Source organism: Pelophylax lessonae (assembly GCF_965119305.1).
Source record: "Pelophylax lessonae genome assembly, chromosome: 4".
NCBI lineage: Eukaryota > Metazoa > Chordata > Amphibia > Anura > Ranidae > Pelophylax > Pelophylax lessonae.
The window spans coordinates 355,613,579-356,190,294 of record NC_138771.1 but is presented as its reverse complement, the minus strand read 5'-3'; the positions used below and the strand labels follow the sequence as shown (position 1 = coordinate 356,190,294).

The 576,716-nt window shown below is 45.0% G+C and overlaps 3 protein-coding genes and 1 pseudogene across 7 annotated transcripts in view; 2 read left to right on the top strand and 2 right to left on the bottom strand.

Moving 5' to 3' along the window:
- KIF3A (kinesin family member 3A) overlaps window positions 1-232,610 on the bottom strand; it is a 237,622-nt gene extending 5,012 nt beyond the window's left edge. The window contains exons 1-17 of one of the 2 annotated variants that reach the window (XM_082254247.1): window positions 232,463-232,610; window positions 216,370-216,643; window positions 192,915-193,059; window positions 192,582-192,666; window positions 172,446-172,551; window positions 164,142-164,281; window positions 153,570-153,767; window positions 145,985-146,159; window positions 141,548-141,646; window positions 92,726-92,791; window positions 73,347-73,503; window positions 65,885-66,065; window positions 65,183-65,293; window positions 30,832-30,957; window positions 23,424-23,477; window positions 23,188-23,256; window positions 8,942-9,066 (exon numbers count right to left, since the gene is read on the bottom strand). In XM_082254247.1, the coding sequence (XP_082110373.1) occupies window positions 8,942-9,066; window positions 23,188-23,256; window positions 23,424-23,477; window positions 30,832-30,957; window positions 65,183-65,293; window positions 65,885-66,065; window positions 73,347-73,503; window positions 92,726-92,791; window positions 141,548-141,646; window positions 145,985-146,159; window positions 153,570-153,767; window positions 164,142-164,281; window positions 172,446-172,551; window positions 192,582-192,666; window positions 192,915-193,059; window positions 216,370-216,643; window positions 232,463-232,468 (2,117 nt within the window). In that variant the 5' untranslated portion in view covers window positions 232,469-232,610. The remainder of the gene's footprint in view (window positions 1-8,941; window positions 9,067-23,187; window positions 23,257-23,423; window positions 23,478-30,831; window positions 30,958-65,182; window positions 65,294-65,884; window positions 66,066-73,346; window positions 73,504-92,725; window positions 92,792-141,547; window positions 141,647-145,984; window positions 146,160-153,569; window positions 153,768-164,141; window positions 164,282-172,445; window positions 172,552-192,581; window positions 192,667-192,914; window positions 193,060-216,369; window positions 216,644-232,462) is intronic. The other variant, XM_082254248.1, reaches the window with a different exon arrangement.
- Window positions 184,706-191,774, top strand: LOC309554596 (annotated as a pseudogene). Its single transcript has 5 exons — window positions 184,706-184,719; window positions 188,302-189,061; window positions 191,081-191,313; window positions 191,417-191,497; window positions 191,628-191,774. The product of its transcript is annotated as an uncharacterized misc_RNA (transcript).
- Window positions 232,611-268,003: 35,393 nt separating the features above from the next.
- Window positions 268,004-333,590, top strand: CCNI2 (cyclin I family member 2). Its single transcript, XM_082254252.1, has 5 exons — window positions 268,004-268,329; window positions 288,393-288,555; window positions 289,371-289,505; window positions 299,366-299,440; window positions 332,974-333,590. The coding sequence occupies exons 2-5, from the start codon at window positions 288,442-288,444 to the stop codon at window positions 333,130-333,132; spliced, it is 483 nt and encodes a 160-aa protein (XP_082110378.1). The 5' UTR covers window positions 268,004-268,329; window positions 288,393-288,441; the 3' UTR covers window positions 333,133-333,590.
- A 1,128-nt stretch (window positions 333,591-334,718) lies between these two features.
- On the bottom strand, window positions 334,719-526,915 carry SEPTIN8 (septin 8). Of its 3 annotated transcripts, none has more exons than XM_082254249.1 (10): window positions 526,690-526,915; window positions 465,457-465,571; window positions 430,255-430,450; window positions 415,428-415,614; window positions 393,777-393,938; window positions 391,563-391,659; window positions 390,463-390,631; window positions 388,886-389,018; window positions 388,390-388,580; window positions 334,719-335,232 (listed from the first exon to the last, which is right to left on the bottom strand). In XM_082254249.1, exons 1-10 carry the CDS (start codon window positions 526,717-526,719, stop codon window positions 335,070-335,072), a joined length of 1,443 nt encoding a protein of 480 aa, XP_082110375.1. In that variant the 5' UTR covers window positions 526,720-526,915; the 3' UTR covers window positions 334,719-335,069. The 3 variants fall into 3 exon arrangements, with proteins under 3 accessions (XP_082110375.1, XP_082110376.1, XP_082110377.1); XM_082254250.1 differs by having other exon boundaries at window positions 415,428-415,608; XM_082254251.1 differs by lacking the exon at window positions 334,719-335,232 and adding an exon at window positions 372,736-373,261.
- Window positions 526,916-576,716: the final 49,801 nt, after the last annotated feature.

Sequence of the window (576,716 nt, the reverse complement as noted above, 5' to 3'; positions counted from 1 at the left end):
CTGAATAATTTGGTCCACCATCTCCAGAGTAGCAGGAGGGGTGGAATCAGCCACAAGGGTGCATCTCAGCACCTTAGTCCACTCCACCACAGCCTGAGAGACCATGACTGAGGCGAATACGGGTTTCATCAAGGAACCTGCCACCATATAGGAGTGGTGGGTAAGAGATTCAACCCGCCTATCCGCCGGATCCCTGAACACCGGAGAATCCTCCGCAGGCATCAGAGTGGCTTTGTTTAACCTGGATACCGTGTGGTCCACCTTAGGGGCCACAGTCCAAGGCGAATCCGTCGGAGACGCAAAGGGATAACCGTACTGAAACCGCTTAGGCACCACAAAATTGCGCTTTAAATTGCGCCATTGTTCGTTCACTGTTTTGTGAAACTCAGCGGGACAGGGGAACACCTAAACCGACTTCTGGGTTCTGCGGGTCCCAAAGGAAGACCGCTTACCCGGCAGGTGGGGCTCATCTTCTAAATGTAGCGTGTCTTGAACAGAGCTAATGAGCGCAGACATTGCCGCGCGTTCTCTGGCCGACCCGGAGGGGGAATCCTCCCCATCCGACTGAAACCCCTCAGGGGGTACACTGTCCGTGGCAACCATATCAAGCTCCAAATCAGAAGAGTGAGAAAGCCTGGGCCTTTTCTTAGAAGCCCGCTGAGACATCAACAGATCCACTTTAGATGCTAAAGTCGCAGGTGCAGCAGTAAGCGAGACTATTGCAGAGGATTCAGGAGTACCTGAACCCTCCACCAGAGCTGGGGGGAATTTGCTATCCTGGGACTCCAAAAAAACACACAAAAATGTTATGGCACTGGCCCTTTAAAACGGCGATATCGGCGGTTCCCACCGCAATGAGTGACTAGCCTGTGCTACTAAACACTGAAGGATATATTGCCAGCAGAGATATAAACCTGCAAAAATAGCAGAGAAAGCCCCCAAGAAATGTATCTATACAATACCACGCTCCAGCTCGATCTGAGTGCCTGAAGAAAGGAAGTGATGTCCGCCACTAGAGGCCGAACATAGGTCGGAGCCACAAGAAAATGGTTGCCAATGTAAGTCTATGAGGGAGGCTCCGAGAAAATGGCCGCCGAGCACATGAGAAAAACACATTGCCACACTAAAGATGGTGCCCGAAGGGGCGCCAATGCAATACAGAGAAAATGGCTGCTGCCCTTACATGAGGCCGAACAACCTGCCCACACCCGAAATGGCGGCCCCTGCGATTTTACACCGCTGCGGCCCCCACAAACATGTCTGAACCCCCAAACGTTGCATAAGCAGACACAAGGGACACAGGGACCCCCGCAAACCCCCCACACCGCGGCAGGACCACTATAGCGCCCCCGCAGGGACCCTGAGGGACACACGGGAACCATACAGACAGACATGAGGGGGATATCACAGACTCCAAAATAGACTGCCATCCCCATAACAGAGGCCCCAAATACACCTCCGACAGAAAATGCCATAGACAGAGGGGTAGCATGGTACTCACCGATCCAGCGAAAATGTGGGTGCCACTCTGTGACGAAAAGCCTCCCACTCAGGGTGGGGGTGTCGTCAGCCAAACAGGACGCTAGCAACACGCGGCGTACCGCAGTTGAGACATCCTAGCGAAGTAGCCACTCCGCAGGCTTTGTCCCTGAGGATAGGGACAGGTCGTTTGCGAGGCCTGGGCGCACACATAGCCTGCTTACGCTCGATGGCAGGCTGGGATTCCGTAAGGCTCTAGTACAACCAGTGCGATTCCCAGCTCCGCAAACACTGTAGTCTTCCAAAGTCTGACTAACTAAGTGCAGGAACAAATAAACTATCAGTGTAAAGAAAAATCACTTAGCAGAAAAAAAAATTAAGAAACAGAAGAAAAGGCTAAGACTGCAGCCCCAGCCAAGGGAAGCCTGCCTACTCCTAACTAGGCAAAAGACAAACTGAATTGAAAATGCTGCAAGCAGGGGGGTATTGGACCAGAGGGACAGCCCCCTATAGGTGTGTCTATGCAAAGTTTTTGTGAATGTTTCTAACAAAATCTTCTGCCTAGCTTACTCCTGTGGATAAGACCAATACCCAGTAAAGACTGTATGAGTGGGCAGCGACTGTCAGAGGATATAAGAGAAAGGTAATTTTGACCACGTGAATGCGACCCCACCAAGAAATCCTTGATTTATCCCACATTTCCAACAAGTGAGTGAGTGATCTAATGAGAGCAGGATAGTTTGCCATATACAATGCTTGATAGGTTGAAGTCAACTTAATTCCTAGGTAAAGAAGCATGGACGTCCACTGAAACGAGAAATTTGAAGCTAGGGAGCGTTGGACCAACCCCGGTAGGGAGATGTTTAATTACATAGTTAGGTTGAAAAAAGGCACAAGTCCATCCGGTTCAACCAAAAAAAAACAAAAAACAGTATTGAAAACCAAACCATACAATCCCATATACACAATCCTATACCCGTGTTGTTGATCCAGAGGAAAGCGAAAATAAACCTCAGCAAAGCATGATCCAATTTGCTACAGCAGGGGAAAAGAATTCCTTCTTGATCCCCCGAGAGGCAATCGGATATTCCCTGGATCAACTTTACCTAAAAAAATGTTTAATACCCATTTATATTATGTACACCTAGGAAAGAATCCAGACCTTTTTTAAAGCAACCTAGTGAGCTAGCCAGAACCACCTCTGGAGGGAGTCTATTCCACATTTTCACAGCTCTTACGGTGAAGAAACCTTTCCGTATTTGGAGACTAAATCTGTTTTCCTCTAGACGTAAAGAGTGCCGCCTTGTCCTCTGTGTTGACCTTAAAGTGAACAACTCAACACCAAGTTCACTATATGGACCCCTTATGTATTTATACAAGTTGATCATATCCCCCCTTAATCTCCTCTTCTCAAGAGAGAATAAATTCAGTTCCTCTAATCTTTTCTCATAGCTGAGGTCCTCCATGCCTCTTATCAGTTTGGTTGCCCTTCTCTGCACTTTATCCAGTTCCCGGATATCCTTTTTAAGAACTGGTGCCCAAAACTGAACTGCATATTCCAGATGAGGTCTTACTAACGATTTGTACAGGGGCAAAATTATATCTCTCTCTCTGGAGTCCATGCCTCTGTTAATACAAGAAAGGACTTTGCTTGCTTTGGAAAAAGCAGCTTGGCATTGCATGCTATTATTAAGCTTATGATCTACCAGAACACCCAGATCCTTCTCCGCTATGGATTCCCCCAGTTCTACTCCACCTAGTATGTATGATGCAAGCATATTCTTAGCTAGTTTAATGCTCAGGATTTAGCATGATTGACCTGAAGTCCCGATAAGGAAGCAAAACCATGTAGTTGTGAGAGTAAGTTTGGGAGACGTAATATATAGTAGGAAAACAACGCCCAGTTTATGTTCAACTCCTGCCAGTTCCAATCCCAGAACATCAGGATTCAGGCGAATTTGCTCCGCAAGAGGTTCTAGGTATATTTTAGAGAGGAGCGGGGACAGTGGGAAGCCTTGGCGCGTCCCCCGGTTGATAAGGATTCGTATCCCATATATTTGACAGAGATCCAACCTAAAAAGGAATCACCCAAGCCCCTGTAGCGGAGAGTTTCTTTCAAAAAGTCCCATGACAAGGTATCGAACGCTTTCCTAATGTCTTAAGACAGAAGCTTTAGAGGTATAGATCGGCTATGAGCTAAGTGAGTTAATTGTAGCCTCCGACGTATTGTCAGTGACCTGTCTAAAGGGGACAAAACCAGTTTGGTCTCTAGAAACTAAGAGGTGTAAGACCTTATTTAGATGACTAGCGAGTACTTTAGTGAGAAGTTTGATATCGACATTAATAAGGGAAATCAGACAGAAATTTGCCTATGATTGCGTGTCTTTCTCTGGTTTGGGGAGCATCACAATTGAGGCTCGTAACATATCTGCAGGAAGATGAGCATCATTCTTCAGACTGTCGAACATAACGGTGAGATGGGGGACAACTACAACCAGCAGTTTATAAAATAAGGCTGTGAAGCTGTCGGGACCGGGACATTTATGAATTTTAAGTGTTTTAAGACGGAACTCATCTTCTGTGATGTCAGCTCCCACCACATTACCATGGGACTGAGTCAATGGTGTTAATGGTGTGGATCAGATCAGTTCCAGCTGCTGAGTTTAAAGTTTTTATAGATTGATTCTAGTGCGGTGGTATCGGAGTACAAATACTTTGGTATTGTAAACAGGTTTATATAAAATCTTTTGTACCCATTTTGTGGCTGTTCTGGAACAAGTACTGCCTGGGACAAGAGATGGTTCAGGGAATTCTGCAAAATGGACTGTCCTTAGGTAGCTTTTAGTTGATTTGACAGAAGAAAGAGGTGAGAGGATAGAGTTTAGAACTCTATTTTGTACCCCTTTGAAACCACAGATTGAACCCACAGGTATGGGAGATCTGTGACTCAGAGAGATGCAAAGTGTAACAAATGCCTTTCCCACTCTTAGGAATGATGGTGTCCCTTTATTGGGAAGAGGGTTTTGGGGGAGACTTGCTGGGGTTTGTAACCTTAGTAATGAGCCAAAAGGAAGGGCTGAACTTGCAGTATGTTTTGAATTTGAAGCCTGGATAGAGTGGTAAGGTGCTCTGCGTTTTGGCGAGGTAGAGACTTCTGAGCGGGGCTTTGGATCTTCCTCTGTGGCAGTAATACCTTCCCTCCTGGGACATCTTTGAGGAACTGGTTAAGTAAAGCCCCGTACACACGTACCGATGGTCGGCTTACAAATGTTCCTCTTTTCTCCCCGGGATGTCGGTGTCTGCTGAAAAGTGCAAAGACAGCACAAGGACAGCACAAGAATTTTGTCCGCCGACTGCAGAAGTGATGTCATGTAATGGTTAACTTTCCCTGTGTTTTCTATTTTCTGAGCATGCCCAGTCTTGCAAATCTGCGGTCTGTCGGCCGAATTGTGTACTGACAGGCGAACAATCGTCCGTTCTGGTGTCGGCATACAAATATTTTCATGTTTGCACGAAAGACTTTTGTCCGCGGATTGTGCGCAGACATCTGTCGGAGGCACCATACTAACACGCGTACAATCGGCAGATCCTTCGTCCACCGACGTTTGTATGCCGACGATCGGTACGTGTGTACGGGCCTTGACTCTCCAAATAGACCTCTTCCTTGAAAAGGCATACATGTGACAAGCATTTAACAGGCTTCTTCAGCTGTCCAAGCTTTTAGCCACAGGATTCTGCAAATGTGAATGGAAAATAGAGTCATTTTGAAACTTTATCTCATGAAATTAATTATTGGGCACCCACACAAAAAAAAGAGTGGAAGGCAGTTATTTTAATTGCTCTTTTAAGGCAAGACCCTGGAAAACAGGATCATGTTGTATTCATTGCCCTTGTCCAGTTAGCTGCAGTATGAAAAACTTAAACTGCAGTGATAGCTGGTTGCAGGGCTGGACCCACCAAAGTTAGGAAAGTTGGAAACTTTCAGTCTTCAGAATCTTTGAAGGAAGGAACATCTTCAATAGGTAAAGTGAGATGCAGGTCTCTGTGTACCCAAAGGCCTATGGGTAAGAAGGAGAGGGACCAAGCTGCACAATGCCATGGCTTTTACAGATGGCAACAATGAGCGATTCCACATTAGAAGCAATGTTGCAGGAAGTCCCCTCTTCAATATAGCTGCATTTAGCTAAAAAAAAATATTTTACTGCTCCCTCCAATACTGCCTCAATGTCCTCATCGATTCCCTCTGTGTCTGCCTTATCTAGGGCAGGTATATTGGGATCCGACTCAGATAGAGAAATTGGAGTAGGAGAAGAGAAATGGCATGTTTGAGCCCCGGGAAAAGATGACTGTAATTAAGCTGTTATTTGTCCAAGGAATTTCAAAACAGTTGCAGAAACTTCTGCTTTGGTCAAGTAGGTCATTTGTTGCATGCCTAAAACAGAGCTAGATGTAGATGCAGAGATCGGTGTTAAAACTGGCTCCAGCTACACTGCAAGATTGAATATTGTGTGGGCCTTCGGCAGAGGAAATGTTTGTCTGCAGTATTGCAATGGTGCCGTTTTGCCTACCATAGCTGTGGGGTACTAGTAGGCTGTAGAATATAGTAAAAGAGTGTCCAGAAGTAGAAAGCAGCAACGCGGCTGTTCACCATTTTCTAGAAAATCCTCGAGGTGAAAAGGGCAGGGGGAAGCGCCTAAGTACCACCATATAAAGGCTTTAGGCAGAAGTGTCAGTAATACAGTTTTGATTAACATACAATGCTTCTAAATGTTTAACCCTTTGTTAGGACAGGTAGAGTTCAAATCTAGTTTACCACTGATGAAATTAAATCTGCAGCACAGTACAGACGGTGTTAATTGTGGCAAACACAGTTCCCCAGCACCCTAATAACTAATAGGATTTTAAAGTGATAGAATCTGCAGAAAAGAGCATTTAAAAAAGTGAACTGCAGCTTTTAATTTTTTTTTAAGTTGTTATAAAAAAGGTTACATTCAACAAATATAATATAGGTGTTATCCCAATTTGGCTGCAAAAGTGGAAATACATTTAAGTCAAAGGATCATCATGACAGCCAGCTAGCATTTTTAACCAGAGGCCAGCCTAGGAAACCATACATACATATGTATATCCATACTTAAAGTTTATGTCAACTCTATGAGTGGATCTGGATTACTGCCAGGTGACATAAAAAAAAAATATTAAAAAGGGAACAAGAAGCACTCAGCAAATCATAATTAAGTAAAAAAAATCTATTTTGGTAGATTTTTATAAGTTAAACAAACAGGGCGGACTAGAATGTCAAAAATGCTTACTTTTTTGATCTGAAATACTGCAGTCATTAATAAGAGCATTTGGCTGTTAACTAGCTAGTCTGTCCCATGCTACCCTAAAAAAAAAAAAAAAAAAAAAAAAAATACAGGAGCTTTATATGACCCTAGGGTCCTCCCAAATCATATCCCTAACCATATTCTGCATACAGAACAGAGGAAAAATGTTGAGATTTAATTTGGTTCCAGCACCACCCATGCTTATTAGCATCGACACTTTATCGCCAAAGGCTGACTAGAGGTCTAGCGGTCCCAAATCTCAAAAAATATTACACGACAGACTAAATTGTCCCACTAGCATGACAACATGCATCTCAGGAACTTCCCTTTAGGTAATACTTTACTGTAGGGGAGTGCGCAATGATCCCAATCTATAAATTATTATGGGTGCAGACCCAAAATAACAGACCCCACCATATTACAAACCCTAAGACAGTAAGATCCTTGTAAAATTCTGTAGTAGTTGAATCACCCCACATCTCCCCTTTTTAGGAACCCTCCACGACCCCCCCATGTCTTCCCACATATGAAAATCCATGTCTTCGGTTGGTGGCAGGTAAAAGGTAAACATTTATACAATCTTTAAGCAATTGATGGTATATAATCCCTTCCATACTTAAGAAAACATTAGAATTAATTTCAACATAACCATTGTGTTACATGAAAATACAACATTTTGTTAATAGTCTCCTCACACCAAGTAATGGTTACCAAATACCCACAGCTTTTGACATTTTTTTTTTTAAACCATTGTCTAATAGACCCCTATTCCACAGGCCTTGTTTGTGCTCTCTATGTGGCTCCCCAGGCATTCTGTAACCCCAATATATTAAAAGGTTGGAAAGAGACTTGGGAGAAATGCTGGATCAGGTGGCCAGGAACATAATTTGGGAAACTCCTATAAAACCTTCAACCAATATACTGGCGGAAGAAAAATCCAATAAAGTATTATCTCGCTGGTATAGGACACCAAAACAAGTTTGCCCCAGGCACTTCTACTTGTTTTTCGGGCTTTAGAGAAAATTATACTCTCTTTCATATTTGTTGGCATTGCCTCAAAGTCAAACGCTTCTGGATTTGAGTATATAACATGGTGTAGACTGTCTTACAATAAAAAAAAAAAAGACACAAGTCCATCCAGTTCAACCTACAGAGAAGGAAAAAAAAAAAACACACACACACGCACACAGACAAATAATAAACCTCCATATTCACAATCCTCTACCCACAGTTGATCCAGAGGAAGGCAAAAAATAACCAATAAAGAGTAATCCCACTTTCTCCAGCTGGGAGAAATAATTCCTTCCTGTTCCCCCAAAAGCAAATCGGATATTCCATTGTTCAACTTTACAAATAAATATTAAAATCCAGTTATACTTTGTGTATCTAAGAAACAAATCTACTGAGCTGGTCAAATCCTGCTCTTGAGGGAGACTACTCCACATTTTCACAGCTCTTACTGTGTGTGAAGAAGCCTTTCTATATTTTGATAGTAAATCTCTATTCTTCCAGAGATAAAAAGAGTGCCCCTTGTCCTGTGTTATGACTAATTCAGTTCAGCTAAACTTTTCTCATAGCGGAGCTCCTTCATGCCTCTTATCAGTCTGGTTGCCCTTCTTATGCACTCTCTCCAGTTCTCGAATATTCTTTTTTGTGAATTGGTGCCAAAAACTAAAGTGCATATTCTAGATAATGTCTTACTAAGGATTTGTACAGGGGCACAATTACAGTAGCTTATTATTGTTCTATAATCTAGTGCACCCTTATATAAACCTGGTGTTTGCTGAAACTCCAATCAACTTTACTTTAATTATTGGTAATTATTCAATTATAGTTGAATTATTAATTATTGTATGACTTTATAGCAATGAAACTCTGAATAGTTTATTACTTCTAGAAAAGAGGTGGGATTAAATAAATGTGTACTTCTTCCCACTCCAACTAAATTATTTTTTATAGTTTCTTTTTTTTGGTCCTCTCTAGCTAGTTGTTTTGTGATCATCTACAACTTAAGAGTATTTCTTTTATTATTTATGTTTTTTTACTGTTTGAAATAAACTAAAACTAACTTTTGTGAAAGAAAAAAAAAATACAGGAGCAGTAGGTTAAACAAAAAAGAAAACTCTGATACACACCTACGACCTGTTTTGGGTCTTGATTTTCCTTTTGATGTTCTAGGTCTTTCTAGCTTCATCAGGGACTGCCGCAGACTCTCCTCAGTGTAAGCCAAATATACATGAGACAGGTCAACTTCAAAAGGCTGCAGTTGAAAACAAAAAAGAGAGATGTCGTATTTCAGAAAGCTAACTAATCTTTTTGTGCTGTGAGCCAATGTATAAACCAGGTTCCCTTAACCTTATTTAGATGTTTACATCCTGCACATCAAACCATTGTTTTGGCACACAAGGATAATGCATGTTGCTCTTATACTACATTATTGGCTCTAGTATGCCCAGCTCCTGACACATAAAAACTATATCTGTTAATTAAAGCTGTGCGTTTGCCATAAACATCTGCATTGCTTGAATGGAACATTGTGGCTTAAAATAAAAACAACATAAGAGAATGCACAATCCGGTTCCTGATCAGATATGAAGAAATGTCAACATGACAAAAGGTGAACAGTGCAGTGTTAAGTTTTGGTAAACCCTTATCGCATCAGTTTTATCTGACCAAAGCTACAGTAATTCTTGGCATGAGTGTCATTCCGATACTGTTGTGGTCTCTCCACACATGTACACAGTTTTGTCATTAAAAGGTCTCAAATTATTAATATAGATGGAAGCTAAACACTTTATAGTGCATTTATTTCAAATGTATTATTTATGGAACAAAAAGTTACTGCTTCACTGATGGTTTCCCTTACTTAATGTAGGCGGCTGGACTCGAAGCCGATTAAAGATCTGCACGGGTGAGAACAGCGCTGGATCCCTTGGACAGGTAAAAGTGTGCTTATATTAAAAGTCAGTTAAATTTGTTTTTCTCAGGGGAGACAGGAGCTCCTCTTTATTGTGGTTCTAAAGGCTCAAGGTTTTTTACCTTCATGCATTCTATGCTTAGCGGAGCTTGACCTTCCTTCAGCGCTGTGCACGAGAGCCTTGGATTTTAAGGGACTCTCCCTCCTTAACCACTTGCCGACTGCCTAACGCCGATCTACGTCGGCAGTCAGCCCCTCACAGGCAAAGCGACGTAGGTCTACGTCGCTAGCCTGTGAGGGTCTAGGGAGCAAACGCGCGCCGCCGGAGGCGCGCTCCCACTCGGTCACACACCCCCCCCACGCGTGTGACCGGCGGACCCGATGTCCGCCGGTCACTCTGCGATCGTCGGGGGAGAGGGAGAAAGTCAGGCGGCTTGTGTAAACAAGCTCCCTTTCATTCTCCCCGGTGTATGAAGGATGATCATACGGTGTAGAACCGTTGATCACTGTACATACATTTGAAGCCACAGCCAATCACAGTAGAAAGCACGCCCCTAGAGACACACATAGCCCCTCCCTTTCAAAAAAAGTTAACCCCTTCACTGTCAGTGTATTTTTACAGTAACAGTGCATATGTATAGCACTGATTACTGTAGAAATGTCACTGGTAACTCCAAAAGTGTCAAAAATGTCAGTCAAGGGTCCGATCTGTCCGCCGCAATGTCGCAGTACCGCAAAAAAAAAAAAAAAAAATCGCAGATCGCCGCCATTACGCGTTAAAAAAAAAACAACAAAAATGACAAAAATCTTTCCCTTTGTTAGTAAACGCGATAACTTTTGCGCAAACCAATCAAAATACGCTTTTGCAATTTTTTTTACCAAACATAGGTAGCATAAAACAAATTGGCCGAAAATGTTAAAAAAACTGAATTTTTGTCAAATCTAACCTGTAAAATTCCTTTCTCTGAGTCCTCTGACAGTCGCCGCCATCTTCATATTCGTCACAATGGGGTATTAGACTTTTCTCCGAAGGAGTAGCTAGGCAACAGAATATGTTAATATAAAAGCTTTTAACACATCCCACCCCCAGGGGGTGGTCCCCTCAGTCAATACCCTCCTACTTCCTGTATCCATACTTCAGTTTCAGTGGAATAGCAGTACAGTATACAACCAACCCCAAAAGAGGGGCGGGGGCGGCGACTGTCGGAGGACTCAGAGAAAGGAATTTTACAGGTAAGATTTTACAAAAATTCAGTTTTCTCTTACGTCCTCCAACAGTCGCCGCCATCTTCATATTCGTCACAATGGGGACGTCCCAAAGCAGTGCAAACATGAGGGGTGGGAAACGTAGCCGCGCCTAAGGCAACGCAGTCTCCACATCAAAGAAAGGAACCTTACCAAAGGAAGGAAACCAGCTGGGCAACATGAGAAAAAACTTGCTCAACAGAAGCAATAACCCAGGAAAACAAATAACCTAGGGATAAAAAACATATATCCCAAACAGCCAAGGAGCCCAATACAAGAGGCTCTAAGGAACCGCCGCACTAAGAACCTTGCGGCCAAAGGAAGCATCTGCCGATGCCTGAACATCCACTCTGTAGAATTTTGTGAAGGTGTGCACAGTCGACCAAGTCGCCGCCTTACACACCTGGGCCACAGAAGCCCCATGACGACAGGCCCAAGACATACTCAGAGATCTGGTAAAGTGCGCCTTCACAGGCACAGGGGGAACTTTTCCCTTTAAAGCATAGGCCTGTTCAACAGTCTGTCTGATCCATTTGGCGATGGTAGAAGCCGACGCCGCCATGCCCTTCCGAGGTCCCTCAGGAAGGACAAACAAGGAATCCGACTTGCGGAAAGATTCAGTCGATTTCAGGTAAACCCTAATCGCCCGAACAACATCCAAGGAATGCAGCTCCACCTCCTTCGGATGTTTGGGCTTCGCGCAGAGCGAAGGCAGGACAATATCCTCATTGAGGTGAAAATCCGAAACTCTTTTCGGAAGAAAAGAAGGGTTAGGTCTCAAGACCACCTTATCTAGATGGATGACCAGATACGGAGACTTGCAGGACAAAGCTGCCAGCTCCGAAACCCTGCGAGCCGAAGTGATCGCCACCAAAAAGGCGACTTTTTTGGACAACATGGACAACGAGATCTTCCTGATCTGTTCAAAGGGAGCATGTTGTAGCACGGACAGAACAAGATTCAAGTCCCAAGGAGGCAGAGGTTCCCTCCTAGGAGGGACCAGATGTCGCACCCCTTGAATAAAAGTACTAACCAAGGAGTTAGACGCCACAGGACGTTGAAAAAGAACGGCCAGCGCAGACACCTGACCCTTGACTGTAGCCAGCGCCAAACGCTGGTCGACACCCGTTTGAAGGAAGGACAACACCCTAGACACCGAGTATGTGCGAGGTGAAAACCCCCTGGACTCACACCAGGCAAAATAGGCCTTCCAAGTACGGTAATAGACCTTCCCCGAGGAAGATTTCCTCGCGTTGATCAAAGTGTGAATGACCTCCGGGGAGAGAGCCCTATCCTTCAGGACCTCGGTCTCAACAGCCAGGCCGTCAAAGCCAGCGACTGTAAAGCAGGATGGAATATCGGCCCTTGAGACAGGAGATGGTCTCGAAGAGGCAGACCCCACGGGGCGTCGACCGCCAGATTCACGAGGTCTGCGTACCAGGACCGGCGAGGCCAGTCCAGCGCCACTAGAATCACCGTGCTGCGTTCCGAGTGCAACCTGCGAAGGAACCTGGACAGCAATTGAATCGGTGGAAACGCATACATCAGTCGGTACTGATGCCACGGAGCTACCAACGCGTCTGACGCGTCTGCCCGAGGATCGCGAGACCTTGCCACGAACCTTTTCACCTTGTTGTTCAGACGAGACACGAACAGGTCCACATCTGGAAGACCCCACTTCGCGCACAACTTCTGAAAGACATCCGGGTGGAGAGACCATTCCCCCTGGTCCAGGGTCTGGCGGCTCAGATAATCCGCCTGCCAGTTCTCCACCCCAGGAATGTGAACTGCCGATATCGCCGGGACGTGAGTCTCGGCCCAAGACAGAATGTCGGCTACTTCCCGAGCTGCACGGGCACTACTGGTGCCCCCTTGGTGGTTGATGTAAGCCACCGCCGTGGCATTGTCCGTCTGCACCCGAACCGGACAGCCCTGTAGCCTGTCCGTCCAACGTTGAAGGCAGAGATTTATCGCCCGCAATTCCAGAATGTTGATCGGAAGGGAGGATTCCTCCTCCGACCAAGTCCCCTGGGCGGACAGAACGCCCAGAACACCACCCCAGCCCGACAGGCTGGCATCCGTGGTGATCACCGTCCAAGAAAGAGGACGAAAAGACTTGCCCCCCGACACCGTCGGGGACTGGAGCCACCACAGAAGATCCCTTCTGGTGCAATGGCTCGATGAAATCTGAAGATCCAGAGATTGTGGTCGCCCGTCCCACCTGGACAGGATCTCCGCTTGGAGACCCCGCGTGTGAAACTGGGCGAATGGAATCGCCTCGAAAGCCGAGACCATCAACCCCAGACATCTCATGCACGTCCGGAGTGACGAGCACAGAACGTCCATGAGGGACCTGACTTCCTCCTGAAGAGTCCCGAGCTTGTCGTCCGGCAAGAAGACCTTCGCCTGGACTGAGTCCAGGATCATTCCCAGGTAGGGAAGTCGAACCGACGGACCCAGCGTCGACTTTGGAAAATTTATCGTCCAACCAAACTCCTGTAGAGTTTGCAACGTGACGGACAGGTCCTTCTCCAGACCCTGGCTGGTCGCGGACCGAACCAGAATATCGTCCAGATACCCCAGGACAGAGATGCCCTGGGCTCTCAATAAGGCCAGAACCGGTGCAAGCACCTTGGTAAACACCCGCGGAGCCGAAGCGAGACCAAAAGGTAACGCCACGAACTGGTAGTGATCCTCCGCAATGGCGAATCGAAGGTACCTCTGGTGACCCTCGAAAATGGGGATGTGAAGGTACGCATCCTTCAAATCGATGGAGGCCATGAATTCTCCCGGAACCAGGGCAGCCACCACCGACCGCAGGGATTCCATGCGGAACTTGCGAACCCGCACAAAGCGGTTCAGAGCCTTCAAGTCCAGAATCGGACGAACCTTGCCCTCCTTCCTGGGCACGGTGAACAGATTGGAATAGAACCCCCGAAATCTGTCCCGATGAGGAACCGGAACCACCACTCCCTGAGCCCTCAGGTCCCGCACCGCTAGGTGCAGATCCCGCAAACGCTCCGGAGACAGTTGAAGATTTGAGGGAAAGAATCTGCTCTCCGGCCGAGAGAGAAACTCGATCTTGTAGCCAGATCGAACGATTTCTTGAACCCACCTGCCCCGAACACGGGCCAGCCATGGAAGCGGAAAATCGAGCAAGCGTCCCCCCACCCCAGAACCGGGTGAGGGCGCCCCTTCAGGCTGCACTGTTGTGGGTAGTGGATCCGGACTGCCCGGATTTCTGCTTTCCCGTCCACGGCTTCTTTTGGGAGCCCTGACCTTTGAACGGCTTGCCCTTATAGTGCGACCGAAAGGCACGAAAGGACCCCTGAGAGGGTCGAAAGGAAGCATGCTTCTTACCAGGAGCCGCCTTAGCCTTGTGGGATTGGGGCAAGAGCGTGCTCTTACCCCCCGTGATCCCCTTTATCAGTGTATCCAAGGATTCGCCAAAAAGGCGGGAACCTTCATAGGGCAGATTGGCTAAGGTCTTGCGCGAAGATTGGTCCACCGACCAGCACTTCAACCAAACCAAGCGGCGAGACAACACCGCCACACCGTGTACACGTGCTGCCAACGGAACCATATCCAAATCCGCATCACACAAATACATGACACCCTGATGGATTTGATCCACCATATCCAATGTCGCCTGAGGGGCAGAATCAGCCACCAAAACGCATCTAAGCACCTGCGTCCAACTCGCGACAGCCTGGGCTGCCATAAGTGAAGCAAACAGAGCTTTCAGCATAGAACCCATAATAGAGTAGGTATGACGAGCAAGAGACTCCAGCCCCTTGTCCGTGGCATCCCGGAACACCGGGGTATCCTCAGCAGGAATCGCAGTGGCTTTATTCAAAACCGCTATCGCGTGATCCACTGGAGGCGGCACACACCAACGCTCGTCAGTAGCGGGCGTGAAAGGATAACGCAATTTGAACCTACTTGGTACAGCAAAAGGCTTGCGTATATTACTCCATTGTTCCTTAACAGCGCGCTGAAAATCATCAGTGCAGGGAAAAACCTGCGATGTTTTGCGTCTTCTCTTCGTCCCAAAAGCCGCCAAGGCAGCAGGGGGACATGGCTCATCCTGCAATCGCAGCGTTTGCTTGATAGAAGCAACCAATTCGTCCATGAGTGCAAGCTCTTCAGACGAGCCCGGGGAAGAATTATCAACCCCTTCAACCTCAGCCTCCACCTCGGACCCTACAAGATCCAGGGAGGAAGGGAACCCCGACAAGGAGACCCCCGCCACAGCAGCCCCATCACCATCACCCTCTGAATCAGAGGAAATTGAAACTCTGGGCCTTTTAGTGGATTGAGCAGCCACCAGCATTTGCACCTGAGCAGCAAGGTTAGCCACAACCGCAGCCAAATCCCCCCCTGGGGAGGAAACAGCAGTCCCCTGGCTTCCCACCAATGTGGCAGGGAATTTGCTTTCCTGAGAATCCATGCCCCAGAGTATGTGGAAAAATAAAGGGTTAACTGCCCCTTTAAAAAGCGCGGCGAGCGCAGCCCACCGCACACACACACACACACCACACAAGTCGACCCCCACAGGGAGAAAGTACAACTCAGGCAAGGACACAGGGATAGGGAGGTAAAAACCTGGAGAGACCGCTGCTGCTTCTGCCTCGATCGGTGCGCTCAGGAGAAAGGAAGTGCTGACATGCAGGGCGCTCTATGAAAGCCTATGGAAGGCTACAAGAAAATGGCCGCCTACAGCTTAACCATGCGGCCGGAGTGATCGCCGCCAAAATGGCGGCATTTGGCGCCGAAACACCGCTCCTCCATGCAGTAATGCAAGGCAATGTAAAATAATGGCGGACCGCCGCAGCGGACGCCGCAAAGTGCACAAACATGATACAATCATGTCCCTCCGCACCCAGTCTGGCACACAGTAAAATCACACAAAACTGACACATGACAGTGCAGCATAACCCCCCTCCTTTCAGCCCACAGAATGCAGCCAGCAGACAGGGAGACCAACAGTGTGACCAGAGGCAGGGTTACACAGTCCCAGACTGACACCCCCCACACAGATACACTTACCTCATAAATGGCGTGGGGAACCCGTACAGGCGACCAAGCCACTGCACACGTGACAGGGAGAGTCGCAGCCAGGACGCAGAAGAACTGGGGTTAAGAAACCGCACAGCGTCCAGTGAGGTAGCCACCTCACCATAGCATCCCTGCACCGAACAGGGATGGGTCGTTCAGAATGTCAGGAGCGGTACCTGACTGAACGCTCGAAGGCAGGCTGGGAAGCCACTGACTCACAACCTGCGACCAGGGGAATCAGCCCGAGACCCAGCCCGCACGAATCCTCTTCATCAGAAGAACTAACTAATGCAGACAAAAGTAACAGCTAAGTAAAGCAAGAGAAAAAGCTCAAAGAAAATCAAAAGAGAAAAGAAAGGCTGAGACAAAATGCCCCAGCACAGAGACATCCAGCTACTCCTGACAAGCTAGACATTGAAACTGAAGTATGGATACAGGAAGTAGGAGGGTATTGACTGAGGGAACCACCCCCTGGGGGTGGGATGTGTTAAAAGCTTTTAAATTAACATATTCTGTTGCCTAGCTACTCCTTCAGAGCAAAGTCTAATACCCCATTGTGACGAATATGAAGATGGCGGCGACTGTCGGAGGACGTAACAGAAATTTTGATTTTTACATTTTTTTGGGGGGGAATTTCATATAAAAAAATGTGAAAAATATTGCTATTTTTGCAAAATTTACGCTCTTTTTTTGTTTATAGCGCATGATCAAAAAATCGCACAGGTGATCAAATACCACCAAAAGAAAGCTCTGTTTGTGGGAAAAAAAGGACGCCAAATTCGTTTAGATACAGCGTCGCACGACCGCGCAATTGTCCGTTAAAGTCACACAGTGTCGAATCGCAAAATACCCCCTGGTCAGGAAGGGGGTAAAATCTTCCGGGGCTTAAGTGGTTAATGGCTGAGACAATGGCTCCCGCTGCCGTCAATGCCAGTGTGCCAATGAGGAGAGAGAGGGGTGGGACGGTGATAATGTCACGAGGTGTTGTCCCTTCTTACAGGAAACAACATAGAAATTATATAAATAAATATAATAATATATATATATATATATATATATATATATATATATATATATATATATATAGTTCTCTATCCAGGTACTCACCTTATGGTCCATACCTACCTTCCTTAGTTTGAACAGTAAGCATTTGTGGGGAACAGTGTCAAAGGCCTTTGCAAAGTCCAGGTACACCACATCCACAGGCTTACCTTTATCTAGGTGGCAGCTCACTTCATCATAGAAGGTTAATAGATTGGTTTGGCAAGAACGATTTTTCATGAATCCATGCTGATTACTACTAATAATATAATTTTCATTACTAAAGTCTTGTATGTGGTCCCTTAACTTCCCCTCCAAAATCTTGCAGACTACTGATGTTAGGCTGACCGGACTATAGTTACCCGGGATATATCTCGGCCCCTTTTTAAATATTGGTACCATGTTGGCTTTTTTCCAATCAGCTGGCAGCATACCCGTCTGTAAGCTATCCCCAATAGTTAAGTGTTCCCAAAAACACAGTGTTAGCAGGATCAGCCCTGACACCTGCCAGCACCTGCGTTTAGCCCCTTTGCCCAGACCACCCAAACAAGTGCAGTATCAATAGATCACTGTCACTTTCAATTCACAGCACACAAAACCGCAGCGTTAGCAGAGTCAGGCCTGATCTCTTCTAGCACTAGCAGTTATTTTTTTTGTAGCAGTTCAAACAGTCTTCGACAACCAGGTGCTATTTTTACCTGTGAGTCACACTAGGTACCTGTAAATTTATTGGCCAAAATGTCAAACGAATGGTACACTAGTGAAGAGGCCTACAGGATACTGAGCATGACAGATGAGAGAAATGGGGAGTCCTCACTGTCAGAAACAGGCTCAGTATTCAAACCTGTGGAGAGCAACGGCACCCTGACAGATAGCAGGGACCTCTACTCCATCGTCAGAGCTAAGGTCAGGCGTACCCGATCCTGTTCTTCATTTGCTGAGGTGCAACAACTGCATGATATTCGTATGCAGCAAAGTGTCGGTACTAGTGCCACTTAGCCTTCTGGTGAACTGGCAAGCACCAGTAGCCTAGTACATCCTGGTTGTAGACAAACCAGCACTGCAGTATCACTTGGTAACCTGGCGAGTCCCATAATTGCAGTTCAAGCTGGTGTGGTGGCTAGCACAAGTAGTGTCCCGCAGCCACCAAGAATTCAAAGACAGGCCCGTAGAGCCCATAGTGCCCTTCCTGACGCGCTTGCAAATCCTGATTGGCAGCCCACAGATTCTGCAGCGTCCCTACATCCCCCCCCCCCCCCATTCACTGGTCAGCCCGGAACTCAGGTGGAAACAGCCAATTTTACTCCCCTTGACTTTTTTGAGCTTTTATACGGAAGATCTGTACAGAGCTTTTGTGGACCAAAGCAGTTTGTATGCTAACCAATTTATCGCCGCAAATCCAAATTTGTCCCTTGCCAGACAATTCGGCTGGAAACCTATAACGATTTCCGAATTTAAAACCTTTCTGGGCCTATCCCTCAACACGGGCATTACTAAAACAAGTGAGTTGCGGTCATATTGGTTTTCATGCACTTCAGTGACAATGAACTCTGTCGTCCTCGAGGTGATCCTGCATATGACTGGCTCCACAAAATTCGGCGCCCCCTGAACCACTGCAATCACGATTTGCAGCCTTGTTTATCCCCCCAACAAGATGTCTGCGTTGAGTCCCTGATTAAGCTTTCTTTCAAACAGTTTTTCCCCAGCAAGCGTGCCAGATATGGGGTCAAGATGTATTAGCTCTGTGACAGGGCAACAGGCTATACATGTAGTTTTATGGTTTACGGGGGGAAAATATAGCAGTGTGGAGCCCCACAACTGCCCAGACTACATAGAGAGCAGCAACAAGATTGTTTGGTACTTGGTGTCACCATTATTCGGAAAGGGGTACCATTTATATGTAGAAAACTTCTATACAAGCGTGTCACTTATTAGAGACCTCTTTCAATTAGTAATTGGCGCATGTAGCACCGTGCGATCTAATCGCCGGGGCTTCCCTCAACAACTTGTAAATGGCACACTTAGTCAGGGGGAGAGAGCCTGCTTGAGGTGCAATGAATTGCTTGCAGTGAAGTGGAGGGACAAATGAAATGTTTTTGTTCGGTCTTCCATTCACGCAGACACGGCAGTCTAAATTACAATGGCCACTGGTGTTGTTCAGAAGCCCCTCTGTGTCCACGAATACAACCTTAATATGGCAGGGGTGGACTTCAACGACCAGATGATGGCGCCATACTTAATTGCCCGTAAGGCGAGCTGCTGGTACAATGAAAAAATGCCAGCACAGTTCAAGCCCCTGACCCCTTTTTGGAAAGTTTCGGAAACATGAAACTTTTTTTTTTAACACAAAGTTTTCACTAAATGACATATTGCTCACACATGCCAGATGATGGCGCCATACTTAATTGCCCGTAAGGCGAGCTGCTGGTATCAATTTGAATGGAGGAATCTTTTTTGCACAAAAAGAACAGTGTATGTATGCCCATCATTAGAAGTGGGTGGATGCAGGGTGGTATTCTAATGGTGGGCATACCACCAATCAATCGATTGATGTGAATGGAGGAATCTTAGGTTTTCTCTTTTCGTTCAGCCCACAGGCAGCATTAAAAAAAAGAACATTACAATATATGCCCAACAAGGACAACCAAAGTACGGGTATGTTGCTGGACTATGAGTGGTTATACCGGAATGATGCCTGCAGGATTGGACATCATCTTGGTATTGTTTTTTTCAGCCGATGGTCGGATTTCATGTAAAAGCAATCCTAGTGGCTGATTAGACACTAGACTGCCTTTACAAGCAGTGGGAGGGGATGTCCCCCCACCTTCCATGGTTTTCTTGGGCTCTCCTGTCCCACAGTTGGTGGTTTCACCAGCTGACCATAGAGCTGAGCAGAGACCAGAGCTCCAATCATCTGTATGGTCTATGAAACCGGAAGCTACAAGCATTTCATGACTTCCGTTTCCCTAGATATAAACAGCACCATTGGGAAATTGGGAAAGCATCTTATCACACCGTTCTTGATGTGGTCAGATTCTTTAAGGGCAGAGGAGAGATCTTTTTTTTTAAATATTTAGGAGTACCTGTCACTACTTGTTGCTATCATAGGGGATGTTTAAATTCCCTGTGATAACAATAAAAATAATTTAAAAAAAAGGAAAGTAGACAAATCCAAGCTATTTGCTGAGAGGTATGTTAACTACATTGAATATTTTGCCACAAGTTTCAGAAAAATGACAATTTTTTGTTTTTAACACAAAGTTGTCACTTAAATGCTATATTTGCTCACACATGCCATAGACATATGTGAAATTACACCGCAAAATACATTCTGCTGCTTCTCCTGAGTACAGGGATACCACATGCATGAGACTTTTTGGCAGTCTAGCCGCGTACAGGACCCCGAAAATCTATCACCGCCTTCAGGCTTTCTGAGGGCGTAAATTATTCATTTCACTCCACACTACCTATCACAGTTTTAGAGGCCATAAAATGCCAAGATAGCACAAAACCCCTTCAAATGACCCCTTTTCGGAAAGTAGACACCCCATGGTATTTACTAAGATGCATGGTGAGTATTTTGCAGCTCTAATTTATTTTGGAAAATTAAGAAAATTAAGGAAAATGCATTTTTTTTTTCAATTTTCAAAACTTTGTGACAAAAAGTGAGATCTGCAAAACGCTCAACATGCCTCTCAGAAAAGAGCTTAGGGTGTCCACTCTCCAAAAAGGGGTCATTGGGGGGAGTTGTGCTATCTTGGTCATGTCCTCCTAAACTGTGATAGATAGTGTGGAGTGAAATCAACAAATAATGCCCTTAGAAGGCCTGAAGGCGGTGATTGGTTTTCGGGGTCCTGTACACGGCTAGACTGCCAAAAAGTCTCACACCCATGTGGTATCCCCATACTCAGGAGAAGCAGCAGAATGTATTTTGGGGTGTAATTCCACATATATCCATAGCGGCGTGAGCAATATAGCATTTAAATGACAACTTTGTGTAAATGAAAAAAAAAAATGTATTTTCCGAAACTTGTGGCAAAGTATAAAATATTCCGTGGACTCAACATGCCTCTCAGCAAATAGCTTAGGGTGTCTACTTTCCGTAAAGGGGTCATTTGGGGGGGGGGGGGTGATATCTTCGCATTTTATGGCCTCCAAAACTGTGATGGGTAGTGAAGAGTGAAATCAACAATTTACGCCCTTAGAAAGCTTGAAGGCGCTGATTGGTTTTCGGGGTCCTGTACGCAGCTAGACTGCCAAAAAGTCTGAGGTATCCCCGTACTCAGGAGAAGCAGCAGAATGTATTTTGGGGTGTAATTCGACATATATCCATGGCATGTGTGAGAAACAAATCAAATCAGTGACAACAGTGTGTAAAATTATTTTATCTTTTTGTCATTTTTCAATCACTTGTGACAAAGCAAAAATGAAATATTCAATGGGCTCAGCATGCCTCTCAGCAAGTTCCTTAGGGTGTCTACTTTCCAAAAAGGGGTGATTTGGAGGGGGGGGGGGGGGGGGTTGTACTGCCCTGACATTTTAGCACCTCAAAAAATGAGATAGGCAGTCATAAACTAAAAGCTGCCTAAATTCAAGTAAATGTACCATAGTTTGTAGATGCTATAACTTTTGCGCAAGCCAATAAATATACGCTTTTTGAATTTATTTTTACCCAAGACAGGTGGCTGAATACATTTTGGCCTAAATGTATGACAAAAATTGAGTTTATTTTTTTTTCTTTTATAACAAAAAGTAGAAAATATTTTTTGAAAAAGATTTCGGTAATTTTTCGTTTTTATTGCAAAAAAAATAAAAAATCCCAGTGGTGATCAAATACCACCAAAAGAAAGCTCTATGTATGTGGAAAAAAGGACGCAAATTTTGTTTGGGTACAGCGTTGCATGACCACGTAATTACCAGTTAAAGAAGCACAGTGCCAAATTGCAAAAATTGCTCTGGTCAGGAAGGGGGTAAAACCTTCTGGAGCTGAAGTGGTTAAGGCAGAACCAAAAAGGAAAGTTTTACTTTTTCGCCTTAAATTTAGGTAATGACATCACATATGTTTTAAGTGAATATACACATATCTAAATCTGACAGCAACACTAGCAGAACTACATTGATCTGAAAGAATCTAGCCAGGAAGAAAGAACAGCTTCCCTCTCATTTTGTGATGAGGCAAATCTCATCAATGCTTTGATGCCGTTCAGTAGGCCATCTTCAAAATATATATTGCAGAGTACAGAACTACAGCGCTGAGCATTTTAAAGCCTCCTAATAAACTGTATTTAACAATTGTGGAAGCTGAATATAAAATACAATCATTCCTGGCAATTCTTTAAACATGTATAGGTGATAGTTACTATAATTAATCCACACCACCTACAGCAGCCTTAGGCCTCCTTCACTTGTTAAAGTGGTTGTAAACCCACTTTATAGTCTTTTATCGATAGGTAAGCCTATATTAAGGCTTACCTATAGGTGCTATAAATATCTCCTAAACATGCACCGTTTAGGGGATATTTACAGTACATGCAGCCGATGATGTCATTGGTGCATGCGCTCTGAAGGAACGGCCACGCGTGCCGTTCCTTCAGAGCCCTATGCTGTGAACGGTGGCTCCGCGCAAATGCACGGGAGTGATGTAATCGCGCCTCCGGCCAATCAGATGGCCCAGAGGACGCGAACAAGGAAGCAGGAGGGCCAATCATGTCGGCCGTCCGGGCGGCTCTGCGGGGCTTTGTTTTAAGGTATTTTATAATGAGCTAGTATGCGATGCATTTCTCTTTTACAAGTTTTTTTTTTTCTCATTTTTTTTTATGAGGGTTTACTTCCTCTTTAATAGTGGTGGCAAGTCTTCACCAAGTACATGAAAAATATCATTTTCTGCTACAGTTGGCATTTCATTTGGATGTTCTGGTCATAGCAGCATGTAACCTTATATGTTATGTAGGATCAGTATATCTTACTGAATTTCCGTTAACCACAACAATATTATAAGTGATTAGCTCTGCAACGTCTTGGTGGTTTCATAGCAAACACACTGTCTACTGCTACAATGCTGTAGCACAGAGAATACATATATAACATATAGATAGGTGTTGAAGATAAAAATCATCTTACGTCCTTCTCTTTCTTGTCTGGTATGGGGGTTTGCTTTCTCATATTGTTTCCAGTATATGCAACACATTTCTTAAAAGAGAAAGTGAAAAAAGAACAGGTTATTTAAAAAATTTTAGAATACATATACACACACACAATCACACAATAATATAGATAGATATAGTTTGTGTATGCGCCATATTTCAGAAGAAAGAAAAAAAGAATGCCAACAAATTATAATATAAAAAAACTCATACCAATTGCCATTCACCAATATCTTCATTCCAGTGTACATAATTTTCAATCATTTCCTAAAGAAGAAGCAAAAAATTTTAAAATTACCTTTGCTATGTTTAGTAAAAAAAAGGAAAACAATACCGTTAAATTATGTCTGATTCTTCTCATTTTTATGATGTTCTCCTTTCCTATTCTAGTTATAAAAAAAAAAAAAATGTGTTTTGCTTCTGATTCATATGCAAGGCCATGAAAAACAGTATTTCACAGGGAAAAAGCTGCAGGCTGCATTTTTACAGCAGCTCACAAAAAACATGGAAAATAAATGGATTTTTGTAAAATCTTACCGTAAAATCCTTTTCTCTTAGCTCATCGACAGACGTAGTCCTCGGTGATACACCACCTTCGGGTTATGTTACCTCCGCAGGAGCAGGACTAGACAGGAAATTAAAAAGCTCTGGCCACACCCTAGGGGCAGTCCCAGAGGGTATATCCTCTCTCTCTCTGCCTCAGCAAATCAGTTATGTGAAAAAGCAGTGCTTAGAGAATTTAACCCAACCCAACTCCAAAACAGAGGGGCGGGGACTACGTCTGTCGATGAGCTAAGAGAAAAGGATTTTACGGTAAGATTTTACAAAAATCCATTTTTCTCTAGCGCTCATCGACCGACGTAGTCCTCGGTGATACACCACCTTCGGGACGTCCCAGAGCAGTATCACAACTGAGGGGTGGGAAAATGGAAATCAAATCCCAATCTAGAAGGCCCAACCGGTGCCAACTAGAAGTTTACAATGCTCATCCTTAATGATGAGACTCAACCAAAAAAAGAGAAAACAATTTTTTTTTTTTTTTTCAAACAGAAAAAAACCCTCGAGGTAGACCACCGGTCTCCTCAAATTGCGGCCTGCAAAACCTTGCGGCCAAATGAGGCATCCGCCGATGCCGTCACATCAATTTTATAGAATTTTGTAAAGGTATGTACCGACGACCAGGTGGCCGCCTTACATACCTGGACCACTGACGCCTGATGGCGAAAGGCCCAGGAAGTACTGAGCGCTCGAGTGGAGTGCGCCCTAACAGGGAACGGAGGACTCTGACCCTTAATAGAATAAGCCTGTACCACCGTTTGTCTAATCCATTTGGCAATGGTCGCGGCAGATGCAGGCAAACCCTTTCTGGGGCCATCCGTGATCACAAAAAGTGAATCCGTCTTACGGAAAGATTCCGTAGCTTTCAGGTATACCCTGATTGCCCGAACCACATCTAAGGAATGCAACGCATGTTCCCGATGATGCTTGGGCTGAGGACACAAGGAAGGTAGTACAATATCTTCATTCAGATGAAAATCTGAAACCACCTTGGGAAGAAAAGATGGCTTAGGATGAAGTACTACCTTATCCCTATGAATCACTAGGTATGGTGACTGGCATGATAATGCAGCCAGTTCTGACACCCTGCGAGCAGAAGTAATAGCCACCAAGAAGGCCACCTTCTGGGATAGAGTAAGCAAGGGAATCTCCCTGATGTTTTCAAAGGGAGGTTTCTGTAAAACCAAATTAAGATCCCAGGGCGGTAAGGGCGCGCGGACTGGAGGAGCCAGGTGCCGCACCCCCTGGATGAAATTCCGCACCAAGGATTTGGTAGCTAAAGGCTTCTGAAAGAAGATTGCTAATGCTGAAACTTGACCCTTGATGGTGCTCAAGGCTAGCTTCTGCTTAACCCCTTGTTGCAAAAAGGCCAATATTCGAGTCACCGAATAGGTACGTGGAGGAAATCCTAAAGATTCGCACCACGCAATATAAGTCTTCCATGTGTGATAATAGACTTTGCTGGAAGTCGCTTTCCTTGCTTTAATAAGGGTAGGAATGACTGAAGTAGACAAACCTCTGTCCTTCAGTACTTGGGTCTCAATGGCCAGGCCATTAAAACCAGCGACTGTAAAGCACGAAGGTAAATTGGTCCTTGAGACCACAGACACTCCCTGAGACGAAGTTCCCACGGAACGTCTGCGACTAACATGTCCAAGTCGGCCAGGCCGGCTTGAGGAGGCCAGCCTAGAATTTCTAGGACCACTGGCGCTGATTGGATCTGAACCAGGCGTCCCTAGAGCTATCTGGCCCCGACCATCCGAGAAAGTCTGGTCGTTTTCTGTTCCCACACATTTATCAGATACCTGATAGTTATCAGGAAAGGTGATCTTTTCTGGTTGAACCTCAGGGACCGAAGTCACCCGACTAGAGGCTACTTGGCCTATCTGGTCAACCAGATCCGATTCCTGTGAGGTATCGGGACTAATCTTAAGAAAAGGTAAAGGAAAAGATCTTTTCAGGGAACGGTAACTACCGCTTCCTGTGGTACTTAAATGTTGGAAGGGAAGAATCGCACCGGTAGTAGTGGTTGATGCTCGATCTAATGTCCTGAATACCGGTGAAAACGTCCCCCCACCCTGAAACCGGGTGGGGGCGCACCTTCAGGCTGTGCTTTGCTTCGGGTTTGGCTGGGTTGGTCCCCTTCTTGAACCCTCCTGGAGGAGTCTTGCCTTTCCCGCTAGTACCAGCCGGGCGCCCTTTATGGGCGGTAAAGAAAGGTCCTCGCTTGTTGCGAGGTCCCTTAGCTTTTGCAGCCTGTGGCAAAAAAGTGCTCTTGCCCCCAGTGGCATCCTTAATGATTTCATCTAGGTTGGCTCCAAATAGACGATTCCCCTGAAAGGGGAGATTGGTCAAGGTCTTTTTGGAACCTAGGTCAGCTGACCAGCATTTTAACCACAGCACACGTCTGAGGATCACTGCTAACTTAGATGCATGCCCTAATAGGGGAGTAGTGTCCAAGGCTGCGTCACAGATAAACCGTAGCCCTTGTATGATCTGTTCCATCAAATCAGATGTCTCCTGGGGAATATCTTTTCCCCTAAGATCTTGGCGTACCATTTTCGCCCATTCCGTAAGTGTCTGGGAAACTAGACCAATAACGATTACTGGTCTAAATGCTGACCCTATCAGAGAAAAGATAGTGCGGGACTCTGCTTCTATCTTTCGATCCACCGGATCCTTAAAGGACGAAGTGTCCTCCACTGGAATAACCGTGGCTTTATTCAGCCTGGAAATAGGCGGATCCACGACTGGTGGTACCGTCCATTTCTTAATGATGGATTCCTCAAACGGATAGCGTCTAGCAATACGCTTGGAAATAGTAAAGGTACGTTTAGAATGCTCCCATTCTCCTTTAATCTGATTACCAAAACATTTAGGTACAGGAAAAGCCTTCGCCGTCTTGATGGGCTTATTAGTCCCAAAAGGCCTCTCTGTTTCAGTTGCCTCTGCCGGTAAAGCCTCAAGTTTTAAGGTTTCTTGCACTGCCACAACTAGTGCGTCCACCAATGCTTCTTCCTGAATTATAGCAAGAGAAGAAGCGTCCTCCTCACTGTCTGAGGGGCTTTACCTGGGATAACAGCCCTTGCAGAGGAACCTGCAACTGCCGTGACCATCTCTGAATCTGAGTCAGAGGTGTCAGATGGTATAGGGGTAGGCGGGGGTCGCTTCCTTGACCCCCGTCCCTGACAGGCCGCCTCCACCCGAGCCACCATAGACTCCAAAATTGCTGTAAATGACTCTATACTCTGTGCACCGGCGGGTCCCGAGGCCCCCTCGAGGGAAACAGGTGGGGGAATATGTGTGGCAGGGTCCATAATAACTCCAGTTACTTCCTGGATAATATAATTCAAAAGTAAAGAAAAAAACTTTTTTTTTTTTTTTTTTTCTGACCCCCAGCGCCACAAAAAAGCCCCTTAGTGTTACCTGCTTAGGGATCCCTATCGATCGAGAGAGAGAGAGATAGACCCCCAGGCTCACCACTTGATGCTCAGAGTTAAACTGCAACAGCTTACAGCGCTGTCTTGACAAACAGGAAGTCTTTTGGCTGGCTGCCCAGGAAGAAAGGAGGCGGCTCCGCCCCTCTGCACGCCTTCCGGCGCCTCCCCCAAGCTCCACGAGGTGTAGGATCACCTCAAACATGGCCGCCCCCATGCTGGAGACACGAGGCTACGCCAAAATGGCGGTTCGTGCGATCCAGCAAAAAAAATGGCGGCGGCCTAAACTGAATAGCGGTGTGCTGCAGGGCACACAACACTCTCTCTGCATGGGGATATGGCGTGGTTGGCGGTACCGGCCCTGGCGGACCGCGTGGCCGTTCGGGAGGCCTGCTAATAGCTGGAGATCTGATTTGGAAGGCAGTCTACATGTCCGTGGCTTCTGACTGGTAGGTAGCTTATACTTAACCCATAAGATTCCCAGAATGCCACAGATTACATCTTTAAAACATGTATACAATAGATTGTTAGCTCCCAAGCCAAGCCTCCTGGCTTTTGCACACATAAATCACACTCAAAGTAGGAGGATTTGTGACATGTTATAGGATAGAAAGGACTCTTTCTTACCATACAGAGAGGGGCCCGCGTTCACCACAAAACCCGTCAGGGAAAAAGGGGGAACATACTACTCACCATACCGGAACCAGGCGGGCACCAACTCCTGACAGTACCCCTCTCCACCGGGGCGGGAGGGCTGTCGACCGATACGGACGCCGTGACTCATGGTCTTTGGCGTTTCGGCGAGACGTTTAACTCGCGTGGACAGTCCTTTAATGGGACTTTGTCGCGGCCGACCCAGCGCGGAGCTATGGCCTGCACGCGCTCGTAGGCTGAACTGGGGTGACCACCGGATCTCAACATCCAGCCCGTCGCCCAGTTCAGCTTTCTTGCTTGAAGATCTCACAGGAACACTGGAGAAAAAAGCTGTCTAAAAAAATCCTTTAAGAAAAAATTCTTGCCAGGACCTAAGATCCCAGCAAGGTGTCTAGGTCCTTACTCCTAACTAGACAGAAAATAACTGATTTGCTGAGGCAGAGAGAGAGAGGATATACCCTCTGGGACTGCCCCTAGGGTGTGGCCAGAGCTTTTTAATTTCCTGACTAGTCCTGCTCCTGCGGAGGTAACATAACCCGAAGGTGGTGTATCACCGAGGACTACGTCTGTCGATGAGCGCTAGAGAAATTACATTTAATACAATATAAATGTTTCCACCGCATTTCTGTGTGACTTGTTTTTTTTTACAATATGTTGTGCAGTGAACCCTGTAAAGTTTCTACATTTTTTTAAATATTTTATCACATTTATATTTAAATTTCACAACAATTTTATTTCTAAATCTACACAGAATCTATGTGCACCCTTTTTTACTAATCATCTACATATATCACTGCCCATGGCGGCCGGTGCGTTGGGGGCGCAGGGGCGCCGCCCCCCCCCTATCCATGCGTCCGGCCCCCTAATCTGCATGCAGGGCGCCGGACGCATGGAGTTCAATGAGGATTTTTTTTTTTGCATCACCTGATTAGAGCCAGAGGCTCTAATAGGGTGATGCAAAGGGTGGTACCGGGGCGCAGAGCAGTGCGCCCCGACCCACCCATTGTGTGACAATAGCGAACGAAAATTCGCTATTGTCACACGGATCCTCATCCTGGCCAATCAGGGAGCGGGTCTAATACCTGATCCCTGATTGGCCGCAAGGCAAACCCCATGCCATTGGCCGAGGAGGAAGCGGGAGCGGGAGGACTCGAGGAGACGCGCCGGGGGACTGAGAGAAGCCGCCGCTGCTACATGCTGCCAATGAGAGGTGTGAAATTTAGTGTAGCTGATATCTATAATTACATTGTCATTTCTCTGTGACTTTTGCTGACAGCGCGTCCCTATATGTGTAAAAATTCTTACCGCTTCTCTATCCATCAATCGCCCTATTAGCATTCTGTCTGCGAGTAGCCATCTGCATTTGCATATGACTGAAAGTGAACTATACATTTTCATGATCTCACTTTGAAGTTGTCTGAGAGCGCAAAACAAGAAAAAGAAAACAAAAACAATTTGCGAAAAGGTTTTTTTGCTTCCCTGAGGCTTACTATTTAACCATTTAATGAGCACTGGTAATTTGTGTCTGCACAATCAGAGTTATAACATGCAAAAGGTTTTTTCTTGGATAGCTATAAAATGTGTAAGCACAGGGTAGCACGTATTTCTTTGCCTCCAAGTTGTTATGAGACAACACTGTTTTTTTTCTTATTGCCTTGGTCATTTCACAGTGATAACCAGCTGGAAATCTGTGCTGTATAACTCAGCTCCTGCAACTCAGCAAAGCTCTTGCTCGTTGCCGAGTAGTGGGCTCTGGCTCTAATTCACAGGGAGTGTGTTGGATTGCAGCACAGATGGTTGCTACTTATACATAGAGAACAGCGGTCTGGCTCTGCTACATGATGGCTCACTCTCACTGCTGTGTTAGCTGGAAGGGCATGCTCCTTTCCGAGTGGTGGGCTGCACTGAAAGGGGGCACGATGGCATCTCTGCATTGAAAGGGGGCACGCTGGCATCTCTGCATTGAAAGGGGGCATGCTGGCATCTCTGCATTGAAAAGGGGCACGCTGGCATCTCTGCATTGAAAGGGGGCACACTGGCATCTCTGCATTGAAAGGGGGCACACTGGCATCTCTGCATTGAAAGGGGGCACACTGGCATCTCTGCATTGAAAGGGGGCACGCTGGCATCTCTGCATTGAAAGGGGGCTCGCTGGCATCTCTGCATTGAAAGGGGGCTCGCTGGTCTCTCTGCATTGAAAGGGGGCACGCTGGTCTCTCTGCATTGAAAGGGGGCACGCTGGCATCTCTGCATTGAAAGGGGGCATGCTGGCATCTCTGCATTGAAAGGGGGCACACTGGCATCTCTGCATTGAAAGGGGGCACACTGGCATCTCTGCATTGAAAGGGGGCACACTGGCATCTCTGCATTGAAAGGGGGCACGCTGGTCTCTCTGCATTGAAAGGGGGCACGCTATACCTTAATTACTGAAGGCCCCTTTCACACTTTTGTGACCTCAAAGTCACGCAATTTTTTACAGCGTTTTTTGCCGCAAAGCAATGCCTATTACATTTTTCTGTTTGCGTCCCCCCAAAAATTTTGATCACCAGTCGCCACTGATCACTGCCCTAGGGACCATGTATAGATTTGACTACCTTGTATATTTGCAGTCCCAGGGTAAACCTTAAACCGAGAGGACCAGCCTACCCCTTTTTTGAGTAATCGTTGCAGTCCTTACCAACAGAAGTAGCCCTATTGATAGTTTATTAAATAAACTGCAGCGCTGCAATTTATTTACATACTTATCGGGATTGGCATAGATCAATTCCTTTACACGCTGCCTTACCTCTCCACTGAGCACAGATTTTTTTTTCTTGTTTTTTTAATGAATAGTTATACTACTGTTGATACAGCTCTCTGGATCATTTGAAGGCTCAAGCCCCATCATTACATCAAAGCATGGAAATCTTCCTTGCTAAAGCAAACCTATAACATCAGAACTGAAGAGATGATATATGGTAGGACTGTGTTACCTGATAGTCTTGGGGAATAAAATTATCAATAATGATCATCTGAAGGCGAAGCTCCCGACTTAGCTGCCTGATGTTCTCCAATAGCCCCTCTATTTCTCTTTGGTGCTCTTGCTGCAGATCGGCCATCTAACATTGTGGCAAACAATAAAGTAATTAATGTAACATAACACAATATACTTTAAGAACACAAGGGCATGACCTGAAACTAGCAGAAGCAAAAGGTTAAGGCTAACTTTAGGCCCTTTCATACTGGTCAGTTTTTCTTCTTTTCTTGCCTTACCAAAAGCAGAAGAAAAATGCATGACCATTAAATCCTAGAGCTTTTCACACCAGTCAGTTGCAGGTCAGTTCTGTTTTTAAAAGGCCTACATGCTGTATTTTTGGTACAATGAAAATCTTTTTTAAGCATCATTTAACTGTATAACTAGTGAATGTTTGAAAAAGACAGGGATGGGCTCGGGTGTGTTCGAGTCCCCATGTGTCCAGGAAGCCAACACTGCACTTCCCGATTCCATTTCTCCGATATTCATTGATGGACACAGATCCTGATCTTCATAACAATTGGGTTTTACTGCCCAATACAGGAGGAGGACCCGAGGGCAGAAAAATAATCTGCATATGCCTATGGGCAGTCCAAGGGGGTATATACTCCCTCTCTCTGCTATAGGTACTCCGTTTTGTTACAAGCAGTGTCAGAAGAGGGGTGGATGCTATGTCAGTCAATGAACATCAGAGAAATTGATTTTATGGTAAGTCAAAAATCCCATTTTCTCTTTCATTCATTGACAGACAGCTCCTGATCTTCAAAGCCATTAGGATGTCCCAAAGCAGTGTTAAACATGAGGGGTGGGAAGAGCAAAAAAATTCCCAAGGCCAAACAGTAGCCAACCAGGCAATGGGAGCTCAACCAAAACAACTGGAGACTACCTGATAAAAACAATACACCCTCAAAAGAGGATCAAGTCTGAAAAACCTTGCAGCCAAAAGCAGCATCTGCAGATGCAAACACATCCACTTTATAGAACTGTGTGAAAGTGTGCACTGACGACCAGGTGACCGCCTTGCAAACCTGCGTCACTGATGCCTGATGACAGAAGGCCCAGGAGTAGAGTGCACCTTGACAGGGAAAGGAGGAACCTGACCCCTGATGGAATAGGCCTGAATAACCATCTGATCCATCTGTAAATGGCTGCAGAGGAAGCGGACAACCCTTTCTGAGGCCCATCCATGAGCACAAATAGGAAGTCTGACTTCCTAAAAGACTCCGTAGCTGCCAGGTACACCCTAATTGCCCGGACCACATCCAAGGCATGCAGGCAATTTCCTTCAGGTGTTTCGGCCTGGGACACAGGGAAGGCAATACAATGTCTTCATTCAAATTAAAATCAGAGACAACCTTTGAGAGGAACGATTGGACAGGGGGCAAAGAACCACCTTATCTCTGTGAATCACCAAATAAGGTGGACAGGTAAACGCCGCCAGTTCCGACACCCTGCGCGCACCGGTGATAGCCAACAAAAAAGCCACCTTCTGAGGCAGCATAAGCAAGGGAATCTCCCAAATATTCTCAAAGGGAGGCTTCTGGAGGACCGAAAGCACCAAATTGAGGTCCCAAGGCAGCAATGGAGACCGCACTGGAGAAACAAATGTTGCACATCTTGAAGAATGGTACGCACCAGGGAGTGTGTGGCCAAGAGTCGTTGGAAGAAGACCGCCAAATCCGACACCTGGCCCTTGATGGTACTCAAGGCCAATTTCTGTTCAATCCCCCATTGACGGAAGGTCAAGAGCCGAGCCACCGAAAAAGAGTGAGGGTGAATCTCAAGACACTCACAACACGCAATGTACGTCTTCCACGTACGATGATAGATCTTCCTAGAAGTAAATTTCCTAGCTTTTAACAGCGTTGCAATCCCGGACTCAGAAAAACCTCTATACATCAGCTCCTGGCGTTCAACTGCCAAGCCGTCAAAGCCAGCGACTGTAAAGCAGGATGATAGATTGGTCCTTGGGACAGCAGATCCTCCCTGAGAGGAAGCTTCCAAGGAATGTCGGCGACCAGTCGCACCAGATTGGCGTACCAAGCCCGGCGAGTCTAGTCCGGAGCCACTAAGATGACCGAAAATCCATTCTGCCTCGATCCTGAGTAGAAGTCTTGGCAGAACCTTGAGAGGAGGGAAGGTTTAAATTAGACGATGCTGAACCCATGGGGCCACCAGTGCGACTGGGGCTTCCGCCAGAGGATCCCGTGACTGAGCCACAAACCTCTGCACCTTTCTGTTGAGCCGAGACGCCAACAGATCCACCTCGGGGATGCCCCACCGGAGACACAACCAATGAAACCCCTCTGGATGAAGGGACCACTCCCCTTGGTTCAACGCCTGCCGACTGAGGTAATCCGCCTGCCAGTTCTCCACCCCGGTAATGTGTATGGCGGAGAGGGCTGAAAATAACTGTTCTGTCCACCTTAGAATGCTGGCTACCTCCAGGGCAGCCAGGACACTTTTTGTGCCCCCTTGGTAATTGACATAAGCCACAGCCGTGGCATTGTCCGATTGAAGGCGCACTGGACATCCCTGATCGCTTGGAGTTCCAAGACATTGATCGGTAGTCTGGACTCTTCCAGTGTCCATATCCCCTGAACAAAGAGACTGCAGAGTCCTGTCCCATTTGGTCAGAATCTCTGTTTGCACGGACCTCGTATGAAACTGTGCAAACAGAACTGCCTCAAAAGGTAGACACCATCAGGCCCAGCACCCACATGCAAGTCCGGAGGGATGACCATCTGCTTGACAGAAGGGGACAAAAACAGCCTGCAATTTCTGGAATTTGTCCAGAGGAAGGAGAACTCTGGCTAACGCCGAGTCCAGAGTCAGACCCTGGTAGTCCAGTTTATTGGACAGAACCAGAGCAGACTTCTGAAAATTTAGAATGCAGCCAACTCTTCAGAGTTCGTATGGTGATTTCCAGGTTTTCCAACAGAGCAGTAGGGGACTTCAGTCGCAGAAGGAGGTCGTCCAAGTAGCCCAGTACCTCGATCCCCCATTGGCGTAACAATGCTAGAACCGGGGCGAAGACTTTTGTGAAGACCCGAGGAGCAGAGGCAAAACCAAAGGTTAAGGCCACAAACTGATAATGCTCCTCTCCCACGGCAAAGTGAAGAAAGCGCTGGTGACCGACACATTGGAATGTGAAGGTAAGCATCCTTGACGTCGATAGAGGCAAGAAAATCCCCCTAATGCAGGGATGTCACCACCATGCAAACAGACTCCATCCTGAACTTCTGCATCCACACAAAGCAGTTCAGCATTTTGAGGTTCAGGATTGGACGCACTTTGTCTTCCTTCCAGGGACCTGTAAACAGGTTTGAGTAAAAACCCAGAAAACTTTCTGAAGTCGGAACTGGGACAATCACCTCTTGAAGCAACAGGTATTGTACTGCCCCAAACAGATCCTGTAAATGGTCCAGGGACAGGCGCAAGGTTGAAGGAAAGAACCTTGCCAGGGGACAAGAGTGAAAATCGATCTTGTAGCCAGACAGAATAACTTTGTGGACCCACTTGTCTTATGCCAGGGAAGTACACGGGTCCGGACACCAACAAAGATGTCCCCCCACCCCCAATACGGATGAGGGCGCACCTTTATGCTGAAGGAGCCTTGTCTGCGGGTCTGGAGAGGCCCGCTCTCGGCTTGCCAGACCAGGTTCATTTGGATCCTCCAGAGGAGGCCCTGAAAAGCTTCGAGCCCTTGTCAGTCCACCCTGAGGGAAACCGGCAGTTAGACTTACCAGTAATGGTGTTTCTACGAACCTTCCAGGACGGTAAACAAATGAGAGACGATAGGCTCCTCCCTACAGGAAACCCAATCAGTTCACAGCTTGTTAAAGGGCCCCACCCTTCCCCTTGTCCCTCAGTTGTAAAAAAGTTCCACAACCAATTCACAAGGAATGTACAATCGCTTAGGTACTTACCACCTATATTATACATTCTTACCACACCCTTTTAACAGGGCGGGAAGTAGGCCTGCCGTCCTGGAAGGGTCATAGAAACACCGTTACCGGCAAGTATAACGGCCGGTTTTCTCTTCTCACTTCCAAGACGGCAAACATATGAGAGGATAAAAGAGTAACCATAGGCCTACCTTAGGGTGGGACCACTGCCTGTAGTACCTTTCGGCTAAAGGCTAGTCTTGCTGAGACAGCACCTCCACTCGGTAGTGCTTCAGAAACGTGTCATGGCTGGACCAGGTGGCGGCATTGCGGATCTGTTCCCAGGAAGCGCCAGCTTTTTCGGCCCAGGATGTTGCCAGGGCTCTTGTTGAGTGTGCTTTCAGCTTTGCTGGCGCAGGAACACCTGAAACCTCATAAGACATGGTAATGGCTTGTCTAATCCCCCTAGAGACTAAAGGATTTGAAGCCTGCAGTCCTTTTCTTGGTCCAGAGTAGAGGATCAGAAGAGGATTAGATCTCCTAAACTCCCTGGTCCTCTAGATGTGAGGAGGTGCCTCCTCACTTATTTACATCAGTTTCATTTCTTTGTCATTCTTCGGGTTACCACAAAAGGATTGTAAAATTATTTCCTGCTTCCTGTGAAAGGATGATGCTACCTTGGACAGCTATAAGGGATCTGGCCTGAGAATAATCCTATCTGCGAAGATCAACATAAATGGTTCTTTAATAGAAAGACCTTGTAAATCCCCTACTCTCCTGGCTGTAGCGACCGCTAACAGGAAGGCAAGTTTTAGGGACAAAAACTTAATGGGAACCTCTTCTATAGGTTCAAAAAGGGTTACCAGATAACACCTCTAGAACCCTAGTCAAGTCCCAAGGAGGGAACCTGTTTCGGATGACAGGGGTAGCTCTATCCCTGGCTAACAAAAATCTCTTAACTAAACGCTCTTTCGCAAGTCTTGCGTCTAAAAAAAATGGAGAGAGCTGCTATTTGTACCCGAAGGGTGTTAACGGCCACACCCTTTTCTACCCCATCTTGTAAAAATTCCAAGATTATGGGGACAGAGGCGGAGGAAGCTTGCTTCTGCCTACACCAAGTACAAAAAGTTTTTCCAAAATGTAAGGTATATTTTCTCATTACGGGCTTCCTGCTCAGTAAGGGTGCATCTATCACTCTGTCTGAACAGTCTTTAATTTAAGTATCTGGCGCTCACTAACCAGGCCGTCAGTTGGAGGAACTCCGGTTTCAGATGCCAAACTGGTCCCTGTGACAGTAGGTCTAGGAGGTTCGGAAGCTTCCAAGGAGGAGCTACCCCTAAATCTTTTAGTGTTGCAAACCAAGCCCTCCTTGGCCACCAAGGGGCAATGAGGAGGAGGTGGAGGCCCGGGGAACGACTGAGCTTCTGTAAAACTCGAGGAATCAGAGTTAGAGGGGGAAAGGCATACGCTAACTTGTACTGGCATGTTTGGGCCAGAGCATCTAAGCCCAACATCCCTTTTTCCTGTGCTAGGGAAAAGAACCTTTTTACCTCCCTGTTCTGTAGACTGGTGAATAGGTCTACTTCTGGGCAACCAAATTTTTTGGACTAGCGTCTGAAATACTTTGGAATTTAACTCCCATTCCCCTTGTCTTATGGGATGACGACTGAGAAAGTCTGCTTCCCCTTTGTTTGCCCCCTTTATATGGATGGCCATCAGGGAGATAACTCTCTCTTCGGCCGAGTCTATGATTTCCTGGGCTAGCACCAAGAGGGGTCTTGACCTGGTACCTCCTTGGTGGTTTAGGTAAGCTACTGTTGTAGCATTGTCTGAGAAAACCTGAATCTCCTTGCCCAGAACGGAACTTTTCGAAGGCTTTCAGGGCTTCGTCCACCTCTCTCATCTCTCTGAAGTTGGAGGAGGCCCGGGCTACTTCCTTATTCCAGATGCCCTGAGCTTGGGCTCCTTTTCTAGGTGAGCCCCCCACCCCCAAGTGCTTGCGTCCGTGGTAACCTTCAGAGGGTTCCACTGACCCCATGGTCTGCCTTTTTCCAGATTACTTGGATTTAACCACCACTCTAGGGACACTTTTACTTGAGGGGTGAGGACAACTATTTCGTCCAGGGACTCAACCTTCCTGTTCCAGGAGGAAAGGTGGAAGAATTGAAGGTCTCTTGAGTGAAACTGCGCCCAGACTACTGCTGGGATGCTGGCTGTTATGAGCCCCAAAACTCTCAGGATATCTCTCCTGGAGCACGAGGGGGCATTCTTTAAGACTCTCATCAAAGAGACTATCTTTTCCACCTTTTCCCCCGGGAGAAAAAGACTCTGTACACGTGACTCTATCCGGTACCCTAAGTAGGTCTGAACCTGGGCCGGCTCCAGGGAGGATTTTTCCATGTTGATTAATCAGCCTAGTTTCTGCAGGACTGTTAGCACCCTCTGGGTGTCTGAGTTCACTTGGTCCGCAGATGGACCAAAGATAAACAGATCATCCAGATAAGGAATTAAGGCTATTCCCTGGAGATGAAGATATGCCACTGCGTCTGCCAGGATTTTGGTAAAAATTCTCGGACTGGTTGCCAGAACAAAGGGGAGTGCCCTGAACTGCCAATGTGCTGTCCCTTCCTCTGTGACCACTGCAAATCTCAGAAAGGCCTGGTGTTCCGGATGAATTGGAACATGCAGGTAAGCATCTCTGAGATCCAGGGTTGTCATAAACACATTTTTCAGTAGGTTTTTAAGACCGTATAAATGGTTTCCATCAAAAACTTATTTTATTCAAGAAATCTGTTCAAGTTTTTTAGGTTTATGATGAGATGGTATTTTCCCGAGGGCTTGGGCCCCACGAACACGTGGGAGTAAAAGCCTTGGAAAAGCTGGTCCTTTGGCACAGGAACTATTACTAGTTGTTCTGCCAATTCCTGAATCCCTTGTAACAGGGCTCTCCTTTTTTGAAAATCCATAGGAGGATGAGTTAGGGTCTATTGATAGTGGGGGTATGGACGGAAATTGCAGGCAGTAGCCTTCCTGAATGAGGTAGTGAATGTATGGGCTGACTGAAATTTCCTCCCATTGGAAACTGCCCCCCCCCCCCTTTGATCCTGCCGTCACTTACTATCTCTGGCACCAGAGACTGAAGAGGGGAAGAGCAAATTTTTCTTTTGCCTACCTCTTCCGAAGCCCCATATCTTGTTGGGCTCTTTCCTGGCTTTCTACTGATCTTGCTTCGGGGGGCCACAAAAATGTTTCTAACCTTCTCCTTTTGGGCATAGTCGGGAATTTCTTGCCCTTCTCAGAGGACCTGGACAAAACTTCATCCAGGCCCGAGCCAAACAGCAAGGACCACTCGAAAGGAAGTCCACAGAGCTTAGCTTTTGACGTAACGTCGCCTTCCTACTCTTTAAGCCAGATGGCTCTCCTGGCTGAATTAATGAGAGCCTCAGCCTTGGCTGAGGCTATCACTGACTCCACTGCTGCATCAGCCAAATAGGCGACCGCTTTCCCTAAAGGGAGTCTTGCAGGTCCTGGTATTTAACCTGTGAAAGGTGTCTTGTAAGCCTTTCCATCTAAACATTTGCGTTCCTAGCGACGCAAGTTGCCGCTAGAGCTGGAGCCATAGTGGATGAGTTGGCATCCCAGGCTTTCCGCAAAGATTCTGCCTACGGTCCATAACCTTTCCATTTCTTCCTCTTTAAAGGGGAATCTCCGTTTCCATGACTTTGGTTTAGCTAGACTTCTTTCAGGCGACTGCCATTGTTGAAGGATTAAATCCTTCAAGGATTGGTGAACCGGTAAAACTCTAGACAGGTTTTTTCCTAACCCTTTGTACATTTTATCCTGTGCCGAAGTCTCTTTAGGGGGTTCTGGGATCTCCTCTGAAGCATAGACGGCTTGAAGGAGTCCCTGTAGGTATTCCAAACTGAATAAATTCCTATTCCGCTTGGCCTTTTCTACCTCACTATCTGGGTCCACCTCGCCCTCGTCCCCAGAGCTAGGCTGAGAATTTGCCTGACTTTCTGCATTTTCTAAACCTTCCTCTTCCCTTGCTTGAGCGGGGGGGCGAAGACACTGTGATGCCGGCAGAAAGGCAGATGGGCCTGCCTTGGAAATTATTCTCTCTTGAGAAGACAGGCCCTCCTTAGGAGCTAGCTCACCTGGTTCTATAACCTGGGGGGAAGCAACAGAGGAGCGAAAGGACTGTATTGTGGCTAACATTTCTTCTTGCATAGATTTAAGAAAATCTTCCATTAACCCTGAGGCCTCTTTACCAGCCAGTTTGTTAATACATTTGTAACAAAAAGGCTTAGTGTGAGAACTAGGTAGTTTATCACCGCAATTACCAATTTTATTTTTAGAGGAACTAGTGCCTGCAGGTAAAGGTGGTGCTATATTAGAGGCCTCCTGGGTTCTACTTGGGGACTCTGCAAAAGAAGAGGATATACAAAAAAAAAACCCCAAGGAAAGACTGGCTACAGGTCCTGCTGGGGGCATAGGAACTGCCAATGATTCTAACTAATACTGGTACTAGTTCCCATAAACAGTAAAACAGCACTTACCCGGTTCCAATCTGGGTTTGGCTGTAGTGACCTGGACCGGCCTTCCCTCCTCCTTTTCCACAAGGTGGGTTGCGGCAGGCTTCATTTCCTTTGCAGCTTTCCGGGCTCTTTGGGCCCGAGAGTCTGCTCTCCCACTTCCATGCAGGTCTGGCGTCTCCTCCGCATTTGCTTCCCTCTTCCGGGTCACGTTGCGAACGCGCCGCCTTCTGACGCGAACCGGAAATTCCGGTTTCCAAAGCGAGGCTTGGAGCACTCTTTCTGGTGGTCTTTTTTAATTTCCTCGGCGCTAAAAGACCCAGTGTAATGGCCGGAGAACCGGAGGAGACCCATGCTGGAAAGCAGGAAACAGGCCAAGAGGGACCACCCTAGTGACCGACGGCCTGTGCTTTGGGAGCGACCTGTGAGAAGCCTAAGAGGCGGCAGGTAGAGTGCGGCCACCACTGGCATTCCTGTATCACAGGGGGACCATCCAACTCCAAGTCTTCAGGTCAGAGATAAAAAAATAAATGTTTCGCTGTGGGAGAAACACAATCTAAACTGAGGTACAAGGGGAAGGGTGGGGCCTTTAAACAAGCTGTGAACTGATTGTGTTTCCTGTAGGGAGGAGCCTATCATCTCTCATATGTTTGCCATCCTGGAAGGTGAGAGGAGAAAACTTCTTTTGAGCCAAGAAGGAGGGCCCACGTCTACGACGAGGTTCCTCACCCTGAGTAGCCTGCAAAAAGTACTCTTTCCCCCTGTGAGTCCTTTAATGATGTCATCCATGGTAGCCCCAAACAGGCAATCCCCTTGAAAGGGGAGAACAGTCAAGGCCTTTCTAAAAGTCTGGTCTGTAGACCAGCATTTAAGCCAAAGGACACGCCGAAGGACCACCGCTGAAACAGAGAGCCGAGCCACTAGGGGAGCCGCAAATAGGCATCACAGATAAACTGCAGGCCCTGGATCAGCTGGTCTGCCAGCTCAGCAAAGACAGGGGGGAGCGGTTCTCCCTCCACCTCATGGCATAAAAGCTTAGCCCACTGGGTCACAGTTTTTCACACCAGGGCAATGGTGAATACCAGCCTCAGTGCCGAACCAGCCAGAGTGTACATATATTGCGGGCCAAAGCCTCCGCCTTACTGTCAGCTGGATCCTTAAAGGCTGGGGACTCTTCAACCAGAATCATGGTTGCATTGTTAAACCTGGAAACCGGAGGGTCCACCACTGTCGGAACAGTCCACTTCTTAATAAGGGACTCTTATTATTAAAGGACACCTATTAAATCGCTTAGGGACCCCAAAGGGACACTTTGGTCGTCCCCACTCTTTAGCGTCAATTCTGTCAAAATAGGCGGGAAAGGAAACATCTTTGCCACTCTGGATGGTTTGTGAGTGCCAAAGGGAACCTGCGCCTCCATCTTAAAGGTCTCATGCACAGATACAATCAGTGCTTCCACCAGCGTCTTTTCGTGCACGGTTGCAGATGTGGAGGAACAATCCTCACTATCTGAGGATTCTGGGCGCGTGGTCACACACCCAGCAGGGTGCCCCCCCCTCGCGGCAGCTGAATCAGATAAGGGATCTGATGAGACAGATGAGGCAGGGGGAGGCGGGAGGGGCGATTTTTGCTAGCCCTTCGCCGAAAGCCACCTCCACCCGGGACACAAAAGGACTCCAGGACCTCCGTCAGTAAATCAATGGTTGGGACCCGGAGGGCCCCACAGCCTCAGAGAGGCAGTCAGGTGGGGAGGTGTGCACCAAAGACTCCATGAGTCACCAAGGGGACCCAACAAAAAGCGTAAAACACTGCATAGGGACAACCCCCACTGTGCTGACAGAACCCCCCGGTCGCCAGGAACAAAGCACCAAGCGATCCTCAGCAGAGAGGGAGAGAACCCCACCAGACTCACCACCCAACAGAAACAGGCAACTGCAGCCACCAGGATAATCTGCACTCCACGATCAGAAAGTGAAAAGATCCAGGAGTCAGCACCAGGGGATGAGGAGGGGCTCCCACTGCTGAAATCGCCACCCACAGTGATCCACTGCCATGGCTGCCGCTATTTTCAATGGCAAACAACTGCAAGGCCGCCAGATATACAAACATGGCCACCGTGCATAGAAACACACAGGCTACAGCAAAATGGCAGCCCCGCCCATCACCAAGAGGCTCCCGAGGACCCAGGAGGGATACCTTGGCCTCAAGAAAACTCCCGGGCAGGAAGAGGGGCCCTGGCAGGAGTCCCCACCGCACAGTTGATCTCTGGTCGCTGGTGGCGCCCCCCTGGCCCCTAAAATCAGCATAGCGCCCTGCCCCCACCCCAGGAAGTGGACCGGATCACCCACACAGCCCCAGCATAAATGGAAGGGGAGGTAGGATGGGGGACATATGAAAGGGGGGTGCCTGTCGGAAAGGAGGGGAACCCTGGGTTCTGACCATCACAAGGAGGGGCCCACGTCCACCCCAAAACCCCCAAGGCGGAGAGGTGGGGACAGCTACTCACCATACCAGGAACCAGGCAGGCCCCGCTCCAGACAGAATGACTCGCCATCTAAATGAGGGCTGTTGCCGAGGAGGAACGCTGCAATTCGGGCCGAGAACCGGTCGTATGCGACCTCACGAGGCGTTTAACTCGCAGGCCAGCCCCATCCAGTAGGACTATGTCGCAGTCGACCTAGCGAGAGCAGGGGTCTGCGCGCGCGTGCTGGCCAGATTGGGGGGAACCACTGGATCTAGATTATCCAGCCCGCCACCCAGTCCAGGAGTTGATTGTAGATCTCACAGGAAAAACTATTTCTATCTAAAAGGAAAAATATTACCAGGACCAAAGATCCCAGCAAGGAACTAGGTCCTTACTCCTCACTAGGCAGAAAAAAACCTATAGCAGAGAATCCATGAACGAAAGAGAAATGTCTCACTGCCTGTGATTAGCAGAGTGCAGTGTTGGCTTCCTGATGCGATTGGGCACGTGGGGACTCAAACATGTTTGAACCCATCTCTAGGAATAGACTTCTAGGAGAAATAATGGTTGAAACAGTAAGTAACTATAAACATTGGTCTATATAAAGATTACTAGACAAATATTACTATAATGGAATTACAGAAGATAGTATTTAGGGAGAGAACAGGGAAGTGCCGCCTAAGCATAAAGGTTAAAGGGCACACAGGTTAAAATACACTTACAGGATGTAAGCATGAAACAGGCTCATCAAAGTGGGAAGAGGGGAGAAAGGCTAGGAATATTAAATGCCGGTTTACATTTATGCGATGCGGGAACGCTGCGAATATACAGCGTGTTCCCGCATCGCATCCGCACAACAGGCAGTTCACACTGCCATATGCGATACGCTGGGGGTGTCAATTCAAAGTTAACGACACCCCCAGATCAGATCGCATATATCGCAGTGCGATCCGAAAGTTCGCACAGAATTGGATCGCACTAGTGTGAACCACCATGCGATCCGATTCTGCTGTGGACCAAAAAAAGGTTCCTGTGCGTGCTGTAGTGCGATTGCGGTGCGAATTCAGCCATACAAACTGTGACAGACATCGCATGTCATTTTAGGAGCAGTGCGCTCTGAATTACATGCGATCTCTGTGATCACACAAATGTGAACTGGCACTAAAAGTAAGGTAGCACCTAACAAGAGAAAACCGATATCTACTAACCAACCCTTGACCCTGATACCCTTGATTGGTATGTGCAAATGCAACAAAACCTGTTGTGTCTGACATGCAAATTCGTAGAACATGGTAAAAAAACATGTTCCTACATAAATGGAAAACATACTAGATCAGGGAATTCTACAACTGCTCGACAGACAATGTGGTGTACTGCCTTTCTTGCCCATGTGGCCTACTTTATGACGGTAGAACCATTAGAACTCTCAGAAAACGGTTTGGGGAACACAGGCATTTCATTGAAAAAGGATGCGATGAGAATAGTGTTCCCCGCCATTTTCTTGAGCATCACAATACATTTTCCACTGGCCTTAAAGTTTGGGTCATTGAAGCCATTTCTCAATTGCTTCCTGCGGCCAAATGTTTTAAGCGCCAGCAGGAAACGTTTTGGATTCGTTCCTTGGGTACTCTCGTGCCAGTCGGTTTATATGAAGAAATTGAAACCCACACCCTACTGTAACTGTGATATTTGCACCCATCTCTTCAAATGCATTAAACACACGCTACAGGACAGATATCATTTGGTATAAACATCTACCTTGTGATGTGTTTTATCATAGTATATTAGTAATATCTATCAACACAGATCAGAATTCATCTGACTCTTTTCTCTGTGTATTTTCCTTCTAGCGGACCCTTATGGTCCAGACCAATCCTATTAAAAATACTTATTTTGGGGGGTCGTTTTTTTTGTCATCCATAGTAAGTATCCTCCTGAATCATAGCCTTCTGTATTTGAACATTGTTTTTAAAATGGTTTATGTGGAATAACATTTTCATAGACTAAGCTGTAGGCTGAGTTGTTCAAGGGATGCCTTCCTCGCAATCCAGCCTATATAATTTTTTTATTAATATTTTTTTATAATATATTTTTTTAACAACAACTACTATATGTGATCATATTTATGCTGTAAATAACACTTTTGTTCCTCATCATTCTAATACACAAGTTTCATCAGTTATTTTATATTTTATTATAGATTTCTTACTGTTATTTTTGGTATTATTTTTATTATTATGTGTTTTATGAGTGACATCCATTTTATACGGTCCACCCTTGGCTGTTGGTCATAAAGTTTTAATGTCACTGAATTTAGCTCCTAATGCCCAATTGTTTCATGTATCCCTCTGTTTTTATAAGAGCCATCATGTTCCTGCTGTGGCTGGCTATTATAGACCCATGGCAATACATCTAAATAGCCCCTTAGGAACAGTTTCCCTTTAGGCCTGTGGAAGGAGCCGTAGCTCTAAGTGCATATCCTGCCTGCCTCATCCATCTGGTAATGTCATTTCTGCCTGCTTTCTACACTGGTTTGTTTCCTGGTGGCACCAGGACGATCAGATGAGCTGCATCTGAACACCACAGCCCCATAGACGGCGTCATACTCCAGGGACGGATTGGAATGGCCTTCTCCCCTCTCTCCTTATTAATTAGCCTGTTTCATGCTTACATCTTGTAAGTGTATTTTAACCTGTGTGCAATAAATGCCTTTAGCCTCTACACTTAGGTGGTGCTTCCCTGTTCTCTCCCTTCTCATTTGTTACAGAGCAAGCTATACTCTGAGGATAGCTGCTGCCACTCATCTTGAACTACTTTTTCCATATATTGATGGACTAGCATATGGTCTTATACATGAACTATTGATCAGACTTATGGTTATGATTTTCATGCTGATCCTGCATTACCTTTGCGCCATAAACACTGGGTTTCAGAAGATTGTATTTAACTATATACAAAAATGTTTTCAATAACAATGAATTCTTTGATATCATTAGCTCAGTTATTTATGTGTTTCCATTTACTGGCTGTCTCTAAGAGGGGACCATCTGCTGGATGCCACTAAATCGTGATAGCACATCTGTGAATGTTATAATCATTCATGATGTGCAAGAGAACAAGACATTTTATTTAAAGTGGTGTAATGTTTTACATTTTGTGCAGTTGGTCATAATTCTGTTTGTGTTCTAAAATACTAAGTGCGTGTGATCACAGAAAATGCAGAAGCAACTGCAAATAAGTATGGAGTGGGCAGCAAGCATACACAAAGGAGGATAATAAAATGTCAAAGTGGGAGTGGGATTCACCAGTTGCATCATCACATGATTGCAGAGGCTGAAGCGTTGGCTCATTACGAGCTGTGTGGATATTTAATGAAGGAAATTCCATTTCCCATTACTGTGCAAACCTACTGACATTGTATAATATGAGGGAAAGAACATTCTAAATAGTCTAAACATTGTACAACATACAAAGCCAAGTCTAGGTCAACATGATGAGAAAGAATGTAATATAAATTGCTGTCCACCAAGGTCAGTCGAGTTTTTAAAATACTATCCAATAATTCTTATTTCATTGTCTAGAATGATTACGCTAATGTCCCAGAAAAAAACACCATCAAAAAAGGTTAAAGGATAAGATCACCTTTTGAAAAAACTGTATTTTTGACTTAAAAAATTATTTTCTCTAAAGTTCATTGACAGACGCAGCTTCATATATCTTCTTGACCATTGGGTTATGTTGCCCCCTACAGGAGAAGGACACTAAGCAGGAAAAAACTTTACCACGCCTATGTGGCAATCCCTGCATCCATAACCCCACACACTCTGCTTTAGCTCTGTTTTGTTGCAAGCAGTGTTTTAGAAGACCACAACCCCATTCCACTCAAATAGAGGGGTGGGTGCTGCGTCTGTCAATAAACTTCAGAGAAAAGGATTTTACGGTAAGTCAAAAATCCAGTTTTCTCTATCGTTCATTGACAGATGCAGCTTCATATCTTCTTGACCACTGGGACATCCCAAAGCAGTATTTGTATGAGGGGTGGGAAAAACAACGTAAAAAAGAACGTAATTTCCCAAGGCTAAACGTAGCCAACCAGGTAACATGAAGCTCAACCAGAAAAAACATAGACCCTCAAAGAGAAAAAAAATCTATCTTTTAGACAGCAGCCTGCAAAACCTTGCGGCCAAAACAGGCATCCGAAAATGCCAACACATCTACTTTGTAGAATTTTGTGAACGTGTGCACCGACGACCAAGTCGCCGCCTTGCAAACTTGCATCACTGACGCCTGATGGCGAAAAGCCCAGGAACCGCTCAGCGCCCTAGTAGAGTGCACCTTCACAGGGAAAGGAGGAACTCGACCCTTCAGTGAATAAGCATGAACTACCATCTGTCTGATCCATCTAGATATGGTCCCAGCAGACGCAGCCCATCCTTTACGAGATCCTTCAGTAAGAACAAATAGAGCATCTGATTTTCTGAACGACTCAGTAGCCGCCAGGTCTAATTGCTCGCACCACATCCAAAGAATGCAATGCAATTTCCTTGGAATGCTTGGTCTTAGGACAAAGTGAAGACATCACAAGGTCTTCATTCAAATGAAAATCAGAAACCACCTTAGGAAGAAAAGACTGATTAGGTCAAAGAAACACTTTATCTCTGTGGACCACCAGATAGGGTGAGCGGCAGGACAACGCCGCCAACTCAGATACTCTGCGGGCAGAAGTAATGGCCACCAAAAAGGCAACCTTCTGAGACAAGGTAAGCAGAGGAATCTCCCTAATGTTCTCAAACTGAGGTTTTTGAAGAACAGATGGTACCAAATTCAGATCCCACGGAGGTAGCAGGGATTGCCTCGGGGGAGCCATGTGGCGAACCCCCTGAATAAAAGTGTGAATCTGGGCACTTGGCCTTTGATAGTGCCCAAGGCCAATCGCTGTTTAACACCTTTTTGAAGAAAAGCCAAAACCCTAGCCACTGAGAACAAGCGAGGGTGTACCTTCAAAGATTCACACCATGAAATGTACGATTTTCACGTACGATGATAGATCTTCCTGGAAGTAGACTTCCAGGCCTTCAGAAGTAGGAATCACTGAATCAGAAAGACCTATATTCTTCAATACCTGGTTTTCAACAGCCATGCCGTTAAAGCCAGCGACTGTAAAGCAGGATGGAAGATCGGTCCTTGAGACAGCAGACCTTTCCTGAGAGGGAGTCTCCAGGGAGCATCAGCGACCAATCTTATTAGGTCTGCGTACCAAGACCAGTGAGGCCAGTCTGGGGCCACCAGAATCCCTTCCACTTCTATCCTGCAAAGAAGCCCCGGTAGAAGTTTGAGTGGAGGGAATGCATAAATCAGCCGATACTAACTCCAAGGAGCCACCAGCACGCCTGTGGCGTTGGCCAGAGGATATTGAGACCTGGCTACTAACCTCTGAACCTTCTTGTTGAGTCGAGAAGCAAACAGGTCGACGTCGGGTGTCCCCCACCAGACACACAAGAGATGAAACACCTCTGGGTGTAAGGACCACTCCCCTTGATCCAACACCTGACGACTCAGATAGTCCGCCTGAGAGTTCTCCACACCTGGGATGTGCATAGCAGAGAGGGCTGGAACAAACTTCTCTGCCCAATCAAGGATCTCGGCCACCTACCGGGCCGCCAAGACACTTTTTATGCCCCCTTGATGATTGATATAAGCCACGGCTGTGGCATTGTCCTATTGTACCTGGACTGGAAAATCTTGCAGACGAGTTGTCCAGTATCTCAGGCAAAGATTTATTGCCCTGAAATCCAAGATATATAATCGGAAGTTTTGACTCTTCCAGCGTCCAGGACCACTGGGAGCAAAGCTTCCCCAGAACTCCACCCCAGCCTAACAGGCTGGCGTCTGTGGTTACCACCGTCCAATACAACGGAAGGAAGGACTTGCCCTGGCGTAGGGCTAACGAGCAAAGCCACTATAGAAGAGCAGTCTTCGTTGTGTGACTCAACCAAATTAAAGTGTCCAAGGACTCTGGATCTTTGTTCCATTTGATGAGAATCTCCCTTTGTAAGAGTCTCCTGTGGAACTGAGCAAACGGAACCGCCTCAAAGGGTCTATGGAGGCCAAAAAGTCTCCCTTCTAGGGATGCCAGTACCGTTTGAATGGACTCCATTCGATACTTCTGTACCCGCACAAAGCGGTTCAGAGCCTTGAGGTCCAGAATTGGACATTCTTTGCCTTCTTTTCTGGGCACAGTAAACAGGTTTGAATAAAATCCCTGAAAGCGTTCCCGAGAGGGAAGCATCACAATCACCCCTTGTGACAGCAGGTCTTGTACCGTCTCTCGTAGGTCCCTTAACTGGTCTGGAGATAGGCGTAGATTGAGCAGGAAGAACCTGTCCAAAGGACGAGACTAGAATTCGATCTTGTAACCCGAACAGATCAGTTTGTGGACCCATTTGTCTTGAATCAAGGAAGTTCATGGTTCCGGAAAGAATGTAAGACATTCACCCCAGAAACGGGGGCGGGCGTCCCTTCATGCAGACGAGGATTTGTCCGCAGATCCAGACTGGCCAGATTTTGCTTACCCAACCATGTCTTCTTGGAACCCCCAGAAGACTGGAATGGCTTTGCTCCTTTCTCCTGCGACCCGGATGTGCGAAAGGGCCACCGTCTAGTACGTGGCGCCCTGCTCTTGGATGACTGTGGAAGAAGAGTACTCTTCCCACCCGTAAGGCCTTTTATCAGCTCATCCAAGGAGGATTCAAACAACCTGTCCCACAATAAAGGGGGACACCATGCGTCTAATAGAAATACCCACGGCAAACACTCTGGCCACCAGGGGAGCCGCATCCAGCGACACATCACAAATATACAGCAGGGCTTGACCCATCTGGTCCATTAGCTCAATCAGACCCGGAGAGAGCTGCTCCGTTTCCAAGTCACCTTTAAGTAACTTCACCCTTGACAATGTTGTCATAAAGTTCCAGACAAGGAAACACCTTGCCTGACGACTTTTGGGATTTGTGGGTGCCAAAAGACACTTGCGTCCCGGATGCTGTAGACTCATCTGCCATTTTTAATATTTCCCACACTGATACTATAAGTGCTTCCATGAGCGCGCTTTCAGGCGCGGCGGCAGACGAGGACATGTCCTCCTCGCCCTTCAGAATGCGATGACACAGATCCACCAAGGTGGGGTGCGTCCGCGGCGGCCATATCTGCCTCAGAATCTGAGGATACCACAGAGGGAGGTGAAGGCAAAGGACGCTTTCGGCTAGCAGCACTTATTAAAACTAAATCCACTTTTGACACCCAGCTTTCCAAAACTGCTTTAAAAGCAGACAGTAAGTGCGTCTGTAAGTGAATGTTTGTCCTGGGACTCCATTAGCATTGAAAATTTAAAAAAAAAAAATGCAGTGTCACTTTAAAAAAGTTTCAAAAACGCGATCCGCACCGATGCACCAGTGGTACTACAAGTCCCAGCCTAACACAGCCTGCAGCAGTGTGAGTGAGGAATACCTACAGGGACCCAAAAAACATTACCACCAAACCGGTCTGGAAGCTACAGGAACATTCCTTGCTGAAGATAGAAACGATCTGGCACAGGAAATGAAAAGCACCTGGGTCATGCCTAGAGCCTTTAGCATCTACCCTTGCTGTCCAGCAAGGAAAAAACAGGCGCCGCTGAGTGTAGCATAAAATTTATTGCCATGACATACATATAAAACTCACATGGGAATGCCTTAGTCCATGGTTCCTAGATCGCTTCCTGCGTCCTGTGTGTCTGCCTTCCAACAGGCCCACAGCCGTGTGATGACGATGACAGGAAAAGCCGTGAAGGAGCTGGATAAGGCGGGGGCAGCGGTGAACCGCAAGCCTTCCCGGATATGACGTAACGCGTTTTGGAGCATGCGCACAAAGCTCCTTCCTCAGACGAATAGAGACACTCTGCATCGTTGGACATAAAAAGACCAGCGCCGGAAATGGCTGCAGAGGATGTTGGGGGGCAGTACAAGCGGCATCAGGAAGTGATCGAATGCCATAAGAATTACAAACATACTATATAAAAGCATATGGATACATGTTAATGGCATATTTCATAAGGTAGCAGTAAAAAAACATGTAAATATAAAAATTCATACTAAATATGTATAAGAGGGACTGAAACTAAAAAAGCACACACACGTATATATATATATATATATATATATATATATACTGAGCGTGTGTGAGATGTCCCCTATATAAGATTGCACAATATAATATACAAGTTAATAGAAAAATGATAATAAATAAGAAAATAATAATATAATAAATAGAAAAAAGGGGGATAAAGTAAGAAAAATGAATAAATAAAAATAAATATAAAAATAAAATAGATGATAAATTACACACACACACACACATACATATATATATATATATATATATATATATATATATATATATATATATATATATATATATATATATATATATGTGTGTGTGTGTGTGTGTAATTTATCATCTATTTTATTTTTATATTTATTTTTATTTATTCATTTTTCTTACTTTATCTCCCTTTTTTCTATTTATTATATTATTATTTTCTTATTTATTATCATTTTTCTATTAACTTGTATATTATATTGTGCAATCTTATATAGGGGACATCTCACACACGCTCAGTATATATATATATATATATATATATATATATATATATATAAATAAAACAAGAAGTCTACATATATGTACACATACATATAGATGTAACTCGTATACACATATGTGTGAAAAAACTGAATTTTTGTAAAATCTTACCTGTAAAATTCCTTTCTCTGAGTCCTCCAACAGTCGCCGCCTCTTCATATTCGTCACAATGGGGTTATTGACCTTTGCTCCGTAGGAGTAGCTAGGCAACAGAATATGTTAATATCAAAGCTTTTAGCATACCCCACCCCTAGGGGGTGGTCCCCTCAGTCAATACCCTCCTGCTTCCTGCATTCCTACCTCAGTTTCAGTAGTATAGCAGTAGAGTACATAAACAAACCCCAAAAGAGGGGCGGGGGCGGCGACTGTCGTAGGACTCAGAGAAAGGAATTTTACAGGCAAGATTTTACAAAAATTCAGTTTTCTCTTACGTCCTCCGACAATCGCTGCCTCTTCATATTCGTCACAATGGGGACGTCCCAAAGCAGTGTAGACATGAGGGGTGGGAAACCAGCAGCCGCGCCTAAGGCAACGCAATACCCACATCAGAGAAAAGAACCTTACCAAAGGAAGGAAACCAACTGGGCAACATGAAAAAACTTGCTCAACAGGAGCAACAACCCAGGAAAACAAATAACCCAGGGATAAAAAAAAAAACATCCCAACAGCCAAGGGTCCAAGAAAAACAAGGAACCCTAAGGCACCGCCGCACAAAGAACCTTGCGGCCAAAGGAAGCATCCGCCGACGCCGCCATGCCTTTCCGAGGCCCCTCTGGAAGAACAAATAGAGAATCCGTCTTGCGAAAGGATTCAGTCGATGACAGGTAAACCCTGATCGCCCGAACAACATCCAAGGAATGCAAAGCCACCTTCTTTGGATGTTTAGGCTTTGCGCAAAGCGAAGGCAAGACAATGTCCTCATTGAGGTGAAATTCTGAAATTCTTTTTGGAAGGAAAGACGGGTTAGGTCGCAAGACCACCTTATCCAAGTGAACCACAAAATACGGAGATCTGCAGGACAAAGCAGCCAGCTCCGACACCCTACGAGCCGAGGTGATTGCCACCAAAAAGGCGACCTTCTTGGACAACATAGACAACGAGATCTCCCTGATTGTTTCAAAGGGAGCATGTTGCAACATGGACAGAACAAGATTCAAGTCCCATGGAGGTAAAGGCTCCCTCCTAGGAGGGACCAGATGCCGCACCCCTTGAACAAAGGTGCCAACCAAAGAATTAGACGCCACAGGGCGTTGAAAGAGAACGGCCAGAGCAAAAATCTGACCCTTAATCGTGGCCAACGCCAAACGCTGGTCCACGCCCGTTTGAAGAAAAGCCAACACCCTTGATACCGAGTATGAGCGAGGGGAATACCCCCTGGACTCACACCAAGCAAAATAGGCCTTCCAAGTACGGTAGTAAACCTTCCCCGAAGAGGACTTTCTAGCCTTGATCAAAGTGTGAATGACCTCAGGGGAGAGACCCCTATCCTTCAGGATCTGGGATTCAACAGCCAGGCCGTTAAAGCCAGCGACTGTAAAGCAGGATGGAATATCAGCCCTTGAGACAGGAGATCTTCTCGAATAGGCAGACGCCACGGAGCCTCGACCGCCAGATTCACAAGGTCTGCGTACCAAGACCGGCGAGGCCAGTCTGGTGCCACCAGAATCACCGTTTTCGGTTCCGAGGCCAACCTGCGAAGGAACCTAGACAGTAGCTGAATTGGTGGAAAGGCATACATCAGACGATACTGATGCCAGGGCGCCACTAACGCGTCTGAGGCGTCTGCCCGAGAATCGCGCGTCCTTGCCACGAACCTTCCCACCTTGTTGTTCAGACGAGATGCGAAAAAGTCCACATCTGGGGACCCCCACTTCTCGCACAACATTAGAAAGACATCCGGGTGAAGGGACCATTCCCCCTGGTCCAGGGTCTGGCGGCTCAGATAATCCGCCTGCCAGTTCCCAACCCTCGGAATGTGAACAGCAGAAATCGCCGGGACGTGCGTCTCGGCCCAAGATAGAATGTCGGCTACTTCCCGAGCCGCTCGGGCACTCCTGGTGCCCCCTTGGTGGTTGATGTAGGCCACCGCTGTGGCATTGTCCGTCTGCACCCGAACCGGACGGCCCTGCAGCCTGTCCGACCAACGCCGAAGGCAGAGATTTATCGCTCGCAATTCCAGAATGTTGATCGGAAGGGAAGACTCCTCCTCCGACCAAGTTCCTTGGGCAGACAGAACGCCCAGAACACCACCCCAGCCCGACAGGCTGGCATCCGTGGTGATCACTGTCCACGAGCAAGGGCGAAAGGACTTGCCCCCCGACACCGCCGGGGACTGGAGCCACCACAGAAGGTCCCTTCTGGCGCGATGACTCAATGAAATCTGGAGATCCAGAGATTGCGGTCGTCCGTCCCACCTGGCCAGAATCTCCCTTTGAAGACCCCGCGTGTGAAACTGGGCAAAGGGTATCGCCTCGAAAGCCGAGACCATCAGCCCCAGACACCTCATGCACGTCCGGAGGGACGAGTACTGAACGTCCCTGAGGGACCCGACTTCTTCCTGAAGCTTCCGGAGCTTATCTTCCGGCAGGAAGACCTTCGCCTGAACAGAGTCCAGGATCATTCCCAGGTAAGGAAGACGAACCGACGGACACAGCGTCGACTTTGGAAAATTTATCGTCCAACCGAACTCCTGCAGAGTCTGCATCGTGATGGACAGGTCGTTCACCAGGTCCTGACTGGTCGCAGACCGAACCAGAATATCGTCCAGATACCCCAGGACCGAGATGCCCTGGGCTCTCAACAAAGCCAGAACCGGCGCAAGCACCTTGGTGAAAACCCACGGAGCAGAAGCGAGACCAAAGGGTAACGCCACGAATTGGTAGTGATCCTCCGCAATGGCGAATCGAAGGTACTGCTGGTGACCCTCGAAAATGGGAATGTGAAGGTACGCATCCTTCAAGTTGATGGAGGCCATGAATTCACCCGGAACCAGGGCAGCCACCACTGATCGCAGGGATTCCATGCGGAACTTGCGAACCCGCACAAAGCGGTTCAGAGCTTTCAAGTCCAGAATCGGACGTACCTTGCCCTCCTTTCTGGGCACAGCGAACAGATTTGAATAGAACCCCCGAAATCTGTCCCGATGAGGCACCGGAATCACCACTCCCTGAGCCCGCAGGTCCCGCACCACCAGGTGCAGATCCCGCAATCGCTCCGGAGACAGCTGAAGATTTGAGGGAAAAAATCTGCCCGCCGGCCGATAGAGAAACTCGATCTTGTATCCAGATCGAACGATTTCCTGAACCCACCTGTCCCGAACGCGGGCCAGCCAGGGTTGAAGAAAACCGAGCAAACGTCCCCCCACCCCAGAACTGGGTGAGGGCGCTCCTTCAGGCCGTATTGTTATGGGCAGCGGACCCGGACTGGCCGGACTTCTGCTTACCTGTCCACGGCTTTTTCTGGGAGCCTTGTCCCTTGAAGGGCTTACCCTTATAGTGCGACAGAAAGGCACGAAAGGACCCCTGAGAGGGTCTAAACGAAGTATTCTTCTTACCGCGAACAAACTTAGACTTGTGAGTCTGGGGCAAAAGAGTACTCTTACCCCCAGAAATACCCTTTATCAGAGTATCCAAAGATTCGCCAAAAAGGCGAGATCCCGCGTAAGGCAAATTAGCCAAAGTCTTGCGAGAAGATTGGTCAACAGACCAACATTTCAGCCAGATCAGGCGACGGTTCAACACCGCCACACTCTGCAGACGCGCAGCCAAAGGGACCATATCTAGGTCCGCATCACACAAATACATGACACCCTGATGAATCTGATCCACCATAGCCAATGTTGACGGCGAGGCAGAGTCATTCACCAGTGTGCGCCTGAGCACCTGCGTCCAATCGGCAATAGCCTGGGCTGCCATAATGGAAGCAAAAATAGGCTTCAGCATAGAGCCCGCAACCGTATAAGAGTGACGGGCCAGAGACTCCAATCTCCTGTCCGTAGGGTCCCGGAACACCGGGGTATCCTCAGCAGGGATCGCAGTGGATTTATTCAAAATCGCCACCGCGTGATCCACCTGAGACGGCACACACCAACGCTCATCAGTAGCTGGTGTAAAAGGATAACGCAGCTTGAACCTACTTGGCACAGCAAAAGGCTTTTTTATGTTGCGCCATTGCTCCTCAACAGCGCGCTGAAATTCCGTAGAGCAAGGAAAAACCTGCGACATTGTGCGTTTCCTTTGCGTCCCGTACGAGGACATCAAAACAGGAGGACACGGTTCATCCTCCAAATGCAGCGTTTGCTTGATAGAAGCAACCAACTCATCCATGAGTGCAAGCTCTTCAGATGAGCCAGGGGGAGAATCATCAACCCCTTCCACCTCAGCCTCCCCTTCAGACCCCGCAAGGTCTAGAGATGAGCGAGACCCTGAGAAGGGCACTCCAGCCATAGCATCCCCATCGCCCTCTGAATCAGAGGAAATTGACACTCTGGGCCTTTTTGTGGATCGATCAGCCACCAGCATCTGCACCTGAGCAGCTAGGTTAGCCACAATAGTAGCCAGATCAGCCCCCTCGGGGGAAGCAGCAGCCCCTTGGCCCCCTACCAAGGAGGGAGGAAACTTGCTTTCCTGAGAATCCATGCCCCAGTAACTTAGGAAAAAAAGGAGTACTGCCCCTTTAAGGTCGCGGCGATCGTAGCCCACCGCACTCACAGAATACACTGACCCCCACAGAGATAGGAATACAAGGCAAGGAATACAGGAATATGGAAAGGTAAAACCTGGAGGGATCACACAGGCTGCTGCACCGATCGCTGTCCCAGAGGAAAAGGAAGTGATGCAAGACTGACCGCCCTTATGAAGCCTATGAAAAGGCTACACAAACATGGCCGCTGGCTGAGGCTCCATAGGCAGATACAGAAAAACAGTGCTGACATGAGGCCGGATCGATCGCCGCCAAAATGGCGGCGCTTGGCGCCAAAAACGCCGCTCTTTCCACACAGGACCGGACACCATAGCTGGCTGTAAAAAAATGGCGGACCGCAGCAGTGGTCGCCGCACAGTATGCTCCAAAAACTCTGCACAAGCATGTCACACATAGCATACAGCATGTCTCACAGAACTCTCAGCCTGTTACACAGAGCAGAGCAGGAGAGCCCCCCCCCCCTCTTCAGCCCACAGAAAGGCAGCTAGTACTGACAGGGAGCTCAAAGATTTTTCACAGACATGCAGGGTCCCACAGTCCCAGACTGACACCCAAAACAGACAGGTCCCCACACAGAATACACTTACCATCCGGATGGCGTGGGGAACCCGCACAAGCGATCAAACCGCTGCACTAGGGACAGGGAGAGTCGCAGCCAGGACGCAGTGGAACTGCGGTGCGAAACCGCAAATGGCGTCCGGTGAGGTAGCCACCCCACCGCAGCATCCCTGCAGCGAACAGGGATGGGTCGTTCACAAATGCCAGGGAAACCTGAGCTGAACGCTCGATGGCAGGCTGGGAAGCCACTGGCCCTGAACCTCGGGTACCCAGGGAGGCCAGCCCGAGACCCAGCTCCGCATGATCATCTTCATCCGAAGAACTAAACTAATGCTGAAAAATAACAGCTAAGCAAAGAAGAGAAAATACTTGAAATAAAATCAAAAAAAGAGAATAGAGGCTGAGACTGAAATCCCAGCACAGGGAAGCCTGCTAACTCCTGAGCTAGACAAATGAAACTGAGGTAGGAATGCAGGAAGCAGGAGGGTATTGACTGAGGGGACCACCCCCTAGGGGTGGGGTATGCTAAAAGCTTTGATATTAACATATTCTGTTGCCTAGCTACTCCTACGGAGCAAAGGTCAATAACCCCATTGTGACGAATATGAAGAGGCGGCGACTGTCGGAGGACGTAAGAGAAAATGCGTTCAACACTCATGTGACACACATGATTCTCAATAGTACACTATTAAATATTAGTAAATAAAAAATGGAGTTATATAAAGTTAATTTACAGAATGGTATTAGTAACTTACAGAATGGTATTTATATCTAATTCTTTGTTAAGTCCCCCGGGTGAGAGAACATTCAGGGCATATATCCAATATGTTTCCCTTTGACAGTCGTTTGAACCTCTCTGCCTCAGGGATACACTTTTGGATAGACTCAATCACCCATACGCGTAAGCCATTGGTGGACTTGGCATGATAGTGGAGAAAATGTCTCGGGACACTATGTATATCCTTACCCTCTTGTATATAGCGTCTGTGTTGCCCAAAACGTGCCCGCAATGCCCGTATGGTTCTGCCAACATATTGTAGACCACACGGGCACACCAGGCAGTACACTACAAAATCGGAGGAGCAGGTGTGGAACTCATTGATCCCATACCTGGTCCCCTTAACAATAAATTCTTTCTGGCCATGTGTCACAAATTGACACGTCAAACATAGCGGTTTTCGGCATTGGTACATGCCGGTCATTTTGAAGACGTTTTACCGCATTGTTTATTCAGATTTTTTGGAGATGTGACAGAATGCACAGAAAACCAACAAACATGGTCATAATTTGACCAGAGCTGAAAATATGGCACTGAAAAAACTTATGTCTAACCCCCATATTATTATAAAATCTGCGGATAAGGGTGGAAGCATCATAGTCCAGGATAAGGCTGATTACATCAGTGAGGCCAACAGGCTACTTTTGGTTAAAAAAACGTATGTCAAATTAAGGGAGGACCCACTATTGGAATACACTAGGGAAGCTAAAAGTATAACAAATATGGCCCACAAGAACAATATCATTTCCAAATCTGAAATGTCATTTATTATTAAAGAGTATTTCTATACACACTATTTCTACCATCTTCCAAAAGGTGCATAAATGCATTTCCAACCCTCCTGGTAGACCCATTGTGGCTGCCATGGATAGTGTGACTAGTGGCTTTTCACAATATGTAGATGTGTTCCTACAGCCCATAGTGCAAGACCTACCCTCTTATATTCAGGATGGTATCCACCTACTGGAGCTGCTCGCCCCATATTCCTGGGAGTCCACATACCTTTGGGTGTCTCTGGATGTGCAGTCGTTATACACATCCATACCACATCCTGTAGGTATGAGGGCACTGGAATTTTTTCTTAGTAAAGATTCCACTTTTAATCCCCGACAGGCAGAGTTTATTATGGAAGCTACATTGTTCTGCCTTACACACAATTATTTTATGTTCAATGAAGACTACTACCTACAAATCAATGGTACAGCTATTGGGACTAACTTTGCCCCATCTAATGCCAATCTTACGATGGGGCACTGGGAAACTCGTTACATTCCAAGCAATAACCCTTACACTTCACACATAGTTTTTTTTGGTCGTTACATTGACGACATTATTATTATTATTTGGGATGGAGAGGCCTCTGCAGTCGATGAGTTTGTTACTCATTGCAATAACAATGACATGGGCCTTAGCTTCACTTCTGTAGTGGATACAGACCATTTAGCCTTTCTGGACTTGGATCTGTACCATGAGAACCAGAAAGTGTTAGCAAAAAATTATACCAAGCCAACAGCCGGAAATTCCCTGTTACATTATCAAAGTTGCCACCATCCGCGCTGGCTTAACAAATAACAATATCCCTAAAAGTCAATTTTGCAGATTGAGACACAATTGTATAAAGACCACTGACTACGAGGAACAGGGAGAAGCCTTGAAGTTTTTAGAAAAAGGCTATCCCATGGACCTTATCGAACAAGCGTATTCTCACTACATTACACCACAAGCCACTAAAAGAAAAAAGTTAAGGGAAGATAATATACATATGAGGTTTACTACACAGTTTCATAATCATCATCGTCAGATGGAACAAGTAGTACGGAAACATTGGCCACTGTTACTTCAAGATCCTCATCTCAAATCACAGCTACCCAGCAAACCTAAGTTCTCATACAGGAAGGCTTCTAGTATCAAAACAAAAATTGCTCCTAGTAAGCTAAAATCAAAAAAGTATCAATCACCTTCCTCATCATTCTTCAAAATGACCGGCATGTACCAATGCCGAAAGCCGCTATGTTTGGCGTGTCAATTTGTGACACATGGCCAGAAAGAATTTATTGTTAAGGGGACCAGGTATGGGATCAATGAGTTCCACACCTGCTCCTCCGATTTTGTAGTGTACTGCCCTGGTGTGCCCGCGTGGTCTACATTATGTTGGCAGAACCATACGGGCATTGCGGGCACGTTTTGGCCAACACAGACGCTATATACAAGAGGGTAAGGATATAGATAGTGTCCCGAGACATTTTCTCCACCATCATGCCAAGTCCACCAATGGCTTACGCGTATGGGTGATTGAGTCTATCCAAAAGGGTATACCTGAGGCAGAGAGGTTCAAGCGACTCTGTCAAAGGGAAACATATTGGATATATGCCCTGAATGTTCTCCCACCCGGGGGACTAAACGAAGAATTAGATATTAATACCATTCTGTAAGTCACTAATACCATTCTGTAAATTAACTTTATATAACTCCATTCTTTATTTACTAATATTTAATAGTGTACTATTGAGAATCATGTGTGTCACATGAGTGTTGAACGCATTTTTTCACACATATGTGTATACGAGTTACATATGTATGTGTACATATATGTAGACTTCTTGTTATATATGTGTATATATATATATATATATATATATATATATATATATATATATATATGTGTGTGTGTGTGTGTGTGTGTGTGTGTGTGTGTGTGTAATTTATCATCTATTTTATTTTTATATTTATTTTTATTTATTAATTTAATTTTTCTTACTTTATCCCCCTTTTTACTATTTATTATATTATAATTTTTTCTTATTTATTATAATTTTTCCATTAACTTGTATATTATATTGTGCAATCTTATATAGGGGACATCTCACACACGCTCAGTGTGTGTGTGTGTGTGTGTGTGTGTGTGTGTGTGTGTGTGTGTGTGTGTATATATATATATATATATATGCTTTTTTAGTTTCAGTCCCTTTTATACATATTAGTATGAATTTTTAGATTTACATTTTTTTTTACTGCTACCTTATGAAATATGCCATTAATATGTATCCATATGCTTTTATATATCAGGTTTGTAATTCTTATGGCACTCGATCACTTCCTGATGCTGCTTGTACTGCCCCCCAACATCCTCTGCAGCCATTTCTGGTGCTGGTCTTTTTATGTCCAACGATGCAGAGTGTCTCTATTCGTCTGAGGAAGGAGCTTTGTGCGCATGCTCCAAAACGCGTTACGTCATATCCAGGAAGGCTTGCGGTTCACCGCTGCCCCCACCTGATCCAGCTCCTTCACGGCTTTTCCTGTCATCGTCATCACCCGGCTGCGGGCCAGTCGGAAGGCGGACACACAGGACGCAGGAAGTGATCTAGGAGCCATGGACTAAGGCATTCCCATGTGAGTTTTATATTCATGTCATGCCAATAAATTTTATGCTACACTCAGCGACGCCTGTTTTTCCTTGTGTTGTCAGCGGGATTCTCGCTTTTTGCCTGCCAGAGCTGCCCTGAGTTTACATCAGCAACATTGGAGCATATGCTTCAGAAGCCCCTGGTCATCCCTACTAACTGTTGTTTTGCTACATTGGGGTCCTTTTTCCTTGGCACAAGCGCCCAGCACCTCTCCTGCCTTGCTGTCCAGCGATCGTGGACTACAAGAAAATGGCCGGCCCATGCATTCCTATGGGAAACTATCAAAACATGGCCGTAAAGAGAAAACTTTTTACATTAAGGCAGAGCAGAAGTCAGCAAAATGGCGGCCCCCACAGTGCGCCATGCGGTCTCCAGGACCCCCATGGGGGTCATCCTACCAGAGGCATTGGAGGGTCCCCAGAAGAAGACTCCACCAGGACAGATGCCCCCCCCCCCCAGAACCGCTGCAGCGGCCACACTATAACCACCCCCCATGCGGTATGACCCTGCTATAGAAAAGGGGAAACAGCTAAGGGGGCCTGGTACGCCCGAAAGGCCAGGGGAACAGGAGGGATACCCAAGGGTCTGATTATTCATGCAGGGGGCCCATGTCCACCCCAAGACCGCCAGGGAATTGGGGTACACTTACTCACTATACCACGGTATCAGACGGGTGCCACTCTGAACAGACCACTTCCCACCCGGGGTGGGGGTGCTGACAGCCAGGGGGTACTCTGCGACTCAGGGCATCCCTGGTCGTCCGTGTCCCGGCAAACGGTCCACTTGCAGGCTCATCCCTGTCCATCGGTGCTCTGGCGTGGCGTTTTTTCCCAGATAAAGAAAAATGGATTTTTGTAAAATCTTACCGTAAAATCCTTTTCTCTTAGCTCATTGACAGACGTAGTCCTCGGTGATACACCACCTTCGGGTTATGTTGCCTCCACAGGAGCAGGACTAGACAGGAAATTAAAAAGCTCTGGCCACACCCCAGGGCAGTCCCAGAGGGTATATCCTCTCTCTCTCTGCCTCAGCAAATCAGTTATGTGAAAAAGCAGTCTTTAGAGATTTTAACCCAACTCAAAAAAACAGAGGGGCGGGGACTACGTCTGTCAATGAGCTAAGAGAAAAGGATTTTACGGTAAGATTTTACAAAAATCCATTTTTCTCTAGCGCTCATTGACAGACGTAGTCCTCGGTGAAACACCACCTTCGGGACGTCCCAGAGCAGTATCACAACTGAGGGGTGGGAAAATGGAAAATGGAAATCAAATCCCAATCTAGAAGGCCCAACCGGTGCCAACTAGAAGTTTACAATGCTCATCCTTAATGATGAGACTCAACAAAAAAAGAGAAAACAATTTTTTTTTTTTTTTCAAACAGAAAAAAACCCTCGAGGTAGACCACCGGTCTCCTCAAATTGCGGCCTGCAAAACCTTGCGGCCAAATGAGGCATCCGCCGATGCCGTCACATCAATTTTATAGAATTTTGTAAAGGTATGTACTGACGACCAGGTGGCCGCCTTACATACCTGGACCACTGACGCCTGATGGCGAAAGGCCCAGGAAGTACTGAGCGCTCGAGTGGAGTGCGCCCTAACAGGGAACGGAGGACTCTGACCCTTAATAGAATAAGCCTGTACCACCGTTTGTCTAATCCATTTAAGAAAAAATTCTTGCCAGGACCTAAGATCCCAGCAAGGTATCTAGGTCCTTACTCCTAACTAGACAGAAAATAACTGATTTGCTGAGGCAGAGAGAGAGAGGATATACCCTCTGGGACTGCCCCTGGGGTGTGGCCAGAGCTTTTTAATTTCCTGTCTAGTCCTGCTCCTGTGGAGGCAACATAACCCGAAGGTGGTGTATTACCGAGGACTACGTCTGTCAATGAGCGCTAGAGAAATGTACGTTTACTCTTTTTTTTTTCTTAGGAGCCTGTAAAGCATTGCACCAGCAATTAGCAGATCATGGGTGCAATGTCAGGGTCCTCCAGACTGTCAGTGTAGCGGTCTATCTGTAATTTAGATACGGGCAAGCAGCTACTTGTGACAGTAGGTGTGGCCCGCTGTCATCGGGGGGGGGGGGGGGTGAGGTGCAGGGGAGAGCTGCACTTTCAGGAACATGTAACGTGTAGGGGAAGGGGAACTTATCCTTTAATGCACAACACCTGTACATTTTTCCAAAACTGAAATTTTAATAAAGTGGGATTTTTGTTCATGGAGCCACATGTTGTACCCCCTGAATGAAGGTACGAACTAAAGAGTGTGTGGCTAGGGATCACTGAAATAAGATTGCCAAGGCAGACACCTGGCCCTTGATGGTACTCAAAGCCAACTTCTGATCAAAGCCCCATTGAAGAAAAGATTAAGATCTGAGCCAAAGAAAAGGATCGAGGAAGACCGCCAACCGACACACACCCAGAAATGTATGCTTTCAAAGTACGATAGTATATCTTGCTGGAAGATGACTTCCCCGGCTTCACCATAGTAGGGATCCAGACAAACCTCTATATCCCTTAGTACCTGGCTTTCAATGGCTAAGCCATTAAAACCAGCAACTGTAAAGCAGGATGGTAGATTAGTCCCTGGGACAACTGGTCTTCTCTGAGAGGAAGCCCCCAAGGGACATTTATGGCCACCAGGATGACTGGAAGATCCTCGCTCTTGATTTCTTGCAGGAACTGTAAAAGAAGCCTGAGCCGAGGATGATATCGGCCTTACTGTAGCCCTTGGACGCCAGCGGCGTCTGTCAGAGGACCCCATGACCTTGTCGCAAACTTCGGTATCCTCCTGTGGAGCTGAGCCTGCAAAAAGAGCTACATGTAGGACTGTGCAAACAGAACTGTCTTGAAGGTGGATACCACCAGACTCAGAACCTGTATGCAAAGCAGGAGAGAGAACTGTCTGTGTGACAGCAGCCGGTGAATCACAGCCTGTTGTTCCTGAAATTTGTCCAGAGGAAGAACCACCCTGGTCAGAATTAAAATCAGACCTAGGTAAATCAATTCCCTGGACAGAAACAGGGGGACCTTAGGTAGTTCAGACATCACCTGAACCTTTGCAGGAATTAAATCCGCACAAGGGGACTCAGGACCTGAAAAGAACAAACGTTGCCCCCCTTTCTGGGTAACCCCAAAAGAAAAAACATTTTGCGGATCTCCTTGACACTCACAAAAGAAGTCCATGGGCCCAGGAACCAGCAAAGATGTCCCCCCACCCCAGTAATGGATGAGGGCAGAGCTTCATGCTAAAGTGGGCTTGTCTGATGGTCCTGAGAAGCTAGCTCTAGGCGTACCAATTCAAGGTTGCTTGGAACCTCCCGGGGAAGATTTAAAAGATATATTTCCCAAAATATTTTTATGATATTTATAATTTTCTATGAGCTGCGAAGGAGGGTCCCCATCTGCGACGAGGCTCCTTCCCTTTCCTTGACTGTGGCAGGAAGGTACTCTCCCCCCCCCCGTGATACCCTTAATGATGTCATCCAGAGTAGCCCCAAACAGGCGATCACCTTGAAAGGGCAGATCAATGAGAGCTTTCTTAGAGGTTTGGTCTGCAGGTCAATTCTTAAGCCACAGCATGCGCCAAATCACCGCCAGTGAAGCAGAAAGTTTGGACAGCACAGGAGCTGTATCTAAAGCTGCATCACAAATAAACTGCAGCCCATGGACCAACTGGTCCGCTAAATCAACATAAGCAGCGGGGACCTGCTCACTCCCCACGCCCTGGTGCAAAAGCTTGGCCCATTCAGTTAGGGTCTGAGATACCAGGGCTGAGGCAAAGACTGGCTGCAATGCCGAACCAGGCATAGTAAACATGCTGCGTGCCAATGCCTCCACTTTCCTGTCAGCCGGGTCCTTAAAGGACCAGGGCTCCTCTACTGGGATCATGGTTGCTTTATTTAACATGAAAACAGGAGGGTCCACCACTGGTGAACTAGTCCACTTTTTTTAAAAGTGACTCCTGAAAAGGGTAACGTACAGCAAAACGTTTGGGGACTACAAAGGGTAATTTTGTTGTTCCCATTCCTTACAGGAAAATCTGTCAAAATAAGGCATATAAGGAAACAACTTTGGAGTACGAGGTGACCTATGCTTACCAAACCCCACAGCCACGCCCTTGGCTACATCAGCCACATCCTCCATATTTAAAGTCTCACGCACTGCAGTGATAAGTGCGTCAGTCAACGCACTGACGTAACGCGTCGGGACGTAAGGACCTGTGACAGCGCCAACCTACTTCCGGCTCCTGGTGACACGCTCATGGAACGCGGAAGGCATTAGTGAACCGGAGACCGTACGATATCATTATATGTCCTGCTTTTACCTACTAAATGTAAGTGCATCCATCTCTGAACCGGAGACCGTACGATATCATTATATGTCCTGCTTTTACCTACTAAATGTAAGTGCATCCATCTCTAAATAAAACTTTATTTTTTAAACGTACTTCACTATCGAGACCATTTTTCTTTTCCCTGGGTATGCTGTTTAAGAGCCCATTTCTCAGGTCATCTTAGTGGGATCATCTGTGAATACGTGGAGACAGTGCCTCTTTCTGATGCCTGGTGCCTGTGATTATATCCGCTTTTTTGACCCCCTGTAATAAGGGGTCTACAGCTTCTGGTAAGCACATATACACTCTGGGTGATCTGGTGGAGGTGTATATTGCTATCCAATCTATTTACCAAGTGTTCATCATTATTTAGATATCCGTTGTTTTACACTATGGACTATGTTATGGACACTTTGGAATGATATGTTTCACTTGATTTGTCGGCTCATTTGTTTTGCACCAATTGCATTGTATCACCTTATTTGTTTGCTTTTTGCACTATATTAATTACATTAGTGTTTTAGTTTAGCGCAATCTTATATTTAGTAATAAGTATTTCTTTGCCATAAACCTGTGATGGCCTAAAAAATGCCTAAAGTAACAAAAGGTAGACATTTCATAGTGCCTGCAAGCACCTGTGTTAATTTATAAATTGTTCAACTGTTGCTTTGATGCTTGGATCCTAGACCTAGACTACAGCTTGACCCCTGCCACAGAGAGATTGGTAAAAGCTAACTCAAATTTTGCTAGCATCACGAGATGGCTATAATCCATAACAGTTGCGGCCAACGCTTTTTTAGGTCAGGTGTGAAGTATGTTTTAGGAACTAATTAGCAGAATAGCAAACAATCTGTATTTAGTAAAAAAAATTGCTACAAAAAGATGGCATTATAATAATCAATGAAAGACGTGCGAGGACATGCGCTTGCACAATAAACAACAGTAAGAAAAAGATAAGCATAGCAGAACAAACCTCAGACTTGGCAGCCATTAGCATGGTCCACACTTTTTTCAGCTTTTTGGTTTTACCCTGCGCCTCCTCCTGTAAGCTTGTGTACTTTTCTTCAATATCTAACCGTTCTTGCTGCAGGACATAAAACAATCAGGATTAACAAGAAATAGCAAGCAGAGTATGGGCTTATAGCCTAGATATTTCTTTGCATATGTATTCACTTTGTCCAATAAGAAATGTGCACAATTTACTTGTAGCCCAGGGGCACTGTAGGCGTAGCTTAGCTGTCTGTTATCTACTAAATGTTCATCTAAAGGCAATAACCCTACATGAAAACGTAGTTGCATTTGTCCAAAATTAATTTTGGTAACACCCAAAATTAGTAAATTTTTGTACATTGACATATTTCCAGTTGAAGTATGTCTATTTAGTTGTTTAATTTGCTGTTCTCCAGATCAATATAAATTTCACCAAAAAAGACTCTAAAGACTAAATCTACCTAAAAGATATTTTTGCTGTTCAGGACCCCAAAATGGAGTTTTCCCCCCTTAGCATGGCAAGCATGCTAAAAGCTTTGCTCTTTTCTAGAGGACCAGTTATATTCTCTGGCAACCAAATATCTGTCTAAAGACATAAGGTGTGAAGCAAGGCAGGAGATCAGGTTCTTTTAGCCACACATGGGATTGGAGCCAGGATTGTTTATATTGAGTATAGACAACAAACCTCCTTCTCCTCTAGCTCCCTGCGAAGTTTCTCCGCTCTCCTTCTACGTTCTTCAAGTTCAGCATTTGACTCTTCTAAAAGCCGTTCTTGTTCCTCTGCTTTAGCCAGTAAATCCACCCCACCAACAATGACCTTCTTCTCCAAGGCAGAAAGTTTCTCTAGAAGGGACTGGTGTTCTTGTCTTAAAAGATAAAACAATATTTTATTTCTCTTTTTCAAATAAATTTCGCACAAACATTCTGCTCCTAAATTAGCCAAAGATATGAGCTGCTTGCAAATCCAACATGTTCAAATTATAAAATAGAAGTGATGGATTACTATCAGCTGTTACAGATTCCTTCAAACACATACCCCCAGGAAACCAAAGTCAAAGAAAATTTGGACTGCCTAATTTAAATATTACAAAAGTAATTCTCAGTGCAAAAATATACTGACATTTTCTATAATGCAATTTTGTATACAAATGGGAATGAGTACATAAAAATTTGTTTCCTAAGACAAAAAAGTTTTTCATCAGTTACATAATTTTTTAATAATGACAGCCTTCTTGTGCTCTTTTTGACACCATTAAAGAAAATCTGACAGAAAATGAATCGATAATCTCTTTCTGAAAAGCAAATTCCCTTACTTCTGTACACAAGAATGCTGGAAATTAAGTCAAATGAGGTCAGAAACACTTACATGCACATTTGTTAAGGGTCACTGACTCAAAATGTATCATAGCTTTTGGAATGATAGGCAACAACTATTCTTAGAAGGAGGTTGCCAATAGCAGCCTATAAGGCTTCTTCATTGCAGTATAACTTTCCTCAGAAGTAAATAAAGTGAATCAGTTAAGTTTTTTTTTTTTAATAACCTTTTCTCATATATTATATAAATGGTGATCCTGCCTGTCCATGGGCCTTCCTCCCCCAAGGTAACAATATTAAGTGGCTTGCTGCATACTTACTGCAGCACTGTCACCCTGAGTGGCCACTGCAGTAATTTGAACCACAGGGCTGCATCGTTATATATGCGGAGGTGAAGGCATATCAGCGTGGTTACTAATGAATCTTCTTTCCCACTGCCAATCAGCACAGGACATTTATTCAATGGGGAAATGTGCATCTGGAGGAAGAGGCACAGGGTGCCCTCTTGTACCCTTTCTCCCAGCTTTAACACAGTAAACAGTTCAGCAGCCCCTGTGATGTCATCACAGGGACAAAGAATGGGTTTTAGTAGGGAAAGGTAAGAAATAATACAGATTAAAACTAAAAAGTGAGTGACTGCCTATACAAAAGGAGGAAGGGAGAAATCCATAAAAATGTTGTAGTAGAGAAAGATTTTAATGCTACAGACATTTCCAATGCTTCATATTATATGAACTTTCAGGATATTATTTTTCACATGCAACTTTAAGCTCAAGTTTACTAATTAAACTAATTGGCCTGGACTTTCTCAAATTGTATTTTTAACATAATCTATACCATATTCTTGAGAACATTAAATTAAGATTTTGTCATTAATTATGTGTTTTAAATTATTCAGATCAAACTAATTTTTAATATTACACAAAGATAACCCGAGTAAATACAACATGCAGTTTTTAAATGAGGATTTCATTTATTAAGAGAAAAAAACCTGCCTGGCCCTACTTGAAAAAGTATTTGTCCCCTAAACCTAATAACTGGTTGTGCCACCCTTGGCGGCAACAAATGCAATCAAGCGTTTGCGATAACTGGCAATGAGTCTTTCCCATCGCTGTGGAGATATTTTGGCCCACTCTTCTGGGCAGAATTATTTTAATTCAGTCACATTGGAGGATTTTTGCATGAACAGCAAGCCTATTTAAGGTCACGCCAAAGCATCTCAATCACATTTAGGTCCAAACTTTGACTAGGTCACTCCAAAACCTTAATTTTTTTGTTTTTGGAGCCATTCAAAAGGTAGACTTGCTGGTGTGTTTTGGAACAGTGTCCTGCTGCATAACCCAAGTGCACTTCAGCTTGAGGTCAGGAAGGAACTGATGGCCGGACATTCTCATTCAGGATTTTCTGGTTGAGCGCAGATTTCATTGTTCCATCAATTATGGCAAATCATCCAGGTCCTGAAGCTGCAAAGCAGCCCCAGACCATCACACTACCGCCACCATGTTTGACTGTTGGTATAATGTTCTTTTTATGAAATGCGGTGTTAGTTTTAGTCTAGATGTAAGATGACGCACATCTTCCAAAATGTTCAACTTTTGTTTCATCAGTCCACAGAATATTTGCCCCAAAAGTCTTGGGGATAATCAAGATGTTTTTTTGGCAAAAGTGAGACGAGCTTTTGTCTTCTATTTGGTCAGCAGTAGCCTTCACCTTGGAACTCTCCCCCATGGATGCTATTTTTGCCCCATCTATTTCCTAATGTTAAATCATTAACACTGGCCCTAACTGAGGCCTGCAGTTCTTTAGATGGATGAGTCATCGTTGTGAAGTAATATTGGTAGGGGGGCCACTCCTAGGAAGGTTCACTACTTTTCCAAGTTTTCTTCATTTGTGGATAATGGCTCTCACCATGGTTCACGCGAGTCCCAAAGCCTTAGAAATGGCTTTGTAACCCTTTCCAGACTGATGCAGGTCAATTACTTTGTTTCTCATCTGTTCTTGAATTTCTTTAGATTGCATGTTGATGTGTTGTTTAACATCTTTTAGTGTGCTTCACTTTGCTTCAATTTCAGTGATTTCCTGATTCAAACAGGTCTGGCAGTAATCAGGCCTAGGTGTGGCTAATAAAATTTAATGCAATTTTAAAAAAATGTGGTTAATCACAGTTCATTTACGATTTAGCAAGGGAAAGGGGGCAATTACTTTTTCACATAGAGCCAGGCAGGTTTGGACAGCTTTTTTCCCCTTAACAAATTGAATCATTTAAAAACTGCATTTGCATTTGCTTGGGTTATCTGTTTAATACTAAAATTTGTTTGATGATCTGAATCATTTAAGTGTAACAAATATGCATAAATAAAATTATTAAATAAAAATCAGGAAGAGGGCAAATACAAAGCACTATATTATATACAGAATCTCACAAAAGTAAATACACCCCTCACATTTTTGTAAATATTTTATTATACCTTTTCACGTGACAACACTGAAGAAATTACACCTTTGCTACAATGTAAAGTAGAGAGTGCACAGCTTGCATAACAGTGCAAATTTGCTGTCCCCTCAAAATAACAACACACAACCATTAATGTCTAATCTGCTGGCAACAAAAGGGAGTAACACCCCCAAGTGACAATGTCCAAATAGGGTCCAAAATGTCAGTATTTTGTGTGGCCACCATTGTTTTCCAGCACTGTCTTAACATTCTTGGGCATGGAGTTCACCAGAGCTTTCACAGGTTGCCACTGGAGTCCTCTTCCACTCCTCCATGATGACATCACAGAGCTGGTGGATGTTAGAGACCTTGCACTCCTCCACCTTCCATTTGAGGATGCCCCACAGATGCTCAATAGGGTTTAGGTCTGGAGACATGCTTGGCCATTCCATCACCTTTACCCTCAGCTTCTTTAGCAAGGCAGCGGTCGTCATGGAGGTGTGTTTGGGGTTGTTATGTTGGAATACTGCCCTGCGGACCAGTCTCGGAAGGGAGGGGATCATATTTCTGCTTCAGTATGTCACAGTACATGTTGACCTTCATGGCCCCCTCAATGAACTGTAGCTCCTCAGTTCCGGCAGCACTCAAGAAGCCCCAGAGCATGAAATTCCCACCACCATACTTGACTGTAGGCAGGACACACTTGGTCTGAGCACTGACAGGCTGACCCCCCCCCCCCCCCCCCGCCCCTTCAACCTCTGCAATGCAGGCAGCACGCATACATTTATTTCCCAAAGACAACCTCTGGATATGATGCGGAGCACGTGCACTCAACTTCTTTGGTCGACCATGGCGAGGCCCGTTCTGAGTGGATCCTGTCCTATTAAACTGCTGTATGGTCTTGGCCACCGTGCTGCAGTTCAGTTTCAGGGTCTTGGCAATTTTCTTCTAGCCTAGGCCATCTTTATGTACAGCAACATCTCTTTTTTTTCAGATCCTCAGAGTTCTTTGCCATGAGGTGCCATGTTGAACTTCCAGTGACCAGTATGAGAGATTGAGAGTGATAACCCCAAATTTAACACACCTGCTCCCCATTCACACCTGAGACCTTGTAACACTAATGGGTCACATGACACCAGGGAAGGACAATGGCTAATTGGGCCCAATGTGAACTTTTATACTCAGGGGTGTACTCACTTTTGTTGCCAGTGGTTTAGACAATAATGGCTGTGCGTTAAGTTATTTTGAGGGGCAGCAAATTTACACTGTTATACAAGCAGTACACTCACTACTTTACATTGTAGCAAAGTGTCATTTCTTTAGTGTTTTCATATGAAAAGAGATGTTAAAATATTTCCAAAAATGTGAGGGGTGTACTTACTTTTGTGAGATACTGTATATACACACTATCTCACAAAAGTGAGTACACCCCTCACTTGTATGTAAATATTTTATGTCTTTTCATGTGACAACACTGAAGAAATTACACTTTGCTACAATGCAAAAGTAGTGAGTGTACAGCTTGTATGTGTAACAGTGTAAATTTGCTGTCCCCTCAAAATAACAACACACAGCCATTAATGTCTAAAGCGCTGGCAACAAAAGTGAGTACACCCCTAAGTACAAATGTCCAAATTAAGCCCAAAGTGTCAATATTTTGTGTGGCCACCATTTATTTTCCAGCACTGCCTTAACCCTCTTGGGCATGGGAGTTCACCAGAACGTCACAGGTTGCCACTGGAGTCCTCTTCCACTCCTCCATGACGATATCACGGAGCTGGTGGATGTTCGAGACCTTGTGCTCCTCCACCTTCCGTTTGAGGATGCCCCACAGATGCTCAATAGGGTTTAGGTCTGGAGACCTGCTTGGCCAGTCCATCACATTTACCCTCAGCTTCTTTAGCAAGGCAGTGGTCGCCTTGGAGGCGTGCATGGGGTCGTTTGGAATACTGCCCTGCGGCCCAGTCTCCGAAGGGAGGAGATCATGCTCTGCTTCAGTATATCCCAGTAAATGTTGGCATTCATGGTTCCCTCAATGAACTGTAGCTCCCTAGTGCCGGCCAGCACTCATGCAGTCCCAGACCATGACACTCTTTCCACCATGCTTGACTGTATGCAAAACACACTTGTCTTTGTACTTCTCACCTGGTTGCCGCAACACACGCTTGACACCATCTGAACCAAATAAGTTTATCTTTGTCTCATAAGACCACAGGACATGGTTCCCGTAATCCATGTCCTTAGTCTGCTTGTCTTCAGCAAACTATTAGCCGGCTTCTTTGTGCATCATCTTTAGAAGAGGGTCCTTCTGGGACGACAGCCATGCAGACCAAATTGATGCAGTGTGCGGCGTACGGTCAGAGCACTGAAAGGCTGATCCCCCCCCCCACCCCCTCAACAACAATGCAGGCAGCGCTCATACGTCATTTTCCCAAAGACAACCTCTGGATATGACGCTGAGCACGTGCACTCAACTGCTTTGGTCGCTCATGGCGAGGCCTGTTCTGAATGCAACCTGTCCTGTTAAACCGCTGTATAGTCTTGGCCACCATGCTGCAGCTCATTTTCAAGATCTTGGCAATCTTCTTATAGTCTAGGCCATCTTTATGTAGAGCAACAATTTTCTTTTTCAGATCCTCAGAGAGTTCTTCGCCATGAGGTGCCATGTTGAATGTCCAGTGACCAGTATGGGAGAATGAGAGCAATAACACCAAATTTAACACACTTGCTCCCCATTCACACATAAGACCTTGTAACACCAACGAGCCACATGACACCAGGGAGGGAAGACAGCTAATTGGGCCCAATTTGGACCTTTTCATTTAGGGGTGTACTCCCTTTTGTTGCCAGCGCTTTAGATATTAATGGCTGTGTTGAGTTATTTTGAGGGGACAGCAAATTTACACTGTTATACATACAAGCTGTACACTCACTACTTTACATCTTTACATTGTAGCAAAAAGTAATTTCTTCAGTGTTGTCACATGAAAAGATATAAAATATTTACAAAAATGTGAGGGGTGTACTCACTTTTGTGAGATACTGTATATATACACATACATACATACATACATACATACATACATACACACACACACACACACACACGGATCTTTGCTACAAACCAGATTTCTAGACATCAGACCGCTTCTTCTAAAGAAAAAAAAAACTTTATTGCGCTGCTCAGAAGCCCAAAAACCAGGCCACCCTCTGAAGAGGCCAGGTGCCAAAAGCCAGGTGCTCATTCTATAAACTACAAGCCAGCTAGGTCCGGAACAAAAAAAAAAAAAAAAAATCAGGCTGTACAACATTAAACCTTTAAATACAGACAACTGTATTGATCTGGACAAACGTACAAGGATTCCCAGTCTTGGACCTCCTACTGTAGTTGTCAGTGCTCAAATTTTTACTGCTTTTCTTTTTACTGAACTTGTTTAGCTTCTTCTGAATGCATGGATACAGAATAGGGAATATGACTTTTTTTCAGAGCCCTTTCACACAAGCGTTCAATCTAGAGCGGTCTGTCAATTTCTTTTTTTTTTCTGTACATACGTTAAGCCAAGTCTGTTTAGGTCTGTTGAAAAATTTAAAAAAGCAGCCAAATTTTCAATCAATGTATGGCCAGTCTAATGTGGAGCTTCAACGAAAAGGGGAAGTTCCACTTTAAGTCCTCCCCCCACCTTTTTTGGCATGTCATTTTTAAAGAGGGAGCGGGTACCTAGTTTTGAGATCCCTTAGGTGATCCGAGTGGAAGTTCTCTTCTCCCACTCCCGCCCTGCAATCTTCTGGAACATGTCACAGGTCGCAGAAGACTGCAGAGCCATTCACAAATCACAGCGCGGCTCGCACAAGAGCAGCTGGCTGTGAAGCCACACGCTGTCACAGCTGGCTGCCCACAATTAAGATGCTGGTGCCGGGAACCCGAAGGCTAGTGAAAACTAGCCCGGGTGAGGACAACACTAGATCCATGGACAGGTAAGTGTCCTATTAAAAGCCAGCAACTACTGGATTTGTAGCTGTTGACTTTTAATTTTTTTGTCGCACAGTGGAGAACCACTATAAAAGATACTTAAATGTTTTCACAAACAATGAGAGTTTTAAACATTCTAAAGCTAGCCATGCACTGGAATGATTGTTCACACCAAAAACTTTGGCAGAGGCTTCATGAACCTACAAATGTTCAAAAGTATTTTAAAATGTTGTTTTGATTTTTATATGAATGAAATTTCCTAAATGAAAACCACATACACTGTCAAGACAAACTTTTCATCCTGCTCCTTCTAACTTTCTAATCAGTGCAGTCTAAAATGAACATCGATTTAACCCCTCTCATCCCTCCAGGTTTTTTGGATGAGACCTACAACTGTGAATGAGGAAATACTTCACCAGTTTTACTTACTGTGCTTTTAGCAGGTCTTTCTCTCTCTTCTCAAGTTCTGCCCTCGCTTTATTCCTTTCTTCTTCCTCCATATCAAGTTTTGCTTCAAGAGCCTTCCTTTCTTCATCAATCCGTGCTTGCATCTCTGCCATTTTATCAGGGGATACCTTTTTCTTGCCTATAAATATATGGCCAATTAATATAAAAAATGCAGCAAAGCCTGCTGCTAAACCAACATCCAGAATTCCAAACACGTGAAAAACACAAAGCTTGTATTTGAATGGTTTCACATTCAATACAAAAGTTATACAACCCCTATACCAGTGTTGGCAAGCCTTGGCACCCAAGATGTTTTGGAACTACATTTCCCATGATGCTCATGCACTCTGCAGTGTAGTTGAGTATCATGGGAAATTTAGTTCCAAAACATCTGGTGTGGCAAGGTTCGCCATCACTGCCCTATACATACACAGATTAACAGCTATTATTGCATTTTATGTGAACAAATAAAAATACTAATCTGATTATCTTAGTCCTTTGTCGGAAGGCGGTGTACAATCCAATTCCAATACATGTTGTATGATATGTAAAGTGTAATAAAAAAATAATGTAAGTATGATAATGATTTGATGGAATTGGTCCGATTTGTAAAGTTAAAACAAAACTATGTTGCTGTACTAAGCAGAGATTCCAGCTGTATGTCAACACAAGTTAGCCTTTTGTTACCATGGGCAAGACAACCCCTTTGCTTCCAAAAAGCTTTATAAATCTGTACAAATATGACATGTACAGTACAAGGGGCAGAGTTAGCCACTTCTATAAGCATAATTTGTGATATGCAACTGCATTTACATTTGCTGCAAGCATTCAGGCAGGTTGATAAATAAGTTGACCATTTTTGACAACTTGACCCAAATTTGGTTGGTTGAAATTCAGTTACGTGTTAGCTTGCCTGCATACATTAATATATAGTACTGTTGGTAAGAAAACTAGGGATCCAAGTTTTATTATGCAGATAGTCACAGCAACCTCAAAACACACTTTGGAGAAGCACTTGCCTCAAAGACCTAAATCAATGTGAACTAGGCAGATAAGTGCCTGTAACAAACCACCATATCGCTTAGAAAGACTGAGCTCAAACCCATCACACCAACCTGCTGGTTCTTGCGTAATCAAGCAGTAGCAAGTAAATCACAGGTGAGCAGCAGTGAAGAGAGAAAAAAACATGGAAGTTATATTACTCTTACAAAAAGTTAAACCTGGTCACTGGCGGATTTTGATGAATCAGGCTGAGACTTTGGGACACTGAAGAAGCAAGGCAAAAATGTTAAATTTAAGGAGTGTATTTAATTAGAAAAAATTTTCCCTGTAATCGTGCACGCACATTTGTTTTGTGCATATGGGGAAAAAAAACATGTTATTAGGCTATTACCTGTGCTGGTTTAATGATTAGAGACTTACCGTATATGATTCTTAGTGCCAGCTAGTGGCCAAATGCAGTATTTTCTATTTTGGATAGAGATTTTTTGCCATCTGTGTCCCATTGCAGAGATTTCCCCTCACTTCCGGTTCCATAGCCAAACAGGATGAGAGAGGAAATCCCTGCAAATTAAGGGAATTGCTTAGGGACCACCAGGGTCACCAGAACTAATGTACCCATTGGATGATTTCCCTTCTCTATTACGTTTCTGGGGACAACCCAAAATTTGGGATTTTCTTTTCATTTCACTTTCAGTGATAATGGTAAGATAGGACAAATTGAGAGGGTAAATCTCAATAACTGGGGCACAGACAGTAATAAAAACTGACAGAGGTTCTAATCTGTCTCCCCTCTATCCAAAACTTAAAAAAAAAAAAACGTTTAACTTTAACATTAGTTTTTGCCCCTTTTGCACAGAACCATTGTAAATGCCTTTCTTTGGGCAAATTGCTATGCATTATTTTTTATTTTTTTATAAATACATCCCTTAATGTTTAAAATACCATTCATTTTGGGCATCAAGTAAATCACACATAAGCAACATGCAGCCTTAACAGGAACTGTACTAAAGAGGTGCTAATTCTTAAGTGCAATATCTCTGTGGTAATAACCAATTACGCTTAAACCTGTTGCAATCAGACTGGTACACATTGAGTTATAATTTGGTACAATAGGTTACTGAGATAAAGAACAAGAATCTTTTGTGGTGATAATACCAACTGGGCAAAAACTGAGTGAGTACACCTTTCCCCTTCCAACTTGTGTAAACCGTTTGCTAAGGCAGGCCATAGACGGTGCAAATTTCTTAAACGGCGGGTTGCAGGAAAGAAATTTGCACAATTCCCACATAAACACAGTCAGTGCTGACAGGGGAATCCCTCCTGCCAAGCCATTGTCTGCATGGTTTCAAAATCCACACAATGCCTAAAATCAGACAAGACCAAACTGAATTACTATTATTTATATATATTTGAATGTGGGAGAAAATATTCAACGGATCAAGATCACACATGACTGGGAAGACATATACAGAAAGCAGAATGGACATCTTGCACCTCCTGGGTGACTTTCCTATCTGAGGGATGTCAGGTTTAGTATCTCTGGAATGTAAATTGCATTAATTTGTCGGTTACCAGATCATGACATGGGGTAAAATCAAAATATTAATACATTTAAAAAAACTGTATCTAAGGGCATGACGGCAAAATGATCATAAAGGCTGTAACATCCCAGCGGCCACACCTCAGACCTTCTCGTTGTTCAGATTTTTTGTCAACACCCTCCTCAGAGACCAGAGAAGGAAGAATATTCAGTAGTCTGCAGCTCTCTTAGAGTCCATTCACACTGCCGCGACTTGTATGCCCTTAAGTCGCTTGACATAACAAAAGCAATGTTAATCAATGAGTGCCGTCTTAATTGGCACTACTGAAGTCGCTCTGACTTCAGAAAAGGGTCCTGTACTACTTTGAGGCGACTTGTATCCAACTTGGCCCATAGACTTCAATGGGAGTCGCCTTCTTATCTTATTTGAAGGGACTTGTGATCCGACTTTCCATTAAAATGGTCCTGAACCAGGAAAAAAGATAATTTTTCTTATCATTTTTAGTAGTGCAGGGATGGGGCTCTGTTTATCGGGCATTTTTTGGGCGTCTTTGGAGGAAGGCATGACTTTTTTTGGATTTAGTGTCTGGGGGGTCTAAAAAGTGTACCTGTGAAGTTTCAGCTCTGTAGCATGTCCAGAACCAGAAAAAAACAGATAATTTTTCTTAGAATTTTTAGTAGCACAGGGATAGGGCTCCACTCCACCTGGTCGTTTATCGGGCATTTTTTGGGCGTCTTTGGAGGCAGGCATGACTTTTTTTGGATTTAGTGTCTGGGGGGTCTAAAAAGTGTACCTGTGAAGTTTCAGCTCTGTAGCATGTCCAGAACCAGAAAAAAACAGATAATTTTTCTTAGAATTTTTAGTAGCACAGGGATGGGGCTCCGCTCCTTTCACACCTGGGCGTTTTTGTTGCAGGCATTTATTGGGCATCTTTGGAGGCGGGCATGACATCTGAACTTCTGTGTAGGGGTATATATATACACACACACATATATGTATATGTATATATATATATATATATATATATATATATATACACATACACACATATAGGTGTAATAGGAGCGGAGCCACATCCCTGCAAATAATTTCATTAGCGCATGGATGTGGCTTCACTCCTATTACACCTATATGTGTGTATGTGTATATATACATATATGTGTGTGTGTATATATATACCCCTACACAGAAGTTCAGATGTCATGCCTGCCTCCAAAGACGCCCAAAAAATGTCCGATAAACGCCTGCAACAAAAACGCCCAGGTGGAGCGGAGCCCCATCCCTGCGCTACTAAAAATTCTAAGAAAAATTATCTTTTTTTCTGGTTCAGGACTCCAGAACCAGAAAAAAACAGATCATTTTTCTTAGAATTTTTAGTAGCACAGGGATGGGGCTGCGCTCCTTTCATACCTGGGCGTTTTTGTTGCAGGCATTTATTGGGCGTCTTTGGAGGCAGGCATGACATCTGAACTTCTGTGTAGGGGTATATATACACACACATATATGTATATATACACATACACACATATAGGTGTAATAGGAGCGGAGCCACATCCATGCTCTAATGAAATTATTTGCAGGGATGTGGCTCCGCTCCTATTACACCTATATGTGTATATATACATATATATATGTGTGTGTGTGTGTGTGTGTGTGTGTGTGTATATATATATATATATATATACACCCCTACACAGAAGTTCAGATGTCATGCCTGCCTCCAAAGACGCCCAAAAAATGCCCAATAAATGCCTGCAAAAAAAACGCCCAGGTGTGAAAGGAGCGGAGCCCCATCCCTGTGCAACTAAAAATTCTAAGAAAAATTATCTTTTTTTTTCTGGTTCTGGACATGCTACAGAGCTGAAACTTCACAGGTACATTTTTTAGACCAAAAACAAAGAAATCTCTTTTTTTTTTCAATAATTTTTTCAATAATTGTCTCTCTATCAAAAACGACAATTTTTAAGAACTTTTTTTGTGTGATTAAGCATGACCCAGAACCATCATATTCTGATTGGCCAAATACAAAGTCGTACAAAGTCGTCTATCATACAAGTATGAAGTCGCGCTAACAAGTCGCCCCTTATGAGGTGACTTTCTGGTCACGGCAGTGTGAATGGGGGCTTAGGGTCCTTTCACATGGGCTTTCCACCCTGTAGACTCCATTTTTCTTAGTGGGGATCGATCCACCAATCCCCTCTGAGCAGGCGGATGACAGGTCTGTCTCCGCTTACATTGCAGATAGGGTTAATAGGGTTTCCATCTGTCTGGATTTCACAGACAGGATCGGATAGCAGCGGGTGCCAGCAGACAGGTCGCTGTTGACATCCGCTTCTCCATAGGGCTGCATGGAGCATCCGATCAGGTCCGCCTGAAAAACTGACAGGCGAACCTGATCGGAAAGCCCGCGTGAAAGGGGCTTTACCAATAAATAAGAAACATTAGCCAAGATCTATGAGAATCGCCGATCCATCTTGCTCATTGACTGGACTTAATATTTTTACTAGTAAAACAATTTTTTCTGTTGCAGTATTGTCTCTTTTCCCTTTGTAATACTCTATTTATGTAAATATTATATTTGCATTCTGTTTTCTTTCAACCACTTGCCGACCGCCGCACGACTATTTACTGCGGCGGTCAGCCCCTCACAGGCAAAGCGACGTAGGACTACGTCGCTAGCCTGTGAGGCTCTAGGGAGCGAGCGCGTGGCGCCGGAGGCGTGCTCCGGCTCGCTCCCGGAGCCCCCCCCGTGCGCGTGCCCGGCGGACCCGATGTTCGCCGGGCACTCGATTTTCCGTTACAGCGGGAGAAAGGCAGGCGGCTAATGTAAACAAAGCCGCCTGTCATTCTTCCCTGTGTATGAATGGAGATCATACGGTTCTGCTATGTAGGACTAGGCTTGTGACGGTATCAGATTTTCATGCTGCGATTAATTGATTAAGGTTTTGCCACGGTATACGGTATTATCACGGTATTCTATTATTAAATTTAAATTATTAAATTTCTACCTCACTTGAATTTCATTGCTGAATTTAGGGGCTTTGGTTCACTTATGCACATTATTATATAGTCAGTCAGTACAGACTCTGTGAACCAGGCCTAAAATAGGTCATCAAGCAGTGTCTGGCCTAACTGGTGATAACTGGTCCTGGCGCTCGGCTCCGATCCGATGGCCTGGTCATTAAGAGGGCAAATCCTTGTGGTCAATAAGTGGTTAAACCTGAAGGAGGTGTTGTTTATAAATTACTTTACTATTGCTTTAGGCCTGGTTCACATGTATGCGGGTTGGTGGTTCACATGTATGCGGGTTGGCGGTTCACATGTATGCGGGTTGGCGGTTCACATGTATGCGGGTTGGCGGCCCACGTTTGCACAGGCATAGCAGCCCATTGATTTGAACGGGCTGCTATGCCCTCATTTTCCGCAGAAAAAAGGTGCATGCAGCATTTTTTTTTTAATTCAGTGGCCTTGAAATCCATCCTGCTTTTGCACCATGCGACTAACCTGCAGTTCCTGCTCTGGCAAGCTTTCTGCATTTTTTGTATACGTGGGCACGGCATTTAAAAACAGTTTGCGTGTGCAGCAACGGCAGGTAAGTCGCATGGTGCAAAAGAAGGATGGATTTCATGGCCACTGCATTTTTTTAAATTCTGCATGCACCTTTTTTCAGCTGAAAACGCAGGCATAGCAGCTGAAGCCCATTCACATCAATGGGCTGCTATGCCTGTGCAAATGTGGGCCCCCAACCCGCATACATGTGAACCACCAACCCGCATACATGTGAACCAGGCCTAAAGCAATAGTAAAGTCATTAATAGATAAAAACACCGGTCATCCTGCAGGTTTAACCACTTCTGGATCGCAAGGATTTGCCCCTTTAAAGACCAGGCCATCGGATCAGAGCGCCAGGACCAGTCATCACCAGGTAGGCCAGACACTGCTTGATGGCTATATAATGATGTAATGTGGGCTGCTATGCGTGTGTGTATATATATATATATATAAAATATATATATATATTAGAGCTGCACGATTCTGGCCAAAATGAGAATCACGAATTTTTAGCTTGGAATAAAGATCACGATTCTCTGTGTAACAAAAAAAAAAAATTGGGATAACTTTACTGTTACGTTTTTTTTTTTTTTTATTCATTAAAGTCTATTAATTGCGTTTGAAAGACTGCTGCGCAAATACAGTGTGACATAAAATATTACAACAATCGCCATTTTTTTCTGTAGGGTCTCTGCTAAAAAAATATATAAAATGTTTGGGGGTTCTAAGTACTTTTCTAGCAAAAAAAAAATGATTTTAACTTGCAAGCAACAAGTGTCAGAAAAAGATCCAGTCTTTAAGAGGTCAAACTTCCTTTCTCCCTGGCAGAGGGAAGGAAAAGATACAAATGTAATCATTTTTGTTTATAGTTAGGAGACTTAATGCTGAAAGGCATTAGCTGTGTGAGTGAATGAGTCATCCAGCTCACTGAAATGTATCAATTCACAAGTCAGACCCAGGAGCAGATAAACTCGGTATTTTAAAAATGCCACAATAACAATACCGTGGCTATGCAATACCGCGATATATCGAATTACCGAAACCGGCATATGTCTATGTAGGACCGTTGATCTCGGTTCTTACACCTCAAGCCACATCCAATCACAGTTAGAAGCACGCCCCTAGGGACACACTTAACCCCTCCCTCTCCAATAAAGTTAACCACTTCCCTCCCAGTGTCATTTTTACAGTAACAGTGCATATGTATAGCACTGATTACTGTAGTAATGTCACTGGTAACCCCAAAAGTGTCAAAAATGTCAGTCAAGGGTCCAATCCGTCCGACGCAGTGTCGCAGTCCCGCAAAAAAAAAAGTTAGTTAGTAAACTCAATAACTTTTGCGCAAACCAATCAAAATACGCTTTTTGCAATTTTTTTTACCAAACATATGTAGCATAAAACAAATTGGCCTAAAATGTTAAAAATTTTTGATTTTTACATTTTTTTTGGGGGAATTTCATATAAAAAAATGTGAAAAATATTGTTATTTTTGCAAAATTGACGCTCTTTTTTGTTTATAGCGCATGATCAAAAAACGGAATTTTTGTAAAATCTTACCTGAAAAATTCCTTTCTCTGAGTCCTCCGACAGTCGCCGCCTCTTCATATTCGTCACAATGGGGTATTAGACTTTGCTCCGAAGGAGTAGCTAGGCAACAGAATATGTTAACATTAAAGCTTTTAACATATCCCACCCTCAAGGGGTGGTCCCCTCAGTCAATACCCTCCTACTTCCTGCAACCATATCTCAGTTTCAGTGGAATAGCAGTAGAGTATATAACCAAAACCCCAAAAGAGGGGCGGGGGCGGCGACTGTCGGAGGACTCAGAGAAAGGAATTTTACAGGTAAGATTTTACAAAAATTCAGTTTTCTCTTACGTCCTCCGACAGTCGCCGCCTCTTCATATTCGTCACAATGGGGACGTCCCAAAGCAGTGCAAACATGGGGGGTGGGAAACGCATCCGCACCGTAAGGCAACGCAGTCTCCGCATCAAAGAAAGGAACCTTACCAAAGGAAGGAAACCAGCTGGGCAATAGGAAAAAACTTGCTCAACAGGAGCAACAACCCAGGAAAAACAAATAACCAGGGGATAAAAGACATATCCCAACAGCCAGGGATCCCAACAGGTGATCCTAGGGAACAGCCGCACTAAGAACCTTGCGGCCAAAGGAAGCATCCGCCGATGCCTGAACATCTACCTTGTAGAATTTTGTGAAAGTGTGTACGATCGACCAGGTCGCCGCCTTACACACCTGGGCTACAGAAGCCCCATGACGACAGGCCCAAGACGTACTCAGAGATCTAGTAGAGTGCGCCTTCACAGGCACAGGGGGAACCTTCCCCTGCAAAGCATAGGCCTGTTCAATGGTCTGCCTGATCCATTTGGCGATGGTAGAGGCCGACGCCGCCATGCCCTTCCGAGGACCCTCTGGAAGAACAAACAAGGAATCCGTCTTTCGAAAAGACTCAGTCGATTTAAGGTAAACCCTTATCGCCCGAACAACATCCAAAGAATGTAGTCTCACCTCTGTCGGATGTGTAGGCTTCGCGCACAGCGAAGGCAAGACAATATCCTCATTGAGATGGAATTCCGAAACACGCTTCGGAAGAAAAGAAGGATTAGGTCGCAAGACCACCTTATCCAAGTGAATAACCAGATACGGAGACTTGCAGGACAAAGCCGCCAGCTCCGACACTCTGCGAGCCGAAGTGATCGCAACCAAAAAGGCGACCTTCTTGGACAACATAGACAACGAGATCTCCCTGATCTGTTCAAAAGGAGCACGTTGTAAACACAGATAGAACGAGATTCAAGTCCCAAGGGGGCAGAGGATCCCTCCTAGGAGGAACCAGATGCCGCACTCCCTGAACAAAAGTGCCAACCAAGGAGTTGGAAGCCACGGGACGTTGAAAAAGAACGGCCAGCGCAGACACCTGACCCTTTATCGTAGCCAGCGCCAAACGCTGATCGACACCTGTTTGAAGGAAGGACAACACTCGGGAAACCGAGTACGTGCGGGGTGAAAACCCCCTGGACTCACACCAGGCAAAATAGGCCTTCCAAGTACGGTAGTAAACCTTCCCCGAGGAAGACTTCCTCGCGTTGATCAAGGTATGAACGACCTCAGGGGAGAGACCCCTCTCCTTCAGGACCTCGGTCTCAAAAGCCAGGCCGTCAAAGCCAGCGACTGTAAAGCAGGATGGTATATCGGCCCTTGAGACAGGAGATCATCTCGAAGAGGCAGACGCCACGGGGCGTCGACCGCCAGATTCAAGAGGTCTGCGTACCAGGACCTGCGTGACCAATCCGGCGCCACAAGAATCACCATGCTGCGTTCCGAGTGTAACCTGCGAAGGAACCTGGACAGCAACTGAATCGGTGGAAACGCGTACATCAGCTGGTACTGATGCCACGGGGCCACTAACGCGTCCGACGCGTCTGCCCGAGGGTCGCGCGTCCTTGCCACGAACCTTCTCACCTTGTTGTTGAGACGAGACGCGAACAGGTCCACATCTGGAAGACCCCACTTCGCGCACAACATCTGGAAGACAGCCGGGTGGAGAGACCATTCCCCCTGATCCAGGGTCTGGCGACTCAGATAGTCCGCCTGCCAGTTCTCCACCCCCGGAATGTGAACCGCCGTTATCGCCGGGACATGAGTCTCGGCCCAGGACAGAATGTCGGCCACTTCTCGAGCCGCTCGGGCACTCCTGGTGCCCCCTTGGTGGTTGATGTAGGCCACCGCCGTGGCATTGTCCGTCTGCACCCGAACCGGGCAGCCCTGCAGCCGGTCCGTCCAACGGTGAAGACAAGAGATTTATCGCACGCAATTCCAGAATGTTGATCGGAAGGGAGGACTCCCCCTCCGACCAAGTTCCCTGGGCGGACAGAACACCCAGAACACTACCCCAGCCCGACAGGCTGGCATCCGTGGTGATCACCGTCCACGAGATAGGACGAAAAGACTTGCCCCCTGACACCATCGGGGACTGGAGCCACCACAGAAGGTCCCTTCTGGTGCGATGGCCCAACGAGATTTAAAGATCCAGAGATTGAGGTCGCCCGTCCCACCTGGACAGGATCTCCGCTTGGAGACCCCGGGTGTGAAACTGGGCGAAGGGAATCGCCTCGAAGGCCGAGACCATCAATCCCAGACATCTCATGCACGTCCGCAGAGACGAGTGCGGAAAGTCCCTGAGGGACCTGACTTCCTCCTGAAGAGTACCGAGTTTGTCTTCCGGCAGGAAGACCTTCACCTGAACCGAGTCCAGGATCATTCCCAGGTAGGGAAGACGAACCGACGGACTCAGTGTCGACTTTGGAAAATTTATCGTCCAACCAAACTCCTGCAGAGTTTGCATCGTGACAGTAGAGCTGCACGATTAATCGTATGAAAATCGCGATCTCGATTCACCCCTCCTGACGATCTAACCCTGAAATATGCTCGATTCTTTGCATAGCAGAGAGAACAGCTGTGGAAAAAAAAAAAAAAAAAGCCTCCCGGCAAACGGCTATCAGCAAAGTCTCCCAGTAACTATAAACAAAGTGATTACATTGTATCTTTTCCTTCCCTCTGCCAGGGAGAAAGGAAGTTTAACCTCTTAAAGACTGGATCTTTTTCTGACATTTGTTGCTTGCAAGTTAAAATCATTTTTTTTGCTAGAAAAGTACTTAGAACCCCCAAACATTTTATATATTTTTTTTAGCAGAGACCCTACAGAATAAAATGGCGATTGTTGTAATATTTTATGTCACACTGTATTTGCGCAGCAGTCTTTCAAACGCAATTAATAGACTTTAATGAATAAAAAAAAAAAAACGTAACAGTAAAGTTATCCCAATTTTTTTTTGTTACACAGAGAATCGTGATCTTTATTCCAAGCTAAAAAATCGTGATTCTCATTTTGGCCAGAATCGTGCAGCTCTACGTGACAGACAGGTCCTTCTCCAGACCCTGGCTGGTCGCAGACCAAACCAGAATGTCGTCCAGATACCCCAGGACAGAGATGCCCTGGGCTCTCAATAATGCCAGAACCGGTGCAAGCACCTTGGTGAAAACCCGCGGAGCCGAGGCGAGACCAAAAGGTAACGCCACGAACTGGTAGTGATCCTCCGCAATGGCAAATCGAAGGTACCTCTGGTGACCCTCGAAAATGGGGATGTGAAGATACGCATCCTTCAAATCGATGGAGGCCATGAATTCCCCTGGAACCAGGGCAGCCACCACCGACCGCAGGGATTCCATGCGGAACTTGCGAACCCGCACAGAGCGGTTTAGAGCCTTCAAGTCCAGAATCGGACGAACCTTGCCCTCCTTCCTGGGCACGGTGAACAGATTGGAATAAAACCCCCGAAATCTGTCCCAATGAGGCACCGGAACTACCACTCCCTGAGCCCTCAGGTCTCGCACCGCCAGGTGCAGGTCCCGTAAACGCTCTGGAGACAGTTGGAGATTTGAGGGAAAAAATCTGCTCTCCGGCCGAGAGAGAAACTCGATCTTGTAACCAGATCGAACGATCTCCTGAACCCACCTGTCCCGCACGCGGGCCAACCAGGGTTGAAGAAAACCGAGCAAGCGTCCCCCCACCCCAAAACTGGGTGAGGGCGCCCCTTCAGGCCGCACTGTTATGGGCAGCGGGTCCGGACTGACCGGACTTCTGTTTCCCAGACCAGGGCTTCTTTTGAGAGCCTTGTCCCTTGAACGGTTTGCCCTTGTAGTGCGACCGAAAGGCACGAAAGGACCCCTGAGGGGGCCGAAAATTAGCATGCTTCTTCCCAGAAGCCCCCTTAGCCTTGGGGAAATGGGGCAAGAGAGTGCTCTTACCTCCGGTGATCCCCTTAATCAACACATCCAAGGACTCCCCAAAAAGGCGAGACCCATCATAAGGCAGATTGGCTAAGGTCTTACGTGAAGATTGGTCCACCGACCAACACTTCAACCAAACCAGGCGGCGAGACAACACCGCCACGCTGTGTACACATGCAGCCAACGGGACTAAGTCCAAGTCCGCATCACACAGATACATGACACCCTGGTGGATTTGATCCACCATATCCAGGGTCGCCGGCGAGGCCGAATCGGCCACTAGGACGTGCCTAAGCATCTGCGTCCAACTTGCGACAGCCTGGGCCGCCATGAGAGAGGCAAACAGAGCTTTAAGCATAGAACCCGTAACAGAATAAGTATGACGGGCAAGAGACTCCATTCTTCTATCCGTGGCATCACGGAACACCGGGGAATCCTCTGCAGGAATCGCAGTGGATTTGTTCAAAACCGCAATTGCGTGATCCACCGGGGGTGGTACACACCACCGTTCATCAGTGGAAGGCGAAAAAGGATAAAACGCAGCTTGAACCTACTTGGCACAGCAAAAGGTTTGCGTAAATTGCGCCATTGTTCCTTAACAGTGCGCTGAAAATCATCATTGCAGGGAAAAACCTGCGGCGTCCTGCGTTTTCTCTGCGTCCCATAAGCCGCCAAGGCAGCGGGGGGGACACACTTCATCCCGCAAACGCAGCGTTTGTTTGATGGAAGCAATCAAGTCATCCATGATTGCAAGCTCTTCAGGCGAGCCAGGGGGAGAATTATCAACCCCCTCAACCTCAGCCTCCACCTCGGACCCCACTAGATCCAGGGAGGAGCGGGACCCCGATAAGGAGACCCCCGCCATAACAGCCCCATCACCTTCACCCTCAGAATCAGAGGAAATAGAAACTCTGGGTCTTTTAGTAGATTGAGCAGCCACCAGCATCTGCACCTGAGCAGTAAGGCCGGCCACAATAGTGGCCAAATCCCCCCCTGGGGGGGAAACAGCGGTCCCCTGGCTTTCCACCAAGGTGGCAGGAAATTTGCCCTCCTGAGAATCCATTGCCCCAATATGATATGCCGGAAAGGGTTAACTGCCCCTTTAACAAGCGCGGCGAGCGCAGCCCACCGCACCACACACAAGCACAATGAGACCCCCACAGGGACAATAAACTGACACAGGCAATGGATATAGCAAGAACAGAAGGATAAAACCTGAGGAGACCCTCGCCGCTGCTGCTGCCTCGATCAGTGTACCCAGGAGAAGAGGAAGTGATGAGACCAGGGCGCTCTATTAAAGCATATGGGAGGCTACAAGAAAATGGCCACCATGCATGTAGAACATGCGTCCGGAGCGAGTGCAGGCAAAATGGCGCCGTTTGGCGCCGAAACCGCCGCTCCTACAGTACAGTAATGCACATAACACCATCCATATAAAAAAACATGGCAGATCGCCGCAGCGATCGCTGTATTGTGCCCAAACATGCCACAAAACATGCCCCACAGCACACAGCTTCTCACACTGAACAAGGCTGAGACAGTGTCACACAGCTCCCCCCCCCCCCCCCTGCAGCCCGCAGCAGAGTGATAGGGAGACAAACAGTGTGAACAGAGGCAGGTTACACAGTCCCAGACTGACACCCCCCCAGACAGACAGGTCCCCACATAGATACACTTACCTCTCAATGGTGTGGGGGACCCGCACAGGCGAACAAGCCGCTGCACATGAGGCAGGGAGAGTCGCATACAAGACGCACAAAATGGGGGTTAAGAAACCGCACAGCGTCCAGTGAGGTAGCCACCTCACCAATCATCCCTGCACCGAACAGGGATGGGTCGTTCACTGTGCCAGGAGCGTTACCTGGCTGAACGCTCGATGGCAGGCTGGGAAGCCACTGACCCACGACCTGCGACCAGGGGGATCAGCCCGAGACCCAGCCCGCATGATCCTCTTCGTCAGAAGAACTAACTAATGCTGACAAAAAGAACAGCTAAGTAAAGAGAGAGAGAAAACTCAAACAAAAAATCAAAAAAGAAGAAAGAGGCTGGGGCACAAAGCCCCAGCACAGAGAGAACCAGCTACTCCTGACAAGCTAGACATTGAAACTGTGATATGGTTGCAGGAAGTAGGAGGGTATTGACTGAGGGGACCACCCCTTGAGGGTGGGATATGTTAAAAGCTTTAATGTTAACATATTCTGTTGCCTAGCTACTCCTTCGGAGCAAAGTCTAATGCCCCATTGTGACGAATATGAAGAGGCGGCGACTGTCGGAGGACGTAAGAGAAAATCGCACAGGTGATCAAATACCACAAAAAAAAAAAGCTCTGTTTGTGGGGAAAAAAAGGATGTCAAATTTGTTTAGGTACAGCGTCGCACAACTGCGCAATTGTCCGTTAAAGTCACACAGTGCCGAATCGCAAAATAGACCCTGGTCAGGAAGGGGGTAAAATCTTCCGGGGCTTAAGTGGTTAAACAATATGTTTTAAGGCGTTAATATTGTCTCTAATGCACTCATGCTCTAACACAAAATCCAAGAAGAGCGCTACTATATGATAAATCTCTGGAGTATCCTGTCTGTGGGGACAGTGGGTATTACAAACCTTTATTATAAAAGTCATAATTATTAGTGTGAACATTTGATATCTTACAATAAAGATATCTGGTGGCAGCAGTAACTTTGGGGTATAAAGGGAAGTTTTCTCAGTTAACCGAACGCAGCGATGATTCTTCTCATTCTGCTGGCACTTGACTGTGGTCCCACGAGCTGAAAAATCTTTGTACAGGGTGAGGTTGAGAGGGTCATGGTTGCGTACCAGTGACAGAGCAGTGTGAGTTTGACCAGTTATTTGTCACAAGCTGGTGAAGATGGCTGGGGACTGAAGCCATTTCTGTTATACCCTTTACTAAATAGAGGCAATTAACTATATAATTGTATTAAAAAGATATTTTGAGGTTACTGCCTGCATTCATGTTAATATTTACAAGTCTAATGTAAATAAAAAAAAATGTGTACTTGTATAAAAGATGCTATGGGGGGGGGGGGGGGGTTGTTCTGAAGTCCAGCAGAGTTACTTGCAACATTTTTAAAAGGTACTGTATAAAACATAGGGAAAAGTGAATGTACTGCACAGAGATTTACTAATAACTTTTATTTTATTCAGCCAGACACACAATTTAAAGCTGAACGCCAGACATATAACACTTATTACATTTGAGTAATCCTTACAATTTGCTTAACCTCTTTGCCTCCCACAAAACGCGTATGTGTTGTGACAAAGGGGGTGATCTTTAATACCCACACATGCATCTACGTAAATACCAGGTAGTTTGCACTGCAATTCTTTTATTAGAATTAGGGGCATAAATCTGATACATGCCCAAAGCAGCAATAAACGCAAGCAGAGATTTCCACATAAATCTAATTTTAAGTTTAAACAGTTTTTTAAATCCTTTACAAACACGTGAGCCAACATAAATAAATAGATATAAAAAACAGCACAAGCACCCATGTAAGCAAACCCTATAAATGCATGAGAATAATGGAAAGGTGAATTTTGCATTTGATTTATGCATTTATATTACTCCTGGATGAATCCCAATATCCTTTATGGATAGGGTGCTTTATATTCTATAATACACCAAAATTGACCTAGCCACATACAGTAACATTTCGTTTCAGGTTTAGTCTGCCAGGTCAACAAAATCTACAATATTTGTGGGGCAAGCTTTAGACACTACATCCACTCACACACTAATTCACAAAATACTATGCACTTTAACTGCTTGCCGACCGCCGCAAGTAGATTTACTGCGGCGGTCAGCCCCTGCCAGGCAGAGTGACGTTAATTAACGTCACTAGCCTGGGAGGGTCTGGGGAGCGAGTGCGCGCCCGCGGAGGCGCGCTCCCGCTCCCGCGCGGTCACGCACCCCCCCGCGCGTGTGACCAGCGGACCCGATGTCCGCCGGCCACTCGGCGATCGTCGGGGGAAGAGGGAGAATGTCAGGCAGCTTGTGTAAACAAGCTGCCTGTCATTCTCCTCGCTGTAAAGACACTGATTACACGGATCTAGTATGTAGATCCGTTGATCAGTGTCCTTACAGCTAGAGCCACAGCCAATCACAGTAAGAATCACGCCCCTAGGGACACACACAGCCCCTCCCTCCCAAATAAAGTTAACCCCTTCACTGCCAGTGTATTTTTACAGTAACAGTGCATATGTATAGCACTGATTACTGTAGTAATGTCACTGGTAACCCCAAAAGTGTCAAAAATGTCAGTCAAGGGTCCGATCTGTCCGCCGCAATGTCGCAGTACCGCAAAAAAAATCGCAGATCGCCGCCATTACGCGTTAAAAAAAAAAACAACAAAAATGACAAAAATCTTTCCCTTTGTTAGTAAACGCGATAACTTTTGCGCAAACCAATCAAAATATGCTTTTTGCGATTTTTTTTACCAAACATAGGTAGGATAAAACAAATTGGCCAAAAATGTTAAAAAATTTTGATTTTTACTTTTTTTTGGGGGGGAATTTCATATAAAAAAATGTGAAAAATATTGTTATTTTTGCAAAATTGTCGCTCTTTTTTTGTTTATAGCGCGTGATCAAAAAAATCGCACAGGTGATCAAATACCACCAAAAGAAAGCTCTGTTTGTGGGAAAAAAAGGACGTCAAATTCGTTTAGGTACAGCGTCGCACAACCGCGCAATTGTCCGTTAAAGTCACGCAGTGCCGAATCGCAAAATACCCCCTGGTCTTTTAGCAGGAAAATCCTCCGGGGCTTAAGTGGTTAAAAACTGTGTAACTGAGGCTCTTAGTCATTGTTGTGTCACATGAGTGTGTCAGTGTTCAGACTATATGTATGGTTAAAGCTGAACTCCAGCAATTATTTATATTGCACACCTATTTTGGTGCTCGACACAATGCAAGTATGCTTATATGGAATGGAAAACGCTGTAGAAGTTAGTGTTACTACAGTGGATAGCCACAATACCCCAGATCCTGCTCAGCTTCCCAACTAAATACTGACCACAGGAAATTGTTTGCTTGGTTGCACCATCATTCATTGAACACTTTGTATTTTTTTTAACTAAATACAGGGTGTTCTCTGATTGGACAAGGTGAAGTTTGTGACATTACCACCCCTCTTCTCCACCTTGCCCAATCAGCGAATGGTGACGGTGCCACATGAGTGAACCTCTGTGTTCAATGGGGCAGCCATTTTCACAGAACCCGAATAGGACCTTCTACTACAACAGTAATTTTCAGTTCCCCCAGCAATCCACCAAGTATGTGAAATGCATACTTACATTGTGTCAAGCTTTACCAACTTAAATATACAATGCAAATTACTCCTGGAGTTCAGCTTTAAGGTCTTCTGTTTAAAGTTATTTAAGAGGCATCGCTATTCTGCAACGGATAATGTGACCTCCTAAAAGATCATCTACAAAAGGACCTAAAGAGTATAAGCTAGTTTAAAATTTGGATTTTCATCCACTTCATGAACTGAGAAATATGGCAGTCCTTAAAGTTGGACTTTACATTTTCTAACATTGAATTTATTGCTGGACCAAACAAATACCATGTAGATTTCCAAATCTTTCAATTTATCCTCCAAAACTCACTACTCTGAAATCCATACCCCTAATACCACCTTCAAACTTACCCCATATCCCTCCTCTTCCTCCAAACTCCAGTTACTTTCTCATTGCCTTTTCCCAAACCTCTTTTTAGACCTCCTCCAAAACGTAGCCACTCTTCTATCATCCTATGTATGGCCTTCCCCAAACCCAAGTAATAGGTCAGTCAACATTCTCACTCCTTTAGGCTAGCAAAACCATTATACAATTTTCTTGCACAATTTTCCTTAAGATTTACCAAAACCGTATAATAGACCAGGTCAAACCTAAACACTTTAAATGTGTATGCAATCAGGCAGGCCTTGCATTACATAGTTGAAGGTAAATCTAAAAGGATATTGAAAAAGAAACGTTTAAAATGTATGGCCAGCTTTTAACAGGTCATAGAAGGTTTGAATCTCGGCTGGTTCAGCAGGAACTGGCCGGGAGTCAAACCTGGTTTGGGCAGGCTGAATGTACCCAAGTTGATCGATCAAAGCCGTCCCCGATGGGAGAACACAGTGATTATTGCTAGCTGGGTAGACACAATGGCTACACAGGAGGGATTCCCCTGTCAACACTGTCTGTGTTGATGGGGGAAATCAAGCAAATTCGGTCATTTATTAGTCAACCTCTATATTCTTTTCATCCAATCATTATGCCTTTCATAAGTTAAATTGCCGCCCGTTTGATAAACGACTGATAAAATAATGTCAGAATAATATGTTGATCTTACGTTAATGTAGGTTTCACTTGCATATAAGCTGAGGTGCAAGGAGGAAACGTGCAAATACCCATTTACCAAGGTTATGAAGAAGGAAAGAAAATATTAAGTAAGAAGGGCATTTGACTGTGTTCAGAGGAGGGATAACAGAGGTCTGGAAGAGAGGTGAGGCCATATTATAAGACAAGGGTTTAGAAGAGGAGTACACCTGATAACCAGAACATTTGGAAAAGGAATTCATTGGATTGATGGATAACGAGAGAGGTTTTAAAGAAGAATGACAAACGTTCTGAGAAACACAGTAGTATATACATTTATAGGAGATAATACCTAGATCAGCTTGTATGTAAGGTTAGTATGTTTTATCATGCTTCTACATAGTCAGCAAAATAAATCAATGTAGGTATATATTTGTTCAGCTGTATCCACCTATTCTATAGGCTGGTTCTCTGGGCATGTCTGATATACTTGAGGGCCTTTTCCATAGACGTTTCTTGGCAATCATTTTACGAGGTAATCATCAGGTTTTTTCTCAACCCCCACAAATTGTTTAAGGACCAACATGCAGAATATGATGACACGTGTGCATAACCAATTTGTACACACATGCTGGGGCCAATTTAGACAGGTGCCAATTACGTTGTACCTACCAGCATGTCTGGCGTGTAGGAGAAAACCAGAGTACCCAGAGGTAACCCAAACAAACACAAGAAGAACATGCAACCTCCAGGCAGACTGTGTCCTGGCTGAATTTCAAACCAAGGACCCCACTGATGGAAAGCATAAGTGTTAACCATTGAGCCACGGTGATGCAAACTAATACATTCTGTTTCACTGAATATTTTACAGTAAATATAGAGCAGCAAGATCACAAAGACACAAAAATGGTAAGTAAAAATTTGCTTCCTCAAAGAATAGCTATTTAGGGCAGGGCAAAATATTCCACAGCAGAGCATTTGCAAATTGCCGGAATGTGAAAGAATGAAATGCAGTAAAGATGAAAGCATGCGTTGGGGTTTCATCATCCATATTGCTTCAATAGCAGGTAGCAGTGCAGCAACTGAATGGGGAATACAGAGCATGTTCAAGCATTAGCTCAGGAGCTGCCACTCACTAGGTAACTTCTTATCCACTGGTCTCTCTATCACTGTGGAGTCTGAGTTGCTACTGCTGCTACTGCCTAGAAAGAAAAAAAGATGGCCCCAAAAGACATAATGGAACATAATTCATGGGAAAACAAATGTCAAACACAGAAAATATACACTGAAAACCTGAACATCTGTATGCATTTTACCAAATTGCACATACTGGAACTAAAACAAAGATTATCTTTACCTCTTTATTAATGCAAACCGTTATCCCAAAAAGAAAAAAAAAAAAAAAAAAAAAACTGATAACGTGTGAGTATGGCTTTTGCTAGTACATTTAACACTCCCCTTCCCCCAGACTGACAATGCTGCTGTTTGCTGTGTCCCCTGTGCTCGAGTGGGGACACTAACACAGGAAGCATGTCACTTGCCAGATCACCAGAAAACTGATGAGGCCACCACATCTAATGATTGGTAAGCTACAATGGAATACATTTTTGGTTTTAGGTTTAATACCGCTTTAACAATTTCCCCTATGTCACTTGCATCTTAAGAGCACCTCTAGTCAAATAAACAAAAACAATTTTACAAAAACCGTTAGGCTCCTTTCACACATGCGGACCGTCAATTTAATCAGTTCAGTCATGTTTTTTCAAAGAAAAACAGATGAAGTTTACAGTTTTTCATCAGCTGCTCATCCGTTTTGTTTTTACATCCACTACCAATGCAAAAACAGATGCAAAAACAGACCATAGAGATGCAGGTGTAAACTGATCTAAATCGATGATCATCTGTTTACATCTGTTTTTCCATATGAGATGTATTGATGTTCTTTTTTAATCCATCCACAGATGTCTGAAAAACTGGCAAATGATCTGCAAGTGTGAAAGGGGCCTAAGCTTCCCATAAATGGATTCAAATTCAGCTGATTCAGCAGGGACCGGACAAACTTCAACCCATCTTTGGCCGTTCCTGCACGACAGAAGTTTATCTAACAAAGGTTTCTTCAATCAGCTGCTTGCAACCCATTGGGTGCAGCTGCCGATCAGTGTATTCTGACTGCGGAGGAGTCCTCTTGCCAGAATACCATTGCACAGTTGGGAGGATTCCCCCTTCCACCTCACATGTGTAAATGGGGGAATCCATTCGTTTTCAGCCCGTAAACGAAAAGAAAAATAATAATTTCTATGGACAGTCTTAAGCCATATACACTATATTACCAAAAGTATTGAGACATCTGCCTTTACATGCACATGAACTTTAATAGCATCCCAGTCTTAGTCCGTAGAGTTCAATATTAAGTTGGCCCACCCTTTGCAGCTATAACAACTCTCTTCTGGGAAGGCTGTCCACAAGGTTTAGGAGCGTATCCATGGGAATGTTTGACCATTCTTCAAGAAGTGCAAATGGGAGGTCAGGCACTGATGTTCGACAAGAAGGCCTGGCTCGCAGTCTGTGCTCTAATTCATCCCAAAGGTGTTCTATCAGCTTGCGTTCAGGACTCCGGGCAGGCCAATCAAGTTCCTGCATCCCAAACTCGCTGATCCATGTCTTTATGCACCTTGCATTGTGCACTGGTGCATAGTCATGTTTTAACAGAAAGGGGCCATCCCCAAACTGTTCCCACAAAGTTGGGAGCATAAAATTGTCCAAAATGTCTTGATATGCTGACGCCTTAAGAGATCCCTTCACTGGAACTAAGGGGCCAAGCCCAACCCTTGAAAAACAACCCCACACCATAATCCCCCCTCCACCAAATGATTTGGATCAGTGCACAAAGCAAGGTGCATAAAGACATGGATGAGTAAGTTTGGGTGACTGGCCGCCACAGAGTCCTGACCTCAACCCAATAGAACACCTTTGGGATGAATTAGAGTGCAGACTGTGAGCAAGGTCTTTTCGTCCAACACCAGTGCCTGACCTCACAAATGCGCTACAGAAATGGTCAAACATTCCCATAGACACATACCTAAATCTTGTGGACAGCCTTCCCTGAAGAGTTGAAGCCGTTATTGCTGCAAAGGGTGGGCCAACTCAACATTGAACTCTACAGCCTAAGACTGAGAGGTCATTAAATTTCATATGCGTGTAAATACTTTTGGTAATATAGTGTATACGTATACACGGATCAAAATTCAGCTAGTTCAGTTGGAATCTGTTAAGTTTTTTGGTTCAATCCAGCTGTTAGGGAGAAAAAAAAAAAAAAAAAAAGTATAGTGTGCACCCAGCTTTAGACTGGGCTCATGCTGCAATTTTGTTTTACAGCTGCTTATTTTTACACATAAGCAACAATAGAATGCAACAAGTAGTAGTGATTATTCACTATTAGTGGCACAATGCTCTAATTGTGGCAACTGATCGCCTCTACATCCTGCAAATCTGTTTTGTCTGTGTAGCCATTAGTAGCTGGGTGATTCAAAAGTGATGATAGCTGTAGCCAAAAAAAAATAGGCCAAGCATGCCCGTATTAGATTCTCTCAGTGTCCTCTGAGCAATACAACCACTTTTTGTAATACCCCCACATTCTCCACTGGAACTGGTGCATGCGTGATGTCTGGATCTGCCTAAACACTTTTATCAATCACCTTTACCGTGTATAACATATATTGTCTCGCTTGCAAACAGGACTTCTAGCCCCTCCTGTATTAGTATCTAACTAAGCTTAAACTTACTCCCACCCCCAATCTAAGATTATTTTATCTATCCTGTAAAAGAAAAGATGTCTATTCCTACCTATTCTGAAGCAATTCCAGTCTAGTCACATGACGGGTTTCCAGTGCTGGTTTAGCACAGAGGAGGGACAGCCAACGACTGCCCGATAGTAAGCCTATGGGTGACGTCATCACCCAGGCTCTACAGCCGTTGTCGCGGTCTCTCCTCTGCAATGAAGCCAATGCATGTGACCGAACTGGAGTGGCTTCAGAATAGGTAAGTATGGACATCATTTATTTTTCAGTGTAGATAGAATAGGCTTAGAAAGAGGGTGGGAGTAGATTTAGGCTTAGTTGGATTTGACTGGAATTCCACTTAAAGCCCGTAAATACATTCTGATCAGCCTGTTGTGAGATTTCAGCTGGTGCATAAGGAATAGTGGCAAAAAATAATAATAAATTGAATGAGTATTCCATCGGTTCTTATTTAATCTAAATATTTTTTTTACAATACCATCTATAAATGTCAAAACAATCTAAAAAGTTATTTTACTTTTTTTAACTAATTATCATGTAACTTGGCCCCCCTCCAACACTTGACTTTTTTTAAAGGCTTGTTCACACTATAAAACATCAGTCACCTCAAGGGCACACAGAAATTAATTTTTTTTCTATCTGCCCAATTCACACCACAATGCTGGCGTGATGTGCGTAAAAATAGAATTTTTATAAGAACTTACCTTCCTCTGACAGTCGCCGCCCATCCATATTAGCCTTCACTAGTGGGTAATGGCGCCCTCTGCAGGAGAAAACTAGGCAGTTTAATAGGTTAATAAAAAACTTTTTATACCTAGACACACCTCTAGGGGGCCATCCCTCAGTCATTATCCTGAACCAGATATCACCGTTCGTCAGTTTGTAGCAAGCAGTACCAGAAGGCAATAACCCCAGGATTCAAAAACCAGAGGGGCGGGGGCGGCCACTGTCAGAGGACTCTTACAAAAATTCTATTTTCTCTTATGTCCTCTGACAGTCGCCTCCCATTCATATTAGCCTTCACTAGTGGGATATCCCAAAGCAGTGCAGGTGTGAGGGGTGGGAAGACACAACCAACCTAAAAGGTAACGAAAAAAAGCGGGCCGGAAAACAACCTGGGCCCACAGGGCAACAAGCCCAAAAAATGGGAGCAACCCCAAAACAACAAAAAACACCCCAAGGAAGAGACAGCAAAAATATGTCTCACTCTCTTCAGACAACCGCCGCACTCAAAACTTTGCGGCCAAAGGAAGCATCCGAGGATGCCAGTATATCAATTCTGTAGAATTTTGTGAAAGTGTGCACAGACAACCAGGTCGCCGCTTTGCACACCTGAGCCACAGAAGCCTGATGGTGAAAAACCCCAGAGGCACTGACGGCTCTAACACAGATTTTGGGGAAAAAACAAAGAAACCGAGACCCTAGGTCCCAGCAAGGAAAAGCTAGCCTACTCTCCTGACGCTAGGCAGCATAAAACTGAGGAACAGTGATATCTGGTTCAGGATAATGGCTGAGGGATGGCCCCTTAGAGGTGTGTCTAGGTATAAAAAGTTTTTTATTAACCTGTCAAACTGCCTAGCTTGCTCCTGCAGAGGGCGCCATTACCCACTAGTGAAGGCTAATATGGATGGGCGGCGATTGTCAGAGGACGTAAGAGAAATACAGGTGTGCTGCATTTTTCCCACAGTAGACTAAATGGCACTGCACGTCACTATGCTGCCGTGCAGAAACATTATTGAAGTGACCCTTTTTGCCCTTCAAATAAAAGGTAAAAAATGTAAAAAGTAATCTTTCTGGTACAGTTGAGTGTGTATAGTGTATACTTTCAGGCTGGCTTTAAATGCATGTTAATGTGCATTGATTTGTGTTTGTCTGAGTAAGGACTTCCCATCAAATGACTGATTGCAAACTGTAGGATAATCCACTCAAAATGTAGACTACATGACTTTTCACATTTTTTCCTAGAAGGACTCATTCATACCAGTAGATTGGGTTACACTGGTATATACGAGTTCTTCCTTGTAATTTGCCTCCATTTGTCCAAGTATATTGCCATATTTGAAAATGCATAATGCATCTTGTGAATTTTGGGTTTAGAATATCTCTGTACAGCTTATGTTCAAGCTCAGGGTTAAAATATCTCTGTACAGCTTATGTACATGCTCAGGGATATTACTAGCACTACTATCCTCCTGTTCAAGCTGGCAACATGGACAATAAGCAGCCACAAGCATGGGCATATTTTAAACATTCTCTGCAACTAAACTACAAAATCCCATCTGTTTATAAGGATTAGCATAATTCAGAATGCTTAACCCCTGGGAACATGCACAATGATTATGCATAGTAAAGAATTGTACACATTGATGACCTTAATTTAAAAAGGCATTCTTAAGTACTACATGAAATAAATAAAATGGGTATAACAGTTCATTAAAAATGCTAAAGGTAGACAATCAGAAACCTCCCAACCTCCCATGGCAAGGTGAGTACTGTACTTCAATTCTTGGCTCCTGGGTTTATTTCCCAGTATGAACACAATGTCCATGCATTTTCTAGGTTCTCCAGGTGCTCATAAACCAAAACTGTACTAACAAAAACTGAATTTTTGTAAAATCTTACCTGTAAGTCGCTGCCTCTTCATATTCGTCACTAATGGGGTTATTGACCTTTGCTCCGTAGGAGTAGCTAGGCAACAGAATATATTAATATCAAAGCTTTTAGCATATCCCACCCCCAGGGGGTGGTCCCCTCAGTCAATACCTCCCTGCTTCCTGCATTTCCAACTCAGTTTCAGTAGCATAGCAGTAGAGTACATAAACAAACCACAAAAGAGGGGCGGGGGCGGCGACTGTCAGAGGACTCGGAGAAAGGAATTTTACAGGTAAGATTTTACAAAAATTCCGTTTTCTCTTACGTCCTCCGACAGTCGCCGCCTCTTCATATTCGTCACTAATGGGGACGTCCCATAGCAGTGTAGACATGAGGGGTGGGAAAAAAATGGATTTTTGTAAGATCTTACCGTAAAATCCTTTTCTCTTAAGCTCATTGACAGACGTAGTCCTCGTTGATTCAACACACTCGGGTTATGCTGCCCTCTACAGGAGTAGGACTAGACAGGAAAGAAAACACTCTGGCCACACCTTAGGGGCAGTCACAGAGGGTATATCCTCTCTCTCTCTCTGCTACAGCAAATCAGTTATGTCACAAAGCAGTGTTTAGAGAATTTAACCCAACCCAACTCAAAATAGAGGGGCGGGTACTACGTCTGTCAATGAGCTTAAGAGAAAAGGATTTTACGGTAAGATCTTACAAAAATCCATTTTTCTCTGTCGCTCATTGACAGACGTAGTCCTCGTTGATTCAACACACTCGGGACGTCCCAAAGCAGTACCACAAATGAGGGGTGGGAAAATGGAAATTAATTCCAATCTAGAAGGCCCAACCAGTGCCAACTAGAAGTCTTCAATGCTCATCAATCAAAGATGAGACTCAACAGAAAATTCCAACAGAAAAAAACCCTTGAGGTAGACCACCGGTCTCCTCAAATTGCGGCCTGCAAAACCTTGCGGCCAAATAAGGCATCCGCCGATGCCATCACATCAATCTTATAAAATTTTGTAAAGGTATGTACCGACGACCAGGTGGCCGCCTTACATACCTGGACCACTGACGCCTGATGGCGGAAGGCCCAGGAGGTACTGAGTGCTCGAGTGGAGTGCGCCCTAAAAGGGAACGGAGGACTCCGACCCTTAATAGAATAAGCCTGTACCACCGTCTGTCTAATCCATTTGGAGATAGTCGCGGCAGATGCAGGCAACCCCTTTCTGGGGCCATCCGTGATCACAAAAAGTGAATCCGTCTTACGGAACGATTCCGTAGCTTTCAAATATACCCTGATTGCCCGAACCACATCCAAGGAATGCAACGCATGTTCCCGATGATGATTGGGCTGAGGACACAAGGAAGGTAGTACAATATCTTCATTCAGATGAAAGTCTGAAACCACCTTTGGAAGAAAGGATGGCTTAGGATGAAGGACTACCTTATCCCTATGAATCACTAAGTATGGGGACTGGCATGACAATGCAGCCAATTCTGACACCCTGCGTGCAGAAGTGATAGCCACTAAGAAGGCTACCTTCTGGGATAAAGTCAGCAAGGGAATCCCCCTGATGTTTTCAAAGGGAGGTTTCTGCAGAACCGACAAAACCAAATTAAGATCCCAAGGCGGTAAGGGCGCGCGGACTGGTGGAGCCAGGTGCCGCACCCCCTGGATGAAATTCCGCACCAAGGATTTTGTAGCCAAAGGCTTCTGAAAGAAGGTTGATAATGCTGAAACCTGACCCTTGATGGTGCTCAAGGCTAGTTTCTGCTCAACCCCCTTTTGCAGAAAGGCCAATATTCGGGTCACCGAATAGGTACGTGGAGGAATTCCTAACGATTCGCACCACGCGATATAAGTCTTCCATGTGCGATAATAGACCTTGCTGGAAGTCGCTTTCCTTGCCTTAATTAGAGTAGGAATAACTGAAGCTGACAAACCTCTGTCCTTCAGTACCTGGGTCTCAATGGCCAGGCCATTAAAACCAGCGACTGTAAAGCACGATGGAAGATCGGTCCTTGAGACCGCAGACACTCTCTGAGAAGAAGTTCCCAAGGAACGTCCGCGACTAGCATGTCCAAGTCGGCCAGACCGGCTTGAAGAGGCCATCCTAGAATTTTCAGGACAACTGGCGCTGACTGGATCCGAACCAGGCTGCCCTAGAGCTATCTGGTCCCGGCCATCCGACAAAGTCTGATCGTTCTCTGTTCCCACACATTTATCAGACACCTGATTCCTATCAGGAGTGGTGATTTCTCCTGGTTGAACCACAGGGACCGAAGTCACCCGGCTAGAGGCTCCTTGGTCTGTCTGTTCAACCGGATCCGATTCTTGTGGGGAACTGAGGCTAATCTTTGGAAAAGGTAAAGAAAATGATCTGTTAAGGGAACGGTAACTACCGCTCCCTGTAGTACTTAGATGTTGGAAGGGAAGAATTGCACCGGTAGCAGTGGTCGATGCTCGATCTAATGCCCTGAATACCGGTGAAGACGTCCCCCCACCCTCAAGCCGGGTGGGGGCGCACCTTCAGGCTGTGTAATCCTTTGCTTCAGGTTTGGCTGAGTCGGTCCTTTGTCTGTCCGACCAGCCCTTCTTGAACCCTCCTGGAGGAGTCTTGCCCTTCCCGCTTGCTCCAGATGAGCGAACGAACCCTTTATGGGCGGTAAAGAAAGGTCCCCGCTTGTTACGAGGTCCTTTAGCTTTAGCAGCCTGTGGCAAAAAAGTGCTTTTGCCCCCAGTGGCATCCTTAATGATCTCATCTAGGGTGGCCCCAAATAGGCGATTCCCCTGAAAGGGGAGATTTGTCAAGGCCTTTTTGGAACCTAGGTCCGCTGACCAGCATTTTAACCACAGCACACGTCTGAGGATTACCGCTGACATAGATGCATGCCCTAATAGGGGGGTAGCATCCAAGGCTGCGTCACAGAAAAACTGTAGTCCTTGTATAATCTGTTCCATCAAATCAGATGTTGCCTGGGGGATATCTTTCCCCTTCAGGTCCTGGCGCACCAATCTCGCCCATTCCGTTAATGTCTGAGACACTAAACCAATGACAATTATTGGTCTAAAGGCTGACCCTATCAGGGAAAAGATAGTGCGGGACTCCGCTTCTACTTTCCGATCCACCGGATCCTTAAAGGAAGAAGCGTCCTCCACCGGAATAACCGTGGCTTTATTCAGTCTGGAAATAGGTGGATCCACCACTGGTGGTACCGTGCATTTATTAATGAGGGATTCCTCAAACGGATAGCGTCTAGCAATGCGCTTGGAAATAGTAAAGGTACGCTTAGAATGCTCCCATTCTTCTTTAATTTTATTACCAAAACACTTGGGTACAGGAAAAACCTTCACCGTTTTGGTGGGTTTGTTAGTACCAAAGGGAATCTCTGTTTCAGTTGCCTCTGCCGGTAAAACCTCAAGTCTTAAGGTTTCCCGAACCGCCACAGCTAGTGCGTCCACCAATGCTTCTTCCTGAATTATGGCGGAAGCATGAACGTCCTCCTCACTGTCTAAGGGAACTTTACCTGAGACAGCAGCCCCTGCAGAGGGACCTGCAGCTGCAATGACCATCTCAGAATCTGAAGTATCAGATGATATAGGGGTAGACGGGGGTCACTTTCTTGACCCCCGTTCCTGACAGGCCGTCTCCACCCGAGCCACCAAAGACTCCAAAACTGCTGTAAATGCATCCATACTCTGTGCACCGGCGGGTCCCGCGGCCCCCTCGAGGGAAACAGGTGGGGGTACTTGTGTGGCAGGGTCCATGATAATTCCAGATGCTACCCGGAAAAAATCAATTTGCCAAAAAAAATAAAACCACTTTTTTTTTTTTTCAGACCCCCAGCGCCACAAAGCCCCTCAGTGTACCTGCTTAGGGACCCCTATAGAGCGAGAGAGAGAGAGATAGACCACAGGGTTCACCACTTGATGCTCAGAGTTTCAACTGCAACTTGTCTCAGCACTGTCTAGAACAGACAGGAAGTCTTTTGGCTGGCTTCCTGGGAAGAAAGGAGGCGGCTCCGCCCCTCTGCACGCCTTCCGGCGCCTCCCCTAGCTCCACGAGGTGTTTGAGTCACCTCAAACATGGCCGCCCCCATGCTGGAGACACGAGGCTACGCCAAAATGGCGGCCTCGTGCGATCTACCAGACAATGGCGGCGGCCTGCACAGAATAGCGGCATGTCTGCAGAAGGATCTCGGCCTCACAACCCTTCACCCTCATGGTGGTCAGCGTGGTCGGCGGTACTGGACCCTGGCGGGCCGTATGCGGTCCGTGGCCGTTGGGAGGCATCTGCTTAGCTAGAGGAATGATCTGGAATGCAGTATACATATATAGACATCGCCCTGTGGCTTCTGACAGGTAGGATACTTATACTATCACAGTAAAGTTCTAGTACTGCCACTGACTTCATCATTTTAACATCTTTGCAATTTAGATTGTCAGCTCCCAAACCAAGCCTCCTGGCTTTTTGTTCACAAAAATCACACTCAAACAGGGGGATCTGTGACACGTTATAGGATAGAGGGAAGACCCATACTTACCATTACAGCGAGGGGCCCGCGTTCACCACAAGACCCGTCAGGGGGAAAGGGGGAACATACTACTCACCATACCGGAACCAGGCGGGCGCCAACTCCTGACAGTACCCCTCTCCACCGAGGTGGGAGGGCTGTCGACCAGTACGGACGCCGTGACTCATGGTCTTAGGCGTTTCGGCGAGATGTTAACTCGCAGGGTCAGTCCCCGTCCAGTGGGACTATGTCGCGGCCGACCCAGCGCGGAGCTATGGCCTGCACGCGCTCGTAGGCTGAACTGGGGTGACCACTGGATCTCAACATCCAGCCCCATCGCCCAGTTCAGCTTTCTTGCTTGAAGATCTCACAGGAACACTGGAGAAAAAAAGCTGTCTAAAAAATCTTTTCTAAGAAAAAAATCCTGCCAGGACCGAAGATCCCAGCAAGGTATCTAGGTCCTTACTCCTAACTAGACAGAAAAAAAATGATTTGCTGTAGCAGAGAGAGAGAGGATATACCCTCTGGGACTGCCCCTAAGGTGTGGCCAGAGTGTTTTCTTTCCTGTCTAGTCCTACTCCTGTAGAGGGCAGCATAACCCGAGTGTGTTGAATCAACGAGGACTACGTCTGTCAATGAGCGACAGAGAAAAGCAGCCGCGCCTAAAGCAACGCAGTACCCACATCAGAGAAAGGAACCTTACCAAAGTAAGAGAACCAACCGGGCAACAGGAAAACGTGCTCAACAGGAGCAACAACCCAGGAAAAAAACAAGTAACCTAGGGGTAAAAAACACCCCAACAGCCAAGGGCCCAAACAAGGGACCCTAAGGCACCGCCGCACTAAGAACTTTTCGGCCAAAGGAAGCATCTGCCGATGCCTGAACATCCACTTTGTAAAATTTTGAGAAGGTGTGAACGGACGACCAAGTCGCCGCCTTACACACCTGGGCCACAGAAGCCTGATGACGATAGGCCCAAGACGTACTCAGAGACCTGGTAGAGTGCGCCTTCACAGGAAAAGGAGGAACCTTCCCCTTCAAAGCATAGGCTTGCACAATGGTCTGTCTGATCCATTTGGCGATGGTCGCAGCCGACGCCGCCATGCCCTTTGAGGTCCCTCATGAAGGACAAAGAGAGAATCCGACTTGCGAAAGGATTTAGTCGATGACAGGTAAACCCTGATTGCCCTAACAACATCCAAGGAATGCAAAGCCACCTCCTTCGGATGCTTAGGCTTCGCGCACAGCGAAGGCAAGACAATGTCCTCATTGAGGTGAAATTCCGAGATCCTCTTCGGAAGAAAAGACGGGTTAGGTCGCAAGACCACCTTATCCAAGTGAATCACCAAATACGGAGATTTGCAGGACAAGGCCGCCAGCTCCGACACCCTGCGAGCCGAAGTGATCGCCACCAAAAAGGCAACCTTCTTGGACAACAGAGACAACGAGATCTCCCTGATATTTTCAAAAGGAGCATGTTGCAACACGGACAGAACAAGGTTCAAGTCCCATGGAGGCAAAGGGTCCCTCCTAGGAGGGACCAAATGTCGCACCCCTTGAACAAAGGTGCTAACCAAAGAGTTAGACGCCACAGGGCGTTGAAAGAGAACGGCCAGAGCAGAAATCTGACCCTTAATCGTGGCCAACGCCAAACGCTGGTCCATGCCCGTTTGAAGGAAAGCCAACACACCGAGTACGAGCGAGGGGAATACCCCCCTGGACTCACACAAGGCAAAGTAAGACTTCCAAGTACGGTAGTAAATCTTCCCCGAAGAAGCCTTCCTAGCCTTAATCAAGGTGGGAATGACCTCAGGGGAAAGACCCCTATCCTTCAGGACCTGGCTTTCAACAGCCAGGCCGTTAAAGCCAGCGACTGTAAAGCAGGATGGAATATCGGTCCTTGAGACAGGAGATCTTCTCAAAGTGGCAGACGCCACGGAGCGTCGACCGCCAGATTCACGAGATCTGCGTACCAAGACCGGCCAGGCCAGCCCGGTGCCACCAGAATCACTGTGCGCGGTTCCGAGGCCAACCTGCGAAGGAGCCTGGACAGCAGCTGAATCGGTGGAAAGGCATACATCAGGCGATACTGATGCCAGGACGCCACTAACGTGTCTGAGGCGTCTGCCCGAGGATCGCGCGTCCTTGCCACGAACCTTTCCACCTTGTTGTTCAGACGAGAGACGCGAACAGGTCCACATCTGGGGACCCCCACTTCGCGCACAACATCTGGAAGACATCCGGGTGAAGGGACCATTCTCCCTGGTCCAGGGTCTGGCGGCTCAAATAATCCGCCTGCCAGTTCTCCACCCCCGGAATGTGAACTGCCGATATCGCCGGGACGTGAATGTCGGCTACTTCCCGAGCCGCCCGGGCACTCCTGGTGCCCCCTTGGTGGTTGATGTAGGCCACCGCTGTGGCATTGTCCGTCTGAACCCGAACTGGACGGCCCTGAAGCCTGTCCGTCCAACGCAGAAGACCGAGATTTATCGCTCGCAATTCCAGAATATTGATCGGAAGGGAGGATTCCTCCTTCGACCAAGTTCCCTGGGTGGACAGAACGCCCAGAACACCACCCCAGCCCGACAGGCTGGCATCCGTGGTGACCACCGTCCACGACAAAGGACGAAAGGACTTGCCCCCCGACACCGCCGGGGACTGGAGCCACCACAAAATACACCTTCGGGTGAGATTGCTCAACGACAGCCGCAGATCCAGAGATTGCGGACGCCCGCCAGGACCTCCGCCTGAAGCTCCCGTGTGTGAAACTGGGCGAAGGGAATCGCCTCGAAGGCCGAAACCATCAAACCCAGACACCTCATACACGTCCGGAGGGACGAGCACTGATTGACCCTGAGGGACCTGACTTCGCACTGAAGACCTTCGCTTGAACAGAGTCCAGAATCATCCCCAGGTAGGGAAGACGAACCAACGGACACAACGTTGACTTCGGAAAATTGATCGTCCAGCCGAATTCCTGCAGAGTCTGCATCGTGATGGACAGGTCGTTCACCAGGCCCTGACTGGTCGCGGACCGAATCAGGATATCGTCCAGATACCCCAGGACAGAAATGCCCTGGGCCCTCAATAAGGCCAGAACCGGCGCAAGCACCTTGGTGAAAACCAGCGGAGCCGAGGCGAGACCAAAGGGCAACGCCACAAATTGATAGTGATCCTCCGCAATGGCAAAACGAAGGTACCTCTGGTGACCCTCGAAAATGGGAATGTGAAGGTACACATCCTTCAAGTCGATGGAGGCCATGAATTCCCCCGGAACCAGGGCAGCCACCACTGATCGCAGGGATTCCATGTAGAACTTGCGAACCCGCACAAATCGGTTTAGAGCTTTCAAGTCCAGAATCGGACGTACCTTGCCCTCCTTTCTGGGCACAGTGAACAGATTGGAATAGAACCCCCGAAATCTGTCCCGATGAGGCACCGGAACCACCACTCCCTGGGCCCGCAGGTCCCGCACCGCCAGGTGCAGATCCCGCAAGCGCTCCGGAGTCAGCTGAAGATTTGAGGGGAAAAAATCTGCTCGCCGGCCGAGAGAGAAACTCGATCTTGTATCCAGATCGAACGATTTCCTGAACCCACCTGTCCCGAACGCGATCCAGCCAGGGTTGAAGAAAACCGAGCAAACGTCCCCCCACCCCAGAAACGGGTAAGGGCGCCCCTTCAGGCCGCATTGTTATGGGCAGCGGATCCGGACTGGCCGGACTTCTGCTTCCCGTCCATGGCTTCTTCTGGGAGCCTTGGCCTTTGAAGGGCTTGCCCTTATAGTGCGACCGAAAGGCACGAAAGGACCCCTGAGAGGGCCTAAATGAGGCATTCTTCTTACCACGAACAAACTTATTCTTGTGAGATTGGGGCAAGAGAGTGCTCTTACCCCCAGAAATAGCCTTTATCAGGGTACCCAAAGATTCGCCAAAAAGGCGAGATCCCGCGTAGGGTAAATTAGCCAAAGTCTTGCGGGAAGACTGGTCAACAGACCAACATTTCAGCCATATCAGGCGATGGTTCAAGACCGCCACACTAGAAAGACGCGCAGCCAAAGGGACTAAATCCAAGTCCGCATCACACAAATACATGACACCCTGATGAATCTGATCCACCATAGCCAAAGTTGTCGGCGGGGCAGAGTCAGCCACCAGAGTGGGCCGGAGCACCTGCGTCCAATCCGCAATAGCCTGGGCTGCCATAATGGAAGCAAAAATAGGCTTCAGCATAGAGCCAGCAACCGTATAAGCATGACGGGCCAGAGATTCCAACCTCCTGTCTGTCGGGTCCCGGAACACCGGGGTATCCTCAGCAGAGATCGCAGTTGATTTATTCAAAATCGCCACCGCATGATCCACCTGAGGTGGTACACACCAACGCTCATCAGTAGCTGGTGTAAAGGGATAACGCAGCTTGAACCTACTCGGCACAGCAAAAGGCTTCTTTAAATTGCGGCATTGCTCATCAACAGCGCGCTGAAATTCCGTAGAGCAAGGAAAAACCTGCGATGTTCTGCGTTTCCTTTGCGTCCCATAAGAGGACATCAAAACAGGAGGACATGGTTCATCCTGCAAATGCAGCGTTTCCTTAATAGAAGCAACCAACTCATCCATGAGTGCAAGCTCTTCAGACGAGCCAGGGGGAGAAGTATCAACCCCTTCCACCTCAGCCTCCCCGTCAGACCCCACAAGGTCTAGGGATGACTGAGACCCTGAGAAGGGCACTCCAGCCATAGCAGCCCCATCGCCCTCTGAATCAGAGGAAATAGACACCCTGGGCCGTTTTGTGGATCGATCAGCCACCAGCATCTGCACTTGAGCAGCTAAGTTTGCCACAATAGTGGCCAGATCAGCCCCCTCGGGGGAAGCAGAGGCCCCTTGGCCCCCCAAGGGAGGAAACTTGCAATCCTGAGAATCCATGCCCCAGCAAAATAAGTAATAAAGGGTACTGCCCCTTTAAGATCGCGGCGAGCGCAGCCCACCGCACCCACTGAATACAATGACCCCCACAGGGACAAGAAACCGGGCAAGGAATACAGGAAAAAAGGAAATATAAAACCTGGAGAAAGCACACAGGCTGCTGCACCGATCGCTGTCCCAGAGCAAAAGGAAGTGATGCAAGACTGACCGCCCCTATGAAGCTTTGCAAGGCTACACAAACATGGCCGCTCGGCTGAGGAATCCTTGGGCAAATAGAACATGGCGCCGACATGTGGCCTGATCGACCGCCGCACAAAATGGCGGCGTTTGGCGCCAAAAACGCCGTGCAGTACCTCACAGGACCTGCCACCATGATTTTGCCTCAAAAAATTGGCGGATCGCCGCACAGCATGCCCAAAATCTGACTGCTTCACTATGACACCCAGCAGAGCGGGAGAGCCCCCCCTTCACAGCCCACACAGGAACTGACAGGGAGCACAGCAGTCACACAGACATGCAGGGTCACACAGTCCCAGACTGACACCCAAATAGACAGGTCCCCACATAGAGTTACACTTACCAGTCCGGATGGCGTGGGGAGCCTGCTCCAGCGACCAAATCGCTGCACTGAGGACAGGGAGTGTCGCAAGCATGACGCAGCTGAACTGCGGTGCAAAACCGCAATGGCGTCCAGTGAGGTAGCCACCTCACCGATAGCATCCCTGCATCGAACAGGGATGGGTCGCTCAATGTGCCAGGGCAAAACCTAAGCTGAACGCTCGATGGCAGGCTGGGAAGCCCCTGGCCCTGAGCCCTGGGAACCAGGGTGGCCAGACTGAGACCCAGCTCCGCACGATCATCTTCATCAGAAGAAACTAACTAACGCTGAAAATAAACAGCTAAGTAAAAGAAAGAGAAAAAACTTCAAATAAAATCAAAAAGAGAAAAGAAGCTGAGACTAAGAGCCCCAGCACAGGAACAGCCCAACCTACTCCTGAGCTATTCATTAGAAACTGAGTTGGAAATGCAGGAAGCAGGGAGGTATTGACTGAGGGGACCACCCCCTGGGGGTGGGATATGCTAAAAGCTTTGATATTAATATATTCTGTTGCCTAGCTACTCCTACGGAGAAAAGGTCAATAACCCCATTAGTGACGAATATGAAGAGGCGGCGACTGTCGGAGGACGTAAGAGAAAAATGGTTTATGTTCATGATGGTGGAAGGCACATACGACCAAAATAAATAGTTGCTGCACTAATGTACAAAACTGCAACCTTCATAAAAACTATAAACAATTGATATGACAATAAATGTGATGAATATGAATTAGGGACAATATACAATAATTAATAGAAGTGAAAAGCAATAAAAAAAATATAAAAACTTTCTTCAGTGTTCATTTAATTAAACAGCCTTTCATAAATCCTGTGCTCCTAAAATAACGGAATTTTTGTAAAATCTTACCTGTAAAATTCCTTTCTCTGAGTCCTCCGACAGTCGCCGCCTCTTCATATTCGTCACATATGGGGTATTAGACTTTGCTCCGAAGGAGTAGCTAGGCAACAGAATATGTTAACAATAAAGCTTTAACATATCCCACCCTCAAGGGGTGGTCCCCTCAGTCAATACCCTCCTACTTCCTGCAACCATATCTCAGTTTTAGTGGAATAGCAGTAGAGTATACAGTCAAACCCCAAAAGAGGGGCGGGGGCGGCGACTGTCGGAGGACTCAGAGAAAGGAATTTTACAGGTAAGATTTTACAAAAATTCCGTTTTCTCTTACGTCCTCCGACAGTCGCCGCCTCTTCATATTCGTCACATATGGGGACGTCCCAAAGCAGTGCAAACATGAGGGGTGGGAAACGCATCCGCGCCGAAAGGCAACGCAGTCTCCACATCAAAGAAAGGAACCTTACCAAAGGAAGGAAACCAGCTGGGCAACAGCAAAAATAAGTGCTCAACAGGAGCAACAACCCAGGAAAAGACAAAAAACCAGGGGATACAAAACTTATCCCAACAGCCAGGAGTCCCCAACAAGGGACCCTAGGGAACAGCCGCACTAAGAACCTTGCGGCCAAAGGAAGCATCCGCCGATGCCTGAACATCTACTTTGTAGAATTTTGTGAAAGTGTGAACGGTCGACCAAGTCGCCGCCTTACACACCTGGGCTACAGAAGCCCCATGACGACAGGCCCAAGACGTACTCAGAGATCTAGTAGAGTGCGCCTTCACAGGCACAGGGGGAACCTTCCCCTGCAAGGCATAGGCCTGTTCAATGGTCTGCCTGATCCATTTGGCAATGGTAGAGGCGGAAGCCGCCATGCCCTTCCGAGGACCCTCTGGAAGAACAAACAAGGAGTCCGTCTTTCGAAAAGACTCAGTCGATTTAAGGTAAACCCTAATCGCCCGAACAACATCCAGAGAATGTAGTCTCACCTCCATTGGATGTTTAGGCTTCGTGCACAACGAAGGCAAAACAATATCCTCGTTAAGATGGAATTCCGAAACTCGTTTCGGCAGAAAAGAAGGATTAGGTCGCAAGACCACCTTATCCAAATGAACAACCAGGTACGGAGACTTGCAGGACAAAGCCGCCAGTTCCGACACTCTGCGAGCCGAAGTGATCGCCACCAAAAAGGCGACCTTTTTGGACAACATAGACAACGATATCTCCCTGATCTGTTCAAAAGGAGCACGTTGTAACACAGACAGGACTAGATTCAAGTCCCAAGGGGGCAAAGGATCCCTCCTAGGAGGAACCAGATGCCGCACACCCTGAATAAAAGTGCCAACCAAGGAGTTGGAAGCCACGGGACGTTGAAACAGAACGGCCAGCGCAGACACCTGACCCTTTATCGTAGCCAGCGCCAAACGCTGATCGACACCCGTCTGAAGGAAAGACAGCACACGGGAAACCGAGTACGTGCGGGGTGAAAACCCCCTGGACTCACACCAGGCAAAATAGGCCTTCCAAGTACGGTAATAAACCTTTCCCGAGGAAGACTTCCTCGCGTTGATCAAGGTATGAACAACCTCTGGAGAGAGACCCTTCTCCTTCAGGACCTCGGTCTCAACAGCCAGGCCGTCAAAGCCAGCGACTGTAAAGCAGGATGGTAAATCGGTCCTTGAGACAGTAGATCGTCCCGAAGAGGCAGACGCCAGGGGGCGTCGACCGCCAGATTCACGAGGTCTGCGTACCAGGACCGGCGAGGCCAGTCCGGTGCCACAAGAATCACCGTGCTGCGTTCCGAGTGTAACCTGCGAAGGAACCGGGACAGCAACTGAATCGGTGGAAACGCGTACATCAGCCTGTACTGATGCCACGGGGCCACTAACGCGTCCGACGCGTCTGCCCGAGGGTCGCGCGTCCTTGCCACGAACCTCTTCACCTTGTAGTTGAGGCGAGACGCGAACAGGTCCACATCTGGAAGACCCCACTTCGCGCACAACATCTGGAAGACAGCCGGGTGGAGAGACCATTCCCCCTGATCCAGGGTCTGGCGACTCAGAAAGTCCGCCTGCCAGTTCTCCACTCCCGGAATGTGAACCGCCGTTATCGCCGGGACATGAGTCTCGGCCCAAGACAGAATGTCGGCCACTTCTCGAGCCGCTCGGGCACTCCTGGTGCCCCCTTGGTGGTTGATGTAGGCCACCGCCGTGACATTGTCCGTCTGCACCCGAACCGGGCAGCCCTGCAGCCGGTCCGTCCAGCGATGAAGACAGAGCCTTATCGCACGCAATTCCAGAATGTTGATCGGGAGGGAAGACTCCCCCTCCGACCAGGTCCCCTGGGCGGACAGAACGCCCAGAACACCACCCCAGCCCGACAGGCTGGCATCCGTGGTGATTATCGTCCACGAGATCGGACGAAACGACTTGCCCCCGGACACCAACGGGGACTGGAGCCACCACAGAAGGTTTTCCCTGGTGCGATGACTCAACGAGATCTGAAGATCCAGAGATTGAGGTCGCCCGTCCCACTTGGACAAGATCTCCGCCTGGAGACCCCGCGTGTGAAACTGCGCGAAAGGAATCGCCTCGAAAGCCGAGACCATCAATCCCAGACATCTCATACACGTCCGCAGAGACGAGTTCGGAACGTCCCTGAGGAACCTGACTTCCTCCTGAAGAGTCCTGAGTTTGTCTTCCGGCAGGAAGACCTTCGCCAGCACCGAGTCCAGTATCATTCCCAGATAGGGAAGACGAACCGACGGACTCAGTGTCGACTTTGGAACATTTATCGTCCAACCGAACTCCTGCAGAGTTTGCATCGTGACAGACAGGTCCTTCTCCAGACCCTGACTGGTCGCAGACCGAATCAGAATGTCGTCCAGATACCCCAGGACAGAAATGCCCTGGGCTCTCAATAATGCCAGAACCGGTGCAAGCACTTTGGTGAAGACCCGCGGAGCCGAGGCGAGCCCAAAGGGCAACGCCACGAACTGGTAGTGATCCTCCGCAATGGCAAATCGAAGGTATCTCTGATGACCCTCGAATATGGGGATGTGAAGATACGCATCCTTCAAATCGATGGAGGCCATGAATTCCCCCGGAACCAGGGCAGCCACCACCGAGCGCAGGGATTCCATGCGGAACTTGCGAACCCGCACAGAGCGGTTCAGAGCTTTCAAGTCCAGAATTGGACGAACCTTGCCCTCCTTTCTGGGCACGGTGAACAGATTGGAATAAAACCCCCGAAATCTGTCCCGATGAGGCACCGGAACCACCACTCCCTGAGCCCTCAGGTCCCGCACCGCCAGGTGCAGATCCCGCAGGCGCTCAGGAGACAGTTGTAGATTTGAGGGAAAAAATCTGCTCTCTGGCCGAGAGAGAAACTCGATCTTGTAACCAGATCGAACGATTTCCAGAACCCATCTGTCCCGCACACGGGCCAACCAGGGCTGAAGAAAACCGAGCAAGCGTCCCCCCACCCCAAAACTGGATGAGGGCGCCCCTTCAGGCCGAACTGTTATGGGCCGCAGGTCCGGATTGGCCGGACTTCTGTTTCCCAGACCAGGGTTTCTTCTGAGAGCCCTGGCCCTTGAACGGTTTGCCCTTGTAGTGCGGCCGAAAGGCACGAAAGGACCCCTGAGGGGGCCGAAAATGAGCATGCTTCTTCCCAGAAGCCCCCTTAGCCTTGGGGAAATGGGGCAAGAGAGTGCTCTTACCCCCGGTAATCCCCTTAATCAACACATCCAGGGACTCCCCAAAAAAGGCGAGACCCATCATAAGGCAGATTGGCTAAGGTTTTACGTGAAGATTGGTCCACCGACCAACATTTCAACCAAACCAGGCGGCGAGACAACACCGCCACGCTGTGCACACGCGCGGCCAACGGAATCAGGTCCAGGTCCGCATCACACAGATACATGACACCCTGGTGGATCTGATCCACCATATCCAGGGTCGCCGCCGAGGCCGAATCGGCCACTAGGACGCGCCTAAGCATCTGCGTCCAACTTGCGATCGCCTGGGCCGCCATGAGAGAAGCAAACAGAGCCTTAAGCATAGAACCCGTAACAGAATAAGTATGACGGGCAAGAGACTCCAGTCTCCTATCCGTGGCATCACGGAAAACAGGGGATCCCTCTGCAGGGATCGCAGTGGCTTTGTTCAAAACCGCAATAGCATGATCCACTGGCGGAGGCACACACCACCGTTCATCAGTGGCAGGCGAGAAAGGATAACGCAGCTTAAATTTACTTGGTACCGCAAAAGGCTTGCGCAAATCGCGCCATTGGTCCTTAACAGCGCGCTGAAAATCAGCATTGCAGGGAAAAACCTGCGGCGTCCTGCGTTTTCTCTGCGTCCCATAAGCCGCCAAGGCAGCTGGGGGACACACCTCGTCCTGCAAACGTAGCGTCTGCTTAATGGAAGCAATCAACTCATCCATGATTGCAAGCTCTTCAGGCGAGCCAGGGGGAGAATTATCAACCCCCTCAACTTCAGCCTCTACCTCAGACCCCACTAGATCAAGAGAGGAGCGGGACCCCGATAGGGGGGTCCCCGCCAGAACAGCCCCATCACCTTCACCCTCAGAATCAGAGGACAGAGTAACTCTGGGCCGTTTAGTAGATTGAGCAGCCACCAGCATTTGCACCTGTGCAGCAAGGCCAGCCACAATAGTGGCCAAATCCCCCCCTGGGGGGGAAACAGCGGTCCCCTGGCTTTCCACCAATACTGTGGGAAACTTGCCCTCCTGAGAATCCATTGCCCCTGTATGCCAGACAACCAAGGGTTAACTGCCCCCTTACAGCAAGCGCGGCAAGCGCAGCCCACCGCACCACACTCAGGCACAATGAGACCCCCACAGGGAATATACAGACTGAATACAGGCAATGGAATACAGGAATAGAAGGATAAAACCTGAGGAGACTCCGCTGCTGCTGCTGCCTCGATCGGTGCTTCCAGGAGAGAGGAAGTGATGCTGCCAGGGCGCTCTATGTAAGCCTATGGAGGCTACAAGAAAATGGCCGCCGTGCATGTAAACCATGCGGCCGGAGCGGGCGCCGGTAAAATGGCGCCGTTTGGCGCCGAAATCGCCGCTCCACAGTGCATAAAATCACACACAATATTATCCCATACTATGGATACATGTTAGATCGCCGCAGCGATCGCTGTATATGCCCCAACATGCCATTAAAAACATGCCCCACAGCACACAGCTCCTCACACTGCCCAGCCTGACATACTCAGTGTCATACAGCTCCCCCCCCCCTTGCAGCCCACAGCATGCAGCCGAGATATAGGGAGACAAGCAGTGTGATTAAAGGCAGGTTACACAGTCCCAGACTGAGACCCCCCCAGACAGACAGGTCCCCACATAGATACACTTACCTCACATGGCGTGGGGAACCCGCACAGGCGAACAAGCCGCTGCACATGAGGCAGGGAGAGTCGCAATTCAAGACGCACACAATGGCGGTTCAGAAACCGCACAGCGTCCGGTGAGGTAGCCACCTCACCAATCATCCCTGCACCGAACAGGGATGGGTCGTTCACCGTGCCAGGAGCGTTACCTGGCTGAACGCTCGATGGCAGACTGGGAAGCCACTGACCCACGACCTGCGACCAGGGGGATCAGCCCGAGACCCAGTCCGCATGATCCTCTTCGTCCGAAGAACTAACTAATGCTGACAAAAATAACAGCTAAGTAAAGGTAGAGAGAAAACTCAAACAAAATATCAAAAAGAAGAAAGAGTCTGGGACAAAAAGTCCCAGCACAGAGAGAGCCAGCCACTCCTGACAAGCTAGACATTAAAACTGAGATATGGTTGCAGGAAGTAGGAGGGTATTGACTGAGGGGACCACCCCTTGAGGGTGGGATATGTTAAAGCTTTATTGTTAACATATTCTGTTGCCTAGCTACTCCTTCGGAGCAAAGTCTAATACCCCATATGTGACGAATATGAAGAGGCGGCGACTGTCGGAGGACGTAAGAGAAAGTGCTTTTCCATCCAAAAAAATGTGTACTGTGGAATGCAGAACACCTTTCTCCACAACGGCTCCCACCCAAAGTTCGCACTCACCATAAACTCTATGACTCCTTAATTTAATAAGCATTACAGAACAGCTTTGTACAATTCTATTTTTCCAGGTAACCCTTCAGGTTGGTTCTTCTCTGCACCCCAATTAGACTCCTGAAAAACCAGAAAACTGTGCAAAATTCTTTATTCAAAACAAATTAAAATCATAAATTTATTTTTTGCCAGCTTCAAATATGGGTCTCATACCAGCACAACTAAAGATGGCCGTGCATGCCCTGCTTCCTGTATTTGCGTGCGTTCCACGCGCCAACTCATTTCGTCTCACGCTAGACTGTCTTCAGGGATTCCTCTCTTTAGCGCAATCTTGTGGCTGTTTCCCATATGACACTCGCATTTACCTACTCCCTACCTAAATCAACTCCTACACCCCCTAATGTCAACTACTGTACCTTTATTGCACTAAATTACACTAAACTGTAAAAAAATGCATGGACATTTTAAACTCTGTGTTCACTTTTTTCTACACAATGCAAAGCACAAAAAAAAAAAAAAAGTTTGGCTGTATAATTAAAAAAAGGAAATATTTCAAATAGTTTTGATACCATAATTTTATATATATTAAAAAATAAAAATTATATTAATTGAGAACCTCTCTAAAACAAAATAATTAAAAATTTGCAATAAAACAATGTAAATCAATATGACTGTTAAAACCATCAGGCACCGAAGTATTAAGTTCATACATTATTCTCATAATATTTATAAGCAGATGTTCCAAACACACCCCCCCCCCCTCACCTTACATCAGATGTCAACAGCCCTCCCACCACCCAAAGTCAAGAGTTCCCCACATCATAGTGCACCCTCTTACCTTGTGCTGCTGCTGGGAAGAAGCTAGGGATGGAGCTTGGCTGCAGAAAGTGCAGGGTATGGAGGAGGACCAGAGGAAGGCTGGAGTCTGCTAAACTCTATAATGAGGGGAGGTGAAAACATGGGGGTGCTGCGGCTGCACAGGGAGGTGCAAGATCTGTAGGAGTAGTTCTGTTGTCCTCTCTGCTGCTGAGACAGGGACAGAGAAAAGCCTCTCTGCAGCTGCATGAAGAAGCACAGGATCTGGCAGATGAGTTCTGTCCTCTTCTCTGCTGCCAAATACTAAGACAAGGTGGGAGTGGAAATGAGAGGGGTGCTGCATCTGCAGTAGAGGTGCAAGGGCCACATGAAATAGCCTGGAGGGCCAGATTCATCCCGCTGGCCCTGCATTTGAGACATGTGCCAATCCCTTTGGGTCGCAATTGTGGGAATCATGAAAATATCTTGAGACATGGTGCCTGTTGATTCATTTTTTGATATTGTTAATATGCAATAAACAGAGTGTCTCAAGACTTTTTCTGTGATTTCTACAACTGCAACCAGAAGGGACTGATATTGACTTCTATGGGATAATTGGAGGGGGTGCAATCTGAAAAAAGCAAGATCACAAAATTAAACCTGGTAAATGTATGAACTTAATACTTTAGTGCCTGTTGTTTTGAACAAGGATGTTGATTTAAATTGTTTTATCACAAAATTTTAGTAATAATAATCATTTAGTTTTTAAGAGGTTCTCATTTATTATACAGTATGTAATTTTAAGTATGTAGTATATATTCCCTCCAGAACAGAGGAGTCACCTTGGGGGCCAAATTTGCCCCAAGTATGGCCAACCTGTTCATGGCAAAATGGGAGGAGGACATCATCTTTTCTGACAGGAGACCCAAATTGGTCTTCTGGGGCAAATCTATTGATGACACCCTCCTGCTATGGGATGGAAATATGCCCTCACTGGTTGAATTTTTCTATCATTTAAATAACAAAAGTCTCAGCATCGTGTTACAATATGAGGCCAGTGCATCAGGGGTACACTTCTTGGATCTAAATACTGAAGTGAGGGAAAATTCTTGGTGACATCCAAATATTTCAAGACTAGGGATCGCAACAGCTTTATTGGATATGGAAGTTGCCATCATCCGTCTTGGCTCCGGTCTGTACCGAAGAATCAATTTACTTGATTAAGATGTAATTGTATGTCTGAGGAAGTTTTCAGAATACAAGCTAAATTCTTGGAGAGGGATTATCACAACAATGACCTGGATAAGGCTATTGATGAGGTTTGCCGTAGGGAGGGAGCTGATGTTTTGAAAGGAACTACAGCCCCCAAGTCTGACAATAATAATTTAAATTTTGCATTTGTCACGAGCTTTTCCCATCAATACTAGGATATTAAAAAAATTATGGCCCGTCATTGGAAGGTGTTGCAGACCAATAAAGCTCTGGGGTCCGCCTTTCCAGATGTCCCACAGGTTTTTTTTTTTTTTTAGAGTGCTCCCCTCTGAAACTTAATGTAGCACCAAATGTATTTAGATGCTCCTAATGGGGTTTCCTTCTTCCAAAAACGTAAAGGGTTTTTTCCATGCTGCAAATGTGCTGTCTGCCATCTTAATAAGGTTCAAGAACGCAAAATTTAGCATTTTTAATCCTTTGCTAACTCGAAAGTTTTTGACATTCAAACTTTTATCACCTGTAATTCGCTCAATGTGGTGTATCTGCTTATCTGCCCTTGCGGTTTGCAATACGTAGGCCATACCACTAGAGCTTTTAATGTAAGAATTAAAGATCATGTCGCCAACATTAAGAAGGGCTTTCCCAAGCATAGTGTGTCCAGACACTATTTAGAATGCCACGACAAAAACCCTATTGGGACCACGTTTATTGCGATCGAAAGATTTACACCACATTGGCGAGGCAGTCATGTCAAAAGGGAAATTTCCAAGATGGAAACTCATTGGATTTTTGAGATGAAATGTTATACTCCCTTTGGGCTCAATGTGGATTGGGATTAGGGCTGCATGATATTGAAAAAAAAAAAATCACATTGCGATATTTTTTTCCCCACGATATATATTGCAATATTTTTTTGCGGCGGATCCTCTTCGTCTCGCATTTTTAGTAGTGATGAATGCTGTGAATGTTGGCTGTGACTGAGCGGTAAATGTCGTGAGCAGTGGCACAGCAAGCCAATGATGTGTGACTGTGCACTGTGCAGGCACGTGGAACGTGCAGCCTTCTGACCATACAGGGTTAAGGTAATGTAGGGCAGTACTGCAGCCTTCTGATTGTACCATACAGGGTTAATGTTACTGTAGGGAACTGGGCGGGAAGTATCACAGCAGGTTAGGAGGACCCCCCTCCCCACTAGCAGAAATACTCTCTCCTCCCATAGTACCTCCCAATACATATCCTCTTGCGCCCCCCCATCATGTGTGCTACTTGCCCTTCCCCGTTACTGTGCGCCCCCTCCACTGTATCTATAACACTACACAGACCTCAGATCATCAGCGTGGCTCTGGCAGTGAAATCTCCCTCCCTCCTCCCGGGTTCCTTCTCCTGTCTGTTTACATCCGAACATGTGCAGGGGGCGGGGGATGCTCAGTGAGATGTGCAGGCTGCCAGTAAGGAGAGAGGTGTCTGCTGTTACAGCAGGCTGATCGCTCCGAGTGGGACACTGGGCTGCAGATGTCCTGTGTGCCCCTCCCCCTTCCCGTAGGCAGTGCTGTGTGTGATAGTACACACTTCTCTGCCTTCTACACTATTGCATGTCCGGCGATGTGACTATCGGACAGGCTCACTGCACGATGTCGATGTGCACATCGAATATCATTCAGCCCTAATTGGGATGTCAATCGTTTCATCAATAATAGTGGACTGTCCCTTCTCCTTTTTTTTCCTTTCCCTCCTATGCTTATCTGGAGAATAACCACCAGGTTATATATTTTTATTGTATTGATCATGCGGGGGTATAATATTATTTGTTAGGATTGTACGCGCTATTGTTGATTTGGGGTACATATGTAATTCATTGTATTCATCCCTTCTCCCCTCTTATGTTTTTTTTTTTGAAAATTTGTTTTTATTGAAGTTTTGCACACATAAACAGACAATACACTGCCACGCAGGGCAACATGTACAACCAAAGACAACAGGTCAACCCCCCCATCCCACCCCCCCCTCCAGGCTCCACCCAGCGCGTCCAGCACAAAAAAAAAAGCTTCTAGCAGCAATAAAAATACCCCCCAAGTCCGCTCCATCTACCAAGGAGCAAGGTCATCAAACACAGACATTAGCACAGTACAGTACCCGCATTCAGTAACCCCATGCCGTATTCAAAAACCTGAGAGACCTCAACACATGCAGCTAGCACCCAGTGAGTTGGAGAGCATCATCAACTGGCACGACCACCCCCCCCCCTAGATAACCCCGAACAGGATCCCATAAAACCTCAAAGCTGAGCCACGGAGGTCGAGGCTGGGGAGTCTAGCCATATTTTCCACACTTTACCAAACTTGCGAGGACATCCCCTACTGAGATACGTAGCCTTGTAGAGCGGAGTCACTTTATTAACTAAGCCTTTCCAAAAGAGGATCGTGGGAGCCAAGGGACTTTTCCAGTGTAAGAGCAGAGCCTTGCGAGCATAGAAAAGAAGTAGACTGATCAGAGTACGAACTGCCCTCGCGGGGGCCACGCCATCCACCAACCCCAAAAGACAGACCTCCACGGAGCAGGGGACCGGAATCTTAACCACCTCCACGATGCAATCCAAGACGGCTGCCCAATAGTCCTTGACCACCGGGCACCCCCAGAAGATGTGGCTGAAGTCCGCCGGAGAATGCGAACAACGCCAGCACTCCGCCGAGGTCGTCGGATAAATACGTGCCAACCTCGCCGGCGTGTAATAGATCCGATGTAGAAATTTAAAGTGAATAAGGCGGTCCCTTGCAGAGACCAGGTAAGCAAAGGGCGAACTCCACATATCATCCCAGTCATCACCATCCAGGTCAGGCACCTCCCCCACCCAGCGTTCCCGACACCTACGCACCGCCGGCAGAGTGGTGGCGAACAATTCCCTGTACAACTCCGAGAGGGGCTTCCGCATATCCGTTGCCTGTAACGCCACTTCAAGAGCTGAAGTTTTAAGCACAACCCGGGGGGACCCAAACTGTGCCACAAATGCATGGCGGAGCTGAAGATAACGAAAAAAATATTTATTGGGTAGATCGTAACGCACCTTCAAGGCATCGAAGGTGCACAACTCCCCACCAGAGACAATGTCCCCCAACAACTTAACCCCCTTGACGGCCCAGATGGCGGGATCAGGGATCGAAGCAAAATGAGGAAACTTGGGGTTCCACCACAATGGGGAGGCCGGGGATACACTAGTAACCCCCGGCTCCACCAGCATCAGCATATGGTCCCAGGCCTTGATGGTAGAGCGCATAGTCCCTGTCAGCTGAAATTTAACCCTGGACCCCCGATGCAGCAGAAGCCGAAGACTCTCGTAGGAGCCCAAAACAGCCGCCTCCAGCACCGTGGCGGAATCCCCATCGTCCCCCATAAGCCAGCGCCGCGCCACCACTCCCTGCCCGGCCAGGAAATATTTATAAAGATCAGGCAAAGCCAATCCCCCCTGACCCCAGGGCTCCTGTAACACTTGCATGCCAATTCTAGGAGGGGAGTTACCCCAAATAAAGGAACCTATCAGGCCATGAACGCGACGGAAGAACGACCGTGGAACCCACACCGGCGAGTTCCTAAGGAAATACAGAAAGACAGGGAGGAGTTTCATCTTTACCAAATTAACGCGCCCCAGAACCGACAAAGGTAAGTCGCGCCACACCTCCGCCCTGCGTTTAAAGACCTCCAGCAATGGGAGAAGATTCAGACTGAGATAGTCAGCCACTCTCGCCGACACCCTGACTCCCAGGTATGTGAACTCAGTCACCCATTTCAAAGGCAACGCCCCATCCGCTGCAGCAATAGCACCAGGATCAATGGGGAGCATGGTGGATTTATCCCAATTAACCCGTAGGCCAGAAAACTTAGCAAAAGTGTCAAGGATATGGAAGACCGCCCGCAGGGAAACATTAGGATCTTTCAAAAACAAAAGCATATCATCCGCATAGAGCGCCAGGCACTCCTTAATGGAGCCCACTTCCAGCGCCCCCACCTCTGGAGATGCTCGCAACGCAATAGCCAGGGGTTCGATCATCAGGGAGAACAGAAAGGGCGAAAGAGGGCAGCCCTGTCTAGTCCCCCTACCCACCCCAAAAAAGGGAGATAGGGTGGAACCGATCTTCAACGCCATACGCGGGGAAGAATACAGGAGGGAAATCCACTTACAAAATTTAGGACCAAATCCCATACTCCGCAGCACCACCCCCATGTAGACCCAATCCACCGTGTCGAAGGCCTTGGCAATGTCCAGCGACACCACCACTCTAGTGCCAACAGAGGCATGCGACACCTGCAAATGTGTAAACAGGCGTCTAAGGTTGGTGTCCGTGGACTTGCCCGGCATGAATCCGGTCTGATCAATGTCCACCAGGGAGGGCAGGACCACAGCCAGCCTAGTAGCCAAGACCTTCGTGAGTATCTTGAGATCCACATTGAGCAGGGCAATGGGGCGATAGGAGGAACACAGGGTGTGGTCCTTACCCGGCTTGGGCAGAAGAACAACATATGCCTCGAGCATAGAGTCCGGCAGGGCCCCCTGATCGAAACACGCAGCATACAGAGCCTGGAGCCTGGGAGCCAAGGAGTCCGAATACTGCCGATACCACTCCGCCGGGAATCCATCAGGGCCCGGCGACTTATTGGGGGGGAAGGACGAGATGGCTTTTTCAATTTCCTTCAACGTTATGTCATTATCCAACCATGCACTGTCCTCGCCCTCCAAGACCGGAATCGGCAACCCAGATAAAAGGCGCTCCAACTCCCCCAGATCGTAGGCAGGCAGAGGCAAATAGGTGTCAGAGTAGTAATCCACAAAGACCCGGGAGATCTCCCCCGGGTCCCTAACCATTTCCCCCGAACCAGACCTGATACATGGAACACTTACCGAAGCTCTCTGGTCTGCCACCAAAAAGCCAACAGCTTACCATTTTTGTCCCCCTTCTCAAAAAGTGACTCCGCTCTATGTTTAAGATTGGCATGCGCAAAATCAGTATCCAATAAGGCCAAACGCCTTCTGGCCTCCTCCAGGGCCGCATAGGCCGCCGGTCCCGGAGAAGCCGAGTATTCCTCCTCCAACCTACGGACCTCCAGCAGAACAGCCTCTCTATCAGCATTAGCCTCCCTACGGGACGTCTTAATCGCAGAGATGTAATGACCCCGCATGACCGCCTTGAAAGCATCCCACAGGACCACCCCAGCCGTGGACGAGGCATGATCCTCCCAATATGCAGGCATTTGGGGCTCCACCTGCTGCATCACCTTTTCAGTCTGCAGCCACCCCGGCGATAGGCGCCAAGCACCCCTGGTCCCACCTGCCCCCACCCGCAGAGTCAGTAGCAGTGGGTTGTGATCTGAAAGACCCCCCGCCAAATAGGTGGCATCCTGGACCAAGGGAAGACAAGACCCATTAGCAAAAGCCAGATCTATTCCGGACGCCGTTCTGTGCACCCCAGACCAGCAGGAGTAGCCACGCACCCCAGGATTTTTCCAGCGCCACAGCTCCGTAAGCTGAGCCGCGGAAGACCATGACACAAGTTCAGGGGATGACAGTCTACCCGGGTTAGAGGAGTCCAGTCCACCGTCCAGAACAGCATTGAAATCCCCGGCCATGATAAGAGGAAGGTGCATATAAGGGGCCAGGGTCACCAGGAGATCCACCAGAACCTGGGAGTGGAACGGGGGAGGTAAGTACACACTCACCAGAACCACCTGCCGGTGAAATAACTCGAGGAGAACAATAACATATCGTCCGCCAGGATCCGTAATCACCTTTTGAATCGAGCAGGGTGCATTCCTACCAAGCAAAATGGATACCCCACGGGCATACGTGGAGTACGTGGCGTTGAAGATCCTCTGAATCCAAGGCCTCTTCAAGGCAAGCACCCTGCTGCCATCCAAATGTGTCTCCTGGAGGAGGATAACATGGGGTTGTACAATTTTAATATACCGAAATATAGCCGTGCGTTTCACCTTGTCATTGAGACCTCGCACATTCCAGGACATAATCTTAAGCAGCCCAGCCATAGAACAGCAGAGGGGCATATAGCAGGAGGAAGCCAGAGGACCAAGCACAGCCCGAGGACCAACCCGATCCTCCAGCTCCATCCAGACATGCAGCAATACATATACATAAGAAAAATAGACAATGACCACCGGATGGAGCCTGGAGCCTAAAACAACAACATCCCTGCTGTGATACCCAAACCTGAAACAAAAAAAAGTGCAACAGGGTATCCAGCCTATTCCCAAAACCCGGCAAAAAATTTAAAGGCATGGCTGCAACATAGAACCGCAGCCGGCGTTACTCGAGTCCGCCAGAGGTAGCCCCAAAAAAGGGGAGCTGGCAGATCGTCAGTCCCAAAAAAAGGAAAAGAAAAAAGCAAAAACAAAAATTGTAAAAAGCAAGAAAATAAGCTGAAAAAAGAAAAGTCAAGTTCAACGACGTGTAGTACACAGAGCTCCAATAAACTGTAGCCCACTCCACAACCCCAGGGACAGAAACAAGGATCCAGCCCAGGGCAATCCAGGAAGCTTCATGGCAGGAACATCAATGCAGGTACTGTAAATGCCCCCCCATTAGCCATGGAGGAGCCAGAGTGTGTGAAGACAGGATCCTCAAAAAAAGGGGGGGCACAGAGAAGCAGGGCCCCAAAAGTCTCATGCCATCCTGGAGAGCGGGTGCACAATAGGAGATTAAATAGATTCCAACCAGTCTGCAGCCTCCCCAGCCGAATTGAAGAACAGGACAGTTCCTTTGTAATCCACACGCAGGCGGCTCGGGTACATCATGCCATACTTCAGGCCCTTGTTCCTCAGGATTTTGCGCACTTCAGTAAACGATCTGCGCTTTTTCTGCGTTTCCACAGAGAAATCAGGAAATAGCATTATCTTACTGTTCTCAAACAGCAACTCCTCCTGTCTCCTGGCTTCAGAGAGAATGCGGTCCCTGTCACGGAAGTTCAAAAAACGGACCAAAAAGGGGCGCGGGGGGGCCCCGGGCGGCCTGGGCCCTGTGGGAACCCTATGGGCCCTTTCCACCACGTAGGTCGGGGGAGGGGGAGGCAACTTGAGTAAATCACAAAAGAATTTCTCAGCAAACAGTGTAGAATTAGACCCCTCAGCCTTCTCCGGCAAGCCAACCACCCTGATATTGTTGCGACGCTGCCGATTCTCAGCATCCTCCATTTTGTCTGCCATAGCATTCACCTGGGCCTGCAAAGCAATGAGTTGTGCCGAATGGGAAGCGGTGACATCCTCCACCTCAGATACACGGCCTTCAGCCTCTGTCAGGCGCCCCCTGAATTTATCCAAATCATGGCGGATCAGGGTGCATTCAGAGGCCAGGTGATCAATCCGGAGCATTAGGGCAGTTTTAGAAGCGTCTATAGCCGCCAGGATGGGAGCGGTGATATCCCCCCCTCCAGGTGACCCCCCAGCCTGTCCAGCGGTCCCCCGCGATGACCCCTCAGTACCTGCGTCCAGCGGATGTTCCAGAAGAGGGTGCCCAGCCCCCGCAGACATCGTCCCCGACTGTGAGGAGGCTCGGGTGCCTGTGGCTGCAGATGGAGAAGAAGAGGCCTGCACTTTCAAGATGGCGGCGGCCGCTTTCACGCCTCGCGGCGGTACCGATCGTTGAGGCCGCGGGGTCGGTGTAGAAACCCCGGATTTTCTCCCCGGCATTCGTGCCCCTCCTTTGCCCGATGTGGAGCAGGGCAAAACCGCCGCGATCCGAGGCACAGGGGCCGTGGATGGAGCCGGATAATGTCAGGATGGTGAGGAGCTCTGAGAAGACACGTCCGGCGCCGTCTACATCCCGGCCACGCCCCCCTCCCCTCTTATGTTTGTCTCGCTTTTAAAATAACGATGGCACAATTTTAGGAAGATAATGTATTTTCAATTTTTAACTGTATATTTATAGTTCTTAACCTTAAGTGACTATGGCTGGTTGGATCGCATTGTTTGTATTATTGTCCCATCCATGCTTCTCGTGAAGTGAAAAACCGGTGATTCGGCAATCCCTGCTTCTTGGAACGCATAGAATGACCTCTTGCGTTCCAGATGATCACTTCCGGCTGTCGTCACTTCCGGTTGGCAATTTCCGTTTTTTTGTCATTTCCGGTTTATTGTTCATTTAATGCGTACGAGCGTCCCTGTGTCCATGCCTCTGAAGAAATCCCATTGGATGAAGCATGTCAGGCTGGACGTTATGACGCTGGTACGCTTTGAGCCGCGGCCACTACTTTTAATTTATTTACTGTTTGATGTCTTATCACATTTGTAAGTAGAATTTTAATAAACCTTTGTATTACTACCAAAATGGGGCTTCACTATCTCTGCCTTGTCTTTCTGATGGTGGCTTTCCTCATTATGAGAGCTTAGGCAGCCCCATTATAAAATGTGTCCAGACACTCTGAGAAGAAGAGAAAATAGAAAAAATAGCACTTTCGGTGTTCGGCCGAATAAGTCAAAAGGCCGAATAATTTTGTGCCGAATAATAGGGCTGAACGATAGTCGATATGATATTGACTATCGTTCTGTGGCCGTAGGCGATATTCATATCGCCGAGGTCACGATATTTACAGGGGGAAGGGACTCGGAGGAGGACAGGAGGACTCACAGACTTCCGTGTTAGGCAGGGGAAGCCGGGACACTTCAGCGGTGAGCATACATACATTACTCACTCGTGCACTGCAGCCCGCCCCACACATTCAGTGAGTCTTACTCTCCTCCCTAGTTTTTTCAATGGCACATTCAGGAAGCCAATCACGCCGTGATTAGCTGCACAGCGAACCAATCACGCGTGCCTGCACACCTGATTGGTTCCGCTGTGCCGCTACTCACGGCGTGATTGGCTTCCTGAATGTGCCATTGAAAAAACTAGGGAGGAGAGTAAGACTCACTGAATGTGTGGGGCGGGCTGCAGTGCACGAGTGAGTAATGTATGTATGTGGCTGTGCTCCTTTCCAGGCTACTACTAGTCCACCTCCAGCCTCCTACTACCACCACTATGAGAGACTGTCTGTCACGGTATAATCTGATCGAGTCCACACTGACACTGACTGACTGTCACTGAGTAATTGATGTTACCACATTAACCCTGACCTGCCCAGTGCCCTGTATCTGCAATTAAAATTTACAAGGCTGCCTGCATGCTTCCTGATTTCCATTCCCAGCATCCTTCCCAATCCCTACAGTGTCACTAACATTAACCCTATGGTACAAGGCTGCAGTGTGCACTGAATCCCATTCCCTACAGTAACATTTAGGGAGAGAGAGAGAGAGGACAAGAGAGAGAGAGAGAGAGAGAGAGAGAGACATGAGAGGACGAGAGAGAGAGAGTGAGAGGACAAGAGAGAGAGAGAGAGAGAGACACGAGAGGACAAGAGAGAGGACAAAAAATTGGCAAAATAAATGGAAAAAATGCAAAACACCGCGTTCGGTATTCGGCCTTCGGCCAAACATTTTATTATTATTCGGCTTCGGCCAAGAATTTCATTTCGGTGCATCCCTAAAAATATTTATTATATTTAGTTTTATATAGTTGTAAATTATTTGAAATATCCCCTTTAAAATGTTTGCTTTTAAATTATACTGCCCATCTTATTTTTGTACTTTGCATTGTATAGAAACAATTGATCTTAGGCAAGGTCATTTTTTTTTTTTTTTTGGTAAGTGCGCATTTTTGAATGTTTTTAAGTTGTTTGAATTAAGAATATTGCACAAAGGTCTTCTATTGCTGCTCATTTTTGGCATGCCCAACATGGTTCTGGAGTAGGTGAATCAGTTTGCAGGAGCCTAATTGGGGCGGTGAGAAGGGCCAACCTGGAAGGTTACCTAAAAGAATTGTACAAATCTGCTTATCGCTTTTAGTTTTATACTAAAGCACAGATTGTTTTATATTGTCATTAAAGCATATTTATCACATTTATTGTCATGACCATTGTTTATAGTGCTTATGAGGGTTGCAATTTGGTATAATATTAGCGCAGCACCTATTTATTTTCATGTTCACAGTGTCCACTTTATAGTTAAAGAAGGGCAGTTTGGTGTGCAGCTTTTTAAATTGTTTTTAAATTTTCCCCTTGACAAGCACAGGATCCATACTATTGCTATACATTATACCTAAAGCTCATGTAAGAGCAGCAAATTATGAAAATTGTTAGATATTATTTAGATCACCAAACAAGTAAAATCATTTGTTAAGTCACATCAAATTTTCTCAGATCAATCGATTTACACTGAAAAAGAAAAGATTTTATCAGCAGACCAATATGGTTTCATTAAAACTGAAACTTCACTAAAAAATGAAGATGAGATAAAATAAGAAGACAAGTTATTGTGCAAAGAGTTTCAAACCTAGCGGTGAATTACTTTAGAACAATAAATGTAAAATAAGTTGTCTGCAAACAAAGAATACGATGATTCCTTTACATTTGGCATCTGTTATATAATTAAACATAGAAAAAAAGTGTTTGTAATATAATTTTGCTATAGGTAAGGTGGTCATACAACAGACCGTTCTGATACATTGGTGGTGGAAGAAGGGTGTAACATTGCAACATGATTCCCCAGTGAGTAACACAGAACTAATTAATCAGATTATCAGCAAAACCATAAAAAAGGGGCTTTCCACGGCTAAAATTAAAACAAAAAAAAAAGCATTACTGGTCATGTAAACAGTAATAAAAATATACTGCTATCTAGGAGGAGAGGATGTGGTATTTTTCCTCATTACAGAAAAAAACATTCTCAAAGGTTCCAAAAGGTTGGCAGCCAGCCTTCACAGTAACAGGTTGGCTGCTAGGAAATAGCTAAAAAGCATAAGTAGCAGAAGCCAAAAAATATCAGTGGCAATTAGGGGAAGTGTTAGTTATATTTAGACAGTTTTCAATTTTACTGGAATAGATACACCCTTCTTCTAACCCTATACCTGGCAACTTAAAAGTGTTTCTCAATATTAATTGTGGACTAAAATGCATGGTCTCATTCAGAGAGTGTACCCATCTCAAAAAAACAGTGGGAAAAAGTTTAGCAACATGCTTAAAGTGGAGCTCCACCCATAAGGGGAAGCTCTGCTTGTCTGCACTCTACCCCCCTCCACTGCCAAATGTAGCACTATTGGGGGGGGGGGGGGGGAACCTGGTTTTGACAGGTACCTGCTCCCATTTCCGGGTAAGATCGCCGATTTACAACATTTCTGACCCCCCCCTTGGCTGCCTTCTGGGAAACCCACAATGCCCCAGAAGACAGCAGAATCATTTAGAGAGCGCAACAAGACTTGCACATTATTTTTCTTACGAAGCCCGGAGCTCCCCTAAGTTATAAATAAAAGGTCCGTAGAATAGTGTCCATGTATTACTTCCACAAAACAATCTTAGTAAAAAAAAAAAAAAACACACAGTGCTGCATACAAAAAAGGTCATATTATGGTTAATTCAAGGTTTATATGTTCTCAGGTGGTTTGGTTCACAGTTTAAGATCTCTTCTCCGCAATATCCAATGCCAGCTCTCTCAGGAAACAATTATTATTAGACACCAAATAATATATTCATAGTGTAGTATTTTTTTTTACCATAGTATGCTTAAAGCGGAGTTCCACCCTATTTTTTCACTTTGCAGTTGAAAAAAATATCCTGAAAAAGAATTGGATAATTAAATTTTTTTTTTCACTTACCTTGTTTTTAATGAAAATATACTAACCTTCCTTCCTCTTCCTCCCTCTGCGCTGTCACTTCCTCCTTGCATTTATTCCTGGGAGAGGAGCGTCATCTATCCCAGGAGTTAATGCGCCTGCACCGGCCCTTCTCGTCACTCCCGGTTCAGGCGCGTCAATCCCTGCTGAACAGCCTCTGGGCATGCCCAGAAGCTGTGCATGGATGACGCACCTGCACCAGAAGTGACTAGCAGGGCCGGTGATGGGCATTCTGGGACTCCGACGACACCGAAGAGGACGCTCCGGCTTCAGCTGCCCACACCTGAGATGACAGTGCTGGACAAGACATTTTCAAGGAAAGTATTTCTTCTAAAAAGGTAAGTGAAACAGGGGACAGTTCAGAGGTTATCTTTGCTTAAATGCACTAAACCTGACTGGGTATTTTTAGGTAAAAAAAAAATGTTCAGGGTGGAACTCTGCTTTAATTTAAAATCACTATGATAAACTCACATTTTTTTGGTGCCCAATATCTCGGCACCAATATACACTGCTTAGTGCACTATTTTCCATCGTTCCGCTCGCTGGAACCAGCATGCGTTCCAAAAGGAAACTGGAAGTGATGTCACTATCTTACCAGAAGTAGCAGCCATGGTACCGCCTCAACATGTTTCGCTGTGTTTATGGGGGAATCAAGCTATTTTCTTTCCAAGTAAATTGCTCAGTTTATGGCCAGCCTTAGACTCTGTGTGCGAAATGCAGTGGCAACACTGGAAAGGGTACATATACAGTGGGGGAAAATGGGATTTTTGACTTGCCGTTAAATCCATTTCTCTATTGTTCATTGATGGACACAGCTCCTGAATTTTCTTAACCACTGGGACGTCCCAAAGCAGTGTTAAACAACTTTAGAAAAAAATTCCCAAGGCTAACCATAGCCAATCAGGTAACATAGAGCTCTACCATAAACAACTGGAGCTCACCTGAAAAATAATACACCTTCTAAACAGCAGCCTGCAAAACCTTGCGGCCAAAAGAAGCATCTACAGATGCCAACACATCCACTTTTACAAAGTTTTTATAAAGTGTGCACTGATGACCAGGTGGCCGCCTTGCAAACCTGGGTCACTGACACATGATGACGGAAAACCCAGGAGGCACTAGGCGCCCTAATAGAGTGCGCCTTCACAGGGAAAGTAGGAACCTGACCCTTGATGGAATAGGCTTGAACCACCATCTGTCTGATTCATCTGGAAATGGTTACAGAGGAAGCGGACAACCCTTTGTAAGGTCCATCCGTGAGCACAATAGAGAGTCTGATTTCCTAAAAGACTCCGTGGCTGCCAGGTACACCCTAATTTTCCAGACCACATCCAAGGCATGCAAGGCAATTTCCTTTGGATGGTTAGGCCTGGGACACAGGGAAGGCAACAAAAGTCTTCAGTCAAATGAAAGTCAGAGACCACCTTCGGAAGGAATGACGGACAAGGGCAAAGCACCACCTTATCCTTGTGAATCACCATAAGGTGAACAACAGGATAACGCTGCCAGTTCTGACACCCTGCACGCAGAGGTGAAAGCCACCCAAAAAAGGCCACCTTCTGGGACAGCGAAAGCAGGAAAAGCTCCCGAATAATTTCAATGGGAGGCTTCTGTAGCGCTGAAGGCACCAAATTAAGATCCCAAGGGCGACAACGGAGTCCGCACTGAAGGAAACAAATGTCAGACACCCTGAAGAAAGGTACGCACCAGGAAGTGTGTGGCCAAAGGTCGTTGGAAAAAACAGCCAAAGCCGATACCTGGCCCTTGATGGTACTCAAGGCCAATTGCTGTTCAACCCCCATTGACCCACACCACGCAATGTACGTCTTCCACGTACAACGGTAGATCTAGTAGTAGATTTCCTAGCTTTCAAACAGCGCAGTAATCACCAACTCAGACAAAACTCTATCCTTCAGCACCTGGCGTTCAACACTCAAGTCATCAAAGCCAGTGACTGTAAAGCAGGATGGAAGATTGGTCCTTGGAACAGCAGATCCTCCCCGAGAGGAAGTCCCCAAGGAGAATAAGTGACCAGCCGTACCAGATTGGCGTACTAAGGTCAGCGAGGCCAGTCTGAAACCACTAGAATGACCGGAATAATTTCTGCCTCGATCCTGCACAGGAGTCATGGCAGGAGTTCAAGAGGACTGGAACAAACTGGCAGCCCACTTTAGAATGCAAGCTACCTACCGAGCCACCAGGACACTTCTTGTGCCCCCTTGGTGATTGACATAGACCACGGCCTTGGCTAAATGAATTTGTATCGGACACCCCTGAAGATTAATTGTCCAATGAGCAAGACAAGTCTGATCGCTCAGAGTTCCAGTACATTAAATGGGCAGTCTGGACTCTGCCAGAGTCCAGACGCCCTGGACACATCTGTGCTGAGGACGCCTCCCCACCCGGACAGGCTGGCATCAGTGGCAACAACTGATCAGTACAGGGGGAGAAGGATTTTCCCTGTCAATGTGTTGGAGAACGAAGCCACCTCAAGAGACTGTGGATCCTTGTCCCATTTCACCAGAATCTCTTTTGTAGAGCTCTTGTGTGGAACTGTGCAAACAGACCACCTAGAAGGTGGACACTATCAGGCCCAGCACTCACATGCAAGCACGGAGAAATGACCGTCTGCTAAACAACAGAAGCTGAATTGTACCCTGCAATGTCTGGAGTTCTTCCAGAGGAAGAAACACTCTGGCTGTCCAGAGTCCAGAGTCAGACCCAGATAGTCCAGTTTTTGAGGACAGAACCAGGTTCAGAATCCAACCGAACAACCTCAGAGTTCACAGAGTAATCTCCAGATGTCCTTCAGTCGGAGACTCTGCTCGCAGAAGATCGTCCAGGTACCCCAGTACCATGATCCCCCGCTGACTCAAACAATGCTAGCACAGGGGCCAACCCTTTTGTGAAGACCCGAGGAGTGGAGGCAAGGCCAAAGGTCAACACCACAAACTGATACTGCTCCTCACCCATGGCAAAATTTAGGAAGCACTGGTGACGGGCACATATTAGGATGTACGTGTAGGCGGCCTTGATTTCGATAGAAGCGAGAAGAAAGCCCCCTGATGTAGGGACGCCACTACCGTGCAAATGGACCTTATGTGGAACTTCTGTACCCACACAAAGCAGTTTAGCGCTATGAGGTCCAGAATTGGATGTACCTTGCCTTCCTTCCTGTGAACTGTAAAGAGGTTTGAGTAAAAACCCCTGAAAAAGTTTTGAAGTCGGGACCGGAACAATCACCCCTTATAGTACCAAGTCTTGCACTGCCCCAAAGAGACCCTTTATGCTATCTGGGGACAAGTGCAGGTCGGAAGGTAAGAACGTTTTTGGAGGATAAGACCGAATTCAATCTTGTAGCCTGACAGAATAACTTTGTGGACCCACTCGTCCTGTATCAGGGAGGACCATGGTATCAGAAACCAGCAAGACGTCCCCCTACCCCAGATATGGGTGAGGGTGCCACCTCATGCAGAGGCAGCCTTGTCCGCAGGTCTGGAAGAGCCCGCTTGTGGCTTGCCAGACCAGATCCTCTCTGAACCTCCGGTGGAGGCCCTGACTTGATCCCTTGTATTGAGACCCTGAGGGACAAAAAACCTCTCATGAGCCGAGGAGAATGGCCCACGTCTACGACGGGGCTCCTTGCCCTTGGTAGCCGGCGGAAGAAGAGTACTCTTCCCCCGTGAGACCCTTAACAATGTAATCCAAGGAAGCTCCAAACAGGCAATCCCCTACAAGGTGAACATCAGAGAAGACCTACTTTAAGTCTAGTTCACAGACAACCATTTCAGCCAGATAATACGCCGAAGGACCACTGTTGATACAGACAACATAGAAATCAAAGGAGCCGCATCCAAAGAAGCATCACAGATAAACTGTAGCCCCTGGATCAACTGATCCGCCAGCTCCGCAAGACAGGGGGAAGCGGTTTACCCTCCAGGTCCAGGGGTAAAAGTTTAGCCCACTCGGTCAGAGTTTGCGACACCAGGGCAATAATAAATACCGGCCTAGATGCCGCACCAGCCACAGTGAACAAATGATGGGCCAGAGCCTCCGCCCCTCCTATCAGCTGGATCTGTAAAGGCCAGGGACTCCTCAACCGGAATGAAGGTAGCTTTATTCAACCTGGAAACCGACGAGTCCGCTTTGTGCCAAAGAACAGAAAAGATCAATATTAAAAACAGAGAATATTGTTCTTTTCTGATCTTTGGAACAATTGTGTATTATTAATCTACTTATATATAGTATCATGTATTGATTTATTAATCATTTTGATTTTTTAACATTATTTATTATTTTTGTACATATATTTCTTTCTCCTACAATAATAGTAATAAGTACTATCATTATTGGGTCACTGCCACTATTACTATTCACAGCTGTTTATGACCAGTACTCATGTGAAGTGACGAGCGCCATCTAATGCATGAACTTGCACACTGCGGCACACACACCCCAATTTGTTTACACTTATCCCTGACCTTTGCTCCTCTTGGGGAAGGGCGGTGTGGGCGGTGCATACTGGCTATACAACATCCTGGGAGTGTATGGTGGATCAGTGGCAATTTTGGCTCTGAGGAAGAGGGTTCTCTCTCGAAACACGTAAGCCAAACCAGGTCTTTGTGGATGCCATCACGCTATCCAGCAGTAGAGAAGTGTTCAGGAGGTGAGTGTTTCCAATTTCCTACATGCATGTACAAATCCAATGTTTGTGAGTATAATGTACGCTACCCATTTAGATTTTAATAAACCTTTTAGTGGTAATGCACATGGTCGGTGCGCCCTTTTCTTCTTGTCTTACAGTTTTTGGATACCCTTGATCTTGAGGGGGCAGCAAGACCACCTTATCTGTGCTAAAAAGACCATCCAGAACATTCACCTTCCCGCATACAACTTGAGCGCAAGGGAGATACTGTCCTTGATTGAATAGGTCTGCACCACCGTCTGTCTTATCCATCTGGAAATGGTCGCGTCAGACGCAGCCAACCCTTTCCGAGGTCCATCCGTAAGGGCAAATGGTAAGTCGGATTTCCTAAATGAAGTTGCCACTAGATACACCCTGTTTGCCCAAACCACATCCAGAGAATGCAAGGCAATCTCCTTAGGCCTAGAACACAGGGAAGGCAACACAATGACTTAATTCAGATGGAAACCAGAAACAACCTTAAGAAGTAACGACTGACAAGGGCAAAGCACCACTTTATCTCTGTGAACCACCAGGTAAGGTGAACAACAAGACAACGCCACTAGCTCTGACACCCAGCGTGCAGAAGTAATAGCCACCAAGAAGGCTACCTTCTGGCACAATGTAATCAGCGGAATCTCGCAAATATTTTCGAAAGGTGGTTTCTGGAGAACCCCCAGCACCCTGAATAAAGGTGTGAGCCAGAGAATGCGTAGCCAAAGGACGTTAAAAGAAAACTGCCAAGGCCAAAACCTGGCCCTTGATGGCTCCCAAGGCCAGGCACTGCTCTACACCTCATTGGATGAATGCCAAAATTCAAGCCACCGAAAAGGAACGGGGGTGAACCCCTATAGACTCACACCAAGCAATGCAAGTCTTCCAAACACGATGGTAAATCTTCCTAGGAGGTAGATTTTCTAGCTTTTAACAGTGTGGGAATCACCAATTCAGACAACCCCCTATCCTTCAGCACCTGGCTTTCCACAGCCAAGCCATTAAATCCAGCAACTGTAAAGCAGGATGGAAGATTGGCCCTTGAGCCAATAGATCTTCCCTGAGAGGAAGCCTCCAAGGGACATCGGCGACTAGCCGCACCAGATATGCGTACCAAGGCCGGCGAGGCCAAACTCAGGCCACTAGGATGACCAGAATCCCTTCTGCCTCGATCCTTCGCAGGAATCTCAGCAGAAGTTTTAGAGGGGGAAAGGCGTATATCAGACGATACTGGCCCCAAGGACCCACCAGTGCGTCTGAGGCGTCGGGAAGAGGATCCCAAGACCTTGCACAAATCTCTGTACCTTCCTGTTGAGACGAGAGGCCATCGGGCCCACCTCAGGAATTCCCCACCGGAGACAAAGCTGATGAAACCCCTCCGGGTGAAGTGACCATTCTCCCTGGTCCAACGCCTGTCGACTGAGGTAATCCGCCTGCCATCCGAGGTGAGCACCGTCCAGTACAGGGGAAGGAAGGATGTCCTGTCGAAGCGCCTGAGAGTGAAGCCACGAAATGAGGGACCCTCTTTTACCCTGGCTCAACAGAATCAGATTGTCTAGAGACTGTGGATTCTTGTCCCACTTGGCGAGAATCTCTCTCTGCAGAGGAACTGTGGAACTGTGCAAACCATAGAAACCATAAGGCCCAGCACCCGCATGCAAGTCCTTAGAGATGACCGACTGCTGAACAACAGGAGCCGGATCGCATCCTGCAGCTTTGAGTTTTTCCCCCTCAGGAGAAACACCCTGACTGAGGCGGAGTCTAGAGTTAGGCCCAAATAGTCCAACTTGTTGGACAGAACCAGGGCTGATTTTTGGAAATTAATTTTCCAACCAAACTCCTGCAAAGTCCGCACAGTAATATCCAGGTTGCCCTTTAGAGCAGTCAGAGAAGAAGTCAGAAGAAGATCGTCCATGTATCCCATTACCGCTGACCCCCGCTGTCGCAACAATGCTAACACCAGGGCCAACACCTTTGTGAATACCCAAGGAGCTGAGGCGAGACCAAAGGGTAATGCCACAAACTGATAATGCTCATCGCCCACGGCAAAGCGGAGGAAATGCTGATGACTATCATATATTGGGATATAAAGGTAAGCCTCCTTGATATCGATATAAGCCAGCAGATCCCCTTGATGAAGGGATGCCACTACCATATGAATGGAATCCATCCAAAACTTCTGTACCCGCACAAAGCCGTTCAGGGCCTTGAGGGTCCAGGATAGGACAAACTTTGCCTTCCCTCCTAGGAACTGTAAACAGGTATGAATAAAACCTTGAAAACGTTCCAATATTGGAACCGGTACAATCACCCCTTGTAGCCGCAAATTGTGCACCGCCCCAAAGAGACCTCGCAGGCAGTCTGGGAACAAATGCAGGTTGGAAGGAAAGAATTTCTCTGGAGGACAAGACCGAAATTCGATCTTGTAACCGGAACGAATCAGCTCGTGGACCCACCGTTCTTGAATCAGGGAGGTCCGCGGGTTCGGAAAGAAGCAAAGACATCCCCCCACCCCAGATACGGATGAGAGCGCCCTTTCAGGAAGACGAGGGCTTGTCTGCAAGTCGGGAAGGACCCGCTCTCGGCTTATAAGACCAGTGCCACTTGGAATCTCCGGAGGAGGTCCTAACGGATTTGGGTCTTTTGTCTTGAGAGCCTGAGGAATGAAAAGGCCGCTTATGAGATAAGAAAAAAAGGACCACGTCTGCGACGAGACTCCTTGCCCTTGGAAGCCTGTGGAAGAAAAGTACTCTTCCCTCCTGTAAGACCCTTAATGATTTCATCCAGGGAAGACGTGAACAAGCAAAGGGAAGATCCGATAAGGCCTTCCTGGAAGCCTGGTCTGCAGACCAGAATTTCAGCCATATCATGCGCCGAAGGACCACTTTTGTCACGGACAGCCTAGAAACCAGGGGAGCCACATCCAGAGAGGCATCACAGATAAATTGTAACCCCTGGACCATCTGGTCCACCAACTCCACAAAAGGTAGGGGGAAGTTGTTCCCCCTCCAGATCCTGGCACAAAATCTTTGCCCAATCCGTTAAGGTCTGGGACACCAAGGCTATGGTGAACACCAGCCTAAGGACTGAAACGGCCACGGTAAATGTGTCTGACCAAGGTCTCAGTTCTCCTGTCAAAAGGGTCTTTAAAAGCTGGAGACTACTCTATCGGAATTAGAGTGGATTTATTCAGCCTGGAGAACCTGAGAATCCACCACCGGTGGGGACCGTCCACTTCTTTAAGAGGGATTCTTCAAAAGGATACCTTCTAGGGAAACATTTAGGCACCGCCATATTGCATTTAGGGGAACCCCACTGACTTGCGACAATTTTGTCAAAATAGGCGGGAAAGGGGAAATTCTTTGCCGCTTTTGAGGATATGCGGGTACCGAAAGGAACTGGCGCCTCCGCCGCAGCCTCCATTTAAAAAAAGTTTCCCGCACTGATACAATCAGTACATCCACCAGTGCCTTATCATGCGTGCCTGTAGTAGAAGAGGAATCATCCAAACTATCAGGTTAGTGTCCGCAGAACCAGCAGGGCGACTCGCGTCTGCAGTGGCCAGATCAGACTCAGAATCTGAGGAGACAAAGGAGGAAGGTGAAGGCGGGGGATGCTTTTTGCTAGTCCATTTATGCAGGACCATATCAACCTTGGACTCAAAAGGACTCCAGGAGTGCCGCCATTGCAGACAGGGTGGACTGGGACCCAGAAGACCCACAGCCTCTGAGAGGGGATCAGGCGGTAAAATATGCTCCAGGGACTTCATGATTAACCAGGTGGGAAATCACACAAGCAAAAATGAGAAAACATTGCTAAGTGACCCCCCCGCCGTGCCGCCACAAGTCCCAGCACAACCAGTCGCTGCTATAGCAGAGAGAGGGAGAGCCGCAAGGCACCCACAGGGATTCCCCACCACCAGGCACAGAGAAGAACACCAGATGCTGCACACCATGCGATGATCCGAGAGAAAGTGGAAGACCAGGAGTCAGCACTAGAGGAGAAGGAGGAGCTCCAACTGCTGAATCACTGCCCATAAGGCTCCAAAAACATGGCCGCCGCTATTTGTCAATGGGAAACCACAAGAAAATGCCCACTGGACTACACAAACAAGGCCGCCGAAGACACAGCCAGCCATCCACAACAAAATGGTGGCTCCTGGGACCCACAGGGGACCCCAAGGGACATTCTAACAGCAAGGGGGGGCCTTGCAGAAGCCCCCCACCAGGACAACACCCCCTCAAAACCACGAGTTTGGCTAATAGCGGCATGAATCCCCCCGGCCCTCATCGCCCCCTCGACACCCCTAAATGTGGACCTGGAAAGGTATGGCCACCTCCTGAGGGGGGAGGGGAGAAAGAGGGGGGAGCTAGGTGTGGGCAGATGGGGAGTGGTCCACAGGGGATCCCGACATACGGGGGAGGTACGCTGTATGGAAAGGAAGGGAAGGGAATCTGGGGGTCTGACCATCCCAGGGAGGGGCCCACGTCCACACCAAAAGGCGGCCAGGAAAAAAGGGGGGGAAACTACTTACCATACCTAGGAACAAGATGGGCACCGATCCGGGCAGACCACCGCACCATCAGAATGGGGGTGCTGCGGGCCAAGAGACATGCTGCGACTCAGGCTGGGACCAGGTCGTATGCATCCTCACAAGGCATTTTACTTGCAGGGCCAGCCCCCGTCCAGTGGGGCTATGTAGCGGTCGAAGCTAGCACGGAGCTGAGGCCTGCACATGCTCGCTGGCCAGACTGGGGAGACTATGGATCTAGAATATCCAGTGCGTCGCCCAGGCAGTTGACTGTAGTTGTCACAGGAACAAAAAATAATAAGAGGAGAAAATTCCATGTAGAAAAAGGAAAAAATGCTAGAACCAGAGATCCCAGCAAGGAACTAGGTCCTTACTCCTGACTAGGCAGAAAAAAACTGAGTGCCTATAGCTCAGAGTGGGTGTATACCCCTGGGACTGCCCATAGGCGTAGTCAAGCTTTTCTGTCCTACTCCTGTAGGGGGCAGTATAACCCAATAGTTAAGAAGAATCAGGAGCTGTGTCAGTCAATGAAGGAAAGAGAAATAACGATTTGATCCCCTGAAATTTTGTAAGTTTGCCCACTAACAAAGAACAGAAGGGTCTATAATTTTTATCATAAGTATAATTTAAATGATAGACAGAATATCAACCAAAATTCCAGAAAAAAAAACACATAAAACAAATGCTATAAAATAAGTTGCAGTTCAGTAAAATAAGTAATTGATCCCCAGGTAAAACATGACAGTACTTGGTGGAGAAATCCTTGTTGGCAAGCACAGGGATGGTATTCTTAGGGTCAATTAGTCTTTTTCTTCCCCAAAACAAAGCGAGTCGAGTTAATGCCAAAGAGCTAAATATTGGTCTCATCTGACCAAAGCACTTTCTCCCAATCCTGCTCTAAATCATTTAGATGTTCATTGGCATGACTGTACATGTGCCTTATGAGGAAGGGACTCGTAGTATTTGAAGAAAAATGCTCACTATGCTCCTAAGAACCCCATCCCTACAGTCAAGCACGAAGGTGGAAACATTATGCGTTGGGGCTGTTTCTCTGCTAAAGCTACAGACCAACTTTGCCACATAGAGGGGCCAATGGATGGGGCCATGTATTGTAAATTCTTGGATGAGAACCTTCTTCCCTCAGCCAGAACACTGAAGATGGGTAATGGATGTGTCTTTCAGCATGACAAATGACCCAAAACATACCACCAAGGATACAAAGGAGTGGCTCATGAAGAAGCACATTAAGGTCATGGAGTGGACTTGCCATTTTCCAGACCTTAATCCTATAGAAATGTTATGGAGAGAGCTGAAACTTCGAGTTGGCAAGTGACAGCCAAGAAACCTTAAGGATTTAGAGAAGATCTGTAAAGAAGAATGGACCAAAATCCCTCCTGGGATGTGTGCAAACCTGGTCACTAACTACAAGAAATGTCTTACCTCGGTGCTTGCCAACAAGGATTTCTCCACTAAGTACTAAGCAATGTTTTGCTTGGGGATCAAATACTTAATTTTACTCACTGAACTGCAACTCAATTTAAAACATTTGTAACATGTGTTTTTTCTGGATTTTTGGTTGATATTCTGTCTCTATCATTTAAAATACATCTCTAATAAAAAATTTTAAACCCTTCATTTCATTGTAATTGGGCAAGCTTACAAAATCTGCAGGGGATCAAATAATTGTTTTGCCCACTGTACATTGGCGGCCATATCATTTCCACCACACAGAAGAAGAGAGGATCACTGGCAGAATCGACAATTTTCATTAAAAATCGAAGACTGAAAAGAAAACAAAAAAAGAGGCATGCACTTTTCGTGAAATGTAATGTGAAGGCTTTAATGTGATTTCTATTTTTGGGTTCACTCGCACTTTAAGTGATTACGATTTTGCCATGCTAGTGAAAAAAAAAAATTGCCATAACATATTTTTCATACAATTAGGGAAAAAAATCAAAGATGAAAAACACTAAGGTTAATGCAAACAGTAGACCAAATCTCACAGGGAAGACCCTGTAGACGATGAAAATGGGTATTTTAATGTGCCAAAAAACATTTGAATGGAAAACAAATTATAAAAAAATATATATAAATATTTATTAAAGACATGATAATAAAAACATCACATGAAGATACAATATCTAAAAGGTGCAATGCAGCACATCCTACAATGCGATGGATTGACGCGTTTCACCCATGATTTGGGCTTCCTCAGGATCCAGATGTATAGCAAGCTTTCGCAAAGAATATATATACACCCTAAATAAAAACACCAAGCTATAATTCATCAGCCAAGCCACAAAACGTGACTAATTTGTTTTTCATTCAATAGATTTTTTTTTTTGGCACATTATAATCCAAATTTACCTTGTCTACAGGGTCTTCCCTGTTAGACTTGGTGTATTGTTTGCATTCAATTTACAGGGGATTGTGTTGGTACTCTTTTTGAAAGATAATTACTCTGCACCCAATTTCCACTAAGAGGTCTATTTTACCTAAGATTCGTACAAATGGTGCAGATAATTAGGGTGTAAATAATTACTTTATTTTTCATTCCAGCAGACTCCCTCCAGTGCTGTGACTGCTCCCCCACAGGTACTCTGTAAGTTGCCACCAGCTTTAGTCGCACTTCAGCCTCCTAAGCGTACAATAAAGGTTTAATGTTCCTGTATTGTACGTGAGGACACTGAGGTTCCACCCGCACTTCTTTGATTTCCAAGACATAACGAGCAGCTACCCCTTGCAGTATAGGTGGTTCACTGCAAGAGTGGAATTTTTTAAATTCCTTAAATTGGACTTTAAAGAATACAATGTAAGTTTTTGCATTGCAGGAACATATTTTATACCTCAAAGCTCAGATCATGTGTTATTAATGGAAAAACACTGAAATACCCATGTTGTGGGACATACACACCTCTGTATTAATTTACTGTATAGCCTGCTATACAATGTACACAGATAAATGCAATGTCCCACTGTTGCCAAATGTATCTCATACTACACTGCCATAATTCTTCTGCATGACCATTTTTACAAACCAAAGGGAAATCTCCATTAGATAACCAATATGTGAAATGATTAGCAGATTAGTGTGACTGGGTAAATCTCACAACCCTGCCATGACGCCACACAAGTAGAATGAATTGGAAATAAATAAACATCTCTGAGAACAGATGATGTGATAAGCTTTGCTCTAGCAAGGCGTTCTATGATCTCAGTGGAACCACTTGTGGAATTTCTCAGCTGTGAGTAATGAGGACTCTAGTATTTGAGGTCACAAACAGGACAGTATACAAGTCTAAAATCAGATAATCTTTCCATTTACAATTTAAGTTATAATGTGTAATTTGCTTTTTATATAGTTTACTACTGTAATGTATTTAAACATTTTAGAAGTTGTTCAGTGTCAAATAAACAGTGGGTGTTTCACACATATTGAGAAATAATAATGGTTAAAAATTTGACAAAGTTCATGCTATCTCATTATGAAAGCTGAAAAAAAAAAAAAAAACATTATCCCATTAAGGTGAGGTTAAAAAACACAAATCTATGACTTCCTAAGGAACGAGTGCCTATAGCTCAGAGTGGGTGTATACCCCTGGGACTGCCAATAGGCATAGTGATGGGAACTAAAAAAAAAAAAAAGCTATGGTAAAACACTGCAGATAAATTTTAAGTGAGGAGAACTAACCTCTTCGTCTTTTTTTCTTTTCTCCATCCTCTCCAATTTCTCCATCTTCATCGTCATCCTCATCTGATCCACTATCTTCAGAACCAGAAATTTCCTCTCCTAACAAATTTAATGGATTTGATGAAACAGTGGGCCCAAACAAAAAAGCAGCTATAAAATACCTAAATACATTATATAAGTGCTTTACCATTCACTTGCTTTGTTTAGCACCATCTGAAGGACACTACTTGGGTCTATGTCCCCTTTGTCTTTGCAGGTTTGCTTACCTAAGATTTAGATTTACATTAATTTCATTTAGTTCTAGTTGCTATTTATCGGATTCAGAGTCTTAAGCTTAAAACAATTGTAAACCCGCACCTTGTAAAGCAACCATTTAAGTTTAAAATGGAAATGAAAGCCAAAACATTTGTGTATAGATATAAAAAAAAAAAAAAAAAAAAAACACATTATAGATACCCTTTTTCTTTTTTTTTATAAGTGATCACATTCCCTCAGTTCTCAGCTGCATAAGAGTTGGGTGAGGAGAAACAGAAAGGCTATGCGGGGGGGGGGGGGGTGTCAGGAAAAGTCTGATCATTGCAGTAGAGCAGGCGGAGTTCCCAGCGTAGCAAGAGTCAGTTTGGTGCAATGAACATCTGCTAAGATGAGGAGTGAGAACCTGGAGAAAAAGGAAAAGGCATAGATCATGTTTAACTCATCCCACTGAGTCATCAGAGTGTCCACTTCAAAGGAACAAGGGTCCCTGGGCCGGAGGACAAACCTGTCCAGCTTATTGAATCTAGATGCCAGAAGATACAGATCTGGCACCCCCGACTTGTGGGATGGAGAGCCAATTACCCTTGCTCCAAAACACTGACAGCTGAAAAAGTCCACCCGAACATTTGTCATACCTGGAATGTGAAGGACAGATAGGGCTGGAACATGCAGTTCTGCCCAAGACAGAATCAAATTCACTTTGCTTTGAGCAGTGCTACCTCTGTTGCTTCCTTGATAATTAATGTAGGCCAATGAGGCAGAAGGCTCAGGCCAGTGAAGGGTGAGACTGAAGTTAGTCCTGGGGACAAAGATGGACAGAACCTACTGTACATTCAAAATTCAGGCCCAGGCAGCTTAAATCAGTGAGTTGGTTCTTGTGATAATTTTCAAAAGTTGAGGAACCAAACTAATCTTCAGTGTCTGCACTGTCTGCTGAACATTGACTGACAAGGATATGGAGAACTGGTCCTTTAGCAAATCATCCAAGTTCCCACAGCATGAATACCTGGAGCAGAGCAATGACCAGGGAAAGCCCACAGCAAAATGTTGATAGTGCTGGGGAGGAAAAAGAGACCTAGCCTATGTTATGTGAATTTTTTGTACCCACAGATACAAGTCCAGTGAATTCTGAATCCATTTGCTTTGGAAACTGCGACCAGGTTAAAAAAAAAAAACCCTTAAGACATTGATCATTAGGGACTAAGGTAATGACCCCCTAATAAATTAACTAATGAATAGCAGCAAGAATATCTATCTGTCTTTGCAGGGGACGGAGGCAAATTTAAATGCATGAATCCTAAACTTCAGTTTGTAGCCCTTGAAAATGACACTTGGGACCCAAACATTTGAAATTTATTGGGACTAAAAAGGCTGAAAAGCCCAACAAGTTAGGGCAACCCTTCAATGGGAAAAGGGCTTGAGACTAGACTTGGCTGGCTTAGTAATCCACAAAAGTGAAAGGTTCTGAAACCCTTGGATTCAATATCTTCAAACTCCTGTATAGGGATTACTCTGGTGGTGGTCATGGGTGTGGACAGAGTGGCGATCTAGATTTCTTCCCTTTGCTTTCCTCTAGTTTTCTCTTTTTATTTATTTTCCTATTCTACTTTTATTTCTTCTTCATCCCCTCTCTTCTTCCCCTTTCTTTCAGTCTCTACCTGCCCTTTCCATCTATTCCTTGAGGATGGTTGGCCTTGGGGAGCCCCCTCTCCGTTTCTCTTTTCATGCAAAGTGCTTCTTAATTAATGTAGGATTGGGGGACCATGTTTTGTGTTTGTTGGTATTTGTTATTCTTTCACTGCCCCTACAGGCAGGGTGAGAGGAGGAGAAAATTTTACGTCTAACTCCTTCATTTTCCAATCAAAGAATGTTGGGAAGAATGGCTTCCACAGGGCTACCCACAGATGGAATATAAGCCAGTTCATTAGGAACTAGCCAAACTTTACCAAGTGTATGGATATTCTTAGATTTTCAGCAGTAGACCTAAGAGGAAGAAAATAACTTTTCCTAGTCTCAAGAGCAGAAGGTCTACCTATATGAACAGTAAGAGTCTTTAGACTGCCATGGAGGCAACTATGGGTTGCAAAGAAGGGCCTGCCAAAAAAAAAAAAAAACAGGAATCTAAAACACAGGATTATTACAACAGGGACCATTAGTGTCTTGTTAACACAAAAAATTTCTGGGACAGCCACAGGGATCACCCCACTTTTGTAGAAATCCCTCCTCAATAGGAAACTGACGAGCAAAATGCTGGGGAGTAGAAAAGAGCACTTCAGCAGATTCAAGCTGCTCACTTTTAATGAACAGAAACTAACCTGTCCCAGGATCCAGTGCTGTCCTCACCCAGCCGGTTTCTTCACCAGGCTTGGGTCCCCAGCTCCAGCTTACTAACTGTGGGCAACCCATTATGAAAGCTTGCGGCTCCACAGATGGCTGCTCACTGTGCATGCATGAGCCACAATGTGCTTTAGGAATGGTCCCACTGCTTTCTGGGACCTGTGATGTGTCCCAAAAGGCTACAGGGGAAGGAGGGGGGCAACTGGAAGTGGGAGCCGGTACCTGTCAAAATAGGTATCCACTTCCCCCCACATAAAAAAAAAGCCTCATCCTGATCCAATTTCTTCAGGCTAGAGGAGAGGTCATTCTAGTTTACCTCCACCCAAGGCAACGCATCAGCCACAAGAGCAAAGTCAGAGACTGACGCAGGAGTTGAAACCAAAGTCCCAACCATGAGCATGTGCCAAAAGAAGAAATATGGCACGTTCATGCACAGTGAAGTTATCAAAACCACATTCATGCAACAGAAGCTAAAACAATACTGTCTCCAAATTTAAAAGGTCAGTGCTTTAGCTTCATGGCTGCAACACATTTAAAGTCTTGCAGCTTCCAAAACAGCCATATGGTCCCTAAGTGGCAGCACCCTGGGTCAGAAATGGCCGCAAGCGCTGTAACGTAGTTGTCTTCTTCTAGGTCTGGGAAGGATATATAGGGACCAGCCCTATCCTGGTTTTGCGCTCCAAGATGGGCAAACCACCAAGGGGCCTTCAGGGACAGAGCTCCACCAGCAGCAGACCACGGCCCTGTACTTGTATACCAGTCTGAAACTATCTCAGAATAATACACCATGTGCCGAGGTGAGCACCCACATAAGTGCACAAAGCAATATCACAAGCCAGCTCTGCATCTTCTCCAAGCAGGGTCCATGTATGGTCCTTAAAGGCACAGCTGAGGGATAAACTGATTCGGCAGCTATAGAATCAGGTCACAGTGGCTAAAAAGCTTGAGCAAAGAATCAAAGGGATTGTAAAGCTTGATTTTTTTTTTCTTTTTTTTTTCAAATAAATGTTATACTTACCTGCTCTGTGCAATGGTTTTGCACAGAACAGCCCCAAACCTCCTCTTCTAGGGTCCCCTGCCAGCGCTTTAGGCTTCACCCCTCCACCGAGTGCCTCCATAGCAAGCTGCTTGCTATGGTGGCACCTGTGCATGCTCTCTTCCAAGCCCTGCTCTGTGTGTTCATAAGACACACAGAAAAGGGTTCAGCCCCTGCCCCCTGCTCCTTAATCCCTGGCTCTGAGTGACAGAAGTAGGAGCCAATGGCTCCTGTTGCTGTATCTGAGCCAATGAGGAGCGAGAGAGCCTCAGCTCTCTTGTACATCGCTGGATCAAAACCGTGTTGAGTATCAGGGGAGCTGCGGGGGAAATTGCATGCAGATGGTTTTTTACCTTACTGCATGGAATGCAGTAAGGTAAAAAAAAAACCTTCTGCCATTAAACCACTTTAAAGGAAACATTGACATTAAAGAGGAAAAGCTTCTCTCAGAAGAGAGAAGATGATGTCCATCACCTAATGAAACTAGCAAAAAAAAAAAAATGGAGGCTTGTTGAGAGTGCGAAGGGTTATAAAGAGGTTTTCCCTGCAGCTTTCCTTTTTGACAATAACCATTTACCTGAAGGTAGCTGCATAACACATATAACTCATAGTTATAATTAAGATTCTGTGTCCTGTACTGTACGTTTAAGAAATTCAGATCCCTAAATAATTCTAGTTGTGGCTGGTTTTCTTTAAAGTTTTTTAAAAAGGCACCATTTAGCACATACAAGTCTGAAAGCACATCATAGAAAGGGACATTTCTGAAAGCTGCCCAATCTCCTTGAACATTCATATCAGTCAAACATTACCTTCTTCAAGTTTCTTTTTAAGTTCTTCAATTTCTTTCTGAAACTGGCGCAAAAGTGCATCTTTAGGATCTTCATTGATTCTGGCCTTATTTTTGATATTTTTTGCTCGATTTGCATAGCGGAGGGTGCTGATTGTCTCATCGTAATTGTAATCTGCAGGACCGATGTTTGCGCACTGTAAAGTACATACATGGATTGAAAATCATCACTAAAAACATTTTCAGTCTTTTCTGACTGGCTTGCTTTTTTTAAAAATATCACAGTATTTTACAAATACTCCTCAGGTGCTGAAAATTTTTTTAAGTCCATAAAGAATATTGGTCAGAAATTTACACCGTGAAACAATATCACCTAAATATTAGGTACCGCACCGGTGATTTTTTTTTTTTTTTTTTACATTTTCCAATATATTATATCTTAGGTGTTCATGGCAACAATTTACCAATCACTGCAAACTTCAGAACAATTTGAAGTTGATTAGGGATCATTTACTCTTTAATGTGTATTGCCATTTATTGATCCTGTAGTCCTGTATGAGATACAGGGTCACAGGCAGCATCATTTGTTGGACACTTTCAATACTTAATGAACTCCTAAAAGAACCTAATGCACACTCAAGAATAAGGATCCTTTCATACGGCCTTTCCATTTGTTTCATTAGTTCAGTCACTTTTTTCAAAGAAAAAACATATTCAGTTTTTCATCAGCATTTCATCAGTTTTTACATCTACTAGCAATGGAAAAAGGGAATGTTTGCTCGTTTACATCTGTTTATCAGGTTTCTTTTTATTTATTTTTTTAAAACGTAATGAAAATAGGGCTTTGATCCGTTTCAAAAAATGGATGTTGAAGGACTTTTCCATAGAGTTGCATTGATATCCGTTATTCATCCGTCAACAGGATGGAATGCCCGTGTGAAAGGGGCCTAATTAATAAAGATATATAGTCACAAACCTTGGTTTTTCATAACTACATATACTGTAAGAGGAAACCTGTGCATAGAGATTTATCTGAGCTGCCTTCTCCTGGAAATTCTAGTTGTCTGGCAAATGAACTGCATTTAGCAATTTAAAGTCACAGAGAAAACAGGTTTGTTCAGGGTCCATCTTGCATCGGACTAACAGCCAAGTAGCTAACATTTTTAGCAAGAGTTCAGCTTGGCAGCCCTCATAAGTCTCAAAGTACACGTTCCCTAAATCAGCCTTTTTCAAACAGGGTGCCTTGAATTTTCTTCAGGGGTAGCTTGGCAAAATACCCAAAAATTGTATACAAGGCAGCAGATGGATGAAGCCTGCCTTTTAGTTACACAAAGTCACAGGTTTTCATTGTGCACCACTGTGACCTTCTAACTGCCAACCTCCTAACTACCAACTACTTCATTAGTTGATAAGGAGGAGGTCAGATGCCTGTATAGCAGCCTTGTTTTACCTTCCCTTGTCTCTCTCCATCAGCTTTTGGGACACCTTAGCTGAGTGATGGCAAAAAACTGAGGAAGAAGAGAAACATTGGTGTACTAGTCAGTAGCAACGTGCGCCTCAAATTTTGTGCCTCCTACGTGTGTGGTTGTTGCTGCATTATATAAAACGATTAGCATAGTTTTTACATTTTAGAATGAGGCTCCTCATGACTGTCTATAATTTTAAAGGGTGCCTCGAGATTTTCCATAATTTTAAAGGGCGCGTTTACTAAAAAAGGTTGAGAAACACTGCTTTAAATGGCTTGAAATCTGCTACCTTGGGAGTGCTTTATATTTAAGAGCAGTAGTCCCCAAACTGCGGGCTTGATACAGCCCTTTGCATGCATTTGCTATAGCGATTGGGGAAAGCTTTCTCCTAATAACATCATCATTGATGGGGTCCTATTCCTCCAAAGACAATAAGAATGGGGCACTATTCCTCCCACTGATACCATATTTGGGGCACTATTCTTTCTACGGACGATAACCATGGGGCAATATTCCTACCCCAACTGACCACAGACGCAAAGTAACTTTTTACTCTATTCCAAATGGTCATAGTTTGATCTCCTAAAGTCTTCATGATAGTGAACTGGCTCTTTGCTGAGAAAGTTTGAAGACCCCCTATTCAAGAGTATATGTTGGAACACAAAATAAATCTAGATGTCTGCAGCCTTCGTGAGACTATTCAAATGTATTGGCAGTAGTATGCTCATTTGTAGGATTTGAGGCATTAAGTGTTATTATGAAAAGGTCACCTTTCAGTAAAATGATTCACTATGATGTTATTAGAGAAACCTCAGCATGCCGGAAAAGAAAGCTTACAGGTGTTTTCCCAATGTCATTTTAAAAAAGTAAAAAATAAGCTTGAAGTACTGGTCAGTGAAGAGTGGGAAGCAGTCTTCAATTTAGAAGGTGTTCAGCTCTGCAGCTGGTTGGGAACATCTGAAGAGAAAATATTGGAAAATAATGGACTTGTCAGGATTATTGGGGAGATTAAATAAAAGAAAAAGGGTATATAAAAAGCTATGTATATTCAGTTCTATATAGAGATTCTGAACAGTACAGCAACCATCTTGTATGAGTTAATGGAAAGTACATGTTCTTTTGCAAAATGCCTTTACAGAGAGTCTTGAAATTTTCAACAGATATCTTTGTATTTCTTTAAAATCGTAAATAATGGGACTTTCTGACATTTCACCTGATAAAAGCCTAGCCAGGATGGCACCAGATGTTAAGGGGGGTGATGTCGTGATTGTCTGTATTTTACAATGAACAATAGTTCAGTGTATTCTATTAGGTTCATTTAAACTATATTTTAAAAAGATACCTTATATTGTGTGTAAGATGTATATTAACAAAATAAGTCTTATTCTATTATTGATATAATGGAATATATAATGTTAGATATATATATATATATATATAAGAATACTTTTTCTATTATGTGTAAGGACTTATGTGTCTTGAAGCCAAGTACTAATTCTACTTAAATTACCTCATTTTAGAAACGTTTGTATTTAAGTTATTATGACCGCCATGAATACTATATCCTAGACACAGAGTCTGACAGCAATCAAGTAATTAATGGATTTTCGCTCGCCATAGCTCAGGAAAGGTTATCAGTATAATGATAGTATTATTATTCTATATACTGAATTTAAAGAGTAATACAATACTGCCCTCTTTGGAGACTTCTACTAAATGCAGTCTCGGGATAAATCAGGTAATTTCCAATATATATATATATATATATATATATATATATATATATATATATATATTGTATTAATAATATATTCTTTATTAAATGGCGTTACCAGATCCAATCTCTGCCAAGATACAGGATGGAGATATTAGATGGACCTGTGTATTATGAGAGTATGGACAGGTTTTTATGTTGTTTTTATGATTATTCTTAAATATAAAGAAATTATCATTTAATTTTAATATCCAAAATACTGGGTGATTAGTAGAGAGGCGTTGCCAATGACCTCAACAGTTAATGGATAAAATATCCCAACCAATGGGGATAAAGTTCCTCCTTCTGGGTTGAGCTTATGGTAATTTTACTGGTCTTTTGTTCAAAACAAAATAAAAAGGGAACCCCAGATGTGAGAGACACACATTACGACAACATCAATTACACTTACAACACACGCGCTACTCACATCCATACATATACTCATCTATACATACTCCATCTTGCTCCATCATTTATCTGAAACTTTGAAGGACGCCAAACGAAACTCCTCCCTAACTGTCCACCATTTTGGGAAGGCAGCCATCTTAAGGACTCTGGTAATGACCATTTTAAGCTAGCAGCCATCTTAAGTGTGGTAAATATACCTTGCTGTTTATTTGATTTTATTTACAATTGTTTATTTCCTTCCTTATATGTTTTATATTTCATATTTAAGGGTAATGAGATTACAATCCCAGCCGTATGAACCATAGTAGATTTTTCTCTAAAAACTGATTTTTGTTTTTATACATTTTTATTAACCACTTAAGCCCCAGAAGATTTGGCTGCTAAAAGACCAGGGGGTATTTTGCGATTCGGCACTGCGTGACTTTAACAGACAATTGCGCAGTCAAGCGACGCTGTACCCAAACAAATTTGACGTCCTTTTTTTCCCACAAACAGAGCTTTCTTTTGGTGGTATTTGATCACCTGTGCGATTTTTTGATCATGCGCTATAAACAAAAAAAAGAGCGTCAATTTTGCAAAAATAACAATATTTTTCACATTTTTTTTATATGAAATTCCCCAAAAAAATTGTAAAAAATCAAAATTTTTTAACATTTTCGGCCAATTTGTTTTATGCTACATATGTTTGGTAAAAAAAAAAAATCACAAAAAGCGTATTTTGATTGGTTTGCGCAAAAGTTATCGCATTTACTAACAAAAGGGAAAGATTTATGTTATTTTTTTTTTTTTTTTTTAACGCGTAATGGCGGCTATCTGCGATTTTTTTTGCGGTACTGCGACATTGCGGCGGACAGATCGGACCCTTGACTGACATTTTTGACACTTTTGGGGTTACCAGTGACATTACTACAGTAATCAGTGCTATATATATGCACTGTTACTGTAAAATTACACTGGCAGTGAAGGGGTTAACTTTTTTGAGAGGGAGGGGCTGTGTGTGTCCCTAGGGGCGTGATTCTAACTGTGATTGGCTGTGGCTTCAGATGTATGAACAGTGATCAACGGTTCTACATAGTAGAACCGTATGATCACCATTCATACACCGGGGAGAATGACAGGCAGCTTGTTTAACCACTTTAATACAGGGCACTTCCCTCCCTTCCCGCCCAGGCCAATTTTCCCCTTTTAGCGCTGTTGCATTTTGAATGACAATTGAGCGGTCATGCAACACTGTACCTACACCAAATTTATGTCATTTTCCCCCCACAAATAGAGCTTTCTTTCGGTGGTATTTGATCATCTGTGCGATTTTTACTTTTTGCTAAACAAATAAAAAAAGACCGAAAAGTTTAAAAAAAAAAAAAAAAATTTTGTTTATGTTATACAATTTTGTAAATAAATAATTTTTTTCCTGCACTGATGAGCACTGATGAGACTGCACTGACAGGCACTGATGAGGAGGCACTGATGGGGTGGCACTGATGGGGTGGCACTGATAGGCGGCACTGATAGGCGGCACTGATAGGCGGCACTGATATGTGGCACTGATAGGTAGCACTGATATGCAGCATTGGTGGGCACTGATAGGCGGCACTGCTGGGCACTGATAGGCGGCATTGATGGGCACTGATAGGTGGCACTGATGGGCACTGATAGGTGGCACTGACGGGCACTAATGGGCACTGATAGGCGGCACTGATGGGCGGCACTGATCGGCACTGACGGGCGGCACTGATAGGCACTAATGGGCACTGATAGGCGGCACCGGTGGGCAATAATGGGCACTGGTGGGCGACACTTAAGGATGGCAATGATGGGCACTTGTGGGCAGCACTGATAGGGAGGGCACTGGTGGGCAGCACTGATGGGGTGGGCAATGGGGGGCTCCCTGAGCCCTGATTGCCATCCCTGGTGGCCATAGTGGGCATCCCTGGGGTCATAGTGGGCATCCCTGGGGTCATAGTGGGCATCCCTGGTGGATCTAGTGGCATCCCCCCCCGAGGGTCTGCACTGGTAATCAATGATCTGATTACCAGTGCCGACCCCCCCCCTGTCAGGGGAGCCGCCGATCGGCGCTCCTTTACTCGTGCCTGTCAGGCACGAACTAAGGAAAGCCGATCAACGGCTGTTCCTATTTACTATGTGACCAGCCGTGATTGGACACGGCTGATCACATGGTAAAGAGCCTCCGTCAGAGGCTCTTTACCGAGATCGGAGATGCAGGGTGTCAGACTGACACCTCGCATCACCGATCGCCGCTCTGCGCGCCCCCGGGGGGCGCCCAGAGCGGAGTTATCCTGCCGCCGTCATATGACGTCCGGTCAGGATAACTCAACCACATTCCCGCCGTCATTTGCCTATAGGGCGGGCGGGAAGTGGTTAAACTAGCCGCCTGACTTTCTCCCTCTCCCCCGACGATCGCCGAGTGACCGGCGGACATCGGGTCCGCTGGTCACACGCGCGGGGGGGGGTCCGTGACCACTCAGGGGCGCGCACTCGCTCCCTAGACCCTCACAGACTAGCGACGTAGACCTATGTCACTCTGCCTGTGAGGGGCTGACCGCCGCAGTAAATAGTCGTGCGGCGGTCGGCAAGTGGTTAATATCAGATTTAGCGCAATATTTGCGATCTAGTCTCCCGTTTTGCATAGCCTATTCTCACTTCATCCTCAGCGAAGTGACTGTTGGTTGCGCAATTCGCAGACAATTGTGGTCTGATTATATAGAACCTTACAGATCTTTGCTTATTTACATAAATATACACTATTCTATTCAGAGCAGTATAAATATTCTGACAGATTTTAACGGCATGTAATATAAAGATAAACAATTTATTGGTTTCCATTAAAAACATGTGTGGATAAATACACCCAAGATAACCAACCATATATCTAAAATCACATTGGACTACTAGTGGGTCCCCTGGAGGTTATGTTATCTATAATGCTCTTTCATACAGAATAACAATGCCTACGCATACAAAGATCCAACTCAACAGTGGCCGCTTCGGGGTGCCTGTATGGGATTGGGGTTCAGTGCTGCAGCTGTGGTGTTTGCTACCAATTGTGTGTCTGGTGTGGATGTAGTTAGGCATATTAATATTGTGTTGTATTGTTGTGCGTTTTTGTATAACATGTATGTATATAGATTTTCTGGTTAAATAAATGCTTACAAGCTCCCGAGGAGGCGATTTTGTAGTCGCAAAACATGTTGAGCAGAGCAAAACATATGGACAAGCGCTATCCCCCATTTAGAGGATCCTTGTATGCATAGGAATTGTTATTCTGTATGAAAGAGCATTATAGATAACATTATAACCAACTAGGGGACCCACTAGCAGTCCAATGTGATTTTAGATATTTGGTTTGCCATCTATGGTGTATTAATGGAAGGAATCACACACGATTTGAATGGAAACCAATAAATTGTTTATTTTTATATTATATGCCATTAAAGTCCATTATTTTCCAATATTTTCTCTTCCAATGTTCATAGAGGTGCCTTGTAGCCAACACAGGGCGCTATATCCATATGTATTTAATGGTTGGGAACATCTGATCACAGCCTTGCTTTTGTCATATGGAAATATATAAAAGGAGTACCACATGATTAGGTGTTCTCAATCAGCTGCAGAGCTTCTAACTGCTTTCTTGGCAAGTATCGGACTCTATTTGCAACCCACCATTTCTTGTTCTGCAGGACATTGTCCATCTACCACACGATTTTTCTTCTCTTTAGCTAAACACAGAATATGCTTTAAATAATACCTAATGTCAAAAGGTAGGCTAAGTATTGACATGCCTAGTACCATCAAACACTGCAGTTACAAAATACTACTGTTTAACCTCCTAGGCCAAACAAAACAGCATTAATAAAAATACATTACATGATGGTAACATGAACACTGGTGAATTATTTTATACAATTTTATTCCCACTGCAGTGTTGATAGGCCTGTAATATGTATAATGGCATTTACCATCATTGTCTTTGAATTCCCTCCCAGTGAATCCTGTAACAGCCGGGTAAGTTTGGAGTTCCTATATGGCACGTGAGTGCTCTTCCCATCAACCAGAGCAGAGATGACATTTCCCAGGGTGGAAAGTGACAAATTAATTTTTGTGGCTTCTTTCAGTCGTTGTCCGGTTGCTCCTGTCTTTGTTTGTCTTTCAGAACCCTAATGTGTTGAAGAAAACAGATATTATTGGAAGCAAGTAATGCACTTTCTCCAATTCAGTGATTTGCTTTTGTTAGCATATTGGAGTACAATAAACAGAACTATATATGCAGGCACATAATTATATACACGAATACAATTTTTTCTATTGTATTATTTCAACACCACTATGTTTGCTGGTATTGTTTGAATGAAGGCATCCTCAAATATGGGATGGTGGCAGAGAGTTCATTGATTTATTTCATGATACTCGTAATTATCTGTTTCAGGCTCGGAATTAAAGAGGAGTTCCACACTAAAAAAAAAAAACTTTTCACCGTCCGCTAGCTTACACAAACCTGAAAAAGAATTGGATAATTCAAAAATTTTTTTGTTTCACTTACTTTGTTTTTAATGAAAATTTACTTACCTTCCTTCCTCTTTCTCCCTCTGTGGCCCTCGCCGTTACTTCCTCCTTGCATTGACTCCTGCGAGATGAGCGTCATGGAACCCAGGAGTCAATGTGCCTGCACCGCCCCTGCTAGTCACTTGCGGTGCAGGCGCGTCATTCCCTGCTGAACAGCTTCTGGGCATGCCCAGAAGCTGTGCAGGGATGATGCGCCTGCACCGGAAGTGGCGAGCAGGGCATTCTGGGACTCCGACGTCACCGAAGAGGACGCTCCGGCTTCAGCTGTCCACACCTGAGATGGCAGCGCTGGACAAGATATTTTCAAGGTAAGTATTTCTTCTAAAAGGTAAATGAAACAGGGGACGCTTTAAATATCACACAAAGTGAGTAGATGTCGTTCCTAAAACACAAGTATTTCTGTTCATGGAGAAGCATTAATAAGGGATTTATATTAAAAATTGACTGACCGTAATCAAGTGCTACACGTTACAATTTTTCATTTGCCTAATTTTAAGTCACTAACTAGAAGCCAGTTTACGCATGTCAAGAGGATAGTATCTTATGCTGCTTTATTGGAAAGCAGGATAACATATTACAAATATTTAATCAGGGACAATCTGGCTCATATGTTATAGAAATTATCATCATGTATAGATAGTATAGATCATGTGCCCAAAACAAAAAAGGAGAGGGATAATGAGCTGCAGCTCAGGAAACGTCAAAGTGTACTGCATTCAAGGCTAAGTTTACCTTTTAGGAAAAAAATAATAAATGCACATATTTTTGCAAATCGGTGTATCGTGGGTGTAACACCAGGCTCCTGCAAACAAGCTCTATAGCTTTCAGCCAGTACCTCTATATAGGCTATCAGATTGAAAGCTGCAGGGCTTGTGGAAAAACTTTGAGGGTGCTTATTAGCGCCCTCGCAGTTCATTGAGTATCACAATTCATCGGCCACAGTGGTAGAGGGGACTTGCAGTTCTCTCATTCACAGATTCCTATGTGGCAATATCTGGTTAACTAATAGTGTAGAGCCAAGACTCCAAAATCGGTCTGAAAATGTTACAGAACCCCATGTATTTCGAGCTCACATATTTAAAAAGACTAGTCATTCAGATTTGTACTTATGTTTATTTAATACACCATTAATGATTAATAGTCCTAGATTTCACAATTCCAGAACCATAGAATAAAAATAATTTAACAGCGAATAGAGTCCCCTTTGCACAAAATTTTGGACTGGCAATAGGACTTTATGTTTGCAAATCTTGGCATTGGTGAAAATGAAAAGTGCTTCTCAAACTACCTACTTTAAATGTAGACACAAAATACAAAAAAAGAAAAAAAAATGTATCTAGCTATGCAAACTCCCCATTTTATTTTAAGACGACACTCTCTTCCTCTTCAAAACTTCCCACTCTTTGGGTCCTTCACCTCCTCCACTCAGCACAAAAGCACTAGGAAAATGGTGCCTGGAGTGAAAAAGTGTAGACATACAAAGACCACATTACTAACCGACAAAAGCCTTGACTCCCCTTTCTACTCAGGGTTAGTGTTGATGACCATTTAAAAAGAGGCAAAAAAGAGTTGCAAATACAAGAAACATTGACTTGCATACTTTAGGTCATAAGAAGTATTCATAAGAATAAGTATAAATCGAGTTCAGAAATTAACCCTTTTGGTTGCAAAGTTTCTAAAAAATGAATCCACTAGACCTCACGCTTTCTCAGTTGTAATTCTCAGTTACCCCCTCTTCTGTTTATTTGTATACTGTCTATAACCATAAACCTCAATAGGGACACCGAATGTCCTTTCTTCAGAAAGTGTCTTGCTAATGGCAATTGTATTTTGCCCAAAAGAAAGAATGTGTTAAGACAGGATTTTATATTGCATTTAAAGGTATATTTATTCTATGAAATCCAATACAAAGAGTGTGCAGTCAGTACAGTTATCCATTAAAAATTTTAATCTGTACGTCAAAAGCAAAATGACCCCACCAACCTCATGTGCAGCAGTGGAATTTATTAACAAAGTTGATCAGGACATCAGTTAATTTTTTGAAGAATAACAATAAAAACTGAATTTTTGTAAAATCTTACCATAAAATTCCTTTCTCCGAGTCCACCGACAGTCGCCGCCCACCCATACAGTCTTCACCAATGGGGTATTGACTTCCTCTCCATAGGAGTAGCTAGGCAAAAGACTTGTTAAAACAAAAGCATTACCATAGACACACCCATGGGGGCTGTCCCACTGGTCCAATAGCCTCCTGCAATAGCCATCCCAACTCAGTTTGGTATCAAAGCAGTTAAGTGTATAAGAACCCCAAAAGAGGGGGGGGGGCGGCGACTGTCAGGGGACTCAGAGAAAGGAATTTTACGGTACGATTTTACAAAAATTCAGTTTTCTCTTACGTCCTCCGACAGTCGCCACCCACTCATACAGTCTTCACCAATGGGGAGGTCCCAAAGCAGTGTAGACATGAGGGGTGGGAAACGCAACCATCAGAAAAGGCAATGCAGTACCCATATCAGAGAAAGGAACCTTACAAGAGCAGCAAGGGAACCTTCTGGGTAACAAAAAAGGCTCAACAGGAGCAACAACCCAGCAAAGCAAATAACCAAGGGGTAAACAACCCCAACAGCCAGGGACCCGCAATAAAATCTGGGCCCCCTACTGGATTCCCGCACAGAGAACTTTGCGACCAAAGGAGGCATCAGCTGATGCAAGAACATTAATTTTGTAGAATTTGGAAAAGGTGTGCACTCACGACCAAGTCGCAGCCTTGCACACCTGGGCCACGAGGCCTGATGCCGGTAAGCCCAGGACGCACTTACCGACCTAGTAGAGTGCGCCTTGACAGAGAAGGGTGGTACCCGTTCCCTCAACGAATAGGCCTGAACAATTGTCTGTCTGATCCATTTTGCAATGGTCGCCGCAGACGCAGCCATACCCTTCCGAGGTCCCTCAGGAAGGACAAAAAGGGAATCCAATTTCCGAAAGGATTCAGTCGACGACAGGTAAACCCTGATCGCCCTGACAACATCCAAAGAATGCAACGCAATCTCCCTAGGATGCTTAGGATTCGCACAGAGCGAAGGTAAGACAATGTCCTCATTGAGGTGAAAATCCGAAACCACCTTTGGAAGAAAGGACGGGTTTGGTCGAAAGACCACCTTATCCTTATGAACCACCAGGTAAGGGGAGCGGCAGGACAAGGCCACCAACTCCGACACTCTGCGAGCAGAAGTGATCGCCAACAGAAAGGCAACCTTTTTAGATAGCAGAGATAAGGAAATTTCCCTGATGCTTTCAAACGGGGAACGTTGCAACACGGACAGAACCAAGTTCAAGTCCCATGGAGGCAGAGGCTCCCTTCTAGGAGGGGCCAAGTGACGCACACCTTGAATGAAGGTGCAAATCAAAGAATTAAGACGCCACAGGGCGCTGAAAAAGAACAGCCAGTGCAGAAATCTGGCCCTTAATCGTAGCCAACGCAAGGCGCTGGTCTACACCAGATTGGAGGAAGGCCAACACTCTCGCCACGAGTATGAACGAGGAGAGAAGCCCCTGGACTCACACCAGGCAAAATAAGCTTTCCAAGTTCGGTAATAAATCTTACCACACTAGGCTTTTCTAGCCTTGATTAAGGTAGGCATGACCTCTGAGGAGAGACCCCTGTCTCTCAGGACCTGGCTTTCAACAGCCATGCCGTTAAAGCCAGCGACTGTAAAGCAGGATGGAAGATCGGACCCTGAGACAGCAGATCTTCCCGCATTGGCAGCCGCCAAGGAGGCTCGACGGCCAGGTGAACGATGTCCGCCTACCAGGACCGACGTGGCCAGTCCAGTGCCACCAGAATCCGTTTGTTTCGAGGCTAACCTGCGAAGGAACCTGGACAACAACTGAATCGGAAGAAAGGCATAGATCAGATGATACTGATGCCAAGGCACCACCAGCGCATCCGAGGCGTCTGCCAGAGGATCGCGCGTTCTTGCCACGAACCTTTCCATCTTGTGGTTTAGCCGAGACGCGAACAGATCCACATTCGGGGATCCCCATTTCGCACACAGCATCTGAAACACCTCTGGGTGCAGGGACCATTCCCCCTGGTCCAGGGTCTGGCGGCTCAGATAATCGGCCTGCCAATTCTCCACACCCGGAATGTGAACTCCCCTTCAGGCAGAGGCGGACTGAGCCGCCGCACCAGCTTGGCCGGATTTCTGTTTGCCGGCCCAGGGCTTTCTCTGGCCACCCTGGCCCTTGAAGGGTTTCCCCTTGTACTGTGACTTGAAGGCACGAAAGAAACCCTGATTAGGTTTAAAGGCGGGACCCGCTTGCCGCGGAAAAACTTGCCCTTAGGATTCTGGGGCAGCAGAGTGCTCTTGCCCCCAGTGACTCCCTTAACCAATTCATCCAGGGATTCCCTAAAAAAGCGAGACCGCTAGAGAATGTCAGCCACCGCCTTCCTAGATTTCTGGTCAGCAGACCAGCTCTACAACCATATCAGCCGACGGTTAAGCACCGCGACACTGGACAGGCGCGCAGCTAAAGGGGCCTCATTTAAAGCCGCATCGCACAAATACATGACCCCTTGATAAATCTGGTCCACCATCTCCACGGTAGTGGGTGGGGCAGAATCAGCCACGAGTGTGCGTCTGAGCACCTTGGTCCAGTTCGCCACAGCCTGAGCCGCCATGACAGAGGCGAAAATGAGCCTGAGCATGGAACACGCCACCACATAGGTGTGGCGGGCAAGCGATTCCAGCCTCCTATCCGTAGGATCCCTAAATACCGGAGAATCTTCGGTAGGAACCAGTGTAGCCTTGTTTAATCTGGCCACAGTGTGATCCACTTGAGGAGCCACACACCAGCGTGCAACAGTAATAGACGCAAAAGGGTAGAGAAGTTGAAACCTCTTAGGCACAGTGAAGGTGTGTTTTAAATTGCGCCATTGTTCATTCACAGTGTGATGAAACTCAGCGGGGCAGGGAAAAACCTGCGCCGTTTTGCGGGTCCTGTGTGTACCAAAAGATGACACAATGCCCGGAGGATTGGGCTCATCCTCTAAATGTAGTGTTTCTTTAATGGCAGAAATCAGCGCATCCATAGCCGCGCATTTCTCCGGCGTTCCAGGGGGGGAATCATCCACCCCTGTAACCTCCGCCTCCCCCTCAGACTCTTGCGGGTCCTGAGAAGAGCGAGACCCTGAAAGGGGCACGCTACCTACAGCAACCACGTCACATTCAGAATCAGAAGAAAAAGAAATCCTAGGCCTTTTCTAGCAGCACGTTCAGACATCAGCACATCCATTTTGGACACCAAAGTCGCCACAACAGCAGCCAAATTAGTCAGAGTAGAGGATTCAGAAGAACTTGAATCCCCTACCAAAGCTGGAGGGAATTTGCTGTCCTGGGATTCCATTGCAAACAAAAAAGTTTTTTTATTTTTTCGAGGTACTGGCACTTTAAGAGCGCCGCGGACCCCGCAGCACACCTCTACAATGCACTGTGGACCACAGACCCCCCGCAGGGACAAACCGAGCCAGGAAGATTGCACAATGGAGGAAAAGAAAGGACAGCAGGACAGAGCCCTCAGAAGTGTGTTACCAGCTCCTACGGTCGCTCCTGAGAAAAAAGGAAGGAAGTGATGTCACCGCAGAGACTGAACAGAGGCTGCAGGCTAAGGAAACATGGATGCCTATGCAAAGCAAATGGGAGGCTTCGGCAAAATGGCCGCCGACATGTGCTCGGAACGATCATTGCCACACACAAGATGGCGTCGTAAGGCGCCAAAATACACTACACACAATGCTATACAAGCGCCCACAGTGAAGCCAGACATGCTGCCCACACCTAAAATGGCGGAACGGCGGTTTTTAACCCCGCAGCGGTCGCCACACTAGTCTGTACCTCCTAGCACCTTAGTGACACAGGAGAGGGATCCCCCAAACCACACACAGCGCAGGCTGTGAGAGAAAAACCCCCGCAGGGACCAGGATCAGGGAGCCCAAAAAACGCACAGACATAGGGGACAGCACAGACACAGAGGACTGCCGACCCCAGACAGAGGCCCCACACAGAGTGCACTTATCTGTACCTGATGGCGTGGGGTGCCTCATAATAAACGGAAAACCGCCCACCCTCAGATGGCAGGGGAGTGCCGCCAGCCAAAAACGCAGGACACCAGGAGTGCACGGACGAACCGTGCATGTGTCCGGTGAGGTAGCCACCTCACAAGGCTGCATCCCTGGGGACAGGGATGGGTCGTTTGTGAGGCCAGGGCGAACACATAGCCTATTAAACGCTCGATGGCGGGCTGGGATTCCATCTGATCCTCTGTCCTGGATAACCAGGACGACCAGTCCGATTCCCAGCTCCGCAAACTCCATCTTCATCCAAAGATCCGACTAACTAAAAGCTGACAAAATAACCAGCTAGCAATGCAAAGAAAAAATGACATTTTCAGAAAATAAAAGCATAAAATAGAAGAAGAAGGCTGAGACTGTAGCCCCAGCACAGGGAAGCCTGACTACTCCTGAACTAGGCAGAAGACAAACTGAGTTGGGATGGCTATTGCAGGAGGGGTATTGGACCAGTGGGACAGCCCCCATGGGTGTGTCTATGGTAATGCTTTTGTTTTAACAAGTCTTTTGCCTAGCTACTCCTAAGGAGAGGAAGTCAATACCCCATTGGTGAAGACTGTATGAGTGGGCGGCGACTGTCGGAGGACGTAAGAGAAAGAGAGTTTATCCCAAACAATCTGTCTAAATCTCAAATTGAAGCATTATCATTCTTGTCAGCACGGCGTGATATTACAATCAAGCCGGTTAACAAGGGGGGAGCAATATTGGTAATAGACACTCACAGGTATGAAGCTGAAATATGGCGACAATTATTGGACAGGAATACCTACAAATCAAACTAGAATAAAAAAGATAGTAACATCAGCTGTCCAAACAGGCATAATTGATAGTGATACACAAACTTATTTGATTAACAATTATCCAGTTACCCCGGTAATATACATGTTACCAAAAATACACAAGGATCTTTTTAATCCACCAGGACGTCCAATCGTTTCTGGGATGGAATCTGTCACAACATCTTTGGCTAAATATCTAGACAAATGTTTAACACCATTAGTTATCAAAACTAGATCCTATATCCGCGATACCAGCTATTTTTTGTATAAACTATGAGAGGTTGATGTTTGTCCAGACTCCTTCCTAGTAACTTGGGGCGTTGGTAGCTTATGCACAATTATCCCACACGAATTGGGGATTGAAGCATGCTATCATTTACTAATGCACTCACACATATATAGCAAGGATCAAATATCGTTTTTGCTGGATCTGTTGAAAGTGGTATTGGAGGAAAATTTATTTTTGTTTAAGGAACAGCACTTTGTGCAACTTAAAGGGGCAGCGATGGGTTCCAATGTGGCACCCCCATATGCAACCACGTTCATGGATATGGTGGAAACATCTTTTATTTATAATAATATACAGTTTATGAAGCACTGCAAGTGCTGGTTTAGGTTTGTTTATAGATTTTTTAAAGGAAAAATGGAATGGGTAGTTAAGTTGTGTACAGATAATCCAGGGAACACAAGAAACAAAAGATGTTTAGTGAGGGAGGTTTATAACACGTTAGTTCTTTTTTTTTGCCATCGGTGTTCAATTCTGGACTCCCTTCCCGTCCCATAACAGGAGGTGATAGGAAATCCCTTCAAAGTGAGGTAATCCCTGATTATTACCAGGTTTTTCTCCTCTTCTAGGGACAACCTGAAATTTGTGAATTTCTTTCAACTTCACCGCCACAAAAAAGGCATGCAAACGGGTCAGTAACCATTGCAATGAGATTTTACAATTATTAAAAAATAATTACTGCTGCCTGTTTAAAGTATAGAGTGTCTGCATATATTTTCTGCATTTAATATTTTAAAGGCTAATAAAAAAATATATGTTTTTAAATTATTACAATTATTTATTTATTTTGTTAGGCGTTAAAGCAGACCTTCTAATTCAAAGACAAGATCTACTTTTTCAAGGTGCCCCCTCCCCAAAATACTACATTACCTGTACAGTACCTGTGGGAGGGAGAACAGTTGGATAATACTTTTTCCCCGACTCCCGTAGTGCACAAGGATGAAGTCATCCTTTAGCCAGCAAGATTCCTAGAAATGCTGAGAAGCCCAAATCTCTCAAGGAGACAGTGCAGCATAATGCAAGATCATTATCCTCCATAATTCTGGCTTCTCAACACTCCCAGAGATCTGTCTGAAAGCAGGATGATGTGAACCTTGCCTAGGTGCTGAGGCAGGAAGTTTGGGAAAGGGAAGTACTGAATATTATCTATTTTTCTGAAGCATTTTAAAAGAAGTGGGGTGAAAACTGTTGTATACTATAGGAACATTTCATATTTACTTTTAAAGCCAGCAGGTGGAGCACTAGACACCATTACACACCTATACCAAATTGTTAGACTTCAGGCGAGGTCACACTCCGACAGGAAGAATCAATGAAAAACCACGGCACTGTAAGCATTTAGAACTACAAGTAACATGCCTGACAGCCAGTAGGGCTGTTGGGACTTTTAGTTTTCCAATCACAGAGGGCTGTGAATTAGTAAAGCAGCCGGGTGGGAAGAGCCCCACCCCGGCCGCATTTTTTTTTTAAACTTTGACAGCTAGCAGGGGGAGAAGATCCCCTGCTAGCTGTCACAGCGGGGGAGCAGGGGGTTGGGCCTTTCATAACATGTAAACCCTGAAAATGGGTGTAACATGTTATGAAAGATGAACTTCTCCACTAAATATATAATAGCATATAAAATATATATAAAAATACCACATATACCGGTAAAACAGATGTTTGAAAACTTTTAAACCTAAAAAAAAAAAATCAAATAAAACAAACCTTAACAACATATAGTTTTCCTTTAAAATGTTTTTACACTTCAGCAGCCCAATTGGGATAACACCTACTTGAAATGTGTTACAAGTTTCCCATTCACATAGCACAACTTAAAAAAATTGAAATTACTGCTCAATTTAATTTGCTCCTTTCTAAAAACTTAACAACAATTTTTCTCTTAGTACATAATGTTAGGGAAGAGGCTGGGGAGTTGATGCTTACTAGAACTAAAGCAGGGTATACACAGTCAGTTTTTTTTTTTTCATTCAACCAGTGGGTTAAATGCAAAAAACTCACAGATCCCCACACCAACACAAGTAATGTTGATTCCCCCCCCCCCCGTCATGCAATTGCATCCTGACAGTGGGGACTCCCCTGAACACAGATCAGCGCAAATCAAAATGCTGGTTTTCCTGCATGACTGTTGTCTAACCAAAGTCTGCTCCAAAGAAACATCTAGAAAGGAAAGAACGTTTTTGTTTTTATTATTTCCAGGTATGCTATGTGGATGAGAACACATTTAGTGTGTTTTTTCTAAAATTTTGACTGCAAAAGCAGAACTACACTTTAAGATGACAGTATCTTTCAGATAAGGAATAGTGATGTAGTGGGTTAAAAAAAAAAAAAAAAAAAAAAAAAAAAAAGGTATTTCCAGCAAACTAGACACCTTCTTCCTTCTCATTTTTAAAACCAGTAAGACAGTACACTCCCCAAACAGTAACCTCCCCCCCCCCCCTGTTTTACTGTGACCAGAAGCTGAAATGACAGATTTTACAGCTGATGGCACAGCAGGAGCAACAACAACATAATATGGATCTCTAACACTGTATTTGACTGGCCATGTTCCAGTCCTCTGCTTTTTTGGTTGTCTATATTATATATATATATATATATATATATATATATATATATATATATATATATATATATATATATATATATATATATATATATATATACATATATATATATATATATATATATACATACACACACACACACACACACATACATACATACATACATACACACACAGATTTAATACAAGAAAAAAAAGAAAAAAGAGGCTTACCGCAAGATCTACAAGATGCAGTTTTCCCATTCGTACGTGCATATTGCCATCGGCTCCCTTCTCGCTGCACTCTATAGTGATAGTGAAGATTGCATGGGAACGAGAACTGTGCTCATTCATGTTTGTGGCTCCAACAGACCCTGAAGATAAAAGTAAAATATATAAAATCTGAAATGTAATTAGGATAGGAAAATCATCTATACTGCAAAAAAATTGGATTTTTGACTTACCGTAAAATCCATTTCTCTGATGTTCATTGACGGACACAGCTCCTGATATTCATAACCATTGGGTTATACTGCCCCCTGCAGGAGTAGGACACTAGGCAGAAAAGCATTCTGGCTACACCCATGGGAAGTCCCAGGGGGTATACTCAGTCTCTCTCGGATATAGCCACTCAGTTTTGTTACAAGCAGTGCCAGGAGAATTATACCTCCACAGAGGGGTTGGTGCGGTGTCCGTCAATGAACATCAGAGAAATGGATTTTACGATAAGTCTTTTCTCTTTCACTCATTGACGGACACAGCTCCCAATATTCATAACCATTGGGGCGTCCCAAAGCAGTGTTAAACAGGAGGGTGGGAACAACAAAAAAATTCCCAAGGCTAAACATTAGCTAACCAGGCAACAGGAGCCTGACCCCTGATAGAATAGGCCTGAATCAATGTCTGTCTGATCCATCTGGAAATGGTCGTGGAGGAAGCGGTCAACCCTTTTTGAGGTCCAACCATGAGCACAAAAAGTTTGACTTCCTAAAAGACTCTGTAGCTGCCAGGTACATCCTAATTGCCCTGACCACATCCAAGGCATGCAAGGCAATTTCCTTTGGATGTTTAGGTCTGGGACACAGGGAAGGCAACACAATGTCTTCATTCAAATTAAACTCAGACAACCTTTTGAAGGAATGATGGTCAAGAACCACCTTATTCCTGTAAATCCCCAGGTAAGGTAAACGACAGGATAACGCCGCCAGTTCCGACACCCTGCGCGCAGAGGTGATAGCCACTAAAAGGGCCACCATCTGGGACAGCTCAAGCAGGAGAATCTCCCGAATATTTTCAAAGGGAGGCTTCTGAAGAGCTGAAAGCACCAAATCAAGATCCCAAGGTGGCAACGGAGCCCGCACTGGAGGAACTAAACTTCGGACACCTGAGGAAATCTATGCACCAGGGAGTGTGTGGCCAAAGGTCGTTGGAAGAAGACCGCCAAAGCCGACACCTGGCCCTTGAAGGTACTCAAGGCCAATTTCTGTTCAACCCCCATTGAAAGAAGGTCAAGATCCGAGCCACCGAGAAGGAGGAAGAACCCAAGAGACTCGCACCACGCAATGTTCGTCTTCCACGTACGATGGTAGATCTTCCTCAAGGAAAATTTCCTAGCTTTCAACAGTGTAAGAATCCCCAATTTAGATAAACCCCTATCCTTTCCTTCAGCACCTGGCGTTCAACAGCCAAGCTGTCAAAGCCAGTGACTGTAAAGCAGGATGGAAGATTGGTCCTTGAGACTGCAGATTCTCCCTGAGAAGAAGCTGCCAAGGAACACTGGTGACTAGCCGCACCAGATTGGCGTGGCAAGCCTGATGAGGCCAGTCCAGGGCCACTAAGATGACCGGAATCCCTTCTGCCTCTATCTGAGTAGAAGTCTGGGCAGAAGCATGAGAAGAGGGAAGGCATAAATCAGACGATACTGACCCCACAGGGCCACCAGCACGTCTGTGGCATCCTCCAGGGGATCCCTTGACACAAACCACTGCACCTTTCTTTTGAGCCGAGATGCCAACAGATCCACCACAGGGGTGCCCCACCGGAGACACAGCTGATGAAACACCTCCGGATAAAGGGACCACTCCCCGTGGTCCAACGCCTGCCGACTGAGTTAATCTGCCGGCCAATCTTCCACACCGGGAATGTGCACTTCTTGTGCCCCCCTGATAATTGACATAAGCCACAGCCGTGGCTTTGTCTGATTGAATGTGCACTGGACAACTGTGAAGATGATCTATCCAATGATCCAGACACAGTCTGATCGCTCGGAGTTCCAAGACATTGATCGGTAGTCTAGACTCTCCCAGTGTCCAGATCCCCTGAGCAGAATGCTTGCCGAGGACGCCTCCCCAGCCGGACAAGCTGGCATCCGTAGTGACCACTGTCTGGGGGAGACAAGGGGAGGAAGGATTTTCCCAGCCAAAGCGCCGGAGAACGAAGGCACCATGTCAGGGACTCCTTCGTGCTCCGACTCAGCCGGATCTGATTGTTTAGAGACTATGGAGTCTTGTCCCATTTGGTCAGAATCTCCCTTTGCAGGGACCTCGTATGGAACTGTGCAAAACGGATCCCCCTCAAAAAAGGTAGACACTATCAGGCCCAGCACCTGCATGCAAGTCTGAAGGGATGACCATTTGATGGACAGCAGGAGGCGAATTGCAGCCTGCAATTTCTGGAGTTTGTCCAGAGGAAGGAGCACTCTGGCTAAGGCATCCTTGATATCGATAGCGGCGAGGAAATCCCCCTGATGCAGGGAACTTTTGTACCCACAAAAAAAAGTTTAGCGCCTTGAGGTTCAAGATTGGATGCATTTTGCCTTCCTTCCTGGAAACTGAACAGGTTAGAGTAAAAACCCTGAAAACGTTCCGAGTTCTGAACCGGGACAATCACCCCTTGAATGAACAGGTCTTGTACCACCCCAAACAGGCTATCTGTAAGCGGTCTGGGGACAGGCGCAAGATGGAAGGGAAAAACCATGCCGGGGGACAAGAGTGAAACTCGATCTTGTAGCTGGACCGAATGACTTCGTAGACCCACTTGTCTTGCACCCGGGAAGTAGTCGGGTCTGGAAACCAGCAAAGACGTCCCCCACCCATCCCTGATACAGGTAAGGGCGCACCTTCATGTAGGAGCCTTGTCCACGGGTCTGGAGAAGAGGCTCTGAAAGACTACAAGCCCTTGTCAGTCTACCCTGAGGGATGAAAAAAACTTATGAGCTGAGAAGGAAGGCCCACGTCTACGACAGAGGTTCCTTGCCCTTAGTAGCCTGCGGAAGAAAAGTACTGGGTGTGAGGTTTGTGACCTTTAATGATATCATCCAGGGCAGCTTCAAACAGGCAATCTCCTTGAAAAGGAATGTCAGTCAAGGCCTTTTTGTTAAATCTGATCCGCAGACCAGCACTTGAGCCAAAAGACGTGCCAAAGAACCACTGCCAAAACAGAGAGGCGAGCCGCATCCAAAGAGGCATCGCAGATAAAACTGCAGCCCTTGGGCCAGCTGGTCCGCCAGCTTGGCAAAGGCGGAGGGAACTGTTCCCCCCTCCAGGTCATGAGCTTAGCCCACTTGGTAAGGGTTTGCGAAACTAGGGCAATGGTGAATACAGACCTCATTAACGAACCAGCCAGAGTGTACATAGTGCAGGCCACAGCCTCCGCTTTCTGGTCAACCAGATCCTTAAAGGTTGGGGACTCTTCAACCGGAAAAATAGTTGCCTTGTTTAATCTGGAAACCAGGGGGTCCACCACAGGTGGCACAGTACAGATCTTAAGAAAGGACTCCTCATAGGGGTAACGCCTAGTAAAGCGCGTAGGGACCCCACGGGAACGCTTTGGTCGTCTCCACTCTTTAGCGACAATTCTGTCAAAATAGGCAGGGAAAGGAAACACCTTTGATGCTTTGGATGGCTTGTGAGTGCCAAAGGGCACTTGCGCCTAAGTCGCAGCTTAAGCTGTGTCCTCCATCTTCAGGGTTTCACGCACAGATACAATCAGTGCATCCACCAGCGCCTTTTCATGCGCGGTCACAGACGTCGAGGAATCATCCTCACTATCAGAGGATTCCAGGCATGTGGTTGCAGACCAAGCAGGGAGACCCACAATCGCAGCAGCCAAATCAGATTCAGGATCTGACGAGACAGATGAGGCAGGGGAAGGCGGGGGGCGCTTTTTGCTAGCTCGTCGCCAGCAAGCCATCTCCACCCAGGACACAAGGGACTCCAGAACCGCCGTCAGTGTATAGATAGATGGTTGGGACCCGGAGGGCCCCGCAGCCTCAGAGAGGGGATCAGGTGGGTAAACGTGCTCCAAAGACTCCATGAGTCACAAGGGGAGCCCCCCAAAAAGTGTAGAAACACTGTTAAGGGACAACCCCCGCCACACTGGCAGCACCACCCTATCGCCAGGCACAAAGCAGCAATCAATCCTCAGCAGAGAGGGAGAGGACCCCACCATACTCCACACCCACAGAAACAGGCACCTGCAGCCACCAGGAGAATCTGCACTACACGTGCGGTGTTCAGGAAGTAAAATGACCCAGGAGTCAGCACCAGGGGATGAGGAGGGGCACCCACCGCCAAAATCGCTGCCCACAGGGCTCCACTGTCATGGCCGTCGCTATTTCCAATTGCAAACCACAAGAAAATGGCCGTCGGACTACACAAACATGGCAGCCATATAAAGAAACACACAGGCTACAACAAAATGGAGGCCCCGCGAGCCTTACAGTGACCCAGGAGGGAAACCAGGCCACAAAGACAGATCCAGGCAGGACAGGGGGCCCTGGCAGGAGCCCCCACCAGGTACATCCCCCCACACAGTTGATAGTCCGTTGCCAGTGGCGCACCCCCCCTCCCCGGCCTCCATCGCCAGTTAGTGCTCTGCCCCCATCCCAAGAAGTGGCCAGACCAACCAAACAGCATTAGCGTGGAGTTGGGTGAGGGACTTGCCAGGGGGGGGGGGGGTGCTGGCGTGAAGGAGGGGAACCCAGAGGGCCGACCGTTCCAAGGAGAGGCCTACGTCCACCCCAAAAACCTCCAGGAGGACCGCTACTCACCATACCAGGAAACAGGCAGGCACCGCTCCAGACAGAACCTCCTTTCCATCGAAATAAGGGGGTTGTCAGCCAGGAGGAACACTGCAACTCAGTCCGAGACCTGGTCGTATGCGACCTCGTGAGGCATTTAACTCGCAGCCCAGTTCCCGTCCAGTAGGGCTATGTCGCGGCTGACCTAGCGCAGAGCTGAGGTCTTCGTGCGCTTGCAGGCCAGACTGGGGTGAACACTGGATCTAGAGTATTCAGCCCATCGCCAAGTCCAGCAGTTGATGGAAGATCTCACAGGAAAAATCCAGGAGAAAAAAATTCTATCTAAAAAGGGAAAAATTTGCCAGGACCAGAGATCCCAGCAAGGAAATAGGTCCTGACATGGCAATAATAAAAAACAGTGGCTGTAGCAGAGAGAGGGAGTATACCCCCTGGAACTGCCCATGGGTGTAGCCAGAATTCTTTTCTGCCTAGTGTCCTACTCCTGTAGGGGGCAGTATAACCCAATGGTTATGAATATCAGGAGCTGTGTCTGTCAATGAACATCAGAGAAACTTTTTTTTGCACCAAATTGAGTGGACCTTTCAACAAGGGATTGTTTATAGAAAGGTAATGCACTATACATGTGCATTGTAGTGTTCTGTGTTTTGAAAAATAAACAGGATCTACTTTTTTTTTTTTTTTTTCATACACTTGGTTGCACTCACAGCCCATTCAAAATGAAAAGGGCTGTTTAAAGAGGAAGTAAACCCTCTGAAAAAAAATTAGAAAAAAAAAAAAACACAAGACAAAAGGCATAATGAGCTAGTATGCATCGCCCGTCCTGCTTCGCAATTACATCACTCCTGCAGGAGCTGCCGTTCACAGCACAGGGCTCTGAAGGAACGGCACGGGTGGCCGTTCCTTTAGAGCGCATGCACCAATGACGTCAACGGCTGCATGCACTGTAAATATCTCCTAAACAGTGCATGTTTAGGAGATATTTATAGCACCTATAGGTAAGCCTTAATATAGGCTTACCTATAGGTAAAAGTCTCTAAAGTGGGTTTAGAACCACTTTAACGTAGCCAGCCTCAAGCATGCTCTAAAGTGCATCAGGTTTTAAAGGGAACAGTTTCTAACTTTAAAAGTCTCCATGGCATGTCACAATATAAAGCAACAGTACAAGGTAAAAGAAAAAAAAAAAAGGGTGTCATTAAAAAAAAAAAGGTGTTTGACATAGTCTAAAATTATGTGATCAGTTTGCTGCACACAGAAGCAAGCATTAGCAGCTGCAATTTGGGGTTTCTGCCGTTGGTGGGGTGTTGCCAGCACCAGAACCGTCAGTGCAATAAAGCACATAAACCTCAATAGAAGAAATAACTGGCTAGCTTAAAAAAGTATTAAATTAAAAAAAAAAAAGTAGGTAAGGAGCGATATGGGTCTAGCAAATCATGCAATGGAAAATGGTCATGAGTAATACATCACTGTCTCACTATGATGCCCAATAAGTATCTGGCATCTAAGTGAACAGGTCTTTTGTCACGTTAAGTGCAATGCAATAGAATGTGCCACTGTATGACTAAGATTATCCATGACAAAAGCAGTAGTTAAATGGGTTTTTACCTTTTATCAATAAATGGGAAACCCATACTGTTATGATATGATGAGGGTCACTCCACACAGACAGTCAGCAATCAGTTATTCTTGAAAAACGTAGCTCTGAAGCTGCTAGAGTGGTCAGATCTGCTGAGCGTCAAAAAAATCACTTAAAGAAGCCCAAGCTGCACCACAATGAAAAAACGACTGTAAAGGGTCCAACTGGGGAAAATGCCACCAATCCTGGTACACTAAAGAGGACCTGCTTCTTAACTGCCAAAGATAACATACAGTGCCTTGCGAAAGTATTCGGCCCCCTTGAACATTTCAACCTTTTGCCACATTTCAGGCTTCAAACATAAAGATATAAAACTGTAATTTTTTGTGAAGAATCAACAAGGGGGACACAATCATTAAGTGGAACGAAATTTATTGGATATTTCAAACTTTGTTAACAAATAAAAAACATCCCAAGGAGCACTGTGCAAGCGATAATATTGAAATGGAAGGAGTATCAGACCACTGCAAATCAATGAAGACCTGGCCGTCCCTCTAAACTTTAACCTCATACAAGGAGAAGACTGATCAGAGATGCAGCCAAGAGGCCCATGATCACTCTGGATGAACTGCAGAGATCTACAGCTGAGGTGGGAGACTCTGTCCATAGGACAACAATCAGTCGTATATTGCATAAATCTGGCCTTTATGGAAGAGTGGCAAGAAGAAAGCCATTTCTTAAAGATATCCATAAAAAGTGTCGTTTAAATTTTGCCACAAGCCACCTGGGAGACACACCAAACATGTGGAAGAAGGTGCTCTGGTCAGATGAAACCAAAATCAAACTTTTTGGCAACAATGCAAAACGTTATGTTTGGCGTAAAAGCAACACAGCTCATCACCCTGAACACACCATCCCCACTGTCAAACATGGTGGTGGCAGCATCATGGTTTGGGCCTGCTTTTCTTCAGCAGGGACAGGGAATATGGTTAAAATTGATGGGAAGATGGATGGAGCCAAATACAGGACCATTCTGGAAGAAAACCTGATGGAGTCTGCAAAAGACCTGACTGGGACAGAGATTTGTCTTCCAGCAAGACAATAATTCAAAACATAAAGCAAAATCTAAAATGGAATGGTTCACAAATAAACATATCCAGGTGTTAGAATGGCCAAGTCAAAGTCCAGACCTGAATCCAATAGAGAATCTGTGGAAAGAACTGAAAACTGCTGTTCACAAACGCTCTCCAACCAACCTCACTGAGCTCAAGCTGTTTTGCAAGGAGGAATGGGCAAACATTTCAGTCTCTCGATGTGCAAAACTGATAGAGACATACCCCAAGCGACTTACAGCTGTAATCGCAGCAAAAGGTGGCGCTACAAAGTATTAACTTAAGGGGGCTGAATAATTTTGCACGCCCAATTTTTCAGTTTTTTTATTTGTTAAAAAAGTTTGAAATATCCAATAAATTTCGTTCCACTTCACGATTGTGTCCCACTTGTTGATTCTTCACAAAAAATTACAATTTAATATCTTTACGTTTGAAGCCTGAAATGTGGCAAAAGGTCGAAAAGTTCAAGGGGGCCGAATACTTTCGCAAGGCACTGTAAAATACTAAAAAAAACATTAATTTATATTGCTATTAGGCTTAAAATGGCTCTGAACATTAATGAAAATGGAAAAGACTTTTTAAATGACAGAAAGTGCTAAGCAGCAGATAACAATTCCCCCACTGTAAGAAAGGTGACAAAAAGTAGCTTCTTTGGAAACTCAATAAAATCAATGCGCTAAGCACCCAGGCTGCCTACATCTGAATGGTGAGAGAACATTGGCCTCAGGACATAGCCCACCAACTGTAGACACTTTCCTCCTTCAAGCTAAAAGTGCAAAAGTCTGCAGTAAACCCCTCCTGGAAAAACTTACGATTTTTATGACCCAAAGTCATAATCCGGTCCATATCATCTGCATTGTTTACTACATAACCGGATAAGTCCTTGATGTAAACTCCCACATCTGGTCTTTCTTTAACCTACAATAATAAGATAATAGCAAACACTTAATTTCACATCAGGGATACTCCCTGCCAGGCACCTAGTTCAATTGTGCAAACATAACATTCTCTAACAGTCATTCTTAAAAAAGATTAATGGGCCATTACACTGGCCCATTAAAGCAGTATCAAACCCAAAAGCAAACATTTTCTATATTGCAGTTCACTTATTCTTAGATGTGATGGCTGCATTAGTTTTCTTTTGTAGTCTTTCTTTCCTTTATTTTCACTTGGTGACTTAAGTAAATCTGTTGCTTTTCAACAGAACAAGCTCTCCTGTAGTTGTAGCCTTTACAGGGTTGAGACAAACTATTTCCCACTGACAGGGGTGCATATAATGATCAAGTTTTGTTTATATATAAAGGAAAAAAAAAACGGTTTGCTGCAACTGCCTGTTACCTGGAATTTGGCTTCAACTTGCTAGTGTATCTACATCTGCTAGTACATCTAACCTCATCTACATTAACAATGCTGCTGTCCAAAAGGTGTCCCTGAGCTGCTTCAGACAGAAAAAAAAAAAAACGAATGCAGACACCACATCGGAGGATTAGTAAATTGCAAAATATTACATTTTTGGTTTTGGATTTAAACCCACTAAACAAATGAAGTCATACTGTGGCTGTCTTATTTTCACATTTATCTCATTTTTACATGCACAGATTTTACTTTACATTTTACATTGCAGGGCTCAGTTTGCTAATTATAACAGTGAACTGTATCTTTATATTTATTAGTTGGCTAAACTAAGATTGCTGATGACCATTTAAAAGTTCTGAACATATGCCTGTGTTCTGTGTATAAAGCAACATAAATCTTTAGCTTGTATAACGATCAAATTCTTTAGCCTCAAAAAAATATGAGTGAACCTTGAATGAAAACATTAATGCAATAGTGCCACCTAGTCTCCAAATTCGGGTATTATTATTATACAGGATTTTTATAGTGCCAAAAGTTTGCTCAGCGCTTTACAAAATGAAGGCAGACATTACAGTTACAATATAATTTGGTACAAGAGGAATCAGAGGGTCCTGCATGCAAGAGCTTACAATCTAAGAGGGAGAGTCACGTGATACAAAAGGTAATAACTGTGGGGGATGAGCTGATGGAGAAAGTAAATACAGTGTATTAGTTAGAAGTAGGATAGGCTTCTTTAAAGAGAGGGGTTTTCAGGGATTGTCTAAATATGAATAGATTAGGAGATAGACAGATTGAGGTAGGGAGTTCCAAAGTACAGGAGAGGCTCAAGAGAAGACCTGAAAGCCAGCATGGGAGGATGTGACAAGGGAGCTAGAAAGCAGGAGGTTTTGAGAGGACTGAAGAGAGTGGTTTGGTTGAGTTTTTTTGAGATTAAGTTAGTGATGTAGCTGGGTGCACAGTTGTTGATGGCTTTGTAAGTTGTTAGTACTTTGAATTTTATTTGTTTGGTGAACGGAAGCCAGTAGAGGGATACTAGACACTGAACGGTTGGTAAGGTGGATGAGTCTGGCAGCAGCAATCATGACAGACTGAAGGGAGGGGGATAGCCTATGTAAAGGTAATCCAATGAGGAGGGAGTTGCAGTAGTCGAGGCAAGAGATAACCAGGGAGTAAATTAGAAGCTTAGTGGTGTCAAAGGTTAAAAGGGGCATATTCTGGAGGTGTTGTGGAGGTTGAGGCGGCATGATTTGAACAGTGATTGGATGTGGGCCTGAAAGGACAGCTCAGAGTCCAGAATTACCCCTAGCATCCTGGCATGTTGGGACAGACTGATAGTTCTGCCATTGCTCTAAACAGAGAAGTCAGGTGAAGGGGCACGTGGGGGAAGAAATATGAGCTTGGTTTTGGCTAGATTGAGTTTGAGGAAGTGGTGTGGCATCCAGTAAGATATGTCTGTTGGTAAATCAAGTGATGTGTGAGGAAACTGATGGGGTGAGCCGAGGGGTAGAGAAATAGATTTGGGTGTCAAGCATAGAATTGGTATTAGACAGTATGGTTCAATGGTATTAGCTGACCCAGGGAGGTGGTTAAAATCAAGAATAGGAGAGGTCCAAGGCCAGAACCTTGGGGAACCCCAATGGTAAGAGTAGGAGAGGAGGAAGAGGAGTTGTAAGTGACACTGAAGGTGCAGTGTGATAGGCAAGATTCAATTAAACGGAGAGCACATTCACAGAGTTTTTTGAGGTGGAGGAGGTGATCAACTTTATCAAAGGCAGCAGAGAGGTCCAAGAGTAGGAGTACGTAACAGTGACTATTGGTTTTAGCTGTTAGCAAGTCGTTTGTGAGTTTTAGGAGAGAATTTTCTGTGGAGTGTCACAGGCGAACTACAGACTGAAAGGGATCAAGGTGTTTATGGCCGATGAGGTGGCAGCTCAGCCGGTTATAGACCAGACGTTCAAGGAGTTTGGAGGCAAAAGGGAGCAAGGAGATGAGTCTTAGGTTAAGATTGGTGGGGTCCACTGAGGCCTTTTTAGATATGGGGGTAACTAGTACATGTTTTAGAGGGTTGGGGGAAGAGGGCCAGTAAAGAGGGAGAGATCGAAGATTTGAGTTAAAGAGTGTAGGAAAAAGACAGAGGGCGATCATAGCATTTGCAAGGGAAAAAGGTGGTTAGGTGGGTATTGGAAAAAAAGTTGAGTGACTTTCTATATAGTAGCTGGGTTAAACAAGGGAAGTATTGATTGTGCAGGTGGACAAGGAGTGTAAGGTGAGGATGAGATACAGTGGAGATATCGTTACAAATTGTATCTTATTTTTGAAGTGATGAGCAATCTCCTGGGCAGTGAGTAAGTTGGTGGGTGGAGGTAATGAAGGAAGAAGTAGAAAGTTAAGGTAGAAAAGAGTTGACAAGGACTGCGTGAGAGGGTGTTAATGAGAGTGATAAAGTAGGTCTGTTTGGCAGTGTGGAGGCAAGAATTGTATTTTTGTTTGAAATCTTGCTGGGACTTAGTCTTACGCCACAGACGCTCAAGAGCGCGGCTATGTTTTTTGAGGCTTCTGGTATTGTTGGTTTGCCAGGATTGTAGCAGACAGGGCTGAGATTATGTCAAAGAGAAGATCTGTTGCAGAAAAAAAAAAAAAAAGAAGAAAAGGGTTAAGAAGGCAAAGGTTTCTACGGGTAACTGTTAGGTAGTTGGAATGCAGTGTGGAGGAAGAAAAAATGAGAGTGAAGCCAATAAGGTGGTGATCAGAGAGGAAGAGGAATGTTGGAGAGGTTGCAAGGTAGAATACAAGGTCAAGACAGTTGCCATCAGAGTGAGTAGAATTGTGTTTCCATTGTCATAGGTCAAAAGAGGAGGTTAGGTTCTGAAGTTTAGAAGTAGCAGGAGTGTTAAGATTAACAGGGATGTTGAAGTCACTGAGAATGATTGTGGGAAATTCAGAAGAGAGAAAGTAGGGTAGCAAGGTAGAGAAGTCATCAAGGAAGCATGATACTGGTCCAGAAGGCCGATAGATCATAGCAATTCTCAAAGAAACTGGAGAGAATAGATGAATACAGGTAGCTTCAAATGAGGAGAGGGACAGAGAGTGAGGTGGATGAAGGACCTGAAAACTGCTTTAAGGGGATAGTAGGATTCCAAACCACCCCCCCTCTGAATTATGCAACTCTGCCACTGAACCTGGTAGGGGAAGCATACAAGGGTATAGCAAACAATTATAGTTTTACAGGTATGCATGTGTATGAGAAATAGAAGGTCTGCTTTAATCACGCAAAAATCCTACGTTAGACTTACCGGTAACGGTATTTCAACAAACCTTACATGATGGCACACCTGAGAGATGAGAGGCTCCTCCCTACAGAAAATACAATCACTTTAGCTGCTGTTAGAAGACCCACCACTCCCCTTGGTCCTCAGTATGTAATAAAGTAACCTCCCAAAACTGGTCCACAAGAGGAAAAATCTCACATAGGTAATCACCGCCTACTATTCAATACTTTTCCCTCCTCCAAAGGGCGGGAAGTAGGCCTGACATCCTGGAAGGTTTGTAGAAATACTGTCATCTGTAAGTCTAAAGTAAGATTTCTCTCTTCACCTTCCAGGACAGCACACCTGAGGGGAACAATAAAGTAACCGCAGGCCTACCTTAGGGTGGGACCATGCCTGCAAGACCTTCCTGCCGAATGCCAGGCTCTGCAGTGAGTTTTACTTCCATTCCACAATGACTGATTAATAAGATTAAAGTATCCGCCTTCTCTTCCTCAGATGCAGGATCTAAGTGGAATGGGTTTTTAGAAACGGAATCTGAACCCCTCTGAATTTTGTAGGTTAGCAAAGTTGACTATTCCAACCATCTAGCAATCATGGCTATAACTGCTTCCTAGGACCACTAAAAGGACTAATCAGAGACTTGTTCTGTGAAACTAGGACACTACTTCGTCAACAAAGATCAACAGGCTTAAATACTACTTTGTTCAGGAGGATGATTTACAAAAGGTTCCCTGACAGACAACCCTTGCGGGTCCCCTTTTATTTATTTGTCATGGTGATGGCTAAAGGGAAGCCCACTTGAGAGTAAGACTAAGGGAAGCTTATTCCCTGAGCTCAGAAGGCTGGAAAGGTATGTACCCAAGGCACACCAAACCTATGGCTTTCCTCACACCTGAATGCGAGCAGGTAAGCAGTGAAAGTGCTCTATATACCCAATCTCCCTATACACCTGCAGGTAAATGCATTAAAATTGAGCGGAGGGGGGCTTGGTAAAAACTGATTGGAACTATTCTGTAAATATCAGGTGTCCTACCCGATGCCTGAAGCCATAATCTATTCCAAACACCTTTGGGTGTCTTTTTGAGAGTTAAATTAAGCAGATCCCTACTTCATGAGACTAAGTCCATAGCAGGAGCAGAACACTCACGTTGGCTTGCTACATCTAGTTCTGCTAAGAGGGTAATATGAAGGATACATATTAGAACCCTAAATCTATTGAGTCGGATATACAAGTCCGGTGATAAGTTCTGATACTACATCTTCAGGCCATAATACTCCTATGAACAGGACTCCTAAGTTCTTACTAAAGAAGGTGATTTTATAACCTTTTCCCAGTGCCTTATAACACTACTGGGTCTCAAGCACAGGAAATGCCTCAGGCATGCCTGAATGTAAGGGACTGGATTTTCTGACATCTGAAGTCTCTGCAACAAGAACTCCATGCCCTCCAGGTACACAGAAAAATAATTGTCTGAAATAAAAGGGTTTCCTGTATAAATAATATCATAAATATAAAAGTCATAGATTATTCGTTTCTGACGCACAAGAAAAAAAGATTAAGACAGAAAGGACACAAGCATAGAGAACAATGTTGTGTATTTCTGAAGTGCAGCTAGACAAACCAATATATCAAAATATAAAAACGGAAAAGACACAATCTGAAGTTCAATGTTGGGTATTTCTGAAGTGTCGCAAAATACGCAATACAACCAATACAAAAAGCAGAAATGACTCGAACTTCAATGTTAAGCATTTCTGATGCTCAACAAGGTACAGTAATATATCAAATATGAAAACAGAAAAGACAACACCCTTTACTGTTGTGTTTTTCTGATGCACAGAAAAATAAGGTAACAAATATAAGACACAAAAAAAGAAAAGATACAAACAACTTTCTATGTTGTGTATTTCTGATGCTGAACAAGGTACAGTCAAATAATCAACAGAAAGGACACTAAAATTTTAATGTTGTGCATTCTGATAAGCAACAAGGTACAGTCATATAACCAACAGAAAAAGTACACTAAATGTTGTGTAATTCGGATTAGCAAAAAATACAGTCAAATAACCTACAGAAAGGATGCCAACAAACTTCAATGTTGTGCATTTCTGATTAGCAACAATGTACAGTCATATAACCAACATAAAGGACACCAACACAGGCGCATGCGCACAACTGTAAATGGCAGACGTGCTCCGATTCGGCTCAGCCATTACCCGACTCTATCCAGCTGCATCCTGCCGGTCCGAGGGCCCAGGACCCTCGCAAACTGTCCAGAGCCTGTTATCTACTACTTGGCCACACTTAAATGGCCAGAGGGAAGCCTAAATCCGCTACGGGAGAGCTGCAGGAGGCAGAGAATCAGTTGAGCCAATTTAGCAATATGGCGGCGCCGCCAGCACACGACAGGCAGACTTTCTTGAGGGGGACCTGAACTCAGGACAATCCACAGGCATTGCTCTGCCACTACAGCTGCCCTCCCTACTCCACAGGATGGTAACTTTTCAAACAGTGAGTCCCGATTCTCTTTAAGTTCCTCCCTAGCCCAGGCCATGGGGGATATCATTACCAGTCAGAATAGTCTGTAGGGCTCTCAGGAACTCCTGAGTACCCAGCCTATAGCTCGGCAGCCTGCCTATTCAGTGACCCCATAATTCTGGCAAGATTCTCTGCATTACTGGAACAGGGACTAGAAAAAGCTAGTAAGTAATCACAGGGAACCTGAAGCAGGAATTTCAGGAATTGGTGTCCAGGATTAATGCTATAGAAAATTAGCTTGATGTGACTGTGGAATACAAGTAATAACACAACAAATCACACAGAACTGGCAGGATGTGTGTGAGTCAGCACTCACTGACAGCTATAAGGTGGACCATAAGAGATCAATATCAGGGGGGGGGGGGGGAGATATATTCAAAATGAATTTGGTAAGAATTAGTCCATACAGTCCATAGCGGTAAGAAATATTAAGAAAAAGTCCACAGGTTATATGGATCTACAGGTGGATGGGGATAGCGCACACAGTCACTGGCAGCTCCTCGGCAGGAAATGGGAATTCCCTCAGACACAAACAAAAAAAGCAGAAAGAGGGCGCCTAGGCCAGTGTGATAGTAAAAGCAAGTAATATTTTATTCAGATACACTTGCATAAAAGTATCTTGCAAGCTGCACACAGGGTGTATGTGGATCACCAATCAAGCAGCCAGCCATCACCAGGGATGAGAAGCCCGCTGTGGGGATAAGCTCGGACCCGCCGTATGGAGTTATATAACTGGCGGTGTCTCCAGCTCTCACACCCACCCACAGAGTTAGCAAGAGACCAAATCAGGACGGGGGGAGGGCCGCAACTTGGTCTCTTGCTAGCTCCGTAAGAGCGGGTGTGAGAGCTAAGATGCTGCCAGTTCTATATCTCCATACGGCGGGTCCGAGCTTATCCCCATAGCCCTCTTTGCATCCCTTGTGATGGCTGGCTGCTTGATTGGTGATCCACATCCACCCTGTGTGCAGCTTGCAAGATACTTTTATGCAAATTCATCTGAATAAAGGGTTACTTGATTTTACGATCACACTGACCCAGGTGCCCTCTTTATGCTGTTTTTGAGGTACTGTGGGCAGGACAAATCGAAATATGGACTGTATCTGAACATGAAGCACGTTTGGAAGAGGCATTGGCAAAAATTGATGATTTGGAGAACAGGTCCCGCAGATACAATTTCCGCATCAGAGGGTTACCAGAATCAATAACCGATGTCCATGAGGTTACCACTGCACTGCTGGCCTTACTGCTCCCAGATATCCTTGCGCATAAACAGGAGCTGGACAGTGCTGCTCATATAGCTCTTATGCCCCTGCATCCTGAGGGTCCCCCCCTAGGGACATAATCGTTAAACCTCATTTCTATAAGGTGAAGGTGAAAGAAAGGGTCATGCAAAAGGCCTGCGAGTTACCCACAATCCAGTTGCTAGGCCATGATGTGCAAATATCTCCAGCTATCTTCCCTGCCACTGTGCAAAAATGCTGGTCCTTTAAACCTTTGCTTCAGCCTTTACAACAAAAAGGCATCTGATACCGCTGGTTATTTCCCTTTCGCCTCATGTTTCCTTACAAGGGCAAGTCCTACTCATTTTCCACTCCCTCGGATGGAGAAGCCTTGCTTAAACATCTGGGATTTATAGCCGGTATCGCCAGGCTCCCACACTTCCTCTACTTCTGGACGAGGTCGTGGTGACAGAGTCCATCCGGTTTCACTCTTGTGGCAATCTACTGGAAACATCAGAAGTCATACATGACGCCAGTCCAGACCACCATGAAAAGTCGCTGGGATGTGATCTTTAAATCACCCCCCAGAGAAGTCTCTTTGCCGTCTTTTTTCTGGGCTCCTCAAACAAAGTTGTTGAACGTTTCTTCAGTTTCTACAGTCCTTTAATTAGGTAATGATTCAAGGCTTATAGATGGCCTAAAAAACACATTTACAAAGTTGCTGTTTATGCTCCCTCCACTATAGGGGATCAGTCAACCACTCCTGCACATACAGACTTCACATCTCAAATATATATATATATATATAGTTATTTTTTACAGTAAACCATTATCTTCCCTCCCTTTTTTCATTTTATAGGCACGTTATGGACATAACCTTGAACTTTACTATACATTAAGCATTGTTCAATGTTTATATTATAGTCGATGTTCAGTTCAGGTTAGGTCGGTGAGTCTCATCCCTATTCCAACTCCTCTTCCTCCTGTATTATTGATTCAAAAGTTTTGGCTTTGGAAGTTCTAGGCCCTAGGCTTTGGAAGTTCTAGGCCTGCAACTAATTGTTGCTCATCTGATCTTTTTGATAAACTGTTTTTCTATATTTAATGTGTTCAAGCTTATTCTCAATGTTTTGTACTAAGGTTTTCTTTTTTTGGTCCCTCTCTCAGGTCCTTGCCCTTCTAAGGGCACTTATTCTTAATCTTCTATTTCTTTCCTTCCCTTTACTTTTGGTGCTCGGTCCGGGTATCCTCAAAGGTCAGCTTTCACGAGATCGCATAATAGATACAGTCTCCCATAGGAAGGTAACAGATCCTCATCCCAATACACGCCATGGCTAGCCCACAAATGCAAAAAAAAAAAAATCAAGCAAACTTATATCAGACAACCTACAGGGCCTTAACTTACCTGTCAAACGGCGTAAAGCCTTTAACCATTTCCATACCGTGGGGGCTGAGATATTGTTACTCCAAGAAACCCACCTTTTGTCTTCGCACAAGTCCAGTTACATCCACAAACACTACCCAACCTTTTTTATAGCAAATGCACCAGATAAGACGAGGGAGTGCCTATCTGTGTTTCCAAGAGTTTAGCTTTCTCTCCTTCACAGATAATCAATGACTCTGTAGGCCTTTTTTTTGGTTAAGGAAGATTTGGAGGGCACCTTAGTGACATTTCTTACCTATTATGCTCTGAATAGGGATCAGTTTTCCTTTTTTTTTTTTTTTTTTAAATCTATTTTAACAACTGTCCCCCCTTTTTGATGGCGCACTAATAGTGGGTGGAAATTCCAATATCACCTTGGACTCATCTTTGGATAAAACACATCCTCCAGGATCCAAAATTTTGAAGCCCACAAAACTGGGTACTAAATTTGCGAAACTGTTGCATGACTATGATTTAGTGGATATTTGGTGGGAATTTAACGTGACAAAACGTGATTAAACTCACTACTCCCACTTGACGTATTCATGGATAGACCGTCTCCACCTCTGCCACATCCTTGCCTCTCTGTATATCTTCAAAGATCTTGAAGACCCCTTGGTCTGACCATTCCCCGGTAGTGGTCCTCCTCTCTTCCTTGCGCAGCCCCATAGGCTCCTGTACCTGGGCGTCTGAATAAATCCCACCTCAGCAACACGACTACTTGCCTTGATATCGAAATTGCTCTGAAAGATTATTATTCCCTGAACGATCCAGCACATACATCACCATTGTGCACATGGGCTGCTCACAACGCCACGATCAGGATTATTTTAATTCAGACAGCCACTAGGTACAAGAGACTTCCCTCTTCAAAGAGCACAAACGCAACCCCCAGTTAAACTTACATAGTGAGATCAAGGATGCTCGTTCAGAATTAAATGTCTGCATTACTAAAAAGGCGGAAAAACTATTGGGTTGGACACAGGCTAGGTTTTACTTCCAAGCAGACAAACCAGATAAACTTTTAGCTACAAGGTTGGTCCCCAGACGCCCCCCTCCTCACGTTCCCAAACTTAGGAAACCTGACGGTATCTATACCCAAAATCCTAAATTGGTAATACAGGTATTTCAGACATACTACGAGAATCTATTTGATGGTAGGTGTGTCGCTGACCAGCCAAACTTTGACGATTTTGTTGACCAGCTTCCCATTCCAACCCTAATTGACAAACAGAGACCTTTTAGAAAAAGAAATCACGGTGCAGGAGGTTTTGGGGGCCATTAAAACAGGCCCCTTTGGGCAAGGCACTGGGCCCGAATGGGTTTACAACCCTATACTACAAAAAATTTGATTCTTTACTGGCCCCCACTTTAACACAATGCTTTAAAGCCATTTAACAGGGTGATCCAATTGACGTAGACTCCAACTTAGCATTTATTACCCTCATTCCTAAACCCCAAAAAGACCATAGTGATGTAGCTAACTACCGTCCCATATCCTTAAATAACACCGATCTGAAATAAATTTACCAAAATTCTAGCAAACCGGCTGTCAATGTTTCTAGCTGGTTATATACACTCTGATCAGTTGGGCTTTCTGCCGCGTAAACTATCTTGGCGCTATTGCCAGATTCAGAGCAGCTGGGCTAACTGATTCAGATTACCTGTGGTACTACTCCTAGAATCTCCAGGTTCCTGCAAACCACTGCACATCCCTTGCCAATTAATCATTTTAGGAATGTCAAATTTGTTCAGTGGCATAAATAGCCTGTAAGAGACTTAGGCTGATTCACCAAAGGTAAATATACCGCGCACCTTAAGTGTATCACAAAACCAGAGAAAATTCCCAGCTCAACTCACCAACCAGTCTGCCTACAAACCAAATGAATCATCTGTCCAACAGTATGCATTAAACAGGGGTTTAGTTAGCACACATTGGCAGAGGCCATTTCTTTGTTGCAAGTGCACCACAAGCGCAGCCGCGCCAGACCCGAGAGGAATCTCTGCAATCGAGGGAATCTCTGCTGATTTCCATCATCCAATCACGTGCAAGCAAAATGCTGTATTATCATCCTTGCATGTTCCCCTCAAATCTAGAGCACTCGCAGCTCACAGACCATCTGGGTCCACAAATCAACAACCCCACCCCCCCCCCCCCCCTGTATCCAACAGGTCTCACCTCTTCACTAGATTCACTTTTATTAACCACTTAATGACAGGGCCTAGTTTTGACACTTGGTGTTTACAAGCTAAAATTCGTTTTTTTTGCTAGAAAACTACTTAGAACCCCCAAACATAACATTATATATTTTTTTTAGCAGAGACCCTAGAGAATAAAATGGAGATCGTTGCAATATTTTTTTAATCACACCGTATTTGCGCAGCGGTCTTCCAAACGCAATTTTTTGGGAAAAAAAATTCACTTTTGTGAATTAAAAAATAAGAAAACAGTAAAGTTAGCCCAATTTTTTTCCATACTGTGAAATACAATGTTAAGCCGAGTAAATGGATACCCAACATGTCATGCTTCAGAATTGCGCACGCTTGCGGAATGGCGACAAACTTTGGTGCTTAAAAATCCCATAGACGACACTTTAAAAATTTCTACAGGTTACCAGCTTAGAATTACAGAGGAGGTCTAGGGCTCAAATTATTGCTCTCGCTCTAAGGATCGCGGCGATACCTCACATGTGTGGTTTGAACACCGTTTACATATGTGGGCGGGGCTTCCATATGTGTTGGCTTCTGCGCGCGAGCTAACGGGGACAGTGCGCTTTAATTATTTTTTTTTCCTATTTATTTAAATGTATTCTTTTTTATTTTTACACAGTTTAAAAAAAAATAAAAAAAATGATTGATCATTTTTATTCCTATTACAAGGAATATAAACATTCCTTGTAATAGAAATAGGCATTACAGGACCTCTTTATTGTGAGATCTGGGGTCAAAAAGACCTCAGACCTCACAAGCACACTAAAAAAAAAAAAAAAGAATCAGCTCTTAAAGCCGGTTGCTAGGCAACGAAGTTTGACGTTGCTCCGGTCCTCGTTTTCCCCGCTGTCCGGTAAGCAGGGAAAAGGATGGGGACGTGGCGGGGGGGGGCACCTCTTCCACTGCACCATAAGGGTGATCCTGCAGGGAATCCGCCGCTGGGATCACCCGTACCTGAAAGCCAATCACCCGCCGTTTAAAAAAATACCAGAGTTATGGCAGCTATCTGCTGCCATAACCCCGGTATTTAGCATCAAAGGACCGACGTGAATCGATGGCGGGTGGTCGGTAAGTGGTTAATATACTACAATAGGGCTTATAGTGAGAGGCTAGCCACTTACTGTTCTAATACCCACAGCATCTACTGAGGTAAGAAGAAGCTGTGGACATTGGTTTAGCTGCAGATTCTGGACCATTTGTTCCCAGACCCAAGGGAAAGGATAGTAGCACCCTGGATTAAGGAAGGGAGTCCTATCTCAATGCCCATAAATCACCTGGCTGCTATTAGGGATTCTGCTGTTAAGATTCCAAATTCAAAGGGAAGTACTCACCGCTGTGGTCTTTTCCCCCCTCTTTGCCACAGGACTCACTTATCCATTCTCTGGATCACACGAACAAGGAGAACAGAGGCCAAAATCACCCCATTCCAAGTTGCTGACCCACCTGGAGAGCTGCCAGGTTAGGATGTTATGAACCTCCAGCACACACACACACACACACACACACACACACCTTACATGGGATCCAAACTTTTCAATGGAAGGGAGGGGGGAGCCAGGGCCATGAAAGCTAGTGGGTGGCTAGCAGACAGCCTTGCTCTTATGTTGTCCCCCTAGGGCACTCTGCTTTTTACTGAGCTCCCCTCAGGGAACACACGTACCAAGTCCCAACTTGCTCTTGCCTGCAGCCACTGGCAATGTCTTTCCCACCATCTGAGGTGGTTAGGCAGACATTCGCTCCGCTGCACTGATTGCTCACCCAGTAGCGAGCAGGTGCCTCCCTGAGCTCTGAACTCAACTGCCACGCGGGTCAGCATCTCCCCCAGCGCTTCCCCCTCTTTAGGGTCAAGTAGCCACCCTGCCGCTGACCATACCAGAGACTGGCATTAGGCTTGCCGCCTGCAGGAGACAGGAGGAGGCCGAGACTGTCGTGCGGTGTGTAGTAGCAACGGTTAACACTGCCCTTTGATCGGATCACTAGTACAATTTTGGGGTGATCTGTGAGAAGGACTCTGCCTGCAGGTTAGTTTGACCCTCCCCAGTTTTCTTATGCCTTCCTCAAAGTGGAACTATCCGACCCTCCCCAGTCTTCTGGTTAGATAAAAAAAAAAAAAAAAAAAAAAAAAAGCATGTTCCACTGTATAGGGAGAAAAACCATCAATACTGAGGACCAAGGGGAAGGCTGCTAAAGTTATTGTGTTTCCTGTAGGAAGGAGCCTCTCATTTCTAAGGTGTGCCATCCTGGCAGGTGAAGGGAGAAACAGCTTTACTTGACAAACTGCACCAGAATATGAATGGTAATAGCTGACTAATTTCTAAAGGCAACATGGACATCTATCAAAGACTTCCAGAGATAGGACCCAGCTGTAATCAGGTAGCAACTGACTCTGTACTGTCTTTAATCAACACTCAATAGTATAAGGGTGGACTTACATATTTATACATGCTTTGAAGAGAATCTAAATCGGTTTGAATTTTTTAAATCTTAGAAGCCAATCTCCATTAAAACATGCATTACCTCTTCAAATATATTTCCAGTTAAATCTTATACATCTTTATAAAGCACCTAATTCATCCAAGGATGGCAACAGATGAAGTTTTGAGCACTTGCTATCTAATAAATTCAGCTGAAGATCACTAGATCTGCTTAGTTTGGAGGTCGATAAAACCACTTCTTGCTGGAAAGTGACCTAAAAAAAAAAACTCTATGCAGAAAAACTGTGCCACTGTAAGGTTTAACATATTATGTATTACGTTTTCCGTGCCTAATTTGAACAGCTTGCAAGGATTCTGTAAGTGTCAACCAGGCTAATACAAAGCCACCAAGGAGCTACTTTATGATATGCCATATCTGCCTAATGGACAGGTAATAAACAATTTTCTTAAAGGACATGGAGGCTCATATTATGCTTAAGTTCTTTCTTTATTCCTCAGCAGCAAAGAAAGGATGCTGTAGATATTCAAAGAAAAAAAAAAAAAAAAACGCATGTACCCTAAAGGGTTATTCACATACAGTGGGTACGGAAAGTACACTCTGCCATAAAGCCCCGACTGGTGGAGGGCTGCAGTGATGGTTGACTTTCTACAACTTTCTCCCATCTCCTGACTGCATCTCTGGAGCTCAGCCACAGTGATCTTTGGGTTCTTCTTTACCTCTCTCACCAAGGCTCTTCTCCCCCGATAGCTCAGTTTGGCCGGACGGCCAGCTCTAGGAAGGGTTCTGGTCGTCCCAAACGTCTTCCATTTGAGGATTATGGAGGCCACTGTGCTCTTAGGAACCTTAAGTGCAGCAGAAATCTTTTTGTAACTTTCGCCAGATCTGTGCCTTGCCACAATTCTGTCTCTGAGCTCTTCAGGCAGTTCCTTTGACCTCATGATTCTCATTTGCTCTGACATGCATTGTGATCTGGAAGGTCTTATATAGACAGGTGTGTGGCTTTCCTAATTCCAATCAGTATAATCAAACACAGCTGGACTCAAATGAAGGTGTAGAACCATCTCAAGGATGATCAGAAGAAATGGAAAGCACCTGAGTTAAATATATGAGTGTCACAGCAAAGGGTCTGAATACTGAATACTGAAGGACCATATAATATTTCAGTTTTTCTTTTTTAATAAATCTGCAACAATGTCAACAATTCTGTGTTTTTCTGTCAGTATGGGGTGCTATGTGTACATTCATGAGGAAGAAGAATGAACCTAAATGATTTTAGCAAATGGCTGCAATTTAACAAAGAGTGAAAAATTTAAGGGGGTCTGAATACTTTCCGTACCCACTGTATAAACATGTTATCAAATGAGAGTCTTCCTAGCACAATAAAGCCCCATGTGACCTTAAGCCACTCCTTTTTCTTTGCTGCTGCCTCCTCAGCTAAGTACAATTTTCATATCTCTGTCTTAATTTGGACAATTTCTAATTACTGTACTTATTTCCAGTATTTTACTATTTTTTTTTTGCTTTTTTTTTTTTTACCCCATTTATTTTCTCCTGATAGGAGCATTGTTGCCCTTATAATCATCCCGCCCCCCTCCCCCGTCATCTAGTTGGTTTATTTTCTGACCGTTCTGTTTGCTTATTGTAACCTCAGGTCTGAGGCTCCTTTCTTTTCTACCAGGTACACCTCTTTCCCACGGTCCTGGCAACTCACAGCTTCGGTCGCGGCTGGCGCCACTCATGCATGCGTACATCGGGGTTGGCGGTTTTGCTGTACTTTTTTTTGAGCGGCCAATACCGCTTTTTGGGGGAGGGAATAAGCCGATTGGACAGCTGGGTAGCTTACCCGTGCTCTCCAGGGGTTCATTCCTGAGGGAACACTCGGTGAACTTTCTTGGTTTTATATTGTGCCTTACTTTATTACAAATCTGTACCTACTGCACTCCCCAGTTCTGTTACTGCGTAGGATCTCCCTATTCTGTGACCCTTATAGTGCCTGGCCCTCCTATAATATATTTTTTTCTGTCACACTGGTGGGAAGTAATTACTGTGCCATGCAGTCAAGTAAGAGGTGGAAGCTTCCTATACCGTCTCTTCCACCAGTGTCACTAAAAACCCTTACACCCCTAACGGTGTCCAGGCCACCCACATTAGATGAAGCGTCACAGAAGCAATTGAACTCAAAGCAATTCAAATTGAGGTTTCATTCACTCCCAGACGCTACAATGGCTCAGAGTGGTACCCTCAAGAACACGTGGCAAAATACAACCGCTGCTCGTATTAGGAAACCACTTGACAAAGTGGCATGGAACAAGCTCCGGGCAGAATGCCCACGCCCCACAATTCCTGATATGGCCTGCATTACCCCTAATGTGGACCCAAAAATCCCCCAATTTTTGGGCAAATCGGGTTGGAGGGCCAAAAAAGGCATGGATTTTTCCTTGCGGAACTGCTAGGATAAAACCCTAGAAGTCCTTGGACCGAGTGCAAAGATATTCGACATGGTCAAAACTGCATTGGCAGGTGGTACACCTGCAGATTTGTTAGCCATCAGTATTTGTCATCGATCAGTATGTTTGCTGGGCAACGTCATCACTTCATTAGCCAAAAGAAAGACGCAAGGCAATTCTAATAAAAATAGAGCCTAAGCTGGTAAACCTAGCTATCTCAGAGCCTGGGCCACAGGCAAAAGGCCTCCTGTTTGGAGATAACTTTATAAAAGAGTTGGGCATATATGTAGGTTCCTTTACAGCACTTGATAAGGCGCAAGCCAACATGAAACGAGTGTTCTCACAGAGAGTTTTTGGTGGGGCCGTCTGCCCGGCCGTTCATCCCAGGGTTCATACCGGGCTTCTCGAGGCTGCATCCACTCCAGATTTCCAGCGCCTGAGTCCAAGTCCGCCTCAGCATTCTTCCCAGTTTGGGGGCAGGCAGTCTTGTGGACCCAGAGGTTCTTCCTATGGTCGATGGCCTTATGGTAAGTTTCATTCCATACCACCTGTCCTCTATAATAATGGTGGGGGGCAGACTGTAATTTTGTTGATGCCTGGCGTAGGCTCACTTTAGATGCTCGGGTCCTCCACACTGTCCTGGGTTACGCTATACATTTTGTGCAACACCCTGTTTAAATGCAGATCCCCAACCGCATTGTGTTCTCCACACATGATCAGTACCTTGTGACAAAGGAAATAGTGCCCCCCCCCCCTCAGCCTCCAGGGGGGGCAATCTCAGCAATTCACCCCTAGCTCCAGGCTTCCTAAGCAACCTCTTCCTGGTTCCCCAAGAAAGGTGGAGGAGTTCGACCGGTCATCAACTTACAACCCCTACCAACCTTTGTCACATACCACCATTTCAAGATGGAAGGTATACACTCTCTTCGGGACCTTTTGCTCCCAGAGGACTGGATGGTCAAACTCGACCTGAAGGACGCATACCTCACCATTCCGATTGCCGAAGAATGGCAACAATTCCTACAATTGCAGTGGGAGGAAACCATGTTGCGGTTTGGTCTCTCTTCTGCACCTTGGTGCATCACAAAGCTCACAAATCCAGCGGTTGCCCTTCTACGCAGTAGAGGAGTATTTGGAAAATATCCTCATCATGGCACAGGATCCTCACCTGCTCTGCGAACACTTGTCTTGGATGAGGACTCTGCTGGGCAATCTTGGTTTCCTAATCAATTGGGCAAAGTCGGTCACCGAACCCTCTCGATCAATAGAGTTTCTAAGATTTACCATAGATTCTGTTGGCGGAGCACTCCTACTACGAACATCCAAAGTCAAGTCTATCAAAAAGGCAATCCGCTGGACGTTAGTACGTCCTGTCCTTACCCTGAGGCAGCTTGCCAGGATTATAAGCCTTCTCTCAGCATCGATCCAAGCCATATTTGCCGGCCCGCTCCCCTACAGAGCACTTCAACGTCTGAAGGCCAAGTAGTTTCACTTGGGTCACTCTTAGTTCCTCTCTACAAAAAACTACTCACCGAGGCATGGAACAGGCGAGCGATCTTTAGGACCACCCCGGAATTCGTAGTGGAATCAGATGCAAGTATGCTCGGCTGGGGCATGCGCTGCGAGACTACCTCCACCGGGGGGAAAATAGTCCCTGGAGGAACATTGCCTCAAACTGTTAGCAGGCTGGTGTGCCCTACGGAACCTGTTAGGTGCATCGACCAACTGCTCCATCCTGTTACGCATGGACAATGTATCAAAGTCAACAGTCTTAACAGATCTAGCAAAGGAATTCTGCCTGGATCCCAATATTTCAGTAAAGAGGGAGTACATGCCGGGGATGTCCAACGTAGTGGCGGATTGGAATTCCATACACCTACGAGCCGCCAGCGATTGGAGACTGAACCCTTCCATCTTCAGCCGTTTACAGTCAATTTGGGGCCCCTTATATATCGACCTGTTTGCATCGTGCTTGAACTCCCAACTACCAAAGTACTTAAGCTGGAGGACAGATCCAGAGGCCCTAGCGGCAGATGCTTTTCTTCACCCATGGCCGACTCGCCATTACGTCTTTCCCTCTTTCGCTCTCATTGCTCGGATCTATTACAACTCAGGCATTACCGGACCTCCTTGATCCTCACATCTCCTTTCTAAAAGGACTCAAACATGGTTTCATACACTCATGGAAATGTCCATATACTTCCCGAGGTTACTACCGGTATTCTCTGACCTTACTGGACCCCAGTGGGAACTTACACCCCTTCTACTCCAGGGACATCTGAAGCTATTGGCATGGCTTCGCTCGGAGAACTCGGTTTCATCCCAAATGTTCCACAAGCATCTCTGGACCTTCTGGTAGGAGCTTGAGCTTCAGGAACAAGAAAATCCTACCTACATGCCTGGAACTCTTGGACTGGTTGGTGCATGGAACAACACGTGGATCCCATAGCTGCACATGAGTCATGTTTTGAGGTTCCTTACTTTATTTTTTGACCATGGCCTAGCCTATTGTACAATAAATTTATCTAGATCAGCTATCTCGACAGCTCACCAAGGCTGGACTGGACTTGATGCAGGTAAACATCCATTGGTGTGTCGACTCCTGCGTGGCATCAGATTTGCACGTCCACCACGTCCTATATATTCCTCCCTATGTGATGTTGGCCTCGTTCTCCGACTTTCTGAAAATTGGCCAAAGAATGAGGACCTTTCGATCAAGCAACTCACTGCTAAACTGGTTTTGCTGTTTTGCCTAATCTCTTGTAAACATATCTCCGATGTTCGTGCACTGGACCTTACAGCACGCTTATTTACACCAGAGGGCGTTTCCTTCGTTATATCGAGATGTACGAAGACATCCATTACCTCGGTTTTTTATCCAGCTTTTTCACACAACATTAACCTATGTCCAGTGGCCTGTCTCAAGGAATATGAAGCAAGGACCTCTTCAGTTCGAGATCCAGGTATCCAGATTTGTTTCTAGCGATTCTACATCTACATCATCCGGTTTACAGTTACCTTATCTCGTTGGGTTAAATGGATCATGGCGTCAGCGGACATCAACACTTCCACATACGCAGCACATTCTGCTAGGGGTTGTATGGCATTCAAAGCTTTCTCCTGGGGATGCAAACTGGAAGACCTCCTCTAGCTGCTGATTGGTCCCATAAATCTACGTTTCGGGAATTTTATTTTCGCCCAGTTTCATATATTTCCACTACGGTGGTCGCACAGCTTTGAACTAGCATAATATGAGCCTCCGTGTCCTTTAATAAAATTACTAGATTTTACTAATTTCATGACAAAGTCATGATTTTATTAAGGACACAGAGGCGAGTATTATCCCACCTGATCCAGGTATGTTGCGCCCTCCCTATGGGTATATTTTCATGTAATGGGTGTACAGTCCTCATGGCAATGTTGTTCATTCACCTTGTTGATTATTACTGTTGATATTATTGATGGTTTGTCTAAAAGGACATATTATCATGATTACTAACACACTGTGGATGTGGAATTTATTATCCAGGAACATATTTACCACTTATTTTCTCTGTCTCTTACAGCCTCCTAATTGGGTTTCACACTGGTCCATGTTGGTCCATACCAAGTTCAAGCAGATGATTGCCAGTTTCTTCGGAAGTTCCATTGTGTTTTCCTGGAGTCACTGCTCTACACATCTAATTGGTCATATGTTCTTCAGTCTATTAGGATGTTCGTCGGCACCATCAAGAAAGAGGAGTGGCTTAAGGTCACATGGGGCTTTATTGTGCTAGGAATACTCTCATTGGATAACATGTTATATGTGGCTAACCCTTTAGGGTACATGCGGTTTTGTTTTTTTCCTTTGAATGTCTACAGTTTCCATTATTTGCTTCTGAGGAATAAAGAAATAGTTTAAGCAAAGCATAATACTCACCTCCGTGTCCTTAATAAAATCATGACTTTACGTCATGAAATTAGTAAAATCTGATAATTCCCTTCACTTCTTAAACTAAGCACATACGGCAAATGACTGTTTATAAATGTAAACATTATCATCCCCACCTCCAGTCTCTGTGTCTGGTCTTTACCGAGCAAGTCCCGTACTTCCTCATTATAAATCTCCAAATAAGACACTCTGACCAAAAACCTACAACATACAAGAGAAGAGAAAGAAATTCATAACATACGTGAAGTGGACAAATTATACAACCAAACAAATTAAATGAATAAAAAAAAATACACTGCAAATATGAACACAAAATGGACCAGGTTATAAATGAACACCTTGAAGTATACAGTATGCTACAAAACAGCAAGAATATAAGGACTTCTATAGTTAATGGGAGTGACCCATCAAAGATGTAACATCTTGGGGCCGTAAAATGGAAAGCATACCTTGTGTCTCCCTCTGCTTTAGCAATATGACCAAATACATGAGCAAATGAATTAGGGATGATTCCTCTGAGCTCCGGAACAGCTCGAACACCTTCCATGGTAAATGTTTTACCAGTGCCTGTCTGTCCATATGCAAATATAGTACCTAGAGGACAAAAAAAAAAAAAAAGTTTTATTAGTCACCACAGGAGGTCATTGAACTAAGGGCCCCCACAAAAACTAAATGAACAAAGCTACTACTACTTTGGGGAAAAACAAAAAGGTTAGATCACCTGAGGGCTTTTGCACATGGGCACAATTGTCCATACAGCATAAACACACTACATATTTTGGAGCCAGGGATGTGCTGCTGCATACAGCGACCTATAAAACACAAATGGGTAAAGGCGCCTGTATGCTACTTGCGTCAAGTGACACGTTCGCAGACAGAGGAGATAATTTATTAAAACTGAAGAGTGCAAAATCTGGTGCAGCTCTGCATAGAAACCAATCAGCTTCCAATTTTTTTTTGTCAAAGCTTAACCACTTCTGGACCGGAAGGATTTGCCCCCTTAATGACCAGGCCATTTTTTGCGATTCGGCACTGCGTTACTTTAACGGACAATTGCGCAGTCGTGCGATGCTGAACCTAAATAAAACTGATGTCCTTTTTTTCCCACAAATAGACCTTTCTTTTGGTGGTATTTGATCACCTGTGCTATTTTTATTTTTGCACTATAAACAAAAAAAGAGAAACGATTCTGAAAAAAAAAATATATATATATTTTCACATTCTGCTATACAACATTCCCCCCAAAAAAATTAAAAATCTATTTTGTTCATCCTTTTATGCCAATATTTGTATTCTGCTACATATTTTTGGTCAAAAAAATATCCCAATAAGCGTATTTTAATTGGTTTGCGCAAAAGTTATTGCGTCTACAAACTCGGGGGAAGATTTATATCATTTATATTTATTTTTTTTACTAGTAATGGCGGTGAATTAGTGACATCACTACAGTAATCAGTGCTACAAATATGCACTGTTACTGTATTGACACTGGCAGGGAAGGGGTTAACCCAGGGGTGATCAAAGGGTTAAGTGTGAGGCTAGGGGGGTGTTTTCTAACTGTATGGAGGAGGGACTTGTGAAATGAACACAGAGATCTGTGATCCTATATAGGAGGATCACAGGCGCTCTGATCAATTCAGAGAGAACAACGGTCTGCTGTGTTTACAACAGCAGACAATCGTTCTCTCTCAGCGGCGAGCGGGTGCTCGGCGGGAATCACAGCCACCAGCCCCATGGATCGGCATCCCCACTGCTTAGCGGGGTTGGGCACGCACTGCTGCTGCACGCTCGCCCCCAGGAGCTCTCCCTTGAACCGACATACCCATACATCGGTTCGCTCAGCTGAAACAGCCTGCCACAGTATATGTGTGGTGGGCGCCTGGCAAGTGGTTAATTAAATTACCCGAAGTTAGAAGCCGATTAACTACCATGCATAGCTGCACCAGATTTTGCACTCTACAGTTTTAGTAAATCAACCCCATACTATCTCCAGCGCAAGAAGTGAACACTTGGGACATTATATCTGTGTGCATGCCCCACTTTATGCAAGCCTTTACCAATTCATGTCAATGAGAGGCTGTACACAGCACCAAGACATCCCGGGCACCAAAATACACCAGTGTGGTTGCGCTGTATGGGCGAATTTGCCCATGTGCATGTACCCACAGAAATGTATGTCCAGAACTGGGGTCGTAGCTTCTTTAAATTACCCTTTCATACAATGTTATTACTACAAAACAAGGCTGTTAACGATGTACCACATCCCTGGATTGTATCAAACCTAAAACAAATGTGACTGGACTTTACTGGTACAAAGAGGACAAACATACAGTATATATATATATATATAAGTTACAAAAGCTATTACAGATTTAAAATTGCATGTAAAACATTCCACATCCAAAACACACCAGAAAAAAGCTACTCGGATATTAGTGTGCCTCTTTGAACCAGTAAAGTCTAATCACATTCCTTTTAGGTTTGGGGTTTGATGCCTCATAAAATGAACATTAGCCATCTAACCCGAGCTCCCAATAGCAGACTTTGCCTGCGCATATTTTTTCCATGACTTTGAAACAGTCTTTTACATGGCCCAGCAATGTGCTCACTCGAGGCATCCCTTCCCACAGTCTTCTCTCCCTGCCACCGATATTTCAACTGTGGGCAACCGCTGTGAACTTGCGTATTCAAAGCCGGGTGCCCACTGCCCATGTGCGAGTCCTGCTGCACATTGAGAATAGTCCTGCAGTCTTATGGGACCTGTGACATGTCCCAGAAGACTGCACTGCCATTAGCTGAATAGGAGGGGGGATGGAGACCTTAAAGCGGAACCTCCCCTTTTGGGTGGAGCTCCACTTTAAGCCCCTTGTTCAGATGTTCAGGGCATTCTTATAACAGAGGGCAGGCAGGTGGATTCTTTGGTTCTGGTAAAACCATGCAGGTTTTTGCATGGCATGATTAAGGCAGACCATTCATTTTAAAGGGCTGCCCTACGTGCAAGAGACATGTATAAGTCGTCCATGACCCTTTTAAAAAAATCGTGCTGCTCCAAAACACATGGTATTTTGTTGCACACACGAATGAGTGTTCAGTGGCAAGATGCATGGAGGTGTCTAAGAACTAATGGCAGTCACCCATCTGCTAACGGGCGTTTTTGAGCATTGTGGGAAAGCACATCATTTTGAATGCAGACCCGCAATGCACAAGTGTAAATCTAGCCTTATCCCAGCAGAACAACAGACACTTTGTGGCACTTAAAGGAGTTAATGCAGAAGGTTTTTTTTATCTTAACCACTTCTGGACCACCCACCTTGTATTTACTTCGCTACTTTGACATTAAATCCTGGGGTTATGGCAGCAGATAGCTACCATAACGCCGGTATATTTTTAAACGGCGGGCGGTTCGCTTTCACATAAAAGTGGTCCCAGCAGCATTTTCCGGAGCTGTCAGCAGCAGGGAAAATGATCAGATTTTCTGTGCGGATGGACAGGAAGTCGAGTAAGGGCAAAATGGCCCCCACTCGACTCTTGAGGATCAGAGTTCAAACTTCAGACTTCAAAACGTCACTTCTGCCTTAAGAGGGCCCATTAACTTTTAAGTGTAAATGTAATATCCGAGTTCTTTTTGACCCCAGATCTCACAATAAAGAGGCCCTGTCCCACTTATTTATATTACACAGGATGTTTACACTTCTTGTAATAGGAAAAAAAGTGATAAAAAATTACTATTTCTTTTAAAAAAGGGAATGTAAAAATGAAAAATAAAAAGTAAACTTTAAAGAGCCCCGTCCCTCCGAGCTTGCACGCAGAAGCAAACGCATACGCAAGTCACGCCCATATATGTAAACGGTGTTCAAACCACACATGGGAGGTATCGCCGCGATCCCTAGCAATATAACGCCTCTGCAACTCTAAACTGGTAACCTGTAGAAATTGTTAAAGTATCGCCTATGGAGATTTTTAAGTACCAAAGTTTGAAGCCATTCCACAAGCGTGCGCAATTTTAAAGCGTGACATGTTAGGTATTAATTTCTCATCATTGAAGGACACAGCACCTTAAGAGTCTCGACCATTGGGTTATACTCCCCCTCTCTGCTATAGGTACTCAGTTTTGTTACCAGCAGTGTCAGAAGTATTACAACGCCATGGAGGGGTGGGTGCTGTGTCCGTCAATGAACGCAAAGAAATGGATTTCACGGTAAGCCAAAAATCCCATTTTCTCTTTCGTTGATTGACGGACACAGCTCCTTAGAATTCTTAACCATTGGGACGTCTCAAAGCAGTGTCAAACATGAGGAGTGGGACAACAGAAAAATCTCAAGGCTAAGCAGTAGCCAACCAGGTTAATAGGAGCTCAACAAAAAACAACTGAAGCCCACCCTGAACAATACACCCCCCAAAGAGGGAACAGACCCTCTAAACAGCAAAAACCTGAAAAACCTTGCGGCCAAAAAGGAAGCATCTGCAGATGCCAACACATCCACTTTATAGAATTTTGTGAAAGTGTGCACCGACGACCAAGTGGCCGCCTTGCAAACCTGCGCCACTAACGCCTGATGACGGAAGGCCCAAGAAGCACTAAGCAACCAAGTAGAGTGCGCCTTGACAGGGAAAGAAGGAACTTGACCCTTGATCGAATAGGCCTGAGTCACTGTCTGTCTGAACTATCTTGAAATGGCCTCAGAAGAAGCGGGCAGCCCTTTTCTTGGCCCATCCTTGAGCACAAATAGTGAGTCTGACTTCTGAAAAGACTCCATAGCTGCCAGGTACACCTGAATCGCCGGAACCACATCCAGGGCATGCAACGCAATTTACTTAGGATGTTGGGCCTGGGACACAGGGGAGGCAACACATCTTCATTCAAATGGAAAGCAGAGACTACTTTAGGAAGGAACGACAAACAGGGATGAAAAACCACCTTGTCCTTGTGGACCATCCGGTCAAGGGTACTACAAGATAACGCCACCAGTTCTGACATCCTGCGAGCAGAGGTGATAGCCAAGCCGTAAAAGCCAGCAACTGCAAAGCAGAATGGAAGATTGGCCCTTAAGACAGCAGATCCTCCCTGAGAGGCAATCGTCAAGGAACATCAGCGACCAGCCACACCAAGTCAGACCAACATAGTGAGGCTAGTGCGGGGCCACGAGAATGACCGGTATCCCCTCTGCCTTGATTGTGCGCAAGAACCTTGACAGGAGCTTGAGAGGAAGGAAAGCGTAGATCAGACGGTACTGGCCCCACGGTGCCACCAGAGAGTCTGTGGCATCTGCCAGAGGTTTCCGTGACCATGCCTCAAACCTCAGAGCTTTTCTGTTGAGCCGGGACGCCAACAGATGAACCTCGGGGGTGCCCCACCAAAGACATTATCTGATGAAACACGTCCGGGTAAAGGGACCACTCCTGTTAGTCGAACGCCTGCCAATTTTCCACTTCTGGAATGTGCACAGCAGAGAGAGCCGGAAAGAAGCATTCTGCCCACCATAGAATATTGCCGTGGCATTGTACGACTGAATCCGCACTGGAAACCCCTGAAGACGACCCGTCCAGTGATCCAGGCACAGCCTGATCGCCCAGAGTTCCAGAACATTTAAAATCGGTAGTCTGGACTCTTCCAGTGTCCAAACACCCTGAGCAAAGCTCTTGCCCAGGACACCTCCCCACCCGGACAAACTGGCATCAGTGTTGACCACTGTCCAATACAAGGGGGGGAAAGGATTTGCCCTGTCGAAGAGCTGGAGAGCAAAGCTACAAGACTAGAGACCCTTTGGTGTACCGGCTCAGCCGGATCTGATCGCCTAGAGACTTCGGACACTTGTACCATTTGACCAAGATCTCCCTTTGCAGGGACCTCATATGGAACTGTGCAAATGGAACAGTCTCAAAGGAGATGAATTGCAGCATGCAAATTCTGGAGTTTGCTAGAGCCAAATCCAAAGTCAGAGTCAGACCCAGATAATCCAATCTTCCAGATGGAATCAGACTTCTGGTAATTCAGAAGCCAGCTGAACTCCCTCAGGGTCTGTATAGTGATCTCCACATCGTCCATCAAAATCGCAGAGGACTATGCTCGCAAGAGGAGGTCGTCCAGGTAACCCAGTATTGCAATTCCCCGCTGATGCAGCAATGTCAGAACTGGAGTCAACACTGCTGTGAAGACCCGAGGGCGGAGGCAAGACTGGGTAACGCCAAGAACTGATAATGCTCCTCTGCTACAGCAAAGAGGAGGAAGCGCCGGTGATGCGCACAAATTGGAATGTGCAAGTAAACATCCTTGAGGTCGATAGAGACAAGAAAATCCCCCTGATGTAGAGATGCCACTACCATGTGAATGGACTCCATCCTGAACATCTGCACCCACACAAAGCAGTTCAGGGCCTTAAGATCCAGAATCAGATGCACCTTGCCCTCTTTCTTTGGGACTGTAAACAGATTTGAATAAAAATCCTGAAACCGTTTGAAGGCAGGATCCGGGACAATCACACTCTGAAGCAGAAGGTCTTGCACCGCCCCAAAGAGAGCTTGCATTCGGTCCGGGGACAGGCACACATTGGAAAGAAAATACCTTTCTGGAGGGCAAGAACAAAACTGGATCTTGTAGCCAGACCGTATCACCTCGTGGACCCATTAGTCTTACCAAGGAGGTCCACGGGCTCGTAAACCAGCAAAGATGTCCCCCCACCCCAGGCACAGGTGAGGGCGTACCTTCCTGCTGAAGGAGCCTTGTCCACAGGTCTAGAGAATCCTGCTCTCCGTTTGCCAGACCAGGGCTGCTTGGAACCTCCTGAGGAGGACTTGAAAGGGTTTTGAGCCCTTGTCGGAGGACCCTGAGGAACAAAAAAAAAAAAAAAAAAAAACTTCTTGTGAGCCGAGGACGGGCCACGTCTGAGACGAGGTTCCTTACCCTTACCAGACTGTGGAAGTAAAGTACTCTTACCCCCTGTGGGACTCTTAATGATGTCATCCAGGGTAGCCCCAAACAGGCGATCTCCCCGAAAAAGGTAAATGCAATTTTTTCAGGATTAATCGTGCAGCTCTAACAGGAAGCCAGCTAAAAAAGGTTAGGAGCCAGTTTTTTAACTAACAAATTATACGGGAGGACATGTAACCGAAGGTGAACTTATCATTTAACCACTTAAGGACCAGAAAGTTTTAACCCCTTAATGACCAGGCCATTTTTTGCGATACGGCACTGTGTTACTTTAACTGACAATTGCACGGACGTGCAACGTTGTACCAAAAAAAAATGTAATGTCCTTTTTTCCCCACAAATAGAGCTTTCTTTTGGTGGCATTTGATCACCTCTGCGATTTTTATTTTTTGCATTACAAACGCAAAAAAAAGAACGACAAATTCTGACAAAAAAAACAAAACTGGGTTTTTGTCTTGCCATAGAAATCCTTTTCTCTGAGGTTCACTGACAGACACAGCTTCATGTTTTCAGACCATTGGGTATTATGCTGTCTCACTACCAGGTACACCCGAATCGCCCTTACCACATCTAAAGGAATGTAAGGCAATTTCCTTAGGGTGTTTAGGCTAATGACATAGGGACAGTAACACAAATGTCTTTATTGAAAAGAAACCCCGAGACAACCTTAGGAAGGAACGCCTGACAGGGCCTCAACACCACTTTGTCCCTTTGAATCACCAAGTAAGGTGACCAACAGGACAACGCAGCCAACTCTGACACACGATGTGCGGAAGTAATAGCTACTAAGAAAGCCACCTTCTGCGACAAAGTGAGCAGAGGAATTTCTCGAATATTTTCAAAATTAGACTTTTGAAGCACAGACAGAACCAAATTGAGATCCCACGGAAGTACCAGGGAGCGCACCGGAGGAGCCAGATGGCGAACTCCCTGCACAAAAGGTGTGAACCAAGGACTTCGCCACCAACAGCCTTTGGAAAAAAAATAGCCAAGGCGGAAATCTGGCCGATCTACACCCAATTGTAGAAACTCCAACAGGCGACACACAGAAAAGGAGCAGTGAGAAACCCCCCGCGACTCACACCAAGTAATCTATGCCTTTCAAACTTGATGATAAACCTTCCTAGAAGTAGATTTCCTAGCCTTAAACAGCGTAGGAATCACCGACTCTGAGCCCTCTGTCTTTCAGCACCTGGCTTTCAATAGCCAGGCCGTTAAAGCCAGCGACCATAAAACAGGATGGAAGATTGGTCCCTGTGACAGAAGATCTTCCCTGGGACATCAGCTACCAGCCTTATGTCTGCGTACCGAGACCGGCGAGGCCAGTCTGGTGCCACCAGAATGACTGGAATTCCTTCTACCTCGAATCTGCGTAGCAGTCTCAACAGAAGTTGTATTGAAGTTGTAAAGGTGTAAAATCAGACTATACTGACTCCAGGGGCCACCAAAGCGCATGCGGCGTCTTCTCTACCCCCGGAATGTGCACAGCAGAGAGGGTCGGAACATATCATCCTGCCCACCTCAGGATGCCGGCCACTTCTCGGTCCACCAGGGCACTTTGTACCCCCTTGATTGGCATATGGCACAGCCGTAGCCTTGTTCGATTGTATCCACACAGGGCATCCCTGTAGAGGATCCGTCCATTGAGACAGACAAAGTCTGATCGCCCAAATTTTCAGAATGTTGAATCGGTAACCTGGACTCCTCTCGAGTTCAGACACCTTGGGCCGAAAACACTCCCAAGACACCTCCCCATCCGAACAGACTGGCATCCTTGATTATAGTCCAATACAGGGGAAGAAAAGATTTTCCCAGATGTAGGGCCGGGGAGCACGACCACCAGTCACCACCAGTCGAACCCCGACTCAACAGGATCAGATTGTCCAATGACAGCAGATCCTTGTTCCAATCGTTCAGAATCTTCCTTTGTAAGGGTCTGGTGTGGAATTGCGCAAACTGAACCTCCTCGAAGGTGGAGACCATCAGCCAAAGCACTTGCATGCAAGTCCTGAGGGATGATCGATGGTTGGACAACAGGATCCTGTAGCTTCAGAAGTTTTGTCTGAGGAAGAAACACCTGGGCTGACACTGAATCCAGCATCAGACCAAAGTAGTCCAGCTTTGGATGGAGACCGTGCTGATTTCTTAAAATTTAGTGTCCACCCAAACTCCTGCAGGGTGCGCACCGTAACCTCCAAGTTGGCTTCTAGAGCCGAGGAAGACTCTGCACGCAGAAGCAGATCGTCCAGGTAACCTAGTACCTCAATCCCCTTCTGCCATAACAAGGCCAACACTGGGGCCAAAACCTTTCTGAACATCCGAGGAGCTGAGGAGAGACCAAAGGGTAACGCCACGAATTGAAAGTGCTCCTCGCCCATGGCAAAACGAAGAAAACACTGATGCCCGACATATATTGATATATGAAGGTAAGCAGTCTTGAGATTGATAGAAGCCAGCAGATCTCCTTGATTAGGGAAAGCTACTACCGTGAAGGTGGACTCCATCCAAAATTTCTGGACCCGCACAAAGTGGTTTAGAGGCCGTGTAGCCGCTCTGGAGACAAACGTAAGTTGGAAGGAAAGAACCTTGCCGGAGGCAAGGACTGAAACTTGATCTTGTAACTTTTTCAAATCAGTTCATGGACCCATTTGTCGTGAATGACCAAGGTCCACGGATCCGGAAAGAAGTCCCTCCATCCCAGACGCGGGTGAGGGCGCCCCTTCAGGCTGGGGAAGTGCCCGCTTTGGACGTACCATTCCAGGGTCTCTTGGAGCCTCCCTCAAAGTTACGGGTGGATCTCGAGCCCTTTTCCTGCGAACCAGACGGACGAAAAGGGCCGCTTGTGAGCTGTAAAGAAAGGACCCCGCTTATGGCAAAGTTCCTTGCCCTTAGCAACCTACAGAAGTAATGTACTCTTCCCTCCCGTTAGACCCTCAACGGCCTCTTCCATAGAGGCACCGAACAGACAGTCACCTACAAAATGAAGATCAGTCAGCACCTTTTTAGAAGCTTGGTCAGTCGACCAGTACTTCAACCAGATCATGCGGCGAAGAATCACCGCTATCACAGAAACCCTGCCGGCCAAAGGGGCCGCATCCAGGGATACATCACAAATATACTGTAACCCTAGGATCAACTGATCCGCCAGGTCGGAACGGTGTTGACTCCCCTCCAGATCCTGGCCCAAAATCTTAGCGCATTCTGTTAAGGTTTGGGATACCAAGGTGATAGTAAACACCAGTCTCAAAAATGAACCAGCCAAGGTGAAGCGGTACGGGATGAGAGCCTCAGCTCATTTGTCCACGGGTTCCTTAAAAGACAGGAAATGCTCCACCGGCAAAAGTGTGGCCTTATTTAGCCTGCAAACCTGAGAGTCCACCGACGGTGGAACCATTAGATTCTTCAGAAGAGACTACTCAAAGTGATATCTCCTAGCAAAACGCTTAGGTATTCCAACCATGCCTTTAGGGGAACCCCACTGACTACTAACAATTTCATCAAAATAGGCAGGACAGGGAAACACCTTAGTCACCTTGGAAGATTTGCGGGTGCCAAACTGCACCGGCGTCGCCGACTCAGCTTCAGCTGAGTCCTCAAACTTTAAAGTTTCCTGCCCTGACACAATCATGGCCTCTACCTGCGCTTTTTCATTCACGACTGCAGAGGATTCAGCCGCGTGGACACAGACCCAGTGGGCTGACTCTTGTCCGCGGCTGACAAATTCCCCTCAGAATCCGAGAAAGCAGAGGATACAGGTGAGGCAGGGGTGCTTCTTGCTAGGTCTTCTTTGTAGGGCCACATCTATGTTGGCTACTAGCGACTGCAGGGCTGCCATCATGGCCCGCCAGGGCAGACTGAGACCCAAAGAGTCCCGCAGCTTCCAGGAGTGGATCGGGTAGTGAAACGTGCTCCATAGGCTCCATGACCTAAAAGAGTTAAACGGAACTGCGCTGCTCAGCAATAAAACTTTTATTTTTTTTTTTAACAGGAGGCCACTCCCCCCTGTGCATCGCTGGGGCACCACAAGAATAAGCGAAGCGGCGGTGCTGTATACAGCAGAGGAAGGATAGATACCCCAGAGACTTACCACCCGAGCTGGAGAGCGCTAAAAAGGTCTACCACACTGATGTACAGAGGAAGAGGAAATGCTGACCTGACACTAGAGGCACCCCCATCCTCAGCACTGCATCAGACTACAGGAAAATGGGCACCATTAAAACTATGGGGAAACCAAAAACATGGCAGCTGGACTACACAAACTTGGCCGAAGCCAGGAATACAGAGACCACGGCAAAATGGAGGCACCATGCAGGGGCTGCACGGGACCCTGGACGCCGCTGGAACCAAAGGGAGAAATTCACAGACCCAAGGAGGGGACCCCCCAGCAGCACCCAGGTACGGACACCTACAGGGGGCCAACAGCGGCAGCACCCACCGCTCCTCCAGCCCCATGAGGCCCCCCCTACCCAAATTCACCCATGCCCCCAAAAGGGGCCGGGGGGGACAGGGGACAGGTAAAGGGACCCAACCTAGAGGGGAACCCCGCAAAAAGAGAAGGGGAAAGATAAGGGGGAGGAAGGACACAGAAGGGGCCTACCATCCCCAGGGGGGGCTGCGACCCCCCCAGCAATTCCGCAGGAAAGGAGGGGGGACACTACTTACCATACCAGTCACCAGAGGGACACCACTCCCAGCAGTTCACCGCATCATCTTGGAATGGGGGTGCTGCGGCCTGAGGTACGCTGTGACTGATGTCCTGACCAGGGCTAAGCGACCTCGTGAGAGGTTTCACTCGCCGGTCAGCCCCTGTCAAATGGGGCTATGTCACGGCCAACCTAGCGCTGAGCTAAAAGTTGGGTCGCGCTCGCAGGCCAGACTGGGAAGACAGTAAGGATCTAGAATATCCAGTGCATCGCCCAGTCTGGCACTTGATTTTAGTTTACACAGGAACAAACATAATAAAGAAAAAAATAAAAAATTCCATTTAAAAAGGAAAAAATGCCAGGACTGCGAATTCCAGCAGAGAGCCAGGTTCTTACTTCTGACTAGGCAGAAAAAACTGGAGTCCTATAGCAGGATTCCGCCTAGTACTACTCCTGAAGAGAGACAGCATAATACCCAATGGTCTGAAGACTTGAAGCTCTGTTGGTCAGTGAACGAAAGAGAAACAATATTTTTTACTTTCTGCTATATAACATTCCCAATAAATTATTATTATTTTTTTTAAACCAAATTTTTTCATCATTTTAGGCCAATATGTATTCGGCTACATATTTTTGGTAAAAGAAAATCCCAATAAGTGTATATTGATTGGTTTGCGCAAAAGTTATCGTGTCTACAAACTAGGGGAAATATTTAAGTCATTTTCCTTTTTTCTTACTAGTAATGATGGCGATCAGCGATTTTTAGCGGGACTGCGACATTGCGGCGGACAGATCGGACACCTGATTCTTTTGGGGGGACCATTAACATTGCAACAGTAACAGACACTGGTAGGGAAGGGGTTAACACCAGGGGCGATCAAAGGGTTAAATGGGTGCCTAGGGGATGTTTTCTCACTGTGTGGGAGTTGTATTCACTGGATGAACACAGAAACCTGCCATTCTGGCTCCATTGGGAGTGGTCATGGGTGCCCTCCTCTAGCCAATCAGCTCGTGGGCGCGCCCCGGCGGCGTGCGCGTGCCCCCGCTATCTGCTACACAAAACAACGTACATGTACATCATTTAGCGTAACAGAGCTGACCTGACGCAGTATAACTACGGTAACTAGTCGGCAAGTGGTTAACCCTTTCACAGCCAGAGCAGTTTTTGCATTTTTGCACACGTTTAAAAAAAATAATTTCAAGCCATAAGATTACATAAAACACCCAAGCATTACATATTTTCTGAAAGCAGACACTCTAGAGAATTAAATAGTGGTACCGTATTTTCCGGCGTATAAGACGACTTTGTAACCTCAAAAAAATCCCCCAAAAATGGGGGGGGGGGGGGGGTCGTCTTATACACCGAGTTTAAAAGTCTCCAAGGTAAGTAAGTGTAATCTCTCAAAAGCGCTGGCTGTCTGTGCCCTATTAATCTCCATGGTACCCTAAGTACCGTAAATGTAATCTCCCTTATATCTTTAAGGTACCATAAGTATTACTGGTAGATGTAATCTCTCAAGGCGCTCGCTGTGCGGGAATCCTGTACCGGTATACCATAGCTTCGGCAACATACAGTATACCACGCTGAGCCAATCACGGTGAGCAATGTATTCTATTATTGAATGCAAAGCCTGCTCGGATTGGCGGAGTAACATCAGCCTGCCTCGCTGACTCTGCCAATCCGAGCGGGCTTTGCATTCAATAATAGAATATATCGCTCACCGTTGATTGGCTCAGTGCGGTATACTGTATGTATGTATCCGAAGCTATGGTACATACGGTATACCGATACAGGATTCCCGCACAGTCAGCGCCTTGAAAGATTACATCTACCGGTAATGCTTACTTACGGTATCTTGGAGATATATGAGAGATTACATTTACAGTACTTACGGAACCTTGGAGATTAACAGGGCACAGACAGCCAGTGCTTTGAGAGATTACATCTAATACTTTCTTACAGTACCTTGGAAATTTATGAGAGATCTGAGAAATCTGATGTTTTTCAATGGTGTTGCCTTGCTTCGGAAGGGGGGTTGTCTTATACGGAGAGTATAGCCCAAAAACCTATGTTTTAACTTGAAAATTAGGGGGAGGGGGGGGGGGTCGTCTTACACGCACAGTCTTATACGCCGGAAAATACGGTAGTTCCAATTTTTTATGTCACATGATATTACCACAGGTCTAGGAAACACAAAATTTCAGTGAAAAAAAAAAAAAAAAAACGCATTAAAAGTTAATTTTAGCACACACACATACATACATACATACATACATACATACACACACACACACACACACACACATATACATACACACACTGCTCAAAAAAAACAAAAAAAAAAAAAACACTTTTTAATCAGAGTACAGCATCAAGTCAATTAAACTCCTGGGATACTGATTCGATCAGTTAAGTAGCAGAGGGGGTTGTTAATCAGTTTTAGCTGCTTTGGTGTTAATGAAATTAACAGGTGCACTAGATGGGCAACAATGAGATGACCACCAAAACAGGAGTGGTTTTAAAGGTGGAGGCCATTGACTTTTTTTTCCCCCTACTCATCTTTTCTGACTGTTTTTCACTAGCTTTGCATTTGGCTAGGGTCAGTGTCATTACTTGTAGCTTGATATCTGCCTATAGAACAGGGTTGTCAAACTAAATTTAATTTCGGGCTGCATCAGCACTAAGGTTAGCCTCAAAGGGCCATTTGTATCTGTAAGACTATATAAATTTACCCATCCCGTCAGAGAATAGGTGCAGGAACCCAAACACGTCCCGCCCACCTAACTGCATTGAACGATGGGTGTAGCCAAATTGTACATTGGAGGATCTTAAAGGAGCAATAAATACCAGGAGTGCGTTGTGTGCGGAGTTCAGGAATGCACTATGCACAGAGTGCAGAGTTCAGGGGTGCGCTGTGTACAGGAGTGCAGGGTTTAGGAGTACACTACATACAGAGTGCAGGGTTTAGGGGTGCGCTATGCACAGTGTGCTGGGTTTAGCTCACTTTTACAGGCTGTCCACATTTCACTTCCACCCCCCTTCTCAGCTCTGACCTGCACCATTCTCTCCCATCCCCCCACCCTGCACAAATCTCCCCCCACAGCCCTCATCTCCCCCCTACCCCCAAAAGCTTCCTTGCATCCCACCTGCCCTGCCCCGCCCTAGCACCTTCCAGCAGTGTAAGCAATTATTGGTCGCCAGCTGTGCACCTGGGCATAGATAGGGATCACGGTGCAGCTTACCACGTGATGCCCCATCTCACAATGTACTTGCATCTGTACCTCTCTTGTCCCCGCCATGAGTTCAGGGCAGGAAGGAATCTGTGGGAGTCACCGGGAGGAAAGCAGTCCTTGTAAACACAGAAGGCTTTTCTGTTTACAAGTGACAGTGGTGAGCGGGGAGGGGACGGTGAGAGTCAGTGGTGATGGAAGTTGTAGAGTTCCCCATCCGTTCCAGCTTAAAAGAGGCCCTGGGTGTAAGGGCCATACATGAAATGGCCTGAGGGGCCAGATGTGGCCCTAGGGCCTTGTTTATGACACACGTGCTATAGAGGTTGCACAGGCAGTCCAACTCCTCCAGGATGGCACATCAATACGTGCCCTTGCCAGGTCTGCGGTGTCTCCAAGCACAGTCTTAAGAGCATGGAGGAGATTCAAGGAGACACGCAATTACTCTTTTGTGAGCTGGACAAGGCCCTAGAAGGTCCTTAACCTATCAGCAGGACCGGTATCTGCGCCTTTGTACAAGGAGGAACAGGATAAGCACTCCCAGAGCCATACAAAATTACCTCTAGCAGACCCCTGGTGTGAATGCCTATAACCAAACAATCAGAAACAGACTTTATGAGGGTTGCCTGAGGTCCCGACATCCTCTAGTGGGTCCTGTGCTCACTGCCCGGCACTGTGGGGCTCGATTGGCATTTGCCATTGAACACCAGAATAGGCAGGTCCACCACTGGTGCCCTGTGCATTTCACAGATGAGAGCAAGTTCACCCTGAGCATCTGACAGACGTGAAAGGGTCTGGAGAAGCCATGGAGAACACTTTACTGCCTGTAACATCGTTCAGCATGACCGGTTTGGTGGTGGGTCAGTGATAGTCTGGGGATGCATATCCATGGAGGGACAAACAGAGCTCTACAGGCTAGACTATGGCACCCTGACTGCCATTAGATATTGGGATAAAATCTTTGGACCCATTGTCAGACCAGATGCTTTTGCAGTGGGTCCTGGGTTTCTCCTGGTGCACAACAATGCCTGGCCTCATGTGGCGAGAGTATGCAGCCAGTTCCTGGAGGATGAAGGAATTGATACCATTGAATGGCCCCCATGCTTGCTTGACCTAAATCCAATAGAACAACTCTAGGACATTGTGTAAGTCCATCCGATGCTGCCAGGTTGCACCTCAGTCTGTTCAGGAGCTCAGTGATGTCCTGGTCCAGATCTGGGAGGAAATACCACAGGACACCATCGATCATATCATTAGGAGCATGCCCTGACATTGTCAGGCATGCATACAAGCACGTGGGGGCCATACAAGCTACTGAATATCATTTTGTGTTGCTGCAACTAAAATTTCAGAAAAATGGACTTGCCTGCTGCATCATTTTTTCAATTTGATTTTCGGGGTGTCTTTGAATTCAGCCCTCTGTAGGTTAATAATTGTAATTTCCATGTGGCATCCTGTCATCCCAACACATTACCCAGTACATATCAGTATGGATATCCAGCATGATATTTTTCCCCATTGAGATCTGATGTGTTTTTAAAGTGTTACTTTGCTTTTTATTTAGAGATATAAACCTCTACACCTGTGTAGTGTTGCGAGGCTGGACTCACTGAGGGAATAGAGATAAAAAATTGTAATGAGAATTAGTGCCACACATGCAGCTTGATGAAGGACATATGCATGTCCGAAACTGTGCAGTTGCTTGTAAATATGTTTACTTATATGCATGAAGATCAGAAGTAAAGGATATTTGGAACAATGGGAATGTGCATCTTCTATTTCATAAATTATATATATTTTTATTAGATTTAGGATATTTTAGCTCATTGGTAGCGCTAAACAACGAGTTTATTCGACTCCAAAAGTCCGTTTTGGGGCTTTTCTGCCCACTTTTATTGAAAACAGAGTAAAAGTTCACATTAGAATAATTTCCTTTACAGGGGTTCTCACCATCAATGTGACAAATAAACAATCGAATCATGGCTCTTCTTTGCAGTATATCTGTTTAGGCCTCCTGCCTTGGTCCTCCAGAACGTCAAACACACAGTCGCAGTGCTTGTGCACAAAACACTGAAGTTCCTCAGCTCTGTTTCTCCTGCAACTCCCTGCTGCTACATCCTCACAGGCTCAGCCTTTCCCACTTCCAGCATGGACAGTATGGTACAATGTGCTCCTCATATCTCCTTTTCACAGACTGACTTCCCTCGGGAGCCACTGACCTCTAATCCCAGCTCCAATTTTAACCCCAGCACACACACTATAATTAGTGTGCCTGTTTTCTGAAAAACCTAGCCCAAACTCCCAAAAAAAAAAACAGCGGCACGGGCTTGCCTCTCTGCATCCCCCCCATTTTGCATTGGAGAAAAAAAAACACAACACTCTCCACATTGGCACCTCTGTGCCTACTACCACCCTCAGGGGTCCAAATCTGTCTGCACTTCCTTCTACAGGGGCACTCCACCCACATCTTTTTCCTGGTGTGCTTCCACAAGCACCTCTCCCTGACCCTTGTGATCCCATTGATCTTTCTAACATCCCTTCTACCTTATGGCGGCCTGCAGGGTTCTCCAGTCGAAGCTGGTGTTGTATGCGGACTGTGCCCGCAAGATAACTAACAAGATGGCCGCGATGTCCACAACCGGAAGTGATCTCACCGCTCAGCAAAAGCTTCTTTATCAAATGCAAAACGATGAACAAAAAGAAGTGTATTATATAGACAACCCTGGAGGCAGAAATGGGAGGGCATAGGAGGTTATTATTGTCCACATCACACAAGCGATCTCACCTTAATTTGAGCTTGCTTGCATCCCTCTCGCTTTGAACAGCCTTTACTGGCATCTTTTGAAACGTGTAGTTTGATGTCAGTAACTATATTTATTTTCCTTAGCCCTTGCTGTATATCTTAGGAAATTTTATTGCTTGCTAGTATGTAGATTTCAGACAGAGAAGCCAGTAAGACATAGGAAGGAATTTCCCAGTTGACCTCATTAGCACACACCTGTGCTACGGTTTTTTTTTTAGAGCAGACGGTTGGTTGGCTCTCTTGTCAAAAGCAATCCTATTGGCCAACTAGCCACTGAAGTGGATGTACAAGCAGTGTCAAAAGCAATCCTAATGGCTAACTAGCCACAGGATTGCTTCTTCCAAGCAGTGGGAGAGGTTGAGTTACCCCCCCCCCACCCCCACGGCTTTACCTGGATCTCTCATCCCACCGGGAGTCCTGATTGACCAGCTGCCGCAAAAAATTGCAAAACCCTCCATTTTATTCTCTAGTGCCTCTGCTTTAAAAAAATATATAATGTTTGGAGGTTCTAACGAATTTTCTAACAAAAAATACAGATTTTTACATGCAAACAAAAAGCGCCAGAAAAGGCCTGGTCTTCACGTGGTTAGTGCAGGTTCACATTTGAGCGATGCGGGAACGCTGCGAATATACAGCGTGTTCCCGCATCGCATCCGCACCCCTGGCAGTTCACACTGCCATATGCGATACGCTGGGGGCGTCAATTAAAAGTTAACAACACCCCCAAATCAGACCGCATATCACAGTGCAATCTGAAAGTTCACACAGAATCGGATCGCACTAGTGTGAACCACCATGCGATTCGATTCTGCTGCGGACCAAAAAAAGGGTCCTGTGCGTCTTTTAGTGCGATTGCAGTGTGAATTCAGCCATTACAAACTGAATTTGCACTGCACAGAGATTGCATGTAATTTTAGGAGCCCTTAAGCTTTGACAAAGTTTGGAAGCGGATTGGTTTCTGTGCAGAGCTGCACCTGATTTTGCACTCTCCAAAATTTCAACCGAGTAGAACCCTTTTGTCATGAACAGGCATGAGAACACAAAACATTGAGACCTTGCTATCAGAGTAAATGAGATAACAGTCACCACAGAACTAAAATATCAACTGGGTGGACTGACTCTCTTATAATAAATAGCACTCCATTGATATTCAGAGCACATGGAATTCAGAAAGCTAGACAGACAAACAATATTCTATTCAGTAAAATACTTCATTTTCACATGCCAAGATCACAGTTGTGAAAAGGATAATTGTGCTGCTAGCTCCTTCCCCTAGAATGGCCCAGATCAGCTCAAGGGAATGTGTGTCACACTGACAATATGATTTTGCCATCTTACCACAAGGCACACAGAATGTAGAACCTAATTATCAAATAGTTATAATGAGTGCACTGACTTGCAGACACTTTTTAGTTCTGTTGAACACTGATGAATATGAAAGGTCGTATAATTCGATCACAAGCAACAACTCATTATAGAAACAATCAATACACAATGAAAAATCCATTATATAATTGATTATCCATTGATGGAACAGACAAACAGTATAAAAATAGCTGATCACAGAAGAAAGATGTATAAATGTACACACAGCACAATATGGAAACACAGGCCATGTAGTTGAAGGACATCTACTAATTTAGGTAATCGACATTTCAGGATTAGAAAAGTTAGTTCAGATATTTATCAGCTATATTATGGGTGTTATGTTACTTTAACAGTGTGCATCGCAGCATCTCTGAATATAATTGACTGGGTTAATGCAGTAATCAGAAGAAAACCTATGCATCATTAAGGCTCCTTTCACACATGCTGTCCGTTTGTTCGTTTTTTATCCATCACGTTGACGGATGAAAAAACAGACATCAATGTACCTCTATGTAAAAACGGATGACAACGGATGATGATCCGTTAACATCCGTTTTCTTCCGCTTCCGTCAATGTCCGGTTTTTTGAACGGATGAATGCCCTATTTTTCATCCGTCAAAAAAACGGATCGGATGAAAAACGGGTGACAACGGATGATGAAAAACGGATGACAACTGACGAAAAACGGATACATTTTAACGTAATTGAACTGAAGAACTGAACGGACCGTATATGTGAAAGGGGCCTTAGAATTATCCACCTAATTTTACTCATGTTGAGTTTCTGCCTGAACTTATGCTGGTAGCATTGACTCCAACACCCAAGCAACTAAAACACTATAAAAACAGCCCTGTTGCTCCTCTGCAAAACAAGGCTCTTTAATGCGATTCCATTTGGTTCACTCATTAGGCAGAAAGCTCAGTTCAATAAAGCAGAACCCCAGGCAACAAAAACAAAAGAAAAATGAGAAACCAATTAAAAATATAAAACAACTTAACCAGCTCCGTATGCTGCTTGTTCCTCTCTCTGCTGTACAGGGACTGCAACAAGGTAATACCAGGTCAAGTTTAGGTTCTTATGGGGGGATGTGGCTGGATGTAGAGTGGGACAGATGCCTGAGAAAAGGAGTTTTGGGGAATCCTGTGTTGTCCAACCCCTTTACACCTGGTAGTTGGGACAGATCAACCCTGTCTTGGCTGCAAGTGTCTTGCCTGTTCCTCCCACTTCCGCTGATAGGCTAGTCAAGAGCCGTCCAACACCCGTGAGGAAGCAAAAAACACTCCGGCGGCCACATGCGCTGATGCCATCTTGGCACAGAGGCTGCAGGCATTGCTGGTGGAGATGGACTCTCCTCCTGCACTGATAAAGCAGCACTGATATGCTGTAGTGATGGGCACTGATAGGCTGCACTGGTGACCCCTGATGAGGCTGCACTGATGGGCACTGATGAGGATGCACTGATGGGACTGTACTGATAGGCACTGATAAGGCTGCACTGAAGGGCACTAATGAGCTTGTACTGATGGGCAAGAATATGCTTTAGGTTAATATTGTTAAGGTTGTTTAGATTTTTTTTTTTTTTTAATTAATTCTGCATAAAACATTTGACAGTGTAATTTCATGAGATAATTTACAAGGGCGTTTAGGGGCAGACTTAGGGGCGGGCAACTGGTGGCGAGTAACTCTTAAGGCCTGGTTAGTGGCTCAGGACTTGAAATTTTGAGCCCTGTAATACACCATTTATTGACAGTTTTTTTAATGATGTGAGTTTAATAACACTTTAAATGAAAACTGGTTTGGGGCCTTTTTCTGTTAAGAAGAGCTAAACTAAAGTTTCAATTAGGGCTGGACGATATGGCTGAAAACTGTATCACGATATCAGTGTTTCATATCGGTCGATATCGATAATTATTGATATTTTTTATTACCCATTTAAAATAAGGACCCTAGGGTGAGAATGCAGGGCGGCTGGCAAGGTACAGGAGAATGCAGGGCGGCTGGCAAGGTACAGGAGAATGCAGGGTGACTGGCATGGTGCAGGAGAATGCAGGGTACTGGCATGATGCAGGAGAATGCAGGGTACTGGCATGGTGCAGGAGAATGCAGGGCACTGGCATGGTGCAGGAGAATGCAGGGCACTGGCATGGTGCAGGAGAATGCAGGGCACTGGCATGGTGCAGGAGAATGCAGGGTACTGGCATGGTGCAGGAGAATGCAGGGTACTGGCATGGTACAGGAGAATGCAGGGTACTGGCATGGTACAAGAGGATCCGGGGTTGTGGGCATACTACAGGAGATACAGTGCTGTGGGCATGGTACAGGTAGACCATGCCCGCAGCACTGCATCCCTTGTAGTGTGCCCGCAGCCCTGCATAATGGCAGGTAGTGAAGCTGTTTGACTTAACTGTTCCAGAGGCGCCTTCATTTTAAAAATGGCGCCGCCCGGCGCCGCCACGTCATTGCGCACGCGCCGCCACCACTCGTGTAATTTCGGCTATTCCCGGCCTCTCCCGAGCGGCGGCAGCGCGTGCGCGGTGACATGTATGCGACGGGCGGCGCCATTTTTAAAGCTTAAACCCGTCGGAGCGGACTTTTCGTTTTATCGTTCAAAGTCTTTTATTGCTATCGAAAATGTCACTATCGCGATACATATCGGTATCGTTTTATCGCCCAGCCCTAGTTTCAATTTTTTTGAACTATATGGATTTAAAAATCTTTATTTTTAGATTTCTTATGAAGGTAGCAGCCCTCCTTCTCTGCAGTGAAATTCCGAGGAGAGGAATTAGGACTAATGCTGGTGAGCAATTTACCTTTGAACAATGGAAAGGCATTTATACAGTATTTATCGTTTCTGTACAATACTCAATGAGATACATTTACTAGGACTGGAGCAGCTGTGCATGGCAACCAGTCAGTTTCAGCTTCTATCATTCATTTTCAAAGCTTAAAGTGATTGTAAACGATCACCCTGTAAAACAACCCATTCAGTTTACAAAAGAAATGAAAAGGCAAAACATTTTTTGTATAGATACAAAAATGCATTATAAATATCCTTTTTTTCCCCTTTTTTTTTTATAATTTATCAAATTCCCTCTGTTCTCAGAGGCATAAGAACTAGGGGGAGGAGAAGCAGCAATACACTAGGCTTCCCAGTGAAAGGCTCTTCGGGGGGGGGGGGGGGGGCGTGCCAGGACAAGTCGGATCATTACAGGAGAACAGGCTGAGTTCCCAGCATAGCTAGAACTGACCACAGTGCATTCTCCTGCTTAGTTTGGTCAGTTTTTTCACAGGAAAGAGGGACAGGCAGGCACACCAGTGATTTCACATAAAGGAAGCATACAAAGAACAGGATACTTTCTCATACAAGTACATGTTACAGCAGCCACATATCAGGAATATGAAGTTTTGGAGTAAAAAAAACGCTTTAACTGAACAAGCTGGAATTGAAAGCAGACTATGCAAAGGTTACCATGCAAAGATGTCCCAGATTACATCTGTTCCAAATTTTGTAAATTCCCTCCAATATACCTACTTTTTTTACCTCATTTGGGCTTTAAATCACCCACGACACAAGATCCGCTGAGCATTATGGGTTTCTAAAAATGGAGCACAACAGAAGCCATTTGCCCTCAGGATCTCTCAGGCTTAAGCCTGGTACACATGGGCTAAATATCAGCCGGTTTTTGTTCGGCTTCTGTGTACACCAGCCTGTCTGACAGAAGCAGGCCGAACGGCTGAAATGCTGGAAAACCAGCATCCGATCAGCACTGGCAGCCAATGGCTACCACCACTGACCGGTGTGTTCTAGTGGGAGCAGAAGTTTCATGGTTTGTATGTCTACACAAGGAAGCCTTTTAAGCCAATTTCACACGGGGTGGATCCGTTTTAAAAGACTCTGCTTGTTCAGCAGGGATCCCCACTGAGCAGGCAGATGACAGTCCTGTCTGTGCTCACTGTGCAGAGACAGACCTATCAGAGTCCTGCTCTCCTCTATGGGGAGATCGGATGAAAACCGCCAGCCTGTCTGTTTCCATCCAATTGTCATCTGATCGAACAGACTGGATGGAGGGTGAACATATCGCCATACGTCTGTTTTCAGCAGATCTTGTCGGATCGGATGCCAGATACTTCCGCTGACATCCAACCTCTATAAAGGGCAATGGGTAACCAGATCAGGTCCGCCTTTACAACGGACAGGCGGACCTGGTCAGTCCAATCGCATGAAAGGGGCCTTACAGGTAAATACCTGCATATAACAACATGTTAAATGTACACAAAATCCAATGGGAATATTGCTGTTGAAATTAACCTCCATGTAAATAGCAGGTTTATTAACAGTGCAGCTAAATACTCTGGTAATCGTAAAGCTCTACCTTCTGTTAATACATGCAAGAATGATTTGCAATTACTATGCAATATTTCAATAATTGACAAAAGTTAAAATAACATTTTTAAAATTTAAACAAAGGGTATTAAAATAAACTACACATTAAAGTGATTATAAAGGAAATTTTCTCTATACTTACTTGCTCTGTGCAATTAAATTGCACAGAGCAGCCCCTAACTTCCTCTTCTCAGGTCCGCCGTCAGCACTCCTAGTCCCTTCTCTCTGTCCAGGAGTTTCCAATTAGGGTACTTGTGAATGCTTGTTCCCAAGCCCTGCTGCTGCGTCCATTGACACAGACAGCGGGACTCGGCCTCGCTCCCTCATCATTGAGTTTTATTGACAGCACTGCAAGCCAATGGCTCCCATGCCCTAGCAAAGCCAGCGAGACACGAAAGTGAGGGGCCAAAACCGATGCCTAAACATTTTTAACCTTAACATAAGAAAAGCTTTAAGGTAAAAAATGTTTAGACTTTAGAACCACTTTAGGTTGAAGCTGCATTTTCCTATTATTTTCTATAATGTATATTTCTCATTTTGGAGATCTTACCATTGTAGCCTTCCAGCACAGAGTCAATAATTGGCCTGGCTGTTAAATTGTAAACATCCAGCTGGTTACTGTCTGGTCCAAAAACTGTGTCAAATGTAAAAGTCTTTGGGGGCTCATTCATCGAGTCTACTTTGTGAACAGCGATAGTTCCCCTTATTTCATCAACATTTACAGCCATTCTGCTGCCCATGACTTTCTCTCGATCGTTCAATGGGCGACATCGAACTACAACCTTCACATTATCGCAGGATTCAGGTTTCTCTGCTTTGTTGATCTGTAGATACAGATAAGGGGAAAAAAAAAAAAAAAAAACTTACATTAATTACCACAAAACAGTTTAAAAACAAACAAAAGAAAGTACATACTAAACTGAGCACAGCACAAATAACAGCAAAAGGAAGTAATTTTTTTCAGACAATCATATATTCTTTTATACAGGACTTAAATAGCGCCAACAGTTTATGCAGTGCTTTACAGCATGAGGGCAAACAGTACAGTTACAGTCCATCAAGTTCAGCCCATAGAAGGAAAATAAAAATTTTTGTATAATATATATATATATATATATATATATATATATATATATATATATATATACATATACACACACACACACACACACACACACACACACACAGTGCATTGCGAAAGTATTCGGCCCCCTTGAAATTTTCGACCTTTTGCCACATTTCAGGCTTCAAAACATAAAGATATAAAACTGTAATTTTTTGTGAAGAATCAATAACAAGTGGGACACAATCATGAAGTGGAACGAAATTTATTGGATATTTCAAACTTTTTTAACAAATAAAAAACTGAAAAATTGGGCGTGCAAAATTATTCAGCCCCCTTAAGTTAATACTTTGTAGCGCCACCTTTTGCTGCGATTACAGCTGTAAGTCGCTTGGGGTATGTCTCTATCAGTTTTGCAGTTTTTTTCAAGAGACTGACATTTTTGCCCATTCCTCCTTGCAAAACAGCTCGAGCTCAGTGAGGTTGGATGGAGAGCGTTTGTGAACAGCAGTTTTCAGTTCTTTCCACAGATTCTCGATTGGATTCAGGTCTGGACTTTGACTTGGCCATTCTAACACCTGGATATGTTTATTTGTGAACCTTTCCATTGTAGATTTTGCTTTATGTTTTGGATCATTGTCTTGTTGGAAGACAAATCTCCGTCCCAGTCTCATGTCTTTTGCAGACTCCATCAGGTTTTCTTCCAGAATGGTCCTGTATTTGGCTCCATCCATCTTCCCATCAATTTTAACCATCTTCCCTGTCCCTGCTAATGAAAAGCAGGCCCAAACCATGATGCTGCCACCACCATGTTTGACAGTGGGGATGGTGTGTTCAGGGTGATGAGCTGTGTTGCTTTTATGCCAAACATAACGTTTTGCATTGTTGCCAAAAAGTTCGATTTTGGTTTCATCTGACCAGAGCACCTTCTTCCACATGTTTGGTGTGTCTCCCAGGTGGCATGTGGCAAACTTTAAACAACACTTTTTATGGATATCTTTAAGAAATGGCTTTCTTCTTGCCACTCTTCCATAAAGGCCAGATTTGTGCAGTATACCAGTGGTTCTCAATTCCGGTCCTCGGGACCCACTAACAGGCCAGATTTTAAGTATTACCTTGGGGGATGCAGACTAGAATACCACAATCACTAAGCAGCAAATGAGATCACCTGTGATGTAATTTAGTTATCTTGCAAACCTGGCCTGTTGGTGGGTCCCGAGGACCGGAGTTGAGAACCACTGCAGTATACGACTGATTGTTGTCCTATGGACAGAGTCTCCCACCTCAGCTGTAGATCTCTGCAGTTCATCCAGAGTGATCATGGGCCTCTTGGCTGCATCTCTGATCAGTCTTCTCCTTGTATGAGCTGAAAGTTTAGAGGGACGGCCAGGTCTTCGTAGATTTGCAGTGGTCTGATACTCCTTCCATTTCAATATTATCGCTTGCACAGTGCTCCTTGGGATGTTTAAAGCTTGGGAAATCTTTTTGTATCCAAATCCGGCTTTAGACTTCTCCACAACAGTATCTCGGACCTGCCTGGTGTGTTCCTTGTTCTTCATGATGCTCTCTGCGCTTTAAACGGACCTCTGAGACTATCACAGTGCAGGTGCATTTATACAGAGACTTGATTACACACAGGTGGATTCTATTTATCATCATTAGTCATTTAGGTCAACATTGGATCATTCAGAGATCCTCACTGAACTTCTGGAGAGAGTTTGCTGCACTGAAAGTAAAGGGGCTGAATAATTTTGCACGCCCAATTTTTCAGTTTATTATTTGTTAACAAAGTTTGAAATATCCAATAAATTTCGTTCCACTTCATGATTGTGTCCCACTTGTTATTGATTCTTCACAAAAAATTACAGTTTTATATCTTTATGTTTTGAAGCCTGAAATGTGGCAAAAGGTCGAAAAGTTCAAGGTGGCCGAATACTTTCACAATGCACTATATTATATATATATATATATATATATACACACACACACACGATATAGATCCAATCTGTATATTTATTAGGAGAGTAAAAAAAACTCATAAAGGAGGCCTTTTGATGTCTCTTTTGCGAGTTTTTACTCTCCTAATAAATATACAAGGTGCTGCAGATTGGATCTATTTTGTTTTTCTATATACTGGAGTCTGGGTGATCTCCACTGCCTGCTTTGCACCTGAAGAATCGAGTTACATACTGGGTGTGTGCAGTCCTGACCTGTTTGTGCATTTATATATATATTTTTTTATATATATTTATATTTCCCTGAGGCTTCCACCTATGGTGCCTTAGAGAAGGTGATGTAATGGAAGGTGATACCAGAGAATGCCGAGTAGGCCAAAACTTGCGAGAAGACAATCCTGCACTGTGCTGTAGGGTTATCCTGCAAGATTTGGCCTACTTAGCATTCCTCGGGATCTTGCTGGAAGGCCTGTGATACAACTGCTTACAGAAATTTGTAATCCATGTTTGGGCATTTACATATGTCTACGTGCTAACCTGAATAAGCTGTGGTTAACATAGGTCACGTATCAGGGGATGAATGGATGGTACGCAAATAGGTCTGTATTTATACGTGGTCTCCAATGTTTTAACCACTTAAGCCCCGGAAGATTTTACCCCTTCCTGACCAGGGGGTATTTTGCGATTCGGCACTGCATGACTTTAACGGACAATTGCGTGGTTGTGCGACGCTGTACCCAAAATTGACGTCCTTTTTTTCCCACAAACAGAGCTTTCTTTTGGTAGTATTTGATCACCTGTGCGATTTTTTGATCATGCGCTATAAACTAAAAAAAGAGTGACAATTTTGAAAAAACAACAATATTTTTCAAATTTTTTCACAAGAAATTCCCCCCCAAAAAAATGTAAAAATCAAAATTTAACATTTTAGGCCAATTTGTTTTCTGCAACATACGTTTGGTATAAAAAAAAAAAAAAAAAAAAAAAAAAATCGCAATAAGCATATTTTGATTGGTTTGCGCAAAAGTTATTGCGTTTACTAAGAGAAAGATTTTTGTCATTTTTATTTTTTTAACGAGTAATGGCGGCGATCTGCGATTTTTTTTTTGCGGGACTGCGACATTGCGGCGGACAGATCAGACCCTTGATTGACATTTTTGACACTTTTGGGGGTACCAGTGACATTACCACAGTAATCAGTGCTATACATATGCACTGTTACTGTAAAAATGACACTGGCAGGGAAGGGGTTAACTTTATTGGAGAAGGAGGGGCCAGTGTCCCTAGGGGCGTGCTTCTAACTGTAAAGGGGCGTGGCTTTTCATGTAACAGCAGAGATCTACGGTCCTACATAGCAGGACCGTATGATCTGTGCTGTTACACAAGGGAGAATGACAGGCGGCTTTGTTTACATTAGCCGCCTGCCTTTCTCCCTCTGTAACGGATGATCACGAGTGACCGGCGGACATCGGGTCCGCCGGTCACACGCGCGGGGATCCCAGTGAGCGAGCAGGGGCGGGAGCGCGCCTCCGGCGGCACGCGCGCGCCCCCTATTGGCTCGCAGGCGAGTAACGTACCGGTACGTCACTTTGCCTGCACAGGGCTGACCGCCGCAGTATATATACTTGCGGCAGTCGGCAAGTGGTTAAGTGATTCGATTTAAACGGGATACTAAACTCACAATTATTTATCACAGGTACTTATATAGTGTCATTAATTTACATAGTGCTTTAACCACTTCCATACAGGTCTCTTTCACTCCCTACCTGCCCAGACCAAATTTTAAGCTTTCAGCGCTGTCGCATTTTGAATGACAATTGCCTGGTCATGCATTGCTGTACCAATATAAAACTTTTATCATTTTTTTCCCACAAATAGAGCTTTCTTTTGGTGGTATTTGATCACCGCTGGGTTTTTTTTATGTTTTGCTAAACAAATAAAAAAAAAAAAAAAAAGAAGACAAAAAATTTTGAAAAAAAAAAAAAGTTTCTTTGTTTCCTTTATAAGATTTTGTAAACAAGTTATCTCTTTGCGCCGGTTCACATTGCAGCGACGCTACCTCGCACCGCGCCGCTACCTCGGAGCGGCCGCCACGGACTTCATAACATTTAAGTTTATGGCGGTCGCCTCCGGGTCGCCCCAAAGAAGCTCCGGACCCTTTTTCTAGGTCGGAGTGACTTGTGTCGCTCCTATTAGAACGGGTCCGCAGCTTCCCTATGGGAGGCGACCTGCGGCGACCTGTGAGGCGACCAGGTCGCCTCACAGGTCGCCTTAGTGTGAACCGGCACTTACACTGATGGGCACTGATGAGACACTAATATGCAGCCAATTAACCTACCAGCATGTCTTGGGTGTACCCAGAGGAAACCCACACTAGCACAGAGAGAACATGCAAACATAGGTAGTGCTGTGGTTTAGGGCTGCAACTAACGATTATTTTGTCTGTCGACTAATCTAGCGATTATTTTTCCGATTCGTCCACTAATCTAACGATTATTTTTATTTTAGTTTTTTTGCTTAATTGAGTGTTCTTTTTTTGATTAGCTAATTAATCCTTTGAATAACTTTACAAAAAATGATACATACAAACTTCTCATATAATATTTCAACTTTTGTTAAATTTTTTCCAAAAAATACTTCAATGTGGTTGAAGTTTTTACAGTATACAAAAATGAAGTGGCAAAAATAAAATGTAAGAAAGGAAAAATTTCTGCGCTAAAGATAAGTCCTCTCCTCACGCTGACCGCATGTGAGGAGAGCTGGTAAGCGACAATCCACACAGAGGACATCTACCTGATGATCAGTGCAGCCTATCAGTGCCCATCCGTAAAAGGAGAAAAATGAATTCCTTATTTACAAAATGTTATAAACAGAAACTAAAGAAAAACCTTTTTTTTTTTTTCAAACTTTTTGGTCTTTTTTTGTTTAGCAAAAAATTAAAAAAAAAAAAAAACACAGGCGGTGACTAAATACCTCCAAAAGAAAGCTCTGTCGGTCTAAAAAAAATGATAAAAATGTGTATGGGTACAGTGTTGAATGTGCAATCATCGTTCAACGTGTGGCCACGCTGAAAATTGGCCTGGGCAGGAAGGGGGTGAAAGTGCCAAGTGGTTAAGTGGTGGATGCGTGCGGATTCATTTTTTTGGGGAGAATAGGGAATATCATTTATTGTCCCTTTTAACCACTTAAGCCCCGGAGGATTTGGCTGCTAAAAGACCAGGGGGTATTTTGCGATTCGGCACTGCGTGACTTTAACGGACAATTGCGCGGTCGTGCGACGCTGTACCTAAACAAATTTGACGTCCTTTTTTTCCCCACAAACAGAAATTTCTTTTGGTGGTATTTGATCACCTGTGCGATTTTTTGATCACGCGCTATAAACAAAAAAAGCGTCAATTTTGCAAAAATAACAAATATTTTTCACATTTTTTTATATGAAATTCCCCAAAAAAAAAAGTAAAAATCAAAATTTTTTAACATTTTCGGCCAATTTGTTTTATGCTACATATGTTTGGTTAAAAAAAAAAAAAAAAACGCAAAAAAGCGTATTTTGATTAGTTTGCGCAAAAGTTATCACGTTTACTAACAAAGGGAAAGATTTTTGTCATTTTTGTTGTTTTTTTTTTTTAACGCGTAATGGCGGCGATCTGCGATTTTTTTGCGGTACTGCGACATTGCGGCGGACAGATCGGACCCTTGACTGACATTTGACACTTTTGGGGTTTCCAGTGACATTACTACAGTAATCAGTGCTATATATATATATATATATATATATATATATATATATATATATATATATATACACGGTTACTGTAAAATTACACTGGCAGTGAAGGGGTTAACTTTATTTGAGAGGGAGGGGCTGTGTATGTCCCTAGGGGCGTGATTCTAACTGTGATTGGCTGTGGCTTGAGCTGTAGAAACACTGATCAACGGTCCTACATAGTAGAACTGTATGATCAGGGTTTCTACACAGGGGAGAATGACAGGCGGCTTGTTTACACAAGCCGCCTGCCTTTCTCCCTCTACCCCGACGATCGCAGAGTGACCGGCGGACCCGCGCGGGGGGGTCCGTGACCGCGCGGGAGCGTGCTGCCGGCGGCGCGCGCTCGCTCCCCAGAGCCTCACAGGCTAGTGACATTTATTTACGTCACTTTGCCTGTGAGGGGCTGACCGCCGCAGTATATCTACTTGCGGCGGTCGGCAAGTGGTTAAGAAACAATGAAAAAGTAACCAAACAAACTAATCCCCCTGAAGCAGCTTTTCTCAGTTTTATTGCCCTCTGAGGACCCTTGCCATCAATCTTGGCCAGTACAGAGAGGTGCAGCAGCTATCCTCCAGCCTGTCCCTGCCTTCTCACAGGAGGGGTTGCAACAAACACTGACACTGACATAGAGTCAAAGAACAAAAAGAATGTGTTGGGCGCTTGTGCCGAGGGATGGGTCCCCAATTTGATGGAAGAGGGCAGTCTACATGGGTGGCCAGGACTTCAAGAGTATGTGATGTTGCTGTACTATCACAAAGGGCAGCTCTGACAGGCAGAAGCAAGGGTCCCGCTGGCGAACAGAAAAGGAAAAACAGGTGGCGCTGAGTGTAGCAATAAACTTTATTGGCATGACATTAATGCAGAATCATATGAGGAAAAGCATCCACCTCCATGTGAGTCTGCATTAATGTCATGCCTATAAAGTTTATTGTTACACTCAGCGCTGCCTGTTTTTTCCTTTTCTGTCCGACATAGCTGAGCGATTACTTTATCTCCCGGTCTTTTCATGTCTCAGTTTTTTCAGTGTTTCATGTCTTTCCCCGGTCTTTTCATGTCTTTTGCAGGAGGGGGAGGAGGAGAACGGCCGGCACGAGCAGGGGGCGTGTGACGTCACGTGTTGACGCGTTGACGCCTTTCACGCATGTCGACGTATTTAGGTAGTCGACTTAATCGATTACGTCGACGCGTCGTTGCAGCACTACTGTGGTTGGGATATGAACCGACGACCATAGTGCTGCCAGGCGGAAGTGCAATTTGTTTAAATATAAGTAGAATGTACTTTCTATCTATCTTTTGCTTACATTTGAGAAAAAAAAAAGTTAAGAGATTTTCTGCAGGTTCCAAGACCCCGTTCACACTGAGGCGACCTGGTCCCCTGCCATAGAGAAGCTGTGGACCCGTTCTAATAGGAGCGACACAAGTCGCTCAGACTTAGAAAAAGGGTCCGGAGCTTCTTTGGGGCGACCTGGAGCGACCTGCATTGACTTCAATGTTATGAAGTCTGTGCCTGCCGCTCCGAGGTCGCGGTGCGAGCTGCGCGCCGCGACTTGTGAGGTCGCCCCGGCAAGTCGGATAGCCCCAGTGTGAACAGGGGCTCAGACTTCTTGTTGTAGGGTGGCTACATTTGTTTGCCACATACACGCTACTTTATTAGGTACATCTTGCTTGTATAAGGTTGGAACCCTTGCCTTCATAACTGCCTTACGCTTCATGGCATAGATTCAACAAGGTGTTGGAAACATTCCTCAGAGATTTTGGTCCATATTGACATGATCGCATCACTCAGTTTCTGCAGATTTTTCAGCTACACATCCATGATGCAAATCTCCTGTTCCACCACATCCCAAAGGTGCTCTATTGGATTGAGATCCGATGACTCTGGAGGTCATTGGAGTACAGTGAATTCACTGTCATGTTCAAGAAACCAGATTGAGATGATTTGAGCTTTGTGACATGGTGCATTATCCTGCTGGAAGGAGCCATCAGAAGATGGGTACACTGTAATCATAAAGGGATGGACATGGTCAGCAACAATACTCAGGTAAGCCGTGGCATTTAACTGATGCACAAGTGGTACTAAGGGGCCCAAAGTGTACCAAGAAAATATTCTCCACAACCAGCCTTAACTGTTAAAAGCAGGAAGGATTCATGCTTTCATGTTGTTCAATTCTGACCCTACTATCTGAATGTCGCAGCTAAAAATCGAGACTCATCAGACCAGGCAATGTTTTCCAATCTTCTATTGCCCAGTTTCGGTGGGCCTTTGTGAATTGTAGCCTGTTTTTCCTTAGCGGACAGGAGTGGCACTGGGTGTGATCTCCTGCTGCTGTAGCCCATCTGCTTCAAGGTTCAATGTGTTGTGCATTCAGAGAGGATATTCTGCATACCTTAGTTGTAACGAATGATTATTTGAGTACATGTTGCCTTTCTATAATCTCGAACCAGTCTGTCCATTCTCCTCGGACATCAACAAGGCTTTTCGTCCACACAACTTCCACTCACTGGATATTTTCTCTTTTTTGACCATTCTCTGTAAACCCTAGAGATGGTTGTATGTGAAACTGCCAGTAGATCAGCAGTTTTTTAAATACTTAGATTAGCATGTCTGGCACCAACAACCATGCCACGTTCAAAGTCACTTAAATGCCCCCTCTACCCCATTCTGATGCTCGGTTTGAACTTCAGCAAGTCGTATTCACTATGTCTAGATGCCTAAATGCACTGAGCTGCTGACATGCGATTGGCTGATTAGCAATTTGTGTTGCCAAGCAATTGATCAGATGCACCTAAAAAAGTGGCTGGTGAGTGGAATATATTTTCATTTATCTATTTCACATCAGTTAAATTTACGCAGAGCTTTGAATATATTATGCATCACATCAGTCGCCGGCCTCAAGAAGCTCACAATTCACATACTAGGGTGAATATAGTCAGGAGCCAATAAACCTACCATCATGTCTTTGGAGTGTGGCAGGAAACCCACGCAGGAAAAGGGAGAATATGCAAACTCCAAGCAGGTAGTGTTATGTTTGTGATATATAAAGTTAAAGGCTTCAAGCACCTGGCAGGAGTAAAAGCTGTTTAAAAAGCAAGGCAAAAGCTGTGCATTGCACACGTTTATGCACGTTAATGCATTACATTGGCCAGAATATTATATTATGCGATGCATACTAGCTCATTATGCGTTTGTCTTTCAGGTGTACTTTAAAAAAAAAAAAAAAAAAATATTCTGAGGTTTACAACCTCTTTAAGCCTCATACACACTATAAGAAATTAACATTTTTGTCCAAGGAACAATCGTATGATTTTCTGATTCTTTCAACAGTGGATTCCGACATTCTAAGCAAAAATTTCCAAAAAGGGACAACTCCAAAATGTTTCTCGTACAGGAACAGAAAGAACGTTTAACGTGTACAAGAAAAATCAGAAGTGAAAGACTGCGCATGATCAGAAACAATAGACAGAAAAAAGCCTTTGAGAATTTTCACACATTATTTCCTAACTCGGTTCCGACCAAGGAAAACCAAACGATCGTTCACCCGATTTTCCATAGTGTGCACCCCACCTTTACCCACTCCATTGAGCTATGATCTCCAAGGAGACTAAAGGCCCGTACACACGTACCGATTGTCGGCCGACGACCGATCAGCCGATTTTCGGCTTGTTAGTATGATGCTTCCGACAGCCGACAGCACACTTTCGGCCGAACAGAATCTGTCGTGCAAGCATTAAAATTTTTGTATGCCGACACCAGAACGGCCGATTGTTCGCCAGTCAGTACAGATTTCGGCCGACAGACAGCAGATTAGCAAGACTGGGCATGCTCAGAGAAGAAAAAAGACAAGGAAAGTTAACCATCACATGACATCACTTCTGCAGTCGGCTGTTGTTGGCCGACAAAACTCGTGTGCAGTCTTTTGCAGTTTTCAACAGACAAGAAAGCCCTCGGACAAAAGACGGCCGATCGTTCGGCCGACATTCGGTATGTGTGTACGGGGCTTAACTCATCTAAAAAAAGAAGCTAAAATATCAGGGCAAAAAAAAAAAACATACATATACTGTATATTACTGTGCAAACGTTATAGGCAGGTGTGAAAAAATGCTGTAAATTAAGAAATAGAAGTGCTAATAGTTTATTTTTATCAATTAACAAAAAGGAAAGTAAATGAACAGAAGAGAAATCCAAATCAAATAAATATATGGTGTGACCACTTTAAAACAGCATTGATTCTAGGTACACCTGCACATAGTTTTTGAAGGAACTCGGCATGAAGGTTGTTCCAAACATCTTGAAGAACTAACCACATCCTTCTGCCTCTTCATGTAATCCCAGACAGACACAATAACGTTGAGATCAGGGCTCTGTGGGGGCCAAACCAACCCTTCCAAGACTCTGTTCTTCTTTACACTAAAGATAGTTCTTAATGACATTGGCTGTATGTCTGTGGTTGTGGTCCTGCTGCAGAAAAAATAGCACCTTCAGCGATCAAACTGCCTACTGCTACGGCCAAATATTTCAAATTTTGACTCAGTCCAGAGCACCTGCTGCCATTTTTCTGTTTCCCAGTTTCTATGTTTTCGTGTATAGTTGAGTTAATTAGTCTTGTTTTTATGTCGGAGGTACAGCTTTTTGGCCGAAATTCTTCCATGAAGACCACTTCTGGCCAGAATTCTCCAGACAGTAGATGGGTGCATCTGGGTCGCACTGGTTTCAGCCACTTCTGTGCTGATGGTACTGCTGAACATCTTCCAATGTCAAAGGAAGGTAAGCCTGAAGTGTCTTTCATCTGCTGCATTATATTTCCTTAGGCAACCACTGTATCTATGGTCCTCAATGTTGTCAGATCTATGTCCTCAATTCTGAGAAATACAAGCAGATACTTTCCTTCATGCCATACCATCAGGGAGGAGAGTGATTGGCCCAAAATATATTCCTCAGCAAGACAATGACCCCAAACATACAGCCAATGTCATTAAGAACTATCTTCAGCATCATAGCATTTTGTAAATTGATAAAAATCAACAATTAAAATTATATATTTTGAAAGTATTTTCTTTACACCTGCCTACAAAAAAAAAAAAAAAACACACAACTTTTACAAACTAATATACATATATATGCATATACTGGGTGTGTGTATGGAATAATAAATAAATATTATATATATATATATATATACAGTAATTGTAGAGTCACACTTCAAGGAGGTAGTCACCTGAAATGGTCTTCCAACAGTCTTGAAATCTTCCCAGAGATGCTTAGCACTTGTTGGCCCTTTTGCCTTCACTCTGCAGTCCAGCTCACCCCAAATCATCTCGATTGGGTTCAGGTCCGGTGACTGTGGAGGCCAGGTCATCTGGCGCAGCACCCCATCACTCTCCTTCTTGGTCAAATAGCCCTTACACAGCCTGGAGGTGGGTTTGGGGTCATTGTCCTGTTGAAAAATAAATGATGGTCCAACTAAACGCAAACCGCATGGAATAGCATGCCGCTGCAAGATGCTGTGGTAGCCATGCTGGTTCAGGATGCCTTCAATTTTGAATAAATCTCCAACAGTGTCACCAGCAAAGCACCCCCCACACCATCACACCTCCTCCCCCATGCTTCACGGTAGGAACCAGGCATGTAGAAGCCATCCGTTCAACTTTTCTGCGTCGCACAAAGACACAGTGGTTGGAACCAAAGATCTCAAATTTGGACTCATCAGACCAAAGCACAGATTTCCACTGGACTAATGTCCATTCCTTGTGTTCTTTAGCCCAAACAAGTCTCTTCTGCTTGTTGCCTAGCAGATATTCTACCATGAAGGCCTGATTCACACAGTCTCCTCTTAACAGTTGTTCTAGAGATGTGTCTGCTGCTAGAACTCCGTGTGCCATTGACCTGGCCTCTAATCTGAGCTGCTGTTAACCTGCGATTTCTGAGGCTGGTGACTCGGATGAACTTATCCTCCGCAGCAGAGGTGACTCTTGGTCTTCCTTTCCTGGGGAGGTCCACATGTCAGCCAGTTTCTTTGTAGCGCTTGATGGTTTTTGTGACTGCACTTGGGGACACTTTCAAAGTTTTCCCAATTTTTCGGACTGACTGACCATTTCTTAAAGTAATGATGGCCACTCGTTTTCCGGTACTTAGAATTTGTATTATGGCAAGAAAAAAGCAGCTAACAGTCTATTCACTAGGACTATCAGCTGTGTATCCACATGACTTCTGCAGAACACAACTGATGGTCCCAACCCCATTTATAAGGCAAGAAATCACACTTATTAAACCTGACAGGGCACACCTGTGAAGTGAAAACCATTTCAGGTGACTACCTCTTGAAGTGTGACTCTACAATTTTCATAGTCATGAAAATAAAGAAAACTCTTTGAATGAGAAGGTGTGTCCAAACTTTTGGTCTGTACTGTATATATATATATATATATATATATATATACACACACACACACAATATCTCACAAAAGTGAGTACACCCCTCACATTTTTGTAAATGATTTATTATGTTTCGATCTCATTAGTAACCCTGTTCAGCAGATCTCAAGCTCAGTAATACCCCCAGCTGTGCTGATCTTCTGGTTTTCTGATTCTCCTCTCTCTGGTCCCTGTTTATCTCCTGCTATGTTGCTCCCGTGCTGCACACCATGTGTGACATTGCTAGTTTGTCCTGCTTTGGTCCCCCAGCTGTGCTGATCCTCTTCCACACAGTCCTCTCTCTCTCTCCGGTCCCTGCTCACCTTCTGCTATAGCTGTCTCATGTCCCACACCACGTGTGCCATCTGCTAGTTGCTGATCCCCAGCTCTGCTGATTTTTTTTACCCCCCTAATGAGCTTGAGATCTGCCAAACAGGGGTACTAATGAGCTTGAGATCTGCTGAGCCCCTTTCAGAACCCGTTCACACTGGGGCGACCTGTCAGGCGACCTGGTCGCCTGACAGGTCGCCTGCCATAGAGAAGCTGTGGACCCGTTCTAATAGGAGCGATACAAGACGTTCCGACTTAGAAAAAGGGTCCGGAGCTTCTTTGGGGCGACCTGGAGCGACCTGCATTGACTTCAATGTTATGAAGTCCGTGCCGGCCGCTCCGAGGTCGTGGTGCGAGCTGCGCGCCACGACCTGTGAGGTCGCCCCGGCAAGTCGGATCGCCCCAGTGTGAACGGGGTCTAAAGCTAATAGAATATCAAAGCATTACAAAAGCATCAAAAACAAATAAAAAAAAAAAAAAAAATGACAATTAATGAAGCAGTTAGGTGATTTAAAGAAGAACTCCAGCTTGTTTTTGTCTAGAGGATTTCAGAGTAGAAATATACTTACCTAATCTGCCGATCCTCCCAGCGCAAGACCAATCCCCGCCACTTCCCGTGGTCTTGTGAATGGACTGCTTCCGACGTCATCAAGCCCAAAGACCAGCTCTGGGCGTGAGGATGGGAGGAACAGTCCACCGTTGGACGTGGGGGAGTGTGGTTGTCTGGAGAATCAAAGGTTTGCGTAAGTAAAGCCTTTCGCTGCACCCCTAGACAAGATGAGCAGTTAACCCATGCAGTGTGGGCACAGCCCCAATGCATGGGAGAAAATAAATATTCATGGAGTTCGGTTTTAATGTGTTAAACTCTAAACTAGTGTAAAGGAGCCCTTTGGGTACTTATACTCTGGATGAAGATGCACAGGGGACACCTTTGGACAGCAGTAGAGATGGACTCTGGTGTTTTCAGGATCCTAGCCCCAACCTACCCGATCCTGTCAGGAAGCCGATCAAGTATTCGGGGTCAGCTTCGGCTGGCCTAGAAGAACGGGGTCTGCCAGGCCTTTTGGCTAGGCAGACCATGTAAACTCTTTTTCCCTGTCAGGAGCCTTGCGCCCCGGGGGGGGGATCAGGGTAGAGGTCCTACCCCTTCAGGGGTGGACTAAAAGCACACCCTTAAACTTCAGCTCCGGAATGTTTTACCCCCTTAATGACCAGGTCATTTTTTGCAAAACAGCACTGCATTGCTTTAACTGACAATTGCGCGGTCATGCGACGCTGTAACCAAACAAAATTGTCCTTTTTCCCACAAACAGGGCTTTCTTTTGGTGGTATTTGATCACCTCTGCGGTTTTTAGTTTTTGCGCTATAAACAAAAAAAGAGCGGCAATTTAAAAAAAAAAATATATATATATATATATATATATATATTTATTTATTTTTTTCCCTTTTTGCTATAAAACATTACCAATTAAAAAAAAATTTAAAAAAAAAATCTATTTTTTTTTTTTTTATCAGTTTAGGCCAATTTGTATTCCGCTAAATATTTTTGGTAAAAAAAAAAAAATCCCAAAAAGCATATAAAAATTGGTTTGCGCAACAGTTATAGCGTTTTCAAACTATGGATAGATTTTTGGAATTTTTATTAGTAATGGCGGCGTTCAGCGATTTCTATTGGGACGGCGACATTACGGCAGACAAATCTGACACTAAAGGCCCGTACACACGTAGCGATTGTCGGCCGTAAAAATTCGGCCAGCGTCCGATCGGCCGATTGTCGGCTTGTTAGTATGATGCTTCCGACAACCGACAGCGACTTTTCGGCCGAACAGAATCGGGTGTGCAGGCTATAAAATTTTTGTTGGCCGTCACCAGAACGGCCGATTGTTCGCCAGTCAGTACAGATTTCGGCCGACGAACAGCAGATTAGCAAGACTGGGCATGCTCAGAGAAGAAAAAAACACACGGAAAGTTAACCATCACATGACATCACTTCTGCTGTTGTTGGCCGACAAAATTCGTGTGCAGTCTTTAGCACTTTTCAACCGACACGACAGCACCGGACAAAAGACGGCCGATCGTTCGGCCGACATTCGGTATGTGTGTACGGGGCTTAAGTGATATTTTTTGGGGACCAGTGACATTAATACAGTAATCAGTGCTAAATAATATGCACTGTTCCTATATAAATAACACTGGCAGGGAAGGGATTAACACTGGGGGTGATCAAGGGGTAAATGTGTTTCCTATTGTGCTTTCTAACTGTGTGGGGGAATGGATTGAACAGAGAGTTTAGCTGAATCACACAATCTTTCCCTGCCTTTCTGACAGGAGAGCCGTCTTACATTGTTTACATTCCAAACAGCTCTCCTGTCAGTCTAGCTGAAGATGGCGGGAGGCTGGCGGCGATCCCGCTCCTCCCGCTGTGTCTAACCACAGTGGAAGCGCAGCTCCGGCGGCGCGAGCATGCCGCTGTGACCACGTGCACATAATCAGGTAGATCTACGTGATTATGCGCAGCCGAGCCACCCTGCCGCAGAAAATCTGCATGGGGCGGTTGGCAAGTGGTTAAGTGCCCTTTTTAGTGTACGGTCACATGCACGTTTTTTGTACACTTACGGGTTTTTTCGTTCTAGGTTTTTGCACCACCGCAGACTTAAAAAAAGTCAGCGGTGAATGGTTTCTCATCCCTCTAACTACTACATCAGCAGGTAAGCTTGTTCTTTTTGACAAAATGACAGACTTACTGGCCAGGTCACCGGCTGAAAATAGAAGAAATAAAGCGTAAAAAAGGAAAACAAATGCAGCCATCACATTTAGAAATTGGAAAGCTGCAATACAATAAAGGTTTGCACATTTCTCTGACAATGTATACATATCCCCCAATAAGATGGCTATTATTACTACTAAGGATCTTCCTCCATTGATGAATGGACTGTACAGTCATTGCTGGGACAGCAGTGATCACTCCCAGTCAGACGTGTCCCCTGGGCTATAGGCCACACAATCCTGGTATATAAGCAGGCCCGATGAATGGGCATAGAATCAATCACCTCCCCACACACACAGCAACCGCGAGCCCTCCTCCCCTCAGGCACCAACCCAGCCCCTCATTACCGGCATGGTTGCACTATTCCGGGACAAGCCCCGAGAAGAAGCGTTGAGCCCGGATACCCGCTGACACCACTACAACGGACACCCCCAAATCGCTGGAGCAGCACCTCCGCTTCACATACTACGCATGCGTCTGGAGAACAGGCTAGCTGGAGTGACAGGGCGCCCGACCAATAACGCAGGTACTCAGCTTTCGGCTGCGGCTGCGACCAGCCAATCCGCGCTCATTTGCTCATTGTTGTTTACGGGCGGGGAGGGCTGCTTTACTGTATGTGACCGATCAGGAGATGAACCAATAGGAAATTCCAGGAGGAAGGTCCCCGCCCAGAAACGTTGCCGTGGTTGGGTAGCTGCTGCCATGGTGACTGTTGTGAAGGATTGGGCCTTTTTTTTTATCTGGTACAAAGCTGGGAGCTCAGCTGACTCAGGTGTGTTTATCTTGACAACCTGCATTTGGTGTGTAGAATATGACATGGCATTATTCTTAGTGACAACCATGCTACAATCTTTGTAAGACCAATTTTACATCAATTTTAAAGAGGAGTTCCAGACTGTAAACAAAACAAAACCTTAATGTTTGTATAATCTTTTAAATATTATATACCTGGGTTTCCTGACACTATGATGTGAATATTTTGTATTTGTATTGTCTAGTCTCCATGCATACCTTGAAATAGAATTAAAAAAAAAAAATACTATAGCTGCTGACTTTTAATAATCAGTGGCGGCTGGTGCTCAAAATTGTTTTTTTTTTTTTGGGGGGGGGGGGGGGTGCAAACAAAAAAATGTAATAGGCATTACTTTGCACCAAAAAACGCTGTAAAAAATTGCGTGACTTTGAGGTTTACAAAAGTGTGAAAGGGGCCTTCAGTAATCAAGGTATAGTGTGCCCCCTTTAATGCAGAGTGACCAGCGTGCCCCCTTTCAATGCAGAGTGACCAGCGTGCCCCCTTTCAATGCAGAGTGATCAGCGTGCCCCCATTCAATGCAGAATGACCAGCGTTACCCCTTTCAATGCAGAGTGACCAGCATGCCCCCTTTCAATGCAGAATGACCAGCATGCCCTCTTTCAATGCAGAGTGACCAGCGTGCCCCTTTCAATGCAGAATGACCAGTGTGCCCCCTTTCAATGCAGAGAGATCAGTGTGCCCCCATTCAATGCAGAGAGATCAGCGTGCCCCCTTTCAATGCAGAATGATCAGCGTGCCCCCTTTCAATGCAGAATTATCAGTGTGCCCCCTTTTAATGCAGAATGACCAGCGTGCCCCCTTTCAATGCAGAATGACCAGTGTGCCCCCTTTCAATGCAGAGAGATCAGTGTGCCCCCTTCAATGCAGAGAGATCAGTGTGCCCCCATTCAATGCAGATAGATCAGTGTGCCCCCTTTCATGGCAGAGAGATCAGTGTGCCCCTTTCAATGCAGAGAGATCAGTGTGCCCCCTTTCAATGCAGAGAGATCAGTGTGCCCCCTTCAATGTAGAGAGATCATTGTGCCCCTTTTCAATGCAGAGTGACAGCGTAGCCCCCCCCCCCCCAGACCAGCACTTACCTGATGCAGCGGCGGCTTCTCCTCAGTCCCCCGGCATCTCCTCGAGTCCTCCCGCCTCCTCTCGGCCAATGGCATGGTTTTTGCCTTTTGACCAATCAGGAAGTGGGTGTCAGACCCGCTTCCTGATTGGCCAGGAGGAGTATCCGAGTGACAATAGCAAATTTTTATTCGCTATTGTCACACAATGGGTGGGCTCGGGGCGCACTCCTCTGCGCCCCGAGTCCTCCCTTTTCTGAAGCCTATTAGAGCCTCTTGCTCTAATCAGGTGACTCAGAAAACAAAAAAACCCCATTGAACTCCATGCGTGCGGCGCCCGCATGCAGATTAGGGGGGCGGACGCATGGATAGGGGGAGCGGCACCCCTGTTGCCCCAACACACCGGCCGCTACTGTTAATAATAATAAATAATAATATAAGGACACTTACCTGTGCAGGGATCCAACAATATTGGCACCCCATGCTGATCCGTCCATTGGCGCCGGGTGAAGGCACCGGCATCTTCACTAAGGGAAACCAGAAGAGAAGCCTTGCGGCTTCACAGCCTGTTTCCTATTCCACATGCGCGAATCACGCTTCGCTTTCTGAATGGTCCCAACTGTCTTTTGGGACCAGTTTGTCTCCCAAAAGGCAGCGTTGGGGGAGAGGCCGAAAATTTCGTAGATCACTGCACAAAGATTGCGGCCATCTTACCCAGAAGTGGGAGCAGCAGGTACCTGGTTTTGACAGGTATCCGCAACCCACCAAAAGGTGTCAAATGTGGCAGCAGAGGGGGGGAGGAAGCAAACAAGGGCAGCTTCCCCTTTTGGGTGGAGCTCAGCTTTATTATCAATCAAGTTAGCAAAAAAAATAAAAAATCCAATAGTCAAAAATTCCCTTTCAATAGAGTAACCCAGCGTTTCCCAATTGGTGTTCCTCGGAAACCCTAGAGTTCCGCGAGAACAAAATTGAGGTTCCGCGGAGTTAGGCCGCATCCAAGATGGCCACCTCTACCTGCTGCTTCTGGAACAACCTCAATCTCATAGGAGGGGCGGGACAATTCTGGACTGGGGGGGGGGAACCAGCACTGAGGTAGCTTCCTGAATTAACTTTTCACATTAACCAGGAGGTGATTGGCTGCTAGGAGGCGGTCCTAGCAACCAATCACCAGCTTGCTAATATGAAAGGTTAACCTGGCAGCTCCCGTGCCCCATCCAGTGCTGCTATGCCTTCAGCTCTGGATTGCCCCGCCGCCTTCGGCTCGCTCTGTGTAAGGTAGGAGAGTGCAGGGAGGAAAAGACATGGCTGTGAAGGATGGGGAGCAGGGTCATATAAAGGGGGCAGTGCTGTGGGGGGGATGTGAAGAGGGGCAATGTTGTGGGGGGTATGTGAAAGATGCAGTGGTGGGGGGGGGGGGGAAGGGGCAGTGCTTTGGGGGTGATGTGTGAGGGGGGGCACTGTTGTGGGGGGGTGAAGGGGGCAGTGCTGTAGGGGGATGTGAAGGTGGCAGTACTGTGGGGGGGATGTGAAGGGGCAGTGTTGTGGGGGGGGGGTTGTGAAGGGAGCAGTGCTGTGGGGGGATGTGAAAGGGGCAGTGCTGTGGGGGGATGTGAAAGGGGCAGTGCTGTGTGGGGGGGATGTGAAGGGGTCAGTGTGAAGGGGGCAGTGCTGTAGGGGGGATGTGAAAGGGGCAGTGCTGTGTGGGGGGGGATGTGAAAGGCACAGTGCTTTGGGGGTGATATGTGGGGGGGACAGTGTTGTGGGGGGGTGTGAAGGGGCAGTGCTGGGGGGGAGGTTTGAATGGGGCAGTGCTGGGGGGGGGTGTGAAGGGGGCAGTGCTGTGGGGGAGACGTGGAGGGGACAGTGTTGTGGGGGGATGTGAAGGGGACAGTGTTGTGGGGAGGATGTGAAGGGGGGATGTGAAGAGGACAGTGTTGTGAGGGGGATGTCAGAGGGAGACAGTGCTGTGGGGGGATGTTAAAGGGGCAGTGCTGTGGGGGGGATGTGAAGTGGACAGTATTGTGGGGGGTGATGTGAAGGGGACAGTGTTGTGGGGGGGTGTCAGAGGGAGACAGTGCTGTGGGGGGATGTGAAAGGGGCAGTGCTGTGGGGGGGATGTGAAGAGGACAGTGTTGTGGGGGTGATGTGAAGAGGACAGTGTTGTGGGGGAGATGTGAAGGGGACAGTGTTGTGGGGGGGGGGGGATGTCAGAGGGAGACAGTGCTGTGGGGGGGATGTGAAAGTGGCAGTGCTGTGGGGGCGATGTGAAGAGGACAGTGTTGTGGGGGTGATGTGAAGTGGACAGTGTTGTGGGGGTGATGTGAAGTGGACAGTGTTGTGGGGGGGATGTGAAGGGGGAAGTGCTGTGGGGGGGGGGATGTGAAGGGGGCAGTGCTGTGGGGGAGGTGTGGAGGTGAAGGGGCAGTGCTTACCAGATATAACACCAGATATAAAAAGAATTTGCCAGCAAAAGAGAACATTACACTCTGCTCATTGAAAGGTTTGCACTGCGCTACTCTACGCCACACATTTTTTTGGTTGGGTTTCCAAATATTTTGCTATGCCATGTCAAAGGGTTCCATGGGAAAAAATTAATTGGGGAAACCCGGGAGTAACCACTTCCAGCCCAGGCCAATTCTGGCATTTCTCTCCTACCTGTAAAAAAAATCAGTATTTTTTCCCCAAGAAAATTATTTAGTACCCCCAAACATGATATATATACTGAGTAGATATATATATATATATATATATATATCTATACAGGGCCGATGATAGGGGGGACTACCGGTCCTCTTATAGGGGGGCCGGAGCACACAGAGGGAGGGAGATTAGTAATGAACGACATTTTCAGAACTCTTCCTCCAGCAGCTGAAATCTGAAAATGAGACAGTTGTCCCTTACTAATCTCCCTCCCTGTGTGGGCCCCCCTCCCAGCACTGGCTCTAATGTTAGCTCTGCTCCTGCGTTTGTTATCTCTGTAACATTGTTTCTCTCCCACTGTTTCTCTGATCCAGAGCTCTAACTGTCCAGACTATATTTTTTTCATCTCATCTTCATTTGTATTTATTAACTGTTTTTTCTTTTAGATTTAGCAGAAATTATGTGAGTTATGTTGTACAGTAAAACCTTGGATTGCGAGCATAATTCGTTCCGGAAACATGCTTGTAATCCAAAGCACTCTTATATCAAAGCGAATTTCCCCATAAGAAATAATGGAAACTCAGATGATTCGTTCCACAACCATTTATTCATAAATCCTTCAATTTATAGTCCATATAAAATAATTATAGCATTGCTATAGGTTGTGTAACCATAAAATGTCCATCCACAAATAGCCGCTTCCACAAGGGGATTAGAAGCAAAATCCAGCAGGAGCTACAGAATATGAAAGAGAAGAGAGGCGCCTCTAAGTGTAGCAATATGGTTCCATTTAATGAAGGTACAACATTTAGCAACTCACATGGTTGATGAATAAAATAGGCACATCTAAGTATGCAGGCATCCGGGGTAAAACTGTCCACATAGACTATCTTCTGCACCGCCGACTGCCAGTCTGTAATCCTGACCGGGAAGACCACCCTGCAGTAAAGCGATCTGATAGCGAGGGGCAGCATGGAAAGGATGACGTAGATGGCGGTGTGGAGGACCGTCTATGTGGACAGCTTTAGCCTGGATGCCTGCATCCTTAGATGTGCCTGTTCCAATCATCAACCATCTGAGTTGCTAAATGTTGTACCTTCATTAAATTTAACCATATTGCTACACTTAGAGGCGCCTCTCTTCTCTTTTCTACTCAGCTGTGACTTGAGGCTACTTGTATATCAAGACATCGCTTGTAAACCAAGTCAAAATTTATTTGAAAATTTTGCTTGTCTTGCAAAGCGCTCTTAAACCAAGTTACTCTCAAACCAAGGTTTTACTGTATTTGTTTCTGCTAATAATTATTTTATTGTATTTATAGCTAAATATAGCTTTAAAATTTTCTTGGGGGGGCTCTGTCATGTAGTCTGTAGGGGGCCCCGCAATTTCTATCAACAGCCCTGTATATATATATATATATGCTCCAGATCTGGAATTGTGTTGCTTTTCTCTATACTCACACAGTGGCAGGGCAAAGCACTGTCACATTATATTCCAAATTGATTTTTGTGAGTTATGTGATTGTACTGTAGTTATTTTTATTTTTCACATTAAGAAATGGGTAAATTGCATAAGAATAGTTCTATATATAATTTCTTTATATAGAAGAGTTTATGAATGTGGGAATAATGGGGGAGACTACAAAACATGATTCTATTTTTTACTTGTTAAAACAAAATAAGCCAGCTAAACTTTAGAGGAAACAAAGGCCATGTCTGTCTATTCGTCCTAGAGTCAAATGACTTGACGCGTCTGTCACCCGCTGTGGCAATGGTACCATGTAGTTATAGTTTTTATTTTTTTACATACTGTCACCAGTCATTGTCTCTGAATACCGCCACAAAGTTATATGATGACACTGTACTGCACTAGTGACAGTATGTGTAAAAAAAATAAATAAATAAATACAATTATAATTGCAATAATTTTCCAAAAGATTGTGACAGAAAATTACAACTTAAAAAAACTGGCCATGCCCCTTACTAAGTAATTTTGACTGTCTACTTTCTAAAAATGGATCATTTGGGGGGTATTTGTTACTGTCCCGGCATTTTCACGCCTCAAGAAACGTCAGTACATCAGGACTGATTGATTTTCAGATATACAGTATGCCATAGTGTTTTGACTCTATAACTTTCATACAGACTAAATAATAAACACTGATTTTGGTTATTTTCAGCAAAGGAATGTAGTAAAATGTATTATGGCCTAAATTTATGAAGAAAGGTTGTTTGCAAAATGTTATAACAGAACGAAGAAAAACATGTTTTTTTTTTTTCAGTGTTCTGGCTTTTTTGTTTATTTAGCAAAAAATAAAAAACCATGCGTTGAATAAATACCGCCAAAAAAAAAAGCTCTATTTGTGTGAAAAAAATGATAAATATTTCATATGGGTATAGTGTTCAAAGTTTGACAGCACTGAAAGCTGAAAATTGGCCTTTTCAGGAAGGGGGTGAAAGTGCTCAGTATTGATGTGAATAACTACACTCAGCGGGTGGTCCACTGTTATTATTATTATTCTTCATTTTTGGGGTGCTAGCATATTGATATACAGGATAACCCAGTTTAGTTGTATTTAGAAAGAGGAGGATGCTAATGGTAGATATGTATTTTTGTATGAAACGCTGGGTGGAGTTAAATGTACATGTATAATTGCTAATATTTATATCCCTCCTGAGCCTCCTCCATATTCATAAGAAGTGGTGAAACATTTAATCAAACATGTAATGGATAAGCAACATGAGTTTATTATTGCTGTAGAGAATTTTAATGATGTACCAGATAGTACTAGAAATAAATAGATACCCTTCTCCTCTAGTATTGCTCTCTAGTGGGGTCCCATCTTTTGGGAACATAAGCTGGATACACACTATACAACTTTTGTTGTTAGATTTACTTTAGATTTAAATACCTTCAACTATGTAGTGCAAGGGCCTGCCTGATTGCATACACATTGAAAGTGTTTAGATTTGACCTCATATTATATGGTTTTGGTAAATCTAAAGACAATTGTATAGTGTGTATGACCCATTACTGCAGGAGTCTTGGTTAATGAAAATATTGTGAGTAATGCACTGCAAAGAGAAAAATTATTCATATCAGGTTCAACACTGTCTAGGATACAAAGCAAAAGTAGACACATCAGCCTAGTGCATTATCATAAGACCTTTTATTAAAAAAAAACAAATTCCAATGTACTCAAAAGTACAGGATGAAGTGCATATAAAACATAATCCAGTCCAGTCCCAATGCTGGAATCATGTCTATCCAGGAGGGTGTAGTTTAGGTGTTTCAAGGGCTATGCCCTTTTCATTACAGCTTACATAACCTTCCACACTCTAATCTATATACAATGGTACACAAAAAGCCCAAAACTCGTAGGACCAGTAGGTAAGGAGAGAGAAGAGCTGCAGGCATTGATTGAATGAGGGCTCAGGTAAGTATTAGGAAGGGGGTGTGGGGGGATGCTGATGCCTATAAATGTACCCTAAAGCATTTGTTACCCTAACATTTTATATTCCTGATATGTGGCTGCTATACCATATACTTCTATGAAAAAGACTCCTGTGCACTTTGCATTGCTTCATTTGTGTAAAATCCCTGGTGTTGCTACCAGTCCCTCTGCTTTCCTACTCTATGCTGGAAACTCAGCCTGCTCTCCTCCAATGATCAGACTTGTCCTGACACGCCCCACCTGCACAGCCTTTCACTGTGAAGCTCAGTGTACTTCTGTTTCTACTCCCCCAGCCCTTTTGCAGCTGAGAACAGAGGGAATGTGATCCCTTTTAAGAAATGGGGAAAAGGGTATTATAATTTATTTTTATTTTTTTATCTCCATACACAGATGTTTTGCCTTTCATTTCTATTTTAAAGTGAAAGAGTTGTTTTACAAGGTGATCATTTACAATTACTTTAATGTGAGGAATGCATTAAAGTGATTGTTAAGTCCTTTTTATTTTTTTTTTTTTTTTAAATAACAAATATGCTATACCCGGATGGCCAGTATCCTCCTCTTCTCGGGTCCCTCTTCTGTGATCCTGGCCCCTCCCTCCTGTTAAGTGCCCTCAGAGCAAGCTGCACCGAAGCCGAATCACAGCTTCCTCTGTCCATTCAGACATGGAGCCACGACCCAGCCCCCTCTCTCTCCTTATTGGCTTACTGACTTTGACAGCAGTGGGAGCCAATCATGCCTCGCGGCTGTCTCAGCCAATGTGGAGGGGAGTCCCGGGCAGCTGAGAAACTCCTGCAATATTGCTGGATAAAGATGGGCTCCGGTTAGTATTAGGGAGGCTGAGGGTGGCTGCTGCACACAGATTGCTTTTTTATCTTCATGCAAAGAATGCAAGAAGAAAACCTTCTGCCTTTACAATCCCTTTAAGGTAAAAAATATATTTAGGCTTTAGAACCACTTTAAGAGCTAGTTTACACTAACGTTACTCTCTGAAGAGTGATTTGCATTTGAATTGCCTGTCAGAAAAGCATTCGACAAGACGCGGTGGCATGAAGCCGATTGTCATGGTCTTACCTTCTTGCTGTTCTCCTTCGTTTGACATGTGCTGGCGGCCATCTTGGTTTCTGGGTTTCTTGTAGCCTCCCACTCTGCGGCTCCTCCTTCCCACTGGGAGGAGCTGGATGCCTAGCTCATATATATAGGAGGTCTGTGGCTTCAGTTCCTTGCTTGGTCCTCCTGTGTTCACATGCTTCTAAGACTGCTGCTGCTTCTGGTTCCTGATCCTGGCTTCGTCTGATTACCCTGCTGGTTCCTGATCCTGGCTTCGTCTGACTACCCTGCTGGTTCCTGATCCTGGCTTCGTCTGACTACCCTGCTGGTTCCTGATCCTGGCTTCGTCTGACTACCCTGCTGGTTCCTGATCCCGGCTTCGTCTGACTACCCTCCTGGCTCCTGACCTCTGGCTTCGCAAAGACTCTGCTTCGGTTTTGCCATCCGTTTGGACTTTTGCTTTACAGCTTGATTTTCAATAAAGCCTTCTTATTTTCACTTATCTGTTGTTGTACGTCTGGTTCATGGTTCCGTGACATTAGGACCAAGCCATGAATTCTGACGGTACAGGGCCATCCTCGCTACTCACGCTGGTTGCCAGACTTGATCAGCAGGATCACCTGTTGGGTCAGTTCGCCGTGGCGTTGCAAATCCTGCTTGAACGCACGGCTCATTTCGCTCCCGTTGCCGATGGGTCGGTTGTCGCTCCTGGGTCCGCTCCTACTGCCGCTCCGGTTGTTGCGCCAGAGTCTACCCCGACACCTGTTGTTGCGCCTGCGGTGTTTCGGGGTATGACCGGTTCTGCCCCCCTTCCACAGCGCTTTGGGGGAGAGCCAACTCAGTGCCGAGGTTTCCTTAACCAGGTGGGCATTTATTTCGAGTTGCTGCCACATGCCTTTCCTACTGAGAGATCAAAGGTGGGCTTCTTAATTTCGCTGCTCTCGGACAAGGCCTTGGCCTGGGCCAGCCCTTTATGGGAGAACAACAATCCGGTGGTTGCCGAGTTTTCTGGTTTTGTTGCTTCTCTTCGGAGGGTATTCGATGTGCCGGCTCGTGCTGCCTCTGCTGCAAAGCTCCTTATGTCCATCAGACAGGGTTCACGATCCGTAGCTGAATACGCCATTGAGTTTCGTACCCTGGCAGCAGAGGTGGGCTGGAATAATGAGGCTCTGGTCGCTGCTTTCTCTCATGGTCTCTCGGATGCCTTGAAGGATGAGGTTGCAGCTAAGGACCTACCAGTGGAGCTCGAGTCTCTTATTTCTTTCCTGATTTTGATTGACACCAGACTCAGGGAGAGACCTTCCTTTAAGGAGAGTCTGCGGAGGCCTCCTAACAGATTGGCGCCTACCTTTGCTGTCCCACCCGTGCCTCCCTCTCCTCCCACGCCTCCTGGGGATGACTTGGCTGGGGATGAACCCATGCAGCTGGGCTTTGCTCGCCTGTCCGAGGGGGAGAGGGTACTTCGGAGACGCGAGGGCCGATGCATGTACTGTGGTCTCGGTGGGCATTTTCGGTTGGCATGTCTGTACCGTCCGGGAAACGCTCGCACCTGAGATCCTGTCGGGGGCAGATCTTGGGTGGAGTCTCCTCGTCCCCGGTTTCCCGTGTTGACAAACCACTGATCACTGTTGTCCTCTCCTGGGTCGGGGGCTCAGTGACGACCCAGGCGTTGGTGGACTCTGGTGCTGGTGGTTTGTTCATTGATAGTGTGTTCGCTGCCGCCAATTCCATTCCTCTGCAGGCCCGAGGTTCTCCACTGGCTCTTGAGGCGATAGACGGCAGACCCCTTCTGCCGCCACACGTGACTCATGAGACCCTTCCAGTGGGGATAGCCATTGGTGCCGTTCACAGAGAGTCGGTCTGCTTCCAGGTTATTTCGTCTCCACACTACTCGGTGGTCTTGGGGTACCCCTGGCTCCAGAAGCATAATCCGATTTTCGATTGGAGATCGGCCGAGATCCTCTCGTGGTCACCGCAGTGTGGGGCTAGTTGCATCCATGGGCCTGTCAAGTTGCTGTGTACTTCCTCGGACTCTCTGTTGCCTCCTGAATACGAGGAGTACCGGGATGTATTCGATAAGGTGCGCGCGGGTTGCCCTACCTCCGCACCGCCCTTACGATTGTGCCATCGAGTTACAACCTGGTGCCGTTCCTCCTCGTGGCAAGGTCTATCCACTGTCGGTAGCGGAGAATGAGGACATGGAGGAGTACGTGAAGGAGGCGCTTTCACGCGGACACATTCGCAAATCCTCGTCCCCGGCAGGGGCTGGATTTTTCTTTGTAAAAAAGAAGGGCGGTGAGTTAAGGCCTTGCATCGATTACAGGGGTCTCAATCGCATCACGATCAAGAACGCTAACCCGATACCCTTGATTTCCGAGCTGTTCGATCGCCTTAAAGGGGCCACGGTCTTTACCAAACTCGACCTGAGGGCGGCATATAACCTCGTAAGGATCAAGGCGGGCGATGAGTGGAAGACCGCGTTTAACACCAGGACCGGTCAGTATGAATCCTTGGTTATGCCCTTTGGGTTGTGCAATGCGCTCGCAGTCTTTCAGGAATTCATCAACGATGTTTTCCGTGACCTGTTGCAGCAGTGTGTGGTGGTCTATTTGGATGACATCTTGGTATATTCTGAATCCATGGAGACCCACATTCTGGATGTCAGACGAGTGTTGCAACGGTTACGAGAGAACAAGCTGTTCGGTAAGCTTGAGAAATGCGAATTTCACCGATCCCAGGTAACCTTCTTAGGTTACATCATTTCCGCTGAGGGGTTCTCCATGGATCCTGAGAAGGTTTCGGCTGTCTTACAGTGGCCCCAGCCCAGTGGTCTTCGCTCCCTGCAGCGCTTTTTGGGCTTCGCCAATTATTATCGGAAGTTCATCAGGGACTTTTCCATGCTAGCCAAGCCTCTCGCGGATCTGACCAGGAAGGGCAGTAATTCCCAGGTCTGGCCGCTCAAGGCCATCCGAGCTTTTGAGGCTCTAAAGTCCGCCTTTGTGTCGGCTCCGATTCTGTCGCATCCCAACCCTGGGTTGCCCTTTGTCCTCGAGGTGGACGCGTCTGAGACGGGAGTAGGCGCCCTTCTGTCTCAGCGTAGAACACCAGAGGGTCCTCTGCTTCCTTGTGGGTTTTACTCTCGGAAACTGTCTTCCGCGGAGTGCAACTATCAGATTGGTGACAGGGAGTTATTGGCCATCGTGCAGGCCCTTAAAGAATGGAGGCACTTGCTCGAGGGTTCGGTGGTTCCGGTCCTCATCCTGACGGACCACAAGAATCTGACCTACCTTTCTGAGGCCAAGAGATTGACACCACGTCAGGCCAGATGGGCTCTGTTCTTGTCATGTTTTAATTACGTGGTCTCCTACCTACCCGGTTCCAAGAACATCAGGGCGGATGCCTTATCACGGCAGTACTCCGACCTGTCCAGGGAGGAGTCGATTCCGACTTCGGTCATACCTCCGAATCAGATCCTGGCCGCCATTCGCACCAGCCTGACCTCTCCCCTGGGTGAGCAGATTTTGGCGGCTCAATCTGGTGCTCCCTCTGGGAGACCCAACGGCAGATGTTTTGTGCCTGAGGAGTTGCGCACTCGGTTGTTGCGGACCTACCATAACTCCAAGACCGCGGGGCATCCTGGAAAGAATCAGCTGTCCTGGGCTGTTTCACGTCTGTTCTGGTGGCCTTCCCTACGTTCCGACATCGCCGCATATGTAGCGGCATGCTCCGTTTGTGCCCAGAGTAAGTCGTCCTCGTCCGGTCCTAGTGGGCAATCGTGAGGAGTATGAGGTGAGCAATATCCTGGACTCACGCCTGGTCCGCGGTCGGGTGCAGTTTTTGGTTCATTGGCGTGGTTATGGTCCAGAGGAGCGTTCCTGGGTTCCCTCCGCAGATGTCCATGCTCCTGCCTTGCTCCGTGCCTTCCACGCACGCTTCCCTCAGAAACCGTTCTTTACTCCGCGGAGGAGGGGCCCTTGAGGGGGAGATACTGTCATGGTCTTACCTTCTTGCTGTTCTCCTTCGTTTGACATGTGCTGGCGGCCATCTTGGTTTCTGGGTTTCTTGTAGCCTCCCACTCTGCGGCTCCTCCTTCCCACTGGGAGGAGCTGGATGCCTAGCTCATATATATAGGAGGTCTGTGGCTTCAGTTCCTTGCTTGGTCCTCCTGTGTTCACATGCTTCTAAGACTGCTGCTGCTTCTGGTTCCTGATCCTGGCTTCGTCTGATTACCCTGCTGGTTCCTGATCCTGGCTTCGTCTGACTACCCTGCTGGTTCCTGATCCTGGCTTCGTCTGACTACCCTGCTGGTTCCTGATCCTGGCTTCGTCTGACTACCCTGCTGGTTCCTGATCCCGGCTTCGTCTGACTACCCTCCTGGCTCCTGACCTCTGGCTTCGCAAAGACTCTGCTTCGGTTTTGCCATCCGTTTGGACTTTTGCTTTACAGCTTGATTTTCAATAAAGCCTTCTTATTTTCACTTATCTGTTGTTGTACGTCTGGTTCATGGTTCCGTGACACCGATGACCCCCTCACCATCTGCTTTATTCCCTTGAAACTTGCACTAGCGTGCCACAGCGCGCAGGTCGCAGGTGCCCTTATTTAGTTGAATGGGCCACGTTTAGTGGACAGTACTGCCCACTGAACATAACAGTGGGGATAATTTTTTCCATGGTATATTACACACCCCTCCACTGCAGCTAAAGGGGAGCGGTTCTAATGCGGTAAAACCACAGCGCAACCAAGTTGTTTTATCTATATTCAAGTACAGCGCCACATTTATAGATGACAATGAAAAGACAATGAATGAACAGAGTCCATAAAGTCAGTGAAACCAGATGCTGAAGTGCAGAAATGAATGCAGAAGAATTCCAACACCATGAGTGAAGACACAATCCTGACGATCACCACGTGCACAGATAAGGTGATTCCCTTACCAGAACTTTAGACCCCCTGTTACGGAAGGTCCAGCAAGCATAGGGCATGGAAGCAACCACCAGGGCAGGGTCCACTCCAAAATTCAGCAACAGGTCCACCACGGAACTTTCATTCAAAGCAGTACAACCTCATATGCTCAAAAGCCACAAATGTTGAATGATGGTATCCCTCCAAAAAACAAGTGAGGCTCACATGGTGAAGTATGTACATTTATTGAAGTAAAAACAAAAGTAGAACACTCACATGGCATCTGTTTGATTCAAGCATGTAGTTATAATGGCCGCGGCTGGAAGCGTGTCTACATGGGGGCTGGCGTGGCTGACGTGTTTCGTCTTACCGTCAGACGTTATCAAAGGTGAAGCTCCCATGTTGCAGCTCGCTATTTATGTTGTCCCCTTAGTGGAAAATGTGATAACGCACTTCCGCTTCCGGTGCGCAATGACGCACTTCCGGTCGCAGCGTGCGTGATGACGCACTTCCGGTTATCGGCAAGGAGCGTGGTGAAGTACTTCCGCCCATACTAGAAGTCTTTCGGGACGCTTGAATGGAGCACAGAAGCGGGCACTATCCACCGCATCAGCTACAAAGAAGCGAAGCAGAGGACAATACCCCCGCTGTGTACTGTGCCTAAAAATGAATATAAATCATCAAGCGTGCCGTTACTTCTTTCTCCATAAAAACATTTAGAAGCACTACTACAATAGACATAAATGGATCAATCAAACTAAATGATGAATTTAATAAATACATATATGATTCACTAGAAGCACAAAAACATACATGAAGATAATAAAAAACGCTCCCAGTGTGGCGTGTGGATCACAAGCCATTGTGCAGCTAAAATATTAACTAGTAGTAAATGAAGCAAGACCTCAAATTAATGACCTGATGCATCAACAATCACTAGCATAAAAGGCAACTCTAATGTACATATATAATACAACCTTATTTAATAAATAAATATTAAAAGGTCCTTAATGCTAAAACTGTAGTGTAAAAACTCTTAAAAAAATTCCTTTGATACAAATTAATCATGAGCAATAAAGATTGAAGGTCTCACCAAAGTGAAGTGGAACGTCAAACTCCCCCTCAGCTGTTATTTATTAAACAATTGACGTCCCAGTCCACGTTGAGACCATGGGGGGTATAGCACTTGAGGTCAAATATCCTATCCAACGGGTCTCCAATCGGGAGATCTCCCTCCTCATATTGCTACCCCTCCAATGAGCAGTAAATCTATCAATGCCGATGATTTTAGTGCCAGCTGATTTTTTATGGTGACATTCTAAGTAATGTCTTGAAACGCTATGCTTTGGGAAGCCACGGCGAATATTACCAAGGTGCTTGTTCACTCTAACCCGCATAGCTCTGGTGGTCCTGCCCACATATTGGTACCCACACATGTAGAACACATTTTGGGTGGAGCATGTAATAAACTTGTCTATAGAGTAATTCTTGTGTGTCGTCTTTGAACAAAAAGAAGTGACCTTCCCATCTTTAATAGTGTTGGTCCTACAGACCACACACCTCCTACAGGGGAAGAAACCTTTGATTTCCGGAAAAAGATGAGTGTTTCTGAAAGGTTGATCCACAATGTTAGGAGCTACTCTCAGTCTAAGGGGGGGAAGCCCCCCTATAGACCACAGTAGGATGCTCCCCAACTACCGGGGCCAGAACCTTATCGTTCCTCAACACCTTCCAATGCCGAGAAAAAATTATTTTGATGTCTCGGAATTGCTGGGTGTATGAGGTCACAAAGGAAGTCGCAAAGCCTGTATTAGCATCTGTGTCCCTTGTGGACTCCTGCAACATGTTAGACCTGTGGATGTTGGCCACTTCATTGATCACCTGGTCCAGCTCGGAATCAGAATACCCCTTGTCTAGAAACTTATTTTTCAAAGTCTGTGACTGTTGAAAATATTCCTCCAAGAGGGTACAGTTCCTTCGAACCCTAATGAACTGGCTCTTTGGCACTGACCTTAGCCACGAAGGGTGATGAAAGCTGTCGTTGCCAATAAAGCCGTTGCGATCCGTGGCCTTAAAGTATGTAGTTGTCACTAAAGCATTATTCCTGACAGTGATGTTAAGATCAAGGAAATGGATGTTAGAATCACTTGCTTCGTGCTGCAACCGTATCCCAAAGATGTTATCATTCAATTCCTCAAAGAATCCAGTTAATGACTCAACGGTGCCATTCCAAATTGGGATGACATCGTCAATATACCTTTTCCACAATATAAGCTCATCCCTCTGGTCTGCAAATTTAGCACCCATTGTTAGCACCCATAGCACCCAAGTTGTTTTATCGCCTCTCAACCACTAATGTAAATGAGGCCTAAAAGTATCTTGTAATCAGCTGCAAAAAAAGTTCATAATGCTGTTTATTTAGTGAACACGTATTACAGTGATTATAATAAAAATATAGAGGAATGTAGATTAAGGTGTGTTCTCCAATGCTTTAGTCATAAACTGCATTGACAGTGATTAGCAGGTGTGGACAAACTGAATAATAAATACAGAATTTCATCATATAAATGACTTTGCTATTATTCACTCCTACATCATGTTGTATCATCTGTCATTTCAGTGGTCATACCCGGAGTGACCAGTTTTACTTTATCATTTCAGCTATAGAGAACTGCACACTACAGAGAGCTGAATACTGCAGAGAGCTGTGTACAGTAGGATCTTCAGTCTATATTCTACACTGGAATAGACTGCTGTAATGTACAGTAAGGTAGGTTTATTTTGGGCCGAAAGCTATTTACAAGGTTTTTAATTTTCTAACCTATCCGGTGATTCTCTCCTACCTATGCCTGTTTGCCCTTTACAACTCCTACTGTAATGTTTTGGTGAATGTACTTATCTTCTATTCCTCACAGGAAGACACCTTCATTTTAATAGTTAATAGACACTGACCCAAATATACTATATTATTCAGGGCTTTTTTTCCAGCAGGAACGCAGAGGAACACAGTTGTGGCACCTCCAGCACTGAATGTATGTAAGAGCAAGGAGTGCTGGGGTGTACTGGAGGGTCTATTGATGCTGGCTGCTGAGGGATCTATTGTCACTGATTGGGATCTGTTTTTGTGAGAGGGTCTATTGTTGCTGGCGGGGGATATATGTAGTTACTATTGAGGAAGTGGTCTGTTGATGCTGGCTGCTGGATGGTCTATTGTTGCTGCTGGGGGGTTCTAATGCAGGGCCGGCCTTTGGGGTGTGCGAGCTGTGCGGCCAATGGGCAAATGGTACGGCCATCACAGCTCGCAGTCAGTTACTTACAGGACGAGACTCATCCGAGGAGTCACAGCAGGTACTGCCAGGGCAAGTCCCTCTGCCCTGGGGCTGGCTGAAGATCAACGCAGCATCACGGCACCTGAAAAAAAAATGTCAGCGGCCGGCCCGACAGGTACTGTGCATGCGCCGCTCGGAAAAGCCTGTACACGCTTGGCTATTCTCGGAGAGATGGCACAGGCACGATGTGCCTGTGCCATTTTTAAATGCAAAGCCAAGGTACCTCACCAAATGGTAAGTGAGACCCCTCCACAGTCCCTGCATCCTGAGGAGATGCAGTGCTGCAGGCATGGTACAGGAGATTCTACAGAAGAATCTCCTGTACCATGTCTGCAGCACTGCCTCTCCTGTACTATACCCACAGCACTGCCTCTCCTGTACCATGCCCACAGCCCTGCATCATGCCCGCAGCCCTGCATCTCCTACACCATGCCCGCAACCCCTGCATTTTCTGCACCATGCCCACGACCCCTGCATTTCCTGCACCATGACCGCAGCCCCTGCATCTCCTGCACCATTCCCACAGCGCCTGCATCATGCCCACAGCCCCTGCATCTTCTGTACCACGCCTGCATCCACTGCACCATGCCCACAGCTCTGCACCATGCCCGCAACTGCTGCAACTCCTGCATCATGCCCGCAGCCCCTGCATCTCCTGTACCATGCCCGCAGCCCCTGCATCTCCTGTACCATGCCCGCAGCCCCTCTATCTCCTACACCATGCCCGCAGACCCTGCATCTCCTGCACCATGCCCGCAGACCCTGCATGGGAATATGTGAATGATGCCTGGAGCTTAAGGCATCATTCAGATATAATTTTCTGCCAGCGATTCCCTTCACTGTAAGAACAATCATAGCGGCAGTTCCGCTTGATTCTTCTTACGGGCGGTGGGAGGGGACCCCCGGCCCCCATGGGGGTTCTACCGGCTTACCCGTGCGATCGGCGAGGGGTGAGGATTGGGGGGGCTCCACAAGATTAGCTTTTACAGGGCGCCTGAACACCTAATGCTGGCCATGGTCTAATGTTGCTAGAGGAATCTTTTTTTGCTGGGGGTAATATTTTGTTGTGGATGGTCTATTGTTGCTGTGTGTGTGGGGGGGAAGGGGAGTCTATTGTTGTGTAGGGGAACTATTGTTGCTGGGGGGAATCTATTGTTGCTTAGGGGGACCTGTTATTGTTGGAGTGGGGTCCATTGTTGCTGGGGGAGTCTATTCTTGTGTGAGGGATCTATTGTTGCTTGGGGGATCTATTGTTACTGCTTTTCTTGTTACTAGACAAGTACAAATTCCATGCAAATTATTTAGCACCCCAAAATGATACTTGGTGCAGTACTGGGAGGTGGGTAGGGGGTGGAACCAAGGAACCGTGCTCGTAGGTGGGTAGGGCACAGAGACAAGGGGGGGACTCCGAAGGGGGGGGGGGGACTTCATGCACCTATTCTCTAAGAAAAAAAGCCCTGATATTATTTATTTGTTAGGTGTAGGCTCCGTCCGAGGGTGAGCCCTCCTCTCTAGCTGCATTCATTTATTTCCATGCTTTTCATTTTGGCTTTAGGAATGTACTAGTGAGTACTCTACTATTAAAGAAAGAATATTGCCCTTTGTGGGTTTCTTGGGATATTTATAGTGTTTAACCACTTCTGGACCGGAAGATTTTCCCCCTTAATGACCAGGCCATTTTTTGCGACTTGGCACTGCATTACTTTCACGGACAATTGCACGGTCGTGCGACGCTGTACCCAAATAAAATTGATGTCCTTTTTTTCCCACAAATAGAGCTTTCTTTTGGTGGTATTTGATCACCTGTGCAATTTTTATTTTTTGCTCTTTAACCACTTAAGCCCCGGAGGATTTGGCTGCTAAAGGACCAGGGGTTTTTTTGCGATTTTTTACTGCGTGACTTTAACGGACAATTGCGCGGTCGTGCGACGCTGTACCTAAACGAATTTGACGTCCTTTTTTTCCCACAAACAGAGCTTTCTTTTGGTGGTATTTGATCACCTGTGCGATTTTTTGATCACGCGCTATAAACAAAAAAAGAGCGTAAATTTTGCAAAAATAACAATATTTTTCACATTTTTTTATATGAAATTCCCCAAAAAAAAAAGTAAAAATCAAAATTTTTTAACATTTTTCGGCCAATTTGTTTTATGCTACCTATGTTTGGTAAAAAAAATCGCAAAAAGCGTATTTTGATTGGTTTGCGCAAAAGTTATCGCGTTTACTAACAAAGAGAAAGATTTTTGTCATTTTTGGTGTTTTTTTTTTTAACGCATAATGGCGGCGATCTGCGATTTTTTTTTCGGTACTGCGACATTGCGGCGGACAGATCGGACCCTTGACTGACATTTTTGACACTTTTGGGGTTACCAGTGACATTACTGCAGTAATCAGTGCTATACATATGCACTGTTACTGCAAAAATGACACTGGCAGGGAAGGGGTTAACTTTATTGGACAGGGAGGGGTTAAGTGTGTCCTAGGGGCGTGCTTTCTACTGTGTAGGGACATGGCTATTGGTGTAAAAGCAAAGATCAACCGTTCTACATAGTAGAACGGTCAGATCTTCACTTTTACACAGGGAGAACTGACAGGCAGCTTGTTTACACAAGCTGCTCTGTCTTTCTCCCTTCACAGGAGCGATCGTAGTGTGGCCGGCGGACATCGAGTCCGCCGGTCACACGCACTGACTTGCCTGTGAACGAGCCGCGGCGGGCGCGCGCCTTGGCGGGCGCGCGCCCGCCCGCGATAGGCTCGCAAGTCAGTGACAGGCGAGTGACGTACCGATACGTCACTCTGCCTGGCCGGGGCTGACCGCCGCAGTATATAGTCGTGCGGCGGTCGGCAACCGGTTAAACAAAAAAATACGAAAATTCTAAAAAAAAAAAAAAATCATTTTTCACTTTCTGCTATATAACATTGCCAATACAAATAAAATGTTTTCATCATTTTAGGCCAGTTTGTATTCTGCTACATATTTTAGGTAAAAAAAACAAAAAAAAAACCCAATTAGCGTATTTCGATTGGTTTGCGCAAACGTTATCGGTCTACAAACTACGGGAAAGATTTATGTATTTTTTTTTTTTTCCACTAGTAATGGCGGCGATCAGCAAATTTTTTTTTAGCAGGACTGCAAGATTGCGGCGGAACAGATTGGACCCCTAACTGACATTCAAGTTAATGTGAAATATATTTCTGATATATATGTTTATATACAAATATTTGGAATCACAAAATAATTATAACACATCTCCAAGTATAAATAGGATCCCCGAAATCCCAGTGTCCTGCAGATCTGGACTTGAGTGCCAAAATGAGTTTTGGCTTTGGGATCCACTAACATACCTCGGGGTGTGCTAGTGGCAGGCACCCGGGCCACCAGCTCCACCTTTCCTGCGAGGTGCCCTTATTCCCCGGTGCACTGATCGTCTACAGTTATTGTGACAGGCAGCCGGCAGAGAGAAATGTCGGCTGCCTGTCACAATAAAACACCTCTGAGCCAAGGGTGGCTTCCCCTAGGTTCCTTTCTCACTATGATGTGAATCATAACATAACAGGATTAGGAGCCCAGGAGGAGGGATGCCCCCCTGGAGTGATCTGCACTGATCTGAAGTCTGAAGATTGCACTTGGGGACACAATAACCTGGGGGCAGAGGGGGCTTTAGCTATTAAAAATGTATACTCAGGGATTTAGGCTGGGATGCTGGGAGAACTGATGGGGGGGGGGGGGGATTTGTGCTGAAGAGCGATTTGGGAGGAGAGAGGGTTTGTGTCAGAAGGTAGAGGGAGGGGAATAGGGGGGGGGGAGCGGATTAGGTATGGGGGTCTTGTGCTAAAAGGGGGTGGATTTATTATGGGCTGGGATTTGTGGTATAATGAGGGAGGATTTTTGCTGGGGGAATTTGTACTAGAAGTAGGGGATTAGCAGGAGGGTAGGCATTTGTACTAAGAAAAGGGAAGAAGATTTGTACTGGGAGGAATGTTAGATGGGAATGGGGGGGGGGGGCAGAGAGGATTTGCACAGGAAAGGGAAGAGGATTTGTTCTGGGGGGGGCATTTGTGCTGGAAGGAGGGATTGGGGGGATGATTTGTGCTGGGAGGGAGAATGGTCATTGAGATTTGTGCTTGAGGAGGAAGAGAATTTGGGGGGAGTTTGTGCTAAAGAGAATAAGTATTTGTGCTGGGAGGGGGTAGGGGAAAAAAAGTATTTGTACTAGAAGGGGGGGGGGGCAGAAAGATTTGTGCTGGATGGAAGGATTTGATGGGATAGGATTTGTGCTGGGAGGGAGGATTTGAGAGGGGGCATAGAGATCTCTGCTGAGATGGTTTTTTTGTGCTAGTTGGGCTGGAAAACGGAAAATAGTATCATACTTACCGTAATTTTCCTTTCCTGGTGCCTATCCATGGCAGCATACCTGTGATAGAGCTCCGCCCCTTCTCCGCTTTCAGGACTAGTGAATAGCTTAAAAGAAAGATGCCCCCTACTCCCAGCATTCTCCTGTGATATAGAATACCGAGGGAGGGAGCGTATGCTGCCATGGATAGGCACCAGGAAAGGAAAATTACGGTAAGTATGATACAATTTTCCGTTTTCCTGGTGCCTCCATGGCAGCATACCTGTGATAAATAACTAGCTAACAAAAGGGTGGGTAGATGCTAAAACACAATGTTTTTTTTTTTTTTGGATGAAGAAAGGGCTTCCTGCATTGCCCTTCTTTCAAATTCTACAGTGGTGAGCATTCCAGGGTCAACTATAATGTTTTATAAATGTGTGCTGTGACGACCATGTGGCAGCCCTGCAGATGGTATCCAGGGAGACGTTCGCTCTGGCTGCCCATGAGGCAGAAATTGATCTCGTTATCACCTGCTCCGGAGGAACCATGCATTTATCCTTGTACACTTAATGTATTAGGTTGACAATCCAGGCAGTGTCCTGATAGAGGCTTCCTTCACTCTTTTTTTTTTTTTTTCCCCATGGGATAACGAACAGCCTGTTAGATGTTGTATATTGTTCTGTAGCCTCGAGATACTTCTTGAGGACTTTCGCTATGTCCAAGCTTGGGTCTATTTCTGACTGGGAAAAAAACTGGCAAGGCCCATGGTTCCCTGAGGTGACTTGCGGTAGCGATTTTAGTGGTGAAACCTTGAATAGGTCGCTGTTTTACTCTGTCTGGAAAGAAAGAAACGTGATCCTCTCCGATTCCCAGGGCTTGCAAGTCCAATATCCTCCTGCCAGATGTAATGGCTAGAAGAAAGGCAATTTTTAAGGAGAAGTTCCAAATCGATATTTGTTTTATAGGAGCAAAAGGATGTTCCACCAGAGCTTCCAGGATTAGAGTTGGGTCCCATTTTCGAAAGGTGCTGACCAGAGGGCGTGATTTTAACACCCCTCTAAGGAACGTAATTACAAGAGGGTTGACCGCCCATCTTGAATTTGTTGCCACAGATAATGCGGCCACCTGGACCTTTAATGAACTGAGACCTAGACCAAGTCTGGTCTGTAGGAACCCCAAAATATTGGAGACTGAAGGTGAGAATCAATCAAATTTTTTTTTTTTTTTCCAGCCGCAAAGGTTTGGAACTTTTCCCAGACTCTTGAGTAGATGAGTTTGTGGATGGTTTCCTTGTTTGTAGGTGTCAAAATGACTTCCCGGGAACAGCCTAAGGCTTCAAACTTTCACCACTCAATTTCAAAACCTGTGGATACAGTTTGTGCGAGTTTGGATAAGAGACTCTGCCCTGTTGTAGAAGTTGAGGGAACAGGGGAAGTGTCAGAAGTGTGCTAACAGACAGCCGCATGGCTAGCAGAAACCAAGGTCCCTTGGGCCAATAAGGGAGAATCGCCAGGATGTGTACTGGTTCCTTCAGTAGCGTCAGGAAGAATTTTAGAATAAGAGGGCGAGGTGGGAAGGTATACCCTGTGACGAAGTCCCAGGTGCATGTCAGAGCATCCACTGCTTCCACCTGGGGGTGTGGAAATGGGAGATAAATCTGGGAAGCTTGGTGTTCCGTGAGCAAGAGGATGTCATCCAGGTAATGATATACCCATAGCCCCTTTTCCTTGAGAAGGGCTATGGTAGAGACCAAGACCTTCGTGAAGACCCTAGGAGAAGTGCATAGGCCGAATCCAAGGCACTGAAACTGAGGATGTAGATGCCCCACTGCAAACCTCAGGTATCTCGAAAGGACAGAAGAATTGTAATGTGCAGATAGGCATCCTAAAGGTCTATTGAGAGTAACCAATCCTTTGGTTGTACTCCTTGGATTATCGTCTGCAGAGATTCCATCTTGAAACTTTCTAGATTGATATGTCGATTGAGCTTTCTCAGGTCTATTACTGGTTTCAATCCCCCAGTTTTCTTTGGAATAGAGTGGAGTAAAAACCTGTATATTGCTCCGAAGGGGGCACTGGAACCACTGCGCTTTGTACTTGGAGAGATGTTATAAACTTCAGAAGAGCTTCCGCTTTTTGAGGTGATGTTGGGATCTCTGTCCTCTTGAAGTAATCTTGAGGAGGCTGAGGAGAGAAAGTCCAGTAGTGTCCGTGTAGCGAACAGATCCACCTGAGGATATTTCCAGTGATTGGGGGTCTGGTGAAATACGTGCGGATGCAGGGCCCATTCATTGTTGTCTGGACAAGAACTGGAGAGAATGTCCGCTTGATTGTTTAGCCTGCCCGGGAGATACACTGCTCTGAGGTCTAGGAGATTCCTCTCTGCCCAGAGCATGATCGGTTCTACTTCTGACAGAAGCGACCTGCTGCGAGACCTGCCCTGTTTTTGAATATAGGAGACTGCTGCCCTTTTGTCCAGTCGTAGAAGGACTCTCTTGCCTCTGATGTGGGGAGTTAGAGAGGTTAAGGCTGGGAATGCTCCTCTCAACTCCAGGATGTTCGAGACTAGGCTCTTGGCTTGAAAGGACCATCTTCCCTGGACCTCGATTTCCTCACAGTGGGCTCCCCACCCTTTTCTGCTGGCATCTGAGTTAATTGTGGTCCTGGAGAGGGAACCCAACTATCGCGGTTTGGAGAGGTTCTGAAGCTTCATCCACCAATGAAGACTTCTGCGCATGCATGGTGTTAAGAGGATGTCTGTGAGAGACGTTGTTTCTTCCACTGTTTTAGGAAGCCGGTCTGAAAGTGCCTCAGATGCCAACGTGACCATGGCACCATCAGAATGCATGCTGACATTCAACCTATGAGGCTCAAACCGAGAGAAGCGGTCAGGTGGGGTTGCGCAAAATCTTGGAAACTCTATGAAAGATGATCTTCGCCTTCTGTATGGGTAATGACACTGTACCCTGACTGGTGTTGAATAATGCTCCAAGATAGATCATCTGCTGGGTAGGCATGAGATGGCTCTTCTGATTATTTTTATTAACCACTCTGCCTGGGTCAAAGACTGTAACAAGATGTCCCTCTGTGCAAGAAGGTGACTGACTGTTTTATTGTAGATAGGACCAAAGGGTCCTGGCATCTGCCTAAACTGGCACAAAATGTTTGAGCCTGGCTCCCATTGGGAGTGTTTGGGTCTGCCCTATGTCAAAAGGATTTTGTTTTATCCTGGGGGCGGAGAAAGGTTTACTTTTACTTTTTCTTGTCCCCAGAAAGGAAGACTGGGTACCCCTCCAGGATTACCGACCATCTCTATTTTGGCGAGGTGTCTGAAATTTCTTGACCTGGATTGTTGAAATCTAGAAGAGAAAGAAGTTTCTGGATCTCCCGGCCCGTCTGTTTTGTGGAAGTAAGCCTGACTTGCCACCAGTCACTCTGGAGATTGCTTTGTTCAATCTCTCCCCAAACAGTGCCTTCCCATCAAAAGGGAATGCTGCACCAGTTCTGTTTTGAAGCAATATCTGCTGCCCACGGCTTTAGCCATAAGGCCCTTTTGTCCATGACTGAATTGCTCTGGCTGAGCAGCGAATGGGTGTCAATTGCTGCTTCTCCGACGAAATCGGCTGACATCTTCAGCTCTTCCAGTGCCTTTATGAGGTCTTGCTTTGGCACATCTTGTCTGATAGCCGACTCTTATTGCTGTGGACACTGATGTAAGGGCGATTGCTGGATACATGCTGCACCTGAAGCTAGATAGCTCCTTTTGAGATCCAGATCTATACACCTCTCTAAAGGATCTTTGCTTGTTGGGTCACTGCTGCATCCACCACTGGCATTGAATCCAGGGGCTCAGAATCAGCTGGAACTAGAGGGTAAAGTTTCCCAAACTTTGCGAGTGAAAACGTATTTTCCGTCTTCTTCCACTCCTCCTCAACCACCTCCTTTTCCTAAGAAGGGGTTCTGGCCCTGTGCCCTGAAGGGAGAATTGGTATGCTGGCCATAGAGGGGCCTGGTACCTATGGATCAACGTCTGTTGCCTTCGGGTCCCGAGGTATTGCCTGAACAGGCATCGTGGTAGCCAGTTCAGAAAGAGAATCTTTCATGGTCTGTTTCAAAAGCATTGGCTACTTGTAGACTTTCTTGGTCTCGGTCAGCTGCAATTCTTTAAAGCAGCTCTGACAGAGCAGCTTGTTAGGTAGGGGTGTGGCACCACAGGCCAGTATTTTTTCCTCACCGAGCATGTATGAGGAGAGGAAGAGCGATAGCTCCTATGAGATCTAGATCGACCTGTCTAGATGAATGCGACCTGTGGTCCGGACTGCGTTCACGAGGATAAGCATAATGTCCGGAAGACTTTCTCAATCTCTTCGAGTAAACAGGTCGAGAGAGAAATGTGTTTTTTTTTTTCTTTTAAAAACACATTTGTCAGTGCGCTCTTTTGATACTCACGCAAGGGTGGTCCCATACCTAATAGACATTTGCGGATCTTGATCATGAGGTGAATGGCTCATGTTGGCTATAGCAAGAGGATCAGCTGAAAATAGGGAGGAGGAAGAAAGCTTCAAAATTGTGCCAAAAAAGAAAGGATATTCTAATGCGCTTTTTTTTTTTAACCACCTCCCATCCGCGCTGTAGCCGAAGTACGGCTGCAGCGCGGACTCACATTTTCGGGAGGCCGTCTTTAAACGGCCTCCCAGACACAGGCTGCCACGAGCGCGCATCGGGGACACATCCCTTGGACACAGCCGATCACAGATCGTGGTGAATAGCCAATCACAGTGGCCATTCACTACGTGATCGGACCGTCCAATGAGAGATGATCTCATATGTAAACATATGAGATCATCTCTCATCGCCAGCGCTCCTTCCTCACACGGAGACTGCAGTGTGAGGAAGGAGAGAGCAGATCAGCCGTCGGGGACAAAGAAAAAAGTAATTAGGGCACTGATCACCAGTGCCCTGATTACACAAGGTACACCAAACACACTAACTGCCCACCATCAATGCCCACAGTGCCCGCCATCAGTGCCCCCCATCAGTGCCCACAATCAGTGCCAATAGTGCTGCCAGTCAGTGCCCATCAGTGCCTGCTCATCTAGGCACTGATGAGCACTGACTGGCAGCACTATGGGCACTGTGTGGGCACTGATGGTGCTGCCCATCAGTGCTCATCAGTGCCGCCCATCAGTGCTCATCAGTGCCACCCGTCAGTGTCAATCAGTGCCACCCGCCAGTGCCCATCAGTGCCGCCCGTCAGTGCCCATCAGTGCCACCCGTCAGTGCCCATCAGTGCCACCCGTCAGTGCCGCCTCAGTGCCCAGCAGTGCCACCTCTCAGTGCCCAGCAGTGCCACCTCTCAGTGCCCAGCAGTGCCACCTATCAGTGCCCATCAGTGCCGCCCGTCAGTGCCCATCAGTGCCACCCGTCAGTGCCCATCAGTGCCACCAGTCAGTGCCGCCTCAGTGCCCAGCAGTGCCACCTCTCAGTGCCCAGCAGTGCCACCTATCAGTGCTCATCAGTGCCGCCTATCAGTGCTCATCAGTGCGGCATATTAGTACCTCCTCATCAGTGCCACTTCATCAGTGCCCATAAGTGCCACCTCATCAGTGCCCATCAGTGCAGCCTATCAGTGCCCATCAGTGCAGCCTATCAGTGCCCATCAGTGCCGCCTCATCAGCGCACATCAGTGAAGGAGAAAAATTTATTTATTTTCAAAATTTACTCGCAGAAAATAAGAAAAACTTTTTTTTTTCAAATTTTCTGTCTTTTTTTTTATAAAAAATAAAAAACCCAGAGATGATTAAATAACACCAAAAGAAAGCTCTATTTGTGTGAAAAAAATGATAAAAATTTCATATGGGTACAGTGTAGCATGACCGCGCAATTGTCATTCAAAGTGTGAGAGCACTGAAAGCTAAAAATTGGTCTGGATGGGAAGGGGGTTTAAGTGCACAGAAGGCAAGTGGTTAAAGAAATACCAGAAAAGGACATACCTGGTCAATGACATGACCTGACGAGGCTGCGCACAGTTTGCCAGCAAGCCTCACACTGATTAATCAGAATTAAGGCCCCCTTCACATCTATGCGACCTCAAAGTCGCACAATTTTGCTGCAAATTAGGCGCAACTTTGTTGCCGCGACTCCGATGCGAGTCTGATTGGGTAATGTCCTTTCCTCAAAACACATCAAAATCATGCCAAAAGCAGTGCAGGCAGTGCTGTATCTTGGCCTAGGCCAACAAGGCCCAGGCCTAGGGCAGCACTTTGTAGGGGGGGCAGCAAAAAAATTGGACTTGTGTTTGCTGCCACTGATTATTTCACTTATTTGTATAAGGACTATGGACTTTCTATTTATTATACAAATAAGTTACATAATCCTAGGACTACAATCAGTGGCAGCAAACACAAGTTAAAATATCTTAAAAGAACTGATGGGGCTGCACTGATATGGCAGCACTGATATGCTGCACTGATGGTCGCTAATATGCTGCACTGATGGGCACTAATATGATGCTCTGATGACCACTAATGAGTTGCCAATGGTGGGTACTGATAAACTGCACTGATGGGCACTAATGAGGCTGCATTGATGAGGCTGCACTGATGGGCACGAGGCGGCACTAATAAGCTTCACTGATGGGGCTGAACTGATATGGTGCCCTGATGGGCACTAATAGGCTGCATTGATGGCCACTGATGAGGCGGCACTGATATGATGCAATGATAGGCTGTACTGGTGGCCACTGATGAGGCTGTACTGATATTCTGCACTGATATTCTGCACTGATGAGGCTGCACTGATGGGCACTGATAAGGCGGCACTGATGGGCTCTGATAGACTGTGGTTTGTGGTTTACAAATGACAGGGCGGGTCATAAACAGGAAGGAGTGTGGTCTTTACAGGAAGGGGTGGGTCATATTTCAATTGGGGGGTGCACAAGTTTAGTCAGGCCTAGGGCAGCACAAAACCTAAATACACCACTGAGTGCAGGGACTGCTTTGAAGTCGGTTTGACTTCAAGTCGCATAGATACGAATGGGGCTCATTGGAAACAATGGAGACCGACCCGTCATGCGACTTTGCAGTCCCAAATCGCATGACAAGTCGCAAAAGTGCGAAAGGGGCCCCATAGATAAGGGGAGGAAGTGAAATCCCTGGGACCTGCTCTTTCTGGAAAAAAGCAATATTTGTTTGCTGGGTTTTATTTATTAAAAATGGGAAGGCTGGTTTCATTACTATATACACACACACACACTTTTTTTTTTTTTAATAAATGATCCTTTGAATGAATAGAGGAAGGAAAATCTACACCACAAGGAACACCTGGCTGGCTGCTAAAGAGAAAGGGGATAATTAAGCAGATGGAGGAGAAGGATGGATACAACAAAATGGAACAAACTCACCTGGAGAGGAGGGAAAATAAACGTAGATACCTGAAGACAGATAGGGGGGGGGGTCAAAGAATGCTGATCCTGCTGCTGCTGCCGCCATCAATGCCATTCACAAAAAAAGCTCTTTATGCAAAAGAGTTTATGGCAGACTGTGTTCCTCGTTAGGCAACTCTGCATACCCCAAAAGATCCGCAGAAGGGGTTCCCAGACTTTTTAGCGCTATGAGCGGCCCGAGTACAGGGACTGCGCTTGGGAGAGGCTGAACCCAGCGGAAGCTGCCAAACTAAGTAAGGCAAAGGTAGGGACATACTGCTACTCTTCACCAGAGGTATGAGGAAAAAAAGGAGAATGCTGGGAGTAGGGGGCGTCTTTCGTTTAAGCTATTCACTAGTCCTGAAGGCGGAGTAGAGGCGGAGCTCTATCACAGGTATGCTGCCATGGAGGCACCAGGAAAGAGGGATTTAGGGAGGTTTGTGCAGGGAGGGGGGATTGCTGTGGGGGGGTTGTGCTGGGAGGAGGGATTTGGGAGGGAGAATTTGTGCTCAAAGAGGGAAGACGTTAACTATAATGACAAGTCCCTGGCAGTTGCAGCTATTCGGGGCTCTCTGCACAGCCAGTGATTACCTGCTGTAATCATTGCTAGGCGCACACAAAGTTCTTCCGGCAATGATCACTGCAGGTGTAGCACTGTCCCCCGAGGGCTTGCTGTGTGGTCACTTCTTAGGCCTTCGTCTGATTACCTGCAGACAGTTGCAAGGGGTTTCTTAACATATCCTTCCTTACTCACGTTTGCTCGTTACTCAATAAACAGTCCAGGGTATTTGGGTTTTTGTTCTTATTGTGGAACTTGGATGGGAGAAGGGAATAGTGGGATACTCCAACTGAACTATTCACAGTAGATAAGGACAACTCTCACTTGGCCTCACCCGATTACTTGTGGAAGCAAACACTCTGCTTTGACCATACTGCCACTTGTATGGAAGAATTAAGTCTTCTTGCTCTCTTTAGCAGCAGACTTGATGCAACTACATTACCTTCAGGACACTCTCTAGCATCCCCTTGACTGACAGCAGTCCAATGACTCTTCTACTTGAAGGGATGGTCCTCACAGGTCAGGCTCTATGACACAGATCTGTACTCACTGTAGGCAGAATCAGATCCTTCCTGGTGTCTCCCTTCTAGCCAGCTCTATAGGACCTCTGGGTTCAGCTTCTATCTGACTTTCAGGCCCTCAGGTTGACTACCCAAGGCCGCATGGCCTTGGAGGGGCAGCTGCCTGCTCCCTCTGGGACCCTGCTCTCAAGCCGAAGACCCCGAGCACATGTGCCCTTGGCATTTATACAGTCACCCAGCATGCATTGAGGAATTTTCCTTTGCCAATCGCCAGGGCTATAATAATGCCTGTGCCCTCACTTGTCAGGTTTCCTCCATCTGTCCAATATGCCTCCCTATTGGACCAGTGTGAAACATTTCAGACAAGCTGAGCTGAACCTGAGCACCGTGAGCAGACCCTATTATTAGATCCTGCTCCCTGGTAGAGAGAGAGCTCCATAAATTTACCTGGCAATCTTCCTGGTGTAGCACCCTCCTAGGTAGGTGCTAGGAAAAAGCATATATTGGCCCTGTCTGCTTATCAGGGGGGCTGGATCTGTTAGCTGTGCTGTCACATGCTTCCAAGTGTGGCCTGTTGAGTATGGGGAGTCTCCCCACTGTATCCAATGAGGGGTATTGTTGGACAGTGGAGGAAACCTAGCCAATAGCACACAAGGGTCTATGACTGTCCCAGTGGGCGGGGTTTGCCGCAATGCACCCTGGGATTGGAAATAAATCTGTGGGGAACATGTGACAGAGTGTCTTTTGGTGGGAACATTAGTCCCAAGAGGAGGTGACGGCTGTCTCTCCAGCCAGCTAACCAGGAGTGCACAGTAAAGGGGGTGCCAAGTAGTGACGCCCTGAAGAATAGGGAGTAAAGAGGGCGCCAGTAAGGGCCCTGAAGTGTCTCAGCAGTACAGTCTGCGCTACAAGTCAGCCAGTTCAGGAAAGAGTACCTTAGGGAGCTTAAAGGACTTTTCCACAGTCAGATGTGAAGTTCTAGTAACTGGCCTAGCCGAGGCCAGCATCAGTCAGTGTTAACCAGCATCAGTGAAGCGTTAACCAGCGTCAGTGAAGCGCTAATCAGCGCCAAGCAGCTTTTTTCAGTGTCCCTGCCTAATTGTGCATAGTTCAGTTGTTGGAGTATCCCACTTCTCCCTTCTCCCATCCAAGTTCTCAAATAAATCCTAAAAACCAAAGAAACTGGACTGGTCCTTGTCTGAGATGCTCACACTTGAAAACATGCTTAAAGGTATTGTTGGTTCTAGCGGTAGCCCAGGGGGACCCACACTGAGCAGCTCCCTTGGGAGTTGTGCTACACTGGTAAGCAAAAAGACCCAAAAATTATACTCTCTTCTAGCAGCTACCTAGGAGGGGGCTACACAGGTAATCGCAGTGCTGTATCTTGGCCTAGGCCAACAAGGCCCAGGCCTAGGGCAGCACTTTGTAGGGGGGGCAGCAAAAAAATTGGACTTGTGTTTGCTGCCACTGATTATTTCACTTATTTGTATAAGGACTATGGACTTTCTATTTATTATACAAATAAGTTACATAATCCTAGGACTACAATCAGTGGCAGCAAACACAAGTTAAAATATCTTAAAAGAACTGATGGGGCTGCACTGATATGGCAGCACTGATATGCTGCACTGATGGTCGCTAATATGCTGCACTGATGGGCACTAATATGATGCTCTGATGACCACTAATGAGTTGCCAATGGTGGGTACTGATAAACTGCACTGATGGGCACTAATGAGGCTGCATTGATGAGGCTGCACTGATGGGCACGAGGCGGCACTAATAAGCTTCACTGATGGGGCTGAACTGATATGGTGCCCTGATGGGCACTAATAGGCTGCATTGATGGCCACTGATGAGGCGGCACTGATATGATGCAATGATAGGCTGTACTGGTGGCCACTGATGAGGCTGTACTGATATTCTGCACTGATATTCTGCACTGATGAGGCTGCACTGATGGGCACTGATAAGGCGGCACTGATGGGCTCTGATAGACTGTGGTTTGTGGTTTACAAATGACAGGGCGGGTCATAAACAGGAAGGAGTGTGGTCTTTACAGGAAGGGGTGGGTCATATTTCAATTGGGGGGTGCACAAGTTTAGTCAGGCCTAGGGCAGCACAAAACCTAAATACACCACTGGGTAATCGCTGGCTGTGCAGAACGCCGCGAACAGCTGTTGCTGCCGGAGACCTGTCATTATAATGAGTGGGGCCAGCAGTTACACCTAACCGCTGAGAGCCACAGCAGAAATCTCTGATTATTGCGGCTACTATTCGCACCGACCCTAATCACTAGTATGAATATAGCCTAAGCCTCTCCTACTGTCTGCCCTTGCACAGTGCACACACCACATTACTGCTCTTCTTGGAACGCTCAAAGAAGCCTCGGTTTTCTTTTTACAATTGAAGCAAAGCCTCTGGCAAAATGGAAGATTGTCCCCTCCACCTTAACTTATCCAAACCCACTTTTTTTGCTGCAGTGCTCTATATGCGCCATAAGCCGCTAAATCCTTCAAGGGCCCCTCAGTCCTAAAGTTGGGAGCAATGCACACAGAACTAAGCAAAAGTACTCGTAACATAACCATTTTACTGCCTGGTTTTATCCAGCAGACTGTATTAACCTCCCTGGCGGTATGATTCTTTTTTAGGTGCTGAAAGTGGTACAATTATTTTGCTAGTAATTCTTAAGGACGCGCAGCCCAAACCAACTATTTACATATGATTTTTTTTTACTGTGCGTTCTTCTTTATAACATCTCGGGTATGATAAAGTTTGAAACACAAAATCATAAATTATAATATAATAAATAACTATAAATAAGTTAACGTATATATACAGTACATATATATATATATATATATACACATACATATATATATATATATATATATATATATATATATATATATATATATAGATATATATATATGTGTGTGTGTGTATATAGATATATATATATACGTATACATATATTAGATATATATATTGGTGTATACATATATATATATAGATATATGTGTATATCTATATATATATATATATATATATATATATATATATCTATATATGTACAAAAAAGGTATGTAAAAAAAAAAAATTTGCCATTTATTGCAACATTCAGGATGGGCATGAGAAGCATTGGACCTTCAAAAAACGAGTAGAACTCTGCTTTAACCACTTGTCAACCAGCTGCCGCCTATATATGGCAACAGGTCGGCAGGTTTGCGCAAATCGCCGTACCTGTACGGTGCTTCGTGGAAGCGATCCTTGGGGCAGGCACGTGTCCACTCACCAGCAGGAAAGCTGATCCATGGGGCCGGTGACCGGGATTGCCGCAGGGCACCCGCGATCACTTCCTGTGGATAGAGAACAGTTGTTCTCTCTTGAATAAATACAGAGCTGCTGTGTTCCTCCAATTTAGGATCACAGGTCTCTGTGTTGATTCCACAAGCCCACCCCCTCACAGTTAGAAAACACCCCCTAGGCATACACTTAACCCTTTGAGTGCCCTTGAGTTAACCCTTACCCTGCCAGTGTCATTATTACAGTAACAACAGTAACAGTGCACATTTTTAGCACTGATTACTGTAGTAATGTCACTGGTCCCCCCAAAATGTCAAAAATGTCAGTTAGGGGTGCGATCTATCTGCCACAATGTCGCAGTCCCGCTAAAAATCCCTGATCACCGCCATTAGTAGTAAAAAATAAATAAAAATGACATAAATCTTTCCCCTAGTTTGTAGATGCGATAACTTTTGCGCAAACCAATCAAAATAAGCTAATTGGGATTTTTCCAAATTGGCCTAAAATGATGAAAAAATTAGATTTTTACATTTTTTTTTTTATTGGAAATATTTTATAGCAGAAAGTGAAAAATATATATAATTTTTTTCAGAATTGTCGCTCTTTTTGTGTTTATAGCGTAAAAAATAAAAACCGCACAGGTGATCAAATACCACCAAAACAAAAAGCTCTATTTATAAAGGACATCAATTTTATTTGGGTACCGCGTCACACGTCTGCACAGTTGTCCGTTAAATTAATGCAGTGCCATATCGCAAAAATGGCCTGGTCATTAAAGAGGTTGTAAACCTCAGAAATTAAAAAAAAAAAACACCTGAAAGACAAACACATAATGAGCTAGTATTCATCGCATACTAGCTCATTATGAAATACTTACCTTAGAACGAAGCCCCGCAGTGCTCTCTCACAGGTGACATTTTCGGTCCCCCTTCTTTGCGACTTCCGGCCATCTGATTGGCTGGATGTCGTCAATCCTGCGCATGCGCGAGGGAGCCGACAGTCACAGCACAGGGCTCTGAAGGAATGCCACGAGCGGCCGTTCCTTCAGAGCGCATGCGCCAGTGATGTCTTGCCTACTGGGCACTTATACCCCCTTCCTGCCCAGGCCAATTTTCAGCTTTCAGCGCTGTCACGCTTTGAATGACAATTGCGCGGTCATGCTACACTATACCCATATGAAATTGTTATCATTTTTTTCACACAAATAGAGCTTTCTTTTGGTGGTATTTAATCACCTCTGGCTTTTTTATTTCTTACAAAAAAAATAAAAAAAGACAGAAAATTTTGAAAAAAAAAAAGTTTTTCTTATTTTCTGTGAGTAAATTTTGAAAATAAATAAATTTTTCTCCTTCACTGATGTGCGCTGATGAGGCGGCACTGATAGGCTACACTGATGGGCACTGATGAGGTGGCACTTATGGGCACTGATGAGGTGGCACTGATGAGGAGGTACTAATATGCCGCACTGATGAGCACTGATGAGCACTGAGAGGTGGCAGTGCTGGGCACTGAGAGGTGGCAGTGCTGGGCACTGAGAGGTGGCACTGCTGGGAACTGAGAGGTGGCACTGATGGGCACTGAGAGGCGGCACTGATGGGTGGCACTGATGGATACTGACGGGTGGCACTGATCAGCACTGATGGGCAGCACCATCAGTGCCCACACTCAGTGCCCATAGTGCTGCTAGTCAGTGCCCATCGGTGCCTAGATGAGCAGGCACTGATGGGCACTGACTGGCAGCACTATGGGCACTGACTGTGGGCAGTTGTGGCATTTTATTCCCCTCTTCTGTAATCAGGGCACTGGTGATCAGTGCCCTGATTACATTCCTGTGTGTTCCCATACCGGTGATCGGCTCTCCTCTTCCTCACACTGCAGTCTCCGTGTGAGGAAGAGAGCTGGCGATGAGAGATGATCTCTCATTGCACGGTCCGATCACGTGGTAAATGGCCACTGTGATTGGCCATTTACCACGATCTGTGATTGGCTGTGTCCAAGGGACACGGCCAACACAGATTTTCCCTGATGCATGCGGGGAGCCTGTCACTGGGAGGCTGTTTAAAGACGGCCTCCCGGAAATTCGAGTCCGCGCTGTAGCCGTACTTCGGCTATAGCATGGACCGGTAGCGGTTAGGAGATATTTACAGTACCTATAGCTAAGACTTATCATAGGCTTACCTATAGGTACAACTTGCAGAGGAGGGTTTACTTCCTCTTTAAGGGGGTAAAACCTTCCGGTCCAGAAGTGGTTAAACACTATACATTTCCCAAGAAACCAACAAAGGGCAATATTCTTTCTTTAATAGTAGGGTACGGAAGTGGTTAAAGTAGAACGTGTGCTAATATTTATTGGAACAGAATGGAGGCGGAGCAAGGCTGCAGTAACACCACGCCCCCTCCGTTTCTCACGTAGGAAGTTGTGTGTGTAATGCCACAATAAGTCTTATCCAGCCCAGTGCTGCAACGTCACCGTCGAGGTCCAGCCCCTGGGAGTGGCCTTTGCTTTTCAAACGCCCCGCAGCTTCTTCTTCCCTCAGTCTTGTAAACACAAAGGTGTAGGGCAGCGTACGGTGCCCCTAGTCCTGTCCTCTCTACGCCTATCCTACACTGTCTCCCGCCTCTGATGAGCCCCAGCGGCCGCTCTCCGTACCTTGCCTGTGAGCGGAGCTTGCTATGTGCCTGGAGTGCGGGGCTAAGGCTCTGCTACAATTCCACAAAGCCAAGTACCTGGGGAGCCCGGCCGGGAAATGGAGTGAGCAGGGGGGCACCATGGACTGTGTGATCTAAGCCCACACACCGGGAGTTCGCTCAGCGCCTGCAGCCTTGGAGAGGTGAGCAGACAACACCCCCGTATACAGTATATGTCTATAGATAGGGGGCCTCCGTCCCGCCCAAATCCTAACTGCTCAGGGAGGGGCTCTGCAACGGTTCCCACATCCCTTCACCCCTCTATGTAGAGTCTATGTACACCTCTATGGACCTGGTCACTCTCCTGTCTCCTCCCTCACAGGTTTATGTACAGTATAGCCTACCAGCTAGTCTACTACTCATTGCTGCTTTTTCATTGGTTGGTAGCATTCACTTTTTTAGCCATTTACACTACCTAAAGTAGAACTATAGGCAAACCCTTTTCTCCTTTTTTCATTTTGGATAGATTAATTGCAGGAATATACGATAAGAAAATCATATGAAAATTTTCATTCAGCGAACCATCGGCCAAGTTTCTAGTCGTTGAGGCCCAGCAATCAATACCTGATATTATGAATGAAAAAGACTGATTGAAAAATTCTGTCGTATCGTTCGCTAATAAACAATTTTCTATTCGTTGGTGTGAAGGTCGTCAGTAGAAAATCTATAGGACATCATCATGCATGAGCGGACACAGTTGGTGACCCTAAGGCCCCGTTCACATAGGGGCGACGCTACTTCGCGGAAGTCGCGGTGCGAGCAGCGCGCCGTGACCTCGGAGCGGCCGCCACGGACTTCATAACATTGAAGTCTATGGCGATCGCCCCAAAGAAGCTCCGGACCCTTTTTCTAGGTCGGAGCGACTTGTGTCGCTCCTATTAGAACGGGTCCGCAGCTTCCCTATGGGAGGCGACCTGTGAGGCAACCAGGTCGCCTCACAGGTCGCCTTAGTGTGAACGGGGGCTAAGGCTACATTCACACCTCAGCGTAGCATTTTCACATGTTTTTTACCGCGATTTACAGGCGTTTTTACAGGCGTTTTTTGTGCAGGCGTTTTTAGATTGAATAGAAAACGCCTGTAATCTGCCCAAATAGAAGCTCATGTACTTTTTTGAGCGTTGGGCGTTTTGCTTACAGCGTCAAAACGCTCAGATGTGAACAGGGGCCATTGAAATGAATAGGATTTGTCTTGTTTGGCGTTTTGAGAGCTGATCCTAGAGCAGAAAAACTCCCCCAAAACGCCTACATGTGAACGGAGCCTAAAGCAGTGTTCAAGAACAAAGTTTTGTAAACACTAATGAAAAATTCCAAATAAACAAGGCAAAAGAAATGTCAGCCAGAAAAAAAAAGTGTGTGTACGTAAATTTATGCATATTATTATTTTATATATATATATATATATATATATATATATATATATATATATATATATATATATATATATATATATATATATATATATATATATATATATAAAAAATGTGTTTCAATGCTTGTCCCTTCAACGAAGAGCGTAGGAACGTGCGTGCTGGGAGGAAGGGCATGGCTACATGGTCACACGCACACAAGATCACTTCCACTTGTACGTGAAACCTCAACACTATGTATGAAATTGATTGCTCTTTGAAATTTATTCTTTTTTTTTGATAATGTTGGTGACGATTTCGACTAACGAACGCTGTTTCGTTGGTTGGTGATCGAACGATTGGTCAATATTCAAACCGTGTATTCCTGCTATAAAGAATTGTTATAACCCCTGTCAGATTTTTTTTTTTTTCACCATCTGCGTCCCATTGCGGAGATTTATCTTCACTTCCTGTCCCATAGCCAAGCAGGAATTGAGAGGCAATCCATAGAAATTAAATCCATGGGGACCCCCAGGTCACCAGAACTAGTGTCTTCATTGGAAGCTTTCCCCTCTATTACTTTTTTGGGGACAACCCAAAATTTGGGATTTTCTTGCATGTTCACTTTCAACAATATTAGTAAATGAGACCAATAGAGAGGATTAACCACTTGCCGACCAGCCGCTGTAGTTTTACTGCCGCAGGTCGGCTCTATTACGCAAAATGACGTACCTGTACGCCGCTTCGTGTAATAGATAGTGGGGGCGCACGCCCAGAGGGGGGCCAATCAGCGTGTCCAACGGACGCGGTTTCTGCTGGCTACCCACAAACGCTCCTCATGGAGACAGAATGGCGGTCTGCCTATGTAAACAAGGCAGACTGCTGTTCTGTCAGTGATGAACACAAGGATCCTGTGTTCTTCCTATTTAGGAACACGGGTCTCTGTGTTAATACAGTAAGTCGATTTCCCCCCCACACACACACACACTTTAGAAAGCACCCCCTAGGAGCACACTTAACCCTTGGTGTTAACCCCTTCCCTGTCAGTACAGTAACAGTGCATATTTTTAACACTGAATACTGTAGTAATGTCACTGGTCCCCCTCAAAAGTATCAGGTGTCTAATCTGTCTGCCACAATGTCACAATCCCGCTAAAAATCGCTGATCCCTGCCGTTACTAGTAAAAAAATAAAATAAAAATGACCTCTATCCCATAGTTTGTTGATGCGATCACTTTAGCGCAAATCAATCTATATACACTTATTGGGATTTCGTTTTACCAAATATGTGGCAGAATACATATTGGCCTAAAATGATGAAAAAATTTGATTTTCTTTAATTTTTTTTTTTATTGGTAATGTTTTACAGCACAAAGTAAATTGTTTTTTTTTTTTTGTTTAGAATTGTCGTATGTTTTATTTTTTGTAGCGCAAAAATAACAAATCGCTGAGGTGATCAAATACCACCAAAAGAAAGCTTTATTTGTGGGGAACAGTGTCTCAGGACTGCGCAATTGTCAAAGTAACACAGTGCCGTATCGCAAAAAAATGGCCTGATCATTAAGGGGGTAAAACCTTCCGGTCCTTAAGTGGGTAAAGTTGTTGTAAAGGTTCTTCCCCCCCCCCCCCCCCAACATGTTATACTTTCTCTGTGCAAGGGATTTGCACAGAGCAGCCCCAATCCTCCTTTTTCTGGGGTGCCCCAGTGGCGCTCCTGGCTCCTCTTAATCCGCTGCCCCCAGGCTTTTACTACTATCTAGGACTCCTTTACAGATATTTTCCCTCACTTCCTGCCTTGGTGACATTCATTCCCCCCCCACAGAAAGTGAGGAAAGATCTGCAACAGGGAAAGAGACAACCATACCAAGCTGACAGAGGATCTGCCCTTCTGCTAGTTCAGTAGTCTCCAAACTGTGCCCCGAGGGCCAGATAGGGCCCTTTGGGACACTTCTTATATATTTTTTTATTTTATTTCAGGTTCTTGTATAGCGCTGTCAATTTACGCAGCGCTTTTACATATACATTGCACATTCACATCTTCCCACTGACACCAACATTGGGGCACCATTTCTCCCGCTAACATCACAAATGAAGATTCCGGTGCTGAAAAAGAAAATTCAGGATGCACTGAGCTGAAACCCGAAATTGACAGTTTTTAACCAGTTAAGGACCAGGCCTTTTTCTGAGATTGTAATATTGGGGTTTTTTGCTAGAATATTCTTAGGACCCCTAAACTATATATTATTTATTTTAGAGATCCTAGAGATTAAAATGGCAGTTGTTGCAATATTTTATGTCACGCAGTATTTGTGCAGCGGTGTTGGGCTATTTGGATGACCTCCTTCTGCGAGCGGAGTTTCCTACTGCTCTGGTGGAAAACCTGGAAATCACCATACGAACTCTGAGGGAGTTTGGCTGAATTCTGAATTTTCAAAAGTCTGCATTGGTTCCAGCCACAGAGATTGACTATCAGGGTCTGACTGTGGACTCAGCCTGATCTTCTTCCGCTGGACAAACTCCAGAAACTGCAGGCTGCGTTTTGTCTCCTGCTGTCCAGCAGATGGGTCATGCCTCCAGACTTGCATGCGGGTGCTGGGCCTGATGGTGTCTACCTTCGAGGCTGTTCCATTTTTGCACAGTTCATACTTGATAAATGGGACAAGTCTCTGGACTATTAGATCCAGCTGAGCCGGGGAACGAAAGAGTCCCTGATATGGCAACTTTGGTCTCCGGCACTGTGGCTGAGCAAATTCTTTCTCCCCTTGTTTTGGACAGTGGTCACCCTGGATGCCAGCCTGTCTGGCTGGGGAGGCATCTTCTGCAAAAATTCTGCTCAGGGGATCTGAACACTGGAAGAGTCCAGACTACTGATCAATGTCTTGGAACTCTGAGCAAGCAGACTGTGCCTGGAACATTGGACGGATTGTCTTCAGGGATGTTGAGAACGCGTTCAATCAAATAATGCCATGGCTTATTTCAATCACCAGGGGGGCACAAGTGTCCTGGTGGCTCTGGAGGTAGCCAGCATTCTAAGGTGGGCAGAACAGTTCATTCCAGCCCTCTCTGCCATACACATTCCTGGGGTGGAAAATTGGCAGGCGTATTGCCTCAGTTAGTAGGCGCTGGACCAAGAGGAGTGGTCCCTTCATCCGGAGGTGTTTTTATCTGTTGTCTGTGGTGGGGCATTCCCGAGGTGGCTCTGTTGGCGTCCCAGCTCAACAGAAAGGTGCAGAGGTTTGTGGCTCAGTCTCTGGATCCTCTGGTGGATGCCACAAATGCTTTGGTGGCCCCATGGGGTCAGTATCGTCTGATTTACTCCTTCCCTCCACTCAAGCTTCTGCCAAGACTTCTTTGCAGGATCGAGGCAGAAGGGATTCTGGTCATCTTAGTGACCCTGGACTGGCCTCTCTGGGCTTAGTACGCCTATCTGGTGAGGCTGGTCACCGACGTTCCTTGGAAGCTTCCTCTCAAGGAGGATCTGCTGTCCCGAGGCCCAATCTTCCATCCTGCTTTACAGTTGCTGGCTTTGACTGCTTGGCTGTTGAACGCCAGATGCTGACGGATAGAGGTTTGTCTGAGTCGGTGATTCCAATGCTGTTAAATGATAGAAAATCTAGTTCTTGGAAGATCTACTATCGTACGTGGAAGACATACATTGCGTGGTGCGTGGTTCATCCTCGTTCCTGTGGCTCGGATCTTGACCTTCCTTCAACGGGGTGTTGAGAAGAAACTGGCTTTAAGTACTATCAAGGGCCATGTTTCGGCCTTGGCAGTCTTCTTTCAATGGCCCTTAATGCGTACTTTTCTTCAGGGAGTTTGGCACTTGGCTCCTCCAGCGCGATCTACGTTACTGCCTTGGGACTTCAATTTGGTGCTTTCAGTCCTCCAGAAACCTCCCTTTGAGAATCTTCGTGAGATTCCCCTGCTTACGCTGTCCCAGAAGGTGGCCTTTTTGGTGGCTATCACCTCCTACGTGCAGGGTTTTGGAATTGGTGGTGTTATCCTGTCGTTCACCTTACATTGTGGTTCACGGAGATAAGGTGGTTCTTCGCCTCTGTCCGTCGTTCCTTCCAAAGTTTATCAGATTTTTTTTTTTTTTTTTTTGAATGAATGAAGACCTTGTGTTGCCTTCCCTGTGTCCCAGGCCAAAACATCCAAAGGAAATTGCTTTGCAAGCCTTGTCTGTGGTCTAGGCTATTGGGGTATACCTGGCAGCTACGGAGTCTTCTAGGAAATCAGACTTTGTGCTTACCGATGGGTCTCGGAAAGGGTTGCTCGCTTCCTCTGTGACCATTTTCAGATGGATCAGACAGACGGTGGTTCGGGCCTATTCCATCAAGGGTCAGGTTCCTCATTTCATTGTCAAGGCATACTCTACTTGGGCGCTCAGTGCCTCCTGGGCCTTCTGTCAACAGGAGCCAGTGACTCGGGTTTGCAAGGTGGCCACCTGGTTGTCGGTGCACATTTTCACAAAGTTCTATAGTGAATGTGTTTTTGGCATCTGCGGATTCTTCCTTTTGGCTGCAAGGTTTTGCAAGCTGCAATTTTTTTTTTTTTTTTTTTTTTTTTTTTTTTTGAGGGTGTGTATTTTTTATTTTTTCAGGTGAGCTCCAGTTGTTTTTGGTTGAGCACCTGGTTAGTCCCCCCCCCCCCCCCCCCCCCATGTTGATTTGGCTTTCTTCTGACGGTGCTTGTAACAAAAGTACCTATAGCAGAGAAAGGGGCTATGTCTGACGAAGAAATGCGGTACTGCCCATCCCCACATCATGTTTGTCTCTCAGCTGACGTCAGTTCCTGTATTGGCGGCATTTAGGTTCCACGCTGTCTCCGCCGTGGCAGACAGCTTCCCTTCGGTCCCAGCTACCTTTTTAGCAATCCTGCCACAATACCGATGCCAGCATCCTGGGGACACCCTTGATGTCAGCATATACACAAATGTGAGCTGATATTTTTTTACTATGTGGACATCCCAACCTGCAAAAACTAGTTTTAGGAAGGTGGCACTCCACGCCCCCTCCTCCCACCAATTTAACACAATTGTAGGACGATCAAATGCAATGCAGTCAGTATACAGAGGTTTACTTCTGAGAGATATATTAAAGGAACACTCTAACCACCATGACCACTTCAGTGATTTGAGATGATCATGATGGTAGGAGTCAAACACTGCACATGCTGGGATACTCACAATTGTATGCTGGGGGCTAGTTGCAACCCTAGCACGTCACTTACTGGTGGCTGGCGGGTACTACTGTGGGTATTGCTGGCGAAGTGTGAGGAGTGGCGCAGAGCCGATGCTTCCTGTAGCTCTCCTCGGTCTCCTCTCACAGGCGAAGTGCATTTGATATCACTCCGCCTGTGAGAGAACGAAGCTGGAGCTACACAGGAAGCATTAGCTCCGTTCTGACAGCTAAGGGCTGATACAGAAAGCCAGGATATCGCCCGGGTGTCAGGCAGCCCGCATGCTGGAGATTTGGGATGTCTGGCTATGTGTCCTCTTAACCCATTATGACTGCACTGAGAATTGTGGAAATTCAGGCTTGAGTTAACGATTATTATACAATTAATCGTGAAGCTCTACCTATAGCCAAACAGGAAGTGAAAAATCCCTGCCAATTATGGGAATTCCTTGGGGACCCCCATGTCACCAGAACTAGTGTCCCCATTGAAAGATTTCCCCTCTGGTGGAAAACTCACTTCCTGTTGTGGCTATGAGACTGGGATGGTTTCGAACTGAAATGTATCCTGGCGTATGTGTGTGTGTGTGTGTGTGTGTGTGTGTGTATGTATGTATGTATAGAATTCGTCCTCAGAAGGTAAGGGGGGGGGGGGGGAGGTAATTCTCTCTAACTGAGCCTTGTACAGCAGCAAAACCTGACAGGGGTTCTACTCCTTACCTAACTCTTCCTAGAAAATAAACTTTGGTTATAGATTCATGTAAATAACCTACCTGGGGCTATTTTTGTTATACAATGGTTATGGTGCAATTGAATGGAGTGAGAAAAAGAACCTTTTTAGGTTCTATTTCCAAAATTGAGCATGTACTGGTAGTAGGTGGAGTTAATGTGTGTATTACCCCAACGATCAAGATTTCCCTGTGTTGGCCTAAACATAAAGTCCTTTAACAAATGTAGCCTGTTTTACCTATTTTTGCTAAATACTTGGTAATCCTGGCAGTTTCACTGGGGGCCCTTTTCAAACTGACCATGCCAAGTGCAGAAGCAGACCTGTGCTGGCATGGTAAGTTTGGATCAGGGTTAGGAGATGCAGTGTGTGCCTGTATCTCCTGTCTTCAGTTCTGCAGCCATACCCCATTTCCCCCTCACCCAGCTCTGAGGTGTTGTAGGAGATGTCTGTGGGAATGTGAATCAGCCTGCTGGAATGTGGTGTACATACAGCTCTGTGCCTGCCCGATTGCTGTACAGAAACCCATCACTATGCGGAAGGAAAGTGCCTTCATATGATGGCAAAATCAATCCACAATAAAAGGCACATGACAGTTATTTTCAGTTAAAGTGTATCTGGGGAAACTCCTAACATTTTTGAAATTGTCCCAAGAACAAGAAAAATAGGAAATCTTCCAGTGGGGACCTGTTCTGTTGCAAACTGTCTTAACATGGAAATTCCCTTCACTTAGGGAGAATTTCTGTAACTTTCAGTTGCATTTCTGGGCACGAAGGGAATTTTTTATGTTTTTGGTATTCGGACAGCAAAAAAAAAAATAAAACCTGGCAGGGATTTTAATATTTCATTGCTCTATCCAAAACTAAAACATGTTTTAGCTAAATATGAACTTTATAGTAGAAATATATATTTTTTAGATTTTGGGTAGAATTGGAAAGGATTAGAACCCTATATTTAATTTTTTATTGCAGTCTGTGTCCCAGATGGGCAGATTCTCCCCTCTATACTGGTGGCCAAGGTCCTCTAGAAGAAATTGGGGTCCTTTTCACATGGGCGGTCCGTATGTCAGTTTTTCATCCCATATTTTTTTTTTTTTTTCGGATGAAAAACTGACATAATGCATGTCAATGGGATTTCGGATGACCATCTGCTGACCTCCGATTTGCATCCTTTCCGATCAGTTCGGTTTTTTTGGAACGGAAGAGAACCCATTTATTTTTCTTCCATTTAAAAAAAAAAAAAAAAAAAAAAAAAAAAAAAAAAGCAAAAACGGATGTCAGCGGTGACATCCGCAATCCCATTGACATACATTATCTCAGTTTATCATCCGCAAACGGATGGGATAATATACGGACCGGATGACAAGTGTCATCGGTGTCGGTAATAATAATAATAATAATAATAATAATAATAAACGGAGCGGATCAAATAACGATAGGGGGAAATTCAGCATTGTGGCATTGTCTCCAGAACAAAAGGTGAGGGAAATCCTCCAATTGGTACAGGAATCTTAAAGCGGAGTTCTGGCCTCAAAATTGATAAAATGGCTTGTTTTTTTTTTTTTTGTCACTTACCTTTTTATTATAGAAGAAAATGTACTCTCCTTCCTCCGGCTTCCTCCCTCTGCAGCCCGGGCCGTCACTTCCGGTTTGCGATGATTCCTGGGAGCTGAACGTCATCGCTCCCAGGAATCAATGCGCCTGCACTGTATTCTCTGCTAAACAGCTTCTGGGCATGCCCAGAAGCTGTGCAGGGATGCCGCGCTGCACTGGAAGTGACGAGCGGGGCCGGTGCAGTGCATTGTGGGACTCGGATGTCACGAAGAGGGACGCTGCGGCTTCAGCTGCCCACACCTGAGATGGCAGTGCTGGAGAAGAAATTTTCAAGGTAAGTATGTATTCTTACAGGTAAGTGTGACCCGGGACAGTTCAGAGGCTATCCATTATGGAATGTACTAGCCCTGACTGTCCCGGGGGTATTTTTAGCTCAAATTGACCCCCGAGGCCGGAACTCCGCTTTAATATTTCCCTACTGTATCTACACTTTCCGTGACCCTGTGTGTTTTTCAGATCAGTGAGCTCAACCATATCTTCCCAATCGGGTTCAGAGCGCTGGAGGACCATTAAAGGTGGTGTTTAAGTTAACAAAATGTAACTCCTTCACACTGGCAATGACAGACATGTGCTTATATGCATTTTAAAAGACACTCCTGCGTGCATTTATACGTTTTTTTTTTAAATGGTATTTACCTGTGTTAATGTCTGGTTAGGTCAGGTCATATCAGCAGCTGTGTTAGAACGCAACTGCTGTTATGCTGTGTGGTGTGAACTGGTCTGATAAGAAAAGGTCTTTCTACTTTGTCTTGTGTTGGGACTGTGCTGGGCAAGGCCTGTTGTGAACATGCCTTTAAAACACAGAAGTAGACCTAAAAAAAAAACCCTTTTATGCTTTTTATCTTCCCATGTAATATCCCCTTTTTTTTTAAATAAATCAAACACAAATGTGAATGTAGCGTTAGATTGTGATAATTTTCAGAGGCTTAGGCTGGCCATATGTGTACAATTTTCTGTTAGATTTCCCAAAAACCACACTTTCAATTGTATCCAATTAGGCAGGCCTTTGTACTACATAGTTGCAGGTAAATTAACCACTTAAGCCCCAGAAGATTGTACCCCCTTCCTGACCAGGCCCTATTTTGCGATTCGGCACTGCGTGACTTTAACGGACAATTGCGCGGTCGTGCAACGCTGTACCAAAATGAATTAGACGTCCTTTTTTTTTCCCCCCACAAACAGAGCTTTCTTTTGGTGGTATTTGATCACCTCTGCAAATTTTTTTTTTTTTTTTTTCGGGATTGCGGCGGACAGATCGGACCCTTGACTGACATTTTTGACACTTTTGGGGTTACCAGTGACATTGCTACAGTTATCAGTGCTATACATATGCACTGTTACTGTAAAAATGACACTGGCAGGGAAGGGGTTAACTTTATTGAGGAAGGAGGGGTTAAGTGTGTCCCTAGGGGCGTGCTTCTTACTGGATGTGGCTTTTCTGTAACAGCAGAGATCTACGATCCTACATAGCAGGACTGTATGATCTCTGCTGTTACACAAGGGAGAATGAAAGGCTGCTTTGTTTACATTAGCTGCCTGCCTTTCTCCCTCTGTAACTGACGATCGCGAGTGACTGGCGGACATCAGGTCCGCCAGTCACTCGCACGGAGGTGTCCATGAACGAGCGGGGGGCGGGCGCAGTATATGTACTGTATAAAAAAAAAAAAACTGTATAATATATGGCCAGCCTTAGTTATTGTCTGTCTGAAAGAGAAGAAAAAAAAAATCCCCCCCCTTATGTTTTTCCCAAATTTTCTGGTAATTTCCAACCTATCGGTTACTCGCTTATATGCTGTTTTAAACTGGTGACACTAAATGCAGTAAAATCAAAGCTGCTCATTAAAATCCACTGCAGCAAAAAATTGCTTGCTTTCCTGGATATCTTTTTTTTTTTTTTTTTTTATGGATTTACCTGAAGTTCACTTATCTGCACGGTTTCTTAAAGGATAAGTTCAAAATTTTTATGATGAAACATGTATAATTTTCCAACATCTGCACCTTCTCCCCGGCCCCTCCCCCATGACAGCGGGTGGGGAATCTTCTCCTGATACCCACTGTCAGTTTGAAAACTGTGTGGCAATGTGGGGCTCTGTCCAGTCTCGTGTCTTTTTTTTTTATTCAGTTTCCTGTGAATGGATAGACTACAAGTACTGTCAGCCATTGCGACTGGCGGCTTGTAACTTTCAATGAACTACAAGGGTGTTTGGTGAGTGTCCTCATAGTTCATTGATCTTGGAGGTACGTTCAGACAGCGACAGTCTGTAGGAGCCTGAGATTGCACCCGGGATCTGCTGTTGGAACAGGAAGGGGCCATCCCCAAACTGTTCTTGCAAAGTTGAGAGCATGAAATGGCCCAAAAGGCCTGGGTATGCTGACACTGTAAGAGTTCCCTTCACTGGAACTAAGGGGCCAAGCCCAACCCCTGAAAATCAACCCAACATCATAATCCCCCCCCCCCCCCTCCACCAAATTCTTTGGACCATTGCACAAACAAGAAGTCCTAAACCTTATGGACAGCGTTCCAAAAAAATGGCTGCAAAGGGTGGACCAGCTCAATATTGAACCCTACCGACTGAGACTTGGATACCATTAAAGTTAATGTGCGTGGAAAGGCAGGCGTCCCATTACTTTTGGTAATATAGTGTATATCTGTGATGCATGCAAATTTTAGCATGTTTTCGCTTTTTAAAATCCTGTAACTACAGAGGAATCCTGGTGGATCCTGCCAGAAATCCAGTGAGTTAACATCCTGTGGTGAGCTAGCATTTCTACCTTTTTGCGGTACTAAAATCTAAAGCAGTATTTGTCACCCTTTCCGGAGTTCTCCTTTGCTAGATTACTGAACATTCCCTTTATATTATGAAATGCTGGCGGTGTTTTGCAAGTTTGTTTTTTGTTATTCTGTCAAACAATTTTTGGTTGTTTTTCTGCTTTCTGTGAAGAAAACAAGCATGCACATTTATTCACTTATACAAAGTGATTGCAAGTATTTTAGAAGTGTGGAGAATGTGGATTCTTTGCACAGCTGTGCAATCCCTTTTGTCAGCAAGAGGCCCCTAAAGAGGAAGTAAACTCTTACATATTTTATTTATTCCCCCACTCCCCCCCCCTTTCCCTGCAAAGTAAATGCATAATGTGCTAGTATGCATCGCATACTAGCACAATATGTGACACTTGCAAACAAAGCCCGCGTTGTCCCCGCTGGCGGCCACATCCATCTTTGCTCACCTTCCTTCCGAGTCTGCGGACTCCGGCTGTATTACTGGCCCGGAGCCACGTTATGTCACTCCTGCGCATGCGCACGGGAGCAGTCGTTCACGGCACAGGGCTCTGAAGAAACCGCACAGGTGATGACGTCATTGGATGCATGCTATGTAAATATCTCCTAAACGGTGCAAGTTTAGGAGATATTTACAGTACCTATAGGTAAACCTTCTAAATGGCCTACCTATAGGTAAAAAGTTAAGGTGGGTTTACAACCACTGGCTTGGCTGGACAGATTAGGCAAATGGATCACACGGATGACGCCGGTTTTTGATTGTCAACGCAGGGACGCCGTGGTTTTACTGCTTGCTTGCATACATTCTCTGCCGATTACATTGGATGTTTTGTAAGTGCAAATTGTGTGTGTGTGTGTGTGTGTGTGTGTGTGTGTGTTTTTTTTTTTTTTTTTTTTCTTGCGGAATTACGCTATGTGCTCTCTTATTTCTCTTTTTCCCATCTGCCAACTGTTATCCTGGATCTGGTTATGAGATCATCTTTGATACACCATTGTATCCATACCTTTCATACCACCATATGATCCATTGACACCCGAGGGGAAGACAAACTACTGCAGTTTTTTACCACTCTTATACCCGAAGCGCACATAGCCTATCCCTTAATTTGGGGGCCTCTGTTTCTGGTAAGCAGCTATTTTTTATATACCTCCCCATGGGTGTATCTATGGCTTACATCTTCTTTGGGATCAAGGTCTCCTATCTACCATCTATGCTGGGACTTGTTGTTCACATTTTTTTTTCTTTGCACAAGTTTTTATTTTATTTCTATGAACTTTATTTTTACTATTTATCTTCACTTTTTTTTTTTGGATATGGACATTTCACTGATGATTTTCCATTTATATGAATATTTTGATCACATCTATGTTCACAAACATTTTCAATTTCATTGATCACTGCTGATGTTAGCGCTACACATTGTGTTATTGTTTTTTTGATTTTTTTTTTTTCTACAGATCAGTGTATTGCTGCTTTCGTGTGTGGTTTTTTTTTTTTTTTTTTTTATAAAATCCTGCGCTGATATGTAAACGGATCACATCTGCTTTGGAAAGGAGTTGGAATTAACCCATTCAGTATTCCCTTGAGTTGTATGTGAGTAGTTTCTTTATCTGACCACTAGAATATTTCATATATCGGGAGTATTGGACTGCAGTGTCTCCTCCAGCCACTAGAGGGCACAGGTTCACGCAGTATGGCCTACTTCTGTATAGACAGGAAGTAGAACAGCCATTCTTGATGGACCATGTGGGCTGAAGGACCAGCAAGGCATCCGAGACATAACTTCAGCCCATGGCTACATTTCTAAGGCAGAGCTAGGTGACCAGTCAAGGCATGAAGGTATATTTGTATACTTAGTGCTTAATCTGGGGGTTTGTACAACTGATCGTCGATACACCACTGTACTGGTATCGGTGCACTTAAAGGAGTTATGTCTCCAGAATAGCATGCATTTGGTCTGCAGGAACTTATTTTTTAGGCTGTTTTAAAGCAGCATTAAGGCTCTATTGGAGCCTATATGCTTGGAATATCCTGAAAAATCAGTTAGGGCCAAGTGCAGTTGAGCTGGTGCAACATAGTACACGTGCCTGCATGCTTGCATAAAATGCGTTCCTGCATGTTTGCATAAGCGCATGGTTGCATAGATGCATGTTGCATAAATGCATGCTTGCTAATTGCGTGGATGAATGTTTGCATGGGTACACGTTTGCGGGAACACCTATTTGCATTAAAAACGCATGCTTACATAAATGCATGCTTCCATAAACCCATATAGCATAAAAGTATATATGCTTAATTGCCTTGAACTGCATGCATATATGCTTAATTGCCTTGATCCTTAGGGATCCAGTAGATAAATAGTTGGAATCCTTACTTAAAGCTTTCTTTGCCATCGCTGGCTCTGCTGTTCAACCAGCTATAGCGGCTATAGGTGTTTGCCAATTCTTAAAGCATCGCTTTAAAAGGGTGACTATAAGTCTGCCTATTCAGGGAGAATCTTCTGAAGATTTGGCAGTTTCCTCACGCCTTGTCTTTGTGGTAGATGTCTTTAAGGATTCTACCCAACAGACTTTCTGAGTTCTTCTTCTTCTTTGTTCATATGCGCAGAAAACTATGGCTTAAAATTGGTCAGCAGAATTACCTTGTAAGAAACTGACAGCTTTTCCTTTCCATGGGGTACGTCTCTTTGAGGATCTGGATAAATAAATCCAGAAAATTTTAGGTGGAAAAGGCGCATTTTTGCCGGTAAAAGGATTAAACATCCATCTTTTAAAGCTCCAATGGTGCCTCCTAACACGTCAGCTTCTAGGCAGTTCCGACAGCCTCAGCCATCAGGGGTTAGACCTTAAAATCAAGGTCAGGAAAAACCCCGGGTCCAAAGGCCCATTAAATCCGGTTCCAAATCTGCCTTATGAGGGGGTTGCCCCCACACGTTTGGGTGGGGGGGGAGGCTCCTACAATTCTCAGAAACTTGGGGAATAGTGGTGCAGGACAGGTGGGTCTTGTCCACAGTGGCACGGGGCTACATGATAGAGTTCCGAGAGTTACCTCCCTGTTTCTGGGTTCAAATGTCCCTGTTTGCCAAGTGAAAAGGAAGTCCTTGTTCCAGGCCCTGGAACATTTGTGGGTACAGGGCGTGTGGAGGTTCCCACTAGCGAAAGGTTTACAGGTTTTTACTCAAACCTCTTTACAGTGTCAAAACCAAATGGCGAGGTAAGACCCATTCTAGATCCCATAGCTCTGAACCAGTATCTGACCGGTCTTTTCGCATGGAATCAATCCACTCTGTGGTAGCCTAGATTTTCTGGCTTCCATAGATATCAAGGATGCATACCTCCCATGTACCACTTTTTCAGGCTCCCTCAGAGGTTCTGAAGTTTGCAGTAGGACAGTGCTATTTCCAGTTTGTAGCTCTACCGTTCGGTCTGTTTGCAAAAATCTTGGCCCCGGAGTTAGCCTTTCTAAGGCCCCAAGGCGTCTGTCATGGGTTACCTGGACGACCCACTGTTAAAGAATTGTTTCAGTTTAGAGCTAACACAAGACGTATCCCTAATGATCCAGTGCCTAGTGGATTTGGGTTGGATTATCAATCTAGAGAAATCGACCTTAAAGCGGAGTTCCACCCGAAATTTATACTTACCTCCATCTTCTCGCTCCCGGTCACCTGAAAAACAAATGGATAATCGCAATTTTTTTTTTTTTTCACTTACCTTTTAGAGAAAATATACTCACCTTACTTCCTTCTTCCTCCCCTCGGCGGCCACGGCGATTCGTCACTTCCTGGCTTTTGCAATGATTCCTGGGAGCTGAACGTCATAGCTCCCAGGAATCATTGCGCCTGCACCGGCCCCGACGTCAGTTCCGGGGCGCGCGCGTCATCCCCTTCTAAACAGCTTCTGGGCATGCCCAGAAGCTGTGGAGGGATGATGCGCGCGACCCGGAAGTGACGTCGGGGCCGGTGCAGTGCATCGTGGGACCGAAGAAGGAGGAAGAGGACCGAAGAGGACGCGGAAGAGGATCGTGCTGGCTTCAAGCTGCCCACACCTGAGATGGCAGCGCTGGAGAAGACAATTTCAAGGTAAGTATATCTCCTGAAAGGTAAGTGCAACCCGGGACAGATCAGAGGCTAGCCATTGTGGAATGTGCTAGCCCTGACTGTCCCGGGGGTATTTTTGTAAAGAAATGTATAACCAGGGTGGAACTCCGCTTTAAAGCCTGTTCCAGTTTTGGAATATCTGGGTCTGGTTCTCGACACAGTTCAGGCAAAAGTTTATTTTTTTTATTTTTTTGCCATCAAAGGTTGTAGCCCTAAGAAGTCTGGTTCCGTTCCCTCCATACTACTATGCATGATACTATTGGGCAAAATGGTGGCCTCTTTCGAGGCAGTCCCTTATGCTCAATTCCACTCCAGACTGTCTTAGAACAGTAATCTCTCTGCTTGGAACAAGAAGGTCCAAGCATTGGATTCCCCTATGTCTCTTGCTCCAGGGGTCAGGCAGGATCTCTCTTGGTGGATGGTTCGCTTCAACCTAAGTAAAGTGAAATCTTTTTTGCCAGTAACCTGGGAGGTTGTAACCAGGCACCAGCCTGATTGGCCTGAGGTTCTTTCTATCCAGGGTAGAGAGACTTTTGCCCATCAACATCTTTGAAGCCAGGGCAGCCCGTTTGGCGCTGTGTCATTGGACAGCCTGGTTGCAGGGGGGGGGGGGGGGCTGTCAGCATTTAGTATGACATTGCTACCCTGGTGGCTTTTATCAACCATCAAGGGGACACCAAGAGCCAGTTCAGAAAGAGGTGAACCACATGTTCCATGTTTGTCAGCAGTATTCATCCCGGGTGTGGACAATTGTCAGGCAGACTTTCTAAGTCACCAGCAATTGTGTCCAGGGGAATGGTCCTTGCATCCCGAGGTGTTTCAGCTGATCAGTTAACATTGGGGTACCCCTGATGTAGTTCTATTGTCATCCAGGTTCAACAAGCGGGACAATTTTGTGTCCAGAACCATGGATCCGATCGCTATCGGAACAGATGCCTTAGTGACCCCCTTGGTCACAATTCAGCCTAATGTATGCATTTTCCTCTGATCTAATTTCTGCCACAGTTGTTGAGCAGAATTCAGGTGGAAGGGAAGCTGGTGATCCTGGTGGCTCCTGCATGGCCCAGGAGGACTTGGTTCGCAGTGGTTGTGAGGGTAGCCGTGGGGGAGCCATGGTTGCTTCCATGTCGTCCAGATCTGCTCTCCCAAGGTCCCATATGCCATCCTGCTTTATGGTCGCTAAATTTGACGGCCTGGCTATATGAAACCATAATGTTGATGGATCGGGGGATCTCAGTTTTGGATACATAGATTCTCCTGGAGACGAGTTTTCTTGCATTAATCAATTATAGAGTTTGAAAATCCTATATCTCTTGGTGTGAATCCAAGAAATGGCATCCTCGTAAGGATGTCATTGGTAGAATTCTTGCTTTTTTCTTCAGATAGGAGTGCTCTTAAAACTGGCATTAGGGACCATTAAAGGTCAAGCCTCAGCCTTGTTGGTTTTTTCCAGAGACCTTTAGCAATGCACTCTTTGGTGCGGACATTTTTGAACGGTGTGATTTGCATGGTTCACCAATTAAGCCAACCCTGTGTCCTTGGGATCTGAATCTTGTACTCTTGGCGCTGCAGAGGCAGCCCTTTGAACCTGTCAGGCAGTTTCCCTTGGTATTATTGGTAAGGAAATTTTGGTCTTTTCGGTTGCTATAACCTCGGCCAGGAGGGTCTCAAGAGTTAGCGGTTCTTTCCTGTAGAGACATGTGTGTTTTTTTTTTTTTTTTCTACAATCCATCCTTTTTGCCTAAAGTAGTATCAGGTTTTCACCTAAACCAGGATATAGTTCTGCTTTCCTTTTTTCCAAATTCTCAGACTCCAGAGGAAAGATTAACTGCACGAACCAATCAATCTAGTGTCTGTGAAGGCATCTGCACTAATCTGTAGTACCGATTCCTTGCTTTGGTATTGCCAGAAGGGCCTAGGAAAGGCCAAGCAGCAACTACTTCCACTATCTCTAGGTGGATTTGTCAAGTCATTGTTCAAGGTTATGGCTTAAAGGGTAGGATTCCGCCTTGAAGTTAAAAAGCGCATTCTACCCGGAGTATTTTACAGGTAATCTGTAGGAAAAAATCCTTTTTTTTTGTGTTTTGTAAGACCGCTGCGCAAATGCGGTGTGATTAAAAAATATTGCAACGATCTCCTTTTATTCTATAGGGTCTCTACTAAAAAAAAAAAAAATGTGTGTGTATATATGTATATGTATGTGTGTGTGTGTGTGTGTGTATGTTATATATGTGTATATATATATATATATATATATATATATATATATATATATATATATATATATATATATATATATATATATATATATATATATATATATATATATATATATATATATATATATATATATATATATATATATATATATATATATATATATATATATATATACATACACACATATATATATATACATATATATATATATATATATATATGTGTGTGTATATATATATATATATATATATATATATATATATATATATATATATATATATATATATATATATATATATATATATATATATATATATATATATATAGTGTGTGTGTGGGTTCTAAGTAATTTTCTAGCAAAAACGGATTTTTTAACTTGTAAACAAGAAGTGTCAGAAATAGGCCCGGTCCTTAACCACTTGCCGACCGCCGCACGCCCATCTACGTCGGCGGTCAGCCCCTCACAGGCAAAGTGACGTAGGGCTACGTCACTAGCTTGTGAGGGTCTAGGGAGCGAGCGCTGCCGGAGGCGCGCTCCCGCGTGGTCACGGACCCCCCCCCCCACGCGTGTGACCGTGGCTCCAAAAAGTGTTAAATTCCACCAAAAGTAAACCTAAAAAAAATTGTCATTCAAAGCGTGACAGCGATGAAAGCTTAAATATGGCCCATGGCAGAAAGGGGGTGAAAGTGTCTGGTATGGAGGTGGTTAAAGAGGAAAAATGAATTTAGTTTCCGATGCAGAAAGATTATGGGGACAAGAAGCTAATTTTAGGGTTTGTGTAGACTGACATTTGTTATCCTTCCTTTACCACACAAGCTGGCGTGAGTGCAAATTAAATTGTGAAACATCTGAAAGTCCTCTTGTACTTGCACACAGCTCCGCTGTGAAGTTACCTGGTGATCTCCCAATCTCTCTACTCCAACTGTTGCACATGCCAGATTGATATCAGCCCCATTGTTTCAGCTTATGATCTTGTGCCCCACGTTGGCTCTAAGCCCAAGAAATCTCAGTTTTCAGTCAGCGCAAAGCAATGACTGCTGGTCACTGCTCTCTGCTCTACTACTCCTACTCCTTCAGTACCCACTGGAGTGTCAGGCTGGAGATGGGGTGGGCGCAGCTGGCTTTGGCTCTCAGCTGCATGCTAAGATCGGAGCCAGCTGTCAATCAGGCAGCAGGGTGGATCCCAACAATATGGTTTGGATCTTCGAGCCTAGAGCAGCTCTGCCATGTCAACTGACAGCAGGCAATAGCCCACTATAAATTGATCCTAGGTTACAGGAGAGCAAATGTAAGTTCACTCTTGTGACCCATAAGAGCAGTCCATACTTCTTTTTAATCGTTTTTGTCTGTTTCATTTCCTTACATATATAAACAAATTAAGAATCTAGTTAAAAGCACATGCAGGAAATGGAAAGTAAAACGAAACCCTCAGAAGTTGTTTAATAAACACCAGGAAAGTCCTATGTCTTTATGCAAACATAAAAAAAAAACACTTGCATCGTATTCAGGGCTAGTTCACACCAGATGCTTTCCAGTGTCTTGTTAAATCGCATCCATGCACATTGCTGGTGATGTATTCAAATGGCCCTAGTTTAAACGAGTGTGGTCAGTTCAGTTCATACCACATGCAGTTCAATGTGTTCTTTCTGCATCAAAAACCTATGGATAGTAAGTTACATGGTTTTCAATGGCATAGTGCACACCAGTACAGTCCCAGTTCCAGGAAAAAAAAGTAGAACACGTTGCATTTTTTTTTTTTCTTTACACTGAAACGCATGTATTTAGAGTGACGAGAAGAGGAGAAAAAAAATGCACCGGACTGCTTAAAAAAAAAAAAATGTGAATGCGAAAAAGTATCTGGACTGCATTTTTATGGTGTGAAATGGCCCTTAATGAAGATGCACCTGGAATTCAGAAATTGGTGTAAACAGTACAAATCTGCTCGTTGGAGGAGAGCAGGCGGAGATCCCAGCACAGGCAGAAAACTACGCTGTGCTCACATCCCTAGTGTATTTAATAGGAAAGCAGAGGGACTGAGAGGATCACCAGGTATTTTACACAAAGCGATACTTTCTCATACATAACATTTTTGGGTAACACATTCTTTCATAACTTTTTAAGAGGTCAGTAATGGCAGCCCTTAGTTTAAAAAAAACTTGTTTTCGAAATTCTGAATGCATTCTGTTTTTCCAAACTGCATGACTGATGTGTTTAATGTATTTTTTCTCGGTTTTGTTTATTTTTAGATATCTGTGCTTGGTATAGAAACTGGAAGGACAGAAGTACACTTTTACAATGAAGTGTACGGGCTTGTCAGAGTGGCAGCGCCTACAGTTCTTGTTGGAAAATGCACTTCTTACGGAAACAAACAAGTGGAAGGTGCCATGTTTTCTAGATTCCACTATCAAGGTACCCAGAAATTTAGATCTTTGTTAGATTTTATGTATATTTGGTACAGTCAGTGACTGTGAACCCTCAAATGTTTCTCTTAAAAGAATAAACCTGTTGTTATACTTGCCTGCTTTGTGCAATGGTTTTGCACAGGGCAGTCCTGATCCTTTTCTTCTTGGGTCCCCTGCTGGCACTCCTGGCTCCCCTCTAAATCTGTTGCAGCTGTTTGTGGTTGCCAATCTACTTCTAACTTCAGCTTGTTCATTTAAGCTTTGACAAAAAAAAAAAAAACCTGGAAGTTGATTGTTTTCTAGAGAATTTTGCACTCTGAGTAAATCAACCCCTAGTCTTGTTCTTCATGGTCTTTCGTGGGGATGGCCATCTAGAAACAGGGTTTTTGCTTCCTTGAGTCACAGCATCCAGCAAGGGAACTAGCAGTCAGAGGATTCAATTACCAAAATCTAACACTGTGATGTGAGGCTTTAAACACAGGAGTGCTTAGGCACACTCATACCAGGATGTGCACAGCTGTTTTGGAAGAATTCCAGACAAAAGTTTAATTTGTGCTTGGGCACAATTAAATTCCAACATGGCAAATCTTACTTTGGTGTTCAGGTCCATCTAAACGTCTAGAAATGGATAGCTGTTCACATATTTGGAATCCAGATCCTGCTGCTGTGCTGCTCCCCCCCCCCCCCCCAAAACTCCAAACAATTGTTTCAAATTGAGCAAAAAGCCTTTTAATTTCACTAAAACTCTTGCCATGTGTGCCTTATCAGTCTATGAATTTGTGCACCCTTTATATCTTTTTGGTAACCTTTTTTGTTTTGCAGGGCACAGATATCTCTCCAATGCAGTATGAGCAAGTAGTTCTTTGGATGGATGAATTGAGATTGCGCTTCCAATTTTATCCTGAAACTTTTGGCTCGGCTGCTAGTTTTCTCAATCGCATCTTGGCAACTGTAAAGGTGAGTGCTCCTCTGTTTCATCAGAGCTCAGTGCCTTTTTGCAGTATTTTTAGCATCTTGCCAGAAAAGGCTTAATGCACATTGGAAACTGCAAAGCAAACACAGGCCAATCGAATTGCATGGAACATATCTGTAACTAAATGTAAATATTACATTTTCCATTGCACTTACAAAAAATCCTCTAAATGTAAGTGAAAGTAAGGCCCCATTCACCCTTGTGCGACTTTGAACCCTAAAGTCTCATGAAAAGTCACACCCCATGTTTCCCTATAACAGTTTATATCTGCAACTTCAAAGTGTTTTCTGCACTACTGTGGTCTGATTTTTTTTTTTTTTTTAATGGGACTTGAGGTCCATAGGCCTCCAGTGTAATACCTCGAAAGTCGCACCTGCATAATATAGATGCGAATTGGGTGTGACTTATGAAGAGCATGCTGGCAATGGGGAGAAAAAAAGAAAACCTTTTTTAAAACAACAGCATTGGGGCCACCACCATAGTTATTGAAGAGCTGTCACACTGCTGAGCAGGCAGACAGCGGGCGCCTTTTGTCGGGCAGGTGTTTATTTAAAAAAAAAAAAAAAAGATCTATTGTCAATCACGCTGCTGCCGTCTCAGGGGAAAAAGAAAAATGGAGAGGGGGGAAAAAGGAATTGTCAACTTTTTTTTTTGGGTGGGGGGGGTTCCCACCTCTGATGTTTACTCTACTCCTCTACTCAGGTTTGTGTCGGAGCGTGAAAATTTAAACATGGTGGAGATGCTGCGTCGGAGGTGCCTGTCCCTTTTGGCACCATAGGTCCTCCACTGTTTCTGGGGGTGTTCCCCTTTCCCGCTTACTTTGACAACATTGTCACATAACAGTGGGGTTGTCCAAAACGCACTCTTATCGTCCAAAAGCGTTTTGCTATACAGTATCCTTATAAGGATTTCCTGCTTAAAAATTGGACGGTCCCACCTGTAGTGGACTTGCCAGTTTTCCAGGTTAAATAAAGCTACCTTAATTCTGGTTGAGGAGTCCTTCGCCTTTAAAGATCCAGTTGTTGATAGGAGAGCGGAGGCTCTGGTCCGCCATATGCTTCACTATGGCTAGTTCGGCTTAGGCTGGTATTTACTATTGTCCTGGTGTCGCAAACTGACAAGTGGCCTAAACTTTTATGCCGGGACCTGGAGGGGAAACGGCTTCCCCGGCCTTTGCGGAACTGGCCGATCAGTTGATCCAGGGGCTACAGTTTATCTGTGATGGCTCTTTGGATGCGGCTCTTTTGATTTTAGGCTGTATCAGCAGAAGGCCTCATCTTTTCTCCCCTTTGTGGGGGATCGCTTGTTTGGAGCTTCCTTAGATTACCTCATTAGGGTCTCGCAGGGGGAAGAGTACTCTTCTTCTGCAGGCTAAATGGGGCAAGGACCCCCATCGTAGATGTGCGCCATTCTTCTCGGCTCATAAGAGGCTTTTTCATCCCTCAAGGGATAAGTTCTTCGGGGGCCTCTCCTGGAAGTTCCAAAAGTACCTGGTCTGGCAAGCCACGAGGGGCTCTTCCAAGGACAAGGCTTCCTCTGCATGGGCGCCCTCACCCATATCTGGGATGGGGGGACATCTTTGCTGATTTACAGATCCATGGGCTTCTCTGGTCCAGGTCAAGTGGGTCCACAAATTTTTTATTTTTTTTTTTTCCGGCTACAAGATCGAGTTTCCATCTTTTCCTCCAGGAAAGGTTCTTTCCTTCCAACCTGCACTTGTCTCCAGATCGCTTACGGGGTCACTTTGGGGCAGTGCAAGACTTGTTACTTCATGGGGTGATTGTCCCGGTTCCAGCTTCGGAATGTTTTCAGGGGTTTTACTCGAACCTGTTTACAGTTCCCTGGAAGGAAGGCAAGGTTTGTCCGCTTTGTGTGGGTACAGAAGTTCCAAATGGGAGTCTATTCGCACGGTAGTGGTGTCCCTACGTCTGGGGAATTTTCTCGCTTTGATCGACATCAAGGACACCTACCTTCACATTCAAATGTGTGCCGGTCAGCAGCGCTTCCGCCACTTTGCCGTGGGCGAGGAGCATTATCGGTTTGTGGCGTTTTACCTTTGGTCTTCTCAGTGTTGGCCCCGGTGCTAGCATTGTTGCGTCAGCGGAGGATCGCAGTACTGGGGTGCCTAGACGATCCTCTTCTGCAAGCAGTCTGACTGCTGATGGACACTATGGAAATTACTCTGCGATCTCTGAGGCAGTTTGGTTGGATTCTGAACCTTCAGAAGTCTGCTCTGGTTCTGGTCACAAAACTGGACTAGCTGGGTGGATTCAACCTCAGCCAGAGTGTTGCTTCCTCTGGAAACTCCAGAAATTGCAGGAGGCAATTAAGCTTCTGTAGTCCAGCAGACAGTCACTCCTCCAGGCTTGCATGCAGGTGCTGGGCCTGATGGTGTCTACCTTCGAGGCTGTCCCGTTGGCACAGCTCCACACAAGATCTCTGCAAAAAGATTCTGGTGAAATGGGACAAGAATCCAGTCTCTAGAGGTGGCTTCCTTTTCCGGCACTTCAACAGGGAAATCCTTCTCCCTCTTTACTGGGCTGTTGTCATCACAGATGCCAGCCTGTTCTGGTGGGGAGGTGTCCTCGGCACAGCTTGTGCTCAGGGCGTCTGGACTTGGAAGAGTCCAGACTGCTGATCAATGTACTGGAACTCTAAAGATCCAGACAAAGTCCGATCGCTCAGACAATTGGTCTATAGGGTAGTCCAGTACGAATTCAATTAGACGATGCCGTGGCCTATGTTAATTGCCATGGTGGCACAAGAAGTGTCCTGGCCGATCGGTAAGTAGCCTGCATTGTAAGGTGGGCAGAACAATCGTTCCAGCCCTCTCTGCTGTACACATTCCATGGAAGATACAGAGGTTTGTGGTATGGTCTCGGGATCCTCTGGCTAACGCCAAAGACGCATTAGTGGATCCCTGGCGTTAGTATCGTCTGATTTATGCCTTTCCCGCCCTCTAACTTCTGCTAAGACTCCTGTGCAGGATGGAGGCAGCAAGGGATTCCAGTCTTTCTGGTGGCTCAAGCCTGGCCTAGCCAGTCTTGGTACGGCTAGTCGCCGTTGCTCTTTGGAGACTTCCTCTCAGGGAAGATCTGCTGTCTCAATGACCAATGTTCTATCCTGCTTTACAGTCGCTGGTTTAAACGGCTGGGCTGTTAAAAGCCAGGTGCTGAAGAATAGAGGTTTGTCTGAATCAGTGATTTCTACGCTGTTAAAGGTTAGAAAATATACTTCCTAGGAAGATCTAACATTCTTTTGGAAGACGTACATTACATGGTGTGAGTCTTTTGGGGGTCGCTCCTTTTTCGGTGGCTCGGATCTTGGCTTTCCTCCAACGGGGGGGGGGGGGAAATAGAGCAGCGATTTGGCCTTGAGTATCATCAAGGGCCAGGTTTCGGCCTTGGCTGTTTTCTTTTAACGTCCATTGGCCACACTTTTTTTTTTTTTTTCTCCTTGGTGTGTACCTTTTTTTTTAATCCTGGGAGCTTGACACTAGGTTCCTCCAGTGCAGTCTCAATTACCGCTGTGGGTTCTAAAATTTGTTGTCAGTTATCCAGGAATCTCTCTTCAAAAATAGCTGGAGGTTCCCCTGCTGAAGTCCCAGAAGGTGGCCTTTTTGGTGGCTATTATTTCGACGTTCAGGATGTCGGAGCTGGTGGCGTTGTCCTTTTACCTTACCTGTTTGGTTTACAGAGCTAAGGTGGTTCTTCGTCCCTATCTGTTCCTTCCAACTGTTGTCTCTGATTTCCATTTGCATGAGAACATTGTATTGCCTTCCCCATATCCCAGGCCTAAGCATCCTAAGGAAATTGCTCTGCATTCCCTGGATGTGGTTTGGGCAATTGGGGTGTACCTAGCAGCTATGGAGTCTTTTTTAGCAAGTCAGACTCTTTCTTTTTGTACTCAGTTTGGACCTCCAAAGGGTTGGCCGGTTTTCCACTGTGACCATTTCCAGATGGATCAGACAGTGATTCAGGCCTATTCAATTAGGGGTCAGGTTCCTCCTTTCCTTGTTAAGGCACACTCTACTCAGGAGCTTAGTGCCTCCTGGGCCTTCTGTCAGGCATCATTGATGCAGGTCTGGTTGTCTGTGCACACTTTCACAAAGCTGCTGTTTAGAGGACCTGGTCGTGTGTGTTGTGTTTTTCCCCAGGTGAGCTTCAGTTTATGATGGGGTTTTTCCCACCCCACATGTTTTAAAACTGCTTTGGGACTTCCCAATGGTTAAGAATCAGGAGCTGTGTCTGTCAATGACTGAAATTCAATAGTATTTCTCTTATGTCCTCCGACAGTCGCCGCCTCTTCATATTCGTCACAATGGGGTAATTGACCTTTGCTCCGTAGGAGTAGCTAGGCAACAGAATATGTCAATATTAAAGCTTTTAACATATCCCACCCCCAGGGGGTGGTCCCCTCAGTCAATACCCTCCTACTTCCTGTATCCATACCTCAGTTTCATTGTCTAGCTTGTCAGGAGTAGCTGGATGTCTCTATGCTGGGGCATTTTGTCTCAGCCTTTCTCTTCTTTTTTGATTTTATTTGAGTTTTTTTCTCTTTCTTTACTTAGCTGTTACTTTTGTCAGCATTAGTTAGGTCTTCTGATGAAGAGGATCATGCGGGCTGGGTCTCGGGCTGGCCCCCCTGGTTGCAGGTTGTGGGTCAGTGGCTTCCCAGCCTGCCATCGAGCGTTCAGTCAGGTATTTTTCCTGGCACAGTGAACGACCCATCCCTGTTCGCTGCAGGGATGCTATGGTGAGGTGGCTACCTCACTGAACGCCATGCGGTTTCGCACCGCAGTTCTCCTGCGTCCTGACTGCGACTCTCCCTGTCCCATGTGCAGTGGCTTGATTGCTTGTGCGGGTTCCCCACGCCATTTAGGAGGTAAGTGTATCTGTGTGGGGACCTGTCTGTTTGGGGGGGTGTCAGTCTGGGACTGTGTAACCCTGCCTATGTTCACACTAAAGGACTCCCTATCTGTCTTGGCTGCATTCTGTGGGCTGCAAGGAGGGGGGCTATGCTGCACTGTTTCTGTGTCACTGTGTGCTGTTTTTTTTTACTGTGTGACAGGCTGTGTGCTGCGGGGCATGATTGGATCGTGTTATGCACACTTGCAGCGAACGCTGCTGCGGTCCGCCATTGTTTTATTATACTGCACGTGTACTGTGGTTTTCACTGTGTGTGGGGAGCGGCGTTTTCGGCGCCAAGCGCTGCCATTTTGGCGGCGATCGCTCCGGCCTCATGCTAGCACTGCGGGCGGCCATTTTTCTGTAGCCTTCCATAGGCTTTAACAGAGCGCCCTGTGTTGCATCACTTCCTTTTCCCTGGGCGCACCGATCGAGGCAGCAGCAGCGGTGGTCTCTCCAGGTTTTATCCTCTATCCCTGTTATCCTTGCCTGAGTTTGTACTTTTCCTGTGGGGGTCGGCTTTGTGCTGGTGTGTGAGTGCGGTGGGCTGCGCTCGCCACGCTTTTAAAGGGGCAGTTACCCTTTATTCTTCAAACTTTTGGGGGCATGGATTCTCAGGAAAGCAAATTTCCTCTCACTCTGGTGGGAGGCCAAGGGGCTGCTGTTTCCTCCCCAGGGGGTGATTTGGCTACTGTTGTGGCTAACCTTGCTGCTCAGGTGCAAATGCTTGGGGCTGCTCAATCCACAAAACGGCCCAGAGTTTCACTTTCCTCTGATTCAGAGGGTGATGGTGATGGGGCTGCTGTGGCTGGGGTCTCCTTATCGGGGTCCCGTTCCTCCCTGGATCTTGTGGGGTCTGAGGTGGAGGCTGAGGTTGAAGGGGTTGATAATTCTCCCCCTGGCTCGTCTGAAGAGCTTGCACTCATGGATGACTTGGTTGCTTCTATCAAACAAACACTGCGTTTGCAGGATGAACCATGTCCTCCTGCTGTCCTGGCCTCTTATGGGACGCAGCGAAGACGCAAGACATCGCAGGTTTTTCCTTGCACTGAAGATTTTCAGCGCGCTGTTGGTGAACAATGGCGCAATTTACGCAAGCCTTTTGCTGTACCAAGTAGGTTCTAGCTGCGTTATCCTTTCGCACCCGCTACTGATGAACGTTGGTGTGTGCCGCCTCCGGTGGATCACGCGGTGGCGGTTTTGAATAAGCCCACTGCGATCCCTGCTGAGGATACCCCGGTGTTCAGCCTCCTGTCCGTGGCATCCCGGAAGTCTCTTGCCCGTCATACTTATTCGGTTACCGGTTCTATGCTAAAAGCTATTTTTGCTTCACTTATGGCAGCTCAGGCTGTCGCGAATTGGACGCAGGTGCTTCGGCGCGTCCTGGTGGCTTACTCTGCCCCACCGGCGACTCTGGATATGGTGGATCAAATCCATCAGGGTGTCATGTATTTGTGTGATGCAGACTTGGATATAGTACCGTTGGCTGCACGTGTACACAGTGTGGCGGTGTTGTCTCGCCGCCTGATTTGGCTGAAGTGTTGGTCTGTGGACCAATCTTCGCGCAAAACCTTAGCTAATCTACCCTATAATGGATCTCGCCTTTTTTGGTGATTCCTTGGATACACTGATAAAGGGGATCACGGGTGGTAAGAGCACGCTCTTGCCCCAATTCCACAAGGCTAAGGCTGCTACTGGTAAGAAGCAGGCTTCTTTTCGGCCCTCTCAGGGGTCCTTTCGTGCCTTTCGGTCGCACTATAAGGGCAAGCCTTTCAAAGGTCAAGGCTCCCAAAAGAAGCCGTGGACAGGTAAGCAGAAGTCCTGCCAGTCCGGATCCACTGCCCATAACAATGCGGCCTGAAGGGGCGCCCTCACCCAGTTCTGGGGTGGGGGGACGCTTGCTTGGTTTTCTTCAACCTTGGCTGGCCCGTGTTCGGGACAGGTGGGTTCAGGAAATCGTTCGGTCTGGTTACAAGATCGAGTTTCTCTCTCGGCCGGAGAGCAGATTTTTTTTCCCTCAAATCTTCAACGGTCTCCGAAAGCGTTTGCGGGATCTGCACCTGGCGGTGCGGGACCTGCGGGCTCAGGGAGTGGTGGTCCCGGTGCCTCCATCGGGACAGATTTCGAGGGTTCTATTCCAATCTGTTCACTGTGCCCAGGAACGAGGGCAAGGTGCGTCCAATTCTGGACTTAAAGGCACTGAACCGCTTTGTGCGGGTTCGCAAGTTCCGCATGGAATCCCTGCGGTCGGTGGTGGCTGCCCTATTTCCAGGGGAATTCATGGCTTCCATCGACTTGAAGGATGCGTACCTTCACATCCCGATTTTCGAGGGTCACCAGAGGTACCTTCGATTCGCCATTGCGGAGGATCATTACCAATTCGTGGCGCTGCCTTTTGGTCTCGCTTCGGCTCCACGGGTGTTCACCAAGGTGCTTGCATCGGTTCTGGCCTTGTTGAGAACCCAGGGCATCTCTGTCCTGGGGTATCTGGACGACATTCTAGTTCGGTCTGCGACCAGCCAGGGTCTGGTGACGGACCTGTCCGTCACGATGCAGACTCTGCAGGAGTTTGGTTGGACGATAAATTTTCCAAAATCGACGCGGTGTCCGTCGGTTCGTCTTCCCTACCTGGGAATGATTCTGGACTCGGTCCAGGCGAAGGTCTTCCTACCGGACGACAAACTCAGGACTCTTCAGGAGGAGGTCAGGTCCCTCAGGGACGTTCCGTGCTCGTCCCTCCGGACGTGCATGCGATGTCTGGGATTGATGGTCTCGACCTTCGAGGCGATTCCCTTCGCCCAGTTTCACACGCGGGGTCTCCAAGCGGAGATCCTGTCCAGGTGGGACGGGCGCCCGCAATCTCTGGATCTCCAGATTTCGTTGAGCCATCGCACCAGAAGGGATCTTCTGTGGTGGCTCCAGTCCCCGGCGGTGTCGGGGGGCAAGTCTTTTCGTCCTCTTTCATGGACGGTGGTCACCACGGATGCCAGCCTGTCGGGCTGGGGTGGTGTTCTGGGCGTTCTGTCCGCCCAGGGAACTTGGTTGGAGGAGGAATCCTCCCTTCCGATCAACATTCTGGAATTGCGAGCGATAAATCTCTGCCTTCGACGTTGGACGGACAGGCTGCAGGGCCGTCCGGTTCGGGTGCAGACAGACAATGCCACGGCAGTGGCCTACATCAACCACCAAGGGGGCACCAGGAGTGCCCGAGCGGCTCGGGAGGTGGCCGACATTCTGTCTTGGGCCGAGACGCACGTCCCGGCGATATCGGCGGTTCACATTCCGGGGGTGGAGAACTGGCAGGCGGATTATCTGAGTCGCCAGTCCCTGCGCGAAGCCTAAACATCCGAAGGAGGTGGATTTGCATTCCTTGGATGTTCGGGCGCTTAGGGTTTACCTAAAAGCGACTAAATTTTTTCGCAAGTCGTATTCTTTGTTTGTCCTTCCTGAGGGACCTCAGAAGGGCATGGCGGCGTCGGCTTCTACCATCGCCAAATGGATCAGACAGACTGTTGAACAGGCCTATGCTTTGAAGGGGAAAGTTCCTCCTATGCCTGTGAAGGCGCACTCTACCAGATCTCTGAGTACGTCTTGGGCCTGTCGTCATGGGGCTTCTGTGGCCCAATTGTGTAAGGCGGTGACTTGGTCGACCGTTCACACATTCACAAAATTCTACAAGGTGGATGTTCAGGCATCGGCAGATGCTTCCTTTGGCCGCAAGGTTCTTAGTGCGGCGGTTCCTTAGGGTCCTTTGTTTTGGACCCTTGGCTGTTGGGATATGTTTTTTTATCCCTAGGTTGTTTTTTCCTGGGTTGTTGCTCCTGTTGAGCAAGTTTTTTTTTTTTTTTTTTTTTTTTTCATGCTTTCCAGCTGGTTTCCTTCCTTTGGTAAGGTTCCTTTCTCTGATGTGGAGACTGCGTTGCCTTGGGCGCGGCTGCGTTTCCCACCCCTCATGTTTGCACTGCTTTGGGACGTCCCCATTGTGACGAATATGAAGAGGCGGCGACTGTCGGAGGACGTAAGAGAAAACTGAATTTTTGTAAAATCTTACCTGTAAAATTCCTTTCTCTGAGTCCTCCGACAGTCGCCGCCCCCGCCCCTCTTTTTGGGGTTTGGTTATATACTCTACTGCTATTCCACTAAAACTGAGGTATGGATACAGGAAGTAGGAGGGTATTGACTGAGGGGACCACCCCCTGGGGGTGGGATATGTTAAAAGCTTTAATATTGACATATTCTGTTGCCTATCTACTCCTACGGAGCAAAGGTCAATTACCCCATTGTGACGAATATGAAGAGGCGGCGACTGTCGGAGGACTCAGATAAAGGAATTTTACAGGTAAGATTTTACAAAAATTCAGTTTTTTGACTTGCCGTAAAATCCATCTCTCTGATCTTCCTTGACAGACACACCACCCATCCCTCTGTGGAGTTGCCTTTCTTCTGACACTGTTTCTAACAGAACTGCGTGTCTATAGTGGCGTGTATACCCCCTGGAACTGCCCATAGTCGAGCTTTATCCTGCCTAGTGTCCTGCTCCTGTAGGGGGCAGTATAACCCAATGGTTAAGAATCGGGAGCTGTGTCTGTCAATGAACATCAGAGAAATGGATTTTACAGTAAGCCAAAAATCCTTTTTTTTTTTTTTTTTTTTTTTTTTTTTTTCTCCATTCAAATCGTTCTGAATTTGATATTCGCTCAAATAGAGAAACCAAATTAAACTAAACACATTTTTTCTGTTCACATATCGAACGACTTTGGCTTTGACCAATATGATAATTTGTGCTCTACAAAGTCTCTCATCCAAAGTGGCAATGGAAACTGCAATATTTTAAAGTTGCACAAGTGAATAGGCTCTTAATGCACTTTCTAGTAAGATATACAATATAATATAATATAATTATTTCATCCCTCCCCCATATGTTTTGTCACTTGTAGGTCCAGGTGAAGTATCTTCGATGTATTGCCATCACGTGTTTATATCTTGCTGCCAAAACCAATGAAGAGGATGAGGTAAAGGCATTGTTCTAGTGTTTAAATTATGTTTGCTTTCAGAGTTTCTTGCTTCATTTGAATGTAAAAACCTCCCTCAATTAAAAGAAATGGATGTAAATGGATAGGTATGTGTGTGAGACATTGTCCTGCAACAGGGAAACGCCTGAAAGCATCTGGGCCTTGTAGATCTTGGCCGTTTTATAAGACCGTTCCCCCAAAGCAATAATGGATTCCCCCAGGTGTGATGGCTGGTGGAACCCGTGAGCACTGTGGGGAAAACCAAAGGGCGACCCTCCCAAAAGCATCAGATTTCTGAGGATTTTGTGAATGGATCAACTTTCTGGAGGTGCGGGCAGTGGGAAAGATAAAATACAGTGTTATGCTGAGTACACACTATGAGGGACGATCGCTTGACTTTTTTTGTATAGTGTGAACACAGCTTTTGACATCCGATTTAGACTTTTGCAAACAAAAATTTCAGAATGGACAAGCTCCAAAAATGTTCTTATATGAACAGCACAAACTGTGTACTGTTTTTTTAGTATGAGAAATATCAGATACGAAAGACTGTGCACGTTAAGAAGTAGTAAACGGCAAAAGAAAGCCTTTGTCATACAAGAATTTTTGTACATTTCCTTCCTCGGTTCTGACTTGATGTGAAACCTCGAGGAAAACTGGATGGTCATTCTGCCGATTTTTCTCAGTGTGCACCCAGCTTAACCACCTCAGCCCCGGAAGGTTTTGCCCCCCTTAATGACCAGGCCATTTTTGGCAATTGGGCACTGCGTTACTTTAACTGACAATTGTGGGGTGCGATGCTGTACCCTAATAAAAATTGATGCCTTGTTTTCCCACAAATAGAGCTTTCTTTTGGTTGTCTTTGATCATCTGTGCAATTTTTTATTTTTTATTATTTTTTTTTTTATTTATCAACACAGAGACCTTTGACCTGTGTTTCAGAGAACAACAGTCTGCTGTGTATACAACAGCAGACCCTTGTCCTCTCTCCACAAGGAGCAATCGCAGCGGCCGGCCCCGTGGATCGAATTCCCTGGGCGCGCTCCCGCGAACCGTCCTACAAGTCGTTTGGTAAGTGTTAATGGGTATTGATTGATGCCTGGCCACAGTACATTACTGCAAGCAGGATCATGTATATCATCCTGCCTCTTCTGGATTAGGGGCATGTCGCTCCTGTGACGTTGTGTGAACCAGACACGGCGGATTGCAGCTCCCCTTTAGCAGCTGGGGATCATGTGATCACAATGTCAACAAAGCTGTTCTGAATGAATGCAAGTCTGTGTCTGGCCAGCCCTGATTTGTTCTGTGCCAGTCCCATAACTAACTTTAAAAAATAAAAAAAAAAAGTTTCAGAAAAGCTAATTTTTTGAGGTGTGTGTGATCTGCAGTGAGGTCCTCCTGTCCTGGATGCACACGTGTGGGCTCCCTCTTCCATCAGTAGCATCAGCTGTATCGGGTTACAGTTCAATACAGGCAACACGTCCCCCGGAGGGGTGAAGATCGGGTGAGTCCTAGTTACATAGTTTGTGAGGTTGAAAAGACATTAGTCCATCCAGTTCAACCTATGGTGTGTGTGTGTGTGTGTGTTAGTACATTGTATACCCCTGTATGTTGTGGCCTTTAAGGTGCCCATCTAATAGTTTTTTTGAAACGATCGATGCTCCCTGCTGTTACGACTGCTTGTGGAAGTGAATTCCGCATCCTTACTGCTCTGACAGTGAAGAACTCCTTACGTATTGTAAGGTTAAACCGTTTTTTCCTCTAGTTTTAGTGAGTGGCCACGTGTCTTATTGTATTCCCTTTCTCTAAAAAGTTTGTTCCTTATGCTAGGGTCCTCACCAGTACAGTATTTGTACATTGAACAAAGAATAATAGTAGCGCTTGAAACAATGTTAAAAAGTCTCTAAAAATAAACCATATAGAGTCCCCCAAGATGCCAGTCTGGTTAGTGTCAAACTCCTCCCAGCATATGGAAAATAGTCCTGCAAGGTTATTCAATGTTGGTACATCAGAACATCCGTCCCCTGAGACTCCAAAGCTCCAACAATTCACAAACCGCAAATCATTCGTGTAGTTCAACAGGGTCACCACTATTCCACCACCAAGTGTAGGGGGACAATAGGAAATGGCCACTCACCAGATCATGTTGCTCACTTACTCTCATAAGTGAGCACACCTCGCATATAATCAATGCCCACGTGAGTAGAGATCAGCAAGGGTTAAATCCAAGATTGGTTCAGTGGTTCTCTTCCTCTCATGCTCCCATGTGCATGGAAAACATAAAAAACATTCCCCACTAGTGCAATATGTCTGATAAAATTTTATACAAAAAAAATTATAGCACAGCATACATCGCACTCACTTGTAAAGAAAATAGTAAAAGCTTATCTCGTATAATGGCAGGTTCGGATCCTCCACTGCTACTACGATGTGGCTCCACGCCAGATCGGGTAGTCCCGGAAGTCCTCCGCTGTCGTGGTCCGCGATTGGGTGCGTCGTCTGGCCCCTACGCGTTTCGTCACTTCCTGACTTCAACCGGGGGCGCGGCCAGCTCACGGCGTCGCACCCAATGGTGAAGCAATCAGGTCACCCGGAAGGACAACTCTCCTCATGATACCGGAAATTGAATGCAGACTGGGAACTTCCTGTCGGGCGATGCTATAACACCACCTCTGCAGACACCAATACAAATGAGTCTGATCCTATTTGTAAACCCCGCCCCGGGCCAACCCAAATAGGCGTGCAGTCTAATCCAGTGACCTGCTGCTTCCATCACCTCGAGAACCATCGGAAGTCACTCAAACAAGTGAATAACCATCCGCTGGTATCTCGGCGCACTCTCAATAGCATCCAATGCTGTAGGTTGCAATAAGCCCTGAAACAACAGGGATGCACAACTCCAACTATGGCAAGTTAATGCGGACCAATAAAGTATAAAGTCTCATGAGTATAATATACTGTAGCAAAGAAAATATTGCTAAAAATTAGCACATTACTCAAAATTAAAAATCAGATATCAAATCCAATAAAATGTATAAAATCAAATATCGCTATCAAATAATTGAAATACATTCAATATGGTATAGGTCTAAAAAATCTAAACAATCTTGGATACAGAATAGGGATGATGGTATATATCTCCTCAAAAGTTACAGTCGAAAATAATAAACTAAGAGTCACTGATGAAACAATTGAGGTCAAGTTCGATGTTCAAACCCACCGGCGTGAGGGATTGGGTCAGGTAAATCCATTTAGTTTCGCACTTAGAGAGTTCCCTGACCCAATTAACCCCTCGCCACGGTGGTGTGACCCGTTCAATGCCCCAAAATATCAGTTCACTGGGGTCCTGGTGGTGATGTTGTCGAAAGTGGGCTGCACATTGTGCTCCCATTTGCCATTGATAATGTTGGTGATATGTTCACCAACGCGAATTTTCAAAGTTCTTTTAGGTCTCCCTATGTACACCAGCTTACATGGGCACATAAGCCCATAAACAACATGAGTGGTGTCGCATGTAATAAAGGATTTTATTTTAAATGTTTTATCAATGGCTGGGACAGAAAAAGATGTACGTCTTCTCAAATTATTAGGTGTAAGAGAGCATGCTCTGTACCTCCCACATGTGAATGAGCCTTTCAGGTCTGGGAAAAAGGCGATATTAGGTGGATCAATCACCTTTCTCACCACACGATCCCCAAAATTGGGGGCTCTCCGATAGATGAAAGAGGGGTTATTGGGTAGGGCCGGGCCCAGGGTCCTGTCCATTTGCAGTATCGGCCAATGTTGTTTAAATATGGCTTCTACTTTCCTATAGTCATTAGAGAAGTAAGAGAGGAAACTCCATTGTTTGGGGTCATTTTCTGGTGCCCCAACTCTGACTCTGACTCGGAGGCCTAGGTGCCTCCAGAATGTTGGTAATCTCCCTGTCCAACACAGACTCCTCGTATCCCTTGGCCACAAATCTCTCCTTTAAGATTCCCACCTGATCCAAATAGTCATTTGTAGATGTGCAATTCCGCCTAACGCGTAAGAATTGCCCCCTAGGAATATTCTTAAGCCAGTTGGGGTGGTGGCCACTTTGTATGGCGAGGTAGCTGTTTCTATCCGTGGTTTTGAAGAATACTTTAGTGGAAAGGACATTGCCCTCCTTCTTAATTGTAACATCTAAAAAGTGAATTTCACTTTGACTGTAGTTAAACTCAAGTCTGATGTTGTTCTGGTTGTTGTTCAAGTGCTGCATGAAGGCCGTAAGATTTTGCTCCGATCCCTCCCAGATAAAGACAATATCATCTATGAACCGACAATAGTATCTTAGCTCAGGTCTAATGATGTTAAACACAAATTTGTCCTCCCAGAAAATCCACCTCCTCGGCCCATTGGCAATGGGATAGGGTCAGTGAATGCCAGACTAGGCCAGTACCTGGATAAGTTCTTACAAACCAGCGTGATTAGAACTAAGGCATTCCTTAAAGATACAGCTGACCTGCTCTTGTCATTGGATGATGTGCTGCTGAGGGACGACTCGCCGGCCTTCTTAGTGACGGCCGACGTGTCGTCCCTCTACACCATCATCCAACATGACGATGCTCTGTTGGCCCTCAATTGGGCTATGAGCAAAAGAGATGACCTGCCATGGGAACAAAAGGTCTTTATTGGAAGAGCCCTGGATTTTTGCCTGGGCCATAATTATTTCTGGCATGACAGCAATTTTTACAGCCAGAGAACTGGCGTGGCAATGGGCGCCAAATTTGCTCCCAGTCTGGCCAACATTTTTATGGCAGAGTGGGAGGACAAATTTGTGTTTAACATCATTAGACCTGAGCTAAGATACTATCGTCGGTTCATAGATGATATTGTCTTTATCTGGGAGGGATCGGAGCAAAATCTTACGGCCTTCATGCAGCACTTGAACAACAACCAGAATAACATCAGACTTGAGTTTAACTACAGTCAGAGTGAAATTCACTTTTTAGATGTTACAATTAAGAGGGAGGGCAATGTCCTTTCCACTAAAGTATTCTTCAAAACCACGGATAGAAACAGCTACCTCGCCATACAAAGTGGCCACCACCCCAACTGGCTTAAGAATATTCCTAGGGGGCAATTCTTACGCGTTAGGCGGAATTGCACATCTACAAATGAATATTTGGATCAGGTGGGAATCTTAAAGGAGAGATTTGTGGCCAAGGGATACGAGGAGTCTGTGTTGGACAGGGAGATTACCAACATTCTGGAGGCACCTAGGCCTCTGAGTCAGAGAGTCAGAGTTGGGGCACCAGAAAATGACCCCAAACAATGGAGTTTCCTCTCTGACTTCTCTAATGACTATAGGAAAGTAGAAGCCATATTCAAACAACATTGGCCGATACTGCAAATGGACAGGACCCTGGGCCCGGCCCTACCCAATAACCCCTCTTTCATCTATCGGAGAGCCCCCAATTTTGGGGATCGTGTGGTGAGAAAGGTGATTGATCCACCTAATATCGCCTTTTTCCCAGACCTGAAAGGCTCATTAACATGTGGGAGGTGCAGAGCATGCTCTCTTACACCTAATAATTTTTTTTTTTTTTTATATATATTTCTTTATTAAATTTTTCAGGTAAAAAATTATTTACAACACTCCAATCGCTGGAGAATTTTTTCATATACATTTTACACATATTACCTTTTTTATCCCTTTTTTTTTTTTTTTTTTTTTTCCCCCCCTCCCTTCCTTATCCCTCAACCCCCCCCCCCCCCCCGTCTCTTCTTATCATTCGACTCCTATTATTTCTCTGTATTCCCTTGTGTCCTTAAACTCTTGCCACTCATCCCAAATCTCCTCTTCATTCCCCTGTTCCTCCTCCTCCCAGGTCCCCAGCTGCTCCAACTTTCTTATTTTCTCTACTTTTAACAGCCAATCTTTCCTGGAGGGGGCCTCTTCTTTTTGCCAATTAAAGGGAATCAAGCTCTTAGCTGAGTTTAATAAGTGAGGGAGTAATGTTTTTTATATTGCTTCACTGACATATGGGTTCCATGAAACATGCATTTCCAAGGATCCAAGGGAATATCTATTTTAGTAATTTTACTTATTACCGTATATACTCGAGTATAAGCCGACTTTTTCAGCACATTTTTTGTGCTGAAAAAGCACCCCCTCGGCTTATACTCGAGTGAGCAAAAAACGAAAGTGGAGAAATGGCAGGAACGTTTGAGGAATGACCGGGAATAAGTGTGTATTTCACCCCGACCCTCCCGCCCTGCATCCGCCGCCGTTAATATGATAATAGTGTATGCCGGAATGATATGACCCGCCGCTTGACTCCTCTGTAGCAGAGGAGACAGTCAGCGGAGAGTCAGTGGATGAGCTGCGCTCGCACGTCACATCGTGGGAGGAGCCAGTGCTGGCAGCCGCGCTGCTGAAGAAGTGAAGAAGCTGCCGGGAGCGGGAGGCACTGAGGGAACCGTTACCCACACCTGCCACTATGCAGATCAGCAGCATCCAGCACCCCAAGGTTCCTAAATAATTATATTTAATAGTTTATTTTACAGTATATATTTTTATTTATTTATTACCGGTACTTATGGTTGACCTGGGTTGAGGGGGGGAGGGGGGAGGCCTAATGTGCTGTAATGTACAGTGTAATGTGCTGTGATGTACAGTGTAATGTGCTGTAATGTACTTTGTAATGTGCCAGTAGCTGCTGCATTTCCCACCCTAGGCTTATACTCGAGTCAATCATTTTTCCCATTTTTTTATGGTAAAAGTAGGGGCCTCGGCTTATATTCGGGTCGGCTTATACTCGAGTATATACGGTAATTCTATAACTTCACTCCAGAATACTTTAATTTTTGGGCACTCCCACCATATATGGGCTATAGTCCCTACCATCTGACATCCCCTCAAGCAAAGTCTTGAACTCTCCACCTGAATTCTTGCCATCTTATCAGGAGTGTTGTACCACCTTGTGATCAATTTATAGTTCATCTCCTCCGTGTTGGTGTCTATCGCGGATTTATGTACTAATTGAAGGCTCTTATCCCACTGTTTGTTGTTACTACACGGGCCGAGATCTCTTTCCCATTTTTCTTTTAATGATATTCCTCTCTCTTTTGTTATTGTTAACAGTATTTTATACACATTCGAAATATTATTTATTATCTTATCCTTAAGACATAATTGCTCAAAAGGGCGGAGGTCGTTTATATCTCTCAATGGCTGCGGTAGTGACAATGTGAAGTGCTTTAGTTGGATATACCTCCACTCATTTATCTTCCAGTTTTCTTTCCTTTGTTTCAGCTCCGCCAGGGTTATAATTTTCCCCTTCTCTACTATATCCCCTAATTGTGCTTCTCCTTCTTCTATCCATTTACCTAATTCCTTCTCTTCCCCTGGTGCAAAAAATTTTGTGCCCTGTAACGGGATCAGTGGTGAATTGTTTCCAATTTTCTTTTTTATGTATATTATCCCAAACCTTAATAGCATGTCTTGTGATTATATGCGTGTTCGTGTCCAGATTTCTAAACCTCTCAGGTATCCATATAACTTTTGCTAGGTGTGTACCACTCATCGTGCTTTCTATTACCACCCAATTTCTATCATTTTTTTTTGTCCATTCTATCACCCTTGTGAGTATTGCTGCATAATAATAATTTTTAAAGTCGGGTAGGGCTAGTCCCCCTTGTCCCTTACCTTTACATAGTGTAGTGTACTTTACCCTTGGCTTTTTGTATTTCCAAATAAAGCGGGATATTAATCTTTTAAGTGTTTTAAAAAATACTTGAGGTAATGAAATCGGAATCATCTGGAATTTATATATAATTTTGGGCAGGATTATCATTTTTATCGTATTTATTCTCCCTATCCAGGAAAAGATTCTAGGGGGTTAATCTATTTAATTCTGATCTTACTTCATTCAGAAGTTCTAGAAAATTTGTTATGTAGAGTTTTTCTGGAGTTGGGGTTAATTTTATCCCTAAATATTTAATCTCATCTTTTCTCCAGTTGAACTGAAATTCTTTTTTTAACATCTCCTCTTCTTGTTTAGGGATATTAATATTTAATATTTCTGATTTTTTTTGATTAATTTTTAAATTGGATAGTTCTCCATATTGTTTCATTATTTTAATTATGTTGGGCAAAGTGATCCTCGGATTACTTATGTAAAGCAGGATATCATCTGCAAAGGCAGATACCTTATGCTCCACTTGTCCCACCTTTATGCCCCCGATGTCCACACTATTTCTAATAGCTGCCAGTAGTGATTCCAAAGATAAGACAAATAACATCGGAGACAAGGGATATCCTTGTCTTGTTCCATTGAGCATTTTAAACGAGTCTGACAAAGTTCCATTGACCTTTACCTTTGCAGTTGGTTGATTATACAAAGTTTTGATCCAGGCCAACATTCTAGGTTTTATTCCCAACTCCACTAGGGTGTTTATCATGAACTCCCAGTCTACCCTGTCAAATGCTTTTTCCGCATCTATTGACAGGAGTAGACTGGGAGCTCTGCTTTTTACCATATGGTCTATCAACAGTATAGTTTTTATCCCATTGTCCCGTCCCTGTCTCCCCGGGATGAATCCTACTTGATCATTGTGTATCCACTCCCCCATTAGGTTCTTCATTCTAGTGGCCAGAATTTTTGTGAATAATTTAGTATCAACATTAAGTAGGGAGATGGGTCTAAAACTAGAACATAGTAACGGGTCTTTTCCCTCTTTCCATATAACTGTGATTGATGCTGACAGGGCCTCTCTACTCATCTCGTACTGAGTCCCTATTCCGTTTATATATTCTTTAAATCTTGGGATTAAAATGTCCTTAAATTTTTTATAATAACCTATGGCAAACCCATCCGGTCCTGGGCTTTTACCTAGGCTCGTTTCTTTAATGGCTCTCTATTTCTTGTTCTGAGATTGGTCTTTCTAAGAATGTTAACTTTTCCTCATCGATCTTTTTCAGTCCTGCGTCTACAAGGTATTTTTTGATTTTCTCCCTCCTTTCTGTTTCATTCCCCTGTATCTCACCTTTCTTTACTGCATAAAGATTAGCATAGTAGTTTTGGAATTATTTGGCTATTCCTGTCGTTGTTTGAATTATTTCCCCATTTTTATTTTTAATTTTATCTACAAAATTTTTTCCTTTCTTCTTTTTCAGAATTTTTGCCAAGTTTTTCCCCAACCTTATTACTTTCAATGTATTTTTCTTTTATGCATCTTTTCATTTCCTGCTTTATTTCCTGTTCTAGCAGATCTTTCAATTCTTCTCTCTTCACCTCAAGTAAATTATTTATTAATATATCTTGTGTATTTTTATGTTTTTGCTCTAATTGATGTACTTCTGTCATTAGCCTAATCTTATCTTTTATTCTTTCTTTTTTCCTTTGGGTCCCCTTTGAGATAAATATGCCCCTCATATAAGCCTTATGAGCTTCCCATACTATGTCTTTTGGTGCATCTTTTGTATCGTTTATTTGAAAATAGAATTCCAACTCTTTCACTATTTCTTTTTCCCACATTTTATCTCCAAAAATCTCCTCATTTATTTTCCAAGCATCCATCCTAGGTCGCTCTTTCGCCATTTTTATTTTTACCATAATGGGGGTATGATCCGACCAAGTCTTGACCCCAATCTCTGCCTCGCTTACCCTTTCGATCCACCTATGTTCGATTAGTATATAATCCAATCTTGAGTATGTTCCATGTACACTTGAGTAACATGTATAATCTCTATCTTTCGGATGGAGAATTCTCCAAATATCTGCCAGTTGATTTGTAAATAATTTTTCCTTTATTTTCTTTGCCTGTACTTTATTTATCCGTAGGGTTTTTGATGTGGTATCTACTTTAGGGTCAAGGCAGAGATTGAGGTCCCCTGCCAGTATGACTCCTCCTTTTTTAAACTCCATTAATTTTCCCAGTACTTTACCTAGGAAGTCTACTTGTCTTTCATTAGGACTATATATATTTACTAGGGTCAAATCTTCATCTCCTATTTTTCCTCTTAAAAAGAGGTATCTTCTCTCTGGGTCTACCTTTCTCGACTCTAGAACAAATCCGAGGCCCCTAGAAATGCCAATGGCTACTCCCTTGGACTTCCTCCCGGGTGAGTCCGCGTAATACCAGGTAGGATGGCTCTTAGAATACAATCTGATATTAGATGCATGAGATAAATGAGTCTCCTGTAAGAATGTCAAATCTGCTTTCAAATAACTAATTTCTTTTAAAAATTTTTTCCTTTTTTTTCTGGAGAGTTTAAACCTCGGACATTGTAAGATAATATGTTAACTATCACCATTGTTTCTTAATCTTCATTACTGTCTTTCTCTATCATCTCTTCAACTCTAAAGTGGCCATAAAAACTGTTCAACCAACACCAGGGATCCATAAGAGATGGCATTAATCCCTCTGATTTTTCTTGTCTTGTGAGTTCTCTTAATTCTTGTATTTTCTTATAGGAGACGTTTTGATCTATTGACTTCTTTTTCCCTCTTTCTTCCCCTTTCCTCTTCCCACCCCTACCCTCCCCTCCCCCCAACTATTCCCGGTCCCTCCATCAGGGTTGTCGATTCTCCTTCCTCCCTTTCCAATCGACTTGTGGCCGAGGTCGAGCTCTGCTAGTGGTCACCGTTCCCTCCCATCTTCCCTACCGTAGGGTCTAATGGTGACGGCCCGCTGATCTCCATAGGGCCACCCGTTTTTTATTCTTACTTGCTCCTTCTCCCGCCAGCCCTTCCCCCCCCTCCCCCAATCCCCCCGGTCCCCCCAGTCCTTTTTCATCCTTTTGTTTTCATCTTTTTCTTCTGTTTCCACTGATTCAATTCTCCTTCATCAACTTCTTCCTCTGGGCACTCCTGGTCTGTCCAGCCTGGAATATCTATAAGTGGGATTTTTACTGCTTCACAAAAGTCTTTGGTTTCCTCTGGGTATCTAAGGAGTACTGTCCTCCCATCTCTTCTCACTCCTAGGCCTGCTGGGAAGTTCCAAAAGTATTGTATATCTTTTTTCTTTAATATTTCTACCATTGGTCTAAGAATGCGTTTTCTGTTAATTGTCTCTTTTGCCAGGTCTGGGAAAATCTGAATGTCCTCCCCGTCATATTTTAATTCCGGTCTACTTCTCATTTTCCCCCAGATCTGGGCCCTTGTCTCGTATTTATGGAATCTTACAATCACATCTCTTGTTTTCTCTTTTGGTAGATTGGTTGGTTTACGCAACCTATGAATTCTCTCAAACTCAATTTTTTATCTGTGGTCGCCTTTCCCAGCAGAGGGTTAAATAACTTCTCCAGGGTTTCTTCTAAATTTTCTGTTGGCCCTTTCTCTGGTAATCCTCTTATTCTCAGATTTTTTCTTCGATTTCTATTCTCTTGGTCTTCGATTTTGTATAACATATTTCTCTGCTCCATTTTCATTTTTCTCATTTGTTCTTTTAGATTTTTTAGTTCTTTTCCTTGGGACTCCACCTTTTCTTCTGTTTCTTCTACTCTGCCCAGAATATGCCCAAAGTCGACGTGTAATATAGCCATCTCGGCTTTGATGGATCTTTCAAGGCTGGCAAACATTTCCCGCATTTCTGATTTTGATGGTGGATAATCTTTTTCATTGAATTCATCTTCTCTATTCATGTCTCCATCCTCTATTGTTATACTGCTTTCTCTTGACACTTGTAGGCTTTCTTCTCCACTTACTCCTATATGCTTTTGATTCTTAGTTTTCTTGGTTCCCTCTGTATTTTGTTTGGGTCTAACAACCGGTTGATCCTCTGGCTGTGTGTTTTGACCTTTTCCCTCAGGTATCATGTATTTTTTAATTGTTCCTGGGCTTGCTGTAGTTTTTGGAGGCTTCCCTGCCACTTCCTTTGCCGGTTTACCTCTCATTGTGGATTCGGCTCTGGGGAATAAGCCCGCAGTATAGCTTCCTCTTATGTCTCTATTTTCAGTATGAACTAAATATCATATACATTTATTCAGTGATTCAAGTAAGAGAGGTCCCACACTTTTTGCACGACAGTCTCACTAGTTCTTAAGCTATACACTCACACATGATAATATAGCTGTGCTACCAGGGGAAGCTGTTGTTGAAGTCAAACGTATGAAAATTTTGGTGGTTTCCCCTCTCACTTAAGTACTCAGATTCCCGCACATTTCTCAATGCGCGTAAGTAAGATCTGGGGGGTTTCCGCCCTCACCCAAGTGAGTAGAGTCCCGCACTTTTTCCAGAACCGTTCAACTAGCTCTTAAGCATACACTTGTAAATAAATACTGTAGCAGTGCTTTCTAAGAAAGCTGGTATTTGAAATTGGTCATATAAGGATTCTGGGGGGTTTCCCTTCTCATTCAAACAGGCAAAGTCCCGAACCTTTTCAACACCAACCCACCTTCTCTTAGACCTTATACTCATAGATGACAATATGTCTTTGCTTTCAGAGAGGGCCGGTATATTATATTCAATAAGGGAGGATTCTGGGGGGTTTCCCCCCTCCCTAAGTAAGCAGAGTCCCACACATTTTTTCCAAACCGTCCCGACAATTCTTAAGCTATACACTCATGAAAGATAATCTAGCAGTACTTCCGAGGAGGGCTGATATTGAAATCCTGTGCAATAAAGTCCGGGGGGGGTTTCCCCTCTACCATAAGTAAGCAGTGTCCCGCACAATTTTCAGAACCATCCCTCTGACTCATTAAGCTGTAAACTCATAAATGAAAATATACAGATGCTTTCACGAAGGGCTGGGAATGAGATCAAGTGTAGTGCAATTCTATAGGGGTTTCCCCTCCTACTTTGGTAAACAGATTCCCGCACATTTTTTCTCAACAGTCTCGTTAACTCTTAAGCTATATACTCCTGGGTGATAATTTAGCAGTGCTTCAAGAAAGGCTGATTTTAGGATCCAACGCAGGAGGGTTCTAGGGGATTTCCCCTCTCGCTTAAGTAAGCATAGTCCCGCACTTTCTTCAGATTAGTCCCTCTGTTCTATTAAGCTGCATACTCATAGATGATAATAAGACAGTGCTTTTTAAGAAGAGCTGATGTTGAGAAATAAACGTGCAACCTCTCTGGGGGGTTTCCCTCGCACTCAAGCAAGCAGGGTCCCACACCACTTTTCCATCAGTCACATTAGCTCTTAAGTTATATAAGTAAGCAGAGTCCCACACATTTTTTCCAAACAGTCCCGACAATTCTTAAGCTATACACTCATGAAAGATAATTCAGCAGTACTTTCAAGGAAGGCTGATATTGAGATCATGTGAAATAAAATCCTGGGGGGGTTTCCCCTCTACCATAAGTAAGCAGCGTCCTGCACAATTTTCAGAACCATCCCTCTGACTCATCAAACTATAAACTCATAGATGAAAATATACTGATACTTTCACGAAGGGCTAGGAATGAGATCAAATGTAGTGCAATTCTATAGGGGTTTCCCCTCATACTTTGGTAAACAGATTCCCGCACATTTTTTCTCAACAGTCTCGTTAACTCTTAAGCTATATACTCCTGGGTGATAATTTAGCAGTGCTTCAAGAAAGGCTGATTTTGGGATCCAACGCAGGAGGGTTCTAGGGGATTTCCCCTCTCGCTTAAGTAAGCATAGTCCCGCACTTTCTTCAGATTAATCCCTCTGTTCTATTAAGCTGCATACTCATAGATGATAATAAGACAGTGCTTTTCAAGAAGATCTGATGTTGAGAAATAAACATACAACCTCTCTGGGGGTTTCCCTCGCACTCAAACAAGCAAGGTCCCACACCACTTTTCCATCAGTCACATTAGCTCTTAAGTTATACACTCCAAAATGATGATAGTATTTTTAAGAAAGACTGTTTTGATATCGTTCATATGAAAATTCTGGGGGGTTTCCCCTCTCACCAGTCCCCTTCGGCTAATCTATGGCGTTCCTTGTAGAGTGGTATGGTGGGGATGATTACGATGTCCAATGTTGCTGGGTCTCTCCAAGCTGGATCCCTCGGCGGTGTTCACTCCAATCAGACCTTCTCTCCTGATCCTGGACGCCGGCTCTCCCAGCGTCTCAGCAGCCCCTGCGCTCGGCGGCCACCTCTCCAATACACAGCCGATTCCAGTCTCCAGGAGGGACCCAGGGTGCTCGTCCCTCCTCCAAGCCTCAGGGAGGGTCGGCAACCAGGACCGGGTCGGGGCCTCCGGGTAGCGGGGAGGGGGGGTAGCGGGATCCAGCTAGGCAGGCATCGAGCCTAGGTGAGAGAGCATTCCCTCACATCTCTCTGGGCGGTGGCTCAGAGACTCAGCAGGCCGTCGGGATCAGCTCCATTAGCAGACTCCTCCCTCCATTGCTGGCATTACACCTAATAATTTGAGAAGACGTACATCTTTTTCTGTCCCAGCCATTGATAAAACATTTAAAATAAAATCCTTTATTACATGCGACACCACTCATGTTGTTTATGGGCTTATGTGCCCATGTAAGCTGGTGTACATAGGGAGAACTAAAAGAACTTTGAAAATTCGCGTTGGTGAACATATCACCAACATTATCAATGGCAAACGGGAGCACAATGTGCCAGCCCACTTTCGACAACATCACCACCAGGACCCCAGTGAACTGATATTTTGGGGCATTGAACGGGTCACACCACCGTGGCGAGGGGTTAATTGGGTCAGGGAACTCTCTAAGTGCGAAACTAAATGGATTTACCTGACCCAATTCCTCGCGCCGGTGGGTTTGAACATCGAACTTGACCTCAATTGTTTCATCAGTGACTCTTAGTTTATTATTTTCGACTGTAACTTTTGAGGAGATATATACCATCATCCCTATTCTGTATCCAAGATTGTTTAGATTTTTTAGACCTATACCATATTGAATGTATTTCAATTATTTGATAGCGATATTTGATTTTATACATTTTATTGGATTTGATATCTGAATTTTAATTTTGAGTAATGTGCTAATTTTTAGCAATATTTTCTTTGCTACAGTATATTATACTCATGAGACTTTATACTTTATTGGTCCGCATTAACTTGCCATAGTTGGAGTTGTGCATCCCTGTTGTTTCAGGGCTTATTGCAACCTACAGCATTGGATGCTATTGAGAGTGCGCCGAGATACCAGCGGATGGTTATTCACTTGTTTGAGTGACTTTCGATGGTTCTCGAGGTGATGGAAGCAGCAGGTCACTGGATTAGACTGCACGCCTATTTGGGTTGGCCCGGGGCGGGGTTTACAAATAGGATCAGACTCATTTGTATTGGTGTCTGCAGAGGTGGTGTTATAGCATCGCCCGACAGGAAGTTCCCAGTCTGCATTCAATTTCCGGTATCATGAGGCGAGTTGTCCTTCCGGGTGACCTGATTGCTTCACCATTGGGTGCGACGCCGTGAGCCGAAGCATAAATAGATCGGGAGCGCTTGTCTGGCCGCGCCCCCGGTTGAAGTCAGGAAGTGACGAAACGCGTCGGGGCGTGGCCAGACGACGCACCCAATCGCGGACCACGACAGCGGAGGACTTCCGGGACTACCCGATCTGGCGTGGAGCCACATCGTAGTAGCAGTGGAGGATCCGAACCTGCCATTATACGAGATAAGCTTTTACTATTTTCTTTACAAGTGAGTGCGATGTATGCTGTGCTATTATTTTTTGAATAAAATTTTATCAGACATATTGCACTAGTGGGGAATGTTTTTTATGTTTTCCACGCACATGGGAGCATGAGAGGAAGAGAACCACTGAACCAATCTTGGATTTAGACATATGCCGGTTTTCGGTAATTCGATATATCGCGGTATTGCATAGCCACGGTATTGTTATTGTGGCATTTTTAAAATACCGAGTTTCTCTGTCAAGTCTGCCTGACTTGTGAATTGATACATTTCAGTGAGCTGGATGACTCATTCACTCACACAGCTAAGCCTTTCAGCATTAAGTCTCCTAACTATAAACAAAAATGATTACATTTGTATCTTTTCCTTCCCTCTGCCAGGGAGAAAGGAAGTTTAACCTCTTAAAGACTGGACCTTTTACAAGTTAAAATCAGTTTTTTTTTTGCTAGAAAAGTACTTAGAACCCCCAAACATTTTATATATTTTTTTAGCAGAGACCCTACAGAAAAAAATGGCGATTGTTGTAATATTTTATGTCACACTGTATTTGCGCAGCAGTCTTTCAAACGCAATTAATAGACTTTAATGAATAATAAAAAAAAAAAAAAACGTAACAGTAAAGTTATCCCAATTTTTTTTTTTGTTACACAGAGAATCGTGAGAGAATCGTGATCTTTATTCCAAGCTAAAAAATCGTGATTCTCATTTTGGCCAGAATCGTGCAGCTCATACACGTGCAGATCCGATGGCCTGGTCTTTAAAGGGGCAAATCCTTGCGATCCAGAAGTGGTTAAACCTGCAGGAGGACCAGGGCTTTTATCTATTAATGACTTTACTATTGCTTTAGGCCTGGTTCACATGTATGCGGGTTGGTGGTTCACATGTATGCGGGTTGGCGGTTCACATGTATGCGGGTTGGCGGTTCACATGTATGCGGGTTGGCGGCCCACATTTGCACAGGCATAGCAGCCCATTGATTTAAAGTCATTAATAGATAAAAACACCGGTCCTCCTGCAGGTTTAACCAATTAATGACTTTACTATTGCTTTAGGCCTGGTTCACATGTATGCGGGTTGGGGGCCCACATTTGCACAGGCATAGCAGCCCATTGATGTGAATGGGCTTGAGCTGCTATGCCTGCGTTTTCAGCTGAAAAAAGGTGCATGCAGAATTTAAAAAAATGCAGTGGCCATGAAATCCATCCTTCTTTTGCACCATGCGACTTACCTGCCGTTGCTGCACACGCAAACTGTTTTTAAATGCCGTGCCCACGTATACAAAAAATGCAGAAAGCCAGTGTTGCCAACCCCCCGGAGGGAAATTTACTGGCAGAACGTCCAAAATTTACGGACAGCAACAATTTTTTACGGACACTGAAAAAAGTACCTAAAATAACAATTTTCAGTGCTAAACCGTGCAAATATCAATATTTTAACTATAAACATATAGCTAGTGCTATTAGCAATGTGTTAAAGTTAAACAAAAGTCAAAAAACATATTTCTCAAATTTACATGAAGGTTGGGTTACCATAACCCAGCCAGCACAGAGTTCCCCCTTACATCAGAGTCTGCAGACTCTGGTCAGACATGGTACAGGAGGTGGTCAGAGACGGTACAGGAGGTGGGCAGACACTGCAGACATGGTACAGGAGGTGGTCAGAGACGGTACAGGAGGTGGTCAGAGACGGTACAGGAGGTGGGCAGACATGGTACAGGAGGTGGGCAGACACTGCAGACATGGTACAGGAGGTGGGGAGACACGGTACAGAAGGTGGTCAGACACTGCGGACATGGTACAGAGGGTGGGCAGACACTGCCGACATGGTACAGGGGGTGGGCAGACACTGCAGACATGGTACAGGAGGTGGGGAGACACGGTACAGAAGGTGGTCAGACACTGCGGACATGGTACAGAGGGTGGGCAGACACTGCCGACATGGTACAGGGGGTGGGCAGACACTGCCGACATGGTACAGGGGGTGGGCAGACACTGCGGACATGGTACAGGGGGTGGGCAGACACTGCGGACATGGTACAGGGGGTGGGCAGACACTGCAGACATGGTACAGGGGGTGGGCAGACACTGCGGAGGACCTACCCATCCATCTATCTACCTACCTACCTGTGTGATATCAGGGGAGCTACTTACCTACCTGGTAGGTAGGTAGCTCCCCTGATATTACACGGGTAGGTAAGTAGCTCCCCTCATATCATTGCAATGCAAGGCAAGGCAGTACAACAAGTTACACTGACTTACATGAAACATTTCCAACTCCTCGTGATGCCAGGAGCCCAGGACCTGTGTGTGGCCCCCCCCCCCTCACCCTTCCATCCAGATGAGAGGAGCTGGCTCTGAGTCTGACTTACCTTACCTGCGGCGGATGGATGGACTGGACGGTCAGTGGTCGGCATAGTGCCCAGCAGCACGGCTCAGCCCGCACGGATAGGTAGGTGACGGTGATCCCCTCCATAGCTCACGCCGATCGCCCTCCTCGGTGTCGGTGAGCGGATGACGATCAGGCGAGGTTCGGTCCAGTTGTACTCCTCCAGTCCCGGACCCGGCTTCATCACACAGGCCCAGGGGAAGGGAACACAGGTGGGAAAACTTAAATGAGGAGGGGCGGAGGCGGAGGCAGAGGCGGGCCGTGGCACTCTCCTCCAACGTCTATAACTCGGGGTCAGGTGCGGAGGCGGGGACGGAGGCGGGGACGGAGGCGGGCTGTGGCACTCGTCCAACGTCGATAACTCGGGGATCTCCGGAACTGCGCGCCGCACATGCGCAGTTCTAACAGTGCCGCCGCCGCCGCCGTAGATTTACGGGCACTTTTCTCCTGCTACGGGCATTTACGGGCAGGAGAAAAGTGCCCTGTTTTAACGGGCTGTCCGTAAATCTACGGGCGGTTGGCAACACTGCAGAAAGCTTGCCAGAGCAGGAACTGCAGGTTAGTCGCATGGTGCAAAAGCAGGATGGATTTCAAGGCCACTGAATTTAAAAAAAATGCTGCATGCACCTTTTTTCTGCCGGAAAATGAGGGCATAGCAGCCCGTTCAAATCAATGGGCTGCTATGCCTGTGCAAATGTGGGCCGCCAACCCGCATACATGTGAACCACCAACCCGCATACATGTGAACCACCAACCCGCATACATGTGAACCAGGCCTAAAGCAATAGTATAGTAATTTATAAACAACACCTCCTTCAGGTTTAACCACTTCTTGACCACAAGGATTTGCCCTCTTAATGACCAGGCCATCGGATCGGAGCCGAGCGCCAGGACCAGTTATCACCAGTTAGGCCAGACACTGCTTGATGACCTATTTTAGGCCTGGTTCACAGAGTCTGTACTGACTGACTATATAATAATGTGCATAAGTGAACCAAAGCCCCTAAATTCAGCAATGAAATTGAAGTGAGGTGGAAATTTAATAATTTATATTTAATAATAGAATACCGTGATAATACCGTATACCGTGGCAAAACCTTAATCAATTAATCGCAGCATGAAAATCTGATACCGTCACAAGCCTACTTGGATTTAATCCTTGCTGATCTCTACTCACGTGGGCATTGATTATATGCGAGGTGTGCTCACTTATGAGAGTAAAGCCCCGTACACACGTACCGATCGTCGGCATACAAACGTTCGTCTTTTCTCCCCGGGATGTCGGTGTCTGTTGAAAAGTGCAAAGACTGCCCAAGAATTTTGTCCGCCGACTGCAGAAGTGATGTCATGTAATGGTTAACTTTCCCTGTGTTTTTTCTTTTCTGAGCATACCCAGTCTTGCAAATCTGCGGTCTGTCGGCAGAATTCTGTACTGACTGGCGAACAATCGTCCGTTCTGGTGTCGGCATACAAAAATTTTCATGTTTGCAAGAAAGACTCTTGTCCGCAGAATGTGCGCAGACAGCTGTCGGAGGCACCATACTAACAAGCGTACAATCGGCAGATCTTTCGTCCGCCGACGTTTGTATGACGACGATCGGTACGTGTGTACGGGGCTTAAGTGAGCAACATGATCTGGTGAGTGGCCATTTCCTATTGTCCCCCTACACTTGATGGTGGAATAGTGGTGACCCTGTTGAACTACACGAATGATTTGCGGTTTGTGAATTGTTGGAGCTTTGGAGTCTCAGGGGACGGATGTTCTGATGTACCAACATTGAATAACCTTGCAGGACTATTTTCCATATGCTGGGAGGAGTTTGACACTAACCAGACTGGCATCTTGGGGGACTCTGGTTTATTTTTAGAGACTTTTTAACATTGTTTCAAGCGCTACTATTATTCTTTGTTGATTCTATTATCAAATATACTGTATATTTGTTTAAGTAGCTGCTACATTGGTTTTAACTTTTACCAGCCGGTGTGCTGGTGCTCCCTGGAGCGCGGAGATTAATTCACAGTTTAGGCGTAAGGCTGAGGAATTTTTTACATATTAGTATTTGTACATTGATATCATATCCCCCCTCAAGTGTCTCTTCTCCAGAGAGAATAAGTTCAATGCTTGTAGTCTTTCCTCATAGCCGATGCCCTCCATTCCCCTAATTATTTTTGTTGCCCTTCTCTGGACTCTCTCCAGTTCCAGCACATCCTTCCTGAGGAACGGTGCCCAGAACTGGACAGCATACTCCAGATGTGGCCGGACCAGAGTCTTGTAGAGTGGGAGAATAATCTCTTTATTTCTGGAGTGAATCCCCTTTTTCATACATGCCAGTATTCTGTTGGCATTGCATGCCACTGCCAAGCCTGTTGTCCACTAGGACCCCCAGGTCCTTTTCCATCTTGGATTCACCCAGAGGTTCCCCCCTAGTGAGTAGCTTGCTTTCGTGTTTCTGATGCCCAAGTGCATTACTTTACATTTTTCAACATTAAACCTCATCTGCCATGTAGTTGCCCACCCCATTATTTTGTTCAGCTCCGCTTGAAAGATTTCCACATCCTGCAAAGAAGATATTGGCATGCTTAATTTAGTATCATCCGCAAATACAGAGAATGTGCTAGATATCCCCTCCTCTAGATCATTTATGAATAAAACAAGATTGGTCCCAGGACAGAACCTTGGGGGGACCTCACTTTCCACACCCGCCTAATCCGAGTACTCCCCATTAATGGCCACCCTCTGGACTCTCCCCTGGAGCCAGTTCTCTATCCAGGTACTCGCCCTATGGTCCATACCTACATTCCTTAGTTTGTACAGTAAGCGTTTGTGGGGAACGGTGTCAAAGGCCTTTGCAAAGTCCAGATACACCACATCCACAGGCTTTCCTTTATCTAGGTGGCAGCTCACTTCATCGTAGAAGGTTAAAAGATTGGTTTGGCAAGAACGATTTTTCATGAGTAATAATACCGTTTTCATTTCTAAAGTCTTGTATATGGTCCCTTAACATCCCCTCCAAAATCTTGCAGACTACTGATGTTAGGCTGACTGGCCTATAGTTACCCGGGATATATCTCGGCCTTTTTTTTTTTTTTTAAATATTGGTACCACGTTGGCTTTTTTCCAATCAGCTGGCACCATACCCATCTGTAGACTATCCTTCAAGATCAGGAATAATGGTCTGGCAATCACCTGGCTGAGCTCTTTAAGAACCCTCGGGTGCAAGCCATCCGGTCCCAGTGATTTATTTATGTTAAGTTTCTCTAGTTTAGTTCTACGTCTATCTTCTGTTAGCCATGGTGGTACTTCCTGAGGTGTATTATTTACTTTAGCCTTACAAGCTGGGTTAGTGCAGCCCCCCAATTCTTTTGTGAAGACTGAAGAGAAGAAATTATTTAACACGCCTTTTCTCTGTCCTCTGTGGCCATATTTCCCTTGTCGTCTTTTATGAGGCCAATGTGTTCTGGCCTCGCTTTCTTACTGTTTATATACTTAAAGAATTTCTTGGGGTTCTTTTTACTCTCTTCCGCTATATGTCTCTCGTGTTCTATTTTAGCCGGCTCGATTTTGTCTTTACATATCTTATTACACTTTGTAATGCTTGAATGCTGCCAATGACCCCTCTGTCTTCTTTTTTTTTATTTATTTATTTATTTATTTTTTTTTTGAAGGCCTTTTCTTTAGTATTAATATGCATTTTTATGTTGGAGTTTTGCCACCCAGGGTTTAGTTTTGCTCTTTTTAAATTTTTATTTCCCTTTTGGAATGCACTGGCCAATCCCTTTTTTAGTATGCTCTGGGTTCTATCCCATTTGATATTTTCTAGCAGAGAGTGCAGTTTTGGGAAATTGGCTCTTTTGAAATTCAGTGTCCTTATTAAATTACCCTTGTGTTTCCTATTAATATGATAAATACTGAATCTAATTGACCTATGGTCACTGTTTCCTAAGTTGCCCCATATTTCTATATCGTGAGCAGGTCTGTATTGTTGGTAATCAGTAGGTCAAGTACCGCATTATTTGTCGGTGGGTTCACCATCTGACCCATAAAATTGTCCTTCAAAACATTTAGGAACTGCCGAGCCTTGGCTGAATGCGCGGTTCCTTCTGCCCCTGTCTATATCTGGATAATTAAAGTCCCCCATTATAATGACATTTCCCATCCTTGCTGCTAATCCTATCTGTAAAAGGAGGTCCGCCTCCCCCCTCCTCCCTCTGGTTGGGGGCCCTATAGCATATGCCCAATATTACCTTCCCTATAGTGCCTTCCCTTTTAAGTTCTATCCATAGGGATTCTGCCTCGTCCATAGCTCCATTATTATCATCCCTCATATTTACCCATACACTGTTCTTAATATACAGACATACTCCTCCCCCTTTTTTACCTTCTCTATCCCTGCGATAAAGGGAATACCCCTGAATGGTCGCCATCCAATCATGAAAGCTGTCGAACCAAGTCTCTGTTATCCCCACAAAATCTAAGTCCTCCTCAAACATCAGTAGCTCCAGCTCTCCCATCTTGTTGGCCAGGCTTCTGGCATTGGTAAACAAACCTCGTAATTTTGACCGGTTGCATATATCCTCGTTTGTTGTTGTTGGGTGAGTCTTCTGATCATTGTTTACAGAAGAATTTCAGCCCAGCCTTCTATCCAGCTTAGAGCACTTACAGTGAGCCTTTCAGCCATACACCTACAGGAGGGCAGTTGAGGCATTTTCTTGGCATTGCCTACACACTGTGAGCTTACCTACTGCATATCACTGAATACAGTTGAGCCATCTATCCAGCTCAGTCCCCCTCCATAACCTACATTGGCTCTCTAACTATTGCAAGAAGATTATAGCCACAATAAAACTTCTTGGTGGACTGGACCAGCAACATGTAGCCGAACACCACTTTTTTGGACATTTTATCACAATCTGCATTTGCAATATAATGCAGATTGGCCATAGAGATGTGACTAGTGGTCCATCCCTCAGAGGATAACTTTGGCATACCAATTTTACATTGCGTGGACTTTGTCTTACATTTTTGGCTGGGTTCACACTTATTCAAATTGGATGCAGATTTCCCCCCATATAATTTGCATTAAAGGAGATCGTGACTGGTTCTCACTGGAGCCAGTTCACACACCTCCAGGGCGGCAGCTGTCCACATTTGGAAAGGGTCCTGTGCGTCTTTGGCTTTGAATCGGGTGCGTGTTCAGGCGGAAATTCGTGCCTGATTCGGTGAAAAAGGAGATGCGCACCGGACCCCATTGCTGTAAGCTGTGGCCGTAGCATGTGTGAACCCAGCTTTAATTGGGACTTCTATATAGATGCCCCAATTGTTGTTCTGACAGAGGTGGATTGCTTTTTATGTATGGTTTTACTGGGTATTTTCCATGCAGGCTGGTTTAGCAGGGACTGTGGTGGTGGGTCACTGGGTGTCTGTCTGGGGGGGGGGGGGGGTTGAGAGGGAGCTGGGAGGGTTCTTTTGGGTCTGACAAGGGGTAGTATTTAATTGTTTCCATTTTTTTTTTTTTTTCTATTTTTAATAAACTTTTTTTTTTACATTTCTAATACAGGATAGCCTAAGTTGGTGTCTTCTTGGCTGCATTTTCTCTTATGTTACTTACTGTAATAAGGGCCTGGTGACGAGATCAAAGGGTTCGGGGACGGGGGGGAGGGGCCTCCCGCCCTTCATAGTTTCTTGTACCGGGCCCTGAAGGTTCTAGTTATGCCTCTGGCATGTAATTCGTTTTTTATAGCCTGAGTTTAATGACCGGGTCACTTTTGCGCAATATAGTATGTAACTGAAAAATGCCAGAGGTTGATTTACTAAAACCAGAAACGGCAAAATCTGGTGCAGTTCTGCATAATCAGCTTCCAGTTTTTTTTGTCAAAGCTTATTGAACAAGTTGGAGTAAGAAGCTAATTGGCTACCATCCACAGCTGCACCAGATTTTGCACTCTGCAGTTTTGGTAAATCAACCCCTATGTCTACTTGCAAGCATAGGGTTAAGAAGACAAACCACAAAAGGATGTAAAGCAGGAAATGTTGATAAACTGTCTGGCCATCCTGTATATTTTTAACATTGTTTTTGTAGAACTGTGCTAAAGTCTAATTTTGGTCATCTTGGTAAGTGTATATTAATGTTATGACAGGGTCAGTCTTAGACTGGAACACTCACAAATGAGCAATGTGAAAGAATTTTATATTTGATAAATGCATTATTTTTTTGTAAAAGAGCACATGGCATCTGCCTTTTTTTAATGAATGAATTCACATTGTTACTGAAGAAAACACTGAAAAAAATGTGGATGCCACCCTTTTTCTAACCTTTCTTTTTAAAAATGCTAGTTTCCTGGCTCACCCACTGGCTTTAACCATTTTCCATGCCGCCCACAGTATTTTTACTTTGGACGGGCAGCACAGCCAGGCTCAGAAACGTAAATCTACGTTGCCTGGCACATGCGTGCAGCAGGCTGCACCTGTGACCACTGCATCCACCAGACACAGTGGATTTTTGATACCGGTGTATAACATGATCATAATGTTAACAAAACTGTTATGAATAAATTTCATTCATAACAGCTGTGCTTACTCTAGTGCTACTGTGATTTGACCTACAGCTATCACTTGTTACCTGGGCCAATCGGAGCACCCTGTACCATGTGATAGCTGTGGACCAAGATGTTAATTTTTACATTTTGCATATGGTCACCAGCCAGTATTCCTGATCATACCAGTCATATGATGAGGCTTTACTGCACTGGTTACAGTATGTGAAAAGCATGTGATAAAGATTAAAAGATTAATTTTCCAAAAAATTGTGACCAAAAAACTACAACTTCAAAAAACTCACTTACTAAATATCTGACACTCTACTTTCAAAAGGGGTTGATTTAGAGGCATTTGTACTTTCACACAAACCAATTCAAACCAAACCAATTTATATACTTATTTTTTTTTTTTACAAAGATCTGTAGTAGAATACATTTTGGCCTAAATGTATGAAGACATTGAATTCTATTGGATAGATTTTATAACAAAGTAGAAAATGATATCCTCTGTTTTTTGTTTTAAAAAAAAACCTAGTGATGATCAAATACCAGCAAGAAAGCCCTATTTGTGTGAAAATACCTTTTAATTTGGGTACAATGTTGCATGGCTGAGCAATTTGTCAGTTAAAGTAGAGCAGTGCTGAATAGCAAAAAGATCTGCTCATGAAAGGGGTAAAACCTTCCAGAGGTCAAGTTGGTAATATGTTGTCACTACTCCAAAACAATTAAGCAGGTAAAGATTTAATGACTCTCACCCTGCTTTAATAACCTGCATAATTGTTCCAAGTCAGTGATTTTGTGTTTAAAACCTGCATAACAGCCAGGCAACCAGCATTTTTCAGAACACCATTGGCAGGCCACCATATTTATCTAAAGACCAGTATGTACTTCTGACCTTCTGAAAATGACAGTTTCTTGGTGGTCTTTGTTAACTCTCCAGTTTTACGTAGATTTGAAACATATATACTTTTGGTGTGTGTGTGTGTGTTTTTTTAATTTATTATAAAGGTTCTACATAAGAGCTGATCATTGTAGGCACCCCTGTCAGTAGTAAATGGTTTTGTCTCAACCCTGTAACGGCTACATCTGCAGGACAGCTTGATCTGTTGAAAAATAGACTTACTGGCTGGAGAGAGCTTAAAAAAATAAATAAAGCAAACAAATGGCAGCCAACACATCTAACATTGGTAAAGTGCAATATAATATTTGCTTTGAAGTTTAATATGTGCTGATAAAAAGGTGAAGGTTGCCTGATGGTTATGCTGATCCAGTGGCTTCAGTAATTTGACTCCGGAAGCATTGAAATCATTTAGGAAGCATTGATATCATTTGGTCAGTGAAACAACTGGACAGCTAACAAGTTTCCTTTAAAGTAAACCTTGCAAGGTATATAAACAAACCTAATGGACAATCAATGCACCTGTGGATTTTTAGCTACTCATTTTCCATTTCCCCTGATGGACTGAGACTATCAGTCCATCATGACTGCAAATCATCATTCGCAGAAGAGGGCGGGCTAAGCTCCCAGTACATTTTGTGTGGTCTCCCCCCCCCCCCCAATATCATATAGAAACTTGATTGCAGATTACCATTTCCTTTTGACAAATCTGGTCAATGTAATTTGAAGTATTATGAATCTGTGTCACAAAACCCACATTTCTATCCTGTGTTTCTCTTACGTCCTCTGACAGTCACCTCCCACTCATACAGTCTTCACTTATGGGTATTGGTCTTATGCCTAAGATTTTATTATAAACATTCACAAAACACTTTGCATAGACGCACCTATAGGGGGCTGTCCCTCTGGTCCAATACCCCCCCCCCTGCTAGCAGCATTCCCAAATCAGTTTGTCTTTTGCCTAGTCAGGAGTAGGCAGGCTTCCCTTAGCTGGGGCTACAGTCTCAGCCTTTTCTTCTGTTTTCCTAATTTTTATTTCTGCTAAGTGTTTTTCTTTACACTGATAGCTTTTTATTTGATCCTGCGCTTAGTTAGTCAGACTTCGGAAGACTACAGCGTTTGTGGAGCTGGGAATTGGACTGGTTGTACTAGAGCCTTACGAAATCCCAGCCCGCCATTGAGCGTTTAGCAGGCTATGTGTAAGCCCTGGCCTCGCAAACGACCTGTCCCTGTCCTCAGGGACAAAGCACGCAAAGTGGCTACATCGCTAGGATGTCTCAACTGCGGTACGCCGCGTGTTGCTAGCGTCCTGCTTGGCTGACGGCACCCACACCCGGGAGGCCTCCTGTCGCAGAGTGGCACCCACGCTTTCGCTGGATCGGTGAGTAACATGCTACCCCCTCTGTCTATGGCATTGTATGTCAGGGGGTTTGTGTGGGCCTCTGCAATGGGGATGGCAGTCTGTTATGGAGTCTGTGATGTCCCCCTCATGTCTGTCTGTGTGGTCCCCGTGTGTCCCTCCCGGTCCCTGCGTGGGCGCTATTGCGGTCATGCCGTGCTGTGGGGGGTTTGCGGGGTTCCCTGAGTCCCTTGGTAGTGCTTGTGCTACGTTTGGGGGTACAGACATGGTTGTTGGGGCCGCTGTGGTTTAAAAATCGCGGGGCTGCCATTTTGAGTGTGGGCAGGCTGTTCGGCTTCATGTGAGGGCATCGGCAGAAAATTTTCTCTGTAGTGTTCTGGCACCCTTTCGGGCGCCATCTTTAGTGTGGGCAATGTATTTGAACATGTGCTCGGTGGCCATTTTCCCGGAGCCATCCCCATAGCATTACATTGGCAACCATTTTTTCCTTTTCTCAAGTCCTATTTTGGCCTCTAGCGGCGTGACAATTTCGGCGTGACAATTCCTATCTCCAGGCAGTCGGATCGAGCTACTAGCGTGGTATTGTACAGCTACACTTCTGGGGGGCTTTTTCTTCTATTTTCATGGGATAATACCTTTGCTGGCTGTTACATTCCTCTATATTTGGTAACTCAGGCTAGTCCTCATTGCGGTGGGATCCACCGCTATCTGATTTAAAGGGCCAGCGCCATGAAATTTTGATGGAGTCCCAGGACAGCAAATTCCCCCCCAGCTCTGGTGGAGGGTTCAGGAACGCCTGAATCCTCTGCGATGGGCTCCCTTACTTCTGCACTTGCTACTTTAGCGTCTAAAGTGGATCTGTTGATGTCTGAGCGGGCTGCTAAGAAAAGGCCCAGGCTTTCTTGTTCTTCTGATTCAGAGCTAGATATGGTTGCCATGGATAAGTGTACCCCCTGAGGGGTCTCAGTCCTCTGTCAGAAGGGGAGGAGGAAGACGTCCCCCCAACCCCCCCCCCCCCCCCGGGACGACCAGAGAACACGCTGCTAGGTCTGTGCTTATTAGTTCTGTTAAGGATACGCTACATTTAGAGGATGAGCCCCACCCGCCGGATAAGTGGTCTTCCTTTGGGACCCGCAGGACCCAGAAAGCAGCTCAGGTGTTTCCCTGTCCTGCTGAGTTACACGAAACGGTGAACGAACAATGGCACAATTTGAAGCTCAATTTTGTGGTACCAAAGCGGTTTCAGTACCGTTATCCCTTTGCGTCTCCAACGGATTTGTGCTAAGGTGGATCACACAGTGTCCAGGTTGAACAAGGCCACTCTGATGCCCGCGGAGGATTCTCCGGTGTTTAGTGACCTGACTGATAGACGGGTGGAATCTCTTACTCGCCACTCCTATATGGTGGCGGGTTCTTTGATGAAACCTGTGTTCGCCTCCTGTAATGGTCTCTCAGGCCGTGGTGGAGTGGACCAAGGTGCTCAGACGCACCCTTGTGGCTTATTCTGCCCCTCCTGCTACTTTGGAGATGGTGGACCAGATTATTCAGGCTGTTTTTATACCTGTGTGACGCAGCCTTGGATGAGGCCCCTTTAGTCTCACGACTATCTGCTGTCGCAGTGATAATCCGTTGTATGGTGTGGCTGAAGAGCTGGTCGGCTGACCAAACTTCCAGGAAGACAGTGTCTGACATCCCTTATGCAGGGAATCGCCTTTTTGGGGATTCCTGGACGAGTTGGTTAAGGGGGTCACTGGGGGCAAAAGCACTCTACTGCCCCAAGCGCCCAAGGGTACTTTTTTTTTTTTTTTTTTTTTTTTCCGTGGTAAGCGGGGCCCTTCCTTTAAACCTAATCAGGGGTCCTTTCGTGCCTTCAAGGCACAAGACGAGGGCAAATCCTTCAAGGCCTCTGGTGGCCAGAAGAAGCCTTGGGCGGGCAAGTCTAAAGCTGCCCACGCTGGCACGGCGGCCCAGTCCGCCTCAACCTGAAGGGGCGCCCTCACCCGGTTCAGGGGTGGGGGGACGTCTGCGCTGTCTTCCCGGGCCTTGGCTGTCCCGGATTCAGGACAGGTGAGTTCAGGAACTCATTCGGCCGGGGTACAAGATCGAATTCCGCTCGCGCCCAGCAGACAGATTCTTTCCCTCAAATCTTCATTTGACCCCAGATCGTTTTCAAGATCTTCAACGGGCGGTTCAAGATCTCTTCGCCCAGGGGGTGATCGTCTCGGTGTCACATCGGGACAGATTTCGGGGGTTTTACTCAAATCTGTTTACGGTGCCCCGAAAGGAGGGCAAGGTGCGTCCGATTCTGGACTTGAAATTTCTGAACCGCTTTGTGCGGGTTCAAAAATTCCGTCTGGAATCCCTTCGTTCGGTGGTGGCCTCCCTGAGACAGGGAGATTTCCTGGCTTCCATCGACCTCAAGGATGCGTATCTACACATCCCCATATTCAACGGTCATCAGAGGTTCCTCCGATTCGCAATCGTGGAGGAGCACTATCTGTTTGTGGCGTTGCCTTTCGGTCTCGCTTCAGCTCCAATTGTGTTTACCAAAGTGCTGGCTCCTGGCCCTGTTGCGGGCGCAGGGGATTGCAATCCTGGGATATCTGGACGATCTCCTGTTAAGATCGAGTTCCAGCCCAACTCTTTTGCGCGACCTGTCAACCACGGTTCAGACACTCCAGGAGTTCGGGTGGACCATCAACTTTCAGAAGTCTACATTGTCCCCTTCTGTTCGTCTCCCTTACTTGGGGATGGTTCTGGACTCCGCCCAGGCAAAAGTTTTCCTGCCGGAGGACTAACTCCGGACTCTGCAGAACAAGGTCTGGTCCCTCAGGGACAACGACGACTCGTCGCTCAGGACCTGCATGCGGTGCCTGCGATTGATGGTGTCAGCCTTCGAGGCGATACCATTTGCTCAGTTCCACACACTATTTCTTCAAGCGGAGATCCTGGCCAGGTGGACAGGCATCCTCATTCCTTGGAAAGGAGGATATCTTTGAGCCACCGAGTCAGAAGATCTTCTGTGGTGGCTCCAGTCTCCGGCTCTGACGGAGGGGAAATCCTTCCGGCCATTGTTGTGGACGGTGATCACCACGGACACCAGCCTGTTGGGCTGGGGTGGCGTTCTGGGCAATCTGTCTGCCCAGGGCACTTGGTCGGAGGTGGAATCCTCCCTACCGATGTCTTGAAACTGCAAGCGATCAGACTATGTTTGCTCAGTTGGTCGGATCCTCTTCGGGGCCACCCTGTGCGTGTACAGACGGACAACGCAACTGCGGTGGCTTACATCAATCACCAAGGGGGCACCAGGAGTGCCCAGGAAGTGACCAGAATTCTGTCTTGGGCCGAAGACGCAGGTTCCGGCCATTTCGGCAGTTCACATTCCAGGTGTGGAGAATTGGCAGGCCGATTATCTGAGCCGCCAGATCCTGGACCAGGGGGAATGGTCCCTACACCTGGAGGTGTTTCAGATGCTGTGTGGGTGTTGGGGATCCCCGGACGTGGATCTGTTCGCGTCTTGCCTAAACAACAAGGTGGGAAGGTTAGTGGCAAGAACACGCGATCCTCTGGCAGACGCCTCGGATGCGCTGGTGGTGCCTTGGAATCGGTATCGCCTGATTTATGCCTCCAAACCCATACCCCCCCCCATTTTGGTTGTTGTCCAGGTTGCTTCGAAGGTTGGTCTCGGAACCGAAGTTGGTGATCCTGGTTGCCCCGGACTGGCTGCGCCGGTCTTGGTACGCGGACATCATGCAACTGGTCGTCGAGCCTCCCTGGCGGCTCCCGTTACAAGACAATCTGCTGTCTCGGGCAGATCTTCCATCCATTTACAGTTGCTGGCTTTAACGGCGTGGCTGTTGAAAGCCAGGTTCTGAGAGATCGGGGTCTCATCGGCGGTCATTCCTACCCTACTCAAGGCTAGGAAGGCCTCGTCCGGTAAGATCTATTACCGTACCTGGAAGGCTTATTTTGCCTGGTGTGAATCGCAGGGTTTCCATCCTCGCTCCTTTTCGGTGGCGAGGGTGTTAGCCTTCCTGCAATCTGGTGTGGACCAGCGTCTTGCGCTGACCACTATTAAGGGTCAGTTGTCTGCGCTGGCAATCCTTTTCCAGCGCCCTTTGGCGTCAAATTCCTTGATCCGCACCTTTATTCAAGGGGTGCGTCATCTGGCTCCCCCTAGGAGAGCACCTTTATCTCCTTGGGACCTGAATTTGGTCCTGTCCGTTTTGAAACGTCTTCCCATTTGAGATCAGGGTGATTCCTCTGCCTGCACTGTCACAAAGTCGCTTTTCTGGTGGCGATCACATCTGCTGGCAGAGTGTCGGAGTTGGCGGCCCTGTCTTGCCTCTCCCCTTACCTGGTTGTTCATAGGTATAAGGTGGACCTCCCCAATCTTTCCTTCCAAACGTGGTATCCGATTTTCATCTTAACGAGGACATCGTCTTGCCTTCACTGTGTGTGCGAATCCTAAGGAGTTTGCTTTGCATTCCTTGGATGTGGTCCGGGCGATCAGGGTGTACCGGTCTACTGAATCCTTGAGAAAGTCTGATTCTCCTTTTGTACTTCCTGAGGGACCTCGGAAGGGTATGGCTGCGTCTGCGGCAACCATTTCTAAATGGATCAGACAGATGATAGTACAGGCCTAATTACAGGCATATTCAATTAGGCTACGGGTGCCGGCCTTCCCTGTCAAGGCGCACTTTTCCAGTGCGGTGAGTGCGTCCTGGGCCTTCAGCCATCAGGCGTGTGCAAAGCGGCGACTTGGTCGTCCGTACATACCTTTTCCAAATTTTACAAACTTGATGTTTTGGCATTGGCAGATGCCTCATTTGGCCGCAAAGTTCTGTGTGCGGCAGTGCCTTGAGGGTGACATGGCGTTTGGCCTGTCCCCGCCTGTTGGGGTTGTTCCCCCTTTGTAAATTTTCTTTCCTGGGTTTGTTCGCTCCTGTTGAGCCTTTGTTACCCAGCGTTTTTACCTTTCTGGTTCAGATAAGGTTCTTTTCTCTGACTTGGGTGCTCCTTTGCCTTTGTGACGGTTGCGCTTCCCACCCCTTTGTCTACACTGCTTTGGGACATCCCATAAGTTAAGACTGTATGAGTGGGCAGCGACTGTCAGAGGACGTAAGAGAAAATAGAATTTTTGTGAAAATTATTTTCTCTGAGTCCTGACAGTCACCGCGCCCCCCCACCCCTCTTTTTTGGGGTCCTTGGACTATCTACTGCTTGCTACCAAACTGATTTGGGAATGCTGCTAGCAGGGGGGTATTGGACCCGAGGGACAGCCCCCTATAGGTTTGTCTATGCAAAGTGCTTTGTGAATGTTTATAACAATCTTATGCCTAGCTTGCTCCTGTGGATAAGACCAATACCCATAAGTGAAGACTGTATGAGTGGGCAGCGACTGTCAGAGGACTCTGGGAAAATAATTTTACGGTAAGTTCTTACAAAAATTCTATTTTCCTCCTTTACAGCTGCACAGCTCATGTGATTATAGTCACAGGTGGGCAAATATACCATGGTAAACGACAGCCCACTAACCACCTTAACACAATGGGGGCAGGATATTACATGCAGATTAATGGAGGCTTCACCTTCCTCTTATTCTAAGGCAGACTGAGGGGGGAGTGACACAGTCTGGGACTTACAAAAATCTGCCCACACCATGTTACTTCCACAAAATAATTAAAGGTTTGATTTCAAATATATTTGTATGACAACTTTTTTAAAACTGTTCATTTATTTATTTTTAATCGATATTCCAAAGAGGGTGTGTGGGTTTTTTTTTTAAACATATTGTCACCAGTGAGTGTCCCTGATCACATCCACACTAATTATATGATAAGGCTGTACTGCGCTGGCGACAGTAGTGAAAAAAAAAATGTATTTATAATTTAATAAATAATATAATTTTTTTTTATTTTTTTTTTAATTCTGTTTCCTAAAAATTATAACTTCAAAAAACTTGCTATGCCTTTTACTATATACCACTGTCAAAAGGGGTCATTTGTGGGTTACCTGGCCAGGCGTTTTTGGCCCGCGAGAAATGAGATGGGGTGTCAGTACATCAGGATTGATCAATTTACAGATTATACAATATATATCTCTGGCTGTCTATCTCTTATCCTACACCCTAAATAATAAACACTGATTTGGGTTATTTTGACCATGGAAATGTAGCAGAATACATTTTGACCAAAATTTATGAGAGCCCATTCACACTAGCACGACTTGTGTAGCCCCAGGTCGCTTGACATAACAAAAGCAATGTTAATCAATCATTGCCGTCTTAATTGGCACTACTGAAGTTGCTCCGACTTCAGAAAAGGGTCCTGTACTACTTTGAGGCGACCTGTGATCCGACTGTCCCATATACTTCAATGGGAGTCGCCTCCTTATCTTAATTGACACGACTTGTTATCAGACTTTCCAGGAAGAAGAAAGAGATTAGCCAGGCATTCCCCACAGACAAAGTCGCCTGTCTCTTCAAAGTAGTGCACAAGTCTCTTCCAAGTCTCTTCAAGTCACGGGGCGACTTTCTGGTCGTGGTAGTGTGAACCGGCTCTGAGGGGAATATTTTGCAAAATTTATATTACAAAAATGTGTGTGGTGTGGGCGGGAATGGGGTAAAGGTGCCTGGTATTGAAGCTGTTAAAACAAGTACTATCATCCACATACAGAAATAGAAGGAACAATGTAAAATAAAAGTGTGTTTTATCAGTTAACATTCACATACAGAGACGGTGCAGAATTTGGCTAAATTAATATTTTTATTGAATGAAATCTATTACAGATAATCCCATCAGTGAAGAAGCTTGCAGTGCAGAGTGGCTGCCTGTATTCATCTGCTGAAATTTTAAGGATGGAAAGGATCATACTGGATAAACTGCAATGGGATTTGTACACAGCCACACCAGTTGACTTCCTGAACATTGTAAGGATAGCAGAATGATTGGTGCATAATGTAAACAAGAGACGTGTATGTATGCACAAGCATGTTACAGAGCATCTGGACTGGGGAAGCTATTGTCACTGACCTGTATGAACAAAAACTATTGCCTTTTTTAATTTAAGGAAAAACTATTCTTTCACTTTAAAACTCTAAACAATGTTGCAAAAATATTTTACTCTTAATTTTTTTTTTTTTCTCGTTTTAACAACACTGTACATAGAAAGCTGTCATGTTTTGGATACATTGTACACCTGTCATCAAGAAAACCTCCCTTTTTTAACAAAGTTGAAGATTATCAGTCTGGCACTTATCACATGAGCGTAAAAGGGCAAAGAGTGCCTTGTTTTCCTTCTCTGCTGGAAACACATTCTAGCAGAAAAAATAGATTTATTATTATTACTATAATGTTAAGGCAAAAACTGTATAATACAGGGACATAACTAAACCTTTTCACACAACAACAAATTTACACACATTGTCTGCTGTCAGTTATTATTTTTCAACAGCAGAACAGAATACAGACTACTTATCCAACCTCTAGAGGAAGATTACCCTGATGCATCTAATCATAAAGCTTTTGCTTAAGTGATCCCAAACCCTGTATGTTTGTATATGCACTACAATTTCCTTAGGGGTGGTAGTTTCAGGCCCCTTTCACACTTGTGCGACTTGTCCTGTGACTTGGGACTGCAAAGTCGCATGAGAAGTCGTACTCCATGATTTCCAATGAGTACCGTTCATATCTGTGATTTTAAGTTGCAACGACTTCAAAAGTAGTTGCTGCACTACTTTGGTCTGACTTTGTGTTTTGAGGTCCATAGACCTCAATATTGCACAGGCATTGCTTCAAGTCCAGTAAAAATCACGTGACTTTTAGGTTGCACAAGTGTGAAAGGGGCCTAAAGGCGATCTCCAGACAAGACCGTGATTTTTTATTTTTTTTGTATTGTATGCATGGTATGGGGTTCATACCTGCATCTGTTTTCATAATTTAGGACTCCTCTTGGGGGGGGGGGGGGGAGAAATTTGGGGATCATGGCAGGGACAGAATTTGCCCTTGAAAAGACACCAATTCCCAGCAAATAATGCAGTTAAGTTTGCCATTTGCTCAGACTCAAAGTACTATGACTATATTACAGCATCCACCTAATTGTTTCTTTTTAACGTACCGAGCAGGTAGTTCTACATCGCATAAATAAAAAAATAAATAAATGTGCACGTATCCTGCTATATGGTATGCTTACTGGTGACCTTGCCTGTAGTTCTTTATATAGCTAATACTGTCATATTTTTAGCTCTCATTGGCCACAGTAATGCAGCCTTTTCTTGCTCATTGTTTGGCAACTATATTGTTGACGCTGCAGTAAAGGTGTGTTTTTTTTTTATGGGTGTTTGTTTTTTTTTTTTTTTGTATATGGGAAGCCTGCAGAATAGTTCATTTTGCTAAGTGGGCCTGCAGTTACTATACTGCTGCCAGTATTGTTTTGAACAAATTGGTTCTAACGTGGTGCAGGTCTTGGCACACTCACAAAACAAATATTAACATTTTAGGAAATGGGGGACGGGGGGACTGACTGTGAACTGTGGTTGCTTACTTGAAATAGAAGCGAAGATTACTTTAGTAGCCAAGGAATAAAACACACAAATAGTTTGGTTGTGTTCTTGGGGGAACACATCATTGTTACATTCAGTTATAAGCTCAATAGTCTGACGTAGAATTACAGCATGTACTGACACACAAATGGCCACAACTCAGCCTTTCTGATGTCAACTGCATTTCTTGTTTGTCACATTTGATCAACAAAAGTGAAAGATGGAGACAATCGACCTTGATATGAGACTTATTTTTTTTTTTTTTGCTTTTTGTTTTTTTTTTCTTTACTGCAGTTCCATGCCATGGTGATGTTCAGCTGGCCTCACCTCTTTGGCAGCTTCTCTCAAATGAATCCTTCTCGCCATGTGGCACTTTTAACCAGGCAGCTGCAGCACTGTATGGCGTGCCACCAGTTACTGCAGTTCAGGGGTTCCACGCTGGCCTTGGCAATTATCACCTTGGAGTTGGAGAGGATGACTGCTGACTGGTTCCCTGTTATGACTGACCTGATGAAGAAAACAAAAGTAATTGTAACACATTTAATATGGTTTTCTCTTTCTTGATTTGTACTTTCTTTATATTCCCTGATGATGATTTCCTAGCCAAAGAAAGTATAGGGTAATCGTGCTAAAATGTGTCGCAACTAAATATCAGTGTGGAAAAAAAAAAGCCTGCAGCAGGTCTAAATGTAACCAAAAATGCAATATGATTTGTGCATCCCTGTGTGGGTTTTTTTTTAAATCTACTGTGCAGGATAGAGTTATGGTGGCCATACACGATACGAAAAAGCGGGCGAAATTCGGTCATTTGCACAGTTCGTTCGTTTTTTTCGGCCAGTTAATGGGCACAAATTGGTAATCGGTTGTGATGTTTTTGAGCCAAAAAAACGAAAGGACAAGTTTGAAAGTTTTCTGCCGAATTAACGCTAAATTGAAAGGCTAATGTGTTTTCATCCAAACAGTTTGCATTAGGTATATGTGAAAAAACTGATTAATTTATGTCCATTGAACGATTTATCGGCCATTAAATGATGGCACGATCATCTGCTCTCACGGCCGAGTGTTCGTTTTTCGAAAATGAGTTTGAACGATTTTTTTCGTATAGTGTATAACCAGCATAAGATGGTTTTTAGTTTCAGGTTTAACTAACCTGAATTTCTGGATCAGATGAAAAAAAAACTGAGGCAAATTCAGGGGAAATTTTATGAATGGTCGTCTGTTTTTGGGTTTGTGGCTGGGGAAGGCATGTTTACAGGTGAGATGAAATGGTATGTAAGGTATAAAAGGAGAAGACTGAGGCAATGGGGGAGGGGGGGAGCAAGACGGGATTGAAATGATCAGGTAGGTAGTGTTCCACCCATAGGTACCAAATCTGTCGCATTTGACTGACAGTGAGACTTCCAACCTTTTTACCTGTAGTCCTTGCTGCTGTAAAAATATGGGTTACATTTTAGAGAATTTTAATAAACCGTATGCGTTTGAATTGGCACTTTTTTTTTTTTTTTAAAGTTTCAACCAAAGGTATTTGTTTCTGTGCATCTATTATGAGTGGGAATGACCAGGGGACCAGTGATTCTTTATTATTGAATATTGTGTTTGTTCATTTTAATTGGTGCTTACTACACCTATTCAATCTTTTGCCCAATATAGCCTAGAGCAGGGATATGCAAACTGTGGCCCTCCAGCTGTTGCAAAACAAAGTCCCATCATACCTCTGCCTCTGGGTGTCAGGCTTGTGGCTGTCAGTCTTGCTATGCCTTATGGGAGTGGTAGTTCTGCAACATCTAGAGGGTATTTTGGGATGCCTTGTGTCAATACTATTAAATTTACCAAATAAACTCGCACCTCAAACCTTTTAAACTTGTTTAGATGGCTTCCACAGCAATTATGTTTGCAGCTGTGGCTATCCAACTGTAGGTCTTCAATGATTGTTCTGTTTTTACACAGTGTAGGTTGCAAATGCAAGCTTGGTAGGAGCTGCAAACGTGTGATCATGCTTGGGGCATGAAGGTCTAATTTTGCATTTTGCCCAAACACAGTAAGGTTGCAGGGGGTTTTGAATGTCCATTAGGTATAAACAAAATGCAGTTGTGAGTGCCAAAATGCACTGCTCAAAAAAAATTTAAAGGAACACTTTGAAAACGCATCAGATCTCAGTGGGGAAAAATATCGTGCTAGATAAGCTTTACTGATATGAATTGGGTAATGTGTTAGGGAGGAAAGGATGCCTAAACAGATAGAGGTGCAATGTCGGCTGAACCTAAACCTAATCTCCCAGAGGTGTTGTATTGGATTTAGGTCAGGCGACCGTGGGGGCTAGTCAATGGTATCCATTCCTTCATCCTCCAGGAACTGGCTGCATACTTTCACCACATGAGGCTAGGCATTTTCGTGCACCAGGAGGAACCCAGAACCCACAGCATCAGCTTGGGGCCAGACAATGGGTCCAAGAATTTAATCCCGATATCTAATGGCAGTCAGTGTCGTCATTGGTTAGCCTGTAGAGGTCTGTGCGTCCCTCCATGGATATGCCTCCCCAGACCATCACTGACCAACCACCAAACCGGTTATGCTGAACGATGTTACAAGCAGCATAATGTTCTCCACAGCTTCTCCCGATCCTTTCACGTCTGTCACATGTGCTCAGGGTGAACTTGCTCTCATCTGTGAAAAGCACAGGGCACCAGTGGCAGACTTGCCAATTCTGGTGTTCAATGGCAAATGCCAGTCAAGCTCCACAGTCCCGGGCTGTGAGCACAGGGCCCACTAGAGGTCGTCAGGCCACCATCATGAAGTCTGTTTCTGATTGTTTGGTCAGAGATATTCACACTGGTGGCCTGCTGAAGATCATTTTGTAGGGCTCTGGCAGTGCTCATCCTGTTCTTCCTTGCACAAAGGAGCAGATACCGGTCCTGCTAATGGGTTAAGGACCTTCTATGGCCCTGTCCAGCTCTCCTACAGTAACTACCAGTCTCCTGGAACCTCCTCCATGCTCTTGACTGTGCTGGGAGACGCCGCAAACCTTCTGGCAATGGCACGTATTGATTTGCCATCCTGGAGGAGTTGGGCTGCCTGTGCAACCTCCTATAAGGTCCGGGTATCGCCTCATGCTACCTGTAGTGACACTGACTCTATCCAAATGCAAAACTAGTGAGCAACAGTCAGAAAAGATGAATAGGGAAACTAATGTTGGTGGCCTCCACCTGTAAAACCATTCCTGTTTTTTGGAGGTTGTCTCATTGTTGCCCATCTAGTGCACCTGTTTTTAAATTAACACCAAAGCAGCTGAAACTGATTACCAACCCCCTCTGCTACTTAACTGAGCAGATCAATATCCCAGGAGTTTAATTGACTTGATGCTAGACTCTGATTTAAAAAGTGTTCCTTTAATTTTTTTGAGCAGTGTATTTCACTAGATTGGAATCTGATATTTTATCCTTCAGACATTTAGTCTACCATCTCTCACTAAACTAGGAATTAAGCTCTACCTGTAACACCATATAAAAGCAGATGGCTTCAAAAATTACAGGAGAGAGTAACAGGTTACCCATAAAAGACAATGGGGGGTGTAGAATGAGATCAATTTTCCTGGTGTAGGGCAAGATTAATTTGCCTTGTTTAGTCTGGGCCCATATGTTAGTGGAGGATGATAGGACTAGCTATGGGGGCCTTTATCGTTTAGCAGCTATGTTAAGTTGTTAACAGCTGTTTGGGTGGGCTTATCTGTGCTCCTAAAGGTGGGATTTCAGAATTTGTATGTAATATCACTTGGGCCACTTGTGCTTGTGCTGTTTTGTAATACTCAGCCCCCGTGACTCTTGAAATTAAGAGCCGGTTCACATTTGTGCGGCTGCGGCGTTCGCATGTAATGTCGGAGCGCACTGCTCCTTCATTACATGCGATCGGCTGTGCGGTGCGAGTTTAGCCATACACTTTGTATGGCTAAATTCGCACCGCACCCGCAGCAAACATGCACAGGACCCTTTTTGGCAGCCGCATCAGGATCGGATCGCACAGCGGTTCACACTTGTGCGATCCGATCCTGTGCGAACTGCAAGATCGCACTGCGATATGCGATCAAACTGGGGGTGTCAAGATTACATTGACACCCCCAGCGTATCGCATATGGCAGTGTGAACTGCCAGGGGTGCGTTTGCGATGCGGGAACAGGCTGCGGATTCGTAGCCTTCCCGCATCGCATAAGTGTGAACCGGGGCTAAACCGTGTCTCGTGAGACTCTTGACCTAGTGCTGCCCCACACAGATTTCAGAAGTTGTCCCTGTAAGTTCCTAAGCGTGTTTGTTTGTTTGTTTTTTGTTTTTTTTTTTTACTGTTGGGGGTCAAACCGAGTGATCCTGTGTTAGTGCCGGGTCACACTTGTGCGATGCGGGAAGGCTGCGAATTCGCAGCCTGTTCCCGCATCGCAAACGCACATCTGGCAGCTCACACTGCCATATGCGATATGCTGGGGGTGTCAATGAAATGTTAACGACACCCCCAGGTTGATCGCATATCGCAGTGCGATCTGACAGTTCGCACAGGATCGGATCGCACAAGTGTGAACCACTGTACGATCTGATCCTGATGCGGCTGAAAAAATGCCTCATGTGCGACTTTTGTGCGGGTGCAGTGCGAATTTAGCCATACAAAGTGTATGGCTGAATTCGCACTGCACATCCGATCGCATGTAATGAAGGAGCAGTGCGCTCCGATTATTACATGCGATCGCCGCACACGCAGAAGTGTGAACCGGCACTTAGCGGTTAAAGCGGAGTTCCACCCTCAGAATAATTTTTTTTAACAAAAATAGCCCATTAATATTAATACATCTCGCTTGACAAAACCGCTATTTGTATATTTATGAGTTGAACGGTGTATTTGTTTAGTGAAAATCTTACTTTTAAAGCTGCTGCCTGTGCGTTGTCATCTTTACTAAGGGCATCTGAAGCCGCAGTGTAAGACTTAGTGACCTTCCTGCTTGCTGTTCATTCTGGCTACCCAGAATGCAGCAGGCAATCCCGCACATGGGCAGTACTATGCTTTAGGCATAGTACAGGTTGCTATAGAGACGTCGGCTGAGGAGGAAGTTGCCGCCTCCTATATCCCTTCCCCGCCTCCCGGAAGACACAAGTGCAGGAGACAGTCAGACATAGAGACACACACTGCCAGCTATTATGGTTAAGAAAGCTCTTGTCTGGCTGATGGGGAACTTTAATGTAACGGATGGATGGCAGCACTATTATTAAGGGCAGCATGGTTATTGTGGCAGCAACACTGTGATGGCACCCTTTGATTTGGGGCAGGATTTTGGAAGTATGGCTGGATCGATGTAACACAGTGATGGGGGCAGGACAGTGATGGGGTCTGCAATGTGCATTGATGGATGAATGTCACACTGTTATGGGGTCAGCACTGTTGATGGATGGATGTCACACTGTAATGGGGTCAGCACTGTGCATGGATGCATATCACACTGTTATGGGGTCAGCACTGCTGATGGATGTCACACTGTTATGGGGTCAGCACTGTGGATTGATGGATGTTACACTGTTATGGGGTCAGCTCTGTGCATGGATGGATATCACAATGTTATGGGGTCAGCACTGTGGATGGATGGATGCCGCACTGTTATGGGGTCAGCACTGTTGATGGATGGATGTCGCACTCTTATGGGGTCAGCACTGTGCATGTATGATGGGGTGAGCACTGTGCATGGATGGATGTCACACTGTAATGGGGTCAGCACTGTGCATGGATGGATGTCACACTGTAATGGGGTCAGCACTCTGCATGTATGATGGGGTGAGCACTGTGGATGGATGGATGTCACACTGTTATGGGGTCAGCACTGTGATGAGGTCAGCACTGTGCATGGATGTCACACTGTTATGGGGTCAGCAATGTAGATGGATGGATGTCACACTGTTATGGGGTTAGCACTGTGATGGATTCAGCACTATGCATCACATATGCCATTACAATTACATTGCTGCAAAAATCACAGTGCCATTACATTGCTGCAAAAATCACAGTGCCATTACATTGCTGCAAAAATCACAGTGCCATTACATTGCTGCAAAAATCACAGTGCCATTACATTGCTGCAAAAATCACAGTGCCATCACAGTGCTGCAAAAATCACAGTGCCATCACAGTGCTGCAAAAATCACAGTGCCATCACAGTGCTGCAAAAATCACAGTGCCACCCAAATCACAGTGCCATTACAGTGCTGCCCAAATCACAGTGCCATTACAGTGCTGCCCAAATCACAGTGCCATTACAGTGCTGCCCAAATCACAGTGCCATTACAGTGCTGCCCAAATCAGTGCTGCCATTACAGTGCGGCCCAAATCAGTGCTGCCAACATCACAGTGCTGCAAAAATCAGTGCCATTACATTTTGGCCCCCATCACAGTGCCACCAACCACAGTGCCCAAATTAGTTTCCAGCATAGTGCCCAAAATTAGTGTTTATCACAGTGCCAAAATTATAGTGTACACCAATGTGCCCAACAGTGCACTCACCGACTGACAAAAAAACAACAACATTACAGTTCCCCTGGCGTGGGGGTCCAGATACAACTCTATAGATATACCAAGCTTGCACCGATCTGGAAGCACTACTTTATTTGTCTTTTGAAGAGAGTTCATTGAAAAATCCCTGAGGATAAAATAAGAAATTAGTTAATCTAAGGGTAATTGCTTCAGAAGGGAAAAGAGGCCCATCACCTTAGGATACTAGCAAAAAACGAAGGACAGAGCAGGGTGGGGGTTACAGGGAAGGTGCTCAGGGGTCATGTCCTCAAAAGCTCTGAAAATGTCCAATCACCTGAAGGTATAAGCCTAACCCAGGGTTTATGAATACTCAGTCTGTGTCCTGTACTGTATAATTGGCTAGTATATTTTTAAAATTGGCAGAACAGTGGCTTGTGCCAACTTATTTTCAAAGACTTAGCGGGCTTTATGCCTGGGTGGCAGGTAAGTGATTAGAATAGGGTAAAACTTCACCTAGTTCAAACAACCAAGCAACTAAGGAACCCAGGTCTACTATATAGAACGCATTTTACTTTTTCCTGAAATTAATTGTTCTTTATCCTTGATTGGTGGGGCTTTATGCAAAGACTTCATTAATGAATTGGAGCAGGCAGGATACACTCTCCTTAAACGTATAATATAGCAGTTTATGTTCCCACAAATTCACTATCACTATGGGAACACAACAAGGCTGCTCCATTTGCCATATATATTATGTGCTCCCCATCGAGCCTTTACCTATGCTAATTAGAGAGAACAGGGATTTAAGAAATAAAGGTTGAAATACACCATCATAAATGAGATCCAAGTTGCAGAATGTTTTCACATTACTAAAACACTACCATCTCTCTTCCAAACCTTTTCTTTCCATACCACAAAAATGTGGCAACATCTCTGGGCTTTTGGGTTAAGGAGTCTCAATTGAAATATTTTATTCCTGCTGAAACCCAAAACCTGGCTACAAGATGACTTCTATCCCTCAAATCTCAAAAAAGAAATAATATGTATATGTGTGTGTATATATGTATATGTATGTGTGTGTATGTATGTGTGTGTATATATGTATATGTATGTGTGTGTGTATATATATATATATATATATATATATATATATATATATATATATATATATATATATATATATATATATATATATATATATATATATATATATATATATAAATAATGTGTGTGTGTGTGTGTGTGTAATATGTATGTGTTTTTTTTATTTTAGAGATTTCGCTTACATTTCTGGATGTTTGGTAGAAGCATGCATACACGAGATATAGATAGATAGATAGATGGATGGATAGATATATATTCTAATATAATTAGTGTGTGTGTTATTCTGGAATTACAAGGGAGCTGTGTTGCCATTTTAGACTAAAGTGGTGATGTTAGTTTGCTGCTCTTTTTCATAATGGGATAAAATAATAAACCATGTCTCCTTTGCAGGTTGCCGGTGCTGATTTCATTCATTGTAAAGAACTAGTTGACCAGTGCCTTGAAGCTCCATCCAATCCTGTCTACATATTAATCTCAGCTAGTAAAGGTGCAAACTCTGACAAAGAGCGAATTTCTTGCTGCATTCCTTCAAGCTATTGTCCACCCATCACCCGGATAGGCGTGGAAAAATCTCCATCCAACACCTCTGGTAATGAGTTTGCTCATGAAAGTATAATGGAAACAGATGACTTTTATGATGGCTTTCAGCATCTTTATAATGAAGACCGCATTCCACACACTGAGGAAATGACCAAAGTCCTTGTAGATGCCAAGTCACATTTAGAGGAAGAAGGCAGTGGGCAGTGCCCGCTGTTACAGCCACCACAATCTGTCTAGTATGCGTTCGCTGTAAGATCACTGCCAAAAGCTACTAGAAGTTGTCAGTGATTCCAGAGCAATACATTTTGTAGTCTTGCCAAATAAATGCATTTGTTTAATTCATCTAATACAAACCAAATTTAAGGTGCAGGAAAGACTTAAAGAAACCCATCATGTAGGCCATTGCTCACCACTTCTTAAACTTTCAGACTGTCATGTCAATGCTTTGGCATCAGCACTTTGTAAGACATTGACACAGGGCAGGAATGAAGCTTTGGAGTTCTGGCGGTCACTTGCTACATTCTTGTTTTGGATCTGACTTGGAAATATTACATGCAGATCACACTGAGGCTAGCAATGGCATCCTGCACGTTTCTTTTGTAACAGGTGTCGTTTTAACGGTTCTAGAATGTTACAAATGTTCACTCTGTATTGTAGATTAGGGCTTCTTTGTGTTTTTTTAAAATCAACGAATGCTGTATTGGTGACTTTTTTTTTTTTTTCTTCTTTTTATTAATATATCTATCTCTAAACACCATGACTTTTGTGAAGGAACAGGTCTTGCCTTTGACAACCAGATTCTTGCTTTTCATTTGGCCAGGGCAGTATTGGAGAATGAAAACGGGGTGTGGGAGAAGGAATGTCTGGCAGAATTGTGGAACCCGTGCTCTCGTTACAATTTTAGGCTGAATACACAAAGCTTTACAACTAGGCAAAGTGAAAATGACAGTCACATGGATATAAAACAAACTCCATTAATCTCACTTGGAAAAGTATCCTTTTTTTTTTTTTTTTTTTCCCTCATGTGCTAGCTTTGTGAATTTGATCCTTTTGACGGGCCCAATGTGTGCCAATTGGAACTTTTGGGGTTGATTTACTAAAACTAGAGCTTCCAGGTGTGTGTGTGTGTGTGTGTGTGTGTGTTTTTTTTTTAACAAACCGAAGTTTAAAGGCTGATTGGCTACCATACAGATCTGTACCAGGTTTTTCACTCTTCATTTTTAGTAAATCAACCCCTCTGTGTGTCTCTTGTGTACATAAAGGGTTTGTTTACCTTCACCAACGACTACTATAGAGGGAAGTGGTGTCTGTAGATAAAAGCAAACTGTAGCTTTGACTTAAGTTGAATAATGCCCTTGCTATAGGTGTAGGCCATTTCTGTACCTCACGAAGCCTGACTGGAACACTTCTAGGATGTTCTTAAGAGAGAGGCCCAGCTCTTAATGCTCACCTTCACAATCACAGGAGTGAGCTCACTCCTGTGATTGGGGTAAGCAGGAATTCCTAGACTTCTTATAATGTCCTAGCAACATCCGGAGAGTATTCCAGTCAGGTTTCAGGAGGTATGTAAATGGTCCCATACCTATAGCAAGGGCATTATTCAACTTTAGTCACTTGCACAGTTTGTCTTTATCTACAGACGTCCCTTATTTGCATAGGCAGTTTTTTTGGTAGAGGTGAACTAACCCCTTAAGATTTAAGAGCACAATTGGGTGTAACATACACATAGTGTGAGGGTGTCGCGTGTACTGCAGTTGCTGATAGACGAGTGACAGTGAGCACTTGCAAGCCATGCTAACAGAGATCCATTGTATATCAATTTTTTACTTTTTTTTTTTATAGAATAAAGAAACAAGCCTTTCTGCTTCTATCCTAAAAAAGAAGGTGCTTGTTGGGAAGAAAACTCTGTGATTTGTCAACATTCAGGACCAATCTACTCATGCATGGCCAGTCCTACTTTTTTGTGCTTCCTGGGACAATAAAATCACATGCATTTTAATACACCCAAATACAACAGGCTGAGCCTTCTTTTATTTATCTGCATTAGTTATGTGACAGACCAAAAGTAACTTCCAGGACTCAATGGTCATTGTCGGCTGAGGTCTTCCCATTGTTACCACTTGTGCTTTCTGTGCAGCCTGGCTCTAATGCTAACATACAATACTCAGGGGTTTCATAGGTTTTTGCATTTTCCAGTTTTCTAATAAGAACAGGAAAGATCTACATAAAACATTTCATAAAAAAAAAAAATTTGTGCGCATGTCCTTTTATCACCTCCGACTGCTAGTTGTGTGTGTGTGTGTGTGTGTGTGTGTGTGTGTGTGTGTGTGTGTGTGTGTGTGTGTGTGTGTGTGTGTGTGTGTGTGTGTGTGTGTGTGTGTGTGTGTGTGTGTGTGTGTGTGTGTGTGTGTGTGTGTGTGTGTGTGTGTGTGTGTGTGTGTGTGTGTGTGTGTGTGTGTGTGTGTGTGTGTGTGTGTGTGTGTGTGTGTGTGTGTGTGTGTGTGTGTGTGTGTGTGTGTGTGTGTGTGTGTGTGTGTGTGTGTTTTGATTATAACTGAAAACAAATGTCAGCACTTTGTGTTAGGATTCGCACTGTATAGTTCAGTTTGCTTTTGAGTCAAAAGCATTTTGGCGTTGTGCAGTTATGATTATGTTTATAACTTTTAATTAAGCAGGCAGTCTAATGCTTGTAATAATTCCATACTTGGATTTTTTTTATATTGTTTTTATTCTTTATAATGGATTTTTTATATATGTATTTCTGTTTTGCTTCTATTTTAATTTGAACGTGCCATAAAATGGGCTTGCACATTTTTATTATTTTTATTGGGGCAGCTAATAATTTTACACTTTGTTTTATAGAAGTTATTGAAGTATAATATACAGTAACATGTTGCAGGAATGCTCTTCCCTTTTTTTTTGTGTTCCCTAAAGAAGATTGTGAAATATTACTGCAAATTGTGAAAAGTGAATTCTGTGACTTAATTCAAACCTATTTATCAAATTATTCGTTAAGCAGGGACAGTCTGCAAAAAGCTGTGAATGCAGTTAAATTCATTTTAAAAGTTTTCTAAGTGGTCGGAGCAATAAAAGCTGGAAGTTAAGCTCATGTGTTTCCTATTCGGGGAATTGGTAAGACAGCGCAAAGTGATATGACCATAGCAAATCAGTCTACTGTACTCTGGCGGAGTAAAGACTGCTCTTTGCACTGGTTATTGGTCTCGTATGGGTTTTTTTATTTTATTTATTTTTAAAAGTATTCTCATGTGCCTAAATTTATATAACAACTTTTGTTTAGAACTGTGAACTTTTTTTTTTTTTTTTTTTTTGCCCTTACTTTTTGTAGAAAAAAAAATACTGATGTCTATTCTAAATGGTTGCATACATTGTTTTTGTTTCATTGAATAAAACTTTTGTGTTTTGAAAAATGTATACTGCTCCATTTTACTTTATTTCTATTTTACAATTGTAACACTTGACTGTATTCTTACTCTGGTGACAGAGTTGCTTTAAAAACAGTCCTTTTGTTGAAGTGGGCATCAGACTTGGGCTACATAAACACGGGTGTATTAAAATATGCCAGTTTACATTTTATCTTTCTACCAGGAGTTGAAAAATTAAAGAAAAATCCAAAATGCTTGATCTGGTGCCTATTTACTTACTTTGCTAAGTGTACGCACGTTCATGTGCATAATTTCATTTGAATTGCTAAAATATATTTTGCTATAGCTACTAGGCTGAAATTGCATGCATTTGTACGCACATGTGTAAATTGTGCAGGAACACTTCTGTAAATGCAGGTTCAGGGCTCTTTTTTTTTTTTTTTCTTTCCCCTAATCGCTGCTTTTAAATATAAATGCTACAATGTACATGGACACATTGGCTAATACTGAGCTGTGTTTAGAGGCATAAAAAGATCACACTACACAAGACACTAGTCTAAACTATCCTTTCATAGCCTTTAAGGAGGGGTGGGCTCCCTTCAGTCACCTGTCCTCCATCTATCTCATCAGAATGCATGTGCTCTCATTGGGGAGACTCTTTAAAGGTAGAGTTAGGGTCTGCAGATATCAGGGTGCCTTGCCGTGGCCTGCAGCTTACGCATGTATTTGCAAATGTGTGCAACCCCTGCTTTTAACGCATACTGTTAGACAGGTTAATTCGGTTGGTCGCTGGCTGGTTGGTAAGTAGTGACTAGAAATCCCCTTGCTTTTTTGATCCATGTATGTGGCAAATAGTCTAATGCAGTAAGGAATTCACCAAATCATTTGTACCCACAGAGGAACCATATTGCCTTTCAGAGCAACACAACATACAATGTCAGCTGCAGATGAATCTTTGGAGGTGAAAGTCACTACTCTGAGCAGCTTACCAATTGCACAAGGAATTCCTGAGTCTTGAGATTTGGTGTGCATCGGGAAGGGGTCGGCTCTGCAGCTAACCCTTTCTCCTTGAGATAAAACTGTCTCTATGGAAAATGGATGCACCAGCTGTGATTAACATCCCTGTAGCCCAGAAAGCATTTCAATGATAGTTTTGTGGGAGACTGGGCAACAGTGTGCCTAATGAAATGCTCTCAAATTAAAATTCTGAGGCAGATGATAGGAAAGGGGTAGGGTGAAGTTATTTAAAAGCAGCACACTTTCTCGTTTGTTCATTGACAGACACAGCTCCTGATCTTCATGAGCATTGGGTTATGCTGCCCCCTACAGGTGTAGGACACTAGGCAGAATATGGCTACACCTATATGGGCAGTTCCGGGGGGTATACTCCCTCTCTGCTATAGTTACTCTTCTTTTTTTTTTTTTTTTTTTTTTTTTTCTGCCTAGTCGGGAGTAAGGACTTAGTTCCTTGCTGGGATCTTTGGTCCTGGCAATTTTTTTTTTTTCCTAATGAGGTCTGCAATCAACTGCCAGACTGGGTGATGGGCTGGATAATCTAGATCCAGGGGTCACCCCAGTCTAGCCAGCGCACGCGAGCAGGTATGAGCTCCTCGCTAGGTTGGCTGTGACATAGCCCCACTGGACAAGGGCTGGCTGACAGCCCCTCATTTCGATGGAGAGGAGGGTCTGTCTGGAGCGGTGCCTGCCTGGTTCCTGGTATGGTGAGTAGCTGTCCTTCTCCCCCTGAAGGGTTTTGGGGTGGATGTGGGCCCCTCCTTGGGACAGTCAGTTCCCCTCCTTGCTGTAAGGCACCCTCTTTATCTGGCCCCCTATCCTACTCCCCTCCACCTATGCTGGGGCTGTGTGAGTGGTCTGGCCAACCTCCTGGGGCACTATGCTAATGATTGGGGGGGGGGTGCACTGCCAACGACTGGACGATCGGCTGTGCAGGGGGTTTCTTACCTGGTGGGGGCTCCTGCCTGGGCCTGTCCTTGAAGCCTAGGGATCTCTCCTGGGAGCCTTGTGGTGCTGCCATTTTGCTGTAGTCTGTGTTTCTCTGCATGAGGGCCATTTCTGCAGTGGTTTGCTATTTTATAAATAAGCTCTCCTCGCTTTCCTCTGTCTCCTCTTTCTCTTCAGATCCTGAATCTGATTTGGCCGCCATGGTCCTGGGTCTGCGGCCATGCACCCGGAATCCTCAGATGGTGAGGATGATTCCTCCACATCTGCAACCGCACACGGAAAGGCGCTGGTAGAAGCACAATGTATCGGTGCTTGAGACATTGCCTCCATTGCAGCTGCGTCCTCCATTTGCAAAGGTTCCCTTTTGGCTCTCACAAGCCATCTAGAGCAGCAAAGGGGTTTCCTTTCCCCACCTATTTTGACAGAACTGTCGCTAAAGAGTGGGGACGACCAAAGCATCCCCTTGGGGTCCCTATGAGGAGTCCCTTATTAACAAGTTGACTGTTCTGCCGGTGGTGGACCCTCCGGTTTCCAGATTGAACAAGGCAACCATGATTCCGGTTGAAGAGTACTAGGCCTTTAAGGGTCCAGCTGACAGGAAGGCGGAGGTTGTGGCCCGCAATATGTACACTGGCTGTTTGCACAGAGGCCGGTATTCACCATTGCCCTGGTGTTGCAAACACTGATCAAGTGGGCTAAGCTGTGCCTTTGAGGGAGAACGGCTCCCCCCTGCCTTTGCTGAGCTGACGGACCAGCTGGTCCAGGGGCTGAAGTTTGGATGCGGCTCCCTTAATGACTTGACTCGGCAGTGGTCCTTCGGTGTATGTTTTGGCTTCAATGCTGGTCTGCGGACCGGACTTTCAAAAAGGCCCTGACTGATCTCCCCTTTCAAGGGGATCGCCTGTTTGGTGCTACCCTGGATGACCTCATTAAAGTACTCACGGGGGAAAGAGTACTTTTCTTCGGCAGACTACTAAGGGCAAGGAACCTCATACACGTAGGCCTTCCTTCTCAGCGAATAAAAAAAAAAAAAAAAAAAAAAAATTTTTTCTTTGTCCCTTCAGGTCGACTGACAAGGGCTTGAGCCTTTCAGGACCTCTTCTGGAGGATCCAAACTAACCTAATCTGGCAAGCCGAGAGCAGACTTCTCTAGACAAGGCTCATCCAGCATAAAGGTGCACCCTCACCGTATTGGGTGGAGGGACATCTTCGCTGTTTTCCGGACCCGTGGACTTCCCTGGTAAGACAAGTGGGGCCACAAAGTAATTTGGTCCAGCTACAAGATCGAGTTTCACTTTTGTTCCCCGGCAAGGTTTTTTTTTTGTTTTTTTTTTGTTTTTTTTTTTTTTTCCCTTCCAACTTACGCCTGTCCCCGGACTGCTTACAGGGTCTGTTTGGGGCGGTGCAAGACCTGTTACTTCAAGGGATGATTGTCCCGGTTCCAACTTCAGAAGGTTTTCAGGGTTTTTACTCAAATCGGTTTACAGTTCCCAGGAAGGAAGGCATGGTACGTCCAATTCTGGACCTCATGGTGCTAAACTGCTTTGTGCGGGTGCAGAAGTTCAGAATGGAGTCCATTCACACGTAGTGGCATTACTGCATCAGGGGGATTTTCTTGCCTCTATCGACATCAAGGGTGCTTATAAAATCAATAGAAAAATTGTGTTTCTCTGTCGCTCATTGACAGACGCAGGACTGATATCTTGATAGCTGTAGGGTTATACTGCCCCCTACAGGAGTAGGACACTAGGCAGGAAAAAAATTCTGGCCACACCCATGGGCAGTCCCAGGGGGGGTTATATCATCTCTCCCTGCATAGGATGTCAGGTTTTTTTCTGCCTAGTCAGGAGTAAGGACCTAAGTTCCTTACTGGGATATCTGGTCCTGGCAAGCTTTTAGATAAATTTTTTTTAGTTTGCTTTTTTCTCCAGTTGTTCCTGTGAGATCTTCCGGCAATTATGCCGGATCTGGGCGACGGGCTGGATGTTGAGATCCAGTGGTCACCCCAGCTGGCCTACGAGCGCGTGCTGGGTCGGCCGCGACATAGTTCCACTGGACGGGGACTGGCCCACCGGTTAAACATCCCGCCGAGTCGCATACGACCGGTCGACGGCCGAGTCGCAGCGTCTCCTTTGGCCAACACCCCCCCCCCCCCACTGGGCGGCGAGGGGTTTTGTCTGGAGTGGCGCCCGCTCTGTTCCGGTATGGTGAGTAAATGTTCCCCCCTGCTCCTCATGGCTGACTCTGGGGTGGACCTGGGCCCCTCCCTGGGACGGTCGGACCCACACTAATCTGGGTTCCCCTGTGCACCCTCCCCCTGTGGCCTCCCTCAGGGGGAGGGTGCAAAATGTCACCAATTTGGATACCCTGCAGGCCAAGGTAAAAGCCACCAAGAATGTCACCTTCTGGGATAATGTAGACAAGGGAATCTCCCAAATGGAGGTTTCTGGAGAACCAAAAGCACTAAATTTTAATCCCATGGCGGCAAAAGATACCGTACAGGTGGAGTCACCCCCTGAATGAAGGTATGACCTAAAGAGTGCGTGGCTAGGGGTCGCTAAAAGAAGATTGTCAAGGCAGACACCTGGCCCTTGATGGTACTCAAGGCCAACTTCTGATCAACGCGCCATTGAAGAAAGGTTAAGATCCGAGCCACAGAAAAGGATCGAGGGTGAGTGCCAACTGACTCACCAAGAAATGTACGCTTTCCACGTCCAATGGTATATCTTGCTGAAAGACGACTTCCCTCGCCTTCACCAAAGTAGGGATCACTGATCCAGACAAACTTCTATCCCTCAGTACCTGGCTTTCAATAACGAAGACATTAAAACCAGCGACTGTAAAGCAGGATTGTAGCTTAGCCCTTGGGACAACTGGTCTTTACGGAGAGGAAGCCCCCAAAAGATGTTTATGGCCACCAGGATGATTGGAAGATCCTTTTGACTCCTTGCAGAAACTGCGGAAGAAGCCTGAGTTGAAGATGATATTGGCCTTACCGTGGCCCTTAGACACCTGTGGTGTCTGTCAAAGGACCCCATGACCTCGTCACAAACTTTGGTATCCTCCTGTGGAGCAAAACCTGCTAGGAGCTGCATGTAGGACTGTGCAAACAGAAATGTCTTGAAGGTGGATACCACCAGACTCAGAAACTGTATGCAAATCAGAAAAGAGAACTGTCTGTGTGACAGGAGATGGTGAATCTGGGCCTGTGGTTTCTGAAATTTGTCCAGAGGATGGACCACCCTGGTCAGAATTCAAATCAGATCTAAGTAAATCAATTTCCTGGACAGGAATAGGGGGGACCTTAGGTAGTTCGGACATCACCTGAATCTTTGCAAGAATTAAATCCACAAAAGGAGACTCGGGACCAAAAAAACCTGAAAAGAACAAACCTTGCTCCCCCTTTCTGGTTACCCCCAAAAGAAACATTTCGCCGATCTCCTTGACACAGAGCCGAAAACCAGTGAAGATGCACCCCCCCCACCCCAATAATGGGTAAGGGCAGACCTTCATGCTGAAAGGGTCTTGCCTGCTGATCCCGAGACGCTAGCTCTAGGTTCACCAGACCAAGGTTGCTTGGAACCTCCCGGGGAAGATTTATTTCCCTTATTCTCCGTCCCAGAAGCTGAGAAAGAGGGCCCCTGTCTGCGACGAGGCTCCTTCCCTTTCCTTGACTGTAGCAGGAAGGTACTCTCCCACCGTGATACCCTTAATGATGTCATCCAGGGTAGCCCCATACAGGCGATCACCTTGAAAGGGCAAATCAATGAGCGCTTTCTTAGATTGGTCTGCGGACCAATTCTTAAGCCACAGCAGCGCCTAATCACCTCTGAAACCAAAAGTTTGGACAGTACAGGAACTGTATCCAAAAGCTGCATCACAAAAAAAAAAACTGCAGCCCATGGACCAACTGGTCTGCTAAATCAACATAAGCAGCGGGGACCTTCTTACTCCCCAGGCTCTGGCGTAAAAGCTTTTACCCATTCAGTTAGGGGCTGAGGCCAAGACTGGCCCTGAAGGTAGGACACACATTAGGGGAGACTCCACTGTCTCTGCACTAGGACTCACCCTGCTCTATACCCACACTGCAAACAGTAGGGCATGCACTTAGGGGTCTCCTACACTGGGACTCCTCTAGATTACCAGGGCAGGACACACTATCCCATGAACCTTACAGAGTGGAGAGCTGCATTCTCTGCCCCACCAGACTCCAGGTCAGGGGGGGAAATGGAGTGGGGGAAGCCCAGCTCACTGAGGGATTTAAGGATGGGAGAAGGGAACCGTCCCTGGAAGTTACCCCCATCCACCCCAAAAAAAAAAAAAAAAAAAAAAACGTCAAAAAGGGAAGGGGGGGGGCTGTACTTACCCTTCCATGGTGTGGGTAATGCCCCAGACAGAATCCTCACCACCGAAGTAGGGGAGCTGTCGGCCATGGGACTGCCCAGACTTAAGGCCCGTACACACGTACCGATCGTCGGCATACAAACGTCGGTGGACGAAGGATCTGCCGATTGTACGCGTGTTAGTATGGTGCCTCCGACAGATGTCTGCGCACAATCCGCGGACAAAAGTCTTTCGTGCAAACATGAAAATATTTGTATGCCGACACCAGAACGGACGATTGTTCGCCTGTCAGTACACAATTCGGCCGACAGACCACAGATTTGCAAGACTGGGCATGCTCAGAAAATAGAAAACACAGGGAAAGTTAACCATTACATGACATCACTTCTGCAGTCGGCGGACAAAATTCTTGTGCTGTCCTTGTGCTGTCTTTGCACTTTTCAGCAGACACCGACATCCCGGGGAGAAAAGAGGAACATTTGTAAGCCGACCATCGGTACGTGTGTACGGGGCTTTAGACCCAAGCCCGGTTGTATGCGGCCCTGCAAGAGGTTTAACTCATGGGCCAGCCTCTGTCCATGATGTTGCGGCCGACCTAGCGCATAGCTGCGGTCTGCACGGGCTCACTGGCTGGGCTGGGGGAACCACTGGATCTAGATTATCCAGCTCGGCAGTCGATTGTAGATCTCCCGAGAGGAAAAAAAAAAACAAAAAAGATGTCCGGAAGGAGAAACAATTGCTAGAACCAGAGTTCTAGGGAGCCTAGGTCCTTACTCCTGACTAGACAAATTAGAACTGATTACCTAGAGCAGAGAGGGGGGGGTTTATATACCAAGTGGTGGGCGTAGTCAGGTGTTTTTGTTCTGCCTAGTCCCACTATATCCCAGTAGTTATGATTTATGGAGCGCTGTGAACAAAAGAACATTGTTTTTTTCTTTTTTTCAATTTTCAAAACGTCGACAAAAAAATGAGATCTGCAAAATACTCATCATGCCCCTCAGCAAATAACTTGGGGGATCTACTTTCCTTCCGAAAAGGGGTCATTGGGGGGGGGGGGTGGGGTTGTGGTGTCTTGGCATTTTATGGCCTCCAAAACAGATAGTGAGGAGTGAAATCAACATTTTACACCCTTAGGCTGGCCATACATGTTCAACTTTTGTTGTACAATTTTCTGGTAGATCTACCACAAACCACACATAATGTGAGGTCAAAGCTAAACAACACATTCACTTGTATCTAATTAGGCAGGCCTTTGTACTACATACTTGAAGGTAAATTTCAAGAAAATTGGACAGAAAATTGGAACATGTATGGCCAGCCTCAGAAAGTCTGAATGAAGTGATTGGTTTTCGGGGTACTGTACACGGCTAGACTGCCAAAAAGTCTCACACGTGATATCTCCGTACTCAGGAGAAACAGCAGAATGTATTTAGGGGGATTCATTTCACATAGTTGGGTCCATAAATATTGGGACATCGACACAATTCTATTTTTTTTGGCTCCATACACCACCACAATGGATTTGAAATTAAACAAGATGTGCTTTAACTGCAGACTTTCAGCTTTAACCACTTAAGCCCCAGAGGATTTGGCTGCTCAAAGACCAGGGCCGATTTTGCGATTCGGCACTGCGTGACTTTAACAGACAATTGCGCGGTCGTGAGACACTGTACCCAAGTGAAATTGACACCCTTTTGTCCCCCACAAACAGAGCTTTCTTTTGGTAGTATTTGGTCACCTGTGCGATTTTTACTGCAAATGGTTAATTTGAGGGTATTTACATCCAAATATGTAGGGATTACAACAGTTTGTATATGTGCCTCCCACTTTGTAAGGGACCAAAAGCAATGGGACAATTGGCTGCTCAGCTGTTCCATGGCCAGGTGTGTGTTATTCCCTCATTATCCCATTTACAAGGAGCAGATAAAGGGTCCAGAGTTAATTTCAAGTGTGCTATTTGCATTTGGAATCTGTTGCTGTCAACTCAATATGAGATCCGAAGAGCTGTCACCATCAGTGAAGCAAGCCATCATTAGGCTGAAAAAACAAAACAAACCCATCAGAGAGATAGCAAAAACATTAGGTGTGGCCAAATCAACTGTTTGGAACATCCTTTAAAAGAAAGAACGCACCAGTGAGCTCAGCAACACCAAAAGATCCGGAAGACCACAAAAAACAACTGTGGTGGCTGACCGAAGAATTCTTTCCCTGGTGAAGAAAACACCCTTTGCAACAGTTGGCCAGGACAAGAACACTCTCCAGAGTGAATACAGAGGGTTCACCACAAGATGTAAACCATTGGTAAGCCTCAAAAACAGGAAGGCCAGATTAGAGTTTGCCAAACAACATCTAAAAAAGCCTTCACAGTTCTGGAACAACATCCTATGGACAGATCAGACCAAGATGAACTTGTACCAGAGTGATGGGAAGAGAAGAGTATGGAGAAGGAAACGAACTACTCATGATCCAAAGCATACCACCACATCAGGGAAGCATGGTGGCGGTAGTGTCATGGTGTGGGCATGTATGGCTGCCAATGGAACTGGTTCCCTTGTATTTATTGATGATGTGACTGCTGACAAAAGCAGCAGGATGAATTCTGAAGTGTTTCGGGCAATATTATCTGCTCATATTCAGCCAAATGCTTCAGAACTCATTGGAATGCGCTTCACAGTGCAGATGGACAATGACCCGAAGCATACTGCGAAAGCAACCAAAGAGTTTTTTTTAGGGAAAGAAGTGGAATGTTATACAATGGCCAAGTCAATCACCTGACCTGAATCCGATTGAGCATGCATTTCACTTGCTGAAGACAAAACTGAAGGGAAAATGCACCAAGAACAAGCAGGAACTGAAGACAGTTGGAGTAGAGGCCTGGCAGAGCCTCGCCAGGGATGAAACCCAGCGTCTGGTGATGTCTATGCGTTCCAGACTTCAGGCTCTAATCGACTGTAAAGGATTTGCAACCAAGTATTAAAAAGTCAAAGTTTGATTTATGATTGTTAATCTGTCCCATTACTTTTGGTCCCTTAAAAAGTGTGAGGCACATATACAAACTGTTGTAATTCCTACACCGTTCACCTGATTTGGATGTAAATACCCTTAAATTAAAGCTGAAATCTGCAGTTAAAGTCCATCTTTTGTTTGTTTCATTTCAAATCCATTGTGGTGGTGTATAGAGCCAAAAATATTAGAATTGTGTCGATGTCCCAATATTTATGGACCTGACTGTATACCAATGGCATGTGTGAGCAATATATAATTTAAGTGACCAAAAAAATATATTTGTAAATTTTCCCAAAACTTGTGGCAAAATATTTCATGGACTCAACATCCCTCTCAGCAAATAGCTTAGGGTGTCTACTTTCTGAAAAGGGGTCATTTGGAGGGGGGGGGGGGGGTTGTGCTATCTTGGCAAGGATTTGTCTGCAGAACCGGAGTGGCCAGTCTTTGGTTTACCTGACCATTCCTTCTTGGAATCCCCCGAAGACCTGAACGGCTTTTCCTTTTTCTTGCGACCCAGAGGTACGAAAAAGCCACCATGAGCAGTGAAGGACGTGGCGCCTTGCCCTTAGAGGATTGAGGGAGAAGAGTACTCTTCCCACCCGTAAGACCTTTGATCAGTTCATCCAGAGAGGATCCAAACAACCTCTCTCCCGTAAAGGGAAGATCAGTCAAGGCCTTCTTGGAAGCCTGGTCCACCGACCAGCTTTTTAATCACACAATGCATCTAATGGCAATCCCCACTGCAGACACCCTGGCCATTAACTAGAGGGGCCGCATCCAAGTACGCATCACACATGAACACAAGGGCTTGCGCCATCAAACTCAGGAGTTCAATCAGCGCCAGGGGGAGCTGTATAGATTCTAAGTTCCCATCAAGTAACTTGACCCATTCAGTGACCGTCTGACACCAGAATGTTCACAAAGTTGGTTTTAATATGGAACCCGCCAACACGTGTAGATGGTGGGACAGAGACTCCACCTATCTTTCAATCTGAAACTGGGTGATCCACCTTTGGTGGCACGGTCCTTCGAGCGGAAACTGCCTCCGCAAAGGGAGAACGGCATTTAAAGAGCTTGGGCACCACTAGCATGTGCTTGATGCGCCACCATTGTTCATTAACAATATTGTCAAAAAGCTCTGGACAAGGAAACACCTTGCCTGACTTCTGGGCTTTGCAGGAGCCAAAAGACACCTGCGTACCTGACACTGTAGCTTTATCTGCCATTTTTAAAGTTTATCGTACGGAAAATTTGAGTGTTTCCACCAATGCACATTCTCGTGCAAAGGCTGAAGAGGACAGATCCTCTTCACCATCAGAATGCGAGGACACCGATCCATCCGGATGGGGAGTGTCTGTGGCGGCCATATCTGCCTCAGAATCGGAGGACCCCACCGATGGAGGTGAAGGCAGCGGACGTTTGCAGCTATCAATACTCGAACACAAAATCTACCTTTGACAACAGGCTTTCCAGGACTGCTGTAAAAGCAGCCAGACTGCAACCCAGAGGGTCCCGCAGCCACACAGAGGGGGTCTGTAGGGAAAACATTGTCCTGGGACTCCATTTTTCACTGATTTAAAAAAATGCAGTGTCACTTTAAAAAAGATAGCAAAATTGCGATCCCACCTGCCGCACTAGCGGCATCACAAATCCCAATCCAGTACAATCTGATAGAGTGAGTAAGGAAAACCTACAGGGGACCCCAAAAACATTACTCAACCGCTCAGGAGGCTTGCTGGAATGTTCTGTGAAACGGAAAGTAAAAATGATCTGACAAAGGAAGTAGAAATAGAAAAAAAATGCCTGGGTCATTGCTAGATCAAATGTGCCATGCCTGCTGCCTGTCCAGCGATCTGGACTACAAGAAAATGGCCGACCCATGCATTTCTATGGGGAACAGAAAATGGCTGCCCACACATTAATAGAAATTAATGATCACGCATCCACAGCAAAATGGCAGCCCCCACTGCGCCCCATGTCTGGGGGTCCCAGACAAGTGGCATCGGAAGGTCCTTAACAAAAGACCCCACCAGATCATACCCCCCCCCCCCCCCCCAGGAATGCCGTAGCAGTTGTAATATTACCGCCCCCCCCAAGGTAGGATCCTACTAGGGGAAGGGTGGGAAATAACTGGGGGGGACTGGTATGTCCGAGAGACCAGGGGAACCGAGGGATCTCCCAATGGTCTGACCATTCCCAGGAGGGGGCCCACATCCACCCCGAAACCGCCAGAGGATTGGGGGGACAGCATTACCACCATACCACGGTACCAGGTGGGCGCCACTCCGAAAAGACCACCTCCCAACCAGGGTGGGGGTGCGCTGCGACTCAGGGACTTCCAGATCGTCACGACCCAGCGAGACGGTCCACTCGCAGGCTTGTCCCCATTCATGGGGGCTCTGTTGCGGCGAGGCCTAGTGCTGGACTATATAACATGCTCACGCTCGCTGGCCAGGTTGGAAGACCTTAAGGATCTAGATTATCCAGTCCAAAACCCAGTCGGCTGTTTGTTGTTCTCCAGGAACTCTAAACTAGTAAATAAAAAAATACATAAAACAAAAATTTCCCTTTTTAATAGCCAAGACCGAAGTCCCAGCAGAGAACTAAGTCCTACTCACTCCTAAACTAGGCAGAAACAAACTAAGGGCTGTAGCAGAGTGTGTGGGGTTATGCCTACAGGGACAGCCCCATAGGCGGGATAAAGCTTTTTCCTGCCTAGTGTCCTATTCCTGAAGGGAGGAGCATAACCCAATGGTCTAAGAAGATATGGAGCTGCGTCTGTCAATGAATGCTAGAGAAATAAAGATATATGATGAAGTGGAGTAAATAAATTGAAAAAGGGTGTATAGGTGCGCTTGATAAGGGTACAGAAAATAATCTCACTATGTGAGTCTAATAAACTCCTCAGTGAAAAAAAAAAAAAAAAAAATATATATATATAAAAATGCGTATGTATCAAAAAGGACAAATACATAAAAATTGTGCAACAAAGTGCAATGTGCGGGTAAAACACTTTCTATACAAATAAGAAAATGAATGAGTGATGAAAAAAAGTCCCAATATAGTCCATAAACAGGTAAAAATGGTGATTCTTTGTGTTGTAAAGTGCAGCTATAGAAGGTGCAGGTTACACAGACTCAAATCCTTCACAGCACCATGTGGTGTGGATGAGGAAGAGGTACCCTTACCAGCTAAAACTCAGCATGCATCATGAAGAGGACACAGACCAGTTGGGCACAGCAAATGACTTGCCACTGCCAGATCGTTCACCTCGTGTAAAGGTGTGTTTAGACTCTTACCAGCAGGGTTCGTACGGTCATGAAAATCCTGGAAAAGTCATGGGATTTTGACATGACACTTTCCAGGCCTGGAAAATGGGCAAAATTACTAAGTTTTGGAAAAGTCATGGAAAAGTGTTGTGACACTATTTATTTTTGTCTCTGGGCCCCCTGTATTCTGTGGGAGCGGGGGACAGTAAGTGGACTATTTTCTCTGTTTCGGGTTTGGCGGATTAATCAGCCGCAGTGCACTGCACAGCTGAAGCCTGATCACTGGTCTCTTCAATATGAATAGACCGTGACAGGCTAGGAACTCTGCGGCAGATTGATCTGCTGAAACTGAAACAGAGAAATTGTGCATTTACTGTCCCGCTCTGAGGGACGTAGCTGCGGGGCCGCGATCACTGCGGGGTGTCAGGCTGGTGTCCATCGGGCAGGGCGGGCGGGGGTGGCCGCGATCACTGCGGGGTGTCAGGCCGGTGTCCATCGGGCAGGGCGGGGGGGGGGGGGCCGCGATCACTGTGGGGTGTCAGGCCGGTGTCCATGCCGCATCTCTGTGTGAAGAAGGCAGCGGCAGAAGGAAGGTCAGTGAGGAGTCTCGTGTGCTGGATAGGAGGGGGATGGGATGGTACAGCTGCATAGAGAAGGAATTGAACTTTCATATTCCTCATGTCGCTGAGTGTTGTTACTTCTCCTCTCAGAAGCTGCACTAGGAATATGGAAAGTTCAATTCATCTATATGCAGCTGCCCCATCCCCCTCCTATACAACTTCCTTTGCTGTGCCCCCCTCAGTGCTTTTTTAGCCCCCCCCAGTGCTTTTTTAGCCCCCCCCAGTGCTTTTTTAGCCCCCCCCAGTGCTCTTTACCTCCCCCCTGCTCTTAGCCCCCTCCGTGCTCTTAGTCTGGCTCCCCCTCAGTGAATTTCTGTCCCCCCCCCAGACAGTGCTCTCCAGTTCCTCCCTCCCCCTGTGCTCTCAATCATCCCCGTTTTCCCTGCCTGCCCCCCCCCCATTGCTCTCCACTCCCCTGGGCCTTCCAACCCCCCTGCAATGCTTTCCAAACCCCCCCTTAATTCTGTCTATTTCCCCCCCCCCCATGCCCTTCAGCTCCTCCAGTGCTCTCTGCTTCCCCTGTGCTCTCCGGCCCCCCCTCGTGCTCTTCTATCTTCTATCATGTCCGCAGTCTCTGGCTATCCCCTGTACCATGTCCGCAGTCTCTGACTATCCCCTGTACCATGTCCGCAGTCTCTGACCATCTCTTCTACCATGTCCGCAGTCTCTGACCATGTCCGCAGTCTCCGACTATCCCCTGTACCATGTCCGCAGTCTCTGACCATCTCTTCTACCATGTCCGCAGTCTCTGACCATGTCCGCAGTCTCTGACCATCCCCTGTACCATGTCTGCAGTCTCTGACCATTTCTTCTACCATGTCCGCAGTCTCTGACCATCTCTTCTACCATGTCCGCAGTCTCTGACCATCCCCTGTATCATGTCCGCAGTCTCTGACCATCTCTTCTACCATGTCCACAGCCTTTGACCACCTCCTGTACCATGTCCACAGCTTCTGACCACCTCCTGTACCATGTCCACAGCCTCTGACCACCTCCTGTACCATGTCCACAGCCTCTGACCACCTCCTGTACCATGTCCGCAGCCTCTGACCACCTCCTGTACCATGTCCGCAGCCTCTGACCACCTCCTGTACCATGTCCGCAGCCTTTGAAAATCTCCTGTACCATGTCCGCAGAGAGGAGACTACAGGATAAAACCAGAGCATTGTGCACCTAAGAGGAGGTCAGTGACAGTGCTGCCCAGCCAGTCTGGGGGGTCACTGATGTAAGGGGGCACTGTTATAAAGGTTCCTCCTTATATCAGGACCCCCCCTCCCTTCCTTAGTGCATTCACTCTGTGGAAAGTGGTCTCTGGTCACCAGAGTCCCCCCTACATCAGAGTTCTCAGCTTTTTCACCCATGCGCCTGAAGTGACACCCGCTCCGAGCTGCTGCAGTGGTGCTTCCATCTCATCCACTGTAAAACAAGGGACCATTTTGAGTCGCGCTGTATCCAGAAACAAAACCCTAACTGCAGAGGTACTGTAGACTACAAAGATTGTCATTTATTTTAGTAAAAATATGCTGGGTGTGACATGGATTTTCTTATTTAACGTGTATACATAGACATTTCATGAAACTTTAGGTCATGAATATTTACGTGAAGTCATGGAAAAGTCATGGGATTTTATTGGTAAAAATGTGTATGAACCCTGTACCAGTTATTTGAATAACACAAATCAGGTTAAGGATTGGCAGTGATCTCCACACTCTCAGCTGTCCAAGCAAGCGTTCCTTATATGATGCTCCGGAAGAGAGAAGTTCTTGTGGGCAGTGAGGGAGCATCACTGCGGACATAAACCGGAAGTGACCCAAGGAGGAAGTTTACATCTTCATTGTAAAAGGAACCATAGTAGCATCATTTAAGGAACGCTTTCTTGGACAGCTGAGAGTCTGGAGATCATTGCCAATTCCTTAACCTGATTTGTGTTAATCAAATATCTGGTAAGAGTCTAAACACACCTTTACACGAGGTGAACGATCTGGCAGTGGGAAGTCATTTGCTGTGCCAAACTGGTCTGTGTCCTCTTCATGAGTGCATGCTGAGTTTTAGCCCATAGTGAGGATTTTCTGTACACTTATCAAGCGCACCTATACACCCCTTTTTTTAACACAATACTTACCTATCGATTTTGCCAATAGATCAGTTGATTTTTGATTTTAAGTGACAACACTGTTTCATAGTATAACCTCTGCAGAAATGACACCCTGTAAACAGGTTAGTCTTAGACATGTAGTATGTACATAGTAGTGTCAAATTAATTGGATTTAAATTAAGTGGCAAATTAAAGCCTCAGTCCAGCTATAATTTTTCAGCATTTATAAGTTTGTTTTTCTTTTGGGAAAAGGTTTATGTTCCATTCACACCTAAGCGTATCACTTTCAGGCATTTTTTTCAGGTTTTTAGAGGCAAGCATTGACATCTGACCCAACAACACTTGTAATCTGCCAAAAAAAAAAAGCTTCTATACTTTGAGCTTCAGGCGAAAAAACGCTTATAAGTAAACAGGGACCATTGAAATAAAAGATTTTGCTTGTTGGGCATTTTGGAACTTCAGAGATGAACATTACGAGCTGAAAAACACTCAGGTGTGAACAGCGCCTTAAACCTTTCACTGTCAGAGATGTGTTTGCATTTTTTGCACACGTATTAAAATGGGGAATTTAGCTAATCTTTAGACCTAAAATGTGCAAACGTTATATGGTTTCTGAAAGCAGGGACTCTGGAGAATAAAATTGTGGTAATTAAAAAGTCACACAATATTAGCGCAACAGTATTTCAAATTCATATTTTCCTTTAAAAAAAAAAAACACTAAATTTAATGCTGGTTCACACTACCGCGCACGACTTCCGGGGCAACCTGTGAAGTCACGTGCACCGCGACTTCGGCGCGACTTGCACGGACTTCACATAATGGAAGTCAATGCAAGTTGCTCCGATGTCACCCCAAAGTAGTACAGGAACCATTTTCGAAGTCAGAGCGACTTGAGTCGCTCCTATTAGAACGGTTCCCGTAGCACAGAATGGACCGCGACTTGTCAGGCTGACCAGTCGCAGTAGTGTGAACCGACTCTTAATTTATTGCACACAAAAGCAATACATTACCAAAGTTCTTGGTAAAATATAAAAGAGGAGGCTGTGTTGAGTACAAAATGCATCCAACATATCAAGCCTTAAAATTTTCTTGGACAATTTTGAGCACTGATTTTTGGTTTTGCAGTCAAAGGTGGCACATTAGAGTTTATCACAGACCCTATAATTATTTATCTTACTTTGGCATTAATGGTAATATATAGCATGTAGCATAAATATTGTTTTTTCATGTCGAAACACCTAATGAATGTGTTTACATATGTATGTGTGTGGAGGTGCAGGGGCTGTTTTTATATAAATAAAAGCAGTCTTTTATAAGCATTCCGTATAAGGTTTGTCTCAACCCTTGTAACTTACAACTTTTGCTGGACAATGTGGTCTGCATGGAAATGTGGCGGGAAAAAAAAAAAATGGGATTTTTGTCTTACCGCAAATTCCTTTGATGTTCATTGACGGACGCAGTCTCTGTTTTTCATAACAGTAGGGTTATACTGCCCCCTACACGAGTAGGACACTTGGCCAAAAAAAAGTTCTGGCTTAGTGCTTCCTGGGTGAAAAGCCCAGGAAGCACTAAGCGCCCGAGTAGAGTGCGCCTTAACAGGTAAAGGTGGACCCTGACCCTTAATTGAATTGCACCGTCACAGTCTGATCCATCTGGAAATAGTCGCAGTGGACGCAGGCAACCCTTTCTTTGGTCCATCCATGAGTACAAAGAGCGAATCTGACTGCAAAAAAAGACTCCGTAGTCGCCAAGTACACCCTGACTGCCCGAATCACATCCAAAGTATGCAGTGAAAATTCCTTAGGATGCTTAGGCTTAGGACACAAGGAGAGTAGCACAATATCCTCATTTAAGTGGAAACTGGAAACCACCTTCAGAAGGAAGGACGGATCCTGACGAAGCACCGCTTTATCCCAGTGAACCACCAGATAGGGAGAACGACAGGACAACGCCGCCAGTTCCGACACCCCGCACACAGAAGTAATAGCCACCAAAAAAGCCACCTTCTGGGAGAAGGTAAGCAGGGGAATCTCTCGAATATTTTCAAAGGGAGGTTTCTGGAGAACTGACAGCACCAAATTAAGATCCCAAGATAGTAACTGAGGTTGCACCGGAGGAGCAAAGTGTTGCACCCCCTGGACAAAGTTACGCACCAGGCAATGGGTGGCGAATGGCCTCTGCAAGAGAATTGCCAAGGCCGAAATCTTACCTTTGATAATACTCAAGGCCAATTTTTGATCAACTCCCCGTTGAAGGAAGGCCAAGACCCGAGCCACCGAGTAAGAGTGAGGAGGAACCCCAATAGACTCGCACCACGCAATATATGACTTCCACATACAATGATAGAACCTTCTAGAAGTTGCTTTTCTCACTTTAAGCAGAGTGGGAATCACAGAAGCAGACAATCACATCCTTAACAGCTGGCTTTTAACAGCCAAGCCGTCAAAGCCAGCGACTGTAAAGCAGGGTGGAAGATCAACTCTTGAGACAGTAGATCCTCCCTGAGAGGAAGTCTCCAGAAAACGTCTGCACCTAGCCTGACCAGGTCGGCCTCCCAAGCTCGGCGAGGCCAGTCCGGAGCCACAAGGATGATCGTAATCCCTTCCGACTCGATCCTGCGAAGAAGTCGTGGCAGCAACTTGAGAGGGGGAAAGGCATACATCAGCTGATACTGACCCCACGGAGCCACCAGGGCATCTGTGGCGTCTGCCAGAGGGTTCAGAGAGCTGTCCACAAATCTCTGCACTTCCCTGTTGATCTGAGACGCCAACAGATCTATGTCTGGAGTGTCCCAACGATGGCACAGCTACTGGAATACCTCCGGATGGAGAGACCATTCCCCTGGAGCCAAGGCCTGCCGACTGAGGTAATCCGCCTGCCAATTTTCCACTCCTGGAATGTGAACGGCAGAAAGAGCTGGAACAAAACGTTCCGCCCAACAAAGTATGCTCACCACCTCTAAGGCCGCCAGGACACTCCTGGTAGCCCCTTGGCGATTGACATAAGCCACAGCTGTGCCATTGTCTGATTAAATGCGCACTGGATGGCCCCCGAAGGTACTCCGTCCAGTGAACTGGGCAAAGCCTGATCGCATTCAGGTCCAGAACATTGATCGGTTACCTGGATTCCTCCAGAGACAAAACCCCTTGAGCAGAAAGTTTGCCTAAAACCCCTCCCCATCCGGACAGACTGGCATCTGTGGTGATAACTGTCCAATATATTGGGAGGAAGGATTTTCCTTGTTTGAGTGTCGGGAACCGAAGCCGCCATGTCAGGGACCCCCTGGTTACCTGGCGCAACTGGATCTGATTGTCCAGGGAATTTGGATCTTTGTTCCTTTTGAGAAGGATTTCCTTTTGGTGTATTCTCGTGTGCAATTGAGCGAAAGGTACTGCCTTGAAGGACGACACCATCAGTCCCATATGGAACGCTCATACAAGTCCGAAGAGACGACGATTTGCTGGAGAGTAGTAGCTGAATCGCAGTCTGGAGCTTTTGAAGTTTTTCCAGAGGAAGAAACACCCTGGCTGAGGACGAATCCAAAGTCAGGCCCAAATAGTCCAGTCTCATGGAAGGAACCAGGGACGACTTCTGAAGGTTCAGAATCCACCCCAACTCCTCCAGAGTTCTCATGATGATCTCCAAGTTTGTCACCAGCACCGTGGGAGACTCCGCACGGAGAAGCAGATCGTTAAGGTAACACAGGACTGATATCCCTGCTGGCGTAATAAAGCCAGGACCAGAGCCAACACCTTTGTGAAGACCCGAGGAGCAGAGGCGAGACCAAATGGTAACGCCACAAACTGATAGGGATCCTCTCCCATGGCAAAACACATAAAACATGATGTCCCGCACATATTGGGATGTAAAGGTACGCATTTTTGATGTCTATGAAGGCCATGAAATCCCCCTGGTGTAGGGAAGCCACCACCGTGCAAACGTATTTCATCTTGAATTTTTGAACTTGCGCAAAGCAATTCAGTGCTTTTAATTCCAGACTGTAAACCCCTGAAAACGTTACGAATTTGAAACCGGAACTATTACTCCTTGTTGTAACAGGTCCTGCACCGCCCCAAAGAGAGCTTGTAAGCGATCCAGGGACAGTCACACATTGAAAGGAAAAAAGCTTACCGGAGGGACAGACCGAAACTTGATCTTGTAGCCGGACCGGTATGACCTTGTGGATCCACTTGTCTTGTAGTCGGGATAGCTCCGGAAGCTGGCAAAGATGTCCCCTCACCCCAGATATGGATGAGAGCGCACCTTTAGGCCTTATCCGCAGGTCTGGAGAAACCGGACTTCTGTTTTCCAGACCAGGGTCGCTTGGAGCCACCCAGGGAGGCCCTGAAGGACTTTGATCCTTTATCAATCGTCCCTGAGGGAGGAAAAAACATCTTACGTGCGGAAAGGAGGGACCCCGCCTACGACGAGGGTCCTCACCCTTGTTAGCCTGTGGGAGAAAAGTACTTACCCCCCCCCCGTAAGACCTTTGATAATGGCATCAAGGGTAGCCCCAAACAGGCTATCACCCTGAAAAGGCAGATCAGTCACAGCCTTCTTAGAAGTCTGATCCGCAGACCAGCATTTTAGCCAAAGTATACACCGGAGGACCACTGCCGAAACCGACAGTCGGGTCAATATTGGAGCCGCATCCAGCGAGGCATCGCAAACAAACTGCAGCCCCTGAATCAACTGGTCCGTCAGCTCCACAAAAGCAGAGGGAAGTTTTATTCCCTCCAGGTAACTTAGCCCAGTCAGTCAAAGTTTGTGACAAGGGCAATAGTAAAAACCGGTTTGAGCGCAAACCCAGTCAGGGAGTACATATTGCGGGCCACAGACTCCGCCTTTCTATCCGCCTTCTCCTTAAAGGACAAGGAATCCTCCACTAGGATCAAGGTAGCTTTATTCAGTCTGTAGACCGGAGGGTTCACCGTAGGTGGCACAGTCCACTTTTTAATAAAGGATTCTACAAAAGGGTAGCACCTAGCAATCCGCTTGGGCACCTTAGCGGCACGTTTTGGGCTGTCCCACTCTTTTTTGACCATGTTGTCAAAATATGCGGTAAGGGGAAAAACCTTCGCCGCTCTGGATGGCTTGTGAGTGCCAAACATAACCTGCGCCTCAGTCGCAGCTGAGTCCTCCATTTTTAGGGTCTCGCGCACAGATACAACCAGTGCGTCCACCAGCGCCTTTTCTAGCGCGGTGGCGGAGGGAGAGGTGTCATCCTTACTATCAGAGGAGACAGGGCGGGAGGAGGTAGACCCAGCAGGGAGACCCACGTCTGTGGTGGTTGAATCAGATTCAGAATCTGACACATCAAATGAGGCAGGGGTAGTTGGGGGGCATTTTTTGGCACCTCGCCCTTTATAGGCCACCTCCACACAAATGATTCTAGGACCGCCGACAGTGCAACTATGGACAGCTGGTATCCAGGGGGTCTTGCGGCCTCCTCCAAGGGGTCAGATGGGGAAGAATGTTTTGCAGGGTCCATGTTGCACTAGGGGGACCCTACAGCAAAAAAATGCAAAAAAAATTTTTTCCCCAAACGTCCCACCGCGTTATAGCGCCCCCAAGAGGTCAGGCAGAATGCACAGAGACCCCCAACAGAGAGAGAGACCCCCCCAAGACTTACCATCCCCACCAAAGGTGCACCAGAAAGGCCCAGAATGTCTGCACAGCACGTGTCAGCAGCGATCTCGATCATCTGAGAAAAACCAGTGTCAGCTCTAGGGTATAGGGAGGGGCTCCGTGACCACAAAAAACGCCTTAAGGGACTCCAAGAACATGGCCGCCATTGATTTCAACGGGGATCCACCGCAAAATGGCCACTCAGGTGTAGCAAGATGGCCACCGATCTTCCTCTGCACATGGGCTAGAATACAGCGGCCCCGCGCAGCCTATGAAGCCTCTAGGGACCCTCGTGTGGACCCCCCAGCCTCCTGGATGGGATAGGAAAGGGGCCCTGGAGTGACAGGTGAGCCCCCCCTTCCCCCCTGCATGATCGATCCAACTGTTCCAAGGGGGGGCCCACGTTCACCCCAAAACCCGCCAGAGGGAGAGCGGGGGGGGGAACAATTTAATTACCATACCTGGAACAGGCAGGCGCCATCTCCTGACAGAACCCCTCTCCACCGAATTGGGGGGGCTGTCCACCAATAGGAACACTGCAACTTGGCCGTATGCGACCTGGCGAGACGTTTAACCCGCAGGGCCAGTCCCCGTCCGGTGGGACTATGTCGCCACCAACCTAGCATGGAGCTGGGATTTGCGCGCGCTCGCTGGCCGGCTGGGGTGACCACTGGATCAAATATCCAACCTGTCACCCAGATCCAGCATAGTTGCTTGTAGATCTCACAGGAAACAAATCTGCTGAAAAAATCTAGCTAGGGAAAAAAAAAAAAAACTTTTGCCAGGACCAAAGATCCCAGCAAGGAACTGATCCTCACTCCTGACTAGGCAGATTAAAACGGACATCTTATAGCCGGGAGAGGGGGTATACCCCCTGGGACTGCCCATAGACGTAGCCAGAACTTTTCTGCCTGGTGTCCTACTCCTGTAGGGGGCAGTATAACCCTACTGTTATGAAGAACAGAGACTGCGTCCGTCAATGAACGCTAGAGAAAATGGAAATGAAGACATGCGAAATAAAAGTAAATCATATACTAAATAATAGCACTGCGGATATTGCCTACTTCTAGCTACAAGAATACAATTGTTTTAGCTTTGGTGGTCCTTTAAGGTTATTCCATTTAATTTATTGTACATGTAGGTTAGAGGTAGACATTTGTATCACATAATAATCATAATGGAAATAAAACACAAAACGCAATGCAAACCCAAAGTGAGATTTAATACAAAGAAACAAAAAGTACAAAGTGAGAAAAAGGTGAAAAGATTAAAATTATACAGTCACAATGGTATAATGAAAAACATGTATATAAAAAAAATGTTTTCTTAATGATGATCATAAAGATGTATCTTAACACAGGATTATTATTTGGCCACCACAAAATGACATTTCCTACCAGGATAAGGAAACTTGGTAAACATAATTTGCTTTTATACTTACATGCTTTAGTAGTTAAGCAGCCTGGAAATCATTTGTACGCTATCAAACCACTCAATCCTATTGGACATATTTTTAACACATCCAATAAGAAAATGGAAAATAAAGAATATCCAAGGCAACACTTGGAGTTGTCTATTTGATGCTTTCATAATATTTACTAATGAATTTTTTTTTTTGTTTAAACAGTTATTCTATGCACTCATTTATCCATTACATTGGGCAATACTGATCAGTGGTTACATAGAAACAGTTTTCTCCTCCGCTGACCTACATACTGATAATCTTGCTGTGATACAGTATGTAGTTTTATATCCAGAAACCACCATGGGAGTGCACCCTTTGAGATTAGCAAGTCCTATATAATGGTATTGCTAGATTAATACATCTCACAGGTCTCTGAAAACTCCCATGCTTTTTGCCACTCTGGCCACAGGGGCTGGCAGCAGCCTCCGGGCTCCATCACTTCCCCACATTGATCCACAACTAAAAATGTGCATCACACTCCATAACCTTATAAAAAAGCTTATTTGACTTTATTGATTCAGCAATGTTGAGACCTTCCAGGCACTCCCTCCCTTGATGTGTTTTGCCTTCTACTGGGGTCTTCTCATAAAGCCCCACGATTAAACATCAGGTGAAAGAGGAAAGAAGTAGAGTATCTCAGGGTTACTGAATCAATAAAGTTGTTCAAAACATTTAGGAGTTACAGGATGCCACTGCACATTATTACACTGTGGAATACTGCTATATGGTTTGTGGTATCTCTAGAAATGTAAAAAACTTTGTCAAATGTTTTTTTTTTTTTTAAAGCCCTTTACAAAAAATGAGCCCTTAAAAAGAACATGAAATTATATACATATGTCAGTTCATTGGGTGCACTTTGTAGACACAAAGCAGCTTCTTAAACTATGCACAACAGAATGCAGATGTCAGGCATTTTTCTGTAGCTTATGTTCAGAGAATAATTGTAGGCAACAATTAAAAAGATCAGAGACATTAAATAAAAAAAATAAAAAAAGTGAAATGGTATCCAGCAAGCACTGCAAAATCAGTGCTAAAGTCAGAAAGTTCACTGTACTTGAATCCAAGTGTTCTGCAGTCCACTGCACCAGAATACAAACAACACCTCACATGGTCACAAGGTGCGTACCTCTTAAAGCCTGTCTGGTTTTTTTTTGTCTTCCTCCTCCTGTTTCCTGCATCACTAGTCACATCTAGACTGAAGGTGGCTTCTGTACTACTTTTTTTTTCTTACATTAGGTTTTCTGTATGTCAGAGACAGCATGCAAGTGCATGCATACAGAGACAGCATGCATGGAAGTGCATTTAGGAAGTCCCCTCTTACTTCCCAAGCAGGGATTTTCATATTATATTATCGACAAAAGGGAGACAAATGGACTACCAGCTATGCGTAGATGAAAAAAAATGTATAAAATGAATATATATATATATATATATATATATATATATATATATAGCAAGGGTTAATATTTAATTTAGACTAGAGTTTAAGGTTTTATGAAAGAAACATGGAGGTTATCATTGGTATATGCTCGAACGCTAATCCCTCAGAATGCTAGCGGGTCAGAAATGATTGAACCAGCGAGTATAGATAACAGCCAATCAGATAGCATTTTCAGAGGTAAGTAAGCAGTGTGGACCCTATATTTCCTTCTAGACAGGTTACCTAAGATTTTTTCCATTTGGATAATCCATTGTTTTAGTGCACTGATAATAACTGGGCAGTCTTAAGCTGGTCATAGACTGTTTGAATCTCAATGATTCAGCAGGGACCAGACAGGGTTCAAACCATATATGAGCAGGCTGAATGTATCCAAGTTGATCCATCAATTACAATGGGTAAAACCAGCCTGTTGGATTTTACATGCGATTATTGCTAGTGGCTCCATGGGAGGTAATTCCCCCATTAACACTAAATGTGTTGATCGGGAATCAAGCGATTTTCTTTCGTGCAACCCGTGGCTGCAGGAAAGAAAATCCCTCCATCTATGGCTGGCTTAAAGACCTAGGATCAACCGACTTCAAACATGCCAGTGAAACTACAGGGTTGATCTCGACCCCTTATATTTAGCTGAATTCCTGGATGTAAAGGCTATGCAAATTAAATAATGACCAATAAACATATGCTCTATATACTAAAGGTTTAATTATTCAGAACAGAGCTAAAATTCCATAAATGATGCAGTCCAAAGTCAGGTGGATGCCCAGGAACTGTAAAGAGGAGGTTCGTGTCCTTTGGACTGCCTGAAAATAGGCTAAACTATATGCAATAAGATAAGTCTAGCAAAATGGTACACAAATCAATATTTTCAGACAATGCTGTCCAAAACAAAAATTAAAGTATATATCAGTCTTTCAAGTGAACTATTAACAAGACTTACTTTTTGCTACCAGATTGTGCCCAGCAGGTTTGGAGAATGGCAGCTAGCTGGAAAGTGAGAGATTAAGGCTGGCTATACATTATACAATGTTCCTTTAGATTTACCAAAACCATATAAATATGAGGTCAAACCTAAACATTTTCAATTTGTATGCAATCAGGTAGGCCCTTTACACAGTTAAAGGTAAATCTAAAGGAAATTGTATAAGGCAACTGTATAATTTATGGCCAGCTTTAGAAAAGTTTTCTTGATAAAATGGCTTCACCTACAAGAAAAGATAAATACTCTGGATTGTCAGTTATAACCTTTACAGCCCTAAGAAGTTTCCAGACACAGGCTTCAGTTGAGAAATTTGGAGTAAAGGTGTAGTGTCACCAAAAAATGCCGCCAAGTTCTTGCATGTATTTAAAAACCTGACACCGGGCTCTGTTGACCTGATGAAATTCTAGGTAGCTAGCCATTAGCAGTTTGGGGAGAAAGTGTAGGTAGAGTGATAATGTGAGTGATAGCTCCTATATAAATGCCCTATAGACAGGGAAATTCTAGCGTAAAGCCAGGTACACGCTATTCGGTTTTTTTTGTTGAACAAAAAAAAAAAAAAAAAAAAAGCTGTCCGCTACGGTCGGAGCCGCTGTACTAACCATGCGAGGTTAGTTCAGCGAACTCCCCCGCTGAGCTGCTGTGTACAGTGCCCTCTGCCATTGGCTAAGAGCGCTGATCGGGAGTCGGTCAAATGCTGGTTTTCCAACATGCACGTACGACAGACCAACATACACATGGGCCGAATATTGACTGTTTTCTTTTTTTGAACCGTCCGTTGTTTACCGACATTTTGCCCATGTGTACCCTGCTTAAAGTCCTAAAGAAAGCAAAAAACTGGATGCCTTCCCTGCATACACTTAGATAAAGATATATCATAAAATAATAGCAGTCAAAACAACTTTGTCAAAGGAACTATAGGCAAATACGTTTACAAAGCACAGTGAAGTGTAAGCTGGTTTCAAAAAGACATTACTGTATATGCAAACAGATGAAAAGCCAAGTTGTAATACAAACTGGCAGTAAGCACAGATCCAGGGCAAAATATATTTATAACAAAATATTTTAAGGCTGTAGAACCCTAAGCTTTGTTTACCAAAAAATACATTAAAATAAAAAAAATAAGTGCTTGTATTGGTAGAGAATGTATAGAACAATTGATGCTTTAAAAACCATGAACAAAATGTTGATCTGCCCACATGAACTGAAAGAAAAATAATGGAATGAAAAATGCTTAGTAAAAGTCTACACATCACTACACTGATAATTTCTCAAAATACATTTTTTTTTTTTTTTAAGAAAAGTAAACTAGCACCTTTACTTCTGGCATAACTCAATGTTATTCACCATTTTAGGTAACACTTGGATTATATAACTAAGGTCCACCAGCAGGAGTCCCTGGGTACTCCCCTGTTATGGTCATTGTTAACTTTTGTCTGGGTGAAGGTGAAGCCAGAGCACCACAAGAGGCTACAGAATGCCTACTAAAGGCTGTACTTCTTTCTATGCCAGAGAAGTTGATGTGGTTAGTAAGAAGTCCTAGCACTAAACATATTGCCAGTTTTTCTTCATCTATCAAATGTATGTAAAATGTGTACACTATTTGAAAAGTGATCAAAAAAGATGAATCAAAGGCCTTGAATATTTCTTTTTTGCCATTTAAACCGTAAAAAAAGCTATTCCCAAGATTTTCAACTTCGCATTATTGGCCAGCCTCCACTTCACTTGCGGTGGAGTCAAACTTTATCTACATCAAATGCGAGAGGAAATGAGCATTTGTTGTACATTTTATTTCCACTGCAGACTTATTTTGGAAAACCGATAAGAATGAAAAAAAAATAGCAAAACCATACCAAGTCAATATTATTGTAATCTGTCACACAATAAAGTCATAAAACATGGCTGTCCCAGATAGGTTATATTATGAACATATTAAAAATACAGCATCTTTAAGAACTGTATATATACAAAATGATGTTGCATAGATGGTTAGAGAGCTTCAAGCTTCTAGAATGAACAAGTCTCACATTATACCTGTAGCACTTATTAAAAGAATTGATTAGCTGTAAACTGTAGTCTCCAGGTTTCCTGTATGCTTTGGTCCGCTCACAATGTTAAGAGAGAAGGATGGCATGTGGTGACAATTCAAGCAACTAAATGACATGAACCTGCAAGTCCAATCTTGTCATGTAAGCCTGTGCATCTTAACTGAAAAAAAAATAAACATAAAATGAAGGTGAGATTAAAACAAACAAAAAGAATGATAAACAAAAAAAGTTAAATCAGAAGATAAAATAAGTTACTGCGAACTGGAGAACTCGCTGTATTCTTGTGCTATTTATACCTAGTGTGTGTTAGATCCTGGTCTTAGGAGTCTAGTTGAAACCATTCAATTTGCATCAACACTTGCTACCAGTTTATCTTCTGGTACATATGAATTTCTGCCTGCGTGTACCAGCATTGGACCATATCCCATATGATTTGGATATGGTCCAAGTCTCCGTATTAGCAAGTCTCCATTTTTTTGGGGCACTGTCTAAAGTCAGCCATAGATGGAATGATATTCTTACCTGCAACCACAGGAAAGAAAAATGGAAAAACAAAATTGCTCGATTGCCCCATCAACACAGTCCATGTTTATAGGGGAATCCCTCCCACGGGGACATTGGGGGCTCACCACCCCACCAGGAAAACACTAATTATTGCTAGTGGCCATAACAGCCACTAGTAATAATCAAATGTAAATCCGACAGGCTAGTTTTACCCAAGGTAATTGACCAACTAGGCTACATTCATCCTGCCCATACAGAGTGTAAATATACGCCGGTTCAACAGGAAGTGGCCAAGATTTAAAAAAATCTATGGCCGGCTTAAGCCTCATTATTACTAAATACCACTTTTTTGGGATATTGTCTAACCCCAAATATTACAAAATCTGGCGTTGTTAGTTCACTAAGCCCCCGTTCACATAGAGGCGACCTGGTCGCCTCACAGGTCGCCTTCCATAGGGAAGCTGCGGACCCGTTCTAATAGGAGCGACACAAGTCGCTCCGACTTAGAAAAAGGGTCCGGAGCTTCTTTGGGGCGACCAGGAGGCGACCGCCATAGACTTCAATGTTATGAAGTCCGTGGCGGCCGCTCCGAGGTCGCGGCGCGCTGCTCGCACCGCGACCTCGGAGGTCGCCAGCCGAAGTCGGATCGCCCCTATGTGAACGGGGGCTTAGTCCTACTTGGTCAATTGATTTATGGTGTTTACGTTTGAGGAGGCTACAATCAACTTTCACCATTTCAGCTATTAAATAAAATAGTCAGTATGTACAGTAGAAAGAAAAAAAAAAAAGTTTCCCTTCTTTTCCTTTTCGGTCGGACGACCCATACCCAGACTATACGAAACATTAAATCTCCCTAAAGGGATCACAGACCGCAATAAAATAAAATCTTAACAGAGGTCCTAAAATTTCCCTACTCTACTAGAAAATATATAATTTCCCTCACGGTCTGTTCTCTCGGACACCTCAAATGATAATAGGTGGTAGGATTTCTTCTCCTTTCTGTGAGGTCTGGGTGAGAAGAAAATTCCCTAACTCGCATACAGGCAGCAATAGAAAACCCTGTCAGAACACAATAGCACAGCAGGGGAGATTGCTGTACCAACATTGAATAGTTAGTACAGCTGATTTTTTTTTTTTCGTTTAACCAAGAAAAAATAAATAGTATCGTGTACCAGGCTTAAGGGAGGGTTTTTTTTTTTTTTCAACTATCTTTGTCCTATGAAGGAGATTTCCCTTCACTTCCTGCCCCGTCGACAAAACATTGTCAAAATGAGGGAATTTCAGCATGTCATTTAAAGGCCCAGGACAAATAAATTGGTTAAACTGTAAACAAAGTTGTTTTGGCATTTAAAAAATATATGCATTAGTTTCTTTGTTACCCTATGTAACAAAGTTATTGCCAAATCAACAGGCACAAATCAGAAATGTAAAAACGGCTCTGGTACATAAGCAGTGTACAGATGAACTGGTTAAAGTGACATTAAACCCTCAGTTCTTTTAAGCACTGCATGCTGAGAAAACATTTAAGTCACTCCTTTGAGTCGTGATAAAGTGCTTGCTCAAAGGAGTGACATCATCACGGCCTGGCCATTCACGTGGCCGAACAGAGTGAACCCGGAAGGAAGACCGGGAGAAGATGGAAGAACCTGGTTCGCTGACAGTGTAGTGCTGGAGGACTTCATTTGACAGGCAAGTCTGCTATATTGTGCTAATATACTGCGCATGCTAGCCCATTATGACCTAAACCTCCTGGCGGCCCATTTAAAAACAATATGTAGCAGCGTTTAATTTCACTTTAAGCTGGTGTCATGATCACTGTCCCAGGTTTCCTGTTTTAGGATGACATCCTTCAGAACCCCCCTTGTATACAGGGACTAGAGTTGAGTCTCCCTACACTGTGTTCATCAATAGAAACACACAACCCTGTAGCCTAGGATTGCATGGCACTCCCTGTGCTCCTTCCTCCTCCTCCCTTCTCCAAACAGACTGGATGGAGGCTATACTGTTCACTGTTAAAGTAGAACTATAGGCAAAACGTTTATCATTTTAGATAGAGTAAGGGAGGGTTATAATCCTGGTCAGATTTTTTTTTTTTTCCGCCATCTGTGTCACATTGCAGAGATTTCCCTCAACTTCCTATTCCATAGCCAAAACAGGAAGTGACAGGCATTCCCTGCGAATTAACCACTTTAGCCCCGGAGGATTTGGCTGCTCAAAGACCAGGCCCTATTTTGCGATTCGGCACTGTGTTACTTTAACGGACAATTCCGCGGTCGTGCGACGCTGTACCCAAATGAAATTGATGTCCTTTTTTTCCCCCACAGAGCTTTCTTTTGGTGGTATTTGATCACCTGTGCGATTTTTATTTTTTGCGCTATAAACAAAAAAAGAGCGACAATTTTGAAAAAATAACAATATTTTTATATGAAATTCTCAAAAAAAAATGTAAAAATAAAAATTTAACATTTTAGGCCAATTTGTTTTCTGCTACATATTTTTGGTAAAAAAAAAAAAAAAAATCGCAATAAGCGTATTTTGATTGGTTTGCGCAAATGTTATTGCGTTTACTAACTACGGGAAAGATTCATGTCATTTTTATTGTTTTTTTTTTTTTTTTTTTTACTAGTAATGGTGGCGATCTGCGATTTTTTTGCGGGACTGCGACATTGCGGCAGACAGATCGGACCCCTGACATTTTTCACACTTTTGGGGGTACCAGTGACATTACTACTGTAATCAGTGCTATACATATGCACGGTTACTGTAAAAATGACACTGGCAGGGAAGGGGTTAACTTTATTGGTGATCAAGGGGTTAAGTGTGTCCCTAGGGGCGTGATACTGTTAGGGGGCGTGGTTAGTGAAGTAATCACAGAGACATACGATCCTACATAGCAGGATTGCATATAGCCTCTGTCATTACTTCAGGGAGAATGACAGACAGCTGTGTTTACATCAGCCATCTGCCTTTCTCCCTCTCCTGCGGAAGATCGCCAGTGGCCGGCGGACATCGGAGACACCGGTCACTCGCACTAGGTCCCCAGGGAACGAGCGGGGGTGGGAGCGCGCCGCCGCTCGCCCCCTACAGGCGTGTAGGCGAGCGACGTAGGTCTACGTCGCTTTGCCCAGCAGCACCAGACTGACGCAGAAAATCCTCGTTAAGCACTAGTGTCCCCATTGGAAGATTTTGCCTCTATTACTTGGGGACAACCCAAAACGTGAGATTTTTTTTTACTTCACTTTCAAGGATAATGGTAAGCAAGACAAATATATATGGTGAATCTCCTTAATGGGGGCACAGGCAGCAAAAAAAACCGACAGGTGATCTAATCCCTCTACACTCTATCCAAAACGATAGAAAAAACAAACATATGACTCTAGTTAAACTTGAAGTTTTTCCTATGAAAACCAGAAGTTCAGGGAAGAAGCCCTGAGAGATCGAGGAGCCAGCAGCCCTTAAAGCTTTAAAACTGCAAGTAGTTTATGGAGGAATGTTTGTTTTACTGTGCTCAATCCTTTAAAGTGTTACTAAACCCAGAACCCTGCATTTACTATATCTGGTCTCTTCCTAAAATAATTGCATTTCCATGTTCTGTGTAATGTCAATGTAAACTGCTAAATACCTTTTCTCATCAGCAGTACATAAGTCTTGTGACGTCTATCAGTGTCTGGTTAAAGCTTGTAGGAGGAGTTTTCACTCTCCCTTGATTGTCCCATGAGACTACAGGTCCCCTGACTCTGTCTGGACAGTGCTGATCACATGCACTCTCCCAGGAAAAAAAAAAAACTCTAGCACACCAAACTAAGCATGTTCAGCTTGCCCCCCAGGCTCTGTTCTATCAGGAGATGGTTTGAGGACTGTGCAAGAAGGGGAGGATCAGAGAAGACAGGATAAAACAGACTTTTTACACATGAGGAGGATTGACCAATCGGGTTCCACAGTGAGTAGAGGATTGACCAATTAGGTTCCACAGTGAATATAAGAAGCATGCTTTACTGCATATAAAGTCTGAATTTACTGTTGTGAGTTTAGTAACACTTTAAGCTAAAAAGCGCTGAGAGTTTAATACTACTTAAAAAGATAGGGGTATGTAAATCTTTGAACAGGACCATTTTATTATTTTACTTTTCTGTGGTTTGTTAATGACAGTGCTTTTCTGTGATGTTGAAGGATTCCTAATTGCATCAAAAATAAAAGAATTGTGCTTGGTCTGATCACGTTTTCTTGAATGTGATTTTGTAAGATGACCATTTTTTAGCCAGTTGCCATCCACAGCCCATATATAAAAAGGACCTGGTCTTCCAAATGGTTGACACAAGCTCACAACTTCAGCTGTAAAGTTGCCCAACCACTTTTATATTACCGAGAGGATGCAAAGTGGTTAAACAGAAGGATCCCAAACATCAGCGAGATTCAGATGTAGCATAATAAATGTGAAATGCAGCAAAGAATGAAATATTTGATATATTTATAATCCACTGAGGTCTCTGCATAGGACACTATGGTACATGGGACACTACAGGACTCACTGCCACTGTGGATGGCAACTGTGGGGGCCTAAAGTGGTGCAAAATGGAACCAAACATACCAATTTGTAAAGCGCAATGCAATGTTTTACAAATGGGGCAAGGTATTTATTTTATTTAAAGGCAGCAGTGTAGATGTGGTTAGATCATACTGGTTAAAAGATTGGCCCCTTAGTTTATTTTAGAGGAAGAGCCATGGACTTTTTACATAGGTGCAGGTTGGGATGTACATTATAAAAAAAGTTCTTATCCCAAATCACATTGTTCTGTTGGTTATACAAGCAATGATTGCTCCAGCGCCTCTACAAATGTATATCACTTGTCTAAATCACAGAAAACACTTCAGGTTTTCTTGCAGCCGTTTGCTCTGGCTCTGCCCACAAACTTCGTATATTTGCAATAAGGTGAATGATTTACAACTTAGTTATTTCCATATAAAAAGCTGTCCAGTGAATAGCAGCCAATCGCATCCACGATGATGCATGAAACCAATGAAATTGAGTATATGAAGGGGCTTTCTGCTGCATTCATTGTCCCCTATTGTCCCGCTGACCTTGAACAGAAAGTACAGTACCTACTTCAAAGGACATTTTTTTTTTTTTACATTAAATTTTTTTTGAAGGTAAAACAAAGTACAGAAAAAGAAGTGCAACTTGGGGGTAATTACAAATGCATAAACGACTAAAGGACCAAAAAACAAAAAGCTTATCACGAGCACAAAATATAAGGTCTAAGCCATGTGTCTGGGTTAGAAGCAGGAAACCGATACTTCTTAGGAGTAGACAACCACCTTGACTGGTCATGGTCAGAATAAACAATGAGTCGTAGCAATTAGGAATACTCAATCACCCGGGAAGTGCAAGCAAATCCCGAGCATGAACCACAACGGTACCATTGGAGGCGAAGGAAAAAAAAAAAAAAAAAACAGGTTGATTAAGACAGTCCTAAATTTTTACCGGCCATGGGTTACGGGTCTTTCAACTAGGGGAGTTGCCCAGTACGCAGCAAAGACTCGTTGGGAAGTAGTGAGTGAGAAAGCGTACATACAGGATAGATTGAAAGAAGAACTAGAAGAAGAAGAAAAGAGGGGAAGGGGGGGTTCAAAGAACATCTTTATCCAGATTTAAACCATCAGTATAGTACAGGGTTACTGTGGTAATATACGATATCAAAAGCAGGGGGTGCTGTGGGTGACAATTCCAGCTTACCAAGCTGGACCCAAATTGAATAACTGCTAATAGAATAGATTTATTGTTGGATCCATTGCCAATAAATTGCTCCACATATTACATCAGGCATTCTTAAATCTCTTAAACATCTACTACTAACAAAACAATGGTGTGCAGCTAAGAAATTGCTTTAATTTTCAGTACTGGGACTTTTCCAGGGACACATTGTCCCTGGGACAGTGGGGTAGCGCCTATACGTTGTTTTAAAAGTAAACCAGTTATGTGAGAATAGGGAAGCTGCTATTGCTGACCACCTCATAAAAATGATAGTAGCCTGGCTGTTATGCTGACCTCCTGTCATCAATACATCATGTCATTAGATCAGGAAGATAAAAGAAAAGTCAAAAGTTTTTATCTGCTTACTTACAAGCAAGGCCAGCAGTAGTTTTAAAATAAGTTAACCACGGCAGTCTGATTCCCCTTAGATTCTTTCCTCCACTTTTAGGTCCCTCCTGGACATAACCAATAGACCCTTCACCCCATTATTTACATGTGACAGGTTGGCACAGATATGATGTTATGCCCAGTTTTCCCTAGCACATTGGACAACTTTAAAAATCGGAGGGGTTTTCACTGTCTTCATTTAAAGGATAAGTCTAGGCAAAAACGTAACTATCGCTAAACCTAATCACTTTGACCCTGTAAATCAAAAATGGCTGTAATTACCTATTCTGCAGCCGATCCGGTTTGGTCCCACGCTAAGCTGTCATCGGCACCTTTAGCGTAGAGACGGGTGCAGGAGAGGCACTTGACAACGGAAGTCCCATAGCAAGTCTAGGGGGGGGGGGGGGGGGGGAAGTCCCTCCCATTCATTTCACAGCCATTGTCGGTCCTCTCCTGCACACAGCTTCCATCGCTGGAGACCAGACTGGATCAGGTGCAGAAATGCTTAAGTACAGCGATTTTTGCTTTACATGGTTAGATAGATGAGGTTTAGAATATGGCACAGAGCAGGTTTAGCATTAGTTAGGTTTTGCCAGGACTTATCCTTTAAGGTCAGGGCACATTTTCCATTACCCTGAAAAACACCAACAGCCTGCTTTATATTTGCAGTGGAGAAAACGGAATTTTTGTAAAATCTTACCTGTAAAATTCCTTTCTCTGAGTCCTCCGACAGTCGCCGCCTCTTCATATTCGTCACAATGGGGTAATTGACCTTTGCTCCGTAGGAGTAGCTAGGCAACAGAATATGTCAATATTAAAGCTTTTAACATATCCCACCCCCAGGGGGTGGTCCCCTCAGTCAATACCCTCCTACTTCCTGTATCCATACCTCAGTTTCAGTAGAATAGCAGTAGAGTATACAACCAAACCCCAAAAGAGGGGCGGGGGCGGCGACTGTCGAAGGACTCAGAGAAAGGAATTTTACAGGTAAGATTTTACAAAAATTCCGTTTTCTCTTACGTCCTCCGACAGTCGCCGCCTCTTCATATTCGTCACAATGGGGACGTCCCAAAGCAGTGCAAACATGAGGGGTGGGAAACGCAGCCGCGCCTAAGGCAACGCCGTCTCCACATCAGAGAAAGGAACCTTACCAAAGGAAGGAACCAGCTGGGCAGCATGAAAAAAACTTGCTCAACAGAAGCAACAACCCAGGAAAAAACAAATAACCTAGGGATAAAAAACACATCCCAAACAGCCAAGGGTCCAACAAGGGACCTTAAAGAACTGCCGCACTAAGAACCTTGCGGCCAAAGGAAGCATCTGCCGATGCCTGAACATCCACCTTGTAGAATTTTGAGAAGGTGTGAACGGACGACCAAGTCGCCGCCTTACACACCTGGGCCACAGAAGCCCGATGATGACAGGCCCAAGACGTACTCAGAGATCTGGTAGAGTGCGCCTTCACAGGCATAGGAGGAACTTTCCCCTTCAAAGCATAGGCCTGTTCAATGGTCTGTTTGATCCATTTGGCGATGGTAGAAGCCGACGCCGCCATGCCCTTCCGAGGACCCTCTGGAAGGACAAATAAGGAATCCGACTTGCGAAAAGATTCAGTCAATTTCAGGTAAACCCTGATCGCCCGAACAACATCCAGGGAGTGCAAATCCACCTCCTTCGGATGTTTAGGTTTCGCGCAGAGCGAAGGCAAGACAATGTCCTCATTGAGATGAAATTCCGAAATCCTCTTCGGAAGAAAAGAAGGGTTAGGTCGCAAGACCACCTTATCCAAGTGGAGCACCAGATACGGAGACCTGCAGGACAAAGCTGCCAGCTCCGATACTCTGCGAGCCGAAGTGATCGCCACCAAAAAGGCGACCTTCTTGGACAACATAGACAACGAGATCTTCCTGATCTGTTCAAAAGGAGCATGTTGTAACACGGACAGAACAAGATTCAAGTCCCAAGGAGGCAGAGGTTCCCTCCTCGGAGGGACTAGATGTCGCACCCCTTGAACAAAAGTGCTAACCAAGGAGTTAGATGCCACAGGACGTTGAAAAAGAACGGCCAACGCAGACACCTGACCCTTGATCGTAGCCAGCGCCAAACGCTGGTCAACACCCGTCTGAAGGAAGGACAACACCCTAGACACCGAGTACGTGCGAGGGGAATACCCCCTGGACTTACACCAGGCAAAATAGGCCTTCCAAGTACGGTAATAGACCTTCCCCGAGGAAGACTTCCTCGCGTTGATCAAAGTGTGAATGATCTCAGGGGAGAGATCCCTATCCTTCAGGACCTCGGTTTCAACAGCCAGGCCGTCAAAGCCAGCGACTGTAAAGCAGGATGGAATATCGGTCCTTGAGACAGGAGATCCTCTCGAAGAGGCAGACGCCCCGCCAGATTCACGAGGTCTGCGTACCAGGACCGGCGAGGCCAGTCCGGTGCCACAAGAATTACCGCGTGCGGTTCCGAGTTCAACCTGCGAAGGAACCTGGACAGCAGTTGAATCGGCGGAAACGCGTACATCAGTCGGTACTGATGCCACGGAGCTACCAACGCGTCTGACGCGTCTGCCCGAGGATCGCGCGTCCTTGCCACGAACCTTTTCACCTTGTTGTTCAGACGAGACGCGAACAGGTCCACCTCCGGAAGACCCCACTTCGCGCACAACATCTGGAAGACATCCGGGTGGAGGGACCATTCCCCCTGGTCCAGGGTCTGGCGACTCAGATAATCCGCCTGCCAGTTCTCCACCCCCGGAATGTGAACCGCCGTTAATCGCCGGGACGTGTGTCTCGGCCCAAGACAGAATGTCGGCCACTCCTGGTGCCCCCTTGGTGTTTGTCAGTCTGCACCCGAACCGGACGGCCCTGCAGCCTGTCCGTCCAACGTCGAAGGCAGAGATTTATCGCTCGCAATTCCAGAATGTTGATCGGAAGGGAAGATTCCTCCTCCGACCAAGTTCCCTGGGCGGACAGAACGCCCAGAACACCACCCCAGCCCGATAGACTGGCATCCGTGGTGACCACCGTCCATGAGAGAGGACGAAAAGACTTGCCCCCCGACACCGTCGGGGACTGGAGCCACCACAGAAGATCCCTTCTGGTGCGATGACTCAACGAAATCCGGAGATCCAGAGATTGCGGTCGCCCGTCCCACCTGGATAGGATCTCCGCTTGGAGACCCCGTGTGTGAAACTGGGCGAAGGGAATCGCCTCGAAAGCCGAGACCATCAATCGCAAACAGCGCATGCACGTCCGGATGGACGAGCACGGAACGTCCCTGAGGGACCTGACTTCTTCCTGAAGAGTCCTGAGTTTGTCGTCCGGTAGGAAGACCTTCGCCTGGACCGAGTCCAGAATCATACCCAGGTAGGGTAGACGAACCGACAGGCACAGTGTCGATTTTGGAAAGTTTATCGTCCAACCAAACTCCTACAGAGTCTGCATCGTGACGGAAAGGTCCTTCACCAGACCCTGGCTGGTCGCAGACCGAACCAGAATGTTGTCCAGATACCCCAGGACAGAGATGCCCTGGGCTCTCAACAAAGCCAGAACCGGTGCAAGCACCTTGGTGAACACCCGTGGAGCCGAAGCGAGACCAAAAGGTAGCGCCACGAATTGGTAATGATCCTCCGCAATTGCGAATCGAAGGTACCTCTGGTGACCCTCGAAAATGGGGATGTGAAGGTACGCATCCTTCAAGTCGATGGAGGCCATGAATTCCCCCGGAACCAGGGCAGCCACCACCGACCGCAGGGATTCCATGCGGAACTTGCGAACCCGCACAAAGCGGTTCAGAGCCTTTAGGTCCAGAATTGGACGCACCTTGCCCTCCTTCCTGGGCACGGTGAACAGATTGGAATAGAACCCCCGAAATCTGTCCCGATGAGGCACCGGAACCACCACAGATTAGCCAAGGTTTTTCGCGAAGATTGATCCACAGACCAACACTTCAGCCAAACCAGGCGGCGTGACAACACCGCCACGCTGTGCACACGTGCAGCCAACGGGACTATATCCAAGTCCGCATCACACAAATACATGACTCCCTGATGGATTTGATCCACCATAGCCAGCGTCGCCGGAGGGGCAGAGTCAGCCACCAGGACGCGCCGAAGTACCTGCGTCCAATTCGCGACCGCCTGAGCTGCCATAAGTGAAGCAAAAATAGCTTTTAGCATAGAACCGGTAACCGAATAAGTATGACGGGCAAAAGACTCCAGCCTCCTGTCCGTGGCATCCCGAAACACCTGGGTATCCTCAGCAGGAATCGCAGTGGACTTATTCAAAACCGCCACCGCGTGATCCACCGGAGGTGGCACACACCAACGTTCATCAGTGGCGGGTGTGAAGGGATAACGCAGCTTGAACCTACTAGGCACAGCAAAAGGCTTCCGTATATTGCGCCATTGTTCACTAACAGCGCGCTGAAAATCTTCAGTGCAAGGAAAAACTTGCGATGATTTGCGTCTCCGCTGCGTCCCATAAGAGGCCAGGACAGCAGGAGGACATGGCTCATCCTGCAAACGCAGTGTTTGTTTGATAGAAGCAACCAATTCATCCATGAGTGCAAGCTCTTCAGACGAGCCAGGGGGGGAATTATCAACCCCTTCAACCTCAGCCTCCCCTTCAGACCCCACAAGATCCAGGGAGGAACGGGACCTCGATAAGGAGACCCCAGCCATAGCAGCCCCATCACCATCACCCTCTGAATCAGAGGAAATTGAAACTCTGGGCCGTTTTGTGGATTGAGCAGCCACAAGCATTTGCACCTGAGCAGCAAGGTTAGCCACAACAGCAGCCAAATCACCCCCTGGGGGGGAAACAGCAGCCCCTTGGCCTCCCACCAAAGTGAGAGGAAATTTGCTTTCCTGAGAATCCATGCCCCCAAAGTTTGCAGAAGAACAAAGGGTAACTGCCCCTTTAAAAGCGCGGCGAGCGCAGCCCACCGCACACACACACCAGCACAAAGTCGACCCCCACAGGGAAAAGCACAAACTCAGGCAAGGATTACAGGAATAGAGAGGATAAAAACCTGGAGAGACCACTGCTGCCTCGATCGGTGCGCCCAGGGAAAAGGAAGTGATGCAATACAGGCCGCTCTATTAAAGCCTATGGAAGGCTACAAAAAAATGGCCGCCTGCAGTGTTAGCATGAGGCCGGAGCGATCGCCACCAAAATGGCGGCGCTTGGCGCCGAAAACGCCGCTCCCCACATACAGTGAAAACACCAGTACACGTGCAGTATATTAAAACAATGGCAGACCGCAGCAGCGGCCGCCTCATGTATGCATAAACACGATCCAATCATGCCCTGCAGCATACAGCCTGTCACAAAGTAAAAAAGCAGCACACAGTCTGACACAGAAAAAGTGCAGCATAGCCCCCCTCCTTGCAGCCCACAGAATGCAGCCAAGACAGATAGGGAGTCCAATAGTGTGAACAGAGGCAGGGTTACACAGTCCCAGACTGACACCCCCCAAACAGACAGGTCCCCACACAGATACACTTACCTCCTAAACGGCGTGGGGAACCCGCACAAGCGATCAAGCCACTGCACATGGGACAGGGAGAGTCGCAGCCAGGACGCAGCAGAACTGCGGTGCGAAACCGCATGGCGTCCAGTGAGGTAGCCACCTCACCATAGCATCCCTGCAGCGAACAGGGATGGGTCGTTCACATATGCCAGGAAAAATACCTGACTGAACGCTCGATGGCAGGCTGAGAAGCCACTGGCCCACAACCTGCGACCAGGGGGGCCAGCCCGAGACCCAGCCCGCGCGATCCTCTTCATCAGAAGACCTAACTAATGCTGACAAAAGTAACAGCTAAGCAAGAGAGAGAAAAAAAACTCAAATAAAATCAAAAAAGAAGATAAAGGCTGAGACAAACTGCACCAGCATAGAGACATCCAGCTACTCCTGACAAGCTAGACAATGAAACTGAGGTATGGATACAGGAAGTAGGAGGGTATTGACTGAGGGGACCACCCCCTGGGGGTGGGATATGTTAAAAGCTTTAATATTGACATATTCTGTTGCCTAGCTACTCCTACGGAGCAAAGGTCAATTACTCCATTGTGACGAATATGAAGAGGCGGCGAATGTCGGAGGACGTAAGGGAAATAGGATTTTGGGGGTAACAGAATAGATGACTCTGCAATGAATCATTCATATATCTGGAAGTTTTTTTTGGGTTGCATTATGGTTTAAAGATAACTTGATCATTCTCAGTCTTTTATTCTGTGTTAAATATACAGCTCAGTCACATAGGACCACTGCCACACTAGACAGGTTAGTCCCAGAAATAAGAACTTTAGGCAGATTTAGCTATAAATAAATTTTTACCTTCAGCGAGTTCTCATTCATGCAGAAATTTTGCAAGCACATGCTCCAGCAGATGCTGCTCAACTGACTCAGCAGATAAACTACAGTAAGCAATTTCTTTGCTTAGAAGATAATCCAGGGAGAGAACAGCACGGAATTAGTGGACGGGATATTTTTTTTTTACATACTGAGAAACCTTTGTTAAAGACCATTTTTCTCTTGCTGCAGTAAAAAAAAAAATCTGACTATATTCCCTCCTTCAGGTGTCCACATCACTGCTTGAATGACCTGGACATTTCCTCTTGGCTGTCCAGTGGTGGGGTCCTCTAAGAATCCAGAAGAGAAGCCACGTTGGCATGATGGAATAAATAAGGGACCAGCAGGTGAAGGAGCATCTGCATTCCTGAATTAGCAGGGGACTTAGAAGTATATCACCAGTTAAGAAAAACACTCTCTGCAGTGTGGGTTAGAAGTGGGTGGGAAGGTTGTTATATTTTGCAAAGGATGAGGCTTTAAAAGGGCAACCCCAGGCACCAGCTAACATCCGTAAATTGCTAATGCTATCCAGGAACAAATGCTATTGTGCTAAAGTCCTAAAGGCCACTCTGTGGCTGCTACTGCCAACCACCTAGTTGCTCGACATGCTGACCCTCTGACTTCCATATTTTCTGAGTCACTGATCCAAAACAAGTACGCAGAATATATACCTTATACCTTTTTGTATACTTCTATTAGGTCAATGAGTGAAAAGATCAAAGGAAATAGGATCAGCAGGGCATCCAGGCAACTAGCTTTTTCCAAAGAGCTACAAGCCTCTCGTGTAACAGATTTACTTTATGATCCCAAGCTGCTAGATTAAATGGAGGTACCCATAGACTTTAGTAGACAGTCCCCTGTTCCAAAGGTTTTGGACTGCATTGGGGAAGAAGCCAACATCAACAGGTTACATGCAGACACCAACTGCCAAGAAATGTAAGGAGTAGAAATGATTTGATGTGTTGCAACATCTAGACGGACTAATAATATATCTCCCCCACAAATAAGCTAGTGCTGGAGGTGTCTTCACCCCTGCCCCACTGATAATGGGACCATTTGGGTCTAGCTTATACAGTCAAGAAAAGAGTAGTCAGTCCACTTGATAAAAGCAATGGAAAAACTGCTCAGTTAGGTTCAGTGAACTGAATTAATTTACTAGTGCACTGCAATCTGGCCTCCGCGCAGGTATATATGTGCTTTACCCTTGGTTTTAGCTGCAGTTCCATAGGCTATTAGATTGTGCATTGACATGTTTTCCGAAAGTGCACAAAGTCCCGAATGTTGCATCATCTGCAAAAACATGCAACGCAATAGAAAGTCTATGGGACTGTGGCTAAAACTGTGGGTAAAGTGCACGAGAATTGCAGATACAACCGCACTGCGACCAAAGCACAACGCACCGTGTGAAAACTGCCTAAATTAAAAAATATCATGCTGGACTGGAATATGCATTTAAAGATACATTTTTTTTTTGTAAAATCAGGAGCAGCACATTTTCTAGTTCCTATCCTAAAACCTATTACCCTGATTGGGAAAAAAGTACAGGCCACTTCATGGAGTTTTTCTTTTACCTGCACTGGGCATGTATAGGTGGAAGAAATTTGGAGTTTGGAAACCGATCAAGGCAGGACAGCACAGTTGCCTAGTGATTAGTACTTCTGTCTTGCACCACATGGGTCCTTTGTTTAAATCCCAACAAGGACACTATCTGCATGGAGTTTGCATGTTCTTCTGTGCTTGTGTGGGTTTCCTCCAGGTACTCCGGTTAGGTCCCACACTCCATGTTAGTAGATTAACTGGCTCCTGCCTAAATTAGATCTAGTATGTGTAGATATGCATGCGAGATATGGACTATAAAATGTAAGCTCGAGGGCAGTGACTGATGTGCATGTACAGTTTGTAAAGCGTTACATAAAATACCTGTAATAATAATAGATTAATGTCACAGTGTTGAGGCTAAGCAAAGACACAGCCAAAGTTTGGGACTTAATATAACTTAGAAAATAGAGCTCAGTGAACACTAATACATATGAATGAATGGGCCTTGTTTACCAAAGACTATACAGAAAATAAAAAAAACTTTGCAATCTTATGTGTATGGCAGCAGTAAGAACTCCCAGGCTTTAGCTGAGCTTCCCTAAGTTTGGTGACTGTCCTCGTGCCTACATCCAACTTTACACAGAAAGGAAAATCTGCCTCATATCGGCATTGTGAAGTATAAACAGGGATAGAAATGCTGAAGTAAAAACTGTGGTAAGAGCACAAGTACCGTAAACACTTACTTTTTTCTGTCTTTATCCTTCTTTAAAGGCTGCTGGGAAGTTGCTTGGTATCCCTGAGGCTGCAATGATTCCATGGCCATCTTTCGCCTGTTGAAGGCGTTCATCTCGTCCTCCATCTCCTTCCTCTTTTCCTCCAGCTTTCTGTTCTCATCTTGGTGTATCCTCTTCAGATGTGCAAACTTCTCTTGAAGCTACAAGCACAGAGCAATATATTCTCATGAAGCCTGCAGCATTATTAATGAGCAAAAACAGTTCACTTGCTTTCCTCAAGGCAATTTCTGCTATCAAAACATTGTGGATATCTGATGTTTATCATCTTTCATTACATTTACCATATGTCGATTTGGCTCTATATAATCGAGTTATACATTATGAGCAGACAAGCTACCACTAGATGGCAGTAATGCCTTCATTTGGTTTTCCATTTTATTAGAATAACTGAAAATAGGTTTTAGTTGCTTGGATCAAACCGGGATCATGGCAAAAAGGCACTTACTTCCCTCTCCTTTTCCTTCAGTTCTGCCTCTGTCTCCTTCACTCTGTTGACAAACAGCTGCCGCATTTCTTCCTCTTTCCGATGTAGGTCCTCCAGAAATTCTTTTCTTTTAGCTTCATAAGTCTCCTGAAGACTGAGAGCACAAGAATCATAAGAAAGGTACAAGGAGGAAAGCACAGGAAGTTGCAGACAATCTTTAGAAACCAGTTAGGGTGTAGCACCAAAAGTGTAGGTGCTTGCACCCGATTCATGTACTGGTCACACACAGGTACATGAATGTCTTTGTCTGCACTAAGGAAGGAGTGTCTCCATAATGTACAGTCCTTCCTCCATCTCCGGACACTGCACACATCACACTGTCAGGCGCATGGCTGGGGAGGTTTGTACTGGGGTCGGTAATGCCATCACCTGTACCCCCATTTACATTTAGTTTTGGGCTAGGGAATAGCTAATCCGACAGCAGAATGGGGATACAGCCCTGTGTGGAAACACACATACATGACAACAGGCACTGCCTGCTCTTAGTATTGGCGTACCTCTGTACTGTTGGTTTTCTTTTTTTTTTTTAATCCAAACAAAAAGGGTTTATTAGGAATTACACATCATAACATGGCGAGACAGAACAGTTCAATAATCTTATCTAGGGCAAACACATTAACGTACTGTTGGATTTCTAATTTGAAAACTGGTGGTAATTCTTTAATATGTCACTGCCATATTGACTTTATCTTAAAGAGGTGGTGGGAAGAACAATCTGAATTTGGTAATGTTACTGACACTAGTGCAAATGCTTGCCTAAAATTACACGCAGATAGTTCTAAGAACTACTGACAGAAAAGTGCCATAAGAGCGGTTTTAAATTCCATTGACTGTGCATCACGAGAACGCTTGGGGCACAAAATCCAGCCCATTCCTGTGAGATTTTTATCCCCCAGTTTTCTTGGATGGCATCAGTGACGCATAGTGATATAGTCTGCAACTCTTAGAAGTACCTTACTTCTTAGTGTGCTGATGTCAACTGAAAAATTTGGGTTTTTCTTTTACTTTCGATGATAACCGTAAACAGGACACACAGAGGGGATGAATATCTCCCTAAACGGGGGCACAAAGAGCAATAAAGACTGGCAGACTTTCTAACCCCTCTCCACGCTATGCAAAACTAAAAGCTTTACTGAAAGCTATTATTTTAACAAATTTTTTTAATATTTCAGTTTGGGGTAGGGACTAGCAGTAATGAAGGCCTTTCATTTTTCATGGAAGGTCCACCTAAAATTTTATATTAAAAAGGAATATGAGCTCAGCTGTTTTCCCAAGACAGCATGCCGATTAGCATTATACAAATCAAATGACTGCCATAGTATATAATGTAGAACTGCACAGTTACTAGATAGAATTATTTCAGTTATCCTTTTGCATCTGACTGTATGCAGAATGGAACGGTTGTAAATTTTACAGCCGATGGGATTATAATGTGTGCTCACATACAGTATCTTTAACCAGTCCCATTGGAGACAAAAGACAGAAGAATTTTAATAGCATGTTCCAGCACAAAATTCCAACCCTCCCCTTATATCTACCTAAAGGGCTGGTTATCTGGGTCAGTGTCTTTAAAACCCATCTCTTCAAGCTTGCAACGCCTGTACAGCTCATAGTGGCGCGTATGGGTCTGTTCCCTGAGATCCTCCATATTGACCCGGATCAGCATTTCCCTCAGCTTCACAAAGTCGCAGTGACTCTCATTTTCAACTATGGGAGAAACAATGTTAAAAAAAACACTATAAAAACATATGCAAAAAGGTTCAACTGCACCTGGAAAAAATTAATTTTAAATGATACACAACAGGAGAGAGAGAGAGCGAGAGCGAGAGAGAACGGCTGCACACCACTGCTGTTGGCGGTGTATGGTCATTATCACTTTCTCTTTAGTATAAACGGTGGCGAGCGCCTGCATAAGACTACAGCAGGTACACCAACCTGAGTGGTAATTATTCCTCAGTGGGATACACAACAGGAACAAGATCGGAAATTTAAACAAGGGTCCAACAAGAAAGCCCTCATTAGTCATGTAATGAACACCACCTCACAGTATGCACAACCTTCTTAAGGGTTAATAAAGGATTTGTGTCACAGAGTCACCCCTGTATGGGACACTTGGGAGACTAAGCCTTCTACAGAATATGGCTCACCCAACACTACATATACTGGTAGACTTTATATCTACTATCATGAGAATTAATATTTTGTTAAAGCAGCTAGAAACTGTGGTTAACATTAATGCCATCAAAAAGAAAACCTGTATTTACAGACATACAGGAGATACCCCTGATGATCCAAGATTGCCAGTTGACCGGCTGTCCCTGATCAACATGTCTGTTTCAAGATGCGTACCTCGGAAATTATTAAAGCCCCTGGGTCACCATGACAGCCATGCAAACAGTACTGTCAGAGGGGAAAAGGCCAGCAGCCTCCATATTTTCTTGATACAGAGTTTTTAGCTTTGATGAAGGTCTATCAAGCAGGATCTCTCCTGTTTAGATACAAGTTCTTCAAAAGCTATTCAAAGCATTGAGTAGAATTATTTACTTTACAATCTTAAATCCTAAATAAAGCACGTAAATATTTAAAAGCATGATAAATATTTAAAAGGCAAAAAAAACATTTTTATGTTCACACATACCTTGAACAACACCCCATGGGTACTGTCTGGCTCTCACCAGCTTATTCCCAACTTTTACTTCTTCTGTGCTCCCGACCACGGCAAATGGGAGATGAGCCTAAAACAGAAAAATCATAATTGGAATAAATCAATACGTGTGATAAAGGATCAGACATAAGAGCCAACAATAGCATGAGGGCAACAAAAAAAAGATGTAAAATAATTAGCAAAATTTACCAAAGTAAAAAATGTGGACGTACAAGGAACGGCCAAAAAAAAGTCATTTTAATATTTTGGTACACCTTTGTACCCAAAGCTTCCTCCTTGGCTGCACTTGCTCTGCCTGATGTAATCACCAGGACCAGCTATCAATATGTCCCGCTCTGTGTTTCAGGAGTGCCAAGATAAGCTCCTGTACGAATGAAACCTGCAAACTACACTTCTGAAAGTGCACAGGTATTCTGCATCCTGCCTACTATGAAAATAATTTGCCATGATTTTCAGCACGGTTTGATCATGCAGGCAAACTTAAGCCTAGTACACAGTTTATTTTCTGTTCAACCTAGCGGGTTTTTATTGAACAGCCGATGTTACCCGACATTCGGCCTGTGTGTACTAGGCTTTTTGCACACAGATCTGTAGGAATGGAGTCAGGTGTCATTGGGGTAATTTTTAGATCCACTGATCTTCGAGTGAAATAGTACATAAAATGAATTATGGATATTAGGGGTGTTGAATATAATTGCTGCATAACGATTCTGACGTTTGCGATTCTGCATCGATGCTCAGAGTCAGCTGAATCAATTATTGAATATGTCATGCGGTGCTCTGCCTCTCCTGGAGAAACACAGAGGCAAAGTCTAGCTGGTGAATAAAGCCCCCTCACCTTCCCCGCCCACCGCAGTATGCAGAGAGATGGACACTGGTGAAGAAAGTCAGCTGATGAGCTGACAGCCAGTGGAATGAATGGGGAGGAGTTCGAGGAGACTCCACGACAGGAGAGGCATTACTGGAGGCACCGGAAGAGAGGCAGAGACACACCGAGCATGGAGGAGGGGGAATCAACTGACACAGAGCAGGTAAGCGCCAGTGTCACTGATCCCATGCCACCACCATCCCCTCTGCCTGATCCCATCCCTCCCCCCACCACCATCACTTTACCTGATTTTCCTCTAGATGTAAAGAATACCCATTTGTTCTCTAATAAACAGAAAGTGAATAACTTGTAGTCCTCTTTTGGAATGGTTCTTAGAATTACCCTCCCCAAATAGGATATTGCGCTAAGAGCAAAAGAAAGTTCTGACTGCTTGAATTTTTGGATAAAAATCATGGGCAATAATCATGATTCATTGCGGAATCAAATCGTTGACAGGATAATCGCAATCCAATCATGAGACCAGTGAAGATGCGCACCCCTAATGAATATCCCAAAGCACACAGTGTCATAAATGAAAAGAATATGAAAACAGTTTTGTTTTTTTTATTTATTTTTTAAATGTTTTGGGATCTCTTAAGTTTATTGAGTGTAAGCCTTAGAAAACCATTATTTTCTGGAATAGCTGAGAAGACTTTTTCTCCAAAGAATAACCCCAAAACATGGTACCATAGCTAAAACCAGCTTCAGTAGTCACTGTCTGCCACTAGAGAGCAGTGGAGCACTACAAGATACATAGGAGTAACAAGCAAGCAGGCTCTCAAAAGAAAAAAAAAAGAAAAATCAATGCTGGAAGTAGTTAGAAAAATGATGTATAATTAATGATTTATTACATAAATTGATAAACAGGTAAAGGAAATTCCAAGGTATTAGCCAAGATTAAGTCTATATCAATATCAAAACACAAATTGCATGAGAAAGACTAAAGCTTGACAAGATCTTTGTCAAAAGGTGTTCTATAAACATAAGCAAAAAATATATAAAGAATTTCAGGTATGGATATTATTCTCCACGTCCTGTGCCGGCTGCCCTATTGCATTTTGAACACAGGAGGTCAGCTGATCGGCACAAATGCCATTCAGAGAATGCTTTGCAATTTTCTAAATGAATGCCAAGCACCCTCTGATTGGTTGAGAGGCCGGGCAGTGAAGTCATGCTTTCCACTTAGTCCAATCAGAGAACGCTTTGCATTCATTCAGAAAATGCAAACATTTTCTTTCTGTATGGCCTGTGTTTGGAAGAACAGATCACTAGCCAAACCACTAATATTTTCAATGCCATTCCAAGTCTTTTTTACTTACATTCATGACAGAGTTAATCTCAGCCACCGCTTCGTCATCAGTCGGGAATTGGTAAATCTGGACGCCATTGCTAACCAGCTCACTCATAATCTTGATTTTGAACTTGTGGAGTTCACTCTTGGATATTGTGTCAGCTTTAGCAATAATGGGAATGATGTTCACCTAGAGAACAGAAAGGGGAATTCAAGAGAAAAGATTTACACACCATGATTTAGAAAATGAGCTTTTAGAATAATTCCACTGAAAAAACACAAAACACTAAAAAGACAGTCTAATAGTCATTTTAAGTGAATTCGGGCTTGTGCAGTGACCTATGTTTGTCTGCTCTGGATACACACAGCTCATTGCTGGGGCACACAGAAAACAAGTGTTTATGTGCCCTGTTCACACCATACTAGTGTGGTTTGGTATGTGGAAAAATGCAGCATGTCTGCACTGCACATCAGTGCAAAGCACAGTGCTGTGACATAAATGAAGTTGAGGAAAAACAAAAAAAGCGGTGTGAAACCCTAAGGCTGGGTTCACACTTCTATTGGATGCGACTCACAGCAGGGATCAGGTGCATCCATGTTGTCCATTTCAGGGACAAATCAGGTCTGAATTTGGACCTAAAATGGAACCAAAGACGCACAGGACCCAGTGCTGTATCTTGGCCTAGGCCGACAAGGCCCAGGCCTAAGGCGGCAGTTTGCTGGGGGGCAGCAAAAAAGCTTCACCCCGCACTGAAAAAAAACCGCCTCCTCACGGCTCCGAAAAGAGTCCCCGCAGGCTTGCACTACACTATTAGTATAGTGCCAGTCTTATGGGGCCAATTGGGCCAGAGGGCAGGGTCCAGGAAGCAAATCAGTCTGGCACCCCCCATAAAGCGGTAACATTGCTACCTGCCGGTATGTTATTTAAATTAGGGGGTGCACAAGTTTTGTCAGGCCTAGGGCAGCACAAAACCTAAATACACCACTGACAGGACCCCCATGTACCCTGCTCCACAGCCACCAAGGAGATGCGTAAACTGGCTCCATTGAGAGCCAGGCACACTCTCCAGTCATGTGAATTGGATAGTCGCACTGAACCCAGCCTAAAAACACGCATTGCACTGCCCCTTGCCAAAGCTGGCACTGCACTAGCCTTCACTGTAAAACGCTGTTTTTTTTTTTTTTTTGCTGGCAGGCTAGTGTGAACGTAGCCTCAAATGCAGGGTTGATCATTGGGTACAATAGTTCTAAGACGTTAATTATGCACTGGACACAACCCCTGCTATCTCCAACTGTCTATATCAAACTTGTGGAATGAAAACATTTCAGAGTGACAGAGTGAGTCAGTGCATCAGCTGGTTATAGCTCAGGATCTGTTCTACCAATAAATGCAGCTCTACAACCAATCTTGCCATATGCATGTGGTAAAATCAAATGTAGACGCTGGCCTTCCATTCATGTAATGGACAATAGAGACTCATTTTAGATCAGACATGGACAGCTCTTTGTAGTCCCTAGCATCACAGACACATGGCAATTACTGGTAAACTATACCTAATCTTCCAGATACCTGATACCAGGATTAGCACCATTAACCTCAGTTATATTACTGCTTGCCTACACTACCTTTCTAGGTTAGCTTTGGATGTCTTCCAATAAGGTAGGGGGTAACAGTTAACCATTTTTAACCCACATGCTGCTAGCCCTAGTAAGCAGACAGAAAAACTGAATTTTTGTAAAATCTTACCTGTAAAATTCCTTTCTCTGAGTCCTCAGACAGTCGCCGCCGATTCATATTCATCACTAATGGGGTTATTGACCTTTGCTCCGCAGGAGTAGCTAGGCAACAAAATAGTTAATATCAAAGCTTTTAACATATCCCACCCCTAGGGGGAGGTCCCCTCAGTCAATACCTCCCTGCTTCCTGCATTCCCAACTCAGTTTCAGTAGCATAGCAGTAGAGTACATAACCAAACCCCAAAAGAGGGGCGGGGGCGGCGACTGTCGGAGGACTCAGAGAAAGGAATTTTACAGGTAAGATTTTACAAAAATTCCGTTCTCTTACGTCCTCCGACAGTCGCAGCCGCTTCATATTCATCACTAATGGGGACGTCCCATAGCAGTGTAAACATGAGGGGTGGGAAAAAACGCAGCCGCGCATAAAGCAACGCAGTACCCACAACAGAAAAAAAGGAACCTTACCAAAGTAAGAGAACCAACTGGGCAACAGGAGCAACAACCCAGGAAAACAAGTAACCCAGGGATAAGACATCCCAACAGCCAAGGACCCAAAGCAAGGGACCCTAAGGCACTGCCGCACTAAGAACTTTGCGGCCAAAGGAAGCATCCGCCGATGCCTGAACATCCACCTTGTAGAATCTTGAGAAGGTGTGAACTGACAACCAAGTCGCCGCCTTACACACCTGGGCCACAGAAGCCCGATGATGACAGGCCCAAGACGTACTCAGAGATCTGGTAGAGTGCGCCTTCACAGGCACGGGAGGAACCTTCCCCCGCAAAGCATAGGCCTGCTCAATGGTCTGCCTGATCCATTTACTAGATAAAGGTAAGCCTGTGGATGTGGTGTATCTGGACTTTGCAAAGGCCTTCGACACCGTTCCCCACAAACGATTACTGTACAAACTAAGGAAGATAGGTATGGACCATAAGGTGAGTACCTGGATAGAGAACTGGCTCCAGGGGAGAGTACAGAGGGTGGTGATTAATGGGGAGTACTCGGATTGGGCGGGTGTGGAAAGTGGGGTCCCCCAGGGTTCTGTCCTGGGACCAATCCTGTTTAATTTATTCATAAATGATCTAGAGGAGGGGATATCTAGTACAATCTCAGTATTTGCGGATGATACTAAATTAGGCATGCCAATATCTTCTATGCAGGATGTGGAAACCTTGCAAGCGGACCTGAACAAAATAACGGAGTGGGCAACTACATGGCAGATGAGATTTAATGTTGAAAAATGTAAAGTAATGCACTTGGGGGCCAGAAACCAGAAAGCAAGCTACTCGCTAGGGGGGGAACCTCTGGGTGAGTCTAGGATGGAAAAGGACTTAGGGGTACTGGTAGACAACAGGCTTGGCAGTGGCATGCAATGCCAGGCCGCAGCAAGCAAAGCCAACAGAATACTGGGATGTATAAAAAAGGGGATTCACTCCAGAAATAAAGAGATTATTCTCCCGCTCTACAAGACTCTGGTCCGGCCACATCTGGAGTATGCTGTCCAGTTCTGGGCACCGGTCCTCAGAAAGGATGTGCTGGAACTGGAGAAAGTCCAGAGAAGGGCAACAAAAATAATTAGGGGGATGGAGGACATCAGCTATGAAGAAAGACTACAAGCCCTGAACTTATTCTCTCTGGAGAAGAGACGATTGAGGGGGGATATGATATCAATGTACAAATACTGTACTGGCGACCCGAGCATAAGGAACAAACTATTCAGAGAAAGGAGATACAATAAGACACGTGGCCACTCACTAAAACTAGAGGAAAGGCGGTTTAACCTTAAAGTGCGTAAGGGGTTCTTCACTGTAAGAGCGGTAAGGATGTGGAATTCTCTTCCACAAGCAGTCGTATCAGCAGGGAGCATTGATAGTTTCAAAAAACTGTTAGATGGACACCTTAAAGACCACAACATACAGGGGTATACAATGTACGGCTAAAAGCAAACACACACACACATCATAGGTTGAACTGGATGGACTCATGTCTTTTTTCAACCTCACTATGTAACTATGCAACTATGTAATTTGGCGATGGTAGAAGCCGACGCCGCCATGCCCTTCCGAGGCCCTTCAGGAAGGACAAATAGAGAATCCGACTTGCGGAAAGACTTAGTCGCCGACAGGTAAACCCTGATCGCCCGAACAACATCCAAAGAATGTAAAGCCACCTCCTTCGGATGCTTTGGCCTCGCGCAGAGCGAAGGCAAGACAATGTCCTCATTGAGGTGAAATTCCTAAATCCTCTTCGGAAAAGAAAAGACGGATTATGTCGCAAGACTACCTTATCCAAGTGAATCACCAAGTAGGGAGAGCTGCAGGACAAAGCCGCCAGCTCCGACACTCTGCGAGCCGAAGTGATCGCCACCAAAAAGGCAACCTTCTTGGACAACAGAGGTAACGAGATCTCCCTGATCTTTTCAAAAGGAGCATTCTGCAACACGGACAGAACCAGGTTCAAGTCCCATAGAGGCAAAGGCTCCCTCCTAGGAGGGACCAGATGTCGCACCCCTTGAACAAAGGTGCTAACCAAAAAGAGTTAGACGCCACAGGGCGTTGAAAGAGAACGGCCAGCGCAGAAATCTGACCCTTAATCGTGGCCAACGCCAAACGCTGGTCCACGCCCGTTTGAAGGAAAGCCAACACTCGCGATACCGAGTACGAGCGAGGGGAATACCCCCTGGACTCACACCAGGCAAAGTACGCCTTCCAAGTACGGTAGTAAATCTTCCCCGAAGAGGCCTTCCTGGCCTTGATCAAAGTGGGAATGACCTCGGGGGAAAGACCCCTATCCTTCAGGACCTGGCTTTCAACAGCCAAGCCGTTAAAGCCAGCGACTGTAAAGCTGGATGGAATATCGGTCCTTGAGACAGGAGATCTTCTCGAAGAGGTAGACGCCACGGAGCGTCGACCACCAGATTCATGAGGTCTGCGTACCAAGACCGGCGAGGCCAGTCCGGAGCCACCAGAATCACCGCGTGCGGTTCCGAGGCCAACCTGCGAAGGAACCTGGACACCAGCTGAATCTGTGGAAAGGCATACATCAGACGATACTGACGCCAAGGCGCCACTAACGCGTCTGAGGCGTCAGCCCGAGGATCGCGCGTCCTTGCTACGAACCTTTCCACCTTGTTGTTTAGACGAGACGTGAACAGGTCCACATCTGGGGACCCCCACTTCGCGCACAGCATCTGAAAGACATCCGGGTGAAGGGACCATTCTCCCTGGTCCAAGGTCTGGCGACTCAGATAATCCGCCTGCCAGTTTTCCACTCCCGGAATGTGGACTGCAGATATCGCCGGGACGTGCGTCTCGGCCCAAGACAGAATGTCGGCTACTTCCCGAGCCGCTCGGACACTCCTGGTGCCCCCTTGGTGGTTGATGTAGGCCACCGCCGTGGCATTGTCCGTCTGCACCCGAACCGGACGCCCTAGAAGCCTGTCCGTCCAACGTAGAAGACAAAGATATATTGCTCGCAATTCCAGAATGTTGATCGGAAGGGATGATTCCTCCTCCGACCAAGTTCCCTGGGCGGACAGAACGCCCAGAACACCACCCCAGCCCGACAGGCTGGCATCCGTGGTGATCACTGTCCATGAGAAGGGGGGCAAGTCTTTTCGCCCTGACACCACCGGGGACCGGAGCCACCACAGAAGATCCCTTCTGGCACGATGACTCAATGAGATCTGTAGATCCAGAGACTGCGGTCGCCCATCCCACACGGCCAGAATCTCCGCCTGGAGACCCCGCGTGTGAAACTGGGCGAAGGGAATCGCCTCGAAGGCCGAGACCATCAATCCCAGACACCTCATACACGTCCGGAGGGAGGAGCACTGATTGTCCCTGAGGGACTGGACAGCGCCCTGAAGCGTCCGGAGCTTGTCTTCCGGCAGGAAGACCCTCGCTTGAGCAGAGTCCAAAATCATTCCCAGGTAGGGAAGACGAACCGACGGACACAGAGTCGACTTTGGAAAGTTTATCGTCCACCCGAACTCCTGCAAAGTCTGCATCGTGAGGGACAGGTCGTTCACCAGGCCCTGACTGGTCGCAGACCGAATCAGGATATCGTCCAGATACCCCAGGACAGCAATGCCCTGGGCTCTCAACAAAGCCAGAACCTTGGTGAAAACCCGCGGAGCCGAAGCGAGACCAAAGGGTAACGCCACGAATTGGTAATGATCCTCCGCAATGGCGAATCGAAGGTACCTCTGGTGACCCTCGAAAATGGGGATGTGAAGGTACGCATCCTTCAGATCGATGGAGGCCATGAATTCCCCCAGAACCAGGGCAGCCACCACCGAGCGCAGTGATTCCATGCGGAACTTGCGAACCCGCACAAAGCGGTTCAGAGCTTTTAAGTCCAGAATCGGACGTACCTTGCCCTCCTTTCTGGGCACAGTGAACAGATTGGAATAGAACCCCCGAAATATGTCCCGATGAGGCACCGGAACCACCACTCCCTGGGCCCGCAGGTCCCGCACCGCCAGGTGCAGATCCTGCAAGCGCTCCGGAGTCAGCTGAAGGTTTGAGAGGAAAAATCTGCCCGCAGGCCGAGAGAGAAACTCGATCTTGTACCCAGATTGAACGATTTCCTGAACCCATCTGTCCCGAATGCGGTCCAGCCAGGGTTGAAAAAAACCGAGCAAACGTCCCCCCACCCCAGATACGGGTGAGGGCGTCCCTTCAGGCCGCATTGTTATGGGCAGCGGACCCGGACTGGCCGGACTCCTGCTTACCCGCCCACGGCTTCTTCTGGGAGCCTTGGCCCTTGAAGGGCTTGCCCTTATAGTGCGACCGAAAGGCACGAAAGGACCCCTGAGAGGGCCTAAACGAGGCATTCTTCTTACCACGAACAAATTTATTCTTGTGAGTTTGGGGCAAGAGAGTGCTCTTACCCCCAGAAATACCCTTTATCAGAGTATCCAAAGATTCGCCAAAAAGGCGAGATCCCGCGTAGGGCAAATTAGCCAAAGTCTTGCGAGAGGATTGGTCGACAGACCAACATTTCAGCCATATCAGGCGACGGTTTAATACCCCCACACTTGAAAGACGCGCAGCCAAAAGGGACTAAATCTAAGTCCGCATCACACAGATACATGACACCCTGATGAATTTGATCCACCATAGCCAAAGTTGTCGGCGGGGCCGAGTCAGCCACCAGGGTGCGCCTGAGCACCTGCGTCCAATCCGCAATAGCCTGGGCTGCCATAATCGAAGCAAAAATAGGCTTCAGCATAGAACCAGCAACCGTATAAGCATGACGGGCCAGAGACTCCAATCTCCTGTCCGTCGGATCCCGGAACACCGGGGTATCCTCAGCGGGGATCGCAGTGGACTTATTCAAAACGCCACTGCATGATCCACCTGAGGCAGCACACACCAACGCTCAGTGGTGGGTGAAAATAGATAACGCAGTTTGAACCTACTCGGTACAGCAAAAGGCTTCTTTAACTACCTCCCACCCGGCCATAGTACATATACGGCCGGGCGGGAGTCTCGTCCTTCTGAATGGACGTTCCGGAACGTCCTTCAGAAGGAGAGAGATCGCGCCACCGCGGGCACGCGCAGCGGCGCGATCTCGATGTGCCTGTGTCCCTCGGACACAGAGCAACATCATTCGACAGGAGGGCCCTGTGATTGGCCCTCCTGATCACATGACGGCTGTGTCCAATCACAGCCGTCATGTAATGTAAATAGAGCCGTTGTAACGGCTTCGATCTCTTCTCCCCCTGACAGATCCTGTCAGTGAGGAGAAGAGGGATGATCGGTGCTGCTGAGGGGGTGATCAGTGAGTATTTCTAATTACTCACTGATCACAGGGGGGGTCTGTGCTGGTAATCAGAACATTGATTACCAGTGCAGCCCTGGGGGGGGGAGGGGTGCCACTAAGCCACCAGGGATGCCCACCCATGACCACCAGGGATGCCCACTATGGCCACCAGGGATGGCAAGCAGGGCTCAGAGAGCCCCCCAGTGCCCTCCCTATCAGTGTTGTCCACCAATGCCATCTATTAGTGCTGCCCACCAATACCCATTATTGCAATCTATCAGTGCCGCCCACCAGTGCCCATTATTGCCCACCAGTGCTGCCTATCAGTGCCCCCCATCAGTGCCCATCAGTGCCCCCCATCAGTGCCCATCAGTGCCCCCCATCAGTGCCCATCAGTGCCCCCCATCAGTGCCCCCCATCAGTGCCCATCAGTGCCCCCCATCAGTGCCCATCAGTGCCCCCCATCAGTGCCGATCAGTGCCCCCCATCAGTGCCGATCAGTGCCCCCCATCAGTGCCGATCAGTGCCCCCCATCAGTGCCGATCAGTGCCCCCCATCAGTGCCGATCAGTGCCCCCCATCAGTGCCGATCAGTGCCCCCCATCAGTGCCGATCAGTGCCCCCCATCAGTGCCGATCAGTGCCACCCATCAGTGCCGATCAGTGCCACCCATCAGTGCCGATCAGTGCCACCCATCAGTGCCGATCAGTGCCACCCATCAGTGCCGATCAGTGCCACCCATCAGTGCCGATCAGTGCCACCCATCAGTGCCGATCAGTGCCGCCCAACAGTGCCACCTATCAGTGCCCATCAGTGCTGCCTATCAGTGCCCATCAGTGCTGCCTATCAGTGCCCATCAGTGCTGCCTATCAGTGCCCATCAGTGCTGCCTATCAGTGCCCACCAATGCTGCATATCAGTGCTATCTATCAGTGCCACATATCAGTGCCCATCAGTGCTGCATATCAGTGCTACCTATCAGTGCCCATCAGTGCTGCATATCAGTGCCACCCCATCAGTGCCCCCCCATCAGTGTCTCCTCATCAGTGCCTGTCAGTGCGGCATCATCAGTGCTCATCAGTGCAGGAAAAAACTTATCTATTTACAAAATTTTATAACCTAAACAAAAAAAACTTTTTTTTTTTTCAAACTTTTCAGTCTTTTTTTATTTGTGCACCAAAAAAGAAAAAACCTGACGGTGATCAAATACCACCAAAAGAAAGCTCTATTTGTGGGGAAAAAATGACACAAATTTGGTTTAGGTACAGCGTTGTATGACCGCGCAATTGTCATTCAAATTGCAACAGCGCTAAAAGCTGAAAATTGGTCTGGGAAGGAAGGGGGTTTAAGTGCCCTGTATTGAGGTGGTTAAATTGCGCCATTGCTCATCAACCGCGCGCTGAAATTCCTCAGAGCAAGGAAAAACCTGCGATGTTTTGCGTTTCCTTTGCGTCCCATAAGAGGACATCAAAACAGGAGGACATGGTTCATCCTGCAAATGCAGCGTTTGCTTGATAGAAGCAACTAACTCATCCATGAGTGCAAGCTCTTCAGACGAGCCAGGGGGAGAATTATCAACCCATTCCACCTCAGCCTCCCCTTCAGACCCCACAAGGTCTAGAGATGAGTGAGACCCTGAGAAGGGCACTCCAGCCATAGCAGCCCCATCGCCCTCTGAATCAGAGGAAATAGACACTCTGGGCCGTTTTGTGGATCGATCAGCCACCAGCATCTGCACCTGAGCAGCCAAATTTGCCACAATAGTAGCCAGATTAGCCCCCTCGGGAGAAGCAGCAGCCCCTTGGCCCCCCACCAAGGTGGGAGGAAACTTGCAATCCTGAGAATCCATGCCCCAGCAATATTAGGAAAAAAGGAGCACTGTCCCTTTAAGATCGCGGCGAGCGTAGCCCCCCGCACCCACTGAATACACCGACCCCCACAGGGAGAGGAAACACTGGGCAAGGAATACAGGAAAATGGAAAAGTAAAAACCTGGAGAGATCCACAGGCTGCTGCACCGATCGCTGTCCCAGAGCAAAAGGAAGTGATGCAAGACTGACCGCCCCTATGAAGCCTATGAGAGGCTACACAAACATGGCCGCTCGGCTGAGGATTTCCATAGGCAAATAGAAAATGGCGCCGACATGTGGCCTGATCGATCTCCGCCAAAATGGCGGTGTTTGGCGCCAAAACGCAGCGCCTTACCACACAGGACCGGTCACCCTAATTGCCGCAGAAAAAATGGCGGGTCGCTGCAGCGATCGCCGCACAGCATGTCCAAAACTCAGACTGCAACATGTATTCACCCAGCAGAGCAGGAGAGCCCCCCCCTCACAGCCCACACACAGGCAGCAATTCCACACAGGAACTGACAGGGAGCTCAGCAGACACATAGACATGCAGGGTCACACAGTCCCAGACTGACACCCAAACAGACAGGTCCCCACATAGATGCACACTTACCAGTCCGGATGGCGTGGGGAGCCTGTTCCAGCGATCAAACCGCTGCACTGAAGGACAGGGAGTGTCGCAGCCAGGACGCATAGGAACTGCGGTGCGAAACCGCATGCGTCCAGTGAGGTAGCCACCTCACAGATAGCATCCCTGCAGCGAACAGGGATGGGTCGTTCAATGTGCCAGGGTACCCTTGGCTGAACGCTCGATGGCAGGCTGGGAAGCCCCTGACCCTGAGCCCTGGGATCCAGGGTGGCCAGTCCGAGACCCAGCTCCGCACGATCATCTTCATCAGAAGATGCTAACTAATGCTGAAAATCAACAGCTAAGTAGAAGAAAGAGAAAAAAAAAACTCAAAATAAAATTAAAAAGAGAAAAGAAGCTGAGACAGAGCCCCAGCACAGGAACAGCCAGCCTACTCCTGAGCTAGGCATTAGAAACTGAGTTGGGAATGCAGGAAGCAGGGAGGTATTGACTGAGGGGACCACCCCCTAGGGGTGGGATATGTTAAAAGCTTTGATATTAACTATTTTGTTGCCTAGCTACTCCTGTGGAGCAAAGGTCAATAACCCCATTAGTGATGAATATGAAGCGGCGGCGACTGTCGGAGGACGTAAGAGAAAGTTTATTTACTAGTTTTAAACATTTTTTTTTTTTTTTATATACATGTTCTCCATTGCTTCCTGATTTCTGGCCTAGGCAAAAAAAAATTGTCATACATCCCAGGACTCATGAGTATTTTTTTTTTCTTTAATATGGAGAAAGAGGGAGGAATTTTTAGCAAAGCCCACCCTTCCGCCTGCATGCCTAAGTTAAAGGCAGATAGATTCCATTAACTAAAAACTAAATGAAACGTGGAATATAAAAAACAAATTAAAGTGGTTCAGCACCCCAAATACCTGGCAACTCTTGATCCAGTGCTGTGCCTGAGAGCAACATTACTGCTCTCTCTGTTCACAGGCAGCGGTAAGAACCATTGGCTCATGCTGCGATCAATCAAGCAAGGGCCGGGGCCAAGCCACCTTGTGTGTGTCTATGGACACACACAGACCCGCTCAGGATCAAGCCGGCATGTCTGCACCCATAGCAAGCACTTGCTATTAGGGCATAGGGCAGAGGAGGAGGAGCCAAGACGCCTACAATGAAATAAAAAAACAGTAAAGTTAGCCCAATTTTTTTGTATAATGTGAAAGATGATGTTAAGCCAAGTAAATAGATACCCAAGATGTCATGCTTTAAAATTGTGCACGCTTGTGGAACGGCGACAAATGATGGTACTTAAAAATCTCCATAGGCGACATTTTAAAAATATTTACAAGTTACCAGTTTAGAGTTACAAAGGGGGGGCTTGCACTAGAATTCTTGTTCTCGCACTAACGATTGTGGCGATATGTGTGGTTTGAACACTGTTTACACATGCGGTCATGACTTACATATGCGTGCAAGCTAGAAGGGATTAGGAGCTTTATTTATTTTTTGTTCTTATTTATCTTCTTTTTTTTTTTTTTTTTTTTTTTTTTAAACTGTCCCTTTAATTTTTTATGCTCACTTTTATTTCTATTACAAGAAATGTTAGCATTCCTTCTAATAGAAATAGGCATGACAGGTCCTCTTTATTGAGAGATCCGGGGGTTAAAAGACCTCAGATCTCCGATTTACCTTTAAAAGCAAAAAAAAAAAAAAGTTATTTTGACTTTAAGGGAAAAAAAATCCTGTCAATCTGCCCGGGGACCGGAAGTGACGTCGTCGGTCGCTCCAGTCCTTCAAGGGCATAGAACCGAGTGGGGGCTATCTTGTTGTCTTGTCTCTCTCCTCAGGCATCAGATCAGCGGAAAAGTTGCAGGAGGGACACCGCCGCTGGGACCACTTTTAGCTAAAAGTTGGCCACCTGACTGAAAAAAAAAAAAAAGTTACCGGTATTTTATGCATTAAGATAAAAAGCCTTCTGCAGCAGCCCCTGATACTTACCTCAGCCCCCTCTCAATCCAGTGATGTCAACGAATGCCTCAGCCATCCGGGACTCTATCTCCTGATTGGCAAAGACAGCAGCAGTGCGATTGGCTCCTGCTGCTGTCAGTCAAACTCAGTTAGCCAACCAGGAGAGGGTGGGGCCAAGCGGCAGCCTCGTGCCTGAATGGATACATGGAGCTGCAGCTGAGTTTGCGTGCCCCCATAGCAAGCTGCTTGCTGTGGGGGCACTCAACAGGAGGGAGGGGCCAGGAGCTCCAGCCAGGGACCTGAGAAGAGGAGGATCCAAGCTGCTCTGTGCAAAACCAACTGCACAGAGCAGGTAAGTATGTTTTCTTATTTTAATAGAAAAAAATAAAGTAATGACATACATTCCCTGTTAGGCGGTCAGCAAGTGGTTAAAGTATGACTGAAGGCACATTTTTTTTAACCATCTGTGTTCCATTGGGTGGATTTCCCTTCACTTCCTATCCCATAGCCAAAACAGGAAGTGAGAGGAAATCGCTCCAAAGTGAGGAAATCCCTAAAAATAGTTTTGCCCTTTGAGGATTTCCCATCTATTCCCGTACTGCTGACAACCCAAAATTTGGACTTTCACTTGTGAATGAGAATGGTAAACAAGATGAATCTGCCTAAGGCCTCATTTACACCTGAGCATTTAGTAACTCAAAGCTCCAAACTCTCAAAACCCCATGCAATTAAAATGGTGGGTGTTCACATACTGTATGAGCACTTTTTAGGCAGACTTGGGCATTTTCGGCCTTAGAGACTCATTAAAAGGAATGCCTGTAAACACCTGAATCAAGCATTTTTTTTTCAGACCTATTTCAGGCGATTTTTAGCACGTAAGAACTGCTCTTCCCTCCCTAGTGCCTCAGGCTGCATGCACACTTGAGCCAAGTGTCTTTGGTTGTTTTTACAGGCTCTTTACTCAAGTGTTTCTACAGGCGTTTGAGTGTTTTTGTGTAAGCGTTTGTTAAAATTGCTTCTAGCCAATAAAAAACATGCAATACACACATTTTCCAGGCGTTCACCAATTAACCACTTGCCGACTAGCTGCAGTAGTTATACTGCGGCAGTTCGGCTCGGTTACACGAAAGACGTACCTGTACGTCGTTTTGTGTAACACTTAGTGGGGGCGTGCGCACGCACCAATTGGCTAGAGGGGGATCCAATCAGCGGGACCGGTGAACGCTGTGTCCGCCGGGCACCCATGATTGCTCACCATGGAGAGAGAACGGCGGTCTGCCGAACTAAACACTGCAGACTGCTGTTATCTCAGTGATGAAAACAGATCTCGGTGTTCATCCAGCAAACCCATCCCCCAAACAGTTAGAAAGCATCCTCTAGGCACACATTTAATCCTTTGATAGCCCCTGGTGTTAACCCCTTCCCTGCCAGTGTCATTAGTACAGTAATCGTGCATGTTTTTAGCACTGATTGCTGGAGTAATGTTACTGGTCCTCTGAAAAGTGTCAGTTAGGGGTCTGATCTATCCACCTGCAAAGTCCCGCTAAAAATCGCTGATCGCCATTACTAGTTAAAAAAATAAGTAAAATAAAAAATGACAAATCTTTCCCCTAGTTTGTAGACGCGACAACCTTTGCGCAAACCAATTAATATACACTTATTGGGATTTTTTTTTACCAAAAATATTTAGTAGAATACAGGCATACCCCGCTTTTAAGTACACAATGGGACCAGAGCATGTATGTAAAACGAAAATGTACTTAAAGTGAAGCAATACATTTTTTTATTTCCTAGGCAAGCTGGCTGGCCACAAATAGGATATGTTGTAGTCCTGGGTCCCCTCACATTGCTCCCTAAGTTTGGTATCCCTGTCACTTATGGTTTGGGAGTAGTGCCATGTCAAGCTGACCACGATTTCCCATAGACGCCAATGTTAAAAACTGGGAGTAATGCCATGCCAAGCTGACCAGGCTGTGTCCATACTCGCGAGTGTATGTAAAGTGAGTGTACTTAACCACTTAAGCCCCGGAGGATTTGGCTGCTAAAGGACCAGGGGTTTTTTTGCGATTTTTTACTGCGTGATTTTAACGGACAATTGCGCGGTCGTGCGACGCTGTACCTAAACAAATTTGACGTCCTTTTTTTCCCACAAACAGAGCTTTCTTTTGGTGGTATTTGATCACCTGTGCGATTTTTTGATCACGCGCTATAAACAAAAAAAGAGCGTAAATTTTGCAAAAATAACAATATTTTTCACATTTTTTTATATGAAATTCCTCAAAAAAAAAAAGTAAAAATCAAAATTTTTTAACATTTTTCGGCCAATTTGTTTTATGCTACCTATGTTTGGTAAAAAAAAAAAATCGCAAAAAGCGTATTTTGATTGGTTTGCGCAAAAGTTATCGTGTTTACTAACAAAGGGAAAGATTTTTGTCATTTTTGGTGGGTTTTTTTTTAACGCGTAATGGCGGCGATCTGCGATTTTTTTTTCGGTACTGCGACATTGCGGCGGACAGATCGGACCCTTGACTGACATTTTTGACACTTTTGGGGGTACCAGTGACATTACTGCAGTAATCAGTGCTATACATATGCACTGTTACTGCAAAAATGACACTGGCAGGGAAGGGGTTAACTTTATTGGACAGGGAGGGGTTAAGTGTGTCCTAGGGGCGTGATTCTAACTGTGTAGGGACATTCCTATTGGTGTAAAAGCAAAGATCAACCTTTCTACATAGTAGAACGGACAGATCTTCACTTTTACACAGGGAGAACTGACAGGCAGCTTGTTTACACAAGCTGCTCTGTCTTTCTCCCTTCACAGGAGCGATCGCAGTGTGACTGGCGGACATCGAGTCCGCCGGTCACACGCACTGACTTGTCTGTGAACGAGCCGAGGCGGGCGCGCGCCCGCCCGCGATAGGCTCGCAAGTCAGTGACAGGCGAGTGACGTACCGATACGTCACTCTGGCTGACCGCCGCAGTATATAGTCGTGCGGCGGTCGGCAACCGGTTAAAACGGGGTATGCCTGTATATATTGGTCTACATTGATGAAAAAATTAGATTTTTTTAATAGTTTTTATTGGGAATGTTTGGTAGCACAAAAAAAAAATGTGATCGAATAACACCAAAAGAAAACTATTTGTGGGGAAAAAAAAAAAAAAATTTTATTTGGGTACAGCGTCGCATCACTGCACAATTGTCAGTTAAAATAAAAAATGGCCTTAAGTGGTTACAATCTACTGTAACTATAAAGAAGCTCCCATATACTTTCAAGCTTCAAGGTACGCTACACTTTGGATGGGGAGCATTCTGGAGCTTAGAGCTGAAAAACACTCAGGTGTAAATGGGGCCCTACAAGTGACACAGACCGCAATGAAATATTCTAATCCCTCTCTATATGAAACAAAGTAAAAAGCGCCTTTAGTTATATTTGAAATAAATTAGAATGATTATAGTACGTATACAGGTTTATGTCTTGTGCAAACACCCTGGGGCTGATCTTCGCTTATCGAAGATGCAGTGATAGGTCAATAAAGTCTATCCCACGTAGCTTCTTCTCTTGAAGTCCGCTGTCCAGGGGGTGCTTACATAGGTCAGGTGCTGTCCATAGAAGTACTACAGTTTTTCAATGAAATCATGATTGGCTGGTTTAGATGACAATCATCTATTATGTATGGCCGTTCTGTTGTGTGTTTATATAAAAAAAGGTCCCTATGGGGATGTCATTATCAACTGACATCTAGGTACATACGGGGGGGGGGGGGGGGCTGGGTTCTTCAGCAACATACATCTTCCCATTATAGCAACCTATTGAAAGCAATAACCACCGGCATCAATTTACTGCATCTAGAAAATAAATAGCAGGGAGCAGGCAGATTTTCCTAGTACTAAGTACAGGGTAGGAGGGTGCATTCATGTGAAGAGTAAAGTGTGTAGGAGCAAGACAACTGAGAACAGACCCTGTGGCCAGCTGCTATGTAAATGGTGCAGTGTTCCTCCACACTGCAATATAAATGGTCAGTGTTTCTCAGACAGCCTGTTTATCTTATCCACACTGCCTAGAACCCCCTAGTTATTCTATTGTCAAAGTGCGTCACATTTTGTGTGTCCTCCACTGACAGTATGTCAATTTGATGGCTAACAACTACAGTATCATTTAACCAATGAAAGCTTACTGTAGGCTGTTAACTTATGTTGGGTGAGATCAAACAGGGAGGTGTGCAACTCTTCATCCTCCCAACAAACATCTATGATGCTTTCAACTTAATAAGCAAGAACAACAAAGACTAGGACAGGTGTTCACACGTAAAGCCCACACGACTCTATGCAGCACTGAACAAATTAGACATTTTATAAGGAGAAAAAAAACAACAAAATGTAATCCATCCAAAACTTTTCAAGATTTATTGCTGTCTGAGTCTCTGATGGACAGATCTGGCTCTGCTTTCTGTCCTGGGAAAACAAAGCCATAATACCTGAAAAGGTGTCAGATCCTTCCCCACTCCACAAAAAAAAAAAAAAACTACATGTGAAATGTATCTCCTTTTACGAGATTTCCTCACTTTAGACAACTTTTCCTCTCTCTCAGGTCTTCATGCAAATCAGGCCAAGTCCCGTACACTGAACATTTCTTTAGCAGATGACGTTCTTCAGTCGCACAAGATCATTTTTCTTTTCAATGGTCCGATTCCATCCACTACCTTGGAATCTATATAGTACCAACTATCCTCCCCTATTAAGGAACTGACCCGTCTGTTGGAGTCTTGGAATAAAAACTAATTTTTCTTGGTTGGGCCCGACTTGCCCAAGCCATTATATCCATTTAGAGGTTTTCCTGTTCTGGTCCCCCCACATGTTTTACGATCCTTCTAGCGCCTTCTCTTTAAATTTGTCTGGTGCTCGACCAAACCAAGGCTGAACAGACACTTACTCAATAATTCCAAGCTACAGGAAGGGCTGGGGATGCCAAACATCACTTATTATAAGGCAGCCAAAATAGCACCTCTTGCCCAATTGTTTGCAGGAAGACAGCGCCCCTTTGGACCTTTATTGATGTAGTAGACCAGGCATGTCCAACCTGCCGCCCGAGGGCCGCATGCGGCCCGGAACCTCAGGCAATGCGGCCCACTGCCCCCTGACAATTTTTTTTTTTGTTGGGGAGGAAGGAAGTCAGGTTGGGGGCACGGCCACAGCAGCTTCCAACGGTAGGCAGAGGCTGCCTCAGAGGGGGGAGGGGAGCATGTGCAGTGTTTCTGACTCCTACCACCATGACCACTTGAAATCACTGAAGTGGTCATGGTGGTTAGAGTGTTCCTTTATTATCGCTCAGAAGAAGTAAACCTCTGTATACTGATTCCATTTCATTTGATCATCCTCTAGTTGTGTTAAATTAGTGCGGGGGGTGCGGCGGCGCGGGAAGGGGCGCGGCGGCATTGTATTACTTATATACCTTAAATATAGTATATATTTAATATGCGGCCCGAGAAAATTTCTCTACACTCAATGTGGCCCAGAGAAGCCAAAAGGTTGGGCACCCATGTAGTAGATGTAGACCCGGTCCCGTTCTCTTCCTTATCTTGGCTCCAGCTGCAACTTCGCCCTAATCCTTTAAACCCTGTTTTTAACCCACACACTTGCGTTATGGGGCTCTATAAAATATTCGGCTCAATTGATCTCACCGCATCACCCTCTTCTAAAAATATTTAACTGTCCCTTATTCCCCCCACCCCGGTCTCGAAAGTCGCCGGAGCTATAAGTGGTGGTACAGTAAGGGCCCAACGACAGTTTGGTCTCTTCTCTCTTCCAGAGGCATAGTCTCCTTCCAATACCTCAAAGATACATACAACATTCCAGACTCTGAAACATTCTATTACCGCCAAATTCGTCACCTACTAGAAACCTTGACAAAAAACCATGATTAGTCTACAACCACAACGGCATTTGAAAATAGATGCAGAACATCGCCCACCACTCAAGGTCTCATCTCCTTACTATATTCTTCCATACTAAATAAAACTAATTCACACATCCCATCTTACTGTTCCGATTGGGAAAGGGACCTCAGAGCGACACAAACCACAGAGACATGGAAAATCTGGGATGCATTATTTTGCTCCTTTCGTAATATTATGGCGTTAGAAAATTCCTTTAAAGTTCTCTCAGTGGTATTTTACCCTAGCTAGAATTGCGAAATGCCTTCCTTCTTATCCCTCTACATGTTTCAGAGGTTGCAAAGACCTAGACGATATGAAGCATATATAGTGGACATGCCCTAAGGTCAGGGGCTTTGGATTAGGGTCTATAATATGGTCAAATTGGTGCTACATATAAATCTGCAAAAAGATCCCTGGGAGGAGCTCTTACACATACTGATCGATGGCATCACTAAACATGAGCGCACACTAGTGACTCATATCTTCTCAAATCGCAAAGGCGTGGAGGATGCCAACTCTCAACTTCAACGAGGTTAAAAGCAGGATACATGGCACATTGTTGATTGAGAAATGATGGCAATATTAACAAATACACACAAAAAAATTTACGCACTTGGTGACCCTGGCTAGACTACTTCCTGTCAGCATGACCACCCACACGATTTCTCGAACTGTAACTCACTATCATGGCGAACCCCTGGGGCAGAGGTGGCTTCCCTCTTTTCCTTTTTTTCGCTATCCATTTCATTCCCCCACCCACTCTTTTTTTTTTTTTTTGTCCAATACTACACTTTGTCGGAGAGAAACTCTCCCTACTTTAGATCACTCTTTATACAGTCCTTCTGCTTACGTATTCAAGTGGTCTTGTCCCCATCCAGACACAGCTCCCAATAAGGGGTGTCCGGAGGCCCTGGGGGCACGACTGACATCACAAGCAAACCATAGAGTTTCTCCTACTTATTGTTTCATAATGTTCTATTCCTCTTTACTTTCTTTACCGATTATGTTGGATTATTCCCCAATGTTCGTTACTGAAAATGGATGGTGCTTTATCCTACTATTCGTTTTTTGTTAATTTGTTTTTGAAAATCTCTAATAAAAACATGGTAGAAGAGATTTCCTCACACTTCTTGTTTCAGCCTGAGTTCCCACTGCTGCGGTTCAGACACAGCATGTAATTTGCACAGGAATCGCAGCACATTCCTGTGCGAATAGCATGCGATGTCTCTGGTGTGCGATTTGAGCCATGGATTTGTATGGCTCAAATCACATTGCATTTGCACCAAACTGGTGCAGGATCCTTTTTTTGTCCGCACCAGATTCGTATCGCATGCGATTTAATTCTGCACATGAGCCTGCGTTTTGCAAACCGATTGAGGGGCATCGTTAACATACATCCGCATCTAGTGTGAATGAACCTAGGCTCAGTGACCAATTTTGCATATAAGCTCAGACAATGTCTTTAGTCACACCACTAAAAAGAAAAAGTATCTCAAGACCTAATCTGGATTTATCAATCTAGGTCTAGGAAAACTATTAATGGGCACTGTAAAAATCCCCAGCTGACTAATCTCGGGAAAATTGTGATTGGACAACATCTTCAGCATGTCCAAGACCTGATACCTCCTCCAGCCTTAGCTTAGGCTGGAGGTGTCTGGCCTCACTGCCTTTGTTTTTTTTTTTTTTTTTTTTTTTACATACCATACACATTCAGGTATGCTCAGGCAATCTGAGCACATTTGTATGCTAAAATATGCCTAAGCCTGGGTTCCCACTTGTGTAATGCAGGACACCGTATGGGATTCAGCTAGGAATTGCACCGCATTCCTATTAAAATCACATGCAATTCTTTGCAGTGCGATTTGAGCCCATTCATTTTGTATGGCTCAATTCGCACCACACCACATGAAAAAGTTGCAGGCATTTTCTTCTGCCGCATCGGAATCAGATGTCAACGCCCATGCGGTCCAATTCTTGCAAACGCACTGCATTTTGTAACTGGTTTTGGGGTGTAATTAACATACATTGACACTGGTGGCAGATCGCTAGAATGGAGTGCGATTTCAATGCGATGTGGGAAATGCTCAGGATTCACTGTGTTTCCCGCAAGTATGTGAACTGGGACTTTACTTTTCCTATACAATAGACCGGGGGTCTCCAAAAGTTCCAAACACAGGGTCAGTTTACAGTCTTTCAGACTTTAGGAGGGGAGCCGGATTGTGGCCACTGGGGGTAGAAAATGTCATGGTTTAGTGGGAATAAAAAATGCCTCACACTTGGTGAACAGTGGGAGCAAATAAATTACAGTGCCTGAAGAGATACATTGCAATAGGCACAGGAATTGGTGGATTTTAAACCTGGTCATACAGTAGAATTTTAATTGAGATTTTGTTTTAAAACAGTTGGTTAACTTATTTAATCAGTGCGGTCAAATCAACGTTGATATTCAATTGCAGTGATGAGAAAATATTTTAACAGTGTATGCATTTAATTTGGAAAAAGAACATTCATTCCAAAACAATGTTAAAAATAAACAAAATACTGAATTACTTTCCAATAACATTCATCAAGTCAATGTACAGAGAATTTCTGTAAAATGTTCCTACTAGCTAGTGTATGACCAGCTTAAAGCAAAGCACCAGCCCCCCCCCACCCCCAAAATATGTTAAGTCAGCTGCTACAAATACTGTAGCTGACAACTTACTAGTAGGGCATTTACCTGTCCAGGGAGCCGTGGTGTCCTCACCCAAGACTTTTACTAGTAGGGCATTTACTTGTCTAGGGAGCCCATGGTGTCCTCACCCAAGCAAATTCTTGAATTGGTTCTAGGGCGCTGGCGACGCCATCTTTGGTAAGGGAAAACAGAAGTGAAGCCTTGCAGCTTCACAGCCTGTCTCCTGCTGCGTTTTCTCAATGGGCCAGCTGCGGCAAGGGCTGTACTTTCGGCTGAGTTAGCCGGGACAAACTTAGCAGGAAGTAGGAACCTATCTAAACCACCCCCCCAGAAGGTGCCAAAAGTACCACGGGAAGGGGGAGTCAGGCAAGCAGAGCTTCCCCTTTTAGTGCTCTACTGCAGAAATATTTTTTAACAGATACTTTACATATAAAAATTAGTGGATGCCAAAGACCTCAGTTTATTACACCGATTAGAAAAAACATTACCTTTTGTCTCTTTTTTGCCCAGTTCAACCATCAGTAACAACTGTAGTAAGCTCCACGATACTCTAGCTGGGGCTTACACAGGATTTATCACAGTATTACCATACTGATAGGGCAGTGCTGGGCCAATCCCCAAATACCAGCACTGACCGCTGTTGACTAAAAATGAGAAAAGCAGATGATATCTCTTTTCTAACTCTCCGTCTCTGTGACTGAAACCTCTGACAAGACTGAAATTTGGAGTGGGATAAGTCACTGATAGGATTCAATTGTGTGTATAAATTTCAGTACAAGCTACTGAGCTATGTAAACAGTATCTTCACAACAAAGTAGATATGGATAACTGGGATAACGTTCAAAGTCAACTAGAGCTCCATCTGCTGGCTGTATGAAAGAATGCACATTTACAGGATTACATTTGATTTTACTTTTTAGTCATGACCAAAACAAATAGAAAAAAATAGGTAGAAGTCACTATACAGTAGTATACATTTGAAACTGATATCTAGTATTTTTTTTTTTTAATTAGATTATATCCCAACCCTGTTGTACAGCACTTTTCAAGTAGACTTCCTAGTAAAGTGGACATATAGGAAAAGAAAAAAATCCAATTTGTTTTATACCATGTAACAAGCAAAATCAAATACTTTGTGGTTTGTTAAAGAAAAAGTAGTCAGGACTTGCCACTACCTTACTATCCAGCTTCTTCATGGTGACCAGATCTAAGGATTTCAGGGAGTGCCCAGTTGGTGTAATGAAGTACAGACAGACATGTATCCTAGAGTCATGGAAGTTAAAAAGGGATCGCCGGATCTTCAGCTCTTCTTGGAGATAATTCTCAAATTGAGTATCAATGTAGTCAACGACTGACCTGTAACTGCACAAAGACACCATGTAAAGCTGCTGTTCAAGAAAAAGCATAGCAATCATTTTGCCACTACATTTAATTGGTACGATAAACCATACATACGTCTGTGGAACCAAATTTGTAAAATAAAAGTCACACAGCCAAGCGGCTGCAATTGCAAGATATTAGGAGGATGTGCAGCTGCCCCTTGTTATAATATTCTATAATGTGAAAAGAGAAAAAAAACTAAACTATTTATACTATACAAAGCGTTTTGAACTGTGGTCATAAGAAATGCCACAGCTGATCTGGCCAAGTGTAAGAAAATGTTTTGAACAATATTATATGGTTTCTTGGCATATAAACTGTTAAACTAGCCAAAGGCCCAAGAGGCTGTGTGGGTCAGATTGTTGCTCATTACTAAACAATGCTGCTTCTGTGTTTTAACCCAAAGAGCCAAACAGTTTTCCTCCATAGGCATCAATTGGAGTAAGTGTGGGGCAGAGCACACGTGCCCAATAGTTCAGCCAAGTTCAAACTTTTAAAGAACACGGTAGCAGCAAAGGGTAAAAGGGACCGGAGAAAGCCATGCCAAGAAATAAAGGATTTAGAAGTCCCATCAAGGTTATCTTTAAAGCAGTAACTACAACTATCATAAAAACAGCTGAACATACCGCTCAGGGAAATCTCAACTATTTCATATACAAATGTAAACCCTTGGGGATTAGCTTGAAGTCTGCTCTAAAGATTCCTTAAAAAAAAAAAAAAGGATCTGAACCCAATGTTTGCCAAAATAAATAAAGCCAGTCTTGTTCACCAAAAAAACAAATCTATTAGACCAAGATAGCTTAATAAATATTTGTCATTATAGACAAAGTATTTTGTATTAAGGAGATCTTGGAGGGAAAAAATGCTAAACAGAAAGACAGGCATTCTAATCAATATGAGTTAGTTTGTAGTCATAAAGGGATGGACATGGTCAGCAACAATACTCTGAGGCTTTTAAACAACGCTCAATTGGTACTAAGGGGCCCAACGTGTGCCATGAAAATATACCCTACACCATTACACCACCACCACCAGCCTGAACCGTTGATACAAGGCAGGATGGATCCATGCTTTCATGTTGTATACGCCAAATTCTAGCCCTACCAACTGAATGTTGCAGCACATTTTTCCAATCTTCTTTTGTCCAATTTTGGTGAGCCTGTGCTAATTGAGCCTCAGTTTCCTGTTCTTAGCTGACAGGAGTGGCACACAGCGTGGTTCATGGTTCGATGTGTTGTGTGTTCAGAGATGGAATCCTGCAAACCTTGGTTGTAACAACTGGTTGTTTGAGTAACTGCTGCCTTTTTATCATCTTGAACCACTCGGACATCAGCAACGCATTTTTGTCCACACAACTGTCGCTCACTGGAAATTTTCTCTTTATCGGACCATTCTCTGTAAACCTTAGAGATGGCTGTGCGTAAAAATCCTAGTAGATCAGCCGTTTTTTAAATACTCAGACCAACCCATTTGGCACCAACAATACTACATTCAAAGTCACCTGAATCCCCCCTTCTGATGCTCAGTTTGCGCAGCAACTCAATGCATTTAGGCATCTAGAGTGGTGAAGATGATTTGCTGAAGTTCAAACCGAGCATTAGAATAGGGAAGAAAAGGAATTTAAGTGACTTTGGACATGGAATGGTTGTTGGTGTCAGATGGACTGGTCTGAGTTTTTTCAAAAACTGCTGATCTACTGGGATTTTCACACACAACCTAGGTTTATAGAGAATGGTCCGAAAAGAAGAAAATATCTAGTGACCGGCAGCTGTGTGGATAAAAATGCCTTGTTGATGTAAGAGGAGAATTGTCAGACGTTTGAGAAGATAGAAGAGAAATAACTCAAAACACCACTCCGTACAACCAAGGTATGCAGAATACCATCTCTAAACGCACAACACACTGAACCTTGAAACTGGACAATAGAAAATTGGAAAAACGTGGCCTGATCGGATGAGTCTCGTTTTCAGCTGAGACATTCAGATGGTAGGGTCAGAATTTGGTCTAAACATGAAAACATGGATCCATAGTGCCTTGTATCAATGATTCAGGCTGGTGGTGGTGTAGGGGATATTTTTAAGGCACGCTTTGGGCCCCTTAGTACCAATTAAGCATCATTTTAAATACCAGGGCCTACTCGAGTATTGTTGCCGACTAGGTCTATTCCTTCATCTTCTGATGGCTACTTCCAGAACAATAATGCACCATGTCCCAAAGCTCAAATCATCTCAAACTGGTTCTTGAACAGGACAATGAGTTCACTGTACTCTTATGGCCTCCACAGTCACCAGATCTCAATCCAATACAGTGCCCTTGGGATGTGGTAGAATGGGAGATGAGCATCATGGGTGTGTAGACGACAAATCTGCAGCAACTGGGTGATGCCATTATGTCAATATGGACCAAAATGTAGGAATATTTCCAATAAATATCTTTGTTATTTTTAGAGTCTTTGCAAAGTTTTTTTTTTTTTTTGGGGTATTTTCTTTTACTTTAATATTGCTAGGTTATTACACTACATGTTAGAAGTGTAACAAAGCTCAGATTTTTCAAATGAAGAAAAAAAAAAAAAAAAAAAGACCCGTAAAGTGCAGATTTTAATGCCCAAGCCTCCATCAGTCCTAGATTGATTAGTTCTGCTGTTGCTCTTCCTAGTCGTGTATTTAAATGAAAGTCTTCTATTGTTTTCTTACCTAATACATACAATATTTCTTTTGAATATAAACACCTAATACAAAAGTATTTCCAGAGCACTGTGGGTTATTTAAAGAGACCACAAAACAGTATCTGTGTGACCTGAGGCTCCCTTTGTCTGAGCCATCCATTAAGAGATGAATCATTCCTCTGACCCATTTGCTTGTGTGTGTAGATTTTAGTTGGAGCTATTACACTCTGGTAACCTTTGCTGGAATGCTACAGGCCTAAAAAAAAAAAAAGTGGGCGAACTAAATGAGCACACATCCTATGTGAGGCCATGGCAGTCCATGAGAACACTGTGGACTTCGGGTTTCCCACTAGCAATCATTCAAAATGCTATTTAATAAAAAGGCTTCCACAATTTGCAATTGTGAATTTTGATCCCAGTAAACTACTATAGGGGTCTGCAGGATTTTAGCACAGTGCATCATCCAGCCTGACAAAGTCTAAGAGAAGCAAACAGCTACTGTGGCTTGACTGGACACAAAATTGTAGGGAAATCCGACGCGATTGTAACGTTTTTTTTTTTTATTAATAAACATGTTATTACTTACCTGGTCTTGCACTAAGCAGCCCCCAATCATTCTTTTCAGGGGTCCCCTCCGACACACTTGGCTCTTCTCAGGGTTCTACCACAGGAAGCAGTTTCCTATGTTACCATATGTGCGGGCTCGATCCCAAGCCTGGCTGTGTGCATCTATAGAACCTCGCTCTCTCGTCACTAGATTTGACAGAGCAGCAGCTGATGGTTCTCACAGCTCTGAGTCCAGGGAAGAGAGGGGGGGGGATTGTGCAGTCACATAATGCTGTACCCAAATAAAATTTCCTTTTTTTTCCCCACAAATAGAGCATTTGATCACCTCTGGAGTTTTTATTTTTGCCGCTATAAAAAAAAAAAAAAGTGCAACAATTTAAAAAGAAATTCTGCTTCTTTCTGCTATATAACACAGCAAATAATAAAAATGTAAAAAAAATATTTTTTTATCAATTTAGGCCAATATGTACAGTGGGGATCGAAAGTTTGGGCACCCCAGGTAAAAATGTGTATTAATGTGCATAAAGAAGCCAAGGAAAGATGGAAAAATCTCCAAAAGGCATCAAATTACAGATTAGACATTCTTATATGTCAACAAAAGTTAGATTTTATTTCCATCATTGACACTTTCAAAATTACAGAAAACAAAAAAAATGGCGTCTGCAAAAGTTTGGGCACCCTGCAGAATTTATAGCATGCACTGCCCCCTTTGCAAGGCTGAGACCTGCCAGTGTCATGGATTGTTCTCAATCATCATCTGGGAGGACCAGGTGATGTCAGTCTCAAAGGTTTTAAATGCCCAGACTCATCTGACTTTGTCCCAACAATCAGCACCATGGGATCTTCTAAGCAGTTGTCTAGAAAACTGAAATTGAAAATAGTTGACGCTCACAAAGCTGGAGAAGGCTATAAGAAGATAGCAAAGCGTTTTCAGATGTCAATATCCTCTGTTGGGAATGTAATTAAGAAATGGCAGTCATCAGGAACAGTGGAAGTTAAAGCAAGATCTGGAAGACCAAGAAAAATATCAGACAGAACAGCTTGCAAGATTGTGAGAAAAACAATTCAAAACCCACGTTTGACTGCACGATCCCTACAGAAAGATCTGGCAGACACTGGAGTTGTGGTACACTATTCCACTATAAAGAGATACTTGTACAAATATGGTCTTCATGGAAGAGTCATCAGAAGAAAACCTCTTCTACGTCCTCCTCACCACAAAAATCAGCGTTTGAACTTTGCAAATGAACATATAGACAAGCTGATGCATTTTGGAAACAAGTTCTGTGGACTGATGAGGTTAAAATCAAACTTTTTGGCCGGAATGGGCAAAGGTACGTTTGGTGAAGAAAGGGCACAGAATTTAATGAAAAGTACCTCTGTTCAACTGTTAAGCATGGGGGTGGATCAATCATGCTTTGGGGTTGTATTGCAGCCAGTGGCACAGGGAACATCTCACGAGTAGAAGGAAAAATGGATTTAATAAAATTTCAGCAAATTTTGGATGGTAACTTGATGCCATCTGTGAAAAAGCTGAAGTTAAAGAGAGGATGGCTTCTACAAATGGATAATGATCCTAAACACACCTCGAAATCCACGGGGGATTACATCAAGAGGCGTAAACTGAAGGTTTTGCCTTGGCCTTCACAATCTCCTGACCTCAACATAATTGAAAATCAATGGATAGACCTTAAAAGAGCAGTGCGTGACAGACAGCCCAGAAATCTCAAAGAACTGGGAAGACTTTTGTAAGGAAGAATGGGCAAAGATACCTCAAACAAGAATGGAAAGACTCTTAGCTGGCTACAAAAAGCGTTTACAAGCTGTGATACTTGCCAAAGGGGGTAGTACAAGATATTAACTCTGCAGGGTGCCCAAACTTTTGCAAGCGCCATTTTTTTGTTTGTTATTTTGAAAGTGTAAATGATAGAAATAAATTGTAACTTTTGTTGACATATTATAAGAATGTCTAATCTGTAATTTGATGCCTTTTGGGGATTTTTCCATCTTTCCTTGGCTTCTTTATGCACATTAATACAAATTTTTACCTGGGGTGCCCAAACTTTCGATCCCCACTGTATTCTGCTACAAATTTTTGGTAAAAAAAAAAAAAATCCCAATAAGTGCACATTGATTGGTTTTTGTAAAAGTTAGAGGCTACAAACAATGCAATATTATAATGGAATTTTTATTTATTTTTATTAGTAATGGCAGCAATCAGCAATTTTTAGCGGGCTAGGGACATTGTGGCGGACAAATCAGACATCTGAGACTTGACACTGTTTGGGGACCAGTGACATTATTACAGTGATCAGTGCCAAAAACAACAAAACAAACAAATGGACTGTCACTGCACTACTGATACTGGCAGGGAATGGGGTTAACATCAGGGGTGATCAAAGGGTTAAGTGTGTCCCTAGGAAGTGCTTACTAACTGTGGGGGGTTGCACTGATTGGGGGAAGGCAGATTTCTATCTTGTCCCCTTGCAGAATGGCGATCTGCTTTGTTTACAAAGGGAGATGGTCATTCTGCCACTCACGGGGATGATTGCAGGCATCCATCCGGCAGACTTGGGGTCCACCATACCTGTTGATTGACATCCCTGCTAACCAATCACGGCACAATGGTGCGATCTAGTGGCTATTTAACGAAAAAATGTACAGGTACGTCATATAACGCAATAGCGCTACTTTGCCGCAGTATATACACGGTGGCCGGTCGGCAAGTGGTTAATGCAGTATGTGTCCAGGAATTAGTATCTGGAATGCAAGCAGTCTGTTTCGCACATTTGTCCCTGGGCACATACTTTACTAAACAGAAGTACTGCTCCGTGCACTGTCCAGCCGCAGGAGCTGACAGCCTATCAAGAGTTTTACAGGCTGCGATCAGCAGGGAATAATAGTGCAACTGTGCCTTCCAGCCACACCTAAACACTGTAACGTTATACACCAGGGCAATGTCAGAATTCAATACTCTCATTGGGAGATTTTTATATCTGCACTGTATAGCGTGGAAGGAGAAAACGGTTACATTTTTATAAGCTCACAGGTTAGTGCTCTGCTAGTGTGGCCAGCACAACACCCATACAATCACTATAAACTATGGATAGACATATAGATAGATTGGTATCCCAAGTGCTGGCTTGCTGCCACATTTACAGCAGCATTACTGGCAAATGCTTTTGGGCCCAGCACCCCTTTCAGTATAAAATGTCCCAATTTACAGTAAAAGCCTATATTAAGCACATTGTCTATTAGTCGTTTACACTCTAGCCCGAGTGCTAATGACTTAAATTGACAGTCCATGTATCAGTACAGAATAGGAAGCCACAGGCATGTCATGGCAGAGCCAAGACTTACTGGAAAGCATGCAAGAGACACTTGTGCCTGATTTATCGCTCTCAGACACAGAGATGACGGCTTCAGACAGTTCAAATATTTCTGACGAAATGGGCTCTTCAGCGCGCACAGAAAAGTGTAACCTCTATTAGTTTAATTACAGGGTACGACAAAAAAATAAAATATGGCTGCCTCACCTAGCTAGGGAGACAGAATGAATTAGGCTACACAGTAGCTGATAGTCAGGTTGCTTCTTCAGAATCCAACTGCGATTTGTAGCACAGAACTGTACTAATTTTATATATATATATATTCTGAATCAATAATTTGCAGTTACAGTTTACTTTTACCAATTCGCTGACCTCCATGGTGCATGCAATAGAGGCCACAGGAAAACCTTTACTGCCTGCAGCCTTATAGAAGTGACAGGCTCAATTAACAAGAAAGCAGCACAATTATCTGGAGAGGTGTCAAGGACTCGGGCAAAGCTGAACTGGCCAGGTTTGCCATTGTTGCTTAATCTTTGTTTTCATTGTTCTCTTTGTGCAGACATCTATGTTACCACATTTTCTTTGACACCCCTATGACAGGATGTTAGTGGCTGCACGCTTTAATGCAACCTTATAAGACAAATACTCCCAATGAAATTTTATTTTCCGGATGCAGCTTCTTTACTAGCCCTAGCAAAGTCAGTGCATCCAAGTTCCTACCACAGTGACTTCTGGGCTGCATGTACTGTATATGTAAATAAGCAAATAAATGAAAGCCTGAATAATAAAGGAACTCAGACATGGAATACTATATTTAGAGCACTAACTTCATGCACACTCAAAAAACAAAGGTGCAAAGTAAAATATACACTGCAACTTTCCAGTCCTTAGGCCCCATTCACCCGAGCATACCGATCTCTACACCCATGAAAAAGTGCTGTCCTCACTCATGCGGGATGCAGAGGTGTTTCACACAGCCCAGTGCAGGCAGCCAGCTGCAGAGACCTCCAGAAGCTCCTGGAGTGGACTCTTGTGCAGGTCCAACACACAGATCAGGACACAGACTGCATTCCGAACTGTGTATTGGAGCAGATATACACCCCAGGGTATGCATAGAGATAATTTGATTTGAACAGGCTGTGATTTGAACACAGTGGACCAACGCCAGCAGATGACATGGCTCCCTAAATCATCACTGACTTTGGAAACCTCACAGTGGACCTCATGCAACTTGGATTCTGTGCCTCTCCACTCTTCCTCCGGACTCTGGGACCTTGATTTCTAAATGAAATGCAACATTTTCCACAGTCCGTGATGATTTTCAGAGCCATGGCATCTGGTGCTTTTCCACTGTTTTATCAAGTCCAAAGTCAGTGCCACCCTCTACCAGGAAACTCTAGAGCACTTCATGCTTCCCTCTGCTGATCAGCTTCTTCGAGATGCCGATTTCCTTTTCTAGCAGAACTTGGCACCTGCCCACACTGCCAACAGTACCATTACTTGGTTTAATGATCATGGTATCACTGTGCTTGATTGGCCAACAAACTTGTCTGACCTAAACGCCATAAAGAATCTATGGGGTATTGTCAAGAGGAAGATGAGAGACACCAGACCCAACAATGCAGACGAGCTGAAGGCCGCTATCAAAGCAGTCTGGGCATCCACAACACCTCAGCAGTGCCACAGGCTGATCGCCTCCATGCAACGACACATTGATGCAGTAATTAATGCAAAATGAGCCCCGACCAAGTATTGCGTGCATACTATACTGTACATGGACATAATTTCCAGTAAGCCAACATTTCTTTATTTAATCTTTTTTTTTTTTTTTTTAATTGGTCTTATGTAATATTCTTATTTATGAGATACTGAATTTTGGGTTTTCACTAGCTGTAAGCCATAATCACTAATATTTAAACAAAGAAATACTTGATATATATCACTCTGTGTGTAACGCATGTATATAAAACTATATAAGTTTGACTTTTTTTTTTTTAAATTGAATTACTGAAATAAATTAACTTTTTGATGATATTCTAATTTTATTTGATGCACCTGTAACACTTCCTGTCCCCTCATTTCAAAACATATTTCTCCATTCTATCTGTGGAAGTCATGGTGATCATATATGATGGCCTTCAAACATGCCTGCCTTTGTTCATCTCCATTACATGGTGGTGGATTGATGGGACTAGTAGTTTACACAAGATAGATAAGGACATATGCAGTCTTTTCAGCTCACAGGAAGTAACAAGGACTCTGCACATGTAGCAAGATCAACAGGTTTTCTGTGCTTGGTGAAACTGTTCTTGGTCAAAAAAAAAAAAAAAAGGAAGATTAATGAAGAAATCACATCTAAGGACTAGCAAGCTGCAACGTGTTACATTTCTATTTTTGAAATTTAGATACGCTTAAAACCATACAAAATGAGTTATTTACCCAGAAGTCCTTTCTCCTTAGTGGGACAGTTGCTGGTGGACTTTTCTCAGGCAGTGCAGCTTAACCACTTAAGCCCCAGCCCTATTTCGGACACTTTTTGTTTACAAGTTAAAAGCAGTATTTTTTCCTAGAAAACTACTTAGAACCCCCAAACATTATGTATATTTTTTTAGCAAAGACTCTGGAGAATAAAATGTCGGTCATTGCAAAACTTTTTGTCAAGCGGTATTTGCGCAGCGGTCTTTAAAACGCCATTTTTTTTGGAAAAAAATTGAAAAATCACATTTCACTGCATTTAAAAAATACTAAACAGTAAAGTTAGCCCATTTTTTTTGTATATTGTGAAAGATGATGTCATGCCGAGTAAATAGATATCCAACATGTTACGGTTTACCCAACATGTTACGGTTTAAAATTGCGCCCCCCCGTGGGATGGCGACAAACTACGGTCAATAGAGATCTCAATCTGCAACGCTTTAAATTTATTTAACGGTTACCAGTTTAGAGGTAGAGTGTAGCTCTTTTTTTTAAATTATTGCGCACGCTCTGGTGATCGCGGAGATACCTCACATGTGGGGTTTGAACAGCGATTTCATTCGCGGCTCGACTTGCGTATACGTTTTTTTTGTGCGCGAGCTAACGGTGACGGCGAAATTTTTTTTTTTTTCCTATTTATTTTTTTTAAACTTTATTACAGTTTTTAAAAAAAAAAAAAAAAATCTGATCACTTTTATTGCTGTCACAAGCAATGTAAACATCCCTTGTGACAGCAATATGTGTGACAGGTACACTTTATGGAGGGATCGAGGGTCTAAAAGACCCTAGACCCCTCCACTACACCTCTCTGTATGCAAAACGCCGTAAACGGCATTTTTGCATACAGCCGGTTTTTAAATTTGCCGCCTTTTGCAGCACAGTAACCCGGAAGTGACGTCATGGACGCCGCCTCCGGGTTACGTCATCGGAGCCCCGATCGATGCCGTTTCCGGCATTCATCGGGACTCCATCCAGCCGGCGGACGCGCCGGCTGGGTGCTCGGGGCTCCCGGTGGGACGGGAGCCCCGGGCAAAGCCACGGAAGTGCCCTCCCGCCCCCCCGGGTAACGATCGAGCGGCTCCAGAGCCGCATCGGTCGTTACCGACGGAAAGCCGACCGTCGGCTTCAAACCACAGTACCGGGATGATGCCTCTAACTAGAGGCATCATACCGGTATAAACCCGCAAAGTGTACCGACGTATCGGTACGTTGATATGCGGTAAGTGGTTAATACCAAAAGGTAGTGTGTACACTGCTCAGGTGAGCCATAAAAAGCAACCTGATGTGGGAGCTCGCCCCCGCAACTTTAAAAAGGTAAAAAGGAAAAGCCTAGTCCACACACCACCACAGAGCTGAAGTAAAATAGTTTACTGTTACCATGCAGGACAGAATATTGATGTGTTTCACACGGACATATTGTGCTTACTCATAATCTGCCGCTTAATCACCTAAAGATTTTACTTGCTTCCCGCACGGCCTATAGACAAATCATGGCCGAGTGGGATCACTACAGTTCAGGGTAGACGTTCTAGGACATCCTACTAGTCACATGCTTCCTATGCGCCCTATGGGTCGCGCTGCAGCGCAACCCGTCAACCGCTGTGTCCATGGGACCAAATCACAGCTATCACAATAGTACACCCTGTGACTGAATGGATGAATTGCTTTAGCGGCTAAAAAGCCATGAATTGCCTAGCTCAACAAAAATGACTCAATTACCAATATGGGTGGTTGGCTGTAGTCTAAGGCCCCTTTCACACATATGGTCCCGTTTGTATATTTTTCATCCATCCGTTGACGGATGAAAAACGGACATCAATGCATCTCTAAGTAAAAACGGATGACAATGGATGATGATCCGTTAACATCCGTTTTCATCCGCTTCCGTCAATGTCCGTTTTTTGGAACGGATGAATGCCCTATTTTTTAAACGGACGAAAAACGGAAGTACACAAACGGTCCATTTTTCATCTGTTTTTGCATTGGTAGTGGATGTAAAAAAAAAAAACAGATGAAAAAACTGATGCAAAACAGACAAATGGTCAGATGAAAAAATGATACATTTTGATGCGACTGAACTGATGAACTGAACGGACCCATATGTGTGAAAGGGGCCTAAGAAGACCACCTAATTTAACCACTTGCCGACTGCCTAACGCCGATCTACGTCGGCAGTCAGCCCCTCACAGGCAAAGTGACGTAGGGCTACGTCACTAGCTTGTGAGGGTCTAGGGAGCGAGCGCGCGCCCCCGGAGGCGCGCTCCCGCGTGGTCACGGACCCCCCCCCGCGCGTGTGACCGGCGGACCCGATGTCCGCCGGTCACTCGGCGATCGGCGGGGGAGAGGGAGAATGTCAGGCAGCTTGTGTAAACAAGCCACCTGTCATTCTCCTTGCTGTTAGGATACTGATCACTTGGATCTAGTATGTAGATCCGTTGATCAGTGTCCATACAGCTCAAGCCCCAGCCAATCACAGTAGAAAGCACGCCCCTAGGGATACACACAGCCCCTCCCTCCCAAATAAAGTTAACCCCTTCACTACCAGTGTATTTTTACAGTAACAGTGCATATATATAGCACTGATTACTGTAGAAATGTCACTGGTAACCCCAAAAGTGTCAAAAATGTCAGTCAAGGGTCCGATCTGTCCGCCCCAATGTCGCAGTACCGCAAAAAAAAATCGCAGATCGCCGCCATTACACGTTAAAAAAAAACCAACAAAAATGACAGAAATCTTTCCCTTTGTTAGTAAACGCGATAACTTTTGCGCAAACCAATCAAAATACGCTTTTTGCGATTTTTTTTACCAAACATAGGTAGCATAAAACAAATTGGCCGAAAAAGTAAAAAAATTTTGATTTTTACATTTTTTTTTGGGGAATTTCATATAAAAAAAATGTGAAAAATATTGCTATTTTTGCAAAATTGACGCTCTTTTTTTGTTTATAGCGCGTGATCAAAAAATCGCACAGGTGATCAAATACCGCCAAAAGAAAGCTCTGTTTGTGGGAAAAAAAGGACGCCAAATTAGTTTAGGTACAGCGTCGCACGACCACGCAATTGTCCGTTAAAGTCACGCAGTGCCGAATCGCAAAATACCCCCTGGTCGGAATGGGGGTAAAATCTTCCGGGGCTTAAGTGGTTAAGGTTCACCTAACCATGACCTTTTACAAGTACTTTGTTAGTGTCAGTAGCAGACAGACTGAAAGCCTGTCATTAAGAGGCACGCTATATCACTGATCTGGGAAATGATGGAGTTCCTTTAGTGTCAGGACATTAATTAGAGGTTTATACTATTAAAGGGTCTGGTTTATACCACTGTTCTACACATTCCTAGAATGGTTCTTCCAAAAGACACAAACATATATGAAAAAATCACATAGGAAAAACGGTAACAGCTTGCAACCTATAATTAGGAAATCACATTTGTCAGGTTAGGGAAAATATTTCAGTCCTGTCTGACTTCCAGTCTTTGATCTATCTAGAGTTTGGCAGACTGAAAATACTCACTATAGTTGCCAAATAGATTATCAAGTTCATTGTTCATGTAGGAATAGACGTGAAATGACTGTCGGCCAATTCAGGCAGTTTGTGTGTTCAGGTGATGATTAATACATCTCAATAGAAGCGGTCAAATGACCGCTTTTGGTCAGGTATGATATTTTTACCCAATTTACATACCTCCTAGTTAAAGCAGACCTTAGTGGCTCTCCCACCCCCTTACACAAATCACACGGTCCACCATGACCATCATCAGAATCCGGTCTAATGATTGGCTTCTGTTGAACAGAGGGGTACACAGAGATTGAAATTCCGCCGGTTTAGCAGGAACAATCAATTTATGTATACCCAGCTTATTAGTTTGTTGCAGTGATACTGCTTTTGCTCTATAAGGTTGCATGAGGATAGCAAGTGCACAGCCAAAAATGTCTATTGGATTCTAGTAAATCAACCAAAAGGAAATTAAAGGAGGTCAGATAGCAGAACTCACCTGGAGCCATCACTCATAGAACTTTCTTTTAGCAACAAGATGGCCTCAGTCTTCTACGTTGAATGCTCAATAATTAAACCAAGAAGACAGAGGACCATTCTATGAATGTAGGGCATAATGGTTCCACCCCCTGAGGGGGGCATTACTACAGCCATCTTTATCTTTAGTGTATTGATGCAGATACTGTTTCTGACTTCAGCCCTACTCTATACATCTCCAATAACTTTCCACTGTTGGAAAGTTTAAGAGCGGAAGAGGACCTGGTGTCATGTGATCAGCCAGAAGACATCAGAAAAGGATATATATATATATATATATATATATATATATATATATATATATATATATATATATATATATATATATATATATATATATATATATATATATATATATATAAATAAAAGCAGACCATACACACTGGGGGAATCTGGATTTTAGGCTTTCTGGAATCCATGTGTAGTATTCACTTTTTGCATAGCCCTGCTAAAATAAAAATTGCACTAGGCTCAGGGTCTTGAGGACTACATCAGGTTTTCCTCCTGGAATTTCATGCTTGCTACATTCATTCTATCCTCAGAAGCCTTCTAATGCCAGACAGATTTGCATTCCCAATACCATGCACTGTGCAAACTATTGGCGCTATATAAATCCTGTATAATAATAATGATGCTGCCACCATCAATCTTCTGAGCGTTACACAGCCTTTATGTCTGAATGGTAAAAGGCTCAATATTAGCACAATCCGATTTCAGAACCTTCTTTCAGCTCTCTTCAAACTCCCATGCTGGTTCTGTGTCACCTAGGACTGCATAAATTAAATGTTAATTTGGCTCAGGGGAAAGGAATAAGTATAAATACATACTTTATTCCTAATTCCCCCAGCAATCAGGGCTCTCCTGCTCTCCCTGGCCATCCTCCATCATCAAGTACAATGCAGGACTGCTAGTTGTGAATTGTACGTGATAACATCAGAAAGCTGCAACCAGCCAAGTAGCAAAGTGAAGTGCATTCAGGGGACTGGTCACACAGAGAGGAGGAAGCCCGTGGAAGGAAGGATTAAAATATTTCTTTATTAGATTAATTTAACTATGCTAAGTATTCTAGTTTGTCCGAACCCGTTACTTACGCTGGTCAGGTTATTTTTACCTTCCTTGATTTCTACATGCAAATAGAAGAAAATGGTTTTCATATACTAGATAAGCATATTAAATGCAAAAACCACATAAAGTCATCTAAATACAATATTATTTGTGACAGCGGTCCCTTAAAAGTAAAGAGTCCTACTTGAGAGAAGACAGCTTATGATGCCAGCTATTACCCTTTTTTACACGTTAAAGCCATTGTGATTGGGGCCCAACTTTCTCAACTTGAGGGCCAAGTCTGGCCAATCGCCACTGCCCTTTCCTATAAGTCTTAGCAGCTTGGGGCTCTCATTGGATGGCAGATTCGCAGTTTAATGAAGCTCAGCCATGAAGTCAGGGAGAGCCCCCCCCAAAAACTGAAAGTAAATCGAAGTTTAGAGCCTCAATACAGTCCCTACACTACTATCCCAGATATACCAAACAAAAAAGTGTGCAATCTCTGATGCTTGCCTGTCATCTTTGTTGATCTGGTCCCCAAAGCCCACGGTGTCCACAATCGTTAGTTTCAGGTGTACACTGCTTTCCTGAAGTTCATATGTCCGTGGTCGTAAACGAACTCCGTTCTCATAGTGGCTGGCTTCTTCTGTCTCAAACGTTGTGTTAAAGAGTGTGTTCATTAAAGTGGACTTTCCAATACCAGTTTCACCTAAGAGATAAATAAGGTAAATTATACAAATTATGGCACCATAAGTACCCCAAAAACAATATTTTTTATATATTGCAGTATACCAGTACCAGGTTATGGTGGCTGCACAAGTCATCTTTTTTTCCAGGCTTTTCACCAAATGACCCTGCCAGTTACATACTCCCTGTCCTAGGCTGACAAGGCTTAACGTACTCATTGTACACTATTAATGACTTCACTCAGAGGTTGTTCACTCCTACTTTGAACTACAGAATGCCACCTCTTCCCATCTCCATAATGTGGGTTGGGGGTGGTCTGTAGTTTACAGAAAATCGATCAGGGTTGATACCACTGCTTGAGATTCTTATAGAATAGTCTTACAACAGCTGAACTTCACTAGTGATTTTATCTAGTTACTAAAAGAATCTATTAGATAATTCAAACCATACATAATACAAACTGCAAGAAAGTAACAAAGGAGTTGCCCAGAGCAGCCAGACAGATTCGCAGCATTTTGTAAGGAAGGTTACAAAAGAAAGTCTGATTCCAAATTAAAGAGAAGCAATTGCATATTTTCAGTAAGTTATTATTGTAACATTTAACAAAGTTTAATTCATCACAAATCTTTCACATCTTTGATTAATTGCCTTTCCATATTTTAATTATTTTTCAGCAGATGTTCTAACTTACTCAGTAAAATCCTGTTTTCAACTAATAGTGGAAAGAATTAAAGTAGCACAAATATTATGTTATTGCCTCAGTAAAACCATACCTAAAGATAAAAATGTTGTCAAATTTAAACTGCTGTCTGTTTACGCTAGGGAGATACACTTTCTAATTGCCCTGATCAACAACGTCTCTTGAAATGAGAGGTAAATACAGAATTCTAAGTTGTCACCAGAATAGGAGCAAAGGGGGGAAATTTCCAGTGGGCACACCCATTTATGTGACACACGTCTAATTAGAAGTACAAAGATCTCTTTGGCCCCTTTCACACATACGGTCCGTTTGTCAGTTTTTCATCCATCCGTTGACATATGAAAAACGGACATCAATGCATCTCCATGTAAAAAACGGATGACAACGGATGATCGTTCGTTAACATCCATTTTCATCCGCTTCCGTCAATGTGCACGCTCGCTGCAGCAGCAGCCATATCACCATCTGAATCAGAGGAGAGAGACAATCTGGGCCTCTTTTTAGCAGCATGTTCAGCCATCAGCATTTCCATATTTGACACCAAAGTCGTCACTACAGCGGCCAAATCAGGTCTCAGAGGGGCCACAGGAGAACTGGGGACCCCCACTAGAGCTGGGGGGAATTTGCTGTCCTGAGAATCCATAGCCCAATGTGTCAAAAAAAAAAAAAACAACAACAGTGCAAGAAGTGTGTACTGTCCCTTTAAGATCGCTGCGGAGTGCGCAGCCCACTGCTACAGCTACAGTGACAAAGACCCCCAAACAGGAGAAGGAAAAACTGAGCCAGAAGCGACAATACAGAAAGATATTGAGAGCGATAACCTGCAGAGCTCCGCAGAGTGTTGCCACCGCTGTCCTGCATCAGAGGAAAAGGAAGTGCTGCTAAAGTAGGCTGAACTTATAGGCTGCATGACAAAGGGGAAAATGGCTGCCCCATAGGATTTGCATTGAAGGCTCCGCCAAAATGGCCGCCGAACATGCGGTCGGAACGATCGCTCCGCTACCGCAAAATGGCGGCGGATGGCGCCAAAACCAGCATTTAGTTTGCCCATAGAGAAGCCAAACATGCCTGCCCATACTTAAAATGGTGGACCGCGCGGATTTGCCCGCTGCGGTCGCCACACACTCAGTCTGCACCCCGACAAACACCGAAGTGATACAGGGAAGGGGACCCCCAAAAACACACAGCACCACAGCGCATGTACAAGCGATCCCCGCAGGGACCGCATCAGGGAGGCACACAGGCACAGACATGGGGAACACACAGCAACACAGACTGCCACCCCAGACAGAGGCCCCACACAGAAGTACTTACTTGTACCAGATGGCGTGGGGAGCCTCTCAGAACGGAAAGCCGCTGTCCTCATCTGACAGGGAATGCCTTTAGCCAGGGACATTGCACTGCAGAATCGCAGATGCGTCCAGTGAGGTAGCCACCTCACGGCTGCATCCCTGCTGCGAACAGGGATGGGTCGTTCATAATGCCAGGGCGAACCATAGCTGAACGCTCGATGGCGGGCTGGGGGTCCATCTGACCCTCTGCCCTGAAGAACCAGGGCGGTCAGTCCGAATCCCAGCACCGCATGAATCCATCTTCTTCCGAAGAGTCGACTAAAACTAAAGCTGACAAATAAACAGCTAGTAAAGTAAGAAAAAACTGACATTGTCAAAGAAAATCAAATAAAAGATTTAGATAGGCTGAGACTATAGCCCCAGCACAGGGAAGCCTAACTACTCCTGACGCTAGGCAGATTAAAACTGAGTTGGGAGTTGTCACTGCAGGGGGGTATTGACCAGATGGGACATCCCCCATGGGTGTGTATATGCTAATGCCTTTTGTTTTTGACTAAGTCTATATGCCTAGCTACTCCTGCGGAGGGGAAGTCAATACCCAACAATGATTACTTAGAGGCGGCGGCGACTGTCGGAGGACGTAAGAGAAATACATTTTAACGTGACTGAACTGATGAACTGAACGGACCGTATGTGTGAAAGGGCACTTAAATTCTTGCTGATTCTAGAATAAGGCCAGTTTTACACAGGCTTTAGCAGTGTGAACAAGCAAGCTTTGACAATGCATTTGCAGAGCTTTCAGCAAGCTTTATTGAAGCTTTTAAAGTACCTTTCAACTCCAGTTTATAAATGTTTATTCTAATAGGAATGTTGATTGCCACTTTAAACAAGCTGCTTCAGCCCTTTTTGAAGCTTGTTAAAAAAGTCTGCTCGCTTGCTTAGTGTTCCTTAAGGCTGAAGGTATTTTTACCTTCATACATTCTAGGCATGAAGGTAAAAAAACCTTCAGTGTGCAGTTACCCCAAATATTCACTTGAGCCTGATCTTCCTCCAGCAATCTGCATGAAAGCCTTGACTCTCTAGCGACTCTCTCTCCTCATTGGCTAAGACAGCAGGGGGAGCCTTTGGCTCCCCCCTGCTGTCAATCACAGCCAGTGAGGCAATGAGGAAAGAGAGCGGCCAGGGCAGAGCCGCGGCTCTTTGTGTGAATGGACACGCAGAACTGTGGCTTGGGAGCGAGCCTGTTTGGGTGCCCCCATGGCAAGCCTTTTGCTTTGGTGCCACTTGGCAGGAGGGAAGGGCCAAGAGCGCCAACGGGGACCTAAGAAGAGGAGGATCAGGACTGCTCTGTGCAAAACCACTGCACAGAGCAGATAAGTATAACATACTTGATTTTTTTTTACTTTAATATCACTTCAAAGAGGCAATCAACACTCCCATTAGGATCTGTGTTCAACATTCACAAACTGGAGTTGAAAGGCACTTTAAAAGCTTCAACAAAGCTTGCTGAAAATGCTTTGTCAACGTTTGTGGTTCACACTGCTCTTATACAAGCTGAAGCCCATGTGAAGCCTAATGGGCCATACACACTAAGATTTTCTGAAGACTTTTTCCTTTAGACTTACCAAAACCATATAATATGAGGTCAAACCTAAACACTTTCAATTTGTATGCAATCTGGCAGGCCCTTGCACTATATAGAAAAAGTAATTTCAGATGACAGACAGACAATTGACAGCGCTCAATGCAAAAAAACAATTTGGCTTTAGATATACTTTGGGGATCACAAAGGGTGATAGTGTACTGGTGCCCATGTACTTTATTTGATGAGGGGCAGAAAGTCTCCATCAATTAATTTCCAGAGATATCTTCCTGCCTATGGTCAAAAAAATAAATAAAATAAATGCAAATATTTTTGCAATTAAGAAAACTTGCATTCATTATTTTTCAAAGCATTGCACCAGTAGACTTTTCTTCCAGCTCTCTGCCCATAACAAGATATAGACTTTCAATTGTAGAGCTGGAGAAAAATGTCAATAAACGAATAGCGCGGTGATAAACGCACTTATGTTCCCTTAAGTACCTCAAGTCCGTCTGGCACAGTGGCAGATGGGACTTGCAGTTCATTCATTCAAAGATATTTGGAATGAATGTTACAGCTTTGTGGGTGGAGCTCCACACAGCCTTGGCAATTAAAAGGTGACAGCAGCTTGGGCCATCTGCATCATGTTACATCCTAAATACAGATCTAACATGGTGCAAACGATGGGGTTAGCCTTTAAAACTGCACTCTAAGCAAACTATTGAAATGAATACAGCGAGTATAGAAAAGAATCACCCTCCTATTAAAATAATATTTTGTTGCTTTGCAGCCTGAAATGAAGACAGACACAGTGACTGTTTTATCCAGTTGTATTAACTTACTGGACTGCAGTCTTCAAGTCATTCCACAGATTTTCAATGGGGTTTAAGTCTGGGCTCTGACTAGGCTACCTTTTTCTTCTTAAACCACTGTGTGGTAATTTTTGCTGTGTGCTTTGGGTCATTTTCATGTTGGAAGGTAAACCTTCCCATTGACAACTTTCTGACAGAGGGCAGCAATTTTCCCCAAGACTTTGGCGGTATTTTGCCCAGTCCATTTTTCCTTCCATCTTGACAAGTGCTTTTAGTCCTTGCTGCTGAGAAACACCCCCATAACAGGTAATTACCATCTCCATGCTTTACTGTAGGAATGAGGTTATTTGGATGGCGAGCTGTATTGGATTTCCGCCAGACATATCGTTTGGTGTGGAGGCCAAATAATTAAATTTTAGTCTCATCTGACCACAACACCTTTTTCCGTGTGGCCTCAATCTTCAAGGTTCGTTTTGGCAAAGCTCAGTCATGGCTGCATGTGACCTGTCTTGGAGTGTTTTTTTTTTTATTTCTTGCAATCCTCTCATACAAGCCACATTTGTGGAGAACTTTTGATACTGTTGTCACAATGCAATGACCACTCCGTCATAAATTCCTGAAACTGTTTTAGAGTTGCTGTAGGCCTCTTGGGAGCCTCTCTGACCAGTTTCCCCACTGGCTCTTTCATCCAGTTTGGAGCAATGTCCTGATCCAGGGAGGGTCTGCGTTGTACCAAATTCCTTCTACTTCTTAATAATAGACTTCACTGTGCTTCTAGGCATTGAGAAAGCCTTTGAATTTGTCCCAGAGATCCAGGTGACAGTGGCCTTGCCACCCATAGTTGATTGCTTGCTTCAGTTGCACTACCAGAGACTGAAATGCTCCAGGAAAGCTCTTTTCATGCTGAGCCAATCAAAATGACCACAGCTGATCACAGTCTAATGTCAGATGGTTTTGTGTGCCATTAAGAAGGTGATTAGCTACATCTGACTGAGTTTACAAGTCATTTTTAGGAGGGGGTGATCCTTTTCCAACTCAGTGATTGTTTTTTATTATTTAAATTTTTTTCTGACATGTTGGTGTAATAGCTTTCCCTTGGATGTTATAAGTTGGATACAAAAAATAAATAAAAAAAAAACACACCTTAAACTGAAACAAAAACCGTGTCTTCATTTCAGGCTGTAAAGCAACAACATTTTTTAATAAACCCACTGTATTACATTTTAAGTTTTTGGGTTTGCTCATGCTTATCCATTCTTTAAGCATTAGATTCCGCACCCCCAGAGTGTGGGTGCTACTGTGCAAGGCTGATTAAGGAGTTGTGCGCTTAAATACTTTTAATACATTTTAATAGATACATAAATAGATTAAATTGTGTTTTCTATATTTGCCAGCTGTTCAGTTTTAATGACTGCCGAGATAAGCTCAGCTAGTTTAGCTGTTTTCAGTCCTGACCCAAAGATGGCTATTAAAAAAGAAAAAAAAAATGATGCACAGAAAAAAACATTTTTAAAAATGAACTCATTTATAAAATCACGCACATTAAGATATAGTTTGCCATTAATCCTGTATGTGTGCATGAGGCCTACTGTAGCTCAATTATTCTCACAACCATAATTTCCTATCAATGAATATTTAATAAGCACTGTAGGGATTCTCCAGGGTTAATTTCAAATTATGTTAATAAACAGATAAATGTGGAATTAAAATAACCTCAATTGCCGAGTTTAAGGGATTTTTACCATTTTGTTTCCCACCCAGACAAAATATAGCATTTTAAAACATATTTCAGATCAGACAGATATAAAACACGTATAGAAAATCCCAACGCGAGTCACATGAATGACTTGCAGCAGGAACACCACCTGTATCTACTGTATCTCTGTAGAGATCAGGCGTTTGTGAACATGTCAGACATATTTTGAGAAATGCCTCAGTTTTGCTGACGTAGGGCTTCAGAAAATATTTCTTGAAATGACACAAGTTCACAAAGATTACCCGCTAAAGTTTACAGTTTCATCTAAGGCTCCATTCACACCTGGGCGTTTCAGAATCGTGGGCAAAAACAGGCGAATCTGCCTGCAATTCCAGAATTGCAACAAAATGTGGGAAGTGTTTGCAATGCTATTACTTCTTAATGGCAGCCCAATAGCGTTGATATTTTGCCATGTCGGGCATTGCAGAATAGGGCGCGATTGGGGTGGCAATAACAAAAAATGGCATCAAAAACGCACCCTGCATTTTGCCACGATTTTGGAATAGCGGGCAGAATCGCCTGATTCCGGAACGCCCAGGTGTGAATGGAGTCTAAGGGTCTTGTATTGCCTGTATATATAATTTAAATAGGCTGAAACTGAAAAGAAAAATAGTGCTTGCACTGCAGCAAACTGCATGGTCCTGTATCATGCAATTGGAGGTCTGCGTTTAAGGTGTCATTAACAATACATTCGCACCCGCATGCACATTGCCCTAGCTCCGATTCCTGCTTTGCAGTGCTAAACAACGGTTGTGCTTTAGCTCTTGCACATGGCTATAAAGAACAGCATATGGGCGTATAGTGTAAAAATGCATCGGTTGTGGCGCCTGGGATCCACGGCTGCAACATATTTGTTACCCATAGGTATGCATTACCAAACACCCTGTGTAACGGTCCTTTCAGCCCGGTGGACTCAGTTTTGCTCAGCGGAGTGGGGATCGATCCGCCAATCCTCGCTGAGCAGGCAGATGACAGCTCCGTCTCCGCTTACTTTGCAGAGACAGGGATGTCAGATCCCCACTCCCCTCTATGGAAGATCAAATGAAAATGGACCACCTGTTTCGTCCCATACTCGTGTGTGTTCCAGGCTTTAGCTGATCAACACTACAGTACTGGATACTCACATTTGGGCTTGATTCACACTAGATGCAGAGCAAATTCGCTGCAGATTCCGCAACGCATTAAAATCACAACCTGTTCATGCAAACTGATTGCAGAGTGTGTTTAGGTAAAAACTCCCCTCAATCAGTTTGCAAAACACAGTGCCATTTGCAGAATTGGATCACATGGGTGTTGGGATTCTGGTGCGGACAAAAAAAGGGTTCTGCGTGAGTTTGGTGCGAATGCAGTGTGATCTGAGCCACACATCAATGGCTCAAATCGCACCCCTGAGAAACCACACGTAATTCGTAAAGGAACGTGCTGCGATTCCTGTGCAAATTACATGTGGTGTCTCGCACCGCATCAGTGTGAACCTGGCCTTAGGACTCATATGCATACTGCAGCTTAAAAAAAAAAAAAGGCTGCCATTACTGGCATTTGAGTTTTTATTTCTCTGCCTAAAGAGAAAAGGTGTATAGGTCTTCACAGATCTATCAATTTGATCTGTTAACAATGAGAACCTGCATGATCCCTCCTGTACTCAGAACCGGCACCCTCATCCTAGTCCTGAAATAGGTTCACCTGGGTGTATTACAGTAATCGACAACTTGTTTCTGTTAGAAAGTCTTCCATACTTGGTTTAATATAAACTGAGAAATTTCTCATCTGTGCATTCTGCACGAATGACTCTCCAGATAAAGAATATTGTAAAAACACCAGGATGCCTTCTAATCACCACATGCTAGATTTCACATAAAAAACACTGAGAAAACCTCTGAAGAATGCCATGCATTTTGAAGCAGCACCCTGCTTATTCACCATGAATCGTAACACAGAATTCCAGGCAAATACATTTTTTAATTCTGTCCTAAAAGTGGTATTAAACCCAAATGCAAACATTATTCAGTGTATATAAAAAGTCCACACACCCCCGTTAAAATGTCAGGTTTCTGTGATGTAAAAAAATGAGACAAAGAAATTCTTTCAGAATTTTTTCCACCTTTAATATGACATATAAACTGTACAATTCAATTGAACAAACTGAAATCTTAGGTGGAGGGAAGTAAAAATAAAAAATAAAATAATATGGTTGCACAAGTGTGCACACCCTTAAACTAATACTTTATTGAAGTACCTTTGATTCTATTACAGCACTCAGCTATTTTGGGTATGAGTCTATCAGCATGGCACATCTTGACCTGGCAATATTTGCCCACTCTTCTTTGCAATAACACTCCAAATCGGAGACTGCGAGGGCATCTCTTGTGCACAGCCCTCTTCAGATCACCCCACAGATTTTCAATTGGAATCAGGTCTGGGTTCTGGCTGGGCCATTACACAACTTTATTCTTCTTCTGGTGAAACCATTCCTTTGTTGATTTGGATGTATGCTTTGGGTCGTTGGCATGCTGAAAGATGAAGATGTGCCATATTTTCTACACTTGATGATGACAGTCTTCACTGTGTTCCATGGTATAGCTAATGCCTTCTCCTGACTGAAACCTTTTAACAATGAGATCCCTCTGATGCTTTGGAAGCGCTCTGCGGATCATGGATTTTGCTGTAGGATGCGACTAAGAAAATGTCAGAAAAGACCTACTAGAACAGCTGAATTTTATTTGGGGTTATGCAGAGGCACTTTAAAATGATGGCAGGTGTGTACTGACTCCTATTTAACAGGAATGTGAATGTTTTGAATGTGATTGCTTAATTCTGAACACAACTACATCCCCAGTTAAAGGGCGTGCGCACTTGTGCAACCACTAGGGCTGCAACTAACGATTATTTTCATAATTGATTAATTGGCTGATTATTGTTTCGATCGACTAATTGAATAAAAACCTCAAAAAAAAAGGTTGGTTTATAATTTAGTTAATATTCTTGAATATCTGTATGCAGTGGTAAATATAAATATCCAGCTATATAGTTGGATATTTAATCCACTCTGAGACAGTTATATGTATTATTAGAGGTTTAAATGTGGTACATAGACTCGGAGATCAATATTTTTAAAAGACCTAAAACAATGTTTTGCTAATTTTTAGATCGGATTGGTATATAATATTTATGATAGACTCCCGTATTAATAGGCAGGTAGTTGATACAAGCTCCCTGCGCCTGCTGTCACTTATGCTGGCCATACACAAACTACATTTTTTTAGAAAATTTTTAAAACATTAATCCGATTTTTCTAACCATTATTGGGGTCCATTTGGTGTTCAGTGTCAACCACAGTGGCAGGAAAATTTGAAGGAGCAGAATAGAAAACTACTTGATCAAACAAATCTTCAAATAGTGTGTGTGGTTTTTGCTCAGAAGTTATATTCATTTTAAAATTTAAATGTTAAAAGCAAGTGGAATTTTCAAACACTCGTCAATTCAACGAATATACAAATAATTTTTGTACAAATATAGATGGAAATATTTTGGTCCAAAAATCCAATACATGTATGGGCAGCAGAAGACATTTAGTAGCAGCAGCATGCTTTTTTTTTTATCACCTGTCATGATTGGGTTAAAAAAAAAAAAAAAAAAAGTAAAAACAGCAGATATCGCTACTGTAATATAAATATAATTTCTACTGTGAAACAGTGAAAGTATTTATATCTTGTATCATGTGTGTGTATATAAAAAAAGAAAAAATATGCCCAGAAGTCAGATATGCAGGATATTTTAACTGGGAGTCAGACATGAAGCTATATGAAGGGTGGAAAATAACATTTTTATTTTAAAGAATTACTACTAAAAGCTGAGACTTTTTTTCATGGATATAATAATTTGAAATATAATGCACAATACTAGTTAAATTTTACTTTAAATGTAATTGTAATGCCTTATATCACCTCTAGTCTATCGGCCTCCACCTTCTCTGGGTTCAGATGCTCATCTTCCCTGCACAGAGCCCTTAAAGTGATTGTAAACGTTGGATTTCTTCTTAACAACAATCTTGTCATACTTACCCTCTGTGTAATGATTTTGCACAGAGCAGCACCGATTCTCCTCTTCTAACCCCCCCACGGCACTTCTGGCCCCTCCTGCTTTCAAGGTGCCCCTTTAGGAAGCAGCAAAGTTTAGTACTGTATAGAGTGTCCCTATTGCAAGGTAAAAAAAAAAAAACCTCTGCCTTTAGGCTGCATTCACACTTGAGTGTAGCGGTTTTGCGTGTTTTTTACCGCGATTTTCAGGCATTTTTTCAGGCGTTTTTGGAGGCAGGCATTGACATCTATCAAAAACGCTGGTAATCAGCCCAAGACCAAAAAGAAGCTCCTGTACTTTTTTCAGCTACAGGCATTTTGCGTCAGGCGTTAAAACGCTCAGATGTGAACAGGGGCCATTTAAATGAATGGGGTTTTACTTGTTGGGCGTTTTGGAATGTTTTTTTTTTTTTTTTTTTTTTAGCGTTTCTGGAGCTGAAAATGCTCAAAAACGCCCAGGTGTGAATGAAGCCTTAGAATGACTTGGTTCCTTCTCTTGCCCAGGACTACATTTCCCATGAGGCATTGCTCCTCACATTCACAAGTTCTCTGCCATCTACATACATGTACGGATGGTGTACTGAGCTGTATGTGCGTTGCACTGTATTTTCTGATATGTAAACAAATAATGCATTCTGTATGCAGGACAACTAATCGGCTGACCGATTAATCGATTACGAAAATAGTTGACAACTATTTTCATAATCGATTAGTTGCCGATTAATCGATTAGTTGTTTCAGCCCTAGCAACCACAATAAATTTTTTTATTTTTACTTCTTCCCCTCCCCTAAAATATTTCAGTTTGTTTTTCAATTAAGTTGTGCAGTTCAGAGGTCACATTAAAAAGGTGGAAAAAATTCTGAAATAATTTATTTTTGTCTCATTTTTTCACATCACAGAAACTGACATTTTAACAGGGGTGTGTAGACTTTTTATATCCACTATACTGGCCAAGGTAGATAGACATACTGGGACCTACAGTCATCTACAGCTCACATAAGATGTTCTGACCTTCCTGATGTGAAGCCCTTTAGAAAGGGTCTATAACTATTTCATTCAAACCTGGAGGTTTGGTAGCCCCCAATTTATGTATCCAGCGAGTTTCTTTCTGAAGTAAACACTTGATCCAGTCGTCTCCTCTGGGGTCCAGAGGGTGCGAATCCAGGCCGCAGAAGAAGAGGAGGAGGAACATATAGATGGACCTTGGCCATGTGCCTCCTAATGGCTGAGTATTGTCCCCTGAATTTGCAGCTGTCACATGTTCTTTTATCCTCCTTTTGGGACAAACTGGGATTGTGTTTCCCCTATGATCCTACAGAAACACCCCTTGTACCTAGAGTGTTTCTGCAGTAACTTTACGAATTAGATAGATTTCAGCTTGGGTCTTGGCTTTCCATGCCTTTTTACACCTCCCTTTCTTCATGCGTTCAATGCTTTTTCCCTGTGTCATTCCATTTTATTACACCCAACTTCTTCTGAACTTACTTGTTTTGGTTTCTTTGCATGGATGGATTGCATGGGTTGTTACCGACATGTGGTAAAAATGTATGGTTAATAGCACCTTTAGAAATCTATTAACCTAGAAAAATATTGATGTGTTCAATACTCGCTGTATTTCATTTTTGTTATTTAGGTTTAATACCACTTTAAATATTCATAATAGCTGGAGGAAACCATTTCAAGCAAGGTTCAACACCATTCCCTTGAAACATTTGTATTGGTGCTCCCCCATCTAAAAGGGAGTGCTTGACATTAAATAAGTCTTAAGGTTCTGTTTGCTTGGGCTGTAATTGGACAAAAAAAAAAAAAAAAAAAAAAGAAGAAGTGGGAAAAACATCCCGATGGGGCCACAGAGAAGTAAAAACTTATACCCGATCTACTCTTCCTTAACTCGATCCAGAAAAAAAGCTTTGGCTTGAGATTGGCTTTGGGTTGTACAATGTTTAAGTGAATACATAAAGTGAACTAACTGGATTGAATTGGGTCTATTGAACAATAGCCCGAAGTTTCAGTTTAACCACTTGCCAACCAGGCAGGTACATCACTGGATTTTTTTTTTTTTTTTTTTTTTTTTAATAGAGCCAAGGGTTGTCTCTCTTGTAAAAGCAAATCTGGCGGCTAACTAAAAGGGGGCGGATCCATTTTGTTTAGTTCTGGCAATAACCTGACATTTCTGATTTACCCAGATGTAAAAGGCGCCATGGTCAAAAATGAAAAGCATTCGAACATCAATCTTAGCGTCATCAAATGCTTTTAAGGGCAGGAGGGATCCGGGGTCTTATAGACTCCCCAGATCCCTCCATAAAGGAGTACCTGTCACATGCCTATTGCGGTCACAAGGGATGTTTACATCTCATCCCATGCAAACCGTGATCATCCCACACATGCGCGGTATTACTGCCAAAGTCACATCATCATTTGATCTTTTCGAAGGCACAAGGGTGGGGGTATGTTCATATTTTTCATAATGGTTCTGTTGCTTTTAGCTGAATCTCTGCCCCTTATTCATGCCAGTGGGACCAACAAGGAGAAGAATTCCACATGCCCCATAGTGCTAGTGTTTCCACTGTTAAAAAGAACTTGTTAGTAAAAAGACAAAATAGGTTGTCTTTTCCCTGGAAATGGTGGCTACCCTATATTGTACCAATTATAAAAAATGCAGGGAATTGTACACTCACTGGCCACTTTACGGAGGTACATCTTGCTATTATTACAGAACCCAATTTTGCCTTCAGAAGTGCCTAATTTTGTTTGTGAAATTGATACAACAAAGTGTCGGAAACATTCCTCAGGGATTTTTTTTTTAATATTGACATATCATCATGCAGTTGCTGCGGATTTGTCGGCTGCACATCCATGATGCGGATCTCCCGCTCCACCACATCCCAAAAAGGTGCTCTATTGGATTGAGATCTGGTGACTTGGAGACCACCATTGGAGTACAGTTAACTCATGGTCATGTTCAAAAGAACAGATTGAGATTATTTGAGCATTATCCTGCTGGAAGAAGCCATCAGAAGATGGGTACACTGTAGTGATAAAGGGATGGACATGGTCAGCAACAATACGCAGGTAGGCCATGGTGTTTAAACGATGCTCAATTGGTACTAAGGTGCCCAAAGCGTGCCAAAAAAAAAAAAAATCCCCCACACCATCAAACATTGCTACAAGGCAGAATAGATTGATGCTTTCATGTTTATGCCAAACTGACCCTACTATCTGAATGTCGCAGCTGAAAAATCGAGACTCATTAGACCAGGCAACGTTTTTCCAATCTTCAATTGTCCAATGTTGGTGAGCCTGTGCGAAATTGTAGCCTCAGTTTCCTGTTTTTAGCTGGCACCCTGTGTGGTCTTCCACTGCTGTAGCCCACCTGCTTCAAGTTTCGATGTGCTGTGTGTTCAGAGATTGTATTCTACAGACCTTGGTTGTAACGAGTGGTTATTTGAGTTACGGTTGCCTTTCTTTCCATCATCCTGAACCAGTCTGCCCATTCTCCTCTGACATCAAGGCATTTTTGTTCACTGGATATTTTCTTTCCTTCGGATCATTCACTGTAAACAGTTGGTTGTGCGTGAAAAAATCATAGTAAATCAGCAGTTTTTTTTTTTTTTTTTTTTAAGTACTCAGACCAGCCCGTCTGGCACTAACAACCATGTCACGTTCAAAGTCAATTAAATCCCCCACTCTGATGCTCAAGTTGAACTTCAGAAAGTCATCTTTACCACATCTAAATGCCTAAATGAGTTGAGTTGCTGCCATGCAATTGGCTGATTAGCAATTTGTTTTACCAAGCAATTGAACAGGTGTACCTAATAAAGTGGCCAGTGAGTGTATACATTGTCAATAGTAATCATTCAGATAGATTGAGGACATTCCCTTTCACCTCTTCTCTAGCTCCTTAATGTTATTGGGCAATAAATATCCGAAAGGAGGCTGGAGAGCTACATCATGACACTAGAATGCAGTTACAAAGATTGGTCTGAATCTCAGACAGAACAAATTCCAACAGCTGCTTAGCCCCCCCATAAGCCTTAGTTGGTTTCCATGTCCTCCTTCCTAACCTGGAAGCTTCAAGGCACACAGCTATGTAGGGGTATACAAGACCTTTCAGGAACCGTGACTAAAATATCGCCTCATTCTCAGTCATAGTGTACACCCCCCCCCCCTTTATATGCCATTCATGGATGACCAGTATTGTAGCTGGCAAAGATACATTTCTATATTTATGGTCACAATGGATTCCCCTATTGTATAAAATGTTCCATATGCACACATTAAACCTCACAAAAGTAAATAGTGAGAGCCTACTCCTTCTGCAGTAATGATACCTAAGACTATGTCATGAACTTGTGAAAGATTAACAGTAATAATAGAGAAGTAACATCTGTGCAGAAAAGACCCTGCACTTGAAAGGCTGCACAGTCCACTGCCCTCCTGGAATGCTAGGCATGATCCTGGAGGAGTCAAAAACTGGGAGGTTTTAAGGTAAGCTGGAGCCATGAGGGGGAAAGGGGTGATTATTATTATTATTCAGGATTTATATAGCGCCAACAGTTTGCGCAGCGCTTTACAATGTGAAGGAAGACAATACAGTTACAATACAGTTCAAAACAGGAGGAACTAGAGGGCCCTGCTCGTTAGAGCTTACAATCTAGAAGGGAGGGTCAAGTGAAACAAAAGGCAATAACTGTGGGGGATGGGTTGATGGAGAAAAGGAGGTACATTTGTTAGGGGTTGGTAGGATAGGCTTCTCTGAAAAGGAGGGTTTTCAGAGATCGCCTAAAAGCTAATAGAGTGGGAGATAATCGGACAGATAAGGGTAAGGAGTTCCATAGGATTGGAGAGGCTCTGGAAAAGTCCTGGAGGCGAGCATGGGAGGAGGTGATGAGTGAGCTAGAGAGCAGGAGGTTTTGAGAGGAACGAAGAGAGCGATTGGGTTGGTATTTTGAGATGAGGCTGGTGATGTAGCTGGGGGCTAGGCTGTGGATTGCTTTGTAAGATGTTGTAAGTATTTTGAATTTAATTCGTTGGGTGAGCGGAAGCCAGTGGAGGGCTTGACAGAGAGGAGCAGCGGACACTGAGCGATTGGTGAGGTGGATGAGTCTGGCGGCAGCATTCATGATGGATTGAAGGGGGGATAACCTGTGTAGAGGTAAGCCAATGAGAAGGGAATTGCAGTAGTCGAGGCGCGAGATGACCAGGGAGTGAACTAGGAGTTTTGTTGTGTCTTTGGTTAGAAAGGGGCGTATTTTGGAGATGTTGCGGAGGCTGAGGCGGCAAGATTTGGACAGCAATTGGATGTGGGGTTTGAAGGAGAGTTCAGAGTCCAGGACAACACCTAAGACCTTGGCATGTGGGGATGGGCTGATGGTAATGCCATTGATATTGACGGAGAAATCAGGGGAAGGGGCACGCGGTGGAGGAAAAATTCTAAGCTCGGTTTTGGATGGATTGAGTTTGAGGAAGTGGTGTGACATCCAGACCGATATATCTGATAGTAAATAAGTGATACGTGAGGAGACGAGGGAGAGAGCTGAGGAGTGGATAGATAGATTTGGGTATCGTCAGCGTAGAGATGGTATTGGAAGCTGTGTGAGGCCATCAACTGACCTAGAGAGGAGGTGTAGATTGAAAATAGGAGGGGTCCAAGAACAGAGCCTTGGGGGACTCCAACAGAGAAGGGAAGAGGAGAGGAGGAAGTAGAATTGTAGGTAACGCTAAAGGTGCGGTTAGATAAGTAGGAAGATAACCAGTGAAGAGTACGGTCACGGAGACCAAAGGCATGGAGTTTTTTGAGGAGGAGGGGATGGTCAACCATATCAAAAGGCAGCAGAAAGGTCCAGAAGTAGGAGTACTGAATAGTGTCCATTGGTTTTGGCCATTAGCAGATCGTTTGTCAGCTTTAGGAGTGCAGTTTCAGTGGAGTGTTGAGGCCGAAATCCAGACTGAAGGGGATCAAGGAGGCTATTCTCGGCAAGGTGGTCGCACAGTCGGTTGTAGACTAGACGTTTGAGGAGTTTGGATGAAAAGGGGAGCAAGGAAATAGGGCGTAGGTTGTTCAGATCGGTTGGGTCCAGTGAGGGCTTTTTAAGTATGGGGCTGACTAGGGCATGTTTTAGAGAGTTGGGGGAAGATGCCAGAAGAGAGGGAGAGATTGAAGATGTGGGTTAGAGAGTGTAGAATAGGCCCAGAAGGTGACCGTAGCATTTGCGAGGGAACAGGATCCAGAGGGCAGGTTGTTAAGTGGACATTAGCAAGTAGTTTAGCAACCTCGTCTGTAGTGGCGGGGTTGAATGAGGGAAGTAATGATTGCACTTGTGGGCGTGAAGCATAAGGCATGGAGGAAGGTATCTGAACAGCAACGATCTCCTCACGAATTGTGTCAATCTTCTGTTTGAAGTGGTTGGCAATCTCCTGGGCAGTGAGTGAGTCGGTGGGAGGGGGTAGTGGAGGACGGAGTAGAGAGTTAAAGGTAGCGAAGAGTTGCCGGGGGCGTGATGACAGGCTGTTAATGAGAGTGATAAAATAGGTCTGTTTGGCAGTGTGGAGACTGGAATTGTATTTTTGGAGGGCGTATTTATATTGTTTGAAATCCTTCTGAGACCGAGTCTTACGCCATAGGCGCTCAAGAGCACGGCTATGCTTTTTCAGACTTCTAGTGTTATCGGTTTGCCAAGGTTGAAGGGGTCAGGGCCTGATTCGGTGTGTGGTGAGGGGGGCCAGTGTGTCCAGGGAGGCTAAGAGTGAAGTGTTGTAGACAGAAGTGGCTAGGTTGGTGCAGGACAGGGGTGCAATTTTGTCATAGAGGTGGCCGGTAGCAGAGAAGAGAAGGGTTGAGATGGCGTAGGTTTCTGCGGGTAACTGTACGGTAGCTGGAGGGAGAGGTGGTGGAGGAGAGGGAGAGAGTGAAACTAATAAGGTAGTGATCAGAGACAGGGAAAGGATTGTTTGAAAGGTTGTGTGGAGTGCATAGGTGTGAGAAAACAAGGTCAAGGATATTGCCTTCAGAGTGAGTAGAAGCATGTATCCATTGCTTCAGGTCAAAGGAGGAGGAGGTTAGATTGAGAAGTTTGGAAGTGGTAGGAGTGTTTGTATTAATAGGGATGTTGAAGTCGCCGAGAATGATTGTGGGGATTTCAGAAGAGAGAAAGTAGGGTAGCCAGGCGGAGAAGTCATCAAGAAAGGTTGATACTGGTCCAGGTGGGTAGTAGATCACAGCTATCCTTAGAGAGACAGGGGAGAAAAGACGAATGCAGTGTACCTCAAATGAGGAGAGTGACAGAGAGGGAGGCGGCTGAATTACCTGAAAGGAGCTATGTGGGGCTAGAAGGATCCCGACACCCCCTCCCTTGCGTCCATTGGGTCTAGGGGAGAGAGTCCATAGAAGACCACCTTGGGATAGGGCAGCAGGAGACGTAGTGTCTGATTCGTGCAGCCAGGTTTCGGTGATGGCAAGTAGATTAAATGAGTTAGCGATGAAAAGGTCATGGAGAGAGGTGAGTTTGTTACAGGCAGAGCGGGCGTTCCAAAGGGCGCAAGAGAAAGGGAGTCCGGTCTTGGGAAGAAGAGACATTGGAACTAGATTGTGCTGAGTGCGGCTGTAGCCAGAGGGTGTAGGGTAGGTGGTGTATTGAGCATGGGTAGATGGAGGCCCAGGGTTTGGGGATATATCTCCAGAGGCCAGGAGAAGTAGAAAGGTGAGGGTGGTAAAATGAGAGTGTGATTTATATGAAGGGACATGCCCCAGTGTCCTGGAGGATTTGTGTGCATGTGGATTTAGAAATAGCAGGAGATGGTGAGTGCAGTAATAAGGTGAGGACAGAAGTGAGGGTGATATATATAAGCTGTGGGGTGGAGAAGAGGGGTGAAGTAGAGAGAATTTAAGGATGGAGGATAGGGCAGTCAGAAGAAGTGGCAGAGAGTGCATTTTACAAGATTAGAGATGAAGAGGTGGGGGAAAAAAAGATCACCTGCAGTATATGTGGTGTATATCTCAGCCTTTCATGTGTTCATTCACTTTGTGCATTCTCTGAAGTGCAGAATCAGAAGTGCAAGCCACTTGTAGAAATCGTCCCCCCACTTAGAGAAGAGAGCCCCCCGAAAGCAAATGTGCCCCCCTGCAAATGTGCTGTCCCCAAGTGATGCTGCACTTATATACTCTTAGACCTGGGGTGGGGGCTTATCCAATTAAGCAATCATGAATTGATAAATTAGGGCTGCTTAGCTGGCACTGGGTTTCACTTCAGAAAGATCTACAGATAACCGGGGGGATACCTCTAAAGGTTAAAGGCTGTAATGGTTATAAATTTAAGGTAAGAAAGCATATAGCAGCACCAGTCTACAGCTGGATAAACAAACATACCACATTAAAACAAAGTCTAGAAAAACGCAGGTACAGTCTTTAGACCCGGTTCACACTTCTGCGAGTGCCGGGTTCGCATGTAATGTCGGAGCGCACTGCTCCGACACTACATGCGATCAGCTGTGCGGTGCGAGTTTAGCCATACAGTTTGTATGGCTAAATTCGCATCGCACCCGGTGCAAACACGCACAGGAGGCATTTTTGCAGCCGCATCAGGATCGGATCGCACAGCGGTTCACACTTGTGCGATCCCATCCTGTGCGAACTGCACGATCGCACTGCGATATGCGATCAAATTGGGGGTGTCGTTAAGATTACATTGACACCCCCAGCGTATCGCATATGGCAGTGTGAACTGCCGGGGGTGCGTGTGCGATGCGGGAAAAGGCTGCGAATTCGCAGCCTTCCCGCATCGCATATATGTGAACCGAGCCTTAGTGTTGAATGCTTGCACGCAAAGTTGGACACATACCACATTAAAACAAAGTCTAGAAAAACGCAGGTACAGTCTTTAGTGTTGAATGCTTGCACGCAAAGTTGGACACATACCACATTAAAACAAAGTCTAGAAAAACGCAGGTACAGGGTGATCTTACTTCTTGGTATTATCAGCCATGTAGGATTGTCCTAGGTTTATTACAGGCAACCAGGAGACACAGCGATATCCGGATGTTGGAATCATCATGGCAATTCTCAGGAAATGAACAAGCCGGTGGATATGAAACACAGTTTATTGACAACCAGGAAAGGTAGAACTGGATAATTGTCAATTAAAATTGCTGATACAGTACCAGGCTGGCCAAGTCCAATGGGCCCGCTTATCTGTCTGCGGCTTTTCTGAACAGCAACAACATCCGTCAGTGGCCCTCCATCCCTGCTCCATCCAGAAGACCCAGCAGCCATCCACCGGTCCCCATCAGACTAGGCCAGCCTGGTACTGTATCAGCAATTTTAATTGACATTTATCCACTTCTACCTTTCCTGGTGGTCAATAAACTTTATCATATCCACTGGCTTGTTCATTACCTGAGAACGGTCATGAGAGCACCAACATCCGGATAGCGATGTTTCTCCTGCTTGCCTGATGGATGGTCATTTTTGTATGGATTTTGAAGCCGCACGGGATTGGTTTGTGATAATACACAGTGTGGGTGCCACAGAATTCAGCGCTGGGACCTTTTGTTGTTCCTAGGTTTACTAATCAATGGTAAAAATGAAAAAAATGAAATGGATTCGGAGGGAAACGGATCTATATTCTAGATGGCCCAAGGTGTATATATATATATATATATATATATATATATATATATATAAAAAATCATTGAACTTTATAGGACAACATGCACAAGGCTGTATTTCAAAACTGCATTTTAACATGACAGACTCCAGAACCGAAAGCAGAACTTCAAGAATGATCTTTTTTTCACACTTACAATGGTTCAGCTTGTCTCGATGCAAGACCAGGCCTTTTCTGGCACTTTTGTTTAAATGTAATAATCAGTATTTTTTACTAGAAAATTACTTTGAACCCCCAAAGAGGCCCTAGAGAATAAATTGGTGGGTTTTGTAATTTTCTCAAGTCACACGGTATTTGTGCAGCGGTTTTTCATATGCAATTTTTGGGGAAAAATTCACTTCTTGCAGCTGCAGGCATCACCCCAGTACAACTACTTGAAATCAAATGACAAACTAGGTACGTGATTTGGTGACAAGTGGGTAATCATATCCTGAGGGCCACTGGGGATGCTAAAAATCACTAATAGTCCATGCTTTATCACCACCTTCCCCATTGCAAGGATCCTTAAACTACGGCCCTCCAGCTGTTGCAGAACTACACATTCCAATGGAGCATTGTAAAACTCTGACATTCACAGACATGACTAGGGCATGATGGGAATTGTAGTTCCTGAACAGATGGAGGACCATAGTTTGAAGACCCCTGATTTAGAGGATACCTTGTAATTTTTTTTCTAAGGAATTCTCTGAAAGAAAGTGTAGGCGAGAGTTAAATAATGTCACAATCAGTGAACGTCTGGTGAAGGGGTCGAGCGAGTGACCCCGTTTTCACTGTGCAGAGGGGAAGCCTCTGGAGTAGCACCTTGAATATTAGTTCTATCGTATGTAGCATGGGCTACTAAAATGATTTTCAGCATCGCCAGTGGCCATATAGAAACTTACATTGAGCCAAGCTGAACCAATTTAAGTTTGCAGAAATTATCATTCCCGATGTTCCACTTTAAAGGTCCATGCACACTAGAGCCAGAAAAATTCCAGAACCCCTGGCTCAAAAAAAAATAACTGTATACAAAAATACTCATAGTAGCTCGTATTTCACAAGAGTTTTGGAGCCTTTAGGCCCCTTTCACACTTTGCAGTCCCAAGTCGCAGGACAAGTTGCACAAGTCGCATGACAAATTGTACTCCACGATTTGCAATACGGTTCATATCCGACTTCAAAGTAGTCCCTGCACTACACTGGTCCCACTGATGCGTTTTGAGTTTCATAGGCATCGCAGCAAAAAAAAAAAAAAAAAAAAAAACGCACAATTTTTAGTTCGCAAAAGTGCACATTTGCTTTTTTCCCCAAAAAAGTCCCCTCTCCTTTTCTCTTAGCTCATTGACAGACGTAGTCCTCTTTGATTCACATCAATAGGGTTATGCTGCCCTCTACAGGAGTAGGACTAGGCAGAAAGAAAACGTTCTGGCCACACCCTAGGGACAGTCCCAGAGGGTATATCCTCTTCCTGTCTGCTACAGGAAATCAGTTCGGTCACAAAGCAGTGTCAGAGAATTTAACCCAACCCAACTCAATGATAGAGGGGCGGGTACTACGTCTGTCAATGAGCTAAGAGAAAAGGATTTTACGGTAAGATCCCAGGGTGGTAACGGCGCGCGCACTGGCGGAGCCAGGTGTCGCACCCCCTGGATGAAATTCCGCACCAAGGAATGAGTAGCCAAAAACTTCTGAAAGAAGATAGCTAATGCTGAAAACAGACCCTTGATAACACTCAAGGCCAGCTTCTGCTCAACTCCCTGTTGCAGAAAAACCAATATTCGGCCCACCGAATAAGAACGTGGAGGGAACCCAAGGGATTCACACCACGCAATCTAAGACTTCCATGTGCGATGATAGCCCTTTCTGGAAGTCGCTTTCCTTGCTTTAACTAGAGCAGGAATAACTGAAGCTGACAATCCCTTGTCCTTCAGCACCTGGGTCTCAATAGCCAGGCCGTTAAAACCAGCGATCGTAAAGCAGGATGGAAGATCGGTCCCTGCGACAGCAGATCCTCCCTAAGAGGAAGTCGCCAAGGAACGTCTGCAACCAGCCTGACCAGGTCGGCGTACCAGGCCCGACTAGGCCAGTCCTGATCTACCAGGATAACTGGGATTCCCTCCACCTCTATCCTGCGAAGAAGCTTCGGCAGTAACTTGAGAGGAGGGAAGTAGCTGATACTGCCCCCATGGGGCGATCAGCATGTCTGCGGTGTCTGCTAGAGGATCGTGGGAGCGAGCCACAAACCTTCGCACTTTCCTGTTGAGCTGAGATGCCAACAGCTCCCATTCGGGGTGCCCCAACGGAGGCACAGTTGGTGGAATATCCCTGGATGAAGAGATCATTCCCCTTGATCCAGAATCTGACGGCTGAGATAATCTGCCTGCCAATTCACCCCCGGAATGAATACCGCAGAGAGAGCTGGAACAATCGTTCCGCCCAACGAAGAATGCTGGCCACTTCTATGGCCGCCAGGACACTCCTGGTGCCCCTTTGATGATTGACATAAGCCACTGCTGTGGCATTGTCCGACTGGATCCGAACCGGGCTGCCCTGGAGCTGCTCGGTCCAGTGAATCAGACAAAGTCTGATCGCTCTCAGTTTCAATACATTTATCGGTAACCTGGACTCTTCCAGGGACCAAAGCCCCTGAGCCGAGAATTTCTCCTCACCCGGATAGACTGGCATCCGTGGTGATAAGCGTCCAAATATTGGTAGGAATGACTTCCCCTGGTTGAGCATTGGAGACCGAAGCCACCAGACCAGGGACTCCCTGGTCCGCTCGCTCAGCCGGACCCGATTGTCCAGGGAATCTGGATTCCGGTTACACTTGAGAAGAATCTCTCCTTGAAGGATTCGGGTATGGGACTGGGCAAATGGTACTGCTTCAAAGGAAGCCACCCTCAAACCCAGGACCCTCATGCAAGCCTGGATGTGTCTAAAATTAGACCCAAATATTCCAGCCTCCTGGTGGGAACCAAAGATGACTTCTGCAGGTTCACCAGCCACCCGAACTCTTGCAAAAGAGGTCATGGTGATCTCTAAGTTTAGTAATAGAGCCGCACGGAGCAGAAGATCGTCTAGGTGACCTAGAATCGATATGTCCCGTTGTCGTAACAACGCCAAGACTGGGGCCAACACCTTTGTGAAGACCCGGAGAGTCGAGGCGAGACCAAAGAGTAACGCCACAAACTGATAATGGTACTCTTCTACGGAAAAACGCAGGAAACGCTGATGTCCTGCATAAATAAGAAAGTGAAGATAGGCATCCTAGATGTCTATGGACGCCAGAAAATCCCCCTGACGCAGGGAGGCCGCTACTGTGCGAATGGACTCCATCTTGAATTTTTGTAAAGATTGAATGCTCTTAAGTCCAGAATTGGACGCACCTTGTCCTCTTTTCTGGGTATTGTGAAAAGGTTCGAATAGAACCCTTGAAATGCTCTGTCCAAGGAATGTGGACCACCACACCTTGTTGCATTAAATCCGTGACTGCCCCTCGTAAGCTCTTAAGTGATCCGGGATAGTCGAACATTGAAAAGGAAGAATCGCACTGGGAGAGTGACATACAATCTTGTAACCTGACCGTATGACCTCGCGAACTATTTGTCCGAGGTTCTGGAAAGCCATGGATCCGGAAACCGGCGAAGACGTCCCCCTACCCCAGCTATGGGCGGGGGTGCACCTTCAGGCTTTAGTAGTCTTATCTTCAGGTCTGAAAGAGCCGGGCTTTTGCTTGCCCGACCAACGCCCCTTAAAAAAAAACCTCCCGAAGGAGTTTGAGGACTTTGCTTTTTTCGCCCGTGGGGCGAAAAACCTTTTTATGAGCGGAAAAAGAAGGCGCCCGTCTCTGACGGGATCCTTTACCCTTAGTACTTTGTGGCAAGAAAGTGCTCTTTCCTCTAGTGAGATCCTTAATAATCTCATCTAAATTGGCCCCAAGATAGGCGCACACCCTGAAAAACGGAATTTTTGTAAAATCTTACCTGTAAAATTCCTTTCTCTGAGTCCTCCGACAGTCGCCGCCTCTTCATATTCGTCACATATGGGGTATTAGACTTTGCTCCGAAGGAGTAGCTAGGCAACAGAATATGTTAACAATAAAGCTTTAACATATCCCACCCTCAAGGGGTGGTCCCCTCAGTCAATACCCTCCTACTTCCTGCAACCATATCTCAGTTTTAGTGGAATAGCAGTAGAGTATACATTCAAACCCCAAAAGAGGGGCGGGGGCGGCGACTGTCGGAGGACTCAGAGAAAGGAATTTTACAGGTAAGATTTTACAAAAATTCCGTTTTCTCTTACGTCCTCCGACAGTCGCCGCCTCTTCATATTCGTCACATATGGGGACGTCCCAAAGCAGTGCAAACATGAGGGGTGGGAAACGCATCCGCGCCGAAAGGCAACGCAGTCTCCACATCAAAGAAAGGAACCTTACCAAAGGAAGGAAACCAGCTGGGCAACAGCAAAAATAAGTGCTCAACAGGAGCAACAACCCAGGAAAAGACAAAAAAACCAGGGGATACAAAAAAACTATCCCAACAGCCAGGAGTCCCCAACAAGGGACCCTATGGAACCGCCGCACTAAGAACCTTGCGGCCAAAGGAAGCATCCGCCGATGCCTGAACATCTACTTTGTAGAATTTTGTGAAAGTGTGTACGGTCGACCAAGTCGCCGCCTTACACACCTGGGCTACAGAAGCCCCATGACGGCAGGCCCAAGACGTACTCAGTGATCTAGTAGAGTGCGCCCTCACAGGCACAGGGGGAACCTTCCCCTGCAAGGCATAGGCCTGTTCAATGGTCTGCCTGATCCATTTGGCAATGGTAGAGGCGGAAGCCGCCATGCCCTTCCGAGGACCCTCTGGAAGAACAAACAAGGAGTCAGTCTTACGAAAAGACTCAGTCGATTTAAGGTAAACCCTTATCGCCCGAACAACATCCAGAGAGTGCCACCTCACCTCCTTTGGATGTTTAGGCTTCGTGCACAACGAAGGCAAAACAATATCCTCGTTAAGATGGAATTCCGAAACTCGTTTCGGTAGAAAAGAAGGAATAGGTCGCAAGACCACCTTGTCCAAATGAACAACCAGGTACGGAGACTTGCAGGACAAAGCCGCCAGTTCCGACACTCTGCGAGCCGAAGTGATCGCCACCAAAAAGGCGACCTTTTTGGACAACATAGACAACGAGATCTCCCTGATCTGTTCAAAAGGAGCACGTTGTAACACAGACAGAACTAGATTCAAGTCCCAAGGGGGCAAAGGATCCCTCCTAGGAGGAACCAGATGCCGCACACCCTGAATAAAAGTGCCAACCAAGGAGTTGGAAGCCACGGGACGTTGAAATAGAACGGCCAGCGCCGACACCTGACCCTTAATCGTAGCCAGCGCCAAACGCTGATCGACACCCGTCTGAAGGAAAGACAGCACACGGGAAACCGAGTACGTGCGGGGTGAAAACCCCCTGGACTCACACCAGGCAAAATAGGCCTTCCAAGTACGGTAATAAACCTTCCCCGAGGAAGACTTCCTCGCGTTGATCAAAGTATGAACGACCTCTGGAGAGAGATCCTTCTCCTTCAGGACCTCGGTCTCAACAGCCAGGCCGTCAAAGCCAGCGACTGTAAAGCAGGATGGTAAATCGGTCCTTGAGACAGTAGATCGTCTCGAAGAGGCAGACGCCAAGGAGCGTCGACCGCCAGATTCACGAGGTCTGCGTACCAGGACCGGCGAGGCCAGTCCGGTGCCACAAGAATCACCGTGCTGCGTTCCGAGTGCAACCTGCGAAGGAACCTGGACAGCAACTGAATCGGTGGAAACGCGTACATCAGCCTGTACTGATGCCACGGGGCCACTAACGCGTCCGACGCGTCTGCCCGAGGGTCGCGCGTCCTTGCCACGAACCTCTTCACCTTGTAGTTGAGGCGAGACGCGAACAGGTCCACATCTGGAAGACCCCACTTCGCGCACAACATCTGGAAGACAGCCGGGTGGAGAGACCATTCCCCCTGATCCAGGGTCTGGCGACTCAGATAGTCCGCCTGCCAGTTCTCCACTCCCGGAATGTGAACCGCCGTTATCGCCGGGACATGAGTCTCGGCCCAAGACAGAATGTCGGCCACTTCTCGAGCCGCTCGGGCACTCCTGGTGCCCCCTTGGTGGTTGACGTAGGCCACCGCCGTGGCATTGTCCGTCTGCACCCGAACCGGGCAGCCCTGCAGCCGGTCCGTCCAGCGATGAAGACAGAGCCTTATCGCACGCAATTCCAGAATGTTGATCGGAAGGGAAGACTCCCCCTCCGACCAGGTCCCCTGGGCGGACAGAACGCCCAGAACACCACCCCAGCCCGACAGGCTGGCATCCGTGGTGATTATCGTCCACGAGATCGGACGAAACGACTTGCCCCCGGACACCAACGGGGACTGGAGCCACCACAGAAGGTTTTCCCTGGTGCGATGACTCAACGAGATCTGAAGATCCAGAGATTGAGGTCGCCCGTCCCACCTGGACAGGATCTCCGCTTGAAGACCCCGCGTGTGAAACTGCGCGAAAGGAATCGCCTCGAAGGCCGAGACCATCAATCCCAGACATCTCATACCCGTCCGCAGAGACGAGTGTGGAACGTCCCTGAGGGACCTGACTTCCTCCTGAAGAGTCCTGAGTTTGTCTTCCGGCAGGAAGACCTTCGCCTGCACCGAGTCCAGTATCATTCCCAGATAGGGGAGACGAACCGACGGACTCAGTGTCGACTTTGGAACATTTATCGTCCAACCGAACTCCTGCAGAGTTTGCATTGTGACAGACAGGTCCCTCTCCAGACCCTGTCTGGTCGCAGACCGAACCAGAATGTCGTCCAGATACCCCAGGACAGAAATGCCCTGGGCTCTCAATAATGCCAGAACCGGTGCAAGCACCTTGGTGAAGACCCGCGGAGCCGAGGCGAGCCCAAAGGGCAACGCCACAAACTGGTAGTGATCCTCCGCAATGGCAAATCGAAGGTACTTCTGATGACCCTCGAATATGGGGATGTGAAGGTACGCATCCTTCAAATCGATGGAGGCCATGAATTCCCCCGGAACCAGGGCAGCCACCACCGAGCGCAGGGATTCCATGCGGAACTTGCGAACTCGCACAGAGCGGTTCAGAGCTTTCAAGTCCAGAATCGGACGAACCTTGCCCTCCTTCCTGGGCACGGTGAACAGATTGGAATAAAACCCCCGAAATCTGTCCCGATGAGGCACCGGAACCACCACTCCCTGAGCCCTCAGGTCCCGCACCGCCAGGTGCAGATCCCGCAGGCGCTCTGGAGACAGTTGAAGATTTGAGGGAAAAAATCTGCTCTCCGGCCGAGAGAGAAACTCGATCTTGTAACCAGATCGAACGATTTCCAAAACCCATCTGTCCCTCACACGGGCCAACCAGGGCTGAAGAAAACCGAGCAAGCGTCCCCCCACCCCAAAACTGGGTGAGGGCGCCCCTTCAGGCCGAACTGTTATGGGCCGCAGGTCCGGATTGACCGGACTTCTGTTTCCCAGACCAGGGCTTCTTCTGAGAGCCTTGGCCCTTGAACGGTTTGCCCTTGTAGTGCGGCCGAAAGGCACGAAAGGACCCCTGAGGGGGCCGAAACTGAGCATGCTTCTTCCCAGAAGCCCCCTTAGCCTTGGGGAAATGGGGCAAGAGAGTGCTCTTACCCCCGGTAATCCCCTTAATCAACACATCCAGGGACTCCCCAAAAAGGCGAGACCCATCATAAGGCAGATTGGCTAAGGTTTTACGTGAAGATTGGTCCACCGACCAACATTTCAACCAAACCAGGCGGCGAGACAACACCGCCACGCTGTGCACACGCGCGGCCAACGGAATCAGGTCCAGGTCCGCATCACACAGATACATGACACCCTGGTGGATCTGATCCACCATATCCAGGGTCGCCGCCGAGGCCGAATCGGCCACTAGGACGCGCCTAAGCATCTGCGTCCAACTTGCGATCGCCTGGGCCGCCATGAGAGAAGCAAACAGAGCCTTAAGCATAGAACCCGTAACAGAATAAGTATGACGGGCAAGAGACTCCAGTCTCCTATCCGTGGCATCACGGAAAATAGGGGATCCCTCTGCAGGGATCGCAGTGGCTTTGTTCAAAACCGCAATAGCATGATCCACCGGCGGAGGCACACACCACCGTTCATCAGTGGCAGGCGAGAAAGGATACGCAGCTTAAATTTACTTGGTACCGCAAAAGGCTTGCGCAAATCGCGCCATTGGTCCTTAACAGCGCGCTGAAAATCAGCATTGCAGGGAAAAACCTGCGGCGTCCTGCGTTTTCTCTGCGTCCCATAAGCCGCCAAGGCAGCTGGGGGACACACCTCGTCCTGCAAACGTAGCGTCTGCTTAATGGAAGCAATCAACTCATCCATGATTGCAAGCTCTTCAGGCGAGCCAGGGGGAGAATTATCAACCCCCTCAACTTCAGCCTCTACCTCAGACCCCACTAGATCAAGAGAGGAGCGGGACCCCGATAGGGAGGTCCCCGCCAGAACAGCCCCATCACCTTCACCCTCAGAATCAGAGGACAGAGCAACTCTGGGCCGTTTAGTAGATTGAGCAGCCACCAGCATTTGCACCTGTGCAGCAAGGCCAGCCACAATAGTGGCTAAATCCCCCCCTGGGGGGGAAACAGCGGTCCCCTGGCTTTCCACCAATACTGTGGGAAACTTGCCCTCCTGAGAATCCATTGCCCCTGTATGCCAGACAACCAAGGGTTAACTGCCCCCTTACAACAAGCGCGGCAAGCGCAGCCCACCGCACCACACTCAGGCACAATGAGACCCCCACAGGGAACATACAGACTGAATACAGGCAATGGAACACAGGAATAGAAGGATAAAACCTGAGGAGACTCCGCTGCTGCTGCTGCCTCGATCGGTGCTTCCAGGAGAGAGGAAGTGATGCTGCCAGGGCGCTCTATGTAAGCCTATGGAGGCTACAAGAAAATGGCCGCCGTGCATGCAAACCATGCGGCCGGAGCGGGCGCCGGTAAAATGGCGTCGTTTGGCGCCGAAATCGCCGCTCCACAGTGCATAAAATCACACACAATATTAACCCATTATATGGATACATGTTAGATCGCCGCAGCGATCGCTGTATATGCCCCAACATGCCATTAAAAACATGCCCCACAGCACACAGCTCCTCACACTGCCCAGCCTGACATACTCAGTGTCATACAGCTCCCCCCCCCCCTTGCAGCCCACAGCATGCAGCCGAGAGATAGGGAGACAAGCAGTGTGATTAAAGGCAGGTTACACAGTCCCAGACTGAGACCCCCCCCAGACAGACAGGTCCCCACATAGATACACTTACCTCACATGGCGTGGGGGATCCGCACAGGCGAACAAGCCGCTGCACATGAGGCAGGGAGAGTCGCAATTCAAGACGCACACAATGGCGGTTCAGAAACCGCACAGCGTCCGGTGAGGTAGCCACCTCACCAATCATCCCTGCACCGAACAGGGATGGGTCGTTCACTGTGCCAGGAGCGTTACCTGGCTGAACGCTCGATGGCAGACTGGGAAGCCACTGACCCACGACCTGCGACCAGGGGGATCAGCCCGAGACCCAGTCCGCATGATCCTCTTCGTCCGAAGAACTAACTAATGCTGACAAAAATAACAGCTAAGTAAAGGTAGAGAGAAAACTCAAACAAAATATCAAAAAGAAGAAAGAGTCTGGGACAAAAAGTCCCAGCACAGAGAGAGCCAGCCACTCCTGACAAGCTAGACATTAAAACTGGGATATGGTTGCAGGAAGTAGGAGGGTATTGACTGAGGGGACCACCCCTTGAGGGTGGGATATGTTAAAGCTTTATTGTTAACATATTCTGTTGCCTAGCTACTCCTTCGGAGCAAAGTCTAATACCCCATATGTGACGAATATGAAGAGGCGGCGACTGTCGGAGGACGTAAGAGAAAGGTAGATTTAACCAAAGCTTCCTTGGAGCCTTGGTCTGCCGACCAATATTTTAGTCACAGTGTACGCCTGAGGACCACTGCTGAAACTGATGCTCGCCCCAATAGTGGAGTGGCGTCTAGTGCAACGTCGCAGACAAACTGTAACTCTTGTATCATCTGTTCCACCAGATCTGATACCGCCTGGGGGATATCTCTCCCCTCTAAGCCACTTGGTCCATTCTAGACCAATAGCAATTACTGGTCTGAAAGCTGACCCAATTAGGGAAAAGATGGCGCGAGACACAGCTTCCACCTTACGATCATCTTTAAAGGATGGAGCATCCTCCAATAGGATAACCGTAGCTTTGTTCAATCTGGAGATTGGAAAATCCACCACAGATGGTACTATCCATCTCTTGAGGAATGATTCCTCGAACGGATAACGCCTATTAATGCGTTTAGGAAATAGTAGGGGCTCGTCTTGGATGACCCCATTCCTCCTTAGTTACATTACCGAAACACTTGGGTAAGGGAAATACTTTCGCCATTTTGGTGCATTTATTAGTACCAAATGGGATCTCAGTATCAGCTACTTCTGATGGTGTAACCTCCGAACAGATACAATTAATGCGTTACTAACGCTTCCTCTCGGGCTATGGTAGATGCCGAAACATCTTCCTCACTGTCTGAAGAGACAGTACCCGGGTCACAAACCCCAGATGAGGTACCTGCAACTGCAGGAATAGGCTCAGACTCTGAATCTGAAGTTTCAGATGAAAATGGGGGTAGGCGGGGGTCGCTTTCTTGCGCCCTGTCCCTGACAAGCCAATTCCACCCGGGATAGACAAAAAGTTTCCAAAACTGCTGACAATGACTCACTATTAAGTGGGGAACTGGAGGGTCCTGCAGCCACTTCGAGGGGATCAGGTGGAGATACATGTGTGGCAGGGTCCATGTTAATCCAGGACACTTTGCCAGTAAAAAAGAAAAACTTTTTTTTTTTTTTTTTAAATAAAAAAATACCCTTTAATTCACCAGCGCAATAGCGCCCCTCAGCGTACCTGCTTTGGACCCCCACAGAGAGAGAGAGACCCCAAGGGCTCACCACCAGATGCAAAGAAGTTGCTTATTAAAACTGCTGTCAGCGTTGTCTTGTGCAGACTGGGAAGTCTTGCACTAGGTTTCCCGGGTGAAAGGAAGTGGCTCCGCCCCCTGTGTACGCCTTCCGGCGTTCCCAGCTGCTCCTCGAGGTTTGCTGGGCACATCAAACATGGCCGCCCCCATGCAGGAGACAATAGGCTACGAAAAAATGGCGGCCTGCATGACCTGCGGGCGGCTTGTGTAGACAATGCAGACATGCGGTCTACAACAAAATGGCGGCGGACTGCCGATCTAGCGTGGCTCCTCCAGTACAGCGGCCTGCATGCTTTGAAAACAGCTGATGGCGGCCTGTCGGCCTGCGGGAGTATGGCGATCTAAGGTAGGCTATACCTCCTATGTGTTTACTATAGCAAATCAAACTCGGCTTCCTTGCTAGAGAACCCAAGGCTTGCTGAAGTATCAGCTCCCAAACCAAGCCTGCTGGAGTGTCAGCTCCCAAACCAGATCACACTATCACAGGGGATATGTGAACATGTCATAGGCTACAAGGGGGAACTTTAATGTCAAAGGATCCGACCATACACAGAGGGGCCCGTATCCCAAAGACCCCACAGGGGGGAACATTTACTCACCATACCGGCTGACGGCACCCTCTCTTCACAGTACCCTCTCCACCGGGGTGGGGGGCTGTCGACCAATACGGACGCCTTGACTCTCTGGTTCCTGGCGTCCAAGCGAGACGTTTAACTCGCAGGGTCAGTCCCCCAATGGGACTATGTCGCAGCCGACCCAGCGCGGGGCTATGGTCTGCACGCGCTTGTAGGCTGAACCGGGATGACCACTGGATCTCAACATCCAGCCCGTCGCCCGGCCCCGCATACTTACTTGAATGTGTCGCGGCCGACCCAGCGCGGAGCTATGGTCTGCGCGCGCTCGTAGGCCAGCTGGGGTGACCACTGGATCTCAACATCCAGCCCGTCGCCCAGATCCGGCGTGATTTGCTTGAAGATCTCACAGGAAAAACTGGAGACAAAAAACTACCTAAAAAAGGAAAAATTTTTTCTAAAAAATCTTGCCAGGACCAGAGATCCCAGCAAGGAACTTAGGTCCTTACTCCTGACTAGACAGAAAAAAACTGATTTCCTGTAGCAGACAGGAAGAGGATATACCCTCTGGGACTGCCCCTAGGGTGTGGCCAGAACGTTTTCTTTCTGCCTAGTCCTACTCCTGTAGAGGGCAGCATAACCCTATTGATGTGAATCAAAGAGGACTACGTCTGTCAATGAGAGACAGAGAAATTTTTTTTTTTTTTTTTTTTTTTTAAATTGATGCTTTTTTTTTTGTTTATAGCACAAAAATTAAAAAAAAAAAAAAAAAAAAAAAAAAAAATCGCACATGTGATCAAATACCACCAAAAGAAAGCTCTATTTGTGGGGGAAAAAAAAGGACGTAAATTTTGTTTGGATACAGCGTCGCACGACAGTGCCATTGTCCGTTAAAGTAACGCAGTGCCAAATCACAAAATAGGACCTGTTAGGGAGGGGGTAAAATCTTCCGGTGCTGAAGTGGTTAACTAAGGGAAAGCAACAGGGGGAGAGGAGAAACATTGGAACACTAATCAGTACAAGTGTGCAAAGGTGTATATCTTTAAAAATAAATCACCTCTAAGGTTGGGTATTCTATATGTGTGGATGTTGCTGGGTTATGTAAAGCCATCAGTTTAGATTTTTTTACATTTTAGAATGGGGTGCCTCGAGAATTTTAAAAGGGGCCTTGACGGAAAAAAGGTTGAGAAACACAGCTCTAGAGCATGTCTTAGCAGTTGGAGAGAAAGTTGCTGTGAGGCAAAAAATAAAAATGCTATTTCCTAAGGTGCGTGCATCTTATTTGAAAAACAAAGAACTGGAATGGTATGAATAAGGGCTCTTTCACACACGGAGTCCGCCAATCCCCCTCTGAGCAGGCGGATGACAGCTATGTCTCCGCGCTGTGTGGGGAGACATAGCTGTCAGATCCTGATCGGATCCTCCATGCATCCCTATGGGGCAGCAGATGTCAGCAGAGGCATGTCCGCTGACACCCGCTGCTATCCGATTCTGATCCTGTCCGTCAAATCCAGATGGATGGAAACCATATTTTCTACTGTCCAGGGGATCGGATCGGATGAGAGCGGACAGGCGGTCTGCTCTCATCCGATTCCCCCATAGAGAGCAGCGGGGCTCTGACACCTCCCTCTCCGCACGCAGAGCGGAGAGGGAGCTGTCACCTGCCTGCTCAGTGGGGATCGGCGGATCGATCCCCCCGCTGAGCAACACGGAGTCCGCCAACGGAGGCGGAACTTGTGAAAGGACCCTTTCACACATGGAGTCCGTTCATCCTATCCCCATAGGGATGCATGGGGCGTCCGTTCAGATCCGCCCAAAAACTGACAGGCGGATCTGAACGGACGCCCCATGCACCCCTATGGGGCATTGGATGTCAGTGGAGACATGTCCGCTGACATCCGATCCGATAAAACCGGACGGTTAGAAACCCTATTTTCCATCCGGCTGGCGGATCGGATGAGAACGGACAGACGGTCCGTTCCCATCCGATTCCCCTATAGAGATGAATGGGAACCTGACAGCTGTGTATCCGCACACAGCGCAGAGACACAGCTGTCATCCGCCTGCTCAGTGGGGGATCGGCGGATCGATCCCCCACTGAGAAAAAAAGGAGTCCGAAGGACTCAGTGTGTGAAAGAACCCTAAACGTCATTGAATCACACAGTACTTCACACAATCACAGTGAAACCCTGACTTAAAAACATCCAACTGATTAAAATGTTGTGAAAATGTTACTCTTCTTCCCCTCCCTGGCCTGCTGTACACCTGAACAGCAGCATGCATTGCAAAGTTAAGGTAATTATGGACAAAAGGCAATACATTGGAAAAAAAGTAAACCTCAAAGCATGTCAGCATGAATGAAAAACTCAGCAATGTGCAAACAGTCCATGCCTGTCTGCAACATAGATAAGCATGACACTACAGGAAATATTCCAAACACAGATGGAAATCAGTTATATGCTGATTGAGCATGAAAGGAGGAGCAAATGCTCTGTATTTGTATTTCACTTGTATAGTTCCAAATGGAGACTAAAAAGGTAAAACCCAAGCCAATTAGAGCTCCCTAAACAATACCTGAGCCATGATAAAAAGTAGCAGCCATGGACTACAAAAGGTATCAGCACTACAACAGGCTCCAGACTATGACCATGCAAATGGAAGTTCTACGTAAATACCTCCACAGGACATGCAAATCCCAAGGAGAAACAGCAGGCTTTCACATAGGAATGTAGAAGCAACACAGCCAGAATCATACATGCAGGTATCCACTACACTTGAGAACTCTCTATATGAGAACAGACCAATATAGTTAAAGAACTATTTCCGGCAGCTATCATAATTCCACAGCATTAATCTGCACTGCTGGATAGTAAGTAAAATTTGGCCGAGTAGACTCATGGTTCTTCCAGGTACATAAGGATAACAACCAACCAGCTCATGGCTGTCCAGAGTATCAAAGTCCTACTTTGGCCACTCCTTCAGCATGCCTCAGTAGCATTGCCATGCAGAGATGTGTAGTGAAGACAAAGCTCTCTAAAAGGAGTGTCAGCTTTGCGCCCCACTCCGCTCATATATACGTTGTCTGCCGGAAAACCAGTGTCAAGTGTGGGAAGTCTGCATACACTAACACCTCCTAGTAGACTATCAAGGTGTGCATTTTATTTGTGACTACTGTTAGTAGGTGGACAAACCTTTTCCAGCGTTTTGTGATCTCCACTGTTTATGTAAGTGCAATGCAAAAAAAAAAAAAAAATAAAACCATCATTTTTGGCTACTGGCAGTGAATACAATGAATCAAACCGATACGAAGTTCATTATTTCCTTCTCACTATTCTAATGCAGACAGGACAATTGTTTACAACAGTGTGGATCTGTAAGGACAGTTCTCAGATCGAAAGATCGATTGCAGTCAAAAAGTACTGCTACCTTAAAAAATTAAAAAAGTAACATTCTCACTAGATCGCCTTTATTTGCATCTTCATAAATAAAGGATTTTTAAGTCCACAGGCAGCTTACCCACGCAGAGGATGTTGAAGCAGAAGCCTTGGGTGACAGATTTACTAACAAGCTGATCCGGAAGACTGTCGAAACCCACATGGCCTCCCAGTGCGAGGCTCCGTTTTTCGTCATTCTGCCAGAGAAAAAAAAAAAAAAAGACAGACAATTACAATTTGTGCTGGTTCTCACAGGGTTAAACAGAGCGTGCTACTGAGATATGCAAGGGGGGCACTGGTGGATGTGTCCTAAGAAGTAACCCCCCATTTTGTTTTGATATGCTACATTCCAGACATACTACTAATCAGGGAACAAGGATCAGCAGGGAAAAAAAAAATATCAGATTAGGACTCTCAACCTAAAGCTGCAAAGTTGAGAAGCCAAAATAAGGGATAATACTATCTCAAACTCCTACAACTCACAAAATGTATATAGGAATGTACAATTTAGACTAAAGGGCACACCGAAGGTCTTTACACTTTTCATTACTTTGGCATATTCTTGGGCAAGCACCTAGGTAGAAAGACTGAATGGTAGGAGAGCACTGCAAACTTTGGGACTCTCATTAAAGGATCTCCCACCCTCGCTGCCATCTAGATGGAAAAAGCCAGAAAAGCTTTGAGCGACAAAAGAAGGCCAATTTACTCAATAAAATTATGTGGGTATCCACTTCACTTATCCAACCGTGCAAATTCCTGTACACTTAAAAAACCTACTATACATACTATAGTACTAAAGATTCTATGAATAAAATGTGATCTATGAATGGGTAGATTGAAAGATTCTCCATTCATAGATTGTGTTTCAATCGTAGAAGCTGTAGTAACAGCTCTTCTGAAAAGAAGAACTGGGTGGAAAAGGTGGGCATAGTTGGGTACTCTTGGCGAGTGCAAATCACAGCTCCCTCAGTTCTGTTGACCCCCATTACACAGAAGAGTGAGTGGTTCTGTAGGTACATTGACGATGAAAAATGAAATGTAAACCAGGAATTAATAGGAAGTCATGTACCTTGTGCTAATTTTATTTTATTTTTTAACCACAGACTTCAAAATTGAAAGAACAACATTTTAACATGCTACGGAGTCCAAGCCAAAGCGTACTATAAGGCCCTTTCACACTTTTACAACCTGAAAGTCACACGACTTGAAGCAATGACTGTGCAATCTTGAGGTCTATGGACCTCAAGTCTCATCAAAGTCGGACCAAAGTAGTGCAGGGACTACTTTGAAGTCTCACACATATGAATGGTACTCATTGGAAATCATGGGGTACGACCCTTATGCGACTTTGCAGTCCAAAGTCACAGGACAAGGTCGCACAAGTGTGAAACGAGCCTTAATATATTTATGCATGTTTTTCATGGAACCAACGCAGACACATGTACACAAATCATTCACTCAGAATGAGTTCTGTGGGGATCAACAGTCAGCCCTTTACTACACAGGGCTGCTTAGGGTAAAGGGGGCTTCTGCCATCTTCAACATTATATCAGTCCCCCAACATTAAATAAGTTACCGCTTTTCTATATCTATATACAGTAAAACCTCTATAAAAGGCGACGAAATCTATAGAAGTGTGTGCTAGAAGTATAAGTGCCATGATACTTGCCTTTATGAAATTTCCTTGTGTTTAAATATTTTGTATAATAAAAATGTATAATAAGATGACTTCATGTTTGGCCTATATCAGGGGTCTTCAAACTATGGCCCTCCAGTTGTTCAGGAACTACAATTCCCATCATGCCTAGTCTTGTCTGTGAATGTCAGAGTTTTACAATGCCTCATGGGATGTGTAGTTCCGCAACAGCTGGAGGGCCGCACTTTGAGGATCCCTGGCCTATATAGTTCAAGCTTTGTGGTTTATCTATATACAAATACAGATGTTGGCCCATACTGTCACATTAATATACATTTGTGCTAGAAGTACTGGTGGCAATACCTGTGCCATCTGCTTCAGGCACTATTACTGAGATGAGCAGAGGGGCCATGGCAGATGTGTCCTTAGGAGTCAGTCCCCATTTTGTTTTGATTCTACATTCCAGACATACTACTAATCAAGGAAAAAGGGATCCAATTCTGACTTTGTGGCCTACATACAGCCAAGTCATATTAAAACATTACTTTTACTCTACATGCACACACCGTGCTACTTTTGTTAGCAATAAACCAAGTTCCTTTCCTAACGTATAAACATAAATACATGAACAGCATGGGTTAAAAAGTCACCCTGCAATTTTTCTCTTCCAAACAATATTCATTGATTTACATCAAGCCCTATTGCACAATCTGTACTGCAGTTTCAGGTTCATATTCTTTGATCTGAAAATAGCACAATATGCCATGATTTATCCATAAAGTGTGCACACAACTGAAAAGCCAAAACACAGCAGGCCCAGGACGTGTGTGTATAGACTGGCCCGCCACCCTCCAAGCAGCTACAAAATACAGTATGTGCGAAATACTTTCTTATTCGGGATCAGGGATATATGAAAAGGTTGTCATTTGGAGGACATAGATTCATAGCAAAAAAATTTTCAAATTCTAAAAGTAAATTTATTCTGTTTGTTAGAAATAATTTAATGTTAAAAGTGGCATTAGAGTAATAAGTTTAGCGCCTATAAATATAGTATACTTTTTTGACCAAACAATTTTTCAGCAAAACTTTAGAACCTTTATAAGGCCAGCCATAGATGGTTCAAATCTCAGCCGGTTCAGAAGGGACTAGCCGAGATTTTATCCATGTACAGGCAGGCTGATTGTACCAAGGTCATCAATCGACTGGGGTACAACCAGCATGTCAGATTTCTAACATGTGATTATTGCCATCACTAAGACCCCGTTCACACTGGGGCGACCCGACTTTGCCGGGCGACCTGTGAAGTCGCGGTGCGCAGCTCGCACCGCGCCCTCGGAGCGGCCGGCAGGGACTTCATATCATTGAAGGCAATGCAGGTCGCTCCGGGTCGCCCCAAAGAAGCTCAGGACCCTTTTTCTAAGTCGGAGCGACTTGTGTCGATCCTATTAGAACGGGTCCACAGCTTCTCTATGGCAGGCGACCCACGGCGACTTGTCAGACGACCAGGTCGTCTGACAGGTCGCCCCAGTGTGAACGGGGTCTAAAAGTAATCATGTATTAAAAAAATAAAAATAAAAAAAAAAAATGTAGAAGAATGAAGACTAAAACATGTCAATCAGCTTAGAAATATTACCCAAGGGCACACAGAAGGAGAAGTTGGTAATAACTAAAGCCAATTGGGATTAACCAAGGATTATTTATATAGGAACAGTATTAAAAAAAAAACACAACCTTTTCCCCACTTTGGAGGTCATTTAATTGGACATATAATACATTTTAACAATGATATTGTTTATAATGTAGGTTGACTACAATTTATACAGCAGCTGCTGTCTGTACTCTACACTCCAGCAAAATAGCACAGGCCCCATTGACTTTGCCCAACATATCTGCTGTGGCAGGAAAACAAGCACTGAGCATACCATGTACACCCAAAGCACTTAAGAGTTTTTGGAGGTCCCTCCTTCTCCCCAAATCCTCAAGTGGGAAAAGACCAGGACACCCAACAACTTTTTAAAGTTTTTGTTGGGGAAATTTCCCTTGACTTTTTCCTAAAGAGGAAATAAGGGGAAATCTTCAACAGGGAAACCAACAAAAAACTCCACAGAAGCTCTAAACTATTTTTTTTAAAAAATGTGTTTATTGCGGTGTGTACTCTCTTATGGAAGAAATAACTTAAGTTTCACATCAGCGAAAGGCCATATACAAACAATTTGCTGCCAGACCTGTCAGACCCTCTGAGAAATATCTACCATTATTCTTTTTGTTTTCATTTGTAGGAGCAAAGTAATAAATCTCCATCAGTGTGATTCAGTTTCCAGTTTTATTATAGATCATGGGAATTTTGCATGGCACAATTTCCTGCACACTCTTCAAAATATAACCCATAGTATTTTCTTGTATTCACTGTATGTGGACAATGTTTGCTCATCACATTAGGCCAAGTGCATCTCCTCCTTTAGGTCATGGTATAGGTAGATCTAAAGGAAATGGATAAATTGGATAGGTCTATTTTTTATATTACAAGTAGTGGTATAAATTCTCCTTCACAATGTCTGTTGGCCGCAACACAAAGAGAGATGCCTATCTTCCTCACTCAAACACTTGTCATTCATTATTTACTACACATACACAAGTAGACTATTGTAAGACATAGGATTTTTTGATGGCATTTCACAGCCATAATAAAATAAAAATTATTATACCTTGCCCATATCATACTCAAGTGTCTAGTTTTACCTTTGCAAAAGAGGTTTGCAATGCTTTGGACCCCATTGCCTAGTTCTAACGCACCTCAAACACCTGGTTTTCTCATCTGACATACAAATGTCTATCTATAGGTAAAATAGGTAAGGATTAGAAAGCTTCTCAGGTTTTCATACAGTTGGAGGCTCCATTGGAAAGATTTCTTCACTTTCGGTGAGGTAAAAAAAGAGGATTGTCCCCAGAATAGAAAGTGATGGCAAATCTTTCTAAGAGAGCTCGGACAGAAGAAAAAAGGTTTACATTTTTTTTATTGTAGGGCAATGCTAGAACCTCCGTCAGTTTTTTGTGTTGTCCCTTTACCTACTGCAGATTTTTCTTTATTTCCCATCTCATAAAAGGTTGTGCCATAACAGAAAGTAAGGGGAATCTCTCTAATGCAGACTCCGATCCCAGCAGAACCCGACAGGGGTTTCTAAACTTTCCTCACATTGTTCAGAAAAATATAAACAACGTTAAGGCCCCTTCCACATGGGGTGGAATAAGTTAGTCCAATGGAGACGCTTGCACAGTGGGAAATCTCCGCTGAGCAGAAGGATGACAGGCTCATGTCCACTACAATATGCAGAGCGGACACAGCCTGCTGTTCTCTATATTGGAGTCGGATGGAAATGGACTGCATGTCCATTTCCAACTGACTGTCATCTGATCCGCTGGCAAAAGTATCCCCGTCCGCCTGTTTTTAGCAGACTGTATTAGATGCCAGCAGACGCATGTCCACTGACATTCGCCACTTCATTAACCGCTTGCCGACCGCCGCACGACTATTTACTGCGGCGGTCAGCCCCTCACAGGCAAAGCGACTTAGTACTACTTTGCTAGCCTGTGAGGCTCCAGGGAGCGAGCGCTGCCGGAGGCGCGCTCCCGCGCGGACACGGACCCCCCCCCCCCCCCATGTCCGCCGGGCACTCGCGATCGTCCGTTACACCGGAAGAAAGGCAGGCGGCTGATGTAAACAAAGCCGCCTGTCATTCTTCCCTTTGTAAGAATGGAGATCAGATGGTTCTACTATGTAGGACCGTTGATCTCTGTTCTTAAGCCCCGTACACACACACAGATCGTCGTCATACAAACGTCGGCGGACGAAAGATCTGCCGATTGTACGCGTGTTAGTATGGTGCCTCCGACAGCTGTCTGCACACAATCCGCGGACAAGAGTCTTTCTTGCAAACATGAAAATTTTTGTCTGCGGACACCAGAACGGACGATTGTTCGCCTGTCAGTACAGAAATCAGCCGACAGACCGCAGATTTGCAAGACTGGGCATGCTCAGAAAATAAAAAACACAGGGAAAGTTAACCATTACATGACATCACTTCTGCAGTCAGCTGAAGTCTGCGGACAAAATTCTTGTGCTGTCCTTGTGCTGTCTTTGCACTTTTCAACAGACACCGACATCCCGGGGAGAAAAGACGAACATTTGTATGACGACGATCTGTGTGTGTGTACGGGGCTTCACACTAGTAGCCACAGCCAATCACAGAAACTCGCCCCTAGGACACACTTAACCCCTCCCTCTCAAATACAGTTAACTCCTTCACTGCCAGTGTCATTTTTACAGTAACAGTGCATATGTATGTCACTGGTAACCCCAAAAGTGTCAAAAATGTCAGTCAAGGGTCCGATCTGTCCGCCGCAGTCCCGCAAAAAAAAAAAAAAAAAAAAAAAAGAGGCAGATCGCCGCCATTACTCGTTTAAAAAACAAAAATCTTTCCCTTAGTAAACGCGATAACTACTTTTGCGCAAACCAATCAAAATACGCTTTTTGCGATTTTTTTTTACCAAACATAGGTAGCATAAAACAAATTGGCCGAAAATGTTAAAAAATTTAGATTTTTACATTTTTTTGGGGGGAATTTCATATAAAAAAAAAATGTGAAAAAAATTGATTTTTGTAAAATCTTACCGTAAAATCCTTTTCTCTTAGCTCATTGACAGACGTAGTCCTCGGTGATACAGCACCTTCGGGTTATGTTGCCTCCACAGGAGTAGGACTAGACAGGAAATAAAATGCTCTGGCCACACCCTAGGGGCAGTCCCAGAGGTTATATCCTCTCTCTCTCTGCCTCAGCAAATCAGTTATGTCATAAAAGCAGTCTTTAGAGAATTTAACCCAACCCAACTCAAAAAAACAGAGGGGCGGGGACTACGTCTGTCGATGAGCTAAGAGAAAAGGATTTTACGGTAAGATTTTACAAAAATCCATTTTTCTCTATCGCTCATTGACAGACGTAGTCCTCGGTGATACAGCACCTTCGGGAAGTCCCAGAGCAGTATCACAAATGAGGGGTGGGAAAATGGAAATCAAATCCAAATCTAGAAGGCCCAACCGGTGCCAACTAGAAGTTTACAATGCTCATCCTTAATGATGAGACTCAACAAAAAAATTTTCAAACAGAAAAAAACCCTCGAGGTAGACCACCGGTCTCCTCAAATTGCGGCCTGCAAAAAAGAGGGGAACCCATCCTTACCATTACAGAGAGGGGCCCGCGTTCACCACAAGACCCGTCAGGGGGAAAGGGGGAACATACTACTCACCATACCGGAACCAGGCGGGCGCCAACTCCTGACAGTACCCCTTTCCACCGAGGTAGGAGGGCTGTCGACCAATACGGGCGCCGTGACTCATGGTCTTTGGCGTTTCAGCGAGACGTTTAACTCGCAGGGTCAGTCCCCGTCCAGTGGGACTATGTCGCGGCCGACCCAGCGCGGAGCTATGGCCTGCACGTGCTCGTAGGCTGAACTGGGGTGACCACTGGATCTCAACATCCAGCCCGTCGCCCAGTTCAGCTTTCTTGCTTGAAGATCTCACAGGAACACTGGAGAAAAAAAGCTGTCTTAAAAAAAAGTCTTTTCTAAGAAAAAAATCCTGCCAGGACCGAAGATCCCAGCAAGGTATCTAGGTCCTTACTCCTGACTAGACAGAAAAAAACTGATTTGCTGAGGCAGAGAGAGAGAGGATATACCCTCTGGGACTGCCCCTAGGGTGTGGCCAGAGCATTTTATTTCCTGTCTAGTCCTACTCCTGTGGAGGCAACATAACCCGAAGGTGCTGTATCACCGAGGACTACGTCTGTCAATGAGCGATAGAGAAATATTGTTATTTTTGCAAAATTGACGCTCTTTTTTAGTTTATAGCGCATGATAAAAAAAAAAAAAAAAACGCACAGGTGATCAAATATCACCAAAAGAAAGCTCTGTGGGAAAAAAAGGATGTCAAATTAGTTTAGTTACAGCGTCGCACGACCGCGCAATTGTCCGTTAAAGTCACACAGTGCCGAATCGCAAAATAGGCCCTGGTCAGGAAGGGGGTAAAATCTTCCGGGGCTTAAGTGGTTAAGAACAATGGGTGGTCCGATCGGGTCCGCATGAAAAACAGGCAGGCAGACCTGATCAGTGCACTGGTGTGAAAGCGGCCCTAGAGTATAGATACATGTCAAATGCTAACGGACTGTAAACTGAGCTGTGTACTACATAGTCCTGACCACAGCAATGTCTGCATTTCTTTTTTTGCCCAACATACGGTAATTGTTTAGTTTCATGATTGTTACGGAAAAAATAAAATAAATAAATAAAAAAATATTGTAGTCAGAGTAAAAAATAGTCTTTACTGGACTTCCTCCAATGTAAAAATGATGGTGAAACTTTGACACAATGCCCAATTAAAAAAAATAAAATAAAAATCTAGGACCTGTAGATTACACACTTTCTACCAGTAGACTTTGGCCATCCAGTAATGTTGATACACTTTGACATAACGCACCTTGGCTCCAAGGCACCCCTTTCTGCCCCTTCTTTGTCCCGCTCTCCAAAACACCCATCAATTCCTGGCTGTTCTGATTCACAGTATTTCAGATTTTTTCACGCAGTTGTCAGATACTTACAGGCACTTCTTACATTGTAGATCTTTGCTATAATTCTAATGTAATGGGATACTAGGTCATGTTTCTGTACAATATAAATCAGTACTGTGGTTATCCAACTGCCTGTATATTCTATTTCAATAAATCAAAAATATTGAAAATGAAAAGAAAAAAAGTATTTGTTATACAGAGGTGATGGACTTTAAAAACTGATCTACTTCCAGGTTTTAAATATTTTAGGTATGTCTCCTTCCTCATCCACAATACTACAGTACTTAAGAGTTCCCTAATATGAAACCCACTTTTCTATTTTCTTGAACGCTCTTTATTTATATTGCAACACTAAAACAAAATCAATATCTATTACGTATCCATTTTCTATTTAGAGATCATTTATGTACATGTTCCTCTGACAACCCTCTATTAAAAGGAAACCCATCTCTGATGAAAGCATGTCATGTTACACCTCTTAACATTTTAACACATGCATGACTCATTTCCACATCAACGTTACTGTGCATTGCTTGTAAGTGCAGATCTACAGTACATATGGGGAGGAAAAAGGAGCAGGTAGTCTTTACTCTAAAGAAAGTGGAACAGCCTGCATCAAATGAGATTTCACAAAAAATATAGTTATGGTTAAAATGTACTAATATATGGTTTGTCTGCCAACATCAGGCCTCCATGGAGGAACTTTTGCTAACCAACCTTACAAATCCAATATTCAGAGCAATGTTAACCTGCAGCTTATCTCTGCTCACTCTGCTTAGTACTAAACATTAATAGGGGCAGAAGGTTTTTTTTTACCTTAATGCATTGTATGCATTAAGGTAAAAAACCTTCTGTGTGCAGCTCCTGCTTATACTTACACAAGAGCAGCACCACGTATCGCTCTCTCCTCACTGGCATAGAGAAAGCAGGGGTAGCCATTAGCTCCTGTTGCTCTCAATCACAGCATGTGAGAAGGGAGCAGAGGGTGGGGCCAAGCCGCACTAAGTGGGTCAATGGACACAGATAGCGTGGCTTGGGAGCAAGTCTGCATGAGAGCCCCCATAGCAAGTGGCTGGCTATGTGGGCAGTCCAGAGGGGGGGAGGAGCCAGGAGCACAAGCAGAGAGATACAAGGAGGAGGATTGAGGCACTGCTCTGTGCAAAACCATTGCACAGAGCAGATTAGTACATTTTTTTTTTTTAAGGTTTTACCTTTACAATCTCTTCTGCCGGGATTTTATGTCCAATAAGATTTTCTTTAACTCCTGTAAACACCAGAGAAAACAGGAAAAATCTCTCCAAAGTGAGAGACATGCCCCGTTAAAACCGATGTCACCAAAACCCACATTGATAGGAGGTTTCCTTTAGGCCCCATTTGCAATTGTGAGACTTGTCCTGCGACTTGGGACTGCAAAATCTCATGACAAGTTGTACCTCATGATTTCCAATAAGTACCACTCATATTTGTGCGACTTCAAAGTGGTCCCTGCGCTACTTTGGTTCGATTGAGGTTCATAGACCTCAAGATTACACAGGCATTGCTTCAAGTCGCGTCAAAGTCCCGTGACTTTCAGGTTACACAAGTGTGAATGGGGCATTATTCGGGTTTCAGCTCCAACTAAAAATCTGGGGATTTTCCTCACTTTTAGTCCCAGTAAAACAGAGGTCACCATGACAAATATCAACATAGGGGGACACACACTGCAACCAAAACTAGAAAGCGGGATTTAGATTTAAATGGAATTATATATTATATATATATATATATATATATATATATATATATATATATATATATATATATATATATATATATATATATATATTTTTTTTTTTTTTTTTTTTTTTTTTTTTTACTATAAAACAAAGGCTGCCACAATCAATTCCCATTAAACATATGAAGCACTTACTACACCTTTTGTTTGATGAACCTAGAATATAGGTTCAACTGGGCTTTACATTATAGAACAGTATAAAAGAGTTGTAATTTTAATAAAAAGGTGTGAAAAGAGTGTTCAGATTTCATTTTCCAATGCTTATAGTTCAGATTTCCTTTCCAGAGAAGAGTGAATACTTACCTTTCGTGCTGCCTGCACCAAACTGTAAAAAGAAATCCTCAGTTGATGGCAGCTGGGAGAGTCAAAAGCTTTATTACTGGGACACAAAAATGTGGAGTTTTGCAGAAGAGGCCATTGAGTATTGGGACACAAAAATGACGTAGAGTGCTACAAGGGGATCAATGAGATTGACACCTTTGAATGTGTCAATTTCCCAGCACACTTCAGCTTAGGTTTTCTCTTGAAAGGAATGCTGTTCTGGTGACAGACAGCAGGAACAGTAAACATTAAAATATTCACACTTTTGTATTACAGTTGGCCATTTGGGTTTTTTTTTTTTTTTTACTGACAAGGTTGCTATATAAAAAAAAAACAGCGGTTGTGCCTTTGCGCCGAGCAGCCGCATATTTGCGTGAATTAGTGTAAATACAGCTGTGCCGAGAGTACACGCCCTGCATGCTCCCGGCACAGATATCGGAAGCTAATGGAAACCTCCCGATTGCTACTTGCAATAGGAGGTTTTCTGATCATGTGACCGCTGTGACAGCCAATGATGGCGGTCACATGATCCTAAACCCTGACCGGCCTCCCGGCATCCCAAACCTCTTAAAGGGCTGGGAGGCGCAGGCGCCAAGAGGGTAAAGTGCAAAGATGTCAAAGAGACCAAAGTGATGACCCTGCTATGCACGCAGACCTGTAGGAATAAAAATCCAGTATCTAAATTGTGTGGCTTTTGAAGGGGAAAACAACATTCCAAACCTGAAAATAAACAAGACCCCGAAAGTTGTCTAACTGTGAAGGGCCTCAGGGATGAGCGCAAGTGACCCTCGTCTGAACCCACCTGAGCTATCCTGTTAGGATGCGGTCACTGCAGACTGGCAGTCATATACGGCCAAGGCGTTCCTCACCTCGCAGCCACACATATACACGCAGCTGTGGGTGGGAAATGCCTTGTTCACTTCTAGTTGGCAGTCTGCAGTGACGGCTTTCTGGCGGGATAGCTCAGGTGGGTTTGGACTAGGATCCGAACACGCCTGAGCTCATCCCCAAGGCCTATATAGCCAATGTCTTACTACTTCCATTCCTATGCATTCTTAAAGCCGATGTACAATTAAATCATCATACCAGTTTACACCAGTGACACCAGGTCAGAAGCATAAATACTTGAGATGTGCTCTTGTTTAAACATACAAACAACCAGAAGCTAGGAGAGGATGAGAAGTACATATACATGAAAGACACATCGAGCCCCAGTTTGATATGCCTCAATAGCTAGATTGTAGCACCTTTATGTTCCTAGAACCCGAGTTCTTGGCGTTTGAAAGAATGTTCCTCTCAGCACAGCTGCATTTGTTTTTTCTAGAATTACGCTCTCACTTGCTTGTGTTGAGATATTTTAGGCTGCTCGTTTGCAGATTGGTCTGTAAAACAGGATTTAAAAAGGGGGGGCGAACTATGCCAAAAGATATTTGAGCTTCCCAAATGATCTAGTGAATATGCAGCTTATCCAACTAGCTTGATTAGGAAAAAAAGCATCCTGGGATCAGCGGTGTTCCCAGGCAACCACAAGCTTCAGCTCTGTCATTTCATGGCTCTGCTACAGAATAAATTCTTAAACATTGGAGCATTGTGGCCAGATTAGATGCCATCAGAACTTTCTCAGGATCAAAGATTTTGGCATCTCATCTAGTCCATCAGCCTCTATGCTGTATTAACTACTTCAGCACTTAAAGTGACATTGAGTGCCAGTCCCACATATGCGATGTCAGACACTGCTATGCAAATCACATGCGATGTCTGTGCATTGCAAATTCAGCCATACAGATTGTATGCCTGAATTTACGTCACATTCGGACCAAAGTCGCACAGAACCCTTTTTTGTTCCGCACCATCGGTGTTCACACCGATGCAATCCGATTCATGTCCGGACAGTTCGCACTGCGATATGCGAACGGATCTGGGGGGGGTCGTTAACTTTGTATTGACAACCCCAGCGATTCGCATATGGCAGTGTGAACTGCCTAGGTGTCAAGTTCGATGTGGGAAATCGCAGTGGGTTCACAGGGTTCCAGCATCGCATGTGTGTGAACCGGCACTAAAGCCTTTTTTTTTTATTAAAATAAAAAAGATGGTATACTTACCTGCTTTGTGAAATGGTTTTGCACACAGCAGCCCAGGTCTTGTTCTGGGGTCCTCCGACAGGCTCTTTATGCCCCTCCTCTTCGGCAGGGGGAACCCGTGTGTGCTCACTCCCGAGGCCCACTGCTGTGTCACAGCATTTAACTGACAGCAGTGGAAGCCATTGGCTATCAATCTGCCCAATGAGGAGGGAGACAGCGGCTGTCGTACACGTCGCTGGATCGGATTAGCCAAAAAAAAAAAAAAAAAGGGGGGTCTGAGGAGGAATAGAAGGTCTTTCACCTTAATGCATAAAATGCATTGAGATGAAAAACCATTAAGGCCCCTTTCACACATACGGTCCCGTTCAGTTCATCAGTTGTCACGTCAAAATGTATCCCGTTTTTTTTACATCCACTACCACCTGTCCATCTAAATGCATGTGCTTCCATTGTTGGAGACTCACTGAATTTAGAGTTAGGACCACAGATAATAGGGTGCCTTGTCGGGGCTCTGTGCCTAAAGCCCCGTACACACGTAGCGATTGTCGGCCGTAAATATTCGGCCACCGACCGATCGGACGATTGTCGGCTTGTTAGTATGATGCTTCCGACAACCGACTGCGACTTTTCGGCCGAACAGAATCTGGTGTGCAGGCATTAAAATTTTTGTTGGCCAACTACAGAACGGCCGATTGTTCGCCAGTCAGTACAGAATTTCGGCTGACAAACAGATGAGAAAGACTGGGCATGCTCAGAGAAGAAAAAAAACACAGGGAAAGTTAACCATCACATTAAATCACTTCTGCAGTCGGCTGTTGTTGGCCGACAAAATTCGTGTGCGGTCTTTAGCACTTTTCAACCGACAGGACAGCACCGGACAAAAGACGGCCGATCGTTCGGCCGACATTTGGTACGTGTGTACGGGGCTTTACACATGTATTTGCAGATGTGTGCAACTAAACCCGTTTATAAACGCATACTGTTGGACAAGTCAATTTGGCTGGTCGCAGACTGGTCAGTAAGGAGAGCTTGGGATCTTTTTGTGCCTCGTTAAATCCCACCTGTGTCTACCTAATGCAGCATCTTTGTATCGGTGTGGCAACAATGCTGCACTGCTAATGTCAAAGCAGAGTTGCTACTCATGTGGGCTGCATCTGCTTGTACTGCAGTGGGATGAGAAAATATTGCAGGGAAGTGGCAATCCCTATTGTAGCTGGTCAATCAGCACATGGCCACGCCTGGTTGCCAGCACTACCTGTGTTGCTAAAAGCTTATTACTGTCAGCTGCAGTGTCTGGGAGGGGTGTGTGTGAAATGAAATGTGAAGATATGGCTCAATCAGGGAAGGTATAGGAAGATTCTGTGGCGCTTGCATTACAAAGTACCTGGATTTGATACCTGTGTAGACTGTTTTTTTTTTTTTAGGAACCCTCAGTTTTACTTTAAAGCAAACCTATCAAAAGAAATAAAAGCTACCAGGACAGTCATACTTCTGAAAATGCTAGTTACAAACTGATCCACCAGCTTCAATGCCAATTTGCACGTGTCCCCCAGATCCATGTCTCAAAGTCAGAAGTCCTTATCTGCATACTTGTTCTAGGTCAGTGGCCCAAGGAAATTACACAAGGTCATGACAACCACCATGCACCTAACAATTCCAGAAACCGTGTACAGTAATGGGTAGCTTCTGGGTTTCTCTTCTAAAAGATTTTTTCTAAATTCTCAAACAAGTTACAGTAGGAGGCACCTTTCCATACACAGTTTGAGTTAACGAGCAAGTGCAGCAGAAAATTCTATTTAAATACTGGCACTGGCCTCAAATAGCAAGCCAGAATATATAGGTGTCAGAAATTCACAGCAGAGCTTACTTCAACAGAACAGACCACCTACTGTGTAACCAGCTAAAATCAGCAGCCAAGCTACAAGTGTAGAATTAGAGAAATCATCCAACACACCATTATGCCAACAAGAACATTGCAGTTTATTTTTGCTGTTATCATACAAATCCAGAAGATCCTAAACACCAAGGAGACCCTACAGCACTAAAGAAAACTTGTCTGTGTGCATTAGGCTAACAAAACGCTGTGCAAATTTAACCTAGAGGATAACCTTGTCAGCTGAAAAATGAAAAGGAGCCACGCTGAAAATGGTCAGCTGAACAGTGGCTGGATTCAATCAGATGCAGCCACTGCTGGAGTATTTTGACAGCCAGTGGGGCCAGCTGTCAAAACACAATAACCACAGTATTCACACTGAAATATACAGCCAGCATTTCGATTCAGCAGAGTAATGACAAAATCCTACCATATTTGAAATAAAAATGGTCACCAAAAGCCTTTAAGCCAAACAGTAAGACTCCATTCACACTAGCACGACTTGTCAGGCGACTTGTGTGCCCTCAAGTCGCCCCAAGTCGCTTGTCATAACAAATGAAATGTAAATGAATGAGAGCCGTCTTAATTGGCACTACTGAAGTCGCTCCGACTTCAGAAAAGGGTCCTGTACTACTTTGAGACGACTTGTATCCAACTTGTGTCAATAGACTTCAATGGGAGTCGCCTCCAAGTCGGATCCTTATCTTATTTGAAGCGACTTGTTATCAGACTTTTCAGGAAGATAGATTAGCCAGGCATTCCCCACATTGCAGCCATGCCTATATGGTATATATATATGTAATGGTATATATATTCCATTATCTCTGCTTGGTCTGTGTGAGTGGCACTGGTGGACACTGATTCGTGGCACTGATACATGGCACTGGCGGACACTGATACGTGGCACTGATTTGTGGCACTGGTGGGCAGTGGCACTGGTGGACACATACGTGGCACTGGTGGACACATACGTGACACTGGTGGGCAGTGGCACTGGTGGACACATACGTGGCACTGGTGGGCACATACGTGGCACTGGTGGGCAGTGGCACTGGTGGACACATACGTGGCACTGGTGGGCAGTGGCACTGGTGGACACATACGTGGCACTGGTGGGCACATACGTGGCACTGGTGGGCAGTGGCACTGGTGGACACATACGTGGCACTGGTGGACACATACGTGACACTGGTGGGCAGTGGCACTGGTGGACACATACGTGGCACTGGTGGGCACATACGTGGCACTGGTGGGCAGTGGCACTGGTGGACACATACGTGGCACTGGTGGGCAGTGGCACTGGTGGACACATACGTGGCACTGGTGGGCAATGAGGTAATGAGTAAAAAAAAAAAAAAAAACAGAAAAGGGGAATTAGGTCACAACACATCATATTCTGATTGGCCAAATACAAAGTCGTCTGTCATATAAGTCGCGCAAAATAATTCACAAGTCGCGCTGAAGTCGCAGTAAAAAGTCGCTCCGACATAGGGCAACTTATGGTCGCGGCAGTGTGAACCGGCTCTAATACTGTCATCTGGAAACAATTCGCGAAAATATCAGTAGTGTTTATTTAACAGTCTGCCAGAAGTCCAGTTTCTAGGGCTCCATGCACATTGGGCATTTTCCCTGCTCTTCTGGCAGGAGAAAAGCCACGTTTGTGCAAACACATTAAGGCACATCAAGCGCTTGGGCATTCATTAATTTCATTGGCTAGACTAAAAATGGAGAAACTTGGGCAAAGCTTTTTTGGTTAGACAACATCTATGGATCACCGTAATGAAGTTCGCTCTGCACTGCTGTGGCCCATTTTCAGCTGAGATCACAGAGCCAGTCCAGGCTCTAAAAACATCACAACCATATGGTTGGGGTTGGGATCCATCCAGAGCCGCCACCTGGCTCTGCCTCTTAGCAATCCGAGAGCCGGAGCCATCCCCCTCCGCCCCCCTCCACAGCCCAGTGCTCCAGCTGGAGGGGCAAAGCAGAGCTGGTGACTGACAGTCACAGCTCTCTGCCCAGAGTGAAGGGGGAAAACACTGCGATCAGTGGCATTTGATTGCTCAGTTCTCACTAAAGAGAAGGTGGGGGATAGATGCAGCATTTGATGCATGCTGCGTCCACCTAGGATATTAAGTTTGCTTTTTACAAAAGCCATACTTCTCTTTTAAATGTATTCTAAAAATTGAAATGTTGATCACTCAAGGGATTGATGCGCCTAGTGTTAAATGATAGGTTCACCTTTAGGAACATGTTCCCACTGCTTCAGCCGCCGTCAGCTGCTTGTTCTCCCTGTGGCAGCCGTACAGGGAGAAGTTCCCCATATTAGCTGTCACTTTTCAAAAACAGCATGGCCATGCGGGGCTCCGCCCACACAGACGCGTCATTCATACGGAGGTCTGTGTATGAATAATCTACAAGTCCTGACATTCTTTGTGGCTGTCGGCTTGTAGTTTTCAATGAACTAGTTCATTGATCCTTCCTGTCAGAATGTATCAGCTTCCTCCCACGAGGTATGAGCAAGCAGATACACCGACAGGTCTGCAGGAGGCCTGCATTGCATCAGTGCTGATCGCTGGTGCATTGCATTACAGGCTACTGCAACAAAAATAAATGCACATTTTTTTACCTGCAAAAAAAAAAAAAAAGTGCGATTTACAAATTATTTTTTTTAACAAAAGTGAACTTCCTTTTAAACGCACATTTCGATGCATATACACGCTTAGTCATTAGGCGTTTTCTAGCAGCAAAATGCTCCTCTCCTAAAGGTTAAAGCACAAAAGGTGACGTGTACCAAAAAAAATTTGTAAGCTGACTTTTTGTATAGTTATCCAACACCCCCTCACATCCCACAAAGTCTTTGGCTGTTTTTGCATGCTGGCAGAGCATAACGCTCTTTAGCGCACAGTAATGTGCTGCATTAAGGCAGCCCATACATTGCTTTAGTACACTGGGATGCCATTGAAAAGGAATGGCACCACAATGCATTAATGTGTGCATAGTGCAGTACTATGGTAATCTCAATGCAGAAGTTATCAACCCAGCCTTCCATACTCCGCAGATCTTGTCTGTGCAGTCCACAGGGAACATCAAAGCTGCCACTGCAAACTATGTGGTACTATGCTTTGTCTGTGCAGGTGTAGCATCAGCCCATTCCTTCATAGATAAAAGGAGTTGTCGATTACTGAAAAGTGAAAACGCACTATAGATGACATCTCTTTAGAAAACAATGGGGTTTGCTGTGCACACGCATATAAAAAATCCAGCCAGAAAGTAAGCAGCAGTGACTGTGCGACTCCCCATGGGCCATACAGAAAAGATCTCAGTTGCACCATGGACAGGAAAAATTAAGACTTTGGGTAAGCAGTTGGAGGCAACTTAAAGGAGAACTATACATAATGAACAGTGGTTAGAATTTAGGTTCTTGTTTTAGTGCCATAAATACCAACTTAATATAAAGTGGAGTTAAAGTATGGGTTACCCCAACATTTAAAATCCCTGATATGCGTTTGTTATAGCTGTGTTAAAAGGTATCCGGTTCTCTTTGTACTACTTCCTTTGTGTGAAATACCTAGTGATCCTGCCAATCCCTCTGGTTTCCCATTTCACACTGACCACTCTAGGCATAGAAGCACATCCTTTCCAGAACGGTCAGCTTTCTGGCTGCACTGGGAGCATAGCCTGCCTGTCCTCCTATTGCCAAGGCTTGTGCTGATACACCCTGCTGTTCCACTGCTCAGGCTGACGTGCCCCCTGCAAGTCTCCAAGAGGGTTGAAATACCTTTCCTAGAAAAAAATAATGTCCTGAGTTTTCAGTACTCCTCAGTACTTTTCTCAAAAGCTCTTAGGGCTCTTTCACACAGGCATTCCTTTTTTTTTGCCCGATCAGGTCCTTTTTTTTTTTTTTTTGTAACGGACACGGATGACACTTGTGTCATCCAGTCCGTCTGTCCGTTTTTCATCCCATCTGTTTGCGGATGAAAAACTGACATAATGCATATCTATGTAAATACGGATGTCTGCGGATGACACCACTGACATCCGTTTTTGCTTCCGTTCAGTTTTTTGAAAGGAAGAAAAAATAGGGTTCTCCTCCGTTCAAAAAAACTGAACTGAACTGAACTGACAAAAAACGGATGTCAGCGGATGATCATCCGATGACATCCGTATTTAGAGATACATTATGTCCGTTTTTCATCCGCAAACGGATGGGATGAAAAACGGACATACGGAACGCCCGTGTGAAAGAGCCCTTAGTCCTGGTGCAAGAATTGAGTAATGCAAAAACAACAACTTGGAGGAGTGGATATCAGTCTGGAAGAGTGGGCCTTCTGCCTTATGTACTATCCACATAGGTTTCTGAGCCTTCATGATTTAAAGGACCCAAACCCAATGAAAAGGGTGGGCCGGGAAGAGCGAGTCCTTAGGAGGAAAAGGCTGGATGCGATGCCTGACATCTAGTTAGTAAAGAAGGCAGGCTCTTACATGCTGCAGCTTCATATGCACACTGTGAGAAACGCATTTCACAGATTTTAAAACATGCAGAAAATGAAAGCATGACTCTCCAGGGACAATTAGGGAACAGCCAATGTATCTTGGGACAGAATAGAAACGGGAATACACATGCTAAGTTTAGAACAAGAGAGCTCCTAATGCCATTCGGATGTATTCATTATATCAACAAACCAAGTGGGAAAATTGAAAAGAACAATAATTACAACATACACTGTGAGCTACTATTAAGATGGCGAGGGCCACAACCCAGAATGTTGGAGAGCACTGGATACCAGGCAACAGCAAACAAGGCAAGTATACCTGCTTACGCCAATCCCTCTAGACTTAACACGCATTTATCCCTCGCAGTATGTGTGGGAAGCACTTGCATATAAAAGTCACTATACAGGTGACCTGGGAGGGGGAGTGAGGTGAGAGGAGCTGCTTGAACGTCAGTGCTTTCTTTGTGAAATTTAAATAATATGTCAACCCAACATTTCAAATTCCTCATACCATGTACTTGTATTAATCATCCTTTTCTCTTCATATGGCCTCCTTTGTGTGAAATCCCTGAGAACAGAAGATATGTGATCACTTATTAAAAATGTCTCCCCACCCCCCCACCCCCCGCCTTTTTTTTTTTTTTTCTATATACAAAATGTTTTGCCTTTAATTTCTATTTTAAATGGAATGGGTTGTTTTAGAAGGAAAGGGTTCACATACTCTAAGGATGAATTACTCCACAGTGCATCCAGTTAAAGTATAGTTTAGTTTTTAATAGAGTGGAGAGGGATTAGAACGCTTGTCAGATTTTTATTGCCATCTGTGCCCCTATTAAGGAAAATCTCCCTTTCCATTTGTCCAGTTTCCATCATCATTGAAAGTGAAAGCAAAAGTAAAAGAAAATCCCAGATTTTGGGTTGTCCCAAGAAAAGAGGGGAAATCTTCCAATGGGAAGGGGGGGGGGTGTCAATGGATCCCCAATGGGTTCTCTTAATTTTCAGGGATTTCCTCTCACATCCTATTTGGCTATCAGACAGGAAGTGAAGGGATTTCTCCGCAATGGGACACAGATGGTGGAAAAAAAAAAAAAAAAAATCTGACAGGGGTTACCACCCTTCCTTGCTATAGCCAAAATGAGACAAATATTTTGCCTATAGTTCTTTAGGGAGGTCAGAGAAGGCGTGTTTTCCAGATAATTTACTGTTAGTTGAGAATATGTAAAAATCTGAATGTTTATAGCATATCAACAGGATAATTTCAAGTGTAAGAAAAAACGAAGGTTAAAAGTATAAAATTATAAAATAAGTTGTATTAAGTTTCACCAATAGTGGGTATGGGTAAAAGCTCAGTTGCAACTATCTCCCCAGTTTATAATTAGGATTTGCTTTACCATTGTAAGTGTCGACAGGATACTAAAGATTGTGGTAGAAGGAAGGGTAAGGCCAATGGAGGGGTCAAACATCCTGGGTCAGGGGAAAAAAACTATAATCCTTGTCCATCACTAAGAAATGGCATGGGAAAAAAATGTTCATGTCACCGTAGTCACTCTTTGTGAAGCAGAACCTGACAGCAACATCACAGTGATCAACCCACAATTGAAATATTGCCTCTTAATGTATTCTAATTTACAGTAGGTATACTTTTACAGGACACCTCTGATTGGAGCACCTGCTGTTACAGCACTTCTCTGCAACAAAAGCCACCTTGCCTACTTGATAGTTTGGTAAAGTGAACGCCTAAAGAAGAAACATCCAGGTCTTTAAAAGCACAGAGTGATCCCATAAATCTGGCACACAAATAGGCAGTTTTCTATCTAGCTTCCTGGTTGATACCCAATCATGCATTGAACGGTCTCAGTGGTCAACGAGTAGGTGCAAATGTAGGGTAAGGCAAACCATTTACTGACCAGGAAGAGGTGTGGTCAACAATTGCCTAAAGCAGCCCCAAACTTTGGGGACACGAGTTTACAAATCACAAAAGGAGCCAGCAAGCAACCACCTGGAAGTGTGCAGAAAGGATTAGTCTGATCCAGTATGCGCCTTGGGCCACCTGTGGTACACAGATTTCCCTTAAGCTCCATTCAAATTTGTGAGACTTTAATGCAACTTGGGACATCAAAGTCGCATGACGAATTGTTCCCCATGTTTTCCAATGATAACCATTCCTAAATGTACGACTTAAAGTTGCAGCAACTCCAAAGTAGTTCATGCAGTACTTTGGTCTGACTTTTATGCAACTTGAGGGCCAAAGACTTCAATGTTAACCCTCAAAAGCTGCATGAAAGTCATACCTGAATGTTATACATTTCAACAGTTGTCCATTATCACTGGTCAAAGCCAAAGTCATATCCAAGTTGCACCCATCCAAAGTTGAGTCAAAGTTGCATTTCAAAAGTAGCGCAACTTTGGAGTCCTACAAGTGTGAATGGAGTTTTAGGCAGAGTCTGTCAAATATACAGTAATTACTCCTGGATTTAGCAGAAATCACAAACTGCACTGTGCTCTATACACATCTCATACAGATAACAGGCAAGCCAGTATGGTGGTATGGAGCAAGCATCAAGATCTGCATTTATCCTACACAAAGGGGAGGAAGGTAGACAGACCATGTCTTCCCAAGGATCCCAAGGCAATAGGGAGGCTTTTATAAAGGCACAAGAGATTACAAAACTTAAGAGAAAAAAAAAAGTTCCCTTCGGATATTAACATTCAAGATTCTCTTTGATAGAGCCAGGCATTCTGTCAAGGTGGATACACTGCATTTGGTGTCACAAGATCCTTACAAACAACATTGTATTCTGTTGGTGACCTGTGCAAAAATTTAATAAAAAGAGAAAAAAAAAAAAAAAGTCAGGAAAGGGGTCCTTTTTTATCTCACCTTTTATGGCAAAAAATTTAACCACTTTACCGCTGAGTACCGCAGTACTACTGAGGCAAAGTGGCTCTTGTAGGTCTGACGATGTAGACCTACGTCGCCAGACTCCTCCCCCTGTAGGCGGCGCTCGCACGCCGCCGGAGGCGCGCTCCCGCTGTTTTCATTCACAGCGGGAGTCGGGCCAGGGGAGGAGCAGCGGCGATCGCCGCTGCTCTGCCCCGATCCTCGGGGAATCCAGTTTGGAAATCCGCCCGCTTGTGCAAACAGAGCGGGCGGATCTCCTCAGTGACAGGGAGTGACAGATCGGAGTGTTCAGCATAGCTGGACATCCGATCTGTCCCTGTCTCACACAGTCACCTCCCCCCCCCACACGTCAGTAAGCACCAGGCATACATTAACCCCTCCCTCTCCAATAAAATTAACCCCTTCCCTGCCAGTGTCATTTTTACAGTAACAGTGCATATTTATAGCACTGATTACTGCAGTAATGTCACTGGTACCCCCAAAAGTGTCAAAAATGTCAGATCGCCGCCATTACTCGTTAAAAAAAAAAAAAAAAAAACACCAAAAATGACAAATCTTTCCCTTTGTTAGTAAACGCAATAACTTTTGCGCAAACCAATCAAAATACGCTTAGTGCGATTTTTTTTTACCAAACATAGGTAGCAGAAAACAAATTGGCCAAAAATTTAAAAAAAAATTGGTTTTTACATCTTTTTTGGGGGGAATTTCATATAAAAAAAAATTTAAAAATATTGTTATTTTTTCAAAATAAACGCTGTTTTTTTGTTTATAGCGCAAAAAGTAAAAATCGCACAGGTGATCAAATACCACCAAAAGAAAGCTCTGTTTGTGGGGAAAAAAGGACATAAATTTCGTTTGGGTATGGCATCGCATGACCGCGCAATTGTCAGTTAAAGTTGCACAGCGCCGAATCGCAAAAAGTGGCCCAGACGTAAAACAGCAAAATGCTCTAGTGGTAAAGTGGTTAAAGTAAGCAGGATTAGCATTTTTTTCCTACACCATGGAAGGGAGTTTGGACACTTAGTAGTCTTTGCATAATAGGAAGCACCTGTGGCCCAGTGGAGAGGAATTTCAGAAAGCCATTTACAGACACCTTGTAGTACATACTGTTACTCCGTTAGGTCAGTTTGTTCTGTATTGTCTAGTAACACGTTACCTTTAAGCGCTGAACATTTGTGCAAATCTAACCATTTTGCCAGAAATACAATAAAAATATGTAGCTGCTATAAAAATGTACACAACAACAAAAAATATCACATAAAACCATTCTCGTAGCTGAATGGAGTGGAGGCTCAGAGGCTCCAGGATGACAGGAGGTTATGGGAATGGACTGAAGGAATGATAATTCTGTTATCCCAGCTGGGAAGTCTCTTGAACTGACCCCGGTCATTACTGGGATAGAGAAAAGGAAGCCAAAATTCACTGAGAAAATCCATGCCGGGATTCAGAGTTAAAATTAATAGGATCACAATGCTGTACTGTGGGGGTAAAAAAATTCCTTTGAAATAACCCTTTAAACTATAAAATGCTATTCTCCCTTGAGATGATACAGACAAGTTCTTTTTCATCTGAGAAAGGTTAAACCTTCTAGACATGAAGAACGTGACTCCCAGCTTGACCAATAATGACCAAATTAAAGCTTCCCACTGAAACCCAAATAACGGAAAGCCATCTACTGGTGCCTATACAGTACACTGCGGCCATTTGCATATTAGCTTTTGTTTTCAATACTTCCTAGTAAAAAATAGAATCAGGTCTGTTACTGTATTATAGGTAAGAGCTTCACTTTTTAAAAAATAGCGGCTAATCTTGATTACCCGTGTGCAGTTTTTAAATAGTAGATTTATTCTGTAAGATTAAAAATCTTCCTGCTAGGGTCCAGGTTAAGTAGCTGTCAGATTCTTCAACCATCTGGATATCTACCCAGTTTTGTCCGGTCTTTCAACTAAAAGACCTTTTCGAAATAGGCACCTAGGACAATAATTCCACAATAGACTGCAATCTTTCCTAAGGCCGCAAATACACAATGAAAATTTCTTTCCTGCAACCTGTGAAAGTCACGCAATTCCCCAATAAACACAGAGTACTGACAGGGGAATCCCACCCAGCAAGATATTGTCTGCTCCCGGCAGGGGCGAGCAGGTGAAGACAGTGAATATAAATCGCAAGAGAATCCGGCAGGCTGGTTGCGATCTGCTGCCATAACCCCGGGATTTAACGGCGAGGTAGCGACATAAAACTGCGGTGGGCGGTCCGTAAGGGGTTAAAGAGAGCACTTTTGGTCTTTTGTCAGTTTGGCCAACAAATTGTTACATTGAAACAGATCTAAGATCAAAATGAAAAACAGTTTGCGCTTCAGGCCCTGTTCACCCCTGAGTGGTTTTCTGCTTGAAGCTCTAATACGCTCAACAAACAAAATCCCATTTCAATAGCCCCTGTTCACATCCAAGCATGTTGTTATATAAAGCAAAATCCATGCCGCTCAAAAAAAAGTACCTGAGCTTCTTCTAGGCAGATTGGACCCAAAAACTTCAATGGGAATGCCTGAAAAATGGTCAACATGTGCATTTTACAAGAGTTTTACTAACCTTTGATTGCACGTTTTCTGGCAAAACAGCAGCTCTCCACCCTGAATCGCCTCCCCTTAGTGCTTTCTATTAGCTAAAATAAAAACACCCGACGCTTAAATACACATGTAAAATGCTTGTAATTCGCTTGCAAAATACTCTAATAAAAACACCTGGTAATCGATTGCAGGGTTCCATCAACGTATGACAAATACATCTTTATAAGCCTAGATCCTATAGTGCCATTGAGCAGGACTGGGATGGTTGGTGCATTAAGAACATTTATTAGGGATATCAGTATTGTACGGCAATGGAGATGGTGACAGGAAACCAACAACAGGATTGTAAGCAGAGGCAGAACTCTGTGGTGGATCTCCGTAGACGAGATGAACCCATCAGAGCACCATGTGAGAGCAATATGGTTATTCTGTTATTACTGTAGAAGATCACTCCACCCTTGTTCTTTACTCTTGTTTTAGATCTAACCATATAGCTATCTGTACGCAGAATGATGTCTGAAAGCAGCTAAGGCCCTGTTCACACCTGAGCGTTTTTCAGCTCGCAAAACGCTCATCTCTGAAGTCTCAAAACGCCCAACAAGCAAAATCTCATTCATTTCAATGGCCCCTGTTCACATATGAGCATTTTGATGCCTGAAGCAAAACGCCTAAAGCTCAAAAAAGTACATGAGCTGTTTTTTTTGCAGATTACAAGAGGTCAATAACTGCCTCCAAACACTTGCAAAAAATGCCCGAAAAAGATATGCTCAGGTGTGAATAGAGCCCAAGAGAGGTAAAGATGACAACACCTGGCCTCATGGACTTAAATAACTTTCAGAGGATCTGGTGACTATTTGTTCCCTGACTGGTCCAACAAAGAAGTAATATGGCTTCTTTCTCAAGGCTAAAATACAGTGCTAACTTGTTTTATAAAACGGGAGGGGGAGAGACACATAGGAGAGCCTTGGGTGGTCTCATGCACATCGCTGGATCGAGACCGGGCTTAGATAAGTATAAGGTGGGGCTGAGGGGGGAGCTCCATACTGAAAGATTTTAACCTTCCGGCATTTTATTCTTAAAACCTTTAGCCTTTACAACCACTTTAAGGCTGGGTTCACACATGTCCAGTGCGAATTGTATGTCCGCAGTGGTAACATATACATTTCTCGGTGTACGTTTTCTTTAAGGATTGACTCCACTTTTGTTAAGAAAAAAAGATTCCACTTTGGGTGATCAATGTACATTGCAAGGAGTCCTACCTTTTGTTACTCTGAAGGAATAGCCATTTGTCTGTGTCCCTGTGCACAGTGACTTTGTATGGGAGTGGTTTTATATTTATCAGCTGCTGCATTTGCAGGGCTCTAATGAGAAAAGGAGGAAAGCTGCTGGGTCTGCATCCCTTTAGACGTGATTTCCCTTTTTGAGTGTATCTCACTAAAAATTAAATTTTTCTTTCAGGAGATAGCAAAAAATGTGATTTGTATCTTATTGAAGACTTCTTGTAAAATCAGTAAGCCAATCACACAAGCAGGAAATTACATATGGTCGGGGCGTTATGTACACCATCTTCCAGGTAGCCATATTGCATTTTACAGAAAATTACAGAGCTGCAGATTGAGAAGGTAATTTTTAATAACATTAAATTACACTAGGATTCGTATCGCAATTGTATATGCTATATTTTTCTTTTATTTGCCATTTTTTTCCCCACAAAGTAGTTACCCTTTAAAGGTAAATTCACACTTGCCAATGCGCAAGAACCCCAGCAGCGGTTCCCAGCAAATAGCTATGGGAGGCAGTCCCTTTGAAAGCAATGGGAGGCTGCCGACTCCCGTAGCTAATCGCAGCCTCTTGCCTGTGACTGCTAATGCAACAATCGGATGCAAGTGATCAGCCCTGGACAAAGACTGCACCAAGCAAGCTAGTTATTCACTTTCATGGACATCATAAGAAAAAGCATAGTTTACAGTATTTCCAACATTTCTAAAGAGATAGAATTTAGGCAACAAAACAAAGGAAAAAAAAAATACAGCATTCTTCCTAGACATTTTAACAAACTCATTTTTTTTTTTAGTTACAAAGTCAATGGGATCAACAAAATGTTAAAGCGTATTACATTGTTGGGAGATGAAAGTATCTTGTGCATGGAGGCCTAACGCGCACCATTTCAGAATCTGAGGAATTTTCAGAGGAAATGAAGCTTTGTTATTCTGCACCCTGCCCAGTGCAGGCCCAAAGCCCCCTAGACATGTCTAAAATGTTATTAAATTAAAGAAATAATCGAAATGTCAGTCATGTAGACGTGTACTGCGAGCCACAGGCCTCTGAAACAGAACAAATAAATTGAAGCAGACATCTCATACAAGATCACGGTGCAAAGCTGGACAGCAACAACTGTCTTTCTACAAGTACATCGGGCCAAGGAAGTCAAACAGTCTGAAAGGTTCTGAGAATTACCAGTAGCATAGTCAAGCAGTATAGAATACTTTAGTAAAAGTATATATCACTGGGGAAATGTTAATTAGGGGGATATCTCCTAAAATGTGTTTAGCAGAAGTTCTCTATGATGAAAGTTGTTGCCTTACAAATTGCTGGTGATAACCATACAATTTCTCTCTTCTGTAGCAATACAGTGGTTACTTTCAGACCAGAGTACTTCCTTATATTTAATCCACTGCAGGCCAGTCATGCTCCCCTGTGTCTGAGTCAGGCGGCTGCTGCAGGGAAGAAGAGGGAGGGTATGGAAGCCTATGGGTGACGCAACAAGCTCCTGGAATTCAGAGTCCTCATCAAGTGCTCCATGACACAGAGGTGTAGGATCACGTGAACGGACCAGAGCAAAATAAAAATAGTTAAGTACACAGATTTTTTTTATACAGGTCGGGAAAAATAGGAAGAGGGATCATTTTTAAGAATACTTACATTTAGTCTTTTCCACTTTACAGAGGAACTTCAGGCAGTTATAAAGAAACAAATTATTGCAGCTGTGTTCAATACTACAGGCAGTCCCTGAGTTCCATACATCAGACTTACATACGACTCATACTTACAAACGGAGAGAGACAACAGGAAGTGAGGAGAAATCTCCCCCTAGGAAGGGAAATTCACTCCTGGAAGAGTTCTCATGGGAAAAAGGTGTTTCCATTGAAGCTTTATCACTAATCCTTGTTTCCACAGCAACCCAAAATTTACAAAATCCAATTGTCACAGGGACAGAAAGCGGGGTGACATTCTAAACAGGGGTACAGACATCAAAACTAATGTTAGAGGTTTTAACCCTTCCCTATGCTATCCAAAAAAACTGAAATTGTTATTTTTTGGCTGACGTTATATTAAAAAAAAAAAAAATGTATCTGTTCCAACTTCCATACAAATTCCACTTGAGAACAAACCTACAGACCCTATCTTGTTTGTAACCCGGGGACCACTAAAGCATTGCTGATAGCATTTCTGTGCAAACATTACCTTTATGTTAATGGCAGTGAAAGGGTTACAACCAATCTGCGGGAAAAATGAAATCCCCTTTAATGATGCACTGAAATTTCGGCCACAGAAAATTATCGGCCTAAAATAGGGTTTTCAGCATTGTGCGGTGATAACGGCTACCGAAAATGCCTGTGGTTTTACTGCAATTTTGCCTTGCTTATGGTGTGTTTTTTCTTTATAGGTCTTGAGACTCAAATAGTCATCAAAAACGCACCATGGGTGCATTTTTGATGCGTTTGTGCTGCGTTTTCAATGCATTTCAACAGGGACGCACCAGACTTTCTGCTGTGAGCCGCGGCCGCAGCTAGTGTGAGCCCAGTCTCAATTTCGGTTTTGGCCAAGCGCATCTTGAATTACTGGTACCCAAATTTTAATTTCGGTGCACCACTACCTCTAATCCATTCAGTGTAAAAAACAAAAAACCACAGTTGGAGATTATATACACTTATGTGCGTGTCCCTCACAAAGATTTCTTATCTCCAAGTCTCAGGGACAGGAAGCGAGGTCAAATGTCTCCACTGAAAGTCATACTTCATACTACCACTAAAACTTTTTAGCAGAGTGAAAAGGTCTGTCTGGTTTTGATAGCTGCATTCATTTTGTAGAGGTTATCCTGTAGTTTCCATCCCACTGACAACCTTTTCAGCATGTTACTAGACAGGAAGAGTGGAAATCTCTTTACAGGGGACACAGAGAATACGAACAAAAAAAACTTTACTGGAGTTGAGCCCGAAAATGTCCACGGGGCAAACAAATATGAAACGTACAAATAACATTTTATTTTGTTGAAATGAATGGTCTGGCAACAGTCTGTTTGAAGTAAGGGAAGAAGAAAGCTGCACAACATGCAGGGAATATAGAATATAAAATATAGACTGCTGCAGACTGGAATTTCTGTTCTCAGTTTTATACGTCACTCTTTGAAGAGACTTTTATGTCTCAATCTGTGTACAGTTATCACACCATGTGATGCATCCTCATGTCTGGCCACATCGGATTTTGAAAATCTGCCAGATCTGGATATTCAAGAAGCATTTAGCTTCATAAATGCATAATGTCATTTATACAACCTTATTGACGAACGCATTGCAAAAGCCATTGCCGTCTAAGATTTTCTTTAATGCTAAACTCCAGATATTCAGCCACTTTCTAAAATGAGCCAGATTACCCTGGGTGCATGTAATCCTGCTGAAATTTTACATGTATGATTATCATTAAACTTAAGGCTCAGCCAGTAAAACTGTCAAGTTGTAACTAAAAGATCTGTCCCCAAGGTGGTATGCACCTTGTTGGGCTTACTTGTAGTAAACTCTTTTCCCTATTTTTACTTACAGGTAAGCTTACAATAAAGCAGATCTTAAAAAGGTAAAAGGACATATGTCCTAAATATGCACCGAAGCTCTGAAGGAACGGCATACTCTGTGCCGTAAACAGTGAGGTCACTGCGGCCCAGTAATTCAGGCAGTCGAAGCCCACGACCCCAGAAGGAAGACTGGGTAAAGATGGAAGCTTTTGCAGTGGTGACAGTACGCCGCTGGAGGGCTTCCTTTTAAGGTAAGTCTGCGATGTATACTAGCACATTCTATTACCTTGCAGGGAGATTTCTTATTTTTAATGTGGAAACTTTACTACCGCTTTAACCACTTGCCGACCAGCCGCCATGTTTATACTGCGGCAGGTCGGCTCTGTTACACGAAACGGCGTACCTGTACGTCGTTTAGTGTAGCAGTTAGTGGGGGCGCGCACATGCCGATTTGCTAGAGGGGGAGCCAATCAGCGGGTCCGATGGACATGTCCGCAGGGCCCCCGCGATTGCTCCCAGAGACAGAACGGCGGTCTGCCAAAGTAAACATGGCAGATCCCTGTTGTCCGTAATGAACACACAGATCCTGTGTTCCTCCTATATAGGAACACAGGTCTCTGTGTTCATGCAGCAAGTCCATCCCCCACACAGTTAGAAAGCATCTCCTAGGGCAGTGATGGCTAACCTTGGCACCCCAGATGTTTTGGAACTACATTTCCCATGATGTTCTTGCACTCTGCAGTGTAGTTGAGCATCATGTGAAATGTAGTTACGAAACATCTGGGGGTGCCAAGGTTTGCCATCATTGCCCTAGGGACACATTTAACCCTTTGATCACCCCTGGTGTTAGCCCCTTCACTGCCAGTGTCATTATTACAGTAGCAGTGCATATTTTTAGCACTCATTACTGTAGTAATGTCACTGGTCCCCTCAAAAGTGTCAAAATTGTCAGTTAGGTGTCCGATCTGCCCGCCACAATGTTGCAGTCACTCTAAAAATAGCTGATCGCCGCCATTACAAGTAAAAAAAAAAAAAAAAACACAAAATAATAAAAATGAGAAATCTTTCCCCTAGTTTGTAGATGCGATAACTTTTTGCGCAAACGAATCAATGTACACTTATTGGGATTTTTTTTTACCAAAGATTAGTAGCAGAATACATATTAGCCTAAATTGATGAAAAAAAATTGACTTTTTATTGGGAATGTTTTATAGCAGAAAGTAAAAAAATAATTTCAGAATTGTCCCTCTTTTTTTGTTTAGAACGCAAAAAAATAAAAACTGCAGAGGTAATCAAATACCACCAAAAGAAAGTTCTATGGGGGGGGGCATTTTATTTGGGTACAGCATCGCACGACTGCGCAATTATCAGTTAGAGCAACGCAGTGCTGTACCGCAAAAAATGGCCGGGTCATTAAGGGGGCAAAACATCCTGGTCCTTAGGTAGTTAAAGAGGTACATACAATTACCAGTCCTGGTTTCCACAGATGTCCTCACTCAACTGGCTCTTTGCCAGTCTTCAGGTCCAGATGCCGGCATCCTAACTATGGGCAGGCGACTGACTCCTTGCAGAAAGAAGACTGGGTAAAGATGGAGCACAGTGGTGACAGTGCACCATGGAGGGCTTCGGTTTTTTTTTTTTTTTTGGATGTGGTTTACTACAGCTTTAAGCTCTGGAAGGACAAACTGAATGGACATCTCAGAAGTGACATCCATATAGTTTGGCTCCAATTCAGCATGAGATCTGTCCATGGCTTACCCATTGATCAAAACAAACATAGCTGTTGTGAAAAGGCCCTTACTGTTCTATATACTTCTAAATACAGACATATGAATATTCTAGCAGCCCAGAAGATTTCTAAGACTGCTGGTGCAGAGTTTTGTTTTATTAAGCCTTATACCTATATGGGATGTAGGTATCAATTACTTCAAGATTTTCTAATATAAAGCACAATCATATCCAATATCAAGCCTTTTACCTAATGCTAATCACATTTTTGTATTATGTTAAACATGCTGCGTCTTGTGTATGGCTGAGATGTGATTGTGAATTCTTGGTTGGTGCGGGTTGACCTAATATAATGATGTCTATGACTTGTTTCTAATAACTATTATCCTATTACATAGAGCAATACAAGCAGGGCACCTGTGTATTGTCTGTGTCGAGTAGCATTGGCCAGCTCTAGTCTCCAGCTTTTTGGCCAGTGTGTCCTGCCAGTGCTGGCTCATCCAGACTGATTAATGGGTTTACAGTGAACCTGAGAGGCTTTCTGTTTGAGAACAGACATCTGTTGCTGGCAGAGTGAGCATGCTAGGATCATTTATCTTCCTGCTGTCTGCCTCTACACCTATATTTATCATGTGTGAAGAAGGTGTGCCTTTTACTACTGGATGACATCCTGCTCCGCTGAAAAAACAGAATTAATCACAGAGTGAAAAATGACCGGCTAGTAAGAATGAGATTTTTCTGTATGACTGTACACCATTGTCCTTGATTTCGAGGGACTGTCTCTGTTTTGGCACAAATTTCCTCAGTCTTCTCTATATAGTTCTCATCTTTAAAATATACTACTTATCTTTCAAAAAGTATTTCCCAGTTTCAAAAGCCAGTATAAAGGAATAGTAGTGGTAAAAAAAATAAATACTTGTTTAATCATTTAATCATTTTTTTGTACAATTCTCCTTTAAGGGGGTGTGGTAGAGGGTGTGTCTTATGCCTACATACCTTTGCTAATAATAGGTGCCCCTCGCTCCCATCTCAGAAAATTGGGAGGTATGCCTTTGTAATGCTTGGAATCAATCTGATTATTAAACAATGTCTTCTTTACAACGATCTGTTTTACCATCTTTGAAATCCTTTCTAATTTAACCATGGATTGTATTGTGGACCCAGTCTGCAACTGCCTCACCCATTTCCATGTTTGACTGCGCTTTTTTCTATCAATTGGGTACTGCGCTTGGGGTTACCTACTAGTTGGCCGTCACTCCAGGACCACTCTCGTTTGGCCCCTAGAGGCTTAAAGCGGAGTTCCACCCAAAAGTGGAACTTCCGCTCATTTGCTTCCCCCCCCCCTCTGGTGCCACATTTGGCACCTTTCAGGGGGGAGAGGGGGGAACGGGTACCCGTTTTTGACAGGTACCCTTCCCCACTTCCGGGAGACGGCGCCGCGGCGCTGTCCCTCGGAAGTTCAGACCCCTCCTCCTTCCCCCGCCGCCTAGACAATCGGAATGCGCAGCGAGCTTCTCGCATGCGCATTAGAGACCCGCCTGTGAAGCCGCAAGGCTTTACAGCTAGGTTCCCTCACCAGCAATGGCGGCAGCAGCCCCCGACAGCCAATGGAAACATCGGCTGCTATGCCAACATCGCTGGACTCCAGGACAGGTAAGAGTCCAAATATTAAAAGTCAGCAGCTACATATACTTACATACATACTTACACATTAATTTTTGAAGGGGAAGAGGGGAGGCTGGAACACCGCTTCAAGCTGTCCATATTAACTTCAAAGCATCTATGGGTAAACTGATTGTACCAAAGTCGATTCATAGATTGACTTGGGTACAACCAGCATGTTGGATTATTGCCACTGGCTATAGCTGCTAGCTATAATCATGTTCTCGCAGTAGGAATGGATCCCTGTGCCCCTAGCCAGGAGAAAATAGGGGGTATTTCCCCATCAACACAGACTTTTTGGGGGGGGGGGGGGCGAGGGGAGAGAGGGGGAGAAAAGGAGGGAAATGAAAAGAAAAAAGTGGAGTTTTATTTTTACTGAAATTGTGTTTCCTAGTGTTTACCTTTGCGGTAATATCGTGTGACCTAAAAAATTGGAACTACCACTTTTTATACTCTAGGGGATTTTTTGGAATCTTCAGGCCTAAATTATTTTTTATACATATGCAAAAAAAAAAAAAAAAAAAGAACAGCTCTAGCTGTGAAAAGGTTAAAGGAGAAGTAAACATGTTACAAATTCCATCCAGAAAATGTTACAAATTCCATCTGTATAATTTGTTAAAAAATAAACTGGCTCCTAACTTTTTTTAGCTTATTCCTAGATTCAAAGCAAAATGTGTCAAGCCCTGGACTAGACCCTCCTATTCGCTGCTCTCCTGAAGAAGTGGACCACGTCTGAGACGCGTAAAGAAGGAATGGTCATCTGTTCATTGTCACCTTATTTTATTGATTGTGGTCAATTATTCTTGTATCCAATAGCAACATTTTGGATAATATTGGATACATGACTAGCTGGGAGAGACTAGTGGGCAGAAGTTGTGTATATATATATATATATATATATATATATATATATATATATATATATATATATATATATATATATATATATACACATACAACATTCTACAACTGCAAGCATCAGGAAAAAATTGGTTTTATTATACATTTTTGGAAATAAAAATGGTTGATACGCCAAGAGATATGTTGTTAAGATATAAAGTCTCGGTGTTTGCCATGCTCTATTTTGTACATTGGTACATGGGAACTGCCAAAAGGAGACATTAACCACTGCAAAAAAAAATACTTTTGTGGGGAAAGATGGCCTTTTATAGGGTTATATTCAGGAAATACAAAATGGTGTGGCAATCCTCTGATCTCATACCAAACCCTGTTTAAGGCCTGCAGCTTGGGTATGTAAACCTTAATAGGCCACATAAAACTTTTAAAATTTGGAGTGCATATACACACACACCTTATGTTGGTTGTGGTAAGAAGGACTTCCTCCCCACAGCCGGTCCCTAGGAAGGTGTGGGGGTTGGGATTTTTTGGAATCTGGAGCCTCCAATAGATTGGAGCTTAGGGGAGAAGAGGGAAGCGTTGGATCAGGGGACAGGGTAGAGACATATGGAGTATAACCCTTGCAGATTTTTTTTACAATTTCCAACTTAAACAGTAACTGGCATTTAGTAGATATCAAGCCAAGACACAAAGTCTAAATACACAGACCTTTGCCTAAATGTCAACAGTAGAAGATAGTAAACCAGATGCTTGGGTACAGGCGTTTGCAGTCCAGATAGCATTGCAAAGACATTAGCCTATGCTCCCTTGCTTTACTCCTCACTGCTTTGCATAATACAGGCACATTTTTACCTAATACAATACGGAACACAGCAAGTCCATCATACTCAGAGAAACACCTCCCCATTCAAAAAGAGAAATGCAGCATATACACGATTAGCTCCAGTTCCTGAGTCCTATGATTCAGTATGCAAAAGGGTTAGGGGGGTCTGCAGTAATGCCTGGTACACACAATGAGATTATCAGACGCATGATTGTCCATTTTCTTTTTTTTGCATGCTAGTCAAGTTTATTAAAGTGACCAAAAATTCCCGTACGACAGAATGAAAATTCTGAAGTGATGTAATGTGTTGTAGTGTATTTTCAAATGACAACTGTACTGATTGATTGAAAATTGTACAATCTGGTATTGTAAGAGAAAAATGGTTTGTGCTTGTCCCAACAGATAATATGAACTGTCAAGATCGGCTCTTGAAAGCTGTGTACCAACAATCAGGTTATCGTACAAACGCTTCGAAAGCAGTATTATTCATACAATTTTCTGATCCTGTACGGGCTTAATGGCTGGTTCGCACTGGTGCGATGCCAGACATCACATGTGATTCGCTTTGCATTGCTGTGCAGATCACATGCGAGGTCTGTGCGATGCAAATTCAGCCATACAAACTGTATGGCTGAAATTGCATCGCATTCGGACCAAACTTGTGCAGGACCCTTTTTTCGTGCACACCAGAATTGGATCACATGGGTGTTAACCATGCGATCCGATTCCTGTCTGAATTCACAGTTTGCGCTGCAATCTGCGAGCAGATCAGGGGGTGTCATTAACTTTGTATGGACACCCGCAGCAGTTCGCAGAGGGCAGTGTGAACCGCCAGCGATTCAGGTGCGATGCGGCAACCCGCATTGCATTTGCAGGGTTTCTCGCATCGCACCTGAATAGTGGGCGGTTCACACTGCCCTCTGCGAACTGCTGCGGGTGTCAATACAAAGTTAATGACACCCCCTGATCTGCTCGCAGATTGCAGCGCAAACTGTGAATTCAGACAGGAATCGGATCGCATGGATGTGAACACCCATGTGATCCAATTCTGGTGTGGACAAAAAAGGGTCCTGCACAAGTTTGTCCCGAATGCGATGTGATTTCAGCCATACAGTTTGTATGGCTGAATCCGCATTGCACAGATTATCGCATGTGATCTGCACAGCAATGCGGTGCGAATCACGCGATGCCTGGCATCGTATAAACTGGCCCTTAAGCCCGCTGAATCAGCCCGAGTTGCTCTCATGCAGAAAAACTCTATAGACATGGAGTAAAGCAGCAGTGATAAGACACCCATGAAGCCTAGGGAGCAGGTCTAAAACAGTTAGCGAGTCTTGTGTTTAAAAAAAAAGGTCAGCCACTCTCTTAAAAACATTTGAAAAAGCAAAGTGAACAATGCCAAAAATTGCCATGGTATTGGACAATAAAAAATCCCAAGAGGCAGGCAGCCAGTAAATCTAAAACATTACAGCTAAAACCCAGCTAATTCTGGGCAGTACAAATCCCAGATGCCCAGGCAGTCAAAAGGTCTAAAATATGACAGATGTAGCCCAGCAAGTGAACAGTACAAATACCAGGTGGAAGGCATTAAACACGCAAAAAAAAAAAAAAAAAAAAAAAAAAATCGCTACACATGGTGGTGCCTATGTAGTAGTGGACAAAATAAAAACCCCACAGTGTAAAAACCAGAAGGTAGGCAGTCAGACCACCTAAAACATTACAAATTAAACTTAAAGTGGAGTTCCGGTCTATTTTGCAACTTCAGTGATTCCTGGAGTGCTCGCTATGCTGATAAACAATTGGGCATTTTCAATTTTTTGGGGGTCCCTTACCTTATTTTCAGGGCATTTTTGATTGTACTTCCTCCTCCTCCCCCCCCCCCCTCTGTGGCCGCGGCCACCGACATCACTTCCGCCTTTGCATTGCATCCTGGGAGCTGTTTGTCATCACTCCTAGGAGGCTGGAATCAGGAAGAACTCCCAGAACACTCCCTGGAATCAGGAAGAAGGGCACAGCAGATTACACTGCGGCTTCAGATGCCCACGTCTAAGATGGCCGCGCCCAGACAGGGTTTTCAAAAGTAAGACTGACTAAAATCCAACACTGTACACCTTGTAAGTATGAGAAAAGCGGTTCTGTAAAGGGGGGGGGGGGGGGGGAGATGGAGAAATCAATCTGCTGACCCCCGCTGAGAGGGCAGAATACAGGTCTGTCTCTGCTCACTGCGCAGAGTGGAGACGGACACAGTCCCGCTCTCCTCTATGGGAAAATCTTGTGAAAACAGACCACCTATCCATTTTCACCCGCTCTTATCCGATCCGCCAGGCGGATGGCAAACAGGACCCACCATCTGTCTGGATTTTGTGGACAGGATTGGATCAAACAGCAGTGGATTTCAGTAGACTGCTGACATCCGCCGCTCCATAGGAGTGAATGGAGGGTCCGACCAGGTCCACCTGAAAAACTGACAGGCGGACCTGTTTAGACAGCCATGGGAAAGGGGCCTAAAACATTATGGATAAAGCCAAACTAGTACTGTGCAGTTCACACCTCAAGAACCAGGTGTTCATACACCTAAAACATTGCAAGTGAGCGTCAAGCGATTCTAAAACAACCCATTTGGTTTAAAATAGAAATGAAAGGCAACACATTTGTGTATGATTAAAAAAAAAAAATGTATATATAATCTTTTTTTTTTCCCCCCTTTTTTAAAAGTGATCACAATCCCTCCGTTCTCAGCTGCATAAGAGCTGGGGAGAGCAGAAACAGCAGCACACTAATCTTCCTAGTGAAAGGCTGTGCAGAGTGTCAGGGTAAGTCTAATCATTGGAGAAGAGCAGGCTGCATTTCCAGCAGAGCTAGAGACCTGACCACAATGTGCTCTCCTGTTTAGTGTGGTCAGTTTAATAGGAAAGCAGAGGGACAGGCAGGAAAACCAAGAATTTAACATAAGGGAAGCAACACAAAGATAACAGGATACTTTTTCATACAAGTACATGGTACAGCAGGCACATATCAAAAAAATGAAGTCTGGTTTACATATTCTTTAACAGTGGACAGCACAAAAACCAGGACTCAGGAGGCAGACAGTCAATCCCCCTCCCCCCCCCCCTTCAATTACACATACAGACTAACTAGTAGTTGGCAGTATAAAAGTCTGGGGCAGGCAGTTAGTGCACTTATAACATTACAAATGGTTTTCACTATAGGAAATAATGAATCCTTAGGTCCCATGATCTGACCAAAGACGATCCCTGTATGTGGCTGCTTAAGGCCAAACACAAGATATTTCATTAAAAACAGAACTCAGAAACTTCAGCGCACAAAGTAGACAGCGCACAAAGTAGACAGCGCACAAAGTAGACAGCGCACAAAGTAGACAGCGCACAAAGTAGACAAGACTGACTGCTCAACTAGAGCAACATTTTTGTTTTATTTAGGATTTACAGGGACGTCAGCTATGTAAATCTTTGTCCCAATATAGGTGGGTAGGATACTATGGATACAAAGCTAAGATTCAACTTCGGATATCTTCCAGACAAGCTCATGCTGCGTGTGCCAAAACCTCAAAACCACACCTATGTGTTACAAAGGCTTCACCAAGTATGTGGCTGCAATCCATACAAATGAAAGCTGTACTGTGCCAAAACACCTGTTAATGCTCTAATGAAACATGCAAGGTCTTATGCTGGCGATGGCAAGAAGGGGGGCCTTTATTGTACTGCTCCCTTCTCCATTTAGATTACATGCCAATTAAGAGCCCATTCACACTAGCACGACTTGTGAGGCAACTTGTGTTGCCCCAGGTAGCTTGACATAACAAAAGCAATGTTAATCAATCAGTGCCGTCTTAATTGGCACTACTGAAGTTGCTCCGACTTCAGAAAAGGGTCCTGTACTACTTTGAGGCGACCTGTAATCCGACTGTCCCATATACTTCAATGGGAGTCGCCTCCTTATCTTAATTGACATGACTTGTTATCAGACTTTCCAGGAAGAAGAAAGATTAGCCAGGCATTCCCCACAGACAAAGTCGCCTGTCTCGTCAAAGTAGTGCACAAGTCTCTTCCCAAGTCTCTTCCCAAGTCTCTTCCCAAGTCTCTTCCCAAGTCTCTTCCCAAGTCTCTCCCAAGTCTCTTCCCAAGTCTCTTCCCAAGTCTCTTCCCAAGTCTCTTCCCAAGTCTCTTTTCCCAAGTCTCTTTTCCCAAGTCTCTTTTCCCAAGTCTCTTTTCCCAAGTCTCTTTTCCCAAGTCTCTTTTCCCAAGTCTCTTTTACCAAGTCTCTTTTCCCAAGTCTCTAAACAAGTCTCTAAACAAGTCTCTAAACAAGTCTCTAAACAAGTCTCTAAACAAGTCTCTAAACAAGTCTCTAAACAAGTCTCTAAACAAGTCTCTAAACAAGTCTCTTCAAGTCACGGGGCGACTTTCTGGTAGTGGTAGTGTGAACCAGCTCTAAGGCACATTGGCAGAAAAATATTGTCTTTGCCTTAAATAAAATAGAGTTAGAACCTCTGTCAGGTTTTTGTCTGTGTCCCTGTTCAGTGTCCTCCCTAGAAAATATATTCAGTCAAGTCAGTCGTAAGTCAATAGGCTGAAAAAAACAAAAAAACAAAATACATGGCTCAAAGCTGGTTCCACAGGGTGAAAAAAACAAAACCCTTAGTGCTGGTTCACACTGAGGTGACCTGTGAGGCGACCTGGTCGCCTCACAGGTCGCCTCCCATAGGGAAGCTGCGGACCCGTTCTAATAGGAGCGACACAAGTCACTCCGACCTAGAAAAAGGGTCCGGAGCTTCTTTGGGGCGACCCGGAGGCGACCGCCATAGACTTCAATGTTATGAAGTCCGTGGCGGCCGCTCTGAGGTAGCGGCGCGCCTATGTGAACGGGGGCTAAATCATGTATGGGATGCCGAACTGTCTAAATGAAAAAACTGTTCCAGACTAAAACGTTTTGGAAACAATTGATACATAGACTCCTAGGAGCTTGCCCACACACTGAAAGTAGGGAAAGAGCTCTTGGGAAACAAAGTTCTGGGGGTATGTTTACGTTACTAGGAACTGACCTCCCAGCAATTGCCCTTGTAAGCCTTGTGAAGTTTACACAGAGTAAACAAAACCAGTGGTTACTTGCTACACCTAAAAAGTGCTAAAAAAGGATAGGAAATGATTCATTGGGGGGGGGGGGGGGGGATGGCGGAGAACACCAACATTTATAGATGTTCCATATAAGGTAATTTTGATTTTAAGTCCACTTTAACAGCAAACTAGTCCAAGCCATCCATAACTGCAAAACATTACAAGATGTTTTATCAGCATCTACAATCGGAGATAGAATGTTCTGTAGAGTATTAGCACACAGAATATGTATGTGGGTGGACTGCTCCCCAGTATAACCTCACCCATGACACTGCTCCAATCAGACAGAAGCACTAAGTGACACTGCAGGCTGAGCAAGTCATGCAGGTTACAGATCAGTACATGGTGTGTATACAGAGAGACGACCACAAAACCTCCAGTCATTTCAGCAGAAGATACTTTGCAACAAACTTCATACAGTATGAGAACATCTAAAAAAAAAAAAAAAAAAAAAAAAAAAAAAAAAAAAAAAACTACAGCTTCTCTCATTTTTAGCTATATAGTTTAAGTAAAAGTCTCAAAGGAGCATTATATCAAAGTATCAGAAGCAAAGGGAGATGAAGATATTTAAAGCTAAATCCCTAGTATGGCTATTTTATTATGTGACAAACACAGAAGGCTGCTCGCTCATTATCAGCACCATTCAGAGAACACTTTGCATTTTTCTCATTAAATGCAAAGCCTTCCCTGATTGGACGAAGCGGAGAGTAGGGTGGTGACATCATAATCCCTGCCTCTTCAAATTAGTAAATGCTTTGCTTTCCACACTGGATAAATGCTAGTTATCACAAGGGCACATACAATAGGTGTCAATGTGCCCTGTTCATACCACAATGCTGGTGGGATGCAGTACACCAAAAGGAAGGCATGCTGTGATTTCTGCAGTGCACCGAATGGCATAGCATGCCGTGGCACTGCAACGCAACATGGTGTACAGAGACATGATTTAGGTGTCACTTTTGCATGTCAAATAAAGTTAAAAAAAAAAAAAAACACACATTAACACCACTCCCCTCACTGCAGTGAAAAACGATGCATTTACCATTCAGGCAGTGTGAATGAATCCTAAAGCTAGACATGGACTTCTCCTTCTCTCTCATTCAGCCCATGGACTGAATGGGAAAGAAAATAGAAAAATGTGCCATTTCCCCTACCACAAACAGCATGGATAGAGGAATCCCCCCTTCTGGCTACTGTATTCAAGCTGTCCCACTGCCACAGCTGGTTTTAAATACCTGAACAGCGGCTGCAGCTGATTGGCTGCAGTCACTGTTCGGCTCCTTTGATTTTTCATTCATAGTTTGCTGAGCCAGAGAATGCCAACAGGGCCAGAGTAGCAGAAGGTCAGCTTAAAGCAGTGCAGTATATGGCCTCTTACATCTTTTGCCCTTTTTTTACTAATCTGAATGCAACACATTTCAACGGGCCTGTACAAAACAGGAGCATACATATCAGCAACCTAGCGCCGCGTTTAAATTAAAAAAAATAAATCCAGAAAACCCAAAAAAATAACACACACAATTTGAGTTAGCGGTCAGTATTTGAAGGGCAAATACACATGTAAATTACACCTCCGCAATATCATTTAGCGTCGTAGGAGCACATACAGTACAGAATACTGGCAGTTTCTGATAGGAAGATCTATCATTCATACATTAGTACTATGTACAAAGACCCTATTAGTAGCCTAAGGTCCGGTTCACATTTATGCGATGCGGGAAAGCTGCGAATCCGCAGCCTGTTCCCGCATCACACACGCACCCCCGGCAGTTCACACTGCCATATGGGATACGCTGGGGGTGTCAATGTAATCTTAACGACACCCCCAGTTTGATCGCATATTGCAGTGCGATCTTGCAGTTCGCACAGGATCGGATCGCACAAGTGTGAACCACTGTGCGATCCGATCCTGATGTGGCTGCCAAAAAGGGTCCCTGTGCGTGTTTGCTGCGGGTGCGGTGCGAATTTAGACATACAAAGTGTGTGGCTAAACTCGCACCGCACAGCCGATCGCATGTAATGAAGGAGCAGTGCGCTCCGACATAACATGAGAACCCCGCACTCGCATAAGTGTGAACCGGGGCTGAAGGCAGTATTAAACCCAAAAGCAAGCATTTATTATATTGCAGCTTACAAATGCTTCAATGTGATGGCTGCATTTGTTTTCTTTTTTAGTCTTTTTTTCTTCTATTTTCATCTGGTGATCCAGTCAGTAAACCTTTTCTTTTAAAAGAGCACGCTCTCTACCAGATACTGTATATCAGTTACATGGATAAGACAAACCATTTACTACAAGCAGGGGTGCTTACAATGATCTGCTTATTAAGTATTAGCTGGAAATTTGCTTCAATTTGTTAGAGTATCTAAATCTGCTACAACATCTAACACTTCCCTCACCCCAGACTGACAATGCTGCTGTCCAAGGTGCCCCCCCTGTGGTCCTTCATCCAGAGTGGAGGCACTCTATACAAGATTGTGTGTTACTGGTCAAATCACCTGGTGAAAACAGAGGAAAAAAAAAAACCAAAAAAATTATGACTGATGCAGCCACCACATCTGATTGGTAAGCTGCAATATATTGCATTTGGTTTTGGGATTAATACCGCTTTAACATTTTCTAATGTGAAATACAAAAAGGCACAGAGTAGTGCTATGAGAAACAGGCTCTTTTTAATGTTTAGATATCATACTTATCTTTATTATACCCACCCATGCCTAACTGCTTCCCGACCACCATAAGTGTGTTATATATATATATATATATATATATATATATATATATACCAGGTGCCCCCTTTGTAAGGTTTCTCCTCACCTCTTGTTCTGGGGATAAGACTAAATTCTGAATTTTCCCTCACTTACATCCCAGGGTCCAATGGCACAAATACAGGGGTGAATCTAACCCAGCCCACACTTTCCAATACTATAAAAGGAATTGCTTAGAGATGCATCTCAATACACAGAACTTGGTGTCTTTCAGTGATTTAGGGTACATTACTGCATGGCTTTTCTCACTGAGGTACTTCTACTCCTTGAACATCCCTCTTTAATAAGATGTCTAAGTCCAGTGATTAGAACCCCTGTATGGATTTTATTGCATTCTGGTACTCAGAAAGATTTCCCCTCACTTACATTGACATGGTGTTTCATTAGACAGGAAGTGAGAAAATCTGCAACAGGAAGACAGATAGTAATAGTAAAAGCTGACAGAGGTTCTAGCCTTCTCCTACATACAGTACAGAAAAAAACAAACCCTGATTGACAGAAGTGGCTCCCACTACGGTCAATCACAACAGACTGGGGGGGCCAAGCTGCGGCTCTATGTGTCTTATGGACACACAAAAAAATAAACCTTTACTATCACTTTAAGGTATTAGCATAATATACAGTGGATATAAAAAGTCTACACACCCCTGCTTTTATGCCAGGCTTTTGGGCCTTAAAAAAAAAAAAAACACTAGACCAAAATAAATTTCTAAATTTTTTTTCCACCTTTAATGTGACCTATAATCTGTACAATTCAATAAAAAAACAAAACACCAGAAGAAGCTCAAAGTTTTGTAATAGCCCACCCAGGTTCTGGACCTGATCTTAATTAGATTTAGAGCACTTTTGCAAGGAAGAGGTGGCATAGATATGCCATAACGATAGACTCCTAAGCCCAAAAGACTGAGTGCTGTCTAAAATCAAAAGGTGCTTTAACACAGTTTTAGTTTAAGGGTGCGCCTATTTATGCAACCACTCTTGTTTTTTTTGTATCCCCCCCCGCCCCCCCTTGCCTACTGAGCACCTAAACCCCCCTCCTGCCCAGGGCAATTTTCAGCTTTCAGCGCTATCGCACTTTGAATGACAATTGCGCGGTCATGCAACAGTGTACCCAAATTACATTTTTATCATTTTTTTCCAAACAAATAGAGCTTTCTTTTGGTGGTATTTAATCAATACTGGGGTTTTTATTTTTTGCTTAACAAAAAAAGACCGAAAATTTTAAAAAGGGAAAAAAAAAAAAAAAAACAATTTATAAAATTTTGTAAACAGGTAATTTTTCTCCTTCATTGATGTGCACTGATGAGGCGGCACTGGTGGGCACTGATAAGGCGGCGCTGAAGGGCACTGATAGGCAGTAATCATGGGCACTGATAGGCACAGATAGGTGGCGATGGTGGACACTGATGGGCTCTGGCAGGTGGCACTGGTGGGCACAGATACCCCTCTCCTCTTCGGGACCGATGTCCTTCTGACAGCAACCGGCGATCGTTTACTGCTGTTTACTTCACATGATCAGCTGCCATTGGCTGACAGCTAATCACGTGGTAAGGGGGCGGGACCACCCCCTTACTCCTGATCTGTGATGAGGCAAGTCTCATGGACTCGCTGATCACAGAGCGGGCTGCTCCGCAGGGAGAGCACAGGCCGCTCGTGCACGGGACGACGTCCGTGTACGCCCTCCCGGCAATTTAGGTCCGCGCTGTAGCTGTCATTCGGCTATAGCGCGGACACAAGGTAGTTAAAGATTTCAGTTTATTTTAATTAAATTACAGATTCTAGGTCACATTAACCCCATAACGACAACACATATATGCAGCGTCCAGGAGGTAGGCTTTAAACCTGGGCACTGCATATACAGTGTGTTTTTCTGTTTTTGATGAGGGAGCATGCTGTGCGGCTCTTGTATTAACAATCGATCGGGACCTAGGACTCCCAGTCACCTGATCACTGTGATAAGCCTTTTACTGACTATCACAGTGATCACTGTGCAGCCCACCCATGTGTTTTTTTTTCTCTTCTGAACTAAGAGAAAGGTAGACTGTATCTGTCTCTCCTAGCAGGAGATAAAAGATGTAAAAGAGTGCGAACAAAATTAAATAAATTAAAATTATGAAAAAGATAGCTAGATTAAGGTTTGATCTGGGTGAGATCTGGGTGAGGGTTAGAGTCAGAGCTCAAGGGTAGGGTCAGCATATTTTAGATAGGATTTTAAAAAAAAACAAACAAACTGAATTTTTAAAATAGGTATCAGTGTCGCTTAAGGCCCGTACACACTTGATGAAAATCGGACGAAATATCCTCCAAATTTTTCTCTCTCATGCTCAACGGTAATAACCGTTTTTAGTTGACAGTGCATAACACAAAATTTCTCGTCCAATTTCTTTTTTTTTGGGACATTTGTTCCTAGACTTCCGGGTCGGCAGATCATGCGCGGTCTTTAGTATCCAATTTTTCACGGACGTACTGCATACACATTAAACAAAAATTGGTCGTCTGGGGACGGACGATAAAAATTTTGGTTTTTTTCCCCCTCCGTTTTTGTTTTGTTGAAAATGTCGGCATCGCTGCTGAAAGTTGTGTACACACTAGCCGAAAATCGTACGATTTTACCTCGGAGGGGAATTTTCTACTAGTGTGTACCCGACTTTAGGGGTTCATTTACTAAAACTGGAGTGTGAAAAATCTGTGCAGCTGTGCATGATAGCCAGTCAGCTTCGAACTTCAGCTTGTTCAATTAAGCTTTGACCAAAAAAAAAAAAAAAAAATCCGATTGGTTTCTATGCAGATCTGCACTATTGTTTCTGGGCCCACCATGGATACAAAACAACAACATACACATAATGTGATATTGCTACGATTGTTAGAAGCAAGAGAATTTCTTTAGGGTTGTTTCTTGGTGGCAACTTGGGTATAATCCACCTGGATACAAAGTAGTTGCGAAACTGGACTTTAAAGCGGAACTCCATCCAAAAGAGGAAGTTCTGCTTTAAGCCCTCATCCCCTGCTCCTCTTGCACAATTGGCATTTTTGAGGAGCAGATACCCGATATTGACAGCTACCCGCTTCCCACTTCCGTTCCAAGCTCAACAAAAGTTCTCCTTCCTCTCTCCTCTGCAGTCTTCTGGGGCACTTACAGGTCCCAGAAGACCGCATCCACCATTCAGGATGCGCAGCGCAACTCTGGGCACCCGGCTGTGAAGCCACAAGCGGTCACAGCCGGGTGCCCATTGTGAAGATGCCAGCGGTGCCGAGGAAGGACAGAGGATGAAGACGACTGGGGAGAGTGTTGATACGCTGGACCAAGGGAAGGGGAGTGGCTGATTTTTAAAAGTCAGCAGCTACACTTTTTGTCTGCTAAAATATTTTTTTGACAGGTGGCTGTAAATCCTCTTTAACCACATCCCGCCCGCCCTATAGCAGAATGACGGCGGGAATGTGGTTGCATTATCCTGACCGGACGTCATATGACGGCGGCAGAGCGGCGATGCGAGGTGTCAGTCTGACTCCCTGCATCTCCGATCTCGGTAAAGAGCCTACTGACGTAGGCTCTTTACCATGTGACCAGCCGTGTCCAATCATGGCTGGTCACATAGTAAACAGGAAGAGCCGTTGATCAGCTTTCCTCAGTACGTGCCTGACAGGCACGAGTAAAGGAGCGGCGATCGGCGGGTCCCCTGACAGGGGGGGGGGGGGGGGTGGGCACTGGTAATCAGATCATTGATTACCAGTGCAGACCCTCGGGGGGGGGGGTGCCACTAGAACCACCAGGGATGCCCACCCATGACCCCAGGGATGCCCACTATGGCCACCAGGGATGCCCACTATGGCCACCAGGGATGGCAATCAGGGCTCAGGGAGCCCCCCATTGCCATCTATCAGTGCTGCCCACCAGTGCCATCTATCAGTGTCACCCACCAGTGCCCATTAATGCCCACCAGTGCCACCTATCAGTGCCCATCAGTGCTGCATATCAATACCACCTATCAATACCACCCTCATCAGTACCACCCTCATCAGTACCACCCTCATCAGTACCACCCTCATCAGTACCACCCTCATCAGTACCACCCTCATCAGTACCACCCTCATCAGTACCATCCTCATCAGTACCATCCTCATCAGTACCATCCTCATCAGTGCCAGAAAAAAACATTTACAAAATTGGCTAACAAACAAAAAAATGTTTTTTTTCAAACTTTTCGGTCTTTTTTTTTTATTTGTTTAGCAAAAAAGAAAAAAACTTGCAGTGATCAAATACCACCAAAAGAAAGCTCTATTTGTGGGGGGTAATTACATAAATTTGGTTTAGGTACAGTGTTGCATGACCGCGCAATTGTCATTCAAAATGCAACAGCGTTAAAAGGTGGAAATTGGCCTAGGCAGGAAGGGGGTGAAAGTGCCCGGTATTGAAGTGGTTAAAGGTTTGTTTTACCCTCTGCCATTAAGGAGTTGAAGGTGGAAAAAAAAAAAAAAAAAAAAGCAGAAACGATTTATCTTGGTTTGATTTTTCTGACATTTTTACAGGGGTGTGTAGACTTTGTATATCCACCATAGTCTAACGAGATAGAACCTCAGACAGCATTCTAATTCATCAAATATTGGATCGTTTTAAAGAATGAAATCATTTTGTCAACTTAAATACCCAGAGACCATAATTCTGATAAAAGCCCTACTTGGCTTCTATAATAAATTAGGGTCCTGTGGTAATGATGTTGCAAAATTAAACAGGAATAAAAATAAAATAATAATCCAAGAGTACCGGAAGACACATAAAGGGACTCTTGTCGTGCCAAGGACTGCGGCTGGCTGGATGCTTTGATCTCTATCCAAGGATTGATTACAATATGCTTTTTAAGATAATGCACAATTAGAGCTCAAGATAGAGCTGTCAAAGTGGCAAAGGACAGGCTGGTCCTAGCTCCAAATATAATCAGCTCCCCTACCTCTGCCATAGAGGCAAATCATGAACACAGCCTATCAAAAGATAAAAAAAACAATGTAATGTGTAGTTAGAAAGAAACAATCTTGCACCATGCTTTCCTTTTCAAGTGCTGAATAAGAACACCAGATTGTGATGTTATGCTATAGGCCAACAGCACAGAACTGCAAAGATTGAAAGGAACTATTAGCGCCGGTTCACACTACCGCGATGCTACTTCCCGGGGTGACCTCCGAGATCGCGGTGCGAGCAGCGCGCCGCGACCTCGGAGCGGCCGCCACGGACTTCATAACATTGAAGTCTATGGCGGTCGCCTCCTGGTCGCCCCAAAGAAGCTCCGGACCCTTTTTCTAGGTCGGAGCGACTTGTGTCGCTGCTATTAGAACGGGTCCGCAGCTTCCCTATGGGAGGCGACCTGCGGCAACCTGTGAGGAGACCAGGTCGCTTCACAGGTCGCCTTGTGTGAACCGAGGCTGAGGTACAAGTTCAACCAAATTTTCAGTTAAATCAGCAAAATAGATTCCTGGTTTATCCAAAAAAGGTGTGCTCTGCAGTCAGCAGGAAAAAATGTAATTTTCTAAATACAGAGCTATAGGTTTGCCTCAGCAGGGGACATGCTGCTTTCAAGTGGATAGCAAGGGTAGCATATAGGCAGGGGACAGGCTTTTCTACTCAGGCTGTCCAAGCTTTCTGAAAGAATACAAAGGCCCCATTTTCACTTCTCCATTCCTGTGTGCTGTGTTCTGCATTAAAAACCAAAAAGTGCAGCGCTGAAATCAGTATACAATTATATAGCTGAAAAGCTCATATAAAGAAAACAAAAAAGGAGAGGGGATAATGTCCAAATGAATAGTCCCAATATTAAGTGCAGAGATGTGAATCCACATGCAAAATAACTTTCTTCCAGTGACACCAGGGAAAAGTGTAGGAAGGGGACACCCTTGTGCTCAGGTATAACAAGCAGCTTACCGAAATTCCGTGGCTGCTCAATTTAATGAGACAGCCTCTCCCAGCTAGTAGTAAACCAGTAGGTCAACCGATATCAAGCTCAGGTGCTTCGAAAGACTCCAAAAGCCGTTTCCGGTGTGTTGTTAAACCGATCACATTAATATGTGGCACACTTGGAACTTCTCATATACTCCATTGAACGTAAAGCCATATGTAGAAAGAAACAGAGGCCCATAGCGTAATCCCGTAAACCAATAGGTAAATTTATTAAAAAAACTACTTACAATTTAAAAGACAAAAACAGGCATGTAGTATGTGCCGGTCATGGATCTAACCGCGGCGTCCCGCAAGTCTCCAGATCAGCATATGGATAAACAGCCGGCTTCGTTGGGGGGCGTGTGGACGTTTATGTCTGCATTAACAAGTTGTTCTACTTTAAATAGGATGACAGCCCACAACAGTCCAAAAAAATAAATATGCAGCATTATTTTCAATGTACTGTACCACAACGCAAAGGAGAGTGTTACTGCACATTGCGGTACGCTGCAACACATTTGCATAGGAGCTGCCTTGCCTTAGAGTGCTAGGGTGCCATTCAAAATGAATGCTACCAAGAGGCACCAATGCAATTCACAAAGGGGTGTTTCTACCCAAGCACATGGTATGTATTTAGCCGGTTACACAAGTAAAAAAATATAAATTCACATCAGCTGCCTATATTTCAGGATCTACTGATCTTCACACACATGGCTTTCTCTGAAAACAATCTGTGTGTATAAATGTTTTCATCACAAGCTTCATCGCACTGCCCAGATAAGTAGCAGGTTAGATCTAAATACACTACAGGACTCAATTATGGAGAGCAGATACTATGGCAGCAGTATGGCCTGTTCATAAAACTCAGGCCTGTAGTACCATAGTTCAGCTTACTTCATAGTAGGGAAGGTTGAATAAAGACAATAGTCCATCCAGTTCAACCTGTGTAGGTGTGTGTGTGTCAGTGTCGATAATAATTTCCCATATCCTTGTATATTGTTTACTAAGATTCACATCTTACTATACTCCCCGCTGACACCACCAATTGTGGAAGAGAGCTGCACATCCTTATCGCTCTGACAGTGAACCCCCCCCCCCCCCCACACGCAAATGTCTTAAAAAGGAGATTTGGATTTCCAAAAAAAAAACACCTTCATACTCCTATTCATTACTGTGATACTGCAGCTGCCCCATGTTGGCTCTAAGACTGAGAACTGAGTGATCACATGACTTGATTGCTCAGTTCTCGGTGTGCTCAGGGCAGAGAGCAGTGACCATCAAGTCACCACTCTCAGCTCTGCACCTTCAGAGCTCACTGGAGCACTGGGTTGGGGAGGGGACGAGCACGGCTTGGCTTCGACTCTCAGCTGTGCACCAAGAGCCGGAGGCAGTTGCCAATCAGGCAGCTGGATGGTTTCTGACAATATGGTCAGAATCCTTTCAGAGCCTGGAGTGGCTCTGTGACATCAGCTGACAGACTATAGTTTGCTGATGGCCGATTCTGGGTCACAGGAGGTCATAAGTACACTCCTGTGATGCAGAAAGCTTTGGTCATGCTTCTCTTTAATGCAGTAGAGAGAACTCCACGAATGGAGGAACTGGTCAAATTTTTACTAGTCACTGACCAGGCTCTCCTCTCCTTCACCTCCCCCCCCCCCCAAATTCATTTTTAGGGCTTGTTTACATTAGTGTTGCCTTCTGTAGGGCGATCTACGGGGAGTCATTTTTCAGAGGGCATTTTACAGGCAGCTGGGATGTGTTAAATCGCCTCCGCACCACCACCTTAACCCCTAAAAAGCATGCACCACCTTTGAAAAGCATCACAGCAGCCGCAAGTATACAAACTCAACCTGCTGCCTTTGATACTTAAAGGGGGCAGTTAAAATGCAGCTCAACCACTTGTTTTTTAGGGCCACCATTTGCAAGTGTAATTTAGGCCTTATAGCACCATGCCGGTGTTCCGTGAAAAAACCATACCCATATAAAATTCCATACCCTCGTCACTTCCGGTGCACCTACGTCATTGAACAGCAGAGGAGCTTACTAGTGCGCATGGCTCTGAGGGAATGGAATGTTTGCGGTAGTGTGTGTGACGTTACACCGCCTCAGCTGTTGTGGCGGTTACATTAAAACAGCTGGGCTGCAACATGAGTCATCTCCGCTCCTATCCCTGTCACTTCCCTGAACTCGGCTGCTAAATGTAAAAGCTACGGCGGGTCTACGAAAATTTAAATCACGGAGCCGAGATCTCCGTCATTTAGATTTCATACACCCGCCGCCGCTTTTATATTTACTAGCCCAGATCAGGGAAGTGACAGGAGTAGGAGCGGAGATGACTCATATTGCAGCCGAGCTGTTTTAATGTAACCGCCGCAACAGCTGATGCGGTGTAACGTTACACACACTACCGTGAAAATTCCATACCCTCCGAGCATGCGCACTTGTAAGCTCCTCAGCTGTTCAATGACGTATCCGGGGCTGTGAGCATGCGCACTGCTACGCTGCTCAGCTGTTCCATTACGTTTCTGACAGGAAGTGACGTGCGTATGGAATTTTTGGTTTTCTAACGTTACACCGGCTTATGTACTAAGCACATTTATAAAGTACATTGCTGTGCTTTATGTGGCTTGTACTTACCATATCACTCCTTTATTAGGATTCCCTTATGTTTAACATATAGGGCTAGAAGGTTGCTGGGACTTTAGAACCTCATGTGTAGCTTTGTGGCTTCCTGGTCTAATGCCATTTGCATGTGGAATCAGTCACCTAGATTTGGCAACAATGACTAAGTAGTTCACAGAAACTGTATCAATGTAAAATGTTAGGTTTGCACATTCATCATTTTGCACAGGGAAATCCCCAGGAGTGTTTCAATTTTATTATCTCTTCCTTTTTTCTTAGATACCACAATAGGAACTTTGTCCCAAGAGGTCCATCCCTAATACAAACCAAAGAACTTTTTCCCCGTACCCCAAAATTCTTTAGTGAATTTCACTAGCAGAAGCTTCCCCGATAGTCTCTTTATAGCTTAGGCCAGAACAAATGTTCCCAAAATCTAAGAGCCAGTAATACCACTAGGCCTGATGAATACAGTTCTGAACCCTTTGGGATACAGTTTTCTTAACCCCCATATGGCAGCAATTTATACATATCCCCCATCACAGCTGCCCCTATACACACACTTCTCTTCACCCTATATGACAGCAATATATTATACACTCATCCCCATCACAGCCACCCATATATACAGTTCTCACCCCATAGGACAGCAATATATACACTCATCCCCCAATACAGCCGCCCACCGCATTGTTGCGCAGATCACATGCGATGTCGGTGCAATGAAAATTCAGCCACAGTTTGTATGGCTGAACTCGCATCCTATTCACACGAAAATGGTGCAGGGTCTTTTTTTCCCCTGCACTTGAATCAGATTGCATGGGTGTTTACACCCAAGCGACCTAATTCCTGTCTGAATTCACAGTTCGCATTGCGATCTGTGAACAGATCTGGGGGCGCCATTAACTTCAAATTGACACCTGCAGCGGTTTGCAGAGGGCAACGTGAACTGCATTAGAATCGCGCCGGTTCCCACATTGCAGTAGTGTGAACCCAGGCTCAGGGTGTATGTAAAAAGATCTCCTCAACCCACCACCCAGCATTCCCCCTACACTCCCTCCTCTACCGCAGCCAGTGTCAGAATACCGTGTGCTTCTATGTATGGGGAGCATATGACTGCCTCTCATGTGATGTTGCTCGGGTCCAGCAGATAACTACTAATGATTTCACTATTCCGATGGAAGGACACTAGACAGACAAGTGTCAGTAGGACAAGAGGGTCCTTCCCATGATGATGACACAGTCATTTTTCTCTTAATAGAAAGCTCCAAAACAAATGATTTTTCACAGCTTCTATGATATCACCTATTTAAAACCTAAAGTAAAAACGCAAAATCGTTTCATTCTCTGCTTTATTAACAAGTGTCACACATAGCAGATCTGCTTTATCTGCTACAATCCAGTTGTACAACACCTGCAGCTTGAAAGTTTGGTCATACTGGGAAAAGGCTGTGGCTTGCGTGGTGTAACAGCTTAAAGTGGTTGTAAACCCTTCCATAAACCCAGTGAATGGCCTATCTTCAGGTGATATACAGAAATGAAACAAATCCTCCTAAATAAGTTGTACATGTTTATCTGCAGGCTTCGCTTCTCTACTCCCGTTCAAAATGCTGAAATACATACACTTGTCTGAGAGTTCCAAAAAAAGAGGGCGGGTAGCTGAAGTTACACTCTGCAGAGCTCAATGAGGAGAGCACTGAGAGCTGACTGGAGGGGGAAGGGAAGGCCCCCCCCTACACACAGCAACAAAGCTGAGGCTGTCAATCTCCTGGAGCCCCATCACCATTTTTCTCTTAGCGTCAGGAAAACTTTTCAGAAGTGATTCATGCAGATAGAGGAACAAAGCAGCAGATGGAAATTATACTTAGTGCTCTAGATAGAGACAAGTACACACTATAGAGGGATGTGCTTTGTTTCATGTCACCACTTTAAAGATATTAGACCTTGTTCACACAGCCAAAAACTTGTGTCCCCCATGCAGGGCCATGTTTTGCCAGCCCAGGAATGAACAGATGTGTGCCTCACCATGCAGACCCAAAGATGTCCATTAGGACACGCAGCTGCATGGACACATCGGTTACGTCCAAACGGGACAGCATGTCAGGGGTGTGATCTCTAGTAAAGATGGCTGTGCTGGAGAAGAGGAACAGTGGGAGAACCTCTGCTTCAAGACAAGAGACCGGGACCAGTGTTCAGCAGGGTACACCACGTGACTAATGTCGGGAGACATTTGCTGGTTCAAAAAAAAAAACGGCTGACGCTTGGCACATGTGTATGTCTGTCCGACAAAAGTCATCTGTTTGGCCAGCTTCTGTCAGACATGCATGCTGGAAAACCAATAGCAGAGAGCACTGACCAGAGTGGGGGGGGGAGGGGGGGGAACACTCTGGTCAGCAACAGCTCAGCGGGGGAGATTGCTATACTAACTACACATAGTTAGTATAGTGGCTCCGACCAGAGCGGAAAGATTTTTTTTTTTGTTCAACCAACTAATCGTGTGTACCCGGCTTTAGGACTCCTCACACTTGTCCCTGTGCTTGCCACTCCTCTGAAATCCAATATGGATCACTTTGCAGTGGCATTTGACAAGCAGTGAGGAGGCGATATGTTACCTCCACACTGACTGTTGTAACCCTCAAAATGCCAACCCACTGCAACTGTGTTGTGATGTTACCCAACCCCATTTTCTAGAATATATTCTGTGGCCACGAAGCAAAGCATCATGGCTGCCGCATTAGAGCAGCCCTGTGCAGTTGCATTACTGTGCTAAGGTGGGTGGCCCTGGGGGTAGTAAAACCATGGCTCAACTGCCTGCTTTCACAGTTGCCAATGTGAACAAGCCCCTAGGGATGCACCGATCCGACTTTTTTGGACCCGATACCGATATCTGGTGTTGTGAAATCGCCGATACCGATCCGGAGCTACACACAAAGCAAGCGGCTGCAGTACAGAGCAAAGCCGCTGCTTCATGTGTACGGCTCCTCCATTCACAGGCGGAGTGCATCTGATATCACTCCGCCTGTGAGCCGGTGTTCCGTGAGAATTACCTACCCGTGAGAAAAACCTACCCTCGTCACTTCCGGTGCACGTGTAGCGCGGCGGTTACATTAAATCAGCTGTGCTGCAATATGAGTCATCTCCGCTCCTGTCCCTGTCACTTCCCTGATCTCGGCTAGTAAATATAAAAGCGGCGGTGGGTGTATGAAAAGATAAATCACGGAGCCTAGAACCGCTTTTATATTTACTAGCCCAGATCAGGGTAGTGACAGGGATAGGAGCGGAGATGGCTCGTATTGCAGCACAGCTCTTTTAATGTAACCGCCGTGTGGGTAGGTTTTTTTCACGGACACCGTGATCGTTTCATACTAGTGCGCATGCGCACTAGTCAGCTCCTCAGCTGTTCCATTAGGTATCCGGGGCTGTGAGCATGCACACTGCTGCGCTGCTCAGCTGCTCCTGGCAGGAAGTGACGAGGGTAGGTTTTTCTCACGGGGTAGGTAATTCTCACGGAACACCGGGACTATACAGGAAGTAGCGGCTCCCATCCCATACTATTACTGCACCTAGTAAGGGATGGCTGAGCAGTTACCAAGCAAAAACCAGATCGGCCAGTGGATCGGTCAATGTTACCGATCCCCCGATCCATCTAAAAATGGCCATATCGGCGCCGATATCCGATCCGAATACCGGATCGGTGCATCCCTACAAGCCCCTAAAGGATTTTTTTGGGGTGGGTTAGGCAGAGTGAAATTTTGCTTTAAAGTGTGTCAGTCTTGTACAAGTCCACAATCCAATTACCTTTTAAAGCAAGTTTTCATACTAAACAGTTCAGGGTTTATGTGCTGATTCTTTCTATAAAAAAAAAAAAAAAAAAAAAAAAACTGTAATAAATGCATTACAAACATTGAAAAACCTGGCAGAAACATTAAGAACAAACCTTCACAGCCAAATAAAACATGAAATTTTCCTAAAAAGAGATCTTTTACTAAACAGATTATGTGAATCCCATCTAATTAGGACACCCCCTCTTCCAATTTAATGGAATTCCTTTACATACAGCGTTTTAATTGCTGTTGTGGGAAGCATGCGGAAATTGAATATTTTAGTAGAGGAGCAAATAAATTGAATTATCTAAAGTGTCCAAAATCTTTTTTTTTTTTTTTTTAACCACTTTAAGACCGGAAGATTTGACCCCCTTCCTGATCAGGCCCACCTTTTGGTGGCATTTGATCACCTGTGCGATTTTTAATTTTTGCGCTATAAACAAAAAAGCGCGACAATTTTGAAAAAAAAAAAAAAAACAATTTTTCGCATTCTGCTATATAACATTCCCAAAAAAATTAAAAAAAAAAAAATCAAAATTTTTAACATTTTAGGCTAATTTGTTTTCTGCTACATATTTTTGGTGAAAAAAAAAAAAAAAAAAAAAAAAAAAAAAAAATCGCAATAAGCGTATTATCAGCAAGAATAAGTCCTTACATTTAAAGAGCACCTGTCATTTCAGATACATTATGGCAGCGCCCATTAGGCATCCACTCACCTGCTGCCGCCACATTCCTCACGTTGTTGTGTCACTGTCGCATCACCAGAAGCCCCATTAAAGAGAATAGGACTGTCGGTGAGTCAACAGCGAGTCAAAGGAGGAGCTGCTGCAGGACAGAGATGACAGTTGCTCTTTAAAAAAAAAAAAATAGGATTTAAATCGAGTTGATTTAAATCAAGCCTTTTTAATAGTCATTTAAATCATATCCCCCTGATCTTTCATGAAACGGTTTCTCACTTTTTTTTTCTTCCTTCCAACATCCTCTGTGTGCTCCCACACCATTCCTTTTCTTCTTCACTTCCATTTGGAACGAGAAGTGCATGTCAGTCATGTGGTCATGGTCATACGCCATGCTCTATCACATTCATGAATACAAGAGCTGCATTAGCCACTTGCTGAAGTGATACCATGGTCTGTCTTGGAGTCTGCAACTGGATTTTAAGACTGCACACATTCACGGGTCAATTTAGACAGAAGCCAATTACCCTTACCAGCATGTCTGTGGAAAAGGGAGACTATGCAGACTCCAAGCAGACAATGCCCCAGCCTACAGCTGCCAGGCATAAGTATTAACCACTAAGCCACTGGGCTGACCCCCCCATAATCTTCATTTTTATTTGCTTCTACTTCCTATATGCCAGATTTGTAAAATAGAATACTAGAGGTTTTTTACTTTAGCAAAGAATGTGTTCATTTGTCATGCCACCCTACCAGCACAGAGGAGATGGCAAATATAGATAGCAGGAGAAGAAAAGGTTTCTACTTTTATTGGAATTCCAGCCCCTGGAGTACCTTGTGTAACACACTACACTTTATACAAGAACTTCTATGAACAAAGCCCACACTGGAAGACACAAAAGGCAAGAGCCAGAGGTGCTCTCAAACAGCTGGCAGGCACAAGTGCCATCACAGGGCAGGAAGGTCACTGTCACATGCAAATCACCATTTACCCCTTACATGGCTGTACAAGACACATTCTACTTCTAGCTGCAAATTAGACTTTACACCGTATATTCTGAAGATCAGTAATAGTTTTTGCTATTGCAACAGCACATTTAAGAGTAACCTGGTGAGAAGACCAGCAACATGGCATTGCTCTAGGACTTAAGGGTCACCAAGTCTCAGGAGGCCGAACACATTTAAGGGTCATCAATTCAGGAGCCTCCATATCATGATATTGCTATAGACCATCTAAGAGTTACCAGGTCAGGAGACCCATTTCATGGCATTGCTATTGCAATTAAGAGTCCCCAAGTCAGGAGACCTATATCACGACATTGCTATTGCACAAGCACATTTAACAGTAAACAAGCCAGGAGACCTAAATCATGGCATTGCTATTGCAAGAACACATTTAAGGGTCACCAAGTCAGGAGACCGACAGTATCTCACAAAAGTGAGTACACCCTCACATTTTTGTAAATATTTTATTATATATTTTCATGTGACAACACTGAAGAAATTATATTTTGCTAAAATGTAAAGTAGTGAGTGTACAGCTTGTATAACATTGTAAATTTGCGATCCCCTCGAAAGGCACAGTGGTGTAGTGGTTAGCACTTTCACCTAGCAGCAAGAGGGTCGCTGGTTCGAATCCCAACCATGACACTACCTGCCTGGAGTTTGCATGTTCTCCCTGTGCCCGCGTGGGTTTCCTCCCACACTCCAAAGACATGCTGGTAGGTTAATTGGATCCTGTATAAAAAAAAATTGGCCCTACTGTGTATGTATGTGAGTTAGGGACCTTAGATTGTAAGCTCCTTGAGGGCAGGGACTGATGTGAATGTACAATGTATATGTAAAGCGCTGCGTAAATTGACAGCGCTATATAAGTACCTGAAATAAAATAAATAAATAAATAAATAACACCACACAGCCATAAATGTCTAAACCTCTGGCAACAAAAGTGAGTACACCCCAAGGTTAAAATATCCAAATTGGGCCCAAAGTGTCAATATTTTGTGTGGCCACCATCATTTTCCAGCACTGCCTTAACTTTCTTGGGCATGGAGTTCACAAGAGCTTCACGGGTTGCCACTGGAGTGCTCTTCCACTTCATGACGACATCACAGAGCTGGTGGATGTTAGAGACCTTGCGCTCCCCCACCTTCCATTTGAAGATGCCCCATAGATGCTCAATAGGGGTTAGGTCTGGAGATATGCTTGGCCAGTCCATCACCTTTACCACAAGCTTCTATAGCAAGGCAGCGGTCGTCTTGGAGGTGTTTGGGGTCATTATGTTGGAATACTGCCCTACGGCCCAGTCTCTGAAGGGAGGGGATCATGCTCTGCTTCAGTATGTCACAGTACATGTTGGCATTCATGGTTCCCTCAATGAACTGTAGCTCCCCAGTACCAGCAACACTCATGCAGCCCCAGATCATGACACTCCCACCACCATGCCTGACTGTAGGCCAGACACACTTGTCTTTGTACTCCTCACCTGGTTGCTGTCACACACTCTTCACGCCATCTGAACCAAATAAGTTTATCTTGGTCTCGTCAGACCACAGGACATGGTTCCAGTAATCCATGCTCTTATGCCCCATACACACGTGCAGATTACCTGAAGACTTTTGTCTGCAGACTTACCAAAACCATATAATATGAGGTCAAACCTAAACACTTTCAATTTGTATGCAATCCGGCAGGCCCTTGCACTACATAGAAAAGGTAAGTCTGCAGACAAAAGTCTTCAGATAATCTGCACGTGTGTACAGGGCATTAGTCTGCTTGTCTTCAGCAAGCTGTTTGCGAGCTTTCTTGTGCATCATCTTTAGAAGAGGCTTCCTTCTGTGATGACAGCCATGCAGAACAATTTGATGCAATGTGTGGTGTATGGTCTGAACACTGACAGGCTGACCCCCCCCCCCCCCTTCAACCTCTGCAGCAATGCTGGCAGCACTCATATGTCTATTTCCCAAAGACAACTTCTGGATATGACGCTGAGCACATGCACTTAACTTCTTTGGTCAACCATGGCGAGGCCTGTTCTGAGTTGAACCTGTCCTGTTAAACCGCTGTATGGTCTTGGCCACCGTGCTGCAGCTCAGTTTCAGGGTCTTGGCAATCTTCTTATAGCCTAGGCCATCTTTATGTAGAGCAACAATTCTTTTTTTTCAGATCCTCAGAGTTCTTTGCCATGAGGTGCCATGTTGAACTTCCAGTCACCAGTATGAGAGAGCGAGAGCGATAACACAAAATTCAACACACCTGCTCCCCATTCACAGCCGAGACCTTGTAACACTAATGAGTCATATTGACACTAGGGAAGGAAAATAGCTAATTTGGCTAAAATAATGGTTCCCACGCAAAATATCGACACTTTGGTCCCAATTTGGACATTTTCACATAGGGGTGTACTCACTTTTGTTGCCAGCGGTTTAGACATTAATGGCTGTGTGTAGAGTTATTTTGAGGGGACAGTAAATTTACACTGTTATACAAGCTTTACACTCACTACTTTACACTGTGTCAAAGTGTAATTTCTTCAGTGTTATCACATGAAAAGGTATAATAAAATATTTACCAAAATGTGAGGGGTGTACTCACTATTGTGAGACTGTATATCATGACATGGAATTGCAATAGCACATTTAAGGGTCACCAAGTCAAGAGCCCTATATCTTGTAACAGCATTGCAACAGCACATCGAAGGGTCATGAAGTCAAGAGACCTACATCATAATATAATAGAGATAAAGCATATGTAAAGGCCCGTACACACTTGACGGAAATCGGACAAAATATCCTCGATTTTTCTCTCTCTTGCTCAGCGTTCATAATCGTTTTTAGTTGACAGTGTATAAATGTTCACGAAATTTCTCATCTGATTTTTTTTTTTGGGGACATTTGTTTCTAGACTTCGGGGTGGTCAGCAACTTCAGATCATGCGCGGTCTTTCGTATCCGACTATTCGTAGATGTACTGCATACACATTAAACGAAAATTGGTAGTTCGGGGACGGACGATAAAAATTTGGGGGTTTGTCCCTCCATTTTTTTCCTTGAAAATGTCGGCATCGGCTGCTGAATGTTGCGTACACACTAGCCGAAAATCGTACGATTTTACCTCGGATGGGAATTTTCGGCAGATTTTCTACTATTGTGTACCCGACTTTAGGCTCCATGTACACGGGACGTTGTTAAAAGTCCCTTTGAATGCTGGAATTTTTAGGACGTTTGAAACGTCCGTTCGGTCGCGTTTGTACCCGCGTTTAGCGGCGTTTGCGTTTAGAACCGTTCCTAGAGGTCAAAAAAATTATTCCCATTTAAAATGGAAAAACACGAACGCTAAACGCGGGTCATCGCGTTCGGACGCGTTTGTGCGTTTGAAACGCCGGGAAACACGCGTTCGAACGCAAATAATTGCGTTCTAAAAAAAGTCCCTGAACGCAACTGCCTGCAAATGACTGTAAACGACCTGGTGTACATGGACAGATAAGATAAAATGTAGGTGGGTTCAGGGGCTTCTGAAAAAACGCCCAACTGCTCCTAAACTGCCATTTCCAGCATCCCGTGTACATGGAGCCTTAGAGTCACCAGGTTAGAGACCCTATATAATGACATGCCATTGCTATAGTACATTGAAGTGTAAAAGTCTGGAGACCCATATAATGACATTGGAATTGCAATAACAAAATGAAGGGTCACCAAGTCAGGGGCCCTATATTGCGACATGGCAATAGCACACTGAAGTGTCATGAAGTCAGGGACCCTATATCATGACATGGCAATAGCACACAGATGTGTAAAAAAAGTCAGGGGCCCTATATCGTGACATCGCAATAGCACACTGAAGTGTCATGAGTCAGGGGACCTATATCGTGACATGACAATAGCACATTGAAGTGTCATGAGTCAGGGGACCTATATCGTGACATGGCAATAGCACATTGAAGTGTCATGAGTCAGGGGACCTATATGGTGACATGGCAATAGCACATGAAGTGTCATGAGTGAGGGGACCTATATCGTGACATGGCAATAGCACATTGAAGTGTCATGAGTCAGGGGACCTATATCGTGACATGGCAATAGCACATTGAAGTGTCATAAAGTCAGGGGCCCTATATCGTCACATGGCAATAGCACACAATAAAGTGTCATGAAGTCAGGGGCCCTATATCCGGACATGGCAATAGCACACACTTAGGTGTCAAGCAGTCAGGGGCCCTATATCCTGACATGGCAACAGCACACACTGAAGTGTCAAGAAGTCAGGGGCCCTAAATCCTGATATGGCAAGAGCAAACTGAAGAATCATAAAAGTCAGAGTCCCTATATTGTGACATGGCAATAACACACTGAAGCATCATGAAGTCCGGGGCCCTATATTGGGACATGGCAATAGCACACTGAAATGTCATGTAGACAGGGGCCCTATATCGTGGCATAGCAAAAGCACACACTGAAGTGTCATGAAGTCAGGGGCCCTAAATCCTGATATGGCAAGAGCACACTGAAGGGTCATAAAGCTAAAGGGCCATATATTGTGACATGGCAATAACACCGAACTGTAAAAAAGTCAGGGACCCTACTATATCGTGATATGGCAATAGCACACTGAAGTGTCATGAAGTTAGGCGCCCTATATTGTGACATGGCAATAGCACACTGAAGTGTCATGAAGTCAAGGGGGGGGGGGCTATATTGTGACATAGCAATAGCGCACTGAAGTATTGTGAAGTTGGGGTGGGGGGGCCCTATTTTGTGACATGGCAAAAGGACATTGAAGTGTCATGAAGTCAGGGGCCCTATATTGTGACATGACAACAGCACACTGAAATGTTATGAAGTCAGGGGCCCTATATCGTGACATGAAAACAGCAAACACTGAAGTGTCATGAAGCCAGGGGCCCTATATCGTGACATGAAAACAGCAAACACTGAAGTGTCATGAAGCCAGGGGCCCTATATCGTGACATGCTTTTAGCATGAAGTGAGAGGCCCTATACCATAGATAGGAGTGGGTTTGAAGTTGGTATCAGTGACAGTAGTGGTTGGTAGTTGCAGAGATGTATAAAGTGGTGATCCCTCTATAGCAGAGCTCAGAGTTGGGTGTAGGATGGTAGAGAGAAGTTGTAGTATGATGAAAAGTTTGCCATGTGTGCCGGGTATCTCCGGAGTGTCCATACACATCCCCAGATAGAACAGAGAGAGAGTATAGCCGGCCCCTCTCCCCCCCATATCCCCCATCAGCACTCACACTGCTCCGCTCCACATCAGTCGCTGCCATGGTGTCTCGGCAAGGCTCAGTCCCCGGCACTGTGTCCCTGGCTGTGTTCTTGTGAATTGATGCAATCCCAGCTCATAGATCTCAATGGGATCCAATATGGCCACTGGACTTCCTGGAAACTCCCATCTGCATCAGTGAGTCCTATCACCTCCCACCCAGGTCCAGACTAGGCGTACCGTACACCCGGCTCCGTACCGCTTCCCAGCACACACTGCACAGCCCGCTCCCGCCACACCGCCACCACACACACCGGGCAGGCACCGCTCACACTGCCCCGATTCTACGGCCCGGCCCCGCCCTCCCGCTGCGGAGCATGCTGGGAACTGTAGTCCGGAGCACCGCTACAAAGGTGATGCTGTCATTGCACTCCGTACATAGCACATAAAGCGGGTCGCACAGCCGAGGTATGAAAACAAAACACTGATAATAATGGCGCTACAGAACCGACACGACGCCGCTCTTTAATATCGCTGTTTGTATTCAAATTGTACACAGCCCCGGGCCTCTGCTGCCTTCTACTGGACGGCTGAGGGTATTACAACTATCACAATTCTACAGCTCAACCTGATTCACCTAATAAATACTAAAGTGCTATTAACTGTTCAGCCCTGGAAGGTTTTACCCCCCTTAATGATCAGGCCTTTTTTTTTTTTTGCGATATAGCGCTGCGTTACTTTAACTACTTAAGGACCAAGCCTATTTATTTTTATTTTTTTTTCAAATTTGTTTATTGTAGCAAAGTTTCTCATATATAACATATTCAATTGGTATTGTAAGCGGTCTTGTCAAAATAAGACGATAAAACAACTTTACGATCAATAAAACAAAAGATTACAAAAGCATGCTGAAGCAGGTGAAGTAAGCATGCTGCTGGGTTACCTTTAAGGCCTCATGCACACAGGACACTTTTACAGCTGCTTTTTTTGGCGTCAGACATGTTTTTTCTGCAGCCAGTAAACTCCCCAGCATATTATCCTATGTGTGCATGCACACATAGGCTGTTATCAGTAGTTTTTGGCAGGGGCGATTTCTGGCTGTGAAAGCCCCCCAGAACTAGTGGGTTTTAAGAGGCGTTTTTCAGCTGTAAAAACGCTCAAACTCTGATAAAAGCTTAAAAAATGTGGCTATTTGGCGTTCATCAACGTTTTTGAGTCATAAGCTTATGTGGTATTATAGTTTTGTTAAAAAAAAAAGTTATAAAATGCTACAGCTGAAAAACGCTACTGTAAAAAAACTGAAAAAATTCTACAGCTACAGCTTTCTACTGACGTTTTGATAACGCCCAGTGTGCATGAGGCCTGACTTAAACAGGTGTCCAGTGTGCAGGAGGCCTTACATCGACAGACGTCCAGTGTGAATGAGGCCTTACATCTACAGACGTCCAGTGTGCAGGAGGCCTTACATCGACAGACGTCCAGTGTGCATGAGGCCTTACATCGACAGACCTCCAGTGTGCATGAGGCCTTACATCAACAGACCTCCAGTGTGCATGAGGCCTTACATCGACAGACGTCCAGTGTGCAGGAGGCCTAACATCGACAGACGTCCAGTGTGCATGAGGCCTTACATCGACAGACGTCCAGTGTGCATGAGGCCTTACATCGACAGACCTCCAGTGTGCATGAGGCCTTACATCGACAGACCTCCAGTGTGCATGAGGCCTTACATCGACAGACGTCCAGTGTGCAGGAGGCCTTACATCGACAGACGTCCAGTGTGCATGAGGCCTTACATCGACAGACCTCCAGTGTGAATGAGGCCTTACATCGACAGACGTCCAGTGTGCATGAGGCCTTACATCGACAGACGTCCAGTGTGCATGAGGCCTTACATCGACAGACCTCCAGTGTGCATGAGGCCTTACATCGACAGACCTCCAGTGTGCATGAGGCCTTACATCGACAGACGTCCAGTGTGAATGAGGCCTTACATCGACAGACGTCCAGTGTGCATGAGGCCTTACATCGACAGACCTCCAGTGTGCATGAGGCCTTACATCGACAGACCTCCAGTGTGCATGAGGCCTTACATCGACAGACCTCCAGTGTGCATGAGGCCTTACATCGACAGACGTCCAGTGTGAATGAGGCCTTACATCGACAGACGTCCAGTGTGCATGAGGCCTTACATCGACAGACGTCCAGTGTGCATGAGGCCTTACATCGACAGACCTCCAGTGTGCATGAGGCCTTACATCGACAGACGTCCAGTGTGAATGAGGCCTTACTTAAACAGGTGTCCAGTGTGCATGAGGCCTTACATCGACAGACGTCCAGTGTGAATGAGGCCTTACATCGACAGACGTCCAGTGTGCAGGAGGCCTTACATCGACAGACGTCCAGTGTGCATGAGGCCTTACATCGATAGACGTCCAGTGTGCATGAGGCCTTACATCGACAGACCTCCAGTGTGCATGAGGCCTTACATCAACAGACCTCCAGTGTGCATGAGGCCTTACATCGACAGACGTCCAGTGTGCAGGAGGCCTAACATCGACAGACGTCCAGTGTGCATGAGGCCTTACATCGACAGACGTCCAGTGTGCATGAGGCCTTACATCGACAGACCTCCAGTGTGCATGAGGCCTTACATCGACAGACCTCCAGTGTGCATGAGGCCTTACATCGACAGACGTCCAGTGTGCAGGAGGCCTTACATCGACAGACGTCCAGTGTGCATGAGGCCTTACATCGACAGACCTCCAGTGTGAATGAGGCCTTACATCGACAGACGTCCAGTGTGCATGAGGCCTTACATCGACAGACGTCCAGTGTGCATGAGGCCTTACATCGACAGACCTCCAGTGTGCATGAGGCCTTACATCGACAGACCTCCAGTGTGCATGAGGCCTTACATCGACAGACGTCCAGTGTGAATGAGGCCTTACATCGACAGACGTCCAGTGTGCATGAGGCCTTACATCGACAGACCTCCAGTGTGCATGAGGCCTTACATCGACAGACCTCCAGTGTGCATGAGGCCTTACATCGACAGACCTCCAGTGTGCATGAGGCCTTACATCGACAGACGTCCAGTGTGAATGAGGCCTTACATCGACAGACGTCCAGTGTGCATGAGGCCTTACATCGACAGACGTCCAGTGTGCATGAGGCCTTACATCGACAGACCTCCAGTGTGCATGAGGCCTTACATCGACAGACGTCCAGTGTGAATGAGGCCTTACTTAAACAGGTGTCCAGTGTGCATGAGGCCTTACATCGACAGACGTCCAGTGTGAATGAGGCCTTACATCGACAGACGTCCAGTGTGCAGGAGGCCTTACATCGACAGACGTCCAGTGTGCATGAGGCCTTACATCGATAGACGTCCAGTGTGCATGAGGCCTTACATCGACAGACCTCCAGTGTGCATGAGGCCTTACATCAACAGACCTCCAGTGTGCATGAGGCCTTACATCGACAGACGTCCAGTGTGCAGGAGGCCTAACATCGACAGACGTCCAGTGTGCATGAGGCCTTACATCGACAGACGTCCAGTGTGCATGAGGCCTTACATCGACAGACCTCCAGTGTGCATGAGGCCTTACATCGACAGACCTCCAGTGTGCATGAGGCCTTACATCGACAGACGTCCAGTGTGCAGGAGGCCTTACATCGACAGACGTCCAGTGTGCATGAGGCCTTACATCGATAGACGTCCAGTGTGCATGAGGCCTTACATCGACAGACGTCCAGTGTGCATGAGGCCTTACATCGACAGACCTCCAGTGTGCATGAGGCCTTACATCGACAGACGTCCAGTGTGAATGAGGCCTTACTTAAACAGGTGTCCAGTGTGCATGAGGCCTTACATCGACAGACGTCCAGTGTGAATGAGGCCTTACATCGACAGACGTCCAGTGTGCAGGAGGCCTTACATCGACAGACGTCCAGTGTGCATGAGGCCTTACATCGATAGACGTCCAGTGTGCATGAGGCCTTACATCGACAGACGTCCAGTGTGCATGAGGCCTTACATCGACAGACCTCCAGTGTGCATGAGGCCTTACATCGACAGACGTCCAGTGTGAATGAGGCCTTACATCCAGGGCCGCTGATAGGGCAGTACAACCGGCCCTGTTGTACCGGGCCCGGCCATCAGCTACACAGTGGGGGCCCGGCCCCGGCCACATTAAAGTTCGTTACTGCATATTTAAAAAAAATAGCTTTCTAAACTCTCCCACTTCTACTTGCCTATGGGGTGGTGTTATATAATTTTCCTGGGCCCCATCAGGTCTACAAAGGGGCCCAGGAGGTGAGCGCAGTGGAGGGACTATTTCTTTATTTTCGGGCGCAAGTACATCATGCCGCCCCACTATTCAAATAGTCCCGGCCGGCGGAGTGATACTACTGTTCTCCGTTCGGCTCCCGGGTTCTGTCCTGAGGAGATATGAAGCAGTTGAGAGGCTGTCAGCGAACAGCAGAAGGAGAGTGCAGCAGCAATGGACACAGTGAGTGGAGAATTAGAGGATAGAATCCTCACTGTGTCCTATTATACCACAGCACAGCAGGTTATCATTAGCAGCACAAAAAGCAGGGGCTCTATCCTGTCTCTGTGTCACACGGCTGTTGGGTGCTGACTTTGTCAACTCATGGCTGTTAGATGTACTGAGTTTTACAGACTGTAACACAGCACAGCCATAACAAAGTTAGCATCCAACAGCCATGTGACACTGAGCCATGATAGAGCCCCTGCTTATTGTGCTGCCTGTGTGATGATCATAGGACACAGTGAGATGCTACTTTACAATTCAGTTGGGGGAGCAGTAAACATGTGCAGCAGAGCTGCATTTTTACTGCCCCCCAAACCAATCCCCTACATACCAATATGTCACTGGATTGGAAGGGTGATATCTTGGTCATTACTACAGCAATGAACAAGATATCATTTTTTTTTTTTTTGCCTCAGTGATTCTGAACACAGTAAAAGTAACCCTAGTGGCTAAGAAGCCAATGGATTACTTTTACAGGCAGTGGCATCCCTGCCTTTACCACCTTTGGGATGCAAACAGTAGCATCCAGTTCCTGAGACACAGTGAGAGGGGCGGATGTCGTTCCTCCCACTGTATGGCATGAAGCGACAAGGATTTTATCACTTCCAGTTTCGGTCTCGTAGCCATTACCAGTTTGAACAAGCATCTGATCAAACTGATCTTGGTTTGATCAGATGCTTTGGACAGATATGGGGTCTAAAAGACTCCAGATCTCTCCATAAAGAGTACCTGTCGTGGCTCATGCTATCACAAGGGATGTTCATCCCTTGTGATAGCAAAAAAGAAAAAAAAATGTAAAGATACAGTGTACGATTTTTTTCTTTGTAATAAAATTAATAAAAATACAATTTTAAATAAATTTAAACTGCCCCCACTACTTAATGTCTATGCGCAATTGTGAACGCACACGTTGGCTCCGCAAGCATTTATATAAACGGTAACAAACCTGCATTTTGTTTCGAGTCGTGATCAGGGGGCGGGGCAATGGGTGGTGTCAAGGGTTTGGTTGAGGGGGGCCCCATCAGGTGGGCTGTATGGGGCCCCATGATTTCTAACAGCGGCCCTGCTTACATCGACAGACGTCCAGTGTGCATGAGGCCTTACATCGACAGACGTCCAGTGTGCATGAGGCCTTACATCGACAGACCTCCAGTGTGCATGAGGCCTTACATCGACAGACGTCCAGTGTGAATGAGGCCTTACTTAAACAGGTGTCCAGTGTGCATGAGGCCTTACATCGACAGACGTCCAGTGTGCATGAGGCCTTAAGAGAAGGGGAACTCTTCGTGCAGTTGAGACAAAGCTTGATGGGGCAAGAACTAATGTAGGTATACCTGCTTTGTATGTTCCCCTAAATGAAAATAGCATTTAACCCTTGCAGTACAGGGAGCCCCACTACAAGGATTACACTGGCAGAAGCCCTCTGAAAGACCTGTGGTGGATCACCTTCTCTCTTAACCCCTAAAAGCCTCACTCATTATGTTGCCTTCTCACCACCTGTTTTAACCCCTAAAAAAAGCCCACACTACCACACTGCAACCGCATGCATTGTATAGAGTTGCAGCCATGGCCCCAATTGCTTTAAAAAGTTGCACGTGGAGTTTGGTACTATCCCCCCCCCCCCCCAAATGTGACAGGGGGTAATTTTTGCATGTGTATTCCTCTGTACAGCTGCCTTTACAGCTTTATTTTTTCTTTTTTTTCATTTAGTACAGTGGTCTCCAAACTGCAGCCCAGGGGGCCAGTTGCGCCCCTTTGCTTGCTGCTGTCTGGCCCTTGGGTCACTATTTCATCCACTGATACCAATAATGGGGCATTATTTTCTCCAATGACACCAATGATGGGGCACAATTTCTCCCATTGACACCTGCAGTTTGGCCCACTAACACCAGTGAAGGGGCACAATTCCTTCCAATGACCCAATGACACCAACAAATAGGCCCGATGATGAGACACAATTCCTCCCAATGACACTAACAGTTTGGCCCACTGACACCAATGTTGGGACACAATTCCTCCCAATGACACCAACAATTTGACCCAGTTATCAATGATGGGGTGCAATTCTTTTCAATGACACCAACAATTTGGCCCAATGACAACAGTATTTCACAAAAGTGAGTACACCCCTCACATTTTTGTAAATATTTTTATTATATCTTTTCATGGGACAACACTGAAGAATTGACATTTTGCTACAATGTAAAGTAGTGAGTGTACAGCTTGTATAACAGTTTAAATTTGCTGTCCCCTGAAAATGACTCAACGCATAGCCATTATTGTCTAAACCGCTGGCAACAAAAGTGAGTACACCGCCAAGTGACAAAGTCCCAATTGGCACAAAATATGGTATAATTGCTGGGCTTGGTACTAAGAAATAAAAATATAAAAATAACAAGTTGTACTAAAGAAGAAGCTAGCACAATATTATGAAATGAACAATAAAAGACAGTATCAGAATGGTGCAGCGCTAAATAAAAATTGACCAAAGTCCACATCCAGAGATAAGAGTCCCAGTGGAAAGGAATATGGGGATCTTCTCTCTAAGGCCTCTTGCACACGATACTCCTTTTTGGGCATCTTGCGGCTTAAAAATGCTCAGTACAGCTTTTTGAGCTAAAATACAGCCCATTAATTGTAATGTGCCTATGCACACAGGCGCTTAAACAAGCGCTGTGTATTCTTCAGTAAGAACAAAATAGAAAAATCTGCATTTTTGGTCAGTAATTTAAGCCTCAATACTCGCGAATACACGCGAATACTCTCAAATACTCGCAAATACATACAAGAAAAAAGGTCTGGAAAAAAGTAGATGCTCAAACAGGAGTATTGTGTGCAAGAGGCCAAAAGGAGATGCTCAAACAGGAGTATCGTGTGCAAGAGGCCTAAATGTGATAACCACCACCGGCACCCAACCACACAGCCTCTTACCAGATAATATAGACCCTCACTACAAAGGTCTATACAAGTGGTGTATTAAAAAAGAATAGCGCAACCATGCAAAAGAAATGACTATTAAATATGGAGACAATCCATAAATAAAAATGGGGGTTTAGTCCCACCATATGGCCATATCGTGCTCAAGCCCACCACTGCGTCAAAGTACCCCATTATCAGTGGGTCCTACACTATCCATAGAAAAGGGGTGAATCCAGCCTCTCCAACCCTTGGAGACAACACTCCTTGCTGGGATGGATGTGCTAATGCACTACAAAGGACTCCTCCTGTATCTACTTGATGGTGTACTCTGATAGAGTACAGGTGTGTGTGGGGGGTGGGATGCTCAACCACAGAAGTCTGGTCAGACTGAATACATAATAAACAAGCAAAAAATTGGGGGAGCAAACCCTGAACATGTATATCTAAAGCCGGTGCAGCTATGGACCAAGCAACATGTATATTATACAAGTGGTGTATTATACATCAGGCACAGATGGTAGAAAGTTCCTCAAATTGTCCACTATCGATCAAGAAAAGACATGAGGTCCTCTTTATGTCAAATAGATGTTAAGATGCCATAAACTAGAACCCCTCTCCCCGAATGCCTGCCCTGCTCTCCACTACTTCCGCTCTGCCCCAGAAACGACCCGGCCTGGGCGGAGACCCCCTGCATGTGTCACTTCCGTTACGGCCTGTAAGTCAGGAGGGGAGAGTGGAGGAGAGCAGAGGAGCAGCTGCTATATTACTCCCAGCAGCTGCTCCTCTGCTCTCCTCCACTCTCCCCTCCTGACTTACAGGCCGCATAGTGAGTAACACATGCAGGCGGTCTCTGCCCAGGCCGGGTCATTTCCAGGGCAGAGCAGAAGTAGCGGAGAGCAGGGCAGGCAAGTGACAAGAAAGGGGTGAAAAAAATCGGGGAGTAAGAAGGGATTAAAGGGTCAGGGATGGAAGGGGGGGGGGGGTTGCAGGGGAGATGGAAGCTGCTCTAGTCAGGGGGTATTGGTTTAGTCTGCTGCGAACTGGTACTTATGCCAGTAACAATTTTTCCAAAATTTTTCTTACTGTGTATTAGAGAAGAGGTTATGTCCTCCGATCTCCGGAGCCATACTTTTAGGTCTTTTAGCCTCTGTACATTAGCGCTAGTAAAGTATTGGGGGGCACAGGGGATAGAGAAAGTAGGTAGAAAAATAGATCTTTACATTGCTTACGCTCTCTTTAAAAACTGAGTGCTGACCTGTTTGCAAACCACATGGCATGGAGGGTACATTTTAATGCTGTATAGACTATTTGTTGTCCTATCAACAGGCATTGGAGAAGGATCCTAACTTGGACCCTGGATTGGCAAACCTGGAACACTCGTATTCATAAGGGTATTATGAATGTTGCACTGGTAGAGGCAAGCTTTATGGTTTATTCTAGGTGATATTTAGAACCAGAACGCCTCTCCAAAATGTTTCCAGGTACTTCACCCTCATGCTTTTGGGGTGGTGGACAGGTGGGAAAACCCCTTCATATCTGGTGGACATGCCCTAAGGTTAGATGGTTCTGGGGAACGTGTCCACTCTTTCATATATCCCGTCACAATGGTTAATATTGTTAGGGAATAGGGATGCTCGGATTGCGCTGTTAAGCATGCCAGTAGATAACATCCTGAGACATACACAGATCCTAATTCTCTATATATTTATGGCCTCCAAGATACCCATTGCAACGGCTTGGAGGAGCCCTGTAGTCGACTTGGTCCCGTTGAAGAGCAAGTTGACTTGGATTATGCTTAATGAAAAAGTAGTGAGTGTCCTGCAGGATAAACAAATACTTTTTGATAAGGTATTGGAAGCCCTGACTTACTGATTTACAAGTACTGGATGTTTGGTGGCAATTGGATATGTGGTCGGTGGGGAACTTACGAATGGACAGGATTCTTTCCTTTTCTCTTTCATTACTCATTTCTCCTCTCCATTTTTCTCCTCTCTTCTCCTCTTCCTCTTTTCTCCTCCTTCCTTTCTTCTCTTTTTCTCCTTCCTTCTTATTTACCAAAAATGCTGCAAATTGTATGGCCTTATGACTACACCTTTTTGTTGGATGATTGCCTTCACTTAAAGTATATCTGTTCCGGTTCTAACAATATGTTTTCCAAATAACATTTTTCTGTTGGAAAGAAAAACAATTAAAACGATTGAAACAGAAAAATAGATATTTTTTATTGTATATATATTTTTGGGAATGTTATCTTTGCTATTTTGGTGTTGCAATAATATTACTCTATTTTGGTTGCATTTGTTTTTATGGTTGTCAAGGAATAAAATATACACACTTCTAAAATGACACTATTGTTAGAATTGTCACACATTTGTTAACGTTTCTTGTATATGTAGAAGCTGCAGCAACTCCTCCACTATTGTATCCAGGTCCTGAGAGCTCACTTTTTCTGTTTATTCCTGTTTACCCTTAACCCAGACATTGTAAATCCCCTATTCATGGGAAAATGGGACTCAATTTCTCTCTCTCTCTTTAACTCCGGCCACTGTGCTGCTACTGCGGCACAGTGGCTCATTATTGTCCAGCGACATAGACCTACGTCGCTGGACTCCTCCCCCTGTAGGCGGCACTCGCGCGCCGCCGGAGGCGCGCTCCCGCTGTTTTCATTTACAGCGGGAGTCGGGCCAGGGGAGGAGCGGCGGCGATCGCCGCCGCTCTTCCCCGATCGTTGGGGAATCTAGTTTGGAGATCCGCCCGCCTGTGTAAACAGAGCGGGCGGATCTCCTCAGTGACAGGGAGTGACAGATCGGAGTGTTCAGCATAGCTGAACATCCGATCTGTCCTTGTGTCACTCAGTCACCTCCCCCCCCCCACACGTTAGTAAGCACCAGGCATACAGTAACCCCTCCCTCTCCAATAAAATTAACCCCTTCCCTGCCAGTGTCATTTTTACAGTAACAGTGCATATATATAGCACTGATTACTGCAGTAATGTCACTGGTACCCCCAAAAGTGTCAAAAATGTCAGTCAAGGGACTGATCTGTCCGCCGCAATGTCGCAGTCCCGCAAAAAAAATCGCAGATCGCCGCCAAAAAAAAAAAACACCAAAAATGACAGAAATCTTTCCCTTAGTTAGTAAACGCAATAACTTTTGCGCAAACCAATCAAAATATGCTTATTGTGATTTTTTTACCAAACATAGGTAGCAGAAAACAAATTGGCCAAAAATTTTAAAAAAATTTGATTTTTACATATTTTTTGGGAGGAATTTCATATAAAAAAATGTTAAAAATATTGTTATTTTTTCAAAATAAACGCTCTTTTTTTGTTTATAGCGTAAAAAGTAAAAATCGCACAGGTGATCAAATACCACTAAAAGAAAGCTCTATTTGTGGTAAAAAAAGGACGTAAATTTCGTTTGGGTACGGCATCACACGACCGCGCAATTGTCAGTTAAAGTCGCACAGCGCCGAATCGCAAAAAGTGGCCTGGACGTAAGACAGCAAAATCCTCCAATGGTAAAGTGGCTAATATTAGGCAGCTGTGAAGAAATGCTGTAAATAAAAATGCTTTCAAAATATATATCTTAATTGTCCAATTAAAAATCTAAGAAAAAAGCAATAATGGCAGCTCCTCCGATCTGTTTGAAACCAAAAAAAAAATTAAAAAGTTCACATGGGAAGGATAACATATATCTCTATTTTTAACCTGAATTGTTGAAACAGATTAGTTAGTTCCTTTATTTGCTAGCTAGCTTGAACAAATGCTGGGAATCCTCCTTGCTGCCAAACTACAGCCACTACAGTGGGGTTGATTTACTAAAGGCAAATAGTCTGTGCACGGCAAGTGCAGTTGCTCTGGTTGCAGTACACAGATCATTTGCCTTTAGTAAATCAACCCAATGGCTCTGCTGGAGGGATTCCCCCATCAACACTGACTGGAGGTGATTTACTAAAACTTGTGCACTCTGAACCTGGTGCAGCTGTGCATGGTAGCCAATTAGCTTCTAACTTCAGGTTGCTCAATTTGGCTTTGGAAAACCTGGAAACTGATTGGTTTCTATGCAGAGCTGCAGCCGATTTTGCACTGTCCAGTTCTAGTAAATAACCCCCATTATGTTGAAGGGGGAATCAAGCGATTTTCTTTCCTACAACCCATTGGATCACAATGTTCCTATTTACTATGCAGCCCAGCTGTCTGATTGTTCAGTGTTAACAAAATGAGTATTCAGTCTACTGATACTAGTTATTTGTTTACTGATTGTGAGTTTCTTAGCTGAACAGGCTGATAACTGCACTGAATAGGCTCTAGTATAACACATCAAAAGTCTATTATATGAATGGAGTGGATCAACATTGTATGTAGGCGATGAATACACTTTAAAATACTATAAAGGCTCTGTGTCATTGCCGGGTGAGAGGCTTATCATTAAAAGATTTACTCATGACACTATTTGCTTACACTGCCCTTGAGTTAGAACTTATGTAAATCACATAAAATGTCACTTACAATGGCTTCATTATAAAGATTCATAGAGGCGGAATTGTATGAGTAGTTGCAGCGCCCCTTCATTTACATAAATAACCAGCAGGCACCTTCGCCAGTACAATCGAAATTGCTGTATAAAATGTATCAAACGTGTTGGTCTCACTTAGGCTACTGCTTACCTCCATAGTTAAATCTTAATTGGAACTAATGAATTCATACAAAAGAAACAATGCCACATCCCCATACAAGTATATAGCGGATAAAGAAAACCTTTAAGTGTAGTATCTGTTCTTATCAGTGATCCAGTGGGGGCGCTGTGCTACCATTCTGACCTGACCAAGGTTGGGTGGTGGCTATGCAAACCTGCTGAAGTGATGAGTGCTTGGAAGGTTAGCACCAGCTGGAACAGAAACTGGGTGGCTCACATGCAGTTGGGGCATGGGAGTATTTCCCCCTGGAACACTGGAAAAGCTTATTACCTCCTTGTTTGAACGTTCTACCTTGTCTGGCCATGGGCTGGGAAGGCAGAAGGTACACAGTGTTTGCACCCCCTGGGAGTGGTCACCTTAGGGGTGCTGTTAGTAACACTTGGGTGTGGGACCCCACTATATGAAAAGGCACATGGTCACAGTCACAAAACGCCTCCCTTTTACACTACACTTTTAGGGCTAGGCCTTTTGGCTAAGTCCGGGGGCAATTTTTGCCTACAAGGCTTTAGGGCCTAGCCATTGCACAATCTGCCACTTTTTTAATTTCGATTTTTTTTTTTCTCCCACTGTTTGCCACTACCTTCACTTTTGTGTGTGTTTTGTGTGTGTGGGGGGGGTCTCTCTTCCAGAGAGCCCGTAGACCAAGTATTCAATGGTCGGCTTTGGCTGACTTAGAAGAATGGGGTCTGCCACGCCTTCTGGTTAGGCAGATCATTGTAAATCCTTTGTCCCTGTCAGGCACCATGCACATCGGGGGATCAGGGTAGAGGTCCTACCTCTTTGGGGGGGGTGGACTAAAAGCACACCCTTAAGTGCACTTTTTAGTGTGTGTGTTCACATGCACGTTTTTTTGTACACTTAGGGGTTTTTTCGTTCTAGGTTTTTTCGTTCTAGGTTTTTTTTTTTTTAACAAGTAGTGTTTTATTGATTAAGAAAAGGAAAAACCAAATACAACAAATGCAGCTGGAATACATACTCTAGATATACATCAAAGTAAGATCTTAAAACCCAAGTATGTTGGGTTGGAACGACCAGAGCCATAGTACAGATACACACAAGAATCAATGGAGGAGGCACACATTAGTCACTGTAATGTCAGTGATCAACAGTTATCCAACGTAGGCATAAAAAGCAAACAGCATGGTTTCGGGATCTCAGTGAGGACAGGGGAGGGTGGGGGGAAGGATATCGCTCTAGGTTTCTGCATCACCGCAAAAAAAAGATAAAGTAAAAGGTCATTTTAAAAAGTGGAACTTTTGAGGCACATCATCTTACATTAAAACACTTCTTTTTTTTTATTAAAGTTAATATCTATAAAATGTTCTTCATTTTGTTGTACAAAATATCATAAGACGCCACATTACAAAACAAGCATTAAAACATGCTTGTGACTAAACAGTATATAATGTCACAAAATACTGATTTCTTGCAGCCCAGTGGGTTTCATGGACATTATCCACTTCTTCAGGAGCCGTCAATATATTATTATATCCACAAAATCATCTGTACAAAAATAATAAAAGTGGAACTAAACCCATTGTTTTTTTATTTTTTTATTAATCCATTCTTTGCATTAGGATAAAAAAATCCTTCAGCCCCCCCCCCCCAAATACTTACCTGAGCCCTATCTCGATCCAGCGATGTTGCACAAAAGACTCGGTTGTACAGGACTCCCTCTCCTGATTGGCTCCTGCTGCTGTCAATGAGGAAAGAGGGGGGCGGGGCCCAGTTGCAGCTTCATGCCTGAATGGACACATGGAGCTGCAGCTCGGCTCGGTTGCCCCCATAGCAAGCTGCTTGCGGTGGGGGCACTCAGCAGGAGGGAGCAGCCAGAAGCACTGAAGAAGGACAAGATAAGAGTAGGATCTGGGCTGCTCTGTGCAAAACCACTGCACAGTGCAGGTAAGTACTGTAAAACATGTTTTGCTTTCAAAAGCAGCTACACTCAAGGAACGTTGTGAATGATAACAGTCACATTTGCTTGTGATCTCAGTCAAACTGTCAAGCCAATAAAAAGCTGGCATCATAACTGATCACATGTGCAGTACCATGGCATCTGCAGATCAAACAGAAACTAAGATGGCAGTTTTCTTGGCTTTAACCACTTGCCGACCGCTCACATTGAGCGTACTGTGGCAAAGTGGCTTGTTATCGTCCAGCAACATAGACCTATGTCGCTGGATTCCTCCCCTTGTGGGCGGCGCGCGCGCGCCGCCGCCGGAGGCTCGCTCCCACTGTATTCAGAGACAGCGGGAGACGGGCCAGGGGAGGAGAGGCGGTGATCACCGCCGCTCTTCCCCAATCTTCGAGGATCGAGTGTGTAAACAAAGCGGGTGGATCTCCTCTGTGACAGGCAGGGACAGATTACAGGAGTCAGCTTAGCTGAACCTGCGATCTGTACCTGTGTCACTCAATCCCCTCCCCCCTCACACGTCATTAAGCACCAGGCACTGATTACTGTAGTAATGTCACTGGTACCCCCAAAAGTGTCAAAAATGTCAGTTAGGGGTCCGATCTGTCTGCCGCAATGTCGCAGTCCCGCAAAAAAAAAAAAAAAACGCAGATCGCCGCCATTACTAGTTAAAAAAATAAAAAATAAAAATGACATAAATTTCCCGTAGTTAGTAGCTGCGATAACTTTTGCGCAAACCAATCAAAATACGCTTATTGCAATTTTTTTTACCAAACATATGTAGCAGAAAACAAATTGGCCTAAAATGTTAAAAAATGTAGATTTTTAAATTTTTTTTTGGGGAATTTCATACAAAAAAATGTGAAAAATATTGTTATTTTTTCAAAATTGTTGCTCTTTTTTTGTTTATAGCACAAAAAGTAAAAATCGCACAGGTGATCAAATACCACCAAAAGAAAGCTCTATTTGTGGGGGAAAAAATGACATACATTTAATTTGGGTACAGTTTCGCACGACTGCGCAATTGTCCGTTAAATTAACGCAGTGCCGAATCGCAAAATATGGCCTGGTCAGGAATGGGGTAAAATCTTCCTGTCTTAACGCTGTTAAAAATACGCTCATTGAGAATTTTTTTTGTCAAAGACATGTAGCTAAATACATTTTGGCCTAAATATATGACAAAAATTGAATATATTGGATATTTTTTAATTGTCAAAGTAGAAAAATATTGTTATTTTTTCAAAATTGTCGCTCTTTTTTTATTAATATCGCAAAAAATGAAAAGTGCAGAGGTGATCAAGTACCACTAAAAGAAAGCTCTGTTTGTGGGAAAAAAAAGGACGTAACTTTCACTTGGGTACGGCGTTGCATGACCGCGCAATTGTCAGTTACAGTCGCACAGTGCCAAGTTGCAAAAAGTGGCCTGGACGTAAAGCAGGAAAATCCTCCGGTAGTAAAGTGGTTAAAGGATACGATAAGTTTAGTTCTGCTTTATGTAGTTTATCTTACCAGATCTAATTTTGGTCTAAAATACATCCTTCATTAAAATGCATACCATTTATAATTAAAAATAAAGCCTTCAGATGTATAGGGGAACTACCTGCTAAGTACTTCTGTTGTCCTGTAGTGCAACTTTCCTTTTGGATTTTGTTTTAAATGTGTACCTGCAGTCAGAATGAAGTTTCTTGCTATTCATTAACCACTTCTGGACCATAAGATTTTCCTCTTAATGACCAGGCCATTTTTTGCTATTCTGCACTGCGGTATTTTAATGGACAATTGTGCGGTCGTGCGATGCTGTACCCAAATAAAATTGATTTCCTTTTTTTTCCCACAAACAGAGCTTCGAAAAGATTTATGTAATTTTTTACTAGTAATGGCGGCAAACAGTGATTTTTAGCGGGACTGCGACAATGCGGTAGACAGATCGAACCCTAACTGACACTTTTGGGGTGTCAAAGTCTAAAAATATGCACTGTTACTGTAACGTTGACACTGGCAGGGAGGGGATTAACCCAGGGGCGATCAAAGGGTTAAGTGTGAGCCTAGGGGGTGTTTTCTAACTTTGGGGGGGATGGGCTTGTAATATCAACACAGAGACCTGTGTTCCTAAATAGCAGAGCCCCTGGGCTCTGTGTTGATAGCAGAGAGAACAACGGTCAGCTGTGCTTAAAACAGTGGACCGCCGTTTTCTCTTCATGGGGAAAATCGCGGGTGCCCGGCGGCTCCCGCAAACTGCCATACAGGTACGGCAATTCGCTGGAACCTGCCGACCTGTCGCCGTATATATTTATACGGCGGCTGGTCGGTAAGTGGTTAATGTCTGAAGTTGCGTGGTTGCCTGTAGGCAAGCATTGGAAGTTTTTGAAAGATTGTTTTCAGCATTTCATCCTCTATTATGATGGGTTACACCTTGTCGGTTATCTTTCCTATCTCTTCTAGTGCTGGATTGTGTGTGGCTACTGATTATTACCAGCTATTTGTTTTTATTTATTTTTCTCACTTTGTGATGGTTGAGATTTTCTTTTTCAGTTTTCAAGGCAGCGTTTATGCCCCAGTTCTGACTATCAGGCAACCACCCAATCTCAGACATAAATGAATCAGCAGGAGACTTAAAGCGGAGTTCCACCCTGAAAATTTTTTTTTAAATAAAAATACTCTGGGAACAGTCAGGGCTAGTGAAATTAAGCAACAATAGCCTCTGAACTGTCCCTTGTTTCACTTACCTTTTAGAAGAAATACTTACCTTGAAAATGTCTTGTCCATCTCAGGTGTGGGCAGCTGAAGCCGGAGCGTCCTATACGGTGTCCTCTTCGATGATGTCAGAGTCCCAGAATTCCCTGCACCGGCCCTGCTCATCACTTCCGGTACAGGCGCATCATCCCTGCACAGCCTCTGGGCATGTCCAGAAGCTGTTCAGCAGGGATTGACGCGCCTGCACCGGAAGTGGCGGGCAGGGCTGGTGCTGGTGCATTGACTCCTGGGAGCGATGACGCTCATCTCCCAGGAGTCAATGCAAGCAGGAAGTGACGTTGTGCGCCGTGTCCGCAGAGGGAGGAAGAGGAAGGAAGGTAAGTATATTTTCATCAAAAAGAAGGTAAGTGAAACAAAACAAATTTAAATAATCCAATTCTTTTTCAGGTACATTAAAGCAAGCGGATGGTGAAAAGTTGATTTTGAGGGTGGAACGCCGCTTTAATTCTGACTATAGGGTCGCAAACAATGGAACAAAACCTGTGCAGCCACATAAGTCCATTATAAAGTATCACACACAAACACCAGGAACGTTCAGTATTACTAGATCACACTTCTGCCTCTCCAGTAAGGTGGTTTAATTTTATTCAATGTAACAAATGCAATAATGGCTGTTAAGTTGGTGAGATAAGTCAGAAAGGACAAAAACAAATGAATACACATAAACGAACACGAGGAAGATGACTGATTACTGTACCCCTGTGGGACATCATTTCTCACAGTCAGACCACTGTATGGAATACTGAATGTTTTAGTTTTTAAAGAAAACTTTAAAAATATTTTAGGAAAGGAAAAGTTTTGAGTACAAATGATAATTCTGTTTGGCGCAAGAAATAATGGACGGAATATGGACTATCAAATAGTTTTATGATCATTCTTACCTCCTGATGCTACCCCCTCCCTCCCATTCCACAGTCTTCTCTATTCCTTGTGACTAAATTGCACACTTTTATTATAGGATGTCTGCGTGTGTTTTTTCCACAGATTGTTGTCTTTGTAGGTTTTTTTCTCAATAATTCGCTAAACCTTTGTACATCAATAATGCTTGGACTGAAAATAAGGGGGTAGACTCCTGATAATTGAATGCAACATTAAATAATATCTTTATATTGTCTATAATGTCTATGTACCGCTACCCCCTAAAGGGCCATTAGATTTTGGGTCCCCCTTATCCTGCACAACCAGGCAACACACATTTTCCACAGGCATATATAGTCATTGTTAGTCATATATAGGCTTGTTTTTATGTTTTATTGAGGGAATTTAAACTTGAATAGGGATAAGGGGTAATAAGATGCCCAAACTGAGGTCTGCAAAAACATGGAGGGAAACTTCTCTATATACAACTTGAAGCAAAATGAATCCTAAACTATACTCCCTCTGGAATAATGTCTGTCCCTAATGGATGAGTAGCAAATATTCCATCTGCTTTCAGGAGTTCTATGTCCGCTTAGTTTTAAAAAAGCAATGTCCCAAATGTATGCAGGAGCTCTATGTCCCCTTAGTAGAAAATAGCAAAGTCCCAAGTATATGCAGGAGCTATATGTCCCCCTAGTAGAAAATAGCAAAGTCCTAACTGTATGCAGGAGCTCCATGTCCCCTTAAGAGAAAATGCCACCACATCTGGCTTCTATGAGTGAATCTCAGACAAAGGGGGTAAAGTTAGTTGTGGCACTGTCCCTTTTTTTAGGCTAGCTAAATATTACATCCAGCTGCCTTCTCCCTTTGTTGGCTCTGGGGGTGGTAAGTAGAGGTACTCATACTGGCCCTTGAAATCCTGCTGCTTGGCAAAGGCTGCTGTTCAGGCCTCCTGCTGTAAAGGTCCTCCCTTGCAATACAGAGTGTCTCCTGGATGAGACTGAAGGGTGAAGGGTAGGGAAGATCCCTCTGGTCAAACTGCTCTTTTCCTTCCTTCCTCAGCTTCTGGGTCCCCTCCATCCCTCAACCGAGAACAACCTCCATTGGCCAGACTCTTCAATTTTTTTATAGGCACATCTTACCACCCTGCCAGGCCTCCTCTCTGGGGATTGGTCAAATTCCAATACATATTCATATCCCTGCCCCTGTACTTCCACCCACTAGCTTCTAGAAGTTTCTGGAAACTTCCAGAACCAGGGGGAGGTGGCAGAGGCCTGACCTGCAGAGCCCTCCAGCCTGACCTGAGCTTAAACCACAGACATGCTCACCTTAGCTACTTGTGAACCAAACTAAATGTACCTAACTATGCACATTAGGGAGTGCTACATCTATATTTTAGTCTTTGAAAATAATCCATACATATCCATTACTTGAAGGCCCTTCAATCAATTTTTTCATAAAATAATTTTTAACCACTTAAGCCCCGGAGGATTTGGCTGCTAAAGGACCAGGGGTTTTTTTGCGATTTTTTACTGCGTGACTTTAACGGACAATTGCGCGGTCGTGCGATGCTGTACCTAAACGAATTTGACGTCCTTTTTTTCCCACAAACAGAGCTTTCTTTTGGTGGTATTTGATCACCTGTGCGATTTTTTGATCACGCGCTATAAACAAAAAAAGAGCGTAAATTTTGCAAAAATAACAATATTTTTCACATTTTTTTATATGAAATTCCCCAAAAAAAAAAGTAAAAATCAAAATTTTTTAACATTTTTCGGCCAATTTGTTTTATGCTACCTATGTTTGGTAAAAAAAATCGCAAAAAGCGTATTTTGATTGGTTTGCGCAAAAGTTATCGCGTTTACTAACAAAGAGAAAGATTTTTGTCATTTTTGGTGTTTTTTTTTTTAACGCATAATGGCGGCGATCTGCGATTTTTTTTTCGGTACTGCGACATTGCGGCGGACAGATCGGACCCTTGACTGACATTTTTGACACTTTTGGGGTTACCAGTGACATTACTGCAGTAATCAGTGCTATACATATGCACTGTTACTGTAAAAATGACACTGGCAGTGAAGGAGTTAACTTTATTGGAGAGGGAGGGGTTAAGTGTGTCCTAGGGGCGTGCTTTCTACTGTGTAGGGACATGGCTATTGGTGTAAAAGCAAAGATCAACCGTTCTACATAGTAGAACGGTCAGATCTTCACTTTTACACAGGGAGAACTGACAGGCAGCTTGTTTACACAAGCTGCTCTGTCTTTCTCCCTTCACAGGAGCGATCGTAGTGTGGCCGGCGGACATCGAGTCCGCCGGTCACACGCACTGACTTGCCTGTGAACGAGCCGCGGCGGGCGCGCGCCTCGGCGGGCGCGCGCCCGCTCGCTATAGGCTCGCAAGTCAGTGACAGGCGAGTGACGTACCGATACGTCACTCTGCCTGGCCGGGGCTGACCGCCGCAGTATATAGTCGTGCGGCGGTCGGCAACCGGTTAACTGTGTTTTTCTGCCTCCTTGTAATGTCCTCCCAAATTTCTTCTTTTACCACTCACCTCCATTTGTTTAGAAAAATCAGTGCACATTAGTTGCAGTCATGTACAGTGTTCTATACATGCTACAAATCCCATAGTCCCTAGTCCATCTCTGGAACAAACACAAGAGGGTAGATACATTCCTACCTACAGGGGGACCATAGAGAATGAATGTAACCACCTTCCAACTGCAACTCAAATCACAGTAGCAAAAAAAAAAAAATGAACTTGAATATTTTGGAGAAGGTTGAGAGCAGTAGAAATTAAAGAATTCATACTTGAATATAATTTGTTTAACAGTTGAGTGTCATTTTAACTGTTATTGCAAATTTTTTGAAATCACAGAAAATACTCAACTGTGTTGTTTCAAGGCTTTTGTAAATGGAATGATAGGTTCACAATTTGGGTGGAGAGGTTTTTTTTTCTCTTTATCCAAAAGGATAGATTTTAAAGAATAAATAATAGATAAATAATAAATGTTCAAATGAGAACCAGTCTTTGAGGGAGAAATGTACATTCCAGTCAACTATTCTGGTTAAATGACAGGCCCAAAAGTATTTTTTACCTTCTGGTAATCTGATGCTGGAGTGTAAAAACAGGTTCACACCATGAATCGCACATGAAAGCACTGTGCGTTCCTGTGCAATTAACATACAATTTGGGCGCAGTGTGATTTCATCCTATTCATTTGAATAGGCTGAAATCTGGGCGCTGTCACAGTTGAGATGTTGTCACCCCTCTGGCAGGTGTCAACCGGGTGTGGTCTGCACTCTCAGAGCAACACCTCTGATAATTCTTTTGATTTTTGGTCCTTGTACTTTCACTATGCTCCTTATATCTGTCACTGTCATCTTCACTATATTTAGTAGGGATTGCAAATTCCTGTAGTGTTTTATATTATGTTTACCTTCTTTTACAATCAGAACTATTGATAATCAATTAACAGATTATGTTCACCATATTTTTGACCACATTTTAACAATAAATTCTGCCACGTGGACAATCTGTTTTCCTGAAGACCACACTGATTGTCTATTTTGCTTGCCTCTATCTAGTAAGGGTACTTTGCAGTATAAGCAAGGAAGCTCAGACCTCTGTAGTGTATAAGGCCTCTTGCACACAATACTCCTGTTTGAGCATCTACTTTTTCCAGACGTTTAATTTAGTATGTATTTGCGTGTATTTGTGCGTATTTGTGTGTATTTGCGTGCATTGAAGCTTACATTACTGACCAAAAATGCAGATTTTTCTATTTTTTTTTTTTTACTGAAGAATGCACAGCGCTTGTTTATGCGCCTGTGTGCACAGGCACATTACAATTAATGGGCTGTATTTTAGCTCAGAAAAAAAAAAACCTGTACTGAGCTTTTTCAAGCTGCAGTGTGCAAGAGGCCTAGATGTGCTTTTACTAAACAAAAATGCTGTACATACAAAACTATTACAATACAGTATTAGGAACACAATACAAGACTGGCAGATATAACAAGCAAGATGCCTAGCAAAGTAGCAGAAATTATGGTCTTTAAACAGTAGAAATACACTTAAAAGTTACTTAACTAAGGTTAATTTGTGTTCATGAACCCCTAATACTTACCTGAGCCGAATCTCTGTTCAACAATGTCCACGAGTGTCTCGGCCATCCGAGACTCTCCCTCCTGATTGGCTGAGACACAGCAGGAGCGCCATTGGCTCCCGCTGCTGTTGATCAAAGTCGGTAAGCCAATCAGGAGAGAAGGGGGGTGGGGCCGGACAGCAGCTCCATGTCTGAATGGACACAGGGAGCTGTGACTCGGCTCGGGTGCCCCCATAGCAAGCAGATTGCTGTGGGGCACCCACCAGGAGGCAGGGGCCAGGAGTGTCGGTAAGGGACCAGAGAAGAGGAGGATCTGGGCTGCTCTGTGCAAAACCACTGCACAGAGCAGGTAAGTATATAAAATGTTTGTTATTTTTATTTAAAAAAAAAAAACAAGACTTTATAATCACTTTTAGCCTGAGTCCTTGTTGGCTATGGAGATCATGAACACACAGTAAACGGAGTTAAGTAACTTTTAAGTGTATTTCTACTGTTTACAGACCATAGTTTCTACTTATTTTCTAGGCATCTTGCTTGTTATATCTGTCAGTCTTGTATTGTATTCCTAATATTGTAATAGTTTTGTATGTACAGCATTTTTGTATAGTAAAAGCACACTCATACACTGCAGAGGTCTGAGCTTTCTTGTTTATACTGTAAAGTAACCTTACTAGATAGATGCAAGCAAAACATTGTTCCACAGTATTTCTTTACCATAAGATTTTTTAAAACATAGGTATAATGATGAAATATTATGTCTAAATATTCAGACATAATCTGTTATCATTATGATTATGTTTTATGTTTATTCTTGTAGCCCTGATGCAGGGGGAGTGGTGCTGCCCCAAAACACATTGGCTGTTTTTACGTGATTTATTTTCCAATTAAAATTATCTTGGAATCTTTCAACCAGTTTTGGTCTGGCATGCCTTTCTGTATCTCTAAGGCTTAAGCTAAAGTCAGGTGCCCATAGAGGGAAGCCTTGCTGTGTGGGAGCCCCCTCACCAGAGCTATTGAGCTTGTTTGAAGTTTTCCTTCATCTGGCTGTATAAGGCTGGGTTCACACATATGCAAATTGGATGGGAGTTTCCCCGCTTCCAATTCACATGACAGGCAAGTGTGACCGGCTTTCAACTGAGCCGGTTCACACATGTCCGGGCAGCCCCAGCCCAGATTAAAAAAGGGTCCAGTACATGTTTAATTCCAGTTCAGGTGCGAATTCAGGCAAAAATTCAGACCTGATACACACCTGAATCGGTGAACAGACATGCACTGGATCCCAGGCACGAACCCGTGGCTGCACATGTGTGAACCCAGCCAAAGTTCCCAGCACCTCTTAAAATATGTTGTTCTAATGGTAGACACAGGGCATCGCAAAAGGGAACACTCATTTACACAACATATACACCAAGGTGATAGTAGTGGTACAGGGAGTCACACTAATGTCAATCACAAAGGAGCTTGGTACAAGTCCGCATATGCAAAAGAAAACATATTTAAGAACTACTAAGTAGGCACAGAGTAGTAGGACAACAAACTTCAAGAATCAATTCAAACAAGTACAGACAGTAGCATGTATTTTGTACATGGGCAGAACAGCATTAATCAAAGTCTCCCATAAGTTCACAGAGGGGGGGGGGGAGCAGCCCACTTACATAACGTCTCCTTTTTGGCATAATACATCAAATAGGAAATCAACAACTTAGTAAATGTAGGCCATCGTGCATGGCCATTACCGGCAACTCTGCTGAATTTGGGATGGACAGCTGAAGATGAACGTTAATGTTAAAACTATCCATCCAAAATTGCTACAGCCTAGGACAACTCCAGAACATGTGAAAATACGTGCCAATAGCTGTCTGACAGAGTGGGCAGTTAGGGGATCATTGAGGGTAAATTCTGTGCAGCCTCTGTAGTACACCCAATGAAGGAACTTCATCTGGATCAGTTTATCTCTAGAGGAGGTGACAAGCCTCGAGCTATTCTCAAAACAGTCTTCTCAGTTCTCCCTGTCCAAGGTAGAAATATCAATCCTCCACTGCTCCCACAGTTTATCCATTTTAGGGGATTCCTCACTAAGAAGAGCTAAATATAGAGAAGAGAGGGGGTTGGCCAGGAAGTCCTTTTTTTTAACACTTTTTATTAATGATCATGCATTACAGTAACAATTTCAACAAAATGCTCAACATGAGCACCATAGCAATAAAATACAGTTACTGACATGTATAAAGTTATTTGAAAATGTATATACAGCTTGCTTGGATCTCATAATAAAACATATAAAGCATACAATGAGTCACCATTATTTCCCCAGGTATTAGAAATCAACTTTGAGAAGTCTGAATTCTAACAGTTATTATACTGTTCGTCTGAGTGGATGGGCTTCTTAATTAGTGGTAACGGTAAGGGTAGATGCACACCACACATCCCAAATCTTATTATACTTTGTTGGGCACCCTCTGTGTTCATATAAAAGTTTTTCATATGGCAGTATTTAGTTTACCATCTTTATCCATGTACGAACAGATCGAGGATTGGGTCGAATCCATGTGAGTGCAATGGCTTTCCTAGCCAGAAACAGCATTTCTTTCAGCAAGACTCTATGATTCCCTGCCACAGTTCTTCATCCAGAATACCCAAGAAGCATAGTCTAGAAGTACTTGGAACAGACATGGGCTTTTTTTCAGCGGGAACACGAGGGAACACAGTTCCGGCACCTCCAGAACTGCATGTATGTAATGGCAAGGGGTGCGCTGGAGGGTCTATTGATGCTGGCTAATAGGGAATCTATTGCTGCAGAGGATGGGAGTCTATTGTTGCTGGGGAGGTCTTCTGTTGCTCATAGGGATTTATTGTTATTGGGGTGGGTCTTTTGCTGCTGGTGGGTCAGTTGTTGCTGGGGGGGATTTATTGTTGAGGGAGGGGTCTTTGTTGCTGGCTGCTGGAGGGTCTATTGATGCTGGCTACTGGGGAATCTAGTGTTGCTGGAGGGGATCTATTTGTTGCTGGGGGGGATCTATTTGCTGCTGGAGGGGATCTATTTGCTGCTGGAGGGGATCTATTTGTGCAGAGGGCCTATTGTTGCTGGGGAAGTCTGTTGTTGCTGGTGGGGTATCATGTTGCAGGGAATCAATCATTGCTGGGGGGGGGATCTACTGTTGAGGGAGGGGCCTAATGCTGCTGGAGAGTCTATTGATGCTGGGTGTTGGAAGTCCATTGTTGCAGGGGTGGATCTATTGTCGCTGGGGTGTCCATTGTTTGTTTCTAGATCTATTATATTGCCTTTCTTGTTATTGTTAATTCTCTAAAAGGGGTGGTACTGGGAGGTGGGTAGGAGGTGAAACCAAGTAATGGTGCTCGAGGGTGGGTAGGGGATGCAGTTAAGGGGTGACTCAGAAGGGAGGAGTTCCTGCAGTTATTCTCTGAGAAAAAAACCCTGGGAACAGGTAACGATAAGAGGAAGATCTGTCAACTGGTTCCAGTAACGAGCTATGACAGGGCATACCCAAATTACATTTGCTGGAGAAACCTGTAAATGAGAGGAACAAGCCTCTTCCCAATCCTCCTCAGCTAAATCTGGTATGATTTTTTGCCATTTAGATTGCACGATCAGTTGGATTTTGCTAATAGTGGCATTTAAAAGATAGGTACAGACTTCGGATATGAGTCCTCCAGGACCTTGAGACTTTAATATGCCTATGAGTGGGTATTTAGAAAAATTGGAGACATTAGTCCCAAACTTAGCATGCAATGCGTGCCTGGGATTGTCTTTATACCAAACCAAGCCCACAACTGGGGGTCAGGTAGCAGTCAAGGTAGTGAGGGGTTTCCCCACAGCGGTGGGTATAGGGACCAAAGATCAGGTTTCAGGAAAGGTTCAGATTCTTTAGTTTACAGCTGTTTACAGATAATTCTCTTTACAAATAACCTTATTCAAAAATATTATGTTAATGTCCTCTATAGAAAACTGTATAGTTACCAGAATTTATTACAGTGCATCTGGAAAGTATCACTTTTTCCCCATTTTGTTATGTTACAGCCTTATTCCAAAATTAATTGAATTCATTATTTTCCACAAAATTCTACAAACAATACCCCATAATCACAATGTGAAAGAAGTTTGCTTGTTTATTAAAAATGAAAAAGTAAAAAAATCCCATGCACATAAGTATCACAGCCTTTGCTCAATGCTTTGTTGAAGCACCTTTGGCACCAATTACAGCCTCAAGTCTAGAGGTAGCCATATTGCGTTGCATTTTGAGAAAATTACAACAGCCGCAGATTGAAAAGGAAAGGTAATTTTTAATAACATTCCATCACAATATGATTTGTGTAGCAATTGTATACGCTATATTGTTTTTTCTTTATTTGCTATTTTTTTTCCCCACGAAAGTGGAGTTACCCTTTAAATTTGTTCTTTAGGGGCCTGCAATAGCTGTATGGCTATACAGTAATTTTTAAGGTAGCAACAGTGTTGGGAAAATATGTTTGGAATAAATTCATTTGTATAAGTTTCAGAATTTATTTCTATTTGCTATGAAAATATTAAGTATTCCGCTCGATTAGAGGACCTGCTTTGTGAAAATGATTAGACAAATTTGGGGGTCCATTAATGTTTTGCCATTGGCCCAATTAAACCTAGGTACAGCCCAGGTGTCCAATTTTTTCATATTTGAAGCATTGTTCTGTGATGTACAATGAGTTTGTGGAGAAGCAAATACACAATAAGCCACATTTTGAAATTATGCAAAGGCCCTGGTTTATAAGGAAGTTATTTTCTTTTTACTCTATATAAATTAATTCTGTTTTGTATGCATTTTTATCTTCTTACCGAGCAGACTTTATTAAACCCTCAAGGAGTTGCTGATTTTCTAAATTAATTTAAACAGGATTTTCTCTTTTCAAATGATTTCAATGAAGTATTTGAGCGCATTAACCATAGAACAGCAAATATGTTAATCCAATTAATAAGCAAAAAAAAAAAAAAAAACCCAAATTAATTGTTGTTGATCGTTCCCTTCCACAACCCAAATTCACAAAGTTCACATTTACGTGAAATCACTATTGTTTACTTTGCACTTGACAGCAGCTTTAGCAATGTGACAGTTGATGCGTGATTCAGCCGGATAAAGAGAGAGACAGAGTGGAACAGGGAATGCATGTGTTTATGGGTGTCGCTGCATAATATAAGCCCTGTCATTACAACTGGATGTGCTCTGAGTGAATAGAGAAAGAGGAGGCAGGCAGCCGGGGTAATTACACATAGAATCATTTGAAAGGAATGTTTAACTCACTGTGAGAACAGGGGATGAGAACCACTGTTATAAACATAAACAATGATATTTAATCCAGGCTTTTTGGGAACTCCATAGTATAGAGGAAGTTTTCAGATAACAGTTTTGATTTTTCCCAATGTTTTTTTTTTTTTTTAATTCTTTATTTTTTGCAAGGCATATACAGTAAGATGTCAGTAAGAATAACAATGAAGTGACAGTAATTAACTGTGTACAGTATGTCAGAGAAACCATACTTTGTAATTAAAAAAAAAGAAAAATGTCAATATATCTCTAAATCCATACATTACTTTATTATCTATTTTACTTGGGTTGTTATTCCATTAAAAATATATTTTACGCCTATCATGGGCCTACCTCTCCATAGGCTTTCCCCTCTTCAATTTATCATGAATGCTGCTGTCAGACCTTACAAACTGCTTAGTGTTTGACACCCCTCTCTGCCAATCCCTACACTAGCTTCCAATAGCCCAGCAAATTAAATTCAAAATACTAAAAACAACATACAGTATCTCACAAAAATGAGTACAACCCTCACATTTTAATATTTTATTATATCTTTTCATGTGACAACACTGAAGAAATGACACTTTGCTACAATGTAAAGTAGTGAGTGTACAGCTCGAGTAAGTCCCCGTTCACACTAAGGCGACCGGTGAGGCGACCTGGTCGCCTCACAGGTCGCAGTAGGTCGCCTTCCATAGGGAAGCTGCGGACCCGTTCTAATAGGAGCGACACAAGTCGCTCCGACTTAGAAAAAGGGTCCGGAGCTTCTTTGGGGCGACCCGGCGCGACCGTCATAGACTTCAATGTTATGAAGTCCGTGGCGGCCGCTCCGAGGTCGCGGCACGCTGCTCGCACCGCGACCTCGGAGGTCGTCCCCCCAAGTTGGATCGCCCCTGTGTGAACGGGGCTTAACAGTGTAAATTTGCTGCCCCTCAAAATAACTCAACACAGCCATTAATTTCTAAACCGCTGGCAACAAAAGTGAGTACACCCCTAAGTGAAAATGTCCAAATTGAGCTCAATTAGCCATGTGTTATCGCTCTCACTCTCTCATACTGGTCACTGGAAGTTCAACATGGCACCTCATGGCAAAGAGGTTTGAGGATCTGAAAAAAATAATTTTTGCTCTATATAAAGATGGCCTAGGGTATAAGAAGATTGCCAAGACCCTGAAACTGAGCGGCAGCAAGGTGGTCAAGACCATACAGAGGTTTAACAGAACAGGTTCCACTCAGAACAGGCCTAGCCATAGTCGACCAAGGAAGTTGAGTGCACGTGCTCAGCATCATATCTGGAGGTTGCCTTTGGGGAAGTAGACGTATGAGTGCTGCCAGCATTGCTGCAAAAGTTGAAGGGGTGGGGGGTCATCCTGTCAGTGCTCAGACCATATGTTGCACACTGCGTAAAATTGGTCTGCATGGCTGTCGTCCCAGAAGGAAGCCTCTTCTAAAGATGATGCACAAGAAAGCCCAGGAACCATGTCCTGTGGTCTGATGTGGTCTGTGGTCTGATGAGACCAAGATAAACTTATTTGGTTCAGATGGTGGCGGCAACCAGGTGAGGAGTACAAAGACAAGTGTGTCTTGCCTACAGTCAAAGATAGTGGTGGGAGTGTCATGGTCTGGGGCTGCATGACTGCTGCCTGCACTGGGGAGCTACAGTTCATTGAGGGAACCATGAATGCCAACATGGCCTGTGACATACTGAAGCCAAGCATGATCCCCTCCCTTCAGAGACTGAGCCGCAGGGAAGTATTCCAACATGATAATGACCCCAAACACACCTCCAAGATGACCACTGCCTTGCTAAAGAAGTTGAGGGTAAAGGTGATGGACTGGCCAAGCATGTCTCCAAACCTAAACCCTATTGAGCATATGTGGGGCATTCTCAAATAGAGGAGTGCAAGTTCTCTAACATCCACCAGCTCTTTGATGTCGTCATGGAGGATTGGAAGAGGACTCCAGTGGCAACCTATGAAGCTCTGGTGAACTCCATGCCCAAGGCAGTGCTGGAAAATAATGGTGGCCGCACAGAATATTGACACTTTTGGCCCAATTTGGACATTTTCACTTAGGGCTGTATTCACTTTTGTTGCCAGCGGTTTAGACATTAATGGCTGTGTGTTGAGTTATTTTGAGGGGACAGCAAATTTACACTGTTATACAAGCTGTACTGTACATTCACAACTCTGGCCCAAGGTACATCACCAATCTTGTCTCCAATTCATCCAAACTGTCCTCTCCACTCCTCTTAAGATCTCCTGCTCTCAAGCTCCCTTGTCTCCTTCTCCCATGCTCATCTCCAGGACTTCTCCAGAGCCTCTCCCATCCTCTGAAACTCTCAACCTCAATATGTCTGGCTATCTCCTACTCTGGTTGCCTTTAGGCGATCCTCAAAAACATATCTCTTCAGGGAAGCCTATTATGCCTACAACTAATCTTTTATCACTTCCATTAGCTTATCTCCTACAGTTACAACCCTTTGTATCACTTGCCCCATCATGTTAGATTGTAAGCTCTTATGAGTACGGCCCTCTTAAACCTCTTGTATTGTATTGTATTGCAACTGTACTGTCTCCCTTTTTTATTGTAAAGTGCTGCGTAAACTGTTGGCAATAATAATAATAATAATAATATGCTATCTGCAGCATGTACAATTGTAGCGTTGGCAAACAGCAACTACACTATCAAATGGGAAATATGTTTTTGAGATGAACAAGATTAAAATCTATGGAAGATATCATTTTAAAGGGAGGAGAACAAATCTGAGCCTTACTCAATGGCTTGGTTCCAATGGGACTACATCAGGTTTCTATGGAGTTTTCTTCCTACTTTTATTTATCTAAATAGAGCGTAAGGTTGTGGATGGAGTATTTTTTTCCAATCATCCTTTTCATCAGATTCTCCCATCCACACAGCTTGTTTATGTCCTTACTCAGGCATTGCTTACATTGGTTGCATTGTCAAGCATTTTGATGATTTTTTTTACTGTTTTTAGGATTCTCCATTCACACCGCTACATTGTGCTGCACTTGTTAAAAGTCCTTTGTTCTGTCCAAAACAATGCAATAAAATGCATTGAACATTTTTTAAAAATGTACTATGGGTTAAGGCACAGGTATCAAAACACAAGGCCCACAGGCCGAATGCGGCCCCCCAGGCCATTTCATTTGGCCCTCGCACCTCTCCTGGAGCTACGGCACCCCCCTTGTCTCTGCTCCCACCTTGTCTCAGCAGTCAGCAGCAGAGAGGACAGAACACCTTTGCCAGATCCTGCACTCCTCTGTGCAGCTTCAGAAAGGCTCGTCTTTGCCCCCCCCCTTCCCAGCAGTCTGCAGCAGAGAGGGCAGAACTCCTCCTACAGATCCTGCACCTCTGTGGCTTTTATATTCAACTTTACTGGTGATATGCCAATTCTAAGGCAGCCACATCACTTGCCAACATTAAAAATTTTAATAATCTGCAAAAAGCATTTGTGTGTTGAATTTAAATCTCATGTTCAACTTTGTAGAGAGTAGTATTACCTTTTACGCCAGTACATGCTGTTAAGGAGGAACTAAACTCTGGAAGCTGTGTCCAAAAAAAGGCAGGTAAAGGACTATTCCCAAGTATTGTAGTGGTCTCTCTGCAGCTGATCTTTTCTCCTTTCCTGACTTACCAGGCCTTGTTCTGCATGTAGGCAGCCACCAAGCCTTGGTCTAAGTAAAGGCAGCCACCTGACTTTTAGCCCGGTAGGGCTTTTACTTCCTCTTGTCACAGCCTCCAGCAAGGAGAACACAGAGCTGCACAACAGTGATATCATCAAATCTCCTGGGAGAAGTGGTCAGAGGCAGCAGTGTTTTAGATCTCACACTGCAGATATACAACTGTATGTAAAAGCACCCTCACACACTAGGAAATGCATTGCTTCTTTTTGGGAGGAATTTCAGGCAAAAAGTACATTTTCAGAGTAATGCTTAGGCACAACTGAAATTTCTAAATGTTTCCTATAACATATCAATTTTTCAGTTTAGTTCCTCTAAACTTTGTAAGATGTTCAAGGTAGAATGTTTACAAGTTTCTCTTGTTGCTGTTATGGAAATGTGGCTATAGCAATGATACAAAATACAGCTGTGTTTTATATGCCTCTATACACACGCAAACTTCCTAAACATAGTGGATTCCATAGTTTCCTAATGGAAACAAGTTAGTAAGAATCTCTCTGTCACCCATTTATAATGCTGTTTTTGCGATGATGGTTGGTCTAATTTTTTGTCAGTGGGACTGTCCCAACAATTTAATGTAAAAACAAGGTTAAAGAACCTGAACAGCTTGAAGCACCTTGCGATCAGAGCTTGCATCAGCAAAGGTCTGAAAAACCACCTTGTAGAACTTAAAGAATGTGTAAATGGAGGACCAGGTCCAGGTGGCAGCCTGGCAAATCTGGGAAACAGATGTTTGATGCAGAAAAGCCCAAGAGACACCAACAGCCCTGGTAGAATGGACACTGACAAGAAAAGGAGGAATTAGGCCCCTAAAGGCAGTGGTCTCCAAACTGTGGCCCAGGGGCCAGATGTGGCCCTTTGCTTGCCTTTATCTGGCCCTTGGGGCACTATTCCATTAACGCCAATGATGAAGCACCATTCCCTATGCTGACACATTACTGGGCCCTATTCTTCTCATTGATATCAACAATGGACACTATTCCTCCCATTAAAATGAATAATGTGGCATTGATGACGGGGCATTTTCTACTCCCACTGGGCACAGTCTGGGCCCCATAAAGCCTGAAGGACAGCAAACTGGACCCTTGCTTTGAAAGTTTGAAGAACCCTGCCTAAAGGCATGGGCTCTGGAAATAAATTGCCTGATCCACCGAGCAATGGTGGAGCAGGTAGCAGCATGCCTTTTACAAGAGCCTACAGGAAGATCAAAGGCAGACTCAATCTTGGGCACAGAGTTAGTGGCTGGCAGGTAGACCTTGGAAAAAAGAGAAAGGTGGTGGCACACCCAGAGAATTTTTTCAAATGTTTTATTAGAAATACATGAAAAAGAAGAACATAGCACACACACAGTCCAAAGGTGCTCAGTCACCCCTGGTTGCGGACCAGACAGGCACCCAGATACTCACAGCAGTAGATGTAATCTCGCAGGCTGCTTGGAGCAGTGTGAATCCAGCTCTCTGTTACAAGTAGATCTTGAAGCCCCAACCACATCCAAGTCATGGAGGGCAATTTCCTTGTCATGTTTTGGGTCAGGACAAGTAGAAGTGAAAAGATAAGACCACCCTAAATAGAAAGAATGGTCTCAAAACCATCTTGTCCCTTGGGCAAAAACAAGAAAGGGCTCTGTACAAGAAAAAGCTGCCAACTCAGAAACACGCCTAACAGATATAATGGTCACAAGGAAAGCACTCTTGTAAAGAGGTGTTCCAACAGAAGATCTCTAATCTGTTCAAAGAGCAGTCTCTGAAAAACAGACGAGTGATAGTTTTCCCTGGGAATCACCTTCCTACCCTTGCACAATGAAAAGTAAGCCTTCCAGGTGTGATGGTAACTATTGAATTTGATTTTCTTGTTATGAGTAAGATGGGAAAAATAGAGTGTCATGCTTACCTCAAACGCAGGTGGTCAGACACTATAGCTGTTCATCACCTTTAGCAGCCCCCTTTCCCATAAGGCAAGCAGGCCTACCGGTACTCGGTTGCTCCCAGGACTTATACACACTGCTATAGTGCCTGACCACCACACCAGGCCATGCGGGAACTGAGCAAAGCAAACAAGTACAGTGGTTCAATGACAGTCCAGTTAAAAGACAGGCATAGTTCAGACAATAGTCTGATATCCGATCTGAGGTCATACACAGGGAAATTCAATCTAGCAGAGCAGGGCAAACAAACAGGCAGCTTGATCAAGTCTAACACACTCATCACAAGCATAAGACTGCAAGCTTGGCTGTCTTATACTGTATAAGGTTTGGTCTCCACCCAGAGTCTGGCCAGATCATTCACTTTGCAGTTGGACTGACAGATAAGGAGAATGCCATAGCCAAAACAAGGATGCTGGAATGAGGAGCAGGAGTGCTAGACGCTTCTTACACGTGGTCAGAAATTCCCCAATCATTTAGGACTTGGGTTTCAATAGCCAAGCCATTAAAGCCAGCGACAAAGAAGCAGGATGGAATAGGGGGCCTTTGGCCAGTAACTAGTCTGTTTGGGAACTGCCGAGGCCCATATGCCAGAAGTCTGAGTTTGTGTGTTTTGATGACTAAGAGAACTGAATGTGAGTTTCTCCCTAGGAAAGTATCAAACGTGTTTCTTTTAGGACAACTTGACTTTTTTTGTGCCCCTCAAGGTTTATGTAGGCCACTGCTGTGGCATTGTCTGACTGTACCCTGACTGGTTGACTTTGCAAAAGGGAGGTCCAGTGTTGCAGAGATAACATGATGGCTATCCTTTCTAGAATCTTGATGGGAAGTTTTGACTCCTGTTGTGGCCAGTTTCCCTGGACAGTCAGGGAGTTGGAAACTCGGCCACATCCCATAAAGCTGGCATCTGAGCATGTGAAGGAGAGACTCCTAGTGCCAGGGCCGGATGGCAGATCCACAATGTCTGGGAGTGCTTTTTCTGGCTGGATGGAAGCATTTGGTGATCCTAGGATTCAATTTGCTTGTTCTACATCATGGTTATGCTGGATTGAAGAGGTCTGGAGTGAAACTGAGCAAATGGAACTGCCTCAAAAGGAGGCTACCATCAACCCCAAAACCCCCTATGCAAAGCAAACTGATGGGTACCATTTTAACCTGAGGAACCTTGTGTGGGACATAAGGGAAACAATTTTCTCTTGAGAAAGAAAAATTCTGGTTTGGGCAAGGTTAGACCCAGGTACTCCAAATGGTGTGAGGACTGAAGAGCAGACTTTGGAAAGTTGTTAATCCAGTGAAAGGTTTGCAGGAACTGAAACATCTTTTGGACATTGGCAGACAGGGTTGTGACTGAAGAGTGCCTGAGAGGTTTTACAAGTAACTTTTGACATAAAAAACCTTGGTTCACAGAAGAGCCAGAAGCAAGGCAAGCACTTTTGTGCACACTTGGGATGCAGAGGAGAGCCCGAATGGTAGTGGTAAAAATTGGAAGCGTTGAACTTTCACTGCAAAACTCAGAAAGTGATAATGTGAGGTGGAGATGGAGATGTGTAAAAAGGCGTCTAATGATGCCAGAAATTTCCCTTGTCTGAGAGGAGGAGCAACAGCCCTTGTGCATTCCATCCAGAATTTTGGTATCCAAAGAAATATGTTTGGAGATTTTAAGGCCAGTATGGAACGGATGTCTCTATGTGGTTATGGGACTGTGAATAGGTTTGAAGATAAACCTTGACAACATTCTTGTGAAGGAACTGGTACAACCACTTCTTGTGCCTGAAGTTGGTACAAGGTGGACATTGAATTAACTTTCTTTTGGTCTGAAGCTGGCAGATTGGAAAGCAAAAAGTGAGTAGGGGGCAAAAAAACTCTACTTTGTATCATTTTGAATACCTTTTCCCCAGTGACTTCTTTGATGAATTATAAAGGGATTCCCCAAATAGGCACTCACTATAAAAAGGCATGAATAGAAGGCAATTTCTGCAAGCAGGATCAGCAGACCAAGCATTTACCACAAAATCCTGCACATATGCACAAAGGTAGGGACCATTCTAGAAACGTGATAAATTACGTTTTTTGGAGCACCAACACACTACAATAATGCTGAGAACATCAGCTGCAAATGTTCTAAGACAGCAGAGTCCTCAGATACAGGTTCCTGGTCTCTGTTCATTTGTCTTGTCCAGCTGACAATAGTCTATCAAATAGAAATGCCAACAACAGCTGGCTACAGAACAGGACCTGCAAAGGCAAAGAAACCTTTTAAAATGTTACTAAACCCAGGACCCTGCATTCACTATATCTGATCTCCCACAGTACACAGAACATGGAAATGCAATTATTTTAGTAAATATAAACTCTTAAATACCTTTTCTCATCAACAGTATATAGCAGTCTTGTGCATACCTCCCAATTTTTTGAGATAGGAACGAGGGATACCTATTAGCAAAGTATGTAGGCATAAGGCAGTAAGGCACACACCCTACCACTTCCCCTAAAGGAAAATAATACAAAAAAGTGATTAGCGCTTTTTTTTCCACTACTATTTCTTTGTGTTGGCTTTTGAAAGTTATAAATGCAGCAATTTAGAAATTGGATGAAAGGTTGAACACTATGAAAGATAAAAAAAGTGCGTTTTATATACAGTTATATAGATCAGACCAAAATGAGGGGCAAATGAGGAGAAAAGAGGGACAAAGGGACTTTTTTGCAAATCATGGACAGTCCCTCAACATCAGGGACAGTTGGGAGCTATGCTTGTGACTTCTAGCAGTGTCTGGCCTAGCACTGGTTAAATCTAATAGGAAGAGTTTTAATTCTCCTCTGACTGTCCTCTGAGGCTGCATGACCCCTGTCTTTCTGTCTGAACAGTGCTGATTGGCCCTGTGCTGATCACATGCATGCTCTCAAAAAAAAAAAAAAAAAACTCTCCAGCAATAAACACCAAACTGAGCATATGCTGCAGAGTGGCCCCAAGGCTCTGTACTAGATGGATTTGAGACAGTAAAAGAAAGGGAGGATCAGAGAAGACAGGATCAAACAGCCTTTTTACACAATGTGCAGGATTAACCACTTCGTTTCCACAGTGAGTATAACAAGCATGCTTTACTGCATATACAGACCGATTTTACTGTTTGGGTTTAGTAACACTTTAGGAAAGCTTTAATATGCCTATCAACAGAATACTTAAAGAGGAAGTAAACCCTCCTCTGACATTTTTACCTATAGGTAAGCCTATGATAAGGCTTACCTATAGGTACTGTAAATATCTCCTAAACATGTACCGTTTAGGAGATATTTACCTTACAAGCAGCCAGTGACGTCACTGGCGCATGCGCTCTGAAGGAACGGCCGCTGGTGCCGTTCCTTCAGAGTCCCGTGCCGTGACCGTCAGCTCCCGTGCGCGTGCGCGGGAGTGACGTCACCGCGGCTCAGGCCAATCAGATGGCCGGATGCCGCGATCCCGGAAGACGGGCGACTGGACATGTCACCCGTCATACAGGTGAGCGGGCGGCGCGGCGGGGGCTCGTTCTAAGGTAAGTATTTCATAATGAGCTAGTATGCGATGCATACTAGCTCATTATGTTTTTCTCTTTCAGGTTACAAAAAAAAATAAAAAAAATTATATATATATATATATATATATATATATATATATATATATATATGGGTTTACAACCTCTTTAAGGTGGTAGTATACTCCGCTTTTTAATTTTTACCTACAGGTAAGCCTATAATAAGACTTACCTGTAGGTAAAATTAATATCTCCTAAACCTACACGGTTTAGGAGGATTGGCCATCCCTTATTAAATACACAAGAAATCTCTGCATGTATTAGAAAAATCTTTCTTTAGTTTTTTATGATCTCCATAGAGGCTCGTTCAGGCTATAGAGAAACAGGGGCTGCTAGGCAAAGGCTAGTGCTTACCATGTCAAAATCAGGGTGCTCAATACTTTCCTTTAGAATATCCTCAAATAAAGAGGTTCCAACTCTGAATCATGAACAGGGCCAGGGCTAATAGAGGATGTGGAACTTTTTTGGCCTTTTGAAACTGAAGATGTCAGTACTAGGATTTTGGCTGTCCCATTAAAGCGGTAGTCTCCCGCTTTTTGACCCTTTTAACTACAGGTAAGCCTATAATAAGGCTTACCTGTAGGTACAATTAATATCTCCTAAACCTTCACGGTTTAGGAGATATTTGCAGTGCATGCAGCCGCTCACGCGAGCGGCGCATGCGCTCTGAAGGTCCGGTGGACCTTCAGCTTTCCTTCCCGGGAGCTTGCCGGAAAATCACTCCCGCGAGCATGCGCGGGAGTGACGTTATCGCGGCTTCGGCCAATCACAGCGCCTGAGCCGCTGAACCCGGAAGAGACGCCGAGGGATCATGGCAGCGCCCGCAGCGGTGTCCGTGTCGGGGCTTCATTCTAAGGTAAGTAATACATAATGGTGGGGGGTGTCATGGCACTCTCTGGTATCCTAAGGTGGTACAAAGAGGATGGGTGAGTGGGAGGGGGGGGGGTGTGGGACTGCGAGGAGGGAGAATCCAGTTAGTGATATAGGGGGGCTATGTTCAGCGGCAGCCGACTGAAGCGTGGAGAGGCTCTGAGAGGTAAAAGAGAGGAGAGAGCGGCGCCAGCTGGGTATAGCATAAGTTTATTTAGCACTGTTAAAAATGGTGACTCACTTTCTGAGGTTGGGGGAGACAGGAACGATGAGTCTGATGGGGTCATCCATCTTTTTCTCCCAGGAAAGTGGCGTGGAAGGAGGTGGTTAGGTGCCGGTGGTGTAGCCGAGCTGCTGTGTGGCTGCTTGTTGTTGCTGGCCGCGGCAGAGCGTTCACAACAGGGCTCCGGCTGCCGACTTCCGGTCTTTGGTGACGTCACTTCCTGGTAGGAGAAAGATAGGGGCTGCACGCGTTCGGAGCATCCGTGCTCCTTCGTCAGGTAATGGGAGTGTCTCAGATGGGGCAGGGAATTTATACCCTGTTTCCGAACTAATCGTAAGGACATCGGTCTAGGGGGGGCGGAGCCGAAATGCTTATACAGCGTGACTCAAAGGATTGTCATCTTAGTGAAACAAAATTGGAAATATATGTCTCTGGGGACTAATGCGTCAAAATACATAATGGTATTACATTGAGGACAAGAAAAGAACTTATAAGGTGAATCCCATAAAAATAATCATAACATGGCCATAGGAAAAATGGATCCATAGATGGGGAATGTGTGTATATATATCTATATGAAAGAGGAAAAATGGGAATAACATAAAAAATTGAAAAAATAATGATAATAATAAATAAAATGTAAAAATAAAAATAAAAATAGAAATAAAAATGAAAATGAAAATAAAAATAAAAATAAAGATAAAAATAAAAATTAAAATAAGAATTAAAATAAAATAGAATAAAATGAAAATAAGAGAATTATATAAAAAAAAAAAAAAAAAAAAGAAAATGAATATAAAACTGGAAATCAGTTGGGAGAAATGGGGAATGATGAGGTAATGGGTCAATTAATTTCATCCGTGGATATATGGGGTGTCACATGTGTCAGAAGAGAGTGACATCTTAGTAGAATATGCGCAATATTTTCGATTTTTTTCGATTTTGCGATGCATACTAGCTCATTATGCCTTTGTCTTGCAGTTTTTTTTTTTTTTTAAACTGCTTTAAAACTGAGCTAAACTCACCTGAGACAGCCCTGACCTGGGAAACAATGATGATTGGCCAGCTCATTACTGCTCATGTTAAAACTCCTGTCCTAACACACCTCTAACGGGCAGGGGGGGGTATAAGAAACCGGATAGTAAATTACTTAACATCCCTAACTACCTGAGCTTGACATTACTACGTCACCAAAGACACATCATCAACATTCCTATTACCAGGTTTAACTTGAATAACAAGTTGAGGGAAAAGCTTATCTGATTTGACACCAACTGCAGAAAACTTTTTTTTTTTTGTTTTTTACATTTTTAGGCTTTGCTTCCTTAATCAGGTGCCATTTTACAGATGAGAAATAAAAAATAATAATATTTAAATAAATTTGTCCTTTTTTCTGCTGTGTTATCAAATTCTTAATTGAACCTGCTTGTGTGCACATTACTTTTGTTAGTTTTCAGTTGATCTGAGTAGGTGCCCTTTTTACCTAAAATAAAACATTACCTGCAAAAGAAGAGTTTCATATTTACTAGTCTCTCATTCCTGGAACCTTTAGTGCCCGTTCACATACGAGCGACGCTACTTCGCACCGCGACCTCCGAGGTCGCGGTGCGAGCAGCGCGCCGTGACCTCGGAGCGGCCGCCACGGACTTCATAACATTGAAGTCTATGGCGGTCGCCTCCTGGTCGCCCCAAAGAAGCTCCGGACCCTTTTTCTAAGTCGGAGCGACTTGTGTCGCTCCTATTAGAACGGGTCCGCAGCTTCCCTATGGGAGGCGACCTACGGCGACCTGTGAGGCGACCAGGTCGCCTCACAGGTTGCCCTGGTGTGAACCGGGACTTAGGCCTCTTGCAGACGATACTCCTATTTGAGCATCTACTTTTTCATCTGTTTTTTTAAATGCATGTGCGTGTATTTTCACGCATATGCGTTCGTGCAATTTTGCGCGCATCCGCACATTTTTGCAAAAATGCGTGGAAATGTATTTTCATGTTCTTGATTTGTGCATTATGTAAATGGCCATTTGCATGCATTTGCAAGCATGAGGCATAAATTACTGACCAAAAATGCAGATTTTTCTATTTGGTTTTTAGTGCCGGTTCACATTTGTGCCGGTTCACACTTCCATATGCGATATGCAGGGGGTGTCAATTAAAACTTAACGACACCCCCAGTTGCGATCGTATATCGCAGTTCGATCTGCAAGTTTGCACAGAATCGGATCGCACTAGTGTGATCCGATTCTGCTGCGTATAAAAAAAAGCCTCATGTGCGAGTTTAGTGCGGATGCAATGCGAATTTAGCCATACAAAGTGTATGGCTGAAATTCGCACCGCACATGAGATCGCATGTAATTTAGGAGCAGTGCGCTCCGAATTACATGCGATCTCCGCAATCGCACAAATGTGAACCGGGGCTTACTGAAGAATGTACGGCGCTCGTTTACGCGCCTGTGTGCATAGGCACATTACAATGAATGGGCTGAATTTTAGCTCTGTAAAAAAAAAAAAAAAAAAGCTGTAAGTTTGCAAGAGGCCATAAGCTGGATACATACTATACAACCTTTGTTGTTAGATTTCCTTTAGATTTACCTTCAACTATGTAGTACAAGGGCCTTCCTGATTGCATACAAATTGAAACTGTTTAGGTTTGACCTCATATTATATGATTTTGGTAAATCTAAAGGAAAAAATTTAAAGAAAATTGTATAGTGTGTATCCAGCCTTAAGCTGGCAGTAGGACAGAATTTCGAACAAATATTGAAAAGTCTTAGCAAAATTAATCTGAAAATTCCTAGAACATTCCCAGTACATTTGATAATCGTTTGAAAAGATTTTGTTTGCTTTTAACATTTGATTTTGGAATAATTGGGACTTTACCAAATGATAAACCACATAGACTATTAGAAATTTGTTTGTTCGAGAAAAAATTTCCATCCTACTCCATCAGATTTTCTCATCACTGCGGGCAAAATGTTGATGTGATCCATTAATGATTAGACAAAACAAACAAACTTTCTTATAGCATTATTTTCCTTTGAATTTTCTTTCAAAATTCTACCCATCTATGGCCAGCTTTAAGTCTAATCTTCTCAATTGATTTTCCAGGTGTATCAAATGCTCCTTCCCCCTCACACCTGATGACTTGATTATTTTCCTACAAAGTTAGTATAATAGGTAATAGTCATTACCCTGGATCAACTTTACCTATAAATGTTAGTACTAGTGATCGACCAATATAGTTTTTTTTTATTGCCGATACCGATATGTTGGTCATCGCATATCGGTATCGGACGATATTGGCCGATATTTTCGTACATTAAAAAAAAAAATTATAAAATTATTTATTTATTTATTTTTTGACAGGTACTCTTGTGAAGGTATCTGGGGGTCTAAAAGACCCCAAACTCCTCCTCTGCACTTCAAAGCATTAAAAACACCAAATTTGGCTGTTTTGAATGCTCTAATTTTTTTTAATTTGGCGCAGAGAACCCGGAAGTGATGTCATGACATCACTTCCGGGCTTTTACGTGGAGACATGATCATAGCCGAATGTGGCGGCTATGCAGGCTGGTTGGACGGGAGACCTGGGCAAGCCGCAGAAGGCTGCGGGAGGTTGGGGACATCCCCTCCCGCTCTTTGTAATGACAGCCGAGTGGCTTCTCAGCCGCATCGGTTGTCATTACAAGACAGCCGACCATCGGCTATGGACGCCGTTACCGGGGTGATGCCTCTAGCTGCAGGCATCACTCTGGTACAAGCACTTTCCCGAAATATCGGTAACCTCAGGGGCCGATTCTGATATATCGGTGAAAGTGCATATCGGCCCCCGATATATCAGCTTTTCTGATAATCGGTCGATCCCTAGTTAGTACCCAGTTATATTGTACTTTTGGGAAAGAAACCAGGCCTTTTTCAAAATAATCTACTGAGCTGGCCAGAACCACCTCTGGAGGTAGTCTATTCAACCTTTCCATATTTGGAGATGAAAAATTGTAGATGTATTCCTAGATGGAAAATTAGACATAAAGAGTGCCCCCTTGTCCTCTGTGATGACCTTAAAGTGAATAACTCAACACCAAGTTTACTATATGGATGCCTTATGTATTTATACAGGTTAATCATATCCCCCCATAATCTTCTCTTCTCAAGAGAGAAAAAATTAAGCTTCTCTCTTCTTTCCTCATAGCTGAGCTCCTTCATGCCTCTTATCAATTTTGTTGCCTTTCTCTGCACTTTCTCCAGTTGCCCCCGATATCCTTTTTAAGAACTGGTGCCCAAAACTGAACTGCATATTCCAGATGAGGTCTTACTAAAGATTTGTACAGGGGCAAAATTATACCTCCCTTTCTGGAGTCCATGCCTCTGTTAATACAAGAAAGGACTTTGCTCGCTTTGGAAACCGCAGCTTGGCATTGCATGCTATTATTACACTTATCATCTACCAGAACACCCAGATCCTTCTCCGCTATGGATTCTCCCAGTTCTACTCCCCTTAGTATGTATGATGCATGCATATTTTTAGCCCCCAAGTCCATAACTTTACAAATATCAACTTTAAACCTAATTTGCCACATAGTTGCCCAATTAACCACTTACCGACTGCCCGCCGCAGATATATTATGGCAGGCTTGCTCGGCAAGTATGGGTATGATGGTTCACGGGAGTGGTGCTGGGGGGGCGAGCATGAACCATTTCCCATTTTGGATAGAATAAGGGAGGGTAATAAACAGATTTTTTTTTTCGCCATTTGTTTCATTTTAGAGATTTAAGGCCCGTACACACGATAAGAAAATCTTAGAGAAAATTCGTCCGAGGACCGATAGTCAAACAGGAAGTGAGGGGAAATTGCTGCAAATTAAGGGTCCTTTCACACGGTCAGCTCCGTTTTTTTCCTTTCAGTTTTTTAAACGGACACGGATGTCACTTTTGTAGGGTCCGTTCCGTATGTCCATTTTTCATCCATCCTATTGCAGATGAAAAACGGACATAATGTATGTCTATGGGCTAGCGGACATTAGCGGATGACATCCGCTGACATCCGTTTTTGCGTCCATTCCGTTTTTAAAAAAGAAAGAAAAATAGGGTTCTCTTGCGTTGCAAAAAACTGAACTTAACGGAATGGACGCAAAATGGATGTCAGCGGATGGTCATCCGCTAAAGTCCGCTAGCCCACACACATACATTATGTCCATTTTTCAACCGCCAACGGATGGATGAAAAACGGACATACGGAACGCCCATGTGAAAGAACCCATAGGGAATTTCTTGGGGACCTCCAGGTCACTATTGCTAGTGTCCCCATTGGAAGATTTCCCCGCTATTACTTTTCTAGGGACAACCCAGAATTTGGGATTTTCTTTTGCTTTCACTTTCAATGATAATGGTAAACAGGAGAAATAGAGAGGCTGAATCAACTTACTGGGGGCACTGACAGCAATAAAAACTTTATAGGTGTTCTAATCCCTTTTTTGCCTTTAGTCATTCTTTAACCCAGAAACATCTAGAAAATAACGAAACATCAGTTTTTGCTAGCACTCATACGGAAAATAAGATACAGGAAATAAACCGTAGATGGAAAAACAAGCAAAACAAAACAACAGTATTTTCCAACCACTGTATATAAATATTTGCCAGCCATTTTTAGAAATATTGCCATACTCATAGTCACAATTCAGACCCAAAGGACAAATATTTTATAGCATTTAGGCAGGAGTGGTGCCGTCATCCATGCCACATCAGCATCAAGGAAAAAAAGTGTCTGATAATCTTTTTGTGTATTAATGTAATTGCCAATGGAACAGGAAATAAAAGGAAAGTGAAGAAATGCATTTTGTCATCTGTCTGATTGAAACACCAACTCTGTCAAACAAGGAGCTCATGCTGTCACCTGGCCTTAATACCAGTAGATGAAGCAGAGCGTACCAATGTACAGCACTAGCAATGCATCTTGGTAAATACTGTCTTGTCTTAGCGAACTGACAAAAAGACACGGTATAAACATGAACAGAAACAATGTGCCCAGAGGGCGAAAAAACATTAAATTAGTTCAAGGCACAATATAAGGTTGTAGTGCATTTTACAAAAGGAGCAGGTAAACAAAAAATAAACGAATGTAGCACAATTCCCAGCATAGGTGCTGGCTATGGGTCCCCCTGGGTCACCGGGTGCTGTTTCTCCAAGTGTGAGCACTGAGACAAGGGACCAGTCCAGTATCTTTGGGTTTTTAGGTTTATTTAGGAACTTGGATGAGAGAAGGGATGAGTGGGATACTCCAACAACTGAACTATGCACAATTAGGCAGGGACTCTAGAACCGTCAACTCCTCCTGGGACTGATGCTCCCGCCAAAAGACGCTCTGTCACATGCTCCCCACAGATTTATATCCAATCCCAGGGTGCATTTCAGTAAACCACGCCCACTGAGAAAGTCATAAACCCTGGTGTGCTATTTGCTAGGTTTCCGCCACTGACCAACAAGATCCCTCATTGGACACAGTGGGGAGACTTCCCAGACTCAACAGACACACCCGGAAACATTTGACAGCTAGCTAACAATTCAGACCCCCTAATAAGCAGACAGGGCCACATATAGATTTTCCTAGCACCTACCTAGGAGGGTGCTACACTAAGAACAATAATAAGATAACATACGTAAAGTGTAAAGCGTAAGTCACAGCGTTGAGAAAAAAAGGAACAACGGTGAACATATCACAATCAATGTAGTTGACAGTATCTTTATATAGGATAAATTGACATCATATGGAGCAGAATGAAGTCCAACATAAGGTAACATGTGAGGATAATCATCTATTTATATACAGTGCCTTGAAAAAGTATTCACACTCCTTGAAATTTTCCACATTTTGTCAAACGTAAATGTATTTTATTGAGATTTTATGTGATAGACCAACACAAAGTGGCACATAATTGTGAAGTGGAAGGAAAATGATAAATGGCTTTCACATTTTTTTTTTAAATATTTGAAAAGTGTGGCATGCATTTGTATTCAGTCCCCTTTACTCTGATACCCTAAAGCCCCGTACACACGTGTAGAAATTCGGCTGGGAAATTTAGTCCGACGACCGATCTGCCGATTTTCGGCTTGTTAGTATGATGCTTCCGACAACCGACTCCGACTTTTCGGCCGAAAAAATCCTGGTGTGCAGGCTATATAATTTTTGTCGACCGTCAAAACACGTCCGATTTTCGTCTCATTAGTACAGATTTTGATGGGGAAAAATCTTATGAGCAAGACTGGGCATGCTCAGAGATGAAAGAACACATAGAAAGCTAACCAACACATGACATCACTTCTGAAGTAGAATTCTGTCGTCCGGGAAAATTCGTGTGCAGTCTAGAGCACATTCCAACCAACAGACACCACTCTGGACAAAAGACGGAAATTCGTTGCGTGTGTACGAGGCTTAACTAAAATCTAGTGGAACCAATTGCCTTCTGAAGTCACCTAATTAGTAAATAGAGTCCACCTGTGTGTAATTTAATCTCAGTATAAATGCAGCTGTTCTGTGAAGTCCTCAGAGGTTTGTTAGAGAACCTTAGTGAAAAACAGCATCATGAAGGCCAAGGAACACACCAGACAGGTTAAGAATAAGGTTGAGGAGAAGTTTAAAGCAGGGTTAGGTTATAAAAAAAATATCCCAAGCTTTGAACATCTCACGGAGCACTGTTCAATCCATCATCGGAAATGGAAAGCATATGGCACAACTGCAAACCTACCAAAACATGGCCGTCCACCTAAACTGACAGGCCAGGCAAGGAGAGCATTAATCAGAGAAGCAGCCAAGATGCCCATGGTAACTCTGGAGGAGGTGCAGAGATCCACAGCTGAGATAGGTGAATCTGCCCACGGGACAACTATTAGTTGTGCACTCCACAAATCTGCCCTTTATGGAAGAGAGGGAAAAAGAAAACCATTGTTGAAAAAATCCATAAGAAGTCCTGTTTGCAGTTTGCGAGAAGCCATGTAGGGGACACAGCAAACATGTGGAAGTGCTCTGGTCAGCAGAAACCAAAATTGAACTTTTTGGCCTAAAAGCAAAAACGCTATGTGTGGCGGAAAATAAACACTCCACATCACCCTGAACACACTATCCCACGGTGAAACATGGTTGTAGCAGCATCATGTTGTGGGGATGATTTTCTTCAGCAGGGACAGGGAAGCTGGTCAGAGTTGATGGGTGGATGGAGGCAAATACAGGGCAATCTTAGAAGAAAACTGCAAAAGACTTGAGACTGGGGCAGAGGTTCACCTTCCAGCAAGACAACGACCCTAAACATACTGCCAGAGCTACAATGGAATGGTTTATATCAAAGCATATTCATGTGTTGCAATGGCCCAGACAAAGTCCAGACCTAAATCCAATTATGAATCTGTGGCAAGACTTGAAAAATTCTGTTCACGGACGCTATCCATCTAATCTGACAGAGCTTGAGCTATTTTGAAATGAAGAATGGGCAAAAATGTCACTCTCTAGATGTGCAAAGCTGGTATAGACATACCCTAACAGACTTGCAGCTGTAATTGCAACAAAAGGTGGTTTTTACAAAGTATTGCACAACACACTTTTCAGATATTTATTTTAAAAAAATGTTGAAAACCATTCATCATTGTCCTTCCACTTCACAATTATGTGACACTTTGTGTTGGTGGTTTACACAAAATTGCAATAAACGTTTACGTTTTTGGTTGTAACATGACAAAAATGGAAAATTTCAAGGAGTATGAATACTTTTTTAAAGGCACTGTATCTTAACCATTTTAACCGGTTGCCGACCACACGCCGTCTATTTACTGCGGCAGTGTGGCTCTCCCAGGCAAACCGAAGTAGGGCTACATTGGTCGCGCGCCTGCAGCTAGGGGGCGAGCTCCCGCCTCCACTCGTCAGCGGGGAAGCCAATGCACAGGTCAGGCCACTCTGATTGCCGCCTGACACCCGCGATCGCTCCACGCTGAGAGAGAAGCATGGGCAGCTGTTGTAAACACAGCTGACTGTTCTTCTCCCTGGAATGGTCATAGAACCCCTGTGATCCTTCTATATAGGATCACAGGTCTCTATGGTCATTCCACAAGCCACGCCCCCCCCAAAGTTAGAAACACACCCCTAGCTACACATTTGACCCCTTGATCACCCACACTGTTAACCCCTTCCCTGCCAGTGTCATTATTACAGTAGAAGTGCATATTTTTAGCACTGATTACTGTGTATGTCAATGGTCCCCCCAAAAGTGTCAAAAATGTCAGTCAGGGGTCCGATCTGTCCGCCGCAATGTCGCAGTCCCACATCAAATCGCAGATCCCCACCATTACTAGTAAAAAAAAAAAAAACAATAAAAATGACATAAATCTTTCCAGTAGTTAGTAGACGCAATATCTTTTGCACAAACCAATCAAAATACGCTTATTGCGTTTTTTTTTTTTTTTTTTTTACCAAAAATATGTAGAAGAAAACAAATTGGCCTAAAATGTTAAAAAATTTAGATTTTTAAATTTTTTTGGGAATGTCATATAGCAGAATGTGAAAAATATTGTTTTTTTTTTTGCAGAATTGTCTCTTTTTTGTTTATAGCACAAAAAATAAAAATCGCAGAGGTGATCAAATACCACCAAAATTAAGCTCTATTTGTGGGAAAAAAAGGACATCAATTTTATTTACAGCATTGCACGACCGCGCAATTGTCCTTTAAAGTAGCGCAGTGCCGAATCGCAAAAAATGGCCTGGTCATTAAGGGGGAAAATCTTCCGTCCAGAAGTGGTTAAGATAAAATCATATTTGGTTAAATGGTCTGAAAGTAAAAATGAACGTTCTCATTCCCCCAGGTACAGATTGGTGTAGGATGGGGCACAAAATGAATATGAATATGAATGAATATCTACAAAGAAAATTGTTTTGTAATGCCTCTGGAGTATTACACTATGTGCAGTGAGTGGTGTTTTTCTGTTCCTGATCAATGCCAGTCAGCACAAGAGCCCATTGAAAACAATTGTTTTCTGTGTGCCCCATTCATACCACAAAGCTGCGCAGAGCATTGGATGGCACTTGATGGGCACAGCACAGCGCAATACTTTTAAGTGAGGGGATCGGAATGGAGTGAAGGTTTGTAATCTTTCAATTAAAAAAAAAAATGTAAACAGTGTGATGTGCTGAAACGCATTACACCGCCCTCTCACCGCTCAGCAAAACAGACAATAGCACACATGCTAAATCGAAGTATTTTAGTGTGTGCATCTTGTGTGAACGGGCCCTAAAATTGGGAGGATAACTGCATTTATAAAGCAGATCCTTTTAATAGAAACCCATTCTAAGGAGAAATATGGATGCTGCAATTTTTCTCCTCTCCTAAAAATGCTAGTTGCCTGGCTGTCATCATGTTGATATATATTTGCTTTAATACGGTCCAAATGACTGACACGGAGTAAGTATGCAAATAAGAAGTTCTGGCTTCCCTATGATTTCAGCGGCTGCATGCCTATCGAAGGTCAGCAATTTAATGAACTGAAATCAGAAAATCAATATACGTACCAGGCAACAAGCATTTTCAGAGGGAGGTTAGCAATTGCAATCTCTGTATTTAATTCAACACAGCTTTGTTTTAATTTACTTTGTCCCTGCAGTCTCAATAAACACCGCGTACCCTTCCTATGGAGATCATGAAGACTTCCCAGCCTGAGTCTTTTTTTCTACAGAAAGCATCTCCAAGTCACCACCAGAGAGTGCAATTGGGAGACTAATATCAGGCTCTACGTTGGCATGTATGCTTGTTTTTCAAGCACGGTCAGAAGGGGCTTCTTGCATAGGGTGGAAGATGAAAGTTGAAGGTGGAGGGTGCATGTGGCAGTGTCTCTCCACTGATGTCTGTAAAAAACTTGACCAGTTATTACTAAAACAACACTGCATTTGTTAAAAGCTCTCTTAGTTATAACGTTAGAGAAATCATACCTAAATACCCCAAATTTTATTATATTTGGACACTGTTGTCCTGTGGTTACACACAGGTTGCTTCAAAGAATTACTCTGCTAACCACTGCAGTTCATTTCTGAGAAGTGGGAATAAAGGAAGAACAGAAATTGCTGGTAAAAGCACAAAGTGTACATAAAATAAAAACAGAAAAACCAGCACAAGGGACATAACTTAGTCAGTAGGATGTGTTTCTTTTGCTGATTCATCGTCTTTTATTAGAAACCCTCCTCCATTCATGACACCCATATGCCCACCGCCATAACTATGCCCGCTCCTTCCGCCCAGCTGCTCTATTCAAAGAAGCTGTACAACGGCTTCTATGAATGAAATGTGATCTATCAATGGAGGGGGTGACACTTTAAATCTTTTGGGTGTCCTTCTTTCTTAGATTGTGTTTCATTTAGAGAGGCTGTAGTATGGCTTCTATCAATAATGGAGCTGGGCAGAAAGGGTGGGCATATTCGGGCATTCTTGGTGATAGCCTGTGACAGCCCATTATTTGTTTTAACCCCCCACTGCACAGGAGGATTACAGCAGCGGAAGTAGAGGGAGCATAAACTGAGAAACATTTCTACTTCAGAAGAGGAATCAGCAGACCGCTCTGGGGGACTTTCTCTGCTTAATCTCCCTGCTGTCAGAAAACAATGTCTCCCCGCTGTCAGAAAACAAAGTCTCCCTGCTGTCAGAAAACAAAGTCTCCCTGCTGTCAGAAAACAAAGTCTCCCCGCTGTCAGAATACAATTGCACAGCATGGAGGAATCCACCTTGAATGTATGTATGGGGGGAATCAGATCATTTGTTTTTCATTCAACCTACTGGTTGAAAGAAAAAAAAAAAAAGAATCATCTAGGAGTGGCTTTAGTCTTTAAAAAATAAAAAAAATTAAAGTCAGCAGCAACAAAAAGTATAGCTGCTGATTTAAAAAACAGCCACTCATCTGTCCCACAATCCAGTGGTGCACTCAGCCTAGCCGTCTTTATCTTCCATCCTCTCTCGGCGGCGCCGGCATCTTCCAGCCGCTGTGCATTCTGAATGGTGGTTGCAGTCTTCTAGGACCTGGGACAGAAGTGGGAAGCGGATATCTGCTCCCCCCTACTCCTCAAAAGTGCCAATTGTGCATGAGGAGTGGGGGACGAGTCCTTACCCGCTTCTCAAAAGTGCCAATTGTGCAAGAGGAGCGTGGGACAAGTCCTTACCCGCTTCTCAAAAGTGCCAATTGTGCAAGAGGAGCGTGGGACAAGTCCTTACCCGCTCCTCAAAAGTGCCAATTGTGCAAGAGGAGCGGGGGACAAGTCCTTACCCGCTTCTCAAAAGTGCCAATTGTGCAAGAGGAGCGTGGGACAAGTCCTTACCCGCTCCTCAAAAGTGCCAATTGTGCAAGAGGAGCGTGGGACAAGTCCTTACCCGCTCCTCAAAAGTGCCAATTGTGCAAGAGGAGCGGGGTACAAGTCCTTACCTGCTCCTCAAAAGTGCCAATTGTGCAAGAGGAGCGTGGGACAAGTCCTTACCCGCTCCTCAAAAGTGCCAATTGTGCAAGAGGAGCGGGGGACAAGTCCTTACCCGCTCCTCAAAAGTGACAATTGTGCAAGAGGAGCGAGGGACGAGTCCTTAAAACGGAACTTCCCCTTTTGGGAGGAGTTCTGCTTTAAAGTGATTGTAAACGATCACCTTGTAAAGAAATCAATTAATTTTAAA

What these genes read in the sequence shown, in the direction of transcription:
- CCNI2 (XM_082254252.1), top strand. Translation starts at nt 288,442, where the DNA reads ATGAAGTGTACGGGCTTGTCAGAGTGGCAGCGCCTACAGTTCTTGTTG. An exon ending in TTCTAGATTCCACTATCAAG is followed by an intron (nt 288,556 to 289,370) that starts GTACCCAGAAAT and finishes TTTGTTTTGCAG; the next exon opens with GGCACAGATATCTCTCCAAT. An exon ending in AAACCAATGAAGAGGATGAG is followed by an intron (nt 299,441 to 332,973) that starts GTAAAGGCATTG and finishes AATCTATTACAG; the next exon opens with ATAATCCCATCAGTGAAGAA.
- SEPTIN8 (XM_082254249.1), bottom strand. Translation starts at nt 526,719, where the DNA reads ATGGCAGCGACTGATGTGGAGCGGAGCAGT. An exon ending in TGAAGAAGCTGGATAGTAAG is followed by an intron (nt 393,939 to 415,427) that starts GTAGTGGCAAGT and finishes TCTGTTCTCTAG; the next exon opens with GTGAACATCATTCCCATTAT. An exon ending in TGAAGGAAAAGGAGAGGGAA is followed by an intron (nt 388,581 to 388,885) that starts GTAAGTGCCTTT and finishes CTGTGCTTGTAG; the next exon opens with CTTCAAGAGAAGTTTGCACA.